Source organism: Eublepharis macularius, chromosome 1 (assembly GCF_028583425.1).
Source record: "Eublepharis macularius isolate TG4126 chromosome 1, MPM_Emac_v1.0, whole genome shotgun sequence".
Taxonomy (NCBI): domain Eukaryota; kingdom Metazoa; phylum Chordata; class Lepidosauria; order Squamata; family Eublepharidae; genus Eublepharis; species Eublepharis macularius.
The window spans coordinates 30,370,454-30,902,371 of NC_072790.1; the positions used below are offsets into that span (position 1 = coordinate 30,370,454).

A 531,918-nucleotide genomic window follows, 5' to 3' on the forward strand; every position below is an offset into this window, starting at 1 on the left:
CCCAAACTATTTAGATCCTTAAAGGTAAGACCCAGCACTTTGAATTATGCTGGAAACATACGACATTTTATGATTTAATTTAAAAGAATGTGTGTTAAAAAGCGAAGAAAAGATGACTTGATAGAGTTCACATTCTTGAACATCTAAAATGCTGCCTTTGAAATAAGTGGTCTGTCAAAAGAAAAGATGATGAGAAAAAAAAGGCAAATAAAGTTTATTAATAAGTTGAGGAAAAATGAATATTATGACAATGGAACTGGTTTTCCAGAAAAGCTGTGAAATCTATTTCCATGGAGACTGTTGAGATTGTTGTAAGAAATTCTGTCACTACAGTGGATTGGGCTAAAACACTTTTGAGGATTTTTCAACCTTTGTAATTCTGTGAATTTGTGAGACTTTTCAAAGCACCAGTATTGATACTGTCTCTTAAAATATGCAGCTTATTTTTGCAGTAAGAGGAAATAATTCAGTTGGAAAGTCACTACTTATTCTGCAGTCAATGAACAAATATCACTAAAAATTCCCTTTTCATGATTCGACTGGTTTTACTTGTGCATATCTTCCAAGAAAGAATATAGTTCAGAGATCTCAACTCATATAGGCTCTTATATAATGTGGTTCTGAAATCTTTCTGTAACACATTTAGGTCCTGCACAAGTACCGATGATGTCACATAATGGTTCAGTGCCTCCTATTTTTGTGCCTCCTGGATATGCTCCACAGGTAGGCCTTTCTCTGTGGTTCTTTCTGGCTTCATGCATTTAAAAAACTGTTGTAGACTGGCTTACACACAAAGTTGAAATGGGGGGGGGGAGTGGACACATGGAGGAAGTTATCGCCCATCAACTGACACGTCCCTACAAGTACCCCATGTTGGTGAGAAAGGAAAACAGGTTGGGAATGCCAAATTTCTCTCACAACATCTATTTCTAATGGGCCTAACCAGGGCTTTTTTTCTGGGAAAAGAGGTGGTGGAACTCAGTGGGTTGTCCTCGGAGCAAATGGTCACATGGCTGGTGGCCCCGCCCCCTGATCTCCAGACAGAGGGGAGTTTAGATTGCCCTCCGCGCCACTTGGCAGCGCGGAGGGCAATCTAAACTCCCCTCTTTCTGGAGATCAGGGGGCGGGGCCACCAGCCATGTGACCATTTTCAAGAGGTTCCGGAACTCCATTCCACTGTGTTCCAGCTGAAAAAAAGCCCTGGGCATAACTATGATCTGGAATTGGAAATGCTGTGAGGCTTGCATCCGTTTGGGCTGGCTTTTAATTTGGGGGGTTAAAGTGTAATGGGGTTTTGAATAAGTTATTGGGAATGTACTTGTGTTTTAAATTGTTTCCATTGCCGAGTCATTGGGAAAGGATGAGAAAGAGACTGAAATAATTAAATATAGACGCCTGTCATTGTTATTTTTCACTAATCAACAAAGTTGATGTATGTAATGCTAAGAGGGATACAAATACCTACAAGATATTCTTAACACAGTTCATATTACAAATATGAGAATTATCCTCTCTGTTACAATTTCTTATTGTTAGAAGTGTAGATTCCAGTTCTGAAGTCTATGGTGGTGGTGGATTTAACCCATGTCTGGCTTTGTTGTCTCTTTATGTTAGTCTGCACCGCAGACTCCAATTTTATTTTAAAGGGTTCTAAGACAGGCCATTTTCACACTACTAACCTTCTTCTGTAACGTTGCAAAACGTTGCACAAAAAATGCGGAAGATAGCGTCTTCTCGCGAGAGTTTTGCGTGATGTCGCACAAAACTCTCGCGAGAAGACGCTATCTTCTGCATTTTTTGTGCGACATTTCGCAACATTACGGAAGCAGGTTAGTAGTGTGAAAATGGCCACAGACACATTTCAGCAAAACTTGTCCTGCAGAAGTTGAGTTATTTAATTTTCAGGTTCCACTTCTGTCCTTGAAAAGTGTGTGTTCTCTTGGTACATAGGTTATTGAAGACAATGGTGTCCAACGGGTTGTAGTTCTTCCCCAAACATCAGAATTTCCTCCTGGGAATCAGGCAGTATTACAGCAGCCTCCTCCCCCTCCCTTGCCTGGCTTCATTCCTCTTCCAACCATGATCCCTTCTTCACCGCATCGCCTATACTCACCAATTACTGGATCTGGTGATACAACTACTCAGTATATTCCACAGTATCTCATTACCCAGTTATATGGAGATTCAGGTCAGTCATTTTTGTTCTTTTGTGTATCAGTTTTAACTTGCGGTGACCCTCGTGCCTTTAATTACAGGTCAAACCACATCGTTCTCTGCTGCCTAAAACTCCTACGGTAGAGAATTTTATTTTTTCACAGGGAAATGTGCCTGCGCAAGCACACACACCCACACAAGAAGTCAAATTCATAGTGGTATCGTGTGTTATTTAAAACATTGATTCAGAAACATTGATTCAGATCTTTTAATATTGAAAGTCATAATAGAAATCAACCCAACGTTGGCTTCAACAAGGAACGCATTTCCAGTCCTCACTACTACCCAAATGGGACTAAATTCTCAGAGATTGTTCCCAGCCCCCATCCTTTCTTCCAAGGGTCAGGCAGAGAGGAGGAACCGTACCCTTTCTACGAGCAATTTAAAAAGATCAGCAAGGTGGCAGGTGTGATCTGGTGTATGAGTGAGCTTTTCCCATACTTGCTTGGGATCCAAAAGCAACAATGGATGTGTGTGTTTTTAATGCAACACAGAGGTGATGGAGGCTAAATCCTGGCTCCTTGCTAGGGGCATAGACTTCTTGATTTTGGCAGTGGGGGGAGCTATGTTATTTAAGGAGGGATTTCACCTAGAATCTATGGTATACCATCGAGTTTGCCTTCCAGAGCTTCCATTTGCTCCAGGAAAACTAATGTCTGTTCTGGAGATTAGTTGCAATTCCAGGAGAACTCCAGGCTGCACTTAGAGGTTGGCAACCCTAGGAAGGGTATCTGCTTCTACCCTCCCCAACTACCTCCCATGGCTCCACAGCCCTACCTGTGAGGTCATAAATGCATAGCTTCATCCTCTACAAGACAGAAAATCTGGCTGGCATAGAATAACTGGGTGCTTACATTCTACCCCTCCCCCATCTGCCCTGCCTTACTCCAGAAAGAAGCAAAAGGTTTTCTGTAGGGTTAAGCGAATTCCTCCCATGTGACAGACAGAGCACAGAGAAATGTATCCCTGCAACACAGAAGCCAGAATAATGCTCTCAACCAGCCATTAGGAGCTGTGGCCTGAGGAAGAATTAAGGGAGGTGTAAGTCCATTTGGTTTGTGAGGGTTGAGAAGCTGTGAGCAAGGGAGAACGGTCAGCTTAAAAGCAGTGTAAATTGTTGTTATTGTCCGTCCTTTCTCACTGAGATCCAAGGTGGATTGCAACGGTGTGAGGGGAATATACAATATACAATATAATTGACAGCTAGGACATTCGCTTTGTTAGGAGGACTTGCCACTGTCCCTTTTCTCAGGTTTCAGAGGGGAACAAACCAAAGAGTTAGAAAGGTAGAAAGGTCAGGGCATCTGTTTACTGCTCTGACTCTCTTTGATATGTAGATTGCTATTCTCAGGACTTCCTCCTCGTGATACTTCTTCTCTTCCTGGCTTTGTCACACTTCTCCCTTTCCCGATCTTCAACTATGGATGGAGGACTTGTTCTGCCATCCATGTCCATCCTTAGATTAGATGGGTAGATAGAGATCTATGTCTCCTCATTTACTATCAGAGTATGGAGTTCCTAAAATAAAGAACTCTTATTTCCTTTCTAAATATAAACCACATATAAGTTTATTTTCTCTCTCACACTCACACCAGCCAGCACACAAGTTCTAACCAACCATTACGCTTACTCTGCAGTCAATATTACTCTGCTAAAGGCCCAGCTATGGATTCCTTTAAATAGGTTTCTGGGGGCAACTTATAGCTCTTACTTTTAATAGGTTTACGGGCCCAGTGTATGCTCTTTTAATACACTTTATTAAAGAATTTATTAAAGATCCATGGAGAAATCAGATATTTGGTTGTTCCTTTCTGTGGGTGACTGAGTGTAAAAAGCTTTTCCAGTATTCCAGTGGGATTCACTGGGTCTGGTGGGAAGCTAAGTGGCAGCAGAGGGCTGTTTTTTAGATGTGATAAATTTGCCTTTAGAATTTTTCCTTAAGCCTGTACTGTTTAAAACCTAACTTCCTACAACTCCTGATTAATGGTTCATATTTCCCTCAGTTGTGTGTTTCTTCCTTTAATAAAATTTGGGTTTGTTCACCTTTAAAAAGCAGTCAATCTACCTCATTAACCTTCTGTCATCAACCCAGGCTTGTGTGTGTTTCTACCCAAGCCCACACACTGTTTTCAGTTCTGTTGGGAACGTCAGTGTAGTGGAGTAGGCAGGGAATTGTGACAGGAAAAATCTGGTGGTAGTGGAGTGCTGTCACGTCAATGATGATGATGATGATGATGATGATGATGATGATGATGATGATGATGATGATGATGATGGCTGACTTATGGCAACCTCAGTGCAGTTTTCAAGGCAAGAGACTAACAGAGGTGGTTGGTCATTGCCTGCCTCTGCAGCTAGGGATCCCAGGGCAATATCCCAGTCACTGGCAACTGGCGGGAGGTTTCAGGCTGCCCAGCAATCGCCTGCCACTGGCAGGCATCCTGGGGACATGCACAGCACGCGTGCTCCCAGCAGACACGATGATGTCACTTCCAGAAGTAACCCTGGTAACCCTATCTGCAACCCTGGTCTTCATTGGAGGTCTCCCATCCAGTTACTAAGCAAAGCCGACCCTGCTTAGCTTCCAAAATCTGAGGCTATCCAGGTCAGGGAAGGGTGATATCTAGCCCCTGGGAAATCCATCCCAGCCCTATTTTTTCCCAGTCATATTCTGTTTGATGTTTTTGATGGGTCCCATTCCAGTCATCTTCTATGGAAGTTTAAGGTTTTCGTGGAGCTGAACCCAAGTATTAGCTACCGACTGTACAATCCAAGAGAAGCATGTATCTTACCAGGGCTTTTTTTCAGCTGGAACGCAGTGGAATGGAGTTCCGGAACCTCTTGAAAATGGTCACATGGCTGGTGGCCCCGCCCCCTGATCTCCAGAAAGAGGGGAGTTGAGATTGCCCTCTGCGCCGCCAAGCAGCGCAGAGAGCAATCTAAACTCCCCTCTGTCTGGAGATCAAGGGGCGGGGCCACCAAACATGTGACCATTTTCTCCAAGGGCAACCCACTGAGTTCCACCACGTCTTTTCCCAGAAAAAAAGCCCTGTATCTTACCATCCCACTGACTGAAGATTAAGCCTTTCCTCCATCTTAAGAAGTATTCTTCCAGCTTAAGTGGCTCTTTCTCCAGCGAATGAGCCACTTAAGTAGGAGAAAAGTTCCATGTCAGTACCTACAGAAGACCCTTTTTGTTTTTCTGGTATTTGTGGTGTATCCACAGACACCAGAGAACTTCTTTTCCATTAACTAGGAGCACACTTCTGTGGTCCTGTGAATAAAGGTTCATAGCAGAAGGGTGCCCAATGTATTAATGATCCAATAAGTCTGCCAAGCATGGACATTGGAGATTTTTTTTAAAAGGAGCATAGGTGCACATGTCTGTGATTGAGAGATCACCAGAAAATTACATACAGATCGTCAGCAGGTTATTCTAATGAGAAACAGGTTAATCTTCTAATCACATCACTATCACAATTAAGAGTGTACACTTTTGTACATCATGAGCTATCAAATGCATTTGTAAATGCTTGTGCATTCTTTATCTAATTTTTGTGTTTATTTTAGATGCGGTATCAACCCATGGAAGGTCCACTTTTAGAGATGAGCGATCTAGTAAAACTCATGAACGATTACAGAAAAAGTTAAAAGATCGACATGGTACACAGAACGATAAATTAGAAAGTCCTTCTTCATCACCTCAGAAATGCCTTTCTCTCACTAAAGGGTACAATGGATTTGCAACAGGAGAAGAATCCACTGATATAAGCACGCGACATGCAAGGAGTAACCTTTTGGGGGAAAGAAAAGGCTGTTCTGTTCAAGTGGAAGGTAAGCAAGAATCCACAATTAACACTGATTCGGTCTAGTTGTGTATATGGGGATTGGTGTGCCTCAGCAAATAAAATATATGGAACAAAACATAAACTGACTAAAGTGATACTTACCAGCTGCTTTATCCTGTAGATGTATGACATTAAAAATAACCAAAATGACGTTATGCTCAAATTGATATTTTTAATTATGTTTCTTTCTGTTTTTAATGCACCTATGAAGTTGTGATTTAGAAGAAAGTTTGTGTAAATAAATATTTGCAAGTCTCTTATGCTAGTGTTCTGTGTAGGCATTTGCAAACTATTTTATTTCTGTTGGTCTTTGGTAACTAATAGTTATTTCTTGGTCTCCTGGTCCTTATTTTTATCTGCCCTTTTTATTCACTCTCAACTGATTTTCCATTATTTGAGTATTATTGCTTTCAATATTTCATATGATTTTATTACATAATACCCAATGAATTATGCATTTAATAAATAAATAAATGCCCACATTTTGATGCTATTATCATATCGACGTACCATAAATTACCAGTAACTTTTTAAATTTTTCCATTTTTTTACAAAAGCACTTATTGCGGAGATGTTCATTGGTTTCTTGTTTTTTCTTTTCTTTTTGTTTTTAAAGAAAAAGATGAAGAAACAAAAGCATTGGAAGTGCTTCTTTCCAACATCAGCAAGCCTACGGTAAGAGTCAATGCTTAACCTAAAAATAGTTCTCAAAGACATTGTTTTCAATTACCTTTGACCTAGTCTAATCCATTTAATGAATTATTGAGGTACTAGAACTGGTTCTGGTTCACCCCAATTATCTGCAGAATATTGTGCTGGCATTGCAGAGACAATACACTAACATGAGCACATCTGTTGGCATGAGCGAAGTTTAGCCAGCTGTTGCTTCGGCACTGTTTTACTCTGTAAAACTCCTTCACTGATTGTTGCTGCTGGTGGTCTCATTACTTTGTACCAGTAGAAAAGAGCAAGAGTCCGGTAGCACCTATAAGACTAACAGAATTTGTAGTAGGGTATGAGCTCTCACAGCTCAAGTGAGATGTGACTCACGAAAGCTCATACCCTATCACAGGACTTTTTTTCTAGGAAAAGAGGTGGTGGAACTCAGTGGTGGAACTCAGGACCGCACAATGACGTCACTTTGGGTCAGCTGGAACAAGGGGGGAGTTTTTTTAAAGTTTAAATCACCCTTGGTGAAAATGGTCACATGGCTGGTGGCCCCGCCCCCTGATCTCCAGACAGGGGGGAAGTTTAGATTGCCCTCCATGCCGCTGGAGCAGTGCGGAGGGCAATCTAAACTCTCCTCTGTCTGGAGATCAGGGGGCAGGGCCACCGGCCATGTGACCATTTTCAAGAGGTGCCGGAACTCCATTCCACCACATTCCCACTGAAAAAAAGCAAATTTTTGTTAGTCTTATAGGTGCTACCAGACTCTTGCTCCTTTCTACTGCTACAGACAAACTAACACGACTACCCATCTTGATCTATCATTACTTTGTGTTAGTTGTTTTTTGCTTTGACTTTTTTGCTTTTGATTTAATAGTGATTTAAACCTTTTATAAACTGGCTTGCAGTCCCATTGTGTTCAAGTTGCCGGCAATAACAGTGCAATCCTAAGAAGAGTTATTCCAGTCTAAGCCCATTAATTTTTTAGGCTTGCGCTGTATATATCTTAAATGTGTAACTAATATAATATGGATTAAGTCTTTCTTCCTTTTCTGAGAACACTTATTGCTTATACTGTTAAGAGTAAAGAAAACAAAGAAGTTCATAAACACCACAAAAGAAAACGGAGTCATCCTTATGGCAAAAAAGAGACATAAACAGGCAGAAAGGGGACACAATCACAATTCAGCTCCTTACAACACAGAAGAAAAAAAAAGTATGAGTGAGTATTGTTCTGAATTTACTTTTCCAGAACAGCATAAACACTCTCTCACACTAAATTTGCATTCCTGCCCTTCTATATAATAAGTGAATTTTGTCATCAAAACCACATCCCACAACCTTACAAATAATCTGGATATGAGTGAATGAGTTGCCAACCTCCAGGTAGTGGCTGGAGATCTCCTATAATTACAACTGATCTCCAGGCCACAGAGATCAGTTCCCTTGAAGAAAATGGCTGCTTTGGAGGGTGGATTCTATGGCATTATACTACACTGAAGTCTCTCCCCTTCCAAAAGCACATCCACCCCAGGCTCCACCCCCACCCCCAAAAAACTCCAGGTATTTCCTAGTTTGCACATCCCTATTCATTAATATAATTCTGAGCAAAAGTCAACTAGAGATTCTTAATAGCTGTAATTGATGAAATTTTTTACATCAAATGTAAAAGTATACTGTCTTTACCATCGTTTTACATTCCACGTAACTCAATTTAAATCCTGAGATATAAGAGGTTCCTCCGATTGCTATAGTAAACGGTTCTGTGCATAATGCAAGAAGTAAAAGACATAGCAGAAACCCATGACACATCCTTCTAAACAAAGAGAAGTTTTCAAATAGGTAATCTTTGACTATAAGAAGATCCATTTCGCTCAGGGTAACATGACCTAATATCAACCTTAAAAATGAACATTCAGCATGGTTAAATGCTTTTTTCCACATCCAGAAAGATTAATAAACATTCTGGGTTGGTATGATTTGCCAGTCCACCAGTCCTTCCATGTTTGTTGTCACCAGTTACTACTGGTGCATGATCAGCATACAGTATTGGCTCAGTGGTGATACTTGTCAGTTCTGGAAAACCAGAAAGATACTTGTGAGTGTTAGAAGGCCAGGAGAAGCTCAAAAGAAGTAAATTTAAGAATAATATGATGCAATGAAAAAGATTTGCAGCAGGATTTTAAAAATCACCATAAATCAACTAAGTGAAGAGTATCTATTGTTTTAAGAAAGGACTTTGGTATATCCTTGGAAGCTTCAGTGAGAAATAAATGATCAGGAATTTCCAAACTTTGGGCATGAGTTTTGACTAACAGAGGTTATAGAAATGCTGGTTACTTTAAGTTTCAATTTTTTCAAAACAGGGTATAGAAACATATTATTTAATTTGACTGATGAAGTATAATTAGCATACTTTGGTATATTATACTATATTATTGTTAGTATTAGAAATGTTTAGATCATGGATTCGGTTTCGTTTTCTCGGCCATGTCGGACGCTCCTCTCCGCAGGTCCAGGAGGAAGCGCCCAAGCAGCCTGACCGGGCGGCTGATCTGCGAAGATTAGCCCCCAGAACTCCCAGTGAGGGAGGTAGGGTCCGGAACGCGGCGGGAAGAGCCCCCTGAAATCGATGCAGGGGGTAAATTGCCCGTTTGCTCCTATGGAGGCCGGCAGACGTGCGCGGCACCTCGAGTGCTGCCGGGCCATGGAAAACGGCAAAGAGCAGAACTAGGCGGAAGCCTGTAAGTAAGCGAATCCCTTCTGTTATTACAAGCGCACGTGAAGGAGTGGTGGGATCTGAAGCTAAGAAGGCTCGTTCTTCCCCCTCGCTGAGTTTCAGAATTTGGTTGGCGGTCCCCCCCCCTAAAATGGCAGCGAAAAAGCACAGTCCTGCTTTGGGCAAGTCAATCTCGGCTGCCCTGCAGGGGAAAGGAGAGTTGCTCGAGGACTTGGTGAAGAGGTCAGTTATCGAAGCCATAAAGCCCTTTGTTGACAAGCTGAATGAAACAGATCAAAGGGTGGGCTTAATTGAGAGCGAAGTGAAAACCATTAAGGAAGCAGCGGGGGGGGGGGCAGAGAAGTCTGCTCGGGAAAATGCGTCACTCGTGAGGGCAACGAATAAAGAGTTAAAGCTGGTGGAGAACCAGCTGATCGGGCTACAAGTGGAACGAACACAGACAATTTTGCGCCTCCAGAATGTGAAAGAGGAGGAAAATGAGGATTTATGGGGTCTGGCCTCGGAACTATTGGCGACACCCGCGAGGGCAACTAAAGAAGAGGTAAAAAGCGCCATTTTGGAAGTCCGTCGGGCTTCTTCAAAATATGCAATGAAGCGTCAGCTGCCTCGCGAGATCATCGATTTTTCATCTAAGAGGATCCGAGACACTATCCTATACAACTCATACAATGCGGATCTGGACTTTCTGGGTAATAAAGTTAAGATACTGAAGGACGTTCCATTTTTAGTTCGGAAAAGAAGATTTAAGTATAAAAAGTTTGTAGCTCTTCTGAGGGAACGTGGAATAAAGTATAAATGGTTATTTCCGGAAGGTATCTGGTTTAGTTACAAAGATCAAGCTTACAAGATAATATCAGAAGATCAACTAAGGGATTTTGAGGACAAAAATCAAGAATTTCAGCAAGACACCAAGCAAGAAGAAAAGGATTTGAAGTCTGAAGGGGGGGGGGAATGAGCACTGCGGTTGCAGTTGTTCAGAGAGAACTGCGTCCGAGGCCCGGGGGGGGAGGAAGACTTAATTTGGATTGTAATTTGTATTTTGCAAGGTCAACCACTCCATCAATATCTTACAAAGTTTTAATTTTTTTAATAATGGCAGCATGAAGGGAAAGCATTATTTGTAGTGTAGTGTTGTCATATGTTGCTGTTTCTTTTTCTTTCCTTCCCCTGCCCCCCTTCTTTCCCTCTGTATTGTTAGTTAATGTAGATAATAAAAAATAAAAAAAAGAAATGTTTAGATCATATGTTTTAAATAATTAGCATGGAGGCAGGAAAAGTACAGAAACGAATCTCATTAAATACTCTAAAATACAATATTATATATTCAATATTTGATTTTAAAGTGAGATATAGTAAAATAGAGAGAGGAAACGTTTCTGGTTAAAAATCCAAATATGATATCTAAATGATATATGGTTATTGTATTCTAGACAATCTTTGTAATGGGTACCTTAATCTTCCTTTGGCCTAATCTGTATTTCTGTTCCATTTTTGTTTTGTATCACTTTTATTAATTAGAAAATAAAAAATATATATTAAAAAAAGGAACCTCCAAACTTGAGGCTGCGTTTGAGTTTTAATAACTAATTGCAAACCACATTCACTTGTTTATTTTCCTGCTTTCTGCTTTGGTTCATATTGTTTCGCAGATAAAGTTACCATGATTTCCAAGGCTCACAATCAACTGCAGTCAGTCTACTAAATACATTATACCACTAGGTGGCTCTTTTTGCTTAATTATTTTTTGGGAGGGTTTCAATGAAGGTTTTTAATTATGGATGTTTTGTATCTTAAACCATGGTCAAATCCACATTACTCATTCTAAGTCGCATGTTCCCCGCATTCCCCATGCAATCCTGAGTGCCGGTCACATTACCTCATTAAACAGACGCATTTCATTCCCATTTCTCCTGAATAAGTGGTCATAGGTTTTCAACGGGAGTTTCACGTGGCCGTGAATGAGCCAATGCGCAATTTACGCATTTTTTTTAAAAACCACCCCCCTTCCTGTCTCTCCGGCCGTTCCGAGAGCTCCTATTGGCTGATTCAACTTGCAAGTGCTCCGTAGTCTGCAAAAGACTGTTTTTGACTTCATAGCATTGGATTTATTGATTATGCTGTTTCTGAATCAAATCTGGTAGTTTGAAAAATCATTTTGGGGTGAATCCATCCTCAGAACGGACTCGCGAAACTTCCTTTTTAACTGTTTTTTATTTTTTTATTTTATATTACTGTAATATCGAAATTACGAAATATCGAAATAATGACACTCCAAGGAAGTGAAACTTCAGTAAAATTCAGGCACTGAACTGTCCTGCAAAGGAAATACCCACGAAAGCTTCCCCCATGCTTCCAAATTTCCAAAAAAGAAACGGGAGAGAGCCATCAGTGCTGTCAGTGGGGGAAAGAGAGGTATCATTATCTTCAATGATGTTTCTTTATAAGGCAAGATCGAAGTAACGGAAAAATGCGCTCAAAAAAATAAAAAAATGGGCAGGAAAAAAAGGTCCCGCCCAAAAAAGTGGTTTTCGAGCGGCCATGTGACCGGAGGGACGCACGAGAAAGACGGATTGGAAGCAGGAATGTGAACGAAGAGGAAAAAATCGTGGATTGGAGGCAAACGGAAGATATCCGATAAACATGCGGGTAATGGGTGAATGTGGATTCGACCCATGTGCCAAATTCAGTAAGAGGATCTTTAGCTTTGCTCAGCAAAGTAGGCTTCATTTTGTACGCCAAATAGTGAAGAATGGTTGAATAACTCTTCAGAAACGTTAATGATTGATTTATTCAGTCTACCTTTTTTTGCATGAGCTTACAACTCTACCATGCTATTTTTCTGCAGATGGAAGATATTCAGGCAAGGACAGCTGCGCTCACATGGTCTCCTCCCTGCGGAATGATCAGAGGTGGCAAAGACAAGACAGAGGTTTACGTTTATGAACTTCTTATTTCTAACTGTGGAAAAGACGGAAAATACACATCTGTTTATATGTAGGTATTTTCTCCACGAGGCTACCACTGCCCTAAATAATTTTAATTAAAATTTTGCCTGCAAAAGGAAATGGATTTTATTGCATTCAGGGCTTTTTTTCTGGGAAAAGAGGTGGTGGAACTCAGTGGTGGAACTCAGGACCACACAATGGCATCACTTTGGTTCAGCTGGAACAAGGGGGGATTTTTTTAAGGTTTAAATCGCCTTCGGCGAAAATGGCCACATGGCCGGTGGCCCCGTCCCCTGATCTCCAGACAGAGGGGAGTTTAGATTGCCCTCTGCGCCGATTGCCCTCTGCCCTCTGTCTAGAGATCAGGGGACGGGGCCACCAGCCATGTGACCATTTTCAAGAGGTGCCAGAACTCCGTTCCACCGCGTTCCCGCTGAAAAAAAGCCCTGATTGCACTATATTTGAATCAAGATGAAGTATTTTCAAAATAATTATTTATTTGGCTTAGGTCATTTATACAGTATTCTACCTGAGTGAACTAACCTCCCCCCACAACTCCTCTTTCTGGGTGCTGATAACAGCCATTCCAGTCCCCTTAGGCAGAAGGAAGCCGCCTGTTCATATATTTTGTGAGACTTTTCAGCCTCTTGATTCTCTGAAGTTGTACCCACGTGCTACTTATGAACCCAGGCACAGGCTTAAATAAAATCTCTTCAGTTAATTGATTGCAGAGTGTTGCTAAGCATGAAGCACTCGAGTTCAGGCAACAGATATGAAAACAAATAAACCTTTCTATTGCTAGCTAAAAGCTGCCTGACTAAAACACATAAAGCTCGCTATCTATGCATCTCTGGTTAGCTTCTTAGCTGGTGGTTTCTCACCCATTCGTTCAGCAAAGGAGTCCATTTCCATGCCATGCAGCAGGAGGCATACAGAGATGATGAGAGACATGGAACCAGTAGCTTTTCTCTCACACGATGGTAAAGAATGATAGAGAAGGGGAAAGGCTGAGCTGAGAAACTGTCTTTTCAGGACTCCCAAGCGTCACCCTATCAGCTAACAGCCAATCAGGACTCACTTGTTTAACTGCCATTGCCAGCCATATGAAACTGGTGTGTGTGTGTGTGTGTGTGTGTGAAGATAGTGACTGCGACAGCCAGCCTCCTAAAGTCAAATCTCCAGGGAACACAGACAGGCCTGCAGGTGTTAGAATGAGCCAAGCCAGCACATTTTTTCTAGTTAGGCCGGAAATTGGGCCTGCACACACTTAACAGCATTGAACCAAAGTCCCGTCACTCTTGACAAAACCCTAGGCCTTTACTGGCAATTCCTTACACCACCTCTCCATATATCTGATCAAGGAAGTTTTAAAAAGGGATAAAACATTAGATGATGAAAACTTTTAAAACATTTTTTAAAAAAACTTATTCGAGTTCAAATTAGCATTAGCACTCTAATAATGTCATACGTTCTCAATTGTTTTCAGGATCCTTCAGGAAATGAGCATATGAATATAAAATGAGCCCTGCTGGATCACACCAGTGGTTCATCTAGCCAAACATCCTGTTTCATACAGTGGCCAATCAGTTACGCTGAAGGGCCAAGAAAGAGGGCATAGAGGCCAAGGCTATGATGCTTTCTCTTTGCACTCATATTGAGAAGCTGACTGCCTCTGAGTGTGGTAGAAATTCTAAATAATGGAAGAAACACTAAACAATAGGAAGCCTGTACATGTGTGGTTCAATCCTTTGGCAGGGTTGGTCTCCCACTATAGATGGAGGCCTCTCAGGAATTTTCCCTGCTCCCCCCCGCCCAGCACTACACACGCTGGCAGGAGAAAAATGGACCAAAATGGGGGGAGGAGCAAGGTCACACCAGTGCATCACTTCACTTCAATTACAAGGGCAATGCTTTAGGTTCAATCAACTCTATGGTTTGGGGCAAATCCTAGAATGTTGCCCCAATGTAATGACATCACTTCCAGTTTGATGCCAGAAGTGTTGTTGCATGTCTCTTGTGTGCATGTCCCTGCCTCTCAGTTCCTCCTGGGAGTCTGCCAACTATGGTGGGCAACCCTATTCTCTAAGCTTACCATTCCTACCACACCCTCAGCTCATAAATTATTGTATGTCCCTGTAATTATTAGTTAGTTTTAAAAGGATTTCTAAATCAATTTCAAAACAGTAGTATTAAGAACAGCCCAGAAATTCCACTAACATAGTTTTTATGTTTTAAGAATGAGGAAGGTAAGCTGATCTATGGTGTTCTAGATGTTCCCTTCTTCAGTATTATATTTCTCATATCCACAGTAAAAAGCAGAGTAGTTGGTTGAGATAACACATGAACTAGCTCTGGAGATACTGGATAATGGATAGACTGGAACAATAATCCTCAAATTGATGGCACCTTGTACTCAGTTAAACACCATCCCTCATTGAAAAGACATTGTATCTCAGGAGTCCATTTCAAGATATTTAGTCACCCTTAGCAAGTACAATTTTACACAGATTCACTCACATACACACGCACAGTCAATTTCTAAACAGTACAACACAGAGAAATATAATTTTTTAAAATGCATTTTTACGGGTCTTACAAGTAACTGGACTCCTGCTTTATGAGTAAAAAGGAGTTTCATTGCACCTCGAAGACTAACAGGTTTACTGTAACATAGATAATTGTTGAATAAATAATTGCTGGATTGGAATTTAACAAAAGGTTTAATTTATTAGCCACGCTTAAACAGCTGTTGTGAAAGGTCTCTGTGCTTATCTTGTACTTTTGAGTTTTGCATGGAAATGGCACTGATTATATTTGTATTTCTTAGCTTTTTAATCCCCTTGTTCATGTTGTCCCCCCCGCCCATAACCATGTGTGTGGCCTATGCACCTAGTAAAATAAAAATCCACCCATGAAACTTATGTTACAATAAAGCTGCAGCACAAGATCCCATTTTGCTTGTTCTACAACACTCTCACACAGCCGCACCTCTGAATTGTGTTCCAATTTGCATTTAGTGCGGAAGCTTTTGAGAGAAAGGTTTGAAGGAGGATCAGCTAATACATTTAAAATAAATTATTTTATGCCAGGTGGTTTGTTTTGTTTTGTCTTGCATGCCACTGTAATTTATGTGATCAGCAACTGCGTGGGAGGTGTGTCATTATAATCGTCATGGCTTCAAATCAGAGTGAAATATACCACTTGGGAAAGACAGCTTTTTGTGAAGCTGTTGCTTTTATCTTTAGTCATCAAAATTCTGATCTAGTGCAAAAAGTGAGGAGAGACCAAGGAACTTTGGAGACTGATTGTTCAAGGACAGCTGGAGGATATAGAGAAGGAATCCAGAACTGGCCAGAGTGTCTGGGGAGGGGGCAGTCCTCCAGGTGCTGTTTCCTTCATCATGCTTCCCCGCTTGTGTGGCTTGAACAGAGAACCACCCTTGCCATAGTCCCCACATTTGCGATATTATGTCAATAAAACTCTCCATGGCTGATTCTGCTCAAGGGTGTTTTCCTGTGGCAGTCATGTTGTTAGTACAAATGTTTCTCAATTTGCACTGGCAACAGAGATTCCACACAGGTGGCACGGGGTTATTGGTTTTTTTGCCATTGTCAGCTGTGATTTCCCTCTCCCACGATGTCACTTGCACACACCGCCATTGTCATACCACTATCATGTTTCTCTGCTCATCTTTTTTTTTTTTGGTGCATGCATAACACTGCTTAGTGATAACACAATACGTGGATCCTTTGTAATGCTAATCGTTGGAAGATACTGGGTGTCCCATTGTGGTCATCTACACTGAAAAGCCTAATTGGTTTGCTGCTGTCTGGGGGAAGGGGAGAGAGTAGGGATTAAAGCTCAGATATATCCAGTCCAAATATATACCCAAAATTATCTTATTGGTATTTCCAGGTATATGCAGGTATCTGGAGCGATATTTGGGTATACTCTAGAATACTGATATCTAAGTTCCATATATTTCTGGAAAATAACTGGGAATATCTGGAGCCAATGTTTTAAGGATCCCAGGTCTGTTTTTTCCCTTTGACGGGTTTCCCAGGAAGATGGGTACCAATAGTCATAAGCCGTGGACAGGGTCTGGCAGAGCTGCAAGTCTGAATGGCTCTTTTCCCTCCCCTATCTCCTTTGTTGGAAGTGCTGCCCTTTTCCAGTGCCATTTTTTCCTCCCAGTCCACCCCCCTGAAAGTAGGATGGCTGAGGCACCTCATTCAGTGGCTTGTAGAATTGGTCCCTTTGATTCAATTTGCTTGGAACTTTGGGGGGGGAGGTCTTAGTGGCCAGGCAGCACTAACATCCCAGCAATTTGGATGCCATTTGGATGAAAAGCAGCCACTCCAGTTCCTTCTGATAGGGAATAATGAAACATAATAATTTTGGAATCTTGTGAAACCCTGAATCCTGAAATGATACTGGGGGGACGCAAATACCATTGAATGCCTGTATTTATGCATTTCCCAAAATCTGAATCAGAAAAAAACCTGGGTTTTTTCCCAGGTGCACATCCCTTAGGTGAGAGCATTTCAGGAACTTTTCAAATGCTAATTGAGACCACAGAGGAAAGCATGGCCTCTTGTATTGTCTTAATGTAGCAGAAGGGCTGTGACTTTGCCCCGACGATTCTTTTTTAAAATCTCAATTTTGTTTGTGCCAACAATGACATCAAGGGAGTTCACTATGAAAATGTAGAGGAAGAAGGCAAGGGGGGAGGAATGAAAGCCAAGGAGGTATAAATAAGCTGTATCTTTGTTTCTGTTCTTCCGTCTGGTTCAGAATACCAGCGATAAGCTTCATGGAAATTGTACAGCTGTTGTTGATTTAAAGAGAGAATAATTTTTATGATAAAAATTCAAAAAATGCAATAGATAATATTTTTAAATGTCTGCTTATGAAACTTATTGCAGCAATTAAATTAACACCATTAAATTAAAACTGTTATTTGTTTTCAGAGGTGAAAAAACTCATTTCACCATAAATGATCTTAGGCCAGCGACGGATTATCACGCAAGGTAAATAATTACCCTGTGCATAAAAGCATGCACTGAAGATTTCCTTTTATGTTGATGTGAATAAAAGTGATCAGACATGGGCCGTTTCCACACTACTCACCTTCTTCTGGAACAGGGCGCAACATCACGAAAAAAACGTGGAAGATAGTGTCTTCTCGTGCGAGTTTTGCGTGACATCGCGCAAAACTCACACGAGAAGACACTGTCTTCCATGTTTTTTTCGTAACGTTGCACCCTGTTCCAGAAGAAGGTGAGTACTGTGGAAACATCCATGGTTTCACAGGCATTGTGATTTGTGGTGTTCTTCCTTACACAAAACACAATTTGGTTCAATTAATATTGCCATAATGAAAACATCTATGGGTGTAGCAGGTGCAGGAAGAAACATTTTAGATTTCTAGGCTACTTCTAATAACAAAAAGCTTGCTGCATTCCTTTTGCACAGATCCTTGGCTGTTCTTGGCCTTCCACTGGGAAAAATAGAGGATCAAGATTTAAGTCTTTAAAAGCACTTACTGCTCTTGTCTCTCTCTTATATCTCCACACACAATGCAATCTGAATGAAAATCACCCCAAGGCAAGACATTACAGTAATTCTAATGATCTTTGCTGGCATCACCAATGTAGCATTTTGTGAAACTGCACATTACTATTCCAGAACGTTTGATTTTCGCCTGATGTAATTTTCTTCCTCAATATAAGGATTTCCAAGAGGAAGTTTAGTTGCCTGCATTTTCCCCCCTTTTATGTTTCATTTCAGGAAAGAGGGGAAAGCAAATAGGGTAAAATTTTCCAGTTTTCCTCAGTTTTTAAAATAAATTCTACATGTAAACGTGATAAGGATTTTTTAAAAAAAAATAGAACATTATTTTTGCTGTCCCAGAGTCCTAGCAAAATGCAACTGCATAAAAGGAAGCCCATCTGAGGCAGAAAGTTTTACAACGATGAGTTGTGAACCTGATACTCCAGATTCCCCAAGGATAATTCATCGGACTAAAAATTCTCTTACTTTACAGTGGACGGTAAGTATTTTTAAAATCTATTCTAGGAGTAAGTTTCTAATTATATATTTTCACTGTGCTTTAAAATACAGGGTTTAGAGAAGGTAAAGACTTGCTTTATTTTGAAGCAAAAATTAATTTACTAGCTCAGAATGAACTAATTGTTTATACAGATGAATATCCACGAACATTTCTCTTGTTAAACTTTTTGGCTCGCTTGAGACATAATAAAATAAACCATAATTGCAAAATTATGGTTTATTTTATCAATGGTTAGTCTGTGAAAGCAAGATTCAGCTTTCAGATGATCCTGGTTTGCCTCAACAAATGAAGGTTTCATTATATTTGTTCCATGGCCAGGGAAGGTGGCGCTAGAGAACAAGACAAGACATTTGCACGTCACAGAAAGCCATAGATAAGACCGACCATGGCTAATAAACCAACTTCAAACCATGGTTTTAGATTCTGGTCTGATGAACTCTAACAAACCATAGTAGAGCTGTCTGCATTCAGACTAACCATAGTTAACAGTTTATTTGTTTGTTTGTTTATTTATTTATACCCCACCTTTCTGTTCAAAAGAACACCCAAAGTGGATAACAAACATGAAATCCCATCACAATACAAACGCAAAACCCTATAATAATACAAATATGAAGTTTTATAACAATACATCAAATAACCAATTAGCAAAATCTCCCCAAGCAAAACACAGCCCCTCCATGATGCAGTTCCTGTCCGTTCCCTTGATCAGCAGTCAAGGGGTGGGGCTGAGCAGGTGGCAAAGCTCAGCCTAGGTGGCCAGCTGCTCCTAGGCAAAGGCAGCAAGATGTCTGAGCTGAGCTGTTGCAATATTTCAAAATACAAGTTTCATTTAAAACTGAATATGCATTAATCCTTCTGGACAGTTCCTTAAAGCCATGAGCCTAGAGGAACTTAGAATACCAGTGAATTCTCTCTCCCTTAGTGACCAGTAGAGATGGGCATGAAACGAAATACGAAGCAAAGTTCGTCACGAATCAGGCCATTCATCAGAGTCCATTTCTGATGAACTGCCACGAACTTTAGGCTGGTTCGTTTGGTTCATTTTTCGGTTCATCACTATAGACAGCCTGGCACCGATCAATCAGTTTCCTAGGCAATGGGGGGAAATGGGCTTTTTGCAGCCCCAGAAGTGACATTTTCATGAACCAAATGAACCGATTCATGAACTGGGGCAACTTCGTGAAAGTTCGTGGTTTGTGAAACGCGACGAACCACGAACCGCACAGTTCAGTATTTTCCCGGTTCATGCCCATCTCTGGTAACCAGCCTAGGGCAATAATAGTGTATTGCTTTTCTCTTGGTACCCTGGCACAGTACTGTACCTGTATATGTGCTGTCAAGTCCCTTCTGACTTATGGCGATGTTATGAATTAATGACCTTCAAAATGACCTAAGATCAACAGCTTTGCTCTGGTCTTGCAAACTCGGGGCCATGGTTTCCTTTATTGAGTCAGTCTATCTCATGCTGGGTCTTTCTCTTTTCCTACTGCCCTCAACTTTTCTTAGCATTATTGTTTTTTGGTACTATACCTACTACGCTGTAATTGCTGAATCAGTATTGAGGAGAAGATATGTACCTTTAAAATTTCAAAGCAGGGATGTGTCTACATTGCCATTAGCATTCTAATTATTGTATACTAACACATAAGAATTTCTATGCTGTAAATGAGATTTTTTTATTTTTGGTTATTAACAAGGGTCTGTCAAAGTTTCAGTTTTCAAAACATAGCATTTGATTAATATTGGTAGCCATATTGTTTATAATACAATATTTACTGAAGAATTAATATACCCCTGCCAAATCAACTTGTTATTTTGCAAAATAACATATTTTATGCTTCTTTTTAATAAACCCTGGGCTATACATTCCATTTTTACAGGGCAAAGCAATTCTGGGAAGAAGTCACATCTGAGAGGCAAACAAAGGCCTTGTTCACATGACCACTTTTGACTTGGAAAACTCACCATGAGGTGACTTTTTCCTGCAATTTTGGTGTAGTGCAATCTTGTGAATTCTCCACCACATGATGAGATTTCAGCTTAGCCACATCTTAGAGGTAAGGACGCTATGTCCTGGAGAAACCGTGTCCTGGGGGTGATGCTCCACTATGTGACAAGATCGCAATTTACCAAATCCTGAGGAATTTGGCAAGTTGCATTCTCACTATGTGGCAGAGCATTCACAAGACCAATTCACTGTGCCAGAAATTGTGAGGTAAAGCCACCTTGAGGTGACTTCTTCACATAAAAATGGTTGTGTGAATCGGGATAAAAGAAAGAGTTCACTGAGGTCACCTTTTTTGTTTGATTCCTTAAATGTTCAGTTTTAACAAGTTCAGCAATTTGGGTTTTACCATCTGAAAATGTACAAAAGTGTCTACTCTATGTATTTCTCAGGGAAAATTAGGAGAGATTAAACCAGAAGGTATAATTAAGTTTAAATTCACGATGATCAGGTAAATAAAAAGATAGAATACCATAACCTGGAAGGTTCTTCCTCCCCTCTCCTTTACTCATTAGACCATTAACAAATTAACTACTTTACTGGTAATTCTACACATCTGTTGGCCTCAAACTAAACAGCTGAGAGAGTATAATTGCTCTTTACTATCAGTACGCGTTTTTTGTGCGACGTTTCGCAACGTTACAGAAGCAGGTTAGTAGTGTGTTTTCACACTACTAACCTGCTTCTGTAATGTTGCGAAACGTCGCACTAAAAACGCGAAACGTCACACAAAACTCTCGCGAGAAGACGCTATCTTCCGTGTTTTTTGCATGACGTTTCGCAACATTACGGAAGCAGGTTAGTAGTGTGAAAACGGCCAGGGTTTATTTGTTTATTTACTTCATTTATTCTCTGCCTTTCTCATTGAGATTCAAGGTGGGTTACAGAATGCAAATAGGGTTGGATCCAAAGGTGCCATTCTACTAGCAGAGCAGCAGTTAAGCTGGTGTAAAGGCACTTTCATTGGTGGAGGAGAGAAGAGCAATTTACCCACCTCCCAACTTTGTCCCATGCTGTTCCAGGGGCTCTCACTAAGCTGCAGTAGCAGAAGAGAGGTGGAAAAGTTCCTTCCATGAGCTTCACTCTGTTGAAAGTGCTTTGGACCTAACCCATAATGTTTTGTGATATTCTGCTGGCAAACAATGGCAAAGCAAGCTTTAGGTTTAAATGCATTTAATTGACGAGACCAACCTATGAGGCCAGGCCAATGACTGGGAAACATATGGGCGGCAGGGGGCGGGGGGGCTGTCACAAAAACTAAGCAGTTCTTAGTTGCAGGATGGGAGGCTGCCTGTTCATCCCTTCTAAGTCACTTTGAACTTTTCCGAGGGAGAGCAGAGTATGTGAAAACGAACTCAAAGGCAGCACCTCAAACGCTCTGCAAGTGATCTTTCTTTCCCTTTTTTGTTGCAGGCGCCTTGTGTCAACGGTTCTAAAATAAACAACTACCTTTTAGAATGGGACAAGGTAAGCACGCTTGAAATATTCGATAAAGAACTGTGAACATCTGCTAGGCTGTCTTGGTTAGGCAGGGCAAACAGCCAGCTTCAGAATGGACGCAGGCTTTTGCCGAGAGATTGAGGGCCAACCTAGAAGTGACAAATTACACTTGAATGGCAAGTGAACAGACTCCGAGTGGAGTGCAAGTGGAGCACAAGTGAACAGGGAGGAATACATGTGAGTCTGTTCAATTGCCATTCAAGTGTAACTCATCACTTCTACCTTGGCCCTGAGTGGCACAGTGTCATAAAGTTTGAAGCATTTTCTGTATACTGTAAACTGCTGCTATCTTGAACATACAAATTGGGAAATAGTGCACAGTCTACTTAACTGTGAGTTGAAGAAATGCATGTAACCATTACAACTTTGATCAATCCATACCTGAAGAAGATGTTTCCGTCGAAACATGGTCTGTAACCCGAAGCATGTTGATTATGTGTTATTGTGGATTGGCTTGGATATAGGAATTTATATTGGATGTGAATTTTGCCAGTAAATTGTATTTATTTTGGATTGCATATGACCGACTGCATTGATTATGTGAACAGTGGATTACATATGCTTCTATGAGATACTGACAGGATTGTTAATAGGCATTTATATGACTACTTACTTACCCTATGTATTGTTTATAAATTTTCTTACTACATGGTTGTAGTTCTTGTTAGTTCCACTTGGATGCTAGCAACTCTGCAGCAAATATGAAACGTTTTCTTGTTATATAAAAAGTATTGACACTCCTTGTTTTGTTACCTTATCTGAATATCATTTGTTAACATCATTCTGTTCACATTACCAGGTTGCTGTTTAGAACACACTTTCTTTGTCTTACATTAAAATGAAGTTTTCAAAACCTGCATTTATAAAATGCGTCTCTCTTGGGATGCTCAAGGGCAGGACTGTATGTGTAGTCCTCAATTCACGGGCAGGCTGTTCTTGCTCGGCGCATGTGAATACTGTTTTCACGGGAGCTCCCTTTGTGTGGCTGCATCTGCAAGTGATTCGGAAGGGCAAAGCGCCAATTCAGCTCTGTTTTCGCTGCGAGAACAAGTACTGTAGGCTCCTTTGAACTGCCAATTTGCATTTCTTTAAGGTGTGAGAAAGTGTCAAGATCTGCATTTGAATGAATGGATGTGGGGGAAACTGGGATACTTTTAGCAGTTGAGGAGGAACTGATATGAAATGCCTGAATGTACTCACGGGGAGCAAACTGAAGTGTGATTGTGCGAGCAAGCGCATGGAAAGTTGGAGGCGGAACATGTGAAATGAGGTTCACCTGAGCATCCCTAGGTACTTAGTAACATGTAGAGAGACTCTGAGATACACATTGCTATCTCCTGCCTTTATAGAAACACTTTCTCCTAATTTTTACACCCTTTATATGTATGACCTCAACCATTATCTGTCTAAATTCTGCTAGGGAAAATGGACATGAAATAAGCAATTAAGGAATGAACAGTTCCTTGCTACTTATTTTAGGAATCCTAGCTTAAATAATGAAAACTTCCCTGTGATGTGTGTGTGTGTTATGTGCCGTCAAGTCGCCTCTGACCTATGGCGACCCTCTGAATGAAAGACCTCCAAAACATCCTGTTATTAACAGACTTGCTCAGATCCTGCAAACTGGAGGACATGGCTTCTTTTATTGATTCAAGCCATCTCATTTTAGGTCTTCCTCTTTTCCTACTACCTTCCACTTTTCTTAGCATTATTGACTTTTCCAGAGAATCTTGTCTTCTCATGATGTGACCAAAGTATGATAGCCTTAGTCTTGTCATTTTAGCTTCTTGGAAGAATTCAGGCTTGATTTGATCTAGTACCCACTTATTTGTCTTTTTGGCTGTCCATAGCCAGCCAAGCAAAACTCTCCTCCAGCACCACATCAGCTTTCTTCACTGTCCAGCCTTCACATCCATACATAGTTATGGGAAATACCATAGTTTGGATTATCTCTGGTTCCCAGAGAGATATCTTTATCTTTAAGGATCTTATCTAGCTCCCTCACAGCTGCTTTTCCAAGTCTCAATCTTCTTCTGATTTCTTCATTGCAGTCTCCCTTTCGCTTGATGATTGAGCCAAGGAATAGAAAATCTTGAACAATTTCAGTTTCCTCATTGTCAGCTTTAAAATTGTGTAATTCCTCAGTAGTCATTACTTTTATCTTCTTCATGTTCAGCTGTAATCCTACTTTGGCACTTTCTCCTTTCTCCCTCAGTAGTCATTTCAAGTCTTCACTATTTTCTGCTAGTAATGTGGTGTCATCTGCATATCTCAAATTGTTAATGTTCCTTTCACCAATTTTCACTAGGAGTGTGCGCTTCGGGAATCTGATTCGGGTAAAATACCCAAATCGGACCCAATCCAGAAAGCTTCGGGATTTCCGATTCAGAAATCCCGAAGCAAAGCTTCCCGAAGCATTCGTAATGCTCTGGGAAGCTTCAGGTTTAAGTGCCCATTTCCCTGCTGCTGCGAGCAGCAGGGAAAGGAGCATTTAAAGCCCTGAATCAGCTGCTCATCAGGGGCTTCCCCAACAAGCAGCTGAGTGCGGGCACCACTGTTGGGGCTAGGAAACTCCTCGGCCCCGTCAGCGGCGGGTGAACGAGGCGGCGGGAAGGCTGCAGGCTTAAGCCTGCACCTCCCCCTGCCAGGCGCTCCATTTGCCCGCTGATGTCAGGGCTGAGGAGCTCTTCGACCACAACATCGGCAAGGCAAACGGAGCGCCCAGCAGGGGGAGGTGCATGCTTAAGCCTGCAGCTTCCCTGCCGCCTTGTTTGCCCACCAGTGTCAGGGAGCTCCTCAGCCCCAACACTGGTGGGTGAATGATGTGGCAGGGATGCAGGCATAAGCCTGCACCTCCCTGCCAGGTGCTCCGCAGCCGAGCAAAGGTAAGTGGGCGGGCTGTGGGGGTTGGGGGTTGTGGGGTTTTTAAAGGGCCCTGCTGCTTGCAAGTGGCAGGACAGGGCCCTTTAAACTATCAGCTGGCAGGCAGCAGGGGGGAATCCCCAGAAAACCCAGCCCCCTGAATTACTTTGGAATGCTCCGAATCTTTACGGAGCATTCTGAAGCGATTCAGATACCCGAATTCGAAGCGGCTTGCTGCTTCAGGTTTTAGGTATTTCCGAATGTTTTTCCTGCTTTGGGTAAACACAAAGCCGGAAATCCAAATATTTCCAGCGTGCACACCCCTAATTTTCACTCCACTTTCTTCTAGATCTAATCCAGCTTTCCTTATGATGTTCTCTCTGACAACTTTGGCAATTGGAAACCATTCTGTTTCCCCATATTTTGTCCTGACATTAGCCTCTGTCCAGACTCCAGAGTACAAGTTGCACATCAAAACAATCAGATGTTTTGGCACTCCCTAAGACTCGTCATAGCTTTTCATGATCCACAGTCAAAAGCTTTGCTGTAATCTATAAAACGCAGGCTGATTTTCTTCTGAAATTCCCTGGTATGTTCCATTAGCCATCATAAATTTGCAATGTGATGTCTGGTGCCTCTTCCTTTTCTGAACCCTGAATATCTGGCATTTCTCATTCCATATATGGTAAGAGTCTTTGCTGTAGAATGTTGTGCATCACTTTGCTTGCATGGGAAATTAACGCAATAGTCTGATAGTTGTTGCACTGATTGGCATCCCCTTTTTTTGGAATTGGAATGCAGACTGAGCGTTTCAAGTCTGTGGGCCATTGTTTTGTTTTCCATATTTGTTGACAGATTCTTCTTAATATTCTGATGGACTTCATTTCTGTTGCTTGAAATAGCTCTATTCCATCTACTCCAGGAGCTTTGTTTTTCCCAATTGCTATGAGTGCAGCTACTTCACTTTCTAGGATTTCTGTTTCTTCATCAAAAGATTCTTTGTCAAAAGTATCGGTCATCCTTCCATCTCTTTTGTATAGTTCTTCGGTATATTGTTTTCATCTTTATTTTGTTCTGATCAGATACTGTATTTCTGTGTTGATCCTTCAGCATCTCAAGCCATGGCTTGAATTTCCCTTTGATTCCTCAAATCTTTTGGAACAGATCTCTTGTTCTTCCTTTTTTGTTGTTCTCTTCTATTTCATTGCATTGGTTATGATAATAGATTTCTTTGTCTCTGCATGCAAGTTGCTGAAAAGCTTCTGTCACCTTTTGCTTTTGCTTCTCGTCTATCTCATGCGCCAAAATGGAAGGCAGATGCTAAAGGCAAGAATATTGAGTGACTAATGGAAGTGTATATGCTTGGACTGTGATATAACGACTGCCAGGATGAAGAGATGAAATGGGCAGATTGCTGGCTTCCTGTCGCAGTTGTGTATCATTTCTTCTCTGCTGCCTCTCATTGTTATCGTATGAGACCATATACACCGTTTCTCCAAAAGAAATTTATTGCACTGAAGACCTTCTTGCATCATTATACTACAAACCTACTGGGACTTTGGTGATTACTGTATAGACCTCTGGTCAATTCTAGGCACATAGCACTTTAATATTGCACAGGAATTCTTGTTGAATTATATTTGAATTATTTTTATATGATGCTTTGCCTTCTGTAATCATCCACCCTGTATACATATTGTTTCTCTTGTTCAAGTTGATTATAATATTGCTTTAAATTTGATTGAATTACAATAGAAACATGTATTAGTTAGATTTCACGGCTTGTTTGCTTATTTCCTCTCGTCTATCTTTAGCAATTTTAAGAGTTTCCTCAGTCATCCATTTAGGCTTCTCCTTTCTTTTAGGTACAGGAATAGTCTTTGCACATTCTTCTTTGATAATATCTCTGGTTTCAGTCCATAGTTCTTCTCGCTTACGATCAATTAAACTTAGTATTGCAAATCTGTTCCTTACCTTGTCTTTAAATTCTTCAGGAATATTATTTAGATTGTATTTTGGCACTATGATTCTTTTAGTGTTTCTCTTCAGCTTTATTCTAATTTTTGATATTAGCAACTCATGATCTGTATCACAATCAGCTCCTGGTCTTGTTTTAGCAGAGAGAATAGAATTTCTCCATCTTCTGCTTCCAGTTATGTAATCTATTTGGTTCCTGTATTGGTCACCCAGTGATTTCCATGTATACAATCGTCTTTTTGGTTAACTGAATCATGTGTTAGCAATGAACAGGTTGTTGGCTTCACAAAATTCTATTAGCTGTTCTCCTGCTTCGTTTTGTGATCCTAGTCCAAATTTCCAACTATGTTTAATTCTGCTTTATCTCCTACTTTTGCATTCCAATCACCTATGATTATCAGCATATCTTGTTTAAGTGTACAGTCAATTTCTTCTTGGACACTTGCATAAAAGTTTTTGATTTCTTCCTCTTCAGCAACCATAATTGGAGCATAAACTTGGATGATGGTTATATTTACAGGCTTTCCCTGAAGTCTGATTGATATTACTCGGTCAGATTTTGCATTGTTGCTCTTAACTAGACATGGGCACAAACAGAAAAAAAATGAACATGGTGTTCGTTGCCATCCACGAACAATGAACAACTAACACGGATAAACATGATCCTGTCACGAACATGTTCGTTGTTCGTTGTTTGTGGGGGCCAGCAGGCTCTCCTCCAGCTATCAAGATCCCTACTGCACCACTCCCAGAAACCCTACCTGAGCAGGCATCAGGAAAGGTACCAATAATAAATAATAGCTTGGCCCAGAGCCTGGCAGCAGCCCTGGAACTTGAAGGGGTAGATCCCTATCCCACCACACACAAAGAAAATTCAAGCTCTCTATCAAAATGCCAACAGCAACTGTCTCTCCCTCTCCACTGTCTGCAAAACCAGAGCTGGGAGCCCCCCTCCTCCCTGCTCTTTGCTCCCTTGTTGTAACAAATTTGGAGCTCCACACTTGAAAGGAAGACCTGCCTATCAAGCTAAATTGGGCTTAGATTGGGGTTTCCAGGGCAACAGCAGGAGTTCAGGCAGAGTTCAGACAATCCCTGCCTAAGTTGCCAAGGGAATTGATTGCAGGTGCCCGACTGTCTGGCTTGATGAACAGCAAGACAAATAGCAATGAACGAGGCTTGTAACGACCATCTGTTGGTTTAGAATGGGGCCTCATGAACAGCTTGTTCGTGAACAGCAGATTGGGCTGTTCATGGGTTTTTTTAGTACGTATTGCTGTTCGTGCCCATCTCTACTCTTAGCTGCTTATGCTATGCCTCGCCTCACTATTAGAGCAACACCATTTCTTTTGAGTTATTTTCTTCTTTTTTTTGAAAATTTTTTATTTTTCAATACCTAACATACAATAACAGTAACTACAAAAGATTACAATAACACAAGGGAAGGAAAAGAGGGGAGAAGAAAGAAAAAGGGAGGGTGGAAAAAAAAGGGGAGGGTAACCTACAAACACTAAACACTACACTTCAATGCTTTCCCTTCATACTGCCATAGTAAAGAAATAGCTTAATAGAGTAATGATGGAGTGGTTGATCATACAGGATACAAATTACAATCGAATTCAAATTAAGTTTTCCTCCCCCTCCTGGGTCCCGGACGCAATTCTCTCTGAGCAACTGCCGCCGCAGTGCTCGTTTCCTCCCCCCCCCCCTCCTCAGACTTCTCCCTTTCTTCTTGCTTGGTACACTGAAATTCCGAATTTTTATCCTCAAAATCCCTTAGTTGATCTTCTGATAGTATCTTATAGGTTTGATCTTTGTAACTAAACCAGATTCCTTCCAGAAATAACCATTTGTACTTTATTCCACGTTCCCTCAGAAGAGCTGCGAGCTTTTTATACTTAAAACGTCTTTTCCGAACTAAAAATGGAACGTCCTTCAGTATCTTAACTTTGTTACCCAAAAAGTCCAAATCTGCATTGTATGAATTATATAGGATGGTGTCTCGGATCCTTTTAGATGAAAAATCGATGATGATCTCGTGAGGCAGCTGACGCTTCGTTGCATATTTTGAAGAAGCCTGGCGGACTTCCAAAATGGCGCTTTTAACCTCTTCTTTAGTTGTCCTCGTGGGTGTCGCCAGTAGTTCCGAGACCAGACCCCATAAACCCTCATTTTCATCTTCGTTCTTCTGTGCCTCCACACATGGGGACTGCGCAGGCGCAGGCCAGCCGCCGGAGAATTTTCTAGAGCTTCCATGGCTCCGAAGGGGCCGTTTGTCGCGTGCCTCAGCGACCGTTTTCCTGCCCAAACGGTCACGTGATCCTCCAGCGACCAACGGCCCCTTCCCTCAGTTCTCTTCTTGCCGCCGCTTGGAGAGAACGTGAGCTTCGTTGCTCTGTGCTTTTGTGCTTCGTGCTTTCTCTAACTGATTGCTTGGCTTTTGACTTCGGACTTCGTGACCTCGACTATTCTTTGGATCTCGCTTTGGACTTTGACGTGGACTCGGTAATTTGACTCGGACTGTTTTTGACCCTTCTTTCGCGTGCCCCTGAAGATGGCCTCTACGGCTCTCTTCAAGCATTGCCTGCAATGCCACACTAAAATGGCCAAATCCGATGGCCATGATCTGTGCCTTTTTTGCTTGGGGGAGACCCACAATGTCTCGGCCTGTAGGATCTGCCAGGGTTTCACCAGCAAGGCCCGGCAGGATCGCAAGGCCCGACTAAATTCCTCACTGTGGCAGAAGGTCATGTCGGAGGGAACCCCGTTACGTCCGTCCAAGGCCGGCCCTAGCCCCTCTGCCGAACGGCAATCAAGAGCTGGCTCAGTGGCCTCCGCGAGGTCGGGGTCGAAACCGCGTCCCCCGAGTGCCTCGGCGTCGAGAGCGGCCTCTCCAGCGCAGGGACCGGTGCGGCCGCCCCGTAGCGCGTCATCCACCAGGTCGGATCCGAGACCGACATCGGAACCGAGGATCCTGGTACCGAGTCCCCGATCGGAACCGACGACCGGATCGATTCCGATAAAGTCTAAGAGGTCGAAGGCGAGGTCCCCTTCGAAGGCGAGGAGCGCGTCGGTTCCGAGGTCTTCTTCGGAACCGGCAAAGAAGAAGAAGAAGACTAAACATCATCGGTCGCCGCATCCCGCTCCTCAGGAGGAGGTCATCGTGCTTCCTCATACGCCTTCCCCTCATCTGGGTTCCCCCGAACCAGAGGACATCTCCGTGCCGGTGTCGGATCCGATGGCCTTCGAGACGGTGCCCGCGGAGTTCTCGTCGGGGCCGGAGCCGAGCCCGCGCCGTCGGAGCCGACCATCACCTGCCCTTCGGTCGCCGAGGCTGGAACCGAGCCCGTCTCCTCGTCGGAGCCGTCCATCTCCTGTCCGTCCATCTCCACCTGCAGTCGGTCGTGAGCGGCGCCGTTCCGGGGACAGCATTCGATCTGCCCGATCCACTGCATCCCGGCATCGTCAAGCCTCCTACCTCCCCTCGCCATACCGTTGCCAGTGGGAAGGGGCACCTGCTGGGTTCTCCGAGTCGGAACCGGGGCCGTCGACGTCGAGGTGGACGTGGTTCCCCCCTCCAGTCCAGGGTGAGGACTCCCAGCTCGGATCCGAGGAGGGAGAAGTTGAGAGCCTGGCCGACTACCAGTCGGAATCCTGGTCTGAACCATCGCCGGCTGAGGATTTGGTGCCATCTACGAGCTCCCCGTTCGAGGACCTCCGCATCTACGCCGACCAGATGGCTAGGATGGCCCAGGCCCTCGAGATGGACATCTCTTCGGCAGTTCCCCAGACCAAGGACAAGCTCCTCAAGCGGATCTACGGGGATAATCCGGCGTCCGTTGGCTTCCCCATGCTCGAGGGTATTGAGGAGATCGTGGAGAAGGTGTGGAAGGTGCCCTGTGATCAGCCTCCAACATCTAAGAGGATTGAGCAGCTTTACAAGATCAAGCAGGGCACCTGGCCGGCGTTGGTGAAGCACCCTCCACCTTCCTCCTTGGTCACGGAGGAATTCAACCCCCGACGGTCGGGTCACTCCTTGGTGCCTGCCGATAAAGAGGGCAAGAAGCTGGATGCCATGGGCAGGCGCCAGTACATTGTCTCTTCGCTGGGTCTGAGGATCGCCAACTACCAGACCATCATGGCAGGGTACCAACTGTACCTCTGGGAGAAGTTGGCATCCTACACTCGAGACCTCCCGCCTGAGCAGAAGGCTGTCGTCTCCCTGTTGCAGACAGAGGCTGTCAGGCTGTCTAAGCAGCAGATGAATGCTGGGAGCCACGCTGCTGACACTGCTGCTCGGGGAATGGCTTCGGCGGTGGTCCTCAGGCGCCACTCCTGGTTGCGGTCTACGGCCCTGTCCCAAGAGGTGCGTTCCAGGGTGGAGAGCATGCCCTTTGAAGGGGACTCGCTGTTCTCCAAGTCCACCGACGAGACCCTGAAAAAGAAAAAAGAGGACAGGCAGACGGCGCGGTCCTTGGGTCTGGCTCCTGCGGACAAGCCCTCCTCCAGGCCACGGTACGCTCCCCGGTCCGGCCCTTACCATTACCAGGGCAGATACCAACAGCAGCGGCCGGGCTACCAACAGTATCCTGCCTACCAGCAGCGGCCTTACCCTCCCGCACAACAGCAAAGGAGGCGTCGGCCCTTCAAGCCTCGTCCGGCACAACAACCGGCCCAGCAGAGAGATCAGCAGGGCGCCGGGAGGCAGTACTGACGGGTCACGCCAGCCGTATCCCCGAACTTTTCGGTCAGACTGAGTCCACTCCTCTCTGAGTGGGAGTCAATAACATCTGACTCATGGGTCTTAACTATTGTTGAACTGGGATACGGGCTGGAGTTCGTTGAGCTGCCTAGATGCAGTTCGCCCCTGACAGCTGTCAATAACACTATGGCCGAGCTGGATGCGGAGATCGTGTCGCTCTTGGCCAAGGGTGCTGTGGAAGAATTGCCCTATGAGGACTCTGTAAAGGGATTCTTCTCTAGGTTCTTCTTGGTCCCCAAGAAGGATAGGGGCTTATGTCCCATTTTGGATCTGAGGGGCCTTAATGCCTTCCTCAAGGTGACCAAATTCAAAATGGTTACGTTGACGGCTGTGATCGCCTTGCTGAAGCAGGGAGATTGGTTTGCGGTTCTTGACTTAAAGGACGCATACTTTCACGTGGGCATACGGAAGGAGCACAGGAAATACCTGAGCTTTGTTTACCGGCAAAGGGTTTTCCGGTATAAGGTGCTCCCCTTTGGCCTGTCCACTGCCCCACGAGTGTTCACTAAATGTGTGGCCCCTGTGGTTTCCTTCCTACGGGAAGAAGGCTGTACCATCTTTCCGTACCTCGATGACTGGCTCATCGTGGCTGAATCGGAGTCTAGGCTGGTGCAGGACATTGGCTTGGTACTTAGCACTTGCCAACGCCTGGGGCTCCTGGTGAACTTGGAGAAATCCAAACTGGTGCCCGGCTGCAAGGTGTCCTACATTGGCGCACTCTTAGACTCTGTGGAGGGTAAGGCTCTGCTCCCCTTGGAGAGGGCTCGGTCCCTAAGGGGTCTGGCGTCCATGTTTAAAAGGAACCGATTCCAGTCTGTGCGCACTATCCAGTGCTTACTAGGGCATATGGCAGCGGCTACCTCTGTGGTGCCTTTTGCTAGGCTGCGTATGCGCCCGCTCCAGAACTGGTTTGTGCGGAGGTACGATGCTCTGCTACACCCTCCGTCCCTCAAATTCTCTGTCCCAAGGGTCATCCTCTCCTCCTTGGACTGGTGGCTGTCTGATGACAACTTGTTTAGAGGGGCCCCCTTTGGGTATCAGCACCATGACGTCACGGTTACCACTGATGCCTCTCTGTTGGGATGGGGGGCTTACTGTGGTGATGTGTCTGTGCAGGATGTCTGGTCTGAGAGGGAAAAGACCCTCCATATCAATGTGCTTGAACTAAGGGCCATTCGTTTCGCACTTGTGTCTCTTACAGCACTGCTGAGAGATCGTCAGGTGTTGGTGCAGACGGACAACACGACTGCCATGTACTACGTGAATCAGCAGGGGGGCACAGTGTCCATGGCCCTGTGCCGGGAAGCCACGCTCACTTGGCAGTGGGCTATCAGGAACGGCGTATCGCTCCGTGCTATACACGTGGCTGGGTCAGACAATGCCCGGGCAGATGCCCTCAGCAGGGTCCCTTTGCTGGACCACGAGTGGGAACTGAACGTAGAGTGCGTTGGGCCGATCTTCCAGATGTGGGGTCATCCAGTGATAGACGTGTTCGCCAATGCGGCGACCACCAAGGCCCACACGTTCTGTTCCAGGGCAGGGAGCGACCCCCTCTCTATTGGGGATGCCTTCCAGTTTATGTGGACGCAGGGCTTGCACTACATGTTTCCTCCATTCCCCTTGATTCCCAGGGTCCTGTGCAAGATAGAGGAGGACGGGACGGACTGCATCCTGGTGGCCCCCTTCTGGCCACGGCAGGTTTGGTTCCCGAAGCTCCTGCGGATGTCCCAACGGACATATGTGAGTCTGCCCCCTCGGCGAGACCTTCTCCTAAACGGGAGCCTGGTCTACCACGATCCCAGGAAGCTGCACCTAACGGCTTGGCGGATCGTTCCTCCCCGATAGGCTTTACTGACGAGGTACAGAGGGTCCTCCTGAATGCTCGTCGGCCATCCACTAGGCGCACTTATGCGGCCAAGTGGCGCAGGTTTGAGCTCTGGGCACTTGCCAGAGGAGTGGTGCCTGACAGCAGTCCCTTGGGGGTTGTGTTCGAGTATTTGTGCCACTTGCGTGGCCTGGGCTTGAAGGTGTCCTCCCTCAAGGTCCACCTGGCAGCGATATCAGCTGCTCACACCCGAGTTGAGGGTGCTACGGTGTTCTCTCACCCACAATCCTGCCAGTTCCTTAAGGGCATGTACAATCTTTACCCACCTGTGTCGACGCCAGTGCCTCAGTGGTCACTGTCCTTGGTGCTCTCACGTCTCATGTTGCCTCCATTTGAACCTATGGCTACATGCCCCTTGGATATGCTATCCTACAAGGTAGCATTCTTGGTGGCCGTCACATCGGCCAGAAGGGTCAGTGAGCTGTCTGCACTGCGGTCTGACCCTCCCTTTCTTGTGTTTCATCCCAACAAGGTGGTCCTGCGTTCCTGCCCAAGGTGGTGTCCGCCTTCCACCTCTCGCAGGATATCTCACTACCTGCGTTCTTTCCTCAACCTTCCTCTAAGGGGGAAAAGGCCCTTCATTCCCTAGACTTGAAGAGGGCCCTAGCCTATTACCTGGATAGGACGAAGGAATTCCGCTCCAGTCCTCACCTGTTTGTATGTTTTGGGGCCAAGGAAAAGGGTAACAGGGCTTCCTCACAGACCCTGTCTAGGTGGATTGTGACGGCCATTAGCAAAGCCTATTCCCTGGCAGGGGTGGCTTGCCCGCTTCGTGTCAGGGCCCACTCCACGCGGTCCCAAGCATCCTCTTCGGCACTCCTCAGGGGGGTGCCCCTGGTTAACATTTGTAAAGCAGCCACATGGTCCTCTGCAGACACCTTTGTCAGGCATTACGCCATTGATGTCAATGCGGAGCAGGATGTATCTGTGGCTAGGGCTGTCCTACACTCCCTTTTTTCCTGAAGGAGTTTTGGGATGACTTTCTTGGCGTACCTGCTGGGTACCCTTGAGTGAAAGAGTGTATATATGTACCTTGGGGTGTATATATGTAAATATTAAGTATTTATGTGTCCTTACACAGTTTTTTACATAGATGTATATATGCATATCTATTTGTTTTTGCTTGTTTGTTCAATAAAATTGTGTTGGACTTCACCCCCGCCTTCCTTATTGTGTGAAGCTTGGTACACTCCCATGTGTGGAGGCACAGAAGAACGAAGATGAAAACAGGGTTAACATACCTGTAACTTATGTTCATCGAGTTCTTCTGTGCTGACACACAACCCTCCCTCCTACCCCGCTGTAAACTCCAATGCACAATAATGTGGTGGCTGTAACGGAAATTGGTGTTTTTAAGGTGTTATGGCTGAAGTGTGTTGGTCAAGCGGCGGCAAGGGAGAACTGAGGGAAGGGGCCGTTGGTCGCTGGAGGATCACGTGACCGTTTGGGCGGGAAAACGGTTGCTGAGGCGCGCGACAAACGGCCCCTTCGGAGCCATGGAAGCTCTAGAAAATTCTCCGGCGGCTGGCCTGCGCCTGCGCAGTCCCCATGTGTGTCAGCACAGAAGAACTCGATGAACATAAGTTACAGGTATGTTAACCCTGTTTTCCTCCTCTTTCACGTTCTGGAGGCGCAAAATTGTCTGCATTCGTTCCACTTGTAGCCCGATCAGCTGGTTCTCCACCAGCTTTAACTCTTTTTTCGTAGCCTTCACGAGTGACGCACTTTCCCGGGCAGCCTTCTCTGCCCCCCCCGCTGCTTCCTTAATGGTTTTCACTTCGCTTTCAATTAAGCCCACCCTTTGATCTGTTTCGTTCAGCTTGTCAACAAAGGGTTTTATGGCGTCAACAACCGCCCTGCGCACCAGTTCCTCGAGCGATTCTCCCTTCTGCAGGGTAGCCGATATTGACTTACCCAGAGCGGGACTTTGTTTTTTTGCTGCCATTTTAGGGGGGGGGGGGACCCCCAGCCCAAATTCTGAAACTCAGCGAAGGGGAAGAACGAGCCTTCTTAGCTTCAGATCCCACCACTCCTTCGCGTACGCTTGTAATAACAGAAGGGATTCGCTTACTTGCAGGCTTCCGCCTAGTTCTGTTCTTTGCCGTTTTCCATAGCCCGGCAGCACTCGAGGCGCCGCGCACGTCTGCCGGCCTCCATAGGGACAAACGGGCAATTTACCCCCGCATTGATTCCGGGGGGTTCTTCCCGCAGCGTCCCGGACCCTGCCTCCCCGCCTGGGAGTCTTGGGGGCTAATCTTCGCAGATCAGCCGCCCGGACAGGGTGCTCGGGCGCTTCCTCTCAGACCCGCTGAGAGGAGCGTCCGACATGGCTGAGAAAACGAAACCGAATCTCTTTTGAGTTATTTTCCACAGTAAAATGTCCTGAATCGGTCCACATTAGTTCACTTACACCCAGGACTGCAATGTTTAAATGTTCCATTTCTTTTTTTACGATTTCTATCCCCTGTGATAGAAACCTGTAAAGCATGGATTCATCTTGTCTAATTTAACCAATGATTGAATCTACTCTTAACCAACAACAGGCATGAGCTCACCAAAGCATTACCACATGTTCCAAAAGAAACATGTACCCTACATGTCAGTGTGAATGGGGCTTATGCAGGAGGGTAGTATTATCCCACCATTTGTCACCGATATGTCAAGGATTGAGGTGTGTTACTACTATTGGGATGGATCACATGCAAAATCTCTGCTGATGGAAGGGATTTCCATCACCACAGCGAAACTTTTCTACCACCTCTCTCCCACTACAACCTGAAATGACTCCTTAAAGCAATTCCTGGGGGACAGGGGAGTCAGAGATCTGCAGTGGTAAGAGGGAATCAGCAAGAACCTCCTTCAAGCTATTATTATTCCAGTGCCCTGCCACTAAGATATGGACATTGGGCTTTTTCAAGTTCAGTCAACCCCATCCCATACTGCCACCCAACAGGTCCATCCTAACCCTGGCAACGAGGCTTGCTTAGGAATGTCACCATACCACCAGCACTGTTAGTCAGCACTCAAAGGACTGTCTCCATCCTGGGGCTGACAGGGCCAGGACAGCTCCAGAGTCCCTGGAAACCACAGCACTGTCTGTAACCATATGGTGTGTGCAGTCCTCAGTGCCATGGCCATGAATGACAGGGAGTCACAGCCAATCTTCATGCTACACTAGGACAGCCCTGCCCCCCCTCCCTGCTGCCACAGTGCTGCCACTCACATGGAGAATGTTTGTGGGTGGGGAGTGCTGCTGTGCCCACATCCAAAGGAAAACACCTCTTAAATCACCAAGCACCCATCCTGCCAGTCCACACAGAAAGCTTGCAGCCAACCAGCACCGTTGGCTATGCAAACCCCGTAAGTAGTCCAGCCCAAGGACATGAAAGGTGAGGGCTACTTACTGATCCCAGTTGGCAACTCCCCTACTCCACTTGCACAGGTGAGGATGACCCCCTTGGTTTGTCCAGGGGTTGGGCCCTTTCCCTCTCTTGCTGGACTACATGCACCAAACTCATGATCACTTCACCCAGTTGCTCCATCTACTTGTGAATCCTTAAGACCGAATGCGAAAGGGGCCCTTTTCTCAGCAGCCAGCAGTTCCCGCTGCTGCTCAAGAGCGGCCCACAGGACCCCAGAAAACTAGACTTAGTGCTGTTGCTCCTGTGCATCAGCAGCCTGCCATACTCGGACAGTTTCGATCTGCTCCTACAAGCCTGTTCTGTCTGTGGAAGTTTACAAACCCAACACATTGTACATATCACTGAATTCCTTTAGGTCTCTTGAGCTTCCACCAAGCTTACGCTGAAGTGATATTTTTTCTAAAACTTGTATCCGTAATCAGCAGTCGTTTCTTAGGAAGGTGGTACTGTTAATTCTATTATTCCTTTTAGGGAAACGGAAATGGAGAGTTTGAGCAGTGTTATTATGGTCAACAGAAGCAATACAGGATCACAAAGCTGGCCCCGGCCATGGGATTCACATTTAGGCTAGCAGCCAAGAATGACATGGGCACGAGGTAAGTGTTGCTAGACCACAGAAATAAATATTCTATAATATGTATTTTAAATAAGAACATGACAATATTCATTTGTAGTAAAACAAGATAATATGCATATTTGGGAAAAGATCCGTTTTAACACCTAAATCTGGAAATTTCCATTAAGGAAATTATTTCATATTTTGCATGACTGTTATATGCCAGCCAAGTTTTTTAAAAAAAAAATTGCAACGGAATATGCAGTTTATTTTGATATAATTAAGTGTACAGGGAGAAAAGTCTATCTAACCTTATACAATTTCAGTGTGTTTCCCTTAGAAAATAATGCATTTGTCAAGTAATTTTCAAGCTTCAAGTAATTTTCTTGGAGTTTTCACTAATTAATAGCTTGCTTCTCAGATATGAACCTGTAACATTTTCCCCAAACTCCATCAGTAGTATGTGTCAAAGTGAGTAAAAGAGAAAGGGTGGGGGGGAGAAAGGAGAAAGAGAGAGAATATACTGGTCCTTCAGCAAAAATGTAGTTATTTTACAGGTACACTTTGGTAGAAAATCTATCTTGCTATTCCTGTTTAGTTTATGTGCAATTTGTTTTCAAACAGTGGCTTTAGTGAAGAAGTCCTATATCATACCGCAGGAACTGCTCCAGCCACCCCATCAAGTCCTGTCCTGCTTGAAGCTGGAGTTACCTGGCTGTCCCTGCAGTGGGCTAGACCCTCAGGAATGCCAGCGGATGAAGAGCTCACTTACATTTTGGAAATGGAAGATGAAAACTTGGTAAGTAGAGGGCACAGCCTTGTTAGTCTATTTCTGAAAAAACAATACCCTTCACCTGAAATGAGTGAGGGTGGGATCCTACGGATGGTCTGCAGAGGAAAAAAAAGAGTGATCTCACCCAGTTGCTCTCCTCACTGCAGCCCTCTATCTTGCACGGTGTTTTGTCTGCAAGGGTTCCCCAATCCCTGGCTGTGCTTCGGGGGACCACATAGGGCTGCAGGAGGAAGGAGAAAATGGGTGGGGTGGGGGAGATCTACCAATGAAACATCCATTGGAACCAAGCTTTAATCTTTACTGTGGACCTGTGGTTCAAGACTCTCTTCATCGGATATATCAATAAGGTATAAAGATGATGGCACAAAATATTCTGCAGGCAATCTTTTCCCAAAGACAACGAGATGCTGTCACAGAGTTGCCATTGCCCACAGCGTATTCATGAGGGTTTTTTTGCTGCTGTCAACTGTCAAATGGGCTTTGCAAGGCTGTAATACTTCAAGCACTAGAAGGGAAAAAAATTAAGCTACCTCTGACCACAAATAACTAGAGAAAAGAAACACAGACACAGCCAGCATTTTTTATTCTTGATTTAAAAACAAACAAATAAATCTCGCAAGTGTGTGTATATATCCGTGTGTGTGTCTACTTTTCTTCTTAAGCATACATATATCTCTTTAAAAGTAAAAACAAAGTTTGCTGTCCTTTGTAATGTTCTGCCTTTTGAAAAACATTTTCTTTATTCCCCCTTGAATACATTTTTCTTTTAATGGTGGTGTTGCCCATCTCCAATACACCCAATAAATGGAATAGAATTTATAACATGAGCCAGCGTCAGATAAGCCCTAGCATATCTGTCATGGTTGTGTTTGATTCCTGTTTCAGTGTTGTTCTGGTCTTATTGCCAGTGTTCTATGTGTTATCCTCTGAGAGTATACAAAGGTACCCTTGAGCTAAGAGAGCGCTTAATTGCTTATCTTGCAGTCCCTGGCCTGGGAGAGTGACCTTGCAGTATAACAGAAACTGCACCAACTGTCTGAAAGATCTAACGACTGTGGAATATTTATGCTTTCTTCCCCATGTTCTCACACTTTGCATGCTCAAACTCTAACAGACTTTCCTACACTATTAGGGGCGGGGTTTTGACCTATAATTCCCCTAGCTTTAGTTACTAACCTCATTCCAGCCAATAACCCTGGTCTGGATACTGGTATACTCATCAATAAAGTAACTTTAACTCATACACCTTGAGTGATGCAGTGAAGTGCTTTGGCATGCCTGGCAAGACCTGACAGCCACTACATGCGCTGGAGATGTGGGACAGTGACTGTTGATTTCACATTCAGCATGTTTTTGAAACTATTTACACAAACCTATGTCACCTAAGTAAATCCCTTTTCACTTGTTTATAGGGACAAGGTTTCGAGCCGAAATACAGAGGTGATGAACTAGCTTATACAGTGAAGAATCTTAAAAGAAGTAAAAAGTATAAATTTAGGGTAAGATTTTCATTTGTAAATGCTTAGTCATTAAAAGAGCGTATTCATCACATCATGCCCATCATTTAAAATAATAGTTGTAGAATTATATAATGGGTTAGATCCAGCACAAAATTTCCACTTGTGCTAGAGCTCTTGTACAAGAGAAAATACACCCCCCCCAAAAGATGGGAACTGCTTGCACTAAGTCAAATTTATTGTATCCCTGCTTGTATTTCTGCTTCTGCAAGATCTTGTGAAATCAGTTTTGCAGCACTGAACATATAGGAGCGAAAGTGCTAGGTGCTGCACAAGATCTTGCACAGGCAGAACTGTACCAAATCCATTTACATTTCTGCTTATGCCTCTCTGGATCCAAGCCATTATCTGTTATGGCATGGAAACCATCATAGGGGAGAGAGAATGGGCTACCTTTGACATTTTTTGGCTTTGTACTTCAGAACTTCCTAAACCAGGGGTCCCCAATGTGGTGCCCATGGGCACATGTGCCCACTAACACATTTCCTTAAGCCTTTCTGTTTTTAGAAAGTGGGCGGGGCCAGGTGTGGCTTTTGCCAAGGAGGTCTTCTGATTGGCTGTTGAAGATCTGATTGCCCTTGCAGGTTTTTAAAAAATTTCTCTGGCAGCAGCTGCCCACCACAGCACAAGGATTTTCTTTGCATGACTGAAGCTGCTTATCTGTCAGACTCAGAACATATTGTTAAATCATAGGTTCACTTTAAAAGGCATCCTGTTAAACAATTGCTGTCTGAAATGTTGAAGAGGTACCATTAGCGTTATGCCTAACCTCACTCTCCGATACTTTGTGGTTGGCTGTCTCCTGTGGCAGACATTTTGTGGTTGTGGCCAGTGGCCACCATCCTGTGTCAAAATTCCAAAGTTGCCCGCAGGTTCCAAAAAGTTGGGGACCTTTTTTTAATGTTCATTCGTTTTTTGGCTTTTGTATAAGATATGATCCTATTCTTTATAGCTTAGAGTTTAGTACAGATATTCTTCATTTTTAAATAATTTGCAAAGAATATTCTGGCAGCTATCAACATGTGAAATAACTATACTTCTTGCACTTATGAGGGCCAAGCTACAAGTGAGGAATGACACTTGAACGACAAGTGAACAGACTCACGTGTATTCCTCCCTGTTCACTTGCGCTCCACTATCAGTATCAAGTGGAGTGCAAGTAGAGCGCAAGTGAACAGGGAGGAATACACGTGAGTCTGTTCACTTGTCGTTCAAGTGTCATTCCTCACTTGTAGCTTGGCTCTTAGACTGCTCCTTTCAAGTAAATAAAAAATGGCATGTTTTTGCACACCAGCAGAGCAGTGATAAACAAAGGGTACATTTTACTTTGGGGCTAAGTGCTTGTTGTATATGTATATGTATATTTCTACATATGTGTAGAAATATACAGACAATGCTTTCAATCATATTTTTACAGGTAATTGCCTACAACTCAGAAGGTAAAAGCAATCCAAGTGATGTTGCCATCTTCACTACTTGGCCAGATAAACCTGGAGCACCTTTGAAACCAACTATCAAGGGGAAAATTCATGCACGAAGCATGGAAATATGTTGGGGTACAATTCAGTCAATTTCTTAATCGAGGCTATGATGTTATTAACATGGCAATATGAAGTCTAGCTTCTGGTCACATGATTACTTCTGGAACCAATGCTGTAATTCTGGATTGGCTCTGATGTTGATAAACCAAAGTTACAGGAAATGTGGCTTCTTTGTGACTTCCAGGGGTTAATTTCAGGTGGGTAGCCATGTTGGTCTGTAATAGAAGATCAAAATTTGGGTCCAGTAGCACCTTAGCGGCCAACTAGATTTCCAGGGTGTGAATTTTGGAGAGTCAACGCACCCTCGAAATCTAGTTAGCTTGTAAGGTGCTACTGGACCTGAATCTTATTTTTAAGGAATTAGTTTCCGAAACAAAAGCTGTCTGGGCCAGTCAGAACTTTAAATGTTTGGAGATCAGGACAGTATTGTGATGCCAAGCTTAAAAGCCAAATGTATTTACACAAGAGTTTAGCCAAGGTTTGGTTATTGCCAAGGGTAGTTTTCTATTTCCCACTGTCAGTGTTACAGCTTGGCCCGTTACATGATTACTTGGAAGGAAAACCAACAGCTGATTTCAGTGAGACTTTTCCCTTCCTTCTTTCCTTATGTCCCACTTTGCCCCCAGTGGGGACCCAGAGAGGCTTATTTATTATTATAATTATTTATTTTATTTTTAACCCACCCTCCCCGCAGGTGGGCTCAGGGCGAGGTACAACATGGATTAAAATACAGCTTAAAATCAATTATAAAAACAGATAAAATACAGATAAAAACAGATAAAATACTGTGCCCCTTTTGGGCACATTCTCTCCTCCATTTTAACCTCGCAACAATTCTGTGAAGTAGGTCAGGCTGAGAGTCTGTGATTGGCCCAAGGTCACCCAGAAAGCTTCTATGGCAGAATGGGGATATGAACCCGAATCTCCCAGATCCATGGCTGGCACTGTAACCAGTAATACAAAAGACTGCAACTTTTCAAAGGGTTTGGGCTATGGAATATTGCTTCAAGGTGCTAGTGTACAGTCACAGTTTTTTTGCTCAGCAGTCCAGAGTTTTCATTTATAAAAATACAGCCCATGTCTGCATTCTTTCCCTTATTTTTCTTTATACTTATCTGTGTTGATGTTGTTATGGGGTTTTTTTTGGCAGAGCCACCAACAGACAATGGAGGAGCAGCAATCACTAAATACATTTTAGAAATCTCTGAAGGCTTAAATGGTAAGAAATAATTCAGGAAGATTTGAAGTTCCTGATAGTCCCTTATTTTGCACCCTTTCTCTTTGCTATTCCTAAAATATTCCTCATATTTTGTATTGGTAATAATATGTGGATAAACTGTTTACAGGCTTACAGTGCAATCCTAAGCACAGTTGCAGCCTTCTAAGTGGACTTCAATAGGCTTAGAAGACTCTGCTTAAGGCTGCAGTGTTGGGCCTGTAGGCTCTTGATACGAGGCTGCCAACTGGAGGCTGCTCTTGATATGAGGTTGCCTGGTTAGATCTCTCAGAATTATAATGGATCTCCAGACTACAGAGATCAGTTCCCCTGTGTTACCAGAACTGCTATTTTAAGGGGAAATTAGCAAGCAGTTTGGCTTAAGTTAGTGCGGATCTTTACCAATGTATACCAGAGTCCGACTTCCAGATTGCTCACGCAATAAAGAGGTGGTGACTAATCAATACAAAAATGTGTTTACTAAGATGTGGCATAAGCCTACAATAGCACAAACATACAAGAGACATACAAGGGCTAAGTGAGAAAAATAGAGCCGTTTGCATTAGCAGGTACCCACTTGAGATCGATGGAATGGGGCGATACTTCACCTGATCACGGCGAGAAGCAGAGACAGTAGTAGCGAAGTGGGGCGATATCCAATGCCTGCACTAGATACGCGGAGTGACAGTCGGGGGTCAGGAGAGGAACGGCGCACACCTCATGGCAGGCAGAGCCTGATTAAGTACCCAAAAATGTACCTTGAGGCGGGGGCCTTCTGGGTGGTTCTCAGGAGGAGAAACAAAAGCTTGATGGTTCTATAACTACAGCTAATGGGCCACTTTAGGGTCTGAATGTATGATTGTGACACCTTAGGAAGATGGGACAAAGGAGGGGAGGGAGTGCCGGGCGGGTTGATCGGATCTGTCAGGAAGCTGGAGTTGTCTTGATGGGATCTGCCCTGGAATGCAGTGGTTGTATTGGCATGCGTCCAGTAGGTATTCTGGACGGTTGGCACGTAGTTCCCATCTCAGGGCGGCTTCCAGCAATATGCATATCAGGGCGAGGCTGGACTCCGTGAACGTGACAGGAGCTGGTTTTGGAATGGCGCGCTTAGAGCAAACTGTCCATGGTGACTCTCTGCTGCCTGGGAACATGGCTTCTCCCCTGGCACTCATTGTGGGCTGGCTAGCAGGCTACCCAGTGGCAGGGGCAGACCCAGTGGCCGTCCTGCAAGGAGCTCCCCATGGGGACTGACCAGGGGGTGCCTGGCCAGGCTCGCGGAGGGTCCTCCCAGATGGCACTGTGCTGTTAGTGGCATTGTTCCAGGCCCAGGTGGGGTTCGTGTTCAAGAAAGCAGGAAACAGGTGTTGGTGACACAGTCCATAACAGCAGAGAGGCAGGGGGCAAGCACAGGCAATGCTGCCCCTAACAGAATTCTTGGCAGAGTCTTTGAACAGCAAAGCAGGAAGCTGACATAGTCCATAGCAGACTCCATAACAGGGCTGGGGGGTCCACTGGCAACACCTGGAGAAAATCAAGATTCAAATCCAGTAGCACCTTAAAGACCAACAAGATTTTCAAAGTATAAGCTCTCAAGAGTCAGAGCTCCCTCCTTCAGGTATATTACATCTTATATGTATTGCATATCATATCAACAGGGAACTTTGACTCTCAAAAGCTTAAGCCCTGAAAATCTTGTTGGTCTTTAAGGTGCTACTGGACACATCATGCTGTGTGTGTTATGTGCTATCAAACAACTTCCAACTTATGGCGACAGTATGAATTAGCAACCTCCAAAATGTTCTGTCATTAACAGCCTTGCCCAGCTATTGCAAACTGGAGGCCCCGGCTTCTTTTATCGAGTCAATCCATATCATGTTGGGCCCTCCTCTTTTCCTACTGTCTTCTGCTTTTCTTAGCACTGTTGTCTTTTCCAGTTAGTCTTTTCTTCTCATGGCATGACCAAAGCATGATAGCCTCAGTCATTTTAGCTTCTAGGGAGAATTTGGGTTTGATTTGATCTAGAACCCACTTATTTGTGTATTTGGTCATTAGTAAAGCTCTCCTCCAGCACTACATTTCAAATGAATCCATTTTTTTCCTGTCTGTTTTCTTCACTGTCCAACTTTCACATCCATACATAGTAATGGGAATACCATAGTATGGATTCTCTTGATCTTGGTCCTCAGCAACACATCCTTATCCTTAAGGATCTTTCTAATTCTTTCAGAGCTGCCATTCCAAATCAGTCTCTTTCTGATTTCTGAGAGCCAAGCTACAAGTGACGCCTGACACAGGTTGGACACTTGTCAGCTTCCCTCAAGTTTTGATGGGAAATGTAGGCATCCTGGTCTTGCAGCTGTAATGGAGAGCCAAGCTGTAAAACCAGGACGCCTACATTTCCCATCAAAACTTGAGGAAAGCTGACAAGTGTCCAACCTGTGTAAGGCGTCACTTGTAGCTTGGCTCGGAGTTGCAGTCTCCCATTTGGTTGATGATTGAGCCAAGGAATAAAAAATCCTTAATGATTTAAAACTGTATGGTGGGATATTTGTCTATGAGGCCAATTTCTGTTGCTTTTGGACCCGTGGTGGGGAGGGCATGATACAGATATTCATTTCTTTCCCCATGTGGGTTTCAATAAGGAAAACCATCTAGAGGGAAAGAGACAAGCTCTGCCCACTGCGAACTTCCACCTCACAGGCTCCCTGCAGCTGCTCTGAGTAAAAGAAAAACGTCCTAATTAAATCCTTCATGCAACTGAGCTATTATTGCATGTTTGGGATTATAGCCTTTGTCAGGCAATCCGACTTCTGTCTTGTAAAGTAGAACCAAGCAGGTTTATCAAAATTATGACATGTAAATGTGGCCTTGTTGACGCTGTGTAAAAAAATTAAATATCGATTATTTGATTAAAATGTATTATTGGATTAAACTTCCTTCCCCTCAGGCCCTTTTGAATATTATTTCCCATCACTTTAACTATAATCTTATTATCAAGACACTATGCATAATGAAACTATTGTATTATAAACTAGCTGTGCCAAATATTTGTGATTTTTTTACTTCAGCTAACTGATACAGAGCTGTCTAGCAAACCAGGTTTGTGAAACAATGGTGTAATTTCCAGAAACTCCCAGAAGTCCAATAAGGTCCCACAGTATGATCTGGAGGTACGTGAGGCAGTCATTGTGATGAAGTGTAGCTGGTCTGGGCCTACTCATTTGGTTGCATACTGCAGATCCATTCCACTAACGCAGGGCGTTCCCAAACTTTATCAGTCTGTGGGCATCTTTCGAATTCTGCCATAAGAGGAAGGAAGCTGAAATGCAAGGGAGAAAGGTACTCTCTCTCTCTCTCTCTCTCTCTCTCTCTCTCTCTCTCTCTCTCTCTCTCTCTCTCTCTCACACACACACACACACACACACACACACAGAGGGGAGAAAGGAGTGAGAGAGAGAATAAAACCAACACAGTGGTGGCAGCTGCCGAAACAACATTATTTTAATCTGCACAGCCAATCAGATCTCGAATGACCAATCAGAAGCCCTCCTGGGCAAGAGCCCAACCTGGCTGGCGAGCACCAGGAAAGGTGTCAGCGGGTGCTATCGTGCACATGGGCACCATGTTGGGGACCCCTGCATTAATGGCAGTACCCTCTCCTGGTTCCAGATACCTTCCTCTGATGCAAGAGGTTAAAGTGGAACACATCTGTGGGATTTAACTTAATGCCTGGATGGAAGCTGGCCCATGCACACTGCCTTTGGTTCCGTGGAGCTGGAGACAGTAAAGACAAATGCTTGTCTGGAGTTTCTGAAGTACCTGCACTTTCTCATAAATGACGACTGAAAATTGTACCTTGGGTCACTTTTCCAGGGAACCAATGGGACATGATCTACAGCGGAGCTGCTACAGAACATTCCTGTGGCCATCTGAACCCAGGCTGCTTTTATCGCTTACGGGTATCCTGTGTTGGAGAAGGAGGACAAAGTGTGGTAAAGTTTTTTTTAAAAAATTATTAGTGCAAAATGAAACAAACAACCAAAAAACCCATACAAAAATGCTAGTTACTAAGACACCATTAGCAAATCTATAAATAAGCTTCTATAAAATTTTTCCAAATATCTAAAAATATGCATGTAGAACGCAATTGCCTTCTATATGCAATACATTCAAATGTTGATAAGTTTATAAGGTACTCAGTCCAATGATTTATGAGAAGCAGGCTTTCCAGTAGGAATTGTAGGGCACAGAGGGTCGATTTCCCTTGACCATTAGATTCCAAAAGACAGTCAAATAGTTTAACAGTATATTAACATCCTCAAAAATAAATGAGTATTCTAATACAAAGTTAATATGAGTAATGACTTCTTTCCAATAGGGCTGAATGACTGAACATGCATCTTGTGAAGTACACCACCAACTATTAGACACTGTGCTTAATCCTTTAGTAAAAAGCTGTTGTGGGGTCTAGTATACCCTAAACATATTTTTTTTTGCTGAGTAAGTCACAGCTTCAGATCCAGAGCAGCAACAGCTATAAGGCTTAAAGCCTTATCCCAATTAGACGCTCCAGCTCATTATTCCACTAAGTCTCTAAACATAGAGATAGCAGGAACTCCAAGGGTCATCTAGTCCAACCCTCTTCCCAATGCGGGAAATTCACAGCTATCTCCCTACCTCTCACCTCCCTCAGTGAACCCTGCTCTATGCCCAGAGGAAGGCAAAAACCTTCCAGGATCTCTGGCCTATCTGGCCTGGAGGAAAATTCCTTCCTGACCCCAAAGTGGCAATCAGCATTACCCTGGGCATATAAGAAAGGGCCACGAGAGCCTAGCACCGGCATATCCCTTCATGCCCTCCCTCTCCTGATCATTCATATTAAGTAAGAGAATCATCATAGCTGCCAGATGACCACCAACCCTCTTCTTAAACCCCTAACTGCATCTTCTCTCTCCTCCCCTCCTCTTCTATATTTGACCAGTTTCTGTACTATGCATCTGACGAAGAGAACTTGATTCTCGAAAGCTTATGCTACAATAAAATTGGTTAGTCTTAAAGGTGCTACTGGACTCTTTTTGATTTTACCTACAAGGAGGGAGAGCCACCACCTCCTGAGGAAGCCTGTTCCACTGAGGAGCAGCTCTAACTGTCAGGACGTTCTTTGTAATGTTTAGCTGAAAACTCTTTTGCTTTAATTTTAACTTCTTTTTTTCTAGTACAACCAGCTGGGGCAACAGAAAACAACTCTGCTCTATTTTCTATGTGACAGCCCTTCAAATACTTGAAGAGGGCTATTATATCACTTCTCAGTCACCTCCTCTCCAGGCTAAACATACCCTGCTCCTTCAACCTTCCCTTATAAGACTTGGTCTCCAGACTTCTCGCCATCTTCATTGTCTTCCTTTAGACAAGTTCTAGCCTGTCAACATCTTTCTTAAACTGAGGTGCCCAAAACTGAATACAGAACAGGGTAAAGCAATACCATCACTTCGCATGATCTGGACACTGTACTTCTGTTGATACAGCCTAAAATCGCATTTGCCTTTTTAGCTACAGCACCACAGTGCTGACTCATGTATGAGAGTCAAAGCTCCCTTCTTCAGATACGAAGAAGAAGGGAGCTATCTGAAGAAGGGAGCTTTGACTCTCAAAAGCTTATACCTTGAAAATCTTGTTGGTCTCTAAGATGCCACTGAACTCAAATCCTGCTAAAATAATAACGACCATTTTGACCATTTTTCCTAGTGGACCAGGAGAGGAGATGGCTGTTTATGTGGGACTAGGGCAGGGAAACATGCCACATAGGAGCCCCATTGCTTCTGCCCTTTATCTGCAGCTGCACCAACCCCTCTCCATTATGAAAGCACCCCTGTGTAAGCAGTGGCTGTTGCATTGCCTGCAGTCTAGCCCTTAATTTCAACATGTTTCATCAACTCCTGGAATAAGATAACAGTTGCCATCTCCAGATTGGGAAATGCCTGGAGTTTTGGGTGTAGGGGAGGGGAGGGACGTCAGCAGGGTATAATCCGATCCGATCCAAGCCACACAGTCGTGTCCAACCCTCGGCTACTCCGTAGATAGTCTCCCTCCAGGCCTTTCTGTCCTATAGCGAGTCGAGAGAGATCCGCAGAGTCTCGCAGTGAAGTTTTTACAGGGTAGTTCACCATTGCTTTCCCCAACCCAACACACTTAGCCGTATGACAGCCACGGATGGTAAGTCATACGTTGCCACCCCCTTGGCACTTTGAGCCGGTGTGGGATAAGGGGGCAAGGTATAATGCCACCCTCTAAAATAGCCATTTTCTCCAGGCAAATCTCTGTAGATGTCAGTTGTACTTCAGAGAGATCTCCAGGTCCCCCTGGAGGTTGGCAGCCCTAAAAAAAAGATCAAGATCAAGTTTACAACGATTGGTGAGCGAATGTTTATTGCTATTTTTATTGGTATTGTAGGCATCTGACTCATTATTGGTGCAGACACCACCCATGTTACCTGGTCCTTGTCAGCCTCCAAGGTTGCAGGGCAGACCAAGATCAAGAGAGATTGCATTACGCTGGGGTAATGTTGTTTAATATAGTAATTCATTTAACATTTTTACTTCATGTTAACATTTAAAGAAAAACCTTCATTACTCTTTTTCTCTTGTTTCAGGGCTTCCTCTTGCAGATAATGGATCATCGATAATCTCTTACAGTTTGGAAATGTCTACAGGAACAGATGAACCTCGGGAAGTTTACTGCGGCCCTGATGAAGAATGCACAGTCAACAACCTCCTCCCTGGAACAACGTATAGCTTCCAACTGAGGGCTGCTAATGCAGCTGGGGTGAGGAGGGAACCCAGGCAAAAGCAGTCAGGTGGCATGCATATGGTCTCACAAATATATATATATTAATTAAATAAAACTCTTATTGATGACATTTTTATCCTCGTTAGGGTTGCTGTATGTCCGTTGGGAGCAGGAGATCTCTCACCCCCAGTGGGTGTTGCCTGCCAGCAGTCTGCCAGCTGGCAGAAGAGAAAAATTATTTTAAAACTTACTGTTGACTATAGTGTTATGTCACTTCTGGGAAAAAATGGAAGTGATGTTTTACCTCTCTAGGAATTGTCAAAATCTCTATGGTAAAAACATCAGATTTTTGCAGTTCCTAAAGAGGACTGATGTCACTTTTGGGTTTTCCTGGAAATGATGTCACACTGTCACTGATGGCCACTCCCAGTTCCTGCTGGTTGCCAGGCTGGGGCTGGCACCCTAATCTTCTCCTTCCTTCCAAGGAGCCCAGGACAGTGAAAATGCCATCTCTCCCTCCACTTTACAACTGACTTGTGAGATGGCTTAGAGTGAGATGATGACTGGCCCAAGGTCACTCAATGGGTGAACAGGGGGTAGAATCTGAAACATTCTATACAAAAGACCATTTTATATTACTGAAGATTATTTGTATGATGACCAAACAGTCTAACTGAAGAATTAAATAAAAATCTGTTTTGTGTGTATGTAGGGTTGTCAACCTCCAGTTAGGACCTGGAATTCTCCTGGAATTACAACTGATCTCCAGACAACAAGAATTAGTTCTCCTGGATAAAATGGCTGCTTTGGAGGGTGGACTCTACAGTATTATACCCTACAGAGCTCCCTCTCCTTCCCAAACTCCACTCTCCCAACTTGGAATCGGCAACCCTATTTATTTGTTTGTTTAAAACATTAATATGCTGCGTTTTCACCCAAACAGGGTCCCTAGTTGGAAGAGTATTAAGCTATTTGAACAGCTCAAGGTTCCTTGTGGGATACTCTTCTCTATCTGTGCCTGGAAAAGGTTTATTGAAAAACAAATTGCCTCTAAATAGATAATATGTATTATTGCATCCCAAATGGAGCTGGATTGCTACAGACAATGCAAGAACCTCTTCCTCGATTTAACTATGATTTATTCTTAGAAGTAAGAAACAAGGGTATAGCTACCCGTGCAGCAAAGCTACCCCATCCATATATAGGACACAGTCCTATTCACTTATAAAAGCGATCTCCAGAGCATTTCCATTATAAAGTGATTCTAATCTCTTGATCAAAGTGCCCTCTTGAGTATTTCCGTTTTGCAAATTCTGTGAAATGACGTAAGTGGGGTGGGGCTTCTTGATCTCCTCATGCTTAGGGTTGCCAGATCCCTTTACCCTCCCAGCAGGAAGGAGAGGACCTGGCCCTCACCTTTTTTTTCTTCTTCACAAGTGACGTCATTGTGCAGTGACATCATTGAGCAGGCCCAGGAGCACGTGCCTGTTTCACACCAATCCGATTCAGCCCGTTTGGGGCCCAAATCGACCCAGTGCAAAGCGTGGAAGTGCTTCCAATGCAGTGTGATGATGTCACTCCTGGAAATGCTGTGAAGTAGGGCTGCCAACTCCAGGTTGAGAAATTCCTGGAGATGTAAGGGGGGGGTGGAGCCTGGGGAGGGTCGAGTTTGAGGAAGGAAGGGATCTCAGTGGGCGATAATCCCATAGAATCCACCCTCCAAAGCAGCCATTTCCTCCAGGGGAACTGATCTCTGTCATCTGGAGATCCGTTTTAATTCCGGACCCTACCTGGATGTTGACAACCCTACTGTGAAGCTTGCTGGGTGCCCTTGAGCCAAGTACTTCCTTCCTCAGCTTAATCTACTTCACAGGGTTGTTGTGATAAAATGGGCAAAGGGATATATGTTGTCCTGAGCTCCTTGGAGAAAGGGTGGGGTAAAAATGTACTAAATAAATAAATCGTAGTTGTATCATTCTTGGTGCCGGACTTAAGAAATACACATTGCATTTCTAGAACCAAATGATAATTATGTCAACTCCTTTATCAGTTTGGCCCCTATTCGGAGAAGTGCCAACACACCACGGCCCCTGGCCCGCCAGACCAATGCAGGCCCCCAGAGGTGACATACAGATCTGCAACATGTGCGGTCATATTTTGGGAGGTAGGAACTTCACATTATTTACTTTATTTATACTTTTCTTTCCCGCTGAGGCGCAAGGTGAATTGCACTGTGGCCTATGGACTGTCTTCTATATTTGCATATAGAGTTTGTGTCTCCCAGAGTAATACTGCCTTTAAAAAATATCTGAGTACAGCCCTGATACGCAAAAGGGCCCTATTGCATGTGCTCTTTCCCTTTCATAATTCATAGCTAAATAACATCCCAGTCTCCTGCCTCCTGATTACTGAGTTATAAGAGCAACACAATAGGCAACTCTGTATTAAATCATCAAATACTTGTTAACACAAGAAACTGCCTGCAAGATCCAGATAACCTTGGAATGTACAGAGAAAAAACTTCTTATCTGTGTTCCTTTTTCCACGTCTAGATTCTTTCAGAGGAATTGTAGCAAAACTGAGCCTGTGCTCACTGAGTTCTAAACTGTGGAGTTTATTCTTTTCTTTAAAGCATTAGATGCAGTAATTCAACGTCTCATACCCAAGCACTTTCATGCTGACCTAGCAAGTCATAGGGCTTATTTGCATGATCTTTTTTCAATTAAATTCTGGATTTCAGAATTAAAGTTTCAGCGCTTCCATTTCCTACATAGACCTTCTATGATTGGCCTTTTTAGATGTACTATTATACTTAAAAGTGCCTATATTGTGTAGAAGTATAAATATGAACAATTTTTCAACTGTATTTTAAGAGGTTGTTTTTAAGGGGATTTACGAAACCTGTGCAATTTTCACTGCATTCTTAATTCCTTTGAGTCTTTAAGGTGCCCTAAGGTTCTTATTTGCTTTTGCTGTAACACCACTGTCTCTCTGGAATTTGCTCTCTTTATGCAACATACTCTTTTCAAGGAAAGGAAAAGTTCTGTTGTGTAATTTATAAAGACAGTGTCACTTTGGTAAGATGGGTTTGATTTTTTTTATTTTGAACAACGAATTTTAATGCCAGCTACTTTGAATGTTTTGAAAGGTTCCTGCTAGCAATGGAGTGGACATCACAGAATATCGGTTGCAGTGGGGAACTGCAGAAGGAGGCATGCATATCTGCTACTGTGGGCCAGGACTCAGTTATGAGATAAAAGGCCTCTTGCCAGCAACTTTATATTATGCCAAAGTTCAGGTAAAGGGAGAAAAAGAAAGCTGCATGCTTGCTTTTCACTAACCTTGGATTTTATGGTTCACATGGTCTTTTTTTCCCTGCTTCATTACAGGCTGTCAATGCGGCAGGTGCAGGGCCTTTTAGCGAGGTGGCAGTCTGTTTGACTCCACGTTCTGTCCCTGCCATGGTAACTTGCCTCCGAGAAGATAAGGTGGAGAACCCCCTCTATTCACCTTCTACCTGCCTTGCGATCAGCTGGGAGAAGCCCTGTGACCATGGATCTGAAATAACTGGCTACACCATAGACTATGGGGAAAAGCAGCCCATCACTGTGGGGAAGGTGGCAAGCTGTATCGTAGGCAACCTGCTGCCAGACACTACATACAGGTATGATTTGCAAAGATAAATCTCCTTGCGATGGGAAGCTGTCATTAGAGTCAGGGATGCTGCAGATTTCACCACGGATGCCTTCGACAGTCAAACTTACCCATGTTCAAAGATGTCTGTCAGATGTAAGCTGATCACCCAGCCTGTTCGCTTCATTTATTTTATTTGTTTATTTAAAATATTTATTCGCTACTTTTGCTTCTAAGGTGCTCCAGGTACAATGAAAAATATGCAAAAACAGCAGTTAAAAACAGAATTAAAACACCGTTAAAACACATTACAAATCTGTCCTAAATAAAACAGTTCTATACCACCCTCTTGGTACCTACCTTTGGGGGTTTTTTTTAACCTTGTATTATTATATTTTATGCCAATGAAAGGTTTATGATGATGAAGAATAAAACAGTCTTCAGCTGACACTTGAAAGTGAGGGGGTCAGGTTCATCTCCCTGGGGAGATTGTTCCATTGTTGTGGGGCTGCCACCAAAAAGGCCCTCTTCTGTTTACCCGCCAACTGAGTTTCTTTGGTTGCTGGGACAGTCAGGAGGGGACCCTATGATCTTAGATGTAAGCTGAAAACCTGCAAATGCCTGATGAACAGGTTTGCATGAGGCTTTTGAAAAATTGCACGTGCAAAGACGCTGCTCATTCAAATCAATCAGAATCCATTAGAATTGATAGAGACGACTTAGATGGACACTTAAGGATAGGATGTTACTAAAAAGTTTCATTTGTTTATGACTGGTTCTTATGCTCTGTGTTTGTTTATGACTGGTTCTTATGCTCTGTGACTGATCTCATTGCCTATTGAAATAACGGCCTGCTGAGTCAGGAGTTATGCAGCAAGGATAGGAGAGGTCATAGAATTCACTTGAGCTGTGTGAGAACACACATGTGTGAAGAGCTGATTACACAGTACTGCGTGGTTAGGAAGGAGTTCAGCAAAGCAACCTGCTGAACAGCCATGGAGGATTCAATAAATAGTACAAGTGATCATCGAAAAATCCACTCCCTATTCATGACAGATGAATAGGACATGAGCCAAACTGGTGCATGGGTTTGAGCATCCCTGATTAGAGTTGATCTTCATCCTTCCTGTTCAGGATCCTCGCCCCCCCCCCCCCCCGAAATCTCATCCAACTAACATTAAAGATATTTGTAATATTGGCTGATCAACTTACAACAATGTCTAGTTGTGAGACAAAGTTGTATAAGAACTCTATAACTGTATAGCAGCCACCTCCATCCAATAATGCTGTCATGGCACTAGGCACGATAGTGGCCATGATCTAGCATCTGGAAGCATCACTGCAAGTTGAAAGGCTGTTTAATGACAACAACAACATTTGATTTATATACCGCCCTTCAGGGCAACTTAATGCCCACTCAGAGTGGTTTACAAAGTATACCATTATTATCCCCACAACAATCGCCCTGTGAGGTGGGTGGGGCTGAGAGAGCTCTGAGAGAGCTGTGACTGACCCAAGGTCACCCAGCCGGCTTCAAGTGGAGGAGTGGGGAATCAAACCCAGTTCTCCAGATTAGAGTCCCACACTCTTAACCACTACACCAAACTGGTTTACTGTTCCCTTCCTCATGACTGAAGCTGCTTCCCCCATATAAGTTAGTGGATTGGTGAAATCGAGCAGGCAGGTTTCTGAAATAGTCAGTTTTGCTCCTGAGGAAATTTTAAGAGAAATTAATTTCCTGGATTGGTAGGTCACAGCAGAGAGAGAGAGAGAACGAGAGAGAGAAACGGCACATTGCACTTGAAAATAATTTTTAGCAACATCTTTCAAAATGATTCCAAGTCTGATGGTTGTTGTGGGTTTTCCGGGCTGTATTGCCGTGGTCTTGGCATTGTAGTTCCTGACGTTTCGCCAGCAGCTGTGGCTGGCATCTTCAGAGGTGTAGCACCAAAAGACAGAGATCTCTCAGTGTCACAGTGTGGACACTGAGAAAAGTGTGGAAAAGATGTTGGCATCTCTTACAGGATGACTCAGCCCAACCCCACCTTCCTGAGTAGATATAAATTACCTGCCAACATCTTTTCCACACTGTGACACTGAGAGATCTCTTTCTTTTGGTGCTACACCTCTGAAGATGTCAGTCACAGCTGCTGGCGAAACGTCAGGAACTACAATGCCAAGACCACGGCAATACAGCCCGGAAAACCCACAACAACCATCATTCTCCGGCTGTGAAAGCCTTCTACAATACATCGATTCTGCTTAGGGCGGGTGCCTGTTAGTGTTCTCCGTTGCCTGCCAGTGGCAGGCAAACTCCCAGCAGTTTGCCCTGATGCGGTGGCAAACCACCTGGGGATCGCTCACAACCAGCAGGCGACCCGGGCAAGCTCCCAGCGGGCGCACTCCCACCTGGGCACGACGACATCACTTTCTGAAGTGACATCATTGTCCTGGCCATGGAAGCGCTCCCAGGCTTTGCGGGGGCCGATTTTGGCCACAAAGGGGCTGAATCGGGCCTGTGAGAAGCATGGTCGCACTCCCGGCGCTAGTGCAATGATGTCACTTCGCGCACACAGGAAGATCGTGGTCCCAGTAAATACCAGGTCACGCCCTGGTGGGAGGGTATATGGACGTGGCAATCATAGTGCCAGGGGTTCCAGTCTTTCCTGGTGTCCACCAAGTGTTTCTAGGAAGTGGGTGGAACCATGTGGGGCTCTTGCCCAGCAGGGATCTAACTGGCCACTGGAGATCTGATTGGCTGTGCGGAATAAAATAATATAGTTTCAGTCGCAGCTACCACCAGAATGCTGGTTTTATTTTCTCTCACTCTTCTTTCTAGAGTATTGTTGGAATTGCCGCTCTTTCCTCCCTCACTTTGGGCTTCCTCTGTGGCTCTACCTCCAGTAGAGGACCTCAGGAATAGGGTTGCTAGGTCCCTATACCCTCCTCACGGGACCTCCCAGCAGTATGTTTGTCTTTGTACACGTGCTCTGGTGCCTGTGTGACAACATCACTCCAAGAAGTGACATCATTGTGCCCCTTGGTAGTGTGCAGGCAGCGCCTTCTCCTGGGGTGCCTGCTGGTGGCGGGTGATCTCCCAGGGGCTTGTCACCTCCCACTGATTGCTGGCAAATTGGCAAGCAAGGGTGCAAACCCCTGGGAGTTTGCCCGCCAGTGGCGTGCACCTGAGAATCTGACTCAGGAAGCTGCTATGGGAAGGATAAGCGAACAGAGGCCCTTTTCACATTACTTACCTGCTCCCGGAACGTTGCAAAATATCGTGCAAAAGCGTCTTCTCGTGAGAGTTTTGCGCGATGTCACGCAAAACTCTTGCGAGAAGACGCTATCTTCTCATGAGAGTTTTGCGCGATGTCACGCAAAACTCTTGCAAGAAGACGCCATCTTCCGCGTTTTTTGCACGATATTTCACAATGTTCCGGGAGCAGGTAAGCAGTGTGAAAAGGGCCAGAATTTGCTTTCATGAACTCAGTGGACTTAACTATAACCGAACCCATTGAATATGCACAGTTATAATTCTTGGTAAAAGCAGTATTCTGTCTCAAGTAGAAAATGCATGATTTACCCTGTAACCTTAAAACATAAAGGATAAAACACAAGGTAGACCATGCCAAGGCACAAATCTCACAAACCACCCCCACTCCCTTTCTGACAATTAGAATAAGAATCCAAGCTTTGAACAGTCTTGGAGCGGGTCCTTTCAGCAACACAGTGAAACTGAAAACAAAGCCACTTCCTCCTGACCCACCTCGTCTAGAATGTTCGGCGTACGGTTCTCAGACTCTCAGGCTGAAATGGGGAGAGGGGATCGTACGAGCACTTTCCGATTCCACTCAGTACCACCTTCTAATGGATGATAAGACTGGGAGGTGAGTACTCTTCATAGTAAGGTTGCTTCCACAGGTGCAGGGGGGGGGGGCGGTATTTACCAGGCTTCCTCTCCTTCACATGAGCACTCCTGGCTGGCACACAGTGACATCACTTCAGGAAGTGATGTCACCATGCTGACCGCAGGAATGCTCCTGCGCTTTGTGCAGGGCCAATTCTTTAAAAATTGCCCTGTTTGGGGCAAAAGGCAGCCTTCCAGAAGTGACGTTGTCACTCCTGGACCGGACCACGCACGCTGCACATTTGCCCAGGATGTCTGAGGCTGGTGGGTGATCGCCAGTTCCCAGAGGGTAGGAGGCAAACCAGCAGGCACCTGAAAACCGCTTCAGTTTGGCATCCAAATGGGAGCTGGGAGGTGACTGGAGCATTTACACAAATTGTCCTCTAACTCTCTACCTTCCGGATTTCCCCCTACTTTGCTCCAATGTTTCCTCAACCTGGTTTGACACAATCACCATCTAAGTGTATTTGCATGCTGTGTGATCAGGAAGGTGCACATTTTTTTCAAGGCCCTATGCACCTCAGCACCATTTTCCTTGTATCAGCCCCCCCCCCCCCCCCGTTTCCTCTCCTCACCACTGGAGGGCTCTTACCAACTGTTTAAAAATCAGTCATTGCTCGATCATGATAACCTATTCACAGTACTTTTGTTTCAAAGAAATCAGTAGAAGACTGATTAAGACTCTTGTTATTGCCTTCAGGATTACGTCCATATACAGGGGATCCTGTCATATGTACAAAGTAAAACAGGGTTAACATACCTGTAACTTATGTTCATCGAGTTCTTCTGTGCCTCCACACATGGGGACTGCGCAGGCGCAGGCCAGCCGCCGGAGAATTTTCTAGAGCTTCTATGGCTCCGAAGGGGCCATTTGTCGCGCGCCTCAGCGACCGCTTTCCCGCCCAAATGGTCACGTGCTCCTCCAGCGACCAACGGCCCCTTCCCTCAGTTCTCCTTTGCCGCCGCTTGACCAATACACTTAGCCATAACACCTTAAAAACACCAATTTCCGTTACAGCCATCACCTTGTCGTGCATTGGAATTCACAGCGGGGTAGGAGGGAGGGTTGTGTGTCAGCACAGAAGAACTCGATGAACATAAGTTACAGGTATGTTAACCCTGTTTTCATCTTCGTTCTTCTGTGCCTCCACACATGGGAGTGTACCAAGCTTCACACAATAAGGAAGGTGGGGTGAAATCCAACACAATTTTATTAAAGAACAACAACAACACAATATACACATACACATATATACAGTCCTATAAGCTGTGTAGTAATATATATACGTACTCAGTATGTACATAACTATATACAGAAACATACATATATACAGATATACACTTTATTCACGCAAGGGTATCTAGCAGGCACGCCAAAGAAAACCATTATCCAAGACTCCCCTAAGAAAAAAGGGAGTGCAGGACAGCCTTGGCCACAGATACATCCTGCTCCGCATTGACATCTATGGCATAATGCCTTACAAAGGTGTCTGCAGAGGACCATGTGGCCGCTTTGCAAATGTTAGCTAGGGGCACACCCCTGAGGAGTGCCGAGGAGGATGCTTGGGACCGCGTGGAGTGGGCCCTGACATGGAGTGGGCAAGTCACCCCAGCTAGGGAATAGGCCTTGCTAATGGCCGTTACAATCCACCTAGACAGGGTCTGTGAAGAAGCCCTGTTACCCTTGTCCTTGGCCCCAAAGCACACAAACAGGTGAGGACTCGACCGGAATCCTCTTGTCCTATCTAGATAATAGGCTATGGCCCTCTTCAGGTCTAGGGAATGGAAGGCCTTCTCCCCTTTCGAGGAAGGGTGAGGAAAAAACGCAGGTAACGCAATATCCTGCGAGAGGTGGAAAGCGGACACCACCTTAGGCAGGAAACCCAGGCAGGGACGCAGGACCACCTTGTTGGGATGAAACACTAGGAAGGGAGGGTCAGACCGCAGCGCAGACAGCTCACTGACCCTTCTGGCCGATGTGACGGCCACCAGGAATGCCACCTTGTACGATAACATGTCCAAGGGGCAGGTAGCCAGACGTTCGAATGGAGGCAACATAAGACGTGAAAGAACCAGGGACAGCGACCATTGAGGCACCGGTGCCGAGACAGGTGGGTAAAGGTTGAACATGCCCTTAAGGAATTGGCGGGATTGTGGGTGAGAAAAAACTGTACCACCATCAACTCGGGTGTGAGCAGCAGATATAGCTGCCAGGTGGACCTTGAGAGAGGAAACCTTCAAGCCCAGGTCCCTCAGGTGGCACAAGTACTCGAATACAACCCCTAGGGGGCTGCTGGCAGGCACCACTCCTTTAGCAAGCGCCCAAAGTTCAAATCTGCGCCACTTGGCCGCATAAGCGCGCTTAGTGGATGGCCTACGAGCATTCAGGAGGACCCTTCGTACCTCGTCTGTAAACCCTATAGGGGAGGAACGATCCGCCAAGCTGTAAGGTGCAGCTTCCCGGGGTCGTGGTGGACTAGGCTCCCGTTCAGGAGAAGGTCTTGCCGCGGAGGCAGACTCACATATGTCCGTTGGGACATCTGCAGGAGCTTCGGGAACCAAACCTGCCGTGGCCAAAAGGGGGCCACCAGGATGCAATCTGTCCCGTCCTCCTCCACTTTGCACAGGACCCTGGGAATCAAAGGGAACGGAGGAAACATATAATGCAAGCCCTGAGTCCACGTACACTGGAAGGCATCCCCAATAGAGAGGGGGTCGCTCCCTGCCCTCGAACAGAATGTCTGGGCCTTGGTATTCGCCGCAGTGGCGAACACGTCTATCACCGGATGACCCCACATCTGAAAGATCGGCCCAATGTACTCTACGTTCAGTTCCCACTCGTGGTCCAGCAGAAGGACCCTGCTCAGGGCATCCGCCCGGGCATTGTCTGACCCTGCCATGTGTATAGCACGAATTGTCACGCCATTCCTGATCGCCCACTGCCAAGTGAGCGTGGCTTCCCGGCACAGGGCCATGGACACTGTGCCCCCCTGCTGATTTACGTAGTACATGGCAGTCGTGTTGTCCGTCTGCACCAACACCTGGCGATGTTTCAGCAGTGCTGTAAGGGACACAAGTGCGAAACGAATGGCTCTTAGTTCAAGCACATTAATATGGAGGGTCTTTTCCCTCTCAGACCAGACAACTTGCACACATACATCACCACAGTAAGCCCCCCATCCCAACAGAGAGGCATCAGTGGTAACCGTGACGTCAGGATGCTGATACCCAAAGTGGGTCCCGTTAAATAAGTTGTCATCAGACAGCCACCAGTCCAAGGAGGATAGGATGACCCTCGGGATAGAGAGTTTGAGGGACGGAGGGTGCTGCTGAGCATCGTACCTCCGCACAAACCAGTTCTGGAAAGGGCGCATATGCAGCCTAGCGAAGGGCACCACAGAGGTGGCCGCTGCCATATGACCTAATAAGCACTGGATAGTGCGCACGGACTGGAAACGGTTCCTTTTAAACATGGACACAAGACCCCTTAGGGACCTAGCTCTCTCCAAGGGGAGCAGAGCCTTACCCTCCACAGAGTCCAACAGTGCACCAATGTAGGAAACCGTGCAGGTGGGCACCAGTTTGGATTTTTCAAAGTTTACCAAGAGCCCCAGGCGTTGACAAGTGCTAAGTACTAAGCCAATGTCCTGCACCAGCCTAGACTCTGAGCCAGCCACGATGAGCCAGTCATCGAGGTACGGAAAGATGGTACAGCCCTCTTCCCGAAGGAAGGAGACCACAGGGGCCACACATTTAGTGAACACTCGTGGGGCAGTGGATAGGCCAAAGGGAAGCACCTTATACCGGAAAACCCTTTGCCGGTAAACGAAGCTCAGGTATTTCCTGTGCTCTTCTCGTATTCCCACGTGAAAATATGCATCCTTCAAGTCAAGGACCGCAAACCAATCCCCCTGTTTCAGCAAGGCGATCACAGCCGCCAATGTAACCATTTTGAACTTGGTCACCTTGAGGAAGGCATTAAGGCCCCTCAGATCTAAAATGGGACGTAAACCCCCATCCTTCTTGGGGACCAGGAAGAACCTTGAGAAGAACCCCCTTACAGAGTCCTCATAGGGCAATTCTTCCACAGCACCCTTGGCCAAGAGCGACACGATCTCCGCATCCAGCTCGGCCATAGTATTATTAACAGCTGACAGAGGTGAAGTGCACCTAGGCAGCTCAACGAACTCCAGCCCGTACCCCTTCTCAATAATAGTTAAGGCCCATGAGTCAGATGTTATTGACTCCCACTCAACGAGGAGTGGACTCAGTCTGTCCGAGAAATTCGGGGATACGGCTGGCATGACCCGTCAGTACTGCCTCCCGGCGCCCTGCTGATCTCTCTGCTGGGCCGGCGGCTGCGACGGGCGAGGCTTGAAGGGTCTACGCCTCCTCTGTTGCTGCGCAGGAGGATAGGTCCGCTGCAGGTAGGCAGGATGTTGCTGGTAGCCTGGCCGCTGCTGCTGATATCTGCCCTGGTAGTGGTAAGGGCCGTACCGGGGAGCGTACCGTGGCCTGGAGGTGGGCTTGTCCGCAGGAGCCAGCCCCAAGGACCGCGCTGTCTGCCTGTCCTCTTTCTTCTTTTTAAGGGTCTCGTCGGTTGACTTCGAGAACAGCGAGTCCCCCTCAAAGGGCATGCTCTCCACCCTGGAACGCACCTCCTGGGAAAGGGCAGTAGACCGCAACCAGGAACGGCGCCTGAGGACCACCGCTGAGGCCATTCCCCGAGCAGCAGTGTCGGCAGCGTGGCTCCCTGCATTCATCTGCTGCTTAGACAGCCTGACAGCCTCAGTCTGCAGCAGGGATACCACCGCCTTCTGCTCAGGTGGGAGGTCTCGAACATAGGATGCCAACTTCTCCCAGAGGTAGAGCTGGTAACCAGCCATAATGGTTTGATAGTTGGCAATCCTCAGGCCCAACGAAGCAACTGTGTACTGGTGCCTGCCAAGCGCATCAAGCTTCCTGCTCTCTTTATCGGCCGGCACAGATGTATGACCCGACCGCCGGGGGTTGAATTCCTCCGTGACCAGAGAGGAAGGTGGAGGGTGCTTCACCAATGCCTGCCAGGTGCCCTGCTTAATTTTATAAAGCTGCTCGATCCGTTTGGATGTTGGAGGCTGGTCACAGGGCACCTTCCACACCCTTTCCACTATCTCCTCTATACCCTCGAGCATGGGGAAGCCGATGGACGCCGGGTTGTCTCCGTAGATCCTTTTCAGGAGCTTGTCCTTGGTCTGGGGGGTTGCCGATGAGATGTCCATCTCCAGCGCCTGAGCCATCCGTGCCATCTGGTCCGAGTATATCTGCAGGTCCTCGTATGGCGACCCCGAGGTTGGTACTACATCGTCAGCCGGCGATGGCTCGGACCAGGACTCCGACTGGTAGTCCCCTAGGCTCTCCACGTCTCCCTCCTCGGAACCGAGCCGGGATTCCTCACCCTGGACTGGTGGGGGGAACCACGCCTGCCTTGATGTCGAAGGCCTCGGTTCCGATCCGGAGAAACCGGTGGGTGCCCCTTCCCACTGGCAGTGGTACGGCGGGGGAAGGTAGGAGGCCCGTCGATGCCGGGACGCAGTGGAACGGACGGAGCCGACACTCTCCCCGGACCGACGCCGCTCACGGCCAGTAGCAGAGGGGGAACGACGGGCAGGTGACGGTTGACTCCGACTCGGCGGGCTCGGTTCCGGCTCCGGGGAACGACGGGCAGGTGACGGTCGACTCAGACGTGGCCGCGGGCTCGGCTCCGGCCCCGAGGAAAACTCAGCCTGCACCGTTTCAAAAGCCATCGGATCCGGCACCGGTTCCGAGACCCCCTCCGGTTCTGGGGAACCCAGATGAGGGGAAGGCGTGTGAGGAAGCACGATGACCTCCTCCTGCGGAGCGGGACGCGGCGACCGGTGATGCTTGGTCTTCTTCTTCTTCTTGGCTGGCTCCGAAGAAGACCTCAGAACCGATGCGCTCCTTGACTTCGAAGGGGACCTCTGCTTCGACCGCTTCACCTTGATCGGAATCGAGCCGGTCGTCGTTCCGACCGGGGACTCAGCACCAGGATCCTCGGTTCCGAAGCTGGTCTCGGATCCGACCTGGTGGAAGACGCGCTCCGGGGCGGCCGTGCCGAACCCTGCGCTGGAGAGGCCGCTTTCGATGCCGAGGCACTTGGGGGACGCGATTTCGACCCCGACCTCGCGGAAGCCACTGAGCCCGCTCTAGATTGCCGTCCGGCAGAGGGGCTAGGGCCGGCCTTGGGGGAAGGCAACGGAGTACCCCCGGACATGACCTTCTGCCACAGGGAGGAATTTAACCGGGCCTTGCGCTCCTGCCGGGCCTTGTTGGTGAAACCCTGGCAAATCTTACAGGCCGACACATTGTGGGTCTCCCCCAAACAAAAGAGGCACAGTTCATGGCCATCGGTCTTGGCCATTTTCGTGTGGCATTGGAGGCAATGCTTAAAGAGAGCCTTTGAGGCCATCTTCAGGGGCACGCGAAAGAGAGGTCAAACAGTCCGGGTCGTAATTACCGAGTCCTAGTCAAAGTCCAAATCAGTAAGCCGAAGAATAGTCGAGGTCCGAAGTCCGAAGTCAAAAGCCAAAGATCAATCAGAAAAAGCACAAAAGCACAGAGCAACGAAGCTCACGTTCTCTCCAAGCGGCGGCAAGAAGAGAACTGAGGGAAGGGGCCGTTGGTCGCTGGAGGAGCACGTGACCGTTTGGGTGGGAAAGCGGTCGCTGAGGCGCGCGACAAACGGCCCCTTTGGAGCCATAGAAGCTCTAGAAAATTCTCCGGCGGCTGGCCTGTGCCTGCGCAGTCCCCATGTGTGGAGGCACAGAAGAACCTCAACCTGGTTTGACACAATCACCATCTAAGTGTATTTGCATGCTGTGTGATCAGGAAGGTGCACATTTTTTTCAAGGCCCTATGCACCTCAGCACCATTTTCCTTGTATCAGGCCCCCCCCCCCCCGTTTCCTCTCCTCACCACTGGAGGGCTCTTACCAACTGTTTAAAAATCAGTCATTGCTCGATCATGATAACCTATTCACAGTACTTTTCTTTCAAAGAAATCAGTAGAAGACTGATTAAGACTCTTGTTATTGCCTTCAGGATTACGTCCATATACAGGGGATCCTGTCATACGTACAAAGTAACAAGACTTAGTGAGTCCACATCATATACGTTTTATATCCAGGCTTGCAATGAGGCTGGAGAAGGTCCTCTTTCCCAAGGATACGTTTTTTCCACTACCAAATCTGTCCCAGCTGCCTTGAAACGTAAGGATATATTTTAATATTTCAATAATTGCTCTTATTCTGTAATGATTCTGTTGATATTGAGATGAGTTGGTTCAAAATTAAAAAAAATGCTTTGGTAATGAGATTTGGCAACACATTGTACAATTTGAACAGTCTTGGAGCAGGTCCTTTCAACAACATAGTGAAACTGAAAACAAAGCCACTCCCTCCTGAGCCACCTCGTCTAGAATGTTCCGTGTATGGTTCTAAGGTCTGCCTTCTTTCCTCTGCATTTCCAACATGGATACTGGTTTGTGTGATATGTCTTACACCTCACAGGGTGTTTTGTTGTGGGGATAATAATGACATACTCTGTAAATCGCTCTGAGTGGGCATTAAGTTGTCCTGAAGGGCGGTATATAAAGCGAATGTTATTGTTATTTATGTGGCATTAAATAACAATGATAGATGAACTTATAAAAATTCTCCCTCGTACTGATACAGATTGCTGTTGCAGCAGGAGAGGAGAAAATAATTTGCCATTCTTTCTCAGAAATGACTTTACCTATCATCTGTTGCCACTTCTTTGCAAAATTACATTTTGATATATACAAGACTGGCACTAAGCAGTCTGAGATGGCTGAGATAAGTCTCTTCTATATTTTCTTATCATATATTATATCCTCAAATTTTGTCCAACTTGAATTCAATTGATCTGCCAGCTGTTTTGCCACAACAAAGCTATGTAATTTGAAACCATCTTGCTGCTTCATTTTTCTGTCTTTGTTCAATACAGAGCCAGATCGAGGGGGGGCAGGGGGGGTAGTCTGCCCCCGGTGCCACCGGGGAGGGTGTGCCGGGAGCAGCTGCCAGCTGCCAGAGGGTGCAGGCAGCAGCGTGGGCAGCCTTGCAGCCCCCTGCGCTGCCTTTCGCCTGCCCCGCAGGACAGGGGGCGGCCAGCTTGCCACGCACCCCCTGTCCTGCAGGGCAGGCAAAAGCAGCGCGGGGGGCTGCGAGGCCACCTGCACCATTCGCCTGTGGGGAGGCGAATGGCACAGGCGGCTTCCCAGCCCCGCACACTGCCCCCGCCGTTCCACCCTGCATGATGACGTCACCAAAGTGACGTCATAACGCAGCACGGGGAGTGCACGTGCACTGTGCGTGCGAGGTGGTCAGCCTAGGGTTGCCCCGGGCGCGGGCGACCCTAGATCCGGTGCTGGTTCAATAATCCAATTTTTTTCATCCTTTTGATTTTACAAAGTATATTATTCATGTTAGTAAATTGTGCAAGTCTCAATGTACTGGCTCATTCTTGATTCCTGATTTGTTTTGTACCATGTGGTACACTACGGTTCTGAAGAAGAATATTGACAAGTCTGGTGCCAATTTTATGCCATTTCCCCTAAAACCATTATGAAATTATTTTTAAAAAAATTGATTATACTTTATATATCAAATTTGAGAATAATTTCTCAGGATAGCTGTGTCATCAACAGATGTTATTTTCATGCTTTCTTTCCTTTTATAGCTATTCCTTTAATATTGTCATTTCTAATACAGCTGAGGAGCTGAAGGTTCTGTAGACATAGCAAAAAGCAATAGAGATAATGCGGCATTCTTCACTTGTTCCTCTATGAAGCGTAACTGGTGAAATGTCCTTATGTGTGCCATTGAAGAATCACAGCATTTATATATCATAGATCCAGAGTTAGCCATGTTAGTCTGCAGTAGCAAAATAGAAAAGAGTCCAGGTGCACCTTTAAGACAAACCAACTTTACTGTAGCATAAGCTTTCAAGAATCACAGTTCTCTTCTTCATATGCATCTTACAAAGAAAACTGTGATTCTCAAAAGCTACAGTAAAGTTGGTTAGTCTTAAAGGTGCTACTGGACTCTTTTCTATTTATATATCATGTTCATAGACTGATGTCCTAGTCTAATTTCTTATGCTAATTTCTTATGCTAATGTTGCTAATGTCCTAGCAACTCTTTTACACGTGCTCATTCCAAACAATCAAAAGCTTTCCCACCATCTAAATATTATCACTAATCTGTGTGTGCTTGTTTATGCACACAAGTCCCATGCTAGAGAGGAAGTGTTTTGCACCAGAAACCAAATTCAATACCACTTTTACCTCCCGGTCAGCATCACATGTCATCATTCTCTAGCTGTGTCATCTATTTATAGAAGATAACCAATTTAATTGATTTTTAGTTTAGTAGTAATATGATCTGCATCTAAAGTTTTTTCCTCATACATGTTGTCCAGTAATCTCCCAGGTTCTCCATATTCTTCCAATACCGCACTCCTTCAAAAGTACAAAACATTTTTGCAATTTTATCCATCACATCTCACTCAGGAAAAAGGTCCTGGATGCCAAGGAAGAGAATACACCTCTGGATAGTTGAACTGAAATGTAACATTTATATTATTATATTTTTATCCCACTTTCATGCCAAGTGGTTCAGGGCGCTTCTCTAATAGCCTTATGAGGTATCCTAAGTTGAGATAGAAGGCCAGGCCCAAGATCACCCAGTGAGTTTCACAGCTGAGTAGAGTTTTGAATGCAGGCTTCTTAATCAGACCACCATACCACACTGGTTCTCTGATGAAGCAAAAAAAGCAGCAATGCTCTAAGCATTTCTCATGCAAATACCCAACCACTGATGAAACACAGCTTAGAGGATCCTAAGCTGAGTCGTTACTGATATGCAATCGATACATATGATACTGTACAAACAAACAAACAAACAAAAAATTCTGTGGTCCCAGCCTTTATACAATGAAAGGCAAATAGATATCGCCACTAAAATAGTTATTTGCATTTTATCTATGAATGAAGATAAAAATCCATTCAGATAATATAAGTTTAATACGCAATAGACTCTCAATAATAGCCCTAATAGATGAGCAAGATTCGGGTCCAGTAGTACTTTAAAGACCAACTGGATTTCCAGGGCATGAGCTTTTGAGAATCAAATCTCCCTTTGTCACATCTAAGGAAGAGAGATTTGACTCTCGAAAGCTCATACCCTGGCAGTCCAATTGGTCTTTAAAGTGCTATACCCTTTAAAGCTCATACCCTGGCAGTCCAATTGGTCTTTAAAGTGCTATGGACCCGAATCTTGCACTTCTACTACAGAACAACACAGCTACCCACAAAAAGCCCTAACTGCCGATTTTACAACATTTTGGTAAATATTTGACTCCAATTAGGAAATGTTACTGTAACTAACTACTCTGACCTGGACGGCCCATGCTAGCCTGATCCCATCCATTCTCAGAAGCTAAGCAAGGTCAGCCCTGGTTAGTAACTGCATATCAGAGTCTCTATGCAGAGACAGGCAATAGCAAAAACTCCTCTGAAGTCTCACGCCTTGAAAACTTCATGAGGGTCACCATGAGCCAGTTGCAATTTGGTGGCCCTTTCCACCACCACACTAACTGATATGTTCCCTTTATTTTTTGTCAGCACCAAAAATTGAGAGAGTAAATGATCACACTTGCGAAATAACATGGGAGATGCTACAGCCAATGAAAGGAGATCCTGTTGTTTACAGTCTTCAGGCTATGATGGGAAAGGACAGTGAATTCAGACAGGTACGTTTTTGAGAAAAGGTTTTGGAATAAATAGGCATTTCTCTTTCCAGCTCTATGCACTGGCCCACATCATAAGTGGCAAGAAACGGATCGTCACACAGTGTCAATTTTCTCTTTTTAAAACCACATCTTAGGGTCTTTTTACACGTGCGTCAAACTCAAGTTTGATTGGGGAAAACCCCAGCTCAATTCATGTTTAATGTGTGACCTGATGCTTACCTTTAAACAGTATGTGGGGGGGGGGGAGTGCAAAACAGATCCTGTATGTCTTCTTTCCCTCCTTTGCACCTGCATGGGATCTGCCTATGTTATCTAATCGTGCCTGGACAGATGTATGGAGTCGGCTGCAACAAAAATAGCCCTCCCACCATGCCCCTTCTCTTTTATTTAGAGTGCATGTGGTGGAAAGGAAGAAATGAAGACATTCTTCCTGCCTCTGCATACACATGGGAGCCAGTTACTGCCCGCCCCCACCCCCAGTTTTAAAGATAAGCTCCGGATCATGTGTTAAACATGAATTGAGTTGGGGTTACTCCCAATAAAACTCAAGTTTGGCACACATGTAAAGAGGTTCTTAACTTTGGGTTGGTCTAAGAGTCTCTCTACACAAGACTTCTTACATGGGGACGCTCAAGTGAAAGATCTTACACTTGTTTTCCCATTGTGGATACACATGCACTCCTAGTGAGAAAGAGCACACTTGAATATAAGACCACACGGAAAGTAAGTCACTTGAGTGTCCCTGTGTAAGATGTCTTGTGTAGAGAGACTCTTAGTAAATGGTATTATGTGGATTTTGTTTTTAAAACTAACCTCTAGTTTCTCCAGGAGGAGGAAACAGCATTGTCAGTAGTTCAATAATTTCTGGTTTTCCTGTAGACATCCTGGGTGATTTCCATAGTCCCTGATGATTTATTACTATTTATTCTTTAAGCTGTTATTTTATTTTATTTTTTAAAACCATTTTGAGACCAAAATCCTGCCTCTGGGTCAGTCCAGATGGGGCTCTCTGGTTTGGACCATGGCAGGAGGAGAACTTAGTATGGGTGGTGGAGCTGCTTTCTTGTTAGAAAAGACTTCCTCGTGTGTTCATTTTCAGCCTTTTTAAAAAAATCAGCCCTTATATGGATAAAATGATATAAACATGCACAAAAATAAAGAGGGGTGTGTGTGCTGTGACATCACTGATGATGGCTGATTCCGCACACGTTGGATAATGCACTTCCAATCCTCTTTAGAGATCATTTGGAACTGAATTTTTCATGTGTGAAACAAAAAATCCACTTCTAAACGATTGCTAAAGTGCATTGAAAGTGCATTATCCAACGTGTGCGGAATCAGCCGATGTCTCCTCTACTGTAAAAATGCTGAAGGAGGGCACATGTGTGCAAGAACTATAAGCAAAACAATTCCAATACTTGAGGATTGGCTGCTAAGAATATCTGAAATAAGTCAAGTTTGTGGAAAAGCCCCTTCTCTGGGTTTGAGATATACAGCAACGGGAGTACAGCTGAGCAAAGCAGCTTCAGTCCATCTCACTCAGATAATGTGTTGCCTAAGCAGTTTAGAACATGCTAGAATTTCTGCTTATACGTTTTCAAGGATTAGCGTAAAGAAACCAAATGAAAAAAAATCTTCAGTAGCATCAACTCTATCTTCTCATCTATTCTCCCAATAATGAAAATTAGTACATAATTAGGCTTGTAAGCACTATTTCCCACCAGGAAACAGATCTTCTTCCAGGGAGGAAGGAAGCACAACTCATTTTGAGATGTTGTGATTTCATTATAATCCTAAATTAAATAACAGTCGCCTGTATTCTCATATAGTCCAGGGCTGTGTCATCTGTTTTCTAGAATATGTCTTCAATGTTATCATCATCTAAGGACAGATTTTGGCTGCGTGTGCTTCATAGTCATCTTGATAATCCTGGCAGAATTCAGTTCTCCCAACATTTCCTCTGCTTCACAAAACAAGCCGGGCTTGGATTCCCAGAAAGCTGAAAAATACCCTAGACGTTTGTTCTGATACTGAAAGAAAATATAAAAGACAAACTAAGCTGGCTGCTATAATGATCACAAGGCTTAATGAATATATGTAAATTCTCATCTTCTGTAATGGCTTCTGCTTCTGAATCCTCGACAAACTTTTCCACCCACTCCTAAACTGCATTTACCCTGACACTTTACTTGGCTACTATCACCTGCCTCTACATCCTACACGAGTTATTTGCAATGGGAGAGGGAGCTCCTTGTAGGCGACAGGCAGCTGGGGTGAAATGAAATTGTTGGGAACAAATTTAACAGTGAAATCCTAAGAAGAGTTACTCCAGTAACTTCAGCTCTGTTTAGGATTTCATTGTAAATCGGCTGGGTGCTTCTGTCACCATCATTCAGTAAAAAGGGGTTGGGTGTGGCATGGGAGGGAGAGGCGACAACACAGAAACAGCACCAACTGCAAGACCTCACTGAGTAACAAGACCGGGGTTAGCAAATGCATTAGGTGTGCATTATACTGATACGCATGCATCTGTAAGGCCATCAGCGCTGTACACTGATTCTAAATTATATAGACAGAAGTGGCAGATAGCTGTGTGGGTCCAAAGCAGAATCCCCAAAACCAAAACTCATGTACTCCATTTATAGCCCGCCATTTTTGCTGAGACTCAAGGCAGATTACAAAATATTTTTTAAAAATTAAGCAGACAACATAAGATATCCAATAAACAATGCAAAGGAACTAGAATTACAGAACTTGAAAACACTGCAAACAAAGGGCCAAGCTAGAAGTGATTAATTACACTTGAATGGCAAGTGAACAGAGTCATGTGTATTCCTCCCTGTTCACTTGCTTGATACCCAAAGAAACAAAAAAAAAAAAGTTGTCTAAGGCATGACATGCAGAAAGGTAGAAGACGACGCATTAAAAGCAAAGTGATACATACAATAAGCACTACAATAGACTATAATCCTATTCCCTTATCCTGATTTGTTCTGTCATACAATAATTCTAATCCCTTGATCAAAACACCCTACTAAACATTTCTATTTTGCACATTCTGTAAAATAATATGAGTGTGTGTAGGGGCATCCCAGCTTCTGCAGGCAGGCTATTCCACAAGGTTGGACCCACCAGAGAGAATGCATGGGAGCAGTGCCAGCTGGTCTCTATCAAAAGTGGGAAGCACAATGTTTTTCAAGACCTCAGTCTTCCCAACCAACATTACCTCCGTCTTGTCAGGGTTCAATTCCAACAGAGCAGTAAGGCTCAAGACTCTTGCATCACTAGGTGATGCGGATAGTCAGATATACAGCTGGGCACCATCAGCATGTTGATGACAACATACTCCAAAACCATAAATGATTTCCACTAAGGAATTTACATAGAGATGAATTCCATGGAGATAAGACTAAGCCTTGTGCAAAACCAGAAGGAAAGTCCCATACTGATGACAACTGATCTCCAACAGCAATCCTCTGAGACCTACCCATAAGGAACGATTTAAACCAATCGAAAGCATATCCTTTAATCGCTACTTCTGCCTCCAAACGTCTCAACAAGATGGTCCACACAGTATCAAAGGCTACTGATAAATTCAGTAAGAGCAACAAAGAGACCCAGCAGTTGTCTACATTCAGACGGAGATCATTGCCTAAGGCCACCAGCGCCATCTCAATCCCATAGCATGTCTTGAAGCCAGGCTGATAGGGGTCTAAGCAAATGAGTCATCCTGGAAGATCTGGCTTTTTAATTTATTTTTGTCATTTATACCCTGCCTTTCTCCCCAGTGGGAAGCCAAAGGGGCTCACATCATTCTCCTCTCTTCCATTGTATCCTCACAACAACCCTGTGAGGTAAGTTAGGCCGAGAGTGTGTGACTGGCCTAAGATCACCCGGTAAGCTTCCATGGCAGATTGGGAATGTGAACCTGGGTCTCCCAGATCCTAGTCCAACACTCTAACCATTACACCACACTGGTTCTCGAGATGTTCTGCTACCAGGAAAGGCAAATTAGAGACCAGGCAATAATGGGCACATCATTTTTCTCTAGCAATGGGAATTCAAGATAGAAGTATACTACAGAGAGCAAATGCAAGAAAACCACAGCAATTTGTATATGCATATAAACCAATCCTAGTGAGTAATGAAGAAGGAACTTCATATAGGAAGGAATATAGGAACCCCCTAACCAGGATACAGTAGGACAGGCTGGTCCTGAACAAGGAATAGATAAGGCAATAAATGATGAATAGGTAAAAGGAAGGAAAGCAAACTGGGAGAGAAAACCTACTCTACCTATCTTGAAGGGTCCATTGACTTCATGCTTGTGGTCGAAGAATCTTCTCATGGGGAACCAACTACAAAAACGGGGGGCTTGGGATGACCTTCTTTTGAAACCTGGATTTACCTGGTTGCCAATGAAGAAAGTCTGCTATTACCCTAATTTGGTGCAGAATTAGGATCTGCTCTGTCATTAGGCCAAAGCTTTGGAAACCAGTGGACTTTCGGTTGTATCTTGTACAAATTTTGTATCCAGGCCCCCATTGGTGGGCTATCGGTTATACTGTGGTGCAGTTCTTGTATCCAGGACCCCATTGGCGTAAGTCTGTGGCTGCGTTAGGTTTGATCAGTCCACCTTCTGATGGTGGGTGATTGAATTAGAATGGAGGGCAATCTTGACTTAGATCTGCCAACAGTAGTCGGGGTGGGCTAATAGCCCTTCCTGCATTTATGAATGAATAATCCGGGAGCTATATTGTGAAGGTCATTTCAAGAATTTTGGGTATTGTCCTACAAACTAGAGTCAGTACTAATGGTCAAGAGGTCTGAGGTGCTTTGAAAGTTTAAACAAAAATATTTGAGTGATGTTCTCCAGTACTTCTTGCCTTGATTGGTATACCTTGCTTTTAATATCAGACTAGCTGCATTTCCTCACACAGAAGGCATCTGAAGGCCAAAGGATCTTGGGAGGCAAATGAAACTGGTCCTGAGGTGGTAGTGCTATGCAATAGCTGCTATGGTTTTACTTACAGGGATACCTGACAGTAGTCAGGATCCTTGGCAAAAGAATATTACGTTATTTAATGGGTGTTGATTTTTACCTGATGGCAGCTAATTGTTAGGAAACGGTCCCTTGATGGCTAGCCTGAAGGAGGTGTCCTGTCCAACGGATTCAGTGGATTAGGTGTGTGTGTTTGTGATGTGGAATGGGAAAAAAACTATTCAGGAAGGCCTTTGTTTGATACAAGTGGTAACTTTTGTTATTTTATGCTTCCTTCAGTGTTTCAAAAAAGCACTTATATTTAGTTTTTGGCGGTGTGCAACTTTGATTAGTTAATTCATTAGTCGATTCATCATCAAAAATTCTTCAGCTAGTTAACTTACTTTGAGCACCTATATAAGAAACAAACAGTAATCTCTGGTTATTTTGTGTATTTCTTGATAGATTTATAAAGGTCCTGATTGGTCATTCCGTTATTCAGGCCTCCAGATGAACTGTGAATCTCGTTTTCGGGTGTGTGCCATTCGACAGTGCAGAGATTCTGCGGGCAATCGGGATTTAATTGGTCCCTACAGTGCCACAGTATTATTCATTCCTCAAAAGACAGAAACAACAATTGGCAAGGACACACAATTGGAAACCACACAATGGACACTTAGTGATGAACAGTGTGCAACAGTCATCCTTCTTCTCTTCGCTGTCTTTTCTGTTGTAGTTACCTTTATAATTCAGTACTTTGTAATAAAATGAGAAAGCTGTTCTGCTTTTCATAGCTGTTTGTTATGTTTCACATTTATCATAAACTAAAAAAAGTTTTAATTTGCTTTTTCAAAATCTGGATTTTAGCACATGCTGTTAGGTAGAGGCATGCACACTTACAACGTAAGCCAGTGGGGAGACTTTCTTGGCAATATGCTCCGTTTTTTTTTAAAAGAAGTGAATGAAATACACATTTTGGAGCAGCAAACATTGATATAACAATAGCTACATTTCATGGATAAGTTCCAGGAAGCAGAATGGGGAGAGACTATAAAGTATGCGTCCAGGCTGCCTAAAATGCACATCTGAAGCAGTGAAAACGATCTCCCACTGTACTTCTAATACTTATTGTGATCTAACACAATTAAACAGTCTTTCCTCAAGTAGTAAACAATAATTTGGATGAGATGTAACTGGATAAAATGAGTTTACTAAGGCGGCGCTTGAGAAGAGATGACAAATTTTGCCCTCATACTAGCTGTGTTCCCCCACGTAGTGATATCTTTGTAGCTTCTCAGTAATAAGAGGAGTCTACTTATGTAGACATGCATCTCTTTGTATAAACTGAGATTTCTTAGAAAGACCACAGGGTCGGAGTAGGACAGCAACCTATGAACCAGTTTGCATATTGCCAATTGCCAGCTCTCAGATTACGACTGCTTAGGCTGTCCCTAAAGCTCTGTAACAAGTGCCAAGAACATTTATTTGGCTTCTTAAATATAGTTAACATACATTTCATTTTCATATATTTGCTTAACATTTCAGTTATAAAACTAATAATGAACAGCAATTTCATAGAATAACCTTCTCTTCTTGTAATTAAGTACTTTCTGTTTCACAAACTAGTTCTTTAAACGCATGACCTACGTTTGAGTAGATCTGATTGTTCAGCCGACCAAATACGTGTTGACCAGCCAAAGGACCAATCCTAGAAGAGCATCACTTCTTGTTGTCCTTACTCTATGGCCATTTGCCATTCACATCAAATTCTAGTGGTTAAGGGGTTCGGCTGCGAATCAGCACTCTACTGGTTCGAATCCCACTACTGCCATGAGCTCAGTAAGTGGCCTTGGGTAAGCCCCTCCTCTCAGCCCCAGCTCCCCTGCTGTATTGTGGGGATAATAATAACACTCACTTGTTCACCACTCTGGGTGAGGCACTAATCTGTCTAGAAGAGTGGTATATAAGTGCATTTATTATTATTATTAAATTTTTTAAAATCCTAACTTTTACCAGAAAATTTGCTGTTTCTTGATTAATGTTTAATGTGAAGTCTTTTTTTGGATATAACATCAATTGTTGACTGGCTGTCATTATTATTGCATTCAAGAGTACTGGCAGCTATATAATCCATCCAAGTTTTGTGAGCTCGGTTAAGCAGCTAGCTCAGCTATTATGAAGTGTCCCCATTGAATATGTTGTTGGATATCAGCACCATACATATAAGGAACTCTCTTAAAAGCTGTCTCACCACACAGTCTATGTGCTTTGTAACTTGCTTTTTGAAATTTATTTCTGATATGAGAGAATGATAATTTTGTCATATTGTTAGAATTTCAAGGACATGAAGTATTTCTCTTCTGTTCCAGGGGGTATCTTGTACCTGTCCCTATGTCCAATTACATGTGGTATAGATTAATGCTATAAGTTGGAAAGAAAATGAATGAAATGAGTAGTCCAAATGGTAAAGATATTTTTCCTAATTTCTGAGCATTATTTTTAATTTGTCATTCCAAGAAATTGTAGCTGCATCCCACAAAGTGTCTGTTCGGCAGTGTGGATGGCACTGCATAGTGGTCCAGAAATTTCTATGTGATTGCATGTCTAAAATTGCAAGCATAGTAACTACAGATAACCTTTATTGTCTTATTTTCCAGGATAAAATGTAAATGAACTATTTTTATAGTAAACACAGAATGATGTATTCATCAGTAGAGGCTCACTTCAGGTTCTTGTGTTGTAAACAAAATTTACTGTAACTTTATTCTACTTCAGATCTTACATTCCAGAAACTCCTACATTTTTAGAATGTTACATTGCCTATACATATTGCCTCAAAATTGTATGACCTCATATAGGCAAAACTGTACAATCACAAAGGACATATACATAAAGTGGGTAGAGAAGACTCTTTATAATCTATGGATAATAAAATATTTTTTCCAACAATTTTCCATTAGGCGCTTCAGTTATTGAACCATGTATGGAATTTTTACTTTCCTGATGATATTATTTGAGGAAACTTCTGAATGTATAAAGTGGTATTCTAACCCTGCACTTTGGTAACGCTAATATTATGCCTTTCCTCCTCCTCCTCTTGCTTGGGCAGTGCCAAACTCCATTGTGCTATGATGTCTCCAAAGCAGGTGCCTGGTTAAACCGGTTTCCTTCCCACAACCTGGTTTCTAAACCGGGATTAAATCTCTCTAAAGAAAAAAGAACGCTATGCCTCTCCTCCCTCTATCTTGTAAACTGTATAATGCACTTTGAGTTTCAGCAAGAAAGATGGACTATAAATTAAACAGGTACTCTTCTTCCTTCATCTCTTGCGCCCCCTATGTGCCAAGACCTCACGTAAACCTAACCCTGGTTTATCCCACAAGTCGGATACTAGTCCTGTAGTAAAAATGCTTCTGAACATGCATTGACTGCCTGTCCCACCCCACTAAATACCTCATCTCCTGAAGTCTTAGGATGCCTTTGAGCACACCAGTTTAACTTATGTAGGCTTTCAATCACAAGGGCTTCTCTGTCCCTTTTCCTCCTTCCAGTCACTTCATCAAAAGAAGATGGATTTCTATACATGTGCAAAAAGCTGAAGAAAGCTCCCTTTCCCCCCAAGTCCCCCTCTTCCCTCCCCAGTCCCTCCAACCTTCTTAGCCATCTTTCTCAGTCTTTATTGGTTGGAGACTGACAGTCAACTATGAATGCATTTAATTCACAGGTAACAAAGATGCTTTGGGGAGGAAAATTCAAAGGAGGGGGGAATCAAATTTGCTTAAATATGCAGGATTCTGGAAAGCAAGGCTTGGAAGCTGAAAAGCCAAATTCATGAACAGCACATCTATCAGTAGTTGTTAGCTATGACAGTGAAAAGAACTCAGCAGATTCAGAGGCTTTCAAATACCTATTCCTAGGGGCAACAGTGTGGGGAAGAGCTGTGGACTTCATCCCCTCTTTCTTGGCTACTTGGAAACAAATGGAGGGCAAGTGTGGATGCTGGACTAGATCCAGAAGACTCTCTTTGCATTCTCATAATTTGGTGCTCCACAAGTGGAAGGCAGTCAAATTGCAAAGACCCTTGGAACAGAGTGGGAGCTTGGGTGGTAGTGATTTGTCACCTGGGGGCTGCAGTGCATATATGTAATCATCAAGTAGTGTAAATTTACTATTAGAACATGCCATTTTAGGGTGGAACTTTAATAGTGCGCACACAGGTGACCAATTCTGCTTTATTATGCCTACAATCTGTGTGCAGTGTTGTATTTTATAAACTGAAATCTATCACTGTGTACTCCTCTGGCCTAAAGCACTACCAAACAAATAAGGCAACCTCTGATATGTATCAACAGGCCTAACCTATACCCATCATTGCTTCCTGGATCTGTGCTGCTGTTAGTTGGGTCCAAGGTAAGCCCCCAAATCACTGGCAGGGCCAGTCCCAGAGTGCCTGACCAGGTACAACCTTTCTCCCCTAACTTGTATTCTGCCACACCAACCACTTCCAGGTAGATGTTGCATTTTTTTTGTCTTTGGGCCCAAAGGGCTGATTATCCTGAAATAAGCAACCAGTAATGGATAATTATCTAGCTCTCTGTTCAACAGTATCTAAATGCTAGACCATAGTTTCAAGCAGGTAGCTGTGTTGGTCTGCAGTAGAAGAGCAAGGTTTGAGTCCGGTAGCACCTTAAACATCAACAAGATTTTCCAGGTTATAAGCCCTCACTATACCCTGGGAAATCTTTTTGGTCTTTAAGGTGTCACCTTGCTCTTCTAAATGCTAGGCCATGTTTTTCATTCTTAACTCTCCGAAAAGAGACAGGGATATAGATTCCTCCCCCCCCCCCCCGCCAAATCTATCCAGTGCAGGTTAACAGCAACAATCACACATATTTCCAGCTTTGTTTTCATTGTCTCTCTGTACATTTAAGAAAGGAAAAGGTTTCCTCGCATTGGGACATGAAGTCTATAGCTAGGATTTGCTCTGAGGGCACAGTGTGATGACGATATTATGCCATTATGGATAATGACTATGACGCAATATAATTTCTGCGGTCAAACCATCTAACACAACTGGCATGGTGAGCGTGCAGAGGGAGCAAACTGAGCTGTGCACTCAGACCCAATGACTGTTTCTGTCATACGCACAACTAACAATTCACACCAGCTACATCATCTCTCAACTTGACTCCTGAAGCTGTGCAGCAGGGCTGTAGCTGTGGTTGAATTATGCTTGCAATGGAGGTGGGGAGGAGAGAATCATATAACTACCCCACCATGAGCAACATTCAGCTCAGAATGATTCCATTCCTGTTGTAAAAATAGCCCTTGCAACAGCAGCAACCACCCTTGTGATACAGGAAAGGGTCTTGAGGTTTTAGGCTTTGCTTCTTCCCAAACTGACCCTGCTTTGAAAAGCAGCAGAAGGGTGAGCTCCAAAGGAGAGCTTCAGAACAGATTCTACATTTGAAGGTTCACTTTGCTTCCACCTGTTCCTATCCAAGTGCCAGAAGTCAAGGGAGTCTTTTGTTAGAGGGCTTTTTTCTTCTAGGGCAGAGGCTGCACCAAGCAGTCAAAGGTACATGACCATTCCTTTTGGTGTGAGTGACAAGAGACAGATAGCTGCCTCACTTGATCGCTGCTTTATTCCTTTTTGTTCTGATAATAAAGTCAAGCACGATGCATTGGCCCTAAGAACAAATGATCCCAAAACTCAAGTAAACTACATTCATATATCCTCTTCTTTCCCTCCCACACAATTTCTGGTATTTAAGGTCAGGGTAATTGTCAGATCTCAGAAGCTAAGCAGGGGCGACCTTGGTTAGTGAGTGGATGGGAGACCTCCAAGGAAGACCGGGATTGCTATGCAGAGGCAGGCAAAACCACCTCTGTAAATCTCTTGCCTTGAAAACCCCAGCAGGGGTCACCGTAAGTCAGCCACGACTTGGTGGCACTTTCCACTTCCACACGTGGCAATGGCAGGCAGCTCGGGTGCAGCCCTATACCCGATCGAGCAAGGGAAAGAGTTTCAACAATCATTCTACCCACAGGAGGCCTGCCTCAACCCTCCTTAGGCACACAGTACCGACTGCAACTTCAGCAGATGAGCTGATGCCACAGAACACAACCGACTATCATTTTAGAACCATTTTAGGTGATAAAGCCAGGAGGTCCGTGAAGCTTTATCCCTGGTGGACAATGTCGCCATGGATCGTCTCCTGAGAAAACCGGCCCCTCTCCTCAGCTTCACTTACGTAGCTTCCAGAGATAGTCTGAATCAGAATTCCCAGATTAAATGTAGAGGACAATTTCCATATCTGTTAAAGGAAGCGGATGACTCACCAGCAAGCTAAGTTGGCACCGGGTGCAAGACGGAGCGGAGGAGGGCGTATGCTAATAAGAGAAGTGTCTAGCCGCGCTGGTCAGCCACATGGTCAGCGCCATCATTCCAGAGCATCTGCAGGAGCGACGAGGCACCCTCCCACCCTCCGCTGATAAGGGACAACCTGGGGGGCACAGTCACAACTTTATGGGTTGGGGTTTTTTGAGGCATTGGGCCAGATCCCAAGAGGGTGAGTGGGCCTTCGGGACTGCTCACCCCGACGGATCGGAAGCAAAGGTCGCCAGGCTGGGCCGGCGACGGAGCAACGTGTGCCGAAGTGCCAGCGGGAGGCTGGCGGGTGATGCATCGGTCGGCAGCCAGGCCTACGATGCCAACGGGGATCTGTGCCCAGGTGCCAAGCTAATGCTCCATACAGCTGTAATCAATAAAGTTGTGGCCATTTACAACCCAAGCAAGTGTCTGTGTGATTCTTAGCCTCCGCGCAGTCTGACATAGCACATAGGTGACAAACTCCTTAGGCTGCCCCAGGAACACGTTCCCATCTAGCACCACCTGCATGAAAGCACATGAACACAAGCAGGGACAAAAAAGCACAAGTACGGGGACGGGTGCGGGTGGGGGTGCAAACAGAGTTGCTCAATGTAGAAGATGTACAAACCTTGAGGGTGCTGGTCATTTTGCAGCATAGCAGAGAAGAAGTGCAGAGGCTCTGAAGAATCCAAATACTTGGCAAAGGTGGGTCAATTAAAAAAATATTCCTGGGAGACTGCTGCAGTGAGTGAGGGTTCCTAGACAGGTTTCACACTAGAAAATACATTTGCTGTTTTAAGGACATTAAACGTGCTCATTCTGCTTGCTAAACCACAATTTCCATTTGTTGCCAAGGTGTGAAAGTACAAGCATCCTTGCTTAGGAGTGGATGTGAAAGCAATGATTCTCCATTGGTTGCTCAGTTAGAGGGAGTTGTCTTTCAGTGGCCGCGAGTCTCTATCAATCTAGAGCTGGAGTGTGCACAACTTTATTTCCCCGCCCAGGCAGTCATTTGTGGTTAAAAGATAGGCTGCATCCAGGAGTCTGCAAAGGCTGAGAACGTGTCAACTGAGAACGCTGAGGAACCACAAGAGCTGCTGGAGAGCTGGAACTTCTCAACGACTCCTTGGAAGCGAGCATACCTTTTGTCTTGCTTGCGATGGCTTTGGCTGTTTTGTGACAGCCACACTGGAGCTGGCCGCAGCGTCACCTGCAGCATGAACTGCAGCAACATCAGCAGTTGTGCGGCATGCCGAGGACAGGGTGCAGAGTGGCCGACGCTTCCACTCTGCAACAAGTTCATCTGCCCGTTGCTGCCCATGCATATCCTGATCCCCGTAACAGCTGTGTGCCTGGCGCTGCTGGTGCTCGGTGTGGCAGGCAACGTTCTGACTGTGCTGGTGATGGGCCGCTGCCGAGAGCTCCGCAACACCACCAGCCTCTACCTGGGCAGCCTGGCTGTCTCTGACTTGCTGCTGTTGCTGCTTGTGCTGCCTCTTGACTTGTACCGTCTGTGGCGCTCACGGCCGTGGGTGCTGGGCACGGTGCTCTGCAGCATGTGGCACTGGTCGGGTGAGGCTTGCGCTTACTGCTCCGTCCTGCACTTAACGGCTCTCACAGCGGAGCGCTACCTTGCCATCTGTTTCCCGCTGCGAGCCAAAGTGTTGGTGACCCGATGCCGTGTCAAGGCACTGCTGGTGGTGCTCTGGGCAGTGGCACTCCTCTCTGCGGCACCTTTTCTCTTCCTGGTAGGCGTCCAGCAGGTGGGCAACAACTCCGATGATGATAGCTTCAGCCGTGAGTGCGGTCCCACGGCACACGCCCGTCAGTCAGGGTTGCTGAGTACCATGCTCTGGATCACCACAAGCTACTTCGTGCTGCCCTTCCTCTGCCTCTATGTCCTCTATAGTTTCATTATCAGGGAGCTTCTGCATGGGAAGAAGACATACCTTGGCGGAGCATCACATCGGAGCCACCGGCAGACAGTGCGCATGCTGGGTGAGTAAGATTAGGTGGCCAGGTTGTGAATCAGCACTGTGATAGTTTGACTCCCACGACTACCATGAGGTACCCCGAGTTTAGCGGGTGGCCATGGGCAAGCCACTCTTCTCAGCCCCAGCTCCCCAGCTGTATTGTGGGGATAATAATAACACTGTCTTTGTTCACTGCTTTGAGTGTGGCACTAATTTGTCCAGAAGGGCAGTATATAAGCATATTGTTGTTGTTGTTGTTGTTGTTGTTGTTGTTGTTGTTATGTGGCCATTGGGGGAGAGTGGAAAAGGCACTGCTTTAGAAAAGCTACATGGAGTGAAAGTGACATTATTTCGTTCGGCAGCCTGGAAGATTTTATTCTCTGTTCCTGTAGTTACATGAAGAATATAAGGGGTAAAACGCTTGCAGAAGCTGGGAAATGCCAAAATGCAAATGTATGAATCTATCCCTTTATGCCATGGCATTGAGAGCAGGATTCAAGTCTGCGCATTAAGATCAAACCAGATGAGACCAAATGCGCAAATAATAAAACCACGTAGGCACGGCAGTAACACAACAGAATTGCTGTCACATGAAAATGAAAATATGAGAGAGAAGGATGAAACATAAAAGGAATCTGAATCATAACAAAGCATCCCAACTTTTAAAAATCAAGATTACGTCATCATTCACAAAAATCAATATAGGACCACAAATTTCAAACATCCACCTGTAATATCCCACCAGCGCAACTTTGTTTAGTTTTATTTCTGCACTCATTCTTTAGAAGTCAGGTGCTTCCTTCCTCCTGCACTGGAAAGCACATTATTATGGCCAAAATGCGTATTATGTGTGCCTGCTCATGGGTGCCTGTCCCGACTCTCTTATACGGGGACTAACCTTTAAAAACCTCTCTGTCACTCCAAACGTTGCAAAGGGGGGGGGGCTTCAGGCTTCCATCTTAGGCCATTTTTCACAGCAGGAAGGGCACTTCCTTGGGCTCCACGTGTCCTGGGATGGACCTGGTGCAAATAGCTTCTTCTGATGGGTAAGAAAATGACTTTGTCAGTGGAACGGATCCACGCACTCCAACTCAGTATATCTCAGCAGCCCCCACAACGGCCACAGCCAACTCTCCCATGACGGGAATCGATTGATTACTTGATTAATTTTCTTTTCTGCTTTTTTCACCCCTTTTGCAGTTGTGCTGGTTCTGGCTTTCGTCATTTGCTGGCTGCCCTTCCACATCGGCAGAATCATATACATCAACTCTGAGGATACCAGGATGATGCATTTCTCCCAATATTTCAATATTTTTGCACTGCAACTTTTCTACTTGAGCGCATCTATCAACCCAATCCTTTACAATCTCATCTCCAAGAAGTACAGGGCGGCAGCTTATAAGCTCTTGATGGCCATGAGAGCTGGAGAAAGGGCTTCTACTCTTATCAGAGAAACTGCTGGCTACACAGAGACTACCAGCAGCCTAAGAAATGGGAATGTTGCCTATTTGTGAGACGTCGTTTCAGGGCTTTTGCTAAAACCATTTTAAGCAGGTTTGTCACATTAAGGGCCATTAATGTTCAGCCTTCCAGTTTTTAAAGAGTCGAAATTGATCAGTGTATTATTAAGGTCTGTATTTGAGGAACTCTTTATCTTCTGAACAATTTGGAATGAATCAATATATCAGAATGAATCAATATCCATTTTATTTCTGTCATAGTAGAAGGGAAACATCTAGATTGGTGCCAACATTAATTTCGGCCACTTTAGTGCAGCCTAGCAGCAGATTGCATTTCATTCAGAATCAAAAGGGGGGATAGACGGTGGATTTTCAAGTGCTCCAGTCAGTTGGCAATGCAAGTATTTCCCACAGCTTACAGATTCATTCTTACTTGTCCACACTGCATGTCTTCATACAGAGTCCAGCCCTGTTTTAAAAGACAGAGCCTTAGGCTCTGTCAATTTCACCTCTCTACACAAAGACAGAGCCCAGGGAGATCCCTCCTCAAAGGGTTTGTTAATTTCATCTTCGATGAAATTGACAAAGCCTTCAGGGAGGCAAAGAAAAATTAACAAACCTGCTGAGGAGTGATCTCCGCTGGCTCTGTCTTTTTAAACTACGTTTCCCGGCTAACATTGAGTCTCCCTACACTTGAGAGTCCCCATGTAAGATGTCTCATGCAGAGAGAATCTGAGTCTGATTTGTAGACAGAAAATAACAGCCATGAGGAATGAAGACGTAATTGCAGCATTTTCAAGATCGGTATATCCATAATTCTCTGAGAAATACTTTTTTTTAGTCTAAAAGGCATTCCCCAGAGAATGATGTATATAGTAATTTGAACTTTAGAGTGATTTCTTTTTAATCTAAAGAGAAAAAATTACAATAAAAGCCCAGTTCTGAAGTATTCTTAAAATTTGAGAACGAGAAAAATTTACAATTTTTCAGTTTAATCCGGTTATAATCCAGTATAAATCTTTTGTGTACCAATTATAAATGTAATTGGAATAACAAATGTTTGTTCTACAATCACAGAACTAAGGGTTGGTCTAGCTCAAAAACATGTTTCTCTTACCCAGGTTTATTTGTGATTTTTAAATGCCCAAACAACTGGTATAAGTTAACCACATTTCATATTGGCACTTTTCTCTATTGGTTCGAAAATCAATGCCAATAAGAAAGTGCTTTCTAATTAACTGTGGCCGGGGTTATCTGCCCTGGGTTCAATGCATTTGGAAAGCAGTTTCCTCCCCCCCCCCACTCCCTCTTCTCCATAGCACTGTGGTGCTTTTGTGCACCCCCTGAGGTTCCCCCAGCTTTTCTCCAGTCTTTTCCAAACCTGCCTTATTGAGATGTTTGGGGAAAGTATGCAGTAAAGCCTGGATGGCTGCTGTGTTCAGATTTTCCAGCCCACATGGCAGCTACGTTCCCTGACCCTGTCCCCATGGTTGCCATTTCTTGCCCCTTGCCATCAGAGGGCTTTTTATTTTTTAAAAAATTGGCACTAGAATATCATTATATCGATAAACCATTGCAGCAATATTTAATTAATTTAACACATTTATATGTCACCTTTCCACCCAGATAGGGTCCCCAAGGTGACAAATATCAAAACATTAAAATATTTCAACATCAAAACAGTTAAGATATTAAAAAAGCAGAGAAATAGTGGGAAAACCTGTCATGTAGAAGACCTGTTCTGCTGTATTTTAACAGTGTCCTCCCCAACAATGGGAAAACCGAACAAGTTCATTCACTAATAGAAATCACCTATGTATGGAAACAGCTGACTCGTACTGAATTATCTTTATAAGTTGATTTGGATTTCAGGTTTTAAAATTACAAAAAGATATTTTAGTAAGAAAGACTGAATAACAGAAACAAATAAAGGAAATTAAGTTATCTCGGGGGAGAACTTTATAAATAGTATATGGATGGAAAATTCAACTTTAGTTGTATTCTAGGAAATGAGAATTCTATTCTGGTATAACAGGACAGATTTCTGCACTGGACTTGTTTCCTATTTTACTTAACATTTGTGACTTCTCTAAACAAAATCGGCAATGTTATTAGTTAAAATGTTTGAAAATACGAGATGGAGTAAATGCTGTGAAAACAGTATCTAATCCATTGGGGCTCTTGCATGCTGGGAGAAAATGGACATGAAAAATATGGAGGGGAGGAAACACAACACTTTCTTGTTTACCCACCCATCCAGGTGATAAATATGATATTCCATTTTGAAAAAAATGTTTTATTGTAAGCAAAAAATTAAATAAGAACAAAGAGAAATTATTGGTTGTGTGACAAGTTTGTTATTTTCAACTGCAAATAAATTATTGTAAAATAGCAGAAGTGCACATTTTTCTACCTGTTTTATAATACTATCCTACATAAAGTTACACCATTCTAAATCCCTTGAAGTCAATAGACTTTTATAGACTATTACATGGTGGTGGTGGAGTATGCCCTCAAGTCAAAGCCAACTTATGGCAACCCCTAGTGGAGTTTTCATGGCCAGAGACTAACAGAGGTGGTTTGCCATTACCTGCCTCTGCAACCCTGGTTTTCGTTGGAGGTCTCCCATCCAATTACTAACTAAGGCTGACTCTGCTTAGTTTCTGAGATCTGATGAGATTAGGCTCACCTGGGCTATCCAGATCAGGGCAGACTATTATATATAATAGACTATTATATATGCATTGGGGTGGGCAATATCTCATCTTCTCCTTAGGAGATCTGTAGTAGCAAGGTCAAAATTGTTACAGTTGTGTGGCAAGCTACTTCACATAAACTGTTGATCACATGGAGGAGGCTCTCAGTCCCGTTCTACATGGCCATCAAACTAGTTTCATGAGTCTTAGTAAGAGTTCCAGTAAAAGAAGAGCAATATCCAGGGCTTTTTTTAGCTGGAATGCGGTGGAACGGAGTTCTGGCACCTCTTGAAAATGGTCACATGGCCGGTGGCCCCGCCGGCACAGAGGGCAATCTAAACTCCCCTCTGTCTGGAGATCAGGGGGCGGGGCCACCAGCCATGTGACCATTTTTGCCGAGGGCGATTTAAACTTTAAAAAACTCCCCCTTGTTTCAGCTGACCCAAAGTGATGTCATTGTGTGGTCTTGAGTTCCACCACTGAGTTCCACCACTTCTTTTCCCAGAAAAAAAGCCCTGGCTATAACTAAGAATAATTGGAAGTGCTAAATATTAGAGGTCTGCTCTTACTGTGCTGATCCTGTGATAGTAGATTTGCTCTTTGCTTTGGAAAATGAAGGAGTGTCTACATTCCTCTAAACTGAGCATCCAGATTCAGGCCCAAAGCAGAATCTTTTGTAACTGTACTAACTTCAGGTCAGCCAGACACCACTTCTCCTGTTTCAGAAAGAAAAAGTCAAATATGAACTCACCCATTCTCTGTTGGGTAGGTGACAATGCTTTCCTTGGAAAATATAATGGGCAAGATAGACAAATTATATATTTTTGGGCTTTCCCTCATTTCTTACAGGAATATTGACAGCCTGGCTTTCAGGAGAACTATGGCCAGGCAAGTGCAGCCGGAAGTGAGAAACTGTAACCCTTTGCCTCACTCCTGGGGACTGAGTCACACCAAACGCATGTAAACATGTGTAAGATTGCTTTATAAACACACATTTAATCACAGTTAAGGAAAAAAGGTACATGAACCCACCTTATTGCAGAGCACGTGCATGTGTGCATGCGTGCGCACACAAGAACTATGGTAAAAAATGCACTCAGGTTATCTGAACACATGAATGTATAGGTTAACCATACTTAATCCCCCACCCCACACTAACTAGGATTTTAAGTCTGGTTGGTTAGGTTCCCAGTTAACGGGGGATGGGGGACTAACTCCAACTGATATGTGCACTTGCATTGTTGTACATCATAGGCAGCTGGAGTTAGTTTTAATCATGATTAAACATGTGAGAAAGAAGTGAAGTAGTGAGGGGAGAAAGATGCAGGTGTGAACACAACACGAGCTGGGTTTGTGTACATTTCTCGTTAACCACAATTAAATATGATATCTGTATGCAGATATACCGTTTAATCCTAAGAAGAGTTACTCCATACATATTAGGGTTGCCAGCCTCCAGGTAGTAAACCAAACAAACAAACAATTCCGGGAATATGTATATAACTATCAGTTTTTTATATTTTTATATAGTGCAAAAGTGCAAAGTGCAAAATATAGTGCATGATTATATACAATAATAAATATACAATAAATACAATAAAATATTGATCTCTCTGTCCCAACATGCAATAAATATGGTAAAAATACAGAATTTGATCCTAATGGTTATGAAGTATATTTTCCAAAGGAACAATGTCCATGAATTAATTAAGATGAAAATGTAGCAGCTTGCAGGTTTCCTCAAATAGAGCTCCAATGCAAACGTGTGGGAGGCATGAGATGGCAAGCTCCAGTCCAAACATATTTATTTATTGTATATTTATTATTGTATATAATCATGCACTATATTTTGCACTTTGCACTTTTGCACTATATAAAAATATAAAAAACTGATAGTTATATACATATTCCCGGAATTGTTTGTTTGTTTGGTTTTCTACTATCCGGGTGGATTCCCTTGTTTGCTTAGAGCCTCCAGGTAGTGGCTGGAGATCTCCCAGAATTACACCTGGTCTCCAGGCCACAGAGATCAGTTCACCTGGAGAAAATGGCTACTTTGGGGAGTGGGCTCTATAGAATTATGCCATGCCAAGGTTCTTTCCCTCCCCAAACCCCACTTTCTCCAGGTTTCTCCAGGTTTTACCCCCCCCTCCCGATCTCCAGGAATTTCCCAAATTGGAGCTGGCAACCCTAAGACATATACACACATATACACACATTTACAGTACAATCCTAAGAAGAGTTACTCCAGTTTAAACCCATTGTGTATGTCAACATTACCCAGTACTTGCAGCTGTGCTATTGGGTTTAAGAAGGGCATGTCTCAAATTTTCTGCAAACATTTCTATTAAAATACAATACTCTCACTGGCAATCCATGTTATGTACCTCCGTTCCTAAAATCATACCCTTTCACTGCTTTGTTTTTTCTTGTGTACACATTGCTTCATACAACAAACATGCCACTGTGTATCCCAAGGTTTTTATTTAGCCAATGTTTGCCTGCCATCTGGTTAGCTATCTGTAACTGGTCAAAACAAATAGATTTTTAAAAAAAGAGATAAAAACTCAGCAGCCATTTATCATCTAACTGTACAAGGTTTGTCACCCCCGATCCAAAAGGTATTCTTTAATTCTTCCTGAGTATTATATTTGATCATTTGACATGAAAAAAGACAGAAGACATCAGATAAGTAGTAAATTTGGTTTTATGGCTGCATGGTTTTTAATGTACTGTATAAAACTAAGTAACTATAGTAGCTAAAACGTCATATCATATAAAACTGAGATTCTCGAATCAAGTGAAACTAATTTTTTTACGTGTGAGACTGTGTGTTGGATCCATTCAGCTTTTCTGCTGGTGAAAAAGAAAGAAGGGGTTCACCCAAAAGGCTACGCAAAGATCATAAAACCTTAATGCACAAAAGCCGTTTGAGATGTGGGCTGCAGCAAGAGAGAAAATCGGGAGACTTTGAGTGAAAAAGTTGGCTGGATCCAGTCCACAATGGTCATCTTTCTATATACTGCATTAAACCGGGGCTTTTTTTCTGGGAAAAGAGGTGGTGGAACTCAGTGGGTTGCCCTTGGAGAAAATGGTCACATGGCTGGTGGCCCCGCCCCCTGATCTCCAGACAGAGGGGAGTTTAGATTGGGCAATCAAGGGCAATCTCAACTCCCCTCTGTCTGAAGATCAGGGGGCGGGGCCACCAGCCATGTGACCATTTTCAAGAGGTTCTGGAACTCTGTTCCACCACGTTCCTGCTGAAAAAAAGCCCTGCATTAAACTATATACTGCATTGAAGTGATGAACAATCAATCTTAGGGATATGAAGGTGGGAAAGAGGGTCTTTTCTATTTTCTCTGTTTATTAACACCCCCCCCCCAAACATTAGTTTGAGGATTTGAGGATTACAAATGTTGGATAAAGATCCAGTCTAACCAACATTGCCAGGTACTCTGGGTGTTTATTCTGTCCAAATGTTCCTTGTAATTATCCTGCTCTTTAATTTCTGCATTGTGTTAACATGCCATGTTAACACTTACGCTTTTTTCAAATTTCTGCTTAGTTTCAGACGTCCACCAGCCTAATCCTATGACTTTGCTTATCACATGTTCCATCCTATTGACACACTGTGCCATCAAGTGAGAAAGGCGGACTATAAAATAACAAGCCGTGTTAACACACGCGTTGTTTCAGACTTCTGCCGTCCTAATCCTATCACTTTGGTTATTGGATGTCCCATCCAGTTGACTTATACCATGTCATCCACCTTAAATTTCAGTAAAAAAGTGGGCTATAAAATAACATAAATTAAAAATAAAATTAAAATAATGCTAATTCTGTCTATTCTAGTGTTGCTGATGAAGTCAGTTGCCTGAAGTCTGGGCAGACCAGCTCCCGGCAATCCCTCATTTCCCTTTTTAAAAAGCCTGAACTGAAAGGAAAGGAAACAAAAGAAAAAAGGGAAAGGAGGGCAGCAGTTTTGAAAAGGATGCATGCAGCCCGGACGTATCCCATAAGATTAGAGTTGCCAGCTCCAAGTTGGGAAATTCCGGGAGATCTGGGGGGTGAAACCTGGAGAAAGTGGGGTTTGGGGAGGGAAAGGACCTTGGCATGGCATAATTCCATAGAGTCCACCCCTTCAGTAGCCATTTTCTCCAGGGGAACTGATCTCTGTGGCCTGGAGACCAGTTGTAATTGCGGGAGATCTCCAGCCTCTACCTGGAGGCTGGCAACCCCACTTCGACTTCAAGTTCCCAACTCCAGTTTGGGAAATCCCTAGATATTTGGGGGCAGAGACTGGGGAGGGGCATCAGCAGGGTTGGGCGGTATACAAATTGAAATAATAATAATAATAATAATAATAATAATAATAATAATAATAATAATAATAATAATAAATAGGTTTGCCAACCTCCAGGTGGTGGCTGGATATCTCCTGGATTTCTAGGCCACAGAGATCCGTTTCCCTGGAGAAAATGGCTGCTGTGGAGTGCAGGGTGGACTCTACGGCATTATATACCTTCTGCGGTTGCCAACTCCAGGTTGGGAAACTCCTGGAGATTAAGGGAGGAGGGCAGAGTTTGGGGAGGGAGCAGGATATATAATACCAGAGAGTTCACCCCCCACAGCGGCTATTTCTTCCAGGTAAACCGGGATCTGACTGGAGGTCAGGTATAAATTAAAACTGAAAAACAGTTGGGACGTCAATCTCCAGGTGAGCCTGGAGAGCTTTAGAAATCGTGATACAAATTCAAGAGATCTCCAGGCCACACCTGGAGGTTGGCAACCCAACTGTTTTATTTTTATAACTGGGAAAACGTAAAAAGGGCTTCTGTGGGGATGACAAGACACCCCGTCCCCGGCTCCTCGCAGTCGTCGCCGGGTGGCCAGGGGAAGAGGACTCCCCCTTCCGACCCCCATCCACACAAGGCGCGCCTCACGCAAACTGGGCCTAGCGCTGAGGCCTAGCGCTCGCCCGCCGCAGAGACCGCGCGCGGCCGGGCGCGCCAGTTCCGGCGGGTTGCGGGCTTTCCGGGACGCCGCGGCTCGCCCGAGGGGAGCCGCTTCTCGCCTCATGAGTAAGGCGGCAGCGGTGGAGCTGGAGCCTGGTGGGGACGGAGCGCGCAGCGTCTGCACGCAGACCGACAGCCTGACAGGTGAGAAGGAGCCGAGGAGGCATTGCCTCACGCCGCTTCACAGGGCCCGGGCTCACTTCAGACGTGCGCTGGGAGACCCGTGTCCAGAACGCCTAGCGGCTTTTTGCGGGGGGTCCGATCAGAATTAAAAAGGCGTTTCGGACACGGAACTCGCAGGCAGGGTGAATGGCCCGGCCTGAAGCCGTGTTGGTCGGTTGCAGCGAAAATAGACTGGTGGATTTGAGCCCGCCTTGTCAGATACACGAGGGCTTGGGGGGAGTCCTTGCTAAGCAATAGCGTATAGATAAAGGAAAATAAACAATAGGGTCCAAACGCCCATAAAATGCAGGAAGAACAAGGTGAGCTAGTTCTCCAGGGAGGGTGATGGTAATTTTTGTAACAAGTTTTTGTGTCTTTTTGCCTAGTAATCCTCAGATCTTCCTTCAAAGTCATACATTTGTTGTCCAGCAGTATTGGAGTCCAGTGGCACCTGAGAGAGTTTCAGGGTAGAAGCTTTTGAGTCACAGCTCCCTTCCTCAAATATATTATATGCATGTTATCAGGGAGCTTTGACTTAGGAAAGCTTATTCAAAAGAATACTTATTTAGCCTTGTTTTAAGTAGGTAGCTGTGTTGGCCTGCGATAGAAGAGCAGGATTGAGTCCAGTGGCAGCTCAGAGACCAACAAGATTTTCAGGATATAAGCTTTTGAGGGTCAAATTTCCCTTCTTCAGATATCTGTGGGAATGACACACCCACACCCCACAACAAGGGCTGTGGGTGTGTCTATCTATGAAATGCCCTAAAGGGTATCTAAAGGGATGAAACGCCTTAAAGGATCTGTTTTGATCATAAGTCTTCCTAGAGTATTGCTGACTGTTAAAAGTGTTTTTTTTAAAGAAATAACTCCTGGAGATCTCCTGAATGTTTCTCATTCCCTTCTTGACAGTTTTTCAAGGTGGGCTGTCTAATATAGGTATGCAATTCATTACTAAATTATAAAACAAACTTGAAAAGTCCCAAGCGGAATGTATAAAACTATGGCAGAATTGCATAGTAGGTGGCCTGGGGGAGCAAGCTGTCGTCTGCCAAAGCTCATATAAATAAAATAGCTTTGTTGTTGTATGGGGGTTGCTGACAAGCCAAGGTCTCTGAAGAAAACATTCCATAATTTGGGTACTCTGGTTGTAACCTGCTTAATCCCTAAAGGTTATATTATCTGAATAGATAGTGGAATATTAGTGGAATACAGGAGCTGCTGTAGCACAGTGGTTAAGTGGCTTGGCTATGAATCAGCACTCTACTGGTTTGAATCCCACTACCGCCCTGAGCTCGTAGGTGGCCTTGGAGCCACTCCTCTCAGAGCCAAGCTACAAGTGACGCCTGACACAGGTTGGACACTTGTCAGCTTCCCTCAAGTTTTGATGGGAAATGTAGGCATCCTGGTCTTGCAGCTGTAATGAAGAGCCAAGCTGTAAAACCAGGAAGCCTACATTTCCCATCAAAACTTGAGGGAAGCTGACAAGTGTCCAACCTGTGTAAGGCGTCACTTGTAGCTTGGCTCTCAGCCTCAGCTCCCCAGCTGCATTGTGGGGATAATAACAACACTAACTTGTTCACCGCTCTGGGTGAGGCACTAATCTGTCTAGAAGAGTGGTATATAAGCACAGTTGTGGTTGTTAGATATTTTGGCTAGAAATATACTCTAACAGAACTGGTATTCTGAATGTACTGTTCTGTTTTTATCTTTTGTAAATTAGGGCCCAGCATAGAAATGTCCCAGACCTGCTACTGACCCCTTTTGTATCATGACCTTTGGGGCTCACTGTTTACAGTATTTGTCTGCTGTACCTGTATGTATTTGCCCAATGAAGGCAACATTTGTGCATCTGATGCTTCATGCAAAACTGTAAAACAACTGTATTTTAAATTAGAAGTTTCCTTTGCACTTCAGCCTTCGTTTTTTTCCTCCTTGGGCGGTATCTTTTGGAAAGGAGAATTCTGATAGAGCAGTCCCGCTGTGTTTTCCCAAGAGATCTCCAAATCCTGTAACACTGAAGAGTGTCATAGTTGTTTTCACTATGGGTATGCCCTCCCTTCTTCTATGCCTACTTATATGGATAGCAAGCTACAGCTACCGTGAGCGGAAGCAGTTGTGTGGAAGACGTAATGCAGTGCCAGTTCACCAGCCAAGTCACTCCACTGCTCAGGGTGGCACAGTCAGGAGGATGCTGTGACACTGTAGGGACCTGATTCCCAACAATAAGTGGTATGGAAGGTGAATGGCATCCTATCCTATGACTGTGTGTACCTTGCTTGAGGTGGCCAAATACCTTGAATCAGCTCTGGCGATTGATAGCTTAGTTATAAGTTATTGGGCAGTGGGTTTAGTATTTCACTGCAAAAAAATCAGTTTGTCCACCAGTGGGTGGACATAAGCAGCAACTATTCCTGGAAGATCAGGTAGTAAGTACTCAGTGTAGAGATGATACCCCTTTTTTCTAACTGGGTCCTGTGATTTTAGTAGTTGCATGCAGCTTTACCAGCAGAGACGTGGGGCAGTTTGGAATATTCTTGAAAGCCTCCATTTTCAGCAACTGATTAGAAAAGTTAACTAGTACACAAGTATGTCTGTGCAATTTATGGTGTATTGCTTTCATGACAGGCCAAGTACCGAGGCTTTCAAAAGTCAACCTTTTTACTTTATTCAGTCTTTGGATGGAACTCTTCCCCTCAGCTGAACAACACAAGAACTTAGAGGTAAGGTATATTGATTGGCAGATCAATGTAATTTGTAGACCGCTTTGGTCACAGAATACTCCAGAGAATTGTGTGAGAGCACAGGTGTAGTTTAAGAATATCAGCAGAGCCCTGTGGTCCACCTAGTCTAGCTTCCTGGCTCACACAGTGGCCATCCAGTTACTCTGGAGGGCCGGCAACAGGGCACAGAGGCTGAGACCATCCTCTGATGTTGCCTCCTAGCACTGGATTTCAGAAATTTACTGCCTCTGAATGTGGAGGTTCTGTTTAGTTGAACTGCTAAAGGTTAGTAGGACTGAACCTGTACATTTCCTGGTTGGCAGAATATCTGGGACTCCTTTATAAGGCACTCTGAGTTCTGTGGAGGATTAAGTAGGTAAAAGTGATCTCAATAAAATTGTTGTCCAGAATGAAGGTATCTGAAATGTGGTGGGCATCCTTTGTGTCTGTCTCATTACTGTGTGTGTTATGTGCTGTTAAATCGCCTCCGACCTATGGCAACCCTATGAATGAAAGACCTCCAGAATGTCCTATCATTAACAGACTTGCTCAGATCGTACAAACTGGAAGACGCGGCTCCTTTTACTGAGTCAAGCCATCTCATTTTAGGTCTTGCTCTTTTCCTATTGCCTTCTACTTTCCCTAACATTATTGACTTTTCCAGAGAATCTTGGCTTCTCATGATGTGACCAAAGTACGACAGCCTCAGTTTTGTCATTTTAGCTTCTAGGGAGAATTCAGGCTTGATTTGATCTAGTACCCACTTGATTTGATCTAGTACCCACTCATTACTATAAGCTACAGCAATAGGGAGATAGAAACTTGTTGCTGATTTTCTCACAATTTCAGGAGTAATCAGACAGTGTCCATTCCATAGCTCAAAACCTAAAGTTTTATCTGATTGCGAGTTCTACATAACACCCCAGTTTTAAACACATTTTCCTGGAAGTAAGTCCAGTTGAAAATAATGGAATGAGGATGGCCTTTTTGGTAAGTGTGGGTCAAGTTCTTTGTTGAGAGAGAGCCATTCTAGTGTTCAGTGGTATACCAGTATATATGCCCTCTGTCTTGCTATAGGTTTGTGCCAGTCATCCAGTGAATTGGAGAACAGGCACACAGAAAGGCAGAAAGGCAGACAGAAGTTCAAGGCGTGTCCTCAGTGGCATCTCTGTCCATGGGCTCTTCTTTCCCTTGTTCAGAATGGCTGTAACTTACTGCTGCCCAGGCCAATGGTGGCACCCATGACTTGGACGATTGTCTTTGGGATCTGGCGTGAGGCTTCTCCCAGTCTGGCGCTGACTGCTTCAAGCACAAGTTAACAACATTGTTTTCCTCTGTGCTCATGTTTCTTTTATGTTCCCAGCATACAATTATCTTTCTAAAGAGAATCTGATCAATGAAGTAATGCTATTTGAGAGCAGAACTGCATATATAGCCAGTGCTTGCATTGATACTCTTGCCCTGACAGTTCTCCTGACTAAAGAGACAAGCTGCTGCTCGATTTAAAAAGAGGCTTGCCTCCTTGGCGGCAGGAACTCCCATAGTAAAATATCACACCGGTCTCTGACCGGTATTTTCAAGGAATCCGTGTTCCGTCACATCAGTCTCCCTGCGTGCTCACTGCTTCTCTCGGTATCCATGTTTAAGGAAATCCCAATAAGCCTTAAGCAAGGTAGATTTCTGTAATAAGCCTTAAGCAAGGGAAATCTCTGTAAATTCAATCACCATCAATCCACTGGTCACATTGCAAATGAAAGAAGAAAGAAAGAAAAGTTTATATCTCAAGGCTTTTTGCTGAACTGACTTACCTTGTACCTTGGTCTTTACCTGTGGAGTTTATTACACAATATGTATTGACTATGAATTGTTGTATATGAGAAATTGAGCACTTGCCACTTTAAATTGTTCTAGTAAATTTTGGATACACTTTAGACTTGGCGGGGTTTTTTCCCCCCTCTCTTGTTTCTGTGCAATTTAGCTGGGCCTTGCCTTTTGTTACGTATGCAAGGAGGGGAGAAGCTGTGGGGAGAGAGAACATGTCCCTAAGTGATTTGGTTTGCTTCCTGTGGTTAGCAAGAAGCCATTGTGACGTCTGTGAATGGCCTTTTGAACTATTCACAAGTGTATGAGGGTAATGTTGTATGCTCCTATCAAAGTGCTGTTGGAAACACTGTTTGGACAATGTGACATCACTCACATATTGTATTTCCATCTAGGTGAAGAAGGCAGGTCTAGTTGTTGTGAAGAATATGAAAATAGTTGGTCTTCATTGCTCCAGCCAGGACTTGCATGCTGGTCAAGTTGCGCTCGTTAAATATGGGCCAAGGCTTATAGATTGCGACCTGTATTTTTCAAGGAAACCGTGTTCCGTGTGTTTAAAAATGATGGTAAATGGTAAGTTGGGCTGCAACAGAATTTATGATCAAGGTACTAAGGAATAACAGCAGTTGCTCTCAGAAGTAACTCAGTTTCTCATGGGATCTTAGATGGGATTGCATCATTGATTTGGCTTGTGTTGAGTGGGAAAACTGGCGGTTTGGAATTTGTTTAATTTTTTGTCAAATGTTTTAAAGTCAATGCTAAATCTAGATCTGCACTCGTGTTCAGCTGGCTGGCATAGAACATGGCAGTGCAGTCCACTTAAATGTCATAATTGGAGCTATTCCTGTTCCATTTGTTAATTGGAGGCGCCAAAACAAGGAGTGTATTTACTCTTTTTTACTTGTTTTACCAGAGATTCATTTTTGTTGCGCAGACTCTTTGACTCTTTATCCCAATGTCATCCCTATTTTAATCATTTGCAAAATTGTGAAATTTTCAACAAATGCTTACTTGTTCTTTATTCATCCCAGCCTCCCTACTTTGTTTCAGAGGGATTCGGCTTGGGGCTGTCTGACGTTTTCTTATTTGGCTTATCATGATGCATTAAACCATGCAAAAATTACATAGCAGGATCTTTCTTACAGGAACAGGCAGTATGAGGTTTACACAGTAGTATAGACTCCTGTCCCTAACCCTTTACCAAAAAACCCCTTTCTGTACCATCTAGTTACCATACAACCCTGTTATCTGTGTAGAAAAGTGTTCTGCACCAACTACAGTCTCCATGTGGATTTTGAGGGGAAATCCATGTCAAGTGCATTACAATACTCTAGTCTTCTTGATGCTAATGTGGCATGAATCCGAGTGGCCAGATCGGCCGCATCAAGGAATGGTTAATGTTGAAGGATACAAAAGGAAATTCTGGTGTTTCTCTTGATGAAAACAGAGGCTGACAGTTTATATCTTTAACATCACTGTGTATTTCTTTTCATTGTATGGTTTCAGCTGGAGTGAACAGAATTTCTTATTGGCCTGCGGATCCTGAAATAAGCCTGCAGTATGAGGCATCTAATGAAGATGCTAAGCTAGATGCCAAAGCAGTAGAACGACTGAAATCGAACAGCCGTGCTCGGGTGTGTGTCTTGCTTCAGCCCTTGGACTGTCATACGATGCAGTTTGTTGAAGAATCATGCTACAAGTGTGACTTCATTCAGAAAATTGCTAAAATGCAGCCTGAATTGAACACTGGGTTTTATGCAAAATGCAGGCAAGAGATAATAAAGGAGTACGAGAGCCTTTTCCTGGTCCCAAGTGAAGAAACGCATAAGCAAATGTTAATCACGATAGGCCTGGAGAATCTTTGTGAAAATCCCTATTTCAGCAACCTGCGGCAGAACATGAAAGATCTTACTCTCCTCTTAGCTACGATAGCTGCCAGTGTACCCACTTTCGGTCATTTTGGATTTTATTGTAATAAATCAGAGTGCTCCAGTGAAACATACTACCAGGGGTTGCCCCAAGAAGTAGCAAGGCACTGCATGATACAAGCCAGACTGTTGGCCTACCGCACTGGTGAGTTACTGCTCTAAAGCCCAAAAAGCTGTGTCTGCAATGGTCAGTTAATGGAAGCAAGGGGATCTAAATGTTACATACTTCTACTACGCTCTTCCTTTGTGAATTTGAGCAAGTGCTGAGGATGTCAGTATCTGCAGGTGTGGTATGAGAATACGAGAATCTGAAGGATTTGTTGAAGTAACCAGTGTTTTAGGCTGCTTTGATAGAAGGCGCTATTCAGTATTTAGAGAAATACTTGAAAGCCTGCAGTGAGGAAAGTAGGTGACATATTTCAAAGAATGTAGCAGTATTTGTTTTTACATGTATTTCTTTAAGAGGTTTTAGATATAAGACGAATGTATCTGATAACCTTCCCCCAAAACAGTGACCTGATTGTGATTTTTGAATACTTGTGAATATTTTACCTTGCTTTCTTTTACCCCGTGGGCTGCATTGACACCAGGATAAACTGTGCTTTTGATCAGACCCTAGTTATGGCATCTGAATGCAGACAGTACAATAAACTGGCGTTTTCTGGATGGTACAAAACTGGGGTTTCAAGCTAGGGTTTGTAGCTGAATTTTTAATCACAGTTTGCTGAAATTGTGGTTTGAAGGCTAAATTTCCAAACTGGGTTGAGTAATACATCTTGCATCCATACGGCAAGAGAGAGAGAGAGAGAAAAAAGGGAAGATGTTCTTCCTGCTGGGAGATAAAGAAGGAACAGGAGGCAGACAAGCCAAGACTTATGCACAGTAGAGTTACTTGCATCTGGTAGACTAACCAAAGATGTTGGACAGATCATGCTCCATTGTGATGTCCAAATATAGCCAAACACTCTGTGCCGTCCCACATGGGTTTTACACCTCTAGCTAAGAAGCTGGCATTCACAGGGCCTTTTTTCAGCTGGAACGTGGTGGAACAGAGTTCTGGCCCCTCTTGAAAATGGTCACATGGCTGGTGGCCCCGCCCCCTGATTTCCAGACAGAGAGAAGTTTAGATTGCCCTCCGTGCCGCTGGCGCAGAGTGCAATCTAAACTCCCCTCTGTCTGGAGATCAGGGGGCGGGGCCACCGGCCATGTGACCATTTTCGCCGAGGGCGATTTAAACTTAAACCCCCCCCCTTGTTCCAGCTGACCCAAAGTGACGTCATTGTGCAGTCCTGAGTTCCACCACCTCTTTTCCCAGAAAAAAAGTCCTGGGCATTCATATCATCCCCTGAGGGAGAGCTTTTCTTTTTCGGTTGGAAAGCTGAATATAGTCCTGCACAGTTCTTTTCTAATGACTGGGTTAGCAACAGTGCTGTGAATGTTATTAGTATTTCTCCTCAGAAGCTTTTAGCTTTAGACTTCTTTTTCAAATTTATTCAGGTTCTGCTTCCTCTTTGTCTTAGGTGGACAGTAGGTCCTGTTTCCTACTGGGATCTCCTCCATCCCAAATGCCATGATCTGCATTTAAATATTACCACAATATTTAAACATTGGGTGGCCATGTTATCAGTCAGCAGTACCTCAGTCTCATCTGGATTGAGCTTTGGTTTATTGGCCCTTACAAAGGCCATTACTAGTTTTAAACATTTGTTTGCAATGTCTGCTGTGTCCTGTGACTTGACACATAACATTTCCAGAAATTTTGAAAGTCTTGGGGGGCAGGGGGAGGCCTGAGTGGAGGGTTGAAATGGGAAAAATAAATCAGACATTTTGGGGTATTTGAGGACCAATTTCTTGGCCAGCGCTCAGATGTTCCAGAGGGGCTCTGTTCAGGCACAACACCCATATGTGTGACTGCACTCCATGACCCCATAGAAAATACACCAGTTACAGGTAAGCAGCCTCATTTTTCAATCTAGTGGTGCAGCCGTGTTGCGCACCCAGCAAGGAATACTGTTTGCAGTGCTAGAATTTCAAAATGGATATTTGCTTGTAGCATAGTTACTATCACCACAATGCATGCAAATTGCACAAACAGGTTTCCCCAGCTTTTTAAGGGGACGAAATGCTTCTGAGGGGAGATGTGCACCCAGCACTTAGAGTCACATGCCAGGCTCCTGCTGGATTCATCTGCATTTCTTTTTTACCGGCAATCAGTGACAGAAGATTCAGGCTTATTGGTGAATTTTAGAAGATTTGCTCTTTATTCAAATGTTTCTGAAAACAGAGGAACAAATAATTTTGATTAGAAGATAAAAGGCACCAGTTTACCACTCAGTGTAGAAAAATCCAAAGTTTTTCCCCTCCTCAAAAATACCATAATTGAGCATAAACAATGTGCTTATTTTAGTAACATATAGCTATAATAGTTATATTACTAGAATGGGTGTTCTGACACATAAATTGCTCTGCGTTGGAATACGTTCTCAAAAGGCAGTAACTTGGGTGATTAAAAGCAGGGCATTAAGTAATGCCTAATGTTCAGAATCCTGACAAAACTCAGTATTAAAAGAGCGGTTTTGAGATAAGATCTGAAGTTATAATTAATGTGCGCTTTATTTCTGGGTTTTGAACCTTGTAGGCGTACGTATTTTGCCTATCAAATTTCATTTGCGCCTAGTTAAAAAAATAGTCATTAGGTTGTCAGCTACCTTAAGCTGCTGTTACTGTTGCTAAAATGTGAGAAAGTACCTAAATGCTTTGAGCCTTTCAGCCTGGAAATGGAGTTTTGTAGTCATATTTACTTATCTTGATATTTATTACAGAGGATCACAAAACTGGAGTTGGAGCAATCATCTGGGCAGAAGCAAATGCGGTAAGTATGGGGAGATTGTCCTATTTAATCCTGTTATTGGGTCCTGGCTAGAGGCGGGCACGAACTGGGAAAATGGTGGTTCGTTGCATTTCATGGTTTGTCGTGTTTCACGAACCGCCACGAACTTGCCTGGTTCATGAACCGGTCCATTTGGTTTGCCGGTTCATCACTTCCAGGTTAGCAGAAAGCCCATCCCCTGCACTGCCTAGGTAACAGATTGATCAGCATTAGGCTGTCTGCAGTGACAAACGAACCATACGAACTGCTCTAAAAATCATATCGGTTCATCATGGTTTGTCAGAAATGAGCTCCGACAAACTGCCAGTTTACGAACCAAAAAATGGTCCAGTTTGTGACAAACGTTGATTCGTATTTCGGTTCATGCCCATCTCTAATCCTGGCACATTCTTTGTCCTTTGTTATAGACGGGAGTTTTTTTGGATCATGTACGACAAACTGGTGTGATGTTCTGTTAATGATTTTTATTGTATATAAAAGAGGGCTGATCTGGAAGAGAGGCAATTTTCACAAATGTTTTCAGTTGTGTCAGTAGGTCTCCCACTCTTGAAAAATTTTTGAGGCATCCTTGCAAAAGAACACAAAAGTGTTCTCATTCAGGAAGTGTTTCCCTCATTTTGATTGGGCTTCATCTGCCCCCTGTGATCCCCTACTAGGTCCCGGAATCTCTGCTGTCACTGCTGCATTTGTCTTCAGTACTGCCAAATCTGATAAAACACATGGAGGAACAAAGACTGCAGAGGGAAAATCAGCAAAGAGAAGCCCTGCCTCACCAGCCTTTTGGAGTTCTTTGAGCAGGTTAACAGGCATGTGGATAAGGATGATCTGGTTTACATTATATCCTTGGACTTCCAAAAGGTTTCTGACAAGGTACCTCACCAAAGACTGCTGAGTAAGTTTAGCAGTCATGGAATAAAAGGACGGGTCCTCTCATGGATTAAAAGTTTTTTGAATGGCAGGAAGCAGAAAGTAGGAATAAATTGACAATTTTCTCAATGGAGGGAAGTGAGTAGTGGGGTCCCACAAGGATCAGTATTGGAACTGGTGCTTTTTAATTTGTTCGTAAATGATTTGGAATTGGGGCGTAAGCAGTGTAGTAGTCGAGCTCGGAGATGACACAAAATTATTCAGGATAGTGAAAATCAAGGCTGACCGTGAAATGCTCCAGGAAGATCACCACAAATTGGGTGCATGAATAACAAAGTGGCCAATTAATTGAACGTGGGTAAGTGTAAGATGATGCATATTGTAACAAAAAATGCCAGTTTTAAGTGTATACTGATGGGGTCTGAACTGGCTGGAATTGAAAGAGATCTTGAGGTTGTAGTGGAGGGCTCAATGAAAATGTTGACCCAGTGTGGGGCAGTGGGGGGGAAAGGCAAACTCCATGCTAGGAATTACTAAGAAAGGGATTGAAAATAAAATGGCCAATATTGTAATATCCTTGTATGAAGCTATGGTGCAACCTAATTTGGAGTACTGCATGCAGGTTTCCATATCTCAAAAAGGATATTGCAGAGCTGGAAAAAGTATGCAAAGGAGGGCAACCAAGATGGATAGAGGGTTGGAATAACTTTCCTATAAGGAAAGGCTGGAGAGAGAGAGGAACTTTTTAGTCTAGAAAAAAAGATGGCTAAGGAGAGCCGTGCTAGAGGTTTATAAAATTATCCGCAGGGATGAAAATGTAGAGAGGAAACTTTTTCTCCCCTTCCCATAATTCCAGAACTTTGAGGCATCCAGTGAAGTTATTGGGAAATAAGTTCAGGACAGACAAAAGGAAATACTTCATTACTTAACTAGTAATTAAACTTTGGAATTCACTGCCAGTGGAGGCGGTGATGGCCACAAGCATAAATAACTTTAAAAGGGAGTTAGATGAATTTATGGAGGACACGTCCGTCAATGGCTACCAGCCATGGTGAATACAGGAAGATTCCTTATACAGTGGGAGCAAACCTTTGAATGCCAGTGTTTGGAGGCAACAGCGGAGGAGGACTCTGTGCCCTATTTGTTTGACTGCAGAGCAACTGGTCAGCTGCTGTGCAAAACAGTACGCTAGATGAGGTGGACCACTGGCCTGAAATTGCTTCACTGGGCTGTCCTAAACAGCATTACACCCTTCCAAGTCCATTGAAGTTAGTGTGTTTAGAAGGTTGTAACCCCGGTAAGGATTGCCCTGTTTGTTAACTTTGTGACATCTGTCAGTAGTTTTCTGGGTGATCCGCAACTGACTAGGATTACTTGGTGGTGAAGAAGGGGGGGCGGGGAGTAAGGGATCCAAAGAAACCATGTGCATCGGTGTCCCTTTCAGGAGACCCACGTTTTTTCTTCTTTTTTATTCCATGAGCAGAATGCCGTAGTGGTAATACAAGATAAAATCAAACATCCAATTTTTTAAAAAAATTCTAGACATTTTCATACAAAATATTAAAATAGAGAATAACCATTTAAAATATCTCATAATACAAACACATACAATCCAATAAAAAACACCATACAATTCAGCATCAGTTTGAGCATTCTGGTCTTTAATAATCTTTGTTTTACTAAAAGTTTGGCTGCATAGAGTCCAAGGGCCTTCAACTTTTCTTCTAAGAAGCCAAGGCTAGTCACTAATCTCAATACAAAACTGCCCCATGAGTTATCTTTCATCTCTCCATGAACCAAAGTCAAAAGGCCTGGAGTTGTGTAAAAGATTATTTTCAGGCACTAGTTAATGGCAGCTTTATTGACTAAGGTTATTATTGAGGGTAGAATTATTGAGGGTAATTCTGTAACCGTAGCTGAAGATGTTGAAGGAGGAACAATGGAATAGCAGGCGAGCAAATTTATTTTGAGCCACTTCTAAAGACTGGACTTTTTCAGAAGTCCAAATTGCCGCTTTACATAGAAGTTGGGCAATAATTTCATTTTATAAATTTTCAAGGTTGGAGAAATCAGGCATCTCTCTCTCTTCATATAAAATCTAAGGATAACGAGGACAGCTTTTTCGAGGTTATGCTTAGCATGGTCAATACGGGCTGTCCGAGAGCCCAAATGATGGAACAGCACCCCTAAATATTTAAAGCTAGTCCTCTGTTCTAGTGGTTTCTCATCCACTGTCCGTTCATAATGATGAGCTCTTCTACAAAAAATCAGTTTAATCTGGTTCTTAATTATCAGTAGTTTTCACTCAGTGACACTGGAGATTCTCCGTGGTGACATTATCTTCTCTGGTAGTTTCCTGTATTTCTGTTCAGGGTCAGCAATCTTCTCCAGAAGCAGAGTTCAGTAAGATAATCACAGGCACGAGTGGATTTAGCGATAACCATTTTTCTGCCCCATATGATACCAATCCCTCAGTTTTAAAAAACCAGTTATATTTTTCATCTATCCACAAAGCAACCTAAGTTTCTGTCCATAGCATACTTAAGCATTTATCTGAGTGATCGATCCATATGTACTTGTCAGATCTTATTTTTAGAAAAAGTAGATGACCAGATACTTAAATAAAGTAGTCAATTGAATAGTGCATTCATTCCATACATCATAATTTTATATTTTTCAACATTTATTTTCACATAATTAGCCTGATAGGAATGATAAGAAAACAATCTACAAGCAGCTGAAAGCCAGTTTTTTTTCTTTATGTCCATCACAAACTAGGCAAGAATATCCCTGGAAAAATGGTGATATAAAACATACAGGATATAATTTGCCACTATAATGATGAACTTCTTCACTTGTATTTTACCCACTGACAATATAAAATATTATAATATATGAAAATATAGGCTGGGGCAAGGTAAATGCTGGCAGTGCAGTGGTACAGGAGATAATTAGTCACATATATTTTAGAGTTTTCTTACTATTGTCCAATACGGATTTCTCTTGAGAACGGGACACCTAACGCTCTCCCGTGGAGTGGTTATTCAGGAGTTGGGACACTGTTCCAGTAATAAAACAGTCTAATAATATATAATCATGAAACACCACAAAAATTCTTTGATGTGTTTTTTTCTTTATTCTTCTAAAATGATAAAATACAATATCTAACAATGTTTTGTTAGAAATGCGTTATATTTGTAACTAAAACTACAAGGTTTATCAATGTTAATTTATTTTGTAGGAAAGCTGTGACGGAACAGGAGCCTTGTACTTCATAGGGTGTGGTTATAATGCCTTCCCTGTTGGATCCGAATATGCTGACTTTCCACACATGGATGATAAGCAAAAAGACCGGGAAATCAGAAAGTTCCGATACATCATACATGCTGAGCAGAACGCTTTGACATTCAGGTACAGAGATGTGCTTTTAATCACTGAAGGGAGAGAGACAGTCCATAAATCAAATTCTCATTTCTAGGTGTGTTATATTAAATAGGGAAATTTAAAATATGTTTGATGAATGCATCAGGCAGATGAATTGGAATTCTGTCACATTTGTGATCAGGCCTAGTCATGCCTGGCAGGTCCTTGGCCTGATGTGGGAATGGAGATGGGGAGGGTCCAGGCTCCATCCAGAGGCCCAGTCACATGGGCCCACTTTGAAGGTTACTGGGAAGTCCGGAGTCTGTTAGACCACCCTGCAGAATGAGTTACACCTGGGACGCCCACTTCTTGCTGTGGCTGGCCAGCTGACTCAGGGGTCATTTTGATTGGTGAGGGCATGCCCCTGGGCTGGCAGTACTGGTGTGTTTGTGGGGGGGGGGTGACAGAAGAAGAGATGTGGGAGTCCTGGTTGAGGTGGGTCTTAAAAGCTGTGCTGTAGTGCAGTTGGGAATGGCTGGTGGAGCAGGGTGATGGGTAGGCCTCGGGGAGTGCTACATGAAGTTAACTTACCTTTGTATAAGAGGTCGCAATAAAGTTAGAATTGCATACATATTTGGTCTCTGTGACATTTTTTGCTGAGGGACTGTATGGAAGGATGACCCCTACCCAAGTCTGCTGCAGTTGCCAGCCCCATGGACGACATCAACCCTATTTGGTGGTGCAACACCATTTTATTTGTGTTATGTGTGGGAGAGCAATTAATATTCCCAAGTCTATCCTGGTTCAGAGAGATAACTGCATAGATTCACACTTTGGTATGAGCCAGTATTACAAGAGCACAGGCACGTGCATGTAGAGCTATTTCAATAAGGTCCCACTCAGCATTCTGCTTTTCCTTGGTAAGTACAGAGCAAATTCCCCATTGAGGCACTGCCTTGGAGAGGTTAAGCCAGGGGCACATCAGCATCTTTCTAAATAAAAGTTGGTGGGCAGTGGTGCAGATGCATGTGAGAAGAGGGCACCAGACTGAGGCATCCTCTCTAGGGGAATAGCTGGTTTTATGAGGGGCTTAGTGTTGGCACTTGAATTTTTAACCGTGATAAATGAGTTTCGGTTTCGCTGTCAGATGGTGCAGAATTAAATCCTACATGATTAGTTGTTCTTGTATATTGTTTCCTCAATCAGCGTGTTTCAGAGTTTTTTCTTACTTGCCTGTAGGTGTCAAGAAATAAAACCAGATGAGAGGAGCATGATTTTTGTGACAAAATGCCCATGTGATGAATGTGTGCCTTTAATTAAAGGTGCTGGTATCAAGCTGCTCTATGCAGGAGATGCTGATGTTGGAAGGAAGAAAGCAGATATATCTTACATGAAATTTGATGAATTGGAACGTGTTAAAAAATTTACGGTGAGTTGTCGCTCCTTTTTATCTTCCCAGCCCAGACCACACTTACTCTGCTTTGTTCAGTGTCTTATTTGTGTACAGAACTGTGTGCCAGAGGCAGGGAGCTGTGTGTATGAGCCCCAAAAAGTAACTGGTGCGTAGAACTCATTTTTACAGCTCTGATTTGAGCAAAATCTGTATGATTTCTTGAATGTCAGAAATGATAAATATTTAGTTTCATTAGTATAGTTTTACAGACGTGCAGTGAAATACTATGAATGTTATTATCAGTATCTAGGGCTTACATTGACATTAACAAGACATGCTTTGTTCATTAGAGAGCATTCTTGGTGACCACCATCATCGTCATCAGGCTGTTTGAAAAAATCTGTTTAATGACTTTCCAATCATAGGTTTTAGGATGAATTTTTCCTGTGGAAGCCCTTTTCAGTCAGATTGCGGGTGGGAGTTTCTCCTTGCTAGAAACCATAAATGGTAGGAAAGGCTTCCTTTCCATAATTTCATCATCTTTCTTTAGTAGTTGTCTATTGCATTTATTTATCTTGTAAGTCCCAAGAGAAACACTACAGAACCTTGTGGGAAGAGAGTCCCTGAACTTGTAATGTGGAGTCAAGTTTCTTTCCTGCATTCTGGAAAAGCTCTGTGGGTAGCCCTTTAAAAAGCACAGAACAGGCCAGCATTTTGAATAGAAATGTTATTTTCCTTTATTAGAATAATGGTGACAGCAATGAAATAAAGTCAGCCTTTCCTCCCATTTTTCCCTACAGTGGCAATTAAAGCCATCCTGCAGAACATCATGAGCTCGCAAACAAAAAAAGTAGGTGTTACTTTTTTATTTAAAAGGGAGGGGAGCAGGGAAAGAGGAAGTGTTTCTGGAAGTTACAATTCTATAGTTCAAAAAGTTCCAACAACTAGGACTAGGTACTGTGGAATTTTAAAATTTCTGCTTCACCTATTTAAGGCTCTGTACTCTTTTAACGGTGATGTTCAGAAGGAGCTCTGCTGAAATTGCTGTCTCCTGATCTCCAGTCGCACTGCACTTTAACTGAATTCATTTATGTAGAAGGCACAGTGCAACAAGCAACATGAAATACTTCCAGAAGAAAACCTTCCTTTATTTTTGTAAAATATGCTCTTACTAAAACGTGGAAAATAGGGTCCACCGTGTGCTTTTTACATAACGAGAAGGCAGAGTGCGACACTTACTTGTAAATGTTTTATACGGTTGCTTCCCCCAAAGTACCTTTTTCTTGTCACTAGCTACATAGCCTCTCCACTCCAACCTGCACCAATCACTTAGTTATGAATCCTTCCTAGCCTGGTTTTGATGGAAGTGTTGCTCCGACCCTAATTAAATAGAAAGCTGCCACTTTCCTTAAGATGTGGTTAATTTGTTGCCACGTTAAAAAAAAATCAATAAAGTTATTGGGTCAGGTTTCTGGTCAGCTTTAATAGACTTTTTAAAAAACTGTAAAATGCCATTTTGAAGTTACTAGGCAACCACAACCATATTGCTGAGCCTTCTAAACCTCGGTTTCTGTAAAATCCCTGGAGAGGAGCATTTAGAGGCCAAAACGGCTCTGCGAAGGTCCTGTCCCTCTCACCTGTCTTGTCCCCTGATGGACTGGCCTGATGGTCACCACTAGAAACTCGCTGGAGACTCCCAACTAGACCTGGCCTAGTGTCCGGTACTGCACTACTGGGAAGGAGGGAATGCTGAAGACAGGGGCAGATGAATGGAAGTTGGCTGAATGGTGGAAAGGGGAGAGGCTGTGGGGCTTTCAGGCAATGGGAAGTGGAAAAAACGGGGAGAGAAAAATGATATGCTCCTGCAAGTCCTTGTGGGTCCCCTGTTTGTACATAAGTAATAGCCTTAGAGGGAGTCAGTTCTGGGAGGACTCAAATTCCAGCCAAGCCAATAGACAAGAGATTTGCTGTCCTCTGCCCTTCATCTGAGCCTTCTATCAAACCATTCGGAAAAGACTGAGCTGTCAGTTGAAAGGATCTTTTAGGAGGCACATCCATTCTCAGTTTGCCCAGTCATAGAACCATGCCACCTGAGTGCCTGTTATGCCATGCCTGTGAAGTCTTTGTGGCTGGCTGATGCCAACCTTTGTTATAGATCCTAACGAAGCCAGTTGAGGAGCAGCGGCAGATCTACACTTCCCTCAGTAGGGCAGAAGATCAAGTCATATCTTCCTCTTCGCTTTCCACACTGTGGAAAAGCATCCACATCTCTTGCGTCAGGAAAAAAGGCCAGAAGTTGTGAAGACCAGCCAAACGGTGGACAGGAGTGTGTCCTTCCAGGTAGGCACCCAGAAGAATCGCTGGCTACCTGAAGCCTGGTGAGGCAGCTGAGAAGCAGCTGGAGCTCTATGGGGCTATGGGTAGGGCAGAAAACTAGGCCCTCTTTTCACTTCCCAAGCTATGGAGAAGCTTCCACATCATCTGCCTTGGGGACAGGAGGCCAGAAGTAGTGAAGCCCAGATAGACAGCTGGCAGTGGTGCACCTTTCTAAGCGGGTGCCCAGAAGCACTGCTGCCCACCTGCAGATGCACCACTGGTGATGCTGAAACGGTGATACCCTCTGGAAAAAGAAAGGGAAGACTTTGACAGCAGAAGCATTCTGACCCAGACATTGAGTACTGTAACGGGCAAGTGAAATATCATGAACGTTTAAAGTTTTTTATATCACTTCTCTAGAACGGAGATTTTTTTTTGAACTTTTAACATTCTCTGAGAAAAACTGCAACCTGCTTTAATAATATTAACACTGACTTTGGGAATGGTGCAATATATTCCTTCACTAAGCACTTTCTTTGACTTTGGTGCAATATGGAACTCTACAATTAACATCTCTTAACATCTAATATTTTTTATCAAGGGCTGAAATTTACATAATTATATTAAACTATGAGAAAAGTGCAATAAACACTTCCTCTTTTCCTCTGTACTAGCTGATTTAGGAATGTTGTCATAATTTGTCATAACTTTTCGAATAATTTTTGTACGAATCAAGAACTTTTGTTTTTTTCTTTTTACTAATGGAATATTTGGCAATAGAATATAATACGTACCTTTTGTAATTTTGGGAGTATTATAGGAAAATATTGGTCATGACAAGAGGGAGGGGAAAATCAGCTGGGGTCAAGTTGTGGCAATGGACCCCCCCCCCATTTTCTTTAGATGGCATTATGACTATATTGCAACATGAATTTAAGTCATTTTACTAATCAAAAGGAGAAATAGGTGATTAAAAATCTTTCATAAGAAACCAAGGTAAATCTTACTGAGCAAAAAAATGGAGGAAATAAGAAAGTTTTCAGGAACTGAACAAGACAAAAATGGATAGAAAATAAACTAGAACAATTAGAGAACAAATGTGGTATAAATTAAGTAATTGGCATTAAGAATAGAATAAATTGTGCAGAGGATAAAATAGAGAGATTTGTTAATAAGAACAGTAAATTAAATATAGAATACATGGATTGAAAGAAAAACTGGAAGGTGATAAGAGTTTAGAAAACGTATTTACAGGAGTATTAGATTCAGATTACCATGAGAATATTGTTATGGACAGGGCTTTTTTTCAGGGAAAAGAGGTGGTGGAACTCAGTGGGTTGCCCTCGGAGAAAATGGTCACATGGCTGCTGGCCCCGCCCCCTGATCTCCAGACAGAGGGGAGCTTAGATTGCTCTCCGCGCCGGCAGCGCGGAGAGCAATCTAAGCTCCCCTCTGTCTGGAGATCAGGGGGCGGGGCCAGCAGCCATGTGACCATTTTCAAGAGGTTCCGGAACTCTGTTCCCCCGCGTTCCCCCTGAAAAAATGCCCTGGTTATGGACAAAGTGTATAGAACCAGAACAAGTCAAAGGAAGGTGTTGTGATATTGTATCTTTTAAAAAATGCAATCCTGACAAAGTGCTACAAACGACAGAAGCTACCTTTCAGAAATGTAGAAATATGACATTTCTAAGTGGTAGACTTGAAGGGGTAGCGTGTAAACTCGGAACACCCTTCTGTCTCATTTTTAAATATAAAGGCAAACAATATAGAATAAAAACTATGGAAGAGGAGAAGGAAGAATGTATTGGTAAGTTGAGAAAAAAATGGTTCTGTATATGCTGGTGGTTAACTTATCTGATGAGTGCCGTAAAGATTGAATCTGTTAATGCTTTAAATAACCCCAAGAAGAAAGAACTTTAAACTCCAGAAAGAAAAAGCTGATATAATTTTGATACAAGAAACCCACATTAAAAATGTACATGAACTTCACTTGAAAGCAGAAGGCTTGTTGGTTTCTCCAGAGCAGCCCTTGCAAAGTAGCGTTTCCACAGCAGGGATCACCATTCAAATTATGTCTGTCTGTATGCTCCACTAGACTTGTTAAAGATGTAACCATGCCTGTGTCTTGCTTTCTAGATGGCAAGCATAAAACTTCATTGGTAGAAGAACCAAGCCAAGGTGGTGTCTTGAGGACCTCTGAGCTATTCATCACTCCTTAGCATGCCTGTTGTATTTGTATCATTTGAAAATGATTTTAATGGAAGCTTATTTATGACTGTCTCAAATTAAATTATTTTGTGTTGCAGAAATGCTACTCAGATTATATAAAAAGGTGATAAACATTTTGAGCGAATGTTATATATCAAAAGACCAAGCTAGCTGTAACCCAGGAGGGGGGATTCAGGCATTCTTTCTCATGTTTTCTTCCCCACTTGTGCTGCAGGAGCTGAGGATGTCTTTTAGCAAAACAGGCGACGAGAGCGAAACCCTGCCTCTCCCTCTCCTAACTTCATGCAAAGAGCAGCATAAGAGAGGTGTTTTTCTCCCAGCCTGGTTCCGGTGCTGTAACTGAGCCAGAGTGGGAGAAAGATGCTTCAGACAATAAAGAACCATGACATTGAACAGAGGGAAGTGGATAAGGTTTAGCTCCTCTCTTTTACATGTGAATAGGCAGAATGTGAACACGAATAAATGCACACAAATGAAGAAATGTTACAACAGTACACTCTTAATCTAGTCAGGCTTTCTTTTTGTACTGAACTAAAGCTGGCATGCTGAACTTCATGATGGACTGTTCAAAATCAGCGTAGGGCCATGTTCAAATACATCTTATGTACAGGCAGCTGTTCTTTGGAACATCTCGTGCTGAAATTTATTTTTATTTACATTATTTATAGTCTCACTGAGACTCAAGGGGGGGGGATTGCATAGAATAAGTTAATACAGTCAGTGGCTGGGACATTCACTAAGAGAGCAGTTCTTGCACGAACTCATAAAGCTGCCTTAGCTTGCAGCAGATCCTTGGTCTGCCTACCAAGGCCAGTCTTGTCTACTGCTTGGACTGACAGCAGACCTCCAGGGTCTCAGGTAGATGTCTTTCACTTCACCACCTATATGATCCTTAACGGGCAATGCCAGAGATTGAATGTGGAAACTTCTGCATGCCAAGCAGATGCTCTTATCACTGAACAACAGCCCCTTCCATTTTGTGATGTAGTGAAACATAGTACACCTACTATCATACAGTAAACACATGCACGTTTTCCTCTCGGTAGGTATGAAGACACCAATTAGGAGGGGTCCTTAGTAGCAACTGCAGCGTCCTTTTTCTGCTCTCTCCGCACATTGTTAATTGCTTCTTCGGTCACCCAACAACAAAGATTCTCAGGAACAGGTTAACAGTAAAGAACAGATACTGGGGAGAGCTCAAAGTAGATGAGGCCTTTATCAGTAAGTCTCTGCAATAATAGCTCTATGTCTGAAAACAGAAAAACTAAACAAAAGGTTTCTGTCACAGTAGCCAGGCATCAGCTGATGCATGCAGGCTCTTCCATCACTCTTCCAGTCTTTTAAAGTCCTGTGATTAGCAGGTGAAAAGAACATGTATAAAATTGCTTGACTTCTGCAGTCTGAACAGGAGTCTGTTGGTTGGGAATATTAAAACTGGTATTGAATTAATGAACTTTTTATACGGCTGCCTAAAGTCCTTTATTGCTTGCATTTCAGGACGCAATTAAAGCAAGAGTGGCTTGTTTTATTGTTGCTTTTCTTGCATTCGGTGTTTAAATACTTCTAACCCTGGATCTTCTTAACTGGGCCAGTGCAGAGCTTCTGCAACTGCACATTTCATCGAAGTGGAAGGTACCCTAACAGTCGAACATGATAATGGGATACAAAGATAATATGGAGATAAATAGCATTTGGCATGGCTCTGTAAGAGGAAGCAGGTAAGGAAGTGCTTATGTTAATTCCCCACCTAGTTTATTGTAATGAGTGCTCTGCATTCTATGTATGGCTTTCAGAATCCAGACGTTTTCACCATTGACTCAGCAGTATGGCAGCAGAATTCATAGTGCCAGAAATTGGTGAAAACATAAAATGATAGTCATGCAGACCTCTGATACACAGAAAAGTAAAGGCATATCCCTGAAAGACCAGCCTGATGTCATAATCAGGACTAAAATGCAAGCTTTGCCTTTAAAAGGAAAGCCCCATGGAATAGCTAGACAAGTTATAATCTACCAGGCTTCACTTGAAAGTCATTTACCGCACTCTTAAGTGGTCTGCCTGCCCATGGCTGGAAAAAAGAAGCTGTCAAGCAACTGGCAGGCCACAACGTACAAGATGGTGGGCTCCTTTGCATTGGAGAGCACAAGTCGTACAGGTATCTGTGGCACTCTTCTCCACCTCTGTGGTTTATGACACCTAGAAAGACTTCCATAGCTGGCAAGACTTCCATAGCTGTAGTTGCACTTTGTGTACAAATGCCCTTCTCTAGCCAACACGCAGCTGCTAAAGGGCTCCTTTGACCGTGATCGCTGTCACTGAATGACGGAGGTGGGACTTTAAGAAAAGGACACAGAAGGCTGAGATCTAGTTTATGATAGTGACGGGGTACGTGTGAGTCTACAAAGGCACTTCATGGCTGAAGTGAGGGTTCTGTATACGCTGTACTGTGGAACAGTCTGCTAATGAAGCATCTGTCTTGCATTAGTTGTGGCACAATAGGAAGAAGGGATTTGTTCTTCATTGACAGGCCAAAACAATACAGACTTAATGCACAAGCATGGAGGAGAAAAGAAGAAATGGGTTGGAACAGCCAGAAAATATGGCCTTATAAAAATGCCCTTAACTGTTTGGAAAAATACAGTTAAACAGATCTAGTACAGAGTATTTTTATATTCCAAGTCTGATGCAAACCTTTCCAACATGCCCTATTTGCAAATGTATACAACTTTTAAGGACTGAAATTGATCAATGACTAAGGGAAGGGGCGAAGTCTTGATCTTTTAAGTATGTTACTGATTATTAGCAGGCTAATTCTAGCAGAAGTCTTTGTCTCGGGAAAGTCTAAATAATTTCTCTCCCAGCACCCCAACCAAGTTCCCAACATCAAAAGCAAAAGGCGGCGGCAATATTGCTTTTAAAAAGGAAAAAAATAAACAGGCACTTCAGGGAACAATTTTTTTTTATTAATCACAAAAGTTACAGTGCAACGATTTTTCTAAAACTTTCAGCCTTTATGAAGCTGGATTCACATTCTTAAAATTAGGATTATACACTCCAAGGGTTAATATTTTTCCCATATAAAGTCTAAGTAAGGAACAGGCTCCAAAAGGTCGCTCTCTTGTGGAGGAAGGTGGCGTCTATGTTTGGCCAGGCAAATTACAGTCACCACAGACCCATCCGGGGGCCCTTCCCTAAAAACAAAGTGCTCATTTGGGACACGGTTGTGCCCTTTTTATGAAGCCTGCTGCTCTTCCTGTTTTGTGTTGCCTGCCACAATATACTCAAACTGCCCATCCCTTGCTGAAGTACTATTTCTTACCTGTGATGAGCAATTTGTAACAGTCAACCATAATATATACTATTAAAAAAACACACACTCTCACCATGAGAAACTGAAGCTATAGTTAAAACAGTTGGGCCTACTTCAGCTTCACTGGAGCAGCCCATTTGTGCCCACGGAAAGGAAGGACGCAGGACTAAGTCCGGTCCAGGTGGTATAACCTGTTCAAAAGCTCCACCGATCTATACTGTTCTACGCTTGATCCTGTGTGTCTATCCTCTTAAGAAGTGTTGCAATCTAAAATAAGTGGATTGGAACAGTGAGGACAGGAACCTAGGCTGTGTATGGGGGCGGGGCACGTTTACACCAAGTGAGGAAAAAATGCAAAACAAAATATCAGCCTTATTTCCTCGGCTTCAAACTGTACTATCACGTAGGAGGCAGAGTGCACAGGATTAGGCCAAAACCATACAATTGCAAAAGACAGTTACATAATACAGGAGCTTTAAGGCTGCATGGATCAATCATCAGATCTTGTTAAAGGAGTGGCAAAGCGGCCTCTTCAGCAGTGAGAGAATAAAGATCACTCTGACTAACATAAATAATCATAGTCTGGATTAAAAAACATTATTTTGGGACCAAATAGCTGTGCAAAAGTGCTTCCACTCTAGATACTGGCAAAGAAAAAGTGGCACATGGCACCCCCTGGCATGGGGTTTCCTCCACCCCAAATGACATAGAAAGAATGAGATTAAGGCTTCCAACTAGTAGAAAGAGAGACCTTCATGAAGGTGGCTTTTTCAGATCTCGGATTTGTTTAATCAAATAGTTCTTCTCATCTGTGAACTGTTCGTCATATTCCCTCTCAGTCTGGAAATTGCTCAGAAATTCAATGAGTTTGGGCTGGTTTTTCAACAGGATGTCCACGATGGCTGGTGACTTGTTTGGGTTGGCCACGAAGACCTAAGAGAGAGACAGAGAAGGATGAACCTGCAAGGCTAATGCTGTTGTTGGTCTCAGTGCTTTTAACTGGAGCAAAATAATCCCAGCTTTGCTTTTTTAAAAAGAAGTTTCTAGCCATCATGGTTGTAACTTTAAGCGTGAACTTCCCAAGTAAAGGAAACTCAAGTTGACAGTCTCCAATGCCCATCTATGGTTGACACTGAACTAATTTCCCCTTAAATTGTTTTTTGGCATTGATAAATTATTATATTTTTAGTCTGCCCTCCCCGCCGAGTGGGCTCAGGGCAGAGCACAACATTTTAATTTTACATAAAAACACATAAAACATTACAGTAAAATTTAAAACACTACATACAATAAAAACTTCTCCTCAGATGGCAATGGAAGAGTTACTTCATTTCAGACATGGCCCATATATCCATATCTATAGATATATATAGGGTGGTGGACAGATCTTTTCAAGTCAAGTATGGCCGGTGGGGGCCCAGCCTAGCCTCCGCCATATGCCTGGTGGAACATCTCTCTGCCTTACAGGCCCGGTGGAAGGATAATAAATCCTGCCGGGCCCTGGTTTCATCAGACAGAGTTCCACCAGGCTGGTGCCAGGACCGAAAAGGCCCTGGCTCTGGTTGAAGCCGGGCAAGCCTCCCTAGGACTGGGGACCACCAAAAGTTTTTTGTGTGTAGAACGAAGTGTCCTCTGGGGTTATATACAGGGAGAGGCGGTCCCGCAGATAGCATGAGCACAGCCTCAGCTATATTAAAGCTAGCAGTGTGTGCCCCATCTTGGAACATGAAACGCATGAGGAACACAAAAATCACAGTGAGGGGATGTGCATCTAACTTCCACCTGAAACAGATCTAAATTGGATCCATATGTTGGGTTTTAGCTCGCTGAGAAATAGTCTACTTTGTGCCTCTCCTCCTCCCATCCACCCCTGCCTAATTCATTCCTGAAAACAGTCCAGCTATGGAAATTTACCAGGGTAAAAGCCTTCCAATTTAGTCTTTTTAATGAACACACAAGAACAGCTGTTGAAGGCAATGCAGTGGAAACAGCATCACATGCTTATAAACAACAGTTTCACTCCACATTCTTACGAAGGAAGAATGCAGAAGGCTGGAGCAACGTGCTGTTTTTACCCAGGACTGCTTGACTTGAATCTGGTATACCCTCATCTTGGACCAACTCCACACAAAGCAACCCTGGCTATTTATCCATAGGGAGACCTATATTCTTCTCCCGTAAGAAACTCACATAGAATTTACTGGTTCTGCCTGGTTCCAATGATATTTCCATAGAGTCTCAACAAGGCAGTGTGTAGTATTTTCTATCGACTGGTATACTACTGAACAAAGAAAAAAATAAAGGATAGACCAAGACTAGGCACTTCATATGAAAATTGAAAAACAAAACTAAGAGCTGAACAACAAGAGACGAATTATACGAGGACGCTCAGATGAAGGGAGTCACAATGTTAGCCGGGAAGCTGAGTTTTAAAAGACCAATCAGAAGGCTTTGTCAATCTCTACAGAGCCTGCAAATATCCCTCCTCAGGGGGTTTATTTCTTCTTCACCTCCCCTTCAAAGAGGCCAAGAGGGAATAAACAAAGCCTCTGAGGAGTAATCTTTAGGGCTCTGTAGAGAAGGGAAACTGACAGCCTTCCGATACCTTTTAAAACTCAGCTTCTGGGCTAACATTGCTACTCCCTTCACGTGAGTGTCCTCGTGTAATTTGTCTCTTGTAGTTTAGCTCTAAGAACCATTTAGAGAAGCACTTCCATTAGATCACTAGGAAATCGGCCACCAGAAATTCCACACAACTATTTCAACTTGGATTTGACCTACAACTAAAATGGCGCAGCTCAGCTCTAGAATATAGTGTGACGTTATGAAGAAGTTGTAACAGATTATTATCTGTGCCTAATTAAGGCTTCCACTGTTTCAGACTAAAGATTTCATTTTTTACTCTTTGGACAGCATTCAGACCCTTAACTGAGACCTGGAAAACAGCTTTTTCTTATTTAAAGAGGGTTCTTTAAATAAGGCTCTTGCAATATTCTCCCCCCAAGACTCAAAGACAATTCTTTAGAGTTTAAAGTTCTGTTTTATTAAAATAAACTCTCGCCTTTTTAATGAAGCAATATAGCAAAACATAAATGCTTATTAATATAAATCCTACCAAGATGGAACAAAGAAAGGCAATAAGCATTAGGTTTCCTAACATTTCTTAATTAATTCTAAGTTTAAAACAAGCAGATTTTTTATGAAATGCATTAAGATTCCCATAGCATACATTACAATGATATGATCTTTATGAGAATGACTTCAGCCAGAACTCTTGACCTACTATCTGAGTTGGCACTTTTATAGGTTATCTTATACAAAAATCTAAGATCTTTTTCATAGGTAAACTATGATTGGTTTAAGACTCAATTATTCATATTTTCAACCATATGATATTATAATTAGCCAAAAAGTGACACTGTGTCCAGCTGCAAGATAAAAACTATAGATCAGTAAAAATGACAGGAAAAGTTGAGTAGATCATCATTGGTCCATTCTGTGATTAGAGAACATTAATCTGGATACTGACCACTATCTTTAGTTGTCAAAGATTAAAGTACTGCTTGGTTATACGACAAGTTAGAAAGAAAACTACAGCAAAGTTCATACAGAGTTTATAAAAGTTCACTAGCATACATGTGTATTGCCGAGTGTAATGTGCTCTAATCCATATATATATATGTGACAAAGCAGATCAGTGAGCAAGTACAGAGAGCCTACCACTGAGTAAACCTAACTAATCCATACACATAGGATCAGGAGTTCAAATCAGAGGATGTGAATTCTTGATGATTACAAAGATCTCAGCGGGCCACAGAGCTGAAAATTCAGGTGGACTGGAGTCTGAAACTAGCTAGAAGTGCTGCAGGCTAATATAACCCTCCTGAATTCTACCCAGAAGATTCCTTCAAGCCAAGCCAAGCCAAGCCAAGCCAAGCCATGAAGCGCCACTTCCGTATGCTCCAATAGAACACCCATGGGAAAAGGACATTTTTCACCAACCGGAGCATTAAAATAGCCTTCAAGGGCAGCCCCATGCATTGCAGAAGTCTTCTATATCTCTAATTGTTCAGGGCACATTGATGAAGAGCAGTGAAGACATGGTACTCTGCAGATTCACACAAGGGAGTTTCAGCACGGCTCCCAGGTCACAGCCAGCGCGGAAGTCAAGTGATTTAAGTATTGCTCAAATACGTATGAAACTGCAGGGTTAATAAGCCATGCAACAACACCCCTGCCACCAGCTGGATGGCAGATAAAAGTGGGAGGATACCATCGAGTTAGGGGGCTTCTACAAACAACTTTTGGAGACTGAGGATTTGTTCAGATACAACTCCCCCGAATCACATAGCACCTGTACACTGACCACCATGATTTCTCATCTGTGTACACAGCAAGCATTCCCATGAGATCACAAAATGAGCAGCGGCACTGCAGTCCTGATGCAGCAAAGAGTAGTTGGCGGGCAAAACTATGAGGACACTTCTAAGTAATGTTCCTCAGGGGGTTTCTTTCAACACTTCCAGTTTTGTGCCAAACATGCTGGGGGCACCATATAGCCAAAGCCTTGGAGAACTATGAAACAGAAGGCACCACAAACAGATTAGCAGCCTTATTCACCGACTTAAGCATGAAGAATAGTCTCTAGCTTGGTTCCACTGGAAGGTCTCTGTGAACGGATTTGTGTTCACAGAGGGCAGCTTTCTTGCCATTCCCCTCCTGCTGCAGCCCAGAATGCCCCCCTGAAGTGCCACTTCTGAGAGTCAGGGGGCTGCAAGGAATAGCACTGGGAGGGGGCTGATGGAAGAGGCTCACAACTGAAAACCTTTCAGTTTGCAAAAACTCTCCAGCGGGCTCAGGCCTCTGAGCTAAGCATTTCGTCAGGAAAAGCTGCATTACAATGGAAGCACATGCCTCTGCTAGAGGAACAGATTCACAGGATCCAATGCCTGATGACAACAGCGGAGGGGTATCCCTGCACTTCTAGCACTCTACTTTTGTATAAAGTAGAGAGATGCCTGAATGGGGGAACTAGGAGAACACAACATGGGAACCTTGGAAGTCTGTAAGTTTCTCTTGGACCAGCACAACGACTTGCATTCTCGTTCTCCTTAGAGGAACATTTCAGAGCCAGGGCATGTGTGACTCACAGAAGAATATGGCTCCTCTGCAAAGAGCAGAACTGCAAGATGCATTTGTTCTAAAAGTGAAACAGGAGGCACCATATTTTTGCAAGTCCCGTTCACTAATGTTATACTTTCCTTGCAAGTAGCCACTCTCACATGAGCAGTTGATTCCCCCTGAAAAAGCCCTGAAAACTTGGAGGGATATCCAATACAATCGATGGGAAACAAATTCAGCGTAGGCAAAATCAATGTACTTCTCCACACTTAAGGAAAGGACTGCCACAGGATGCGATGGCGGCCACTTAGATGGCTTTAGAAGGAGATTAGACACATTTATGCTGTATAGGTCCATCAATGCCTACTATTACCCATGATGGTCAGGTGGAATCTCCATGTTCAGAGGCAGCAGAACTCTGAATACCAATTTCAGGAGGGCGCGAGTCAAAGGCTGGTAAAGCCTTCTGGAGGTATCTGGTTGGCCACTATGGGAAATGGGATGTTGTACTAGATGGACCTTTGGTATAGATCCAGAAGTACTCTTTTAACACAGGACCCGCCGCAGTAACTTCTGTATTGGCTCACTCACTCAATCTCCAGACTGGAATACTGGAACAATTCTCAGGATTTTATCACACACCAGGAGTACACAAAGAAACTGGTACCCAAATTGAGGATCTTCAGATGAAGGAGAGTTGCTGTGCAGATAGGGACCAGCTCAGCTGCTTCTATTGAGTTCTACAAGACCCAAGAAGGTGTGAAATATGCCCACTCAAGGGAGTCTGTATTATATGGGTCTTTCCCCTACGCTCCCCCTGCCCAGCATAATAATGGACGTTTATTTATTTCACAAACAAAAGACACAAGAATTAGTTTGGTGGCAGATGCTAAGCATTAGTTCCCAAAGCATGCTTCGCGCGTGCTTTCACTTGCTTATCTTTCAGCTGCCAAACTTCAATAAAGGAGCTCCTGATAGATTCACAGGTAAATAATCTTGATTACTCATTCTTCAGGCTGAAATGATTCATGGAAAAGCAATCTATGTAACTCATTGCTAGGGAAGGTGATAGCAATCACTGGGGTGGGGAAGAGAAGACGGGAAAAACTCAAATATTATACAGAACTGATCGGACAGCTGTTAAGAAGGGGCAGTCACAAAAATCTAAGAGCACAAATTGTCACCAGCCATGAAGGGAATAGGTATGTTTGTAACACTCTGCCAACAGTTGTATTTTCAAATCAAGAACCTCCCAGAAGAGGAAATATCCTTCTAAACCTTCATAGCTCTTTTCCATACCTTGTTACAACCAAAATATTGGGGCGGGGGCACAAACACATATTTATGAGCTTTCTATGAGAGCAACAAAGCAAAAATAAGCATAAAAATTCACTTTTCAGATGAGTAAGTTATGGAGACATTTTAGGTTGTCTGGAGTGCTGCGTTAACAAATGCCAAAAAGACAGGAGTGACTGGTTGTGCAATACAAGAACCTCTTTAAATTGCACATGTGAAGACACCCTCACACAGCTGCGCTCCTCCTTTCCACACCAGCTCCAAGGGCTGCTTTATGTATAACATCACTCGGGTCACCTCGGACTGGCCAGCCACGCCTTTGTCGTGGCAACGAACCAGATACACATCAAGCTGTCATCCAGGGATAACCAGCTGCTTCTATAGATGCGCATTAGAAAAAAGAAGAGCAAAGCCAGAAACAAAGTCAACCATCCTCAGAAGGAGAGGGAAACAAGAACAGGCCTGCTCACTCCATTTTTGGCCCCAAGGCAGTATCTGGGGTGAGACCAGAAGACGTCTTGGAGCTGCTTTACACTGAATCAGACCGTTGGCCCATCAAGGTCAGGCTCGCAGTGTCTCTTTAGGGTCTCAAGGACTTTCATACCACCTACTACCTGGTCCTTTTAACTGGAGATGCCAGGGATTGAACCTGGGACTTTCTGCACGCAAAGCTGAGGCTCTTCCACTGAGCCACAGTCGATTAAAGGCAGGAGGAAAGCAACATCAGAACCATTCATTTAAGCCCAGGATCTCCCTGTTCAGTATCTTGTCTGTATGTAGAATAATGTGAAGTGAGTAGGGACAGCTTGCCCAAGCCACCCGCAGCCCCAACCTCACCCTGCAACCAAATTCAATCAGCCCCTTAAGCAGGCAAGGCCAAAGGGTGGCTGGTGCTCTGATCTCTGCTTTACCTTGAAGACATGGAAAGCCTCGTACTGGATGTTGGGGCTTTTGTCGCGCAACATGTTCATGAGCAGCTTCAGGTTCTCTGGTTTGCTGACATACTTGGACATGATGCTAAAGTTATGTCGATCCAAAATCAACTCGCCCAGCAGCTACGGAAAACATGGACAGAAACAAGGGCTCTGTAAATTACTTGGAAGCCAGTGGGCGGCAGGTAGCATCTCTATGCTTCTTCCAACACTCTGTGCCCAAACCCTGTTCCCAGATCTCTCAGTTGCCTCTCACTGCTGGTAGCCGGACAACAGGACCTGGTCAACCATTTTAGCCACGGTTTGTTTTGAGTCACATTGCAAAGATGATGACGTCCTGGTGCACCGCCAGCCTAAAGCAACCGCCTGGTGCCCGTGTTTTCAGTCCCTCTTGAAAATAATGAGGGGGTCGAGTTGAAGCTCATAATCCATATAACAACAATGTTCGATTCATATACCGCCCTTCAGGATGACTTAACACCCACTCAGAACGGTTTACCAAGTATGTTCTTATTATCCCCACAACAATAAACACCCTGTGAGGTGAGTGGGGCTGAGAGAGCTAGAAGCTGTGACTGACCCAAGGCCACCCAGCTGGCTTCAAGTGGAGGAGTGGGGAATCAAACCCAGTTCTCCAGATTAGAGTCCCGTGCTCTTAACCACTACAACAAACCATGCCCTGAACGCATGCACCAAATGCTTGAGAACCATATTGCAAACAAGACAATGTTGCTCTGGCAGTTAAACCAGATGAGCTGCATTTTCCCCAGCCGCTACAGAAAGAAACAAAGCTAAAATGCCTTTTCCGCAATACTTTTCCCAGGTAATTTTTCATTTGGAAGAAATAAAGGAATTCTTGAATGTGGTAAAATTCTTCAAAGCGTATTAGATACATGGACAGCAGGAGCTACAGTTCTGATTTTCATGAGCACTGAGAAAAAGCAGGAGAAAAATCAACACAAATTTGGCATTTTAAAGTCTGAAGTGTTCAGAGCGAGCAGAAACAAACAAATGGTTTCATCTTACCATTAATGACTGCCTCTTTGTTACATAATTCTCAGAATGAAGCAGCTTTTCATAATCCTCAAAAAACTAAAGAGAAAAAGGAAAAATATTATTTCCAAGAACAACCTGCCTCCTTTGTCCCTGGCAATAAAAGAAAGGGCACAGCCAGGAGAGGTGGGGAGACAGGAGCTCTAGTTACAGAGGTCCAAAGGTGCCCTGCGTCCTGAGGGTGCCACAGTCACTTCTGGACTTCTCTCCTGCCATATGGCTTCTGTTTTAGTCAAACAGCCACGATGAATACAGCAGAGACAGCCTGAAACGTTCCTCAGTGTAAAGGTCAACACGATTTCGTAACCTGTAAAGCGGTAGCAGACCCTGCTGTGTTTTGATAGAATGGTAAAAGCACAGCTCAACAGCAGTAGCCTCACATAGCAGTTGCTAACAAAAAATTTAAAATGCCTCTTAAAAACAAAAAAGGCAAAAGGCAGAAGTCCTTACCATGTCATAGTTTTGCTGTAATAATTCTGCAACCAGCAATTTGTGCCTTGTTAACAGGTCCTGGAAAAAGAGTTAACGAGAGAATGAAATCATCCTCAGCACACACACACACACACCCCTATACCTACAACACACCCACACCCACCCACACAGAGATGGGTACGTGTGCATGGAGAAGGAAGGCAGAGGATCCAAAGCTTACTCTTAGATCATTTCAAGCGACTAGGTAAATTGGCAGCACTGGACCTTAAAAGGTATGTTAGACTCTATGGGACAAGGATGTACCCATCAATTTTTAAAGCTCCAAAGCATTTAATAGGTATGAATTGACATTGACATTTAGTGCAATCCTAAACAAAGTTATCCCCTTCTAAGTCCACTGAAGTCAATGACTTCAAAAATGGGCAACTCTGACAGGATTGCACTGTTAGCTTTCCCCCCATGCATCTTTTTTTAGGCCTAACAGTGAAGCTTATTATGGGAAAGAAAATACCTCTAAGCATATAAACTCTTTGGTGAGATCGAAAGAAAATTAAAGTCACACGTAAGACTTCAGAGTTGAACTTCTTATGGGACTCTCTAATGAAGCAGCCAACATGACAGGGGGGCGATCTTTGTCCAGCCCCACAAGACTCTTCAGCTACTCGTTGATCGTACTGAGTGCTGGGAGAGAACTGCTGCAAACCAACATTCTGTAGCTCATAGGACAGTGGGGGAAATACTATGATTTAATATGGTCTAGTGCTACCATTAAATCAGTAAATGAGCCTTTAGATTCCATGCTTCCCTAAAATTTAAATTTTGTAAAATTGAGGGTTTTTTCCTAGAAAAAAAACTTTTAAAGTAGTAGTAGTAGTAGTAGTAGTAGTAGTAGTAGTAGTAGTAGTAGTAGTAGTAGTAATAATAATAATAATAATAATAGATTTATAGACCGCCCTTCAGGACAACTTAATGCCCACTCAGAGCGGTTTACAAAGTATGTTATTATTATCCCCACAACAAAACACCCTGTGAGGTGGGTGGGGCTGAAAGAGCTCCTAGAAGCTGTGACTGGCCCAAGGTCACCCAGCTGGCTTCAAGTGGAGGAGTGGGGAATCAAACCTGGTTCTCCAGATTAGAGTCCCGCTGCTCTTAACCACTCTTACGTTAGCAAGAGAGATTTTGATGGAAGTGAGGACTGAACTAATCAAAGAAACAGCCGAGTTTTGTTGGCCTTTTCCATCTCAAGTGAGGAAAGAACAGTTTGTGACAATATTCCATGCAAGAAAACATCTGCTAGACACATTCGGTTTGTTGTCAACTGATTGCATCAAAATAATCCCCAAAGACCAGTCCTGATTCTCAAAGAACATTTCTTTAGAATGAGACTTCTGTAATGAATTCTACATGCAGTGGTTGCCTCCTGCTCTTTACTTCAAAATGACAAGGCATGCTCTAATCCAAGTTGGAAAGTGATGTAGACAGAGAGGGTCTTGTATTGGAAAGCAAAGCCTGCGGTGCGGGGTGGGGAGGATGAAAGGAAAGCATAGGATAGAAAATTGTGTGGGGAAAGGGATACAGTAGAAAACCAAGTGAACACCACAAGTCCTTGTGGGTTCCCTGCCTGTTATATTTAATTCTCAACATGATTCCAGCTACAGATTCTTAAATCCAGAGATTGTGGTTATGTTCAAAGGAGGAAGAGTTTTCTACCAACCGAGGGGAATCCAGAGGTTTGCAGACAATGCAAAAACTTTTTAAAAACAGGAGTTACCCAAAAGCCAAATTTGGAGACGTGAAGTCTGTATTTGGGCAGACTCCACATCCTACATTTCTGGCTGACGAGGAAAATGGGTGGAGATTGAGGAGTTGCTGCCACACAACCCATAGAGGAAGCGGTGCTGCCGGTACCCTTGCTGGCAAAAGAGCAGCGGGGTGGCCTGGCAAGGAAGCAAGTGGGAAACAGGGCAGTGGGCAGGCTGGCTAGCATGCGAGTGAGACAGTAAGGAGGTTGAGAGAGGGTGACCTCCCCAGCAGGAGGGTGGCAGAGAGGACGACAGGGAGGGGGTCATAAAAGATGGGATTCCCCCCATGACTCTCACGGGTCCCATCTAGCCCAGTGTCCTGTTCCGCACAGTGGTCAAGCCCTTGCCCTGGAGTGCCAACAAAAAAGGCATGGAGGTCCAGGCCTTCCCCTGGTGTTGCCAGCTAGCGTCAGTATTTGGATGTTTTCTGCCTCTGCACATGGAGGTTCCCTGTTAGTCATCTTGGCCAACTGCCAATCACGAAAGGCAGGTCCATCTAGGTTTAATTAGCTTTGAAAGTCATCTATGCTAGCAGCCATCACTACCTCTAGTGGCAGTAAACTCCACAATATAATCCCTCGTTGAGTAAAGTAGCACTTCCATGTGTCTGTCCAGAACCAGTATCATTTGGCACCTCTGAGTACCAGCATTACGAGAGAGGGGAAAAAAATGTCCTCTCCCCACTCTGAGCGTAATTTTATGCAACTTGGTTATGGGTCTCCCCCCTGCCTCCGTCATCTTTTTCTGAACGACCAAGTCCTAGTCTTTTTAGCTTTTCCAACTAGGAAAGGTTCTCTAACCACTTAACCATCTCGGTTGCCCTCTTCTGTACTTCCCCAGCTCAGCAATATCTTTTTTGAAATACAGCAAGCAGAACGGCATGACAAATTCCAAATGCAGCTACACTGCATATCTATACAAGGGCATTAAAACACTGACTTTATTTTCAATTCCTTTCTTAATAATCCCTAGGAGGAGTTTGCCTTTTTTCATTGAGCTTCCTACTACAGCCCCAAGAGCTTTCCCTTCACAATCTCAGGCAGTTCAGACCCCATCAGTATATTTAAAGTTGTGATTCTTTTCCCTCCAAAGTGCATCGCCTTGCATTTACTTACACTGAACTTTATTTGCCACACTGTGAAGAGCTCCGGGAGGATTTCTCCAACTGGGTGAGCAGGCAACCATCAGCTTTGATTTCATCATCTTCAATAATTGGGTGTCATCAACAAAATCGGCCACTGTCTCTCTCACCCTGAGATGATTTGTGAACAAATTAAATAGCACCAGCCCCAATACTGATCTTCTTGGGATCCCACTGCTTACTACCCTCCGTTGTAAGAACCGTCCATTTGTTCCTACTCTGATTCCTGTTAAACCAATTTTTAATCCATAAGAGGATCTGCCCTCTTACAAAATCAAAAAGACTCCAGTAGCACCTTTAAGACTAAGCAATTTTATTGTAGCATAAGCTTTCGAGAATCAAGTTCTCTTTGTCAGACCAGTCTCTGTATCATGCATCTGACAAAGAGAACTTGATTCTCGAAAGCTTATGCTACAATAAAATTGGTTAGTCTTAAAGGTGCTACTGGACTCTTTTTGATTTTGCTACTACAGACTAACACAGCTAACTCCTCTGCATCTATGTCCTCTTACAGCATCACTTCTCATCTTACTCCATGACTGCTCATCTTGTTCAGGAGTCTTTGAGGCCTTTGGGAAGTATATAACGTCTACCAGATCATCCTTATCCACATAAATAAGCTCATTTTACACACATTCATTTCAGTACTAAAATCTTGTAGTGATCAACCATTTACCTTAAAAGTAGCAAAAGCATCAGAGGATATGTCAAAAGTTGAGATTCCCACATATTGGAAGAAATCTCTGAACTGATCTGAGAAGAGTACAATTTTGGCCAAAGGCTCATGCCGAACACATTCCCTCAACATAATTCCACAACGTAAGGCAACCTGGGGTGTTTCATATCTAGAGTTTGAAGAAAGTTATTTTAGGCATAAATACTATGGAGAAAAGTAACAGCATGTAATCTAATGCACAATATATGATTGATCTTGCAGCATCGGAACTTGTCCGATTCTCAAAGATGAAATGCAGTTTTAACTGCAAAGAAGGTGACAGTTCTTAGAAATCTGGACTTCTCCGGCATCATCCCTTTAGACAGAGCACTGAAAAGAACTTCTATGAAATATGTCTTTTTCTTTTTTGGGGCTGAATGACGTGCTAAGATAGCGGAGGGGGCAGCAGTTTGCAGCTGTCACTTTAGTATCAGGTGTATTTACGGGCATACTTGCAGAAAACGAAGGCATTTGAACTTTTAAATTCCATAAACATGCCAATTAATACATTCTAATATCATAATTAAATGATGTTCTCTGTGTTTGTTAAAGCAGCTAAATAAGTTCCCTTTGACAGTAAAGTATTACATGTATGTCAATTTCCCCTCTCATTTCTGTTTTCCTCCCTGAAAATATACAGAGACATTTTTCTATGGCTTCAAAATTAAAATGTTACATTTCTGCATGAAAGGGACATATAAAGCATTGCTTTGTATCAGAAATCAACTGACCGTTATAAATTCTTGAATGTTACTAGCCACTATATAGAGCATTTCCCCCCAAATTCCCACATTTGTGTTGTTTATTGAATGCCCTTGTTATTGATCATATTGACTTACACTACATAATCCACCTTGAGTCTCAGTGAGGAAGGCATATTATAAATAATATAAATACCACATGGTCTGGCATGCTTAAAACTTAATTATTCACCCAGGAAAGTGAAGCAAGAGATTGACAAGACCAGAGGGACCCTCAAGAGTCACCATGAGGTGCCAGGGGTGTGAAGAAAGAACCAGCTGAGGCATAGCTCCCAAGAAGATTTTCATTTGGGTCACACACACACCAACCCACACACACACCCGACATCTCAATGCAGCACCTACCCTTTGAGAAGCATAAACAGGATATGTGGATGGGCACTGACATATTCCACTGTAGGACTCCGAGTTCCAATCTGCCTTCTTAAGATGTTGTTGAATATTTGGGAGACATCCTTTTTGCCCTATTCAAAGAAACACAAGCATGTATTGTCGAAGGCTTTCATGGCTGGAGAACGATGGTTGTTGTGGGTTTTCCGGGCTGTATTGCCGTGGTCTTGGCATTGTAGTTCCTGACGTTTCACCAGCAGCTGTGGCTGGCATCTTCAGAGGTGTAGCACCAAAAGACAGAGATCTCTCAGTGTCACAGTGTGATCTCTGTCTTTTGGTGCTACACCTCTGAAGATGCCAGCCATAGCTGCTGGTGAAACGTCAGGAACTACAATGCCAAGACCACGGCAATACAGCCCGGAAAACCCACAACAACCAACAAACACAAGCATGTTTTCCAAGTCTGGAGATGGAATCACGTTTGTTTGTTTGTGTAATTTATAATCCGCCTTTCTCACTGAGACTCAAGACAGATTACATAGTGTGTGATTAGTACAGTCAATATCAAGGACATTTCAATTAAAAATGCCATAGGGTATATAAATGCAAATTTACAAAGACATAACATCAGCAAAAATCCAATATAGAGTTGAAGAAATGATGAAACAACATAATTCTAAGACTGACATTAAACAACATAGAACTACCCAGTAGGATCATATTTAAAGCAAGAGACAGTCGCTCATACCGGAAGCAACAGATAGGGCATAAGGCAACAGATAGTACATAGTGGTGAAGTCTACGGTCTCTGTGACTCTTTAGTGACACATTTTTGAGACCATCTCCCTACGGTACAGCCCACCTATCTGAGTAAAAAGAACAGACTACTACTCGGCTACCTTTCATTCCACTTCAATCCCTCCACCATCTCAGGTCCTTGCATGGTTCCTATTAATATTCACTGCCTTCTCCTTAGAATTGTAGTGTGGATTTTACATTACGCCCCTGCCACCCTGAAACACTGAATTTGGGCAACTGCATGCAGCCCCCACCCCAAATAAAATAGACAAAGGGCTGGATGTAGCTTGTCCACTGATTGTAGTAAGGAGGGGAATTGGGTGAGAGGAGAAAAATACAGCTGGCTGAATCTAATACACTGTCGACTAAAGGGTGGGAGCTTAATATAAGATTGTAACGCAGCCAAATAATAAAAAAGTGTCTGTTTCAGGTCAGTCCTGTGAGAATTTTAGAGACGAAAGGAAAACTGACTGAATTTCTCTTCATAAAAACAGATAGGAAACAACCAAACAAAAAAGGCTTGTTCTTCAAGTCATGAGGAATTGTTCCCCTAAGAAAAGCCTCCCCGCGATGGGTCATTGCCAGGCATTTTTAAGCTCCTTCCCATACTTTTTCTTTAAGGCTTGTCCAGACAGCACATTTTGAGAAAGGTGGACGCACTCTTTTTTGCCTCTTTTTGGACAAGAAGTACGTATTTATTTTTGTTATGCTTCAAGTGGTTCCTGCTACAATCTCCTCCCCATCTTCACACCCCAACGGCAGTTAAAGATCTAGGCTCATTTTATGCAATAGTCAGGGGCACCCAACAGAACAGTTCTTAAAGTTCCACTGTTCACCAAGATTTAAAAGGTGTGTGTATAATGAGGGCGTATCTATTTTATTTCAGAAATATTCACTAAAAATAAGGCAAGATTACATGTCATTGCCCCCTCCCCACACCACCCAACCACTTCAAGAACTTTTTCTTCATTGGTGCTTTTCTGAAAATCTTTGACGAAAGCAAGCCTCAGCTTCCCTGCAGATCACTCTGCACATCTAAAGATATGTACTAATGAAGTGGACAAGAGGAGGATCGTTTCAAAAAGGCTTAAAAATCACTGAAACAATTGTTTTACCACCCGCACAGACACGTGCACTACCTGGGCCAAGCAAAAATGCTTGAACCTCAGCAGGATTTTCAGCGTCATATTGGCTTACCTCAAAATCTATCAGCTGCAGGTTGGCTATGAGAGCGATCAAAAGGCCGCTGTTGTACAGTTCTTGGGCTAAGTGAGCCACGACCTCTGTAGGTGGCTCCTTGTCCGTGGCCCCGCACAGAATCTCCTTCATGGCTTTGAGCGATTTGGAGACTCCTTCAGATGCCTAGGAGACAAGAGCAACTTAGCAACCAGAAAACCAATTTCTGAACAACACTGGCCGAGTAGAGGGGTGAGTTCTGCTCACTTCAGTCTGATGCATTTAGCTATTTATTATAACCTTGTGCTTGTGCTTTAACAACTGCAGTCCACTGCTTAAATGGTGAGGGCTTTCAGCTGCCCAGAGAACACACACTTCGTACCCCTTCCCACCCCCCCCACCCCCAAGTTTCTTTCCCTTTGTGGCTGTAGAGCAAATGGCTTGTTTTGGAATTTAAAACAGATCTTGACAGATATTTCAACAAACCCTGTAAAGGCTACAGGTGTAGCTGAAAATATGTTCTACGCAGGGGTCATTTGTAGAAAAAGAGGTGGAGGAACTCATTAGCATAACCATTAGCATATGCCACACCCCTTGCCATCATCAGAAGTGTGTCATTAGCATAACTGATTTGCATATGCCACACCCGCTGACATCACCTATCCTGGCTGTTTTGGACCCAATCCTGGCCATTCAGGGCCGAATTTGGGCCCAAAATGGCAAAAAGGGGCTGAAAATGGCCAAAAAGGGGCCCATAATGGTCAGGATCTGCTGAGTGGCAGAGTGATCCACCACCTGTCAGAGGCCTGATCTGTGCTGTTTCAGCCCCAATCTAGGCTGAAACAAGCCCAAAATGGCTGAGAGTCAGGTGGGCAGGGCCACCTGACATGTGACCTCTTTGGGGAACTGCCGGAACTGCGTTCCTGTGCATTCCCCCTGGAAATGAGCCCTGGTTCTACAGAATCCACTGGTGGTTAACAGCTAATTAGATAAAGAGACCCTTGCATCTTGCAAAACTCTAGTACCTTGGCAAAAGATACTTAGAAAGGGACCGTGAACACCAGGGATCAAAGCAAATGGGATGATCCACAAAGGCCTAAAATTCAACATGGAAACAGGGCAGTTGAGGTATATGAAAAGCTACCACCAGAAAATTTTGCGAGTTCAAATAGGACGCAATACATACACCATAACAGACAAACCCCCAGGCACTATCACATTGCCTAGAATTTTTATTTTGCTGCCTAGTATTTTTAGCAATCATTTATTGCAAGTGCCTCCTGGAGATTTGCTGTAGAAGTACAAAGTTTATTACATGAGGGGTTAGATTTTTGTTGTGATTACAGCGAGGATTACCCCTATATTTATTTATATGCTATAACACTTCTGTTATAGCTTTAAAAATGACAAAGAAGCTGTGATGAGTTTAAGATTAGGATTTATGGCAGCAATTATTGTTATTAAAATATAAAACCTTGATGGGTGAAATATAAGTCTGGCTCCTGAATTTTTGGGGTGGCTCTTAAAGTGGAAGAATATTTGTTGTGGCATGCCATAATATTATACATGCAGGTAAGAACCATAATAAATAATTATATCACAGCCATTCCAAACACTTTACATAACTCTCCAACTATATAGTAAATAAATCTTGACTTAACATCACCATTTGATACATTATCTCATACCTTCTCTGTCTTTTTATCCTGCTTTTCCAATATGGCCAGGTTTTCTTGCAATGTTTTCACAATCTCAGCAGGATTTTTGTATGATTTGCTAAACAAAGGCATTTTTGTTTTCATCAAGTTTTATTTTTCTTCCAAGATCTGAGGTTTGCTCTAAACAAAACAGAGAAAAACATTCATCAGCAACCTGTGATCAAACAGCAAACTGGACTGGGAAGTAATCTGGGGTTCGTACTGATGTGATATAAACCTACACAAATATACAAAAGTGTTCATACTGAAGAGTTCAACACAAAGAACGCAAGGAATCTGCATTTATTACCCATGAAAGCTAAACATGCCCTGGGAATTCTAAGTTTGGAACTCTCTGCAGATCTTTTAAAAACTCAGTCCTCAAGTGTGTAAGTCCCAAGGTTCAAGGTGTTTTGAATACATTTAACTGCCTTAGAAATACATTGCGCTTTCAATCCTTATTACAACCATGGAAGACAGCAGGGCGGATCTAACCATCCTCCAAGTTGCCTTCCTTCAGCCTATGGAGTCTTTGTTCAACAGAAGAGCCATTTAAGCTGGAGGAAGGTATCAAACTTGAGCTAAAAGGAATGATGAGTAGGGGGGGTGCAGCCTGAAAAGATTTGGGTTTCCTGCTTCGGGTTTCCCTGAAGCGGGGGGGGGGGGGGAATTCGGAAATACCATAATTTCGAAGCGGTGGTATTTTACTCACTTTGGTATACTCCGTAAATATTCAGAGCATACTGAAGTGAGGGGGGGCAACACCTCCAGCCCTGCCTCCCACCCCCCTGGGGCAACCCCTTCACCCCCCCACCCACTTACCTGGCCGGAGGGAGAGTGGGGGGTCATCAGCTGGGTGGCGGGTTGCCACGGCAACGGCCTGGAGCCAGCCAGCTCCTCTGCTGCCACACCGCCTCCTAAGCTTGCAGGGCAGTGGGGAAGGCCGGAGCCACCTCCTCCAGCCCTTCCTGCCCCTCAAATGGCCACAGTGCTGCGGCGGCCGTTTGAGGGGCAGGAAGGGCTTTCTCCGCCTCCTCCATCGCTCTGCGGGCAGCAGGGAGGGCCGGAGCCACCGCTGCCAACGACAAGGTAAGTCGGGGGTGGGGGTGGGGCTGTGGTGATGTTTAAAGGGCCCTGCCGCTGCTTGCAAGCAGCAGCGGGGCCCTTTAAACTCAGCCCTGAAGCTTTCTGAAGCATTACAAATGGTTCAGAAAGCTTTGATTCGGAAATCCCGCATCTTTACGGATTGGGTCCAATTCGGGCATTTTTTCCGAATCAGATTCCTGAACCGCACTCTCCTAATGATGAGTAGAAATATTTTAAATGAATGAATAAATAAATCAGAAAGCAAGCTCTGCTCACTGGAATGATAGAAGATACCACAGGGATATTGATCTATCACTATAATGCAGATGAGAGTAGAGGTTTTTTAGCCCAGCCGAGAAAATTGATAGGGGAGAAGCAAGAGCCCTCTTCTTTACATGAAATGGCAGTGGAGGCTGAGTAACTCACAAAAGAAACAGCAACTTTATTGAATAGGCATGGATGGAATCTGGAAAGGCAGGGGATGAAATGCTGAGGGAAGAAACACAATAGTTTGCTTGCAGCTTAGTTTCAATGTTTACCATTCTTAAGAGTGAGAGGTTTATAGTTTCACACTCAGGTCAAAACAACGTTTCTCCACAGATTTCCTTTTACAACTTAGGTGTCCTGATGTTTGTTCAACACAGTTTTTTCCTTTACAGCAAACCCGAGGTCCTCCTTAGAGCTAAAACTCCCTTTCTAAACACCAGGCAGGAATTATTATTCTTCAATAAGACATAACCCTGTTCACTTGGCTGGATGTGAGTCTCCACTCACTACCCACTCACTCTGCCAACCCCCCAACCCCCCAGTTCTATCTTGTCTGTGTAAATGGGTTTCAACTTGTGCTGGCTTTTACACTTGAGCCCTTTAACTGAAAAGTCTTCCTTAAGACAATGTTATTACAGTTATGGCAAACGTTTACTTTTCTCTCACTTCAGAGGGGAACAAGTCTGAACCTCCTTGTCAGAGTCACAACGGAACTGAAAAAAATTCCTGTCAGCATCAACTGTCATTCTGACTATCCAATCAAGAGAGGAAGGAGCAACCTGTCAATCAATCTCTCCTTCCAGGCAGTTGTTAACGCCTTTACTTCCACTCTGAATGCTGCACTGTGGAAACCTTTCATTAAAGTGAATTCCATCACAGCAACCTTCAGCCCAGGCAAAGAAGCCAACCTCAGGCTATTACAGTCAGGGTCCAGGATCTGCTTGTGATTTGCCAGCCTTTACAGCCACTGCAAAGGTCTTCTCTGGGCACCAACCAGTAGGGGGAGCAAGAGGGCTTCTCAGAGATAGAGAAGAACTTTCTGAACTTCGGTGCTCAGAGAAAGTTCAGGGATGGGAGAAACCACAGGTACAAGTGTAGCCTTAGGGACAGAATTGCAAGCAAGCTCAGTTGGAATGGAAATGCATCACCACCAGCAGAAGTCGCTTCTAAATAACTGTGTTCCAGATCAGCATTACATTACTGCTTTAGTAAAGAGTCCAGTAGCACCTTTAAGACTAACCAACTTTACTGTAGCGTAAGTTTTTGAGAGCCACAGCTGCAGCTGATGAAGGGAGCTGTTACTCTTGAAAGCTTATGGTGAAATAAAGTTGGTTAGTCTTAAAGGTGCTACTGGACTCTTTACTATTTTGCTACTACAGACTAACATGGCTAGTTCCTCTGGATTACTGCTTTATAATTCCAAATAACTATAAACCTGCTTTACAGCTTTTTAGCAATATATGTTAAAATGGGGGCGGGGGGGGCGGGGAGAGACACTGACAAATGTACCATTAACAAGATAAAGCAGTGGCAAGTTTAATACACAGGAGGTCATTAAAATCCTAGGAAAGCAAAAACATCTTCATGTGGTGCCTGAAAACCACCAAAGTAGGCGCCAATCGAACCAGATATGGAGATAGCTTTAGATGCACAGTTGTGTGCTGGACCAACTAAAGTTTTTGCTCTCAATTAGCCCCATGTAGAAGGCATGGCATTAATCATACTACAGGTTGAATAACTGTGGCTAGGTTATGTTTTTCTACAAAGGACTGCAGCTCCAAACTAGCCAACAACGCTTTATTTAACATGTTTATCCCACACTTCTAAACCAAGGGTCCTTGACACAGCTTTGCACCACGACAACACTTGCATGTCAATTTGCATGGCAAATCTAAGAAACGAACCCAAGCTGCGGTAATAAACAGGTGAGCGCAACTTCAAGAAGAGACAAATCTTAAATTTGTAAGTCAACTTATCTCCCCAACTAACAGAATTTTATGCAGCCCATTACTGAGCCCAGTTCAGAATGTTCACAGCCCCACCGAAATCCCATGAAAAGGAGAAACGGAGCTGGATAGCATCAGTTTTCACTACTCTGGACTGCTGTTTTTAATGTCTTTTTTTCCCTTTTACTTGTTGCTTGATGGTCATTTGACGATAAAGTTGTGGACCTGGTACATGACAGTAGATCAAAAGTTAAGGGGCATCGAGGTACAGGATCAGACAGTCGGTAATATGGAAGATTTCCATCTAAGAGAGCCACTGCCAGTCATAATAGACAGTCATAAGCTTCACGAGTCAATACTCTCGCTTGGCATAAAGCGGTTTCGTAAGTTCATTTGTGCGTGTGTTCAGTTCCCCAATGGTAAGCACGCCGAGGACTATCTGAAAAATCAGTGGTTCAAGCCATGACTGACCACCTTCTCACAACACAGAATAGTCCTTAGACGGGCCAACATGGGGCGACTTGTTTGATGCGTTAATTTAGTAAAGAGCTGGAAAATTAGTTGTGATCATTCCAAACTTCTGCAGAACAAGGTGTTCTAACAGACAACAGACAGTGTCGAATGGGCCAAGAAGCTACCGCAGAAGGTTCAGAAACCCGTTCAGCCTGTCTACACATCGCCGAGGAGATGCGTGGAATATTTGATTTGCAACAAGGAACTTGAAAGCAAACACAAGTTCAACCTGATTTGTTTTGATAGCTACACTTAAGAGGTTCCTTCCTGTTCTGATGCTGAATTCTAAGTTGCCGTCGCTTTGACTATTAGCAACAATAGCACAGCATCATTTCAGCAAAGCTGAATTGTTACACGGCATTTTCATATCCTTTCTACGGCTCTTTTAAAAGGCAGCATTTCAGGGTCTGCTTCAGAAACCGAACGAACATCACAACATTTTGCACAAGTTTAAGCAGTGACACCTCCACGTGGGACTTTCACAAGTAAATCAGGAGGATAAATAGAAAGTTGGAACCAGGGCAAAATCATCATAATGGGGGGGTCAGTGCACATATCCTGGGCTCTGCTGCACAGAGATGGAATTGGAGAGCTGGTTTCTTATGATGGGATGGAACTGAGGCACGGGCAAGTGATCAAATAGCTTCAAGGCTGAGAGGGAATGTCACACTCATGCCATCTACTCAGCGCAAGGAATCTTGGGTGTGGGTAAGTTGCTCTGGTTGTGAACCCGTTTCTTCTGCAGAGGAACGTGTTCACAAGGCCTAGCAACACTCTTTGATTGGTCCAGCGGGATAAGGCTATACCGCAGGCGGCGTGGCAATAAAGCAGGAGTCTTCATTCTGGCTTCCACTCCCCTCCGGTTGTGGCTGCTGGTGGATACTTGCTGCTACATAACTCTGTTGTGCTCTGGACCTGGCAACCTGTATAAATGTTGGGCCAGGACTTTGGAGTTTAATTTGGACTCTGTGCTTCTAGACCAACAAGGCAACATCTGTGTCAGAGGACCGAAGCCTGAACAGTATTTTAGGAAAGGTATTTAGTTTTATTATTCTCTTTCCTGCCTTGCACATTTCGTTACTCGTCATCTTTTGCACATTTCTTTAATAATATTAACCGTGTTTCTGTGGCATTATTTGGGTTTTGGGGCTTCACTCTACATCCAGTATTTTGGCCTATTTTGGCTACAGCTATCAAGGAACAGTTTTGAGGAACTCAACCTGCAGGAGTCCTACCTTGCAGGGTTGACTTCTTGTTTAACTCCCGGTAGGGCTGGAGACTCGACTCTCAGTATCACAGCTGAGGGTTAGTTCAGAGAGACTGGTGGTGCTTTGAGTGCTTTGCTCTTGACTTCCACTCCAGCCTTCTTGTGGGTGAAAGACATTGTCCTTTTCCTGTTGCTGGTATTTGCTGATGCCCTGGATTCCGCCCCTGTAGCCCACTTATCCCAATCTCATCCCCACTCCTCCTTGCCAATAATTCCAAATTCGTTGATGTCCTAGCCTGGCACAGAATCACACAAGACAAGCAGACCTATGGAAACATACTCAGGCCTAGCAGGATCTTTGAGCTCAAAGTGTGGGTTCCTTCGTGAGCTCACATCCCAGATAGCTAGCAATCTCCTAGTCATTCAAAGCCTGCCCAGATCAGCAGACTCGTCACACTCAATTCCGCTTTTGCCTCACTACACTCGTCCAAAATTTTCCACTTCCCCCGTTGTATGTGAAACTCCTCCTCCAGGTATTGCAGGCTTGGTTCCCCCCCCGGCGCCCCCCCCCCACACACACCATAATCTCACATTTGCACCCATACATACCAGAATAAATCAGGAAGGTAAACAGAGAATGAGAAGAGAGGATTATGAAGCAGATGTGCTTTACGATTTCTAAATGAAAAAAACCACGGTAGAGTATAGGTGCCATGCCAATGACTCAACATTAAGGGCCCTGATAAGGGGAGAGGAGATGCAGAATCAGGGCTGGGAAGAGAGACCACAGGAATCCCCCATCCACACCCAGCACAGGAGGATCTATACACCTTTAGTCGATTTCATTTCAATTATACTTCACTTTTCTTGCCAATGGGACCCAAAGTGGCTTGCTATATTCTCCCCCCCCAACCATTTTATGCTCACAAGAACCCTATGAGATAGATTCATTTAAAAGTGTCCCGGATTGGCCCAAGGTCACCCGGAGAGCTTCCGTGGCAGAGCTGGGATTTGAACGTGGGGCTTCCATGTCTAACCATTGTACCACACTGGGTCTCAAAGGCAGTTTCTTATATGGAAACAGGCTCAGAATAGGAAAAAAGGTGTAGGGATCACAGGATGCAGAGCAGTGCAAGGAACAACCAAAACAGCAGAGGTCATTTGCAAACACAAACTGACCGGACGGCCCATCAAGTAAGCCATTAGCTTGCACTTTAAGGAGCTCTTACAGCACAAAATTAAAGCTTTTTTTTCTAGCTGCCATTCTTACCTTGCTCAGGTACGCTCCTATGAGAAAATTTCTAAGCAGTAAGTGAGCTCCTTTGATCGCCATTGTACAATCATGCGATTTTAGGAACCTTGGCTTAGGCTCCTATACGTTTCTTAAGGTGGGAAGCTGCAAGTATTTGCTCAGCTGAGGAGCTCGCCATTTTTAGACTTCTGCAACAAGTTATTATAGAGCTTCCAGCCACAAAGATTCCTGATTTATAATCGCAAGAAACTGCATTACGTCCAACATACATTATAACATGCGGTAGTCGTCCCTGTTTTATTAGCCTGCTTTTGAATAAAGCCTGAAGCACAAAGCAGGTACAGCAAATTACATTTAAAATATATTTTCTTATTAAATATAAAAATATATTCTCTTATTAGAAATGCCCCTAATCTTAAAAGATATACCATGGACACTAAATACATAGTATTTGATAAAAGAGCCGGTGTGTTATGTAATGCCAGCGGTATGGTTCAGAGCTGCTCTGAGTTTCTATTGACAGGTGAGTTAAATATGCCAAGCAATAAATTAGTTTGCATAGCTCAAGATAAACCACCATAAAGCAATAAAAAAAAAAGCAACGACAGACTAGAAACTGCCTGGCATCTCTGCAGCTTATTACAGAAAACCACCAATAAGCTAAAGAATCTCTTTATTTATGTCACTTAGCCTTATTTGCCTTAAGCTGCCAAAGCATACTCACCGTGTCTGGAGATTCAAGAGAAACCAAGACCCTGATGGAACACTCTTTTTTTTAAAAGTCTAAGACAGCTCCAATAATGGACTCCTTTTATTTAATTTCTTTCAATGTTCCCCTCTGGAACAGACGCGGCAGAGAATCCAACTTGGTCTTGGTGGACAACAATTGCAACGGTCAGAAAAACAGCCTCTTACACCGGCCTGCAAGAAAAGCCCTGGTAAATTTCCACTCTTCTCCAGCATTCCGGTCCCTGTTTTGTCTCACATCTGCCTGGGGCAGCTCTCTTTCTGGTCAGACCAGCTCTGCAAATTTGCAGTCACATGTCCCTCCCTCTCCGTCACCCCAAAGCACCCAGCTCTCGACATTCAGTTTTACCAGGTAAGCGTATTTCAAGGTAATTCATGCTTTATTTAAACTGTGTTTTATCAGACATTTTCCACCCAGCCAGAATTAGAACCTGCAAGTGCAAAAAATTAAAAGGAATGAACCAAATATTATTTGTGTGAGGCTTTTTTTTTTCTTTATATTTTTCTAGTATAAAAAGATAGCAGCCCATTTCACATCCCATTCTGTTACATGAATCTCTGCTAAACTCTTGTTTTCAACTGAATTTTCTTCTAAGGAGATACCATAATTCATTCCAAGACCATAAAGAAGTCATTCACATATGAAAACTTAGGCCAGAATGGAGCTTTTATACTAAAGTCCAAGTGACTGTTACCCTCTATGTGATATACACTAATTTTCATACACTTCACATTATTATCTTAATTAACTGTGAACAAAAAAACACAGCACCAATAATGTGCCTCACAGGCCTGAATTGTTTAAACAGACATAACAGAGAGGAAGAAATAGCATATTAAATCCCTTAAACAAAAGAAAAATAAACATTTATTTTAGGAGGAAATATGCTATGAACTATCGGATGGGAATCAAAGCATCCCCCAGTAGCATCTAACATATATTGTAGACAAGTGGGTGGGGGGAAGATAAATTGTTTTATAGTGTATTGTTAAATTCCAACCTCGTTTCATTCTAGTTTTAGGATGAATCTCTCTGCATTGTTAACTATTCTGGCCTAACCTGGGCACGTAAATAATTCTTCATATCTGCAAAATTACCAAACTAATGGTAAAGAGTGTGTCATGTTTAGTGAGAAAGTTAGAAATTCCAGCAGGGTAGCCATGTTAGTCTGTTACAGCCAAAATAAACAAAAGTATAAAGAATACCATGGCAAGTTTTATTTTATTGAAGCAAGCTGCAACAGGCAAACTTGAGGTATTGATATTGTGCTGCATCATAGTGGTTGGGCCACAAATCAGCACTCTGCTGGTTTGAATCCCTCTACTGCCATGAGCTCAGCAAGTGGCTTTGGGTAAGTCACGCCTCTCAGCCCCAGCTCCCCACCACCATTTGGGGGGAAATAATAATACTGACTTTGTTCCCCACTCAGAACAGTGAACTAACCTGCCTAGAAAAGCGGTATATAAGCGCATTTATTATTATTATATTTTATAATATTTGTTGCCCACTTGGGAGGTTGGGGCTGGGGAAGGGGACCTGAAATAATCATCAGGAAGGGTCTCTATATGGAAAAGGCATTACCCAGTATATAGAAGAAAATGTCTCTGGGTGTCCACTGATTCTAGTACACTGGTTCCTCACTGCAATTTTTTTTTCTTATTGCTGTGGTGGGGGGGGAGGGGAAGCAGTTGTGACGTTAAGCTACCAACATGGCCTAACCATCTTATAAAATCAGACCCAGGAAGCTACTAATATCTCTGGCCAGCTCATTTGCCCCATTGCCATCTAAAGTCCCTGCCCCCTCCCCAAGTGCCTGCCGTTTCTTCCCAACCTCATAGCACAGTTCAAAAATCCTATTTCAATTTTCCAGGGCTTTTTTTCTGGGAAAAGAGGTGGTGGAACTCAGGACTGCACGATGATGTCACTTTGGGTCAGCTGGAACAAGGGGGGAGGGATTTTTTAAAAGTTTAAATCGCCCTCGGCAAAAATGGTCACATGGCCAGTGGCCCCACCCTCTGATCTCCAGACAGGGGAGAGTTTAGATTGTCCCCTGCGCTGCGGAGGGCAATCTAAACTCCCCTCTGTTTAGACATCGGGGGGCGGGGCCACTAGCCATGTGACCATTTTCAAGAGGTGCCGGAACTCCATTCCACCACATTCCAGCTGAAAAAAAGCCCTGCAATTTTCAACTATTAGCTAATCAAGCCTTCCTGGTTTCTAAAACTTTACAGGAGATCTAAGATAAGCTAAATGCTATGGCTAATAAAACTCCTGTTATCCTGCACAAAGATCACCATCTAGCCCCACCAGAGGCTGTGGAAACTACAAGGAAGCCTTATTTTTTCATTTGTACCTCACATTTCTCCCCAACGAGGACCCAAAGTAATTTAACTCACCTCTCCTCCATTTTATCATCATAACAACCCAGTGAGGGAGTTTAGGCTGAGAGTGTGTGAATGGCCCAAACTCACCCAGCGAGCTTCCACGGCAAGATGGGGGTTCAAAACTGGGCCTCCCAGATCCTAGTCCAACACTCCCGCCACTTCATCCACTGGTTCTCATGAGAACCCTACCTGAAGCAGAGCAAATACTCCTTTCTGCCATTTGCTAAGGACCAGTTTTCTCTTGTTTTGAAATCCGAGACAGGTAGCCCTATTTACCTCCCACCAGGGATACTTATGGCTATCAAGGATTATTGGCTACAACATTTTAAGAAACAACATTATTTTCTATACAACCCCGAAGCAGATTTTTATTCTGGGATTCAATCAAGGATCAGAAAAAGATTTGAATGAGAGAACAAAAAAATTTGCATGTGGCTACCTATCTTTTAGGGCCAATGGGGATTTGTTCCGAAACATCAAATCAGAGAGCCACAATTGCATCAACTACCCAGATAATCATCGCTATAAGCACTACAGTCTCCACAATTAATATACTTTGTTTTGCAGGAAAACAAAAACTGTAAACTGTTGGAGAACATGTTAATGGCACTATTGGTTCATTCCTAGAGCTACAGCTATGTAGCTACTGCTACTCTCTTTCTCCTGTTCTTTTCATACATCTGCTGTCACCTTGAAGGCCATAAAATCTTGTCAGGCCTTTAAACTGAAAAGATGTTTCAATTAGATTTTTCAAAGGTACACCTTTTTTGCCTGCAAGGTCTCAGAACAATAGGAGCCATCACACTTCCAACTGCAGGACAGCTAGTCCATGTTACATGGTTAATACTGCTCTCTGATGTGACAGCTAGTTAATATTGCTGAGTTAACATTGTTTCCTGATATCTTTCCCTCCTATACCCATTCGATGAATCCCCTAGCATTGGCTGCCAACCCCGTTCTGGCTGGACTCCAGCATTCGCAGTTCGGTCCTAGACCTAGGATCCTTGGTAGATCTTGGGATACAAACAGAAAATTCCCTCCAAGAGGACTTTCCGCCAATCGGTTCCAAAGTTAAAAGGCTTGCTACCCACAACACCAAAATTTGAGAGCCATGTAAAGGAGCGTGCTGTGTGCACCATTCCTGGACAAGAGAGGTGCTGGACTGGAAATCCATCTGAGATTCCCCCATCACCACCACTGAGAGGATCACAAGCCAGGAGAGGAAGACCGAAAGATGGTGTTGGTATGTTGAATTTTCTCTATTCCCTGCCCTCCCCCACCCCTCCCCACGGTAGTGTAAATACCACTTCCCCACCAGGAAATCCAGCTTATTTCCACTTCAAACAAGATAAGCCTACTTTGTCATAAAAATTTTCTGTAACATCCCAAACTTAGATGTGGAATGACCTATCTTATCTAAACATTCCTAGAGCCATCCAGCTCGAACACATCATGGGGGTACTCTCATCAGTCAGAGCTCAGAGGTGGGACCAATAACAATGCTTCTGGGAGCTCCATGCAGCTATAATGGGGGTTGTATCTGGGAACCCCATGGCATTCTTTCTGCCTAACCTACTATTGTGTGTGTGCGCGCGCACACGTGCAAGAGGCAGAAGGGGAAAGAATCAAAGCCACACAGAGCCTTTCCCATTCAAATGTGCATAGCAAGGCACATGCACTCAACAAGGCACTTGACTTGTTGTCAGTTCTAGGGACAGCAGTCCATGGCAGATAGACCCCCAAACCCCTCACAGCAAGTACTCTAGTGCATTGGTTGAAAGGATTTTATTTAGAGATCCATTAAGTTCATGGGTACATCCATAGATAGGAAAGTTGGCAGGAATGATTATACAGGCAAAGGCACTATTGACATAGGGAGTACTGTTCCCCTCGGAGCAATTTCTGAGATAACAGGCTGGTTACTTTCCCTGTGAAATCAGCATTAGTACTTTCGTTTTCAGGCAGGCCAAGAATAGCAGGACTATTTGGCTACATTACAAAGCACAACTATGTAAGCATAGCATGAATTCATACAGTAGATCAATACAGTGAACAGATCAGATCAATACATCAGATCAGAGAATACATCAATGGCACGGGTGTGTGCGCATATGACACTTGTCAAGGCACATTCTGGCCCCTCCCACAGTACAAAAGGGCTCACTTTTTAGTAGTGAATCAAGTCATACACCGGGCTTACCAATCCAGGAACTGGAGTGCGCTCTGGTGAGGTACTTTGCAGCCCCGGTTCCAGCATCGGTCCTCCCCCAAGTTTTCAGCTGCCATATCCTTATACCCCTCAACCTCCACCCTATTTTGCTCTCTGAATGATACATCCACAGTTTCCCCCTAAGGCATACATACTGCTTCCAAGGCAAGTGAAAATCAGTGGACAAGAGTCTGCCCAGAACAAAATTTCTTCTTGCTCCCAAGTCCCAGGAGAGTATAAAATGTGGAAGTCATGTCTTCTTGTTCATGCCAACTTGTATTTGTATTAGTAAAAAAGCTTCAGCAGCCCAAAGCAAATGGTGACACTGTCCTTTTAATGGACAACAGGAACACGCTGTCATGGCTACCACCACAGTGAGTATGCCTTAGATATCACAGTAGAGAAGGAGGAACACCCCTCACATTCTACAACACGAGGCAAAAATTTTGTTCCCAAGGGAGATCAGATTGAAATTATACCTCCATTTTCCTTCACACACTTATAAAGACAAAGCTCAGGGGTGGACATGAGAACAGCCTGCACTGAGAAAATGCATGCACTATTTCACAACCCTACTTGTTGTCCAAAGGGTGGCTACACTGCATTCAATATGACTTAAAAAACCAGAGTAATGGAGCTACTCCTCAAGAAAACATGGATCACTAGACTGTGCTATGAGGCCATCCTAAATTGCATTCTCTGAATCTCTCCCACCCCATCTCATTATGGGAATAACATTTCATGTCAATCAAACGAAAAAAGGGAGGAAAATTAAAGCACTCTACCCTCCATGGAAGAAAAGCAAGACAAAGAAGTACATAATCTCAGCTCACTAGCCAAAAAAATGCTCTAGATTACACTGTAGGTTACCCTAAATCAGGCCCGGTGTCAGCTCCAGCCTCCAGTGCAGTCTACCTCAGAGGGATGCAGGGTTGCTAGCTCCAGGTTAGGAAATGCTTGGAGATTTGGGGGTGGGATCTGAGCAGCACAGCCACTTTCTCCTGGGAACTGACCTCAGTAGTGCTAGATCTCAGCTGACATGGTGGAAGTTCTCTAGGTCCTACCTGGAGATTGGCAACCTTAGCAGGATGCCTTCTACCCATATTTTTCAGCCCAGCTTCTTGCACCAACCGCCTTGGTGGCCCTGATGGGGGCATAAAAGTAGGATACAAACTTTGAAAATAAGTAAAGTGAAGTAAGTAAGACTAGACTACACTGCAGGGCTGTCATAAGCAACCAGCACCCACTCTCTAATTCAGGATACCCTAACTCCAGTCTGCATTTCATTTAGCACAGGAGTTTTTAAAGACTAACCCCTTCACTCCACAATGCATACTTTGCACACACCACACAAGACCTCCTATTAGAAGCCAGAAGGGTTGCCACCTCCAAGTTGGGAAATTCCTGGAGATCTGGGGTGAAACCTGGAGAAAGTGGGGTTTGGGGAGGGAAAGGACCTTGGCATGGCATAATTCCCCCCCCCCCAAGTAGCCATTTTCTCTGGGTGAACTGATCTCTGTGGCCTAGAGACCAGTTGTAATTCCGGGAGATCTCCAGCCACTACCTGGAGGCTGGCAACCCTAGAAGCCAGACACCATCCTTGGCTTTTACCTGAGAGGAAGGAAGCAACAACTCCAGGCGCACCTGCCCCTCGCAGCGAAACTTCACGCCTGGCTCGTTTCCAGGCAGCGACGGTCAGTTTTTAATCCCGCAACGAGAAAAACGACGAACTAACCCCGAAGGCAACCAGGAAGTTCCATGCCAGCCGAAGACAGCGTTGGCACTTTATTAAGCCTATGAGGCCCGCCTGGAGAAGGCTTCCGGCTCCGCCCCTTCCGCCACGGCCAAGCAAGGCCTCATTGGCCGAGAGGCAGAGTGACGCCATTCCGCCGACCAGGAAGTTTTCTTTGAAGGTAGTTCTAGGGGACTGGCTCGTTTGCTCGCGGGCTGGATTTCCGGATTAGCGTTGAAGGAGCTTAAAAAAGAACAGCTGCTTATAGAACAGCAGGATCGGAGTCCAGTTGCACCATGGAGAGCGACAAGATTTTCCAGGGTGCGAAGAAGGGAGCTCTGACTCTCAAAAGCTTATACCCTTTGTTGATCTCTAGGTGCCACTGGACTCCAGTCCTGCTGTTCCACTGCAGACCAACACGGCTACCCTCCTAAAACAATGTTAAATAAGCAATCTTTTGAAAAAGCTTTCCTGAGTCGAAGCTCCCTGATAACATGCAATATATGTAAGATATAATAGTGCCCGTTACGGCCTGTTCCAGGACAAGATATAAATTATATATATCTGAGGCCCTCGAAAGCTTATACCGAAAATCTCTTTGGTCCCTGAGGGGCCACTGGACTCCAGTCCTGCTGTTCTACTGCAAGCCAGCACGGCTTCCCACTTGAAACTAGTGGCTTATAGGAAACTACGGAGCAATCCCAGACTTGCAGCGATGTGTTCCTTTTACATTTTTTTTAAAACGTCCCCTCAAGCGCTTCCTGCGGCAGTGCAATATATTGTATTGCAGAGACGAGGCGCGGAAGGCTGAGAGGCCTCATTCCCCCATTGCGGAGCGTTGAAGGAGAAGAAATCAGGACTGTGACGCCTCTGAAATGCAAGTCCGTTGCGATCCTCCTCCTGTTGCAACCACTCTTTCTGAACGAGAATGAGATTTAAGACAGCAACGTCGCGCTTTGACCCCCAGTTGGAAGAAACGATACGGGAGGTCGACGTACACCCGAAGATAAGAGGCTCGAGTGCAGCATTCGGGCTTTCTTACCTCTATGTCGGGGGTTTGTGCGCGTGCGCAGAGTTGGGATGGCTGCTGGAGAGGGTCCTGCAGAGTTGGAAGCGAGATCGGGAAGAAAAGAGCAAAGCATGGAAGGTAGGGCGCCTTTCGCTGCCGGGGTGGGAATCGGAGACCGACGCCTCCTTCCTGCAAGGAGCTCGGGGTGTAGGGTGTGGGTGTGTCCTCACTTTCTATTGGTCATCACAACAACCCTGTGAGGTGGGCCGGGCGGGGAGGGGAGGGAGGGGGAGAGAGAGAGAGAGAGAGAGAGAGAGAGACACTCCGTCCCAGATCTCCCCAGGGTTGCCAGCTCCAGGTTGGGAAGTTCCTGGAGATTTGGGGGCTGGAGCCTAGGGAGGGTGGAGTTCCTCCCCTCAGTGGGGGATATTGCCATAGAGTCCCCGATAATATAATGCCATAGAGCATCCATGTTCTCCTGGGAAATTGATCTCAGTGACCTGTTGTCATTCGTTGTAATTCAGGGATTCATTGTAATTCAGGGAGATCTCCTGGCCCCACCTGGAGGTTGGCAACCCTGACCCATGGCAAGGGGTGTGCAGGGGGGACACATCTGGCAGTAGTTGATGGGAAAGACCTTCCTCTCCATGGTTCCCTTGGAAAGCCATTGCCAAGCAGAGAGACAACGGTCTGACCCAGGAGTAGACGGAAACTGGTCCTCCTGAGAACACGGGAGAATCCGGCAGCTAACCCAAGTGCTGTGGCCCTTCTAGGTTGGTGATTTGAGTCACTTCTTTTCTCTTACTTAGGACTAAACCGTGACATTATCCTGGGAATTCCATGAATGGGGCTCCCTGCAATGTTTTTCCTGCCATTGGCAGGCACATAGGGAAGGACCTGATCTGAGAAGGGATGGGGGCGGGGGGGGCGGTTAAGCCTCCCTTATTCCCAGCACCTTTCTGTAGCAGCCTGGAGGAGGAAATGTACCGGAACGGATATAGCTAGCTGTGTGTCGGCCTCCTTATGGCAAACAGCACTTCCATGGGGCTATTTCAGGTTGGGAACTATGTTTGTGGGAGGCTTAACCCCCACCCCATCCACATCTTGATCAGAATTGAATTCTAGTGCACGTTCTATTTAAAGAGGTGGGGAACCTGCTGGGAGCTCCGTTCACAGAACTCCTTGCGTCTCCTCTGATTTGGCCGTTAAGACATCTTTGAAGGAGAAATGGGCTGCAATGGTATCCCCACACTCTACCCTATTTTTCTCTCTTATTTTTTTCCCCTAATGGCAAAACTATTGTAAGCAACTCTTCCCCCTTCTTTTCAGGGAATGCAAAAACATTCTGGAGGCACATGGAAGACCATGAAGTGGACTTGGTGTTTGAACAGCTGCAGAAGTTGGTGTTGGCCCTGAAGCAGAAGATCAAGGGTGGGACAGCAACCGAGGAAGGTTTGGCATTGTCTCCTCTTAGACCAACCAGCTTCAGAGGCCCTCTTATTCTTTTCCAGTCTAAGCGGGCATCTGGAAGAGGAACTGGGGCTGGGTGACGAAGGGAAAGTGTGGGATCCCGGAAGGGAAGTTGTAAGTGTGCCCAAGTATGGGCAACCACAGAGCATGTTTACTGCTTCCATGGTGTGCGTATTGCATAGTGCCATGGAGATAGTTGCTTTTCCCCCCCTTGAAAATAGTTTCGAGTGGGTAGCTCTGTTTGTCTGTAGTAGAAGAGCAAGATTCGGGTTGAGTAGCACCCTAAAGACTAACTAGATTCCCAGGGTATAAGCTTTCGAGAATCAAAGCTCCTTTTGTCAGAGGGTATCAAAAGAAGAGAGCTCTGACTCTCAGAAGCTCATATGCTGGAAATCTAGTTGGTCTTTAAGGTGCTTCTCAACCCAAATCTTATTTCTCTTTTGTTATTTATATCCGGTCTCTCTGTATAATTGTATTCAAGGTGTGTTACAACATAAAACAGCAAAATGAAACATCACAGGTTAAAAAGGTGGACAAAAGAAAAGCGCTGAAATACAGAGGGATTCAACCAGAATACATTTGCTTTCCTGGTGTCTTGGCTGTACACTCGGAAGACCGTTGTACAGCAAGGAGACAATAGTGAATCTTCATTGACTCCCATGTTTGCCCTTCACTTACTCTCCTTGTGGCAGGGCTGCAGCCTGCCAAGGCCAATTCCCAGCTAGTTGGGCCAGGCACTGTTGGGCATAGCTGAGCTCAGATAAGGAGTGGCACAGACAGGCAGCCTGCCAGGGCATGAGGGAGGGCAAGAGCCTGCCTTATACTAAATCAGACCCCCTGTTACCTGTACTGTATTGATAACCTGAGATATGCCAATAAAGGTTTTGTTGTTGTTGTTGTTACTAAATCAGACCATCAGTCCAGTATTCAGGTGGCTGAAGCTGTCCAGGCTCTCAAGCATAGGTCTTTCACATCACGTGCTACTCAGTCCTTTTCACTGGAGATGCCGGGGTTAAACCTGAGACCGTCCGCTTACCAAGGAGATGTTCTACCACTGAGCCAAGGCCACTCCCAAGAGATGAGCAGAGGCGGCTTGTCGCCTTCCTTTATATAGCCAGCCACCCTGGTCTTACTTGGCAGTCTCTCATCCAAATACTAACCAGGCCTCTCCATGCTTAGCTTCTGAGCTCGGGTAAGATCAAGTTACTCCGGGCTATTCAGGCTATAATGCTCAGAGCATAGCAATTAGCCTGTATAAAATCCTGTCCCATCAGGCCCCACGATAGGTCCATAGCTATGCAGGTACGCCACTCCCAGCTCATCTGCCTCTTTCAGGAGTCTCCTAGACAGCTGAAGGGATGTTGTAAGGCTGTTCTTTGCTTTGGCTGTATTTTGTAACAGCCACCTTGCCAAAGTAACCTCCAGTAAACACCATCTTGAATGCAAACAATTTGTCTCTGACGGAGCTGCCCTCTTTGAACCTGAGAACACTTTGGCTGGTTCAGCCTCTGAAAGTAAGACAGTTGGAGAATGCATAGCTTGTCACTTGGAAGGTGAAAATCGTATGGCAACTTTGGAAGCTCTGCAGTCTTAGCATCGAAATGCAGGTTCATTGATGCCAAATGTGTATACCCCGCAGGGCTTTTTTTCTGGGAAAAGAGGTGGTGGAACTCAGTGGGTTGCCCTCGAAGAAAATGGTCACATGGCCGGTGGCCCCGCCCCCTGATCTCCAGACAGAGGGGAGTTTAGATTGCCCTCCGCGCGAGAGCAATCTCAACTCCCCTCTGTCTGGAGATTAGGGGGCGGGGCCACCGGCCATGTGACCATTTTCAAGAGGTTCCAGAACTCCTTTCCACTGCGTTCCTGCTGAAAAAAAGCCCTGATCCCCCCACTCCCCAGTTTGTGTATTTAAATCTGGCTCACACTTCTAAGGCATTATTATAACTGCCTTGCATTTTGCAGGGACTTCTGGAGGCGTCCAGAAAGGCTGCCTGACCACTGGCAGCTCTGCTTCCCTTTTATTTGTGCATTGCAATGTGATCAACCTCTTCAGCTGCTGTTGCTTTTTCCAACGAGGCTTTCTTTTTGTCATTGTTGTTTGAACAGAATGCTTCCAAGCTCTGGCGCTCGTGAACCAAGCAAACCTGACGGCCTTCTTAACCCTGCCAAATGGTAGGAATTGGTTTCTCTACGCCTGTGGTGCTTTTTTTAGCCTGCTGCTGAACAGAATTTCTGCTGAGCCGGGGGGGGGGGGGCGGGGCGGGGAATGAACTAGATTAGGGGAAGTGTTCTTCTCCTTTCTTGAAATATTGTTCTTGCTTGATTTCCTTAGACAAAGGAGCTGTCCTGGTTTATTTATTTTTTCGCTTCATTTATCCCCTGCCTTTCTCCCAGTGGGTACTCACAGTGGCTCACGTCGTTCTCCTCCATTTTAGGTTAGGTGTGAATGTGAAACTAGCCCAAGCTTCCATGGCAGAGTGCGGATTTGAACCTGGGTCTCCCAGATCCTAATCTGGTCTGTTCCAGGATTTCTGGCACGGCACCGTGCCATGTGCTGTCAGCATTAGAGCTGTCCTTTGGCCTGCCTGCTGATCTTTTTCTTGCAGTAGGAGCAATGCGCACAGGCCCTGGCCACGCATTCATTGCCTTTGGGTTGGGAAGGAAATCACACCTGCCGTACTGGTCTCCAAATGTGCCACAGGTGGGAAAATAGGTTTCTCCCGGATTCCCCTGCTGAATGTAGGCTTGATACGATTGGAACGATATGACTTAGAAAGTCAAGAAATATGTGCTTGGAGAATCGTTTTGTTTTCTCGTGATCGGGGTGGATCAGGGCCTTAAAATCCCAGGAGCAAAGAGCCGGGAGTACCACAGGGGGTGGTTTGGCTTGAACCCTTGCTGGAACACTGATGACAGTGAGCCTGCTTGGTGGTAGAGAGTGTCTTCATAACTGACTCACGGCAACCCCTGGTGGGGTTTTCATGGCAAGAGACTAACAGAGATGGTTTGCCGTTGCCTGCCTCTGCAACCTTAGTCTTTGATGGAGGTCTCCCATCCAATTACTAACCAAGGCCAACCCTGCTTAGCTTCTGAGATCTGATGAGATCCGCCTCACCTGGGCTATTCAGGTCAGGGCAATGAGCATGCTGACGCCTTTTGTTATTGTTGCCATGGTCTGGGTCTGAGTCAAGCAGTCCCAGCCCTACGGGGGCCACTTGGTTTAGCTTACTCCTGACCACCACTGGGACACCAGGTGCTTTCTCTAAGTTCTAGACTGACCCTAACATTAGTTCCAAAGCACTCTGTTAGAGGTTTAGTCATGCTGAGGCTGGAAGCATCAGTTTAGGTGGGCGAGTCGCAAGCACTGATGCCCTTGCAACACAACTTCTGCTCCCACTTACCCTCTCAATTTGCTTTGTGGGTTTGTGTCTCACCGCATTCAGTCTTAAAGACTGAATGAGCCTTGTGTAGGTCAAATGCTTATTTATTTAATTCCCCACTTTTTTGTTGAAAAGAACACCAAAGGCGGCTAACAAACTTGAAATCCTATTACAAACACAAAATACAAATATGAAGTCCTGTAGCAATACGTCCAATATCCAAGCACCAACTGGTCACATATCCCCAAGCAAATTACAGAGTATGTTCCATGACGCAGTTCCTTTTAAGGATATTCGCAGCAGTCAGAGTAGGAAGGAGATAGTAAAGTCCCCCCAGGCAAAAGGCAATAGACGTTCTTGTATAGCGGCCAGTCCATCCTGTCCAAATATTGTCAAGAATTCTCCAGGTTTTCTAGCGGGGCTTTCCAGCCCTAATGTTCTTTTAACTGGAGATGGCAGGAATCAAATCCAGGACCTAGTACTTGAAAAACACACACTGCTACAGTAGTGGAGTACGATGACACTACTGTGTCTTATGCAGACTTCTGTCGTATCAAACACTTGTTACCTTTAGACAAGGGTCATTTCATAGAAAAAGAGCTGGAGGAACTCATTAGCATAACTCATTAGCATATGCCCCGCCCCTTGCTATCACCGGAAGTGTGTCATTGGCATGACTGATTTGCATATGCCACACCCCCTAACGTCACCTATCCTGGCTGTTTTGGACCTAATCCTGGCCATTCAAGGCTGTAATTGGGCCCAAAATGGCAAAAAGGGGCTGAAAATGGCTGAAAAGGGGCCCAACGTGGTCAGGATCGGGCCACTGCAGAGTGGGAAAGTGATCCACCACCTGTCAGAGGCCCGATCCGGGCTGTTTTGGCCCCAATCCAGGCTGAAATGGGCCCAAAATGGCCGAGAGTCAGGTGGGCGGGGCCACCTGACATGTGACCTCTTTAGGGAACTGCCAGAACTGTGTTCCTGCGTGTTCCCCCTCGAAATGAGCCCTGCCTTTAGATCTTGTAGAGCGCATGTGTAATGATTTCGTGTGTGTGTGTGTCTTTAAATGTTTGATGTGGTACAGATGAAGAGTGGGGGTGAAAGAGAGGGAGAGATAAGTGAGATGATTGGCTGATGACTGAGCGTATGGGCGAAGTGAACTGCTGTTTTAGTTACTGAGTGGAGAGAAAAGACTCAGTCTGGACAAAGCAGGCAACCTGTGTGCAGCCTGAATGTGTTTAAGCATCTGAGAGAAATATAAAATCTGAATTTTATATTTGGAAATCTGAATTCCTGTGTATCTGAGAGAAAACCCATTCATTCTATCTAAAGCAAGCAAACTCTGTATGCACCGGAGAGAAAATCTGTGTATTTGAGTGAGAAATTGATATCTGAAGAAGGCAAGCTTTGTGTGCAGCCTGAGAGAGAAAAGTTTATGAAAATCTGAGTGATTGTGCCTAAGTAAAGTACCTTTAAGAACAAATAACACTCTTTGAAACCATCAAGCTTAAGAAATAATATGAAGTCAATAGGCTTCTTTTAAAAATAAAAGTTTATTTTGTTTTTCTGTTTATCCCAGAGTATCTGTTATTTCCATAGCACATTTCACATTCAGATCGCCAGCAAGTCTGCAGCCATCTGAATGTGGAAGGGCTGCCCTTAGGGACGGGGAAGCTTGAATAGAATCTAGAGTGTCCAAGGATGGGGACAGAGACAGCCGAATCTTTACAGAATAGTAACCATGACTAGAAGAGTGTTTGAGAGCCACTGAAAATGTCTTCCGCTAGAGAAACGGAGTGAATGACAAACGGAAGGGGCGTGACCTATCTACGGCACGATTTTAAGAAAATCCAAGGAGAATGACAAATGCAATTGTGAGTAAAGATGGCATAACCTGTCGAAAGAATGGAAGTGGTTAGAACAGTTAACACTTTTCCCCCCGCCGCCATGCTTGCTGCATTAAGGAAATGGAGCTGTTGTTACCCTCAGCATCTAGCTCTATGATGGATGGAGAATCACCATACCTGATGAAATAGCAAGATTTGAGTCCACTAGCGACCAACAGGACTTTCAGGGTATAAGCTTTTGAGAGTCAAGCTTCCTTCATCAGTACTTATAAACACCCAGAATTTATAACTGTAGAGATCCAATTAAGAATCACGGCTTTAGAACTCCCCCCATCCCACTTTTGCGGATTTTATTTTCTTATAAAGATCTCTGCAAAAAGATTTTGCATATGCATCTGACGAAATGAGATCTGACTCATAACAGCTTAATTCTGGAATAAAATTTGGTGGCCTATAAGGTGCCGCTGGACTTCGGTTTGCTTTTGCTCTAGGAATGTTGAGAGAAATGCAGCAAATATGCCCATGTCATACCCATCCCTTTAGAGGGATAAAACCACCACACTCCATTCTATGCAGATAGCCTTTTAAGTCCAAAACGAGAGATCAAGATCTGTTTCATAAGTTATGTTAACTTAATTAATGGTGTCCTAAGAGGGCACCATTTTACTCTGAAAGAACCATAGAATCGAATCATAGGGTTGGAAGGTACCTCTAAGGTCATCTAGTCCAATCCCCTGCACAATGCAGGAACACAACTACCCCCGCCCTCAACTGCCCCAGAGACCCCTGCTCCAGTTGCATTGATTGGTTCTCATAATTTTCGATGAATACGTGCTGGAGAGTGGGATAAGGCAGTGCAAATCTGGGATAAGGCAGTGCAAATCTGGCTCACTGTGTGTTCCTTCATCCTCCAAGAACCTAGGTTGGGTCTGGTATGCTTATAATAGTCTTCATATCACAACTTAGATGTTTGTGTCTGTTTATGTCTTAGGCTTTTTAGTGGTTTCATTTGAAGTCTGTAATTAACTCACACTTGATTGCTTTCAATTGCAACGTAACTTGTACTACTGACATTTGTATTTTGTTCTTACAAGTAAACAAAGTTAAGGAAGATACCCAGAAATGTGAACTTGATTTACAACTTTCTCCATCAACTGAAACTACAGATAGCTCCGGAGATAATTTTTCTTTGTAAGTAATAATATAACAACGTAATAACATTTGATTTATATATCGCTCTTTAGGTCAACTTAACACCTACTCAGAGTGGTTTACAAAGTGTGTTATTATTATCCCTGCAACAACAAAAACCCTTTGAGGTGGGCGGGGCTGAGAGAGCTCCTAGATGCTGTGCCTGACCCAAGGTCACCCAGCTGGCTTCAATCGGAGGAGTGGGGAATCAAACCTGGTTCTCCAGATTAAAGTCCTGCCGCTCTTAATCACTACATCAAAGAGTACAAAGAAGATTTAGCCACTCTTTTGTGTGTGCGCGCGATTGTTCTGTTAATTAAAATTAATCTACAAATTATAAGCTATAAAACCACAGGCCTGGAATCAGAGATCCCAGATCTGGAAGCAAAGGTCTTTCTTCTACCTCTTTTGTCCTCCTGGCCACTTCTCTCTGGTCCTCCTCTTGCCTTTCCCTCTCGGGCCCCTCTGCTTGTCTATTCCTCATCCCTCCAGCCTGTTTCTTGCTCTGGTCCTCTTTTTCCCTGCCCAGCCCGACTGTCCTGAGCTCTTTCTGTCTGCTTCCCTTCCAGGTCCTTCGGCCTGCCCAGCCTTTCTCTGAGATCTGATCAGCTCTTCTTGCAGGAACTCGAGGTGTTCCTGCCTTACTCCCCCCCTCCCTTCGGCCTCCTTAGCCAATCACTTCTGGAGGCTTCGCTGTGACTACCGAACCCCGAAGATGATTCAGCTGATGCTTGAAGTAATTGGGGTAGCCCCTCCTGAAGCTCCCCTGATGGGAGAGAGAGGAGAGACAATCTCCCCCAGTTCCTCTCCCTCCTCACTGCATCTCCCTGACCGCAGTGCTTTCCATCAGTGAGGATCCCCCTTCCCCCAGTGGTGCCTTTTGAGGTGGTCACAGGTGTCTCCTGGGGGAAGAAGGGGAAGATCTGCCCCTGCCAGTAGAACGGCAGAGAATCCATGTTCAGTCTTTTAACTGACAGGTCTGTGTGGTCAATGTACATTTGAGGTTTGGCTTTTTAATAAATTTGCAAAGTCCTAGTATTTTCTAGTTCTGTTAGAACCTTTCCAGGTTGCTTTTTTACCTTGTTATCCCTTAATTCTCCTTTGAAGAGGGGTTTTGGAAGTGTTTGTTTTGATCTGAGTGCATCAAGGTTGGGTTGAATAATTATCCGTACCCAGGGCTTTTTTTCAGCAGGAACGTGGTGGAACAGAGTTCCGGAACCTCTTGAAAATGGTCACATGGCTGGTGGCCCCGCCCCCTGATCTCCAGGCAGAGGGGAGTTTAGATTGCCCTCTGCGTCGCCAAGTGGTGCAGAGGGCCATCTACACTCCCCTCTGTCTGGAGATCAGGGGGCAGGGCCACCATTTCTCCGAGGGCAACCCACTGAGTTCCACCACCTCTTTTCCCAGAAAAAAAGCCCTGTCCATCCCACATGCGCTACTGCTTGTGAGGATCTGCTGCTGTTCCTGGTCAATAACCGAAGAACCTCGTGAAAACTAACTAGAACCAAGAGTTAACACAATGATATACTACAATTAAACAGTAAGAATAAAGTGCAATTTATAAGAATATTCACTATGTAATTTACTGTATTAACAAGCACGCACGAAAGGAGACCCCGGCAACGTCACAGTTCATTAACATGGACTATGAAAACTCATATAAAGTGCTAAGTGCTTAAGCCTATGACTGCACAATTCAAAAATCATCGATAGCTGGTACAACACGTACAACAAACACACACTGAAAGTGCTAGGTGCTTAAGCAAGAAAATTGTTCATAACATCGTGGAGCTCTTAACACAAGAGCATGCAAGTCTATGAGTAATCTGTTGGCGGGTCTACGAAGTCTAGCTGCGAGAGGGAGGGGTCCAGTCAACAAAAAGCCATCTGACGGGTGGACTGGTTCCTATGCAAGGAGCCGTTTCGATTCTTTCTCAAAGATGGCAAAAGCAGGTACTGATGCTGGTCCTATTCAAAGTCTGCATTGATAACAAAACTGTTTCAATATTTCTTCATGGGACACGTATCTAGCAGCATCCACGGGGCCTCTGTGCAACCTCAGCTTTTGCAGGGTCATTTCTAGATGTCCCCAACAGTGCAATCCTAAGCGGAGTTACACCAGTCTAAACCCATTGATTTCAGTAGACTTAGACCGGCATAACTCTGTTGCACCTGTCACTTGATGTACCGTAACAATTGGTGAAACACGCCTGCTTAGGTATGTCCGGCACCCTTGCACAGATTTGGGTCTTCAACAGCTAAATGAGGCTTCTTTTTTAGGAGGGGAAGGTTCAGTATAATTTTGCACGGGCAACCTGATCTAATGAACAATTTGTAGTTTATTTTAAAAAAACAAGTCCAATCTATTTGCTGCTTGTCTGACACACTTTTTCAACTCTTGCATGGGTGAAGAATGGAGGTGACAGCTGCAAGGGATAGAGGAGAACCAGCCGGAGCGGCGGAAGCGCCTTCGCGACGGCCCTGTCGACCTCACACCTGCTCTCAGGAATGCCTTGTCAAAAGGCCGTGGAGCTCGTACAAGGGTGGGAACCCTCTGAACCTGCCCCTGCTGTGTCGCTTCCGCAGAACGCACATGAAACCAGACCTGCCTTCCAAGATGCTGGATGTGGTCTACAGAGCCCCCTGCGGAAGGTCCCTGAGAAATTTCAAAGAGGTTCAGGATTACTTGCTGCAAACTGAGTGCCGCTTCTTGTTTCTGGATCAGTTTTCTTTCAACACGTACGTCCAAGTGTTTAGAAACTATCCCAGTCGGAAAGGATTGGTGTTTGACTTTGATATCAGCAAGGGAGCAGAGTCAACGCCCGTTTCCTTTTGCAATGAGGCCAACCAGGAGCGACTGCCTTACTTTAAGTACCGGAAGACCTCTTGGCCACGTGGTCTCTTCTTGAACAATTTATCGAGCATGTTTCGTGCCTCGTGCAGTTGCACTGATGGCTGCACGGATACGTAAGTATTGAGAGCGCGCACCGTGTTGCGACTTGGCGATTATCCTTAAAGTTTTGCTCTCTGATGTATGTTCATTGAATGCTGATGCGGGTATATATATGTGTGTTTGAGTGTATACGTGATGCCTCTTGCCCAGAAATTCGCAGAGCGCATTGACTCTGGCGGAGCGGCTTGGCTCTGGCAGAGCCACTTGTTGACCCGGGTTTTAAATCTATTCATTTGGTCTGCTAGCACAAGGAGCTTTCTGCCCCCAACAGAACCAATTCTAGTGTTTTATTGGTTAGTGGACCAGTAATAGCTGTTGCCTTTGATAGTCTGGGTTTTTATAACAAGTGCAAAACTTATTGTGGGGGCTGCTGAAAGGATGGCATCCTGCAAGTTGATCTTTAAAACTTTAAAACTTTATTAAAATTATATATTATATATGTGATGCCTCCTGTCTTCCTCCTCCTTTCACCTCCCCCCCCCACAAACTAGCATGCCTGACTAACAATCAGAAAGAGAGTACTGGGGTGGGGAGTCATTGCTTTGGGGGATGGAAGGGACGTAGCTTGCAGTGCTACATATCAGTCCAAAAGAAAGGGAAGAGCATGGTCCTTCATTACGACATGCAAAAGTAGTGGGGTATGAATTGTTCCTTGTATATATCCCTAAGCGATTAAGCACAGGTGTGCTCAAGCCCCTTGAAAGTGAATTGGCCTTCCCAGGAATCCAGAGTGTGAGTTGGTCTTGTTGCTTTATTTCGTATCCTTATTTCCACTAGATCTACTGTGTGCTTTCTAGGACAAAATGTGCCTGCCTGCTTCTGACTCAGAAGAGCTGCACTGAAGCTTCTGTATCTCCAAGAGGGGAATCCTTACATGGGTACAAGTATAAGAGGTTGGACGGGCCCATTGCCAGTGGGTAAGGGACTTTTTTTTTTACATTCAGGCCATGTAAGGCTATTCCGTTGGATCCTTGTCAATAGTGCCTCGTTTTAGATATACATTTCTTCTTCTTTCCTTTTGCATTGCTGTTCTGTGTTAAATGGCAGCTTATAGCAAAGGATGGCCTAGCACTTGCCCTGGATGGTAACGGGCAGCGAATATGAATTTAGGGTCTTGAGGCTGCAGATAGGCAATGTCTGTTTCTGATTGACTAGCACGGGGGTCCCCAACGTGGTGCCCATGGGCACCAGGGGGTGATCTGCTTACTTGTTTCCTGGCACCCACCAAATATTTTTGGAAAGTGTGTGAAGCCATGTGGGGCTGTTGCCCAGCAAGATTTCTGATTGGCCACTGGAGAATTGATTGGCTGTGCAGAATAAAATAGCATTGTTTCAGGTACAGCTGCCCCCGCAGTGCTGGTTTTATTTTCTCTTGCTCCCCCGTCTAATTTATTTTTTAAATTGCCTCTCTTCTCCCCAGCATTTGGCCTTCTGTGGCTCTGCCTCCTGCAGCAGCCATTTTGTAGTTGTGCCCACCAACCTTTGCCAGATTTCAAAAGGTGCCCACAGGCTCAAAAAGGTTGGGGACCCCTGCGCTAGCAATTTAAAGACTGACTGGCAGTTTTCTGAGTCGAAGGGTACACCAGTTTCTCAGAAATGTCAGCCAGGCATTAAGATCTCCAGAAAAGGTTCACAGTTCTGACCGGAATGCTGTTCAACCAGCTTCGATTCCCACCTCACTCAGAACTGTGCGCAATGTTTCTTTTTCTGTGGCAGCATTTATGAATGCAACTTGTCGTGCAGCTGTGACAAGATAAGGTGCCAGAATAGAGTCGTCCAGCACGGCCTGCAGGTTCGGCTGCAGGTCTTCAGCACCGAGAAGAAGGGCTGGGGAGTGCGTTGCCTGGATGACATCGACAAAGGGACGTTTGTTTGTACGTATGCAGGTACGGCAAGAACAGCCCTGAAAGAGAGTGCGGGTAAGGAAGGGGCTGGGAGAGGAAATGACTTGGAAAAGTAATCGGATCCAGAGGGTCCAGAACAGGATGGAGTTTGTAGCAAGGATCTTTCCTTCTTTGCCTCCCGGTCGGGGGGGGGGTCACCCTCCTGCCCACCGTTCTAAGTGCTGATCACAGCCGCTCAAACTCCTAGCAGGCCTCCTGGGAGGGTGAACCACCCTCGTTGCTCGAGACTCAACAGCCTCTGGGTTCTTTTCTCTGGGGGATTTTGCACACAGTTGGTCAGACACTCAAGACACAAGACTTATATATAATAGATGTTTATTTAACTTAGAAGAGTGTATGCAGGGTGCGGGAACCACTCTATTAAGGCACAAATGTAACCCCTTGCAGTCCTATCTTGACTTTAGACCAGAAATCTTGCGCAACTTCCTTTCAGAAGACACTCAGAGCTCAATGACTTATGCTGTGGCCAGATTCTGTTCCTTAGCCATTAGGAAACGCAGACTCCTTTTAGTTGAAAATGCGGTATAATTGCTTTTGCCATTTTTTCTTTTATCTTCATTGTTTTTATGTCATTCTTCCAGCACTAATGCTCTGATCTTATTGTTATGCCCTGATGTAATAACTTATTTTTATCGCAGATTTGCTTTCTTTTTACTGGCTTTTGCTGTAATGGTAAATAAATGACTGAATGCAAATGGCATTAAAATAACAAACAACTTGCCTATTCTTTACTAAACTGACTGAAAACATAAGCTTGCTAACTTGCATTTCTCTGAAGAGGCTTGAGGCTCATACCCACAAACAAAGTCCATAAACCATGCCAGGCACGTACAGCACCTCAGGCCTGGCATGGAGCAAAGTCTCTCACATGCTGATGGAATAAGGTAGCATAGGATGATCCAGCGAAGTCTCACTGCGAGTGTGTAGTGTGGTGGTCAGAGCAGAGAGGAGCCATCTTTGCTATGATTGTCAGCCAATCAGAGGCACGCTTGCAATCAGCGTTACTCGCCTGAGAACCAAGAAGGAGGACGTGCGGAGCCAAGACTCCCTCGTCTCTCAAGGACGCCTTCCCTAGGCAACAGCTCACAGGCGCAATTAATTAACTGAGCGGCACATTCCACTCCCAGGGTGTCAGGCCAAAACTGGGCCTGTAAGAATTTAGGAGCCTGAGCCAATGTAGGCAAATGGGTTTACTGTGGCTCTGCTAGACACTCCCTTTAAAAAATCCTGCTCATAAATGTCAGGAGATCCTCGGGAACTGCACGGGATGCAGCGTGGAGGGCTGCAGGGGAAGGGAGAACCTATGAAAATTACCTATGCAAATTCCATTCATCAATGTTCATTCATTAATGAATGGAAACCCTTCATAGACTTTTTATATGAAACAGATAACAGATTTGATGATTTCTGGGTTTATGGATTAAGGGATTAAGAAATGCAGTTTACCCTTCCAAAGGAATAAGGTCCCCACTTGGTTGTAAAAAGTGGCGTTTTATAATTTGCACATTCAGACCCTTTTCAGATTCTAACACCGGCAAATAGAAACAAAGCTGTCTTTGTTTTGATCGCCGTTTACTTCTGCTTTTGACAGATGTAGGTACGCAATTACAAACCAAACTGTCCCGTTTCAGAATCTTACTTACATGTACAGAATCTCAGGCCGGATTTCAACATGATGCGGGATATATGAGAAAAATGAACCCCTGCGAACTGTGGCAGTTCGAGAGTTATTGAAATGTAATAGAAGAAGAAGAGAGAAGTGACTTTACCGGGAAAGGGGGAATATGATTATAGAAATCTAAGCTACTATTGGGGTTATGATAAAAGTAAAAATTATAGAGTATTAAATAATAGATGTTTTACTATGGATACATAAGATATATAAGATTAAGCTAGCTAGATATTATGTACAATATATAGTTTAATTAAAGAGTATATAATAGATATTTGGGTATAACAGTTACCTTATAGACTTAAAATAAGCTCAGAACAAGAAAAAGTAAAAGATGGGTGTGTAATAGAATATTAGAGTTTAAGTTAATATTAGAATCAGGAGGATTGTGGAAAGTAAAGAGTTTAGATAATCGGAAAGTAAAATGGATGCAATGTTATATTTTTAATATCTTGATTGCTAATATATATGATTATGCTAGCATTATTTTAGGTAGAATATATGGTTTACCTAAGGTATTTAAAGGGAAACTTGTACCATAGAGATATAGAGATATTTTTAGTAGAGATTTAATAAGCTTAGAGAAAAGAGTATTAAGTGTGTGTTTAACAGGGTATATGAGATATTAAGTAATTAAGTAATAAAATAGACTAAGGGGTGGAAAACTGTTGGAAGTCAACCAAAAAGGGGGGAGGAAAGGGAGGGGGTTAGAAATAGACTTACAAGGGGGTAATGAATGTATTGAATGATATTATAATCTAATCCAATAAAAAAAAATTTAAAAAAAGAAAGAAAAATGAACCCCTGCAGCGTTGTGTCGGGCTAGTTTCCCATTTAAACCTGGAGCTGCCCTAGATCTAGGCCCTGGGTCCATAGGCATGCATTGAAGAAATGGCCTGGTCTAGACGAGACGTTGATCGTGGTGGTTGAAGAAGTGTACTCAGGCCACTTACTCTCACATGCAAAAGCCTCCCCCTAAGCCTTTTTTCAGAAGGCATACGGAGACCATTGTGTCTTGCTGCAAGAGAGGTTGTGTTTCCACACGTTTCGTTTTTCTTCCAGGCAGGCTAATGAGCAGAGCGACGCCGGGGCAGCCTGAAGATGGGGGTTGTATTGCCGAAGCAGAAAATACAGAGAACACTGACAGGAACCATGCCTTATCTCCAAGAAAGAGAAAAGTGGATTCGGTCTGTTCTGATGCTGAGATCGAATTTGTCACGACCAGGAAAGACAGTGCCAATGGGAAGCATGAACCTTTGCCTGTAGAAGCTCAAAGCCCTCCAAATGTGTAAGTGGCAAATAGCGATGTTGTGCGGGTTCTCTTTCTTCCCTTGCTGTGACCCAGCCGATTCGATTTCTCCCCAGGCCGATAAACTCAAAAGAGATGAGAGGCTGTGTACCTCAGCGACAGGCTCCTGATGCCCGGTGCAAGAACATATTGTGGTTCTCGAGGCAATTTCTTATTTTTCAGCAGTGTTATTTGCATTGCCACTTGGGACAGAAGTGGGGCACCTTGGTCCCGTCTCATATCCGAGGCTGGCTTGCTGGGCAGAACCCATTCTATGTAGCCCCAAGCCATCAACAGTTTTGTGCCAATAATGGGATGGAACTACACAGAAGGGATTTTTCTGGTGAGGTCTTGTATGGGGCCAACTGTGGGAACTTTTCAAGCAATAGTCTCTCAGATGTGAGAAGAACTCAGAATATGGTGTAGCTGGTGCAAAACCTACAGGGCAGCTCTATCGCCACAGTTACCAGTGCTCTGCATAATGAGCGATTAAGAATGCAACACAAGCTGGGGTCTCCCTGGAGGGGGCACGAACTCTCCCACGAGTAGCCCTCTCTGTCTGAAAGCAAGTGGCTCTTGCTACCTCGAACGATCCTCTGTGGAAAACCTTGTCACTTAACAGTTGAATGTTTCTCCCAATGTGAAAATGCCCTCTCCCTTTTTCATTTGAAGTCAGGTTTGTGCCTGGGTTTTATTTCAAATATATATTGCCAAAGAGGTGAAATAATCTGTCTGCCCACTTTAAGATGTGCGCGGAACAGAAAGCACCATCAAAGCTGGCGCAATCTCTAGGATAGGCTAATCACGGTGTCTGCACTAGGGCCCCCCATTTCCCCAAAGAATCTTCTGATCTCCCTCCCAGGCATTCCGTGGCTGCTTGGAAACGGAAGTCTCGGGAGGTTGCAGGGAGGAGATTTCCAGAGCCCGTATCCCCCTAGTAACAGCCTTCATCAAAGCATAGAAATAACAACATCTTGCTGAATTCTTGGCTTCTCTGTCTTGTAAAGTTTCCAGCGAATTCTAAGTAAAGAATCGGACGTTCTTTGAACCTGGAACATTTCTCAGAAAATTTGTCAGGAATTCCTTGTTCATTTGCACTGTGTAAAAGCCCTGTTTTTTACTTCTCGTCAGAATTCAGAATTGTGGTTATGAGGACTGGAACTGGAGAAACGAAGATAAAAAAAGGACACAAACCCGGACGTCAGTTCTTCCGCATCAGCAGAGATCTGTGGTAAAAACTTAGAATGTATTTACGGCCTGACTTGTGGGCTTCTCATCTGGATTTCGACGATCGTTTCTAGTCTCCTCGAATCTGTTCTGTACCAAATAGAGTTGGGAGTACAGTTCAGTATGCTGGTAGCTCAAAAATAGTTTATGCCACTCCGTCCTCTTGCGGGGGCTGTTCTGTCTGGAGCCCATTGAGGTCCCTTATTATTTTTTAAAATTTGTTGTCTGCCTTTCCCACTGAGGCTCAGGTCAGATTGCAGAGTTACAAAAAACAGTGCAATAAAGACAATAGAGTGTAGCATGATCAAGGCAATAAAACTGGATCATACAAATTAAAGAACAGTGAAGAGAAGCAGTATAATACATTGCATAAACTGGATTTCATAATAAGAGAACCAAGATCCAGTAAGCCTGGATTTGACAACTGCATGATGCTGAACTATATACAGTCTATACACTGAATAAGCAATGCAGTATAAAGGGGAAAAGGATTTCACAGGCCAGTACAATTAAATTTATTTATTTATTTTATCGTATTTATAATCCACTCTCCCCGCAAGCAAGCTCAGAGCAGATTACATCAATAAAACACAATATAAAAATACCTATATAAATGGTAAAGGTAGTCCCCCTGTGCAGGCACTGAGTCATTACTGACCCATGGGGGGACGTCGCATCACCCGTGGTGCAGAGTGGTAAACTGCAGTACTGCAGCCCAAGCTCTACTCACGATCTGAGTTCGATCCTTGCAGAAGCCGGGTTCAGATAGCCAGCTCAAGGTTGACTCAGCCTTCCATCCTTCCGAGGTCAGTAAAATGAATGCCGAGTTTCTTGGGGGTAAAGTGTAGATGACTGGGGAAGGCAATGGCAAACCACCCCATAAAAAGTCTGCCAAGAAAACGTTGTGATGCGACGTCCCCCCATGGGTCAGTAATGACTCGGCGCTTGCACGGGGGACTACTTTTACCTACCTACATACATATATAGAAATATCTATAATACCTAAATAGAAATTGGCCTCCTGCAGAATACTGCTTTAGTGCATCCCTGTTCTCTCTAGAAAAATGCCTTCTGGAACAGTTCCATTTTATACATTTTATGGGAGGTTTCCTTACCTCATCAGGCAGGCCTTTCCATCAGGTGGGGACCACAGCAGAGACAGCTCTGGTATGGGCTGCTGCTGTTCTTAACTTCTTTACAGGGGGGCATCTTCTGGAGGCTTCGCTTGGATGAGCAAAGCTGTCTCAGTGGAACATATCAAGAGAGGTGGTCCTGTAGATAAGTGGGTCTTAGGCCTAGAACTTTGCAAGTACGAACCAGCACTTTGAATGGAACACAGGAGCTGCTTGATAACCAATGGAGCAACTGCAGAACAGTTGTAATGTGTATAGAGTCTGCCTAGCTCCTGATAGTGAAAGAAATGCTGCATTCTGCACCAGGTGGTTTCTTAGTTGTCTTCAAGGGTAGATCCATGTGGAGTACACTACAGTAGTCTAGACATGTGGTAACTGTCCTGTGGATCCAGGTAGCCAAATTGACTGGGTAGAGAGCCATCCTCTGGGTTAAATAAAGATGAAAGAATGCAGTTTTTTGCAGCTGTATTAACGTGCTTCCCCAGCAATAATTCTGGGTTTAGTATAATCTTCCAGACTAGGGTTGTCAGGCCCCCGCAATCTCCTAGCGGGGGATCGGGGCCTGGCTCCTCTACCTCTCTTCTGATGGTGCATGCACGCAGAGTGCACGTGCGCTCCTGCAAAGCACAAAGACATCACTTCCCAGAAGTGACATCATCACGCAGCCCCCTGCCCCCCTGAATGCCCGTGTTCCGCAGGGGCTCGCATTGGGGGCTGCTGTGGAGCACAGGAATGCCCACAGATCGGGCCCATTTTGAGGCGCTGCGGAGCACAGGAGCGCTCCACAGTGCCTCAAAATGGGCCCGTTTTGGCCTGGATTGAGCCCGTCTTGAGCTGCTGTGGAGTGCAGGAGCGCTCTTGCACACTGCAGTATCCCAAAACGGGCCCGATCCGTGCCAAAACAGGACCGATCCGCAGGAGTGTGCAGCTCTGCAGGGGAGCACACAGCTCCGCAGGGGAGCGTGCACAGAGGGTGTGCACACCCCCATTGGCCAGGTAAGTGGGGGTGGGGGGTGGGGGCGAGGGCGGAGGATCCTCTGCCCCTACCAGGGGTCTGGCACCCCATCCCAGACTCTTAACTACATGAGCAAAGGACAGCTGATCTCTGTCATATGTGTGAAGCACACTTCCACCCAAGGCCTCAGACTTGCCAACCAGCATCACATCTTTATTGTCAGGATTCAGTTTCAGTTTGTTCCTCTTGGGTCAGCTAACTGCAGCAGCCAGGTGTTGGCTCTGGACAGGTAGACTTGCTCCAGGTGGTCTCTAGGCAGAGAAATGCAGAGCTGGATCTCATCAGCATGTTGATGGCACCCACAAGTGATCTCTTCCCAAGAGGCTACAGGCTGAAAAGCAGAGGATAGAAAACTGAGCCTTGGTGGGGGCGGGGCTCACAGGGAAGTCCCACACGGCTTACGAATGGTCTCCGATACCAACTACCTGGCTCCTGTCTTTACGGGACGACTGAAACCACTTCAGAGCACTGCTCCGTTACCTACATCTGCCTCCGGATGTCCTAGCAGGATGGCTTGGGCTGCTGCATCAAAGGCAGTAGCAGCAATAAAGATGCATACCTCTTGTTGACGTTCAGATGGAGACCATCTGCTAAAGCCACCGGCACCATCTCTGTCCCATAGCCAGGTCTGAAACCTGCTTGAAAGGTGTCTATAGCAGATGTGTCATCCAGGAAGGCCTGAAATAGCTCTACCACCACTCGTCCGGTTATCAGTGACCTTGCCCAGAAAGAGCAGATTAGAAACTGGACGATAATTGGCCAAAGCATTCTTCTCTAGTGATGGTTTTTAAAAATGATACTGGCATTAGTGTAAAAAAGGGGGTGCCGGGAGGGGAGAGCCTTCCTATGATTTTGGCATTGCTGAGCTCAGTGTGTTTCTTAGTGTCTGGGAAATGAAATTGACCACGACATGCTTAGATAGTGAAAACCTTAGTTAATACATTCGGTGTATTAATTTGGATGGAAGTATAAGATCATGAGTTGGAAGTCGCAGAGGGGCAGACATTGAAGAAAATAAAGAACAGGTTCCTTGTTGCAGAGAAGGAGAGGGAGGGTATATTTGGTCCCTCCTATCCTTCTGTAGGAATTTAAAAACCTGGAACAATTTCAGAACCCATCTTCTGAAGTAGAGTGAGATCCAATTTTAACAAGATGGATCTCGGGGAAGTCAATAACCTCTACATTTTACACTGGTCATTTCCATTTGTGTGTGTATGTGTGTGTGTATAATTCTTACCAGGGCTTTTTTTCAGGGGGAACGCGGGGGAACAGAGTTCCGGAACCTCTTGAAAATGGTCACATGGCTGGTGGCCCCGCCCCCTGATCTCCAGACAGAGGGGAGTTTAGATTGCCCTCCGCACCGCTGGCATGGAGGGCAATCTAAACTCCCCTCTGTCTGGAGATCAGGGGCCGGGGCCACCAGCCATTTGACTATTTTCTCCGAGGGCAACCCACTGAGTTCCACCATCTCTTTTCCCGGAAAAAAAGCCCTGGATCTACTTTTACCTTTACCCAGGGCTTTTTTTCAGCTGGAATGCAGTGGAATAGAGTTCTAGCACCTCTAGAAAATGGTCACGTGACCAGTGGCCCCGCCCCCTGATCTCCAGACAGAGTTTAGATTGCCAGGGGGCGGGGCCACTGGCCACATGACCATTTTCACCAAGGACGATTTAAACTAAAAAAACTCCCCCCTTGTTCCAGCTGACCCAAAATGATGTCTTTGTGCGGTCCTGAGTTCCACCACCTCTTTTCCCAGAAAAAAAGGCCCTGATTCTTACTAAATATTTCTTTAGCACTGATCCTAGCATCAGTGTTGTCCATAACCTGCAGAGCAGGAAGACTGGGCTGTGAAAGCCCAAGGCACTGGTGGTCCTAAAATTTGGTGCGTGAACTTCAAAACTTCTAGGAGCACATGACATGAAACTAAATAGTCAGTGTGCATATGAACTTGCAGTTTCATGTTTTTAAATGATGGGTGAATGTGTAAACACTGTCACAAAAGCCTATAATATTTCACTAGGGCATCGTAGTACTTGGTGTAGTTTTAAACGCTCTCCTAGATGCTACTGTGCCATTAACGATCGCCCACTTCTGTCCACCTCCCAGAGCCAGTCCATGGCATTTTCTCACCCCAAGGAAGGGCACTTACCTGTTCCCCTGTCAGCTGGGTCTGAACTGCTTAACTTGGATTCAGGAGGAGGCGAGTAAAACTGCATTGCGGTGAAGAATACATTGGCTTGGAGAAGGCGATGTTCAGTAGGTCAGAATATTGGACTGAGAAAAAAAGGTGGCTGCAGTTGGCACAGAGAGCTGATGACTTTTTTCCATAGGGAATCTCTGAGGCCGCTTCTTCTGAAGATGAAAGTCTCGTATGCCAAACGCCTGCAAGGAGATGCCTGATCACGGGAACAACGAAGTGGGGTGAAAGTAGGTTTGCAGGGGGGTTTCTTTTGTAACGTTCACATTATTTCATTATCATCATATACCTTTATTGGCGTAACAACAATCTTGGTAGGGTATCCAATCCATATCATATAGAAACTTCCAAATATACAAATCCATACAGACTACTAATTAAAATGACCTTTAAGTTTAAGAACTTCCACAAGAAATTTAGTGACTGCTTCAGTAATTTCAGGAACCGAATCATTGAAAAGAAACTGACATTTAAGGTTATTACTCAAATGACTGTAGAGTACACGCATTTGCTGCTTTCATATCTATGCATTCAGTCATCTAATTTTAAATTCAATTAGAATGTCTGATTCATGCTTAAAATAAATTCAAACTATTGGTTAAATAGATGACTACTTGACAAGAGGTCATGCTAGTGGAGGGGTATGCATATGTGCTGTGTGTGACATCAGGCCTTTTTTTCAGCGGGAACACGGTGGAACGGAGTTCCGGCACCTCTTGAAAATGGTCACATGGCCAGTGGCCCCGCCCCCTGATCTCCATGTGACCATTTTCGCCAAGGTTGATTTAAACTTTAAAAAACTCCCCCCTTGTTCCAGCTGACCCAAGTGATGTCATTGTGCGGTCCTGAGTTCCACCACCTTTTTTCCCAGAAAAAAAGCCCTGTGTGACATCAACAGACATTGTCGCTTTATGCAATGGCTTCTGCTCCGGTCTGAGCAAGAAAGTCTCACAGGTCAACTTAACGCCTTTAAATTGCAGTGGATGAGCTATGAGTAACCCTCAAAGCAAACAAGGCACCGTCAGCTTGCTGTGTTTGGAAGGACACTATCCCATCTTACGATGCCCAAATCACAGCCCGAAGCCAACAGGTATTCAGAAACACTGACTCACTCTTGAGAGCAGACCCCAGGGGCCAAATATTTGATCTCAACTTGAAACAATGAAATCAGAACTAAAATAGGAACTGCTGACCCAAGTTGTGCCACTGAAGGATCAGCTTGGGGAAGTGAAGGGTTATGCAGACGGAGGAAGCGATGGACAAAAGGACCGAGAGGAACAGAGAAGGTGAACTTTCTTGATCATGTGAATGACTCTGGAAACTGTCAGCCCAGGAATTAGTGAAAAATTAGGAGAGGGCAGACTCAGTTGCTTTCCTGCCAAATTGGCAAGAAATTCAAAATCAATCTGCAGACTCAGCACTGAGGGCAGTTATTGAGAGAACTTGCCAAGTGGTGCTTCCAATTGACATGGTAGCCCAAAGGTCTCCAAAGTGCTCTTGCCTTGCTTATACAGAAACCTGCAGTACGAGCTATGCACTAAGTATCAAGGTCTGAGGCTATTGTACTTTGGTCACATCATGAGAAGACAAGATTCTCTGAAAAAGTTGATAATTCTAGGAAAAGTGGAAGGCAAGTGGAAAGTGGAAAAGTGGAAGAGGAAGATCTAAAACAAAATGGCTTGATTCAATAAAAGAAGCCATGTCCTCCAGTTTGCAGGATCTGAGCAAGTCTGTTAATGATGTTTTGAAGGTCTTTCATTCATAGGGCTGCCATAGGTTGGAGGTGACTTGATGGCACATAACACACGCACACATCAAAGTCTATTGGAAGAGATCTTGGGAAAGAGGTGAGTGTTCTGCCTGGTTACTGAGGCCCAAAAGGAAGCTTCGGTTTATGCAGACCCTTGTCCAGTACCTACTCAGGGAAGAGTGTTATTTGAGTTGGGACGACAAGCTATTCTAGATGACCAGAGGATGAAGATCTAGCTATGAAACTAGCTCTCAATAACTGCCCTCACTTCTGATGCTGCAGTTGGATTTTGAATACTGGATATCAGGGCTCTAAACACCAAACATTGGAGACCTGGAGACCTCTGGCTTCCTGGATGCTTAGTGCCACAACATGGGACATCATGAAACAATGATTAAGTGGGAAGTGCTCATCTTTCATCCAGTGCCTGATGAGTTTAAAAAAGCGTATAGATGTATGCTTCTGGTGGTTGATGTGCATGTCTAGATGAGATTAGCAGTGTTGTATGAATCACGTTCTCCCTCTCCCCTGAAATGTTTTGTGGACAGAACCAAGCATGCGAGGAGAGTTAAGAGAACCAACAAATGCTGGACTATCGGAAACGAATGCAGACTCCCCTGAAAAGAGCCCCCTTTCCAGTACCAGTCTGCCCGGTAAGCCTGTTGTACTGGATGACAAAATCATTAAAAAGCAATGCACGGACCTGTTCTGGACAGACGGCACCCATGAAGGAAAAAACGAGAGAAGCGGACAAGAATTTGCTCGTAAGGAGGCCATGGATGGCAACGAGTCTCATGTAAAACAGTCCAACAGAGAGGATCTTTGTTTGCTGGATGCCACCAAGGAAGGCAACGTGGGCAGATTTCTTAACGTAAGTAACAGCACTCTGTCTCCTTGTTTGAAACTCAGATAATGGCTTTTAAAAAGCTGGTGGGAAAATGATGCCCACACCTGTGGCTGGGGATGCAGGGTCTCTGGCCTCTATGCCCAGCCTCGCAAGCAGCATGGGATGCAGATATTTTTAAAAAATCCCTTCCACTGGAAACATTCAGGGTTTTTTAATCTCAAATATAATGCTTTGTTCAGAGCAGTTTATTCAAACGGGAAAGCAGATCTTCCTTTTAAACATCCGATTCTTTCATTTTGTTTCTAGCATAGCTGCTGCCCTAACCTCTTTGTTCAGAGCGTGTTTGTTGAGACCCACAACAGGAATTTCCCCTGGGTTGCGTTCTTCACAAACAGGTTTGAACTGTTTCTTTCTCCCCCTTCAGTTCAATAGAAATAGCAACTTCAGTTTTGAGCGGGTGTCAGGTCTTGCCAGGTACTTCCCCAGTCACTTCACTGCATCACTCTGGTGTATCAGTTAAAGATGATTTTATTAAGGAAAGATATCAGTTCGAGAAGCTGTAACAATGGAATTGACTGGAATGCCTAAAGGTAGTAAAGCAGGATCAATTATAGGACACTGTCTCCACACACACCCCAGTGGGAAGGAGAGGCCGTTGGAGGTTTTGGTGGGCATTGCCTGGGAAGAAGGAAAGAGGGGAGAAAGGAGCTCTGCGCAGTCTCTGTGCTAAGTCCAAGGTCAGGTTCTCAGGCTTCAGCAGGAACTGGTAACCCAAACACCTTGCCTGGAAGATAAGCAGTTAGCAACAAAGCAACAGATTGCTTTGCATGTACTCAGAGGCACAATACTATCACAACACACCTGATGCATGGCAGATGTGTTGAAGGCCTATCTGACAGCGGGGGCGGGGGGGAATTCTCTGTTTAAAAAGAAGTTGTATCAGACTTTAAACCCCCACTTGCTGGGTTCTGCACTTTCCAGCACAAGATCACCAGAGTGTGGTCTCACTGGTGGCCCCTTGTGCAATACCCAAGGAACTATGGGAAACAGCCTTATTGGCCAAAGCTGAAGGTTGTCCTCTAGATAGGGTATGCAACCATGGCTTGAAGAAGATTGGCAAAGCTTGATTAAGTGGTTATGGCTTGCATCTCCAGCTTGTTTGGTATTTCTTGTTGTGTACCATGTATTGAGTGCCCCAGCCTGAATAGTCCAGGTGAGCCTGACCTCGTTAGATCTCAGAAGCTAAGCAGGGTCAGCCTTGGTTAGTAATTGGATGGAAGACCTCCAGCGAAGACCAGGGTTGCAGAGGCAGGCAACGGCAAACCACCTCGGTTAGTCTCTTGCCATGAAAACCCCACTATAAGTCAGCTATGACTTGAGGGCACTCTCTACCACCATATATGGAATAACCAAAATTGGAACCAAGGGTGGGGAATGACTTCCAGCTGGCCTTGTTGGCCTTTTGGATTGGAGGGTAAGTGCAATCGCTTCTTTGGTTCTTGCTATTAATTACATGATTCGTTTGCTTCACAGGCATGTAAAAGCTGGAACTGAACTCACATGGGACTATGGTTACTTACCTGGAAGTATGCCAGAGACAGAGATTCCCTGTCAATGCGGGTCTCATCGGTGTAGGAAGAAAATACTCTAGTATGGTTTTTGTTATAGGTCTTCCAGACTGGTTAGCACTTTGTTTACAGGAAAGAAGGAATCTTGGGGCCAACTGGCATCAGGATGTTTATAACGTGGCAAGAGAAGCTGTCGTTTGAGTGGCTGCATGAAAGGTTAGACTCAGATCTGCTTTTTTCTATGGTGCTGGGCACACAGCCTAGGGGTAAGCTTATCTGGTGACCTCCTATCATCTGACAGATGAAACAAACAATAACTGGTCAGTATACTTTTGACGGGCCATCTCAGAGAAGGATTTTAGTCTAGTAAGAGAGCCAGCTTTGTGTTGTAGTGAGAAGGTCAGATTAAGATCTGGGCGAGGTGGGTTCAGATAGAGGGAAGCTCACTGGGTGACCTTGGACCGAGCTCACTCCCCTCAGTCCAAACTTTACAATTTGTAGTGATGATAAAACAGGAAATGGAGACCACGCTGAGCTTCTGGGGCAGGGTGAGAGGGCAAAAATGTAATAGGCCTTTCCCCGAAGGAGCTAGAACCTCCTTGTAAGGAGACGGAAGTGGGTGCCCCGTTGTACGTTGCCTCTGTTTATGGTGAGCCTTGGACCATATTGAAAATAAGACTGCCCTGCTTCCCCTGTGATAGGCAAGTTATTTATTGAATTAACACACAAAGCTATTAGTCACTTTGCCCAGCATATTAGACTCACCGATGTATCCCTTCTGGTGCAACCTGAGAATCTGCAGAGGAGTAGAGGCATATAAAATCTCAAAATCAAACTTTGCTTTGCTTGGTCTTTTAAGGAGAGGGAAGGGGGACAGGTCGGAGGGTTCTTACTGAACTGAAGGGGGAGAGGAGTGGATAAAGGGACAGTACTACAAAAAGAGGAAGACAATGAACACCTATCCTTGTAGTTAGAAGGAATACTGATGGTGAAGATACTCTCCTGGGCTGAAGGCCTATAGTGACCAGACGCAGTTTTAGCTGTCTATTCTCTCTCATGCATTCAGAGTCATAAATTAGATTAAAATCATATCTTGGTGTTTTGGTGGTTTCCATATAGAGAATCAAGGAATAAACCAATGTGCACTTTTTTTTTGTTAGGAAACAACGTTCTGTAACTAAAAGGCCCCAATATTCTTCTTTCACCTTCTGTCTCTCAATACATTTTTAATCATGTACAAAACTATCACACATCACATGTGAAACGCTCATTTTTGGTTGTGAACTTAGGGCTTCTTTCTGTTGCAGTCTGAGAATTTCCCCATCACTGTTGACTCCTGGCTTTGTTCTATCACATCTCTACTGTATATGATGTTTGGAAAGATGTCACATGATTGTATGTCTAAATTTATCAATCAATGGCCATTGCTTATGCGTTAACTGTATAGAAATTTGTGTTGGGTGAAAGAAATTGCACATTTGTTTAATTTCTGCAACAAAATAGTTACAAGTACAAATTTTGAAAGCCATAAATACTATTTTTATGATGCATCATCGTATTCGTGAATATCAGTGGAGCAATGCCCAGTCCTGGATGTTTCTGGAGCTATGTATTGTCGAAGGCTTTCACGGCCGGAGAACGATGGTTGTTGTGGGTTTTCCGGGCTGTATTGCCGTGGTCTTGGCATTGTAGTTCCTGACGTTTCGCCAGCAGCTGTGGCTGGCATCTTCAGAGGTGTAGCACCGAAAGACAGAGATCTCTCAGTGTCACAGTGTCAGTGACACTGAGAGATCTCTGTCTTTCGGTGCTACACCTCTGAAGATGCCAGCCACAGCTGCTGGCGAAATGTCAGGAACTACAATTTCTGGAGTTAGTTTTTAATATAATTTTCCAGGGCATTTGTCCATTTTGATTCATTAAATTCTATTAAATTTTTAGAGCCAAAAGATAAAAACTAACAAAAATATAATCAAAAGAAAAAAGATAGAAATACAAAGCTGAAAAAAGAAAAAAAGTATAAAGAAGTGACTTCCAAAAACATCAGAAATCGTTGTTTGTCCATTTTGAATGGCAATAAGTGAATGCTGAAATGCACTCAGGTTCTTATGGAGTCTGCAGTATGTTGAAACATGGGTTTATCTTTCCATTCCCATTTTGCTTCTCCTGTCATTGGAGAATTGTTGATTCTCTAGGAAGGATAACTGTGGTTCTCGAAAGCTTATGCTACAGTAAAGTTGGTTAGTCTTAAAAGTGCGACTGGACTCTTTACTATTTTGTGTATTGGCTCAGAATCCTCTGGTCTGCCTCTGGTTACAGTACCTTTGGAAACTTTTAATAGTAATAGCTCCTTATGGAGATTCCACCAATTCGACGAGACCTCATCAATATCTTTTTAATGGCAGCAAAAATTTCAGTTGCTCTAAAATGGAAATTACATACTGTACCGACAATTACCAGTTGGTACTCTAAAATATGGGACCATTTTTTATTTGAAAAAATCAACGATGGAATCTATCAAGCCAAAAATTTCCCCCAAACAACAAATTTTATGGAAAATGGTTCCCCTTTTTTGAATACATTTCTAAAGAAAATCTATATCCTCCCAATAAAATATACCAAACAATCCTGAATCTATAATCTAAAATATATCAGATCATTCAACTTGAATTTGTCTTTCCATGTTTACCTTTCTCTGTTACGTAGTTTTCAACGATTTACCCGTTGTATTTCATATTGTAAACAGTTTTGTTAATAATTGAAATAAAAATAATTTCCCCCCAAAAAATAATAGTAATAGCTCCTGTTTGTTTAAGACTTCCCTGTTGCTGGGATTTGCATGATATGCATTTCCTCTTGTTTTTATCAATGTGTAACACTCATTTAATTTGCTTTTGTTTCACTAGTTATTTGGTTTACTAATCTACTTTCAGCAAGCTTGTTTCCGAAGTACCGCAAGTGAAGCAGAGCTCAAGAATGGGACTTTCCCATCTTCCTCCTCATGCGGCAGTTCACTGAGAATCCTGCCCCCTCCCGGTTGTAATTTGGGAGGTCCTGCATGGGAGGCAAAGTGGAGCTCTGCAGCTAGAGAGGAACAGAGTGGTAGGATAGTTGCCTTCTTCCCTCAGTGGAAACACTAGCATATTGGCAGATGAGCCCCATTGCATCCAACCAAATAATTTACACTACATTAGTTTTTTGTTAGGTTACGGTTTCACCAGTAGTGAAAAAGGGAAATAAGTAATCAAAGATTAACTATGTCCTCCCTTCCTTATTAGTGTTGAGGGAAGTTTTCCCTCTTTGTTCTGTCACTGGAATGTAATTAAATGCCAGCAGTTTGTTTCTTATAAATGTTTTTTTCTTTTCTTGGTATTGCAACCCTGGAGTGCGTTTTATAATTCTGTATTGCAATATTGTTGTTTACAAATATTGCTGGTTGACCCGTCCTGGATCCTACTTCCAATGTTATTTCCCATTCATTACTGTTTCCTTTGTTTCAATGTCTTGTTTCTTGATTTTCCAACATTAAAACCACGTCTCTCACCTTTTGATTTATCTCCGTTTTCAAAATATTACGCTACCTGCTTCATACACAGAGCACGATGGAAGGCTTTCAGGTTTCAGAAGACTTCAAGTTCCAATTTGCCAAGATGTCTGAATGTGGACACCTGGGCAAATTGTAGTTAATTTCCTCCCACCAAACTGGGATTCTAAACACGTCTAACAGAGTTCTCTGACTTCAGACATATTTCACAGCCCTAACTGAATGCAAAATAGCAAAGAGTCCAGTAGTACCTTTAAGACTAACCAACTTTATTGCAGCATAAGCTTTTGAGAGCCATAGCTCTCTTCGTCAGATGCATCTGATGAAGAGAGCTGTGGCTCTCAAAAGCTTATGCTACAATAGACTTAAAGGTGCTACTGTTTTCAGAGGGGAAGTGTCCAGCTGCGGAATCAGAATTTCTATGCTGTCCCCATCCTGACAAGTCTGAACTGAGAAGTCACCACTAATTTCTCCAGGTAATTTCAGTAATAAAACCAAGTCCCACATTCTTCAGAATGAGTCCCTGTTCCAAAGCTATGAGGTATTTTGTACAGAATATTATACTCACAGATGCTTCTCTTCTGACACCATTTGGGAATCCCTGGGAGAAGAGTGGCACAGAAGGATTCAAGCTAGCTTTTCCCACTCCTCTTTTTAAAGGACTGGATGAGAGAGAGAGAGAGAGAGAGAGGAGGGATAGGTTATCCACTGAACAGGGTGGATGGGTAGGGAGGGATTAGTCAAGGGAAGGTGGAAAGCAAGGCTTCTGTCAGAAGAAAAATAAATGGTGAAGATTAATGCTCCCAGGTGGAGGGGGCCTTCAGTGCCCATGGGCAGCTCCTCCGTGTTCTCTCATGTATCTCAAAAGATAGGAGAACGTTACACTTTCTCATTTGGAATGGCTTCTAAACAGAGATGCCGCTTTTAGTTAAGGCAGTTCTGCCCTTTTTTCTTTGTAGAAATGTTGTTGCGCTATGGGAGGAACCCAGTTTTCTCCCCCGTAGCCCTTGATCTGGTACCGTCTGGCAAAAGAGCCGTTTCTGTTGTGCACTTAGGACTGATAAGTACGGAATCTAAGTCTGAGGGTCCTATAGGGTCCTTGAGTACCCTATAAGATAGAACAACACTAAAAACCTTGAAGTGACTGTTTTGAAATACTGCCCGCTACCAAAAACAAAAACAGACAGTATCTCTTCTAACTGCAATGTTGCACTGCATAAAGATTTCTACATAAAGATTTCCGGCTCATTGGAGTCACTAGCACTACTTTTAGGGTTAAGCAAACCACAGCATATTAATAGCATAAGGGGGAAGTTTTAATGAGCAAGCTGCTTATTCGTGTTATTGATTTGAGCAATTGAAACGGTGGTTTAAAGTAAACAAGTAATTTGGCCTGCCTCAAATGAGAGGCTAGAAAGTATGTATATCAGGGATTGAATAAATGGGCAAACTGTAAAACTAGATGGAACGAAACCAACAGAAAGTGGGAAGTCCACCTAGGGTCAAAATCTTTAGGGAGCCCACCTAAGGACAGAAGGACCCAGGAGACCGGAGAGGGAAGTCACCAGAACAGAAGGTTCTACTGGCATAAACTAAGAATGGCCCAGACCCAGTGGCAAGGTCCTATGTTAATGTAAACATCAAATCACAAAGGCCCATATGTTTCCAGATACCCCAGCAAGCTTTCAAAATGATATTGTGTGTGTATGCAATAAAGCTGTAGCGGCTTTCAAAGCACCTGAATGCCTCCTGTCCTTTACTCTCCTTCTGGCATCTTGGACTTGGAAACGATCCCCTTCGTGGGTGAAAGGTCAGGGTCTTTGGGGAGGCTGATCCTCCCCACAGCGGACCACACCTCAAGGTGGCATTCCTACCTAACACAACATATGGAAAAATAACTCGACATGTACCCACATGGATGCGCTTTAACACTAGACAGTTCCGTGGGATCTATTTGACGTGCCGGAGTTTTCCTATGCTGTATTAGATCTTAATGCTTGCAGAGGCACAAAACCAATGTCCCTTGACAGGCCAATTTGAATGGCAGCTTCCATCACATCCCTGGGGGTGAGGGTGGACAGTTGCAGCCCTCAACCCCTCATCTGCCTTCTGGCCATTGTGGCTCCTCTACTGCGGAGGGGGGCCTCTTCTTGAAGAGCAGCCCTGGAACTCCGCCAAATGCAACGAATGGGCCTGATTTAAACATGTTGGGCAGGCATGGCTTCTGTGATCTTGGATGCTGCTGCTTTTAACCAGGCTGCTACCTGCTTGTGCATCCTAGATGTCCTCTTTAGGCCAGGAAATGTGCTTTATTTATGTTTGCTTCACTTATGCCCCTGCCTTTCTCCCCAAAGAAGGGGAACAAAATTAGGGTTGCCAGTTCCAGATTGGTAAATTCCTGGAGATTTGGGCAGTAGGCTGGGGAGTAGTTGCCAACTCCTGGATGTTTGGAGGGGGGACTCTATGCCATTATATATGTTGAGATCCCCCCTCTGGCCAGTGTCAGATTCCCCTCCCCAAATCTCCAGGAATTCCCCAACCTGAAACTGGCAACTCTACTAGGGAGGGACCACAGGGGGCATAACGCCGTCTACTCTCCATAGCAGCCATTTTCTCCAGGGGAACTAATACGCGTGACCTGGAGATCCGTTGCAATTCCGGGAGATCTCCAGCCACCAGCTGGAGGTTGGCAACCAAAGCGCAAATAACTTTTGGCTGAGGCCTCCAATAATAGTAGGGCTAGGGCGGGGGGGAAGCGTCCCCTGACCGGCCCAGCTGGCCGTGGGCTGGCGGGAGGAAGCCGGCCTTCCCCGCGGAGCCAAGCGGCCTTTTCCCTCCCAGCGAGGCGAGAGGTGGAGCTCGGGGCGGCGCCGCCTATGACGGGCTCGGGCCGCCGGGCCTGGCAGGAAGGGGCAGGCGCTGTGAGGAGACCCCCTCGGCCCCGCGAGGAGCCGCCGCGGCTTGCCCAGGAAGGAGCGGTGAGTGCCCGCGAGGGAGGGATGCCAGCGCCGGGTCGCCCCGGCCACGGAGGGAGCCTCGGCCTGCTCCGGCCGCCGCCGCCTTCACCTCCGTGGCCAGCCCCCGTGGACTTCCCGCCTCCCTCCATCTCCGAAGGAGACCCGAGACCGCTTTGCGGGAGAGCCGCGGGGATGCCTCAGCCTTCCCGCTCGTTGGGAGGGACGGGCTGGACCGGGGCCTTCCGAAGGTACCCTGGGGCGGGGGTCCATTCTGCATTTCCGTTCCACGGGAGGGTTCGCGGGGGGGGCACTTTTTCGAAACCGAAAGTGAGGTTTCGCTCTAGGGTTTTCTTCGCAGAAGAATCAAGGTGCCCTTTTGTAGCTTCAGCCCTTGCAGTGGTTTTTATGTTATGGAGAAGCAGGGATGTCTGAAGAAGGGAGCTCTGACTCTCAAATGCACACCCTGAAAAGCTGGTGGGGTTTCTAAGGTGCCACGGGACTCAAACCATGGAAATCTAGTTGTGCTTTAAGGTGCTGTTAGACCTGGATACTGCTCTTAACAACCCTCTTTTTCTTCTTCTCTGCAACCAGGGTGGGAGCGCCGGGAGGCCACCATGGCCTTTGTGCCATGTTTATTGGCCCTCCGGGGCAAATGATTGGCCGCTGTGAAACAGGCCTAGATGGACCACTGGCCTCATCCATCCAGCAGGGCTCTTCTGGCGTGGAAAGAAAGAGAATGGCCACTGATCTAGGAGATGTGGCAGCAAGAGCCCTGTTAGTAGACCCACCCAGTCCACCTTTTATTAAAGCTCTGCTCACTTGTTACAGTGAATGCTCATACAACCTGCCACTGCATGTTCATTTTGTGAATGAAACAGGGGACTAATACCTGGATAAGTGTGTGGTTTCAATCATATGTTCAATTGAACGTGTGTTGGATGTAATGTGAGAATTACTCACTACGTAAAGGATAAACAAGTATATTCTGTACGTGGATTGTAAGTGTATTCACTGGAGTTTGCAAACAGCGCTTAAGAGCACCCCAGATGACACACAGTGTTTGCGTTCTTGTGATGGGCCAGTGGTTGCTGCGGTAGTAAAAAGTCTGGTGGTACTTTAAGAGTAATAACATTTACTGTGATAGGAACTTTTGGGTACGTGAATCAAATTTCTTCGTATATCTGACAAAATGGGCTGTAACAAACAAAAACTCTTATTGATCCAGAAGGGTTAGCCATGTTAGTCTGTAGTAGCAAAATAGTAAAGTGTCCAGTAGCACTGTTAAGGCTAATCAACTTTATTGTTGAGAGCCACAACTCTCTTTGTCAGATGCAAAAACTCTTATTGCAATAAATGTTAAGTCTTTAGGGTGATGCTGGACTTTGGTTTTTTGTTGCTATGACAGACTAAAATGGCTACCCCTTTGCATCCCACAAGGGGAGACTTCTTCTCCAGTATTATCTCTCACAGTCAGCTCCAGCTTGTGCGTCTGGACACTTGGCTGGGTTGCACAGTCCTTCCTATGGTAGGTCCATATAGCAAAACCGCATTTATTTGTGCTTGTTTCCTGGAGGTCTGTTCTTTTCTGTAGAGGCTGAACTGTTTGGTTGGTGTAGAAAACCATTCTTGACACAATGTTATATACCTCACTGGAGGATGTTCTTAAGGATAACATGCCAAAAGGTGACGATTGAGTTATTCCATGAGTCCACGGTGGTGTAGTGGCTAAAATGCTGGACTAGAAACCAGGAGACACATGTTGAGATTTGCCTTGGACCAGTTGCAGTCACTCAGTTGAACCTACCTCATGAGGTGGTTGCGAGAATAAAATATTGGGAGGTGGGGGTGGACATGTACATTGCCCTGGATTCCTTGGAGGACTGGTGAGAGCCAGTTTGGTGTAGTGGTTAAGAGTGGCAGGACTGTAATCTGGAGAACCGGGTTTGATTCCCCACTCCTCCACTTGAAGCCAGCTGGGTGACCTTGAGTCAGTCACAGCTTCCCGGAGCTCTCTCAGCCCCACCCACCTCACAGGGTGTTTGTTATGGGGATAATAATAACATACTTTGTAAACCGCTCTGAGTGGGCATTAAGTTGTCCTGAAGAGCAGTATATAAATCGAATGTTATTGTTATTATTATTAAAAAGTAGTACTTTTCAGTAGGCATTGAGATCTTTCATATTCTGGGAAATGCATAGCAGAGCAATTAAACATATAATTATGGTAAGGACTTTTTTTTTATTTGGCACAAGCCATGATATTGATGCTCAGCTGTAAAGTGAAAAGTAAATATTTGCCACTTTTGTTCCCGTTTTTATTTTTCTCCTCTCATGTCAGTGTTCTTAGGGGTACAGGACAGTGTTACCAAACAACCTTTTGTGACTTGATGATGGTTTTTTTTGCAACAGAGCTGTTCATGAGCCAGTGAATAGTCTACAGAGTTCTGAGAATTAGGTGAGTGGAAACTAGCTCAGTAACCTGGATGGGAGTCCACTGGGAGCCCTATGCAAGAGCAGGGTGCAAATGCCAAACAGCCCACTTTGCCACCTGAACACTGGCAAAGGTGATTGACTCTGAGTCTCTTTCTTAATTGTGCCCACAAGGGCTTGGCTGGCTGTTGGACCTCTGGCAAGGAAGTAGAGAAAAGAGGCCTCCCTGCACCTGGAAGGCAGCTGAGCTACAGCCAGCCCAGATAGGTTGGGTGGGGGTGACAACGTGGGGCCAGGTCACCTCTTTCCTCTTGCATTTCCATTGAGGCAGTGCAACACCCCCCCTGGATTAACACTTAGGTATTTGACCAAATATTGTGCTGATCATTGCGATGAATTGGGGGCTACTGAATAGTATCTAGCTAACCAGCTACAATAACAGTAATAAGCCAAAAGTGTTGGAGGTTTGATGGCATAGTCACTCACGTGTGCACATGCATTCACGCTGTCCAGGTTTTTAGTTGTCCTGCCTTGCCAGAACTCTTTATTTCTCATTCCCGCAAGCCTGATACAGCCTGTCCTGTTAGGCCCGGGAAGGTGTTTCCATAGCCTCTCTCTCATTGGCCTCTCCTTCAATTTTTTGCCTTTTCTACCATTCACTTTTTCACTCCTTCATCCTAGTTCCTGTTTTCAGTCTAGTGTGAGCTCTTGCCAATTTCCTCCAGTTATTCTGCTGTTTTGCTTCCCTACGTCCTATACAACTTTCTGTATCCTTACAATTTTATCCTGCCCTTCATTCATGGAGCTCAGCGTGGCTTTCTCCACTGTATTATCCTTGCGACAGAAGTGGTTCTATACTATAGTCTCTTTCTCTACCTCTTCCTGTCCCTAAGCCTTTGTGCCAGCTTTCCTCAGCAAAACTTTCAGTTCCTTCACCACCACCACCACTTGCTACCATTATGAGGTTCATTTCCCTCGAAGTTAGAATGTTTATGCATATTCCAGGACATCCCAGTAGTTTCTTCAATCTTACATGTTGCAATTGCTAGAGTGCTTTCCCATTTTCTTTGAGCACAGATGGATGAATTGAGCTAGTTCCAACATAATTCGAATTATATTCTTTATATATCATTTGTTCTGTCTTACTCTTCAAGAATGATTATTTACTTTATTTATACTCTGCCTCTCTCCCCAGTAGGGACCCAAAGTGCTGCATATCATTCTTCTCCCCTTGCAACAATTTTGTGAGGTTGTTTAGGCTGAGAGTGTGTGACTGGCCCAGGGTCACCCAGTGAGCTTCCATGGCAGAGTGGGGATTTGACCCTGGGCCTCCCAGATCCTAGTCCAGCACTCTAACCAGTACACCACGCTGCCTCTCACAATGAGATCTTGTTACAAATAAACAGAAAATACCAAACATTTGACTTAAAGGCTTCACTTTGGGTAATATGCATACTAAGAGAGACCAACCGACCAGGCACAGCAAAACACAACTAAAAATGAAGACAATAAAATACCGCTATCACAAACCACAATTTCCAAAACAGCTGAAAATAGCCAGAAAGCAGCACAATTAGAATTCTAGCCCCCCTTCCCCAAACCTTCCTAACAGCCCCAATTTGCACTGCTTCTGTTTCCTCTAACTTGTTAGGGTGGGAACTCTCCTCCAACATTTTCAGGAAAGCTGTTCCCATAGGGATAATGACACCACGCCCGAGATAACCGTGAGCAGATTTAGGCAGATGAACAGGGGAGAAACAGACAGGAGGACTGAAGCTGGACCACAGGTTCACACTGGGAGAGATGGTCCCTTTGGTATGCAGGTCCCAGGATGTAAAGGGCTTTGAAAACCAGAACCAGCACCGGTCGGTCAGTCAGTCGGTGCACCAATAGTTTGAAATGGCTTGAATTGCCATATAAATTTGAATCATCATTCTACAAGGCACGTTTTTGAAGGTTTTTTTTAAACGATGGCACTTGGATGAGCAAACATATCATTATGTACCATAGGTTTAAAGCCACATTCTGCCCCCCCTCCCTTGAAAGACACTGGGTTAAACTGTGTAAATATTATTGGGGTGTGTGTACACACACGTTAGGATGTGAAATGTGGCTTAAGTTGTCAGGTTGCAGCAGTAACTGGGATCTCTACAACTTGTACTTGATGAAAAGGCTCAGGCCTCTTCTCTTGTGCTGAATGTGGCAATTACCTCTTGATGTGGGACTGCTGTTGGTATTGCCTGTGGATTGCTCCTCTTCAGCATTTTGGAACACACTCAGAGGCACTGGTCTTGTCGTATAAAGCCCTAAATGGTTTGACACCATCTCTCTTGTAGCTGGAATGGATGCCAGATCTGTCTTCTGGCATAATATCTCACAGCCCCCAAACTCTTTTCATGCTATGCTTATTACCACTTCTAATTGGCAGGCAGGGTAATGAGATGTTCCCATATTATCGATGGTCTGAGTGTGAAAGCTTGATTTGCAGTTTGTGGTACATTGTGTACAAACAATCTCCCAGGTCTCGGGCAACCAGAAAGCTCAATTTGTACAGGACGAGTAATCAAACACTTCTCTGTTGGGATAGAGATATCTGAAGAAGTGAGATGTGACTCATGAAAACTCATACCCTATCACAAATTTTGTTAGTCTTATAGGTGCTGCCAGACTCTTGCTTTTTTCTACTGCTACAGACAAACTCGGCTACCTATCTTGATCTATCTGTTGGGATAGGTTTGCTACTAATTAAGTATATATCAGAGAGTCTTAGGAAAGATTCCTAACAATTCTCAAGTCAAAGCTCTTACTACTTCTTAACAGTGCAGTTCACCTGAAGCTTTTCATCCACATAGATTAGGTTTTTTTGTAATATCTTGTCATGAATCCCACTTGGACTTCCTTGGAATAGTATTAAGCTTCCAAAAGACCTTTGTGGGACTTCATGTATGTTGTCCTCTGACTGCAGCTGTTTTTCCCCCTTTGGCCGATATATCTGTGACTTAGCATGTTTCTAAGTGCATGTCCAAGCAAGGGTTTGATTTGCAGTTGGTTCTCAATATGGCTAGAGACCTATCTCTCTTCCCTGCTCGGCATAGTTAGGAACAAGCACCCTCTTGAGAATGCCATCTTCATGTTTTATAAGAACACCAGAGGCACCAGGTGCTTTCTTTCCTCCTAGAGGTTTGCCAAAGTCTGAGCTGGACACCTGCGCTGTTGTCCAAATGGAAGCGACTGTCAGTTAAGCAGGATTTCAGAAGCAGGGCCACTTCAGTGAAAGTATTGACACTAGTTGCTTAACTTCCTTGAGCTGAAACAAGTATGTCTGTGATGTTAATCTTTAACATTTTTTCCTAAGGTGAATTAAAATAGGAGTGCGGTAGCGCCATAAAGATAATTGCGAAGATGTTAAAAAGACAATGTGCGTTTTGCCCAGAGGACGAAGAGTGTTCCATTATGTATATTGCTGAAGGACAGAATCTGGCAGTTCATCAAGATTGCTTGGTGAGGTTTGCAGTGGCGTCCTACCCGTTCGTAATAAATGGTTGGGAAATTGAAAATGCCCGTTTAATGATCATTGTATCTACTTGATGTATAACATGCTCTGTGGTCTCAGAGGCAGAGATTAGAGCACTGCCAGTGGAACAAGTAAAATAAAACTGGTTAAGAGGAGGTGGAGGATCAGGATAGTAGTATGGCTGAAGCTGGACAGGGAGGCTAAACAAATCGTTGTGTGTCCACTGATGTAGGAAAGCCCAGATGGTTGAGAGGCCAGGAGACCGAATCAAAGCAGGTAGGTTGCCTCTCTTTACAGTGTGAAATGGACCTCTGTAACAGTCATGGAGATAGACATGACTTAACAGCAGAGAAGACCCCGTGCCTTGTTTGAGAGGAGGGGAAAGTAAGCATCATATAGCATGTGTACAAACACATTTGTAAAAGTCTCTGAACTGCTGAACAGATTCCACTGATATGTCAAGTATTTAAGAACCCACATACCGTATTGGCATTGCCTTTTGCATTCTTTCACACCGTGTCAAAGCATAAAGTGAAAGAGAGCCTGGACCCAAGGCAGTAAGAGGCTGTGGAGTGACAGATCTTTTCTGCCCTCTGTGATACAAGGACCACAGAGCATGGTTGGTACAGAGGTCTGCTCGTACTGTTAAAAAGCATTCGGCAGAATTTGTAGCATGGAGCTGAGGCATCTTCTTGCCCGGCTTCTGTACCAGCGGTGAAGCTGTAGGCATGGCCAAGCCTGAGAAAACATGCTGTGGATACACCCAGCAGGATGAGGAATGGGAGGCAGAGAGCATCTAACCTATCCTCCCTCCCTCCTCATTGTGTGTATCATCCACTACATCTCTCAAGCTTAGCCTAGACTGCAGCTTCATTGCTAACTGAGGCCCACTACAGCGGCTCATGTTCCGTGGCACTCTAGCTCAAAAGGCCTGAATTTTGCATTCATTAAGATTCCTTCAGTTGAAAATAAATTCCTTCTAAGATGATTAGCCTAATTGGAAGACATTCCAGGTTGGGATGGTTTTCTCCATGGATATCACTTAAAAGAAGTTTAAAGGTGGCAATCCTTGCTTACGTAGAGACTGACATGAGAAATTGGTGGTGTTATGGAACTGACAGAAATCTGAGACTTGGGTGGAAGTCCTTATTATGTTTTCCAAGAACCCAGTTTCCTTGTATCTGCCCTCTGAGTTTTAGAGATGGAAAGGCATGGAAAGGGTAGACAAGGCAAGTTTTCTCAAAACATGAGAAAGTTGTTCTTCTCTACCCAATAAGAACTATATGCATACTTCAATAAAAATGAAAATTAGAGCCGCAATTTCTTTTTAATAATACACAAGGACCTAACGTACAGGATTACTAGGAATAATTGTAAGGGGCTCAGGGTGCGGTTGGAAAGCATATGCTGAAGTGCGGGAGGTCTGGGTCGGTCAGTGCTTGGATGGCAGCCTCTTGGCAATCCTGTGTCAGCTTACACCGGTTCCATGATGAAAGATGTGTGGAGTATACATGCGATACAAAGATAAATAATAGTCTGGCACGTTAGATCCTTGTGTATTGTAAAAAATGGACTCTCCTGATTGTGACTTTTATTCCTTTGGTGAGTTTCACCTTTGGGGAATTCTCCAGGCATGCTAAGAGGAAGATCTGAAGAAGGGGGAAGCAATGGATTTCGTGGTATGATTAAGCCTAAGGCTGCTCCCTGTGACCTTGCACTGGCCGACTTAACCGCAGACTCTGGGGGAAGGGTAGATGAAAGGCTGCCTCTGAGAGCAGGTTGCCCATTGCCCCACTTTTTCAGATTGGGTGTGTGTGCGTGTGAACTGACCACAGGTAATCTGGCTGATAATCAGATCATTAGTCCTGCAGACTGGCAGCTGCTCTCTTTCACATCACCTACAACCAGATGCTTTCCATTGGACATGCTGGGGATCGAACCCGACGCCTTCTGCATGCCATGCAGATGCTGTGCCACTGAGCCATGCCCTCCCCCTTTGAGCAGCTGATCACAGGAAGCTGCCTTGCAATAAGATGATTTGAGTTCTTACCCAAATCCTGAGTTCTCTAGGTGGCTGGAAGAGGGAGCATGGTGGCTAAAATCCAAGAATATGTATAGTTTAGACTGCTGACTGATGGCTGTTTGCGGATGAGTAAATTCACAAAAGAAACTCCTAAATCAAGCATGACACTGAATTTAATCCTTTGCAAATTCTGGCTGCTGTTTCTTAATGCTACATTTTAATAGATCTTGTCGAATTTTTAAAATTCCTGTTTCTTTTTTTTTTTTAGTTATATTCCTCTGGATTTGTGGAATCTGAAGAACATAATCCTGAAAACTCTGATATAAGGTTTGATGTAGACTCAGTAATGAATGAAATAAAGAGAGGAAGGAGGCTGGTGAGATATCTGCTGGTAGCCTTTTTAATAATTAACTGCTAAAGTTCCTAATGACCCGTTGAAAGTAAAACCTGCAATTGACATGCTCCAGAGTGGTTCCGTGGTCTCAGATGAGATTAGCCCCCCTCTCAGTAAAGCTGGATGGGTAGCATGTGTGTTTTCCAGATCCTTGCAGGCCGTACAGCAGCCTGTTCGAGGCAATTAAGATACGCGGGGAAGGGAAGAGGTGGATGCAGAGTGGACTCCGGGGAGGGCTTGACCAAGGGCAGTTTCCTCTCAACACTGGGGAGACGGTTTCACTCCTACTCACGAACATGTTTATTTCATCATAATAGCTACGAATTTTCAACTACATATTATAAACGTGCTTAAAGCGTTATGGTTTCCGTTGTTGCAGATGTGTAATTATTGTCGCAAGAAAGGAGCCACCGTTGGGTGCGAGATAAAACACTGTCGCAGGAGTTACCATTATTTCTGTGCGCTGTGTGATGATGCTGCAATAGAAACAGACACAGTAAATGGCATTTATCGGTATTTAACAAAACCTTTTCTGAATTCTGTACCACCTTTTTACAGTTTGGTGTAGTGGGTTAGATTGTTGGACGAGGATCTGGGGGACCTGGGTTTGAATCCCCATTTTGTCATGAAAGCTCACTGGGTGAGATTGGGGCAGTTACACACTCTCAGCCTAACCTACCTCACAAGGTTGTTGTGCGATTAAAATAGAGGCGAATGATATAAGCCATTTTGAGTCCCCGGTGGGAAGGAAGGCAGGGCATAAGTGACTATTTAATGGCTAGGCAATATTGGTGCAGTCCCAAAGTGTCATGAAATTGATCCAGTTACCAGCTGTGTAAATCTTCGGTATCTCCAGAATTAAGGCTGACTAAACTCATTGGTTGTCTCCCAACTTTCATAAACTCTGTATTGGCTGGGGGTTGAAGCGACAAGAAACAAGGCGTTAGGATGGTTTCTGTGGACATGTCCCACAAGACAGAAGGTTATAGGGATCTTTAGAATCCCTATAATCCTTAGAAGCCCTATATATCTTTTACGTAAATACAATCCCAGTCTACTACAGACACACACACAACTTCCAAATCCTGTTGCCTGCTTCAGATTCATTTGTCTTCTGCGGCTTGTGGGGGGGAGAAGATTTGTATTTATTTTTGCATATACAGACCCCCCAATTCAAGAAATAAGTGAACGTGAGAATATGTAGAGAAACTTATTTCAATTAGCGCAGCTCTTCAGTTCACTGAAGACAATGAATTAAAATTGAAAGTTTAGAAGTGACAGCTCTTGATCTCTGTCACACAGATTCTGATAAGAGGAAGATACTGGTGATGAGCGGTTTATGTATTGTTGACATTCCTTGATAAAGGTTTGATGAGATCCTTGGAGAAAGAGCAAATAAATATACGATAGTATGATTGGAGTCCAGTGGCACCTTAGAGACCAGAAAGATTTTTCAGGATATAAGTTTTGAGAGTCAAAGCTCCCTTCTTCAGATATGAAAAAGGAGATATCTGAAGAAGGGTGCTCTGACTCTCAAAACTTATACCCTGAAAAATCTTCCTGGTCTCTAAGGTGCCACTGGACTCAAATCCTGCTGTTCTACTGCAGATCAACACAGCTACGTATAGTCAGAATATCTTCTTAAACACAGAAACGTGCCTTATACTGAATTGGATCATTAGTCCATCAAAGTCAGTATTGTCTACTCAGACTGGCAGTGGCTCTTCGGGGTCTCAGGTGGAGGTCTTCCACATTTACTACCACCTGATACTTTCAACTGGAGATACTCGGGATCGAATTTAGGACCTTCTGCCTGCAAACCACTGAGCCACAGCCCCTGTAGCAAAAGTGAGGTTTTCAGTTGCTGTTCACATTTCCAGCCCAAAGCTGAGGCAGACCTTTTGTAGTAGGATGGTCAAATAAGAGGGCACCACCTTAACACTTCCAAGCCAAGGGTAGTATCTGAGTTTGTATTTTTACCTGGCAATTTTAATCCCTTATTCTTCACCACCATGATTGCTTATATAAACCAGAGGGCAAATAGGAGACCTAGAGATGTTTATCAGGATCTTGGGTGAGGAATTGAACATAAGCTGTAATCTTGAAAATACCTCATTTTAAATGAGTGGGGTGGGACTTGCTTCTAAATATCCAGGCTAGGATAGGGCTTGTTGCTGAATGCTCTAAGTCTCAGCATTGATTCTGGTAAAGGATAACCCTCCATGGCAGAAGGTGCCACAGGTTCCAGTCAGCCTAGAGACGGGTTAAAAGCCAACTATTGAGTTGGTTAGTAAAACTAGAAAGAAAATGTAGAATGTTTAGTCTAGAAATTTGCCAAACAATACTCTCTGCTGAAACAATATTGTCTGTATATTTGTTTTACTAATCAGCGAGTCCTGTTCCTCCCATATTAAGCTGATGCATTTTCCTTCAACTTTTCTCTTAATGTTTTAGAGTGTTCTGTCCAAATCATGACCCAAATAGGAAGACCAATCTTTATGGTGAGTTTCCTTTCATTGTATGGTTGTCGACTATTAGCGCTGGACTAGCAACTGATTTGAAACACAGCAGACGAAAATATGTTAGGGGAAAGTAGCCACTCATAAGATATCCCTGGGAGTCGGGGGTATTTTAATCTCAGCTGCCCTTAAGGGGAAAAAACATCTTTTCCTCACTCGCTGTGTCAATGTGTCACTGCATTTTTCCTGATTCAGGCTGTCTCCTCATGGCTCAGATTTTTTTTTTGGCACGCTCTGACTGCTCGTCCCTAAAGCTAAAGATGAGGCAAGGGCCATGCCTGGAAAGAAGCCAGGATGTCTGTGTTCTTGCATCAGACAGTTATGACTCGCTGTGGCTAATAAATAACCTCAGACAATGGTTTCAAATCCTGGTTTGACAGATCCAAACTAATCATAACTAACAGGGTGGCATGCATTCAGATAGTCACACTAGCTGTGTAGTTAGCTTAATTGATTTTTGGTTTTGTAGGATGCCTGAACTAGGGGTGTGCAATCAGATACTGCCAACATGATAAAATGCTGGATATTTCTGGGATCTTACTGGCAAGATCTGATTTTGCAAAAGCCTCCTACCCCCAAAGATTCCAAAGATTCCCACTCCCAGTAATACTGGAATTGGGAATCACGTCTGGGAGACAGCAGGGGAGACTGAGGAGGAGAACATGCGCCCCAGCTGGTCTGTGGTGCCTGGGCCCTTTAAACTTTAAAGGGCCCTTATTTTCAATGGGTAAATAATAGTCATTGAAAGTGTAAAGGGCCTGTGTGCTACAGATCAACTGGGGCAAGCCTCCAGAGGCCAGGTCTACTGTTATTCTTTTTCTTTAAAAAAAATCATAGAATTGTTGCTGGGGGTGGGTAAGCCCTCCTGAAAAGTCAAAAAGCTAATCTGGGGAGCCGTAGTCTGTTTTTTATGGTATATCTCGTGCTGACTTGCCAAAGTATAAAACAATGGCCTTATATACTATACATATTTTTTTACTTGTTGACATTTCTAGAAGAAGACAATAAGATGGAAAAGCCACCCATTACAATGAAGTCTTCGTGTGTTAGGAAAAAAATGGTAATGTATAGCTGAACGGTTGTTGGATTCTTGATGCTGATCCTCTAAAACTCTTCCAAGTGTTTTGCATCAGCTTCCTCATTTGGTCGAGCGTGCATGACTGCATGTATGATTTCTTAAAAAACAGATCCCTTGCACTCAGGAAGCAAGTGCCCACCTGCTTGTTTCAGGAAGGAGCACGGAACTGTGCCACCATCTCTGCCCCCCCCCCCCCCGAATTAGTCTGTTTTAGGGCAAGTCATATTTATGAAATTTTGACGTTGTAAGCTGCTGCTTTGAGCCAGCATTGAGCAGAGAAAAGCAGGTTAAAAGCACCCTAGATAAATAAATGCACTCCTTTCTGAAACGTCTCTCTAGCTGATGCCCTTTGAATCCGTGGTCATCTGTGCTGCCACATCACTGCTCTTTCTGTAGATGTTTTACTGGGGTGCAGGTGGGAGATTTTTCGTGGAACTGAGCAAAAACATGCTGCCTCTGCCCCATGAGGCATGCGTCAGGAGTAAAATCTGTCCCGAGAGGAGAGGGCTTGAGAGTTCCAGTTCCTTGGCCAGACCTCTGGAAGGTCCGTGTGAAAAGCCTTTTTTGGCCCAAGCTACCTTCCCTGTTGGTCTTACATTTACCTTCTTACAGATCAGAACGCAAAATGCCCAAGCCGAAATCGCTTGGAGCATTTTTAATTCCAGACTGCAGCCCAGAGAAGCAGGGAGGGGGGAAGGACGTACCTTTGGGACACAAGAAAATCGCCACTCGTAGCCTGGATGGTGGGGTGCTGATCAACAAGTAAACATCGTGATTTGTTTTTAGCAGAGAAAGGAGACGATTGCGGAGGACAGCCTACAAGCCTTCAGGAAAAACCCAGACCGGCAGAAAGGTATGGCTTCTGTTATCTCTGGTGCTGATGGATTGTAACAGCTGGTTGTGCAGCGCTGTGAAAGGAATAATGGGAACTTCTTAGGAAGTGGGGGGGTGTAGTTATGATCTTTGTCTTTACACAGCAAGAGAAATAGGAGGATCCCTTTAGCTGAACTTCACTCCCCATGGCCTTCACTCCCCAGGGTTGCAGGAAAGAGGGCATTGTTTCCATCCTTCCAGGCCAGACGTTGCATTTTTAATTTAATTTTTCCCTGAATAATGTGTCCATGCGCTAGGCTCCTTCGCGAGACTATGCAGCTCTGAGGATAAGACAGGATATACAGAAATCCCATCTACTCTGGGGAGGGGGAGCCTTCTCCCTCTCTCGAATTTAGTTTGCTGAGGAATCTTGGGAAATGTTGCCTTCAGAAAGGGGAGGGAAAAAAACATCCCCCCCCCATCCCAAGGTCTCCCTTTGGATTGTGGCCTCCCACTGTTGAAGGTGGTGGTGGGCCAGTTTTGTTCCCATTGCAGTGTTTTCCCCAAATAGAGCACTGCAGTTTTCCCCCCAGGAATGAGTGGCGTGGCAGCCACTGGCCTATATAGCATACAGTCAAATGGGTGCTCTTCAGGCCCAGGTGGGGAATAAACTTATTCTGTGCCCTTGATTGAGAATCGAGCCTGCTTCTACCCATTCTACGCTACCCTTTCCCCACGGAGCTTGGAGTACTGTTGCATGGTTCTCCTGCCCCCCCCCCTTTTCTCCTCACGACCTCGTGAAAGCAGGCTCGGTTGCAAGTATGTCCAGTTTGCAAGCAGTGAGAAATGGAAGGTTCTGCACTGTTTTTAAGGTAGTTTGCTGGCCTTGAGTGAGTGATCCAAAGCATGGAGAACAGAGTCCCGGGGGAAGGGGGCGGAGCTTTGTGTGCCCCTTAGCTGTGCCAACTGAGGAGGCTTCTGACTGACGGCAGCCTCAGATTGGGAGGGGCTGTGGCTCAATAGAGGAGCCTCTGCTTTGCATGCAGAAGGTCCCAGGTTCAATCCCCAGCATCTCCAGTTGAAAAGCCTAGTTAGTAGGTGATGTGAAAGACCTCTGCCTGAGAGCTGGAGAGCCAGTCACTATACTGACCTCGATGGACCAGTGGTCTGATTCAGTACGAGGCAGCTTCATGTGTGATCTCTGCAAGGGATGGTGAGTCTTCAGCTGCTGTACCTAGTGCAAGGGTGACGGAACTCTGGCTTTGTGTGGTGGAAACAGAAGCCCCAGCCTCCTGGAAGGAAGTGTTTCTGGGCTTGACATGGGGCTTTCAAGCATCTTCCTTGGAAATAAATTGTGGCTACCAGAAGGCTTTGCAGCAGCGGTAAGAGGCAGTGGATTGAAAGCCGGTCCACTAAGGTTGTGTTCCTTTTTGTTACTAGTCAGAGTAGAATTTTTGAGGAAGTGCAAGCAGGCCGGGCTTCTTGATGGCCTCTTCGAAGAGATGCTGGACACTCTTCACCTAGCGCAGCAAAAGCTGATGAGCGACAACACTCCAGAAGCAGGTACTGCAAAAAGTTTGGCTTTTCCCACTTACTGTCTCAAGGCTCCCAAAATTGCTTTAGGAGAAGAGTGGGTGACACACACCCTCCTGGGCCAGTTTGCTTCCAGGTCTTCTGTTCAAACACTGAACAAATCCTGAAGTGCTGGGCTCTCTTACCCTGCAGGAACGGAATGCGCATCTGTGGAAACCAGGGCTTTTTTTCAGGTGGAACGGAGTTCCGGAACCTCTTGAAAATGGTCACATGGCTGCTGGCCCCGCCCGCTGATCTCCAGGCAGAGGGGAGTTTAGATGGCCCTTGATTGCCCAATCTAAAGTCCCCTCTGGAGATCAGGGGGCGGGGCCACCAGCCATGTGACCATTTCTCCGAGGGCAACCCACTGAGTTCCACCACCTCTTTTCCCAGAAAAAAAGCCCTGGTGGAAACAAAGTATGAGCGAAGAGTGAAAGTATTACATCTGAGTTTCAGATCAGTCTTCTGACATCTCTCCAGGGGATAGCTCTTGGAGAAAAATGGTTGGGTTTGGCCCTGTTTAAATAGAGAGGAGGGTGTTTGAGTTATTAACATGCCTTAATGGAATTTGAATGTTTGATAAAGGATGCCTCTAACCTCGAGAGAGGCCTCTCTGTAACATCTTTGGTGCCTGAACAGAATAGCTGAGGGCTGTGTTAAAATGTAAGTGACCTGCAGCCAGGCAGGGTTTTGAACCCGCCTGAGCTGGACCTGGTAGCAGATTCTTCAGATGATGACCAGAAAGAGCCAGAATCCATTCTGAGGGCTGACCAGGAAGCTGAGGCAACACCCAGCACCACTGGACCCCCTCCAGACCCAGGAGCCCTGGATCCTGAGGCCTCAGTCCAAGGACTTACCCCTGAAGGCTCAGCTCCAGGCAATGCTGCCAACGTGGCAGAATCCAGGGCAGCCAGTCCTCTGCCTCGCAGGGCCATGTTTGGAGTACTCGTCTCCCAGGCTCTCCCCACAGCTAGCGAGAGCGACAGAGACAGCAGGCTCATGAGGAGGCAATGCAGCAACGGAGCAGTGTCAGGCTGGTAGCCTGTGTTCCATCTACTGAGCCAGATCACTGCCTAACTGCACATCGTGTTTTGCCAGACTGGGGCTCAATCAAACCTTGGCCAGGTGAAGCTTCTTGCCCACTTGGCTACTTAAGCCGTGAGCTAAGCAGAGAGAGAGCGCCTTGCTGGTTCAGCCAGTTCACAAGGCCACAGCCCTTGGATTCGAGATCCAGCTCCAGGCCCTTGCCTCCCCTTGTGCTCCAGACCCTGCTAGGTGATGATTGGCAGGCTAAGTCCCAGCTCTCACGAAGACCATCAGACCAGGAAGCCTGAGGCCTGAACATGGAGAGTGTGCTTCTTTTGAACTGCATTCCCAGATCAGCCACCTGAGATGGAGGTTCTTGGCCTGCTAGCCATGCTGCTGTTAATCCAATTGTGTCATTGAGGTGTCCTTTAACATAGTCAAGATGGGTTGCTCCAACCCTTCTTCCAGTAGAACAAATCGCCACCACAAAGTATTAATACAGTGGGGTCTGGGAAATGTGCCATAGCAGAAGGTGAATACAAATACTCTCAGTTCTGCTGCAACATTTCTTGTTGAATGAAACTCCCAAGGATTTGGGGTTATTGCCACTCACTCGAGAGGAATTTAGCTAAAAGCATCACCAATTGAAAAAGCATGTTTTGGACTGCAGCGAATGCTTATGAATTCATTGCCTAAATCTCGTTTCTCATCTGGGTTGAAATAGAATACACCCCAGTAACGCAAATTCATACAGGTCTACTTAAAGTAAATAGCAAAACGAGACTTTTTCTCTGACACATTCCAGAAAATCTGTCTTTCCCAGAACTGTGATTGAAAATACACTTCTGATGAATGTAAAGGGTCACACAGCATTCTGTGTGTGTGTTTTTAAAAATCTGTCGTATGTGCTAAGAGAACAGGATTTCTTTTGTCTTTTATTCTCAGAATATGAAGAGACAGTAATATCCCTGTTTGATTGCGGCCTGTTTGAAAATATCCTCGCAAATGCCCATTTTGGTACGTATGAAACAAAGTCCAGCATCACTGACTGGAGCAAGCGTAGAGTCAGGGTGGCCTGTGACTCTGACTGGCCGTGCTAATCCTAAGGCACAAGCGAGCGGTCTGGTAGCAGCACTCAGTGTCACAGCTCGGGAGATTGACACTGGTGAAGGAATCTTGGCTTGCTAGTCAGGTTGAGGGCTGGCCCTGGTAAAATCCAAACACAGGGCTCTTCCCCCCTTTCCAACATCCCCAGGGTGTTCAGGAGGGGTGTGCGTGAACAAAATCCTGAGCTGCAAAAATCACAAACCTGTTTTCGAGCATTACTTGTGACAGCCCAGAATGGAAATGCTAGTCCTGGCTGCTTGGTAGTCACAGAAACCCTCCCTCCTGCAATCCTTGGTTTTTCCCCAAGTTCTGGTGTTTACCAGCTATGCCATATTTGCTGGCCTTTCACTTGAATCTGTATTGAATTTCTCCCTTCCAATCAGATCGTTGCAAGAGAGGGAGCAAAGAGCATTTCCAGCCAATCCCAATGAGAGCTGCAATTTTCCTTCTCGCTTCTTCCTTCCCTCTCCTTCCTTTCTTGTAAAAGTAGAAAGCCTAAGGGCAGGGTGGCTTGCTCAGGACCTGCAGAATTCAAACGCTTTGCCCAATTTGCTTGAAACTTGGGGGTCGCTTGAAGGACAGGCAGAAGACACTGCAGCAACTTTGGTGATATTTGGTTAAAAAAACGACTCCAACACCCCTCCCCCCGATGTTCCCCATAGGGAATAATGAAAGTGCAAAGATGGCTGGGGAAGACTGTAACAGAAGCCTTCCTCACTTTCTGTAAGGAAACAAACAAACTGAAACAAGGAAAGAAAGGAAAATGCAGAGTTTTCAATAGATAAAAAAATTGTCAGTCACTCTAACAGTAGCGAACTGAAATAACAGCTTTGGTTTTTTAAATGCACTTGTGCTGATGGTCATTTTAGGAATTAGGAGAACTTAGTGCGCCTGTGCAGAGAGACCTACTTTGTGAGCCTGTTAAAATCCGCCCCCCCTTTGTTCAATTTGCTTGAAACTTAAAGAGTTCTTTAGAGGGAGGACTGTGTTCTCTGCGATTTGGATACCAATAAGTGAAAATACAGCTGCCCCAGAGACTCCCGACTGGTCCCCACTCCCCTTCCCCATTGAAAAGAACGGCCATGTAAATCATGAGAACGGGGGGGGGCGGGGGGGAGGACACAAATTTCTAGTCCGACCTGGCAACACCCCTCTGGAAAACTAACCAATCACGACAAACATTTCATTCAACATCCCCAGATTCAGAAAAAGAACACTTTTTCCCAGAATGCACACCCTTAGTTTTCATGGGCTCATTTCTAGGGACGGAAACTGGAACTCTAGCTTTGAGGCAGAGCAGGCTGTCTGCAGATCTATGCCTCCAGTTCCACTAGCTGGTTCTGGCAAGAACAGTAATTTGTGCCAAATCTTTTGTCTCCTGAAGTTTTTCAATGAGACTATTTATGGGTTGGTTAAATGTGGCTATCTCTAGGAAGTCTTTAGGTCACCAAGCACTTTAGGTCAATTGATAGTTCTCTCCAACAAAATGCATTGCATTTGTTAATAAGTAACTTTCTCCCCCTTGATACAGGAACAGAAGAGAAAATTCAGGAACTACTGGAAACACGGAAAAGACTGGATACCCAGATAGAGCTTCTAAAAGATTTGAAAGTAGTACTGCCTGCCCCAGAAGATGCGGCGAGTGCATCTAGCTGTACCTCTGAATAACTGACATCTCTTTGCAGCACAGCTCCCATATTTTCTTTCAGCTTCAGAATACACAGGCAATCATTTACCAGCTGGCTTTTTATACCTCTTTTGTGATAACTGGCCCTTCCTGTGACTTGGGACAGACAGGTTTTTACTGAAAAACTCAAAATCATTTTGTACGCCAGCTGCCGTCTCCAGCATCACTGCTGCTTCTTCCTTCCATCTACCAACAGGCAGTCTGCTGTTTACCACATTCTGTCTTATGGCCACTTGTAGAAGATGGCACCGACCAATCGCCTTGGCCCTCCAGGTTCTTCACAAATGCCACAGCCCCACTCTCCATTTCTGTAGTTTGCAGCAGAGACTCTGGCAAACTGCTCATGCTGTGGCACTTGGTAACTTTCTGCTACTGCCCTATACTACTTTTAAGTTCTGCTCCTCAGGACCCACTGACAGGTTTTAACAGAGGTGAATTATGCTCGTGTGACTGTCCAAAGAGAAATGCTCAAATCTTGCACTTTTTACATGTGGTTTTATAGAATAAAAAATGTAAAAGTTCAAGTGGTTGTAACTGTGGTTGAGGGCAGGACATTAGCTGGGTATGGATCCCAGCAATGGCTTAGCCTCATCTTATTAAAATGTGCTGGAAAAAAAAATCAAGAAGTTTACAAGTATAGGCATTTCTGTATATCCAGGATTGCTTGAATACTGATACGTTGTTTACTTACCCAAAATTGCAAAATGTTTAATAAAAGATTTTTATTATAAAAGTACATGCAGATGTTAAGACTCTGCCCTGGAGGGCTCAGGCTAGCCCAGCCTTACCAGATCTCGGAAGCAGATGGGTTGGCCCTGGTTAGTACTTGGATGTGAGACCACCAAGGAAGTCCAGGTCGCTACACAGAGGCAGGCAATGGCAAACCGCCTCTGAACGTCTCTTGCCTTGAAACCCCCTACGGGCTTGCCACAAATTGCTTTGATTTGATAGCACTTTATTCAGATGCACACAGATGTTAAGAGGCTTCAAGACTGTCTTTAAAAAAACTAAAGGATAAATACTAGAACAGCACTGTTGTCCCAGCAAGCAGGCTGGATTGTCAAAAGAGAGGAGTATTTGATCAGGGCAATCCGCTTCAGCCCGGGGAACAGGAAGGACTTACTATTTTCTGAGCTCTGAGAAATGAGCTGATAACCTGGTGAAGGCATGCATACAAACCAATTTCTACACTGAAAATAATTAGAACATAAGAGTCAGCAATGTCACCTATGGTTGGGAAAATCAAGGGGGCTTTAGTTTTGGGGGTACAGCCAAGACAGGTAATCTATACATCCTCTTACTGAGAGAATAGTACCATCAGGTGCCCGCATCTGGCTGTGGATACATTTGGAATTCTGAAAACAAAGTGGGTGCTATAACAAAATAGGAGGAGGGTCCAAGCACAAGCCTATGCTGGAGGCAACAGTTTCCAAATGGTTGCTGTTTGTGAGCGCAGAAGATAGGATCAGCTTCCTGGAGAGGAAGCAAATGCCACACCAGGGCATCACAGACCTACACACACGTTAAGTTTGTTGAGCTGCCTCTAATACAGGCATGAAGATGATTTTTCAGAAAAAGAATACATTGCTTGAAGCCAGCACCCATTTGAAGATGTAACAGGCAAGGCAGAGTGCTTTCCTTTTGCATCTTACACAATTTAGGCAATACCGTGCAAAATACCCACCAGCACATAAACCAATGAAGCCCAGCTGTTTTGTGTGATGCAAGCTTCCATGCAAAGAAAGTTACCCCAGGACAACAACTTACCTTGTTCCAGCCTTCCAAAAGACTTTTCCGTGCTATAGTGGCAAGACTGTTACTAATCCTCTAATTCAAGCGTCTAATTTCCAAGCTCAGTCTCTGCTTTAGTATACAGTCAACTGACACTGCAGTAATGCAGTCATTACTGATTTAGAAACCGCTCCTTTCCTCTTATCAACCATCCCATTCCTGAAAATTTCATACAAGAATTTACAAAACCTTTTTATTACAAGGAACACACACAATTTCAATACAAAACACAATTTCAATACAGAAACCTGTTTTTTTACACTTTTAACTTCCCAAATTAAGAGCCATGATTGCTCCCATTCCCACCCACCCCCCGTCCCTTGCGTAATTTGATTATATACTGGAGGGAGGTCCAAAGCAACTCATTCTAATGAGATTAGGAAACAGTGTCACGGAAGTGGTCCAAGTCCTTTCCACTGCTGCATTATGGAAGCTTCCTTCAAACACACAAGTGCAGCTGGAAGTAGGGGCAGTTGTGATTTTTATACAAGAGGAAAAAAAATCTTGTTCTTTCCTCATACTTCCATCTGGTGAACCTTGCTTGTGCCTGATGCCCTGCAGCTAGTAAGCATACAAGTCCCATGAAGTTCATCTGAAGTCAGTTACAATTGGCCATGTCAAGCAAACTCGGCGTCTATCACCAGAAGTCACATCTCTGAAGATCTCGCACCAGTTCCTTCTGCAATGGTACGCTTGTTCAAAAGAACAGGAGCGGCCGATGTCGAGAGCTTTTGCTGGAGCTCCTCTCAAATCACAGCTACAGGAAGAGTGGTTTTTATCTGACGTGTGTCGAACCTCGCTGTTACAAGGCCATAGAAAATGTCTTGGTCTATGGCGGTACACCAATGTATGAAGTCACCGCATCAGTTACAGATGTTTCATCCCAAACCAGATAGCTCTCTCTCTCAGTTCTTAAAGGCTCCACATTTACTGGCTTTTGCAATGAATTCCTTTAGCAGAGAACCATCCATCTGCCAAAAGGCTGCCGTCTGGGTGACTTCTGTCAAATGATTGACACAAAACTTAAAGCAGAATTCTTCTAAGTCCTAAACACAAAACAAAAAAAGCCTTTTTATTAGCTTCAGTTATCTAAATTTTAAACCAAGCAAATCAATATTTTCATACAGATGTTGCAATTACTGCACCGTTAAAAGAGTGCCAATTGGGACCAATCGTTCCTGGTTGGGAGAAAGAGTTGCAGTCTTTGAGGTTAAAGTGAGATCAAGGAATCGGTCTCAATTTTTTTCTCTGTGTCGCACACCTAAAGGAAGAAATTTGGAGTAGGTTTTGCATTTCTGCACACTGTAAAGTTTGCATTACAACAAATGATTTTCTCACTATCATTTTCAGTTTTCAGTTTTCTTTGAGTTGAACAATAAAACAAAATAAGACCACAACATACAGAAAAGACATGTCACAGGTTGTGTTTATTCCAAGTTTGGATAACAGGAACACATGTTTATATTCATGACAGATAATACATTTAAATTCAGAATTCTGCAGAAAAACCCATTTTAAGCAATCAAGCACAACTAGGAAGCCTGCTACAAAGTAAAAGCCAAACAAATCTGCCGTTCTATGGGCTGATCGACAAGAAAATAAGACTCTAAAACAAGCAAAGTATATCAATGAGACTAATCATCAATGTCAACAAACCCTACAATACAGTAAGTCATACAGCAACTGAGTTCAAACTGAACATGTGCCTGTTGGTATCTGCCTGTCTATTTCCACTGACAGAATTGCCCTTCTACAGTCTGGGGGGACAATTTCTGCCAATTCCCCCTCCCACTGCAGACCCCCACTATGCCTCTATGTTGCTCAGGAACACCTGCGGACATGCAAAAACAAAACCGGAGGGAGAAATGACAGAGTTCTGCTCTGCAAACTGCTTTTCTCCCAAATCTTGTAGTGTACAAGCCATTGAAACTCCAACAGAGAAACTTCAAAGGAAGCTCACAACACCAGATTGCTGAAATTGAGCTCATTCACAAATTCCGAACAATGGATCCCCAGGACTGAATAAGTAGGATTCTTCTCTCATGGCATAAGCTAATTTTCTACATTCCCTCCCCTGCTCTAATCTAGCGAATTATATTTCACATTCTTCTTCCATATCCTATCTTACGTCTTTGCAACACCCAATCGGGACAAAAAGACTCAGATTTCCATTCCAGCTCATAATGAAGGGAGCTTGACTCTCTAAAGCTTATACTCTGGAAACTTGTTGGTCTTTGAGGTGCTACTGGACTTGAACCAAGCCCTTTAAAAACACCTAATGAGTCAAAAAGAGAACACAGTTCACGTTTGTTGAAGACACAATGGAGACTGAATTGAGCGGCTGTCTGCACCGTATAGATGCTTTATGGAGGCCCCTTGGAAGTTGTTCCTTGTGCTGAATGAGCACACAATAATCCATTTGCAGAACAGCTCATTGCTCAGTTGGGAAGACTTCATGCTAACACCTCTAGGATGTTCTACTGTGGAGAATGAATGCTGAGGCAATCCAGTTCCCCCTCTGTCAACAACGGCCAAGCAATTGACAATTTCAAGTGGCCTCCATGTAGTAGCCATACCAAGTAGATGGGGAAGTAATTTAAGGTGGCTGTGGGGGGGGGAATCACAAAAATAAAGTGTTTCACTTGGTACCTCTTCAAAATTAATGTCTTCAAGCAATCTGCCTGAAATAGCACCACACAATTTGCTTGAATAAATGATCTGTGAGATCGTTTGAGAGCAGAATTAAATATTCTGCTTTGAAGAAAAGCAAGAGCACAGACTTTTCCAGGCATTGCCTGATTAGATCTAAGTAGCAAACCTTATGCTTCTTACAAAACTCCAGGATAAACTGAAAAAGATCTTTAAACAGATGTAAAATAGTAAAGACTCCAGTAGCACCTTTAAAACTAACTGACTTTATTGTAGCAAAGCTTTTGAGAACCACAATGCTCTTCGTCAGATGCATCGTCAGAAAGCTTTGCTACAATAAAGTTGGTTAGTCTTAAAGGTGCTACTGGACTCTACTATTTTGTGACTACAGACTAACACGGCTAACTCCTTTGGATCTTAAACAGAGGTTACAGTCAAGACTGCAGATATGCTAGAATTCTATGTGATCATTTTCAAGAGGTTCCGGAACTCCGTTCCCCTGCGTTCCAGCTGAAAAAAAGCCCTGTATGCAAGTAAAGAAAAGCCAAGGAACATGGTACTCGTCACATAATTTAGCTTCCTAAACATCTACGGTCATTTTTTTAAAAAATGAAAGCGGATCTCTAGCCCTTGTGGCACCAAAGATATGCCTGAAAGTATATGAGACTCAAAGGCAAGGGAGTTGGTGCCAAGTAAGATTCCCAGTAGGCAGAGGGCAAGGCTGTAGGGACCTTGGAAAGCTGCCACTGCCCTGAGCGGTGGAAATATGCAAAAGAGTTAACTACAGAATAAGCAACACAAGAGAAGCTAGATAGATCTGCCGTGCGTGTGTGTGTGTGTGTGTGTGAGAGAGAGAGAGAGAGAGAGAGAGAGAGAGACAGAATTCAGAATTCTCTTACTCACTGCTGAATGGGAATTACCTTGGATGCCCTGTGAATGACAGAGATTTTGAGTGTCGACCTAATGCTATTTTACTCCAGATCCTCAGCATTCTGTTCTGCAGTGAGTTTTAGATTTTAAACTCCTGAACAGCAAGACTATTGCTACAAGGGACTAGAATAGAGCCTTGGATGTATTATCCAACTGCTGGCAAAGTATCCCAAACAGACATTCTTTTCTTAGAAAAGCAACAATTCACTTGCACTAACAACCGCGGAGTAAAACCTGAAAAATTACTCCATAGAGGCTTTTTTCCTAAACTTGGAAACTATGCACAAGAGAGGGTCAGGAGGAGTGCAGGCTCTCGACAAGAGGAGTGGAAGTAGAGTACAGTCTTTGGTATCTTTCTCCTCCCATCCCAGCTCATCTTTCCACCTATGTTGGGGCCACACACAGTCTTCCTTTCCCAGTCAATGACATTCAGGGCCATAGTTATCCAAACCGTCCTACAAAATGGAGATCACAGTGCATTTCAAAGTGCAGAATTCTTCACTCAGATGCCGGAGTCTGATCACCAAAGTTTGGAAGTAAAGCTCACCACCTGACAAAACCATTCCGGAGTATGAAGCAGAAGTTGCTTTGGCAGCCTTGGCCATAGAAACGATCACATTTCTGCACTTCAAAAGACATACTGAAAAACATTCAGCAAACCTCCCTGCTTGCCCCCACCTCCATTTACTGATTGTCCTTGCCTGTTATTCCCAACTGAAGAGGCCATTTCAAGCCACTGCACCTTGGCTTAAGATGAAGCAACAGAACTCAGCATGGGGGAACAGAGTACATTTCAAAAGCCACGCCAGCTGCGGGACAGGAAAAGCTCTGTTCAGATGAAGCAGGGCTGACGTATCTGATGGTTTTAGGAAAATGTTCTTGCTTGAACTACAAGCCGACTACATTTTATCAAACACTACAGACAAGAAAGACAAGTGTGACTCCTGCTCTCCGAGAGGCCAGCTAATCACAGAGATAATTTTGCATTCCAGTCTAGTGTCTGGGACCACACCCAACTGAAGCGCAAGACTGATCTGTACCCAAGCATACCCTGAGGAGAAAACACAGATCATTAGAACAGCAGCAGACTGAAAGTTAGGAGCCTGAGGTGACCACGCGGCGCAATTCAAGATGAAAAGCACTTCTGAGAAAAGCAGGCTTACGTGGAAGAGTATTAAACTGAAATATTATGGTTATAAAACCTATGAATGGGCTTTTCGGAACCCTTACTTGTTACTTCTCTCTTTGCCGCCTTGGTCCTTAGTACACAATCTCCCATGGCACTTGCCCACAGAGCAGCCTGTCTGTTTGGCCTGCCCCCACCCGCTCTTCTAGCAACTCCTTCTCATCTCTTCCTTCTCCATTCACCAGGACTCTTTTCATGAAGGACCCAGAGACCAAGAGCCTCCATCCCCCTCCCATCCACGCACCCACCCACCTCACAGGGACATTCAGTCTAACGGAAACAAGATGTATGAATTTAAGCAGACGAATATTCGTAAGTTACGATGAGCCGGACACCCCCCAGGAACACTGCGCAGGGCAGTAAAGCAAAAGGGCTGCTCGCTCTGCTTTGCCCTGGCCAGCCGCCCAGATGAAGCCCCCTTCGCTGAGAGGGGGAGTTCTTTCTGCCACTGAACGGATCACCCGCTTAGTTCAGTATCTCACTCCTCAGACTGGGAAAGCACCGAGTGCCTTTCGTGCTCTGTAAAGCTTCCTCGGGCAAAGAGGCCGGCTCTTGTGCTCCGAGCATCCGGGTCTGATAACTGAGGGGGAAAAGCTTTAGTTTACCTCTGCATCATAGCGGACAGCTGCAGACAGCAGCGAAAAGGCATTCTCCACGGTGATCCCTCTTTTGATAAGATGCTGACACAGTTTTTTCAGCCTGTTTTCACAGTAGGACGTAGCCAGATCCAGGAGCCCTGGAAACAAGAGGCTGTTGTCAATTGCCCGTCTACCCATCTCTGAAGCACCATGCCTTCAGATATGCCTGTCTGCATATCGGCCATGAATGTATTCTGTGTTATGTACTGGTCCTTTGAGGGCATGAGAAGTTCCTTATTGATGTTAAGGCAGTAGATTATCTCGCAAGTATTTACTTTCTCTTTCCCCGCTGCCTCCAGCAAGTGTCCTTGAAGGCCGGCTGAGGCCAGCTCGAAATGTATCCCTTCTTGGGAACTGAGATGATTTCATTCTTTGTTCTGTCTAGCCTAAACCTAGCTTCTCCTCTTCACCCTCCTGGCTCCTTCGCACCCAACAGTCCCTAACCTGATGGCAGGAACCTTCCCTATAACTAACACTACCGACCCCATCCACGTCACTTCTGCCAATTCAGTTGTCTGAGCACCTTGAACTTGATGGATCTCTAATAAAGTTACTTCAACCAATACACCTGTGTGGTTGCTGTGGAGAACTTGGGGAATCTTCCTGCCAAGGACTGACACACCACAGCAAAGCTCCCATCACACTGGCTTTGCAGTGTGAAGCAGGCAGCATTCAAGGGAAGCTCACAGCCCTCAGAATACCAAGAAAAAAGACACAGTAAGGGCTGCCCACCCCCGCCCCCAACCGATTGGCACTGGAATTCTGCCAAACCATGGGCTGTGGAGTAAACACGCTCCGCTGTGGACTCTCCTCATTTAAATGATTTCAATTTTTTCAAACTGTCATTTCAAAACAATGCGTCACAGATTTCACCTGAAGCAAGCTGTTCTACCCGCCCCCCCCCCCCCCCGCCCAAGCTATGATGAATTGATGCATGGTGCTGAAAAATGCTGTTCAGCTGACATTCGAAGACAGAAAGGCGGCTTTAAAATATGCTCGCACCAAGCTTACAAATGAAAGGGCGGCCACAGAGAAAAGGTGCTTTTCAACAGCACCACAGCCTCTCTGTGCTTTACAGCGCATGAGTAATTTCTGTCTTCGAGTCTGTGCATCACAGACCAGTATGGGTGGCTGAAAAGTCAGCAGTTCAATCAAAGCACCACAAAGCTGCTAAGATTCTAAGGTACATGCACATGGTCTTCTTCCCTCAAAGAGACAAAAAAAGTGACACCTTACAGCAAGTGACCCCGAAACTGATGATCCGCTGGTGCCCCCAACAGCAGACGGCCACTGGGGATGTACTAGGGTTGCCAACATGGTGCTGGAAAATTCCTGGAGATCTGGGAACGGAGCCTTTAAAGAGCAGGGGACAGAGCCCAGCAGATGCCACACAGTTTACCACCCAAACCTGCCACCTTCACCAAGGGACCTGCTCTCAGAAGTCGGGAGATCAGTTGCAATTCTGGGAGAACTCTAGGCCCACCTGGATGTTGGCGATTCCAGGGTGTGCTCACACTTACACCCCTTTTCCCTTCTTGAAATCATCACTCTCCCCTGAGAACACAGCAAAAAGCCCAAGTGCTACCTATAGCATCTTCAGGCGGCAGATCAATGCTGTCTGTATACAGGTACTCAAGAAAGGCATGATACACCGGGTAGGAAAAGTGGTCTATTTCTATCACTTCCTTCATGTCTTCATTCCAGTACGACTGGAACATGGTACGAAAGTGCTCACATCTGCAATAAAGAAAGCATGAAAAGTTTGGGAAGCTCAAGCCAGCTTACGACTTGAGATTCTGCACAATACGCAGTTCGGATCACAGGGAAAATGGAAGTAGTGCCTGCTAAGATGTATGTTGGCACTTCCACGTCAACACCTCCACCCCCTATTTAAAAAAAAGGGGATTTGGTCACGTGGACACTTCATCACGCAAAGATGCTGTTAGCAGAATATGCAGCTCGCCGGAAAGATATTTTCCCAGTTTCTAGCAGGCTGCCATATGTATATATATTGACTTGGGCCTATCGGTCAGTACTGAAAATCTACACAACAATCATAATTCAGACATCATAAAAATGAAAGGGTTTTTTTTTTTTAAAAAAAAAACCTTATATAGTTTTTACTTGTGTTGGGTCAAGCCTCCTGAACATCACAAGCAGGCTGTAATCTACTCTGAGTGGAAGAGGAGGGAGGCTGTAGCTAAACATCTGGGTTCCCCAGGCCTCGTGATGCACAAACCTGTCTTTACTTGTTTGCATCTGCTGGCCCCCTTTCAGCCCAGGGCTGAATTTCCAAAGTCCTAATTATTATTCATATAGAATGAATCAGTAGGAGTACCCCAACAGCTTGCAAAGGACTGGCATCCAGTCACAGCTTCCTTCACCTTACCCTACCTAATGCATTGTATATTCATTGTCACTGATTGCTCAAGAGCACCGGGTAGCCACTGGAATTATCCTCACAACGGAATAGAAAACGGAGGTCAGCACGCCCCACCTACCCACCCCTCTAAAATACCCAGCCACTGCTGTCATTTACTATTTTTCAGAACCACACTATCCAGTTGCAAGCGAGCTCACCAAGGGCTAGCCAACCAACCCAAACGTTACCTGATTTTCAAAACAGCTTTATGCACGTAGATGAATTTCCCATCAACTCTGAACTTCAGATCCGAGGTTTCTGGACTATCAAACTCTCTCTTCAGAGACTCCGCCACTGTTAAGAAGTCCTCGTGTTCTGTGAAGATTAAATATCGTCACCTTAAAATTCGCATACAGTCTGCCCACAAAGGGACTTTGATGCTTCACTACCACCACATCTGGCAGCTTGACAGAAGCACCACACCTCTGCCACGCAAGTGAAAAATCTGACTAATGATCTCAAGACGTAAACCGGGGAGGAGAGACACTCCATTTCCACATTTCCTAGTTCTGTGTGTGTGTCAGAACTAGGGGAGAGGAGGGAATTCAGCAGGGTATAATGCCATAGAGTCCACCCTCCAAAGCAGCCATTTCCTTTCTCCAGGGGAACTGATATCTACAGTCTGGAGACCGGTTGTAATTCCAGGACATCTCCAGGCACCACTTGGAGGTTAGCAATCCTAACTAGCCTGATGGGATCGCTTTGCTAACAAGCTGCTTGTCCACACCAGGTTCTTCAAACAAAGGAGACGGTGGCTACAAAGTGCTTTAAATTTTGCAACCCTTGTGCAAGATGGGCCGCCCTGTATAGCTGATAGGAGAACGGTAGGCAGAGGGAGAGTGTATGTGGCTCAGGACAGACTTCCTCTGATATTCCAAACACACAATCCCACTTAGCCCCTCCCTGCTGTATCAGCACAGAGCTTTCTCAAAGAGATTCAAAGACCTGGATTTCAAGGACATGAACTAGTCTAGTATGAAGAAAAACAGACAGATGGGGGCAGACAGGGACAGTCCCGGCGGGAATGAGCAGAACCATGCAACGGCACAGCCTTCCAGCAATCTGCAGCTTCAAGCAGACCACCCCCGGGAGGCATCACCCAGTGCCCCAAAAAGCCTCCCCTCACCCAGCACAGACCATGAAATTGAAATACCCATGATTTTTTTCCTCCCTCACCTAATGAAAGAAGGCGCCACATTACAGCGGGAGTGGAAAAGCAGGCAAAGACATCATCTGTGCATGAGAAATGGGTGACGTGCGGGAGAACCACGGACTGTCCCCGGCACTGACCCCACATGTACACCTGGCCGCTCTGGGTCTTGGCAGCGGAGGTGTGAGCCGAGTGACAGGCTGCGATCTCTACAACCCTGCAAGAGAAAGGAAGCCGAAGAAGGTCTATGGCAATCGACGGCAGACACCAGTTGTTTAACAACACAGGCTCTTGGCACAAGAAGATTTGGTAACACCATACCAGTTTGTATCCTATAACTCTTAAGTCTTCCTCCTGGCCAAGGAGCCTTTATCCAATAGAAAAGCCACTTCGGGAAGAACACATGTTTGCCCCAAGGAAGACACTGGATATGACTGGCCCAATCTGTTCCCATTCCCTCAGCGATCTCCCCTTCCTCCTCAGTGGTTTTTTAAAAATCTTTTGTGTTTATTTTAAGTTCTGTTTTTAAACTGTTTTAATGATGCATTTATGTGTTGGTTTTAATAGCCTTTAAGAGGAGATTTCTTTGGTATGTTTGAATATGTTAGCTGCCTTGATGGCCCTGTGAAGGGAGAAAGGCAGGGTAAAAATCTTGTCAATAAAATAAATAAAGCAACTTCAATGTAAAAGGACTGGGTCACCCATCCTCAAACGCCACAGTTCTCAGAACAGAATTCGAACACATGTCCCTCTGAACACTCCCCCTCCTTACAATACATTCATCTCAGGGTAATGACCACAGGTCAGCTTAATATGCAATTAAGAGTGCACCAGCTAGCCAGTAGAAGCACAGAGGATTGCCATGAAGAAGTCCTGTAATAAAAATGCACAACAAACTAGAGCAAGAATCCCAGAGCGTAAACCTGGCGCGAGCAACACAGCACCAGGGCTCTGGAGGCCTTGCCTTTGAGTCTTGGGACTTGCTGTCACGAACAGCCACTGCTCCGTCCTGGATTATCCAGCCATTTTACTGGTGCCTGTGCATCTTGGTTATGGAGTGGCACCCAACTCCCAAGAAACAAATTCATACGCTAAAGGCTTCACTGGGCAGTTGGTAAGTGGATCTTACTGGGGTGCAGGAGGGAGCTCCAACTGTTGAGAGCTGTCCCTTCACATACTTGGAGCACCCAGCCCAGGAAGAGGGAGTCTGGATTGAAAGGGTCTAAGCCCCCCTGCCTACACATTTTTATTTTTAAGATCTATGTTGATCTGGTTAACATCACTGGACAGAGGGACCTCCTGCCCCCCTCCATCAAGGCATATAAATACTAGCAAGCTCATCAGAACTATTCTTGGGGTGGGGGGAAGCTTTGGCCCCAGAAAACCTGAGACACCCTGGCAGGATTCTTTTTCTTCTATTGTTGTCCTTGAAAACTCCTCCTACACAAATGGGAGAAGACAGGATGTGATTATCAGCCAGACTCTCGCAACATAATCAGTTCCATGTTGGCCTCTATTTAAAAAAAAATAAGCACCCATCTCCTGACTCAAGCGTTAGACAGAAAAGAATCAACTTCCACTAGAAGTCAAGGCTACCGTGCCTATGTATCAAATGGCAGCTTTCTAGCTGATGGTAAAAGAAAAGGAAGCATCAATGTAGCAGATGAAAGAGATATTCTAAAACTGAGTGCACAGGCACCGCTTTTGCCTTGCGCCCCCAAATGGCAATACCCGAAATGCTCTGTTAATGTCGCCCTGACAACGCTGCACTCCTCTCTCATGAAACCGGAAGTGTTCAGGTGCAGATGGAATCCATCTTTCTTCAAGATGGGTTTCAGTCCATGGAGAAATAAAATAAGCTTGTGAAAGTGTCAGTGAATTTTGGGGTAGCCCCCAGATTTCCTATTAAAACTCATTGATCTGGACTGGTCAAAGCTTGTGAAAAAATCCATTTTCACCCTATGTTTTGCATTTCTTTCCCTGCAATTATTGTTATAATATTATAATATGGAAACCATGAGAAAAGCGCCGCCAATGTACTTCCACTATACACTGATTAAGTACTGTTTACATCCAGAGATATTCAGCCCCGGCCTTGGGCATTCTCTCTCAGTTATGTTATGAAATCAACGGTGCCATCCAGAAATGTTTTTTACTGTATTCTTTTCAAATGTTGGCTATGACCTGTCAATCCACCATGTTGAGAAGATCATGTACAACTTGATTGTCTGCAAGAACTGAATTTGTCTACAGAACTGTATGAGATCTTATGAACTGCATGCAATTTTTTTGATGTTGATTGAAAGGTATAAAATATGTGTGCTGATGTTTTCTTGTATGCACTCAGTTACCTAATTGACTGTATCAGGCTTATTTGCTAAATAAACCTTTTACTTCTACAATCACTGTTTAAATGCCTTGAGTTGTTTCTCAGACTAGTAGTAAAGTTGGGAAATCTACCATTGGTTAAGGGTGTTGGTTTCCCCAATAGAAAATTATTCCGAGATAAGGATCTGACGGCATTAATTGACAAGGTCGGCAAGACCTTTGGAATACTTTGCCTTGGGAAACGAGTCCTAGCCAAGGTACCATGTTCTACAACTAAGAAAATTATCATGTCTTCTGGAAAACAATGCCACTGATGCAAATATCTCCTGGAGCTGGAATTTTCAAATACGGGTAATATGGAAAGCCTTGGAAGAGGACTTTCTTTGATACTTCAGCGACCACCACATAGGGATGGGATTTTGTGATTTCACCACTGCTGGTGTGGCTGCAGATAAAGCACAGCAGCAATGGGGCCATCACATAGCAGGCTGCCCTGTAGTTTCCCTGCTCCAATGCCCCAGAAGCAGCTGCCCCCCCTCCTTCTCAGCCACCAGGGCCTTTGCTTTTTTAAAAAAAAAAAAAACCTGGCGTGTAGCAGGTTTTCTGAATTCCTAACTTGCATTTTTAAAGTCTCTAGCCCCTTTCCTTACAGATATATGCCTTTTTCTTTATATTGCCACAAGGAAAGGGGCTAGAGACGTAGAGAACCTGCTACACCTATAGATACAATGGTCTATCATGATAATGATATTCTAGTGCCAATTTTCACAAAATAAAAAGCCTCCCAGTGGCAGGGAAAGAAATGGCTGCCATGGGGAGAATGGCTCACATCTGGGCTGGAAAATCCAAGTTTTCCCACCAACTTTACAGCAAAGCAAGTTTGAGAAAGATCAGAGAAAAGACAGGGAAACCTCCAGAGGGACACACATGCACCACAATGTGTGGGGAAGGAGGGAAAAATCCACATCCCCAAATCACTGTACTTGGGACAGATGACTCATATGGAAACGGCCTTCAAAAGTGCCATCTATTGGATTTTGCAAACAGGTATCCCCTTTCATAGAATATAATTATGGGAGAAATAAGCAGAACTGATTTAAATGAAAGAATATAAGTGTTTTGGATTTTCAAGAGCATTTTCTAAATGTTACATCCAAAGTTCTTTGACTGAGATGTTAAAGGCATTTAAGTGGCTCGCTAGCATGTTCTTCACACATGGAAGCAGTGAACTTCAGAGGAAGTTGGAAAGTTGGAAAAAAGAAAAAAGGAGCTTGCTGTTTATATGTCGATATTCTGCCATGTGAATGCAAGAATCTCTCAAAAGACAATTCGCTGCCAAGCATTGTTTTCAGGGAGCAGTTGACTTCACAGGAGGGCCTGTGAAGCCCATCCCATGTCCCAAAATTCTTTTGGTGCTGGACTATGCAAACAATTTAGAACTCTTGATAACCTGGAGTCTGAAGGAAGAGTACTCCAAGAGACTTTCATATGAGAAGGGTACCTGAAGACTCCCAAACTCAATAGGAGCACTAAATATTCTTTATAGGCCTACAATAGTTTAGTAACTTAGCATATGGAGGGAAAAACAGAACAGTCCAGGCCAGTCCAGATCTTGTCAGATCTTAAACTAGGCAGGGGTGACCTTAGATGGGAAACCACCAAGGAAGTCCAAGATGACTATGCAGTCTACGCAGCCTATGACTACGCACTGGGAAACCACTTCTGTTCATATCTTGCCTATGAAGTTGCCTTAAAAGTTGGCTGCGATGACAGCACCTTACGCACACAAGTCTCGTTAAGCTGTATTTGTAGGTAACTATGTACTTTTATTTCTCTTCTGATTTCTTCCTGTACTTCCTTGTAGTCTTTTGCTCTCTCTCTATAAACCACTTAATTCATTGCAGTTAAACTCGAGAGGCCCATGTCTTCCTCCCCAAATCCCACTGCGCCAGCCTTTACCTCTCCTTCTCCATCACGATCTGCACTGGGCTCAGCTGATTGTTCTTGTTGCCAGTCCCCAGCTGCCCATAAGTGTTCGCTCCCCAGGCGTAAAGCAGACCCTCGTCTGTGAGCGCCAGGGTGTGCGCGTAGCCACAGGCAATCTGCAAGCACATTTACCAAAGGAGAAGAAAACACGCTACTGTACACTTCACTCCAAGCTGCACGCAAAGAAAGCAGACGCAACTTCAACACAGCGCATGCAAGTTCTATGCACCAACAAATGCTGATTTAGTACAACACGTGCTCAACAGCAACGGAGAAGTCATTAGTGCTTCGGGTTATAAAAGCTCTTCAGTTAAATTATTATAGCGTCTATAGTGCTGCTTTAAGCTGTGCTAGCCACTTAGCATTTTCATGGACCGCTTAGGATACAGTTTATTCATTCAGACTTTACTCCACCTTCTCCTGAACAATATGGGTAAGTTTTGCAGGCTTTAAAGAAATATACCTTATACTAAACAAAACAGAACTCTCACTTTGGGACTTCAGATTTTAGATTTTTATTATGAATAACTTTTTATTACTCAGAAACTATTCTTGTAGAAGTATATTTGAATGTTCACGTAGAAGCCATAGTTGTAACATTTTATATCCGAAGCAAGGAATAAAACTACAAATACATCAACATATACTACTCTGTGGTTTTTCTAGCTTTCTAAAGTATATTCAGTTCTCACAACCGTCCCATAGTTGATCCTGCTGCTAGCTCTAACTTCAGCAGCATTTCCTAGCCTCTTCAAAAAGCACTATGAGATACAATAAAACGTGATTAGGGGTGTGCACAAAAAAAAAAAAAATCTGGGTAATCTAGGTCAGATTTTCTGATCTGAACTAGAGAATCCAGGATTTTAGCCATTATTCCCTATGGGGAAAAATGTCCAGGGGGCATTTTTTTAAAGGAATCACCACCAAATTTGCAGGGAACCTATTCTTGACAGTCAGCTAAAGACACACACCCCACACCAAATTTCAAGAAGATTGGGCCCCCCAGGGTCCAGTTCTATGAGCCCCTGAACAAGATGCCCCCGGCCACTCCCCATTGTTTCCTAAGGAGGAAAGATTTCCAAGGGTATTTAACTCTGCGGCTCCCCGGTCCTTGCTTGGGATTCTCTGGTTCGACATTACTTCCTCACAAGCTTAATACTGTTGACCCAGAGAATCCCAAAGAGAATCTCTTTACTGAAGCAAGGGAGGGGTGTGAGGCTTGCACCTGGGTCGCACACCCCTAAACGTGACAGCAGATTCAACAGCTAAGCTGGCAACTCTGGCCATAGACCCCTGCAAAGAGTAAGCATTTCCCACAGTCTGCACCAACTCCTAAGTGCAGCTGCGCTTCTTCGCTGCACTGCCAGGACCAGAAGGGGCTACGAACGGTCCTGCCTCTGGGTAAGAGAGGACGCTGGACTAGATGGACTTGCTGGTCTGACCCAGCAGGGCTCTTCTGATTTTCAAAATGGCACAGCTATTCCCCAGAGCCAAAAGAGCTACCAAGACCAGGGGGCAGCAGCAGCAGCCACGGCAGTCATCCGGAGGCCCCTGCCTGCCTGCCTGCCCTGCTCTGAGCCGCTTGTTCAGATTCTGCTCCTGCTGGCTTTATCCTCCAGACCAGAAAGAAATTCAAAATATGTCAGGGGACTGGCAAGAACATATTCCCACTCACCTGCATTATGCACATCCCTTGAAGCGCTGCCACTCGGCACGGAGTTAACTGATTGCCGTTGTTTCCCAGACCTAGCTGGCCATTGCCGTTATATCCCCAGCCATATACCTTGATCGAGGCAAAAAGGATGGTTGATTTGCATGCATCCCTTCCGCAGAAAATACACAGTACAAAACGAGAGGAGCTGTAGTTCAGAGAGGAGGGAAACTGACGAGAGCAGCAAAATGTTTCATAAGAAAGCGGGGGCAGGGAATGTTTTCCTCCTGTTCCATTCTAGCCTTTCCCGAAACTTTGGCCTGTTCAAATGTAACAACCAAGAAAATGAGGGGCGGTCTCACTGTTCGCACACGAACACAATATCCCCAAAGGCTCTGGCAGGCACCCCACATTGCGTGGGCTGTGGCATGGCTGAAACGAGGCCTCCGAGAGAAGCGCTTTGCCTCATCAGCCTTCCTTTTAATTAGGATTTATGCTGCAGAATGGAGACCTGAAATTCTGATTGTCTTTTCGTTTTGCCAGGAAAATAATAACAACAACATTTGATTTGTATACCGCCCTTCAGGACAATTTAACACCCACTCAGATCGGTTTACCAAGTATGTTATTATTATCCTCACCACCCAGTGAGGTGGGTGGGGCTGCGAGAGCTCTGAGAAGCTGTGACTGACCCAAGGTCACCCAGCTGGCTTCAAGCAGAGGAGTGGGGGATCAAACCCGGTTCTCCAGATTAGAGTCCCACACTTTTAACCTCTACACCAAACTGGCTCTCAGAACAAAGATATTACTAGAAGTTCATATTCAGCAGCAGCCAGATGTGGATTATGATTGCTCCATCACTGTCCCTGGCCACCCATTCTGGGGGGGGGGGGGAACTGTCACAAGTTCTTCCTCGCCCAAGAGATTCTAGTATTAACTTGGATATATTTATTCTGTTATCTAGCAGCTAATTTTACTCTAGCTTGTACTGTAAAATGTGAATCCATTGCAGCACTGCAATTTAAATTTTTTTAGTTCATTTATACCCTGCCCTTCTCCCCAGTGGAGACCTGGAGTGGTTTACATCATTCTCCTCTTCTCCTTTTGATCCTCCCAACAACCCTTTGAGGCAGATTAGTCTGAGAGTGAGAGACTGGCCCAAGGTTACCAAGCAAGCTTGAATGGGCAGAGTGGGGATTCGAATTTAGGTCTTCCAGATTCTAGTCCCACAATCTAACCACTACACTACGCTGACAAACTATTTCCTACAAATGCACCCACCTGTCCAGTTCTGGTTACACGATGTGGACAAACAGGTTTGGGTTTTGTACATTAATGATCAAGGAAGCAAAAACAAAAATACTGATACCCAGTTGGGGTTTCCCCATTTCTGAAAGGCCAGGCTTCCCTGCCATTTAAACCCTGAGGAATTCTTTACTCCAATGGTTGGGTAACTATCCAAACCTTCAAGTGGACCATAATTCTTCTTGCAGCTTGTTTTTCTAAAGGTTAAGCAAACAGCATATTCTGCTCTGAGTCTGAAGAACTTGAGCCAGTGCAGGCTAGGAACAGGGCGAGTGCTCAGACATCATGCTAAAGACTGGTAAATGGGGAGGGGATGACATTAACACTTAAAAAATGACCTTAAGAATCAAGCAGGAAAAACCCTAAATCTGTGGAAAGTCCTTGAGTTATGTGAAGAGAGTTAGCTATCCTTTAATCCTGCCCGAGTTGAACAACATGTTTTAACTTGTGTTCAACCTTTGAGTGTCTAACTGTGCTTTGCTATGATAATTTTGTCCAAATATGCCTCTTATCCAACTATGAGATATTTTATGTAACCAGTATGTTGTGAAATGAGGCCTGACTGTCAGCTACTTGAAACAGATGTGAGCATGCATCTACTTTAACATGGCTGCTACGTGACACAGGCTCCTGCCACATATTCTGAACACCGTCCATTCTACACATCAGTATTTTTTCCTGTGCACAATCAGACACCAGAAGGCCGAGGAGAGCTCACCTCACCGTTGTCTACTACTGCCATGGAAGAGGTCTGACCACAAGCAATGCTGACCACCACTTTAGTCTGTAAGCAGTTGGAGACTTTGCGAGGAGTTGGTTGGTTTGCTGTAGAGCCCGATCCAACTTGGCCACAGTTGTTATAGCCCCAGGCATATACCTTTTCGCAAAGGAAAGAAGAGGAAGAGCACGTGATGGGATGCTCTGCTAACCTTCAATAAAGACCAGTTTTTCTAGCAATCCTTTTGCTCTGATAGGATAGCTACCAACCCCTACTTTACAAGAAGGCCCAGTGGCAACACTGGCACAACAGCATGCATTAGGAACATCTCACTTATGAACCTTGCATGATTATTTTCAAAAAATCCCTCTGAATTAAGGGTGGCTGACATGATAGGGAAAGTACGTAGCAGAGGCTACTGAAACAGTTAGCAGCCCAAAGCCTTCAGCAGGGTACCCTGTATACAGCTGTGGCCAATTAGCCCTGCAAGTAGTATCCCATAGAACTCAAAGGGAACTACTGATAACCAAGCCGGTCTCCCTGCACAGCCTCACCCCATCATGCCTGTACAATGAAGACCAAATCAAGACATTGTCTGCTATGTGTATGGGTGGAAGGCGGAGCAACCTAGATAAAGCTAAGCAGCTTTAAACCCTGTTAGTGTCGCCTTGAGGTTCAAGGCGCAATGGAGGCATACATGAACAAACAGAATGGTCTGGCAAGGAAAGGAATGGGGAAGACTCTGCCGGCTGAAAAAGACCTGGTTGGTTTTCTTCTCCACTTCTCACAGGTACAGAAAGCCTGGGAGGGCCCAGAGGTGCAAGCCAAAACGCTTATCTTCAGGACTGTGTTCTAGAGCTGGGAGGAAGGCTCGTTCTGCACTCTGGAACCTTCCTTCCTGTTTGTTCTATTTTGTGGGGGGCGAGGGGTTCTTTTTTGTTTGTATTTAGGTCCCCATTGGGGAGAAAAGCAGATACAAATACATATAGTATGAAAACAGACACACGATTCTGGTTATTAAGCAACTGGCACCCCACCTTCGTCCCAAGGTGCTCAGAGGAGAACCTTAGCTTCATAACCCTAAAAAGTAGTTAGGATGAGAGAGCATATAAGGCATTTTCAGACCCAGCCCTTTTTTTTTCCCCCATGGCAAGGCAAAAGTCTTTAAACCAGATTTATTACAGAACAACTCTTAACGAAGTTTTAGTCAAACAATCCAAATCCCGTATCATCATCAGATTCTTCAGACTCTTCTTTCTTTTCTTCTTTCTTCTCCTCAGCAGCAGCAGGAGCTGCAGGGCCTCCAGCAAAGACTGCTACAGTCCCACCTGCTGGCATGCTGGCAAGCTCGCTGTTACCTTGGGCAACGACATCTTCCATGTTTTTCCCCATTCAGCTCATTAATGACCTTGTTCACACGTTCATCGTCTTGTTTCAATGCCTACGCTGTCAAGGATTTTCTTCAGATCTTTTGAGCTTGGGGACTCATTGCCCCCAAGAACAGCAAGAAGGTAAGCCGCAATGTGACGCATTGTTAACGCGTTCTTTGGGCAAAGGCCTCAACGTGCGCCCTCGACCGAGATCTCAGAGCAAAAAGCCAGACCCAGTCTTATGAGGAAAGGGACCGTTGCTTCAGGGGCCCACGACCGGAAATCTGCAGCTGCAAAGCTTCTCTCCAATACTGCCTCTTTGAGGAAACAGACTCTGGTGCCAAAGTGCTGAAGTTTGCGTCAATGGCAAACCTTACTTCACTGATTAGGGAAAAGACATTAGTTACATTTTTGACTGAATGGAAACAGTTTATAGAATTTTTACATGAAATGGATAATAAGGACTTGATGACATTTGGATTTATGCATTAAGAAGCATGAACAATAGAAAAAAAGAGGGCTCTTATGTTTAACTTAGAATAAGGGAGATTCTGAAAATGATCTATATTTGTGGCAGAGAATTCAATCTGTAGGTTAGTTTAAGGGTTTCTTTTTCTTTTTTCTTTCTTCACTTGTCTATGTACTGCTAGTGTGTCTTCTTTTTAGAATGTTTTTTATCCTCTATGTTTGTTGTCTATAGTTTTTATGTTATTGTTTATAGTTTAAATAAAGAAAAAAATATATAAAAAGAAACAGACACTGGTGCCCACTGGCACCCCACTCCTTTCATAAACACTTTCTTATGTACAGTTCATTTCCTGTGGAATGGATCAGAAAAGAAGTATGAGCTAACTCAGGGAGCAAATTCTGGTGGCTAGAGTTGTGTATAAATCTTTTAGGCAGACAGCCCCCAACAAGTTTTTACTGTACCTTGACTTTTTAGCAGAATTAGTTGCCAAGAAGACATCAACAAGGGCTTTCCCAGGACTTTGCCTTGATACCAATCTCTTGGATTTCTAGAGCAAAGGCTAAAAAACATGGCAGGAAATGCCTTGACCGGACAAGACCTTGATGAGTGATGTGCTACCACTCAGCTCCCAGCATCTGCAGATGCAATAGATACCAGGCAAGCTGATCTCCCTACCAAACCAAGGCCAGAAACCTTCAGTGATAAAGTAGTGTTTATGCTTCTGACTTGTTGTCTGGTTTCTCCAGATTGTCCAGATTCCAGAACCACCACCACCCACACAAGCTTTGATTATTCTTCCTCTCCTCCAAAGAGGAGAGGAAGAAAAAGAGTTCACCTCGGGGAATCCCAGACAGTTTGAGCCTGTGAGCACCTCTGGAATTCTGACTCAGGGCGGTGGGCGCAACCACGAAATGTCAGTCACAGGAGTCAAAGCCAACCACAAAATGTCAGGGAGTTGGGTTATACATAACTCCCAATAGTAACTTTTCAGCATTTCAGGCAGAAGATCTGTTTCATAGAATCCCCTTTTAAATGAACACAGTCATTTTCATCAATACACAGAGCTTACCTTCTGTCACACAAGTAAAGATCCTTGTATTGTGGGGGCATCTGCTGCCAAAGCAACATTCTTTTAAGATCTCCACAACCAGTCAGAACTCCAGTGGCCAATCAGAAGCCCAATCTGGCCCTGCCCAGTTTCCAAAAACACTTGCCGGCCACCAAGAAAGGGGGCAGCAGGCGCCATGTTGAGGACCCCTGGTTTACCTGGATCTGTGCAAGCAAGAAACACTAGCTATTCAGCCATCACACCACCACAGAGAGAGTGAGCGGCAAACCCTCCAACTCTCTACTTCCAACAAAAACTATGCTGGCTGCAGGATCTAACCCCGCCCCCATCCCCAGCAAACCTTTGACAAGGGTGATTATGTTTCTGTGCTATGAAGTATCAAGAAAAAGTGTGGCAAGCCTCCAATGCTTTTAGTTGATGCCCTCTAGATACACATACCAGAAGAGCTTCACATACCGTGCAAGGAAGTACACTAAATGTATCCGCTATTGAATGTTTCCAACCAGAGCTACTCTTGAAACATGAATGAATTAAATTTGTTTTACATGCCACAAACAACTGTTAGTTTAGCACTCCATTCGCCTAACTTGCTATCTGCCCTTGAACTGTTCCAATTTTAACTCTAACGCATAACAAAGATCTGCAACAGTAAAGGGTTTTTTTTTCTTTCTTTCAAAGAATAGACTCAGGTGCCCATTCCTTTTGCAAACATTTTTGTTACGTAGAGTCAGGCTTTGCTTTAAGATAAAGTTCCAGTCAACCATGTTGGTAGGAAAATACAGCCCAGTGCAGGAAAGGACCAACACGTGGTTCAGCATTTTGAGACACGCTCACGCCTATGAATTCAGCTGAATAAAACAGGCAGGTCTTTTCAGCAGCAAGCATCTTTGCAAGACAGACTTACATCTCCATCAGACGACAGGACCATACTGTGGTGGGAACCACAAGCCACTTCAATTATTCTCTTAATTAGCAAGTTGGTACACACTTGGATAGGTGCAACGCCCTGGTTGGTGGTCCCATTCCCAAGCTGGCTGTATCCATTGTGCCCCCAGGCATAAACTTCACCATCTAAGCAGGACATAAAACCACAAACGCACTCACAGTTACTATCGTTTATGCAGCTAAAGAAGCCAATTTTCAATTCCAGACAAAAACAGAACCAAAAATAGAAATTGGAAGAGCAAATTTTGAACTAATAAATTTAAAAAACCATCCAAATGCATCATTTGATTCATGTGTTCTGTTAGACTAACACCCCATGCCAGATTCAAATCAGAAGAATGCCAAAGACCACAGGAGTGAATGGGTATATATGCACTAGAAGACAATGCAGCTAGCTCACAACAACCAAAACAACCGTTCCATCATTCAAGCTGGACAGAATTGCCATATGCAGCATCCTTAAATTTACAATCCAGGTTCAGAGCAATGAGTTAAGGTGGACTAGTTTCTGAAGCCATTTCCACCTCTGAATAGAAGCTGTGGAGTTAAAATAGGGCTTACTTTCACACTGTAGCCAGCTTCCACTGTCAAAGATCAAGAACGGCATATACTTTCAAACACGCAACAAGCATTAAAAAAAAATATTGCAAGATTGCAACAGGTTTCAGTTGTCATTGGCCAAGAAGGAAACATCTAGTCTTTGATATGAATTTCCTTTTAATGGGGGGGGCAGCATAAGCAAGTGCGTAAGGTTGTACAACAACCTCACCACCGCCGCCAGGCTGAAGAAAGATCTTAGAGGATTAGCCACCCATCCGCTGAGCATGAATTCAGATCAGGCAAGAAGGTACCTTTGAACCAGCTGGTGTACGAATCCTGTTGCCAGCAGCGTGATTTTTCACCACACCATCAGCTAAGCAGAAACATTCTCTGGCCCTGCTGACTGGAGGCAATGGACAGAGCTGTTTCTCAAGAGCAAAAATCCTCCTACCTTCTGTACTTAGCACTACATGTGGTCCGCTTCCATAACTGAGACTGTGAATCTTCTTTCCGCACAGACTTTCGATTTTCTTCGGTACAATGGTGCTTTGGTTATCTCCAGTCCCCAGGCAATTACTACAGTTTAGTCCAAACACAAATACCTAGGAGAAACAAGACCAAGCAGCCCGCATTTTAACACATGAGCTTGACAGGCTTAATGAATGACGGAGAACCGATTTTTCAAAAGCCCAATTTGCTTTATTTTTACATTTCAGCATCGACTGGGCCCCATTTGTACTCATGGGATTTTAGGGTGAATCCAGGTGACTCGCTGGCCTGCATCCAACCACATCTTAGAAACTTTCTCCTCACTGAGGAGAAAGGTGGGACGTAAATAAATAAAAAATACCCTGCCTGTGTTCTTAGATCAGAGGCCATTTACAGATACCGAAGGGGCAAGCACCGTCCAGGAGTGTTCTTCATTTGTCTTCCTTTGCGCCTCTGCCATGCCTTGGTGACATCCAGAGCAGATTGTAATGCAATCTGCATAAGCATCCCTGAGCCAACAGGAACTTCCAGTGGATCTATTTGCCAGACAGTTCCATGAATCCGATGTAAAGCTGTAAACCTCAGGGGCTGGTGAGACACTGTGAGAACTGGGCTGCAGGGCTCAGAGGCTACCCCTGAGAAAGAGTCAGAAGGCCTTCCAGGTATAAAGAGGCCCGTGCGCTCCTAAAAGGAGTACTATCTGGAAACGGGAGATAAGCTAAGCTACTTGTAATTAATCAAAAGCTCTACCAATGTCTCTTTTCTCACAGGAATTATCTGGGAAGGTGCGGGGGAGAACCCTATCTAACTCATGGGAAGCAACATGCAAGATAAGAAAGAGGAAGAGATATTCTTAGGAAGAGTCATTATTTTGCATAGAACCTGCGCTTAGCCTATCCACACGCAGAATTAACTCTTCCAAGGAGCTGCAACATCCTCTAAATTCAAAGGGCCTTTTGAACCTCTCACTAAAAATAACTGGGACTTTCCTCTCTGAATCAGGCAGTCAGCTCATGCAATCTTACAGAATTTGCAAGAGGAAAGGGACAGGGCAATTCTCTACCAGAAATTCAGGGGCAAAGTGAGAGCAGCAGTTTAGGTTTGGTGAGCCAGTTTCGAGAGCGAGTTTGGTGTAGTGGTGAAGAGCACAGGACTCTAATCTGGAGAGCCGGATTTGATTCCCCAATCCTCCACTTGAAGCCAGCTGGGTGACCTTGGGCTAGTCACGGCTCTCTGGAGCTCTCTCAGACCCACCCACCTCACAGGATGTTTGTTGTGGGGATAATAATAACATACTTTGTAAACCACTCTGAGTGGGCATTAAGTTGTCCTGAAGGGTGGTATATAAATTGAATGTTATTATAGGTTCTGCAGCATAGCACCAGTAAAGCAAGATATGATCATGTGTGTCTCTTTTCTCCTCAACATGCCAAAGGTGACTCCATTGTGCTCTATGACCCACAGGGAACAGCTGGCTGCTCACTATTGCTGAAAGTATCACAGATGAGATAATACATCACATCTCATGAACTTCTGGTTAGTTAATTATCGAGGCTGAGCTGTTGTGCTACGATTAATTTGTAAGACTTGGCTGCAGTGCAAGCGGGTTTTATCTGTGCTTCTTATGTCAAAATTTCATCACAGCATCTATAGGTTCTTGTCGTTCTCAGGAGTGGATTACAGCATAGCAAATGTTACTGCAATCCTGTGGCAGTAATACAAACCACCAGAAATCTGGCAGGTGTTCCCAACAGGACAGGCAAAGGAGACAGAAGAGGACAGAAGGGAAGGGTGCTGCATTTCCTGCTACATCAGTGCAGGAGGTGGAGGAAGCTGTGGTTCGGTGGCAGAGCACAAGTTTTGCATGTAAAACATCCTGTATCCAGTCTCTGAAACCTACACAAAACTCTTGGGCAGTAGAATTAAGTAGGCACTACAGACCAAGATTTGGGCCCCATGGTCCAACTCAATATAAAGGTGATCCCTTCTACTGCGATCTTCGTTGTACCATCTCACTTATGACACGCAATGATTACAGTGAACATCAGGCATCCACCTGATAACGGCAAATGCAACACCATGCTGTATACTCCAAGAGCTTGACAGTGACAAAATACCTCAAGAAGCGAATAAGCCAATGAGTACATCTCAGATTCCCTACATGCCCGAGTTCAAAGAATTATTTGGATGCAGCTCATAACCCAAAAAGTTGGTCTCTCTTTCGTTCCACCTGAACATATGCAATTTGCTTGGACTTCTGTGGTTACTGCACTGGGTAAACCAACAAAATCTTTAAGTCATTTCAACCAGACAACTCCAAACGCATTCCTGTGGCTTCTCTGATCTTACCTCATCCTCATGGGTTATGTATATGGCTTCATTGGCAGACGTTCCAAACACACACGCTTTCCGGATAGCTGCTATTTCTTGAGGGGAAAGCAATGTAAATATTGGCCACTTTCCTACATCCACCATGGCTCTGCTGCATTTCATGCCGCATCTATGGTGTTTCACCAGCCATTCAACACAAACTCACCGGGTCAGCTGAAAGAAAGGGAGGCGCTTTTAGAAACAGATAATGGAGAAATCACATTGCTAGGATTAATGATGGTATTTAGGCATGCTACACTATACAAACAATGAAAAACGTACGGATGTTAAACTCAGGACTACACAGATTGAAGCGTTCATGCGGCATTGCACATTATCTGGGACTAATACCTGCGTAGCCATGCAGACAATCAGGGGGTGGGTGACCTCACAGCTTGCCATGCTGCCTCCCCTCCTTGGGCACTGAGAAGCAGCAGTCTATTCACAAACGCAAAGCAAGTCTGCTCGCCTCCCAGTTTCTGCAAGGAGCTGCCAAGAGCCACGGCAACCTCTGAGTCCAGAAGAGCCAAAGAAGGGTGGGTGGCCGCAACAGCATTTCTGTGAAAAGCGGACATGTGTGCATTCTCCTCTTCCCCGGCAGACAGACAGCAGGCAGTGCACTCAGGTCCATTTCCCAGGACGGCCCTTCTGATCTGAATCAGATCCTGATTTTCTTTCTGTCCGTCTCCCTTCCATGGGAGAGAGACACCCCCCCCCCCACACACACACACTCACAAGGTCAGCCCACTGAACCAGTGCACAACCTTCCACGTGGTGCCCTGTATTAGGGAAGGCCATTGTGAAGGCAGCACACGAGGCTCTTCCTTCTCCCTCTTCCACTGCTCCCCAGTCCAGGAAAGGAAGATGGAAGTGGAGGATCTGCGCCCCGAAGGCAGCAGGTGTGGCCGGATCTCTTGTTCGGGAGGGGAATAAGCGTCAAGTACCTGCATGCGCCACCTGCAGCTCTACAGGGCAACTAAACGGATAGCCAGTCTCAGCCAGAGGCAAGTCTCACTTGCCCCAGACAACAGATTATTTTCAGGCGTGTTTGCAATTTCCTAAAAAGAGAAGCTCACTATCCAACACGACCACACAGGAAAGACCGCCACGGCTCAGAACATGGGAGGGTGGCTCTCCCGTGTCCTTACCGTTGATGTTTAGTATTGCGTATGCCACGCATATTATTTGAAAACACACACGGCAGCCTTCGACACGCAAGCAGAACGAGAACGGCTAATCTTATCACTCATTTATTTGCCGTTCTTTCAGTAGCTACTATTTAAACATGTGCTGTCCCAGCGACATTGCGCAGAGCGGAAAACAGTCTTGACGAGGGGTACAAAACACCCAATGTAAGATTGTTTACAGCAACCCATGTCCTCTAAATGTCCTCATAAACGGCTCGAAGATTGGACGCTTATTTCCTCTGTACAAGTGTTGATTTTAGCAAGATTTGTTTATATTAAACATCATGTGGACCCGAGAATAAAGGCGCGTCCCAAAGAAATACAGGATCAGAGGCCTCTCCCCTGCTTTTAAGCAGTACAGGGTATAGTTACAGCAAATCCGGCACTCACTCAAACTCTCCAAATCGAATTTCTGTTCCAAGCAACATATTCTGCAAATATTGGATTCAGTTTGCATTACACCACTACTAGAACAATAGCAGCAGCTAAGAACTGAGAAACTGCCTTTGCTGAAGGAGGTAGCTGCAGCAGGAAACATATTATACTCAGTGTCAGGGCTCATTTCGAGGGGGAACGCACAAGAACACAGTTCCGGTAGTTCCCCAAAGAGGTCACATGTCAGGTGGCCCACCCACCTGACTCTCGGCCATTTCGGCCCGTTTTGGCCTGGATTGGGGCCGAAACGGCCTGGATCGGGTGGTGGATCACTCTCCCACTCAGCAGCAGCCTGATCCTGACCATTTTGGGCCCCTTTTCAGCCATTTTCAGTCCCTTTTTGCTATTTTGGGCCCAATTTCGGCTCTGAATGGCCAGGATTGGGTCCCAAACAGCCAGGACAGGTGATGACAGGGCGTACGGCATATGCAAATCAGTTATGCTAATGACACAACTCTGGTGATGTCAAGGGGTGTGGCATACGCTAATAAATTATGCTAATGAGTTCCTCCAGCTCTTTTTCTACGAAATAACCCCTGCTCAGTGGTTATATAAATACCTACAGCTTTTGGGGGGAGATTCAGATCTATAAAGAGATCAGTAGTGTAATTTGACAGAAGGTCATGCCAGATCAGGATCATTATGTGAATTCCCCCCCCATCTCAAAACAATAAAGAATTTATTGCATAGAAGTCTTATTCTCTCTTATCGCTGGTACAAGATTATCAATAGCTAAGGCATGGAAAACAGTCAATGTGTTCGACCTGGTACAAGAATGTGTGCGGTGAAGTATTGACGGAGGTGTTTTATTCATGATACATAAAAGATGACCTCCCCAAATTACTTTGTACACTGCTAAAGAACTTTAATGCTCATCACATGGGTGAAAACTGATCGAAAGATGAAGCAGACATCACAGTTTCAAGGCAACTTGCAGGGTACTTTGAAAGTCCTCCTTACGCCAGGCCAACATAAATCACACAAATCTGCTGCTACTCTACTGCTTAATACTGCAATCTCCTAGCAAAACATCATTTGAAGCTATCCGCAGTTAGCAGTACGAGTGCCTGAAAGAAAAGCTAGGCTGCAGGGTAATTAAAAACTAAAAAAAAAAAAGGACACAAAGAGACTCCTTCAGTTAATATTCCCAAATACTGGATTTTGTGATGTCTAGTGTTAAACTTTTGAAGGTTTGTAATGTTTCCTGTTCTGCTATTACAAAGCTTACCAACAGCTTAGCTCAATAAATAGGCTCAGTTGCCACGGCTGAGGCGACATCTCTAAGTGGCCCAAGGATGCTGGCGTACAAACAAGAGCAGAAACAGCGGGTCGGGTGTGATTTCAGTTCTAGAGAAATGCAAACAAAGAGAAGAGTGTTCTCCTAAATAAAAAAAAAGCTTAAAGGCTGTCCTGTACAGTACTGATAAACTTACCTCGGTCTCAAGGCAACAATTGCCTTTTTTAAAAATTCAGTTTTGTATTGAACCAGCAGAAAAAACAAAACAGGCACGCTGACAAACCCTCCAAATACATTCACACAAAGTGTGTTCCGTGCTCTCGCCACAACACTGCTATGACATGAAAGGGAAGCATGAACCAGGAAGAGCGTAACCAACCCTTAACAGGACTGGTGGGAAAGGCCTAGTCTTCACCGATGTTATGAAAAAATCCACTCTCTGTAACAAAACTAGACCTTGGTTTCTTACACAACATGAAATCATTATTTAAGCAGACTAAGTATATTTAGTATGCAGATCTAAATATGGCCCACTCCACCAACTACAGTTTGTTAGGGTTGGTCAACCCAGGATCCGAAACCATGCTTTGAAGTATTTTTAACGGCTCTACATGACATACAAATGCAGACATCCTGGCTTGCTCCCTGTCTACAGAGCCACTGGAGTGAAGGTCACTGGAGTGAAGGTCAGAGAGAGAGAGAGACAGACAGACAGACAGACACGCCCATTGTTTGGCATTTTATTTGAGTCACCCCTGAATGTTGGGGAGAAGAGTTCTAAATACACTGGCTTTCTACATTTTGTATTGTCGAAGGCTTTCTACATTTTATTTATTCTTTTTTTATTTACGTTATTTATTGTCAACCTTTGTCACTTAAACTCAAGGAGGTTTACACAGCATAATTTAATACAATCAACAGCTGGAACATTCAATAAACAACACAATAGGGTATAGATTGCGGAAATTTGAAAACATGCAGAAATCTGATACAGATCTGCAAAAATGTTGAAACGAGACATAGCAACTTGACATGACATAATGATCGACAGTAACAGACAGTGCATAGCAGTACAGTCTACAATCCCGACCCCCTTATCAAAGCATCTCTTTGAACCATTTCCTTACAGTACAGTCCTATTACCTCTTCAATAAAGTCCTCCTGGATAATTCAATTTTGCACAGTTTGCAGAAAACCAGAAGGGTGGGAGCTTTCCTGACTGATAAAGTTTCATAAGGTGGGGACCACTACAAAGCATGCATGTGTACATGCAACTGTTGATTTTGCCCATCTGTAGGATGGCACCTGCAGAAGGTGAGCAAAGATGCTGTGGTGGAGCACAGGGAGAGAGGCACTCCTGTAGATATGAAGGGATGCAATTCAGGGATTCTTGGTATGAAAGAACATCCTACCATGTGAGCCCTCACCCACTGTCAGAATCAGAACTGTGATGCAGAGTTTACCAACTCAGTTACAAGTAGACCAAAACCAAGGAAGGGGTGGGGTGATGGCTAGGTGCTACAAGAGGGAAATCACTTAATGACTGACTCATTTGGGTATTACCGAGAGCTGGAAAGAAAAGAGATTTCCACTACTGGTTATGGAGTCAATGGGAACAGATCCAATTATGAAATGGGGACTGAGAAGGAACAGACATGTATGTGCATGGCAGGGGGAGCAAAGGAGAAGACTGTGAGCCCTAGAGGAAATGAGACAGCAGTCTACCTTCTACAAAGTAAAGGAGTTTAGAAGGTCAAGAGCTGTATGGAAAATATAGGAGGAAGTTAAAGTGGGTATTCTGTCTGCAAGGATCCCAAAGGCCAAAAAGGAAACATGTGATCCAAGACAAGTACGTGCAAGATGAGAGGGGTGGAGGGTAGAGCAGACTAGAAAAGGCCAGGTTCAAGAAAGATGGAAGAGACTGTCCTGCAGTGCCTATGGGGAGGGTGGTCCCTGGGGCTGCCCAAGAGCACTCCAGGGTTCTGTTCACTGGATCAAAGATGGCTTTCCTGGTTTATTTAATTGCCTTCAAAATCCATTATTTATTTTATTTATTCAAGTACAAATGGAGAACGGGAGAAATATTAATTTTGATATAAGAAAAATGAAGCACTTTTCCTCTAGGGTAACTAAAGCAATTATTTTCATATAACAGGAAGAGAGAGCAGCATCTCACTAATGCATTAACAACAAAACAAAAAAAGGAGACTAAGTTAACTGCAATAGTTAAGGAAATAAAGAATAAAAAACATAAGACGACAGCTTTTGCGCATGCTCCTGCCCCTGTGGACCATCTAAAGCTTTAATAGGTTGTTTTTAAACCTACTTGAGGACTTAGTTATAAACATTTTGGGGTTCTTTATACTTCAAACGCTTTGAGAGGGTTATTGGATGAGGGTGGAGAGTTAAACCCAAGACTCACAAAGGAGCACAAGAAGTCTACACAGGGCTTTGGCTTGAAACAATGGCGCCTACAAGCTACTTGTCGGAAAGGTATCGTTGCTTCCCTTAACCAAACCAAAACATTATGGGTCACTGTAATGGTCCTATGGTAATAAAAGGCATTAACATGGATTGTATTTTTCTTGGATTAAACTTTATGATGGGTCAATTAGGCAGTAGGTAGTGTTCACAGAGTCTATACTTTTTATGCACATGTAATTTCTAGCACCTGCATTACTCATAAAATCACTCCAACTGGTTAACCTCATTCAATTAATCGGTCTTCACATCTCTACTGCCAAGAGCTATGCTTTCTTTTAATGAGCCAGGCTGACACATGAGTAATTTCCTGAAGAGCAACTACCAGCATTCGGTTCTCTGCCAGGAATGCCGGAAATGCTGGTTCAGTTGCCGGCCTTTGTAGTTTCTAAGCCAGAAGTCCCCCAAGGCCAAGCTCAACAAAAAGGATTGAGTGGTGTTAACCTCAGGACCATACTGTTTGTGTCTATCAAAGAGGGAGGGGAAAAAACAAACAGGAGGAGGAACACACCAAGCGTTTCAGGAAGGAAAAGCACTACAAACAAGCGAATGGTTTCTCAACAGATTCACATTTCAGCAACAGAGTGAAAATAAGCATGGAGCTGATAAGCATACTAACCCAAAGAGCTTTGATCCTTTTCTTGTTATATTGCGATGAGGGTTAAGCCTCACACGACAACTTGAAGGCAACTGCACTGCACTCTCAACATTTGAGAGCAGAGACAACACTTAAAAACGGAGGGAGCCTTTGAAATACAGACTGGATGTTTTATTTTCTCCAGTGAGTTCTAACAGTTTATTTATGCATAAGAGTTTCTCCTTGGAGAACTCTCCCATTAGGAGCAAGAAAGACCCAATATCCTTGGCTTTAATACACAGATGCATGCCCACACACACACTAGAAAAAGGCAAAAGAGTGGATTCAAAACCACAAAAAGGCAGGGGGAGTATGCGTACTTAAATCTTTCCCTGCCTGCTTCTACTTGCAGCTACCAGGTTCCAAATGTACACATGCCACCACTTTACAGTTCTCTGGGCAAAAAAAAAAAGAACTTTATTGGACAAGAGGGGGCCTGGGCAGGGCTGACAGTGAGGTGCCCTGGCGAGGGAGGGGGATATAGCCCCTCCCATGCTTTTGCACACCAGTGGAAAGATGCTGCCACTCCAACGTCCTCTGTGCCTGGAACATCTGGGATGAGTGCACAGGGGCAGTGACGTTTTCCTACCTCAGCTTAACTCATTCAACGAGCACTCCCCCCTTAACAGTTGCAATGTCAACCCATCACTGCCAACCTAGGCAGTCGTTGCTAGTATGAACTGTAAGATTTGGGTCCAACAGTACCTTAAAGAACAAGATTTTTAGGGTACAACCTTTTGAGAGTCAATACATCCTTCATCAGATACAGTTTTGACACTCAAAAGCTTAAACCATAGATATCTTGCTGGTCCTTAAAGGTGCTACTGGACCCAAACCTTGCTCTTCTACTGCAGACCAACATGGCTACCCACCTGAAATTAGAACGAACAGTAATTTGCAAGCCCCAACCATCTCCTCCCCCTACTTCTGAAATACTGATGTATTTGACCAAGCTAAGCTTAACCTTTACAAAAACCAACCCCCAAAGTCCCCCAGTCTACATCTGGAAACTTGGGAGGGAGAAGTCTGGCTGCTGCGCCTCATTCCACTGTCTACCAGCAGGGTTACCAACTCTGGCCAGGAAAATTCCTGGAGATTCAGAAACACTGTCTGTCAAGGGAGAAAAAAAATAGGGGAAGGGATTTCACCTAGAATCTCTGCCTGGATTATAAAGCCTCCTACTTACGGAACATTGGCTCTGGAAAGCTCATACCCTCAAAATCTAGTTTTAAGGTGCACCTGGACCCTAATCTTGCTCTATGGTATAAATGGCCCAGTAAAGCTGCCATTTTCTCTGTGGCCTGAAGATTAAAGGGCAGAACTCCAGGCCCCACCTGGAGGTTGGCAACCCAACCCACCAGCAATCCCCAGCCGCCGCCAAGTAGAATTAATGGGAGGCAGCGTGCAGGGGGGTGCACAGGAGATAACGAAGCCCCTTCCCCTTATTTTCCTTCTCCGTGGAAGAGGCAGCCCGAGAAGCCGAGCCATGATGCCCCTCAAGCACGGCCGCCCGCATCCCGCCCGGCCCGGCCTCACCTGACAGAAAAGCTCCCCTCCGCAGCTCGCTATCCGCCCGGACAACGGAACGCGAAAGCGCATGCGCCTCCGGAAGACCGCTTTCTCCGTCAACCCCGCATCGCGCCCAACGCCCCGCCTCACTTTCTTTGGATTGGTTCTTTGACTTCCAATGGTTGGAAGAAGCCATCCCGAACCCCGCCCACTCCTCGGCGCGCGCGCGCCGCGGTCTCTACAGCCGACAGCAGTCGGCCGGCAGGGGGCGTTCGAGAGCGGGATGGGATGACCGCCGAAGCAGCGCGCGCAGCTTTCTCCGCCTGCTGGTTTTCCCGCCTTCCCACCCCTCCAGGTTGTCGGCCTTGAGAGGAAAGGAGATTGGGGGAGGCGTGGCCGCTCACGTGGAAGTTCTTGGCACCAGTTTTAGGAAGCCAACCTCCAGGTGGAACCTGGAGATCTGAAGTAGTCATAGTAGTAGTCGTCGTCCACATTTCTCACTGAGATCCAGGGCAGATTACACGGTGCGAGTAAAAAATACAATGTAATCAACAGCTAGGACAGTCACTGAGCAAAGTACAATACTGAACAACAGATAGGGCATCTGATCTTCAGACTACAAGAGATCCATTCCCCTGGAGAAAATGGCTGCTTTGGAGTTACGTTCCTGCGGAGCTTCTTCCTCCTCATAATCTTCCTTGGGCTCCACCCTCATATCTCTGGCAATTTCCCAATTCAGAGTTGGCAATCCTATCCAGGGTGTTGGCTTCAGATGGTCAAAAGACTTGCATTGCATTATCTCATCTTGGGCAGAACTTTGATTTGATGTCTGCCTGGGTGACCTGAACAGAAGCTGCTGGTAAAATCGAAGCCATCAGTTTGGAGATGCGGCCCTATGCGCCAGCTAAGCTGCTAGTGTCACGATGGTAAGCAGTGGCATGAGAGTTATCACTGCGCTCCTGAATCAGACCAGAGCTTAAGTTTGCTGGATTTGCAAGCCTGTAGAGACATCCAAGTCAGGGTGCCTACGGACAATTTAAAAGGATGTCCCAAAACGGCCAGGTGAGGTTGCACGCTCCTGAAATGAAGATAAGCAGAAGTACTTCAAGCCTCAGCAGACTGCCAAATATGAGAGGATAGTATTTGAGCCCTCCTGCAATTTGTGGCAAAATGCCAAGGTTACATCCTCAGCAGCTTTCTTAAGGCCATGGCTGGAGGGCCAAATTAATGGGAGAGACAGAAAAATCAATTTCTTCCACTAAAGAAAGAACCACTGCATTAGAGCCTATTAAAAATCAACTCCTGGGATGCACCTGTACACTAGGGTTGCCAGGTCCCTTGACTCCCCCAGCGAGAGACTGGGAGCCTGGCACTTACCCTGCCTTGTCCTGGGTCTTCACTCACATGCTCACGGCTTGCATGATGATGTCACTTCCATGACGTGACATCATCACATGGGTCAAAGGTGGCTGTGCAGACCAAAGGGCACTCCCCAAGTGACAAATTTGGCCCCAAACAGGCGCATTGTGGGGCACGATTTGAGCCACTGTGGCCACAGGAGTGCGCCACACTGCCGGGGGTGCGCCCTAGGAAGCACCCCCCCCTGCTGGCCAAGTAAGTGGGCATGGGGGAGGGAAGGATGAGAGTAGGGGAATGGCAGCCCTACTGAACACATATGGGCAGATGTGTAGTAAAATTCTCACCACTTAATTAACAGCCTGATATACAGTGCCACCAGCACCTGTGCATCTGCATATCTGTGGTGCTGCTTATCTGCTCCTTAAGGACTTTTGCAGGAGAGCTATGCTGGCGCCCAAGCCCGGCAAGGTGCAACGAGGCCACTGTCAAGAGCGCACACCCTGCCATTCCCTTGACAACCCTGTGAGCATCCCCCAATGGCCACACCACCCCCATAACAGGTGCATGAGTGGCAAGCAAAGGCACAGCCAATGTGCAGGCTGCAATCCTCACTGTCACCACCGCCATTCTCCCCCCCCCCCCACCAGAGGGTAGGCAGCTAGGGACCACATTCCCCCCAGGGTCACAGCATATGCATCAGAGCACCAAGCTGGGAGGAAGCTGTCCAGGGGGAGCCCCAGCGCTGCAGGGGCAGCCTCTGTCACTGATCAGGCACATCATGGGCCTGCAGCCACCTGGCTTTGCTGGGGGCACCTAGCTGCCCCACAAGGCCCAAATAGTTTGGCCCTTGCTGTGGGGGGGGGGGCGTGCCCCAGCTCACTGGACAGGGTTTGGTCTCCCTCACCCAGCCATGCACACGTGGGTGCAAGAGGTGTGGTCCACTGCCTGGGTCTGACCCCCACCAACTGCTGCAAAGGATCTCCATATGCAGATGAGGGGGGCATCCTGGCGATAACCACTCTTGGTCATGCCCTGCTGGGGAGGTGCCCACGGGGATCCCACTCCAGTGGTTGCCACAGCCACCCCATGTTCCCCCATGGCCGCTGGTCAGCTTCCCCATGCCAGGATGAGAGGTCTGCTTGTTGCAACCAAAATACCTTCCAGAGATGGGAGGCAGGGAGTGGGTGGCTCATCCAGCTCAGGCAGCCCTCGAGCTACCTGGGCCAGTCCGATTGGGACTGTTAACTCTGTGAGTGCTGTAAGAGAGCTGGCGTGTGCCTGCACCACCACACACGTGTTCCCACCTCCCTGGATCTGTATTCCATATGGAAGCACCAATCCAGGGGAGGCCACAGCCCTCCCATCACCTTTTCCTTTTCTTCGGAACTCCCTGGGTTAACTATCTTAGTTGGAACGGAGAAATGACAGGCAGCCACCTGTCCAGACCTCCATGTTCATTGGTGAAGAGAAGAACCCCCCAGGGTTTGTAAAGAACAAACTTTATTAAAAGAAACACATACAACACCCCTTTCCACAAAGAGTTATTAGAAAGGTTATCTAACAATTAATTTGTCAAAACAGTCTTTATCACTTTACTTTACAAAACATTTTTATCGTTGATCCCTTATTTCCTATCAAAAGCAGCATTAAAAAGAGAAAACCTTTAATGCAAATCAGTAGTTTGTGAATGAACATAATTTTCAAGGCTAGTGTAGACTTCCCAAACTTCAGTTATTGCTACAATTCTATTACTTTTCACTGTCGCACATTTAAAGAAAAGCAGAACAAAGGCAACTTAAAGTGTCAGTTGCGTATAAACAAAACTGTGACTTGCACGCTTCATTTAAAGGACATTAAGCGCTTGAGAATGGTTGTGTCCTTCTGTCCCACGAACAGCCTTTTGTATAGCTGAGACTTATGGTTAAAGAATTCCTTTCTCCAAAGTGGGCCCATGGTTAAGTAATCAAGTATTTGCTCGGCATGTTGAAGGTCCCAGGTTTACCCTCCACCAGCATCTCCTGTTAAAAAGATCTGGCTGTAGGTGTTGAGAAAAGACCTCTGCCTGAGACCCTGGAGATCATAGAATCATAGAGTTGGAAGGGGCCATACAGACCATCTAGTCCAGCCCAGTGCAGGATCAGCCTAAAGCATCTGCTGAACCGTACACTAGCGGACAATGGTTGGGTGCAGTGCAAGTGAACCCTACTGCTTTGTCATTCTTCCAGGGTTTTATTCAGCATTCAAGCTGGGTACCACAATGGAAAGATCCCCGCTGTTGAGTTCTTGATTTAGATGTTGTAGACAGGGCCTTTCTTCTTTGTGTATATGTGACAAGGAGCCATGGTCAAGTCTAAGACTCGGACAAATATAATCTTTTCAAGCTTGGCTAAAGGCACATATGTTGTTTTTAGACCAAAAAAATTAGTATTTTAAGGGTTATGCCTTAGAAATATGTGTGAAGCCACCTTGAGATGCAGCTGTGGTGGAGAGTGCCCTGGAGTCATAGCTGACTTATGACGACCCCTGGCGGGCTTTTCGTGGCAAGAGACTAACAGAGGTGGTTTGCCATTGCCTGCCTCTGCAATGCTGGTCTTTGTTGGAGGTCTCCCATCCAATTACTAACTAAGACTGACCCTGCTTAACTTCTGAGATCTGACAAGATCAGGCTCACCTGGGCTACTTGGAGGGATTAAACATGATGTGAATTGAGAAAAGGATTGGAATAACAGGCATGTTTAAGTGCTAGGAGACTGAACAAGCTGTAGATGCTAAAGAGAAGACCTTTGTAAGTTTTAGAGAAAGAAAGATGGAAAGAGAACAGGTACCAGAACTGGATCACTGCAGATCATTAAAGGAATGATTGTGGCAATTCATCTTATTTCAAAAGTGGAAGGGGATGTGATGTATCTATTGTCCATTATGGGTGATGGGCTTAACGTTATTTTGCTGTATTAATTAAATGGCAACAACGAGAATACATACTACACAGGACATCTGTGATCACTTTTTAATTCAATGCTACTGCAGAGGACATAAAATTTAACTGCTGCAGTAGGATTCCCCTATGTAATTTTCCCAAGTGTAAATTAGAAATCCTCAAATCTCATGCTATATATCTCAGTGGGGCTAACCGCAACTTTGTACATGCAGGCAAAAGTGAGAGAGAAGATTTGTCTTAAGTAGAAGAGCTCCAATTATTCAGTAAAACTAGATGGTTAACTAGCAGTCCACACTTCCTTCTGCTACCAGTGTACTACTGGGGTAGACACTCGAATACAAGCCACTGTACACGCAGAGGACTTAGGCTGCAGATAAGTAAACAGCCTGGGCACATAGTTACGCACCATGTATTGACACGGGGACAGCTTGGCTGGGGAGGGGAGGAGTATCTGTCAGAAGGAATGCAGCTGAAGTCACAACAACAGTTGTCCCAATGCCTTGCTCATTAATGTTTTTTCCTGTCTGATCTCTCATGATGCATCTTCTTCAACTCTACCCAGGACTGCACTAGCAGAAGTCCAGGAATAACTACCCATACACCATTGAAAAATGCCAGATATACCCAAAGATAAAGCCACTGACTAGTGTTGAGACTGGGGCTTCCAATGAGCCACTCTGGACAAAAGGTCATCCATCCACCATATAATTCACAAACACACAACGTTATCTGAATGAAGTGCCTGTAAGGAGGGGAAAAGGGAAATTAGAAACAGAAATATAACATACATTTCATATGTTAGCATATGTTAATATGTTACTATTACTTCCGATACATTTTCAGATATATCACAGTATCAAAAATATTTTAAAAAGTTAAACACCAAACATGAGTGAGGGTGCATGAAGGATAAGATAGAAGCAACTATATTTTTTTTATTTTACTTCATTCATACCCTATCTTTCTCCCCAATGGGGACCCAAAGCAGTTTACATTCTTCTTCTCTCCTCCATTTTTTTCCTCACAACAACCCTGTGAGGTAGGTTAGCCTGCGACTATGTGACTAGCCCAAGGTTACACAGAGAGCTTCCAAGGCGGAGTGGGGATTCGAACCTGGGTCACCCAGATCCTATTCCATCATTCTAGCCAGTACACCACACTGGCTGTTGTGAGACTAACAGTGTAATCCTAATCAGAGTTACTCCAGTCTACACCTATGGATTTCAGTGGTCTTAGACTGGCGTAACTCTTCTTGGGATTCCACTGTAAATCATGTTTACTGTTTCATATGGTGCAGAAATCAAGAGGTCTCCATCTTGTCTTGTTTTTGGAGCACTAGAAAATTTGTAAGTCATCTTTTTCTTAAAACAAGGATTTTTTTAATCCTAGAATGTCTTTTTTATTAGTGAGCTCAGCAAATTTCATCAGCCCTCCAAAGGCACTTCCCATATATGAGCAATCTTTGTACCAACCTTGTAAAATAGGCCATTGGCATTATTTCCCTCACATCATCCTTGCTTTCTTATTACTTTATCTAATTGTACTAGACAGACAATGACAATGCATTGTTGCTGTGCCCAGTTTTCCCTAAGAGGGGACAGGGGACAATGGAGAGAATGGCTGAAAACATCTTTGGAATGTATCCTAATGATGTTATCCAGGGGTCATTTCGTAGAAAAAGAGCTGGAGGAACTCATTAGCATAACTCATTAGCATATGCCGCACCCCTTGCCATCACCAGAAATGTGTCATTAGCGTAACTGATTTGCATATGCCACACCCCCTGACATCACCTATCCTGGCTGGTTTGGACCCAATCCTGGCCATTCAGGGCCAAAATTGGGTCCAAAATGGCAAAAAGGGGCTGAAATGGCCCAAAAGGTGCCCGGATCCACCACCCATCAGAGGCCTGATCTGGGCCGTTTCGGCCACAATCCAAGCCGAAACGGGCCCAAAATGGCCAAGAGTCAGGTGGGCAGGGCCACCTGACATGTGACCTCTTTGGGGAACTACCGGAACGGTGTTCCTGTGCATTCCCCATCAAAATGAGCCCTGATGTTATCACAGTCTGAAAATAAAGTGAACCCATAGCAAAGATCTCAAAATAAACACAGAGGAGATCACACGTCCTTCTCTCCCTTCCTCTGCCTTCAAGAAGAATAATACTGATTCCTGACTTTTGAAAAGTTGCTCATCTAGCAAGAGACATTTCACTTTTGGGATGTGAAGATTCCATCAACCCAGTCAGTCTTCTGCTGCCTTTGTGAAAACTTTCCTTCCTTTTTATGTCCTAAGAATTCCCATGCTATGTATGTACTGTACAATCCATAAGTAAATTACCTCCTATTTACAAAGAGTACCGTGAAACCTTAACCTTAGAAAGACACAACTGATTTTTACCAAACTTGTTATCAGGAAATTCCTGCAGGACTTTTCCATTTTTGACTTAACAGAGAAACTAAAGATATATGTTGGGCAGAAAAACAGAAAAACAGGGAGGAAACACCGGAATGTCTACAAAGGAAAAACTGCAGAACTACTTAAAACTGGATTTGTCTGTAATGTGGCCAGGTTACATCCATTAACTTGGAGAGCATCTCTATTAATTGCAGTTGAGGGCAAGTTATCCTGCTAAATATCACAGGATGATGTTTTGGCAGTGAAGAACATTACCACATTCATCATGGTAACCAAGGGTCATTTTGTAAAAAAAGAGCTTGAGGAACTCATTAGCATAGCTCATTAGCATATGCCACGTCCTTTGACATAGCCGGAAGTGTGTCATTGGTATAACTGATTTGCATATGCCACACCCCCTGACATCACCTATCCCAGCTGTTTTGGACCCAATCCTAGCCATTCAGGGCCGAAATTGGGCCCAAAATGGCAAAAAGAAGCTGAACATGGCTGAAAAGAGGCCCAAAATGGTCAGGATCGGGCCGCTGCTGAGCAGGAGAGTGATCCACCACCCATCAAAGGCCCGATCTGGGCCGTTTCGGCCCCAGTCCAGGCTGAAACGGGCCCAAAATGGCCACGAGTCAGGTGGGCGGAGCCACCTGACATGTGACCTCTTTGGGGAACTGCCGGAACTGCGTTCCTGTGCGTTCCCCTCAAAATGAGCCCTGATGGTAACCATAGTAGTTGTGATACGGGGAGCTCTCAAATGAGACCTAGAAACCCCAGACCCTGTTGTTCAGTTTTCAAGTATTGTTACTTCTTGTCACCTTGTTCCTGCTCCTTCCTGCCACAAAACATCTTGGAGATCTTGAGGTAGCTAGCAAGCAGAAGTCTTTTGAACGATCACAGTGTAGGTGCCCCAGGGAATGGCGTAGTATCCTTAATCTCACTTTCTAAAAAGGCAGGAGCAAAATATTCCCAACTTCTAAATGACTGGGAATTTTTTCTTTAAATTTTTGAAGGATTGGCTAGAGGACCTGTTGGAGCGTCGGCTGGGAGGGAGGCTGCAGTGGCGGTTTCCAAGAGTTCCCATGATCGGAAGGTACTGATGTCAAGCTCATGATCAAAGACATGGATATTGGAACATTTACTACTTCAAAGGCACGATCGGAATCAGATTGTCTCTGCATCCTTATTTTCCACCATTCTGCCCTACTGACCAAGCTTGGAGGGTCTTTGTTCATGGAAATGTTTTATGACAAAACTGATGTGCTTAAAACATGCTCTCACCTGTAATGCTTCTGTTTAAGAATAGCATAAATGAGGATCAATGCCAGAAGGCTATCCAGAAAAACAGTCAGTATTTCCAGTGAGACAATAGTAGGATCAGAATGTAGCCATCTTGCATCTGCTATGCCGTATTCCTTCCCTATAGAAGATCACAGACATCATTAGCTGGTCTTATGTAATGGAATGAGACCGTGTAAACATCCCTGGAAGGAGCAGAAGAAAATGGGTATCTGGCATGCAATGCCCAAAACTCCCTTCACAGTGTCCATTTCCAGATGGCTTACCTGTCTCCAGAACGTCGCGCCATGTTGCGGGGAAAACGTGAAATATCGCGCTTTCTCGTGCGACTTTTGCGTGACATTGCATGACGTCGTGCAAAACTTGCACGAGAAAACACGATATTTCGCGTTTTCCCCCCACCTCATGGCGCGACGTTCCGGAGGCAGGTGTGGCAGATCTGGGCAAGCAGGGTACAGATTATATTCTTTATTGATTATTATATAATGTAATGTAAGGGGGGGAGGGTGGGCAAGAAATCTAATAGATTAAATTAATTAAATCCAGATCAAATAGAGTAAGGATCAAATGAGACCTGAGATTTTATATTTACCCAAGCTGCTTTTCCCCCTGTCTTTTATATAAAGAAAATGGTATGACAATGATTTACCAATAGCGCCTTTCACCACACAGACTAGCTAAAATTTACTTCACCTTCATCATCAGTACTAATTTTTTTTTAAAAAAAATATTGCTTGCGTATTTTTAAGCCCCAACATTTAAATGAGAAACTGTTTAAAATGATGACATTTGAGCTTCATGGGAACCTTAAACAAGTCTATAGATTTTGCAAAAGTGTTTCAAAGTCACATAGAAATGAAGTTTATAAACACTGTCTAACGCTGCTGAGTTGTGAAACAAAAGTTTGATCAAAGCAACAATATTCAAACCCAACTGTAACCAACTCTAATTTAGGAACAATATGTCCTCCAGGGTTGAATCAGGACATAGGATTCTTCTTGCATTGGTGTTGGAGAGTGCCCTCAAGTCATACCTGATTTATAGCCACCTCTGGCAGGGTTTTCATAGTAAAAGACTAACAGAGGTGGTTTGCCATTGCCTACCTCTGCAACTCTGGTCTTCCTAGGAGGTCTCCCGTCCCATTACTAACCAAGGCAGACCCTGCTTAGCTTCTGAAATCTGACAAGATCAGGCTTACCTGGGCTATCCAAATCCTGGCATTTCTTGCATTACAGATGCTAATTTTCTGCATTTTGCGTCTCTGCTCTACCAAGCTAATTACAACATTTATTATAGCTAGCTTACTGACACTCTAATTTACAATACACCTCCCACCCTCTGCCTGGATTATAAAGACTCCTTGTATCTCAACCATTGAAAGCTTATATGTTGGATATCTAGTTGTTCTTTAAGGTGTTATTGGACCCAGATCTTACACCTCTAATTTTAGGAATTCTAGACCACTGGAGAAGCATTAGCATTTCTCCTCTGTTTCAGTTTAACAGAATACTTACACAGAGATGCAATTATGCTGTTGGATTCTGCAACACTTCCCTTCAAAGAAAGGTAAACAAATGGGCCTTCCTGTGGGCAAAAAGAAAAACAGCAAAGTATGACTTACCAGTGAAATGTAAGACAGTCAGAAGGGTGGTGTGGGTAGAGCCAGATTATTTCAGAAGCCCCCCAGGGACACTGTCTAGTTATACAGAAAGTCATTGCAGCCCTGTGATGTCCCTATAGTAGACAAAGATTTACAGAACTAGGAGGGCTGTACATATTTTATCCCCCAAATTACTGCACTGCCTTCTGCATGAATGATAGGAAATTTTACAGGCCCCAATAAATGGGTGACCCAAGGACACCACAGAAGTAAGATCCTAACAGTGAAATCCTAAGCAGTAACTCTGTTTAGGATTTCACTGTAAGGTGTCTCCGCCGATCCTAGAATGTGTTGATCTTCAAGGGAATCTCGGCTGCACAAGCATAACACACGGGAGAGAGAAGTACCTTGTGTTCTAGGCTTGCTCTCTCCCAAGCATATGAGAACATACAGAAAGAGGTTTATTGTTACAGCTATTGGTTCAGTGGAAGATGGTAACAAAAAAAAGCAAGAGCAATATTTGAGTCCAGTAGCACCTTAAAGACCAACAATATTTTCCAGCTTTAATGAAACACAGCTCACTTTGTCAGACACAAGTCAGCCCTCATATCCAGGTCAGAAAGTGGTAGGGATGTTACAAAGAAGGGCCAGCTGGAGTTAGGACGCAGACATACAATCAGGGCTTTTTTTCTGGGAAAAGAGGTGGTGGAACTCAGTGGGTTGCCCTTGGAGAAAATGGTCACATGGCTGGTGGCCCCGCCCCCTGATCTCCAGACAGAGGGGAGTTGAGATTGCCCTCCGCGCCGTGCGGAGGGCAATCTAATCACCCCTCTGTCTGGAGATCAGGGGGCGGGGCCACCAGCCATGTGACCATTTTCAAGAGGTTCCGGAACTCAGTTCCACTACATTCCAGCTGGAAAAAACCCTGCATACAATACAAAATGTAATCAGCTTGATTAAAGCAAAGAATAGAAGATATGCGTTGTTTTGATTGAGTTGTTAATAGTTTCAGGGAGGTAGCTGTGTTGGTTTGCAGTAGAACAGCAGGATCTAAGTATCTGGAGAAGGGAGCTTTGACTCTTGAAGGCTCATACTCTGAGAGTCTTCTTGGTCTCTTAAGGTGCCACAGGACTCAAATCCTGCTGTGTTGTCAAGAGCATATTTGGGGGACAAAATTGGCATCTTGGTTTATTACAGGACCTGATCCTAGCGACCGTGTCAGGTAGCACATTACTGAGAAACTAACTGCAGTGGCACCTCAGAGCCCAACAAGATTTTCAGGTATAAGCTGCTTTCCAAGGTGAAAGCTCCCCCCCCCTACTATCTGAAGAAGGGAGATTGACTCGCGCCTCCAAAGCTTACACCCGGAATATCTTGCTGATTTTCAAGGTCCCGTTGGACTCCAGTCCTGCTATTCTAGTGCAGAGCAACACGGTCACCCACCTAAACTACCGAGAAGCAGTTTAAGATTAAGCCCCCCTTGGGGTAGAGGGAGAAAAGCAGGGGTCTCCAACGGATGAAGCGAGTTCAAATTATTTTTAAAAGCGCTCCCGGGAGGGGGCTGGACGGCCAGACGAGGAGGAGGTGCCGGGGCCGAGGACTCGCCCTCCTCAGCCCACCCCAAGACAGCCTGGGGTGAAGCATGAGGCGAAAGCGCTTGTCCGCCCTCACAGGCGTCTTGGCGCGGATGGCGGCCGGCTTCCCAAGCGGGGCTGCGCGCTTTTGCCTCAGCAGGGCCCTCTCGGCTCAAAGCAACGCGGCCCCTGGCGGGCCTTCCCCGCTGAGGAATGGGGAGGGCGAGGGGGCCTGGTCCGGCGGGCTTGTGGCTCTCGCCGCCTCCCCAGCCTCACCAGCGTGGCGTGGACCAGGGCGTCGTAGCACAGCCAGCTCAGCGCCCAGCCGTCCAGCCGCGAGCTCCCGTGGCGCCGGCCCAGCCACCGGCCGAGCGCCCAGCACAGGCCGAACTGGGCCGCGCACACCACCAGCGAGGCCGCCGACGTCCAGCGCAGCGGCCCGGGCGAGGGGGACTCTGCGGTGCTCGCCATCGCCGGCCTCTCTTGCAGCAGCAGCAGCAGCAGCCCCGCTGTCGTGTGGCGAGCAGACGCGTCCCTCCTCGGGCTCGCCAGCGCCGCCGCCTAGGCGGGAGGCTTTGCAGCAAGCGAGGCTCGGGGCGGCGGAAAGGCCGGCAGGTTCGCTGGGGCAAAAGTTCAGGCCGTGGGGGCTTGCCTTTCTCGCCGTGCGGATGGAGAAGGAAGCAGGGCTGGAGAGGGCGGCGGCGGCGGCGCCTTTACATTTGGGAACGTGGAAGCCCGTCGTTTCAAGGGGCTGGCGGGAGGGCGGATTAAACGGCTAACACCGCAATCCTAAACAGCGTAATGGGTTTAGAGCGGAGTAACTCCGTTTAGACAGCCGAGAAAGGGAGGCCGTAAAACACACAGGACGAGAAAGGCCGCTCCAGTTAACCAAGGGGCCTCTGATGGAGCTGGGAATGCCAAGAGACTTGAAGGGGTTCCCTCGGAATACTGCAAAGAGGCAAAAGGCATTTTATTTATCCAAATAGGACCCCCCCTCCCCAAGATGGCAAACATTAAAAATTGTAAAACAACATTATTTATGTATGATTGCTTCCTGAAGTTATGTAGGTCTGAAAAAACTGCCCCCCCGAGTGCAATAATAATCCCTGTGAAGTGAGGCTGAAATGACAGTCCCTGGTAGTAGCATGAACATTTTGGAACTGGAATGTCAGCAGGAGAACCAGTTCGGTGTAGTGGTTAAGAGCATCAGGACTCTAATCTGGAGAGCCGGGTTCGATTCCCCACTCCTCTGCTTGAAGCCAGCTGGGTGACCTTGGCTCAGTCACAGCTCTCTCAGAGCTCTCTCTGTCCCAGCCACCTTGCAGGGTCATTGTTGTGGGGATTATAATAACATGCTTTGTAAATTGCTCTGAGTGGGTGTTAAGTTGTCCTGAAGGGCGATATTATAAATCTAGAATTCTTTCAAATGTTGATGGCATTATGGGATTTTAAACATGATTTACATTACTGTGTTTATATCCAAGTAAGTGGCACAAGCTATGAGCAACAGTTACCTAGATAAGGGGGAAAGTATTTCAGGATGTATCCTTTTTAACATATTAGTACATCACACACAGAGGCCTCAACAGGTGTAGTGAAAATTACTGCAGAGATGAAACAGGTATAGCCAGTGCAAATCTTAGGTATGTTTATGTGGAAATGTCTAGAATTTAGCAGGCCTTTCACCCTAGCAAGTGTGCATAGAATTGCAGCCCAAGTGACATTTTGATTTTTAAGCACTTGAAGGAAATACCACAGTTTAGTCCATTTTATATTTTTTGATCCTCTTGAAAATTGATCCAGAGAAGTTAGCCGTGTTAGTCTGTAGTAGCAAAATCAAAAAGAGTCCAGTAGCACCTTTAAGACTAACCAATTTTATTTTATTGTAGCATAAGCTTTCGAGAATCAAGTTCTCTTCATCAGATGCCTGATCAGGCATCTGATGAAGAGAACTTGATTCTTGAAAATTGAATTTGGCATAAGTGATAAAACCGCAGACACAGTTTAGAATCACAGACCAGTATGTAAGTCTATTGGATGCTAAGAGTTGGAGAAAACGGGTGCCATTCAGTTCTTCTGGTTCTGCTTTGGACCCCCTGCTGCTTGCCCTATCACCTTTTCCCTTTCTTTCCATTCAAGAATTTGCCCCCTCCTTCAGTAAAGTGACTGCCCAGTCAGACCTCTCTGCCACTCCGTTTTCTTCATTCAGCTCTCCAGCTTCCTATGCCTCCTCCAGTCCTTTATTTCTGCTTCTTTTCTCATCCCATCGGATGTGTCCTGTGGAAACTGTCCAGTCTGTCCCACATGTCTCACCTTGTTCCTACCCCCTGGCTGCCACCTCCCCTGCCGGTCTCTCTCCTGTCTACCACACAATCAGCCTCTCTGGCTCCTTTTCCAGTGCGTTCACACATGCCACTGCTTTCCCCTTTCTTCAACTACAGCTCCATTTCTCTTCTGCCTCCAAAGTCCTTCAGTTTTGACTTTCTGTTTTGACTTTCCTCTGGTCTGTTGCTGCTCCTCGATCTGGCTTCTGTGTTCCACTGAAACTGCCGTCACAGAAATCACTTGTGTGATTTTTCTCACTGCTAAATCTGAAGGGACCGTGTTTTGTCTTTGTCCTCCTCTCGACTGCCCTTCCACCTTTGATAGTTAGTCTGTTGTAGTAAAATAAAAGTCCAGGGTGAAAATGATCAAGATGTTCCTGCTATGTGTTGAGTGATTGTTAAATGTTTATTTTGTTTGGAATATTAAAAATCCCACATTTACGGGCCATTAAAAAATAAAAACAACTTTTCTGAAGATGTTTATAAAACTTTTATCAGTGAATCTGAAGTCTGAGAAAATAAGTTTTGTTTTCGTTTAGTGCTCTCTAGCTCCTCCTCCCCAGGGTACGAAGTCTTCAATTCTCTTCCTATCGAGCTAACTTTTGAGCTAGTGTGGTGTATGGTTAGGGTGTCAAGACTAGGATCTTGGAGACCTAGGCTTGAATCTACTCTGCCATGTAACCTTGGGCCAGGCACATACTTTCATCCTAACCTACCTCACAGGGTTGTTGTGAGGATAAAAATAAGAGAATGTTCCAAGCTATTGTAGGTCCCCATTGGGGGGGAAAGTGAAGCATAAATGAAGTCAATAACTGCTCTTGGCCTTGACAGTAGTGCCATCTAGTGGTAAATATTAGGTATGCTGGATGCTTGCATGCATTACCAGTTCCTTTGCACCACCTCTCCCATAGTAAGTGGCCACCATTTTGGCGCTTTAGAATTGTTGTGTTCTTCTGTCCCACTAATAGCCTTTTGTATAGGTGAAACTAAGGGTTTAAAGAGTTCCTTTCTCCAGGTGGGCTAAGTAGTCTAGTGTCTGTCTAATCTTGACCATTTGTAACCCCTCCCTCCCAAATCGCTGATAAAACATTATCTGCGCACCTTGTGCCTGATATACCTCCCAATAATTGTGCTCTGATTACTTCCAAGTTGTGCTCAAACCACTGCTACCACATTATGGATTGGGTGGTGGGTGTCATTGCTTCCTCCTGATCCTCAGTTTCCCCAGTAGTGCTACCACCACTTCAGCTGAAACAGGCTTGTCCCTTCATCAGTTCTTGGGGCAAGCTGGTGAGCCTCCGAGTGTGTACAGTTATGGCACCTGACTGAACAGCCAGGCACACAGGTCAAGCCTGTTACATCTTATCTTAACCAAGGAAGGTCTTTACTGAACTATAAGACTACAGAACATAGGTAGCACACAGGATGGGGAAAACAGATCTTGCAGCTACATAAAAGGAAAGAAGTTACTACTAACTACCATATTTAGGGTTACCATACAGTACCTTGTTCATCCCCTTCTTGGGATGGGCTTCCAATGCCTGGAGGAAAAAGCAAGCCCGCCAGTCGGTCCTCTGACTCTAGAACCTCACCAGAGCAGCACAGCTAAATGGCTGCAGAGACTTTTGTGCCCTCTCTTCCCAAAGTGGGTGGGTTGGGTCCTGGCACGCACGTCTTGTCCCTCAGGCCCCTGGTTTTATGATGGTACCAAAAGGCTAAAGCAACACACATTTACCCCCAAGATGTCAGTTACACAAAGAGCAGAAGGAGAGGTGTCAAGTTGAGCAAATGGCATTTAATCAGAGCTTGATTATGAAAAGGAATCAGAGGCCAGTTTGGTATTAAAAGGCCCGGGCCTGATTAACAGTCGAGTATCTGCTTGGTATGTAGAAGGACTCAGGTTCACACACCCCCCCCCCCCAGCATTTCCAGTTAGAAGGATCTAGCAGTAGGCAATAAGACATCAGCCGGAGAGCTGCTGAACCATACACTAAGCAGGCAAAAGTAAGTTGCAGTGCAAGTGAACCCTTTTGCTTTTTCACCCTTCCAGGGTTTTTTTCCAGCATACTACAATGGAAAGATCCCCGCTGTGAGTTCTTGCTTTAGATGTTGCAGACAGGGCCCTTCTTCTTTGTATGTGTGTAACAAGGAGCCACGTCCAAGTCTAAAACCCTGATCAATATAATCTTAACAATCTTAGTTAAAGGCACATATGTTTTTAGACACAAAAGTATTTTAGGAGTTATACCTTAGAAATATGTGTGAAGACACTCTGAGCAGCAGCTACTTGGCTCAAACATGATATGAATTAAGAAATGGCAGGGGAGGGGGAATAACAGGATGTTTAAGTGACAGGAGACTGAAGAAGCCATAGAGAAGAAGCTAAAGAGAAGACCTATGCAAGGTTTTGGAGAAAGAAGGAAAGAACAGGTTCTGGCATAGGATCTCTGGGGTTCATTAAAGGCGCGCTTGGGGTTTAACCTCGTATTTTCAAAGTCCAGGAGGATGTAACTTGTTTATTGTCCCCTGTGGATGATGGGCTTAACATTCTTTTGCCGTGTTAACTAAATGGCAACAAACAGGAAATCTATGATTGGAATTACTGAGGTTTTTGAATTTAATGCAGCTGTAAAGGTCATTAAATTTAACTGGAGCAGCATCATTCATTCCATGTAATTTCCCCTAACATAAATTATATACCTCCAAATCTAACATTAGCATGATAGGTTCTTTTTTACGGGGCTAAAGGCAACTTTGTGTATGTGTGCAAAAATGACTGCAGGCACCACTTTAAAATCTCTTCTGTTTCTTTAAAAATTGCTGCAGGGCATCAATCCAATCGCAGGCGTAGCAGCTCTAGGAGCTCTTGTTGCCCCCCCCCCCCAATGCCTTTCATGTGCCAAAAAAGCACCACCCGTTGCTGTTTCAGGACCTGAAAAAGCTCATGGGGACAAGAGCTCATGGTGTTGCCACAATCCTAATTCAGATGTGGGCCCGCAGCAATTTTTAAAGAACTACAAAGGTTTTTAAAATGACGTCGACCGCCGTGGGATGGACCCGTGACATCTTGCTCTTGTAGTTTAACCCTCAGTTGTTACAGAAAGACATAGTTTCAGGTAGATAGTTGTATTAGTCTGCAGTTGAAGAGCAAGAGTTGAGTCCTGTAGCACCTTAAAGACGAACAAGATTTCCAGTATATGCTTTCCAGAGTCAAAGGTCCCTTAATCAGAAACACAGATTGTTATCTAGCAGCCTAGATCGTTATCTAGCAGGTACCAATTTACTGCTGTTTCTGGTGGGAGCTGTTTGTGATTTAAGGGCCTGGGGTAGACACTGGAAGGCAAGCTTTGTACTCCCGGAGTGCTCAGGCTGCAAGTAAGTAAACATCCTGGACTCACAGTTGTGCACCACGTAGTGGCATGTGGACGCCCTGACTGGGAAGGGAAGAAACCCTGATTTTTCACTATTCCTTGTGTCGGAAGGATTGCAACTGAAGACACCACAACTACTGTCCCAATGCCTTGCTCATTAATGTTTTTTCCTGTCTGATCTCTCATGATGCATCTTCTTCAACTCTACCCAGGACTGCACTAGCAGAAGTCCAGGAATAACTATCCATATACCATTGAAAAATGTCAGATACACCCAAACATAAAGCCAGTGACTAGTGTTGAGACTGGGGCTTCCAATGAGCCACTCTGGACCAAAGGTCATCCATCCGCCATATATTTCAGTAACACACAATGTTATCTGAATGAAGTGCCTGTAAGGGGGCGAGAAAAGGAAATTAGAAATGGAAATTCAATGTACATTTCACATGTTGAAAGCACTATTACTTTATATATATATCTTCTAGAGCCAGTTTGGTGTAGTGGTTAAGAGCGGCAGGACTCTAATCTGGAGAACCAGACTTGATTCCCCCCTCCTCCATTTGAAGCCAGCTGGGTGACCTTGGGTCAGTCACAGCTCTCTCAGAGCTCTCTCAGCCCCACCTACCTCACAGGGTGATTGTTGTGGGGATGATAATAACACACTTTGTATACCACTCTGCGTGTGCATTAAGTTGTCCTGAAGGGCGGTATATAACTGTAGTAGTAGTAGTACAACATTTTTTTAAAAGTTAAAAGCCAAAGGAGAGAGAGAGTGCTTGAAGGCTAAGATATAAGCAGGCACAATGCATGAGACTATAACATGTTTACTGTTCCATATGGTACAGAAATCAAGAAGGCCTTCATATTTTTGTTTTATTTTTTGGAGAAGAAAAGAATTTGTATTTATTTCCATCATTTCATCCCTGCTATCTTATTACTTTGCCCAATTGTTCAAGAAATGTATTAGACAGTCAATGGCAACGCACTGTTGTTATTTATAAGGGGACGAGGTACAACAGTGAGAATGACTGAAAACACCCCTGGAATGTAGCCTGATGATGTTATGACAGGCAAAAATAAAGTGAATCCATGGCAAAAATCTCAAAATAGGTACAAAGGAGATCGCACTTGTCCTTCTCTCTGACTTCTGAACAATTGCTTAGTCTAGCAATGTCCATTTTACTTTGGGATGAAGATTCTTCAATCAGCCAAATCAGTCTTCTGTACTTTGAAACCTTAACCTTAGCAATCGATTTTTACCAAACTAAGGAATGAGAGATTCCTTTCCACTTTTGATTTAACAGAGAAACTGAAGTTATATTTTGGGCAGAAAAACTGGCAGCAAACAAAAGGGGGAAAAAAAGAGGAAAAATTGTAGAACTACTTGAAATAACCATTCTTCATCGGTTTTGTCCATAATGTGGCCATATTACATCCATCAACCCAAAGAGCCTCTGTATTTTTTTGTTGGGGACAAGAGATCCTGCTTGACATCACCGAACTGGTCTGTGGGCAGTGGACAACACTACAACGCTACAACGTTCAAATACTGGTATTTATCACTCTCCATGCAAGGGCTTGTTCCTACCTCATCCTGCCACGAAGCAGCTTGGTGATCTTGAGGCAGCTCTGACAAGCAGAGAATTTGGCTGGAGGACTTATTGGAGGAGGTAGCTGGGAGGGAGGTTGCAGTTACCAATCCCAAGAGCTCCCATGATTGGGAGGTGCTGATGCTGAGCTCATGGTCAAAAATGTGGATATTGAGGAATGGTCAGAATCAGATTGTCTCTGCATCTTTATTTTCCATTCTGCCCTACTGGCCATCCCTGGATGTCTTAGTTCATAGAATTGTTTTATGACAAAGCTGATGCACTTGAAAAAAAATGCTCACCTGTAATGCTTCTGTTTGAGAATAGCGTAAATGAGGATCAATGCCAAAAGGCCATCCAAAAAAACAGACTGGATCTCCATTGAGACAATAGTGGAATCAAAGTGTAGCCATCTTGCATCTGCTATGCTATATTCCTTCCCTAAAGAAGATTACAGACATCATTAGCTTGTCTTATGTAATGGAATGAGACTGCATAAATCATAGAATCATAGAGTTGGAAGGGGCCATACAGACCATCTAGTCCAACCCCCTGCCCAGTGCAGGATCAGCCTAAAGCATCTCTGACAAGTATTCATCCAGCCTCTTCTTAAAAACTGCCAGTGAGGGGGAGCTCACCACCTCCCTCGGCAGCTGATTCCACCTTTGAACTACTCTGACCGTGAAAAAGTTTTTCCTAATATCCAGCCGGTACCTTTGTGCATGTAATTTAAGCCCATTGCTTCGGGTCCTACCCTCTGCTGCCAACTGGAACAGCTCCTTGCCCTCCTCCAAATGACAGCCTTTCAAATATTTAAAGAGAGCAATCATGTCTCCCCTCAACCTCCTCCAAACTAAACATTCCCAAGACCCTCAGCCTTTCCTCGTAGGGCTCAGTCTCCAGACCCCTGATCATCCTCGTTGCTCTCCTCTGCACCCTCTCGAATTTGTCCACATCCTTTTTGAAGTGAGGCCTCCAGAACTGCACACAATACTCCAGGTGCAGCCTGACCAAGGCAGTATAGAAAGGGGCTATGACCTCCTGCGATTTCGACGCTATGGCCCCTTTGATACAACCCAAGATTGAATTAGCCTTTTTTGCCAACCTGGCTCTGGAAACAATAGAATTAGCCTTTTTTGCCAACCTGGCTCTGGAAAGAAGAGAATGGAGATCTGAAATGCAATGCCCAAAACACCCTTCTTCACAGTGTGAGAGACCTGGAGCAGGGTAGTAGTGGTTATCAACATGCCAGGGCACCTTTATATGGTCCCAGGTTGTCAGGACTTATTAGAATACAGGAAAAATTAGAATACAGGAAAAAATGGACCGGGCCCTTTTCTTGAACGTGGTGTATGGAATGTGGTGTACGGAATGTCCTCTCTGGTAACATTCTATAAACACTGCAATAATATTTTATTTCAACAAGTCTTCTCTGACTGTATTTAATCTGCTTTGATCTAGGCTCTGAATATTAGAATGTTAATAAATGCAACCAACTCTCAAGTGTGTGTGTAGACCATGATCAAATACCTGCTAAAGGCAATTCTGCTTATACTAAAGAAGACTTCCAGCCTGTGGAGACAATGAAGAGCATTAAGTGTATTCTGATATATACCTCATGAATCGTCCTAGGCTGGTCTCAGAAGCAGATTTCTCAGATGAAGCAAGCTAACCACACAAACCAGTTGAACAGCAAGGCTCTCTGCTTAGCACAGGGCTTAAGTTTTCTGGAAAGCAAGAGGCCTCACCTGTTCACCTGAAAGCCAGTTTGGTGTAGTGGTTAAGAGCACGGGACCCTGATCTGGAGAGCCGGGTTTGATTCCCCACTCCCCCACTTGAAGCCAGCTGGGTGACCTTGGGCTAGTCACAGCTCTCTGGTGCTCTCTCAGCCCCACCCACCTCACAAGGTGTTTTGTTGTGGGGATAATGATAGCATACTTGTAAACCGCTCTGAGTGGGCATTAAGTTGTCCTGAAGGGCAGTATATAAATCGAACGTTATTCCTGGGTTAACACCTGCACAATTAGCATTAATTTTTAAAAATATTGCTACCATGTTTTCCAGCCACAATATTTCAGTGAGAAACTATTTAAAATTATGTTTTTTGATTCACAGAAGTGTTAATGTCACGTAGAACTAAAGTTTATATCAACATTGTGTAACATAACAGTGATGGGTTTTGAAGCAAAAGTTCAATATAGGCAACAATGTTGAAACCCATCTGTAGCCACCTCTAATCTTACGGATTCTAGAGCACTGGAGAAGCATTAGCTTCCTGTGTTTCGGTTTAACAGAATACTTACACAGAGACGCAATTATGTTATCGAATTCTGCAACCGTTCCCATCAGAGCCATGTAAACAAAGGAGCCTTCCTGTGGGTAAAGAGCAAACAACCAACAAAATATGACTTATCAATGAAATGTGAGATAGACTGGTGGTGTGGGTAGGACCAGATTATTTCAGGACTCCTTGGGGAGGCTGTCTAGTCGTACAGAAGCACTGCAATGCTGTGATGTCCCTGTAGATGGAGGTTTACCACCCAGTATCAGGAGGGCACATACTTTATCCCTCAAATTACTGCACTGCCCAAGTGCAATAATAATTTGGCTTTTTTTAAAAAATGAAGTCCAGTAGCATCTTAATAGCTGACAAAATTTTCCAGGGTACAAACTTTCGTGAGTCAAAGCTCATTTCATCAGATACAAATGAGAATGAAGATCCATCAGCTCAGAAGGCTGAGAGGAGTGTTACAAAATAGGGCCAGTTGGAGTCAGGAAGCATAGGTACAGTACAAGATATAGCTGGTGTTCTTCGAGTGTATTTCCCAGCAGTTCAGCAGGTTTGGAGATAAGTAGCACCTTAGAGACCAACAAGATTTTCAGAGTGTAAGCTTTTGAGAGATAGAGCTCTCTTCTTCAGATAGCAATGGTATGGTGTATGGTATCTGAAGGGCACTTGACTCTGAAAGCTCATACCCTGAACATCTTGTTGGACTTTGCCACTGGACTCCAGTCCTGCTGTTCTACTGCAAACCAACCTAGCTACCTACCTGAAACTATCTAAGGGAGTTTTGTCTCTTGAAAGCTCATACCCTGAAAATCTTGTTGGTCTCTAGGGCGCCACTGGACTCCAGTCCTGCTGTTCTACTGCAAACCAACATAGCTACCTACCTGAAACTATCTAAGGGAGTTTTGTCTCTTGAAAGCTCATACCCTGAAAATCTTGTTGGTCTCTAGGGTGCCACTGGACTCCAGTCCTGCTGTTCTACTGCAGATCAACACAGCTACCCACCTAAACCATTCCCATCCATTGCTCGTATTGAATTACATGGCATAATCCACCTTGAGTCCCAGTGGGAAAGGCAGGCTATAAATAAGGTAAATAAAATAAATGAAAATAAACCATCTTTGGTTTATTACAAGGCTTGATCCCAGAGTACGCCTCCATGTAATACAATACATTATTGAAAAGCTGTCTTAAGGTTCAGCCACCTTAGGTACAGGTAGGCAGAGAAAAAACCAGTTTCTCCATTGAGGAACACCATTAATTATTACTATTAATGAAAGACCTGCACAGAGGGCGCAGGAAGACAGAAAGGCCACAAGGCCGGGGAATCGCCCCGCTGGCCGCCTCAGCGCCTCAAGTCAGCCTGGAGCGAAGCGTGAGGCGAGGGCGCTTCTTCGCCCTCGCAGGGGCCGTGGCGCGGCTTCCAAAGCGGGGCTGCGCGCTTCTGCCTCAGGCAGGGACCGGCGTTTCAAACTAGCCCGCCCGGCTTGGGCCTTCCCCTCTGAGGAGACGCCAGCTCAGTCGTGGGAAGGCCCGGCCGTAGGGCGCCTCTCCACCGCGGAGCCTCACCACGGTGGCGTGGACCAGGGCGTCGTAGCACAGCCAGCTCAGCGCCCAGCCGTCCAGCCGCGAGCTCCCGTGGCGCCGGCCCAGCCACCGGCCGAGCGCCCAGCCCAGGCCGAACTGGGCCGCGCATGCCGCTAGGGAGGCCGCCGACCTCCAGCTCAGCGGCGAGGGCGGCTGCCCGGTGCTCGCCATCGCCGTCCTCGGGTCGCAGTCAGGGTCCTTCGGGGACTAGTCGGCGGCGCCGCTTATGCGGGATGCTTTGGGGCCAGCGAGTTGCGGGCATTTTAAATGGGGCAGGCATGGAGGCGAGGCCGAAAACAGGCCTGCTCGGGCCTGTCTTTCTCCCCGCGTAGGAGGCGAAGGCGGCGGCTGTATTGGGAGTAAACAGCTGAGAGAGAGAGAACAGAGCAAGTTTCAGGCGGGTAGCCATGTTGGTCAGGCAGGATTTGGGTCCTTAGAGACTCTTAAAAGAAATTTTCCTGCAACTGTATAGATTTTAGCTAGACTCTTTTAGTTATAACTTTGGTTCTATTGAAAGACATGTTGGGATGAGTCTCCCCCACCCCATCCCCAATTCCTTTATTGACGGTCTTAAAACATTCATAATGCAGAGATTGCAACAGATAATTCAAATGACAAGAATATCAATGCAATGTAATAATTGAACATAATGTGCTAGAAGAAACTGGCATTGAAGTTAAAATACATTACAAAAAGATCAGCTCGCCAGTCATATGTAAGATCCCAATGTATTTTAGAAGGAGATGAGAGCCTGTGAGGGTCATAGGAAGGTGGTAAAATGTCATGTTTGCTGAGGTTAGTCAACAGTGGAAACCAATTTTGCGTGAATTTGGTCTAGGAGTCGTCTGTATCTGTTTCAGATCTTGTGAGATTTTCTCATATGTAAAAAACTCCCATCGTTTTTTGTGTCATGTTTGAATAGTGGGCGAACAATCATCTTTCCATTCAGCTGCAATGACTGAGTCTCTGCTGCCTTCCTCTGTTTGCCTCTCTTTTCATCTACTTGTAATGGTTTTGTACATTTAGCAATTCAGCCGAAGATAGTGGGCAGTTCTGGAGTGTCATTAATTTAGGGTATACTAACACTAAGGACCCAGATTGACCATAGACAGTGCATGATTGCTCATAGAGAATAATGGAGCCCACGCTTGCCTGTAAGCAGTAATGGAGCGCTCGCTTGCCCTTAGAAAATAATGGAGTCCACGTTTGCCCATAGGCAATAATGGGGTGCATGCTTACCCTTAGAAAATAATGGAGGGCATGCTTGCCCGTAGGCAATAATGGAGGGCACACTTGTCCATAGGGAATAATGGGGGATCATGCTTGCCCATAAGGAATAATGCAGTCCACGCTTGCCTAGTAAGGGCACCAATTGCCCTTAGACAATACATGACTGCCAGTAGAGAATGCATGATTGCCCATAGGTAATAATGGAGCCCACACTCTATTGACAATCATGTATTGTCTATGGGCAATCAGTGTCCTTAGTTTTAGCATGTGCAATGATTTAGAACAGAAAATGCCATGCATGATCAGAGATACCTGTTGTGCATCAGTTTGTTTTGGTCTTTTTACTCTAATAAACCTTTTTACTTTGCCAACATTTCTGCCTTGGCTGGGAATTTTTTCTTGACTGGGAATTTTTTCTTTAAATTTTTGAAGGATTGGCTAGAGGACCTGTTGGAGCGTCGGCTGGGAGGGAGGCTGCAGTGGCGGTTTCCAAGAGTTCCCATGATCGGAAGGTACTGATGTCAAGCTCATGATCAAAGACATGGATATTGGAACATTTACTACTTCAAAGGCACGATCGGAATCAGATTGTCTCTGCATCCTTATTTTCCACCATTCTGCCCTACTGACCAAGCTTGGAGGGTCTTTGTTCATGGAAATGTTTTATGACAAAACTGATGTGCTTAAAACATGCTCTCACCTGTAATGCTTCTGTTTAAGAATAGCATAAATGAGGATCAATGCCAGAAGGCTATCCAGAAAAACAGTCAGTATTTCCAGTGAGACAATAGTAGGATCAGAATGTAGCCATCTTGCATCTGCTATGCCGTATTCCTTCCCTATAGAAGATCACAGACATCATTAGCTGGTCTTATGTAATGGAATGAGACAGTGTAAACATCCCTGGAAGGAAATGGGTATCTGGCATGCAATGCCCAAAACTCCCTTCACAGTGGCCGTTTCCTGATGGCTTACCTGTCTCCAGAACGTCGCGCCATGTTGCGGGGAAAACGTGAAATATCGTGCTTTCTCGTGCGAGTTTTGCGCGACATTGCATGACGTCGTGCAAAACTTGCGCGAGAAAACGCGATATTTCGCGTTTTCCCCACAACATGGCACGACGTTCCGGAGGCAGGTAAGCCATCTGGAAACGGCCAGTGTGGCAGATCTGGGCAAGCAGGGTACAGATTATATTCTTTATTGATTATTATATAATGTAATGTAAGGGGGGGAGGAGGGTGGGCAAGAAATCTAATAGATTAAATTAATTAAATCCAGATCAAATAGAGTGAGGATCAAATGAGACCTGAAATTTTATATTTACCCAAGCTGCTTTCCCCCCTGTCTTTTATATAAAGAAAATTGTATGACAATGATTTACCAATAGCGCCTTTCACCACACAGACTAGCTAAAATTTACTTCACCTTCATCATCAGTACTAATTTTTTTTTAAAAAATATTGCTTGCATATTTTTAAGCCCCAACATTTAAATGAGAAACTGTTTAAAATGATGACATTTGAGCTTCATGGGAACCTTAAACAAGTCTATAGATTTTGCAAAAGTGTTTCAAAGTCACATAGAAATGAAGTTTATAAACATTGTCTAATGCTGCTGAGTTGTGAAACAAAAGTTTGATCAAAGCAACAATATTCAAACCCAACTGTAACCAACTCTAATTTAGGAACAATATGTCCTCCAGGGTTGAATCAGGACATAGGATTCTTCTTGCATTGGTGTTGGAGAGTGCCCTCAAGTCATACCTGATTTATAGCCACCTCTGGCAGGGTTTTCATAGTAAAAGGCCGCCGACCTCCAGCTCAGCGGCGAGGGCGGCTGCCCGGTGCTCGCCATCGCCGTCCTCGGGTCGCAGTCAGGGTCCTTCGGGGACTAGTCAGCGGCGCCGCTTATGCGGGATGCTTTGGGGCCAGCGAGTTGCGGGCATTTTAAATGGGGCAGGCATGGAGGCGAGGCCGAAAACAGGCCTGCTAGGGCCTGTCTTTCTCCCCGCGTAGGAGGCGAAGGCGGCGGCTCTATTGGGAGTAAACAGCTGAGAGAGACAGAACAGAGCAAGTTTCAGGCGGATAGCCATGTTGGTCAGGCAGGATTTGGGTCCTTAGAGACTCTTAAAAGAAATTTTCCTGCAACTGTATAGATTTTAGCTAGACTCTTTTAGTTATAACTTTGGTTCTATTGAAAGACATGTTGGGATGAGTCTCCCCCACCCCATCCCCAATTCCTTTATTGACGGTCTTAAAACATTCATAATGCAGAGATTGCAACAGATAATTCAAATGACAAGAATATCAATGCAATGTAATAATAGAACATAATGTGCTAGAAGAAACTGGCATTGAAGTTAAAATACATTACAAAAAGATCAGCTCGCCAGTCATATGTAAGATCCCAATGTATTTTAGAAGGAGATGAGAGCCTGTGAGGGACATAGGAAGGTGGTAAAGTGTCATGTTTGCTGAGGTTAGTCAACAGTGGAAACCAATTTTGCGTGAATTTGGTCTAGGAGTCGTCTGTATCTGTTTCAGATCTTGTGAGATTTTCTCATATGTAAAAAACTCCCATCGTTTTTTGTGTCATGTTTGAATAGTGGGCGAACAATCATCTTTCCATTCAGCTGCAATGACTGAGTCTCTGCTGCCTTCCTCTGTTTGCCTCTCTTTTCATCTACTTGTAATGGTTTTGTACATTTAGCAATTCAGCCGAAGATAGTGGGCAGTTCCGGAGTGTCATTAATTTAGGGTATACTAAAACTAAGGACCCAGATTGACCATAGACAATGCATGATTGCTCATAGAGAATAATGGAGCCCACGCTTTCCTGTAAGCAGTAATGGTGCGCTCGCTTGCCCTTAGAAAATAATGGAGTCCACGTTTGCCCATAGGCAATAATGGGGTGCATGCTTACCCTTAGAAAATAATGGAGGGCATGCTTGCCCGTAGGCAATAATGGAGGGCACACTTGTCCATAGGGAATAATGGGGGATCATGCTTGCCCATAAGGAATAATGCAGTCCACGCTTGCCTAGTAAGGGCACCAATTGCCCTTAGACAATACATGACTGCCAGTAGAGAATGCATGATTGCCCATAGGTAATAATGGAGCCCACACTCTATTGACAATCATGTATTGTCTATGGGCAATCAGTGTCCTTAGTTTTAGCATGTGCAATGATTTAGAACAGAAAATGCCATGCATGATCAGAGATACCTGTTGTGCATCAGTTTGTTTTGGTCTTTTTACTCTAATAAACCTTTTTACTTTGCCAACATTTCTGCCTTGGCTGGGAATTTTTTCTTGACTGGGAATTTTTTCTTTAAATTTTTGAAGGATTGGCTAGAGGACCTGTTGGAGCGTCGGCTGGGAGGGAGGCTGCAGTGGCGGTTTCCAAGAGTTCCCATGATCGGAAGGTACTGATGTCAAGCTCATGATCAAAGACATGGATATTGGAACATTTACTACTTCAAAGGCACGATCGGAATCAGATTGTCTCTGCATCCTTATTTTCCACCATTCTGCCCTACTGACCAAGCTTGGAGGGTCTTTGTTCATGGAAATGTTTTATGACAAAACTGATGTGCTTAAAACATGCTCTCACCTGTAATGCTTCTGTTTAAGAATAGCATAAATGAGGATCAATGCCAGAAGGCTATCCAGAAAAACAGTCAGTATTTCCAGTGAGACAATAGTAGGATCAGAATGTAGCCATCTTGCATCTGCTATGCCGTATTCCTTCCCTATAGAAGATCACAGACATCATTAGCTGGTCTTATGTAATGGAATGAGACAGTGTAAACATCCCTGGAAGGAGCAGAAGAAAATGGGTATCTGGCATGCAATGCCCAAAACTCCCTTCACAGTGGCCGTTTCCTGATGGCTTACCTGTCTCCAGAACGTCGCACCATGTTGCGGGGAAAACGTGAAATATCGTGCTTTCTCGTGCGAGTTTTGCGCGACATTGCATGACGTCGTGCAAAACTTGCGCGAGAAAACGCGATATTTCGCGTTTTCCCCACAACATGGCACGACGTTCCGGAGGCAGGTAAGCCATCTGGAAACGGCCAGTGTGGCAGATCTGGGCAAGCAGGGTACAGATTATATTCTTTATTGATTATTATATAATGTAATGTAAGGGGGGGAGGAGGGTGGGCAAGAAATCTAATAGATTAAATTAATTAAATCCAGATCAAATAGAGTGAGGATCAAATGAGACCTGAAATTTTATATTTACCCAAGCTGCTTTCCCCCCTGTCTTTTATATAAAGAAAATTGTATGACAATGATTTACCAATAGCGCCTTTCACCACACAGACTAGCTAAAATTTACTTCACCTTCATCATCAGTACTAATTTTTTTTTAAAAAATATTGCTTGCATATTTTTAAGCCCCAACATTTAAATGAGAAACTGTTTAAAATGATGACATTTGAGCTTCATGGGAACCTTAAACAAGTCTATAGATTTTGCAAAAGTGTTTCAAAGTCACATAGAAATGAAGTTTATAAACATTGTCTAATGCTGCTGAGTTGTGAAACAAAAGTTTGATCAAAGCAACAATATTCAAACCCAACTGTAACCAACTCTAATTTAGGAACAATATGTCCTCCAGGGTTGAATCAGGACATAGGATTCTTCTTGCATTGGTGTTGGAGAGTGCCCTCAAGTCATACCTGATTTATAGCCACCTCTGGCAGGGTTTTCATAGTAAAAGGCCGCCGACCTCCAGCTCAGCGGCGAGGGCGGCTGCCCGGTGCTCGCCATCGCCGTCCTCGGGTCGCAGTCAGGGTCCTTCGGGGACTAGTCAGCGGCGCCGCTTATGCGGGATGCTTTGGGGCCAGCGAGTTGCGGGCATTTTAAATGGGGCAGGCATGGAGGCGAGGCCGAAAACAGGCCTGCTAGGGCCTGTCTTTCTCCCCGCGTAGGAGGCGAAGGCGGCGGCTCTATTGGGAGTAAACAGCTGAGAGAGACAGAACAGAGCAAGTTTCAGGCGGGTAGCCATGTTGGTCAGGCAGGATTTGGGTCCTTAGAGACTCTTAAAAGAAATTTTCCTGCAACTGTATAGATTTTAGCTAGACTCTTTTAGTTATAACTTTGGTTCTATTGAAAGACATGTTGGGATGAGTCTCCCCCACCCCATCCCCAATTCTTTTATTGACGGTCTTAAAACATTCATAATGCAGAGATTGCAACAGATAATTCAAATGACAAGAATATCAATGCAATGTAATAATAGAACATAATGTGCTAGAAGAAACTGGCATTGAAGTTAAAATACATTACAAAAAGATCAGCTCGCCAGTCATATGTAAGATCCCAATGTATTTTAGAAGGAGATGAGAGCCTGTGAGGGACATAGGAAGGTGGTAAAGTGTCATGTTTGCTGAGGTTAGTCAACAGTGGAAACCAATTTTGCGTGAATTTGGTCTAGGAGTCGTCTGTATCTGTTTCAGATCTTGTGAGATTTTCTCATATGTAAAAAACTCCCATCGTTTTTTGTGTCATGTTTGAATAGTGGGCGAACAATCATCTTTCCATTCAGCTGCAATGACTGAGTCTCTGCTGCCTTCCTCTGTTTGCCTCTCTTTTCATCTACTTGTAATGGTTTTGTACATTTAGCAATTCAGCCGAAGATAGTGGGCAGTTCTGGAGTGTCATTAATTTAGGGTATACTAACACTAAGGACCCAGATTGACCATAGACAGTGCATGATTGCTCATAGAGAATAATGGAGCCCACGCTTTCCTGTAAGCAGTAATGGAGCGCTCGCTTGCCCTTAGAAAATAATGGAGTCCACGTTTGCCCATAGGCAATAATGGGGTGCATGCTTACCCTTAGAAAATAATGGAGGGCATGCTTGCCTGTAGGCAATAATGGAGGGCACACTTGTCCATAGGGAATAATGGGGGATCATGCTTGCCCATAAGGAATAATGCAGTCCACGCTTGCCTAGTAAGGGCACCAATTGCCCTTAGACAATACATGACTGCCAGTAGAGAATGCATGATTGCCCATAGGTAATAATGGAGCCCACACTCTATTGACAATCATGTATTGTCTATGGGCAATCAGTGTCCTTAGTTTTAGCATGTGCAATGATTTAGAACAGAAAATGCCATGCATGATCAGAGATACCTGTTGTGCATCAGTTTGTTTTGGTCTTTTTACTCTAATAAACCTTTTTACTTTGCCAACATTTCTGCCTTGGTTAATGCTGACTCCTCTATTGGGATTTTGGTGGGTCCCCTCGCAGAGACCGAGAAGGTTTTCGGAGTGTAAGCTTTCAAGAGTCAGAGCTCCCTTCTTCAGATATATTTTATATATATATAAGGTAAACTTACAAAGTCAGGGAACTTTGATACTCGAAAACTTATACCCTGAAAATCTCGTTGGTCTTTAAGATGCTGCTGGACCCAAATCATGCAGAACCTAGAAAACTGCTGAAACTCACAAGACTAGAATAGCCATTAGAAACCAGGGGATCTCTGAAGGATATGAGATAGCGGGGAATGCCAAGCGACTTGGGACTTGAAAAACTTGCAGAGAGGCAAATAATGTTATTTATTTATTTAAAACAGGAGAATGCTGCCTTTTTACCCAAGTAGGGCCCCCAAAGCGGCAAACATGAAGAACTTAAAATAACATTGTAAATAATTAAATTTAAAATAACATTTAAAATAGTATAAAATAATTAAATAAAAAAACACACACACTGTTATAGGAGGAACAGATCTCTCTCTCTCTCTCTCTCTCTCTCTCTCTCTCTCCTGTTAGGCGGGTAGCCATGTTGGTCTGCAATCAAATAGGTCCAGTTGCACCTTAAAGACCAACTATCTTTTCAGTTCATACCTTGGCAATCTAGTTGTTCTTTAAGGTGCTATTGGACCCGAATCTTGCTCTTAGCACGAGAGTGCAAAATCTTTTTTGAGCACTAGTCTTGTTGAATAAAGGGGAACTTTCTGAGTAGACTTATTTGGGGATTGCCCGCCAGCCATGTAGGTCTGAGATAACTGCCCGCAGAATGAAATGATCCTTGGGAGTAGGACAGAAATGAAAGTCCCTGGTAGTAGCACGAGCGCTTTGGGTTTGGAATGTCAGCAGTCTAAATCTAGGTTTCATTTGAACGTTGATGGCATTGTGGTATTTTAAACATGATTTATGTTCTGTCTGGTATTTACCTGGCACCGTGTTGTTGCTCTGAATTTTGAGAAGGGGTTTGAGTCTTAATTGTATCCCATTGGAAAATAATGTCTAATTTGCAAAATGTCTTTGCTTTCAGAATTTATAAGCAATACGCTAATGTGTAAATTGTAATTCAGTGAGCCCAGCTCTCGGTAAGAAATGTGTAACCTTGTTGCCTTGGCCTGTTCCTGGAAATTGTACCAACCAGCCTTTCTTTCTTTTTAAAAAAATTATTTATTGAGAAACAAATAGCTATAACAAGTTGAACAATAACATTAACATCATGAAGTAACAACAACAAAGATAAAATACAGTTTTAACAGTTTTAACTATATATGCTAACAGACGGAGTGATTAACTGTCAAGAATTGTCTGATATAATTCATTCGGAGGTGTCATGCCTGAGCCCCATCCATGCCAATATTCTCTTTTTGCATTCTGATCTTCTTGTGTCTCAATGTATGAATAATACTCTGTTGCTAATATCATAACTGTTATTCTCTCTGACCATCACAGGTGGTTCCTGGAACTGATTCCAATGTTTTCAATGCTTATGATCTTGTAGTCCTTTCCAGTGCTGTGTCTCGATTCCTCCGTACTTAGTGTGATATCTTAAATATGTGAAATGTTCTCACACAGAAAAAGCGCCAAAGTATTATTCATGCTGGGAGAGGGGAGAAAGGAGTAAACTAGAGGATAAAAGGGAATGATTTCCCACATGATGTCATTACTGTCAACTTCTACTCTTGCTGCTTGGTTAGCTAACTAGCTCCCAAGTAGTCCTAGGGACCTGTATATAGAAAAGATTTCATTTCTGAATAAAAACCATTTATCCAAGAACCTGAGTCTTGATGTGGTGCTCCAGAGATCTGTCTGCTGTATCCTGTCATCCATAGCCTAACAGGAGGAGACATATCTTTGCTAGCAATACAATTCAAAGAAGGGCCACCATTTTTCAAAGAACGATGATTTGAAAGAGAGGTTTTCATTTTTACGTATGACATATGATAATATTTCTAGTATGAATTGATCCCAGACTTTAACATACCATTGATCTATATTTGGGATATTTTTCTGGTTCCATCGTGATGCTATCAGCGTTTTAGCCACCACCAGTAAGCTATCAATTAATTCACGCCTGATTGATGGAACATTCGAATTCTGCCAGAAACCTAGGAAGATAATTTGAGGATCAAATTGAAGGTCATAATCCATGATCTCTTTTATTTGGGTGAGAACATCATCCCAAAATTTCATGACTGATGGACATTGCCACCAGTGGTGTCCGATTGTGCCCACAGCTCCACAACCATTCCAACAGGTAGGTGAGCAAGTTGATAAACCATGGTGCTGGCTTCTGTCCCAAGGGCTGGAGGGGTCAACAAGGAGCAATGGAGTCAACAGCTTTAAGGAGCTTCATGTTCCACACTCCTACAGCAGCTTTGGTAGAGCATGTGTCCGGAATTCTAAAATCCCCCAAGGCATTTTGGAATCTGAAAGGGTCTATGAGCCTTTGTGGATGAATCATTTTAACTGGACCCCCTATTTTGTGGGGTGTCGGGGCCATATTCACTTTTGCCTTCAGCAGATAATGATCTGACCATGGTTCAGGCTAAGTCTCTAATGTTGAAATAAGACTTCCCCTCAGAGGCTCAGTGCAAAATATTAAGTCTAGTGTGTGGCCTCTTTCATGTGTAGGGCCTGACACTCTTTGAGAGAGGCCTAGGGTTGCCAGGGAAGCTATAAATTCCTGATCCGGGCCTGACTTTGAACACTCAGCATGGATGTCGAAGTCTCCCAGAACAATAAGTCTAAGGGTCTCCAACACCATGTCTGCTAGCAGCTCTGCCAGCTTAGAAAGGGTGCCTATGGAGGAGCTGGATGGTCCATACACAAGCAAGATACCCGGTCTATCTTTAATTCCCAGAGACAGGAACATGCAATCAATACCAGCTATAGCTTGTACTGGAGAAGTTGAAGGGCTCACAAAGAATAACAACAACTCCTCCACCCCAGCTACCACAGTGAGGTTGGTGTAGGACTGCATAGCCAGGGGGGAAGACACACCTTGTCATTTTCCTGCAGCCAAGTCTCTGTTAGGCAAGTCTCATCTTGCAACATCCCAGCAATGCATGCAACCTTGTTCCTAACAGATCTGGCATTGCATAGTATTGTAGCGGGGGTAGTGGAGGAAGTGGCCCCATTATCAGTAAGGGGGATACTAGAGAGGTTGGTTAAGCAGCAAGCATTACTGCTTGATGTTGGGTGCCTTTGGTAAGTCCTACTCCCATGTTTGCCAGCTCCCAGTTGCACTTCAGTAGCAAAGACATTTTCACCAAGCACATAGTAAGAAGCTTAGTATGAGACCCCACAACCACATACTAGAGTATCAAACATACTGGTTGTTGCCAGTGACCCCGCCCCCCTCCTGTAATGGAGCCTGCTCTGAACTGTGTCAGTTTCCTGCCTTGCTGTTTTTGAGACTCTGCCAAAGACTCAGTTAGGGGCAGCATTGCCCATGCCTGCTTCCTGCCTCTCTGCTAGTATGGACTGTGTTCACCAATGCCTGTTTCCTGCCTCCTTGGACACATACCCCACCTGGGCCCAGAGCCATGCCACTAGCAGCACAGTGCCAGCTGGAGGGACCCCTCCGCAAGCCTGGCCAGGCCCCCCATGGTCAGTTCCTACGGGGAGCTCCTTGCAGGACGGGCACTGGGTTTGCCCGCGCCACCTGGCAGCCTGCTAGCCAGCCCGCAAGACGTGCCAAGGAAGAAGCCATGTCCCCAGGCAGCAGAGATTCACCATGGACAAGTTGCTTTGAGGCTGCTGTTCCAAGATCAGGCTCCTGTCACGTTCACGGAGTCCAGCCTCGCCCTGATATGCATATTGCTGGAAGCCGCCCTGAGATGGGAACTACGTGCCAACCATCCAGAATACCTACTGGACACATGCCAATACAACCACTGCATTCCAGGGCAGATCCCATCAAGACAACAACAGCTTCCTGACAGATCCGATCAACCCGCCCGGCACTCCCTCCCCTCCTTTGTCCCATCTTCCTAAGGTGTCACAATCATACATTCAGACCCTAAAGTGGCCCATTAGCAATAGTTATAGAGCCATCAAGCTTTTGTTTCCCCTCCTGAGAACCACATGGAAGGCCCCCGCCTCAGGGTACGTTTTGGGGTACTTAAGCAGGCTCTGCCTGCCATGAGGTGTGCGTCATTCCTGTGCCCGACCGGGCGTGCCATTCCTCTCCTGACCCCCGACCGTCACTCTGCGTATCTAGTGCAGGCATTAGATATCACCCCGCTTCGCTGCTGCTTCTCTGCTGCTCGCCATGATCAGGTAACATATCGCCCCACTTCTTCGATCTCAAGTGGGTTTCCTGCTAATGCAAACGGCTCTATTTTTCTACTCTTTATTTCCTAGTCCTTGTATGTATCTTGCTTGCATGTGCTATTGTAGGTTTATGCAACACTTTAGTACACACGTTTTATATTGATTAGTTACTGCCTCTTTATTGCGTGAGTAATCCGGAAGTACGGACTCTGGTATACATTGGTAAAGATCCGCACTAACTTAAGCCAGACTGCGTGCTAGTTTCCCCACAAAATAGCAGTTCTGGTAACATGGTGGTCTCAATTCAGGCAACAGACTAGGGCTACAGTCATGATATATTTAAGCAAACAGTGTCAAACTGAAGTTTCAGCCATCCCAGGAGCAGTTCATAATATAGTGACATTCTTCCTATTCTCTCATGTCCTCCAATTGTTGCTCTCTGGCTGCGCGCCCTGCGCTAAGAGCCATGGGACAAGAGACCTTGTGCTCTTGCCCTTAGGCTCACGCCTCCTGCACAGAGCCCCAGTTAAATAGCAAGCAGTACCTGTGAAAGAGAAGGCGGGGTGGGCAACAAGGCCTGCATCACCAAATGGCCCCCAGCTGCAGATCAAAGGGAAGTTACCACGAGCTCCTCCCAAGCAAGCATCCATCTAGCCCTCACCACAGACTCCTCGTAAGTAGGTAAGCCTCCTGCATGGAGCCCCAGTTAAATACCAAACGGTACCTGTGAAATCTAATTTTGTTAGATTTTTTAGAAAAACCTTCGCTGTGCTCAATGCAGAGAGAACTTTGTTAGATATTTTAAAAGCTTTGTAAATGAGTGCGTACGTATGTACTGAAATTTGTTTGTATTATTAAGATCTTTACTGAACCATTCATATAACGTTTTGACTTCTGGTTTGGTTAGATTTCATGGCGTGTTGTTTTTTGTTCAGCTTTTTTCCGTGATACTCTCTTTTGTGTAAGATACCTGGAGATATGTCAACACTGTGCTGGTGTGACCATGGCATCAACATAGAATTAGATGGCATCAGGAATATCTTGCACAGCTTCCTAAGAATCTCCAGTCCTGGCCATCCCCTACCAGCCATGAGCAACACATTATGCTGCTGAAAACACCAGCATCTCTTTGTAACTATCTGCCGAGCTTCCATCTGAACCAACAGCTGCAGTTACCAGTATGCTTTCAGCTGCCCTGCTGAGGAGTGGCCAAATTTCTTATTGTAGCTTAATTCCCACACCATTGCAAGCTACATAGCAGACTATTGCATCACCAGCCTCTGTCACGGACATTAGTTGATGGGGACGACTCTGCCTGTGGCCTATGAGTACAATCTTGTTAGAACTAGAGATTTGGCAACTCAGTTCATCTAACTTAGTATTCCTGATGGATTTCAATAAACATGTGGCTTGCTGTGTTTGACTGGATTTGATAGCTAGAGACCGATTCCCATTCTGTGCTTGTTACTTATTACCACTGTCTTCAACATGCTGCTTACACTGGGAGTGAACTGAGGGCACAGTCTCCTGTGTCCCAGTTCGGGTTTTGCAAGGGGGAGGGGAAGGACCTCCAAGCTGCCTATTCTCCTGTCACCTATTTGCAAGTCCATAAGGTGCCATCAAGTCACAGAGAAACCGTGGCAACCCCTTATGGATTATTCAAGATGTTCAGCTAACCCCTGCAACATGGAATAGAACAGCTGGAGTGTAAAGGCTGCTGGGGTGAATGGGTAGCAGCCACAAGCCCCATGAGTGCAACAGAGATATGGTGAGTGGTGGCTTCCTAGCCAAAATGATGGACATGTTGAACTGCCAATCATCATTCTGTGTGATTATATTTGATAGCACAAAGTCTCTCATCTGTGTCTAGGTCTTCTTCCTGGGCTTGAACAATGGTACTGGGTGTGCCATGCTTCTGCCTCCCCTCCCAGGTATCTACATCTGGTATTGACACCAGGGCAGCTGCAAGGATGCTCACACCCTGTGTGATGTCATGTTCCTGCGTGCTCAGTTGAGTGTACAGCCAGAGGACTGTACCCAGGTTTGAGCTGTGTGTTCCAGACTAGTCCAGCCTCTTCCTTTGGTGTTGCAGCCGATCAGCCTGTTGATGGCCAAAGCAGTGCCTGTCTTCTTGCCACCATGCCATTTATCAGGATTTGAACCCATAGCACCAACCTGACACACGAGCAGTTGGGGAGTTTGTGGAACTGCTTTTTATAACAGTGCCATTGTAATTTTCCTTGTTGCTGCACCAGTGCCTTCATTCTGCTTGCATGGCGCTCCCGAGTTCCACACAACACAAAACCCAAAGCCTTGTGCAGGAAAGGGCCTGGAAGTGTGGTTAGCATTGCCTCTCCTGAGCAAACTACAGAAGTACATGTATGTTTTGTTAGAAGTGGCAATGTTTCCTTCCCTGCATGCATACATGCCTGTGGTAAGAAAAACTGGTCACAAGAGGAGACATAAAAACCACATTTGCAGAGCTGCCAGGAGCCATCTCTATCCAGGGCTCCCCCTGGCCTCACCACAGTGTCCTGCCAGTGGAGACAGGCATCATTTGCAGCAGCCAGCTGGATGTCAGGGGCGCATGGCTATGTGCAGTGGTTGTCTGAATCAGTTTGTCTGTTATGAGGGCTGTTGGTGATACGCTCCTCCATGGTTGGTGGCTTGCTACGGTCTTTTGTGCAATTGCTATGCTTTCCTCACCTTACTGAGAGGTGTTTTTATCAAATTTCCCCTCTTCAGAAGCGGCACAAGATATTGGCTAGCGGCAGCCGCATCGCCCCACCATCAGCAATGCACCAGCATTGGTTTCTTAGGACAGGGCTGGCAATGGCCTGTCTTTCTCCCCGCCCCCACAAAACACTCTGACATTCTCAAAATTGGAATTAAATTGTTTCCATATAAAGAAAAGCCATTTAAATAAGCAGCTGTTAATACATCAGCACCAACAACCCTGTGAGGTAGGTTAGGCTGAGTTAGGTGACTGTTAGGTTAGGCGACTGTTCCATGGTCACCCAGCAAGCTTCAGTGAAAGGATGGGAAATCGAATGCGTGTCTCTCAGATCCTACTCTGATACTCTAAACACTGGACTGCACTGGCTCTGGAAAACAAACCTGTCCACTCTTAGCTGATTTGATATTATTGTGCTTTATGTCGAGGAGAGGAAAAGTACAGGTTATTTTGTAAGTGACTCCTGAAAAGTAGAGCAAGTTCAGAAGTGCGAAATTTGAGAACCGCCACAACAGTACATTCAAGATTGAAAATGTATTACTATCCAAACGGAGTACGTAGTGAATTCTTTTAAAGCCACTACACTTTTTTATTTACAAATAACAAGTACTATAACTACTCTAGAAAAGATTTTTGGTCAGAGGTTGCAGGTTTGTGCCGGACAGCCTGTTTATCTCCTGGAGAATTTGCGTTTCTCTTTCATACATCTGAAAAGACAGAGAGGAAGCAGTGAATGCACACGTTTCCTACCGAGTGGCACGAAAGTGCCCAAGTGTAAAATCTTACAGTCTCCATCTTGGAGTGGAACAGAACAAACTATATTTGCTTACAATTAAAAGATTCTTCACAAAACTGAGAAGGAACTTGCCTGCTGCCACTCTGCTTCTGTGCTGTGTTTATATCCAAGTAAGTGGCACAAGCCGTGAGCAACAGTCACCTAGATAACGGGGGAAAGTATTTCAGGATGAATAATTTTAAACAGATTTGTACATCCCACACAGTGTTAGAGGCCTCAACTAGTATAAGCAGTGCAAATCCTAGGAATATTTATGTGGAAATGTCTAGAATTTACTGGGGATTCTGCCCTAGTAATTGTGCATAGAGTTGCAGATGCAGCCCAAATGTCATTATTATTTCTCAGTGCTCAAAGGAGAGACCACAGTGTAGTTATATTTTTCTTGATCCTCCTGGAAATTTTGTTTGGGACAAGTGATAACGCTGAATACCAGACACAGTTTAAAATCACTAGACCAGTATGCATTGGCTGCACAATGAAGTGTGCAAAGAGTTGGGTAAAACAAACACCAATCAGTTCCTCTGGTTCTGCTTTGGACACCCTGCTGCTTGCTCTATCGCCTTTTGCCTCCTCTCGAGAATTTCCCCCCTCCTTCACTAAAGAAACGGCCTGATCTTGCCTCTCTCCCACTCCATTCTCTTCACTCAGCCCTTCATCTTCCTACACTTCCTCCAATCCTTTATTTCTGCTTCTCTCATCACACCGAAAGAGACCCGTTGAACTTGTCCAGCCTGTTCCACATACCTCCTCCCCTCATTCCTGCCCCCTCGAACTTCTGGTTGCCACCTCCCTGCCCTTCTCTGTACCACACCATCAGCCTCTCTTCTGGCTCCTTCTCCACTGCTTTCCCCATTCTCTAGTTGCTGCTCCATTCCCCTTCTGCCTCCAAAGTCCTTCAACTTTCCCCTCCTCCCCTGCCACTCATCCGTTTGGCTTCTGCTCCTGCCCTCCCTCTCCATTCTTTGGAAACTGCTCTTGCAAAAGTCACTCATGATTTTCTCATTGCCAAATCCCAAGGGACCCTTGTTTTGTCTTCCTCCTCCTCTTCGACTGCTCTGCCACCTTTGATTGCAGGGGCGGGGGTACTTAGTCTGTTGTAGCAGGTCCAAAGTCCAAGGTGGAAATTATCATCAAGATAGGCCGGCTGTAGTTGAGTGATTATTAAATATTTATTTTGTTTGATAACCGACATGTCGGCAAAATGTGTTCAAAGCAGTTTACAGGCCATTGAAAAAATGAAAACAATTCTTCAGAACTTTAACGGTGAACTTGAAGGCTGAGAAAATAAATTTGTTGTTCATTTGGTGCCTAAATGTCAATAAAGTTAGTGCCTAGGATACTTCCCTGGAAGAGGGCATTAGATAGGCACAGCGACCACCACTAAGGCTGCCCGGTCTCTGGTTACTGCCTGCCTTTCTGTTGGCAGACATACCTGCAGAAGCACCCTCAAGGTGCTCCTGCAGGTATTGTGAGAAAATAAATACACACTTACTGTAAGAACACTGTTGTAATCTTCCTTATTCTCCTCACACTGCCGATAGATATATTCAACACCTAGAAAAATGTCTCCCAAGTTGAATTCATCTCGAGAACAAGCCCGTGGCAGCTCTCCAGCCTTCAGATTCTGTGATATAAACAAATCTCAAATCATAATCCTAAAATTAATTCTTTAAAAAATATGGATAGGAAAGTACAAGAAGTGCCAACTATTGAAGATTGGATTTACAAATTGCTGTATATGGCAGAAATGGATAAAATGACAAGAAAACTGAGAAATCTGGACCCAGGACAGTTTAACACAGATTGGGAGAAGCTGAAACAATATTTGGAGAAGAAATGGGAGGTGGGAGGAGAACTGTGGCAGTTTGAGAACTATTGAAGTATAATAAAATGCAGAGGGGGGTGACTTTACCGGGGGGGAGAAGAGGTAAAAATGAACTTCTAAGCAGTTATGTTATTAGATTGATATATACAGAATAATAAATAGAATATTGATAGAATATAACTAATCATAAGGGTTAATTATAAGGAATGACTAACTATACCAAACTGAATATGTTTATATGAAGGTATATATGAGTCAAATTGATTGATATCATATATAGATCTATGATTGAAGGGAATAGAAATATCAATGTAAACAAATATAACTAAAACAGAAAGAAGAAGATAGAATTAATAATATATAGAGTATAAGTTAAGTTGGTTGATTTATATGATTGTATGGCTTATATAGTTTACATAGTTTACGTTATACAGAAATATTTGAAAACGGAATTATGGGATAAATTGTTTATCCATTATGGGTACAGAGCATTAAAAATAGTTAAAGAAGTATTGCTTAGAACAAAAGGAGATATACATTTGATTAGATAGAGGAATATATAAAGAGTAAGGGAAAAGGGACAAAGGGTTGGAAAACTGTTGGAAGTCAACAAAAAAGGGGGGGAAAGGGAGGGGGTTAGAAATTGGGAAATGGGAAAATTGATTGTGATGTGTAAATATATGATCCTAACCCAATAAAATTTTTTTTCAAAAAAAAAAATATGGATAGATACACTGTGTATTTGCAAAACACGTTGATTCCACTTTGCTGTTCTGGGAGATTCACAGCAAAGGTTAAAACAACACACAGAAAACAATAAATGCAGATTAATGAAACCAGCTGGTAACAAATGCCAAGCCCAGCACCATTAATAATATCTGACAAAAGGCGTATTAATTCTCCAAAGCTCATACCCTGGAAATCCAGTTTGTCTTTAAGGTGCTACTGGACCCAATCTTTGCTCGATTAACAATTTGAGTTTTTGTTCATGTTTGTCAAGCAATAGCAATGGATACTGACGCAGAATTGTGTGTGTTTTTGTGCTGCAAGGCAGTTAAAAGTAAAGGCAATAAGATACAGATTTCTAAAGCTCTCCCACTACACTATTTTATTTATTTATAGTCCACCTTTCTGGCTGAGACTCAGATTGGTTTACCGAGAGACGCAAGATGGACTGCACAGTGCAGGTCAACACAATCAACACCTGGGACATTCAATAAACAATACAACAGAGAAAGGATTTCAGAAATTTGAAAATGGAGGTATGATACAGAGGCTTCAGCTGGTGCAGAATGCTGCAGCCTGTTTACTCTCAGGAGCTAGATGGAATGTGCATAACACTCCTATTCTACAGCCACTCCGTTGGCTTCCCATCAGTTACTCAGATCAATTCAAGAAACGGCCTGTCTGAGGTGGTCAGGAAAGCCGCTACTCTCCTGGCTTTCCACAAACTGTGCAAAACTGATTTATTCAGGAAGGCTTTCTATCGAGATTACAGGATGTCATCATAAGAAATAGCTCGGAGAGATGCGTTGGTAGGGACGAGGACTAAACTCTACACTACTGAGGGGTAACTACTAGTGAGTTTCTACACTGCTAAACATGCCATGGAAATTATTTATGTTTGGTTTAGAAAAAAATCATCTCTCTGTGCTTTGGCTTGCAAATCCTTTTGCTACTATACTCTGTTGTATCTGTTTCCCTGAATGTCCTTGCTGTTGTTCATTATTGTACTTTGCTCAGTGAATGTCCTAGTTGTCGACTGCACTATTGCACTATTGTAATCCGCTTTGGATCTCAGTAAGAAAGGTGGACGATAAATGAATAAGAATGCACCTTGATGCATTAATGGGCGCCTGAGTGATCCAGCAATTAGTGCTGTATTAGACCTGGGAGATCCAAGTTTAAATCCTCGCCCACTCATGTTCTATCTGGGCCTAAACAACCTTCCAATTATCAACCTTACAGGAGGATCCTAACCATGCTTAATCAAGTGTGTCTCCTCTCCTCTCTCCATTTTCAAAGTCGTGACTATCACATGCAGAGCTTAAATGTGCTTAGAACTGCAGCTTTCCTTCTTGCATACGCATACAAAAGATTAGCAGTGCAGCCCATTTACTCAGCAGAACTTGTTGCAAAGCAAACATACTTAGAAGGGATTTTATTTGCTCAGCTAGAAAAAAATATTTATTTATACCTTGCTTTTCTCCCCAGTGGAGACCCAAGCAAGTTTACAACTGAGTCCCCCTCCTCCATTTTATCCTCACAACAACGACCCTGTTAGATAGGCTAGGCTGAGCGAACGTGATTAGCTCAAAAGTCACTCAGCAAGCTTCCACGTCAGAGTAAGGATTCAAACTTGGGTGTCCCAGATCCTAGTTCTACACTATAACCACTACATCATGCTGGCTCTCTGTACTTCATTCATTGCATGAAGTATAAACCACTTCCTTGCATAAAAGAAAGTGCTGTATTAATGCTTGGAACAGTGGTCAAAATGATAAAATAATCTGACCTGGTAAAACAGAGGATGCATCTTTATACATCTCCTGATTCCTACAAGGTCAACATCCATTGCGTAAGCCTTATACAGGATTGAGGGAGATCCCCAATGTCCCTTTGTACTGTTGTCAAACACTGAACTTTTAATTCAGTAGTCACAGGGTAATACTTGAGAAAGCTTACATGGTATATCAATTACAGTGTTGGACTCACTGACTGATCTTAGGCCAGGTTTTCACTCATTCTCAGCCTACCCTAACACACAACGTTGTTTACACAGGATTGTTCCTGTCCCCGTTTTATCCTCACATTCCTCTGAGAGGAAGAGTGGCATAAAAAAAGATCAACAAAGCCCTATTCCTACATCCATTAAGAGAATTATTAAACATACCAATGAGATGGAAAACGACAAGGGAGAATTACCTCATGAAAAGGGAACGATAACACATCCGTGGGGATATTCTTGCATCTGTAGGTTCTGTTGAGTTGCTGAATGTGTTGATTACTGACACAAATGACAGCAAGATCAAACTGCTGCACCCCCAAAATGTGACGGGTCTGGTCTACTCTCTTGCGAAGCAGAACTCTCCTGATAGGGATGGCTCTCTGCAGATTACGTATGACGAGGCTCATCCCGTTAAAAAGTGAAGACAACGCAGTGGTTGGAAAATAGCAGTTTTTCAAAAAGGCCAGCTATTAGACACCAGGCATTGATCAGCAGTTGAAACAGCGGAGGTTCAGGCCATGGAGATTCAAGAAGGATGTCTCAAGTACTCGTTCATATTGCTGCGACAACTTCATGTGATGTTTGAATGGATATGACAGACGGATAAAGCATCTTGTATTTCACAATTGATTAAAGTAACTTGGGCTGCTAAAAATCAAAGGAAAGATGTGCGGTTCAGTTACTTAAAGAACTACTGAGAACAAGGAATTGACTTTAGATGAAGTTAAACCCAAAGGCATCATCATGCACATCCTGGCTCTTAAGGATACAGTGTGCTCAAACTGATACAACAGTGACTATATAAATTTAAAGGTGCTTTTGACAGTATTCCACATTGCCTTATTTTCCTTCTTAGCAAAATCAAATGTTTTAATAATATGTTTTCCAACACATGAAGATGCTTTATATCAAGACAAGCCACCCAAGGTTACTCTGGTCTTCTCTGCCCTGCAGCTATCCTATTTTTTTAAATGGGAGATGCAGAAGATTGAAAATAAGCCCTTCTACATGCACCGTGGGGGTCACCATAAGTCAATTATGACTTGATTCTCCACTCTCCACACATGCAAAGCAGATGCTGTACTACTGCACCACAGCCCCTGCTCATTCAAATGTGTAATGACATATTAATGATTTACTTATGTTCTAGAACTATAGTACCAGCATGTCTTTTCCCTTTGAGCAAAAGCTACATACGGAACTCACTGTTGACATGTTTGTTTTGCAGCTCTCTCTCCCTCCACCTTTATTTGTGCTGAGACGTAAATTTAATATAAACATTTAAAACTGTTAAGGAAACATTTCTTAAAGGTACTCCGCGTTCAGATTCTGTTTTTCCAACAGCCATCACTCACGAGTAATCAAGACACCAAAAATTGTGATCCGTAAAGAATAGTGAGTTTTATTGACATAAAACCCAGGCACAGTGCCATGTTCCGACACATGCATAAAGATCAGCCATAGCAAGGAATCTTATATACTTTCCAAAGTTAATTGTCTACAGAAGAGATAAAAGTGTTATACAAAACTAGATACAAACAATTCTTCAGAATCAAATTCTTCAGGAGACATGGTACCAATACAGGTCTGATTGACAAGCTAGTAAATCCGCTCTGTAATATGAACATGCTCCATGTCTGGTGCCACAAAGGAATCTTGGGTGTCTTCCTGAGCTAATCCGAGCTAAATTCTTGAGTACAAAGTCAAAACATTATCCTTGCAATAGGGCTCTCTAACTCAGTCTCATAAGGAATCTGCTTACATAGGAATAACGTTTGCCTTCTGTGTGAACGGCCAACTCTAATCAATGCTCATACATGGGTCTTTTAGAATAGGGGGGGGGGTAGAAATTCCCTAACAAAAACAAATGTATTTAAGAATTCTTCATAAAACAGCAGAAGGATTTAAATCCATTGGCACTTTACAGAGCAACAAGATTTTCTGGGAGCTGACGATGGCCCCCATTTCTCCAGCGCTCTCAGCTCAGCTCTTGTTACCTGATGCTGCTTCAGGGGCTCAAGCTCCAGAAAGGACAAAACACCGACGGGCTGCAGGGAAAGAAAGACTCCAAACCGTGCCTCAGAAGCAATTTCGATGTAAGCCGGAACCGGAAGCCAAGGTGGGAATCCCGGATAGATTGTCACCATAGAAACAGCCGCCAAGGAACAGCGGGGCTGACGGTGGGCTTCCGTTTGAGACGGAAGTTCAGGCCGCGCGCCCCTCTAGCTTCAACATTCTATGGTTTCAGGAGGCGAGGGGGGGGGGAATCGTCGGCTTTGACGCGCATGCGCTTTGAAGGTGAGTGGCAGGTTTGTTGTGACGGAGATGGCGCCTCCTGAGAGCGGCTGCGCGTCGCTTCTTCGGAGGCTTTTCCTCGCTTGAGGCGTTGCCGGCTTCAGAGAGCGGTTGCTGCGCTGGACGGAGGTCGGCTTCTGTTTTTCGAAGGCTCAGACTGGTCTTCGTCGGGGGGGGGGGGGGGGGTTGGCGGGGAAAGGCACTCTGCGCAGCCCCAGAGGCTCTGTTGTCTTTCGGCGACGCCCAGCCTGAGGACTGGCTCCTGGGTTGCCAAATGCAGTTTGGAGATTCGGGGGTGAAATCTGGAAAGGGCAGAACTTGGAGAAGGATTTCCTCTAGAATCTGTAAGGTTGCCAACTCTGGGCTGGAAAATTCATGGAGATTTGGAGAGGAGGATCTTCAGTGGGATAGGATGCCCCAGAGTCCACTGTAGAAAGCAGGGTGTTTTTTTTCCTGCAAGGGAACTGTGTAGTCTGGAGATGTGTTTGACTTTATTTGCATCTTTTATAGTCCACCTTTCTCAGCGAAACTCAAGGCAGATTATACAGTGTGAGTCAGTATAGTCCATTTCGCAGTCATGTCAATAAATAGCGTAAGAGGATACATAAATACAAATCTGCAAAGATTTAAAACCAGCAGAAATCCAACACAGAGTTGAAGAAATGCTGAAAGGGAGCATAACAAATTTGAAGACTGGGAGATCTCCAAGCCTCACCAGGAAGTTGGTAACTGTAACGGTATACCATAGAGTCCTCCTCCAGAGCTACCATTCCCTCCAAGAGAGTTGATCTTTGTAGACTGGAGAGCCATTATATGCGAGGAGGAGGGGAAATCATTACTCTCCACAGTGGCCAGCCCAGTTGCCAAGTGGCTTCCATGGGGCTTTGAAGGGAGGGACACAGGGAAGCATTAGCCACACACGTCCTTTGGCATCCTTGATGATATTTGAGGGGCATGCATGCCCATCTGCTTCTTATTTATAATTGTATTGCAGATCAATAGAATAGGAGTGGGAAGCTGGCAGGTCCTTGGTGTGGTGGCTGCGGAGTGGACGCCTTGTGAAGATGAACCCCAATACTCCTTTCAGCGGACAGCAGCCTGGACCGTTCCAAGTACCATCTAGGAATTCTGGAATGATTCAGATTCAGCCACCGCTCCAGTTTGGTCAGCTCTCTCTTTTTGGACCAAACAGTGGAGGAGTGGCAAAGAATCCAGGCTTTCCACACTCATCTGACTTCACAAGAACTTCAGAACTACGTGGCCCTTCAAGTCAAACTCTAGGATTTGGGCAGCCATTGGGATTTACACCATCGTATCCTTTTGGGCACGCTCCGTCCTTTGTGGGTGCTTCCACACCAACCAGCTCTTCTGTTGCTAGCAAGCAAGGATTCAGTTTTAAACCACCTACAAATCTTGGGACTTCTCAGACTTCTAAGTTTGGAGATACGTCTGGAGAAACTTCAGGCAGAGTCTTTGCAGGACCAGAATTTAGCTTCAAAACGCCTGAGAATGCGGTGTTCAAGCCTATCTTTGGCATGGGTTCAGAACCCCAGAAAACACAAAATCAAATAATCCCACCTCTGTTCCCATTTTCCTTTCCAGGGGGTAGTATGTCTGGAAGATGTCTTCCCTTTGGCATTTCTCAGGAAAACAACAGTTCAAGCGGTATTATGCCTATGAGCTTTACAAAACCAGTAAGCAGTAGTACTTTAACAGCTCCCTTCACTGCTTCTTTACCAAGCAAGACTGTAGAGAATGATAAAAAAGGGCTTATACATCCCTTGGCGACTCCTAGTACCAGTATTGCTACTTTTTCTTTCCCATCTAGTGGGTCAAGCAGACCTGAACACGAAGTATTGCTAGCTCCAAGTGAGCCTGTTCTTGAGAAGGGAGCAAAAAGAAAGGAAGAGCAAGACAATTCCCCAAGGAAACGTGATTATGATACTCTAGATGAGCCAGAGCTTCAGTCAAGAAGTGATCATTCTTCCAATAAGCGTCCAGTCAGGCTGACTCGGCCTCGTGCAGGGGGCCTCTTCAGCATTACATTGCAAAATGTTCTGAAAAGCAATAAAGACAGTGGCCGTCCTAAGAAAGAGTCCAAAATGGAGAGAGTCACTGTAGAATCTGGAGAGCTGGAACAGATGAGCGTAGCAGGGGGAAGTCAGTCTGGTTTGCCACTGGCGAGGTCATCCATGTTACCAAAAGAGGATGAAAATAAAGGAAAACTGAAGGAAGGTATGTAACAAAAAATGGAAGATCAAAACACAGTTGTGATGATGATTTTGCTATAATTTGCATCTTTTATCAGTTTGCAGAGATATTAAAATGAATATTCAAATACGTATGTTTATTTTTTTTCACCTCTTCGTATCAAGAAACATGATATTTTGAAAGGTGCTTGTTTGGTTTTTGCCTTTCAGGTTCTTTAGTCTCAAATCTCGGGCGTCGAAATCGAAATAGTGGGAGCACAGAAAGCTTTGGGAGCTCGCCCGCAAGTGAACTAACAGCCATCCAGTGCAAAAATATTCCTGATTATCTAAATGACAGAACTGTTCTTGAGAATCACTTTAAGAAGTTTGTTAAAATCCAACGTATCCATACCAACAGGAAAAAAAAGCTGGCAGTTGTTCATTGTTTTGATCACGTGAGTGTTTATTGGAAGATCAGTGGTTTATAATTTCTGGAAATTTTAAAGGTGTAAGTGGGGGGAGGGGGGACCTTTTCTCCCAGGAAAAACAACATTTTGGGGAAATTGGAATATTTATAATACTTATTTTCTTGTCGAGCGTAAATTTCCTTTGGTACTTGAAGAATGTAAAGTATGCTTTGTTGAACATAATGAACCTTAAAATTGCATTGTTTGGTATCTTTATGAACATTAAGAATATAAATACCTTATTTTTATTCATACTAATTATAGATATCTCCAGTGTGAAAGTGGAAGTATGCAGCTAACTATAACTTGGTTTTGGTTTTTTTCCTTTTTGTAATTCAGAGAGTAGAAAAAGATAATAAAATAAGTTGAAAATTGAACTCCCCAGCTTTGCACTAAACAAAGGCATTGTTATTTGTGGTTAAACAATCTATCATATGGAAACTATTGATGTGGGTTTCCGAAAAATTGTCCCATGCCCCAGATAATTTCAGATTCCTGTATGTACTTGACTATCCCTTAGTAAACAAAAAAGCACATCTTATTGATTGGGCATGCTGCGTAAATACCTGAAAAGCTTTTCAGTAGCCAAAAATAATTTAACTGAGATAGCAGGAAGAATATTTAGTGCAATGCATTTACGGTGTAATCCTAAACGGAGTTACTCCAGTCTAAGCCCATTGATTTCAATAGGCTTGGGCTAGAGAAACTCTGCTTAGGATTCACTGTTAGTATAGTTTGAACAATTAAGCATAATTGCACTTTACTCGGAGCCAGTTTGGTATAGTGGTTAAGAGCAACAGGACTCTAATCTGGAGAATTGGGTTTGATTCCCCATTCCGCTGCTTGAAGCCAGCTGGATAATCTTGGGTCAGTCACAGCTTCTCGGAGCTCTCTCAGCCCCACCCACCTCACAGTGTGATTGTTGTGAGGATAATAATAATACATTTTGTAAACCACTTTGATTGTGACATTAAGTTGTCCTGAAGGGCAGTATATAAATCAAACATTATTATTGGTGTTAATTGGAATTCTTTTCATAGTGTAAAATATTTACAGCTGATATAATATACTCTTTATTTGTGTTACTTAAATATAAGGGAATAAATTGGGGCTGTGGACACTGCTTAACATTAATTTTTGCATTTTCAAAGAGCTGCACATACATCAGTCCTCTTTAGACATAGCTATACCCCCTGTAATATGTACAATACAGGGATCTTCCAGTCGCACCTAAGGAAAGTTAAATCATTGGGACACCATTGTCCCTATTTGTGGAAGCAACTGACAAAAATGTTTTTAGGAGTTAGTATTTATTTATTTGCTTCATTTATACCTCACTTTTCTCTATGATGGGAACCCAAAGCAGCTTCCCTTGTTCTCCCCTCCTCCATTCTGTTCTCACAAAAACCCTGCAAGGTAGGTGAGGCTGAGTGCGTATGACTGGCCCGAGCTTTCATGGTGGAGTGAAGATTTGAACATGGGTTTCCCAGATCCTAGTCCACTACTCGTAACGACTGCACCGCACTACCTGTCTGTTTTATGTTATTCACAGTCCACCTTTCTCACTGATACTTAAGGTGGATTACACTGTTGGCAGCTGGCCTCATGGCTGGTGGGCATTTAGTCACCTCATGGTACCAGTGAAGCAATAAAGCCTTAGGCTGCCAGATCAAATGGCCTGAGTACGGGAGGCTTCTGGTACACAGGACTGATGTACACAGGATTGGAGTCCACTGGCACCTTAGAAACCAACAAGATTCTCAGGGTATAAACTTTCAAGAGTCAAACTCCCTTCATCAGATACCGGCTGAAGAAAAGCAGCTTTGTCTCCCGAAAGCTTATACTCGGAAAATCTTGTTGGTCTCTTAGGTGCTACTGGACTCAAATCCTGCTATTTTATTGCAGACCAAAATGGCTATTCACCTGAAACTATTCTCATCATGCACACAGCGATTCACTGTCAGGGACTGTGTGTGATTTTTTTTGTACTCCAGGCTTTTGTGTATCGGAGCAGAAAGTATCATTCTCACAACCTGAGTGAGGGCTGTTTTCAGCCTTGCTCTGTAACCCTGTTGACTGTAAATGTTGTTAAACCGTCACTGCAGTAAGCCACTGTTAACCTCAGCTTACTGAGTGTGTTCTCACATGCTGTTTCTTTTCAGTGTAAGTCTTATCTGAACTTGCTCTGTGTGTTATTTTTTCAGGCATCTGCTGCTTTGGCTAGAAAGAAAGCCAAAGAGCTGTACAAAGACATAGTGACATTCTGGCATAAGAAGAAACCGAGTAAGTTGCTACAATCTGTTTGTTATAAAACATTACAATACTGTAGGAACACGGTAACAAACCAGCAACAATACCGACACTATAGTGCCGCTGTGTGTAATCTCAATAGGTTCATATTTATGTGTGTATCAATTAATACAATAAGATGTAATGCTAAAGACAGAAATATTGTTACAACAACGCTGTGGTTATAGCCAACGGAAGTACTGGTATTTAATGAGTTCCATTCATCCAAAGCTATTACATTGAGTCCCAAAACATAAACGTAACGAGTTTTCCGGACTCCCCCCCCCCCCTTGTTTTGTGTGTCTTTGTCAGATAGGACTTTTTATGATAAACCACAACAGGAATTATAATATAAAATAAAATTAAACAATCAAGCAGTAATGCACTATTAGCCAGAATACATGCTCATGGACATCAAAAACAAGTCCTGTGTTGATTATTATGCTGAATTCCACAGCTGAAAAAAATATATTCAACAAGTGTATGGTAATCTACTTTCAACCCAAGCTAATTGAAAGTTGGCAACAATCCTTTCTAAACAAACGACAATGTCCGGCGGTATTAGACCTTAAATATTATAACATAACATAAATGCCTAAGTGGAGTAAGGAAAGAGAGAGAATTATTATTCCTATTATGTTAAAAGAAAAGCTTCCCTTCCTTCCTTGGGCAATCTCAGTGTTATTGTCTGATAACTTTCCTGACAATCAAACCTCTGCTATAGTGGCTTCCTTTTTAGCCACGGTGATAAAGAAACAAGATTTTCATGAGTTTAGATAGTTTAAAATGATAATGACAAGTTATGTCTATGTGAATTGGGTATGTTCAAGTGTACAGTTCATATTTTGTTGGTGTTTGTATGGCTTATGGCTTCGGCCGGAAAAGCAATAAACATATTATTATTATTATTAACATAAACGTTCTTTACAAACATTGAAATGGAAACTTACCAGAAGTTCTATAAATGTATTAACTGGAATTAGCCCCCAGTTCAGCAAAGTCCCCTGTGCAGAGAATCTGTGCAGACCTAAACACATTATTCCTCTGTCTATCAGGGTCATGTAGGAGCAGGGTTTGTTCCCACTGCAACGTTGTCCTCTTGTGCTTTGCCTTAATTTCCCCCCTATAGTAGTGACTGCTATTTGCATAGGAGAGCATAAGGGGTGTGCTCCGGAATGAAGCTTTGGCGACTCCTTTTCTTAAGGGAGCAGGCTTTGCCTCCTCCCGAATAATCTTGATAAATGTAGTCTCTTTACTTTCTCAGAGCAGTTCTTAATCACTAAGAATCGAGAATAGTTTTTAGGTGGGTAGCCATGTTGGTTTGTGGTAGAACAGCAAGATCTGAGTCCAGTAGCCCCTTGAAGACCAACAAGATTTTCAGGGTATAAAGTTTAGTGAGTCTAAATCTCCTTTTGTCAGATATCATAATCAAGAAGCATCCACTGTTGGGTATAAGAGGGGAAGTTAAAGAGTTTTAAGTTGGACTGTTAAATTGGAATTCCTCCATTTTGGAATTGATTGGCACAATTAAATTTTCTCACAATTTAGTAAACAAACATAGTGAGGGAAGAGAAGCTATAGTAAGCATCTCCTATTTCTATATGCAAAGGTCCTAATAAGAGAGAATATCCATCCAAGGAGCAGGTGGGAGATGGAAGTGAAGGGAGGCAAAAAGCCGACCAGCCGAGTCATCAGCATTCCCCACTTTGCAAATCCTTAATTCGATCCGCGGCTGGTGGAAACCTTCTGAGCAAAAGGTAAGGTGTTTCCCTCAGCGTCTTGGTAAGAAAAATCTTTTTGTGTGAAGTTCATATATCAGGATATTTCTGCAGAGATAAAGTTCATTTTGTAGAGCAGCGACAGACAGCATGTAACTCAGGGGCAGCATGCGCCTCACCAGTACATGTGATACAACCCACTGCCCCCCTACACCTGTTCTTCTGATTCCAAGCGGATTGGCTGCAGCCTGGAGGTGGGCCAGCTCAAGAGTGCCAGGGCAGTGGGTGCCAATGAAGTAACGTCAGGGGATGGTTGGCAAGAGTTGGCATCTGCAAAGAGGTGCCAACTCTTGGGCCCCTTTTTCCCTATGAAATACTAACAGCAAAGCAAAAAGTCAGTTTTTGAATAGTGAAACTGAATGGAGATTGAAGGGCTAGCAGCCCCTCCCCCCCAACCCTGCTGCAAATCCAGGCCGCATGACCCTGCAATTTATCTACAGAACAAGAGAATGATCATCAGTTGGTTTGAAGCCTTAGTATTGCTGAATCTCCAGCTTCCCAAACCCTGAAACTCATGGGGACAAAGCCTGCTGATGTCATACTTCTGTGACTAGTTCCAACCTGGGTCAGTTTAATTTCAGCTGGGTAGCTGTGTTAGTCTGTAGTAGAAAAGCAAAATTCAAGTCCAGCATCACCTTAAAGACTACCTAGACTGCCAGAGTATGACTTGCGAAAGCTCATACCTTGAAAATCTAGTTGGTCTTTAAGGTGCTACTGGACCTGAATCTTGCTCTACTACACTATGGGACCCAAACTAGGATCAGTTGTGGCAAATGTAAATGCTTGACTTGATCTCCCCTGGTTTAGAAAGATATTCCAGATCAGACAATCTAGTTCCATGTACATGCAGTGCAAATGTTTCTGATTATTTCATACAAAAAAACATAATTAAATGTTACATTATTAATTACGTATTTACGCGCTGCTTGCTCGCCAAAGGCCTGAGGTGCCCATGATACCAGCTTACTGGATGGAATAATTCTTTCATGATATTTGGCCTTGGTGTTTATGTCAAGTTGGGGGCCTTGAGGTTTGTACCATTGTCTGTATTACTGTCATCGACTTAATCCACTTGTCCCTGAAATGTTACTGTTGTGTACAGTACAAAGGGATACGATGTCCCTATACTGGAACCAGCAACTTCTGAACCTGCAGCCGTTAGTAAAAGTATCGCGCAACAGGCATTTCAATGGCCTTTTCCACCAAGTCCAAAAATCAACTGACTCGGAGCAGCTCCTGTTGACACTGCTTTTGGCCAGGAATACCTGTAGGGCAGGGGTGGCCAAACTGCGGTTCGGGAGCCACATGTGGCTCTTCTAAACATTGTGCGGCTCCTAGAGGTCTCTTGAGTATCGCCGTGGTCATATAGTTTAGTTTATTTCCCTCCCTTCCCTTCTTTCTTTCCGTGCCTTTCCCTCCCTCCCTCCCTTTCCTTCTTTCTTTCTATATCTTTCCTTCACTTTTCCTTCCTTCCTTCTTTCCATGACTCATATTTTTAATAAAAATGTTGGGGGGACTTTTGTAATGCCGCTTCCAAGTCAAAGGATAGGTGATGGCTCTTTCCAAGCTCCACCCCTTCCGATGATGTCACGTCCAGCATACTGCACCAAAACCCCACCCCTTCCTGTAATGTCACTTTCAGGACACTCCCCCAAACCTGCCTCTTCATTGGAAGTCACTTCAATGCATCATGTCTTGCGGCTCTCAAACATCTGACATCTATTTTATGTGGCTCTTACATTAAGCAAGTTTGGCCACCCCTGCTCTAGGGCAAGGGTCAGCAGCCGTTTGTAATCAAAGAGCCAAATGATGTCAAAATCCAGAGCCAGAGCTCAATGAATAGCCGGTATAAGAAAGCCCACTTGTGCAACTGAAATCGTACGGCTTAATATTACTGATGATCTATGTTTTGATTCATAATCCATAGTATTTTTGCAGCCCAAGCACTAGTTTTTGTGAGTCCTTTATTTACAGCTGGCACCCAGAATCACCCTGTGTGATTGTCTTAGTACACTGGCCTAAATCTCTGCATGGCACACTTGAATAACTCTTTGAGTTTTCACCTCTATTACTTCCTTTTCTGTAAAGCATACTGTAAAAGCCCTGTAATTCTATAACCATCTTTGCATGCATTCTGTTCACGTACTGACGATTCTAGTATCCCCCCAATATAACTGAATGTAAAGGTTTCATTTTCTTTTTTAAAGGGCCATATTTGGTTCTGTACTGGGTCACGTTTGGCTCTGGAGCCATAGGTTGCACACCCCTGGTCTCGGGCATTTCTTCTTGCATTAGCGATAAGGGGTAGTTTTGTTTGTTTTGCACAAGATGCCGCGTACCTGTTGCAGCACAAGCCAGTGCCTGTATCACAAAAGTTTCATTATAGGATAAGATGGGGCTGCAAGATACTGCTTCAGAGCAATTCACCCTGCGAAATCTACTGAGCTAGAAAAATGATGTTCTTCCATTCAGTGTGCTCTGTGGCTAATGTAGATATGACTGAAAACACCATGATAGAAAGAGAGAAAAAACTATATTACAATCATGTTAGCAAACTGGAATAGGGAAATGACGCTCCAAGTGGCAAAATATGGCTGGATGGTCATTAATAGGAGGAAATCCTGGCTTAGTGTGCAGAATCCTAGATAAGTATTGTTATAATTTGATAATATAAGGTAATTTGAATTTTAGGTATTTATATTATGTAAATTATAGTAAGCTACAATTTTAATGATTGCCTGGATATTTTAAGTTTATATTGTTGCCAAATAATTATGCTTTTAGGACTGATCAATTTTATAAGTAAATTTTAAAAGCGGTAATTGTTGAAATATGTACCTTTTAAATATTTATTTTAAAATGGCGTGTGTCTCGCTGATGTGCAATCATGTAACTTTGAATTGATTTCAAGAATGTGATGGCCTCTGGCTAATAAACTGTTGTTATTGTTGTTGTTGTTGCAAATACCATGATAGCCTAGATTGCTGACCCCTTGAAATTTCATCTTCAGCGCAGAAACCCCTACAAGCTTTTTGGTCTAAAACTTACTTTTCTTCAGTTACTTCCTTGTTGCTTGGTTTTCTGAAACAACAATACTTCTTTTTCTGTTACAAAATACGTTCTCAGCAGGATAGTTAGTATGTATTCCTTTATGCAATAATGTGATCGTGGGTGTTGGGATGTCTCCAGTCCCCTGAGGATCCAGTGTCTGTGCACAGAAGGATCCTTGTAGGGTACAACGGAGCTGTGCTTCCCCCTTCCCACTCTGTCTCCAGTGTATGTACACCAACACTTTGCCAGGTTGTGGTGGGAAATGGGATGTCAAGGAACATCAGTGCAGAGATGAGGATTGACCAGAGAGAAGGGAAACATACCAGTTTCCTGATTCGCCTAATGGCATGGCATAGTGCTTGTGCAAGGGAGCTCTGTAATGGGGACTTTCTTCCCTGGGTGCTGGTCCGTTGGTATGCTGGGTTGAGGCTGTCGCATTTATAAACAACTCTTCTTCTTTGACAGTTCTCCAGCTAAGAAGCCTGGTCTTAAAAAGTCTCTGCAGTTTGAGGCGGACACCTTTGATTCTGGGTCTGAAAGTCACGGTTTAGAGCATTTGGAAGCATCCGCCTCGTCTCTCAGTAACCTGATAGGCATGGTGGCAGAGTCTTCTGAAGACAAATACCACGTTCTGGACCAGAGAGATAAAATCATGCGGCAAGGTAAGAACTGATACATTCAGACCTGTGAAAAGTCCTACTCACATGGTTATGACAGTTTCCGGTGGATAGCTGGGCTGGTCTGCAGTAGATGAGCAAAGTTCGAGTCCAGAAGCTCCTTAAAGACCAACAAAGAATTTCCAGAGCGTAAGCCTTCTAGCGTCGAAATTCCTTTGTGAAATACAAGTAGGAATGGAGATCTGAGACTTGTATCTGGTGAAGGGACCGTGACCCTCGAAAGTTTATACCCTGGATGCCCTTTGTTGTCTTCAAGGTACTTCTCAACACGAACCATGGTTGTGACATACTTTCTCTGCAACTGTCTGGAATATCACCCTAGAGAAATGGCACCTGCGTGGTTCAATTTGTGCTTTGAAAAGGGCCTCTGTGAGGCTTCAATCATTCCAGTTGGTTCTCCTAGACGTGTCCTATAAAAATCATATTGTACTCCAGCTCAGATTATTATTTGTACAATGTTCCCCCAGCTAAATATTAAATTCTAAATACTGTTTTTTCTGTTTTTAGCTCGAGTGAAACGAACAGATCTTGCCCAGACCTTTATTGGCACATGCCCAGACATGTGCCCAGAGAAAGAACGATACATGAGAGAGACAAGGAACCAGCTCAGTATCTTTGAAGTGATTCCAGGAACTGACAAGGTATGGAGGGGCTTGTTTCCTTGTACTGCCTATTGATGGGATGTTCCAGGGCTGTTCAAAGTACACGATCCGGTTGTGGTCAGAAAGTGGTGTGAAAACATTCCAGGATCCCCCCCCCCCAAGATTATATCCAGTTTAATACAGAAAGATACATCTTGTGCTTTGTTTTATACATTTATTTTATAATACTCATTAAGCACATGGGTAAAAAAATCTGTGCAGGTTACCCAATGAATGGTGTTTTCAGTATTTTTGGAGTATGTCTTGATAACAATTTCCATGGGTTCCAAGTTGGATCCGTAGGTCCCTTAGACGTAAAACAGACTCTCTTCATGAAGCTAACTGAGTGGAGTGCATTGCTCGTGCAGGCACCTGTCACTTGTGTGGAATGGAAGAGGCCAGCACAGGCTGAAGTGTTGTGTACACCTCTGGACTGGAGGGATTGGAAGCAATGAAAGTGCTCCTTGTAGAAAAAGGGACGTCATCTGGATGCCATAAATGTGCCTTGGAGTCCTCTCCTTTAGCATCTCGGCCCCAGTGAATTTGTGAGCATCTCCGGAAGCAGTTCAGTCGTGCATTCCCAATATGGAAGAGCTGGTTCCATCCTTGCAGTCCTATAGATGGATTAGGGTTTTTTTGCTTTGACTAAAAGCAATTACTGAAAGGGAGGGCGAAGTCCATACTTCCTTGTCTGCCCCTACGAACCCCAGTGGACAGGACTGAAGAAGATTTAGTTCTCTGTCAGTCTGTAAAAGGTGAATTCTGCACATAGCTGCAGTATCGGTCTGATGATCTACATGGGAAGGGGAGAAAGGACTTAACCTTTCGACTCCTACTTGTTTTCACTAAATAAAACCAGGCTCCTGCTTTTTTTAAAGGACATCAATAAACAGTGGTGGATTAGACGCCGGACTGGGTTGAGAATCCTGGCATGGCACCACCTGCTTAAGGAGCACTACCACGGTGAAAGGCAACAAACTTTTGTGCAGCTGTCACAAAATCTGCAGAAGTTACTAAGGGATGACTGACAGTTCCGTGTGTGTTGGCTTTCTAAGTGAAGGAAATGGATAGCCGTGACGAATCCTCAGCCCTTTTCCGTGGAAGGTGGCTGAATGTGTTTTGTTCTGAGTTCTTCCTTTTTCCTCTCTGAGGTTGACCACGCAGCTGCGATCAAGGAGTACAGCAGGTCTTCAGCTGACCAGGAGGAGCCGTTGCCGCACGAGCTGAGGCCTTTGGATGCGTTGAGTATGACCATGGATTACTTAGTCACTCGAATCATGGACAAAGGAGAAGGGAACCTTCGGGAGTGGTACGACTTTGTATGGAACAGAACTCGTGGGATAAGGAAGGTAACCAAGCACTTTGACTTGGGGCCCTTGGATTGGACAGGTAGAGTGTTAAAAAAAATGGCAGCTGTTTGGAGCTGTCTAGCTGTCTACCATCGGTGTTTGGAAAATGACAAGATGCCATTTCATATTTCAAGGGGCAAGGATGAATAATCAGGATTAAATATATAATCTTCATTAAATATAACCTTGACTGTGTTCAGGATTAAATTGCGCAAAAAAAAAATCAGAGTATTAAAAGTATTAGCATTGGTTATGGTTGTTTTTTTTAAATACCTGATAAATGTAGCTGTGTTATCAACACAGTCTAGACCAGGGTGCCCCCCCCCCCATGGTGCCTATAGGTATCATGGCATCTGCCAATACCTTTCCTGGCATGGCACCTGCCAATACCCTTTTTGGCACCCACCTAGGGCAGGGTCAGGTGGGGCTTGTCCCCAGCAGGGCCTCCCATTGGCTGCATGGATTAAAAGGCATCCTGTTAAGCAGAACTTTGGCCCTGAATGTTGAAGAGTTACTATGAGAGCTACGCACAACCTCACTTCCTAAAATGCTGTCGTTGGCTCCGCCTACTACGTATGCCATTTTGTGATTGCCCCTACCCAACTGTGTCGGAATTCCAAAGGTGCCCTCAGGCTCAAAAAGGTTGGGAGCGCCTTGTCTAGACTTATACCCCTCCCCCTTTTTTTTAAAGCAAATGAATTTGTACCTCTCGTGTGCACAGTTGTACATAGGCCTATTAAATTTCATAACAGTCATTGTATTGAGGCTACCAGATCGCACATAGACTGAAATGGTGCAGTGGGGTGTTGTCTCTGAAAAACAGTTCAGTAGGAATATGGCTCTTTGGGAGGCTTTTGTGATGTGTCTTTTGGTAACCCCCCACCCCTACCCTCCGCGGATTTGCAAAGCTGAGTTTTGGGCACTCTTCCAGTGCTGACCTCCCTTTTTCATATCTGTGATTCTTCCATGGAAAAGGGCAGTAGTCTTACAAAGGGCTGCTGCTCATACTTTCTCTACCCACCCCAGCAATGACGTATTACTTTGCCCTTGTTCTTGCCTCTCTAATCTTGAGAATTTCCCAAAATTTCTCATATATATGCCTAGCCTCCCAGGTAGGGATTCTTACTACTTAATTCTTGCGTAGCATATTGATCTTTTTATTTTCACCCTGAAGCTACGATGCCCTATTATTTTGCTTGTGTCATTTATTTTCTTCTTGTGCTCCTATCTCCTTTGCGCTCTTCCTTCTACACATAGATGTGCTTTACATAGCTTCTTCCTCTTAAACAGCTATCGCTTGAGGTGGACTGTTAGGGACCTTCCCCATTATTGTACCTTCTTGGGAATGTTTTAAGATGCGCTGTTGTTTTGAGTGCACTAATTGCAGATCTGAAGATGATAATGCCTTGACCTCGAGAATTGCAGGATCGTAGAAAGCTTGAATGGGTGCAGTGGAAAATGTGCAAGGAGAGCTGAATGCGTATTTCCTGTAGCCTTAAACTTTCACATTTGCTTTGGCCAGGATATAACCCAGCAGCATCTCTGCAGTCCTCTGACGGTTTCCCTGATTGAAAAATGCACTCGTTTCCATATCCACTGCTCCCACCATATGTGTGAAGAGCCCATGTCCTCTTTTGATGCTAAAATCAACAATGAGAACATGACAAAGTGCCTCCAGAGCCTGAAGGAGCTGTATCAGGACCTTGCCAACAAAGAGATTTACTGCAAGAATGAAGCAGAGTTCAGGGGATATAATGTCCTCCTGAACCTCAACAAAGGAGATATTCTCAGGTAAATCTTGCTGTCACTACAGTATTAATTTGGCCTCTTTTATTGGCAGTGTTTTCTCATTTTGAAGCTATATGGATTCACCATTAAGTTTCAATCAGATACAATATTGATTCTGTGACTGTTATCATGGAATGACTGGCACAAGTAAGCCAATTCCGTGCCGAGGCTGGGGCCATTCATTCAGCAGCTTGCACAATTATGTTTGTAGGTAAGTAAAGTAGTAGAGATGGGCACAAACCGATATACGAACCAAAGTTCGTGATGAACCAGGCTGGTTTGTGGTTCGCGAACCGGCAGTTCGTCAGCCCATTTCTAACGAACCATCATGAACTTAAGGCTGGTTCGTTTGGTTCCTTTTTTGGTTCGTCACTGCAGACAGCCTGGTGCTGATCAGTTTCCTAGGCAATGGGATGGATTTCCTGCAGACCTTCTGCTGACCCAGAAGTAGCCTTCGGTTTGCCCGGAAGTGACCCTCAGCTGGCCCGGAAGTGAAGATTTGCTGACCTGGATGTGACATTTTCATGAACCAAACAAACCGGTTCACAAACCGGGGCATGTTCGTGAAAGTTTGCGGTTCGTGAAATGCGACGAACCACAAACCGCACAGTTCATTTTTTTCCCAGTTCGTGTTCATCTTAAGTTGAGGTCAGCCATTTAGCTGTATTTCATCCCTTTCTCCCTTATTGTTAAGAGTATGGGGTAAGAAAGGCACATTCTCACTTCTCACCCCGGAAGAACTCATATTCCCTCTTCTTGGAGCAGTCAGGGATCTGATGTGCTCAGCAACACAAATTAGAGTTTTAGTTAGTTTTATTCAAAATAGGTTAATGTTGAACTATATGAATATTTCAACTACACTGAGCAATTTTAAATTTTTAAGTGTATGATCATTAATTTAATTTAATTTATTATATTTATATTCCGCCCTCCCCGCTTTTGCAGGCTCAGGTCAGATAACAAAATACAAACATCACCCACCATTAAAACATTTAAAAGCATTAAATGTTACGGTTCATACTGCGCAGCGGTTCATACATGCATCTGTGTTCGCATAGGGGCGATGGTTTAACCCCCCCTCCACGGGGGGGGGGCACCGCCCAGCGTCAGCCATATGCCTGGCGGAATAACTCTGTCTTACAGGCCCGGCGAAATGCAAGCAAATCTTGCTGGGCCCTTGTCTCGCAAGACAGAGCATTCCACCAGGCCGGGGCCAGGACTGAAAAGGCCCTGGCCCTGGTCGACGCCAGGCGGGCCTCCCTAGGGCCAGGGACACTTAAAAGATGTTTTCCACCAGAGCGGAGAGTCCTCCGGGGCTCATATGGTGAGAGACGGTCCCTCAGATACGTCGGTCCCAGTCCACATAGGGCTTTGTAGGTTAACACCAAAATCTTGAACCTGATTTGGTATTCCACTGGCAGCCAATGCAGCTGGCGTAGCACCGGTGTAATATGCTCCCACGCCAGTGCTCCAGCAATGACCCGCGCTGCTGCATTCTGTACCAGCTGTAGCTGCCAGATCAGGCCCATGGGAAGCCCAGCGTAGAGCGCGTTACAGTAATCCAACCTAGAGGTGACCATTGCTTGGACCACTGTAGTCAAGTCACGGGGAGACAAATAAGGGGCAAGCTGCCTGGCCTGCCGAAGATAATAAAAGGAAGACCTGGCAACTGCAGTGATCTGGTCCTCCATCTTCAGGGAGGAATCCAGAATCACCCCCAGGCTCCTAACTCTCGGGGCCAGTGTAAGTGCTGCCCCATCAAGTGTAGGAAGCCGGGGTCCCAAAACCATCTCCCCACGACTCACATACAGGACCTCCGTCTTCGTAGGATTCAATTTCAGCCGACTTTGTCTCAACCAACCAGCCACAGCCTCAAAAACACGCTCCAGGGCATCAGGGGCCGATCCAGGCCGCCCGTCCAACAACAGATAAAGCTGGGTGTCATCCGCGTATTGGTGACACCCAACCCCGAAACTCCGCACCAGCCAGGCGAGGGGGCGCATATAGATATTAAATAATAATGGAGAGAGTATCGCTCCCTGTGGCACACCACATACCAGTGGCCTATGAGATGACACTCTCTCCCCAAGCGCCACCCTCTGTCCCCGATCATGGAGAAAGGAGACCAGCTACTGCAGTGCTGTCCCATGATTCTTAGGCATTCCTTTCTGAGTATATTTGTGCAAACGTGTTTCATAGGGAACATCTGTCATTGGCACTCGACTAAGTAAACACCTGTCTTTCTTTGTCTCAACAGAGAAGTCCAACAGTTTCGTCCAGAAGTGCGAAACTCCAGTGAAGTTAGATTTGCAGTTCAAGCTTTTGCTGCATTAAATAGCAATAATTTTGTGAGGTTTTTCAAATGTGTGAAAACAGCTTCTTACTTGAACGCATGCTTACTACATTGCTATTTCAGCCAGGTAAGAAATGGTACATATTTAGGTAACGGTGAAGAGATTTCTAATGCCACTTGGCTACTTCTAACTACATATGTTACTACATATATTCCGTATGTTTAACTACAGATACTACATATATTAACTTGAAAACAGTAATGACCGTCTCGATCCCTGGCAAGAATTGCATTGCAGATGTAGGAAGATGGGACTCACAGAGGGCTTGAAATGATTTAACATTTACAAACGGTTGTGTCCTGTAGTTCAGTGTTCTTCGGAATTTTAATGATTATCTGTTGAAATTTGGGGATTCAGTCGAATAATATCATAGTACATAAAAGTCAAAAGTGAAATGAGGAAGTTTCACTGTCATTGATGTAAGAAACCAGACAGTTATTTGAACAGACATGTTATGTACTTCCAACAAAAACAATTGACAGGAGCTTTTAAAACATTTTTTCAGATTCGTAGAGATGCTCTGAAATCTCTCAATATTGCTTACACGGTAAACGCTCAGAGGTCCACCATCTTTCCACTGGATAACGTGGTTCGCATGTTACTGTTCAGGGATTCTGAAAGTGCAAGTGATTTCATCAGTTATTATGGCTTAAGTGTGTCCGATGGGTAAGTACTAATTCTGTTGTGCTCATTCAAAGCGGTAGTGTGTCCTAGAGGACCGTAACAAGAATATGAAAATTCTTCAGAATGGGGAATGAGAATAGCCGAAACCAAAATCTTCCTTCAAAGGCAGATCTCCTGTCAGTTGTTGTTTATCGCTTTCCCTCCCTCGCCCAGTTGACAGCAGCATATTTCAACATGAAAGAAATGTGGCCATAGTGTGAGGCAGAGCTCAGTTCCCTTGAACTGATCAAAACGGGTCGTTGCTCGAGTTAGAGGCCTTTGTGAACTCTGTTTCTGTGAATCATGAGATGTAGATGTATATGAAATCATGCAAGTTAAGTTGAGTTGATTCACGGTGATGGTAGTGGTTAGAATGCTAGGAGCTGCTTGTGATGGGCATACCCTTAAAGTACTCTTGGTTCCGTCACCGGATTTGGGGAGTACCTTGTTGTGTGCCCATAAACTGCAGTTGGTACAAAGAACAGTGGTGTAGTAGTAGTTGTGTTAGAAGATTTATTTTATTAGCCATAGACCATCACAGGATTTTTTAAAAAAATGTGCTTCATCTAAAAACAGTTAACATCCAGCATCATATTTAGAAAAATTAAAGTAAATTGTACGAGAAATCATACCGGTCATAAGGAATCCCCATTTGGAGAAACCTTGGGTTTGATCTTCCCGGCTGCTCATGCAAACTGTGAAACTCTGTAGGATACACGACTGTCGCTGTCTGCTAACAGGAACGCGATTGTCTCGGTTTCTGAGCATGCAACTGTGGCAGGCAAAATTCCGGCCAGAAATTTTATTCTGGGTGCATTGTATAGCAGGCAATATAATAAATAATGAGGACGGTTCTCCACTGCAGAAAGTTCACAAATACAAACACAGTTTTCCTCTGGCATCCGAGAGTAGCGGCCGTCCAAGAAGGCTGATTGCATTGACTGAAAGTGCAGGGCCGTAAAAGAGGCTCTAAGATGGTAGTTAGAAATGCTGACAAGGCACATGGATCTTGAGCAGTCAAACTTTATTACAGTGGCTATCTTCAGTTTGTCTCTGAGGCCACATCACAGTGTGGTTTGTGCTCCCTTGTTAGTCTTCCAGGCCTAGTTGTAAATCTTCAGTTTTTGGTCTAAAAAGCTTGAAACCGCTTGAGCTTTGCATAGCTAAAGGATTGCTGCTTTTCCTATTTCTGTGCATTATCTGTCTTAAATTCTTAATTCTGTTTTCCATATTTTGTTTTTTCTTGATAATTACAGTACATTACAGGAAGCGTCTTATATTGTAACCAGTTCGCTTTATGTTAACTTCCCCTGGTATAATGTAGAACAAGCTGAAAAGTATGTGTCACGGCTACAGGCCCCTGGTGCCTCGACCCAGCTAAGGGGAAGAGCCAGCAAAGGTCTATCAGCCGGGCTAAACAGAATGCTCAAACTGGCAAGAGAAGGAAAGCCCCTCAAATGCCCTCAGATTCTGCCACCAGTCCCTCAGGGTTCCCAAAGCTTTAGGAGGGGAGGGACGCCACTCCTAGCCTATAAGGGAGCTAAATGTAGCAAAGTCTACCTTGCAAGAATATGGTTGCAGGCAGAGTTCACAGCCAAAAATAGTTATAAGGTAGGTGGTTCACGAGAACTTGCAAAAATGAGTTCGGCAAAGTACCTTGAGTTTTGAGACCCCAAAGTCCCACACCCAAACACAAAGTATAATATAATTACTTATTAAGGGGTGCAAGGTCACATCAAAATGTACAAGACAGACTGTGAGGATAAAACAATGAAACCTAAAGCTTTGTTTGCGCTAACTTACACATACCAATATCAAAGCAGAAGTTGATTTTCAAAGTTGTCAAGAAGGCAGAAAGCAAAATCTCTGGTCACAGAGGCAAATCAGTCAGGCTTCACAGCACAGCAAAATGGAGGGGTTCAGGAACGTCCATCCCCAGATGGAGCCAGATTTTGAGATACTGAGCGAGTTACAATAGTAGTTACTATAACCCACACAGGTCTAAAGTCTTCATTATGGATAATGGGTTTTTATGCCATTCTTGCTACCTGAGAGGGGAGGGCCCATTCTCCAATCAGCTAGCGAGAAAGTGATATCATAGTCAAAAGTGACTGTGTGCAAAAAGGAGTTGGGGCAAGGCTGCAGTCCTAAACACCCACGTCCTACCTTGCAGGTGCTGTTAGTTTCGTTAAGCAAGGATGTTAATTGGCATACTGTCTGGCCATGGAGGCTCTCTTGCTGTCAGTGTCTTATCTAATCTCCAAGGTCAGAGCATTCAGGCAGCTCCGTTCTCAAGAGAAACGGCAAGCAGCAGAAAAGGGGGAGTTTGTGGGCTAAAGAATGTCTTAGGAAAACAGGGCCTCCTGACCGAAGTTTTAAGAAACCGTTCTACTTCTGAAAAGCTTAATACAAAATTAGTTAAGCGTTTTTCTCTACAGTAGGAGGAGGTGGAGAATATGAGCTGTTAAAAATGGGTTTTTTTATTTTGCTTGTACATGATACAGTAGATATGTCTTTATAAACAAGTGTCCATCTTTTATTGCCTTTGTTCATTCATTGGTATATACTCCTGTTTTGCTTTTCCAGTTTTGTGGAGCTGAATCGTTCCGCCTTTTTGGAACCAGAAAACTTCCCTAAGCCAAAAAAGTCACCATTTGTTAGCCAGAAGCTAACTGGGCTGGTTGGGGAAATTGTCTGCGGGGGACCCCTGCCTCCCGTGACTTGCCACGTCCCCGTGTGCAGCTTCAATGGGCAAAATAAATACACTGGGGAGAGTGCTGCCGTGGACTCAGCCAGCAGTAGTCAGAAAGCCCACACTGATGTCTCAGGTGAGATAAAACTTTCATTTCAAAATCCTGGAAGTGGGATGAGCAGGGCTTTTTTTCAGCTGGAACGCGGTGGAGTGGAGTTCCAGAACCTCTTGACAATGGTCACATGGCTGGTGGCCCCGCCCCCTGATCTCCAGACAGAGGGGAGTTCAGATTGCCCTCCGCGCCGAGGGCAATCTAAACTCCCCTCTGTCTGGAGATCAGGGGGCGGGGCCACCAGCCATGTGACCATTTTCTTTGAGGGCAACCCACTCAGTTCCACCACCTCTTTTCCCAGAAAAAAAGCCCTGGGGATGCGTTATTGTAACCCTGGTGCAAATAAAAATCTATGAAGATATACACGCATCTGTCGAAGCGCATGCAGGATTACTCTAAGGAAAATAGTGCGGACTGCTTAGTGCATCCCATCCTTAAATATGCTCACAAAGCCTATGCTTTCCGCTGAGATAATGGACTGCAAAGGATCTCAGCCCTGCCCAAACTCACAGAGGAATGAGTGCAATATTGTTTGCCATACTAAGCAACAGGATATTTTATATTATCTACAGAAACAAGAACAGAAAGGGGTGATACGGACTCGGAGTCACTTCAGGTTCCCCCTCCGCTGTTGGTTTTACCCCTCCAGCCAGCACCCTTGCCTTCTGCTGCCATCTCTACCTTTCAACCTGTTCCACAGCCGTTGCCTCCCCCTCCAAAACCTCAGCCTGCTTATTGTGACACGGTGAGAAACTTCATGAAAAGGTTTTCTATTCCTTCTGCACTTCTGTAATTTTGAAAGGCAAACAGACGTTTTCGTAGAACTTCAATGTAAAACTGGATGTAATTTTTAGTGGAGTATTTTCTACGGTATCATACAGAAATTTGGCAAGATGAGTGAGTGTTGATCCAGGTGGGAGTTATGTATAATGGGGAAAAGTAATAGGTACTGATGTTTGCATGGGATTGGAATATGGGGAAATGGCAAGGGTTAATAACTTAACATTCAATTTATATACTGTCCTTCAGGACAACTTAATGCCACACTCAGTGCGGTTTACAAAGTGTGTTATTATTATCCCCACAACACTAATCACCCTGTGAGGTGGGTGGGGCTGAGAGAGCTCTGAGAAGCTGTGACTGACCCAAGGTCACCCAGCTGGCTTCAAGCAGAGGAGTGGGGAACACTCGATTAGGGGAAGATGGCTTATGACTCTGAAGGAGTGTTTCCTGCAGTGTAGCTCCCACCCGTGAGCCATCTGACTGGGTGGCAGACACCTCCAGTATCAGGGTCCTCTGTTTTGTTACTATTTTCACCTTGCTGTGCATTAAATCCTGAAGGCTGAGAGGACTGCTGTAGGGGGGTTAATGGTCATTGTGTTGAGGATCTCACTTTAAAGTCAGGGACTGGGCCAAATTCCTTCTGGTTCAGTGGCCAAAAACTGCTCCCCCCCACCCTGAGAGGTGCCGTGTATCCTGAAAATGACATGACTATTTTATTTGTATTATGCATCTACAAAACAGGTGACTTATTTAATATGACTTGATGTGTGCATGATAATATCGCAATTCTAAGCACCAGGGAAAAGAGTAAAAAGCTTGGGTGCTGACTACCAATTCCCTATGTTTTCTTTTTGTTCCAAGGACATCTTGGAAATAGTGGAAGAGCTCGTGCGTGATGTGCTGGAGGCAGAATGCAGAGAAGTCAGCAGTGCAGGAGCGGCCTACGTGCATTCCGCTATAAGGTAAAGTTCCCATTGCTGCACCCGGAAGTATAACATTGGAGGCATGTTGTGATCCTATTTGCTTGTTTGTCATTGCAGAAATACTCAAAATATAGTCAAATGTCAGTTTCATTGGTGATGGAAAACTCTCTGAGAAACATTTTTTCTTACACTTGGGAGTCTGTTATCAGTTACATCGCTGGTCTAACTTTGGGGTGTTTTCCCTTGCTTTTAAGGTTAAACTTCAGTGTTGCTCATTAAGAAATTAAAACCCTTTTCCTGGCTTTATTTTTTATCATTTATTTTATTTACGTTATTCATAGTCCACCTTTCTTACTGAGAGGCAAAGTGGATTACTCAGTTTAGCTCAATAAGATCAACAGCAGAACTTTCAGTAAACAATACAGTAGAGTAAGGATTGCAGAAATTTGAAAATAAACAAAGATCCCATACAGAGCTGAAAAGAATGCTGAGCCAAAACATAAGCCGATTGACATATTACATGATGAAGAAACTACCTGTTAGGACATACTTACAGCAACAGACAGTACTCAGTAGTATAGTATACAGTCTTTATCCCTTTCTGATGCGTATCTCCGAACCCTTTCCTCACACTCCTTTACATATTACCTATGTAAAAAAGTCTTCCTGAATAGTTCAGTTTTGAATAGTTTGCAGAAAGGCTGGAGAGGGGGAGCTTTTCTGATCCCTTCAGGCAGGCCGTTCTATAAGGTAGGGGCAACCACAAAGCACGCCCATGTATGGGAAGCTGTCGATTCTAATACCATAGAATTTCTAGATCACTGATTGATGCACTGACATCAGGTCTGGATTTTTGCCTGGACATGATGTTGGCACATGGCCCCACATTTGACCCCTGAAGCTCCTTGGGGCAAAACTGCTGGTCATCTGCTGTGACTGTAGGCAATTCCAAACAGGTACAGCTGCCTCTGAAAACTGACACATGATACATTTTTAAGGAGTGAATTGTAAAGAGCCTCTGGGACAAAGGACGGTAGAACGTTTGGTACGATTAGAAACTGTGTGTTGTGTGCATTCAAGTAAGACTTCACAGTGAAATCCTTTCTCCCTACAGCATCTCTGAGTCTACTACAGATGAGCTCATAACAGAAGTGATGCTAGAAACGCTGAGGCAAATTGCTTCCAGTACCTTCAATGCAGAAAGGGAGAGATTTGAAGAGGAAAAACGGCGGGCTGAAGAAGAGAGGTGAATTTTCTCTTTCAGAATTGGTAGTAAGAGATGCTTGGTCATTTGAACTCGATTTGAATGTTCTGTGAGCTCTGGAAGGAATATCACAATGTAATCCTAAGCACGATTCGATCCTTCTAAGTTCAGTGAAGTTAATGGGCCTAGAAGGATGTAACTCTCTTTAGGATTGCACTGCAAGTCTTCCGCACCAGATGACTGGAAAGTAGTAGATGTCATGCTGGCTTTTAAAAAGGGGTCGGGGGGATATAGAGAATTACAGGCCTGTTAACGTCTGTTCTGGGTAAATTAGAAACTGTTCTTAAATAGAGAACCATTAAGCACGTTAAGGCATGTTGAGGGAAAATCAGCATGGCTTCTGCAAAGAGGAGTCCTGCCTCACCAGCCTTTTGGAGTTCTTTGAGCAAGTTAACAAGCAAGTGGATAACGGAGATCTGGGCGATCTTCTGTACTTCGACAACCAAAAGGCTTTTGAGAAGGCACTTCAACAAAGACTCTCGAGTAAGCTTAGCAGTCGTTGGATAAGAAAACAGGTCCTCTTAAAGATTAAACATTGGTTAAATGGCCGGAAACAGAGAGCAGGAATAACTTAAGAGTTCTTGCAATGGAGGGAAGCGAATAGTGGAATCCCACAACGATCAGTTCTGGAGCCAGTGCTTATTTAATTTCTTTATGAATGGTTTGAAATTGAGGGAGAGCAGTGTAGTAACCAAGCCAACTTTTCCTCCCTCTCCCGCAACTCTAGAACTCAGGGCACCCAATGAATTTGATGGGCAATCGATTCAGGCTGGTCAAAAGGAAATAATCATTTACTCAATGGTTAATGAAGTTACGGGATTCCATGTCTATGAATGTAGTGATGGCCACAAGCATAGACGGCTTTAAAAGTAGGCTTAGGCAGATTCGTGGAGGAAAGGTCCATCAGTGACTATAAACCATGGCTGACTATAGGGTACCTACATGTTAGGGAATTTCTGTGACCCCTGTTCTAAAAGGCCTATGCATGAGCATTTATCGGAGTTGACATTTCGCACAGAGGGCAAACGCTTTTGCCTTCAAGCAGATTCCTTCTCGCACAGTTTACAACTGAACACTGCATGTCAGGAAGACCTCTTGTTTTGTCTTTGTATTCAAGGATTTACCTTGGATAAGCACCTCTAGGAAAGGCACCAGACATGTAGCATGTTTATATTACAGGGAGAGTTTACTATCTTGTCATTCAGGCCTGTTATGGCGCCATGTCTCCTGGAAAATTTGATTCTGAAGAATTGTTTGCATCTAGTTTTGTATAACAGTTTTTATCTCTTTTCTTTAAACAATTAAATTTGGAAAGTATATAATTTTCTTTGCTTATGGCTGATCTTCGTGCATGTGTCGAAACATGGCACTGCGTCTGGGTTTTATTGTAAATAAAGCTCATTAATTCTTTATGGATCACAATTTTTGGCGTCTTGATGACTAGTGATGGCTGTTGGGAAACGTAATCTGAACGCAGGGTACCTTTAAGAAATTTTTCCTTAACACTACACATCCAGAGGCATTACACTTCTGAATGTGAGTGCTGGGACGCAGCAGCAAGGGAAGGCCTTGACCGCTGTCCTGTCTGTTAGCCCTCCAGGGCAACTGGTTGGCAGCTGTGTGAAACAGGCTGTTGGATTGGATGGCCCGCTGATCTCATCTGGCATGACGCTTCCGTTCTTAAGTCTGTCTCTCCGTCTTAAGCCAATTTTCAGAAATGGGCTTCCCATATTTTTGAATTTTCCTATTTCAGTTCTTTGCTTGAGCTAATCACTCTTCATTTTTGTATTCTCAACATAGTTGAAGTAGAACAATATCCAGTAATTAAAATCAATAAGGCTTTCATCTTAAATCCAGAGGAGTTAGCCATGTTAGTCTGTAGTAGCAAAATCAAAAAGAGTCCAGTAGCACCTTTAAGACTAACCAATTTTATTGTAGCATAAGCTTTCGAGAATCACGTTCTCTTCGTCAGATGCATGGAGGGCAGAAGGAAACTGGCCAAATATAGAGGAGGAGAGGGGGGGAAGGGGGGAAGGAGGAGAGGGGGAATGTAAACAACTCCTTTGATATGGAGATGCAGACAGCTCCTTTTGGTGTGGGGATCAGTTTGCTTTTGTAAAGATTCACAGGAGTTTGCCGTGTTAGTCTGTAGTAGCAAAATCAAAAAGAGTTCAGCAGCACTGCAGCACAAGCCCTCGATAACCACAGTCCTCCCCGCCAGATGCATCTGACAAAGAGAACCGTGACAGTATCCCAAGAATATTTCCATTCTGATACATTACACTTATATAGTTTTAGGTGTCTGTGTTAAACTGTTGGTTTACTTAAGACTAGAATTTAGATTCTTTGTAAAAGAAATTACTACTTGTTACATCTGTCTACACAATGTGGTTTTTTCCCATCTTAGACGAAAGAAAGAAAGAGAACGGCTTATGACCATGTTGAGCCAGTCTTTGGGTGCAGAACTCTCAGAAGAAGTAGTAAGGGAAATTGCGGGAGAGATTTCAGCTAAAGAGTTAAAGTAAGTGGCGAAACACATTTGTGTGTGTTTTTTTTAAATCAGTGCTGTGTACTGTACATATTTTTTAAATTACTGATGCGGAGTGGAATAAAGGCCTTCCTGTTCTTTTTGGTTAGCCATGGAACAAACAAGCTTAATTAAAACATTGTACTATAAATAATTTCTGCTCTAAACCTGATGCGACAAAACTGATCCAGGCACACCCTGGAGCCCTGTGCCTGAATCCCCTTCAAAGAAGTGCATAATACACATTCCATGTAGTCACTGTTCTCTAAAGCCAGACTTCTGAAACAGGGAAGGAAGTTGTGCAGATTCATTCATTTCTTTATAGGTGTTACTCAAGAGAAATTCCCACACCTCTTCATGTAATAGTGTAATGGCTGCATTCAACAGCTGTGCTTCAGGCATTTTCTCTTCAAATAAAACCAAGCAGAGTGAATTTGGTCTTTTAGCCAACTGACATAATAACTAATACAGCTGAAAAAATAGTTGACTACAGAATATCCAATCTGGATATCGATCCATTGTAGAAGACCTGGTTGGTTATATAATATTGTCTAACTTGCCATTTTTAAAAACCAGCTACACTTTTACTGTCTCACCAGTGTTTCATTGTTAGGAAAACTGGAACCCTGATGTTTTTCTGAGCAAAGAAAGCAAAGGTTCCTATTTAAGCCGGGCTTGTAGTATTCAGTGTAAAGCTTTCATGTTCCCACAGAAGTTTGGCCTCTATAGATTTCTCTTCCTTTTCAAACAACTAGTCTCAGCCTTGTAAAGGAGACCAGCAATAATGAATTCTTGCACAGAAACCTGAAAACCTTTTGTTCTCATTTTTCTTGGGAAATATTGTTAATGCTTGCTCTGCCGCTAATACTCTTCTGCTAGATGTGACCATTTTCTAAGGTCAGATTTTTAATTCTGTCTCAGGAGCGCTGTGGAAGAAGACCGAAGAGCACGTGTTGCCCGCTGTTCAAAGGAAGTCTGTGCCGAAATAGTGGGTGTGTTTCTGGAAGATGAGATTTTCCACTGTGCTAAGGAAACACTGCAAGAGCTCCAGTGCTTCTGCAAATACTTACAGCGGTAGGTTGACTGAAGCCATTCTACCATATCGACATGAGATTGACCCACACCAAAGGGGTGTTTGTAGCACATTAGTAGCCTTCTCTTCCTCCGAGCAGTTGAGGATGGCTTACATGGAACCATCTCATTTTACCCCTACATTTTCAGACTACCTGTCAGGTATGTTGAACTCAGAGCCAAGCTACAAGTGACGCCTTACCCAGGTTGGACACTTGTCAGCTTCCCTCAAGTTTTGGTGGGAAATGTAGGCGTCCTGGTCTTGCAGCTGTAATGGAGACCCAAGCTGTAAAGCCAGGACGCCTACATTTCCCATCAAAACTTGAGGCAAGCTGACAAGTGTCCAACCTGGGTAAGGTGTCACTTGTAGCTTGGCTCTGAGAGATGAAACGGGCTGTGGGTGGTGAACTCCTCTCCCAACAGCGGTGCTATTTCCTCTAAACCATCTGACCTCTCTGCAGGTCACGCCTCTCTGTCCCTCTCTGATCCGATGGCCACGAGGCTCGCATTGGCAGGCCAGTAACCTCTCCGGCGGCCCGTCGTTTAGCTGCTCCGAAGTTCCTGAGAAACTTGCCAGCAGATAAATCCTTACCAGAAACGAGAGCAAACCGTGACCTACTTACTATTCCAATTAAAGATACAGTGTAACAAACCAGAATACAGCAGTGTCACACGCCATTGAGCAAGCGGCCACTATGCATGGAAACTGACACGTAACTTACCTGTGATACATTTTTCTTGATAACTGCCAGGAGGAAGGGGTTATCGGAAACGGGACTCCTCGCTAGCAAACCCGTTGCAGTTACTACTAATTCATTTAAAACGTTCTATGTATATATGAACAAGCTCATTGCTGTTACTGGAATCTGTTCACACTGCTGTATTCTGGTTTGTTACCTACACACATTTATGGTTTGTACTCTGTGGTTATAGGAGGTGCGGTCCATTGAAGCTAGCCTTTCCACCTTAGGATATGAAACTTACCAGCGCTGTTGCACTTTGAATTTCTGATTGTATGTAGCTATTAGCTGCTTCATGTGCTGTATCCTCCACCTATTGACTGTTGCCAGCAATATAACCAATTTAGAGTTTTCTTGGCATCGATACTAACTGAATGTTATAAAAGACTTCCTTGTATATTTTGTTACACAGTATCTTTAATTGGAATAGTAAGTAGGTCACGGTTTGCTCTTGTTTCTGGTACGTTTTCCGTGACTCTCTCTGTATTGGGAGCAGATAAATCCTTGGCTGGACTTCGGAGAGAGTAAATTTGAATCCAAGCTGGCAACAGATGCCAAACTGGACCTGCTTGTCTAAGCCAGCCTGCCAGGCCTTTCAACAACGCCAGCTTGTTAGTGCAGATTGATAGCGCAGTCTCTGAGCCTTTTGCTCAGGAGGGGCAAGCGGCATTGGCCGTTTGTACGTGTGTGGGGCTGTTTTTGTGCCTGTGAAGGCTTGTTGATGTGACTCATTCTGTCCTGTTCTATTTGAGGTAGAATTGTTTTGCTCAGGAAGTGTGTGGCCTCGAGAGTTTGTAGGACTTCTCCTGTCTGCTAGCGGATTCAGATTTTTTTTAATTTACCCCCATTCTCCTCTATTTTATCCTCACAACAACTCTGTGAGGTAAGAGCCCCGTGGCACAGAGTGGTAAGCGGCAGCACTGCAGCCCAAGCTCTGCTCACATGACCTGAGTTCGATCCTGGCGGAAGCGGGGTTCAGGTAGTTGGCTCAAGGTTGACTCAGCCTTCCATCCTTCTGAGGTCGGTAAAATGAGTCCCCAGTTTCCCGGGGGTAAAGTGTAGATGACTGGGGAAGGCAATGGCAAACCACCCCGTAAAAAGTCTGCCAAGAAAACGTCGTGATGTGACATCCCCCCATGGGTCAGTAATGACTCGGTGCTTGCACCTTTACCTAACTCTATGAGGTAGGGTTAGGCCAAGTGAGAGTGATTGAACCAAGGTCACCCAGTAAGGTTCCCTGGCAGAGTGGGAATTCAAACCTGGGTCTCCCAGATCCTATTCCAGCACTAACCACCACACCACGCTGTGCCCCTCCAAGTTAAAGTCCAACTTACTCGACTGATTTTTGCCTATCTGGCAAGGGGGTCTTAGTGGAGCCACCTTTCAGGCTACTCTCAGACAATTTCACAGCACACTATAGATCTTTCTTTGATGCAGTCATGAGATTACTTAATAAAGACTTTCTTTCCATGCTAATAATCTAGAGGGGGTGGGAAGCATGGAATCTATGGGTTGGATCCTGCTGACTGCAAACGGAATGCAGTCAGGCAGGCTGATTGTTTCCCTGCCTTCTCTTCTCCCAGTAGACTCCTGAAAAAGTTATGCTAAGGGTTGAAAGGGGGTCTTTTGAACGAATTCTTAAAGGGCTTGTAGTAAAGAGGGAGGGAATCAAGTGAAATTGCCGCATCTTTTTCTGTCTCTGACAGAGAAAGCATGGTAGACCGAAGCCTTGTGCTCATATCAGAGGGAGAAGGGGCGATTTCCTTCTGCTTGCCACTAACTTCCATGGCATTTTGTCCACAAGGGCCTCCTTCAACCCCCAGAGGGGAGGGGAAGATGAGAAAAGATTAACTTCCACTGGCAATTTGTAGGATCCAACCACTCCCCGCTCCCAAATGGAAATTGGAAGAGCTGGTGCAGCAGTGATAAAGAAAAAGTTCAGTCGCGGAGCTCGGGAAAATCACAAGATACAGCAATGACTTGAAATGTATCTTTCCCCTCCTATAAAGGTGGAGAGAAGCTGTGGCAGCCCGAAAGAAACTGAAGCGTCAGATGAGAGCATTCCCGGCAGCGCCGTGCTGTGTCGATCCCCAAAACAGACTGAAGGCCCTGTCGCCCAGTGCAGAGTGTCCCATTGCCAGAGAGAACCTGGTGAAAGGAATTGTAAACCTGGGTCATGCAGGAAGACTTGGCACCTCTTGTTGTAGGTAAGACCCTTCTATAAGTGGTAGAGCCTAGGCAGGAATCAGAAGATGTATGTCTGTATGCGCTGTGAACCTGCCAGATCCCCTTTGACATGGGAAAGAGGGTGTCTCTTCTCTTCCCCCATCCCTCTTGCAAGTATGGTGCAGGGTTCCAGAGGGACAAGATGAGTCTCTCCGCAGTGTATTTTTATGATACCTTAAGGACCACCTTCTCCCATATGAACATACCCACTCACTCCAGTCGTCTTCAGAAGCCATGCTTCAGATACCCCTGCCATCTGAAGTTAGACGGGTGGCAACCTAAAAAAAAGGCCTTCTCAATTGTGGCACCAAAACTTTGAAACTCCCTCCTCGAAGAAATTAGTCTGTCCCCCTCTATCGTTACCTTTTGCCAGTGGGTAAATACTTTTCTGTTTTGTCAGGCATGCCCCCAATAACTTTTATTGGCCCTCCTCCCTCTTCTTTGTTTGTGTGTGTATTTAATGAATTGTTTTAAAACTAATTTAAAGGTAGTTTTAAGTTTAATTTGTTTTAAAATGTTGCTTTAAATTGTTCATTGGCGTTTTAATGTTCGCCACCTTGGGGGCCATCTTTGGGTAGAAAGATGGCATATAAATGTTTTAAATAAATAAATTAAATTAAATATAAGGGGGCTTGCTTTTACATTCCCTTTCAAAAGTAAGCGTTGTCCTCGAAGAGCTTTTTCATGCACCCCGTTTACTAGCAACTACCATTTGGCTCTGTTCCATATACAGGTGTACGCAGACTTGTCCACAAGCACCCAAGAATGAAATCAGGTTTAAAAAAATCCAAAATAGCACATGAGCGCATGGCCTTATGGTTGACTTAGGGTCACATCATCTCCTCCTTGAGGGTTTAACAGACAAGAGGGCCCCAGTTAGCACAGCTCCATGGGAGATGGGGCTGCTCAGTGCGTGCCGTTCTAGATGCCCCTTGTTTGCTCTGTTTCCTTTTAGATTAGCCCGGCTACGACAGAAGATGAACCACCAAATGAAAGTGCAGTATTTTTATCAGCAGTTATTATGGTATGTTGGCATTCCATCATTCCTTGTGATAACCAACTCTGTCAAACGGAAAGGGCCGCCTATAGAGAAGGGTTGTGTGTGTTGCGGGGTGGGTGGGGCGGATCTGCACGCCCAGGAGACTTCAGGTGTGCTGAAAAAGTTGCTTGTGGGTCTGAAATTTAAAAAAAAATTAAAAAGCATCAGTTGGTATTCCTTTTTGAGTTCAGCAATCCAAACCTTACCAAATCAGGTAAAATTCAGTATTTTTTAAAGGAATACCGAACCTGAATTGCACATCCCTATTCTAAACTGCAAACCAGTTCAGGGTGGTGCAAACCGGCACATGGGCAGAATCAACAGCTGCCCATATATGTACATTCTGTATGGTGGGCCCCTTATGGAATGGCAGAAAGAGACAGAAAGCTGCCACTCTCCTGGGTTTCCACAAACTGTGCAAAAATCAATTGTCCAAGAAGCCTTTTTTACTCGGATTAGACGGCTCTACTGTAAAGAAGTAGTTTCAAAGAAATGCATCAGTAAAAGGAAAGGAAGTATAGACTTTATACTCCCATGTACCGCCTGTTGCTGCAGTATGAGCCTACTGGGTATTTTCTCTGTTGTTTTTAAGAATATAACATATATTTTGATTATTCTGTGTATCCAAGAATATATTTTGATTTTTCTGTGTATCCGCAAGTGATGCAGTGTGGACTCCGCTGGATCTGCCGTCCTTGGTTGCTGAAAATATTCCCATGCAAGAAGAAAAAATCTTTTGGAAGGTGCTTTTGGTGCTGCCAACATACGAGGAATTCCCAGTGGAGGATCCCAGCAGGTATTAATTGCAGCCAGCTGTTGGTAGCTTATACTCCTAAAGTCTTTCAAGAAACAAAAAGATTTGAGAGCATTTTGCTTTGCTAAGTAGCCCCCCCCCCATTCCCCACCCACCCCCATTTCATCTAACTCTAGGTACATAGTCCTGCAGCTCCTGAAAGGCCCCTTGCCTCTCCATGTCCTCTGTAACAGTGCATAGCCTATCCTGCCTCTGTGCCCTTTCAGTGAGCTTTCCTAATCTCCCCCCTGTCGCCAGTCTCCGGGGCGTCAGTTTCCTGCCTCTTTCTCCTCTGCTTATGCTACCCATAATTCCTTGCGTCTGAACCCACTGCCTACACTGCTCCTTTTTTTTCAGGCCCTGAGCCGCTGGGCCCTGTTCAGCCAAGCTTTCCAGATCTCAGCTCTGCCTTCCCCAGGTCCCACAGATGCATATTTACGTCCCTTGGTTCTGCTAGTTTTCTCCCAGCCACCAGTGTTTTTTCCTACATGTCTCATCTCATTCCTCTCTTAACTATCCTGCCTGTTGGCCCTTTCCCCCTTTTTTTTTGTCCCACAGCTTCCTAGCCTTTGGAATACTTAGTTTAAATACAAGCTCATTTACAAAGTGTTTTTAAAGTAATGCAAGATGACACAGGGTAGGTGAACGTTTGCCGCTGACTCTCTATCCTCAGTATTACGGTCCTACTGAATCCTTATACAAAAATGTCATCTTTGCTAAGGCTGCACTCCTGCCTTACTGTAGACCTTCTTTATTCAAGAAGCTTTTGGATATTCTCCCTAGTTCTAGCCATCCACATCAAATGATGATCCTGAGAACTATCAGGGATGCAGACAGATCTAACTTGCTCATAAAAGACTCTTAGAACCAGCTTTCTACTTGTTATTGATAATCAATTTGAATTTGATCTGTTGCTGGTTTTGGAGATGATTCTCTCCCTCCTAGAGGACCGGGAGCTTGCAGAGTGCTCCCTGAAGCTGTGTTATAGCTCATGTCTGAGGATAGCTCTCCAGTTCAAGCAAGTACAGTAGAACCTAGGGTTATCAGCAGAACCTAGGGTTATACAAGACTGGCAACTGGCAGGAGTCTCACCAGTTGGAGGAGTTGCTGGTGATGTAATTAGGTTGCTGGCGACTCACTGATGTCACTTCCCTTGTAACAGGAAGTGACATCAGCTCATTGCTGGGGACACGCTATCATTTGGGCAAAACTACATAGTTTAACCATAGAGTTTTGCCAAAATGCTAGGACATCCCAGTGATGCACTAATGTCACTTTTGGTTGCACAGAGAGTGATGTCAGTGCATTCGGACAATGCCTGTCACCCCCCATTTCCCCCTTTATTTTTCTCCCACTGCCCAGCTCAGCAGTGGTGACAAGGGGAATGGGAAGCCTGGTAGAGCCTGAGGCTTCTAGGTCCCTCTCTACATCTTGTGCAGGGTGTATATTTGCTTCTACTTTTTTCATGTTCTCTGGAAAGCAGAGCTTGTGTTGCTTATGTCAGACTCAAAGGGGTATTCAGAAGCCAAGGATTAAGCGTTAAACTTTTACCAAAAAGTCTAGCAAGTCTTTGTGCCTTCCCAGTTTGCAAACTGACTCTTGGGACACCATAACTCTCAATTTTTAAGCCAAATAGGGAGATTCAGCTTTTGTAGCAGAATATTTATATTACTATTACTTAGTAATAACTGTGATCACAGAAGGGCTGTGATGAGCTTTGCTGTGGCAAAGCAGCCCGTTCCACAAGAAACCAACAAGCTGATACCAGTGAATAAAATGGGACAGGAGGAGACGGCAGGAACAGAAGGATGAAAACAGAGAGGTGAGCCTCAAAAAGGGAGTGTAAAAGTGTGTCTAAGAGTCAGATGAATTCTGTGTAGAATTTCTCTTCATGGGTGTAGTTATATAGTAGTAGATCTCTTGTGTGGCAACATGACCCATATGCAAATGCACAACATGAGTAATTGGCCCTAGGAAGAATAACGTGACCTTCTGTATAGAAAGATGTCTTGTATTGGGCAATATGCCAGATGTTTCAAGCTACTGTTATTGGAGCACTCAAGTCGATGTGGAATGTTGTTTGCTTGAATCTCATTTTAGTTTCAGGCCGCCCATCCGCCTCTGTAAAATATATCTAGCGTCAACCCCAATATCCCCTCCAGTCACATTAGCATTGTCTGGGGTAGGATATCATAAAATATTATGATTCCAGCCAGGGAGCTGTGGTAGTCTCTGCTAGTAAAATAGAGTAGAAGTCCAGTGGAACTTTAAAGACTTAACAAAATTTATCCCAGCACAAGCTTTTGTGAGTCACAGCTCACTTCGTCGGGTGTGTCTGAAGAAGAGAGTCCTGGCTCTCAAAAGCTTGTGTTGGGATAAATTTTGCCTTTATGGTGCAACTGGACTCCTGTTTTGTTTTATTCACTGGGCATGTGATAGGTATGTTTGGATGGGACGGGATTGCCTGTTTAGCAGTCTTGAGGTCAGAAATGGCAGGTTGTGTCTGGATTTAGTAGGAGGAAAGGCTGTATTTGTGGTAGCTGGAAAGTGCTATAATCGCACAAATAAGTGCCTTTGAAAATTGTTATATCTTGCCAGTCTCTTAAAATGCACTCAGCAGAGCTGCATTTTGCTAAATAATAATTTTGCTAAAAAAAACAGTGAGAAGAAGCACTGTGGGTGGATTCTGCCTATCACAATCAGAACAGTATTCAGGGAAGCCAGCCCCGCCCCCCGATTTCCAGAGTAGGGGGCAATGTCGGGGTCTGCAGTGGGTGGGGGAAATAGTGAAAGCTGCTGCGTCCCTTTTCACATAGTAAAAACGGCTGTGCTCCACTCCAGCAAAACTTAAAAAGTCTCAGCAGCTTTGTTCAAAGTTACTGCGGCATCTCTGAGGCCTAGGGACCCCTAAACGTATCTCCTTTTACTGCGTTGATTTCATCCCTGTGCTGTGTAGAAGGCAGCTGTGCTTTAACTACTTTAGACTTCAGTACGCTGTATTTGTTTCCGTGTAAAGGGCAGGAAAAAAAAATACCTTTACCTGGCGAAGCGTGGGCTTTTGGAAAGTTCACTCTTGGAGTTATTCCAAGAACAGCAATCGTTTCACAAAGCAGCCCAGCAGGATATTCTTGGGGTACTTTTTCAGCACCTCCAGCCAGTAGAGTTACACCGACCCCAGTTACTCAGAGGTGGCTCTCATGTGTTCATCTGTTCATGACCGCGCTATCGAGGGATGCCTTGCACATGTAAATGAGTCCTCACAAGCATCACAGAGAAGAATGTTCACGTCATGGCACATTCCCTAAAAATAATCCATTTTCAGTTTAACCAGTCACATGGTGATGCAGCTGTATGTGAAAATTGTTAAGTGGTACACCATGGACAGACTTTATATACTGGGAGGCTCCAGAGAAGGTGCGCTTCAGATTCTGTTTCTTAACAGTAACACTTACTTAAAATCTTCAAGCCCAAATACTTAGCAAACTCAATTTTTTGTGTTTTTGGTATTTCATCTGCTGTTTTGTGGCTGCCGTCTTGCCTGTGAGTAAGCTCCCTAGAACAGACCTGGGTTTGCTTCTGGGTAAAACTGTCACTGGATCGGGCTGGATCCTGATCAGACACTTGAAAGGCATTTTCTTCCTTTCTCATCAACCAGCAGAACCCTTTACCCCTTTTCTATCCTAATCGGCAGCATGCCTGCTCTTTGTCAGAGGTCAGTTGTTGAAAACATATCTATTCCGATCCTGTGCATGTTTATTTGCCAGTGAGCCCTGTTAAATTCAGTTTCCAGCAAGCTTGCATAGAATAGCAAACCATAGTATAAAAGGTTAAGCGACAGAAAAAGTATGGACAATTAGGAAAATTAATTTTACTAGGACTATCTAAATTTATTGCTTTTAAAAGTCATTTTTAAACAGTTAAATCCTTAAGTATGATGTCACAATGCAGACAGTATTTTGACACAATATTTTGAAGATGCTAAATAAAGATAACAGTATCTCTTAGTGTAGTTTTATTTAAAATATGCAGATTAGTTGATTGGGTTTTTTTATCCCTATGCAGGGGTCATTTCGTAGAAAAAGAGCTGGAGGAACTCATTAGCATAATTTATTAGCATAACTCATTAGCATATGCCACACTCCTTGCCATCCCTGGAAGTGTATCATTAGCATAACTCATTAGCATATGCCATGCCCCTTGACATCACCAGAAATGTGTCATTGGCATAACTGATTTGCATATGCCATGCCCCCTGACATCACCTATCCTGGCTGTTTTGGACCCAATCCTGGCCATTCAGGGCCGAAATTGGGCCAAAAATGGCAAAAAGGGGCCCAAAATGGTCAGGATTGAGCTGTTGCTGAGCGGGAGAGTGATCCACCACCTGTCAGAGGCCTGATCCAGGCCGTTTCGGCCCCAATCCAGGCCAAAATGGGCCCAAAATGGCTGAGTCAGGTGGGCGGGGCCAGCTGTCATGTGACCTCTTTGAGGAACTGCCAGAACTGCGTTCCTGTGCGTTCCCCCTCAAAATGAGCCCCATTAAAAATGTTCGGCCACTTAATTGTGGGTGCTGCTACTTATTAAATCTGCAGTGTTACACTGAAAGTTTGTGTGTTTCTGTGTTCACAGAATTCTAGCAGATTGGTTGAAAGCTAAATTCACGATTGATAACAATGTAAAGGATACTGCATCTACAGAGAATGATTTATTCCAGACGCTTGCGTTACATACCTCTCTTCATGTGCAAGAGGATCAAGCTGTTTGTGTTAATGTGTGTGTAAAGGTTGGTGAACTTTGTTTTGTTGCTTTACCTTGATGTTGGGAAAATCTGATAGAGTCTCTCCAGACGTGCAGTTTTTAAAAGAGTTGGGTCTGGGTTTCCACAGCCATACGGCTGTTAAAAAATAAAGGAGAACCAAAGTGGCTTCTCTTACTATCCAGTCCACCGGTTAAGATCTTTTTTTACAAGCTCTGCTCTCTGTGTCCGTGCCTTCAGGGGTGAGATAGGTAGAAACCAGAGATTAAGCTTCTTCAGTGGTGGCGTCTTAGCGGTGGAATGTCCTCTGCCTTGAGGCTCTCCTGGTGTCAACTGTATTTTCTTTTAGGCACCAGGCGAAAACTTCCTTTTTAACCCATGCTCTTCACTGGCCCAGTTTGCAAGATCTGAGCAAGTCTGTTCATGATAGGACATTCATAGGCCCTCCTTAAGTCAGAAGCAACTTGATAGCACATAACATACATACACACCTCTGGGGTTGATCTTTCAAATTGTTCTACAGTTTTCTCTAGCCCATTTGATGAGAGTCTTTTTTAGCTGTTGTTTTACGCAGTACTTATTACTCTGGCTTTATTTAAGGCTGTTTTTAGTGCTGTTTTAACAGCTTGATAATTGGTTGTTGTGGATTTTCCAGCTGTATCGCCATGGTCTTGGCATTGTGGTCCCTGGCGTTTCGCCAGCAGCTGTGACTGGCATCTTCAGAGGTGTAGCACCGAAAGACGGAGATCTCTCAGTGTCACAGTGTGGAAAAGAAGTTGGCAGGTAATTTATATCTACTCAGGAAGGTGGGGTTGGGCTAAGTCATCCTGTAAGAGTTTTCCAGGGTGTGGAATGAAGATGCCAGTCACAGCTGCTGGCGAAACGTCAGGAACCACAATGCCAAGACCACGGCGATACAGCCTGGAAAACCCACAACAACCATCGTTCTCCGGCCGTGAAAGCCTTCGACAATATAGCTTGATAATTTTTAACTAATTTTGTATATTGGTGGTTTTTTGTCACGTTTCACTTGTATGCTGCCTCAAGTGGTTTTCCTGGAGAGGAGGCGTGGAAGTGCTCTAAATAACTTTTGGCAGTTTTTACTTCTGTGTGTTTTGAACTAGGTTTTTTTTTTTTTTTTGGTTAGACCAAAAAGCAGCCTGTCGAATAGGATAATGAGGTTGCTCTTGGCTGTTTCTTAGGAACTGCGGCATGCTTTTCTGCCACCTTGGTTTCCAACCCTGGCGAAGTGGCCAAGCTGCTGTTGAAAATAGGTCAATGTCTGCAAACTGCATAAGCAGGGCCAAATGTAAACAAAGAGGTGCCTACCTCGAGGGGATTTTCAGGGAAAGTAGCAGGGGGTTAGGAGGATTCAAATGTGGAACCGGGAACCAGTCTATCTTGCTGTTGACTAAGATCCTGTAGCTACTTGCCTTCCATCCATGAAGAAGAATGTACTTGCAGGATATTTAGTGCCATTGTACTTTTTGTCTTCAGCAGGTTTAAGTGAGTCCCATATGCTGCTTGTGCAGCTCCAACCCACAAAATTTCAGGTGGTCTCAAGGTCCATCTGGCAGCCAGCTTCACATCCTATGATTCAAGGGGGGTCCCCTCTTTGTACATCCTCTTGTGAAGCAATGATGTATCAATTCATCCTTCAGTAACACCCACTGTGTGGGACCTACATTTGATCCGAGCCCTTGGCCACTGGTGATTTAACACTCCTTGCATGCAAGGTAGCCTTCTCGGTTGCAGTCAGCTCAGCGATCACTCTCAAAAGCTCAGCGATCACTTTCGAAAGCTACATATGATGCAAAGAGGGCACTACATTCTTTAGTCACCCACAGGGCTGTTGTCCTTTGTATGCAGAGCTGCTTCTTGTAGGATGTTCCCATCTTCTTCTTGCTGTACCTGGGCCCAAAGAAAGAACCAAAACGTTCCTTCCTAATGATCCAGTCACTGGGTTATAACTACCATCAAGCTCTGCCATGAAGTTTCCCACAGGACTCTTCCTGGGACACTTGGAGCTCATATTCCTAGATCCATTGTCAGATCTGCCACATACAGAGGAGAGATCTCTGTTTTTTCCCTAGGCCAAATTTGTGTGTGCACTTTGGGGTGGGAGTGAGTTTAAGATGCTTGGTGTCTCAGTTTCAGTTCCAGCTATTGGACAGGACACACTGAAACATGTTTATATGGCCCTGCCTCTGGAATGAGTAGAAGGTCATTCCTTTCTTCCCCTCCGTCGTCTAATGAGAAGAAAGGTCTTCAAGTCTTTCTTCCAAACCAGGCTTGTGGTCCTTTGTTTCACAGGGCCATTTATGAGAAAAAGTTACTTTTAAGATCCTCTATTTTATTTTCCTAAGAGTATCCAGCCTTCATTGAGATGCCAATAGTTAACTTGCTATGTGTAAAAATGGCAATCAGTCTAATTGCTAACAAGACGGTTCTGGAATTATATGAAAATTCAAATGCATGGTCTTTAATGGGGAATGGACCTCTCTCCTATGAATTGTCTATCAAGAGCTATCAGCTATGTGGGGTGACCTTCAGGTTTGGAAGCAGCATACTAGTGGAGTGGGCGTTCTTTGCAGACCCCTGTTTAAAAATAGGCTGCTGGCTTTCCCGAGCCTTTACCTGACCCAGTAGGACTCTTACCCTGTCTTTTGTTTTTCTGTATTGAGCTTAATAATCGTTTGGCTTCTTTGCAAAGGTGACCCATGGAACACTCAGCCTCCCAGAGCTTGATGATGCGGAGGCTCAGAAAGAGCTGCTGGGCACCCGAGGCCTTATTCTCCTGCTGCCTCCTCGGCTGAGAAGTGAGGACGTTTCCGAGGAAGATGTTTATTGGCTTTCAGCCTTGCTTCAGTTGAAACGGCTGCTTCAGGCAAAGCCTTTCCATCCGTTAGTCCCTCTGGTGGTTTTTGTTCCAAACCAGGGAGAAGAAACCCTCAGAAAAGAAGCAGAAGAAGGTACTTTTCTCCTGTACTTGGAATAAGCAGGGCTTTTTTTCAGGGGGAACGCGGGGGAACAGAGTTCCGGAACCTCTTGAAAATGGTCACATGGCTGGTGGCCCCGCCCCCTGATCTCCAGACAGAGGGGAGTTTAGATTGCCCTCCGCGCCGCTGGAGCTTTTCATTGAGCAGGAGTAACCGGGTGGTGTTATTGCAGTAGAGTTACATTCTTCCCCCCTTCTCTTTTTTTAAAGGGTTGATGCTGCCGGATTTGATTTCAGCGAACCTCATTTCAGACTACATTATTGTTGAAATGCCAGATTCTGTAAGTGACTTGCAAGGCACCAGCAAGGTAAGGACAGTTAGAATTAATACTTCGCCAGAGTGAATTGTTACCGTGGAGTGGGAGAATGTTCTCTCTCTGTATATTTCATGCAATAGCTGGATTAACCGAGAACAAAGCAGCATTCACTGCTTTTTTAAAACAGAGCATATGGAAGCCCTGACAGTTGCAAAGTAAAACCGACCTTTTGATGTTTTCCCTCCATCGTATATTTTTGATTTATACCTGGATGCATGACATCAGACACCGCAGATGAGAGTATTCCCTCAGTTTCAAGCTTCATGTAGCTTATAATAATTAAAACCTTCTCATGGAGGTCGTTGGATAGTTTAGTAGAAATATCATTGAAGACGGTGGTCTTTGCTAGGGATGTCCTCCCAACGCCTTACGGAGACATCTAGGACGAGGTCTGACCTGCAGATCAGAAACCAAAGCAGTCCCTACAGTAACAATTTGTCTTTGAAGACGTCGTACATAGTCTCTTACCTGAATATGAGTGTATTATGAAACCCAGCAGGATTGGAGCCCAGTGGCCCCTTAGAGACCCACCAGATTTCATGGTGTAAGCTTTCAAGAGTCAGAGCTCCCTTCTTCAGGAAGCTCTTGAAAGCTCACACCCTGAAAATCTGGTTGGTCTCTTAAGGTGCCACTGGGCTCTAACCCTGCTGTTCTGCTGCAGGCTACCCACCTAAAATTATGCAGCCCATCGATTGATATCGTCAGTTATGATAGTCCTTACCTGAATAGCCCAGACTAGCCAGATCCGATCTCAGAAGCTAAGCGGGGTTAGCCATACTAATCATGACCGACCCTGCTTAGCTACTGAATGGACGGGAGACCACCAAGGGAGTCTAGGGTTGCTATGCAGAGGCAGGCAATGGCAAATCCCTTCTAAACATTTCTTGCCTTGAAAATCCTATGGGATTGCCATAAATCGCCTGTGATTTGACTGTACTTTCCACCACCGTTATGAGCCAGTGTGTGTTGCTTTTTGTCCTAAGTCAAGTATGGGAAGTAATCCAAGACAACTTTTGATCCTCCTTGGCTCAGGAGGTCACGGGAGCCAAGACCTGTGTTGATAACCCTCTCCCCCCAGCATTTTTATCTTCCGATGCTGTTGTGCTGGGGAGTGTTTCAGTTTGAGACGGAGGCTAAAAAGGCTGCCTTTTCAACACGAATCTTAACATGAGGCTGAATGGGTTATGGAGCTGGTGTGGAATGGATCAGTAAATTAGTTTTTGTTACGGATACTTCTGTTCACAGTTGACTGAAGCAGTGCAGTGGCTGGTTTCTCAGTGCCCCGGTTCCCTCGAACTCTGCTGCCAGACGCTCCTGCAGTATATCGAAGATGGCATTGATCGAGAGTTCAGCCATCATTTCTACGAAGACAGGAAGGAAAGGCTCTTGGCCAGCTTGCCCTCCCAAGATCCCAGCGCCATCATAGAGCTGTACAACAGCGTGGTACAATTCCTGGCTGAAGTTGCATCTTCGGAAGAGCTCTGTGAACTGTCGTGGCCTGTAACTGAGTTTGCAGAGCCCGGGGGCAGCAGAGGGCTTCCCCATCTGCAATGGAACACGCCCAGCCACTTGGCTTGGTTGAAGAAAGCGTTGCTGTCTTTCCAGATCCCACAGATGGATCTCCCTCCTTTGGGCGGTAAGAATATCTAGGTAGAATAAACTGGTTTGAGGACTGTTTGGCAGGAGGGGCTTAGACACTGTTGTACGGATTAGAATCCCCGTGTTCTCATTTGCTAAATAAAGAAATAAACATCCCTGCATTTTATTCATCTTGTATGCGTCAATAGACAATATAATTGGAAGAAATCAGGTGTGTTAAAAGTCTCCCAAGTTATCCCTTGCTGCTGATGAATTTCATCAGTTTTAGATAAAGGCCGTTTTCACACTGCTTACTGGCCACGGAACATCGTGCCAAGCTCCTGGAACAACAGCGTCTTCCTGGCATGATTTCGCGCGAAATCGCACCAGGAAGACACTGTCGTTCTGAGAGCTTGGTGCGATGTTCCGTGGCCAGTAAAGCAGTGTGAAAACAGCCCCAGTTTATAGTAGCCAAATCTCTCTCCCCTTATTTGTAAAAAAATTGCATAGCATTTTCTCCTTGAAATGAACTATAATTGCTCTTTAAGCACTTTAGGTATTTTTCTACATGAGAGAGAACAAATGGAGCACTTAAAATATTGCTGAAGCTATAACTGAGTTAAATTATAACTTAAACTCAACTTTACAATTGGATTATCTGATAACCTGTAAAGGTACCAGATTCATCTGGATTTTTTTTTTTAAGATTACGGCCAAACTTTATTTATTTTAAAATAAATAATGGCTTGGATCTCATTGCATATTTTGTTAATGGAGAGCAAAAAACAATCTTGGGGAATGTACACTCAATCCTTTTAAAAAGATTTTGCATCCCCCCCACGGAGAGAGAGGGCTGGAAGAGGAAATTTAGAGCACCGAAGCTCTGTTTAATCCAGCAACCCTCAAGAGAAGGAAATCACGGGCGAGTGCAATCAGCAAAATGTGTAGGAACTGTTTGAAATTAGAAGCACCATATCGAAGAGAACTATAGTTCAAAAGACTGCACTTTGAAAGAATTACCGGACTTCTTAGAAATTGATATTACTTAAATGTTTATGGTTGCATATTTATTTGAATGTTATTGTGACAAGTGACATATATAAGAGGATTATAACTTTGTGAATTGGCTGTAACTATTACTGTAAACTATATTGAAATGTGCTATTTATTAACTTGTTTGTATTGCACAATAAGAGCACAGAGCACTTTATATTAAATAGTTTAATAAGTAAAAACCTAGAGCAAGTTTATGAAAGCATATTGAGATCTTGGAGAGCACTTGTGGTAGGGCGTTCAAGTACAGAACCAGGCAAACTGATGTGGGTGTATGTGTGCGAGAGGAGGCATTCCAGAACTGAAGGGCCAAACCCTGATTCTGGTCACCGCTGTCTTTCTTCCTGACGGTGGGGCAAACAAAATAGAAGATCTTATCCTGCACTTTCCTAATTTACAGGTAATCAGGCTGTGACGTGTGTTGACAGTTTTGCGGGAGCTGGGGTTCACATGCCCTCGTTATAATTCTTAGCATGAACTGTGGATCACTCCCATTTTAACTAAACGGCCCCCTGTTGTACCAAAAGACAGTCTTATCCTTTCTTTGCTGCTGGAAAGAGACCCAAGGATCTCACTGGCTTGGGCCAAGATCTCTCCTCCGTATTTTTCTTAAAGAAATAAAGACTCCTTCTCCGCTGCTCAAGATCATTGGGTCAAAGGAGCTCGAAAGGAAAGGAAAAGTTCTGAGGTTTCTTGGCTCAGCTGATGGCAAAACAAACGACACTCTCTCTGGAAACTCTACTTGTTGTTTCTCTTCTCGTAACTGGGCGTTGTATAATGCATGCATTTCCCCCCCACAGCTCCCTGGCGCCTGGTCTGCACCATGATTCTCCAGTATCTGTCCCAGACTGCCAGTTCTCCCCAGACCCAGGCGATACTTCAGTCTCAAGTAGAGAGTTTGCTGAGCAAAGTGTACTTCAAGTGGAGGGGCAGGGTGCACGCCAGCTCGGAAGACGATGGCCCTTCGGTGGAAGAGATCCCCTGGGACAGTATTCTGGAGCTCTGCATTAATCATAAACTGAGAGACTGGAAACCGCCTCGCTTGCCAGTAGCACCAGGTAATAAAGATACTCGAGTGGAGTTTCTTAAGGTTTTCTGGCTCTTCTTTCTGTAGTTGAAACAAGCAACAAGAATTGTGTGATGTATTGTCGAAGGCTTTCACGACCGGAGAATGATGGTTGTTGTGGATTTTCCGGGCTGTATAGCCGTGGTCTTGGCATTGTAGTTCCTGACGTTTTGCCAGCAGCTGTGGCTGGCATCTTCAGAGGTGTAGCACCAAAAGACAGAGATCTCTCAGTGTCACAGCACCCCAAAAGACAGAGATCTCTCAGTGTCACAGCACCAAAAGACAGAGATCTCTCAGTGTCACAGTGACACTGTGACACTGAGAGATCTCTGTCTTTTGGTGCTACACCTCTGAAGATGCCAGAAAGACAGATACCAAAGGTGCTACACCTCTGAAGATACCAAAAGACAGAGATGTCTCAGTGTCACAGTGTCACTGTGACACCGAGAGATCTCTGTCTTTTGGTGCTACACCTCTGAAGATGCCAGTCACAGCTGCTGGCGAAACGTCAGGAACTACAACGCCAAGACCACGGCAATACAGCCCGGAAAATCCACAACAACCGAGAATTGTGTGCATTGCTTATTTCTCCTGAAGCCTTTGTGTGGCTTTCTGTTTAATGTGCATCTTTTAGGAAAGCGGGGTAGCTTTTCAAACGCATATTTGCTTATTTCCTACCCACTGCAGACTTACTATTTGGTGAGGTTCATTTGCACGAGACCATTTTGTATTGCTTCATTAAAATGCCAATTATCACTCAGCTTCAGGAATTAGGAACGTGCTCCCCTCCCCCTTATTTGGCAACTGATCTGGTTTCTTAGCTGCTTTGGCAAGTAAAATAGTTTTATAGGTTACCAAAAACGTCTAAATCAGTAAGGAGAGAGAAATTTTTGGAGCCTCCGTCAAATTAGTAACCATCAAAATATAGTTTGGCAGGAAAAGGTGAAAAAAGGGTCTCCTTTGAAGCAGGATTCTTGATTTCTGACAAGCAGCTTGCAGGTCACGGAGGATCTTGTAAGGTTTATATCTTCCGGAAAAATTGATATATTGCATTACTAAATTTCAGTTAGCATGATTCGTAAAGATTTTGTGTTTGACTAGTTTCTTATTCTGCTCAGTCTGCCAAACTAACAGAATCCATAGGTTAATTGTATTCTAACCCAGCCTGTTACAATTTTCATCACATGGTGCCTGCTTTGTTCTGAAATGCACATTATTAAAATAGGAATTGTCCAGAAATTTGAATACTGTTACCATTTTCAGTGCTCTGGTCTTCAAGGGTGGCAAATCTACCTGGGTGCTCTGTCACTGCAGCTGGCACACCATGGGGGCAAGCGGAGGAAAGCTCTACATTCCAGCTCTACGTGGTTTGTCCTGCTGTTGTTTTTCTGCATGTAGGAAAAACGGCTGTGGCCGTTTCTGCCCTTGAGAATACACTTAGGCAGAGTGGAGGCACCAGAAGAATTCACAGAAGGCAGAGTGGACTGGATCTTTCTCTGCCTTTCACACTGAGCTGGCTATTTGTTCCCGAACTCTTCTCTGAAGAGACAGCCTTGGCTGATTCCGCACACGTTGGATAATGCACTTTCAATGCATTTTAGCAATCGTTTGGAAGTGGATTTTTTGCTTCACACACGAAAAATTCTGTTCCAAATGATCTCTAAAGAGGATTGGAAGTGCATTATCCAACGAGTGCGGAATCAGCCATAGTCACTCTATGTCTTGTCTTTTCTTTCCTGTTATTTATACATAGGGGTTCCAAGTGACTTCGCACCAAGGTAGTGACTTGAGGCTGCATAGCTTCAGTAAAGTTTATATACCCTCTGCCTTCAGACCACATACCAGGGCTTGTGTAAAACAGGTGTTCAGTAAGCAAATGCCTTAACCAGCATTGTGTAATACATGGATCAGTAATAAGTTCCACTGCTTCAGTGAAAAACATTTGCTTGAAATAAGAAATTATGAAGAATCTTCCTTGGGGTTAATCAGCATAATGTGTACCTTCTAACTTGTGTTTGATAAATGAGTGACAAACGTCTATGTTCAATATTGTTAGAACAGTTTTAACAGTAGCAGTGATTCTTCAGCTACGGTCCATAGACCAGCGCATCAGTCTGCGAATGAAATTAAATGAAAATAATGTAGAAAATTGGTCTAATCTTTTAAGAGTCTTCAAGGGACCAAAAAAATCCCGTCATCAGCACTCCAGTGCAACACAACTCGATACGAAGTGGTGGGGAGACTGCATTTGCCTAGGTTATTTAGATTTTTCTTGTTCAGCCAGTTTCATCTGAGGCGTACTTTCTATTTCATTTGAAACTGTAAAAATCTGAGCTGTTTGTGATTTCATCTTGTTTTCGGGGGGCGGGTCATGTTTTGCATCTACAGAAGCAGTGAGCAAAGATGGGCAAGTGTGTGTGTATTTTTTAAAGGAGCACTTGCAAAAATTCATCCCTCCATCTTTATGGGAAGAAGCTCAATTGAAAACTCAGAAAGAAGTCCAGCAAAGTCAGGGAAGGTGAGATGGTTTACTTTCTATTATTTGCCCAGCTGTTTCGGTTTTTTATTGCAGGTGAAATTGGAGTAGATGGCTCCAGTTGGCTGGAGAAGTTGCAAGAGGAACACAAACGCAACCATCCTTTATTGCTACGGTGGAGTTAGCCGTGTTAGTCTGTAGTCACAAAATAGAAAAGAGTCCATTAGCACCTCTAAGACGAACCAACTTGTAGTAGCATAAGCTTATGCTACTATAAGTTGGCTAGTCTTAAAGGTGCTACTGGACTCTTCTTTATTGCTACGGTTAGTCTTTTCTCAGTAGTGGAACACCTAGACTGACAGAGTTCTACCACACCCTCATTGTTAGATATATTCAGGGAGCCAGGTGCAAAGGGAGTTCCATATTTGCATATTAGTCAACAGGTTTCTAGCAAACCAAGGTGGAGCATTTTGGGCCTGTAGACAAAATGGAGCAAACCAGTCAGGCTGAGTTTTTGAAGTTCAGCTGATCTGGTTTCATGACATGCTCTGGAATAAGCCATGACAGAACGCGTATTCTTTTGAATACCCAGTCACTGAGGACAAACAGTGGGAGAAGGACATCCCCCGTCATGCCCCTCCATGTGTTCTCCATGGAAGCATCTGGTTGTCCTCTGCTGGAAATGTACCCTCTGTCTCTGGAGCCTGGATAGCCCAAACTAGCCAAAGTTTGTCAGAGCTTAAAAAGCTAAGAAAGGTCAGCCACGGTTAGTAGTTAGACAGGAAACCAGCAGGGAAGACCAGAGTTGCTAAGCCAAGGAAGGCAGTGAGAAACCATAGCCTTTAAAAACTCTGCGAGTTGGCCATTAGTTGGTTGCAAGTTGACAAAACTTAATTATCAGGCTTCATTATCATCCAGCCAGGCTCTTCCACTGTTCCTAGGGTTAGTGTGAGTACTTTTTGTCACAGTTGGCAAGGTAGAACCCCAGTTTTATTGCACAGTTGACAACAGTGGCTTTTTCTTGTTACTTCTTGTCCTTCAGGTCCAAGATAAAGTCTCAGACTGTTCCACGGCTATATTCTCATCCATTTTATCCTGAAAAATACGATGCCAGCGTGAGAAATGCGAGTGATGAGGAGCTGCACGTTTCTTCGGGAACAGATCTCACACTGACGGTTTCATATCTGGATCGACTCCCCGAGCGCCTGTCCGCCAAGCTGCAGTTGGAAAAAAATGAGAGCAAGAGGTAAGGAGTCGGTGCCAAGTGATGCGGGGGGTGGGGGGGGTCTGGTACTAGTATAAAAGGTAGCCGCAGTGTGGGAGTAGAAATGTACGACGGGGTAGAGCAGGAGGATGCACAATCTCAGCAGGCAGTGGTGGAGCTCCAGTAGTGATGAGTGGTGGAAGAAGCTGTCTGGAAGAGGGTGAGATGAATGTGTAGAAGAGAGAGGGTGGTTGTGGGAAGGCAGTCACTCCTGCTCCTTCCAAGGGCAGTACAGGGTGGCAGATACTTGCCTGCTGTTAGTGGCTTTGTTCTGGAAACCCGTTGCCCCAGCGGTCTCGTTGGTACCAGATCTTCAAAGTTTTGGGGCATTTAATAAAAACATTTTTATAGATTTTAACAGCTCCTCCCCAGCTGTGCTTTCCTTTGAAATTCTGATTTGTCCCTGATTTGAATTGCTCTCCGTCAATTTTTATCTCTGTGTTGATTTTAACTGGGTTTTTTTAAAAAAACATTATTTTTTATCTTGGTGTTGTATTTTAATATAGCGGTTGAAACTGTTTTTTCTTGTATGGGTAATTTTTGGTCTTTAACAGATTTTTATTTACAGACTGGAAGCTGCTTTATTTATTTTTATTTATTTCTATGCTGCCTTTCCACACAACTAACAGCAGTTGAAAATTATATATAAACAAATAAAACATACACACATGAACAGGGAAGAGAGGTAATAAGAGTTAGTGAGGGAATGCCAAACAAAAGAAGTCTTAGTAGCTCCTATGCCAAAATTGAAGAATATAAATGTTTTCAATAAGTAAAGTTTAGTTAATTGGTCAAGTATTTCTGAAGCATAAGCTTTATAACAATAATACTCTCTAATTATCAACAGGGTTGATATTAACACTGCTTACACAAAACAAATTAAATAACTAGTATTGTGAAACAATGGAATTAACATTCAGAAATTAAAGCTTTTAACAGAGTTAAGTGAAGTTCCTATAAACGTGAAATATTGGCAGAACGGTGCTTTTATTCTGAGATACCCAAATCATCTTACAGAGTCTTATTTTTTTAAAAAAGTTGAAGAATAAAGCAACGTAACTAAAATTTAAAGAGCAAAAGTCTGTTTTGAAAGGCAGTTGTGCCAGCTGGGCGCCCGAGTGACCTTTCCTGAGCTGCCTCTGTGATAGAGGCAGTAGAGACTGGCCTGGATGGTGAGCAGGCTAGGGGGCAGCAAGCAGCCCTCGTGCCTGTCATTGCCACCAAAGGGCACCATAATGAAAAAGGATGAGCTGCCACCCGGCCAGTGGACAGTCATCGCTTTGGTGAATATTTAATTTGATTTATGTTGAGTTTGAGCTACTGTAGCACAGTGGTTAAGAAGTTGGACTGTGAGTCAGCACTCTGCTGGTTTGAATCCCGCTACTGCCATGTGCTTAATCGGTAGCTTTGGGTAAGCCACTCCTGTCATCCCCAGCTGTATTGTGGGGATAATGATAACTGACTTTGTTCACCACTCTGAGTGGACTAATCTGTCCAGAGGAGTGGTTATGTAAGCACAGTTGTTGTTGTTGTTGTTGTTGTTAAATTACAGGAATGCCTGACTGCAGTCAAATAACAGGTGCTTAGCATGTTAACTCTAAAAGGGAAATAAAACACTTACTGCCTGACAGGTGCTGTCTTTTGTACACCCTTCTGTCTAGTTCTTTATTTTGGGAAGAGGAAAAATAAGAATACCAGGTCTTACTAGTGAGGTTCCTTTCCCACATCTTCACTGGTGCTCTGACTGTCCCTTCCAGGTGTTGCATGCGGTGCTCTCTATAGTAAAATTCAGAAGGGGAGTTACCGCCAGGGCTTTTTTTCAGCTGGAACGCGGGGGAACGGAGTTCTGGAACCTCTTGAAAATGGTCACATGGCTGGTGGCCCCGCCCCCTGATATCCAGACAGAGGGGAGTTTAGAGTGCCGTCTGCACCGCTGAGCAGCACGGAGGGCAATCTAAACCCCTCTGTCTGGAGATCAGGGGGTGGGGCCACCAGCCATGTGACCATTTTCTCCGAGGGCAACCCTCTGAGTTCCACCACCTCTTCTCCCAGAAAAAAGCCCTGGTTACCGCCATTTCTGTCCCTTCCTGCTTGCCTCTCTCATCACTGAACCCTCTTTGTTAAGTTTACTCAGTTAGACTCACATGTGCATGTAAGATCCTCAGTAAGGCGGTTAATAGTTGACATTTTCTGTTGACATGTTCTGTTTTGGTACTGATTTCCAGGCGTAGGGCTCCCCCCGAGGTCCCCAGCCCCTGGTGGGGCTTGCAGGGAAGGCTCGGCATGTTTGTCTCACTCGTACAGTCCTGGAGAATGCAGATGGGAAATGCCCTGTTAATGCCCTGTTAAATCCCTTCCCCCCCCCCCCCTCCTAGAGCTTTACATTTCCAATTTGAAATTCATCACTGTGGAAAGAAAGAGAAAGCATCACGCGGTTGCATTATGCCTAAAAGTGCCATTTTTCTTTCATTTTTTATTGGGTTTAGGTTTGATGAGCAGTTGCAGCAGTTCTTGGTGAATGACTCCGAGCCCGTCTGGGACCCACAGTCTCTTCCTCTTTACCTTCCCGAGGCTCTGGTGTCCGTGCCTCAGATTATCCCCTCAGTGGTGAAAACCCCTGTGTCAAGAAGCCCAGAGGTAAAAATCCAAAATAATGTAATAGAATAAAATATAAAAGATGATGATGTTGGTGACAATGTACCTGGGGCATTGGTAACTGAATGAAGTTACTACGTTTGTGTGGGGAAACTGTGTGGGGTATATATAGTAAGCCATACTGAGCTAAAATACACTTGCTTTTCTGGAGATAGTTAACTTTATTGCTCAAGATCCAGAAGATCTTGTCAGTGAAAATAAAATTACCACTAAAGTTGAAAGTATTGCCAGTTTTTTTAGTGTGTGTGTGTGTGTGTATGTACGTACATACGTACGTACGTGTACACACACACACACACACACACACACACAGAGGACCTTAGGCAGAGGTCTTTCACATCTTTAACTGGAGATATCAGGGCCTGCAGTGCTTTGTTTCTGGGAAAAGAGGTGGTGGAATTTAGTGGGTTGCCCTTGGAGAAAATGGTCACATGGCCGGTGGCCCTGCCCCCCTGATCTCCAGACAGAGGGGAGTTTAGATTGCCCTCTCTGTCTGGAGATCAGGGGGCGGGGCCACCGGCCATGTGACCATTTTCAAGAGGTTCCGGAACTCCATTCCACCGCGTTCCAGCTGAAAAAAAGCCCTGAGGGCCTGAACCTGGGACCTTCTGCCTGCCAAGCAGATACTTTACTACTGAGCCCCAGCCCCATGCCTATTTTCTGGAAAGCCTCATCCCCATGGGTGAGCATCAAGCAGGGGGCCCTTGGAATAGTGTGTTGCACCATCATCTTCCTCTGGAAAGGTGTAGGTAGCATCACCCCCCACGCCTGAACCAAAACAAGAGGCCCCCAAAGCCTGGCTAGTGTTGCGCTTGTGGCACTTGTAGATGGGCCGTATTACATCTCCTTACTGTTTACAGAGTGCTTTTTTCTAAATTATGGCCTGTACTTTACAGCAGAATTGTTAGGATGACAATATTTGTGAATCGGATTGCTTTGGCCTTTTCTTACAAGCACGTGTCTCTGGTTGTAGGGTGTGCGTGCCACCTTCTCCTTCATGGCTACTTTCTCCTTCTGGACTTTGCAGTCAAATGCTCTGCCACTGAGCTATAGCCCTACCTTCTCACTCTGGATTTTGACCGAACCTTCTGCTTCTCTCTTTAGGCTGGCACCCAGATGCTGAAGGACACAGATGACTCCTCCCTGGCGCACAGACTTTCCTATTTGAAACACCTGATCAGAGCCAGCAAAGAGGAGGAAGTGGCTTGCGAATTCCACTTGTCTACTGTGCTGGATATGACCAATGCCTGATCAAAGACCAGCCTAAGTGGGTGGAGCATGAGACCTCACAGTGGACAGCAAAGCCAGATGAGCTGGGTGTGACAGCAGAGAGAGGCTTTTGTGCCCCGTCTCTCAGCTGGAAAACCGAATGCCCAGTTGGAGCTGAGTGATACTTTACATGGAGCTTAGCTTTAGCATGATCTTGCGTGCAGAATGGGGCAGTGAAAAACAGCTTGAGCGAGTTGTCCTCTCCCTTTTATCTGATTATATAATACTGGGTTTTTAATTGTTTTTTTAAATACATGGATTTATTTTGTAATATGAATTGCATCTGGTTGACTTAAATACACAAGAATATAAATATTCGTTAATGAAATAATACAGAAAAACTAGCAAAATCAAGACAGAGAATACACCACACCTCTATGGTTCTCTTCTCCATACGTTGACTCACAAAAGTTTGTATAATACTGTTGGAATTTTCCTGATAATCAAGCCAAATAGGTCTTCAGGTTGTTTGCTCTTATTTTTCTCTGACACATGTCCTTGGAAGGAAGTGGCATCAAACTCAGTGGGACTTCTAAGTAAATCTGAAGATGGGCTTCAGTGTTCGTGCTAGCGCATGCCTTTGAAGAGTGCCTCTATGAAAAATCGAGTGACTCATCTGGCCCCTGAATTGATTGGCTGTTGCCGAACAGTCAAAATCTTTCTGCTTTCATGCACCTGACTTTAAGGCTTATTTTTAACTTTAATTTTCTGTAGCAATGTGGTGGTGGTTTTTTTTTTTTTTTAAATGCAGGGATTTGTAAGTGTCCGGCTTAGAGATCAACTTGCTTTTTGTTCATGAAGTGAGCTGCATCCAAGTATGTAGAATTGATTCAGCTGGTGATCTAGCCAAGGGATCGGCACATATTCCTATGCAGAGGGGGTTTCCATGCCTAAATTTGGATGATTAGTGGCTTTGTCTCAAAGATATTATAGTAACCTTTGTTCTGGCAAGTGGGAGATGAAAACAAGTCCCTCGTGCAGCGTATTACAGATCTAACGTTCTCATGAGAGATGTCTTAGGAACAGGGAAGGCATTTCCTTTTCTCCAGAATTCTGAGGCATTTGAAGTTCTGAAAGGTTCCCGTTTAAAAAGAAAAATTCAATCTTCATGGAGAAAATGTGAAAGTGTGTATCCAGATCAACTGCCTCTTAAAATAATAGGGGTTTGTGGAAGATAAGACAAAATTCGTTACACAACTTTTGGCTTTCCCGCAAGCTGCCATATCCCAAAAATTATACTATTTAAGCGTTATCTTAAAGATGATTGCATAGTGTTTTAATTTTTAATAGGTTCAGTTCAGGCTTTCTTTTTTAGCAGGAATACTATCATAACTGGTACCCAAGATAGGGAAAATCCCTCATGCATTTTCAAGATATTTGTATCTCTCATCTACAGGTAGAGACCCTTTTGTCTCCTACATTTTCCTTAATGAATAGAAATATTCATTAAATTGTTATATTCTCAGTATGAGAACGGCAGTCAGAAATATTAGGCGTTTTATGCTCATTTCTTCAGAAGTGAATGTATGTCGTTTTTCTTTATTCTGCATTTTTATCATTGGCAAACTTACCTTTCAGTATCATATATGCGGAGGCTGTTATTTATACTGCGAAAGACGTAACAATATCATGGCCCTGATGCTTTCTCACCCAATGTTTTCTTCCCTTAGCATACTGTGTGGAATACAGGACATGCTTTTATTAACTACAAAGCCGGTGATGTAAAATAAATTGTAAAAATTACACTTTTAATGCTATACGTGTACAAGTTTGAACATGTAAATGTAGACGCTTTACCTAATTTCTAACAAATGTGAAACTGTCTCGTTAACCACTACATAAAATGTCCTGGGCAGTGCAGTTGTTATCAAAGCTGTTGGCAGTGTGGCCTCTTACAGAGAATAGCCAGGGAAGAGATGCCTGCCCTGGGCGGGGCTGTGAAATCCCCATTCTGCACTGGAGGAAGATGGTGGAACTTGCTATGGCCTTGGAGGGTGGAGTCACCAAGTCTTTTGTCTTCTTTCTCAGTGGCTACACTTGGTTGTACTTGGCTTCTGCCCCGTGTTATATAGATCAACAGGGATTTTGCAATAGGGGTGTGTGCATCCAGTGCGACCAAAGTATTACTTCGATCATTTCTTGAGCAAATTACGTGGGTTGGGAGTTCTCACTTGTGACTAAAGCTTCTCCTTGCATTGCCATAGGGATAGCCTCCTGGTGTGTGTGTCCACATCACGTACCCTTTAGCCTCAGGTTGTTTTAGTGTTTATACTGAATTGGAAAGTGGGCCACACAGCATCTACATGATGCCACCCATGGGAACATTGCTGCCATTTCCCCCTCTTCTCCCAACCTAAGGATGAGAAACAAAAAACATTATCCTCTTTCAGACATCCTCCCTTCCTCCTTAAAAAAAAAATCCAACCTGCTGAAGAGTTCTGGAGAACTTGAAAGCTTGACTACTTTTTTGTTGTTTGGGTTGGTCCTAATAAAAGGTATTGCCTAGCTTTTTAAAAATTTATTTTGCTTTGAATCAATATGGCTACCTGTAGCCTCTCAGAATGTTAAATAGTCTGTTTTACTCTAAGATTTGTTGCTTTGTTTTACTTTCCAGATTGTGAAGAAGGAAAGAAACAGGTGCCACCTAGTGTAATTTCTGTGCAGAAGTCTCTTTTGAACATCCAAACAATCCAGAACATTTTAAAAAATCTGTCTAGCATATTTCTTCCACACGTTCTCCCAGTAGCAAAAAGTGGCTTTTTGTCCCATATCTTAGGGTGACGGTAACCACACCACCACACAGGTTCTGAATAGATCCTTATTTCCTGGTCTGTTGTTCCTGCTCTGAGAAATGGGCTTCCTTAAGAGGTGGGAGCTCTCACCTTGGAGGAAGGAGACACTGTAGGACCTGTCTGCCCGGCCTTTTGAGGAGGGCTGAATGGTGGGCATCTTTTAAGAGAAGGAGGGATTTGGGGGGTTATTTTATTTTGGTTTTAACTGTAATATTTTTAATTGGAAAACAGCAAGAGTTCCAGTAGCACCTATAAGACTAACAAAATTTGTGGTAGGGTGGGTAGCATGAAGAGATTCTGAAAATCACAAGAAGTGATCTTAATAGATAAGTACAAATGACATGCCCCCAACCCATAGAAATAACAGCAGGTGGACCCTAAACAATCGTGGAGGTACACGAAAGAGAATACGTTGTGGTTCCCCTCCCCCAACAGTCTTGTTCAGGCTGCTGGAAAAGGACATCCAAGACCCCAAAAGGGGCATTCCTAGCACATGGTTGAGGAAGCGCCTCCATCCCTTGATGCAGGTACAGGTGGGAGAAAGAAGGAAGGGAAGGGGTCCCCCATTCCTAACTCTTCTTGCCAGGGCTGAGAAGAAACAGACGGCAGTGATTGGGGACAGACCCAGATTTTAGAAGGGCTGTGTGTGGTTTAGTAGTAGACTATTTGCAATGTCCCAAGTCCGATTCCCACACAGGTCAGAGGTAACGCTGGAGAGCTGCTGCCAAACTGAGCACACAATACAGACCTAGACGGGACAAGATCCTGTATGACTGGTAGGGTTGCCATCTTCGGGTTGGGAAATTCCTGTCGATTTGGAGGGTTGGAGCCTAGAAAGGACAGGATTTGGCGAGGGGAGGGACAGCAGATGGGTATAAAGCCATAGAGTCCACCCTGCAAAGCAGCCATTTTCTCCAATGGAGCTGATCTCTGCAGCCTGAAGATCAGTTGTAATTCTGGAGGATCTCCAGCTACCACCTCCTGGAGGTTGGCAAGCCTTATAGATGCATGTCTTCACGTGATTTTGCTGCTTTTGGGTGGCAAAGGAAACAACAGTCCAGTGGCATCTTAAAAGACTACATTTGTTTCAACATGAGCTTTTGTGGGTCACTCACAGCCTACTTGGTCTCAAATGTTGCATATTGCAATTAATGTTGCAATTAAGGTGGTTTGTCTTTAAGGTGCCAACAGGCGTTCGTTTCATTTTGCTACGACAGACTCACACAGCCTACCGGCTTGCAATTCCTCGAAGAGGCGCATTCACAGTGGAATCCTAATCAGAGATATCCTACTCTAAGGCTATCGATTTCAATGCGCTACGACTGGTCTAGCTCTTCTCAGGATTGCACCGTAAGCCTTGCTGGGCACGGGCCCCTCCCACCCAGGTGCGAACCCACATCGTCCACCACCTATTGGCAATCGGCATGGCATCAGTTAGAAGACGGCTCCGCCCACAAACGCCTCTGATTGGCCGATGACGGCATGGGCTTATATCATTCCAGCTCGGAAGTTGTGCTCTGCATCTTGGGAGTTGCAGTTCCCTCGCGTCTTAACTTAGCGGTGCAGCTGCCTGAAGAAAACTACACTACCCAGCATGCTCCGCACTCACGCGGCGCCTCCAAGGCTCTGCTTGTTTCTGGGATCTTGAAAGCGCTGCAAGTTTCGGCGTTTGATTGTGGTTTCGTTGGGAGGCAGGATGGATGGAGCGTGAGTAGTCGGGCACGGGTTGCTGGCCGGGAGGGAGAGAAGAGGGCTGCAATTTTTAAAAGAATAAGCCTCCCCAAAACACACGCACAAGCTCCTCGGATTGGTCCACTCGCTGTGGCTGGCGTGGCATTTTATATTTTACTCCAGCCTTGGCTTTCTCTGATGCTGGGAGATCCTGGTACTATACAGTGCAATGCAAGAGGACATATACACTTTAATTTCCTTGCTATCCTTATTTGAGAACTGTTGGACGAGGCCTCGATAGAGAATTTAGCTTGCCATTTGCGATATTTATTATTATTATAAACATTAGTATTTTATGTCCTTTACAGCCTGCTTTTCTCACTGAGACTCAAGGCGGATTACATAGTGTGAGATTAGTACAGTCCATATTAAGGGTATTTCAGTAACCAATGCCGTAGGTTAAATAAATGCAAGTTCACAAAGACATAGCATTAGAAAAAAATCCGATACAGAGTTGAAGAAATGCTGAAACAGAGCATAAGCAATTGTAGGACTGCCATTAGACAACATTAGAGTTACCCAGTAGGGTTATACTTAAAACAACAGGAGCACGTTCTTAAAGCAACAGATAATATGTAAGGCAACCTAGTGGTTTAAGTCTGTGGTCTCATTAGTGTAATTACTGCTACGGTTTTGGCAGTCAGGATCTGGGCCGTTTTCACATGTCGTTAAAATAGCGCAAGACTCACCAAACACTGGCGGCTTCATCGTGCAATTTCTGACATCACCCTGTCATGATGCTGTTTTTGTGGCGCTTTCGTAACTGCCTGCATCCAGGTGACGTCAGAAACCGCGCTACAAAGCTGCCAGCGTTCAGTGAGTCTTGCGCTATTTTAAAGATGTGTGAAAATGGCCATGGTTAAGATGTACTTCAATGCGGAATTTTTTTTTGACATCTCTGTTGGGGTGGTGGTGGAGAGTGCCCTCAAGTCATAGCTGAGTTATGGCAACGCCTGGCAGAGTTTTAATGGCAAGAGACTAACGGAAGTGGTTTGCTATTGTCTGCCTCTGCAAACCTGGTCTTCGTTAGAGGTCTCCCATCCAATTACTAACCAAGGCCAACCCTGCTTAGCTTCTGAGATCTAACGAGGTCAGGCTCACCTGGGCTATCCAGGTCAGGGTACCTCTGTTGGGACTTAACTGGAAATGTTAACTGGTGTGTGTGTGTAATTAAAGCCTACTATTTCTTGCTGAGACTTAAGGTGGATTATGCAATACAAAACAATACATCTTAATATCCATGAGACGTCGAACAAACTGTGCAATAGGGATTAAGAATACAAGATTATTTAATCCAGAGGAGTTAGCCATGTTAGTCTGCAGTAGCAAAATAGCAAAGAGTCCAGTGGCACCTTTAAGACTAACCAACTTTATTGTAGCATAAACCTTTGAGAGCCACAGCTCTCTCTCTCTCTCTTCTGCATCTGACGAAGAGAGCTGTGGCTCTCCAAAACTTATGCTACAATAAAGTTGGTTAGCCTTAAAGGGGCTACGGGATTATTTAAAAATGCAAGCAAAAGGTATCCAATATGATGTATCATAAACAATGAGGAAATGGTGATAATACTGTGCAAGATAATACATAGAATTTTATTTTTATTTATTTCCTTCATCTTCCTTGCTTCTGGTCTCCCTCAACCCTTTTCCTCCCTACTCTCTAGGGCTTCCTTTCGCAGTCTTTATGAAGTCATTGGCTGGGATTTTATTCCCAGCAGAACTGGTAATGTCCTCTTTTCTCACAAAAGCTGGACTGGAAAAGTGTTGTTTCCTGATGGACTGAACATTCTAAGCCGTATGGTGCTTAATTTCTCATACACAAAGGGAAAGCTTTCTTTTTCAGGGCATATCATTAACAAAAGCAAAGGAAAATGCAGAAGGAAAAAACATTCCTTACCTGACCATCTGTGTCTGCAAGAACTTAAGTTTGGCACAAGAAATCCTCTGTAGCATTGAAAGTACAGCTGTATTTAAAACTGTTCTTTTGGGACATCCTTGAAGCATGAATTTCCTGTTGCTCAATGATTTCTCATCTGAAATATACTAAGTGCTCATCTCTGAAGTTAAATTGTTTTCGGTGTCTCCCTTGCTAGATGTTTACGGAGGAGAAGAGGTGGTCCCTATAAAACAGAGCCTGCGACAGACCTCAGCCGCTGGCGCTTGAGGAATGAAGAGGGTCGGCAGCGATGGCATTATCTGGCAGATGGCGAGAGTGGTGGCCGGGAGCAGAGTGTGTTGGAGGCCCATTCTCTTGGGCTGGACACAGTAGGTGGCTGATAGTAATTGCTTAACAAGGTTTAAGGGTAATGTAGTGCTTGTGTTGGTGCTTCCTTGTTCTTTTTCACTAGGCTTTCAAACTTTCTCTCGCAGTGGCACGCTACCCATGTCAAACTGCTTGTCGCAGAATGTTTGTACGTCTGCCTAAGTGCCCCATGTGTGTTTGTTGCACAATTCGTGAGCCTTATTCTAGGCAACATGTTCACTTTGTGTGGGATAGTAGTGAGACCCGTGTGAGGCTTCACGGTCACCTGTGTGATGAGAGAATGTGCCCCCAAACTACGCTCGGCGCTTTCCTGCAAATTTGCATTCTCGGGAAAGATTGGTAGTGACGGGCGAGCTGTCCTTCAGGGGGATCTTATCTGATATTATAGATCTCATCTTTGAGGAACCTCAATGATCTTGAACCTCAGGATTCCTCGGACCACAGTTTGGAACCCTCTGTAGTTTTTCCTGAAATATCCAAGCGGTTGATCGTGTTGATTTAAACTGTGTCATCTGCCTTGAATCTCAGTGAGAAAGGCGGACTATAAATAACATAAATAAAAATAAACCTTCTATGGACAACTTAGAAGCCTGTGTTTCTCACCGTGCCTAACACAGCTAACTGTGCTCTGAGGTGGGTTCTAAACGTCTCCCATACAGCCGCGCGTGAGTGTTAATGAAACTGAACTGGGGAAGGCGGCCTCTTCTCAGCTCTGAGGAGACGCTTGATTCTTCTAGGCCTGAAAGTTTTAACCACAGTGAAGCAGAGGGGGGAAGGGAGTACACTCTGAATGAAAGAGGGCAGCCTGGGCCCGAGAAATAATGGCAATGACTTGGCCAGTAGCAGATTTCAGTTTGAAAATATTTTTTTAAAAAGACCTTTTCTCCGCTCTAGGTGCAGGAAATTTACCATTCTTTGAAAAAAAGCCACGTATGCCTGAAAGAAGCCTAAGTCCAGTCTGTCCTACTGCAACATAGCCAATATTTGTTCCTTTAGTTGCCCTCTTTTGCTCTTGTGAAAATTGGCTGTTCTTAAGAGAGGTGTGCTGCATTCTGCTTCCAGGAATGGAGACTTGGTGGCCAAATCCCCCCAGTTGTGGCAGGCCGAGGTACTTACTGTGGGGTGGACACAAGACCTGTCTGCCATCTGCTTCCCCGTGTTGATTGGCTTAGCCGGGAAATGCCCTCCCAGTTGCTGTTCAAAATAGCTGTGCAGGCTGGGACCCCCATTGCTCTTTTCTTGCTTGGCTTGAGAGAGGCTGGGGACACTTGTGGTAAAGTCTGACTGCTTGTTCTTCCTGATTTCTTCTTCTCTTTCTCTCTCGAGCTTGAATTCATGTGGCAGATCTTTTACTTTGGGTCATGTTCCCTCCCAGCAGCTTCACACCTGTGTGCTATAAGCCTCTTCCTTGCCATTTTTGTGTAGGTGTGCTTAGTGGCAGCCTCCTGGGCACAGTGAGCTCTCTTTCTTGGAATTCTGTATCAGGGGATGTGATGTAGATCTGTCTTGCGGGTAGGCGGTAGGAAGGTGTTGAGGAGCATAGCCTGGGTGGTGGACGTGAGCATTGCAGTGTTCTTTGTGGTCCATGTGTTCCTTTTCCTCCATTTTTCTTTGGCAGACCAAAACCCTCCCGGTCTTACCTAAGGCCTGCACTGCAGAGGATGCGGCAATGAATGGGATGAAGTTTTACTCTTGTCTCCAAGCCGAGGATGGCCACTGGGCTGGGGACTACGGTGGGCCTCTCTTCTTGCTGCCAGGTATGGAGCTACGAATAAGGATGACATGAATGAGAAGTGTTCTCTCCTGTTGGTCTGCATGTTCAAGACAGCGAACCACAAAATAGAATTGAATAACTCCAAAGCCACTATCAGCAACACCTGACTTTTCTAAAGGCTCTCAGAAAGAGCACAGTTTTTAAAGCACCTCCTAGAAACAGGTGGAGGAGTTCTATAGCAGAGTTCTGTAGCCAGAACCTCATCCCAAAAAGGTTTTCATTCTCACAGAGGATGTCCTCACTTGCCAGGCAGATCCCCCACCCGAAGATATCGATCTAAGCTGGCAAGTGGGATCATTTAGGGAGAGGGGGTTCTTCAACTGTGTGGGTCCTTGGTCATGAATGGCTTTGTAGATAGCAATTAGCACCTTGAATTGAGTCTGTAAGCTAATAAGAAACCAACATAGTTGTTTCAAAACATGAATATTGTGCTTATGGCGGCCTACATCAGCCAAGAAGGAAGCCGCTGCATTCTGCACAAGCTGAAGTTTCCATGCTGCCTTCAAGGGCAGCCCCATATGACACACATTATAGTAGTCTAACTCAGAAGCAACAGAAGCAGGGGTTAAATATAGGATGGATATGATTTATTTATTTAATAGTCTGTCTTTCTCATTGAGACTCAAGGTGGATTACAAAATCTAACAATGCAATAGAAAGAATATAATACATGTGTGAGGCAGGGGGTAGTATTCTACTATAGAAGCCTACCCGTTATGTGACTTCTTATTTAACTAGGTCATAATGCATACTTAACACATTTTTAGATTGTTTAGAAATCTTTATAAGGGGCTCAAAGCCGTTACCAAATGAAAATCCCTGAAATTTAAACATCAAACAATCACTTAGCCGTATTAAAACAGAAGTATCAATTTACTGGAGGTTAGCAGAGGAGAATAATTTTGTTATATGTACAGCAACATAACTTTATGTTTAACAGAAATATTTATTCAAAACATTTCTATGCTGCCCTTCCGCCCAATTCAGGATCCCGTATATATATAAAAAATTGGTTATAATTTCATATTATTTTGAAGGATTTAGGGTTGGATCTCGTGGTTTAATATTAAGTAAGGAATCTTCCATAGGAGGTTGGTGTCTCTGTCCCCCCCCCCCCTTTTTAATTGGGGCATCAGGGACTGCCAAGTAAATTAAAATATAGTATGTTGGATGGTTTTGGAAATTCAGGACAAAGACCATGTAAACCCAGTGGAGCACCATATTTGATGCCTGGAACTGGAAGTAATCTCATATTCCCCACCTCAGACTGGGCTATATTTGTGGTGTTATTTCATCTTGACTCTCATAATCTGGGGCTTGTCTTGTTTGTGCCATGTGGAGTTCTTTCTCTGCAGGCATCTTCCTGTGCTGTTTCTTGGCTCTGGTTGTGACAGGTATAGCACATGTTTGGTGTAGCGGTTCAGAGTGGTAGGACTGTAATCTGGAGAGCCAGGTTTGATTCCCCACTCCTCCGCTTGAAGTGAACTGGATGACCGCGTGTCTGTCACAGCTCTCTCAGAGCTCTCTCAGCCCCACACTCCAGAAACTGCTCTGAGTGGCTCTTAAGTTGTCCTGAAGGGTGGTATATAAATCGGACGTTACTATTGTTATCTTAAGGCATGAAGCTGATGTGTGAGAAGTTACTTAATTCACGCCCAGCCTAAAGATCCACACTGAATTCAGCGCTTGGAGAGTTAAAGCCTCATTAGCTGAACTTGGCTGCAGAACTCCCATTAGGTCTGATTACGACAAACTCTCAGAGAGACTTACCTCTTGCAGCACAATGAAGTATTACAGTTCAGACGTCAGATCTTTTGCCAGTAGAACAAAGTGAACTTTGAGTTAATGATTTTATGTGCAATAAAGCATATTCAGCAAGTGTTTTATGTGCCCACACGTCCCTGTCAGTACTTCTGCTTGCAGTGTGTATGATCCCATCGTAAGTTCTGTCCTTTCTTTGCAAGTGCGCTGCTGGGCTAGTTCTTCCTGCTGACTGAACCAGTGGCACTGTGTAAGAGAACTGATGCATGTGAGTGATGCTCTTTGTCACACAGGGCTCCTGATTGCATGCCATGTGGCCAAGATCCCACTACCTGAGGAGAGCAGGAAAGAAATGGTGCGCTACTTGCGTTCTGTGCAGCTCCCCGATGGCGGATGGGGCCTGTGAGTATGAAATGACGAAGCCTTTGCTTCTGAAACAAGGCAGCCATTAAAGGCGTTTTAGGCTGCTTTTAACTCTCACCTTTTGAAGTTGACCTTGGGTGGCGGGATTTTATTTATTTTTTATTTATTTCAAATCTCTATTCTGCTGTCCCCACGAGCAGGCTCAGGGTGGATAACAACATATTAAAATACAGTAAAAATTCATACACATTTAAAACAGGATGGTGGACAGCCTTCACAGGGAGGGTTAAGAATTTATACACCCCTTTTTTTCAGGCCGACGGAGGCCCTGCCTCAGCCATATGCCTGGCGGAACAACTCTGTCTTGTAGGTTTCAGCAGACAGAGCGTTCCACCAGGTGGGAGCCAGGACCGAAAAGGCCCTGGCTCCACCAACAGCTGTTTGTCCCCTGATTGGAGTGTCCTCCGGGGAATATATGGGGAGGGATGAGAATATTGGGACAGGGATGAATTTTATCTTTTCCAGGTCATCAGGAGCAGGTTGTTGTTATTTGTTTGTTTATTCCCAAAGGCCTTTGAATGAAACAGCCGAAGGGAAGACATGTCATGGGGGGAGGGGCTACACAATGTGAAATGTAGGGGATGGGTACTGTTTGATTTCTTTGAAATCAATTCTTCTTGTCTTTTTCTTAATCTTAAGATGAACTAGAAGCTCTCTGTTTCTAAGGCTGAAATGAGATGTGGTGTCTATAAATCCGTTGCTTTTTTCATTAGTTGGGTCTCGGTGAATAACACCCCCCTGCCATCCAGTGGTTATTACTGGCCAGGAAAATGATGCCCCTGAAGCCCCTTCTCTCCCTGCTGCTCACGTTGCAGCCCCAGTTCAAATTGGCCTCTGTGATGCTTAGGAAATTAGCTCTTGTCAGCTGTCATTTGACAGTTGGAAATTAGAGTTGTATCTATGCTGTGGGAACCCAGACCCGATTCTTTCAAGAATGTCACATTGAAAGATATGATAAGCATTGTAGAGAAAAATGAAATATGTATTTTTTTTCTTTTGTTCTTCTTTCTATTCTTTTCCCTTTCTCTGTTTCTCTCTTTCTCTCTCTCTCTCTTTATTGGGCTTTTACTCTTATTAACAAAAAGTATTCAAATAAAGAATGTCACATTGAGTGTAAGCTCTTGCTCTTGGTGAACTTGCCCGAGGCATGGTGCTCCTTGGGGGAGGGGGGGAGCAGCAGCAGATCTCAAATGTCTGTGCCCTTGGCGACAGGAGCATATAAACCAGATTCATCCTCCCTTTTCAGAGACTGTGGAGTGGGCGCGAGTGAGGTTGGAGGGAGAAGAGATGGGAAGCTCCTTTGCCTGAGGCCTTGGGGATCAGTAGTATAGGGCTGAGGATGACAACTGTCTCAGAGGCACTGCCTCCCCTCATCCACCTGCCTTTTCTAGAGGTGCAAAGAAGGCAAAGAAACTTGTCCTCCATCCTCCTCACCCCCAGATGTTCAGTGTTACCTTCTGGGGAAGATTATGCTCCGCCCACTAGCCATAATACCTATTCTAGCATTTATCTGATCATTTATGCTGGGATAAGGAAGCAGGAGACCTTGCGTTCCCTCGTCGCCAGTGCTTTTCTGCTCTTTCAGCTGATGGTTCATCCTTCTGATGTATGGAAATAACTGGATCCAAGGAGCATCCTATCAGAATAACAGATTGCACACACAACCTTAACAGACCTAGGGTTGCTGGGAGCTGACGTATTCATGACACCTCCACATTACAGATATAATTATTTCCATTTCAAGCATCTGTTCTTGTTACTTTCTAAAAGTAGCTCACTGAGATAGAAAATCGCAGCCCTTCATTTGACTCAGTTTGCTTTCCCCACTTCTGTAGGTCTTTTTTAGCACCTGGCCAGTGAAAACAAATGGGCTTCTGTCCGATGGAAGCAGCATGGGACTTCCTAATGCCCTTCTCGCTTGTTTCCCGGCAGGCATATTGAAGACACGTCCAAGGTGTTTTGTACTGCTCTCAACTACGTAGCCATGCGGCTTCTGGGGGTCAGTCCTGATGACCCAGACGCAGTGCGGGCTCGGAACAACCTCCACAGCAAAGGTGAGTCTCTGTTTGAAGGTAATGGAGAGGTGGGGAGTGGCTGTGTCTATTCCCATTGAGCACTGCTATTAGTTGTGAAAGGGTCATCTGCTGTAGGGAAAGGAGGGGACAAGTCTGAACTGATGACTGCAGAGACTCCCAGTGATGGCTGCATCTACATGTAGGTTTTTTCCTTCCTGCTTTTGGTTGTGGAAGCAATAACAGAACCAAGCTTCACACACTTCAAACCTGCAACTGTTTCTTGCCATATTTGCTATAAAAGCCAGAGAAGTCAACAGACCTCTAACTGCAACCGGTCTTCCTTCCAAAGACGTTTCTGAGTTTCAGCCAAGAACTTCTTTAGGTTGTTGTTCTGGGCTCCAGTTGAGGGTTAGGAAGTTGTCCTAGGCATAGGACAGTAGAGTCATAAATATTTCTTCCCTATTGGCAGTGTCTGTTTTACTCCAGTGACCTCTGTTCCCTTCCCTGGAGTGGATGTTTCCATGAGCTCTTGTGTGTTTGGCTTGTCAGGTGGTGCTGTGGGAATCCCTTCCTGGGGCAAATTTTGGCTAGCTGTCTTGAATGTCTATAGCTGGGAAGGACTGAATACGCTTCTCCCTGAGATGTGGTAGGTGCCATTTTAATTGTATCAATTGTCAAATGTGACCTCACAGAATTCAATTGTTCATCTTCACGGCCTCTGTGCAGTCCCACATTGGGACTGCACACACACATTGGGACTGCACACACACAGGCCAGCCATGGAGATTTCCAGAGCTTTCTAGAAGACGAAGAGCGTTCCTCCTCTCTGGCGTTTTCCCGCCAAAACATCACATGACCAGGAGAATGGGCACTATTCCCTCAGTTCTCTTTTTGTCGCCGCAGAGAGAGCATCTCCGTTGCTCTTCTCTGCTTTTCCCTCACTTCATCCTTAAGGCTGAGAAGAATTATTTCTTTTAAAAGTTTTTAAACCTCTCTGGGTTGGGAGGCTGAGAGGCTTTTTTTCTAAAGGCTTTGGCTGCCTGCCAGCCTGAATAAGCCCCTCCACTCCCTTGACTGTGTCACCTCTGAGGGGAGACACCTGGAGGTGCAGCTTAACAGAGGCTGAGAGGCTTTTCCCCAAGGCCTTTGGACATGTGCCTGCCTGACTCAAGAAACCCACAGCTAACACAGTGACATGGCAGCCTGAAACCTTCAATGTAATGATTGGGCTGCTCAGCTGCTTCTGTTTTAACACAGATGTTAAACCTGCAAGTCTAAGCCCAATGTTATTTGAAGGCAGTTTTTTCCTGTTGGTTCCATTTATGCCTGCACTCCCTTTTTCCTTCCAAGGAATTAATGGTGCTGGCTCTCCCCTGTTTCTCAATCTCATTGCTGTAAGATTTAGCAGTCATTTAGCAATGTGCTTTTAGTCAGTACAGAGTAACTTTTTTCAGCTGAAACAAAGAACACAAGGCCTAGCTCAGGCCTTTCTTAGCAGTCCTTCAGCCAGTTTACACGACTTGAGTAAAACCTGAAGTGGAATTGCTCCAGATTTTCGTATCCTGGGACTAACATGAAATAGACTTCACAGGGTTACAATTGCCACTGCTAGGAGAGTGTTCTTGTTGCAATTGTGTTCATCTTGTCTCCAGGGTCATTCCTGCATGACACCAGTTCCAACAAGAGCCAGTTTAATATAGTGGTTAGGGCGTTGGGCTGGGATCTGGGAGATCCAGATTCTAATGCCATTCTACGTGAAAGGCTTGCCTGTGGCCTTGGGCCCGTTGCATTCTCTTGGCCTGGCTTGCTTTGCAGGGTTGTTGTGTGGATGGAATGGAAGGGTCTAAAAGGTTATAGCCACTTTGAGTCCCCACTGGGGCTGAAAGGTGGGGTTTAGATAAACTCCACACCCATATTTCTACATGGAAAGGGTGCCACAGGGCAAAAAGTCTTTGACGCACAAACTTTCATTGAATTGGCTGCTGTCAGGGCCCCTGCTGCCATTCTTTAGCAAATTTATACTTCATTCCAGCGATCATCCTTATTGGTGATGGCCTGCAGATTAAATACTGCTTCCATCTCTAATTCAGTCACTGTAAACTGTGAATGCTGTATGCTTTTAGCCCATGCGGGGAAGCCAAATTCCCCTGCTGCAATTTTTCCTTTAAGCTGCTAATCTGTAGGTCATTATGGCCCTTTGATCATCCCCTTTGAAGGGAGCATGAAACACAGGTAACTGCAACCCTGTTTAACAGATGCCAACAAGCAGGTGGGCTGTCACAGGGCAGGATGTCTGTGTGTCTCTGTATGTTCAGCCTTATTTTGAAGATCTGGCACGCATAGGTGAAGAGTACTAAAAGATCATTTGTCGGAACTGGCACTCACAGCAGCTCCTGCCTCAGGGAAATTCCATGCAGGAAAAGCCTGGCCGCACACACACAAAGATCTGTTAAGGTTTTGGCTAAAATAGCAGGAAGTGTGGGCTTTGGGATTTTCAGACTTTTGAGTTCTGGATTTAAAAATGCTGAGGCGCTTTGCTGAATTCTAGCGGTGAAAAAGCAAGAAACAGGGAAGTCTCAAAACGTGTGGTTCATTTCCTGCCACAGGCTTGACTTCGGAGCTCCCTCAGTTGAGTCCTCTTGCCTAACCTGTCCCCACTAGAGATGTAAGAGTTGTAGAAATTCTGAAGCCATGGGGGGGGGTCCCCTCGGGGGGGGGTGGAAATGGAGCCTTTGGGAAAAATTTGTAATAAACACACTAATTTTCCTATCAAATCAAAACTACTTTTACTGATTTAACAACATGAGATGCATTCTTCAAAACTTAGTTAACATATAAAATTGTACTGTTTTGCACATGTATGGAATTTAAAAGTATAAATATCTTCCTCTCTTACAAGAATAATGGCAAGCATGCCCCATACTTGAAAAAGAGTTGCAAACTTTTGTACCTTATACTACCATAGCACGTGTCTTTAATTTTTGCCATTTGAGAGGTGGGGGGAGGTGGAGTTGAAAGTATATTCTGTAGTAAACAGCTCAGCCTTTCTCCTCTTCTTAATTCTCCATTAATAGCAGCTTTCATACAGATATTTTCAGTGACACCCCCAAGTACACCAGCTCAGCCAGGTTTTCTTTTACTCTCTTCCCATTGGGTTGTTTTTTCTGTTCTCTGTTCTGGCGGCTGTGGTGCTCAGGAAGAGATCAGGCCGTATAGCAAGGTTGCATTATTTGGTTTTTCAGGAGACGGAGAAAGCATGTGATCAAATAAAAGGCTCCCTTCAGCCTTTACCTACCCTAAACAGGCCTATTACGCAGGTAGCCTTTGATCGGTTGGGGCAGTTTTCCGTGATACCAGCTTGGGGATATCCCGATCTATTCTCCTTAGTCAACCTTGTAATAAGATTCACAGAAGCTCTTGATGACAAAGTGAAGTCTTAACTCATGAAAGCTTATGCTGAAATAACATTTACTTTGTTTTTGAGGTGCTACGAGAGTCTTATTTGTGATAGCTTTGTGCTGAGGTGAGTAGCTATGTCCTGTCATTAATCTGAGGCAAACTTTTCGATTTGCGGTAGGCTGTTTCCTTCCTGGATGCCGTGCCACCCCGCCTCGCTCTGGTGCCACTGCCGACAGGTCTACCTGCCCATGGCCTATTGCTATGCCACACGCCTTACTGCAGAAGCAGATGAGCTCGTCCTGAGCCTCCGGCAGGTACTTAAATCTACACCTCTTCCTCTCTCTCTCTCTCTCCCTCAGTGAGGCTGTTGTCCTTCTATAATTTCATGGCTACCGACAAAAGGAAGTGATTTTAAGCAAAGGCCGGACTAAACCTCGGGATATAGAACTGTGGTAATCTCTGCTGTTAAACCATCACTGTGAATTCATCCAAGCGTGCTCCCGGTTGGTCTACAGCAATGTTGCCAATCTGCTTTTTGCAAGGAATAAAGCCAAAAATCCATGTACCTTCAAATATCAAGCAAAATAAAGTTTAAAAAAAGTTTCAAGTTTTTTTCAAATGAGCAAATGCGCGAGGTTGGTTTCAGGTGGGTAGCAGTATTGGTGTGCAATAGAAGAGCAAGACGTGAGGCCAGTAGCCCCTTTAAGACCAACAAGGTTTCCAGGGTGTATGCTTTTGAGAGGTATCAGACTAAAGAAGCTTTGGAGGAAGGAAGCTAGAAACCTGTTGCCTTTGCCACTGTTTACTGCAGTTGAATCTTTCTTGTTCACGATCTTATTCGCTAGTTTTAGTCATTTAGAGAGTTTCTATGCCGCCTCAGAATATCGGCTCAAGGTGAATTATAAAGTAATAAAACATACATCGGCTTAAAAATTATTTAAAATTAACAAACAAAATCCCAGACAGGATCTTAAAGTCAGTATAAAAACACTGAGCAGCTTAAATCGAGTCTCATAAAATGGTTCTCAAGCTAAACTTTTCTCAGACTAGAAGTCGAGAGTTGCCAGCTTCAGCTTGGGATATTCCTGGAGCTTTGAGGATGATGCCTGGGAAAGGGTGGAGTTTGAGGAGGAAGCTCAGTAGGGAAGTGGTATCAGTCCGTGTTCCAGGGAAATTGAGCTCTGTCCTCTGGAGATCAGTTGTAATTCTGTGAGAACTTCAGGCCACACCTGGAGGTTGGGAAATCTTTTAGTAGCAGACTGTAAAAGCCATTTAAAAAGATAAAACCCCTTAGCTAAAAGATATGGAGGAAAAAGCAATATTTGGGCATGGCACCCAAAAGACAGTAGGGTGAACCTCAAAGGATATTCTGCAGGCAAAGCAAGGTGCCACCACTGAAAAAGCCCTGCCTCAGGTCACCATCCACTTTGGAGGCAGGGCACTGATAACTGGGCTGTGAAGGAGATCTTAGCTTGACGAGAGGACAGTATTGGAGAAGGCCAGCCTTTGTATTAGACTGAATTATAGCGTGTATTGCAATCCCAGGAGAAGTGCAGGTTGTAGATTCTCCTTGCTTTTGGCTGACTGTACAGGGATATATTGTGTCCAAAAGGTAATTGATGATGTGATTTATTTAGAATAATGTATTGTTCAGGGGTCTGATCACAAAATCCTGTTAGCTTAGACTTTGCAATACACAGTGGATTCCCCCCCACTCCACAAAGCCTGCTACTTTTCAGGTTGCATCCCAACAAGATCACTAAGCACTGCTTGGCCTTTTTCCCCTCTGCAGATTCTGATTTTGTCGAATGGGTAATTTTGTGGGTTTGATCCTGAGATAAGAGATTGTGGGGGAAGTGACCATGTGACTTTAGAGGCTGCTCTGTGTGCAGGGACTGCACGGGTCCCTGAGAGATTGGTTTTAAAAATCCTGGTTGTGCATATTCACAGTTGAGGCAACTTTAGACACATGCACCTGAGGATTCAGGAAGAATCTGTAATGCATCGGTGGTTCTTTAATATGATGGGTATTAACAAGCACAGGAGCAGAGGTCCCATTTTCCCCTTCCTCATGTTGTTTCCTCTTCTTCCACCCGTGGTCTTGCTCTCCACAGCTCTGCTGGACCCTGTTCTCTCTCTCTCTCTCTCTCTCTCTCTCTCTCTCTCTCTCTCGTCTTTTCCTTCCTCCCACCTACCTTATGTGGTTTGTTTCCTTCCCCCACCTCCAAGCCAGACCACTTAACTGCTACCTCTTCTCTGATTTTCTTTGTCCTCTCTACACTCCCCCCCCCAGCACCTTCTGTTGTCAGCATTTTGGGATTGCTGCAGCAATTCAAAACACTGTCCAGAGTTTTCTTTCCATTGTGACATCAGTACATGCTCTGTTTTGTGGGGGTTTTACCCCCTCTTTTACACTTCCCACGTTATTCTGCAGACTGGGGGAGGGGCGGGAGTTACCAGGTTTGCAAGAACATCTACCTTAGCCCTGAGTGGCTCCCATGGGTGGGTTTTTTGATACACCAATTGAATTGGGGGACTGCCTATGATATTATATTGGAGAGTCACAAGGAGGTAATGCTCTAACATGACACTATTTTTAGATATACAGTCTTACATTGGAGACATCCATAGATCTGTCACCAATATCACATTTAAAAGCTACTTTAAAGTGCATTGGGAATTTTACTGAATCCTTGATTATGCTTTTTGAGAGATGCTTAAATTGCAAAAAATACACATTCAGAGATCACTAAAAACAATTCCCTTAGATCTGCCCTTGGCAAATATGGGTGAACCATAGGGGGGGTCTAATGGGGCACTTTTGTGCTCCTTAAATAGCAAGGGTTTTTGGTACTGGATGCCTTCTTTAAAAATATAATTTTCTCAAGGTCGATGAGTGGGGGAATGGGGGAAGAGTCTGATGGAGAGGAAGACCTTTTTTCTCTTCACTTCTGGGGTTCTTCTGAATGTTGTGAATTTCAGTGAAAGATTGTTGGAGTGAATCCTCAGGTGTAGAGGTCTCAAACCCCCAACGGGACAGACGTTGAAGAATCCTGTTCTCCTTGATGATATACTGAGGTCTTAGCTGAGAATGTGTATCCATAGTTCGATATCCAGTTTAATTCCTAGTGACAATTCGCCTCTTACTGATGTAATATCCTGTGATCTTTTCTTTGTAGGAGTTGTATGTACAAGACTATTCCAGCATTGACTGGCCAGCACAGAGAAATAACGTGGCTGCATGCGACATTTATACCCCGCATAGCTGGCTTCTTAATATTGTTTATGGTGAGTGGAGCATGGACTCTGGTTCTGACAACATTGTGGCTTTATACACATTTTTCCGTGTTCCGAAAGAGCCATGGGTGGTGGGAGGGCCTGTTTTGACACTTGAAAGGGCTGGGGGTAAAGAAGATCACCTGATCCTACTGTGCCACTGGTCCAATCAGGATCAAGCCCTTGTGACATTTTTAAATCGCTGAATTCTTCTCTAAAATGGCATCAGCACCCCCAGGTTGGACCCATAGACTCCATAACATCCAGTATGGTCCAGAGTAGAGCTCTAAAGGAAGTTTTACCTTTTTGGGTCGTACTTTTGTCTTCCTGGCTATGGCTAGTTTCTTGCTGGGGTGCATGGATGGTTTGTAGAAGGAAAAACCAGGTAGAAATCAAATTAGCTGTTAGACTGCCCTTTTTAAGTCTTCTCTTCTGAACTTTTGCAATGACCTTTGTACTACCTTCAGATTTTGAGAGCAGGTATTTTGTAGTTCGGAGCTCTTGTGTCTGTGAGAAAAGCAGTCTTCATGAGTCTTCTCTGATGTTCTTGTCTCAAGTGCCTTCTTCTAGACCTCTGGGGATGCTCGTTTTATAGCATGGGATGCCAGCTCTTGATACCACATGAAACAACCAGCATGGGGTGGTGTTGGGGTGTTGGACTAGGTCTGGGGATACTTGGATTCAAATCCCCACTCTGCTGTGTAACCTTGGGCCAGTCACTGTCCTTCAGCCTCACCTACCTCACAGGGTTGTTGTAAATATAAAACTTCATTTATATCCAGAGGGGACCCAAAGCAGCGTATATCATTCTCCATTTTATCTTCACAGCAACCTGTGAGATAGGTTAGGCTGAGCGGCTCGCCCCAGGTCATCTAACAGGTCTCTGTGGCAGAGTGGAGATTCGAACTTGGGTTTCCCAGTTCCTAATCTGACTCTGTAACCAATATTGTAAGCTGCTTTGGATCTCTTTAGGGGAGAAGAGTGCAGTATTAAAAAAATCGCTTCATTCATTCATCGCTCGGAGCTTTCTTTACAAAGTTGTGTTCTTCAACCTGCTCTGCTCTTGCTTGACTTACTGGTTGAATTCTGACTCCTGAAGATCTCATGACCTTCTCGACAGCTGGTACTGGGAGAATCCACTAAGAGCAGAACCACAAGTGACAAAAGGCACAGATTGGACACTTGTCAGCTTCCCTCACGTTTTGGCGGGAAATGTAGGCAGCTTGGCGGAATGTTGGACAAGTGACAGTTGAAAAGTCCATTGGACAGCAGTCAGAGAGTCAAGCTGCAAGACCAGGACGCCTACATTTCCCATCAAAACTTGAGGGAAGCAGACAAGTGTCCAATCTGTGCCTTTCGTCACTTGTGGTTCTGCTCTGAGTGTGATGGTTGTCCTAGGACAGGGATTTTCTTAAAATGAGATTGATAATGCCTTCCAGACTTGTGGAGGAGGCTGTGGATTTGCTTGTGGTTTTGACTGTAGAACTCTGGGTAACAAAGCTCATCATGCCAGTTTGCTGTCATTGTAAATTGGCTTATTTTCTCTACTGAAGGGACTGAGCGCTGGCAAAGGAAAGGCCACCTTCGGGGATGAGCACTTGAGTAAAGTCTTAAGTTCAGAACGGGCAAAGTGGCCGTGTCTCCTTTCCTACCCATGTGGCTTTGGACTCTTCCTCTGGTAACAAGGCCTCCTTCTCTCTCTGTCTTGTGTCTCCATTCCAGCAATATGCAACACCTATGAGAGATATCATAGCAAGACTCTAAGAAAAAGAGCTGTAGAAGAACTCTATGACCACATCAAGGCCGACGACCGGTTCACCAAGTGCATCAGCATTGGCCCTGTAGGTCACACTTATGGTTTAGCCTTGGAGCGAACCCATCTGGGGCTGGGCTTTGCAGCTACCAGAGACTCGGTTCTGGAGCTCCTTACTGCAACTCTTGGCAGAGAAGCTGTTCCTTCATGTGATGGTGGCATTTAGGATTCCTGTGATATAAGAGAACACAGGCTGTGCAGAGACCCAGTCCACCATCTCTCCCTTGTCCCTGCCGAGTTTTTGGCTTGTTCATATGTCTCACTGAATTCAGTGCTCCTTAGCTTGAAGCAAATATATGCAGGATTAGGTTTAAATTAAAATTAGTTAGAGAGTCTATTGAGAGAGCTTATTTTATGTAAGCACCATCTGTCCAGCGGAAACTGTTTCTGGGAGCTGGTCCCTGAATCCCCAGTCTTACAGTCCTAAGAAGCTTTGTTTGGGCTTTGTTCTCCCAAGATGCAGAAGTTCAATTTGTCAAGAGACACAAATATGAGATTCTTTAGCTCTCCAAGAGGACAGGAACTAAGTGTTGCCCTTTCGTTGGCCTTCTAGATATCGAAAACCATTAATATGCTCGTTCGCTGGCATGTTGATGGGGACCAGTCCCCTGTGTTTCGAGAGCACGTCTCCAGGATCCCCGACTACCTCTGGTAAGTCTGTGTAAAAATTCTGAAAACTAAAAAAGGACTGTGAACGGTGAATATGAAATATACCATATATATTCTAACAATCTATCATTGTACATAACTAGTCAATAACCATACCGATCATAAACAACTGTAAATCAGCAACGAAGGTCCTAAAATCAAATACACATCAATAGACAAGAACCATCCAGAAAACATTTCAAGTTCTTTGAGACTTAATAAGTCTTTGACAGATTATCATTTAATTTATTCACAAGTGCAAAGCCTGATTGTTTACCCAGGAATTTTCAGTCCAATATTAGCAATTAGAAAAGGAGCTGTGTTGTCTTAAACCCTTGCGAATCTTAAGCGAGAAAGGGGGGGGAAACAATCTTGGTGGTGCTGTATCCTAGTTGTTCCTCCACTTATCTCAGGTAAGTCTGCATCCATATAGCTGCAGCAAACATGCCTTTAAAATGCCTTCAGCGCATACTGTTTCTCGGGAAGCACTTTGCTCTGCTCAACGCATGCTTAGAAAGCAGTAGCTGTGCTGTTGTGGCTGAAGTGCTGTTATCTGGAGGCACTGTAGGACGCAGCCTGCTCTGCGACAAAGCAGGAGCTCTTGTACGGTTACATCTGTTTGCTCTTTGCAGTTCTTGCACCCCTGCCGTGGAAGAGGGTGGCCGTCTAACTTCACAACCACCATGTGACGCCAGTTCAGGGAGGAGAGAAGCGAGCTTTATAGCTGAGCAGGGGTTTCAGCCTGAGTGTCCCACATTCGACACAATGGCGTTCCCACCATTGCAGTACAAGGGCTTTTCCTCAATGTCTAGCAGTGATTCTCATTTATCTCAGGCCAATGACCACAAAGAGAATACCATTTGCTGTCCTCCTGCCCGTACGATGAGTGCGGCTTGCAGACCTTGCTACAGTTTGGTGGGGGTTCATTCTAGATGCAACAATGCATGCTTCTTTTTTTTATCTCCCTGCAGGCTGGGAATGGATGGCTTGAAGATGCAGGTAAAGCACTGGTGGCCAAAGGAAAAGAGTTTCTTCTTCCTTTTTTCCCCTTCCTCTTCCTTGAGGGGCAATCAAAGTAAGAGAAGTGGCCACTGGGAGAAAGAGTGCTAAATCCTTTTTCCAACCCTCCATTTCTCTGTTGCTTTCCTCTCACAGGGCTACAAATAAAGTACAGGAAAGCCCCTGAGAGGGAGCTATTTTGAGCAGAGAAAGTTCTCTGCACCCTCAGGGGAGCAGTTGGCCCTAGACACTCGTGTCCTTTCCAGCCCACGTCATGTGGTCCATCACTTTTGATGTGGCTTTGTAATCCTGGTTGACCATGATGACTGAGCAAGGGAGTGCTGACGAGGAGGTAGATGGTGGCTGTCCAGCAGCATCCTTAATCCCTGTGGCTGCCTAGAAGCTGAAAACACATTGGAAGATGCCCTTCTGTAATTTCTCCCTGCAAATCTAGTTTCTTGTGAGACTTTCTGGGAAGCCTGCTTAATGAGTACTACCCATGTGGCTAAGATCATCTTCCGTAGGAAACCATGGCAGTTGTCATTTGACTGGGTGATTATGGCTAGCAGTGGCTTAGTTTGGCTTAGTTTTGCTTGCCACAATACATTTTTGGGATGGTGACTGTTAGCAACTCTGGGATCAGTTGCAGGAAGAAAGAGAGGCAAGTCAGAATTCAGCAGCCCAAAAACGTGTGGTTCAACTGTGCCTTCCGTCTCTTTTAGGGCACCAACGGATCACAGCTTTGGGATACAGCATTTGCCGTCCAAGCTTTCTTGGAGGTACTTTTCACAAGTTCCTCATTTGCTATGCCCTAGGTTTCTCATGTGCTTGCAAAACCATGGTTTCTTTTCATCATGTTTGGAGGGAACCGCTTGAAGGCTTTATGGAAATTCTAAGAGAACGCTTCTGGGTTTATCGATTTGAAGATCAAGAGAAACAAGCACAGACAGAATCATACCTAAATATTAAGCAAGTCCTGTGGAGAAAAAACTCTCCAATATTGGTCAGAAAAGCACAGGATGGATCCGGGAAGTCATCAGAGATACGGAACAAAGCCAAGCAAGGATTAACGCTGGTGGTGTGCCAGTGCTAGAGGTGTAGCTTGGTACTTTTGTGTTGAGAGGGCTGGTAAATGACCAACACAAATCAGAACATCGAAGTACAAGTAATCTGCTATCTTTAGTGTGACTTAGTTTGTGACATTTTAATTTTGCGTTTCCTCCAAGGATCACAAGATGCGGTTCTTCCCTCTGCCTCCCAAACTTTGTGAGGTGGATTAGGCTGAGAGAGGGTGACTGGCTTAAGGTCGTCCAGTACATTTCCCGGCCAGGTGGAAGCTGCACCTGGCTCGTCTGCAGCCTACTCTAACCAGTGCACCAAACTGCCTTTTGCTCTACCAAATGAAATCTAATTTTGGTACCTTTTCCACAGTTCTTTTCGATTCTAAATGATGATCTGTTATTAAAAAAACCCCTATTAAGTCAAGAGTTTTAAAACAGTATATTTTTTTAAAAGGCAGGTGCTCAAAAGAAGCCTGAATTTGCCTCCTGTTTGCAACAGGCGCACACGTTCTTCAGAATCTCTCAGGTAAGGACCAAGGTACCACATATGTATATGGACTCGTGAACGAATTTCTTGTCGTCCAGTTCTGATGTGCTCTTACCTGGGTTTTTTTTTTAAAAAGGTGGGTAAATTTACATTTTGGATTATCCTTCTGTAGTTCTTCCTGTGAACTGAGCATGCGTACCCATCCACAATCTCGCCTTCCATATCCCCAGGGAAGAGTTGCTGGTATCGGTCGCATGCAGGAGGGCATAGGTTACAAACTCATTCCTGTGGGATTGAGTGCCCCACTGTGTCAGCTGTTCATCCCATCTGAATCAGTCAGTTGGAAGAGTTTGTGCCACCTTGATGCATCTGCATGCCTGTTCTCTTCTCCCCAGCCTGTAACATCCAACCCAGGAACATCCGAACAAAAACTCCCTTATTCATGTCAAAATGTATTGATCTTCAGACTAAAATTTGAGAATGCAAAAAAATGAACAACTGGTATCATGGAGATACTCTCCACGAGTATTTACAACCTTGCAAGCTATCACTTTCCCGGGATAGTTTCTACCCTACTTTTCCTGTGATGTAAATTGCTTCTTTCTGCCGTTGTTGAATGTGGTTTCATATCTCCTCCAGATTCCAGAAAACCCGCCTGATTATGAGAAGTACTACCGCCAAATGAACAAGGTATACTCTGGAAGGAGGTGAAAGAGGCTTTCCTTATATGAAAATAAGCTGATGAAGGGCTGAGTGAATGGGTCATCAGAATAGCTTGGAAGGTGTGCTGGGAAGCATTTTTATTGCCCCCCCCCCATCCTTGTTCTGCATTCATCACTAAAATCCCTGGTGTCTGATTATCCTCTAGGGAGGATTTCCCTTCAGCACTCGGGATTGTGGCTGGATTGTGGCTGACTGTACAGCGGAAGGGCTGAAGACCGTGATGCTGATGCAGGAAAAATGCCCATTCCTAAAGGAGCACATCCCACCGGCGCGCCTCTTTGATGCTGTCAATGTGGTGAGTGTGAGGAAGCAGGGCGGGCGGGGGGGGGGGGGCATCTGGTTCTACTGCAGACTTCATTCTGCTCCCCAGTGCTTATTTCTCCATGGCCCTTCTTTGTTGGTTAGTGAGGATGAAGATTTCTGTGCAAGATCCAGACTCGAGCGGTGCACAACCCTGTCAGTTTTGTGGCCCATAAAACGGTTGTCGGAGCTAAATGGGATGTGGCACAGTGTTGCCATGATCCACCCTGTGGCTCTTCAGTGGAGTGTCAGAATTATGTCTCTCAGCTATTCTCTGGATGAGAGCTGGCATTCTGACCCCTTCTTTCCCCACTCTGTGCACCAGAAAGTTCCCTGTTTCCAGAGACTTGCGTCCCACAGTTTTGGCTTAGCAAGCTACTTCTGTATCTAGAACTGGAACATGGCACAAGTTTCCTGGGTGGGCTTCAGAATGCTTCATTTGGGAAGCAAGCAGAGCAGATTATAGATGGCAAAGCTGCGAACCACAGGGCAACGTCCCTTAGAGGTTGTATGTAGTATATCCCTGTTCTACAGTTGTGTTTCTTTCACAAAGACAACAAAGTTGGTGGGAGTTGTGTATGCATAGATATACTTTCTTTTGCATAAGATTTTTTTATGCCTCTCCTGTGCTTTCAGTTGCTGAACTTGCGAAATGCTGATGGTGGCTTTTCTACTTACGAAACGAAGCGTGGGGGCTGGCTGTTGGAACTGCTGAATCCATCTGAGGTCTTCGGTGAGAACGGGTTGTAGGGCTCGGTTTCTGAAATCTGGGTTGGCCCTTGAAGTTTTGACCTGTGGGAATGGGTGTCAGATTGCTGGGCAGGTGGAATGGGTCTTCAGAAATCAGTTCACTGGCTTGATGACATATCTCTGTCAAGCAGGCATGGCTGGCTGATGGCCGATAGACAGATCAGCTCTTCCTCTTTCCCTCCCTTGGCAACCTCATCAAAGTTATAAAAAGAGTGATTAGTTTCACTTGAAAAGTGACGCTGAGCTGCAGTAACTCTGGATACTTCATGCTGGAACGCAACATCACTCGTGGGCTTCATAATACGCACAGGTGCATCCTGGTGATGCTGTGCCTGAGCATGTGCGCTGCACATCATCATAGAGGTGCCAGGTTAATTATGGATGCGACAGCTGTAGAAAGCATATCTGTCGAAATACGCTCTGGCCTCCAAAGAATGCTGTGGTCCCTGAGAATACAGCAATTGGGTTGTCCTTGATGTACAGCGATGCATTCTCGGTGGCCTTTCCCCCCACCCCGGACTTCTGCTTTTATAGATGTGCTCCTGTTTTTTGCTTTCTCTGTGATTTGCAGGCGATATCATGATAGACTACACGTATGTTGAATGCACCTCGGCAGTGATGCAGGCATTGAAGCATTTCCACGAGAGCTTTCCTGAGCATCGAACACACGAAATCAGGTAAAAAGGACAACGAAAGACCAAAACAGAAGAGAGGCAAGCCATGGCGCCCTCCGTTCAAAGCGTGAATGTTTCATGTGAAATGAATATTCCACTGGGTGGAATGCCAGGAATAGTGTTGATGGGCACCATGGGCACTGCGTTGGAGACACCGGATCTAGAGACTGGGTGAATTCTTCTAGAGTGTCAACTGAGGGCTCCAATTGTGCCTTCAGCCCTTCAGTGTGCGGTCTAGATTGGGGCTGGAATGTTACACTATCTCAATGAGAGCAGTGAATAAAAGTAGGGTTTTTTTATTGTCTGCAAGCTGGAGAGGGATGTGGGAGGAAGAGTGGCTGATATTTGCTGGTCAAAAGTGTTTCCAACTGCTTTGTTTTTGCTTAGGGAAACTCTCCAAGAGGGTTTGCAGTACTGCCGGAGAGTGCAGAGGGATGACGGCTCCTGGGAAGGGTGAGTGTCTTCAGATAGTCAAGTGCTGCGTGAGCAGGGAGGGGGGCCTTGTCAGACTGTGGCTTGCTAAAGGTTGCAATCCAGACTACCCCTTGCAATGAGACATGAGTCCATCGATTTCAAAAGGTTTACTGAATATAAACAACCATTATAGTCCACACTCCAAGATACAAGGATCTTGGCTGATACAGAAGTATTGTTACGACCGACAGGCAAAAGCTAAGGTACAGAATAGCAATTCCCTGCAGGCCCCATCCTCCCCCCACAGTTCTCAAAACAATCGGCTTGAGGGTGAGAAAGTGAAAGTTTCTCAAGGCTTGAAAGGCTGTAGCCAAGACATTCCTCCTCTTCCTGTGATCTTCCAACGAACAGCTTGGCACCTGCAAAAGAAGCACTAAAGATACTGACAGGATTAAAATGGAGTCTCTTTGGTTTAAACATACGTAAAACACAGTCAAAACCTGACAGGCCTGTCCCGTTCTTTAGCAGGGTCAGAAGGGTCTCCCACCCAAGCAGCAAGGCGCCAGTTCTTTAGCACTTTGAATGCTGTGGAGTAAAAAAACAACTATCTGTAGTTAGAAGATCCTTGAAGTCTTTTTTGTGCTAGTTTTATTCGAATCTATGAGTCAAATTCTGCTTTGGACCAGTCAGTATTTCTCAACTTCTGCCATTTCCTCCCCAAGAATACAGGCCTGCCTTGTTCTAAGAGTTACTGTAGCAGTTTGAATACCTCCAAAGTGTTGCATTTATTATTCCTTATTCTTAGAAATCAGGTCCCTAGCCATTTATGGAAGGACTTCTGTGCTTTTACAAACCTGTATTCATTTCAATTAGCTTTACTGATCTAGAAAACACACTAATACGCCTGGGTCGGAAGGGTGCAATTTGGCATGGGAAAATGGCAGCAAGAAAAAGGCTAAATAGTTCTATGCCATTCTGAAGAACACATTTTTGTCCAGAAAGAAACGACTTTGGAGGGCAACGGGGGGAATGCTGTGAGGCAGCAGAGAATCCCCAAGTGGGCTTTTGAAAGAGAATGGCAGAGAAACCGGAAATGACTTTCAAGTGCCTGTGGTAAGGTTTTGAGGACCAAACTTTTCCAAGGAGTGCATGGTTACTTGCACCTCTTTTCTTTCTATTTCCTCTCCTCCACATGCCTGTATTTCATGTGCTTTCTTTTCTCGCCCCTACTAGATGTTGGGGGGTTTGTATCACCTATGGCACCTGGTTTGCTCTGGAAGCATTTGCTTGTATGCAGCACAAGTATGAAGACGGGTGAGTGGAAACCTTTCCAGGTTGGGGGGTGTGTGTGGTTGTATTTGCAATGAAAAATGTGCACTCCTATCACCCTGTTTCTGAGCAACGGAAGTGTGTCTAGCACTCTGTTCTCAGTCTAGAACAGGGGTCCCCAGCCTTTTTTAGCCTGCAGTCCCCTCTGGAATTCTGAGGCAGGGTGGTGGCTGCTGCGGGAGGCAGAGCCATGCATAAACACAGAGGAAGCCCAAGTGGAGGGTAGAAGAGGGCTATTTTTTAAAAATATATATATGTACTGGGAAAGACGTGTGAGCAGGAGAATAAAGCCAACTCTGTGTGGCAGCTGCTGCCATGAAAACATTATTTAAATCTACATCACCAATCACCTTCATTGGCCAATCGGAAGCAGTGCTGGCCGAGAGCCCCACTTGGTGAGTGCCAGGAATAGTGTTGATGGGCACCATGGGCACTGCGTTGGAGACACCGGGTCTAGAGACTGATTTCCCTGGAACCTGGGAATGCTAGTCTAGTCATGATGCTAGTCTAGTCATGATGCTAGTCTAGTCATGACAGCTAAGAGAAAGAGATGGCCGCCCACTCCTGTATCTCCTTTGTGACCTCATGTGGCCCAGGAAAAGGGACAGAGTACAGATGCCGTGGGATTGAAGTAAGAACAAGGAGTGATCAGAGTGTGGGGAAGGGTCTCCCAAGGCATCGTGCATGCGTGCGCAAGGGAGTACACATGGGATGATTGGGGAGGGGGCTTCTGAGGCATAGAAACAGGTGTGGTCCACTGGAGAAGAGCTTCTATTGCCATGTACAGAAGCCATCAGTCCCATTAATTTGTACAGATTTCAGAGAGAGAATTAAGCTGGGCTTCTCCCTCTTCCCTCCACAGCATTTACTCCCTGGTGTGATAAAGTCACCTGCATATTCTGCGAACCCTGGCATACTCTCCCCATGGAGCCTTGAGGTCGTCCCTGAAAATCCCTTCTTCTGTTGCTTCTCTTTCAGAGTGGCCTGCAAGGAAGTGTCTCGGGCTTGTGAGTTCTTGGTCTCCAAACAAATGGAGGATGGTGGTTGGGGAGAAGACTTTGAGTCTTGCGAACAACGCCGATACGTCCAGAGTGCCACATCCCAGATCCATAACACCTGCTGGGCTCTTCTGGGGCTCATGGCTGTTAGGTAAGGGCTTGTTGCCGGAAGTCACAGTGGTGGCCTGTGCTTGGTAAATGCAGATAAAAGCAGCCTCCATCCTTAGCTTGCACTTTATTGATCTTTTTATGGGGAATCCCTAGGTCTCTCCCAAGTGGATCTTGTCATTATAGTCCAGTAGATTCTATTGCCTTTAATGCACTGCTGAGAGAGTGAGAAGTCTTTCCAGGAAATGCAAATATCTTTTCCCCCAGGCCTTGTTCCCATTCACATCACACTGAACATTCAGTTGAAAGGGCTGGATGGTGCAAGGTGTCTGCCTGAGTCCCTAGAGAGCTGTCCTCCATCACCACCGAATTGTCACCATATGGGCTAAACAGTCTTTACTGTAGCAATGCCTATCTTCATTAGCTAGCCATGTGGTCTGCCTGAAGCAGGGCTTTTTTTCTGGGGAAAGAGGTGGTGGAACTTAGTGGGTTGCCCTTGGAGAAAATGGTCACATGGCTGGTAGCCCCGCCTCCTGATCTCCAGACAGAGGGGAGTTTAGATTGCCCTCTGTGCTGCAGGGGGTGGGGCCACCAGTCATGTGACCATTTTCAAGAGGCTCCGGAACTCCGTTCCACCACGTTCCATGCACACTACCGCCATTTTAAAATGATTTAGGAATGCTATGCAGGGCGTGCAGTGTGGTGAGCTGAGGTACTTTGCCGTGTGCTGAAATGGCTGCCCCCTGCAGGACTGATTAGGATTGGACCCTTGCTGCATTTTTAAAGCACTTCAAAATGGTGGCAGCGTCCGCAGGTATGACCTGTGGATTCAATCATGTCTAGTTTGATCCTTAGGCTACTTACTTTGTGTATACTCTGTAGGGGGAATCAACTGGCAGTTCTCTGATATTTGAGAGAAAACTGTAGCACTGGGCAGAGAGGTGTGCTTTTTGTAAATTTAGAAATTACCTGCCATAGCTTAGAGAGCCAGTTTAGTGTAATGGTTAAGAGCAGCAGGACTCTAATCTGGAGAACCAGGTTTGACTCCCCACTCCTCTGCTTGAAGCCAGCTGGGTGAGCTTGGGTCAGTCACAGTTCTCTCTGCCCCACCCACCTCACAGGGTGATAGTTGTGGGGATAATAACAACATACTTTGTAAACCGCTGTGAATGGGCATTGTCCTGAAATGCAGTATATAAATCGCATGTTGTTGTTGTTACTATGTTAGCAATCTAATCGGGGCAAAATTACACCTCTTGCTTTTCAGGTATCCTGATGTCAGAATCCTGGAAAGGGGGATTAAAATTTTGATCGACAAGCAACTGCCCAATGGGGACTGGCCTCAGGTAAAGCACCTCTTTTATGAACAATTTGCAATATGTTTGAAAATGGCGGCTCCCACATGTGGTCTGTACCCCACAGTTATCATCTGCTTCAGTCTTTAAAATTCCTCTCCTGGCCCACTAGCAAACTCCCCTTGCGACGTCAACTCTTGACGGGGGAGTGCAGATTTGCTGATTTGCTCATGATTCCCACGTAGGCAGTGAATTCTGGTTATTATTTTTATTTTATGTTATTTGTTTCGATTTCTATTCCACGTTCCCTGCCCGGGCAGGCTCAGGGCGGATTACATTCCATAAAACATTACAATAAAACTTGTCTATGACAATTTAAAACAACAATATCAAACAGTCTAATAAATAGTTAAAGTAATCAGTCCATCTTCCACCCAACCGTCACTTAAAGTTACTTTAAAAGTTAAAGTTACGATGTATTTTTGTACATAATCATTGCCAGTCTCAAAGTCTTTTCTCGGCTCTGTCAGTAGTTTGCATGAATTTGTGTATGAGATACGCAAATTGATAGGGTGCCTTAAACATGCTGTATTGTCAATTTCTCTTTATAATATGATTCCTTGAAGGTTCCCAGAATCCCCCTGCATTATAGAGTCTGGCCTTCTGGATTTGTGTCAGTCGCAGTACCAGTCCAGCAAGGGACATTTCATGAGTGACTGTTTCCTGCCCTTTTGTAACTGTCATAAACTGAGAGGGTAGCTTCTTATTTTTCTCTTTTTTAACCCCTCCCTCCCCTCAGGAGAACATTGCTGGAGTATTCAACAAGACCTGTGCTATCAGCTACACCTCTTACCGAAACGTCTTCCCTATTTGGACCCTTGGGCGCTTTTCCCGCCTACATCCCACCAGCTTCCTTGCTGGAAAGGGTTTGACTCAGCAGTTTGAAAATGAAGAAACAGGAAATGGCTGCTGACTTCCTGTCCACTTTGCCTAAATTGGGGACCATTGTTGCTCACACAAGCTGCCAGCGTGCCTAAGCAGGCCTCCTGTAATGATTTCAAGAAATGGGTGCATGCGTCTAAATGTTTGGTGAGATAGGTGAAGAGTGGAGGGTGAAAGAGAGAGATGAGTGAGTGATATGATTGGTTGATGACAGAGAGTGGGCGGAGTGAAGGCAGTTTTCAGTTACTGAGGGAGAGAAAAAGATTCAGTCAGGGCAAGAGAGGCGAGCTGTGTGCAGCCTGAGGGTGTTCATGTATTTGTGAGGGAAAGACAACCTGAGTGGAAGCCTGAACTGAGTGTGTCTGTGAGACTATATATTCATTCTATTTGAAGCAGGCAAACTGTGTGTGCGCCTGAGAGAGAAAGAATTGAGAGAGAGAAGAAAGCAGGCTAGCTGTGTGCTGTCTGAGGAGTTCTCTGTGAGAGAAATATAGAGCCTAGCGAAAGAGGCTAACTGTGTGTGAAGCCTTACAAGAGATCTGTGTGAATGAGTTTGGATGAAGCAACTAGAAGAACTAAGAACTACTTTTATGTAACCAATACGCTTCTTAAAAAAATAAACTGTGTTTTGTTTTGTTATATCCCAGAGTAGCAGTCATTGTTATCTCCCATTCCTATCCTCAGGGCCACATAGAACCACGAAGGAGCCTGACGCATAAACACGTTACCAAAGGGAAAACTTAAATAAAGTATATTGGAATTTAATATTCCTGGTGGCAGCTAACTACCTAGAGGGTGTGAAGGGAAAGATTAAAGCAAAATCCACCCTAAAGAAAGTGAAGATCATAACACCTCCCTTAATTGATTTCTAAATCACAGGACTATTTGAAGGTGACTAGAAGGCTCTGATTATTTCTGAAAGCATCAATAAGGGTCACGAGTTGATGGAGGCCACAGATGTTTTGCCCTCTTGATGATTCTTGCTGTATTTTTTTCTCTTGGGCATGTATGGCTATACACATACAATAAGAGGGAACAGAAATAGCGTGTCATTAAAAGACAGTATGTGGAGGTAAGCGAGGGCTTCTTCAGTCCAACATGCAGGTACAAAACCCTGATATCCTTATCCCTGAGTCTAGCTGGATTTTTTGTACATCACACATTGTTGAGCTTGACTCTGCTGTTACAGGGTTTCTACGTGTGGTAACAGCAATAGAGTCTAATTTTTCGTGTAAAGGAGGTGAATAAACAAAGAACTTTTATCGTGGTGGTGGTGATTTTTTCCTTTACCTCTCAACTGCTATTTCTTAACCATCTTTCTTTCCTCGTTTGGAGGAAAGATCAGTTCTTCTCTTGCCATAGGTCTCTTACTGTGGCGCACCCTCTTCCCACCTGCCGGCATAATATGGGCGACGGCATTAGTGGCAGATTTCTGAGGTGGAAGAATGGACTGTACCACTTTCTGCCAAGAAAACGTCGTGATGCAACGTCCCCCCATGCGTCAGTAACGACTCGGTGCTTGCACAGGGAACCACCTTTACCTTTTTAAATTCTTTTTTAAATGGGAAAAGTGTGTTTTCCTGCCTGTATTCTGAAGTGTTGTGGTTCATTCTGCTACCTCTCATTCTTGTATTCACAATGCAGATACGGAGATTCATTTTTGTACACGTCTCTCTAAAAAAATCTTGCAGTAAAACTACATCTTGTGTATGCAGCTGTACTGCAGAGTTATATGTGTAGTCCTAATCTTAGACAGCTTGTAATTGGAATAGAAAGAGAACGTAACATATCTCTGCATACAGTTTGCTTCCTTATTTATGAACCTTTTAAACTCCCTCTCTATCAGGACAGAAGGGGATCCAAGGATGTGAGAAACTACCCCATGATCTTCTTACTTTTGGTCCAGTTATCTGTTTTGACTTTCAGATTTGTATTTATTTTGTGGTATGCTGTGCTCAGATTCAGTGGAAAGATGGCTTCCAAAGGAAGCAAAAAAGAACAAAGAGCGAGCTGCGCATTTGAAATTAATGACACTTTCAAGAAAGAAGGGCTCTTGTTTTTCTCTCACCTATGGGATCTGTGCAGCAGCTAGTCAATTTGAGCTATTTTTGTGCATTGCTGGAGACAGAGAGTGAATGCTCCTCTCTTTCGACAGCTTTAGTGCAGGGTGGGGTGAGCTACTCCTTTCCTGCCATCATGGAGAACCAATCACCTTCCTCTTATAGGTTAGATCATAGAACATGCAACTTGAGTCTTTTGATCTCTGTTGAATGAGTTGGTTCACCCAGGGGGAGTGACATGACATTATGAAGACATGACATCACTTGTACCTGGTGCTCATTTATGTTGTAAGCTGTCGGCCTGGCCTTAGCCATGTTTAATAGCTATTTAATAGCTACCTGTGATAAAAAAAATCACAAGGCCCCTGGATTAAATGCACTTTGGTTTGCAAACGGGAATTCCAGCTAGCAGCTGAGTCCCACCTGGGAGATCCAGACATGAATGGAATGCCAAATGTAAATGCAGGGTGACCAGAGGTGATTAGTTTACTTTCCCCTCAGCTCTGGGTGGAGCCAGAGCAAGAAAGGTCTCACAGTGTCATCCCACTTAGCTAGGGGTGCCAGACCCCCGGTGGGGGCGGGGAATCCCCCGCCCTCGCCCCCCCACCCCCACTTACCTGGCCAGTGGGTGGGGCGCACCCTCTGTGCACGCTCCCCTGCGGAGCTGCACGCTCCTGCGGATCAGGCCCATCTTGAGCCGCTGTGGAGTGCGGGAGGGCTCCTGTGCACTGCAGCGTCCCAAAACGGGCCCGATCCGTGCCAAAACGGGCCCGTTTGGAGGCGCTGTGGAGCGCAGGCACGTTCCTGTGCTCTGCAGCACCTCAAAACGGGCCCGATCCGTGGGCAAGTTTTGGGCCGCTGTGGAGTGCAGGAGCATTCCTGGGCTCCACAGCAGCCCCTGTGGAGCGTGGGTGCTTGGAGGGGGGGCGAGGGGGCGCTGCGTGAAGTGACATCATCGGGAAGTGACATCATCGCGCTTCACGGGATTGGGAAAGGAAGTGGAATGTCAAAATGGTAGCCTCTCGCTGAAGAAGCAATGGATGTCATGAAGAAGAAAGTCTGCCCCATGCTCAGTCTTTCAAACTTAGACAAGATGATGTCCTCCAGACTCCTAAAGTCCTTACTTCTTCTGCATCGCTCTGGCTTTGTAACCTTCTTGAGGAAGACACATATTCAAGTCCCCAGAGCACCTCAGAACTAACAGCTGCTTTGACCCTTGTAATAAAGCTCTTTGAGAGGGAAGGTAGTAATCAGGTCTCTCAGAAGCTAAGCAGGGTAGGTACTTGGATGGGTAACCACCAAAGAAGACTGCAGAGGAAGGCACTGACAACCCACCTCTACTTCTCACTTGCCTTGAAAGCCCCTTGCTGGGGTTACCATAAGTCGATTGCAACTTGATGCCGTGTGCACACATGCTCTCTCTCACATACGTACCCCCAAATCCCTTTTACGTGGCCTTCATCAGGATGCAGAGGTCAGTGGGGCTAAAGATACTCACAGATCTCCTGTTTTATCCACAAAGCAAGCTGTGCAACAAGTTCAACAAGGTGTGGTCTGAACTGAGAAATTCAGTGTAAGCACTAAAGTTGTTCCTTTAAGAACTGCTGATGTCATAATAGTATAGAAACATTCTAAGCCTGGGCACCTTTCAAAGCCCTGGGATCAACTGACTCCTGCCCATCCAAGTCTGCCCCTTAGAAATTATTAAGTTAACTCTTCCTCTTCAAGGAGGAAGAAGAAGATGACTGAGGAGTGGATGAAAAGAATTCAGGATGAAAATACACACCTTAAAAATCAAATCAGGCTACTTAAGGAGAACTATGAATTACGTGCATTCTTGGGTCAGCAGTGTGAGAACAACGGCCAAGGCCAGTTTTTAACTCCTCTCATCCCTCCTGCATATCCTGATGCTTGTTTGTTGGCAAAAGGAGGTAAACAGCAAGCAACAATATTTTGCTCATTTCTCATGGGATCAATGCTCTCAAGTGCATTTCTGTCTGTGTTTAAATTCAGCTGCACAGCTCATCCCGGCGTGATCAAGCCCAACCCTGTCTCGGGCCCTTTTTCAGCAAGAGTTTTGGCCCATGGACCAGTTGTAACTTCCAGATCAGACCCAAGGGCAGCCCAGCAGAGAGCAAGTTGCAGTAGTCCAACCTGGAGGTGACCGTTGCATGGATCACCGAAGCTAGGTCATGGGCTGAGAGGCAAGGAGCAAGTTGCCTAATCTGACAAATCTGGAAGAACGCAGATTTGGCAACTGCTGTGACATGGGCCTCCATTGACAAAAGAGACACCCAAGACCACACCCAAACCCCTCGCCACTGGCATACACATGCTCTATATTGGCAGGGTAGTGTTATGCACAGTGGGAGCATTGCATTTACTGTCTTCCTGGCCACACCACACCGTGTCACCTAGTTACAGTCTTTAAACAAGGAATTTATCTAATCCTTTGATTTGGTCTAATGGGGAGAAGTTCTCTTGATCTGCTCTCTCCATCCCATGTGTAATTTTATAAACTGCTGTCCTGCCCCTTCCCAATCATGCGTCTTCTAAACTAGAAATCCCTGACCTCCTGAGCCATTCCCCACAACAAAGATGTTCTAACTCCTTGATCATTTTCTTTGCTCTTTTCTGTGCCTTTTGTAGCTCTGCAATGTCTCTTTGAGATGTGATGGGAACTGAATGAAATGTTCTGAATGCAGCTGCCCCATAGCTGTGTACAACAAAATTTTGATACCGGACATTTTATTTTCAGTCCGTTCAAATTACGATTAACAATGCGAACCGCATGCTGTAGAAGCTGGCGTGGTGCTGACGTCGCTGTGGCACTGAATTAGATCAGGTGGCCACCTATAAATATTTAGGGATTATTTTTTATCAAACGGGGTCGTGGACAACTCATATTGATTTAACAAGACAGAAACTTACTAAAGTATTATCTGGTTTATACAGATTTCATAGAACAAAAGGCAGTTCATTAGTATCCCCCCACTTTAGAAATATTTAAATCTAAATTACTGCCCCAAATGTTATATGATGCACCAATCTGGGGATTTGGAAATTTATATTCATTGGAAGTAATACAAAATAAATTCACACATATGATGTTGGGAGTCCCAAATTCCACATCATCAGTTATGGTAAGATCAGAGTTGGCCTTGCCACCAGTAATGACAACAGTGCATAAACTTGTTATATATTTTTGGTTGAAGATTTTTTTTCTCCCAAGCATGACTTTTGGTAACAATGGCATATGAAGAGATGCAAGATACACCATGGAAATCCCAGATTGGCTCTATTGGCTAAATTAGGACTATCTGAAGAATATTTAAGGAGTTACGAGCTGCTAGATGTCTAATTAAACAAAGATTACTGGACATGAGTGCACAACAAGATCATGGGTTGCTTGGTATTATGAGTTCAGCAACTCTATATAAACATCTTATATCCCATCCTATAACCCGGCCAGCTTATTTTGATGACCTAACGGTTACAAAATATAGGATGTCGTTTACTAGGGCTCTGATGAATATACTTCATTTGGCAGTTCTGAAAGGCTGTTATAACAAGACCCCACTGGCTGATTGTGTATGCTCCTGCAATCATAAATCCACTGAAGATATGTCCCATGTTATGTTTCGATGCCCGAGATTTGTAACTATTCGGGAGAAAGATCTTAGAAATATTCTGCAACGGGTGCCAGGGAGGTCAGAGCAAGATAAATTGGTGCTGCTGCTGGCAGATAAGGATAAATGGATTACAATGCAATTGGCAAAGTTTATAACATCGATAAACAAAATACAGTTAAGACTATGAGAGTAAGTTTTATTTTAGTTAATGGTATCAAAAAGTGCCTTTTAGTAGTAGTATATTGTATTACATGCTGTTATGGATTTTATGGATTTAAAGGTCTTGGTGGAGTTTTGTCAATGTCGGTTTAAATTTTATGATGTAGTAATTTGTATCAATAATATTGTACTTTTCTTGTCAATTGCTATGGCTGTGCTGAAGCAATAAAGTATTAAAGCTGTGGCACTGAAAAACTGGTCAGCATCCTATACTGCCCACAAATTTAAAAATCTCTTTAAGTGGAAAAAAGCTCCTGATGTAGAAAAAAGAGATTCCAAAAAAAGCTCTAATGGTACTGGAGCCCACGTTTCTGTTGATGCCCACTGATGACAGAGCTGTGTGATGACTGCGCCCCCCCCTTCAGGAAGCTGCAAAGCAACTGATACCAGCTACTCCCCACCCCAATACAGCTAGGAAGGAGTGAAGTCAACACAGCATGTTTCTATATTTGCAGGATGGTGCTATGCTCAGTGGGAGCATTGCATTTACTGTCTTCCTGGTCACACCACACTGTGTCACTGAGTTACAGTCTTTAAACATACTCATGAGGAAGTAGGTCCCAAAGATCTCCATAGAACTCACCAGGGGTCATTTTGTAGAAAAAGAGCTGGAGGAACTCCTCAGCATAACTCATTAGCATATGCCACGCCTCTTGCCATCACTAGAAGTGTGTCATTAGTATAACTGATTTGCATATGCCACACCCCATGACACCACCTATTCTGGCTGTTTTGGACCCAATCCTGGTCATTCAGGGCCGAAATTGGGTCCAAAATGGCAAAAAGGGGCTGAAAATGGCTGAAAAGGGGCCCAAAGTGGTCAGGATCAGGCCGCTGATGAGTGGGAGAGTGATCCACCACCTGTCAGAGGCCCGATCCAGACCGTTTCAGCCCCAATCCAGGCCGAAATGGGCCCATAATGGCTGCGAGTCAAGTGGGCGGGGCCACCTGACGGGACCTCTTTGGAGAACTGCTGGAACTGTGTTCCTGTGCGTTCCCCCTCGAAATGAGCTCTGGAACTCACTTCTGAATGCAAAACCACACAAAGGATTGGGACGGAAAGTTTGGAAAGTCCTCCTGCTGAAGCATCTGTCTTCCGGCAAGAGCATTGGCTTTCATCCATTGCAAACATACAGATGACGTGTTCTTCCTTCTTTAGTGATGGCACCACGTTTTCCTTTTCCTTTTTATTGTAGGTCAGTATCTTGGAACAGCATTTAAAAAAATGGAATCTGAAGTTCACCAGCAGCCACCCCTGCTTGAGAATCTTAATTATTCCCCACACATCATCGCCAAGGAAAGTTTGCTTCTGTGTAATCCCAGCGCTCAGGTGCAACCAAAGCGACTCCATAATGACCCACCCCCTTTTCAGCTGAGAAGTGGGGAAAAGAAATTAGCACCTTTGACAAGCATGTCGTGTTCTACAATCGGCAGGAAACAGCTTGAGGAATTCACAGACGTCACAGGGCTGAAGAAACCTTGGCTCACAGACAGCCCTGGAGGTGATAAAGTTCAGAATCCATTCCCCCTTAGCATTGGTAAGGAATGTCAATTCTGTGTGTACATATTTGCGGGGTGTTCTCGGAAGCACTTAAACACATCTCAGTTTCAGCAAAGACAGACACCATCCCACCCCGTGTCCCAAGAGCAAGAGCAGTGTTCTAGGGCAGTAGTTCCCAACCTTTTTGGCACCAGGGACTGGTTTCGTGGAAGACCGGAGGGGGATGGTTTCAGGACGATACAGTTGTGCACTTTATTTCTATTATTACATTATATAATGAAATAATTATACAACTCGCCACAATGCAGAATCCGTGGGAGCCCTGAGCTTGTTTTCCTGCAACTAGACGGTCCCTTCTGGGGGTGATAGGAGACAGTGACACCCAAAGTGTGTTGCTTATGTCCAGTCTACTCCGTGATCTCGTTTTGGTTGCTGTCAGCTGCAGCACACACAGCCGTCCAACAGCCGCACCGCCACAAGGTCTATATTTTTTAGCGCAACTGTGCAGGTAGGAGGCCAGTGGCACTTCTCCACTCTCCAGCAGCGGCCACGCCACTGGAGGAGAGGAAGAGGCAGGCAGAGGCAGACTGGGACAGACGGCAGGCGATACTCAGGGCGGCTGACTGCCCAGTGGGCCCGGTGGTGACCGGAGGAGGCAGAGGCAGACTGGGGCAGGCGGCGCTCAGGGCAGCTGGCTACCCGGCTGTGACCTGGCACACAAAGGCACGAGGGCAGGGCAGGGCAGCAGCAGCTCCAGCAAGTGCAGCCACACCAACCACAGCATGAGGCAGCAACTGCGCGTGTGCCAGCTGGGAGTGGGAGGAGAGACCCAGAGGCATGATGGGAGTCAGCCGGCCAGGTGAGGTGATACTTCGAATGAAAAGTGCAGGGCCAGCCAGGCGAGGTGCAGGCAAGGCGCAGCTGTCCCTCCCAAGACGGTGACCGCCTACCTCACCTGCTCCATGGAGTCAGCTCTGCGCTTGCCCACCACTCACCTCCTGTGTGGCCCGGTTGCTAACAGGCCACGGACCGGTACCGGTCTGCGGCCCGGGGGGTTAGGGACCCCTGTTCTAGGGGGATCAGTGGGCTGCAACCAGGAATGTGTGGGGCAGGAGAGGTCCATCTGGCTAATGAGGATGCTTTTGGTTAGCACAAATTATTACCAGGATCCAACCCATGTAACTCCCATAATACTGGGCAGATGTTCACAGAACTAAGAAGGAAAATACTGTTTAACAGGCCGGAATTTTCAACGCACTTTAAATTAATAAAAAGAACAGGTTAAAGGTTTGTTTCCTCTGCACAAAAAGATCATAAAATGTTACAGACTGGAAAACTAAATATGATTTTTAAAATATCTAACTCAGACATTTTATAAGAGTTCCCCCCTCCCCCCTTACTGAGATTCCACCCCAAATTAGATAGTTGGTGTGAGTTAAATCACAGACTGGTCAGATGGGACATTGTCTAGAGGTATGAAGAGCAGTTGTCAGCCACCATAGAGGAAGAATGCTGTTTAACTAACTTGCTTCTAATGCAGGTAGCTCCTGCATCCCGTGGAAAGCTACCAAAACAAAAACATTCTAGTACATGCCAGAGTGATCATGTTTTCTTAAGTTAATATATAAAAGTCATTGACTTCCTGGTAATCTCTAAATCTTATGAACAAGAAAACTTGAAAAATGAGGGAGGAAAGAGGTGGGTAGATGAGCTGGAACTCAAAGTGTGAACTGCTTATCCCTAGGGCTGCCAGGTCCAGGTTAGGAAATTCCTGGAGATTTTGGGGGTGGAGCCTGGAGAGGGCGGGGTTTGCAGAGGGGAGGGGCCTCAGCACGGTAATGCCATAGAGTCCACCCTCCAAAAACAACCGTTTTCTCCAGGGGAACCGATCTCTATTACCTGGAGATCAGTTGTAATTCCGGGAGATCTCCAGCCACCACCTGGAGGCTGGCAAACCTACTTATCCCACATGAGGCGGAAGAGTCTGACCACATCCATTTTGCAGCAACTGTATTGGTTACAGAGATGCTTCTCGGTAGGGTTGCCAGCCTCCTAGTGGAGCCTAGAGCTCTCCTGGAATTATAACTGATCTCCAGACTACAGAGATCAGTGCCCCTGAAGAAAATGGCTGGACTCTATATGGACTCTAATGGAAGGTGGACTCTATAGCCGCTGAAGTCCCTCCCCTCTTGAACCACCCCCATCAGACTCTGCCCCCAAATCTCCAGGAATTCCCTGTCCCAGAATTGGTAACCGTACTTCCGTTTTCAAATTCAAGGCGCTGGTTTTAACTTTGCAAACCCTGAGATCAGCCTACTTGAAAGGCCCTCTCTGCCGTTTTTGTGCTTGTGCATCTTCTCAGATTCTTATAGACCCTCTTCCTGAGACCCTCTTCCTCAAAGCTGGCCTGTCAGGCCTATTTTTCCTCAGTCCTGTGGAAGACTCTCCCTGAAGACAAGAGGAGAGCTCCCTTTTCAGTCAGTTCTTAGAAAAGACCCAGTTTGGTGTAGCGATAAGAGTGGTGGGACTCTAATCTGGAGAACCAGGTTTGATTCCCCTCTCCTCCACTTGAAGCCAACTGGGTGACCTTGGGTCAGTCACAGCTCTCTCTGAGCTCTCTCAGCCCCACCCACCTCACAGGGTGATTGTCATGAGGATAATAATACACTTTGTAAACTGCTGTGAGTGGACATTAAGTTGTCCTGAAAGGCAGTATATAAAATGAATGTTATTAAAAGAGGTGGGGCAATGGGTAGGGAATTATGCACATGAAAACCTGTGGCAGGGAGCTATCTGTGGTTGGTGGTGGCATATTATTTTCGATAGTCTTTCTGCTAGTCAGGCTTTTGAAACCTGCCCTAAGCCACTGTGGCTGAGGGGAAAGTGATGGGTATATGACTGTTCTAACATATACATTAAACGTATTTAATCAGGAGGAGGATTTCCATCCTCCATGTGGGATCTGGAGTCATCCCGGAATTACAGCTGATCTCTAGACTACAAAGATAGTTCCCTTGGAGGAAATTTTCAGGGGGGCAGCCACGTCAGTCTACAGTAGAAGAGAAAGTGCACCTTAAAGATCAACTAGATTTCCAGGGTGTGAGCTTTTGAGAGTCAGAGCTCCCACTGATGAAGGAAGCTCTGATTCGCTCTGACCAAATCTAGTTGGTCTTTAAGGTGCTACTGGACCCAAATCCTCCTCCTGGAGAAAATGGCAGCTTTGAAGGATGGCCTTTATGGAATCAGTTTGGTGTAGTGGTTAAGAGTGCAGGACTCTAATCTGGAGAGCCAGGTTTGATTCCCCACTCCTCCGCTTGAAGCCAGCTGGGTGACCTTGGGCTAGTCACAGCTCTCTCAGAGCTCTCACAGACCCACCTACCTCACAGGGTGTTTTTTGTGGGGATAATAACAACATACTTCGTAAACAGCTGTGACTGGGCATTAAGTTGTCCTGAAGGGCGGTATATAAATCGAATGTTGTTGTTGTTGTTAATGAGCTCTCTTCCCTTGCCAAATCTCACCATCCCCATGTTTTGCCCCTAAATCTCCAGGAATTTTCTAAGCTGGCGTTGGCAACCATATCAGGAGTCCCTTTCCCTCTGTAAAGTAACATACCACTAAATTTGCTTTTTTTTGTCTGTAGCTTACTATAAGGCTGGACGATTACTTGGTTCCAAAGACACGTCAAATCACCTCCCATCCTGGACAGAAGAAACAGCTCCCTCAAACCCTACAAGCACTCCACAGAAGGATAATGCCCAAGCACAGGCTGTATTTTCAAATGATCCCCGGATTCCCAAAGGTGTTTCCTCATCTGGGATTTCTGACAGGCAGGGCTATCACATCGCAGGCAGTGCTCTGGAATCAAGGACAGACAAAGCGCTGCCTGCATCGGAAGAGATGCCCAGGAAGAAGCACGTCTGGTTTTCAGATGCACCGGTCACAGACAGGCAAAGGAAGCTCCATACGTTCCACTTAAGCGGTAATGCCAAGGTGTTGTTACAAAGTGGGGTTAAAGAGGTTAGGAGGGGGAAGTACTGTAAGAGATGTAAAGTGACATGTATATACGGGGCCCGACCTACATGTGCGCTTCATGTTCCATACACTCTGTTGCCACCAACACAAGCACGTTTGTAGAGTTCTAAAATACCATTTGCCTTCTAAATACTGATCTGCGCACTACGGAGTGTGCAAGATGGTGATTCTCCCTTCCCACAAAGGGCTCACAGACTTTTCTTCCTGACTGCCCAGGGCGACAGAAATTAGGAAGACATTTTTCCCTTTTCTCTTTCAGCTGCAGATTCATTTTGCTAGTGCTATTGCGCTGTCCTGGTGCAAAGAGCCTTCTCTGGAGGAAAGTGCCGTCTCCAGGGCAATGGATCTGTGGGGTCCAACCTTTCCCGCTACAGCCCCAAATCCTCCCCAAATGCCGCTCCTAGGGGAGAGGGGACCCACCTGGAAAAGCAGGAGGGGGGAATGGGTGAAAACGGCCCATCCCTTTGTAATGAGGATGTGGAAATGATTGGCAGGATCCAGCTTTTGCTTGTCTTGAGTCTAAGGGGATAAGGCGATAAATATTTTGAATACATTTAGAACAAATTTTAAAAAGGCATTTTGGTGCGTGATCCCTTGAGATCCAATATGGTGTTCTTGTCTCTGCCTGTGGGCATGAGTAACAGGGGCAGTTATGTCCTGCCTTGTGTAACTTCAATTGCTCGTGCTGATAATAAGGATGGGGAGCGGGAAGAAAAACCATAGGAAAGCTGCAAAATGTTGGTTTTTCCTGTTAAATAATGTGGTAATGGTGAGAGACACAGAGGCTGAATCCAGGGATAGAAGCTGTGGAGGAGTTCAATCAGAGCCAAGCTACAAGTGATGCCTGACACAGGTTGGACACGTGTCAGCTTCCCTCAAGTTTTGATGGGAAATGTAGGCACCCTGGTCTTGCAGCTGTAATGGAGAGCCAAGCTGTAAAACCAGGACGCCTACATTTCCCATCAAAACTTGAGGGAAGCTGATAAGTGTCCAACCTGTGTAAGGCGTCACTTGTAGCTTGGCTCTCAGACTGCACGTGTGCAACTGGGTTTTTCGTATCACAACTGAACACGTTCAGAGTGTTCCGATCCCCATGAAACCATTTCTTGACCTTCCCTCCACACTAATTGCAACTGTAAGTCAAATCAAGCCTTCCTCTTTAGAAGCAGGAGGCCTCTGGTTCAAATCTTGCTGCATCTATGAGTTCACAGTATAGCCTTAGGCAAGTCCTACTCTTTCAGGCCCAGTCTGCAATAGGAGGACAATCATAGAGGCCTACTCTACAGGGCTGTTGTAAAGACTGCAACAAAATAATGAAAGTGGAACACAGAAATCACTATGTAAATATTCATCATCATCATCACCAACATCATCATGTTTGCACACCAACAACATCTTGTATCGGTTAACCTATTAGAGATCATAGGAGAATTTAAGTATCGAGATAGGTGCCTTTTAGGTCCTACCAGCAACTTTCTCTACAAATATTGCATACTTCTTGTGTTTCGTAATTCTTCCACAAAGTTCCACCCATCTGAAAGAGAGGGAGAGAGCGAGAATGAGAACCATGTGTTCAACAGCAGCCATCCACAGGAATCTAAAAAACAGCTTCTTAACTGCAAGTCCATCAGTTGGACTTCAGTGGCTCTTATCAGGGCTTTTTTTCTGGGGAAAGAGGTGGTGGAACTCAGTGGGTTGTCCTCGGAGAAAATGGTCACATGGCCAGTGGCTCTGCCCCCTGATCTCCAGACAGAGGGGAGTTGAGATTGCCCTCTGTGCCATGACGTGGAGGGCAATCTAAACTCCCCTCTGTCTGGAGATCAGGGGGCGGGGCCATTGGCCATGTGACCATTTTCAAGAGGTTCCAGAACGCCGTTCCACTGCGTTCCAGCTGGAAAAAAGCCCTGGCTTTTATGTTCAGGCACCATTTGCAACTATCATTTGTTTCAGAATATTCCATGCAAATGAGGGTAATGAAGAAAAAGAAAAGCAGCCTTGGGGACCTGAGATAACCAGCAGGAGGAGGCATGATTAACCGTCTCACCACCAAATAAAATTTCCCTTCCCAAGCTGTTTTTAACAACAACAACAACACACTTATATAAGGCTCTTCTAGACAGATAAGCGCAACGCTCAGAGCCATGAACAAAAGCCGTTTCCACACATCCCCTCCTCCGGAAAAATGACGCAAAACTTACAGAATGGTGTGCCTCCATAGCTCGATTTTCCATCATGAATTTGCCTCATGGCGCATTTTCTGATGTCGTCGCACCACGAAGCAAAGTCACGTCGGGAAATCGCGCCATGAAAGTGTGTCATTCTGTAAGTTTTGCACCATTTTTCAGGAGGGGGAGAAGATGTGGGTAAACGGCCAAAGTCAGTGTTCTTATTATCTCCGCAATATAGTTGGGGAGCTGTAGCTGAGAGGAGTGGCTTACCCAAGGCCACCTGCTGAACTCATGGCAGTGGCGGGATTCAAACCAGCAGAGTGCTAATACACAACCCAACCACTTAACCACTATGCTACAGCAGCTTCCCCTCTGCAGGATTTCAGATGCGTGTTTGCTCTTGGAAACATGTACTTGCTATAAAAATGCACTGGAGTGGGGGCTGAGGGAGATAGAAGCAAATGTGGGGGGGAAAGCAGCCATCAGAGAAAGTGTTCAGCATCTACTCCCATTCTCACTAGACTCAACCTTACAGGTTTCTAGACCTGCCTTTCATTTAAGGGAGGAGGGGACAGATCTTTGTTGCATGCATAATTCAAATCAATTTTGGAGCGCCTCAAGACACTCATCTTGGAATTTGTCATGGAACAGGCAGCTCTCAAATGCAAAGTTATCTCTTTGCTCCATTGCAGAGGTTTTCTTTCTTCATTGATATGCCTTTGGAGGTCCCCTGCATATTTATTACAGAAGTCTTGCAAGTTGCAAAAAGTTCTGGGATTTATTGTAGGGTGCATGTTTGGTTTCTGTGGGGAACTGGCACTTTCCCATATAACTGGAGGGGGCAGCCTAGAACCACCACTCTATGGCCGACAGCAGTTCGTTTGAGGATTTTTTTTATCGAGGAACTCCAGGCAGGTGTCCCAGGAGGTCCCATGTTAGAAACCACAAGCCCAGAGGTGTTATGGGAAGAACAAAATGGCCCATATTCTGAACACATCAATGTCCCTGGACCAGCCCTTTTCCTAATTGGATTATTCATACCTAAAATGGAAATATACTGTGGGGTGAATAGTTGAATACTGTCACCCTGTTGTTGTTGTTGTTATTGCAAAGCTGACCTTGAGCCAATTGTTTTATTTCAGTCTAACATACCTCTCAGGGTTGTCGCGAGGGTCAAAAATATTGTATATAGGAAATCTGGGAGATGAGTGATATATGAAAGTAAACAAACTCTCTTGTTCATAACTGCATTGCTTTTAAGGACCCCCTCCCCCCAATTCATGTTGTTTTATTCCCAGTCCTTTAATTTAAAAGGCTTCTGCTTTTCTTTTACAACTTTGTGGAAAGAATTGAAAAAGTATGCATGAACCTGCTTAACTTTAACTCTTTCCCACGGCTTTCATTTCTTGTAGATCTTGAGATTGCTCAAAACAACAAGAAAAATGGGCGCATAGTGGGAGAGATTGCCTTCCAACTGGATAGGCGCATCCTGGCACATGTGTTTCCTGGCATCACGCGCCTCTATGGCTTCACAGTGTGCAACATTCCTGAGAAAATCAAGCAGGTAACTCCCAATATTTGGAGATACATTTTGTCTTTGGCCAAGACATTCATCTCTCAAGTCCAGTCCCAGATTAACCATAGAGCAGACGGTGAGAGCCTCCACACAATATTTACTACTAACCATAGGATTGTCCTAAGGATAAAGGGAGAGGGGTTATGCTCACACTATGCTCACTCTTCTGAGCAACTTGTAGGAAGGGGGAGTCTTCCAGAGCAGCTGTTTGGTTACTGTGTGAAACAGGATGTTGAACTAGATGGACCACTGGTTTGATCCATCAGGGCTTTTCTTGTGTTCTTAGGAAGAGCACATGGTGATGATCAATATATCTAATTCTCAACATAGCCACATCTGTAGATACTTTTATCCAGAGACTGAAACTATGAATATACAAGACACATCTTTCTACAAACCTAAAAAGCCCCAGGGTTGCATTCTTAAATATATATATCTATATGGGGGGTTAACTCCCCCAGTAATAGCAGCACCTGTAGCTTTAAGAAACAAACATTTTCAGTGGTCATTGCCAGGCAACCACAACAGTATTGCCATCCTTCAAACCTTTCTATCAGTAGAAAGCAGAAGGAAAGGGCAGGTTCCTTTCCAGGGCTGTTTTGGCCTTTGTGAAGAGTACACGGGGCCCAGCCCAGGCTAGGATCTGGGATACTCTGCTGTGTAAACTCACAGGGTGATCTTCAGCTAGTCACATACTGTCAGTCAAATGTACATTACAGGGTTCTTGTGAGAGTAAAATGGAGGACAGGAGCACAATGTAAGCTGCTTTGAGTCCCCATTGTAAAGAAAGGTGGAGTATAAATGAGGTAAATAATAAATATAGCTGAAGATGCGGGGCAGATAAAAGGTAGGTTGGCTGGTCTATTCCTAAACTAACATTTTTTAAAACTCTCCCCCCACCCCTCCAGCTCTCGATGAAGTCCACAGATGGTTCTGTGGATGAGAAAAAGTACCGAGCCATGACCCAACGCTATTTAGACCTGACCTCTCATCTGGAGAAGATGGGCTACCACACAGATATTCACCCAGTCTTCAGTGAGTTTCTCATCAACACCTATGGTATCCTAAAGCAAAGGCCAGACCTGAGTTCTAACCCGCTACACAACAGCCCTTCTGACCTCCGGAAGATGGTGATCGATATTGTGCCCTCCAAGTTCCTCGGGGATACCTTATTGCTTTTGAACTGTTTGTGCGAACTTTCCAAAGAAGACAACAAGGCCCTCTTTGCCTGGTAATGCAAACTGTGACACTTGCTCACAAATCTCTAATAGGAATTGAACACACGTGGCATCTATCTAATAAAAAGACTTATCTGCTGAAAGAGGGCATGACAGTAGTGTGGGTGTTTTTTGTATCAGGGTCTTGCCGACAGATTTGTTTTCTCAGACGGCTTTCGATTCAATCTGTACTTTACTGTTTTTATCCATATTGTAGTTTTATATTTGAATTGTTGTTGTTAGCTGCCATGAAAGCCGTGTTTTGGCTAGATTGCGGGAGATAAATATTAGAATAAACAAATCAAAATAAAACCTAGTTGTTGATATTCAGTTCTCGAATGCTGCCTCTCTTGTTACTTGGGAGAGTGGTGCCAGCCACTCCAAAGCAACCACTTCTCTCCCATTCTGTTTACCTGTTTGGGGGGATGGAATGCAGACTTGCTCTGTGTTTGTTTGGGCATCTGAATGCACCCGACGCCACCCTCTCAGCATTTTAGCACATGAGAGATGATGACCAGGGAAGCTCACTGCTTATCAGCTGCATGCTGCCATGAAGTTCATCCTCTAAAGCTGCTCTTTCCTCCCCCAGGAACCAATCTCAGTCATTTGGAGATCAGTTGTAAAGTTGGGGGATGTATTTTTAAAACATATAAAGTCCCAAGTGGGCCTATATTGCCACATAAGCAAGACAAAGTTACGCACAATGTTGATAGCATTCGTAAATTAATAGTACTAAAATTCAAATGGCACCGTGGGCCCAAATGATTACATGCGGGATTGTGCAATATGTGCTGCTGAGGGTGGGTTGTGAAATTGGCAACTGCTCTATTTATGCTACCAGTTTTAATTGTTTATTCCAGTATTTTTAAATTGATGTGATCCGCTTTGAGCCTGCTTGCAGGGAGACCACACTACAAATAGAATAAATAAATAAATATTGTAGGGATCCTGGCCCCAGCGTAAGTGCCTCTCCTTGGCCTCAGACAGAAAGGGTTGAGGGTTGAGGGTTGGAGTCTAGTCTCGTCTCATCTCTCCTCTCCTCTCAGCTGGAATCCAGAGCTTATCTGTCCTCCTTGGCTTCCTTCCTCAAGTCTTTTGAATGCTCTAGCCAGGCCTGGGGCATGCCCATTGGTCTCCTTCTACCCAGATGCCTCAGCGGGGTATATTGACTTACAGTCTACCCTCCAAAGCTGTCACTTCCTACAAGAGTTAGCAAACAAGGAATTCAAGACCACCTAACGACAACCACTTCAATTGTAAACATTCATATTACAAACTAAATACTGTTATACCAAATGGCTTAAATATCGCCTCTGATTTCTCATGGTTTCCTGTAATGATTGCATCCCGGGTCGATTTCCCTTTAAGGGTTTTTTCCCTTGTGTGATTGCCAGCTGTAACTGATTGTAAATTGCAATTGAGTACATATTGACTGCTTGTAACTACATTGTTATGCAGCCTTCGCTCGATTCAGCACCTGACTTTATGCAATTGATGGTTTAATTGCAAGTGAATAATTATGGGGCTTGTGCAATGGTTATTTTGTTATGAATGGACATGTATGTTTACTAAGTTTAATTGTTTGTAATTTTGCACAAGGTCTAAAGTGGATGAAGGAAACATTGGAGTGTATATATACCATCTTTGAGAAAGGGATTCCAGAAACAGGATTCTTCACCGGTTTTCCCGTCAGATGGATATTGTTTTCTGCATGATTCATGACCTATAGTGCTTCCCTGGTCATTCATATCGATGCATTGAATTGTATCAGATTGAATCATCCTGCTTATGGACTTATGATTGGAAACTATATGGCTGTGGACGATTAACTAGTTGTTTTACTAGCACTGAGCACTTTATGGGTCTTGCAACAAAAACTGTATACAACACTGAATTATGAATGGATATTGAATATTGTATGAACTGCACATATACTGGTAATGTGTCATTACTGTATTGATTATATGAATGTTTACAGTTGAAGTGGTTGTCGTCAGGTGGTCTTGAATTCCTTGTTTGCTAACCTTTGTCGGGACTCTCCTGCTTCTGTTATTTCCTCCAGGGTTGCTGCTCTGTACAGTCTGGAGATCAGTTGCAAGTCCAAAAGTTCCCTAGACTTCACCTGGAACGCTAGGTCCAGAGCACGGAAAGCAGAACAAAATTAAGGCCAGTCTCATAAAGCAAGTTTCTTTTTAGTTGTGGTAGTTAATGAGAAACCCTGCAGGTCAGAAAGGTCAGTGAGAGCATGCCAGCGAGTCTTCTGATCTTCTAGATACGTTTTCTAGCTGAGAGGGCATGGGAAGCAAACATCCAATCACCTCCATTTCCAGGAGTCCCCACAAATACAGAGAAAGATCACAGAACAATGTCAGCGTTAGTAGAGTGCGTACCCAATTTCTCTGAAGGCAACAACCAAGAGGTAAGTTTTGAATTATTTCTCCACAAAGACTCCCTTTGAGGCAATGCTCAGATACTGGCCAAGTGGACACGTTTGTTTTTGACTCGTAGTTTCTCTTACTGGCCAAGTGGACATGTTTGTTTTTGACTCGTAGTTTATCTTGTCAACTTGCTGGAACTCAGCATATGCATATAAAGTGGTAAATGAGATTCACTTTTGATCTTGAAAGAAATCTTTCTGCATTTGACAGCTTAAATATACTACAAGGCATTTTCTGTAAGTAAATAAACCCAGATATTTAATATATTCAGAGGCACAAATAGAATTAATAGAGAGTTGACAGGGAAGTGCTCGCAGCGAGAAGCTGGACATTCAAATAAACAAGTATTTAGTGCGCCAAAACATTTCTGTTAGTTCATTGAAAGCTTACTTTTCTCAGTGCAATTATTTACTGAAGCACATGAACATATCTCTTATGTATGTCCTCAGACTCCAAAAACCAATTCTTCACACTCAGTTTATTTCTCCTTGTGATCCAAAGCATGTTGTTTTGCAATGGAAGTGTGCACGTTTATCCGGTAGGCAACAAAACAAGAAAAGCATGTGTTCTGTTACTGTGTCCTCCTGGCACCTCCCTTGTAACAGCGCCGTCTTTAAGTGCCCGATTTCTTTCACTGCCTCACCCACAAGTCCTTTCCCAAATATGCAGAAATTAAAAACTGACAGTGCAATCCGAAGAAGAGTTAGAGATGGCACTGTAACCGACCTTCTACCATCATGAAAAATGTTACGAAACGCCACATGAAGCTATAATGCTGAATTTTGGTACAAGACTGCTCCCTGGAAGGAGCTTGGCTTTTCCTCTGAGTTGCCTGTATTGTAGGGTTGCCAGCTCCAAGTTAGGAAATTCCTGGAGATCTGGGGGGTGAAACCTGGAGAAATTGGGGTTTGGGAAGGGAAAGGACCTTGGCATGGCATAATTCCATAGAGTCCACCCCCCAAAGTAGCCATTTTCTCCAGGTGAACTGATCTCTGTGGCCTGGAGACCAGTTGTAATTCCGGGAGATCTCCAGCCACTACCTGGAGGCTGGCACCCCTACTGTATTGCTTTACCTCAGTCTTCATGTGGATGGTCCACCTTTTAATGGTTTTAAGTGCAGCAGGAAGTTGACTCATCTCACTGTTTGCTCTTCAAAAAGAGAAAAAGAAAATCAATTCTGGCAGGGGTCATTTTGTAGAAAAAGAGCTGGAGAAACTCATTAGCATAACTCATTAGCATATGCCATGCCTCTTGCCATCACCAGAAGTGTGTCATTAGTATAAATGATTTGCATGTGCCACACCCCCTGACATCACCTATTCTGGCTGTTTTGGACTCAATCCTGACCGAAACTGGGGCAAAAACGGCACAAAGGGAATGAAAATGACCAAAAAGGGGCCCCAAATGGTCAGGATCGGGCCACTGCTGAGCAGGAGAGTGAACCACCACCTGTCAGAGGCCCGATCTGGGCTGTTTCGGCCCCAATCCAGGCCAAAATGAGCCCAAACTAGCTGAGAGTCAGGTGGGAAGGGCTATCTGACATGTGACTTCTTTGGAGAACTGCCAGAACTCTGTTCCTGTGCGTTCCCCCTCGAAATGAGCCCTGAATTCTGGGAACTGGGGATAGGTTTATAACATAACATTCTAAGTGCTGCTGACCAGTCAGTGCTGCGTATAGCTGATTTCCTCAGAATTAACAGAAGCGACTTCCCCTGGCCTTGGACAAGGAACTGTACTTTATTATATAATTTCCAAGATGTTCTTTCTTGGTGACTTTGTTGCTCAATGAATGTCTTCTTAGATCAGCCTTCTTTCATCAGTAGGTGCTGCTTCAGTGTAGTTTGAAGCCGTAAAGGGGGACCTTTGTCATTCCCAAAGTATTAACGGAAAAATTAATTGAGGATGTTAAGAATTCATGGGTTTTATTTTGTTTAAAGGAGGTCATAGAGCCTTGCTTTCCAGTTTGAATCTACAAGCTCTCTAACAGGCCTGTGTTCTGATTCAGGTGATCAATGAGATTGGCAAGGCCATCTCCCAAACAGAGGGCTGCAAACTCCTCGATGTGGATGCAGGACCTTCCACCAATCGGACTGTTTACACCTTCGTGGGGAGTCCCACAGCGGTTGTCGAGGGCGCCCTGAATGCGGCCAGGACAGCTTTTCAACTCATCAACATGGCAAACCATAAAGGTGATCGGAGTGGGATAAGGGAATTAGAGGCCCGGACTGGGTTCTCTGTTCTCACTGGAGGACTCTGCAGCCCTTTTCATGTTCTGGACAGGCTGTTCAGTCCTGGTTTTTGCAGCGAGTATTTGCAAGAGCCATCATGCCTCTCTAAAGGTTGGGCTACTGGTGATGTTATCACTGGACAAAGTCAGATGAAGATGCCTAATGAACTTTACCTCCATGCTTTGGCACTGTCTGGACCCTGACATTCTAATTGGTCTGGCATGTCGGCTGTTGGGCCTAATATGTTGGGCTTAATATGTTAAAAAAAAGATTTGAATTCCTAGTCAGCCATGAAGCTCAAAAGGTGGTCTTGGGCAAGTCATTCTCTCTCAACCAACATTACGTGTCTTTGAGATCAAAAATGGTAACTCGGTATGCACCACTTAGAGTAAGAGCAGGATACATTACTCACACAGACTGTCAGGTGTGGTTGCCAGCCTTTAGGTGGGGGTCTGGAGAACTCCTAGTATATCGTCTCCACACGACAAAGATCAATTTCCCTTAGAGAAAATGGCTGCCTTGAAGGGTGAACGCAGCATTATACCCTGCGGAGGTGCATCCCCTCCCCAAGTTCCTCTCTCCCACAGGCTCTGCCCCCAAATCTGTGGGATTTTCCCAACCCAGAGTTGGCACCCCTAGTCTCAAGGAAGCCATTTCCGATCACTTCTAAATTCTTCTTGTAATATATGTGACTGTACTTTTAAGAGGACTGTAACACCTCTCGTCTGAGTTGTCTCACACCATCTTATAGAACTGTGGGGAGCCTGTGGGTAGTCAAGGCAAGTTTGTTTTCCATCAGTTTCTCATTTCAAGGCCTAGAATCCTAAAAAAACAGGATAATTTGTCATTCTGAAATAAAAAATGAAAGCAAGCAGAAAAACCTGATACAGAGTTGGTATAACGCTGAAACAAAGCATAAGCAATATGGAAATGACACAGTAGGAACATACAGCAACAGACAGTACACAATAGTATAGTTTACAGTCCCTATTCCTTTGTTAAAGCAGCTCTCTGAAGCATTTCCTTACAGGGCAGCTTTATGATCTGTGTAAAAAAGCCCTCCTGAATAATTCATTTTTGCACACTTTGTGCAAAGATGGGAGAGTGGGAGCTTTACTGACTTCTTCAAGTAGACTATTTCATAAGGTGGGGACCACTACAGAGAATGTATGCATACGGGCAGCTGTTGATTTTGCCCATCTGCAGAGTGGGACCTGAAAAAGATGTTTCCATTTAAAAGATTCATTGCCATTTACATGCCATGTAAATTCAAGTTTTCTTTTATGATAAGTTTATTTTAACTGTGAAGTGTCCTCGTATAGTCTTTGGGATCATTCACATGCTGTGCCTACTCCCCTCTCCCGCAACTGACACTGATCCCCAGTGTAATGTTGCCATTCTTTGTAGGAAACGAAGAGCAGGACATCCCCAGTACTTTAAAAGACAGTTACGTGAGTGAGAGGTCTCAACGTGTCCTCGCAGAATTTGCACTTTTGGTTGGGTCAGGAAGATGGGTTAGGGCTGCAAGACAGCCAAGGAAAAAGCTCTGCACAACTTCTGCCATTTTCACCGTCCTCAGACCCATTTTCTAGAACAAATGCAGACACCTGAAAGTCCGGCTTCCTCCAAATTCCCTTTCCCCCATAGCTACTCCGTTGCATACTCTCAGCCTAACCATGCATCTCTGAAGCCTTTCTTTCCTGTCTTAGGTGAGCATCCGCGGATGGGCGCCCTGGATGTTTGTCCCTTCATCCCAGTGAGAAATGTCACCATGGCAGACTGTGTTCACTGTGCCAATCTCTTTGGGAAGCGCTTGGCAGATGAACTGCATGTGCCTGGTAAGTTGGATGTAGCAAAAGATGGGAGGGAAATCGTCTGCCCTGCTCAGGGATGAGAGGCAGGAGTCAACAATATTAGAGCTTAGATGTGGTTCCAGCAACATCTGGGGAAGGGCAGTAGCTCAGTGGTAAAGCATCTGCTTGGCACGTGAAAGGCTCTAAGTTCAATCCCTAGGATCTCCAGTTAAAAGGACCAGGTAATAGGTGATGTGAAAGATGTTTGCCTGAGACCCTGGACAGCTGCTGCCAGTCTAAGTAGACAATACTGTCCTTGATGGACCAACAGTCTCTTGCGAGGCAAGAAAAGTGTTGCTGCGTTCAAATGCCCCGCTCCTTTTTTCAGCTGAGGGGAGAAAGAGGGGGGGTCCCTCCTCCCCCTCACCTCAGCTGAAAAAAGTAAGCAGGCGTTTGAAAGCAGTGTTGCTGTTTTCAAGGCCTGCCGCTTTTTAAACAGCTGATGGGGGATCTCCCTCCCATCAGTTGAAAAGTGGAGGGCTGCTTGCAAGACTTTTCTTGCTGCTTGCAAGCGGCAAGAAAAATGTTATTCTTTGCCCGAAGCTAAAGAGCTGGACACCTTGGGCTGCACACAGGAGGAAACAGGATCAGGGGGTGGAACCACCATACATGTGATTACTTTCAAGAGGTGCCGGAACGCCGTTCCATGGCATTCTAGCTGAAAAAAAGCCCTGGCCCTATGGACCATTACTTCTCTACAAGCCTTTTTATTAACTCCAGTGCCAGTTGGCAGAGTAGTTGTTCTGCCCCATACAGGACTGAGCTTTATTAGCATGCACAACTGAACCAGCCTGGTAGGAATCTGCATTTAGATTTTAACTAATCAAAACCTGAAACAAAATTATTATTATATTTATTTATAATATTGATAGCACATGCCCTTGCAACTTGCTCGGAGTGGCTTCCAATAAAATCATGGATTGAGCTTCAGTTTATTGTTGCCATCCAGCTCATTACGGACTAGTCAAAGGGTCAAGCTAAATGAGCACATTCTCCAAAATAGCGAGCTGCTCCAGGTGGAGTATTGTGTGCTGTTTTGACACAGGCAAAAGGCTTGGGGGGGGGAGCCCTTCCTCCCCACTGCGGTGACATTCCAAGGCCATTTGGGCTCACCTTTATTTTTTAACAGCCATTCCCCAAAGCTGCTCTGTGGCTGCAGCGGACCCGAGTTGGGTCTGGGGAACCTGGACTGAAGTTTTTAAAAGCTGCACATTTAGCTTGGCCCCCAGTAACAGCCCAGGGTCTCCCTTGCTTCACTTGATCTAGGCAGAATGGAGGGAGGGCGTTCTGTGTCCTCAGCATTCTCCTTATAATTGCAGTGTATCTGTATGGTGAAGCTGCTATAAAGGAAAGCAGAAGGTCTCTGCCAGCCCTCCGAGCAGGAGAATATGAAGCTCTCCCGAAGAAAGTAAGTTTTGGGGTAGTGTGTTAAAGGCAGCTATGTTGCTATGGGGACCCAGACCTGTAACCAGGAAATGGGACAGGAGCAGGTGTGCTTCAAATTTATTTGGGGTCACTTGCCACTGGAAGGGTGGGGTCCATGTAACCACCATAGCTGCTGTCTCTTGCTGCCTTTTCTACTAGATTCAATATTCCTTTCCACTTGTATTCATAAGCCTATTCTGCAACAGCCATATGGATTTTGCTTTCCAACATTTTAAATGTGTATTTCTCATAGATTTTCTTCCACGAAGGGGGGGGGGGGGAGTGTCCGAATGTCTGTCTGTCTCTTTCTTTCTTTCTTTCTTTCTTTCTTTCTTTCTTTCTTTCTTTCTTTCTTTCTTTCTTTCTTTCTTTCTTTCTTTCTTTCTTTCTTTCTTTCTTTCTTTCTAAGACTCAAGGTGGCTGACAAATTATTTTAAAGAATGACATACCATAAACAATGCAAAACCTGTAGAGCAAAAATGAGAAAACAATGCAGTAAAAACAAGACAATAATACAATGAATAGTACTATAAATTACTGCCCTACTTCCTTTATGAAAAGATCTTCTTGAGTAAGTTCTGTTTCACAGATTCGGTGGACTGATATAAATGTGAGAGGCTTCCTGAACTCCTGAGATCTTCCACCAGGAGGAATAAACTCATGGTTTCATTTGACCAGAAACGGGGGAGGGGGAACACGACCGTCACCCAAGATGAGTTAACAGTTTTCTGACCTGTTGAAAACGGTCACGTGTTTCCTTCATTTTTTTTTTTTAATTATGTGACTGGATCTTAACGCAGGAATTCCCATCTACAGTTTGTTCCCACAATTTCTTCCGAGAGCATCTTAAGCCACTTTCACACGTCTTACCGGCCATGCAAAATCGCACAAAACTGGAATAACGGCGTCTTTCTGGCACGATTTCCTGTCATGACAGGAAATCGCGCTAGGAAGACGCTGTCGTTCTGGGAGCTTTGTGCGATTTTGCGTGGCCGGTAAGACGTGTGAAAACAGCCTTAAATTCTGAGGGCCCAATTTGACAGTTCTCAGAAAGGGATTTCCTCTATGTGATCCTCACTACGAGGGTACACAGCATTAGTGCGGTGTATCTTTTTTCATCATGTTTTTGGTTTACAGACCAGAAAGGAAAAACCCCTTGCCCCAGTGGTGTAAGAACTTCACCGTCCTCTGTATACTCATCACCACACAGAAGGAAAATCCTTTGAATCTGCCCAATATGCACCAGAACAGTTACTATTACAGTACATTACAACATGCAGACAGTTGCCTGGATGACTTGCATTAAACTAGGAGAATGTTCCTACTGGAGGAATATCATCTGTCCCCTTCCTTCTCCCCTATTTTTCAAGCTCAAAGAGGCAGAATGGACTCCTGATTTTGGTCCCGCAAACTTTGTTCCAAGATGGGGAGTGACGGTGACAGGTGCCCGAAAATTCCTCATAGCGTACAACATCAACCTGCTGTGCACGAAGGAGCTGGCACACCGGATAGCCCTGAACATCCGGGAACAGGGCCGTGGGAAGGACCAGGTACCTTGGATTCTGGGCCGGAAATGTCTTTTTACTCTACTTCAATCTTTGTTCCAAACAGGGCTAGGAAGAGGGGCCTTCCCATTACAAATAGCAGTGATGTTGCCAAATCCTGCCTGCAAACCTGGGGTTCGCCAGCTTATCCTGCCTGTGTTGACCCATGCAAGGCATTTCTAACTCCTCTAGGGCTTGCACTGCTTCCAGGCCTGCATAACGTTTGCCTAGGAGAGGATGGCAGTCACCTCCCCATGCTATTGATGAGCTCCCGCATCTGTGCCTTCCTTTTAGTGCCCACCCAAGCAGTTGCTCGGGTGGCTCGGCTGGAGACGCGGCCCTGGGCTGAGCCAGGATTGGCTGATCTGTGGAATGTTTTCTGTGCTGACAGCCGAGGGTGAATTTGCATATTGAGTGGCTTCTCCTTTGCAGCCTGGGCGACTGAAGCGGGTACAAGGCATGGGCTGGTACTTGGAGGAGGAACACATCGCTCAAGTCTCGACCAATCTGCTGGACTTTGAAACCACTTCCCTTCACACAGTCTACGAGGAGGTCTGCAGGGATGCTCGGGTGAGTTGTTCGAGGGTGCTTAGCTTCAGAAAACAGAGAGAGCCCCGAGCACCTGTTCCTCTGGCTCCTCAAGGAGCTCAGAAGAGACGGAGGCTTCCTCTCTGGGAGACTGCACTGCTCTGCATTGTAAAAGAAAACTACTTTGTCTCTGCCGCTTTACCTTAGACCTCAGTCAGCAGCCACAGGCCTGGGTGTGCTTATATCCAAAATCAGATTCATATCCCCAAATCTTTATTCCCTCCAAGATTCTCCCATGCAGTGGGGAAGGAAGAAAAGTTATGGGAAATCCTTCAGGGAGATATCTAGCCCCAGGAAGGGTCTTTCCTACATTTATCAAAGTCTGTCTCAACCCACAATTTAAACACGGTGCAGCCGCACAGAAGTTGCTCACAGAAAAGGTGTTTCCTAGATAGATGGTGAGGGTGATGTTTAAAGCTCCCATCCTCTTGCAGTCCATTTGAACTTGTTGCATAGATCGGTCTTGGTAAATGATACAGGCAGCCGGAGTTTTATCTGGGTTGCGTTTAGGAATCCACAAACAGCAGGATTCCTACGGATGGGCTGGGAAAAAGGCAGCTGGCAGGTTATTGGCTGTCCTTAGCAAGCCATGCAGTGGCATGATCCTGTGGTCAGTGATATGATCTTGTGACCCTTCCCAGTTGTGAGGTGGTTGGCTCCAAATCCACTGCTTTAATCTCTCTCAATAGCTGGGCCGATTCCACAAGGCTTACCTGAAGCCGGGACGTTGCGCAACATTGCGGATCATGCTGGAAAAGATGCGGAAGATCGCGTTTTCTCGCGTGAGTTTTGCGCGCCGTCGTGCAAAACTCGCGCGAGAAAATGCGATCTTCCGCGTTTTTTTCCAGGATGATCCGCAATGTTGAGCAACGTCCCGGCTTCAGGTAAGCCGTGTGGAATCGGCCCTGATGTGCTCTGCACCAGATGGAGCAGGTTGCTGAACACTGCATGTAAAACAATAGTTTGTAAAAATTCAATTCTTGCTTTTAGGATCTGAACCTACCAGTGGTAGGATCTCAGCTTGTGGGCCTAGTTCCCAAAAAGGCCATACTGGATGCAGCAGAATTTTACAGTAACAAAGAAAACCTCTTCGTTCTTGAGGACGATCACAAAATCAGACTGGTAACGTTCCAGCTTTCATATACCTGTGGGTTAGCAAAATAAAAGTTAAAATATTTGAATGTTTGATGTGCTCATAATATGTATTTCAGTTTTGGCTTTAATAGTTTTTATGATATGCTTTTATAATGATTTGTTTTACCTGTTCACTGCCTTGGTGGCCCTGACTGGGAAGAAAGACAGCACACAAATTTTGTAAATGAATATGGTGGTTGGGAGTGCCCTCAAGTCAGAGTTGACTTATGGCGACCCTGATGGGATTTTCATGACAAGAGACTGAGGAATATGGATTTGAAGAAAGAGATTTTATATACCATTTCTGTGCCTTTCAGTATTATATGCACTTTTTCTATACCCAGGAGCTATTGTAGTATTTGTAATGCAACCTGCAAGAAAACGACACTTGAAACAAAGGACCAAAGAAGAATGTATGTTAAACATGTTAAATGCTGTAACAGAGGTGGTTTGCCATTGCATACCTCTGCAACCCTGGTCTTTGTTGGCGGTCTCCCATCCAATTCCTAACCAAGGCCAACCCTGTTTAGCTTCTGAGATCTGATGAGATCAGGCCCTCCTGGGCTATCCAGGTCAGGGAGTAAACAAATATAATTAATAAATATTTGGAATTTCAAGGAAAGACGCGGCACAGATACACCTTTCCCCTGAAACAAATGGCCCCCAGTTCCTATTTGCCCTAATAGGGGCAAGGATCAGAGACAGACAACCCCTCTGGTTTACATGGAAAGAAAATGAAGATTGGAGTAGATGTCTCTTTTAAAGGACAGAGACCTGTCACTTAGGAAGCTACAGCTTGCACCACCCCCATGGCTGGCTCCAGAGCTTTCAGTATTTGAGATGGAAGTGTTGACAGCAATTTATGTGGGCCAGTAAACGTACAGAGTTTATCCAGTGTGCTGCCACATCATTCAGGAAGGGGAATAGGTTGCTTGGATGGGGCACCCTGAGAGGATGATTACACTGTGTTCATCGTGAATAGGATGGGCAACTGGTCCTTTTCAGGCACTCACAAGGCCTCCTCCAATTGTAGGACAGCAATCTGCTCGAGGAGACTGGGGTAAGGGAGGCGAAATCATGGGGGCATCCTCTACCAGTGGGGGTCTCGAGGAGATCATAGAAAGTTAGAGTCAACTACTAGGTATGGAGAGGCAAACTACATGAGACAAACGGCACATGAACGCCATGCGAATGGACTTACACATGTCGCTGCGTGTTTCTTTCACACACTTGCCCGCACTGCCAGACCGTGCCAGATCCCATGTCCGTGCATGCACGGGTTTCCTCCGTGCTATGCCAGGAGTCACGAATTGCATCCCATCATGCCCCGCCAGTTCACACATGCTTGAACCGTTCCCCCCAACCGCGCACTTGCTGCAGCAGCCACACATCGAACAGGGGGTCTGTGGACACGTGCCCAGTCAAGGATGCGTGACCATACCAGGACTGCAAGACATGTGAAGGTGGGTTTTTCGACACTCGCTTGGTCGCGTGCCGATCGTATCGTGTAGTTTGCCTCTGAGGTGCAATGCTGGCCAGGGAGGGTGGAGTCCTCTGTATCAGGCCAGTTGTCCGGCAGTTGATGAGTCGGAGTCTGACAAAGAGTCAGGAGTACAATGTGAATCCGTGCTGGTCCAATCAGAGATCCTTTGGTTTGGTATTTCAGCAATTTCGGCTCCTGTTTTTTAATTGCAGGTTGTCAACCGACTGGGGCTGGATTCTTTGTTTCCATTCAATCCCAAGGAGCGTATCATTGAGTATGGATATTTTCATTTTCTTTGTCTCCCTAACAGAGTTTGGCTGTAGATTTTTGCCCCTTTCACTTGTCATAGGATACCCTCTGAAGTGCCAATCCGGGTCCCTTCCTGCCTTGGCTGTAAACCGGGTGAAGGGAGGTGTTGACATGGTAGGGAATGGGTAGGAGCAAAGCTTTACTTGTTTAGAAAGTGGCCTCCAAAGAGAATTGTGTCCTCTTCATGTGGCTCCAGGAATATGATTTAGTCATATGCAATATGATTTAGTCTATGTTTTGAATTATTTTACATCTTTGTTAAAAGAAGTTATCATCTGACAGGCAGGTGGGAAACGTCTGAACAGCATGCTTCCTTCAATGTATTAGATTCCAGTTGTCTAGATCTATATGGATGAGATTTTGTTATTTTCTATAATAATAATAACAATAACATTCGATTTATATAGTGCCCTTCAGGACAACTCAGAGCAGCTTACAGAGTGTGTTATTATTATCCCCACAACAATCACTCTGTGAGGAGGGTGGGCCTGAGAGAGCTTTGAGAGAGCTGTGACTGACCCATGGTCACCCAGCTGGCTTCAAGCAGAGGAGTGGGGAATCAAACCTGGCTCTCCAGATTAGAGTCCTGCCGCTCTTAACCACTATACCAAACTGGCTCTCTCTTTGTGTCCTGAAGGGAGATGGTGCAGGATGGGGAGGCAAATGGCTGCCTGGTGTCTCTGCCTCTTCGCACCTTGGTGCAGAAAGTTGGGTCCCGCTCAGCTGCTCCGGGTGGAGGATCAGTCTCGGCAGCAATATCTTCCCTGGTACGTCATGTTTAAACAGAGCAGCCCTCAACAGAAATCCTACAAGCCCATCTTTCCAGGTCTTGTGTCCTCTTTGCCTGTCTTCACACTTGACTCATGCCTGGGCAGTGCATAAGACCACCCAGAGCGGAAAAATGATTTACACTGCTGAGGTACCCACATGGCAGTGCAAATCACGTAAGCCCAAATCAGTGTGTCCCCCATGACGGGATCCCTTTTCCCTCCTGCTACCCACCAAACTTTGGTTCTATTCGCTGCTTCTGCATTGGGGAAAGTGGCCCAATCTCTGTGTGTCATATTTCCTGGGGGGAAAGAGCCAAGGAAAACCGCTTGCTCTAAATCAAATTTCAGAGATGCGCGTATGTGCTGAGGGAAGTTGGTCTGGCTAGAGACATCCCTGGAGCCCTGAGGGATGCTTTGCTCCCTCCCCCTGTCAACAATAGTTCAGAGGGAAGATTAATGGGAAGTTGTGATTGGACAGCTCTGCTCCCTTCTCCCGCTTCCCCATGTTGCCCTGTCAACTGTATCCCCAGCCTGCCATGTTACAGGGATTTGGCCACAGGCCCATTTCAGCACACGGGCCTGCTGCTCTCACATCCGGATTGGCTTCAATGAACATGGCAAATACCTTCATCCTAGACATGTTTACTCAAAATTAATCCTTGTTGATTTCCATGAGGCTTACTTCCAGGTAAACGTGCTTCAGATTGAGTGAAAAGTATTTGCGGTGCATACAAAACATTTCACAATGTTTGTTTTCTTCATTTGTGAAGGCCATAAAAGAGGACTGTGCGTTCCATGCTATCCAATTTGGGCACGCCCCCTGCTCATGTGTCCCGTCCCCTCCCCTGAGATCAGCCAGTGAGGGTCTGCTTTGCATTCTCCTTTTTACTAGGATAAGCTCAAAGAGGGCAAGAAGCAGGGCCTACATGGCTGGGGCACCCAACCTTTAGAGCTCTCGGCTACAGGAGCTTTGCTTATCTTCAAACTGTGGACAAATGCACCTTTTTTAATTGTGGCAAAAGTGGTTTTTTGACACCCGTTTGCTGCATTCTAACTTCAGGCTTCTGTTTTCAAGGCAGCAAACATATTTTCAAACCACTTCTACCACACTTGCCTTATTTTTGGGGTGTGGCTAAACGGTAAAGCATCTGCTTGGTATGCAGAAGGTCCCAGGTTCAATCACTAGCATCTCCAGTTAAGGATCAGATTGTAGATCATGTGAAGGACCTCTGTCTGAGACCCCAAATAGCTACTGTCAGCCTCAGTAGACAATACCAACCAATAATGTGATTCAATATGAGGCAGCTTCATGTATTCATTTTCTCTGACTCGCCAGCTTTTGTGAGCTTGATTATGAATTTAATGCTCTTTTTAATTGTCTGCACAACTGTATGTTGCTTTGAGTTTGATCTCAAAATGCTTTTCAGAAGGTCAAAGTTCAAATTCCGGATACATTTGAGTAGGCAGTGGGCAGATGGGGGATCAGAAATCCAGTTTGCACATGCTTAGAAGGTACCTGTTACTAGATTTGGATCCTGTCATTCTCAATAAGAGCCCCGTGGCGCAGAGTGGTAAGCTGCAGTACTGCAGCCCAAGCTCTGCTCATGACCTGAGTTCAATCCTGACGGAAGCCGGGTTCAGATAGTCGGCTCAAGTTGACTCAGCCTTCCATCCTTCCAAGGTCGGTAAAATGAGTACCCAGTTTCTTGAGGGTAAAGTGTAGATGACGGGGGAAGGCAATGGCAAACCTCCCCATAACAAAAAGTCTGCCACGAAAACATCGAGATGCGACGTCCCCCTGTGGGTCAATAATGACTCGGTGCTTGCACCTACCTTTACCTTACATTCTCAGTAAGTGCTGCCACAGTTAAACTCCGCTATGTGTTCTTTTCAGTTTATTAGATATGAGAGTAATTAAATATAGGAGTAACACTCATAGCTGCCCACCTCTCCCTGTTTTGTTCAAACTTGGCAAACCTTAATAGCCTTGCTTGATTCTCCTGGGAGTTTATACTGTCTCCTTTTTAGGGAGCAGCATTGGGCTGCATGGTGGGATTGATGACCTATGGAAAGCGTCAGTTTGAGGAACTGGACCCAGTTATGAGGCAATTAATACCTCCCTTCCATCAGGCCATGAATGAGTTGGTGGCCATGGTGGACGCAGACTCCATGGCTTTCAACAGCTACATGGTGAGAGACATTTATATATATAAATCATGGTATCCTTCTGGACAACTTTTTGGCATTAGGACGGGAGGTGGGGGCACTGTTCTGTGGTGGTTTTGGTACTATCAAGAAAGAAATTTCAGAAGATGCTCAGCGACTTATGAGGTCCTACAAGGTTCCATCTTGTCTCCCAGGCCATTTTCTCCAGGGGAGCAAATCTCTTCGGCCTAGAGATCAGTTGTAATTCTGGGAGATCTCCAGCCACCGCCTGGAGGCTGGCAACCCTAAAAGGACAGGGGGAAGGATAGACCAGTCAGCGATCCTTGTTCCAGGTGACCAAAGTGACTCGGGGAGTGCTAACAGTCCACAGGTTAGGAGACGCAATACTTGCCTTGCCCCGGGCACTGGCAACCCACGCTACGCCCCTGCTGGAATTCCAGGGACATTGTGGAAGCTGTGTTCCACTTCATGGAGGCAGTTTTGGGATAGGTGAAAGTTAAAAAAACTGATATTTAATCGCAGTGAAACAGTTGCTGCTGGGTGAAAGAAATCAACCCAGGAACTGAGGTGTAGTTCTGTTCTGGATGGTTGCCAAATCCAGCTTGGTACATTTCTGGAGATTTGGGGCAGAGCCTGGGAGGGCAGAGTTTGGGGAGGGAGCTCAGTAGAGATGCGATTCCATAGTAAGACTGTCAGCCTGGGAGCATTTGGGTGGGTGGAGACTGGGGGGAAATGATGGCACGCAATGCTGGGCCATCATTCTTGCCCCATTTTTGCTGCTGCTGCTGCGGTATTGAGGGCAGGGGCCAGAGTTTGGGGGGCAGGAGGTTATGGAGGCAGCCAACCTAGTAGCTCTATTCTATGTAGCCCACTTGCCAAAGCTGCCATTTTCTCCAGGAGAACTGGTCTCTGTAGCCTGGCAATCACGAAAAAAAAGAGGTGTGGTGTAAAGGTTTCAAACAGTAAATAACTAAGAGTGCTTGTTCAGAAAGAAAGGAGAGAATTATTTTTGTGCGTCTCATAGATCTAATAATTAAGTTAAACACGATTAGATAAATGTGCTTTTCTCTCCTCTTCACAGGATGCTATGAAGCTTCCCAAGAGCACACCTGAGGAGAAGGAAAGGTGTGTGATGCTGAGTTGCTTGGAAAATGATTCTGTATTCTAATGGCTTATCTACCCCCTAAACACATGCCATTCTTACAGCATTTTATGCATCGTGGTTTCCCTGGAAAATCATAGATCCAGAGCAGTTAGCCATGTTAGTCTGTAGTTGCAAAATAGTAAAGAGTCCAGTAGCACCTTTAAGACTAACCAATTTATTTGTAGCATAAGCTTGCAAGAAATCTCAACTCTCTTTGTCAGATGCATCTGATGAAGAGAGCTGTGATTCTCGAAAGCTTATGCTACAAAAACATTGGTTAGTCTTAAAGGTGCTACTGGACTCTTTACTATCCTGGAAAATCAGTTTCCTGAGAGGGCTTGAGAATTCTTCTGTGATTAATCTGTAGGCTGTTTGCTCCCAGGGTTTCTTGGAAGGAGGAATGACTTTTAAACCATTTGAAGAGTGCCATGTAGATATACCTGAAGTGGTCAAGTTGCCATTACCTGAAAATTCAGAAGAGGCTATAGTGGAATCTCTAAAGGAGGTTGGGAATGCTTAAGTCACGTGTGATGTAACGTGTATCTGCTCTGGTAGATCTCATGGGTCATAGGAGAAAGTTAGACTTATCATTATTTTTAAAAAAGAAAAAGAAGTCAGCTGGAAAATATGGAAGAATGAGCATCTTATAACAACTCTCATACATTAGAAAAATAACTGTCCCATTTTTAGCACAGTAAGAGTACAATCCTAACTAGAGTTACACCCTTCTAAATCCATCGAGGGCAATTGGCTTAGAAAGATGTAACTCTGTTTAGGATTACACTGTAGATGTAGTTTTGTCACAATCTACAGATCTTCTAATGAATCTGCAGTTCTATTTATGGTAAAGTTCCTTTTTCAATACTTCTGGTGTTAAAACTCTTTAAACATCTATTCAGCAGCGCAATAGGTTTACGATTACAGCAATCTGAAACAAAGCATAGAGTATTAGGTATGGTATGTTAACCAATGCAGGTAGGGATGCTAGCCCCTGGTTGGGACAGGGGATCCCCCTCCTCCACCTTTGGCCCCTGGACTGACTAACCTACCTAGTTGCAGGGGGAGGAGGAGAGAGGCAGGGCGGGAGCCACCAGAGTACATTGTGAAACGGGGCTCATGTGCTTCAGAGGCCTTGATGATGTCATTTCTGGTTGAAAACTGGGAGCTACGGGGTCTCAGAGGGGCCAAATCAGTCCCGAACAAAGCAAAAATGCTATGTTTGGGGCCAATTTTGCCTCCCACTGAGACCCTGTAGCTTCCAGTTTTCAACCTGAAATGATGTCATCAGGGCCTTGGAGCCCCTACCTGCCTGACCCCCATTTCCAGCTTTCAAGGTAAGCGGAGCTGGCAACCCTAAATGCAGAAATTGTCATTATGTAAGTATAAAAACAAAGCTGTGGGATTAGGCTAATATAAAAACCAAACCAATAATACATACTACACACGCTGGTATAGTTCTTTACAGCCCTGTTTCCTTTATAAAAATACCTTCCAGGACCCTTTTGTTTTATTATAGTCCTATTACCATTATACAATGCCCTCCTGAAAAATTCTGATTTACAAAGATTGTGGAATGCCGGAAGTGTAGAATCTTTCCTGACATGCTCAGGCAGGCCATTCCACAAGGTCAGGGGTTACATCAGGGAATGCATGTGTATGGGCAGTTGTTGACCTTGCCCATTTGTAGGGTGGCACCTGCAGAAGACCCTGCTCAGATGAGTGAAGCTGTCATGGTGGAGCATTGGAAGAGAAGTGGTCTCACAGATATGAAGGTCCAAGGCTATGAAGGGCTTTTGTATGTAATGGGCAGTATCTGGAACTGAACCCTGTAAGTAACGTTGAGCCAATGGAGTGACTTCAGAAGATTTCCAGTCTGGGAAATTAGCCCCACAAAAGGTTATACAGAATCTCTTGACAAAATGACAATGGTCCTCTATATGACTGGATGGAATACTGAAAATGTAGATAGAGTGAAAAGAGAGATTAAGTTTATGGAGGAGAATAACAGATATCTGAGCTGGAGAACTGTCAGACTCAACAGCCAGCTCTCTAAAGCCGTAACTCTTCTTAGGATGTCATTGTCAATCAACAAAGTACCACAAAAATCTTTCCTTCTGCCTGACGCTGAGAGCTGTTTATCTGGCCTCCTGCAACAGATTAAAATGGCTGCCCTTCTGGAACCTTCCTTTTCAATACCCTTTCCTTGTTTGCTTCTTCCGGTCAGAGCTGTCACATTTCTCCTCTTGCGTATTTATTCTCTGCAGGCGTGCAGTCGCCATGCAACTGGGCCTGAAAAAGGCAGTTGCCGTCCCTTTCTCACTGGCAGAAAAAATCCACTCCTTATGGCCCTTTCTAAAAGAACTAGCTCATCACGGAAACCTAGCCTGCAAATCAGACATCCAGGTATGGTTATTTAATTGGGAAGGAAAGAGCTCTTCCTTTTTTCAAAGGGTTGTGTAACTACTTATTTTGTCCTGACATGCAGGGCTTTTTTTCAGCTGGAATGTGGTGGAACGGAGTTCTGGAACCTCTTGAAAATGCTCACATGGCTGGTGGCCCCACCCCCTGATCTCCAGACAGAGGGGAGTTTAGATTGCCCTCTGCGCCACTGGAGGGCAATCTAATCTCTGGAGGGCAATCTAAACGCTGGAGCAGCGCAGAGGGCAATCTAAACTCCCCTCTGTCTGGCAATCAGGGGGAGGGGCCACCAGCCATGTGACCATTTTCTCTGAGGGCAGCCCACTGAGTTCCACCACCTCTTTTCCCAGAAAAAAACCCCTGCTGACATGGATGGCCCAGGCTAGCCTGATCTCATCAGATCTTGGAAGGTAACGAGGGTTGGCCCTGATAAATATTTGGATGGGAGACCATCAAGGAAGTCCAGAGTTGCTATGCCCATGTGGCCTCCAGATGCAATTCGTCCTCTCTGCATATGACCAAACCATAAAATGACTACGGAGGGATGATCCACCTGTGAATGTACAGCATTGTGCACAAAAGGGTACCAGTTAGGATTTCTAGGATGTTGTCTACTAATGATTACCTAGGCATCTATTTGGGATACATGCAGAAGCTTGTCATAGCAGCTGTAGTGGCATCCTACACAAGACTAGTGGCACAAACTGAAATAGGCAGCTGTGCGGGTGCTTTAGATCCAAGAAACAGGTTAGATATTTTAAGTCCCTGTTCAGCCATGATGACTCTTATGCTGGAAGGCCTAACCCGATTCAAAAGTTTGCTGTAAAGGTCAGCTATGTAAGAATTGCAAGTTATTTTGTACATTCAAAAGTGCCTTGCCAATGGTAGATAATTCTATTTAAAATTTGCTGTATGAATTGGCTGTTTAGGATACAGCGTAAGCGACTAGGCAGGGGCGTAGACTTTCCAGTTTCCCGGCAGGAGCTGAGGCTGGGCTGGTCCTTAAAAGAACTGGGGTCCAGTGACATCATAGGGAGGAGCCAATGACACCACAGGGAGGGGCTTCCATTGCCACCATCTATGGAGGCGGGGCCATGGAGGATTTAGGGAGGGGCTCCCAAAAATTTAGGGGGACCCAGGCACCCATGATCATTACCTGCTTGAAAATCGAAAAAGGATTGGAAAACATTTTCAAAAAAATTTTCTCGCATTGTTTGGCGCATATATTGTTGCTAGCGTGTAAATCTTGCCTTCCAGAAGCCTGATTTTCAGAATCATATATCTTCCGTCAGAGTCTCTGAATTCTTCTGTACCATTTATTTGTAAATTGTTTATATAAACTGCAACTCCTTTTTAAAATTATAAATTCTTAATAAACAGAAATACATAAGAGCAAAAAACAGGAACAAAGCCCCCCAAAATCATGGAAATTGTAATATAAATAGGAGGAGTGGACAGTCCTGTGCTTCATCTGCCATTATAACTGAGTCCCTCATATGAGTTTGTCATTGCTTGCCCCCCTGGCCAAATTCAAGGGGGCTTGAGCCCCTCAGCCCCCATGTAGTTCACTGGTTGCCCGGGGGGGCTCAGCCCCCCCTGGCCAAATCCGGGGGGGGGGCTCGAGCCCCTCAGCCCCCCCGTAGTTTACACCTATGTGACTAGGCTCAGCCTCCATCATGGTTTGCAATGCAAAGAGTGACTACTCCTGGGGAGTAGGCCCCTTGATGAATGGCCTGCTGCAAGAATATGCTCATGCAACAGATCTGCTGATAAAAACAGGAAGGTGTCAGCAAGCCGTGCGGAACCCTAAAGCAATCCATTACAAAATGAATAGCCTTAGGTGCACCGTAGCAGATAGAAGATGCACCATTTCTCAAGATAGAGTGCTACTGTATGGGACCAAATATATTCTAATCAATTTCCCTTGCTTCTGGTGATGTCATTCCTGATGACGAAGGTTTTCATCAAGGGCACACACCTTCTTACGCTCTTTAAAAAATTTTATGTAGGTGGCAGCAAAAGCTCTAGAAGCTGGCGTATTCGGTGCCTCTTTCAATGTCATCACCAACCTGAAAGATATAACCGACGAAGGCTTTAAGCACCAGGTAAGAAATGTTCACACTACATGGCTCTGTGCGGTTCCTCCACCAGCGATGTGTATCGCTAATGACAGGCCAGTTGTCTCTGGTGTGGTTGATGAGGTCCACTGACATCCTCTTGGAAGATTGCTAATAGTTGTTGGAGTTGTCTGGTGGGATTGATCTGCAGGCACCTTTCTCTGTGTCCACCTGTCCTTCTTGCAGAGCGTGCTACCATGTCAAGGGCGAGAGGTTAGACTGGAGAGCCTGTTAGTTTTAATAAAGATTCTAAGGAATCAGAAGTCAGGCCTGGCTAGGGAATAACCCTTAATGCCCTGGTACAGTCTGATGGGTACCTTCCTAGGCACGCGCCTCTGCCAATCTTTCAGGTTCTAGGTAGATTGCTATCTTCTGTTTTATTTCTTTATTGAATTTATAGTCCGCTTTTCCTGCAAGCAGGCTCAGAGTGGATCACATCAGTTTAAAACCATAAAATAAAACAGATAAAACTGGTAGCATAGAAAAGCAGATGCAATCCACAGATCCGTCCTCAGCAGTGCACATTGCATTTTGGGCCTGTGGAGGCCGCTGACACCAGCAGATGAAAGCAACAACCACCAGGGAGGGAGGGAACATTCTCCCCATCCCCAGTAGGTGGCCAAAGTGGAGGCCTGTTTTAAACGTGGATGCTTTGTAATCACGAAGTTTTAAATGTTTGTGAACCATGAATAGGGAGAGAGGTGGAATATAAATGCAATCATTAATTAATCAATCAGATACTACTAAGCTCATCTTGATGCATCTGGGGGGACGTGGATCCTGCTTCACAAAAGCTGCTGCCACGATACATTTTTCAGCCTTTAGGGCACCACAGGGCTTGTTGGATTTAGCTGCAGACCACCTCCCTGGGAATTTGTCACAGATAGGTGGTTTCTCTGTAATTGCTACAGACTTTGGCCAGGTGACTGACTAGGATGTCACGACCCCAGGCCACTGGCCTTGGTTGCGATCTTTCAGGCAGTAAAGAAGTGAGATGCTAACTCTCTATGTGAACACACAAAGCTGTCTTCCGCTTGATCTGTCTAGGTCAACATTGCATACTGTGACCAGCAAAAGCCACCCAGGGTCTATCCTGTCAGATCCTACCTGATCCTTTTAATTGGAGATGCAGGGGATCGAACCTGCAGCCTTCTGCATGCAAAGCCCCTGAACCACAGCCCCTACCACAGGGATATGTTTTGTGTCGCTCTAGTCAGTCCTAATAGAAAGCATTATTTTGGATTTTGTTCTTTTTTTTCCATTTTGCTTTGGACCTTCAACCGTGCAGGCGCAGATCAAACTCTCCCATTTCGTGGAAGAGGCCAAGGAAAGTGCAGCATTTGTGCTGGAGCGGCTGGAGAAACGGACGACTTGAAAGGAAATTTGCATGAACTGCAAAGAGACACCCCCCTCCCCTTTTGCAATATTGTTGTGTTGCGTGCAGGCCTGTTTCCTGAATCATGGGCCATTACTACTTGCTCTCCATCCTACAACCTGCAAGAAATCAGCTACAAATACAGATTTCACTGCTCTGTATATATATTCCTTCTCACACAACATCAGCAGCTTTAGTTCTTGTTGGTCACTTTCAATGTTCTAAACACAAGGCTAAAAGCCACGTTATATTTTAGCAGGAGCAACAAAAATTACTCAAAACATTGTGCAAGTTTTTGAGTTCTCTAGAACTCTCCATCAATCTGATTGTTACAAAAAGAGGGGTGTATGCAGGGCTTTTTTTCAGCTGGAATGCGGTGGAACGGAGTTCCGGAACCTTTTGAAAATGGTCACATGGCTGGTGGCCCTGGCCCCTGATCTCCAGACAGAGGAGAGTTTAGATTGCCCTCCGCGCCACCAAGCACGGAGGGCAATCTAAACTCCCCTCTGTCTGGAGATCAGGAGCTGGGGCCACCAGCCATGTGACCATTTTCTCTGAGGGCAACCCACTGAGTTCCACCACCTCTTTCCCCAGAAAAAAAGCCCTGGGTGTATGCATATGTGTTAGGTTTAGATGATTAGAAGACATTGGCTTCTTTCGTTTTATTTTTGTAAGATCCAGCCTATTGAAGAATTCTGGAAAACGTAAAGGCTTTGCATACTGTTTCACATCACTTCAGTTGATGCTACTAAAAGGTACGGGGATAGATCCTCTAGCCATCCTCTAAGTAGCCTTCCTTCAATTTAAGTTGCTTTTCCTCCAGTGCAAGAGCCACTTAAGTTGGAGGAAGGCTCCTAAGGATGAAGTCTTCAAATCTGACCCAAAAGGAAAGGATGAGTATAAATATTTTAATAAATAAATGAGTAAACTTTGCTCAGTGGAGTATAAGATAGGGGTTGGATCCACCCCGGTATGTGGCTTTTGTTCTTGTTTTTGGAATTTTTTTTGCACCAAAGCTGCCATGTACAACCTCTTTCTTTCATCTATGAAGGCATTTCTTTCATTTAATCCTGTTAACAGTCAGACGTAGGCTTCTGTGACCCACAAAATGCAAACCACTCTTTCATGATTACCTACAAAGGAAAGTTTGAGATCTAGAACAAGAGGGGCTCAGTCGCTTTCAGTAGTATTCACAATGTAGTTATATTCCACAGGGGGATAGGGAGGGAAGCACCACGACCGTCAGCATAATCCACCCCCATGTAATTTGAATGCCAGCATGTCAGAAATCCCTCTGTGTAAAGTGAAAAAAGTGAAACATGACTCTGTGTTCCAATAAATGATAGCTCAAAAAATGGGTCTGTGTACTAATTAATGAATCAGTGTCATCTAGGATTATTATTTATTATTATTATTATTTCATTAAATTTCTATTCTGCCCTCCCTGCAAGTGGGCTCAGGGTGGATTACATCATTTAAGGTGGTGTTGTGCCTTTGGTGGCACCACTCTAGACAACAAGAGCTTCACTGACTGTTTCAATGGATGTGACTTTACCTGCCTGTCATCACTGCTAGCAAAGAGCCATTAAGGATCTAAAGAATTGCCGTATATGGACTGATATAGGGGGACCATTTCAAGGCACAGTGAGGTCGGGTGATAGACAGAAGCTTTGAAAAGTATCCAGCAAACATATTTTTCATCCCTGCTTCCACAGGGGCTTTCATATGGAGACATTAAGAACTTAGCTGAAACTGTATTCATGTGATAAGAGGGATACTAGATCCAGCAAGGAGAGCTGGCTTGGTTTCGTACTACTCTGAATTAGCCTTACCAGTTGCCCACTGGTGGTGGGCAATCTCCTAGGGGTTTGCCCAGTTGCCCGCCAGTCTCTGGTGATTGGCAGGAGGTGGCCAAACCCCTAGCGATGGCCCACCACCAGCAGGCAATCCGGGAAAGGGTGCACCAGGTGTACTCCTGATGGGGCAACAACATCACTTCCTGAAGGGATGTCATCACACTGTGGGTGTGCTCCCACATTTGCTTCGGGCCTGTGCAAAACACGGGAGCATGCCTGTGGCCCACATGATGACGTCACTTCCTGGAGAGTCATCATGCCTCTCTGTGAGCTCTCTCTTGTGCAAGGATACTACTTGTGCAAGGCAAATCCTGGGTCCCCCCCCAACCAGGATGGTATAGGGACCTGGGAACCCTACTCTAAATTGACCTAGGGATACTACAAACGAAATTCCATGTGACGACTGCTTTATTTTATTATTTATTGTAATACATCTTATTTCTGTCTCTCTAGAACAAAGCTGCCCATGGTATATCCCAATACATAGGATACTGTAAACTTTTTTTGAGTGATTGTTAGTAAGGGTGTTTTCACACAACTTATTTGCCCCAAGTTGGATGCTATTGGGAAGCATCCCAAATCTTTGGGGTACATTTTTGCCCTTCCCGGGTTTTCTGGGCTTTGTTCCAATCTTTCTCGAACCTGCTTTGCTGCAAGGTTTTGGGAAAGATCTCAGCAAAGCCTAGACAGCTGCTCTGTGGGTGGGTAAATTGTGGTTTTCTCAGTCCCACCCACTGCACAACTATTTTCTATGCCCCTATCCCTGTGGTGGCAATTTCCTCCTGACCCTTTTTAAAAATTGGAAATTGAATATTGCCAATTCCCACCCCCCACCTCCCAAACAATATTTTTTCCTTTTGATGGATTCTGTCCCTAAAACATTGCCAGAGTTTCATTTGTAATTCCCTGTGTTCAAAATCAAACAAATAGACGCTATACAAATATCATGGCATACTTTGCTGGAATTGTGTAATGTTTTTCTCTCTGTGTTGTGGCGGAATAATCTGATCCCAGATTAGCCATTCATACAAATTAGCCAAATTAGCCATTCATGCAAGAATTGCATCAGATCATCTCCTTCTGCTTTGTCTTTTAGACCTCTTATTTTAAGATTCCTCTGCCTCATCTTTATCTCCATAATTTCATTTCACTGAACAAGATTGTCAACCTCTCCTTCCTGATCATGAGCATTTCCCAAGACCAAACCCAATAATTCATGCTGTATTGCCAAACTTTCTCTTCCATTATCACTTTCAGAGTCTGATTCACTTATATGCATTTTATATGCAATTCTATGGACTTAGACTCCAGTATAAGTCAGTGGGTTTACACTGAAGTAACTCGCATTGTAAGTTTCTTTTTCAACCTTTTCTATTCTCATTTTTATTTTACTAATTTTCAGTTCTAATTCACTCTCAAGAGCATCCAAATTTTCATCCACTCTCTCCCCTAAGGGCCTTAATTTCACCCCTAAAACATCTTTGAAATCAATAAAACTTCTTTTAAACCATTCTCCCATTCTTTTGCTCAACCCTTCCTTTTTTTGTTCTTGTTTCTAGACATTTTACACTCAAAGCTGAATGCTGCCACACCATGAAATGAAAACACCAGACAAAGTGACATGGATTAAACTAGGATTTATTAATTGCCATCTGAATAGTGCATTGAACTCACTCCCCCATTGTGCAGGCTTCCTAAAAGGCTGTCCTTTGGGCTTGATAGCATTTGGGCAACATCCTGCTTCCAAGCTCCACATGGCCACAGACCATGCCGGCTTTTACTCATCTGCACCAAAAATGTGCAGAGAGTTGTTGCCCATCAACCCTATCCCTCCACATTGTTCAGTGTAAGAGTTCACGCAGTGATGCGCAGCACTGAGGGATTGACTTCCCATGAGTAATCTGGGACTGTGCAGCCACCAGTGGCTCTCTTGGGTACCTCCCCCACTGCATCCTTGGATGTTGCAGGGTGCTAACCAATCAAATTAAGCAGCAAGCACTTCACCTGCACAAATCCTGCCTAGCTTTCAGGATCAGGCCTACTTTTATAACCCATCCAGTAACAAATGTGAAGCAGACAAAAAAATATCCCTTATCACGGCCAATCAGGGACCCCCAAAATTCCTGCTTGGCCCCAAAGTGATGGGGTAATTGCACATGGTTGCTGCAGGGAGGGAAGGGTGGGAGGGAATGGCATGAAAGAGCCTCCCTTCTCTGCCCTCTTGGTGGCACTGCACAAAGCAGCCTCTCTTCTTTCTCCAAACCGAAATGTCTGGTGCCTCCAATTCTTGGAGAGGAGTGGGAGCAAAACCACCTCTGTCACAATTCAGGCAGAAAGGGGCTTGCTCCTATGCCCCAACTTGGAGACCCCAAACAAAACTGCTTGGGTTAAATAAGGATTTAATTACAACGTGAACTCCAGATTAAATGTACCCAAGGGTCATCTAGTCCAACCCCATGCACAATGCAGGAAATTCAGAGTTATCTCCCCCTGCCCTCACCTCCCCCAGTGACCCCTGCTCTATGCCCAGAGGAAGGCAAAAAACCTCCAGGATCCCTAGCCAATCTGACCTGGAGGAAAATTCCTTCCTGACCCCAAAGTGGCGATCGGCATTACCCTGGGCATATAAGAAAGGGCCACGAGCTTTCCAACTGCTCCCAGTACACCCTGATTACGTCTGTCTGCTGGTTTTTTTTTTAATTTGATAGTTGCTTGTACATCAATAAGGCCATATCTATGGGATAATCCGTAGCTTTTTCTGCCTTCACAGTCTTCAGCACATTCATAGAATGGGTGACATAGGACCTCACGGGTTGACCACAAGTTACACATTACCTTGTAAACTTCTTTATAGTAGGCCCCATGGGACACGCTGCTTGCCCTGTATGTCTGGCCATGTTTCAGGCACTGGCAGGCGCCTGCTCATCTGAGAAAAGACCAAAAGCCCAGCCACCCGCCTGACCTACCTGGGCATTGAGTCGCACTCAATGGCTGGGTGCTCCTGCCTCCCATCTGACAACTTCCAAATGCTCCAGTGGCTCATCCATCACACCTTGTCCCATCTCAAATGCACACTCAAGGAACTGCAATCCTTGATCGGACACCTCAACTTTGTCTGCAGGGTAGTTTCCCCAAGCTGGATCTTCTGCACTCACCTTGCCAGGGCGATGGCCAGGGCTACTGCTCCCATCACCACATTCGGATCTGTAGGGACATGAGAGAGGACCTCAAGATCTGGTTCTCATTCCTGGCTGAATATAATAGGGTCTTTTTCTGCCAGGACACATGGGAATCAAGCCCTGAGTTACTGATGCACTCTGCTTCCGCCAGGAGTGCAGGCTTCGGGATCTGCCTCCAGGACGGCTGGTGCATCCAGAGGTGGCCTGAGCATTGGTCCAGGTCTGAACTCTAATGCGTCCTCACCTTTCTTAAACTCATCCTAATTCTAGTCATCAGGCAGGAACAGCTCAAGGATGAGTGGTTCGGGTTTTGAACAGGCAGTCCTCATGGTCTGAGTGGGTCATGTGCCGTGTGCATAGATTTGTTGGTTCCTGCTTGTCCGCTAGCATCTCATTTTCAACCTGTTACGTAGCATTGAGGGCACATTGTCTTGCTTCCAGAAGGAACAGTTCTTTGGCCTCATCCTGGATGCTCACCAGAAGCCAGACCCATTCCCGGAGGACCTGTAAGAGCTTGGGAACAAACAATAATGCAAGGAATACTGGCTTCGGTTAGCCCCTCCAGTCTATGGGCTTACTGGCCTCCTGTAGCGAGCTTCCTGGACTTTCCCTCTAATGTCAGGGGTCAGGACTCTTTGCTTGCATCAGAGACCATGGTCTTGCACTATCTGGTCTCCTTAAGAGAGGGGGGCTTTGCCCACAAGACCATGAGTGGCCATTTGGCTGCTATCTCCTTTTTCATCAAAGCCTGAGGTTTTCCTGACCCGTGCAATTCCTTTGCCACTTGGCAGGCCATCAAGTGATGGAGACCTCCTCATCACCATGGAACATCATAGACCCATTACCTGGGACACTATAAAGCGGAATCTGCTGGGGCACTCACCTTGGCCTTAAGGGAGCCATCTTCATGAAATGGATTCATGTGTGGGGGATGCTTTGGAGCTCCTTGATCCCTACAGTACTTCAGCATGAGGCCTGGCTTGTGCCCCCCAACACATTTGTCATCCAGCTGAGGGAGAATGATTTGGGCATTTGGCTGGGTTTGGACTTACTGCATACGATCATGGTGGACTTGGGGACTTTGCTGGGATGCTTTCTGGGCTTGCACTTGCAGTGGACGGACTTGCTGGAGAGGCACTCGTAGCAGGGTTTTGTTTTCCCAGGAGGGAGGCGGCCGAGACTGTGGAGTGGTTTCTTGAGATGGCAAGCGGCCACGTCTTTCACCACCTGGACATTTCTTTTAGGCTGGAGGCATTGTGCTATCCAGATGGGGTCACCTGTCTAGCTGGAGGCAGGACATTTGGCCACAGGATATATGGGATGGGCTACAGGATTGGTTGCAGCCTTAGGAGCTTTGGCAGGAGCCATCTTGTGGGGGTGGGGATGACCCTGCATGCACTGTTTCCCCATAATTGGGGATCTCCTTAAGGGATCTTGGGGGCAATGCATGGCAGGGAAAAGCTCAGTTTGAGAGCTGTTGGGGCTTGCTCACTCCTAAATGATAGGAGAACCATGTAGAGGCTTACACCCATGTGCAATCCCATTTACTGTCAACTCATGGTTCACCCTCTCAGTAGGTGAGCTAAGGGGGTGAAGAATCATTGGCCAGCGGGCACATCAGCTGATACTTGGATCCATGCCCAGTGTTGTGCCAAGGCTCCATAAGATGAAATCAATAAAGATGAGGTCTTTTGAGTCCATGTGGCGCCTCTGTGTCTTTTGTCACATTGCCCTCGCACCTCACTCCCCGATCTGGCCTTGCAAGCACATCTACAAATTGAGCATTGTTCACCTTGAATGTCTGTTGACTGCATGTACGAACTGAGGACTAACCACGAATGGCTATTGAGTACGCAAGGCCAAACTGAGCATTTTTCCCTTGTGTGGCTCTTGAGTGTGCACATCCAAACTGAGTGTTGTCAGCCAAGCATGGCTCTGGATTGCACATGTCTAAGCTGAGCATTGTTAGCCTTGTGAGCTATTTTTTTTTAATTAAACAAAATTTTATTAATAAAAAGCATACAATAAATTACAAGATAGCCTAGATTAACAAGTAACAATTGGTAACTAAAACACAACCAATAACCAAATAACAATATTATATACAATGTAAAGTAACAGTGATAAGGCTTAAATTCTAAGAACTACATTACAGCAATTCAAAAACAGATTTGTTAAACTTTGATACAGCCCAGATATTATTGTTTTCCAGATATTCAAAGAATGGAGACCATTTCTCCTGAAAATTAGTGCTTTTGGGAAAGTGCTCGGCTTGATAAATTTTGTCACTCAATTTTTCCGTAATGAAATGATCCCAGATCTTGTTATGCCAGACAGATAATGTTTGAACACTATTACTTTTCCAGTAAGTTGCAATAACGCTCTTTGCAGCTGTTAGCAGGCTAATTATAAGGTCCTTTCTTATTTTGGGAATGAGTAGGTCGTCCCATTGATCCAAAAATATTAATTCAGGCTTTAGAAGGGAGTGTGTAGTTAGTGATGTCTTTAATCGAAGTGAGGATTTTCTTCCAAAAATTAACATGTTGGCATTCCCACCAACAGCGAGAGAATGTTCCAACCTCCCCATAGCCTTTCCAACACTGAGGGGATAAAGAGGAGTAAATTTGTGATAGTTTTTTAGGCATCAAATACCATCTGTTTATGATCTTAAAAGTTTGTAGTTTGGTAACAACTACTGGAGAGTTGTTTAAATTTGAAGACCATATTTTGCGCCATTGTTTTGCAATCATCTGACCATTTAGTTTGATCATTTAGAGTCTTTTGGTTACATGTATTTAATATAATATTGTAAATTTTGGATATTAGGCCTTTGCAAGACAATTGTTGAGAATCTAATATTTCTTCAAAATCAGCCTTGTGAGCTATAAAGTGCACATGAATAAAATCAGCATTTTTAGCCATGGGTGGCTATGGAGTGCAGACAGCCAAACTGAGAGTTGTTAGACTTGAACAGGTATTGAATGTGCATGTAGAAACAGAGCATTATTAGTTTTGTGCAGCTATTAAGCACACATGTCCAAACTGAGTTTTGTTAACCTTGCATGGCTATTGAATGCACATGTACAAACTGAGCATCATTAGGGTTGTGTGGATACTGAGCACACAAATGCAAATAGATCATTGTTAGCTTTGTGTGGCTATAGAGTGCATACGTACAAACTGAGTGTTATTTGCATTGTGTATCTGTTGACTGTACATGCAGAAATTGAGCATTGTTAGCCTTGCATGGCTACTATGTACTCATATGCAGACTGAGCATTTTTAGCCTTGCGGGGCTACTGAGTGCACATATCCAAACTGAGCATTGTTAGCCTTGCCTGGCTATTCATGTCCAAACTGAGCACTTTTAGCCTTGTTCATGTCCAAACTGAGCATTTTTAGCCTTGTGCAGCTATTAAGTGCTCATGTCCAAAGTGAATGTTGTTAGACTTGCTTATTTGTTCACTGTGCAAATACAAACCAAGCACTGTTAACATTGCATGCTATTTACTCATGTCCAAATTGAACGTTTATAGCCTTATGTGGTTATTGAGGGCACATGTCCAAACTGAGCATTGTGTTAGCCTTGTGAGTGCCTATTGAGTGCGCATATACAAAATCTGTGTTGTTATGCTTGCATGGTTATGGAGTGCTCAAGTCCACGCTGAGCATTGTTAGTCTTCATTGGTTATTAAGTGTGCATTTCCAAACTCAGATTTTTTTCAGTCTTGCACGATATACCCTGAACATTTTTAGCCCTGCGTGGCTATTGAGCGCACATGTACAACCTAAGTGTTGTTAGGCTTGCGTTTTTGTTGCTGTGCATGTACAATCTGAGTGTTATTCACTTTGCGTGGCTATTGAATATATATGTTTCATGTGGTTTTTAAAACAGTGCAGAAAAAGTTTCTATGGAATAAGAATACGCAAATAAATATCTTTTAGAATACAAAGGAGTGACAAAGAACCATAACACACTGCCCCACTCACGTTGCTTGTTTCACATACAGCTCCTCGAAACACTGCTTTGCTGATTGGATCATGGATCTGTAGAAAAGGACAAGAAGTAGGGCAGCATTTTGGCAATGATCACAAGTGGTGACTTGGAGGAAACAGGCTGCATGGTGCATGCATTCCCCTTAAGGCTGCAACCTCAACCAACTGGTGGGGAAGGCAGAGGGTCAAGTCCTATACCTTCATCATGCCCCGTGAGACAGGCTGGGACTGCACTGCAGGTAAACTTCTGAACCGGAAGTGATTTGCCCACCTAGGCCTCTTAAGCTGTGGCGTTCCCTTCTCATTGCCAGCAAAACTGTCTGGCATCCAAAGGAAAAGGAGAGAGACATCTGCTGGAGCCATTTTCCCATCTCAAGGACATATTCTGCTGCTGTGATGATCTGCAAAGAAAAGGGAAGGTGGTACTCCAATGATGGGAGTGGTGGATGGTGTGCACTGTGGAACCCCAGTTAAGGGAACATTCTTTGGCTGACCACACTCACCTCCATACCCAAACATTGTTCCTATACCAAAGCTGTATGTCCCAGTGTGTGGATACAAATGCTGCAGGAACGGGGTTTCACCTGAAATGTGAAAGGGAGATCTGTCAGCACATAGTCACTACAGCCAGTCTTATGTGCGTGTCTCCTGATTAAGGGGAATTGGTGGGGAAATTACTGTGTTTCAGGGGAACCCACACGTAATGTCTGCCTGATGCTCGATGGTGGTCAAGCAGATGGATGAGGAGGATATCTGCAGTGTAGCCACTGGATGGTCTGTGTAGAAATACATCAACAGACAGTCACAACTGGAATATCCAGGAGCCTTCACCTGGCAGCACAACAATAGTCAGAAAGCACGCACCATCTGTGTCTCCGGAGGGAAGGGTGATCCTCTCGCCACTGGTGTGGGATCTGCAGTGGGAAGGGAAGTGGCAGATTAGTACAAACAAAACGCACATGTGGAACAAGAAGCCTTTAGAGACAGTGCAAGTAGTTTATAAAGTGGTGTGCAACACTGAAACTACTTGAATTTTCTTTTTTTTTGTAACAGGATTATTAGTGAAACTGTTAAAAAACAACAACCAGAAACCTGTCTCCTTTTTGGGGAACTGGAGGTCAGTTTGGTGTAGTGAGAGCCAGTTTGGTGTAGTGGGACTCTAATCTGGAGAACCGGGTTTGATTCCTCCCTCTCCTCCGCTTGAAGCCAATTGGGTGACTTTGGGTCAGTCACAGCTTCTAGGAGCTCTCTCAGCACCACCCACCTCACAGGGTGTTTATTGTTGTGGGAATAATAACAACACACTTTTCAAACTGCTCTGAGTGGGCGTTAAGTTGTCCTGAAGGGCGGTATATAAATTGATGTTGTTCTTGTTCTTGTTCTAGGAGCTCTCTCAGCCCCACTCACCTCAAATTGAATGTTGTTGTTGTTATATGTACCTCCCAACTGTCCTATTGGTCCACTGGCACATTGTTGTTGGGACTTGTAAACTCAGGGTTCTGCAATACGGGATTTCTCCCACTCCACAGGACATGAGAGGACTGTGTGGGCAGACCCTCCCTGAGTACAGTGGCCCCGTTTGCGTGACCAGTCGGGGGAGACAGGCTTTGGCTCCTCAGGGGATCCAGACGACAAAACATTGGCGAGCAGCAGGCTGAGTGGCGCTCCTCCTCGCAGTCCCGTTGAGGATTGTGTTTTGGTGGTGCAGCCAGACTGCTTGATTTGAACTGGAGGTGGTGCTGGGGATTCCTTTACCTCTTCCTGGACTTCTGCTAAGTTAACCAACTGCCACCACCCCTGTTGTCAGAAAGAAAGAAAAAGGAGAGGAAGCTGAGGCGAACGATATTCCTGAAAGAGAAGAGCACCCAGCATGTCACCTCCAAGACTTCACTCACTGATGCAGATGCAGGAAAAGGGAGACACCACGCTGAGCCTGTTATGTGACTGCCTTTATAGGTTCTTCTTTCCCTCCACTCCGAAGCCAACAGGCAGGAAGAGGGTCACGCCTCTAGGACACAACTGCCAGGAAGACAATGTTGTAGCACATCCAAAAAGATGCTCCTTCTCCCCTCCCCTTTAACAGAGTTGAACAAATGTTTCTGAAGTTGATGGGTGGGAAAGAATGGCAGTACTCTTTTGAGTCCTGATTGGCAAGGGGACAATGCTGTTGTATGGGTAGCACTCACCCAAAAGACTCACTTTCAGAACTCACCTTCCACACTCAGCGTCCTCAGGCGTATCTTGTGTGTGTTTGTAGTGGAGGGGGGAAAGGTCCCAAAACAGAAAGCGCGTTCTTTCTGCACCTCGTCATAAAGGATGTTGGTGCATTCCCGCTCAACTTTCCTTTTCTTTTGAGCGCATGTAGGATTGCACTGTATTATTGTCCTGTCTTTCAGCTTTTGTAGAAACTGGGCATGCGTAGTACTCCATTCTCTATCGTTGATTTCCCACTCAAAGTTTTAAATGCAAAAGTGTTCAATAAATACGCTAACAGTAGAGTAGCACAATCGTGAGATTTCATATCCTATTATATAAAAGGCAAACCATGTTCCCTAGCACCAGGGCTTTTTTTCAGCTGGAACGCAGTGGAACGGAGTTCCGGAACCTCTTGAAAATGGTCACATGGCTGGTGGTCCCGCCCCCTGATCTCCAGACAGAGGGGAGTTTAGATTGCCCTCCGTGCCGCTGAACGGCTACTGAGTGTGGCTACTGAGTGCATAAATACAAACTGAGCATTTTTAGCACTGTATGGGAATTGAGTGCACACATACAAACTGAGTGTCATTAGCCTTGCACGTCTGTTGACTGTGCACGTACAAACTGAGGATTGTTAACCTTGCATGGCTATTGAGTAATCACGTCCAAATGGTGCTTTTCTCAGCCTCACGTGGCTACTGAGTGCACATGTTCAAATGAACCATTGTTAGCCTTGTTTAGCTCTTGAATGCACATATTCATTCTGAGCATTGTTAGCATTGTGAGCTATTGAGTGTGTATGTAACATATCACCATTGTTAGCCTTGCCTGGCTTTTGTGGCTATTGAGTGCTTATGCCCAGATGAGCATTGTTAGCTTTGCATTGGTATTGAGTGTGGATGTCATTTGAACAATCAGCCTTGAGTGGGTTTTGAGTGTGCATGTCCAAAGTGAGTATTGTTAGCCTTTGTGACTACTTAGTCTGCACAAACAAATGAGCATTGTTAGCCTTGTGTTGGTAATGAGCATGTATGTGCCAACTGAGCGTTGTTAGGCTACTAAGTGAGCATGTAGACACACAGACTTACCTGCGCAGCCCAGTTGCAGACCGCATGGTGTGAGGGGTGCAATATGGTCAGCTGCCATTTTAAGTGGCTCCCAGGGGGCCCCTCCAGGGTGACACATGTTACCCTGTTCAAATCCTCAGCCAGTCAATTGGAGCTGGCCGTCCAGGTTGCTCCGGGGTAGGTTTAGGCGACAGACCTGAGTGGAGCAGTTTTCTCTCAGGTCTGCTGCCAGAGCATTTGAGGAGGGACTGGCCATGCATCTATTGAGGTCGGATTTGCTCCAGCAGCACAGGGCTGCTGGCTTGTACAGGGTGGATCTGGCCAGGCAGAAGTTGGCCAGGGCAACAGGGCAGTTCATGGAGGCAGCAGAGGGTATGCTGATTCTCCACCTATACCATCCAGATGATGTGCACCTGTCTAGCTGGGGACAGGACATCTGGTTACAGGACATTTGAGATGGCCTGCAGAGTTGGTTGCAGCTTTAGGAAGGTTGACAGGAGCCATTTTGTGGCACTGGGCATGGATCCTTTTGTGGGGAGACTGGGTCTGTGAGCCCAGTTTCCCCATGAAGGGGATCCCCTTAAGGGATCCTGGGAGTTAGGGATGGCGGTTGCCAGGGCGTCCTCACTCCCAGGTGGCAGGAGAGCTACACCAGAGTGTATGCCCACGTGATATCCCAATAGCTGCCATTTCATGGTTCCCCCCTCAGCAGGTGAGCTGAGAGGGCATGGTGGATCATTGGCTGGCAGGTAGGTTAGCCGATGTTTGGATCCAGCCCCAATGCATTGCCATGGTCCAAAAACTGTGAACCAATAAGGCTGTGGCCACTTTTGAGTTCCAACTAAAGTTGTTTTGTGTATTCTGTCACGTTGCCTCATCCCCTTCAACCCATCAGCACTGGGCCTGCAAACAGAGTGTTGTTAGTCTTGAATGGGTATTTAGTGCGCATGTACAAATAGAGCATTTATATTTTTTGTGGTTATTGAATACGCATGTACAAACTGAGCATTGTTAACCATGTGTGGCTGTTGAATGCGCATGTCCAAACTGATCGTCGTTAGCCTTACGTGGCTATTGAGTGTGAGTGTACAAACTGAGCATTGGTAGCTTTGCATGGCAATTGATTGTGCATGTTTAAACTGATCATTGTTAGCATTGCATGGTTACTGAATGCACAAATACAAACTGAACATTGTTAGCCTTAAGCATCTGTTGATTGCGTGTACAGAAACCGAGCATTATTAACTTTGGATAGCTATTGAGTAACTGTGTCCAAATTGAGCTTTTAAAAATCCTTGGATGGCTATTTAGTGCACATGTCCAAACTGAGCATTGTTAGCCTTGCATGGCTAATATGTGCTCATGTACAAATGGAGCATTATTTGCCTTGCGTGATTACTGAGTGCACAAATAAAAAATGAGCATTGTAACCTTGCATGGCTATTGATTGTAGATGTCCAAAATGATCCTTGTTGGGTTTTACGTTAACATTTTCTCCTTGTTACGTCTGGAGGCTGAGCATGGGAGAAGTGCCCCCTCCTTGAGAAGAGACAAAATGGGGACCAAAGGGGAGGAGGCAGATTGCACATTTGCCAGTTGGTTGGTAATATCAGGGGGTGGTTCAGGTGGCCTACCCTGAGATAGGGTAGAATTTGTCCAATCACTTGGCAGAAATACTATGGGCCTGGGCCTGTGCAGGTGATGATACAACTATTGAATATGATGCAACTTCCTGTAACTGCATCTCACTGTGTAAGAATGTGCCGGGACCGCATCAGTCACAAACTATGGTTGTTGCTAGTGTGTTCCCATATCAAGGGCAAGGCCAATCTTCGCAAGGAGGGCAGACAGGGCAGAAGGTGTGAAGGGGCCCAGGGCATTTGTTTAGAGTATATGCAAGGGAGGTGCCTGTAGCCCAAGTTTAAATTTGACAACAGCTGTGAGAGCTGGTTCACCCCTGCCCATCTTGTTTCCTTTTGGGCTGCCCGACTGTCCTCTAATAGCACCCACAAGAATGGAGGGTCTGCCAGGCCCCTGCTGAGGCTGCCTGGGGTCGGTGGTCACCCCCATTCAGAAGGAAGCCCTCCTCTGCCACCTAACTCAGCTGCCAACTAGCTATGGGCTGGATTTTGCAACGGGTTCCTGATTCCCTTCAAGGGTTCCCACATGCCCACGACCTCCAGCAATCTTAAATCCACCAGAAACTTGCTGGAGGTTGTGGCCAAGAAAATTGCCAAGAAACTATCCTCTGGTTGCATCAATGGCCCCTCCCACTCCTCCCAAATCTGGTGTCATCTTCAGGGGCGGTCCCAAAGAAGGCCCTGGGCGAGTACCACTTAATATACCATCTTTCACACCTCTGGGGCTCTTCTGTAAATGAAGAATTCCCACAGAATATGGCTCTGATAGATGTGAGTCCTTTGATCAAGCCACTCACCTAAGATCTTGCAGCATAGGGGTACTTATGGCCAAGTGCGATGTGCAGTGTTCAGTAGGCTTTCCGGCTGCTCCTGGTATACTCTGATGACTTCTGTCTGCTGATGTTTGCTGGTTCATCAATAATGCTACACCTATGGGATGCTCCTTGGTCTATGCTGCCTTTGCATTCTTCTGCACATTCACAGAATGGGTGGCAAAGGACCTCTTAGGGTGTCCACACGTCACAAATTAACTTGATGACTTCTTTATAGTAGGCACCATGGATGGCACTGTTTGTGTCAGGCTCTGGTGGGTGAGCTGAGCATCCTGCTCACCTGAGGAAAGACCAAACGCCCAACAACCCACCTGACCTACCTGGGCATTGAGCTGGACTCAATGGCTGGGTGCTCCTGTCTCATCTCTGACAAGTTCCAAATGCTTTGGTAGCTCGTCCATCACACCTTGTCCCATCTCAAATGCATGCTCAAGGAACTGCAATACTTGATAGTGCACCTCAACTTTGCCCGCAGGGTCGTTTCCCAGAAGTAGTCCTTCTGCGCTTGCCTCGCCAGGGTGATCTGGGGCTACAGCCCCCATCATCACATTCAGATCTGTAGGGGCCTGAGAGGGGACCTCATGACCTGACTCTCAATCCTGGCCAAGTATAATGGGTCTCTCACTGGCAGGACAAATAGGAGACAGGCCCGAGTTACAGGTGTACTCCGATGCCACTGGTAGTGCGGGCTTTGGGGTCTATCCCCTGGGCCATTGGTGCACCCAGAGGTGGTCTGGGTCTGAACTTTGATGCGACCTTACCTGTTTTGAGCCCTTCTCAATTCTAGAGTCAGTAGTCATCTGGCAGGAACAGCTCAAGGACAAGCAAGTTCACTTTTGGTGCAACAAAGGAGCAGTGGTTCTGGTTCTGTACAGGCAGTCCTCAAGCTCTGAGCAGTTCATGTGCCTCTGCATAGGTTTGTTTTGGCCTGCTTGTCTGGTAACATCCCATTTTCAACCAGTTACATACCAGGCTCTGATAACAGCACTGAGGATGCCATGTCCTGCCTCCAGACTGAGCAGTTCTTTGCCCTCGTCCCAGATGCTCACCGTAACCTGGACCCATTCCTGGAGGACCTGTGGGAACTTGGAAGTAAACAATAATGCAGGGAATACTGGCTTCAGTCACCCCCCACCCTGAACTTACCAATCTGCTTTAGCAAGCTTCCTGGACTTTTCCTCTGGCATTAGAGGCCAGACCTCTTTGCCCCTGTCAGGGACTATGGACGTGCACTATTTGGACTCCTTATGGCTAGATATGATCTGGCTTCCCTACATGTGCAAAATCAAGTGTTATGTTTGCATGGGTATGGAGTGCACACATGTCTAAACTGAGCATTGTGAGCCTTTGTGGCTATTGAATGTGCACATCCAAATGAACATTGTTACCCTTGCTTTGCTATGGATTGTGGATGTCCAAATTGTGCATTATTTGCCTTTTGTGGCTGATGAGTGTGCAAGTAGTTCAAGGTATTGACTATGACATTCAAAGCCCTAAACAGACTGGGACCTACATACTTGCAGGACTGCCTCTCGCCATATGTTCCCCAGAGGGCTCTACATTTAACCGATCAACATCTTCTGGCGATCCTTGGCCCCAAGGAGGTTTGCCTAGCTTCAACTAGGGCCAGGGCCTTTTTGGTCCTAGCACTGGCTTGGTGGAACTCTCTCTCCGTCAAGAACAGGGCCCTGCAGAACTTATTACAGTTCCATCAGGCCTGTAAGATGGAGATGTTCTGCCAGGCCAATGGCAGTGGTTGAGTTCTGGGTGGGCTACCTGGTCTGCCTCTCTGCTGTGGCCTTGGTTTGTTGCTATCTGAAACATCTATGACCTATCTGCCCTACCCCCCTCTGATTACTAAAGAGGTATATAGTCTTAACATCTTTGCCCCTGTTGGATGTGTTTTTATGGTTTTAAAGTGAGTTTTATACTTTGTATTTATACTATATTTATTGTTGTTACTTAATCACTAGCAACAGAGCCCGTTGTAAAAATAAATACAACGGGATCTAGAAGTGGGACCTTTGGAGAACCACGCTGGTGCAGCCCTCCCATGGCCCCATAGTTGCCGCAGAGCCAGTGGGAAGTATGCAGGGGGGGGGATTATCCTGCACTGTGCCTCCCCGCTGGTTCCACAGCCCCACTGCTGCTGCAGAGGTGGCAGGAAGGCTATACGGAGGGGCCTCCCCTGTACTGCACCTCCCTACTGGCTCTGCAGGCAGGCCTCTGAGGAGTAGTGGAGCTGGAAGGGAGGTGCAGTGTGGTCCCGCAGCTGCCGCAGAGGCAGCAGGAAGGTCGCGCCAGGGGCAGGGCTGGCTCCATGGCTCCTCAGAGGCCTGCTGCCACGGACAACTCTCTTTTTATCCTGGCATAGGTGCACTGCAGGTCTCTCAGAGCACCTGCGCCAGGATAAAAAGCGAGTCATCGCCAATACAGTTCGGCTTTTATATATAGGATGTTGTTACCCGCCCTAAGCCCATTTGTGGGGAAGGCGGGTTAGAAATTTAATAAATTAAATTAATTCAACACAGGAGTCAGTGTTATATTTCACTCCTCCCACATGAGTGATTCCTCTTCTTCCTAAAATAGTCCGCCACAGGGAGTGGGGTGTGTGTGTCTGGTTTTGTTAATGGGATGTTGAGGGGAATGAAGGCTGACCCTCTTTCTTTTCTCTATTTTTTACCAATAAAGGTGGGAGACCAGGCAGGTCACCCAGTCTCATTTTAACTGTGCATGTAGACACTCAGCAAAATCCAGCCTGGCTGTGGGGAATGGGCAAGCACGTGTGGCTGTTCCGCCATCAGATCACACACTTTGAGCAGCAGAAAAGAGTACACTGCTATGAGACTGAGTGGGGGCTAGGGCTGCCACCTCTGGGTTGGGACAGTCCTGGAGATGTAGCAATGGAATCTGGGGAAGGCAGAGTCCATCCTCTAAAGCTGCCATTTCCTTCAGGGGAACTGATCTCCATAGTTTTGGAGACAGGCCCCACCTCAAGGCTGGTAGCCCTAGATGTACAACACACTGCTCCTCCCCTTGCAGCTCTGAAACAGCATCTGAAAGTTGTTGGCAGAGGGGAATTTGAAAGGAAAGAGGGAACCAGTGTGTGGTCTGCAGGATCCCTCCTCCCCCAGTTGGCTGTAGAAAGCCTTGAAGACATCCTGTCACTCATCTGCTGGGACCAGATTTGAAGGTCTGGGACTCTTAGAGGGATATTAACTTCCATTGGGGAAATTCCTGGAGATGTGGGGGCGAAGGCTGGAAAGGGGAGGGAGTTTAGTGGGTATTAGGCCATAAAGCGCACGCTCCAAAGCAGCCTCCAGGGGAATTCATCTGAAAAGCAATTGTAATTCTGGGAAATCTCCACGCCCCACCTGGATGTTGGCAACCTAGCAGTCACAGGACCAGCAGTCCTCTTTGCCATGCTCCATAAAATGCTGCAAGAATCGGACGTAGCTGGCTTTGCATGTTGCCTTTTCCTGAGCTCCAGCACTGTCTGCAGAGCCCAGGCCACAATGGAGGATTTAAACTTCACCATCAGAGGTGGCAGGAATTTGCTAGCAAGATGGAAGGAAAAGTATTGGACTTTGCTGGGTGTGGGAGGGATAGTCAAAGGGAGTAGGGTCCTTGAGCCACCTCCCCCCACCCCGGGCCAGGCTTGGAAAGACCCCCCAGAACCAGGTCCAAACACTCACCAGGTGTAAACCAGCAGCGAAGCCAGAGATGTTGCAGGATGAATGGAAAGAGAAGGCAGGATGATCCCAACAGGCCTATCACTATTTTTTTTCAAACTTGTATCTACTATGAAACAGTAAGGACCATTAAAACTTTACCTATGGAAACTATCCCCCTCCCCAAGCGATTTCTACCTATGAAACGTTAAGGACATTCAAACAAAATATTATAAAATAAAACCAGATAAGCCCAACTCAGCTCTTAAACTGTCCCAACTGACCAGCACATCTGCTGCCTAGTCAGCCTCAACTGACCAACTGCCAAAGAGCCAGCAGGGGGTGATGTCACAGAGGAAGAAATGTCACCGTTTCCAGGGCAACCAGGATCAACAGTGGCTATCACCTGGGCAACAGGGCCTCAGCCTGGAGTCGCCACATGGCCTGATTTATTTCTCCATAACTGTCTTTTAATCCACATCAAACATATTTTCTGCACCCTCTCTCCATGTTTGCTTTGGAGTCATGAGGCATTTTATTGTCAATGTGGGTGGAGGGCAGAGAGTAGCAATTCTCTGCACCCAACACAGACTCCATACTATTGAACCTATGAAATCATTTTTTAAAAGATGTTTGACAAAGATTCATGCTGGCACAGCTGGTTGTATCTTCCTGAGATTTCCTCCATGGGCCAAGCAGGGTTGTAAATTTAGAGAGTAACACACTAAAACGCACTAAAAACAGTATAAAGCTACAAATAATATAACAGAGCTGAACTGCAAAATTGGTGAACAGTGCTGTAAACTGTAATATAGACAAGTAAAAAAAAACAAAGAAAACTAATTAATTTTCATAGACATATAAAAAGTCTTTATTATAAAATGCCCCTCCAGAATACTTCTATTTTAATACAGTCTGCGGAATGGTAAAATAATAATGATAATAACAACAACTGCAACAACAAAGAGCTTCAATTTATATACCGCCCTTGAGGACAATTTAACGCCCACTCAGAGCAGTTTACAAAGTGTGTTATTATTTTCCTCAAAACAATCACCCTTTGAGGTGGGTGGCGTTGAGAGAGCTCTAAGAAAGCTGTGCCTGACCCAAGGTCACCCAGCTGGCTTCAAGCGGAGGAGTGGGGAATCAAACCTGGTTCTCCAGATTAGAGTCCTGCTGCTCTTAACCCCTTCACTAAACTGGTTCTCAGTGTGAACTTCCCTGGCTTCATTAGGCAGGCCATTCCACCAGGTGGGCGCCACAACAGAGAATTCATAGATACAGGTAGCTGTTCTCACCGGTTTACCGGGCAGCCCCTTTCAGAACGCTTTGCTCAGATGAAAGAAGCTGTTGTGGAAGGGGGCATTGGGACAGGTAGTCCTCTAGACATGTTTGTAGGTAACAACCAGCATCTTCAATTGAACCTGGTAACCAGATAACTAATTGGTGGTGTCTGTAGGATAGGTGTAATTTACACATTGGTAGTAATCAAAGTACAGTATTCCATACCATCTGGAATGCCCACATTGTCCTCAACAGCAGACCCTTGCTAGGTTTTAATTACTGTACTGCAACATCATTTTATGTTTTTGCTTTCCCTTGCCTTTTGTTCTTTTAGGCTTTGTGTCTTGTTAGTGAAATTTTTTCTGATTTGACATTCTCTCTCCATCTCATTTCCCCTCTTAAACTGGAGCACTGTAGCAGATTAAGACCCAAGTTTACCTAGTCTTGTCCTAGATAATTATCCTGGTGTCACAGTCTGACCCTGCACTTCTTTAGTGTGCTTTGAATGTTACCGGCCTGACATGTGGACCTGTTTCAGTAATTGTGTAGTGGGTGTGTCTTCTTCACAGCTTCTACTTCTGCTCAATACACAGCAGCATGGACAATCCATCTTTCTTTCCCACTTTCCTCCTAGGCTGTTTTCACACTGTCTATAAATCGCACGAGACTCACGGAAGGCTGCCGGCTTCCTCGCACGATTTGTGCGATTTATAGACAGCGTGAAAACGGCCTAATGCCCCCCACCACATAAATCAAAACCTATCAAGAAGTGTACAACAGTCAGCTAAAATACAGAATAGCCTGGAAAAAACATAATTAAATGTCCAAATTAGAGACTGCTGAATTGCAACTGATAACAAAGCTCAAGACAATGCATCCACCTGGACTGAATCAAGACATTGGCTTCCTGTCTCATTACCAATGCTAATTTATCTATACCCACTACCCCTCTGCATACCCCACCCTATTCAATCACGCCTGTCTTTGTAATTCATTGGCTATTATCATTCAGCTTCTGCAATCACTTCACTCTCTAAGATAAAAGGATAGATGGTCTCACAGTCTAGCTGCATCTGAAGAAGTGAACTGTGGCTCACAAAAGCTGATACCCTATCACAAATTTTGTTAGTCTTATAGGTGCTACTGAACTCTTGCTCTTTTCTACATGGTCAGGATAAAAACTGAGAAAGCCTGGCCAAGTAGAACGGTTTTAACCTGGCACGTAAAAGCCAACAAAAGTAAGCACCCAGGGGGACCTCCAGCAGGAGAGTGTTTCATTGGCAGGGTGCCACCACCAAAGCAGCCCTGTCTGCCTCTCTTGAGTCTCTTTGATTAGATCTTTGTACTTTGCTTATTGATTTCTTGCCAGTGCAAGGAGGCACTTCCAGAATAGCCAGTGCTGATATCTCCTGAGTAAACATGGGAACATAATGTGCCACCCACTGAACAACCTCCATGTCATCACCTGCCTGATCTTAACCCCACCCTCTCTTAGGGTGGGTTAAAACAAAAACTAGTTTACAATCTCACAGCTCTGGCCTGCATGATGTCACAGCAGAAGCCAGAATGAGGCACCCTTCAGGCTGCTTCCTCTGTCCAGATTTCCAGACATCTGCCCTTGGCCGTCTCCCTAGAAGGGAGCTCTCCATACAGAGACCTCCCTATAGATAGCCAAAAATCACAGTTTGGAAACCAGAATCCCAGACTCTTTAAAGCCACTGTGGGCAGAATCAAAGCAATTAAAATTAAGCCGTTGTAATTTAATTTAATGCAGGGATAACTGGCACTCCTCCTGTGTCACCTTGGACTTGCGAGATGCTCCTTCTCACGTGACAAAATCCTCTCTAATTGGGAAATGAAAGGCAGACTACTTTTAGCTTGGCAAGTGTCCCTAGCCCCCCTTTATGACTGGCCCAAAAGGATTTTGAGCTAGACAGAACTACTCCAACTGGCACCCCGGAAGCCAGGGCATGCAGAGTAGGTATGCCATATTTTGTGCCCTCAAGCAAGGTCCAGCCATTATATGTCGGTCCTTGTCTATGCGTTCAACCCCCTGGCCACCATTCCAAGCGCTGATCACAGCCACAGACCCCTAGCAGCCCTCCTGGGAGGCTTGAACTACCTGTTTTCACTGGAGACATACCAGTCTCCGAGTTCTTTCTTTGGGTGGATTTGCACACAGCTGGTCAGCAACTCAAGACACAGGCGCATATATATATATATATATATATATATATATATATATATATATATATATATATATATATATATATATATATATATTGGTTGTTTATTAGCTTAGAAGAGTGTATGCAGGGCTGCAGGAACCACTATATTAAGGCACAAGCAAAGGACAAGAAAATAACAAACAACTTGTCTATTCTTTACTAAACCTATCTGACTAAAAACTCAAGCTTGCTAACTTGCAATTTTCTGAAGAGGCTTGAGGCTCATACTCACAAAGTCCATAAACCGTGCCAGGCACGTCTGGTCATTTCAGGCCTGGCATGGAGCAAAGTCTCTCACATGCTGATGGAATAAGGTAGCGTAGAACGATCCAACGAAGTCTGAGGGCCAAACTACAAGTGACAAATGACACAGGTTGGACGCTTGTCAGCTTCCCTCAAGTTTTGGCGGGAAATGTAGGCAGCTTGGCGGAATGTTGGACAAGTGACAGTTGAAAAGTCCGTTGGACAGCAGTCGGAGAGCCAAGCTGCAAGACCAGGATGCCTACATTTCCCATCAAAACTTGAGGGAAGCAGACAAGTGTCCAATCTGTGCCTTTTGTCACTTGTAGCTTGGCCCTCAGTGAGAGTGTGAAGCATTATGATGAATGCAGTGAGGAGCCATCTTTTCTATTGGTGTCAGCCAATCAGAGGCACGCTTGCAATCAGTGTTGCTAGCCTGAGAACCGAGAAGGAGGATGTGCGTAGCCAAGACTCCCTTTTGTCTCAAGGACATCTTGCCTGGGCAACAGCTCACAGGTGCAATTAATTAACTGAGCGGCACATTCCACTCCCAGGGTGATAAGCCAAAACTGGGCCTGTGAGATCTTAGAAACCTGAACCATTGTACTCAATTGGGCTCAATATGGCTCTTCTAGACAGTCCTGTGCTACCAGCAGCCAGATCCAAGCCATGAAGCCAAGTCCCTGAGACATCACCAAAAGGGATGGCTTGAACCTGACCGTTGATGGGTGGGCCAGGAGGGGAGGCCAGTTAGTCACCTCTTATGCTGTGGATGTTTTGGGAGCCAGCCAAGGCCCTGCAAGGCATCAGTGTCCCCCTTGCTGCACCATCTCCATGCAGTTGCTTGGATGTAGGGTTGCTGGGTATGCCAGGCAAGTGAGGGAAGTGACATCATCACACTGGGGGACGATGCTGTAACATTTGCCCCAAACTCATGGCTTAACCATAGAGTTTTGGGGAAATGCTAGAGCATCACCTGGCATGATGATGTTGGCAGATTATCTACAGAATAGTCATGTGAACTGATTAAAGAGTAAAGAAAGTTTATTTAGGAACTAACATACTTGATAGGAAAGTGGAGAGACTGAGACAGACTTCTAGCTGTCTAGTTGACTCAGAGAGAGGTTCCGAGAAGAAGCAGGATATTGCCCTGAGAGTGCCAATCTGGAGACAAGACAAGGAAATGACACGCAACGGAAAGAGAGGTGCTGACCTCACGTTCCTATCTGACTAGCCCTTGCTGCCCCCGTAGGGTCTTCTTCTCTTTCTCTTTGTATGCCAAACATTGCTTCTTCCAACAGAGGTCACTTTCAGGTTGCGCCAGCTGACGGCAGCAGTTGCCCACCCTCTTTTGAGATATCAGTCACCTTTTGCTCACTGCCAGCATAAAGTCCTGACTGCATTTTGGAGACTTTAAAGAATGGCCTTGCGCTGTAGCTAGTTTGAAAATGCCAGATGCCAATGACACAGCAGTGCTTTGTGCTCTCTGAGACATTGCACATTTTGTTATGTTGTTCCTGAGATTCTGGCTGTAACAACCATTTTAGAATGAAGGAGATCTGGCCATTTTGGCAGGGGCTTAGGCAACTTTCTATCTACTACGTATTTACTAAAGCCTTCCACCAATGACCTCAGGGCTTCATGCATGTCCCTCCCCTCTCCTGTTTCCTCATGAGGTAGGTTGGGCTGAGGGAGAATAACAGATCCCCGATGCCAAGAGTTGTGTAGGCATTCTTGGGAACGACACCACCTGACACCCCTATAGGAGAGGATTTCTTGTGTGCTTCTAGGTGAAAGATACAGCTGCGTGTTGTACAATAACGCTAACTCTCCCTTCCACATCTGGGAACAGAGAAAACATGACTCACCGATCAAGTGATTTAAAAAATTTAATCTTACACCTCGGATAGATTTGCACTGCCACTGTGTGCCTAGACTCTGAACCCAACCAGGTACTGCAAATACAACCTTTGGGCTTGGGTGTGGCAATTTTGAAGTAAAAGACTCGCAGTAAAGGAGGAAACGTCAATAAGGCAGGAGGAACTTTGCAACAGTTCCCTTTCCCAGAGCAACCTGGGCACTCCCATTCGCAGCAAAGGTGAGAGGGGGTGCTTGCTGGTGTGTTATATAAGTGAATGCCAATTACTGCGTGAACCGCCACGCCAGAAGCAGCCCTGCAAAGACTTCACTTTTGGTACTGTATGCGGTTTCTGATTTGTTTGCTATATTAAGCTTGTGGAAAATTGGGATGAGTTGAAACAGTGTTTTGTGGGGGCAGAGTTCCCGACTTGTACTAAAAGGATTCAAGCGGTAGCCAAATTAGGAAATACGAGCATTCAGAGGGCTGGTTCCATGTCTAAGAACATAAGAAGAGCCTGGGGGTTCGGACTAGTGGCCCAGCATCCTGCTTCCTGGCTGCTGATATTCACAGGTGTGCTGCCTCTGTATACGGAATCGAAAAGAGTCCAGTAGCATCTTTAAGACTAACCAACTTTACTGTAGCATAAGCTTTTGAGAATCACAGTTCTCTTTGTCAGACATATCTGACGAAGAGAACTGTGATTCTCGAAAGCTTATGCTACAGTAAAGTTGGTTAGTTTTAAAGGTGCTACTGGACTCTTTTCGATTTTGACACTACAAACTAACACGGCTAACTCCTCTGGATCTGTATACGGACGTTCCCTTTCTTCATTACGGCTAATAGCCATTGATAGATCTCTCCTCTATAAATCTTTCTAAACCTCTTTTAAAGCTATCTGTGCTTTTAGCCACCACTCCTTTGACAGTGAATGCTACAGTTTAATTATTTGTTAAGAAGTATTTCTTTTTGTCTGTTGTGAGCCTATTTCTCAGCAATTTCAAAGGGTGACCCTGAATATTATGGTGAAGGGGAAAAAGCCCCCTCTAGCTACTTTCTCTACTGATTTCTTTGAGCTCTGTTGATACACTGAGGTGAGGAGAAATGATAGCATTCTGGTAGCCTCCTGTTGTTAGTGTAGCGTGAACTCATCAATTAAACAGATAAGGCTGTGAAGTTGAGGGGACTGTCAAATGACTCAGCCTGTGGCATTCTTCCATAGAAAAGGACATTGAGGCAGAGTTGCCACAACTCTATCTTTGGGTCTGTTGCTGTGTGGTGCTCATGTATACTATGATAACAGCAGCAGCAGCAACAACAACATTCAGTTTATATACTGCCCTTCAGGACAAGTTAATGCCATACTCAGAGCGGTTCACAAAGTGTGTTATTATTATCCTCACAACAATCACTCCGTGAGGCGGGTGAGGCTAAGAGAGCTCTGAGAGAGCTGCGACTGAACCAAGGTCACCCAGCTGGCTTCAAGCGGAGGAGCGGGGAATCAAACCCAATTCTGCAGATTCAAACCTGCTCTTAACCACTACACCAAACTGGCTCTCAGGATTTTTGTCCAAGATTTTTGGCCAGTGCTGGGAGTTTCTATCCTGTATAGCTCTTGAAATATTGAAGTTCCCCACATTGAGAATCTTAATAGACATGCACTGTTTGTAAAGTAGGATTACCAACTTTCAGGTAGTGACTGGAGATCTTCTGGAATTACAACTGGGCCGTTTTCACACATCTTACCTGCCGCCGGAACATGGTGCAAAACACCCGGAAGACAGCATCTTCTTGTGTGAAATCACACCAGGAAGACCTGTAATCCGGGAGCTTTGCGTGAAATTGCGTCTTCATGGTGTGATTTCGCACAAGAAGTCGCTGTCTCCCAGGTGTTTTGCGCAATGTTCTGGCGGCAGGTTAAGACGTGTGAAAACGGCCCTGCTCTCCAGGCCACAGAGTTCAGTTCCCCTGGAGAAAAATGGTCGCCTTGGAAGGCAGACTCTATGGCTTTATACCCACCTGAGATCCCTCCCCTCCCCAAACCCCACCTTCTGCAGGTTCTGCCCCAGAATCTCTGGGCATGTTCCTACTTGGAGCTGTCAACTCTATTGCAGAGGGTAGTGAGTTTTTAAAAAAACTTAACATTGAGGTGCCCAGCTGATGATATTTCCTCTGTCACTGCATCCCTCCATGCTGGAAATACCTACCTCATAAAGCAGAGAAGCCTAGCCAGGGGGAAAAGGTGGCAACCTTAGGTCAGTAAGAGAGAAGGGAAGGGGATCCTTCTAACAATGTGTTGTTTCTACATTGCAGATTGAGACCGTCTCTTGACATGTGGAACCCTAACCCAGGTAAATGTAAATGTTGCATACCACGTATCTGACTCTTGCTCATGAAGGACAGTAAATTCAGCAGACTGCATGCTATTCAAATAGTTGAGTGCAAGTAAAGACAAGAAAGCAACTGCATTCCAAAAGAGTTTTGTGATATTGGTATTTACGTTGCAAGGAATAGCACTGAGAATATCGCTTCTTTGCATGGAGATTACAGCAAAAGCCCCCCGGTTCTAAGACCAAAACCAGGTTTAATTTCCATGGTTCTTAGAACACATTTGTGTAAGTGGTATAATAAGACTTTGAACTGAATCATCTTATGGCCCCTCTCCCCTTGAATGGTAATGCGTGTTTTGTTTGCTCTCTCCTCTCCACTGAGCCCATAAGCCGGGCCCTGGCCTTCTGCCCCAAAGTCCAGCCGTGACAGTGCCATAGAGTTGCCAGCTCCATGTTGAGAAATTCCTGGAGATTTGGAGGGTGAAACCTGGAGAAACCTGGAGAAAGTGGGGTTTGGGAAGGGAAAGGACCTTGGCACGGCATAATTCCATAGAGTCCACCCCCAAGGTAGCCATTTTCTCCAGGTGAACTGATCTCTGTGGCTGGAGACCAGCTGTAATTCAGGGAGATCTCCAGCCACTACCTGGAGGCTGGCAACCCTACAGTGCCATGAGCCTGTAGCAAGCACTTCATGCTCCCCGGCTGCCTTATTTTTGTTTGTTCTGTACAACATCTTCCCAGCAGCACACAGAAGTGCTTGCAGGCGGAGTTCTTCAGTGTAGCCACAGGAACTGTTGTGCTGTTGGCTTCTAAGATGGAGCTTAACAATAAACTACTGTCCAGACTAACTCACAAATTAATTGGTAGGACCCTGACCTGGATGGTCCAGGTAGCCAAATCCTATCAGATCTCAGAAGCTAAGCAGGGTCGGCCCTGGTCAGCATTTGGATGGGAGAACACCATGGAAGTCCAGGGTTGGCATGCAGAGGTAGGCAATGGCAAACCACCTCTGTTCATTTCTTGCCTTGGAGACCCTACAGGGTCACCTCATCATAAGTTACCTGTGATTTGATGGCACATGCATGCTCACACACAAATTGATAGGAGATGTTGAACCAGCAAAAGTTGAGACTTGTCTGCTTGGCTATACAGGGAACTGAGGGTTCCACCTTTCCTGTAGCCAGGGCTAGGTCCCTGATCCTGCCAAGACCTTGAGTTAAATCCTTGATCCTGCCAAGACCTAAAGAGCTGCATCTTCCTCCTGAGAGAGGTCGGAGCATGGGAGAGGCTGCAAGCGGTCAAACTTGCATGCTTCTGCTTGGTCTAGATTTCAGCTCTGACCCTCCATCTTCTCTTTTCCTGGGCTCCTGGGGGAGACTTGGGAGGTGCAGGAGATGGACGGATCTACTCAGCAGGTTCCTGGTCTATTGATTCCGAGGAAACTTGAATGGGAGCCTGCTGTGGAGAGGAGGCAGGGCATCTTCTCCTGGACCTTTTGGAGGGCCCAATGCCTTGGTGGGCCAGAAGCCAACCTAGGAGTCTTCTTTACAGGTGCAAGCTGGGTTAGGGCAGGCCTCAACAGATAATTGCCTTTTTTATAAAATAAACATTAACCTTTGCACTTACATTGTAGTGGTTGGCACGCCAGGCCTCCGGGCAAGACGCATTGCAAGCAGTGGCAGGAGGGGGAAAAAAAGCAGCAATGTCAGTAATGTTCTTACATCGCTTCCTGGTACAACCCAGAAGTGGCAAAGAGTGACTCTAGGAATCTCTGGAAATAGAGTTTCCAGCGATTCCTAGAGCTACCCTCTGTCACTTCCGAGTTGTTCCCAAAAGTGACGCAGCAATGTTGTTTATGTCACGGGCATGCCCACCCCCCCTTATCTCTACCCCCTTGGCTCGGCAATCCTATGTAGTGGATAACTAGACTTTCTGAAGAATCGCACTGGGTGACTTTCCCTTATTCTACGGCTTTGTTTCGCTCTCTGTTAGGAGTGCCAGGTGGAATGCCACCTCAGCAGCCTTATCCAACTGCTCCTGGACCACATCCTGTGCCATATCCCGGGCAAGGCATGCAGCCATGCCCAGCTCCGGGGTACCCTCCCCAGCCCGTTCCACCCTGTGGGCCACACGGACCACATCACCACGGACACCACGGACACCACGGACACCCCCCACCCTCTGCCCCACCTGGAATGTTTCCTGGAGGGCCTGGAGGCTGCCCAGCACCGCCACCCCCTGGTTGCCATCCTCCAGGAAAACATCATGGGCACCACAAGAAGCACAAGCATCATGAGCACGGCGGGCATCATGGGCATCATGGGCATCATCATCATGGTAAGAAGGTAAGGCGGGACTTGGCTGCTGCTGAGAGAAGCAGGGCGGAAAATCAACACTGATGGAGGAGGAAGGTGGGAGCGTTAAGGCCCGTGCTCTGCATACTGCTTCATATGTTCACGAGCGGGGAGGACTGCCACTCCAAAGAGTAAAAATGGAAGTAAAGAGAGGGTTGAAAATGCAAACAATGGGGAACGACAGAGAAGGGCATAACATAAATTGTCCACAGAGCGCAGCATTATCGGCAGCCTGAATGTTCTTCCTTCCATTTTCCCCCCAGCACTCAGGTAGTTCCAGCAGCAGCAGCAGCAGCTCCGACTCGGACTGAAGGCGGCTTTTCCTGCTCAGCCGATCAACATGACAGGCTGCCACGCAGGGCGCTCTTGAAATTCCCCCCATCTTTACGTTTTCCACTTCTTCATCTGCACTATGAACGGCACAACCTTCGTTTTCAATGTGTTGCTGCCCTAGTAAGCACGGCATGCCAAGTTTGCGGCCCGTTTTCTTACCTCCCTCCCTTACCTAGTTTAGCTCAGCCAAAGAAGATAGTCTTGGATATGTGCGTTAGAAACTCTAGAAATTCACAGCAATAAATGGATTTGCACCAACAAGTCGCATGACTCATGGAAGTTTGTATTAAATGCTTCACTTATTTTACAGGCACCTTGCTGAGTTAAGGAACTATTTTTTTTAATTGATCTTCATTTATAGCCTATCTTTCTCCCCAGCGGGAACTCAAAGCAGTTTACATTGTTCTCCTTTCCACTGTTTTATCTTTGCAACAACCTTGTGAGGTAGGTTAGGCTGAGAACATGTGACTGGCCCAAGGTTATCCAATGAGCTTCCACGGCAGAGTGTGGATTCGAACCAAAATGTCTCCAATCTCAGACCGGCACTCTAATCCCTAATACTATTTCTCATTCTACTATATATGCTGAAACGGTAAACTCCTCTGGTTTGTTATTTTAACATAACATACAACTTTCCTTCTTTTAAAGTATGTTCGAATGCACAATGATACATTTCACCATTTTTAAGAGAGTGTGAAAAAAAGAGTTTATTTAACAAGAGTGCAATTTTGGCTCAAGTCAGGATGTTGTTCCAGAAAAAGCAATCCCAAGAATACATGACAGTTGCAGCTTCCGAGCGCATTACCAGGCATGGCGCAAGACTTGATGCTTCATGCCATGTTTCAGAGGAGGAGAGATTTGTGGTTAATGGAAGCAAAGGCAGGGAGCAGACAGAAGGAGACCTATTTTCCACAGGTAGATTGGATAGGTTTAAAAGGCACCGCACGGTTGCAGGGTAGCAAAAAAGCTCAGAATAGAACATCTGCCTGTGGCATGGTTCATATCCAAATCCAGACTAATAGCACTGCCCATCACGGCTGGAAAAGGGAAAACTCGAGCCTGATGCAAGGTAACTAACAGTGCAATCCTCAGCAGAGTTACTCCAGGCCAAGGCTTTTTTTCTGGGAAAAGAGGTGGCGGAACTCAGTGGTTTGCCCTCAGAGAAAACGGTCACATGGCTGGTGGCCCCACCCCCTGATCTCCAGACAGAGGGGAGTTGAGATTGCCCTCCACGCCGCGGCGTGGAGGGCAATCTAAACTCCCCTCTGTCTGGAGATCAGGGGGTGGGGCCACCAGCCATGTGACCATTTTCAAGAGGTTCCGGAACTCCGTTCCACAGCATTCCCACTGAAAAAAACCCCTGCTCCAGTCTAAGCCAATTGAAATCAATGGGTTTAGACTGGAGTAACTCTGCTTAGCACTGCACTGTAAGGAACTTCCAGCTTTCTTAGGGAGACAGTTGCAGAAAGGGAAAGGGAAATCAGATAGCGTTGTGGCGACGAAGCCACAGGGGGAGCTGGAAGGCAACTCCACCTGATCCTTTTGTGTGGCCTGCATAGGAAGCAAAATAGCATCGATGTAATAGGCCGACCACAAAGCCTGCCTCCTTAGCATAGGGACAGAGTGCCTGCTTTCTCTTGTTGTGATAAAACGGCTGTAGTCCAACCAAGTGAAGTGCATTTAATGTGCACGCCACCATGTGCCAAAAGCTAGCTGTTGTTGCCACTGTTGAACAGTTGTGAGAAAGGAAGGATGACAAGGGGTTCACAAGTGGCACAGGCAAGAGTCTAGCGCTCACAGCTGGTCACAAAACTTCCTGTTACTTTGTCTGCCTTGGATGCCTCAGGAAGGCAAGAACTGTTAGCACCAGAATCAGAGCAAAATTAGATTTCTGAAGCAGAGCTACAGAAAAAGATGGTAGGGAAGGGAATCTATTGGCGGCTAGACAAGAGATTTCCCTGCGGTAACTTCCACTCTACTGTTTAACCAGGAAGGGGGGGACGCTCCATTTACTCAGTTTCTGTGGAGAATTCAGATGACTTCATTGCCAATTCCTTGCATTGCAGTACATTTTTGTGTCTTCATTTCAGGCCTGATTTGGGTGCTTTTTTAAAATAAAAAAACTAACACAAAACACAAGTGCAAGTACAATATTCTGTATTGTTAATCGGCAAAGTGCTATTACGGCATCCCAAGGTTATGTCCCTTTAAAATGTGCTTCTTCTTTGTTGTATATATTTGTCTACTTCTCTGCTTCCTGTTCACTTGTGATAGCGACAGCATTCCTGTATTGATCTTTAATCAGTTTTGTTTTTTGGGCAGAGGATACTTCCACCATTACTTCTCTTTGGAACCAAAGCAACTGTTCATTTCTTTTAAAATGTCCGTAACTGCACAATCAGGAAACGATGTTCACGAAAAAGTAATTTAAAAATAAAAATAAAAATGAACACTCACTTTGGCTACAAAGGGGAAAGCAACAACTAAAGCAACAGCCCTCCCTGAATAAAGATGAGTTCAGGAATACCACAGCTACTTCCACTGAACGGGAAGTAATTAATGAAGCCGAGAAGTGGAAACAACTGTTCAACTACTAAGAGAGACCAAGCAAAACGTAAATAGATTGTTGCGGGGAGACAGTGGGCAATAGCTGAATAGAATTTACTCCTGAGTAAACATGTAGTAGGATCTTTCCTACGGAGAGGGGCATGGCTGGATTTTTGTGAAGAACAGAATGTAATATAGTACTATGTGGAACCAATTTAATTCCACTTGCAGCTACTGGACATTCTCTTAAGGTGGAAGCAACCTTGGTGTTGAATACAGATCCTTTGCTGTTTCTTCATTTAGTACAATTACAGTACAAATACTGTTGAAACAAACTATGCTTTAACACATGACAAAATTACACTGTGTGGTTCTGGATCCTTTCTCTGTCTTGGTTTTAATTAGCACCATAAACATGACTTCCATCATGATAAAATTTAAAATACTCCTACAGATTTTTTGGCTATAAAAATAAATCCCTTGTAGATTTTGTGCCAGCTGCCCTTGGACAACTTATGCTTTCTAAAAAAAACCATACAACAATTTAAGGACGTTAATATCTTTGGTGCTTGATGGGAAGCTAACAGATCCACCTAATGAATCTGTCAAAGAAACCAGGCTGGGAGAGGCTGGCATAGTCCTTCTCCCGGAAAATGGCTGCCCGGTCCCCTAGACCAATCTTCAACAGGACATCCATGTCCACATCACTGCCTAAGGCCACCACAGTGGGCACAACATTCTGCTTCTTCATGGAGCCAATGGCCTCATCCAGATTTTTGTTGCCCGTGATGCCGTCTGTGATAAAGACAAAGGAAAGCTCAGCGTTACGCCGGGCTCCCCTTGCCCTGTCTCTGGGGTTGATGACAAGGTTGTTGACGGCATAGATGATGGCAGACCCAATGTTAGAAGAAGAGTCCAAGTATTTGATTTGTGCTATAGAATCGGAGATGTCAGTGAGATTGTATGTTAATGGGAAAACGATCACATGTTCATTCTCACTTCCGTACTGTAGAAGTGCCATGCGTGCATTCATGTTCTCACTGTCATTTTTGGCTAGTGTGAGGCGACGGGCCACGTTTTCTACAAAGTCATGGGCCCTCTGGAAATTCAGCTCACCAATTCTTTCAGAACCGTCTAGGAGGAAGACAATATCAACTGGCCGTTGTGTGCACTGGGCAACAGCAAGCTCTGTGAGAAGAAAAGATAAAGACAGTTAACATTCCAGGACAAAACTGCCTGCCTTAGAATTTTAAGACAGTCAGAAAAAGAGAGAGTGACTCAGCAGATATGTAACTGACATGGATGTTTTCCAGCCAGCAATGTTAAACAGAATTTGCCACCAGAGAAGACTGTTCCAGTAGGTTTGCCTTTCCAAAGTGTTTGCTCTAGTCCAATGTTGACTTATTGGTTTGGTAAGGGTTTTGATTCTATATAGGAACTTGCAGCTTTTTGCTTCCTCTATTATCTTTGGTACCATATCTGCCAGGCACAGGGGCAAACGTTTTATTTATACACCCTCACATAAAGACAGTGCTGAGAGAGATAAATATTTTATTTACATCCTCATTGCTGGACAGTGCAGCACTGGGCGGCAGTGGAGAGGGAAGGTAAATACTACAATTGCTGCCCTTCCAGACACAAGCTGCATGTGCTGTCTTCTCTCTATGACACAGCAGTCAGCAACAGAGAGGGCTCATGTCTCTCCATAACTGGGTGCCTGCATCAAAATGTTTTATTACTGGTATAATATTTGTGCCAATTCTGTCATGATTTCTGCTTTCTTGGGTTGCTAAATTGCTCCTTCTGTCCACTCTGCCTACAAAAAGGAACTCTTTCATGATTGAAATTTATTTGGGAATATCCCTTGCAGGAAGGATCTGAAAATTTTCACTCCACTTGGACAGGAAAAACTAATTTACAGGATAGCGTATTGGTAGATCTCATTGCAACCAAAGAAAATGCCTATCAGTTGTATAATTAAAACAAACACTTTATATGATGGACTTAAAGAAATCGATCAAAGATTTTTAAACAGAACCGCCATCCTCCCAAAATAGAAATTTTTTTGCGCATATTTCTGTGGACATGAATCTGTCCTCTCCTTTCAGATCAGCAGACAATTGAATACCTTTTGGTAACATTTTTGTTTTCTTAAGCTCTTGTGGAAATAAATCTATGTGCTTGATGGTTTGCTGAAAGTAAATGTCAGTCTGACAGAGATATCGCTAATCATTTGTTATGTTATGTGCTTGAAAAGGAATATGGCATAACAGTATTCAAACATGGAATAAAAATCGGATTGATATCATTAGGAATATTTAGAAATTTCTCACAATGACTGTAGAGAGAATTTCAGATGAGTTGATCTGTACTAGATGAGGAAGATTTGTGTCCAGCAGTACCTTTAAAGACCAACTAGATTTCCAAGGGTCAAAACTCTCTTCATCAGACAACGACAAAACACGTAATAACTTGTTACCAATAGAAAAACATGTTTTAAAGTGTCTTCACATGTAGCAAATTCCGAGGCTGATGGTCTGTGTCAAATATTAGTCGATAATGCTTCTGAAAGACTAAAAATGGCGCAATGTATCCCCCAGTCTTGCCTCCATCTCCAGCTCACTAAACTGTTAGGCCCTATGAAGAGATGTTTACACACAATGGCAGGGCCAACAATAGTTAGGGATCCAGAAGCGAAATAGGACATTTGATGGACTCCAGGTTGGACATCTGTTTGGTGGTGTGTTGGCAGTAGACCAGGGGCCCAGTGGGCTAAAGCCTGCCACTTCATATTCAGGTAAAATGTGTGCACAAAAGACTGCTTCTCCTTGCAGATGCTTAGCATGGGATTCGTTAAAAAAAAAAAACAGTGCTCTGACATAGAAGCAAATAATAGAAGCAAAACTTGGATGGTGCTTACGCTTTATGAGTTGGCTAGTTTCTATGCTCCACCCTGTAACTTTTACTTTCCAGTTATGAATTCTTTTCGAAGATGTTCCTGGATGCCATATGATCTTAGCATAAGAAACGCTATTTTAGCCTATACATAAAATTCTCTCTCTTTGGGGTGATGGGTGGGGAGAGAGGTTAATAGCATCCAACATTCTGGTGATGTGTCAAGTATTTCATTAGACAAACTGTGCATTCCCTCCTCCAATAGCTTTCCTCCTTTCTAGCACTACTGGTTGTAGGGCACACCCCCCCAAATGCAGTAACCAAAGATAATGAAAGGCAAGACAATTAGCTTTCAGGCTACGAACTATTCAACAGGTTCCAGTACTTTCCAGATAATGTCCAATATGAACCACAGCCTAAAACCTGTGCAAGCCTTTACTGGGCTAGAAGGATGCACAATTAAGGGCAGCCTGGAGAACTCCCTCCCTTTCGCCCCATTTCTTCTTTGCGAAACCAGAGCACATATTTGGAGAGAGGAAGAGGGCCGTTTCCGCACTGGCCTTCCTTCACTTTCCTCTTGCCAGCTGAACAGCAATAAATACGCCTGCCCAAAGTTAAAAAGGAGACTGGAGTAACGCCCTTTCCACAGCAAGCGGGAAGGCTGGGGGCTTGGCAATTTCCTTCAAAAGTGAGGGATTCTACAAAACCCAGGAAATGGTGCCACTAGTGACAGTAAGGGCCTAAATGTTTTTAAAGAGCTCGCTTTGACCCAAAGGACAAGGCTGTCGATGAGGCTTGGGAGGAAACAGCCCACTTGTCTCCTGGCCAGGACTCCCCCCCGCCAGCAACGGGGAAGTTTCCTTACAGGCCACCGGCACAGAACCGTTGTCTGCATACAGAAGTCTAATTTCATTTTCCCCTTGGCGTTAGAACTGTTAAAATAAGTATTTTGACATTTACGCAGTTGCGATAGGAGCGACAGTTCCAGAACTGGTAGTAGCTAGCAACTTGGGGTGAATTTGCACACGACTTCAGAGCTTAATCTCTTGCACGGTGAGGAGGTCTGAACACAGCCAGGCTCCAAATGCTTCGACTTGCAGGTAGATAACGGCGAGACGCCTGGGGTTGAGCATTTGACCTCCCACAAGACATTCAGACTCTTCCTCAAGGGTTTCACATTGAGATACAAGACCACCCCCCTGCTAACTGTTGCAGTGCTCAGGCACCTATCTCCAGCTCTACCAAGCCTGAGAAGGCGCAAACTCTTCGGCTTTTTTTACCTCAACAAATAGCACTACTAGAGAGGACATCAGATATAGCCCTTCAGATCTCCCTGGATTTCAGTACCTGCTCCTGGCCCTCACATCTGACCTTTGCTTGTTCTTTTTAGAAGATGACTTCAGCCCGACCCAGACTGCACAGCCCCCAAACTCAGAGATGACTTATGGCCTCACTCTGGGGGAGACAGGCACTAACCTGGGATGCTTTGATGGTATTCACGCCGGAGGGGTGTGAGGGGACAGGACTGAAAAGTAGTGTAAGTTCCTAACTCTTGCTGATTCTTCAGAGTTTTGAACAAGAAGAGGAATCGCACATTAAATCTCCAGCAACTAATTGCAAGGGAAAGTTTACTTCTGTAATTTCCTTAATTTTCCCTTTCCTCTCAGCACCAAGTTCTGGCTTCAAAACCTTGGATGAGACTGAAAGCTACAAAGGGAAACACCAGGGCTTTTTTTCTGGGAAAAGAGGTGGTGGAACTCAGTGGGTTGCCCTCTGAGAAAATGGTCACATGGCTGATGGCCCCGCCCCCTGATCTCCAGACAGGAGGGAGTTTAGATTGCCCTCCGCGGAGGGCAATCTTAACTCCCCTTTTTCTGGAGATCAGGGGGCGGGGCCACCAGCCATGTGACCATTTTCAAGAGGTTCCGGAACTCCGTTCCACTGTGTTCCTGCTGAAAAAAAGCCCTGGGAAACACTATTCATTGGAGCAGAACCTAAGTTCCAGGTTGTGTGTGTGTTTTTGCACTTTCCCTTCTAATATTGGATGAAAAATAGACAAAATGCCAACAGGGCACTCACACCTAAGGATGGGGAAAAAAACACGGTATTTTTTGGATTTGGATTTCAGGAAGGAGATAAATACCTCTGTTTTATGGTACTCAGATCCCCCCAATAATGATTTAGGATTCAGGTTCTTCCAGGATTCCAGAATTATTCAGGGTTTTCAACCAAAGGACACCAAAATTGCAGGAGGCCTAGTGCTGCTTCTTCACTTCCCCCACATTGGACTAAGGAGTCCTCTTCTAGGAGCCTCTGAGCAAGGTGTCCCCAGCGATCCTAACGGCAAGGGTGTGGAAGAGGAAGAAAAACGGTCCTGGAAATGGGCCCTGACGCCACAAAGAAGGAAGGGAAGGTGGAGGGGTGAAGGAGCTAGGTCCCACTGCTCTGCTGAGCCCACCTTGCTCTCCCAAGCTGAAGCTGCTTTCCCCAGGCCTGGGAGAGACATGCGCCACTTGGGACGGAGCCACCTCCCCTGGGTCTCCCTTCCCCTCTCCCTCTTGTTGCCTAAGAAAAATGTGGAAAAAACTATAAATCTTTAAAATGCCAGAAATAGACAGGACCCAGATCCTGGTATTCTCAAGAATCCTGAATACCATTGCCGATACCCGAATATACCTCAAAAATATCAAGAAGATATTTTTTGGGTATATAGTCACACTGGATATAGCTGAGCGCACATTCCTACTTGCACCCAACTGGCCTGCTTTTCAACAACAATGGAAAGGAACCTTAAACTAAAGGGGCTGGTTTGGGTCAGCCCCATTGGACCCCTTGCAGTGAGGTCCTCACTTTGATTTGTCCTTTAGAAGGGAATCATGTGCGCCTCCCATGTGCATTTGACCATCTGTGCCAATTGTAGGGGCAAACAGAAATGATGCCAGGCAGGCCCCAGAGAGGGCAAACATTTTGCACAGCGCACAATGCCACACCGATAACTCCTGTTCCCAGGCCAGATTCCCAGTTCTTCACCTCCATGCAAACTCAAAAGAACTATCTTACCTTCTTGTACCTTATTTTTAACAACTGCTGTCTAAAGTATACTTACCACGCAGTAAACACCGTTACACTCAGCAAACACCCTTAAGTTCAGGCTGTGCCCCTGTCCTGCTTACACAGTGTCACCCCAACCCACTTGTTCTGCGCTACTGATAAAAGTATTCATGATCTATGCTAAAGGAGGGCATGTTTTTTGCGGAAGCAACGTTCAGTGCAATCCTATGCAGAGTCACTCCAGTCTAAGTCCTTTTAAGTCAATGGGCTTAGGATGGAGTAACTCTGTATAGGATTTCACTGTTTGTCTACTCTTGACCATTTGATTCTGAGTTGATCATAAACAGGGCTTTTTTCAGTGGGAACGCGGTGGAACGGAGTTCCGGCACCTCTTAAAAATGGTCACATGGCCGGTGGCCCCGCCCCCTGATCTCCAGACAGAGGGGAGTTTAGACTGCCTTCCGGCGCGGAGGGCAGTCTAAACTCCCTTCTGTCTGGAGATCAGGGGGCGGGGCCACCAGCCATGTGACCATTTTCGCCAAGGGCAATTTAAACTTTAAAAAACTCCCTTCTTGTTCCAGCTGACACAAAGTGACATCATTATGTGGTCTTGAGTTCCACCACTTCTTTTCCCATAAAAAAGCCCTGATCATAAGAACATCAGAAGAGCCCTGCTGGATCAGACCAGCGAGCCATCTAGTTCAGCCTTCTGCCTCACACAGTGGCCAAGACGTTGTTATGGAGGGCCAACAAACAGGGCACGGAGGCTGAGGTTTCCCCCTGATGTTGACTCCAATGCACTGGTATCCAGAACTTCACCACCTCTGAATGTGGAGGTTCTTTGCAGTCAGTGTGGCCACCCGTAGACCTCTCCTCCATGAATCCGTCAAATCCCCTTTCAAAGCTCTTGATGCCTGTGGCCATCACTACATCCCCCAGCAGTGAATTCAACATTTCAATCACATTTTAATACAAGAGGAGTCCACCCAAGGAGTTAATCTTAGGATGCCTCCTTTGTTCCAACGCTTGTCCACCTGATGGATTCAGTGACCTATTCTACAATTCCCGCCTCCTTTCTTTTGGGAACAGCCATGTCCGTTAGATGCACCTCCAATTGCAGAGTCTGTCCATTTCTATCTGCTGGACGTACACTAAGAGGCATTTTCAGGTCTGAATGTTTGTGCATTCAACAGGTGTCCCCCCTGATGGAAAGCGAGGCAGAATGAGACAGAGAGAGGGGCCAAGAACAACTATCTCCACCAGCAGAACAACACCCAATCCGAGAATCAAACCTTGTAGGTTCCAGCAGCTTCTCTACCCAATATGCTAAGCCAGCAATGGGGAAATTGCCCAGTACATTCAACACACATTGTAGTTGTCACATTTCTGGAAGAGTGAGGGGAAAACACCAGTCCAGACCAGCACGTTGCTCTCTTCTCATTAAAAGTTTAATAGGAAATTATGGTTTCTTCTCATATACTTTATACAAAACAAGGTACACCATCAGCACTGCCTTGTACACGCCCACAGCATTCTATGTCATAGGCATCATCTACAACAGATTTGCGCCAAGCAGCTTGCACCTCGCGAGTCAGCTCATGCTTAAGCCACAGCTCCGACAACTACAAGAGGAGGTATTCTTTAAAAAGGGGGAAAGGGCCAGGTGGATCCCCAGTCTCACAAATGGTTCGACACACGTTCTGATAGAAAGGCATGCACCATTCAAGCATTCAAATGGCATGTCCGACTGCAACCAGAAGACTGGCACAGTTGCTGGGGAAAAGTCACGCCGTGTTTGTGTGTGCACAGAGGGGAAGGTGCATGAATTTTATTTCTGAGTCCATCCTCATCTAGCAGAGGTAGTGGAAGAAATACACACAATACACACAGAGAAAGGTTGTGTTGATGATGAGAGTGGATTCAGAGAGCCAATACTGCATTTTGGAATCTCCGAGTAGAGATAGGGAGTCAAGTGAAATTAGGTTGTCTCTCAAGCTATGGATGCTGAGCCATGACCCACTGGGGTGTCTTCCAGGACTGATGGCTAGGAAACCCATTGTTGACCGGATCCCTTCACTCACTCTCCTTCTACTTGCTTCCCCAACACTCGCAAAATCAGCTGTAGTTAGAGAACAGACTGCTTGTCTGAATTGCTGGTGAAAGATTTTGGCTGACGCATCTGTCACTTCCAACTTCCCCATGTATTATATATTATTCTTGTAGAAGGGATAGATTAACAGCCCCGTCAAGGGGTTACTTTTGCTATACGGTGCAAAAATATACATTTGCTACAACGACAGGCAACACTGCTGCAAACTGCTAATATCCGAGTTAGCCTAATTCTTAATGGCTTTCTTTGGCGGACTCTGCCTGCCGGCCTGTATTTACCCTACCCAAGGCTAAATGGACCTGCCATCTCTAGTTCCCAGGGTATAAATCCTCCATGGAGAAGTTTAGCACCCACAAACCTAAATCTTTCTTTTATGTTATGCATTACAATAATAACCACTGGGTTATTGCTTCCACTGGATGCTATTAGCTAGCTAGGACAACAAGAATGTGCAAAACGGGAGCATCCATCTATACAAACAGAATAGCCAGCAGACTTAAGTGCACTCCTTAAGGCTTTCTATTGTTTCCCCGAATTCCCTGTTTCAGCAGATTCGGAGCTGGGCTTGGATCCAGGAGACTTGGGTGGGAATTTTGAATTTTAAAAGCACTAAAGACCTCCGAGAACTTTAGCATGAGGGCAGCAAGACGTATTCTAGGTGTGGGGGCGGTTCAATTGAATACACATATTCTGCCCTGAAAACAAATGCCTTGGAAGGCAACAAATGTGTGTTCAAAACCACTTCCGCAGCAACTTAAAATGTTACATCTGTCATCACCCTTGGCATCATATACAGGACTAAGTTTCCATTGATTAGCTAGAACAGCCCATGCAGTTAAAACAGGCTGACATTAAGAGCCTCTCTGCATGGTACTAAGTACCTGGGGACACTCAAGTGCAGGATTGTACATGTAGTCTTCAATTCACATGCAGGCTGTTCTTGTTCTGCGCACATGAATGCGGAGGGCAGAGTGCCAATTCAGCTCTGTTTTTGCTGTGAGAACAAGTACTGTAGCCTTCTTTGAATTGCCAATTTGCATTTCTGTATGGTGTGAGAAACTGTCAAGATCTGCAATTCAATGAATGGATGTGGGGGGAACTGGGATACCTTTAGCAGTTGATATCAAACGCGTGAATGAATTTACGTGGAGCAAATTGAAGTGTGACAGTGCGAGCGAGTGCATGGAAATCTGGAGGGGGGACATGTGAAATGAGGTTCACTAGAGCATCCCTAGGAACTTCGTAATGAGTAGAGAGACTCTAAGACAGCCAGCAATTTACAGGCAGTAATGAACACACGTAGCTGTTACATTATTGCTCTGCCTGTAACTCCAAAAGACCAGTTGAAGGCATCCATACTGCTAATGTTGCTGATTCCGGATAGAAAGAGACGAAAGAGAGTGTGGAAAAGCAGTCTTGGGCAAGTATGTCGTAAGTCAAGTGCTCCTACAACCACTTGGAAATCCAAAGTAGTGAAAAGCAGGTACGTTTGTGGGAACGGCTGATGTGGCCACATGAACAGAGCCACCATGAAGCACCATTAATGTGCCCCCACGCCAGTCTCCTAATTCCAACCTCCATCTATGAGGCTGCCCAGGGAAGACGAAGAACTAATACTGACCCTTATACTTCCCCCCCTCCCCATCTTGTGTTGGGTCCTTCAGAGAACGCACAAGTTCTTTAGCAGCGCTTGAATTCCAGGGAAGGAGCGAAATGCCTTCCTGCCCCTATGCTTTCATTTTCTAAAACTATAGCAGCTTGATTTATCTTCTAGAAAGATCCAGTGCACTGGTCCGACTGAATCCAAGCCGTGAGATAAACTCTTCGCCATGTTCCTATTCTAGAAGCTTCCAACGCTGTGATTGTCTAGCACTAACGGCAGTCCCAGGAAGGTTTCTACAAGTCCCGTAGCCCTTCTGGCTAGCTTTATGCTGCACAAGCAAGAAGCACAGAAGCAATCTTAACAAAGGCCTATTACAGTCTCTGGATCCCCCATAATCTCTCTGTGCACCATTTTAAAAGTATCAATGAACAAGTCCATCCACTCCTGCCGCTCATGTCCCGTGGCAAACTTGGCTTTTTCGGCTGTATAGGCCAAGACGGCCACCAGCTGGGTGTACGTAGTGGGGTCCTGGACCTCCCACGTGGAGTTCAGGAACTGGGCGATCATGGGTTTGCTGCTGGGAAAAGTTATCTTGACTCCCTCTTCCATTGGGCGGGAAGTAACTGGGTTTTCGATCCCAGGGTTCCTCCCACCTGCAAGTGAGCGCCAAAAGAATATTTTCAGGGCTTGCTAGAATGCCATGGAACTCTGAATTCTTCTCACTTGGATTTTGCTAGCTGATTTATAAATGATGGCACATAAGATGAAGGTAAGACATACCCAGGACAGAACCTGGTGGGTTATTGGTCACACCTGGCACTAGGGGTGTGCAATCAGATATTGCCTACCCAATAAATTGTCCAGTATTTCCTGTATTGGATTGACAAAGGCTGATTCCGCACACGTTGGATAATGCACTTTCAATGCACATTATCAATCGTTTGAGGTGGATTTTTTGTTCCGCACACAAAAAAAGTCGTTCCAAATGATCTATAAAGAGGATTGGAAGTGCATTATCCAATGTGTGTGGAATCACTCAATATCCGATACTGTGAAAGGGATTCCCAGTATTTCCTGATTCTGATACTGTCTTTCCCAATAAATATTAGACATATTCGGAATCAGGTTGTGAGGTCTTTCTGCTGTTTTATTCCCCATTATTTTCAGCACATTCCACTAGTCCTTTAAAGAGTTATTATTTTCAATAGGCGGTAGACTTTGCTTCTGGACTCCAGAGGCCAAGCTCTACTGTCCATTGAAAATAAAGGGTAATAGCAGACCTGACCCTCCTAAGTCTGGTGGCTGGGTCTATGACCCTTGAAGCAGTAGCCCTTTAAAGGGCTAATACGCCATGGACCAGCTGAGAGGTACTTTCTTTCCCTCTCTGCTCCTCCTGCCTGCAGACACTTCAAAAACTATGGGTTTTTTAGTTTTGTAATTTTGGGGAAAGGCATCGTTATCGTTTCCACTCCATTTGGGGAGTGTTGGTATTTTTCCAATATTAATTAAAAGGGAAATTTCCCCCCAATGTGACTTTCTGATATAATATCAATAAGACTAATATTTTATGAGCACAATAATCACGCCCTTTCTGATACAAAATGAAAACGATCATTTCTGAAGTGTGCACCCTCATCTGGCCCCATCTGGAGCTTCTTGGCTTTTCAGGCCTCAGAATAAATTACTGGTTTCCCTTGGCCTAGTTCTCCCTACAGCCGTAAACGGGTCTTTGGGCTCTGCTACTTCGTTCTACAAGTGGGGACTAACTTGATTGAATGCTCCTCTTAGGGAAAAAAAACACATTATGCACATGGAAAACTAGATGTGAGAGAAAAGAGTTCTAGCCCCACATTTTCCCTGAGATATGCATTTTCTAAGTGCAGGGAAGCATTTTTGTGTGGAAGAACAATATGAGCTCTCATCCCCTGGTCTGAAGTGGTACAGCCCAGACACTGGCGTGCCCACCCCAGTGAAAACTGGGCTGCCAGACCCAGTGAAATACTAGCTGATTACTAATCCTGTGCAAGCAATCTTACGAGTCTGTCTGATTTATAGTATTCCAGTAAATGTTCTGATTTATAGTATTCTGTAATGCAATGCTTTACATTGCAGAAAAACATACACTTACAGGTTTTATTTGAATCTATTAACATCACAGAAATATTCAGTTCGGGTGACTGGGTAATTTAGAAATTATTTGCAATGCGTAGAGATGTAGCTGCTTCCTGAAAGGATGAATTAATGTACACAGCTGTTCTGGTTACAATCACTGCTTTTCAATACCAATATGACAAGATCTAGGCATGTGATGGGGGCACTTGATCTTGGAGTTCCCTACATAAGACCAAAGAGGAGAATTTTTAAAATGAGCCTTTGTTTGGCTCTCTTAGGAATCCAAACAAAACACGACTCTTGGCAGGGCATAAATTGTTTCTAGGTATCCACAAACTACATGACTAATATCATCTTGACAAGCTGAAAAATGGAGGGTGCTCCTATTTAAAGTACTGCCTCCTTGAGGGGTGGATTGGGAAATCCCTGAACCAAGTTCTGGCAATTCCTAGAGCTACCTGGAAGTAAGAGAGGGTAGCTCTAGGAAATGCTTTAAGCTGAAAATTCTTTCCATAGTTTCTAGGTAGCTCTAGGAATCACCAGAACTCTATGATAAGAAATTTCTGTAAGTAGACAAGGCCTTATTTTTCTTTTTAATTTTTCTTCTGGCATTCTAGCCACTCCCTGGTAACTATCCCGCTGGTGTTACCAGAACCCTCATAACCCTACCCCTGAGCTTCTACCAGAACTGCAGTGGCCAGTTGCCCCGGCTTATTCCTGACCACCAGTGGGTCACCAAAAACTTTGCCCATAAGCTGAAGGGCCAGCTGGGATATACATTTAAGAATTTAACATGTTACTTTCTATACTCCGCTTCCCCAACACACACACTCCTTAGAACAGGAGAAACAGACAGAAAAGTCCCAATCGTGGGCCCAGATTAGACATGGGCACAAACCATGAAAAAAACCGAACCATGCAGTTCGTGGTGTTTTCACGAACCACAAACCACGAACTCCATGAACCAGGGGCGAGTTCACAAACTGGTTTGTGGTGTTTAAATGCCCCTTTCTGGCCGCTTTGCAGCAACAGGGAAAGGGGCATTTAAACCCGCCGATCAGCTGCTTGTCGGGATCTTCCCGACAAGCAGCTGATCATTTAAACAGCAGGGCTTGGCTGGCCAGCTGGGAGTTCCCATCTGGCCAGCCAAGCCCCACCCTGGGGCTAAATGGCCATTTCCTCTCTGCTCTGAGCGGCGTGGAAATGCACATTTAAAGAGTGGGTGAGGCTTGGCTGGTTTAAATGCCCCTTTCCCTGCCGACGAACCAGTAGACCAGTTTGTGGAAGTTAGTGGAAACCAGGCTGGTTTGTGGGGTTTTTTTGTTCGTGCCCACCTCTAGCCCAGATTAGATGGAAGACACCAAAAAGGAAGGAAAGGTTTTTATCAGTGTCATTCTTATTATTTAATACAGAGGCATCTACAATAACTAAGCAAGGCGTTCCTGAGGGTCACACTCCATAATGACTCTTGTCCCTTCTAAATTAGGATTGCCAGGCCCCCTACCATAGTGAGGGATCCCCCCGCCCCCACCTGCCATTCACTTGGCCAGAGGGGGAAGGGTACCAGGAAATGTGGGAGGCAGGCTTTGGGGCATGAGTGTGTAGTGTTCAAATGCCCTTTTGTGGAGTTCAAAAATGGTGTAATTTCTGGAGTGATGGTGTCGCACCAGCGGCTGATCACCTAAATATTGCCCCCTGGTATGACCTGCCACTTCCTTGTCATGCTGGAAATGACATCATTTTCCAGGCTCACAGATGCGTGTGCGCACAGGTGAGTCTCTGCTGCCCCTTCTAACCTTGCTCCACAGTTTGGTTCTTAGGTGACCTGGCAAACCTGTTCTAAGTGCCCTGGCCTCAGAAGGGCACAGCTCTGCTTAATACTCCACCGTGAACAGCAGGCAGAGCTTTTTCAGTGCTGTTTTGCTCTGCCAGATGCATATAGTCCACTTTGAATTTGACCATGTGAACAAATTTAGGACCTCAGAGCAAAGTTATTCTGAAGCGGATTGATGGAAAAATACTGCACAGCCCCTCTACTGCATTTCATCCTGTCCTCCCCACGCCTGAATCGGTTCAGCTTTCCTTCTCACCCATTCCAACTTTGCACTCATCGGTTAGTAAGCACAAAAACAGATAGGAAATTGGCCCTCCGCCAGTAAATTATGATCCTATACTCCCTGCCACAGGACAGCCACCCCTAAGAAGGGTGTGATTTTGGTGTCGTACCAGGGCTTGTGCTGTTCAAGGAGTCTTTATTGTCAGGGAATGTTGCAAGGTCTTCTGTATTCACCTTTAGAGGAGGGCCACTTTTTAAAAATCAGCAGCATCCTTACAAGGGCAAAGACGGGAAAACCTGATTGCTTTTAGGAACAGGAAAAGGACCAAATTCAAAAACCTAAAGAGCAATCACATTTCTGGGAGACTAGTTTACGTCCTGGTGAAATAAAAATCCACAAACTGTTTTGCAGCCCTCCTCTTTTTGACTAGCAGGGTTTTTATCTCATCCACTGTGTCTCTTTCCTCCCCATCAGTTATAAAAGGCAGGGTTTCTCCTGCTGTTCTTTTGTAAGGCTTCAGTAAAGCCTAATGCTCCTATCAGCATCATCCTTTAATTGAGAGTTGTGGCTGTATCATGTGGCCATCATAGCCAAAAAACCAAACTGCACTCTGTAATCCAGGAGTCCCCAGTATGGTTCCTGTGAGTGCCATGGCACGTGCCAACACCTTTCTTGGTGCCCACCAATAGTTTTTAAAAAGTGGGTGGGTCCAGGTGAGGCTCTTGTCCATCAGGGTTTCTGATTGGCCATTGATTGGTTATGCACATTAAAATAATATTGTTTCAGTAGCAGCTGCCATCTCAGTGTTTGTTTTATTTTCTCTCACCTCTCTTCCCAAGTGTGTTTTTTTAATTACTCTTCTTCTCCTCTGCGCTTGGCTTCTTCAGTGTGTGTGGTCCCACCTCCTGTGGCAGCCATTTTGTAGTTGGCTCCGCCTCCTGAGGAAGCCATTTTTGTGCCAGAATTCCAAAGGTGCCCACAGGCTCAAAAAGGGTGAGGACCCTACTGTAAACTAAGGCTATCTGCACAGCCCTAGGTGAGACAGATAATGAGGTTTGCTAGAAGAAATTCAGGAGCCTATCTAAGCAGTTCCAGCCAGCAACATGGGGAAGGCCGAAGGGACTGTGAGCCAAACTACAAGTGACGCCTGACACAGGTTGGACACTTGTCAGCTTCCCTCAAGTGTTGATGGGAAATGTAGGCAGCTTGGCAGAATGTTGGACAAGTGACAGTTGAAAAGTCCACTGGACAGCATTTGGAGAGCCAAGCTGCAAGACCAGGACACCTACATTTCCCATCAAAACTTGAGGGAAGTTGACAAGCGTCCAACCTGTGCCATTAATCGCTTGTAGCTTGCCTCTGAGATTGTTCTGTTAGCCAGTGACATACAACCACAAACCATAAATGTGACTGTTCTTAAACTATCAAACCATCTACCCCAAACTCACAAGACCAGCCATGCCTGCTAAATGGGATCTTCCTTATCCAGATGTAGTCTGGACACAGCTGCTTCTATTAAATGCTTACCTGTTGTCCAGCTCTGGCACAAGGGGACTGGATGTTACTCCCAGAAATAGGGCAGGATGTTCTTTCTAGTTCCAGTTTAGAAAATGTGAGTGGTGGGGAGTGTCAAGGTTTGGGGGAAAAGCTACTGCAATGGACAGCTGCTTCTGAGAAAGCTCTGGATAGGAAGTGCCGATATCCTCATAGTGCAAAGTTTGAACTGACGGAGCTTCTTGACGCAGAACAATAATGCAAAAAACGAACTTGCCTATGAAGATAACTTGCAAAGACATACTGAGAGACTATACCGGTAGAACTGACAATTCTGGTCAAAATAAACTCCCCTTTTCTCTCCAGCTTTTGGGCTAGAACCCCACACTAGCCCTTTTCAGCCTTTACAGTGTTGCCAATCCAGCCGCCCATAAGAGCAGAATACACTACCACAATCCTCCCGATACATCCTGTTGCATTTTGTATGAACCGGGCAACACCCATATTATTCAGTTTGGGTATGCGTGAACCGCATACCTTTCATAAACTGGAAAATATATGCATTGCTCTATCCACACAAAATGGCAACTGTGCACAAACATGATGGGCAGTTGAAATGCCAAAGCTGTACCAACTGAAACGGGCTAATTTGTCTTTCCTGGAACTCTTTTCACGTTACGGAGCAAAGCCTGTTGTGAATACAAGACTGGCCGTTCCCATTTTTACCTGTTTGGCAGGGCAGTTCAGGACAAACAATCTGAGGATCTGAAACGAGAATGAAAACATTAGATAGGGCTGTGAGGAGCAAATGTCTAACATCTACTAACAAAAACAGAACAGAACCCCACATAGTTTTTTTTTTTAATGCATCCATGGTGGTGGGTGGTTGTTCTTTACTTGTGGGAAAAGGGATCTGTAACCCTTTTCCTGTAGATTGTTCAGTGATCAATATCAACCGCTCCTCCCACAGAGGCATGGAAGAGCTGTTATTTTTTCTCCTACAGGTGGCAAATCTAGAAGTAGATGAATGACTGACACCCCTCTGCACTAAAAGGGATTTATGGACAGTATGACCAGGGCTTTTTTTCAGCTGGAACGCGGTGGAACAGAGTTCTGGCACCTCTTGAAAATGGTCACATGGCTGGTGGCCCCACCCCCTGATCTCCAGACAGAGGAGGGTTTAGATTGCCCTCTGCACTGCTGTCTAGAGATCAGGGGGCGGGGCCACCAGCCACGTGACCATCTTCACCAAGGGCGATTTAAACTTTAAAAAACTCCCCCCTTGTTCCAGCTGACCCAAAGCGACATCATTGTGCGGTCCTGAGTTCCACCACCTCTTTTCCCAGACAAAAAGCTCTGAGTATGACCCTCCTCCAGAATGTATTTCCTTCATCACCAACGGATAAGGAAGCTGTCCATAAATCTTATTTGCTGCCCAGTCTTAACTGTTCATGTGGATTAAATCCTTTAAGAATTAGAAACCTGCTGACCAAGTTACTGGGCATTCGGCTCTTGGGACCAGCATTCATGCCAATGTAACCTCCAAACTTATCCAGGATAACATGACCAGGGCTTTTTTTCTGGGAAAAGAGGTGGTGGAACTCAGTGGGTTGCCCTAGGAGAAAATGGTCACATGGCTGGTGGCCCCGCCCCCTGATCTCCAGACAGATCTGTCTGGAGATCAGGGGGTGGGGCCACCAGCCATGTGACCATTTTCAAGAGGTTCCGGAACTCTGTTCCACCGCGTTCCCACTGAAAAAAAGCCCTGAACATGACCTATGAGAAATCTGCCCTTCAAGTCTGGTAAAATACTCCACTTAATGGGTACAGAGGATAGACGTCTGGGACTGCTTTACATCTGTGAAAGACCGTTTTTTTCACCATGGGATTTGGCTGGTAGTGGGAAATGGTGTGCAGTAACTAGAAATATTTTAGTATCATTGGGGTTTCCTGTCTTTTCCTCACTTAGTGTTGTAAGATGGCATTTTAACTGTAATTGTTGTAAACACTTTATTGCCCACCACAAACATTTTCTGTGTAGCCTATTGTTCCTCTGGAGAGACACCAGGCCTCTAGGTCTTGCCAGTTAGGATGGCGCAGTGATTAGAGGGTCAGACTAGAATCTGGGAGAGTCAGGCTCAAATCTGGACTCTGCCACAGAAGTCACTGGGTGACCTTGGGCCAGTCTCTTTCTACCTCACAGGTTCATTGTGAGGATAGAAGGAGGGAGAGAGAACAACTTATATCCTCAGCTTCCTGGAGGAAGGGCAGGTTGAAAATGTACTATCCAGGAAGAGACAACGAAGCAAGGTGCAACGGGCAAATTGTTTTTATTGATAATTATAGATCTCAATGAGTTTTGCTTGTAGCTTTGCTAGGGAATCTGTAAGCCAGCAACCTCTCCAAGAGATCCACAGATAATTATCAATAAAACAGTTCTCCCATCGCACCTTGTTTCTTTCTCTCTTTCTGGACATTACATTGGTGCAGTCCCCCTTTTCTTATCTGAGAACATGCGAGACTGATAACATAGGAAATGGTATTTTAAAGACTACACTTGAAAGTCTTAATTATGGACCCCAGAAAAACATCTGATCAGATCTATTGTTTGCAGAGGAACCTCCTATGCAGGCCTCCACAGAGGCAGCTATGACAGACCTGGGCAGAGTTCGAACTCCATCTTGTCAATGAACTCTTCAGCCACCAGCTCCGTAAACAGCTTCATCTTCTGGACTCTCCCGGCATCGTCGCAGGCGATGGACGTCAGGGTCTCGTCCTCCTGTGCCTTGTGGAACATGTCCCCTATCCCGATAGCATTGACGGTGACATCCCCGCCACAGAGAGCCTGTAAGTGGGAGTCGTTGTCCCGTGGGTCATGGCGCCCATCAGTCACCACCACTGCGACGACTCGGGCTTTCTCCCGGCGGCTTTCTTTGATGAGCTTGTTGTAGGCAAACTGAAGAGCGGAGAGTGTCCAGGTGCCTCCTGCAATCCACTCCAGCCTCTTCACCGCCTCTTTGAAACTGGAGAGGGAGTCGATGCGCTCGTCGTTAAGCTGGATGGCTTCGAAGGTGCCCTCGTGGCTGTACTGCACCACCCCGACCCGGGCCCCTAAAAAGTAAAAAAAGCACACTGTCCTGGGAAAACAGCTTCTTGGCTTCCTCTTGGGAAATGCAGCATCACACTGCTCTGCAGGCAGCCTGCCGAAATTCACACACACAACCCTTCTCATGCCAGGGGCCAGGCATGCCATGCGAAAAGATACCTGGGACAAGAACTTTGGGTGATTCTCTGCTACCCCCGCATCTCACACACCTCAAAAGAGAGGGGCACACAAGAGAGTCCATCTGGATTTGAGGCTCAAAGGCGCCTTTCCACATGAATGTACAAGTGTGTTAAGTGCTCAGAGGCACAGTCAGGTGGCAAGGTGAGAAGGTGGCAAGGTGCCAGGGACTAAGTCAGAAGGCCTCCCAGAAGCTCACTTGCCCTTCCCTTCAGGTAGAGGCAGGGCATTCTTTCTGCCCTTTGGGCTGAGGTTTGGAATGGGCAAGAAACATGGGCAGACACCCTGGATATTAATTTTTCCAAGCTCTAGTGCAAGTTAGAGAGGATTACACCACTCCTTCATGCTCTTTGCACGTGCTCAGAGGGCTTTGGGGAGATGTTGGCTAATCTGTTACATGCAATGAGATTTGGAGAAGAAACTTCAATAGCATCTCGCATTATTTCTACCCTTCCCCCTACATCAGCCCAAAGGAGAGAAATTCCTGCTTCTGCTCCAAGGCCTTTGGGCTTGCCTGAGATCTTGTGGGAGGAGAGACCTTGGGAGTGAACACAGAGGCTAGCTAGTAGGCCAAGCTATTTGTGGATCCATGGACACAAATGAAGATTATGTGATGTTATTGCAGGCCACCAGATGTTTAGGCTGTAATTTTGTGGTCCTTCATTAACTCAGATTTTATCCAAGAATCTAGGAGTCAGTGAGGTATTGCCTTAGTATGTGACATGTTCCAAGTAGTGTGGTTGTTTGCAACTGTCTGGTTGTTATCCTGTCTAGGCCGGTATACAGGGCTTTTTTTCAGCGGGAACGGGGTGGAACGGAGTTCCGGAACCTCTTGAAAATGGTCACATGGCTGGTGGCCCCGCCCCGATCTCCAGACAGAGGAGAGTTTAGATTGCCCTCCACGAGGGCAATCTAAGCTCCCCTCTGTCTGGAGATTAGGGGGTGGAGCCACCAGCCATGTGACTATTTTCTCCGAGGGCAACCCACTGAGTTCCACCACCTCTTTTCCCAGAAAAAAAGCCCTGCCGGTATAGCCTTGGTGTTTAGTCCTTTTAGAATTGCACTTAGTGCTCCTGTCACTACTGGACTATTATTGTTGTTATTGTTGTGTTCATGGACACAACAACAACAATAATAAACTTTTTGGAATGATATGTGAGCACATCACACACAAAATAATCTCTCTTTTTTCTTCTTCTCTCATCGAATGATACACACATCCCAAGCAGAACCACCTCAATCCTTCATCTGGCTTCCAAGGTTGTCTCCAGGTGAGTCGTGAATATCCTGAGAGTTTTAAAAGGAATGTAAAGTTGAGAAGCATCCTAAAATCTACATCAGATCATGTAGCCCAGCACAAAGGCAAATGGCCTGCACATCTGGAAACCTAGAGATCTCCATTTACTGGGGAAACAAAAAAGACAATCGCAAAGCTCCCAGATTCTTCCATCTGAGAGGAATGTTATGGAAAAAGAAAACAGATATCAGCTGCTCACTGCTTGGGGCTCATGCTGAGCTGTGAAATCCAACTCTGAGTCACACCACTGACCTGTTTCTGATTTAGGATCTTTTGCAATGGAACCAAGTCTGCTCACGACATTGATGACAAAGTTCTTCTCCAGGGAGAAATTGGTGTAGCCAATACTCTCTGAACTGTCTATGATGAAGACTATGTCCAAGGGGCCACAGCGCTTCTCGCAGTCTGGGGAGAGCAGAGATTTGGTAGTCAGAGTGCTTGCATGCAAAAGCCAGAAAGGCAGGAGGACAACGAGACAGGAGAGGCCACTACATTGACAGACAGGGAGAGAATATCTTGCTTTGGTTACTCGCATCTACCTAAAGCTAGCAGAACCAAATTACTTGATGTGGTCAGGGAAATGGCGGCATTAAGCTTGCTTATCTGCAATCCAAAAAGCCCTCCCTGGGCTGCTACGAGAGCCTTCCTAAGCACGTCTAATCAGAATCAGGCATATCTAACGGGGCTTAATCCCAGGGAAGTGTCCTTAGAACTGGGCTGTAAGGGGGCCCAGGAGACATAGGGAATCAGCCTCCCCATATGGCCATTTTTTGCAAGCGAAATTGCATAGGGTAGAGGGAGGAAACGATGAAGCCCCTCCTACCACCATGTGCTGTGCTCAGGAGCCAATCCCCCCGCCCCGCACACTATTTTTAAGGTGAGTGCCAGGTGGTTTCCCCCAATCCCGTAACATTTGCCTCTTGTGTAATCAGACTATAAGACTATGGACTTCTAATCAGTGTTACAACGGCGTGTAATTCTGCTTAGGACTGCAGAGTGCCCAACCATTGCTGTGCACAGAGATCTACGAGCACTGTCTTTTAAAATGTCCTTTCTTGATTGGTTTAAGAAATTGATTGCATGGTAACAATCTTTGCCCTGTCAAAACTGGTTGCATGGCTTGAGCTCATATTGTGCGAGGTCTCAAAAGTACCAAGGGAAACTCACCACAACAGCCACAGGTCTCTCGAATGTAGGTCATCACATCACAATCCTGTCATGAAAAGACAGAAAGAGTTGTTGTGCGGGGCACCTTCAAGCGTGACCTGCACCCCTACAGGGGTAGCTGTGCAGTCAAAGCACAAAGAGTTTTGTGGCACGACTTAAAGACGAATGACTTAAAGATGAATGACTTAAAGATGAATGACTTAAAGACTCATGTGCTAGTATTTAAGGTGTCCCAAGACACTTTATGATTTGGTTTCTCCTATCTTCATGATTTCTACCGTAAATGACACCAAATGTGCACAAGGAGATGTCCCAACTTCTGCTTTCGGTTATAAATTAATGCTTGCTATGGCTGTTGTCTGAAATCTCGTATGCGTAGAGAAGAAATGTTTCATTTGCCTCATTAGATTCCCCAGCAAATGGGCACTGACATGAAGAGGACAGCAAACTTCCCGGGAAGACCAGCCAGTATCAGCAGTTGGGCAGGAAACTTACTGTTAGTCCAGGATCTCCAGCAGAACCCGGGCCTCCCTGTGAGAAAAGGAAGAAGAGAATGTAGATCCTTTGGCAACAAGGACAGAGCTTCTGCTAAGGCCTTGCAGGTACTGGCATGCGATTGTTTACATGTACAGAGCAGTTGCTTTCACCAATGCTTTTGTAGAGAGAATTCCCACTCAAAGACCAAGCAGTGGTCATAAAATGATGGACTGGGAAGGGCACGTCCCATCCCATCAATGGTGATAAACTGCCTTACACCTTACTGATCCAGCCTGGCTTGTTGACTGAGCTCGGCTTTATTTATATCATCAGACCTGCTTGTTCAAGGTGGCATTCAAGGGAGGATAAGTTTTCCATTATTATTATTATTATTATTATTATTATTATTATTATTATTATTATTATTATTATTATGGAAAGGGTTTGCCTATCCTTTGATATTCATCATAGCTAGGATTTTTTGTTTAAAAAAAATCAGATTTTGAATTCAGGTCATATCTGTTTTCTCTTCTTTGGCAACTGAAAATTCTGTTAGCTAGACTCAGGCTGTTCTTTTGTTTTTTGTCATTCCAGTTTGAACACTTGGTTCACATGTTCACAGGTGTCAATTTTTGTACACATTGCTGGTGGAAGTCCTTAGAATTAGCTCCAGAACACCTAAGAAAGGGAGATTATGAATGGTTGACATGATCTCCCGTGTCACGTAGCAAGAGTACCTCCGGGCCAGGTTCACCAGGTGGTCCTCTGGGCCCAGGCTCGCCTTCTGGACCAGCATCAGCCTAGAAAGAGAGAAATGGATCAGTGTGCCTGCAAATCAGAAATGCATTCAAGTGAAGACAGAAGGCTTCCCTGAAGAATAGCTAGATTTCTGCATGCCAGCCAGGGTTTTCAGCTCCAGGCTATGGAAATTTCTGGAAATGTGGGTGAAGTTGAGCTGGGAGGGGTCGGGGTTTGGGGAACTCAGCAGGATATAATGCCATAGAGTCCACCCTCCAAAACAGCCATTTTCTCCAGGGGAACAGATCTCTGTGGCCTGGAAATAATTCATAATTCTGGGACATCTCCAGCCACTACCAGGAGGTTGGCAAGCCTAATGCCATACCCCCAGCCCATTTAAATCTGGTGGTGGAGAGTGCCTTCAAATCAGAGTTGACTTATGGCAACCCCTAGTGGAGTTTCCTGGCAAGAGACTAACAAAGGTGATTTGCCGTTGCCTGCCTCTGCAACTCTAGTCTTTCTTGGAGGTCTCCCATCCAATTACTAACCAAGGCCAACCCTGCTTAGCTTCAGAGATCTGACAAGATCAGGCTCACCTGGGCTATCCAGGTCCAGGCCCATTTAAATCTACAATGGCTGAAATATTATCATTATCAGCAAACAAAACCCTTTAATATTCCAGTCACATTTATTCCGTTCACTAACAAAGCAGATTGAGTTGAGAGAATGGCCCTGCTAAAGTATTTCTAAGTAGGGCGATCCTCTCTGCATAACGGAGGCCTGGTTTTTACTTCTCAACCAGGGATGAAAATGAAACATGAGCGGTGAGGAGGACTGTAGGCACACAAGCCCCAATTGGTCCGTCTTTCGCCTCCATTTATGAGGAGGAGGAACTGTGTGAATTGTGAACTGGCCTTCCACATGCAGCTCTCACTTTTTTCCATGAGTGGCAAAAGACCAGTGTGCATTTCACACATGGCAGATTGCTAACCTGGTAAGCATCTTGCCACTCATCAAATTTGCTGTGTGGCAAGCACACCAAATGTGGTGTTGGGAATTTAAAAGGTTTTTACCTGGCCTTTTCATCATCTTATGTCCTTCAAGGCAACTTACAAACCCCATAAACACAGTAGAAAAGAGCAACACTCCAGTAGCACCTATAAAATTAACAAAATTTGTGGTAGGGTATGAGCTTTTGTAAGTCACAGCTCACTTCTTCAGATGCTGTGACTCACGAAAACTCATACCCTACCACAATTTTAAAAAAATCTTATAGGTGCTACCAGAGTGTTGCTCTTTTCGACTGTTACAGACAGACTAACACGGATACTCATCTTGATCTATCCTCATAAACACAATAAAACAAAAATAGTGAAGAAGGAGAGGGAGAAAGAGAAGGAAAAGGCCAGCCTCTCTTATTCTTGGTCTGCCCCCAAAGTGGTGACATTCAAGGGCTTGGAGCCAGAGACAAGAAAAGGGCAAACAGGGCCACCCCGTGGCCATTTATGCAGATGAAATGGTGCAGGAGGGCAGCTTAAAGCCCCCCCTCCATGCACTGCTCTGGAGCCAAATGGAGCAACTGAGTGCTTTTATGGTGAGTTCACCAGTTCATGTGAGTGACTGTGAGTTGTTGGGGACCCCTGACCCGACTCATGTCATATGTATCGTCTAGTTTGTCCTTAATATAGATGGCTATCAATTAGCATCACCATTCAAGGCAAACCTTCTAGCTCCTAGCAGCTATTTTTTCCCTCTCCCCCTCAGAAACAGGTTGCTGAGTTGGCACTCAAGCTAAGGAACATGGACCGATAAGGAAATACAGGATACACAGACTGGGGAATGGAAAACATTTTACTGGTAAGTCTGCTGCCTCAATGGAGGAGACAACTTTTAAAAGAAGTAAGTAACTTGCTTCAACCCCTTAAAACAAGGCCAAGCCATAAAAAACAAGATCAGAACTGCCTCTCCGTCTCAAGGCCTAGAAAGGGTTAAATGCATAACTGAGAGAACGAGGGCAGCTCCAGATACTGCTTTGGGAAACACCTGTGTTGCGCCAAAGTTTTGTGCATCGAGTACAATATGTGACTGTACATGTCTTTTTAGACACCACTGAAAGCAACTCTGATTTCCTAGACTCATGTCCATACAGATGTGTGTGTCCTTGTTTATAACATTCACACATTTCCTTATTTGTGTAACACTGGTGTTTCCTGAAGAAACTCCAAATGTAGTTCAAAATCCACGTGGGAAGGAAAAGGGCTGTGGGAGACAAGGCAGGGGCATACTCTTGTTTCCCAGAAGCATGAGCCTGACAGGATATATTCCAGAACTGAGATAGTGAAGGTCATTTGCACCACTGGTTGTCCTCCCGCATGTAAATCCAAACAGAGCAGCGTAGTAACCATAATGCCTCTTGGACATACAAAAAGTCTCGAGCAAATCTATATGACAATCAGCCTCATGAAACGCTGACACTGCCCTCCCGTCTACTACAGAAATATTGAATTGGACAAAAGGTCTACTCACAGGGTCCCCTTTCTCGCCTTTTCGTCCTGGGGGGCCTTTCAGTCCAAAGTCCCCTCTTCCACCCTGTTTAAAAAAATAGCATAAAGAGTTAGAATGATTCTGGATTATCTGTTCTGCTTTCCATGCCTTTCTGAGTCTGCCACCACCCTCTTTCCCTTTATTCTTTGAGGGAAATTTCCACAGGGCCGTTCTCGGCACATCTGCTTTAATGGTGTAAAGCCAAACTGGGAGTATACAAAGTGCATGGATGGAGATGGCAGGGCTTTTTTTCTGGGAAAAGAGGTGGTGGAATTCAGTGAGTTGCCCTCAGAGAAAATGGTCACATGGCTGGTGGCCCCGCCCCTTGATCTCCAGACAGAGGGGAGTTTAGACTGCCCTCCGGAGGGCAATCTAAACTCCCCTCTGTCTGGAGATCAGGGGGCGGGGCCACCAGCCATGTGACCATTTTCAAGAGGTTCCGGAACTCCGTTCCCCCGCGTTCCCCCTGAAAAAAAGCCCTGAGAGAGGGTATCTTTGCATGGTAGAGGGGGGGAATCCAGTTAGGTGGATGGAATGATCCGTGCCAATGCTGTTTTATTGAACATCGCAATAGCTGTGGGAGTCCTCGTAACAGCACTGGCGTTGGTACAATCTGAGAAGTGATCCTGCAGCCATCATATTTATCCCCAAGACAGCTTTACTCAGAAATTTAATCAATTGCTCATTGAGGAGGCCAGTGCATAACTTGTTGCCATATTTGCCATCTGAAGAAGCAGACAAATATATGATCATACTATACCTCCAGCCCTTGGACACCCTTCTCGCCTCTCTCACCCTGGGAACAGAGAAAAGTTAGTCAGTGTTCACTTTGCCTGCCATAAGCCTACTCAGGGGTAACAGGGAAGTGCTTCTTCTTAAGATCAATGCTAGTTATTGCCAGAGATGTTGAGCGTATGGAGTTTCCACTGACCCCCAGCGGAGAACTCATGGAATAAGTTGGCAGGTCCTCTTATACAGCATAGTAACTAGTTAAACAACAGGAAGCAGAGGTTAGGGGAGTAAATTTCCATGCTATTTAACTTCTTCCTAAATTATCTGGTGTCAGAGGCAGACTGTAAAAGATGCTAAACTTGCAAATGTTACCAAATTATTCAAAGCAGCAAAGACCAAAGTAGAGTATGAAAAGTTCGAAAATAATCTGTTCAAACAGAATTGACGGGCTGCCAAATGACAAATGAGTGCCAAATGTCAAGTGGCACATCTGGGACAAAAAACTCATAACTCCACATGAACACTGATGAGGCTCAAGCTGTTGGTAAGGGAGAGCTGTAATGGGAGGTGCCCTTGACTAGTTAACCTCCTTGGGGAGGTGGACTGCTGGTTTTCTGCACCAGTTTTACTGTCTGAACATTCATCAAGGGTAACACCTACAAACGGAATAAAAATACTCATATAAAAGGTAGTCAGGAAACTTCATGTCGGGAGGCTGTTCAACTTATTTGCATGTTTATCAATTAACCTGGGCCGTTTCCACACTACTCACTTTCATCCGGAACGCTGCGGAACGTTGCGAAAAAAAATGGAAGATAGCGTCTTCTCGTGCGAGTTTTGCGCGACATCGCGCAAAACTCGCACGAGAAGACGCTATCTTCCGCGGTTTTTTCTGCAACGTTCCGCAGCGTTATGGATGAAGGCGAGTAGTGTGGAAACGACCACAGTGATGGCTATTCCCAACCCGGTTCTTTCTCAAACTACCCAAATAGCGTTTTTCAATCTCTACCAAGCAGCAGGGCTGGTCAGGGCATAAGAGCTGGAACAAAGCTGAGTCCTAAGGGAGGGGACATATGAAATGCCCACTTAAGCCAGAGCTGTCTAATAAGAATATTACTAAGACCCTTCAAATGGGAACAGTAGAGGATGAAATCTGGGACCTTATCTGGACAAAGCACACCAAATGAGCCCCCTGTCTTCCTATGGCTTGCCAGGACACAGTCTACGAGATGGTTTTCCCTCTGTTGGCCAGTGAGTTTCGCTTGCTGTAAAAGCTTTCCAGGGAAGCCCAAATATAGTTATGTAAACGAAACCTACCGGGATTCCTCTAGGCCCAGGATAGTTAAAGCCAGGCCTTCCTCGGTCTCCCTGTAGTAAAAAAAAAAGAGAGAGAGAAAAAAGAAAATATAGCAGGCTAGATGCACCCTGTGAATTGCTCTGTATTGACCCAAATGACCGTGTTTCTGCTGTAGAGCACCATAAATAAGCTGGTGCGAAGAAATATGTGTGGACCAATTGCAGAATTATCAAGAATTTAATTTTTTGAAAGAGGCAATAAGAACATAAGAATGGCCCTGCTCAGGGATTTTTTTCTGGGAAAAGAGGTGGTGGAACTCAGGACCGCACAATGACGTCACTTTGGGTCAGCTGGAACAAGAGGGGAGTTTTTAAAAGTTTACATTGCCCTTGGCAAAAATGGTCACATGGTGGGTGGCCCCGCCTCCTGATCTCCAGACAGAGGGGCGGGGCCACCGACCATGTGACCATTTTCAAGAGGTGCCGGAACTCCGTTCCACCACGTCCCAGCTGAAAAAAGCCCTGGCCCTGCTGGATCTAGCCAATGGTCCATCTAGTCCAGTATCCTGTTCCATATGGTGGCAACCAGTTGCCCTGGAGGGCCAACAACCAGGGCATGGAGAACAAGGCTCCCCTCCACAACGTTGCCTCTTAGCACTGGGATCCAGAGGTTGGTTGCTGTTAAATTAGTAGGTTCCCTTTGGTCACCTTGGCTAGTAGCCATTGATTTTTCAAGAGTTCTGGGCTAAACATTAGAAAGAACTTTCTGACAGTTAGAGCGGTCCCTCAGTGGAACAGGCTTCCTCGGGAGGTGGTTGGCTCTCCTTCTTTGGAGGTTTTAAAGCAGAGGCTAGATGGCCATCTGACAGCAATGCTGATTCTGAGAACCTAGGCAGATTATGAGAGGGAGGGGAGGAAGGGTTACCGCAGTGCTTAGTTCTCGTGGCCCCTTCACACACGCCCAGGGTAAGGCCGATTGCCACTTTGGGGTCAGGAAGCGATTTTCCCCAGGCCAGTTTGGCTGGAGATCCTGATGTGTTTTAACATCTTTTGGGCATGGAGCAGGGGTCACTGGGTGAGTGTGGGGAGTGGAAGGTATTTGTGAATTTCCTGCATTGCGCAGGGGGTTGGACTAGATGACCCTGGAGGTACCTTCCAACTCTTAAGATTTTATGATTTTATTTATTTTTTATTTTACTTCATTTACACCTCACTTTTGTCCCCAGTGGGGACCCAGGGTGGCCTACGTCGTTCTCCTCTCCTCCAATTAATTCTTGCAACAACTCTGTGAGGTAAGTTAGGCTAAGAGTGTGTGACTGGCCAAAGGTCACCCCGTGAGCTTCCACAGCAAAGTGGGGATTTGAACCCAGTTCGCCCATGTCCTAGTCCAGCACTCTAACCACTCCAACAAACGGATGGGCCTCTCCTCCATGTCACCTACAGGGGAAAAAAGAGACACCCCTCCACCATTGAAGCCATCTTGTGCTAACATTCAGGTCCATCTTACCTTTGGTCCTGGAAGGCCTGAGTCGCCCCGGGGACCTGCATCACCGGAATCCCCTCGTGAGCCCTGCGATCGAGTAGGAGAAAGCGAAGAGAGTGAGCGTGTGAGCCTGAAGACGTCCGTCGGTCCCCAAGACTTTGAAGAATGCTGTTATTGTCATGTCTGACTGTGCCCCTTCATCCATGCCAATATTTCTGTGGTCAAGTATATGCTTGAATCCATGCTTGGGGTTCACTACCATTCAGTCAGGCCAGTGTTAAGCTGATGGTCCTGAGTCAGCTCAGTCTTGGAACTGGTCTCATGTTGTAAATGATAAGTTCATTCTTTAGCTTTCAATAACCACTTCCGTTTCCTCCCATCTTCACAGACTGGCTAGCAGCTGGTACAGCTGCGAACATGCCTTTTCGTTGATATTGTGTGATCTGACCTTGAGTGTCTGAAGTGTTGCATGGCTTAGTATCTTGTCTGTCTAGTGTGTGAACTTTGGGAATGTTTCCCAAGCTGCTTCCGTACTTGTGGTTTAGGGCGGGGGGAGGAGGTTGGTTGCGTATACGGCCTGAACAGCCTGTAGCCTCATTCCTTTCAATGAGAAGTTACCAGGCTCACCTGCCTTTTACTTCATGTACTCCTATGAACCTGTGTATATGTACAAGATTGAATTCCTGAATAAAGATCATTTAGCCAAGGATATGTGTCTTGCTGAAGTGATCCAGGGATCTATCTGCCATAACCTGTCCTCCATTGTCTGACAGTTATGGTGGTGCTATACAACTGGTGCTCTCGTTTTTCTCCTACAGCCTCATCAACAAGAACGTGGCACTGATGGAAGACCCTTCTCGTTTCCAGGTAACATTTACTGCCAATTTACAGGGCCTAATGATGGTGTGAAGATGCTTTTTCAACATATTATCTCTGGGTGAATAGCGCAAGGACTTCCTCAGGTGAGTTGACTCCCAAAATATTGGACAGGGAAGGGAAAGAACTCAAATTCAAATGTTGTTTGATGCTAAATAATTTTGGGGCACATAAAAAAAGCTGGGATGATGAGATACACCGTTTTTGGACTGAGCTTCTAGAAGAGAATGATAATATGTCAAGATGTGTTCGGGGGCAACTTACGGGCTTGCCCTGCTCTCCTACTGCGCCTTGAGGTCCGCGTGGGCCAGGTAGCCCTCTTTCCCCCTGTGAAACAAAGAAATGAAGACAAGAGTTGGAGATTATCTTCTCCTCAGAGATGGAGCTAGAACTTGCTAGCAACCACAGGCTGTGTTATATATGGTCAATATATCCTACTAATTGCATTAACTCAGGCTGTGTTTGGAAAATAGCAAGAATCAGCACATGAATGCTACTGGTCTGAATAATTTAGAATGGTCTGAATGATTTAGAATGTCTGTATTGGCTACTGTGCCCTGACGCTTTCAGCACACGTGCCTTTGCCGTTCTCTAAATGATTTCTTAGATCATGGGTGTGAAATTTAACCCCTTTGAGCTCTCAATTCAGTTGTGTGTGGAGTAGTTCACTGAAAACAACAAGTAATATTGTTTCGTCAAAGGCTTTCACGGCCAGAGAACGATGGTTGTTGTGGATTTTCCGGGCTGTATAGACGTGGTCTTGGCATTGTAGTTCCTGACATTTCGCCAGCAGCTGTGACTGGCATCTTCAGAGGTGTGGCACCAAAAGACGGAGATCTCTCAGTGTCATTCAGTGTCTTTCGGTGCTACACCTCTGAAGATGCCCGTCACAGCTGCTGGTGAAACATCAGGAACTACAATGCCAAGACCACAGCTATACAGCCCGGAAAATCCACAACAACCAGTAATATTGTTTGTTAGGCCTCTGACATGGTGGTAGGGACTGATAGCGATAGCACCCCCCAATAGAGAGGCTGGTTCTACTGTTCCCTGCTGCCAATTCACAGCCTAATGGGGGCAAATAGAGGGGGGATCCATAGAGTTTAGGGAGGATCCTAGATCACCACCATGACCCAATGATGTTACTTCAGGTTTTGCACCAGGGGCGACGTTATGCATCGGCATAATGTTCCGACCCCTCAGCATCTCCCAGCTGCCGCTGGCAACCTAACCTGCACTAACTTGGTTCAACATCCCAAAAGACTTCTAGCTTTGGATTGCCCACAGATTGCTACACCTGACCTAACTTCAGCGGATGAGACAGCTGGAGCTATTTCTACCAGATTTTTAAAGGCTTCATTTCCCCAGGGCACTCTGCATAGCGGCACCCTTGCTTCAGCTGCCCTCCTAATTCTACGTTTTTAAAATTTATAATCATGTGCAAGCCACAGATCAATAATTCCTCACATCTGCCCTGAAAAGAATCATTGCACTTCAATGACAACATTGGAGATGAGACCCAGTGCCAGAGCTTAAGGACAAGGGGAATGGTAAGAAGGAAGAAGGGTTTTTTGTTTTTTGTTTACAAAGGAGGTGAAAAGCCAAGGTGATGCATGATACAGGAAAAACTGCAGATTTTTTTTTTTAAATTCAGCAATAGTTACCAGGTAGAATTGGGCTTTTTTTCTTTCCCGCTCTTCCCTTCTTTGCTTCTTGCATCAGAAGAAGAGCAAAGCTCTCCTCCCTTACGAGATGGCTGTGAGATTCTAGCTGGAATCTAGAACCATTTGCTGGAAATCTTAAGATATTTTCTTACCCTTCCTCCTTTGTTTCCAACTTCTCCTGCCAGCCCTCGTGGCCCCTCAGGACCAGGGTCACCCTGTGAGTAAAGAAAAAGCCATTAGATGCACTCACCAAGGAAAGGAAGCAGGGCCTCCAAGTGTTAGCTTGAAGAGTGTGCAATGTCTGCACTGACTCAGTGTGTAACCCATCTAGAACCTCAGTGAGAATGGATTATAAACGGCACAAATAAAATTTAAAAATAAATTATGCCTTGCTTCAGTTCTATTTTCAGATTTCTTGTTGATTCCAGATGTATACGATCCAAATTCTATTTCATTGTTTGTTGGATGTCCCGCCCTGTGGATTGTATTGACTTTCTCTGTGTAGCCTGCCTGGAGTTCCAGTGAGAAAGGCAGACTATAAATAAAGTACCTAAACCAACAGACAAGCTGCAGAGGGAACTTTGCTGGGAAGTGGAGGAAAATGCACTCAGCCCAGCAAGCAAACATGGGGTTGAGTCATTGAATTGCCTGGATACCCCTGGAGTTGCGCTTGCACTGCCTTTAACGAAAGCCCATCTCCGCCAATATGCATTCACTTTCAGTGATTCCGCACACGTTGGATAATGCACTTCCAAGACTCTTTATAGATCATTTGGAACAGATTTTTTTGTGTGCGGAACAAAAAATCCACCTCAAACGATCGATAAAGTGCATTGAAAGTGCATTATCCAACGTGTGCAGAATCAGCCAAAGTGTGGTACTCTCTGCAACTAGAATCCAAACGCATAGAGATGTATTTCTCTCTTTCTCAGCCCTGTCCATGAGGTGAGATCTCCTAGCATTGCTTTCGAAGTTTGCTAAGCTTACCCTCTCTCCTTTGGATCCAGGTTCTGCTGGGCTCCCCTTTGTGCCGGGGTCACCTCGACGGCCCTTGGGTAAAACAAGGAAACAGTCAAAGTGCAACCTGGACATTGGCTCTTTGGTTGGTGTTAGTGCTTTTTTAGTTAAAAAAAAAAGTGCTCATGCTGTTCTCTTCTCTCAGCCCAAGTCCCAAATGACCAGGAGGTGCCAGTACTCCCTACCAGTGCATACTCCTCAAAAAAAGCCCTGGTTGGTGTCATGTTGGTTTCCATTGATTTGATTCTCCAGACTGGATTATATGCACCAGGTAGAGATAAGTCCTTTCGCTGGATCAACTTCTTGATGGAAAAATAGAGTTCTGGAACCGAACCAAGAGGGTTTTGGGGGGGAACCTTGACTGGATACCTTTGCTTTCTGCTAGAGATAGGTGGCTGACGGGTTGATTGGGACGGCAGCGCTGGGACACGGGCCATTTCCTGGTTCTAAATTGTCTCCTGAAGTCACAAATATGGACTAGCCAGGCCATCTGAACTCACAGCTTCTCTCACATACAAACCTTGCTGATATTTGTTAATGAACAACAGCCACTAACATCCCACACAAAGGGTACCTTGGGGCTGTGGGCTTTGTTGCAGGAGAACAAATGAGCACTTGGCTTCTTGGGCAGTTAGGTTTGCCAGCTCTGGGAAGGGAATTCCTGAAGATTTGGGTGTGTGTGGAGATGAAGCCTAGGGAGTGATTTGTGGAGGGAGAGACCTAAGCAGGGTATAATGCCACAGACTCTACCCTCCAAAGCACTGTCTAGAAGAACTGATTTCCGTAGGCAGGAGATCAGTTGTAATTCCAGGAGATCGCCAGGCCCTGCCTGGAGGTTGGCAACCCTATTTGTAGTGCTGTTCCCTACATGTAAGGCAGCAAAGACACAGACCGGGTGAAAGGAAAACTAACCAACAGTGATTTGGGTTCTGCAGAACCACTAATGCAGCAAGTAAAGGGAAGGGATTTTTCCTGCTTCCTCCTTCCCCCTTCCTCCCCCATGCTGCTCCAGTGTGTGTGTGTGTTTGTGCACTATGGGAGCTGCAGCCAGGGGGCAGAATTATGAATAATCCCTCCTTCCCAGCACAAACTCTTCTGGGATTTGTGCAAATCGTGTCAGGTGAGGTGAGGGTATGCTGTCAATCCCCTCTTTCCTGGGATACAAGAATGTGAAGAAAAGAAAGAAAACATTGAGCAGGACTAGAAAGAAGGGCATTTCACCAACTCCATTAGAACCTGAATCTATGCAAAACGCTCAGGATGAGTGGGCAAAAAGGGTCCTTGGTTATTCTGTGGCCTGCCTGGCATCCCTGCGCATGGGCTGTATTTAGGATCTCTCTTTTTGAACAAAGCAATTGAACAGGAACCGTCGAGAGTCTTACGGGTTCTCCTTTGGGGCCGGGTGTTCCCGGACCGCCTCTGACTCCCTTGATACCAGGACTTCCAGGGGCTCCATTGCTGCCTTTCGGTCCCTTTGGGAACAAGAAAAAAATGAACAGAAGGAGAAATCAGAATCCCCCTGGAGAGAAGCGACTACATGGGCAACCAAGACTGTGTCACAGCATTGCCTGCACTGGGCACGGCCGTCGCTAAGAACCCTGCCCGTCCCCAAAGGCCTTGGCATGATTCAGGGTCCCGTCCCTGCTCTTTATCCCTCCCTCAGCCAGTAAGTAGTTCTCACCACTGCTGCGATTCAGGCCCTACTTGGCGCCAGCTTTTCCCAGGCCTCTTCCTTTTAGCTCCTCCAAGAAGCCAGGGATTGTGAAAGGACGCTGGTCACTGATCAGGGCTCAAACCCACAAGAAGCTTGGAGCTCCTGGAATGGAGCTCTCAGCACCTTTTCTTTCTAAAAACCAGGTGCATAGGCCCCCAGTTTGGTTTGGGACTGGTAGATGAGGCGGTGAGTTATGAGCGGGCTCCCTGCTTCCCTTTTCTTGATATCTGAGAAAGGTACACCTAGAATTCCTCCTCAAGGCAAACAGTCACTCCCCAGGGACAGTTTAGATATGGAAAAAGTAGCAAGGGGGGGGGCTTTACAGCGATATTTGCATTGGTTTGGTGCTACTCACATGAATCTGTGGAGTACCGGATTAGATTCTAGGTTCTGGTATTGACCTATAAGGCCCTGTGCGGACTGGGACCAGCGTATCTACGGGACCGTCTCTCCCCATATATTCCCTGGAGGACACTCTGATCAGGGGACAAACAGCTGTTGGTGATCCCTGGCCCCAAGGAGGCCCGCCTAGCCTCGACTAGAGCCAGGGTCTTTTTGGTCCTGGCTCCCACCTGGTGGAACACTCTGTCTGCTGAAATCAGGGCCCGGCAGGACCTACTATCCTTCCGCCGGGGCTGCAAGATAGAGTTGTTCCGCCAGGCATATGGCTGAGGCTGGGCCTCCGCTGGCCTGAAAAAAAAAAGGGGTGTATAAAATCTTAACCCTCCCTGTGAAGGCTGTCCACCATCCTGTTTTAAATGTGTATGGATTTTTATTGTATTTTGTATTTTAATATGCTGTTATCTGCCCTGAGCCCGCTCGCGGGGAGGGCGGAATAGAAATTTGAAATAAACAAATAATAAATAATCTGCAAAATACTTCCCGCTGAAAAATCCCAAACACTAAAGGCAAAGCAGCAAGATCAACAGCAGAGCCTAGCTTAGTCCTGCCTGTTCAAGATTATTAATAAGATAACTAGTTGATGATCGTTTCTATATAAGGAATATTATCATGTTATTATTAAGACAGTTTCAGGTGGGCAGCCATGTTAGTCTATTGTGGTTGAACAAAATTTCAGGCCAGTTTATTGTGGCTGAATAAAATTTGATGCCAGTAACACCTTAAAGACCAACATCAGTTTCCAGCGTATAAGCTTCTGTGAGTCAAAACTCACTTTGTCAGATTCATACGGGATGAAGGAAGCTTTAACTCAGGAAAGCTTATACTTTGGAAAATTTTGTTGGCCTTGAAGGTGCTACTAGACTTGGATTTTGTTCTATCAGGTCACTGTCTCTTGCCATCAGTTACCTGAGTCCCTATCTTTATGAGCTTGGTGAAGCTGAGGCAGTTACTGAATGTGTCCTGTCGATTCTAAGTAGGGTCACCAAGCTGACCTGGCAACCAGAGGGAGGACTGGGAGCAAGGACCAGGAAACGTGTGTGACATGGGTGATGTCGCTACATTACTTCCAGGTAAAACTGGAAGTGACAATGGGTAGCTCTAGGAATTGCCAGAAACTCTATGGTAAAATCTTATTTTTTTTCCCCTGCACTCCCTAGAGTTACTTTTTGATACTTCTGGGTTGTTTTTTTATTTTATTTTTCTCCTGCTGAGCAGTGGTGGGTAACAGGGCTTGCTGGCAGGAGGCCTCCCACTGTAGCCGAAGTGATGCAGCAGTTTTAAAAATATGGCTAAAAACCACAGGATGCATACCCTGCCTCCTCTTTCTCCAGAAGACCCTGGTGGTCCACTACGGCCAGGTCGGCCAGGATAACCCTGAAAGAGATACAGAGGACAACAGTCACACATCATACCAACTTTACATTTTATATGTAGGTCAAGGTGGCTTTGCATGCCAGAACGCAGAGACCGGAAGGCAGATAAAATCACTTCCCCAAACCTCCTCTTTGAGTTCTGGTGTCAAATATTCAGGTGGCTCTTCTTAGACTGGACATCTGACACTTGCTGCTCAGTGCCTAAGAGTTAAAGCTTTACACAGCATTTTCCATGCAGACTGAGGATGAATTCTGCATATAATTTATCAAACACACCAGAGGTCAATTGAGAAATAATGCAGCAAATAGGGGAACATTTTTAAAGCTCTTCCCAATATGTATAACACTTTAAAATGATGTGTAATGCCGATTTGCTATAATACAGGTGAACTGAAATGTACGCTGTGCCTTATGCTGCTATTCAAATCCTTTTTGTTTGCTTCTAAGAGCCAAACTACAAGTGACGTCTTACACAGGTTGGACACTAGTCGGCTTCCCTCAAGTTTTGATGGGAAATGTAGGCATCCTGGTCTTGCAGCTGTAATGGAGAGCCAAGCTGTAAAACCAGGGCGCCTACATTTCCCATCAAAACTTGAGGGAAGCTGACCAGTGTCCAACCTGTGTAAGGCGTCACTTGTAGTTTGAGGGTAAGTGTAACCTAGAAGGTTGGCTCCAGGATAGCAAACCTTGGGAAGGACAAACCAGACATAGCACGGAGGGGAGGAATGCACACACACTGATCTCTACCTGTTTTCCTAAAATGTGTGGGAGCTCCCCTTCCCCCCATTAGGTCTCATTTTCCCTGGACTGCCTAGAAATTGCATTCCTCACAAGCAGGTGTTCGGACGTGAAAATTTCACTGACTGAGCGGTGGCATTCTGCAGGGAAATGCCAAGACACTTTTGAATGGCACACATTTCAAAACCCGTATCAAGGATAACAAGAGATCAGAGCAGCTCTGCGGCATCCAAGCAGGGCTCCCTCTTCTCTTGTCTAGCATCCTTCTTTTCAGAGTGGCCAGCCTGATGCTTCTGGAAAGGCAAAGAGGCCACACATTCCACCACTTCCTGCCTTCCAGTAGGTGTGCTGCCTATGGAGTTGGGATCCAGAGGTGTGCTGCCTATGGATTTGGAGGCTCTATTCCGCTCTGATGGCTCTGGGGGGCTGATAGCCCTGTCCTCCAGGAGTTTGTCCCATCCCATTGGGAAGGTTTAGAAGCTAATAGCCACTGGCCTCCAGGGTGGCAGGGAATTCCGTAATTGTGAACAGGGTGAACATCCTTGTGCCTTCCCTGGATCTACCACCCATCAATTTCACCGGGTGGGAGAAATCTATTTTTTCCACTTTACGTATAATTTTAGAATCCCCTAGTTATCTTTAAATTAAAAGACCCCTCTACAGCCTTTCATATACGCAAAATGCTTCATCAACTCCTGGATCATTTGAGTTGCCTTTTTCTGCATGTTTTCCCAGCTCTACAATGTCGGTTTTGAGATGGGACAACCAGAACGGGACCCCAAATCCACAATGCATTGCATATTATACAACCTCTCTCCCAGTTATTCCCATTGATTCCCATTGATTACATGCAGCCATGTGCATATAATACAGTGAACACATGTATAATCCATATACATTGTAGGGAGGATTTTTCTATGTATGCACATTGAACAAATTTTAACATTATATTCAAAGTGTGTATGGCAGAATACATGAGTCAAACCCATTTATCCAGGTACTGGACCCAGGTTTTATATAGAAACAGGACACGCACATCAGCTTTTTTCTTGCAAACATATGCATAGAGATTGTGCGTGCATGCACTACCATGCGTGGGCTGGCTTCTGTGGCAGTGTCAACCGTCCCTTAAATGAATAGTCTGTACCTTTACACCTGGTTCACCCGGTGGTCCTTGTTCCCCTGCATCTCCAGAATAGCCATCGAGACCCTGGGGAGGAATCCAACAAAACCTCGTCACAATTCTAACCACAAGCTATCGTTCTCAGAAAACAAAATGGAAACAGCAGGAATGGACTCTGAGATACCATGTAACATAACATGGACATCCTATGGTTCAATGAAACTTCCCCTTCCCTCCCTGTTTGATGCTCACATCTGCAGGAGCCTCTTTTTCTCCTGCCATGAGGCAAGAAGCGCCAGACCAAGAAGTGCGCTGCACCCTGAATTCAAAGGATATCCAAAGCATTCCCTCAACATGCTTTTTATTGCTGGTGTAACTGCTGCCATTGGATTTCATCCAGGAGGTTCCGGGGAACTCTATGGTCAGGTCAAATACCACTGCTGAAAAACAAGTCACGATGAGTCCTTACCCTGTCGCCAGGGTCGCCCTTACAGCCAGGAGCACCGATACGGCCGAGCTTGCCCTAAAAAGATCCAACAGAGGAGAGAGAAGTACGATTAGAGAAAACGTTGTAGATGTTTCCATCGACTCACAAAAGCTCTAATCTTAATTAGCTGGTTATCTGGATTCTTTTATACCAGTTATTCTGGGAAGACATCTAGAGATGTTAATGAATTTCAGGACAGCTATGGTACGTTTTGAAAATTTAGGTTTCCTTTTACGGTTTCTCCACACTCAAGACAAAACTGCAGCTGTCCTTTTTCTAGATGATATTAACGAAACTTTATAGAAATACCGACAGTCAAACTGATGCCTGTTTTATCAGCTGCACACCTATGGTGTAGAAACTGTGAATAAATGGCATATAACAAACACGCAAAAAATGGGATGAATGAATGAATGAATGAAAACAGGTAGAGGAAAATGGTCTTCGCTGGGCATAAAATTGAAAAGTAGAAAGAAAATACGTTCGTACTTCCATCCCAAAGTTGCACGCTAAGGAAGTTTCTCCCACCACAAATACACAAATGAGTATACACCACAAGTACACAAATGAGCAATAAACTGAAAAAGCAAGAGCATAAGAAAGAGCCCGGATGGATCAGACTACTGGTTCATCTACTCCGGCATTTTTTTTTTCAAGCAGTGGCCAACCGCAGTTGATCTGGAGGGACAACAAACGCGGCCGTTAGAATCTAATAAAACAAGGAGCAGGGTGATGGAATGCCTCAACTTTAAGACTGGCTGTGGAGGATTCGGAGGCTGGCTAATGCCACAGCAAGCATTACATAGGGCGATCTGATAAGCAACTTTGCCACATGTAGCCCTGTGCCAAACAGGCAGCAGACCAGTGCTTGAAAAGATAGGAGATAAAGCTCAGAGTGGAAACGAGTTATCTCAACTTTTGTTCACTACCTTCTGTCCATCTGTGCCGTTCCTTCCGGCTAAGCCACTGGCGCCCTGAAATAAAAGAAGCAGAGCATCAGAAACAGTTCCCCCATAAATTCAGTGCTGCAACAGCAGAAAACGTCGGAAAGACGGGTCTTACCTTTCGTCCATCTCCTCCAAATTCACCCTGCAAAAGAAAAGAGAAGGAACAATAAGTCTGGCTGAGTTACTTACTTAAGGCCAGTCCCAATGGAATGGCAGATGGTCAAGTAGTATTGTCTCATTTCTACAGGTAAGCTGTGATTTGCGTAATGGCAAAAAATTATCCCCCAACACAGAATTGCAAACTGATTTCTGTGTACACCCACCCACCGCATGCACCCATCATTTGAAAATAATTCAGTGTAAGCATTCCTTCCCTTTGCCCTGGATGATCCAAGCTGCCCCAAGCTCACCTGATGTTGGAAGCTAAGCAGGGTTGGCCCTGGTTAGTACTTGGAGGGGAGTCCACTAAGGAATTCCAGGAGTGCTACGCAGAGGCAATCACCTCTGTTCATCTCTTGCCTTGAAACTCCTGTAGAGTTGCTTTAAATCGGCTGCAACTTGACGGCACTTTTTCATTAAAATTTGCCAGACAAGTACAAATACAAGCTCACTTTCACTTGTCTGAAGAAGGGAGCTCTGACTCTCAAAAACTTACACCCTGAATCCTGCTGCTTCAAATCCTGCTGTTTCAAATTTAGACAGATCTAATATTTGATTTCTCTTCTGTAAAAATCACTGACGTTTACATTGGTGACATCTTCAAGGACACTACTCTTGAAACAATCTCTTTTTGAAAAAGCACAATATACTTCCCAGAGTTTCTTGAAAAACAAAACAAAATACTTTACCTTTTCTCCTTTTAGCCCATGAATTCCCTGCAAGAAGAGGAGAAAAAAGTTGTTAGTGCTTATTGAAATATGTTTACAACAGATACACATACATACATGTGCACATATGTATAAGCTGTCTGCACTAAACCTGGTGTGGTCTAGTGCTCCTTAAGGGAATAAAGCCCTCCCCAGATTTAGATGCATTTCCCCCTTAGCACTCAGTTTGCAAACTTCATCCCAGGCTGATTCTCCACATCTGTTTTCTTTTTAATGTCCCTCATTAGAGTTTTCTCTGCAACAGAAAATGAAACCCTCTGATGAAGAAAAGCTAAAAAATCTCTCATCCTACATTCTTTGGATACTGCAGATGTAGGCAGAGTATCTAGCTACTTTAGTTGGTCCTGGAATAAAAATATAAAAAGTAATTCCTGCATCTCTGATCCATGCTGGAGGGTGGTGGAATTAAATTCTTCCTTTCTTAGTAGAAAGGGACTGTTTTTGCCTGCCCATCCTCAGTTTTGGATTCATAATGTGAACAATAATAAATAGAATCCATTGTCATATTTATGTGCTCACAAATCATATTTTTTTAGATAAGACCATCACATTTGCGGCTCGTATTTATTATATGCCCCGCCAGCACACTTCTCTGTTGGGCTAGTCTATGGGTCTGGTTTTGCTTCCTTCCCTGGATTGATTTCTTTTACCCTGATCTTCTTGATTTCAGAAGATTTTAAATTCTGACACATTCATTTAAAATCCTTCTAACTTGTCTTTCTTTTCAAAAGGCACCCAAAGAGACTTAAAAGAAAAGTTTGAAAACAACACTAGCAAGACACAATTGCAACAGGGTAAGCACAGTCCAGGTAACTGGAAATCTCCAGCTGTCCCCAAAAGCCTTTCTGGACAGTTTGGTCTCCCAAAGCCTCTTCAAGATGAAACACGAAGAGTCCTCTTGACCTACCCACAGGACAGTGGCAGAGGGAACGGCAGAGAGAAACGGCTAAGAAGACGGGAGATGCCATGCGGGTTGATACAAGGAGAGACGGTCCTTTGGTCACCCAGTGTTTCTGACAGGCCTCCTTAGCTTTCGTGTGGGATTCGTAACTTAGCTTTCCAGTCTTTTGGTATCTGAAGAAGGGAGCTTTGGCTCGTGAAAGCTTGTACCCTGAAAATCTTGTTGGTCTTTAAGGTGTCACTGGACTTGAAGCTTGTTGTTCTGCTACAGACCAAAATGGCTGCCCACCGGAAGTCCTTCCTAAGGCCACTCTTACCTTTCTGTGTACTGTGGGCCATTTCCCCCCAGACTGTTCCCATATTCCAGATTCAGTACAAAACCTGAGATGAAGTAGACTTCAGGGGATATTGATTTGGGTCCCCACTTGCATTTCCGTTAAGATCACAGAGTGGATTCATCAACATTTCAACTGTTCAGTCATCACCGAAATTCTTGGAAAAGGACCAGTTCTCTTCCTCCTCATATGTACCATGGAATTGAGTGGCACACTACAATGGCATCGAACAAGGGCTAATTCGATGACAGGTGAATGGCTAAAATAAATTTCATCACCTCTTGCCCAGAGTTTCCTTGCTTAGTTAAGAGAGAGATGACAAGAACAAAGTGTAAAGCCTGAGAAACAAAGTTCTGTACCTTCGGGCCAGGATGTCCAATGGGGCCTTCAATTCCTGGGTCACCCTATATGAAAAACAGACCATGTTATTAGTAGTCGACATTTAAAGAGCATTTAGTGCTTCTGTCATTCATCACTGCCACACTTTGCCTGGTTGACTGTTGTGGCTTTCACACTGTTAGGGTTGTCAACCTCCAGGTGGGGCCTGGAGATTTCTCAGAATTACAACTGATTTCCAGGCAGCAGAGATTAGAGACAATAGCTCCTTTGGACGGTGGACTCTATGGCTTTATAACCTGCTGAACCCCAACCCTTGCCAAACTCTGCTCTTCCCAGTCTCTATCCCCAGTATTTCCAGGTATTTCCTAACCTGGAGCTGGCAACCCTACAAGTAACCCAGTTAAGGTGGAAAAACACTGAAGACACAAGGCAGTTCTGGGGAACACCTGAAGGGACTTGAAATAGGCAAGGCTTTCCGCAGTGCATTTATTTCGCCTCGGGGTGCCAGCCCTCAGATGGGGCATGGAGACCTCTTGAAATTACAACTCATCTCCAAACTACAGAGATCAGCTCCCCTGGAGAAAATGGCTGCTTTGGAGAGTGGATTCTATGCCATCACATCCCTGCTGAGGTCCCTCCCCTTCCCAAACCCTGCCTTCCCCAGGCTCCACCCCCAAATTTCCAGGAATATCCAAACTTGGCATTGGCAACCTTACTTTTGCCCCCTTTTAAACGTAATGTCCTGTTTATCCAGAGCAAATGAGGGACAACAGTTCACATCATGAGCAGAGCCCCTCTTTCAAACTGGATTCAGCTTTCTGAAAAAGCCATTGTCTGCCTCCAATGTGTCTAGCATATATCTGGGCTAGATCATACTCACCTTCTTAATGCAAAAGGACACCCACCCACAAAACATAGTATAACAGATTTAATAACCGTATAACATTTTGCAATCAAGTGTTTAAAAAATCCCGTCTTCAAAAAGGTTCTATGATGGCTTGAATTGCACCAAGTCTGTATTTCAGATTAAAGTGTGATGCAAAACATAAGCGGGAGAAGGGCCCAGGCAGAGACATGAGCTTTGAACCAGGATAAGATGGAAGAGTTGGCACCAGGGCCAGCTGTGATTGAATATTAAGGGAATTTGCAGCTCTTCAAACAGAGGCATAATACGGCCTATAATTTGGTATAAAACAAAATAGGACAGAGCCTCTATTAAATCCTTTTTGTTCAGTGTTTCATGCTCAGATTTGCTAAGAACGTACAAATATTATATATTTCCACTGATGAATTCTGTGTCTGGACTAACACTTTTATTACCGGATTCAAATACAATTTCTCAAGATTGCAGGCAGATTGTGAGATTTAAACACCAGCCCCAAACTGGTATGTAGATCTGTGTATGTTCAAATATGATACCGAATATTTGAATGTCCAATGTCCCATATTGCTTCAATGGTTTTTGTACAGCATATGACCAATGGGAGAATTATGTGAATTATTTCCAGCAACTCACCTGTCGACCTTTCGTTCCAGGCAGTCCCGGGGCTCCCATGTTACCTTTCGCACCCTAGAAGAAAAACCAAAATCAGTGAGTCCAACGTTTCTTCTTATTTCTGTTAAAAAAACCAGGCAAATAAAACTAGTGGTGGCCAAAATGTCTGCCCCAGGCAATACTGCACAGAGAGGTAGAACTAATATCTCACAGAGTTTGGCCACATGGTCACATATCACAGGAAGTGGAGTCAGTTTCTGGTAGAGGTACACCACCAAATAACAGCAAGCAGGCAGAAGGCCTGCCTCACAACCACTGTGGTGAGTAAACATGTAGTTCCTATTACTAAAAGAAGATAATGGGTTGGATCTAATTGGCTTTCCCACTGGTAACAATGGGAGGAGATGATCTCCTTTCACCACCACCAAAACAGCTATGCTGGGGATTATGGGACTTGTATGGACAAAAGCCACATGGCTTGGTGTGTGTGTGTAGTAAGGATGGGAATTGGGTGTGATTGGGCAAAAATGTTAGTGGTATTCAACCCAATGTTTAGATAATTCACAGCAACAGCAAAACAATAACTGTCAACAGAAATCAGTCCATTGAGCCAAGGTTCTTTAGGTACTTAGCTGAGTTATGGCTGTGGGTTAAGACACTCCTGAGGTTGGTCCCTCTGAAAAGGCCTTGGCAGCCCTGCAGTAGTGTCTGCTGCTGTCTGCCTCTTTCTTTTGCTCCCATAAAATGCAAGGGGACCACCGTGAGTTTGTGAAATGTTGATGCTGCTCTGCCTTTGCTGTTTTCCAAAGACCGTATGAAAAGGGAGCAGCAGTACTCTAATCTGGAGAACTGGATTTGATTCCCTACTCCTTCACTTGAAGCCAGCTGGGCGACCTTGGGTCAGTCACAGCTCTTTCAGAGCTCTCTCAGCCCCACCCACCTCACAGGGTGATAGTCATGAGGATAATAATAACACACTTTGGAAACTGTTCTGAGTGGGCATTAAGTTGAGCTGAAGGGCAGTATATACATTGAATGTTATTATTATGTTATTAAGGTCAATAAGACTGGCACTTGGTGCCTTCCTAGCATTCTAACGTCAGCAGCAATGACCTCAGATCAAGGAGAACACATTGGGCCCTGGAAAAGTCACAGGAATGAAGGTGAGAAGACAAGACAAGAATGTAGGGAAAGCAGAAGGTGGTAGGAAAAGAGAAAGACCCAACATGAGATGGGCTGTTTCCACACAACCTACCTTCCTCTGGAACGTCGTGAAAAACACGCGGAAGATAGCATCTTCTTGTGTGAAATCACAACAGGAAGACGCAATGTTGCACAAAACTCCCGGATGATTGCATCTTCCTGGTGCGATTTCGCACGAGAAGATGCTATCTTCTGTGTGTTTTTTGTGACATTCCGCGATGTTCCAGAGGAAGGTAAGTCGTGTGGAAACGGCCATGGATTGACTCAGTAAAGGAAGCCACAGCCTTCCGTTTGTAAGATCTGAGCTAGGCTGTCAATGATAAGAAGTTTTGGAGGTTGTCAATTCATAGGGTCACCACAAGTCAGAAGTGACTTGATGGTAGATAAACACGCACATGAACGTCCATTTCATGCTTTTATGCACATTTCTGTTTTTAAAATGAACCTCCAGTATACATTCTGTTATTCTGTGAGATTAAGCTACATGCCCCAGATTTGATTGCTTTTTCTTAACTAAACTGAATGAAATAGTCTCTACAGGCTACCATTTTAGTTGAATCCTTCCCGAGAAGGTCTCTGGAGAGGCGCCATATAAATTTTCTAAATATATAAATTTTCTAAATAAATAAGTATATTCTGAGGGGTAGCACGGGGCGTGGATCACTTATCCTCACAGCCGTTACATTGCCAATTTGTCCATTTTAGCACGCTGGACAATGCACTTTCATTCTTTCAATGGACTTTATCATTTGCTACTGGATTTTCCTGTGTGGAAGTGGAAAATCCACTTGCAAACAATCACTGAATTCCATTGAAAGTACATTATCCAACATGTGTGAAAGCAGCCATTGTGCCTTCGCATATCTTGTTTTATTCTATTACATACATATTTCATATTGAAAGATATCATTCAACTTACCTTTTGTCCTCGGAAACCCTTGGGACCCAGGGGGCCTTCAATTTCTAGGCAGCGCATTTTGTAACACTGAAATCAATTAGCACAAAAGTTAGAAGACATTTTCGTAGGGAAGGACTTGATAAAATTTATTGTTTCAGGAAAGAGGCTATGGAGCGATGGGGGAAAGGTGACATTTGAGTGGCAGACATTCAGGTTGGATACACCAATGAGGTTTATTCAACAATTGAGGTTTCTACCCCAGTTGAGTCATACCTTTCCAAGAAGAAAAGCCGAAACTGTGGCCATGAAGGCATGTGTCTCATGATAAGAATGTCAAACAGGGCCGTTTCCACATGGCTTACCTTCCCTCGGAACGACCCGGAACATCGCGCAAAAAACGTGGAAGATCGCGTTTTCTCGCGCGAGATTTGCATGACGTCACGCAAATCTCGCGTGAGAAAACGTGATCTTCCGTGTTTTTTGCACGATGTTCTGGGTCGTTCCGAGGGAAGGTAAGCTATGTGGAAATGGCCCAGGTATCTCTTCTGCAGGAATGTATCTTTTGAGCTGGGCATCTACTGAACTTAGCCTTTTGTCATTGTTCTTTCTCTCTTACTCCTACAGAACAATTCATATGAGAACATTACATCACACAGAATGCAGACCTAGAAAGGTGAGACTTCCCTACTTTCCCTTCCCACTGCAGCCCACTGATTCCCCTGATATTTTGTTCCGGAAGGGGGGTGGTCAGAGCTCTCAAGGAGAGCACAGGGGGCAAAGTGGGGGGGGGGTCTGTGGTGGGAGGGGAACCCACAGAAATTGCTGCCCCCTCTTCAGAAGACTTAAGTGCCTTTGAGACTTCATATCTGAATGGCTGCTGTTGTATTTGGAGGCAGCAAAATCATAGATATTTTCATGGGTGGAGCTGAAAACTGAAAAATAAACTCATCTTCCTTCTTATGAAAACCATCAATTCACCACAGCACTGTAGCAATTTTTGCAGGAGATGCCAAGATCAAATGATAAGAATATCATTAGTTACAAGGTCCATAACGGGCTGATCTATAAAGCAGTTAAGCCAGGAGTATATGGAATTAAACAGGCTTGTAGCCTGATCTCATGATTATTTACCTTCTAAATAGTTGATAAGTCATGCTGAGTTTAATGGGATTTCCTCTCAAGTATGTATGTCCAAGATAGCACAGTTTTGTCCAGCTGCGCATGTGAGTCTATGGAGCTATGAGTATACTTTTTCACCAGTAAATGGAGTGATGCTGTTGGAAAACATGAGGAGGTTATCATACTTACCTCGCCGTAGGCTTCATGTTTCTGTTGGAGAAAGGATAAAAAGAAAAAGAGTAAGTTCAGGTCATTACAGAAAATACAAAACTTTCCCCCCAGAATAGATGTTGGTCTCAGGATATTTTGTGTGTGCCTTCTGTGCAAGTACGGATTCTACCACTGAACTTGGCATTTTTAGCATCTCTGCTTTCCCCTTTCTAAAAGGCTGCTAGCACCCAGTCTTGACGGCTGCCTAGAAAAGTTTATGTCAATGCTCTCAAGCAATCAACTGAAGGAATGAGTGAAGGCTCAGGGACATTTCCCAATTTCTGCCCCTGGGCTCTCATTTTTGATACTGCTAACTAGCAAATGAGACACCATGCCCTTAGGCGCTCTGCTGTTTGCCATGTCTGTTCTTACCAGGAAAATCTAAATTTTGTCAATAATTTGAATGTTGCTGATGAAGTATTATTTTAATGTGAAGTCAATCTTTTCAATACTATTAGCCAAGGCTCCATGCCCTGAGAAAAACCTTCAAAAAGTGGGTTAAATTAAGATGTGAAGAGTTGCTTCTTCTTGACATCTGAGTGAGCACTTGCATACACACCTATCTCCACCCCCCCAAAAAAATCATGCCATGGAGTGCAACTCATGTCTCAAGACATAAGTGTCTGAAGAAGAGAGCTCTGACTCTCAAAAACTTACACCCTGAAAATCTTGTTATCTCTAAGGTGCCACTGGACTCAAACCCTGCTTTTCAACTTATGTCTGAGAGCCAAACTACAAGTGATGCCTGACACTAGTTGGACACTTGTCAGCTTCCCTCAAGTTTTGGTGGGAAATGTAGGCGTCCTGGTCTTGCAGCTTGGCTCTCCGACTGCTGTCCAGTGGACTTTTCAACTGTCACTTGTCCAACATTCCGCCAAGCTGCCTACATTTCCCATCAAAACTTGAGGGAAGCTGACAAGTGTCCAACTAGTGTCAGGCGTCACTGGTAGTTTGGCCCTTAGAAGCATTGTCCAAATAGTTCAAACTATTTAAGCAAGACTGTGTCTTGAGAAACTGCATTCATTGCTTCTGAGGAGACAGATTTCAACCCTTACCATAACTTGGATGATCCTATTAATGGTGTCCACATCAACTTCAATGGTATCCTTCACTGTAGTAGCGTAGTTGTTACGGTAAAGTTCGTGCGGGGAGTTGGCAATCTCTCGGAGCCCTTGTTCGTAGATATTCTGGCTCGGGGCCACTGCAAAGAGTTTGATCCCTGCGTCTCGTGCTCGTTCTGCCTGCATCTTCATCCCTCCACAGGGACTCCCCGTCACGTGACCGTCAGTGATTACAACTGCATAATTCACTCCCTGAGCTGCCTTGGTGAGTATCTGTTCCGTCATGTTGGAGAGAGCACAATCGGTAAAAGTGCCTCGGCCAATGTACTGAACGTTGTTCAACCGATTTAAGTATATTTCCTTGCTGTTGGTGAATTCGCTGTAAATCTTCACTATATCAGAAAAGTGAAGTCCCCCAAATTGCCAAGTGATTGACACTTGGTTCTGGTAAAGTTCATTCTCTAGTCGAGTAATGAATTCAGGGATAAACAACTTGATGTGATCAATGAGACTCTGGATGGGCATTGTCTGTAGGGCAACACTCTCCGAAGTGTCAATCACAAAGTACACATTGATTGGGCAGTCCGTTTTATCTGTACAGAGAAACAACGAAGGAGAATGTGCTGAGGTGATCTCAAAAGGACAATGGCAGTTGTCATCATTGGGGCTGGATAAGGTAATTTTTTCCCATAAAGGCACAAATAGCAGTAAAGTGCTTAGTTCTTTAACAGAAAAAAAACGGTTTCTGATGCATCATGAGGGGAATTTGTTCAGTGAGGCACTTGACAGCATCTTGTGGTGAGACATGGCCAGAGATGCCACATCTTCAAGCACAGAACAAAGAACAGAGGGGTGCCGTGGAGTATAACAGATGAGGAAAAGAAAAACCTACCGCGGTTAAACACTAAACTTAGTAACTTAGAGTGCTCTGTGCAATTCAGTACTTACGTATATACAAATTTATATTGATTTCCAAAAGTGCTAATCCTCTCAATAAATAACAATAAACAACAGTTATTACAAATAGTTCACATCCTATAAACAGTCCATGTCCAATAATGTTTCAATTAACCATTTCCACAAAGTGGCAAAAGAATGGGAGTCCAAGGAGTCTTGAGTCAATCCTATGTGTGTCTTAATTTCCGAGTCTCTCTTTAATGCCCTTCTCTACAGGTGATTCCAACAATGGATGACTTCCCAATTCGCTGGTGGGAGCAGACAACAGAGGATATCTGGGGTCCTATTATGGTGTTCAGGGCTCATTTTGAGGGGGAATGCGCAGGAACGCAGTTCCAGTAGTTCTCCAGAGGTCACATGTCAGGTGGCCCCGCCCACCTCATTTTTGGCCATTTTGGGCCCGTTTCGGCCTGGATTTGGCCCAAAATGTCCAGGATTGGGCCTAAAACAACCAGGATTGGTCCCAAAACAGCCAGAATCAGGCCTCTGATGGTGGTGGATCACTCCCATTCAGCAGTGGCCCAATTCTGACCTTTTGGGTGCCCTTTTTGGCCATTTTCAGCCCCTTTTTGCCATTTTGGGCCCAATTTCGGCCCTGAATGGTCAGGATTGGGTCCAAAACAGCCAGGATAGGTGATGTCAGGGGGTGTGGCATATGCAAATCAGCTATGCTAATGACACACTTCTGGTGATGTCAAGGGGCGTGGCATATGCTAATGAGTTGTGCTAATGAGTTATGCTAATGAGTTCCTGCAGCTCTTTTTCTACGAAATGACCGCTGATGGTGTTAGAGAAGTGAGGAACTTCGATTATTAACTGGCACTGGAGACTGCTGTTGTTTGGGGCCGCTCTTGACAAAGCACATCCGAAACAGGAGAGTCGCTGGCATTCCTGTTGAGCGATTCTTCACGGCCTGGGGACTCTTCCTCGGCAAGATTTGGGGGTCTTCTGTTGTCTGCTCCCGCCAGTGTAACTTCCCTCTGCCATTTCACGCTACCCTCATCCCTTGGCAAACATGGTGAAAGAGTGGGAGATTGGAACCCCTATCTATGAGAGCAAGGAGTGTGAAGGCGTTATGAGGGAACAAATATAAGAAACTCAGAGTTTCTCAAGAAGAGCCCTCCGGGATCAGGCCGAGCAGTCACTTGAATACAGCATTCAGATTTCAACAGTAGCCACTCAGGAAGACTAGGATGAGGGCATCAAGGCAACTGCCATCCACCATGTCTCCCTCAGCAATTGAGATCCCTTTCCTCAGAAGATGGAACCTCAACTCAGCTCTCATGGTGAAAAAACTATTGGTATACCTTCTCTTTAAGAACTTTTAGAACCACCTCAGCTTGTGGGCATCTCCACATCATGTGGCGGGTCTTGTGATAGGCGACTTAGCGTACCTTGGACATTGGAGGGCGCTGCACGTGTCTCTGTGTATATGTTACTTTCCTGATTAGCAAGTTGCTTATCTTTGTTCTAAGGTGGGAACACCTCCTGACTCCTCTCCCTGTCTCCATTGGGAGACATTCTCTCTCTTGCCTTTCCAAGGAGAAGGACACTTTTTCAGAGCTCCAGCTATGAAGGCCTGATTCACATACGCACTAGCATCCATGATGCTGAACTAGTCAGCTGTGGTATAGGGAAATTAATGCTTTGGACTAGGATTCTTTCTTTCTTCTACAAGAAGATTGCTGTGAATGGAATCTAATAAATGAAAACTCTATATTTTCTACAATGTAATCGTCTAAGAATTAACTACAGCACATTGGAGAAAATGCTTCTGACTGGGTAACTTTGCTACCAAATGAACTATAACTGTCCCTAATAGCAGGGAACTCCATCTATCCAGTTAAGAGGCTGTGTGCCCCCGCCATCATGAATCTACTGCCACAGCAGTTTACTGGATGAGTTCAAATTCTAATGTTGTGGGAGAGGAAGGAAACATTCCCTGTACACGACTTTCCCATGTGTTGCAGAATTGATAAACCTCTAAAAATCCCCCCATTCCTTTGCTCCTTTCCAACAAGCACCCCTTTTCTATTTCTTCAAATATACTGTCACTGTATAAACCCTGCATGTGATTTCAATATGGGCCGTCATCACACGGGCCCTTATTTCATCAGGTTTGCACTAAAAATCGTTTCTTCTGTTATCGTTATTAGAACGGATTCTCCCATCTTTTGACGACTGCTTGCGCTTCTAGTCAGTCACATTAAAAGGGGAAAGCGCAATTCGACGGTCAGTCAAAGTGCCTCTGGAAACGGGGCCCTAAAAATCCCTCCCCTTTAAAAAAAAATTTTTTTTTGCATATTTGCGCAATATCACTCTTCTATTATACCAAAGTTGTGCTGGGCCAACCCAAATGCCAAACGTGATAGGTAGCAGAGGTTTCCGCCCATGGCAGAATAGCGCTATAGCTTTAAGAGACTATAGCTTTAAGAGACTTTAAGAGTCAGTCACATTAAAAGGGGAAAGCGCAATTCGACGGTCAGTCAAAGTGTCTCTGGAAACGGGGCCCTAAAAATCCCTCCCCTTTAAAAAAAAAAATTTTTTTTGCATATTTGCGCAATATCACTCTTCTATTATACCAAAGTTGTGCTGGGCCAACCCAAATGCCAAACGTGATAGGTAGCAGAGGTTTCCGCCCATGGCAGAATAGCGCTATAGCGCTATAAGGCTGACTTAAAAAAAAATTACTTTGAGGCTTAATTGCGGGTCGCGCTGGGGCTTGTGGGAGTGTAGGGAAGGAGAATCAGTGTTAGGTGAGACAGATGATCAGGGAGAGTGAGCGTTTTGGTGTTGCAAAGCATTCACAGTCCATCCAGGGCATTCACATGGAAGTGGATAAAGACGACATAAAGAGTCACATGAATTGGGTAGAATGGCGAAATCGCAAGAGAGACGGAATAAGGTGAGAATTCAGCGGGATATGGCGCTAAATTTATGGCTGTGTGACGACAGCCATGGTTATGCACCTTATATGATGAATATCTTGAATCCACAGAACTTATTTACAATTTAGGCCGCTAACAGTGAAATCCTAAGCAGACTTACACCAGTCTAAGGGCTTATGCACCAAAAATACATCCAGATAATTTCATGTAACGTCTTTCTTGAGATCTCCCCTTCTCTGTGTTAGTCTCTTAAAGTATTCATTCACGTAACTTCCTCAATTTTGGATCCTGAAAATTTCTTCCTAGCAGTATTAGAGACATAGAGGGAACTGGTTTGCTAAGGGCACGGAAACATATTAGCTTACTCTCGCATGTGCTCCACAAAGAAAAGTATTTATTTCAGAGAGATAAGATGGGGTGGGTTTTAACTGCTTTTACCTTGACAGGAAGTTGAGCCATAAGCCACATCAGCATCATTTTGAGCGAGGAGGGGAACCAGACTTGTGCAGAGCAGAACCGCTAAAAAGGCTTTGGAGAACATCTCGGCAGCGCTATTGTACCCGTTGAGTCCTGTCAGGAGAAGAGAGCAACACAGAAGTCAAACCATAAGTGAGAGGCAAGTTGACAAAGACGGTGAGAACCTGCTTGGTCTTCTGGATAAAACCTGGATCAAGAAGATCTATGACTACGAAGACCCGGAGCTATAAAGGGAATATTTTAGTGGGCTTTTACTTTATTTCCAGGCAGTTAGCTTAGATGAAGGTTGTGTCTCCTCCTATATAATTTAAATCTTGGAGCGCAATTTTTTCCAGGAAGGACTAACCCAGGTGGATTGCCTACAGGTGGCTATGCTCTAGGCCCACCGGAGCCCTTCCTGGGTAAAAGTCACATTTCCAGGTATGATGGACCCAAGCAGGTAGTTGAATATGATGGTGCAAGAGGGGGCTACCTAGGTATTGGTGAGGAAAACAATGACAGTGTAAGGGTATAACATTAGGAATACCCCGAATATAACATCACATTTGTAGGTCATGGGTGAAAAGCCTAAGCAGACCTATAGCCAGAAATTGTACAGAGAAGGGGGCCCAAAGGCATACGTCAGACGCCATCTTGAAAGAACAAACACCAGGTCTGAGTCAAACAAGCTTAAAGTAATTTCCAGTGTAATCCTGGAAGTGGAAATAGAAGTTATCAAGTACAGGAGGGTACTCAAGTGAACCTCATTTCATGTGTCCCCCCTCCAAGTTCCCATGCACTTGCTTGCACAATCACACTTCAATTTATTCCATATGAGTACATTCACACATTCGATATTGGTTCCTCTTCAACTAGGGTTTCCATGTTCCCTTATCCTCCGAGTGGAAGACCTAGCACTCACCTTTGGTCCGGACCTCACACACGCTCCCGGGCTATGTGATGATGTCACTTCTGGGAAATGACATCATTGTACAGAGCATGTGACACCCTGAGGAGCACCCCTGTGCTCTGCTGTGGGCTGAATCGGGCCCGTTTCATTCCTCTGCTTTTCTCCCCTACAGCCAGGTAAGCGGGGCAGGAGTTGGAGAATGGGAGCAGGGGATCCCCCGCCCCAGCAGGGGAATGGCAACTCTATGTTCAACTGCTAAAAGTATCCCAGTTTCCCCCACCTCCCACTTCCATTCATTGAAATGCAGATCTTGACACAAGTTCATACCTTAAAGAAATGCAAATTGGCAAGTCAAAGGAGCCTACAGTACTTGTTCTTTCAGCAAAAACAGAGCTGATTTAAGAGAACCATGAATAAAGCATGTGTGCGCCCAGAGCAAGAACAGCCTGCCTGTGAATTGAGGACCACACATAAAATCCTGCACTTGAGCGTCCCCAGGAAATTTGCAACGTGTATTTCCATTCTGATTTACAACTCAGACTAAGGTGATGGACTTAGAAGTGTGTAACTCTGCTCAGTTTATTAAATTGCAACAGAGCTGGATTTTGACAACAAGGCCCAAGAATTCCAAGATGACCACTGACTGACACCTCATTCACAACAGGAAAGTTAAATCTGTCCAAATGTAGCATTATCTGACTGAAAAAGCTTTGCACTTTGCAAAAATAAAACCATAACTTCAGTGGTGGCAGTTTCAACCTGCACCATAGTAGGTAAATGAGAAGCCTCCAAAGAATTGGGGGAATTATAGAATTGTAAAATCCAAGATGGAAAACTCCTGGATAATTGGGGATAGAGGGGAGTTACTTCAGTGGGGTATAATGCCATACAGTCCAAAGCAGCCATTTTCTCAAGGGAAACTAATCTCTGTAGCCTGGAGATGATGAGTTGTAATTCCAGGAGATCTCCAGGCCCTACCTGGAGGATGGCAAGTCAAGGGAATAACAGTAATCCAGATGTGGAAATGTGCAATTCTGAATTCCTTCACAGATGGGGAACCTGGAGGTTGCTGAGAGGGGCAAGGCTAAGACTAGAGTGTCTCATCCAAGGGTATTTACGGCCATCTCTAAAATGTGGGTTCATATGTACTTTCTCTGGGAACATGACCTCAAATTTTGCTAATGGTTTCTGAAATTTTCAAATTCTTAGAAAGATTAGGATTTGTATAGGAGATTAGTGCTATGAGGTCACAAGGAATACAAATTTAGTATGTACATTGGCCTTAGTCAATGTATATTCAAGACAAAATCTATAACATACTGACAACATCAGTTATGAACATCAATGATGAAGTTATTTGCTGGGAAAGGTGGAGGGCCATTAAATTTTGCTTTAACTACTAAAAGAGAAGATGCCTGCCCCTGCTAGACATTTCCTCCAATTTAGACGCTCATTTCCTAACACCCAGGGAATATGCATGGTTGCTGTTTAGAGAGAAAAGTATTCTGCACGTGCCCAGGGGTATACTTGCTTGCAATCTAATGACTGAGAGCAGGGCTTAATCTTGGAACAAATGTATTTAGATCCCCCACGCCTTTCCCACCCCTAAGTCAGAGGTGGTGGGACTGCCTGGATCTTATGAATTATCTGTTGTTGGCTCAGTATAATGCAATCACCATTATTTTCTTATTATTATTTTCTACCATTGCAATCACTCTGACTTGGATAGCCCAGGTAAGCCTGATCTTGTCAGATCTCAGAAGCTAAGCAGGGTCGGCCTTGGTTAGTAATTGGATGGGATTCTCCAATGAAGACCAGGGCTGCAGAGGCAGGCAATGGAAAACCCCCTCTGTTAGTCTCTTCCCATGAAAACCCCGCCAGGGGTCACCATAAATCAGCTGTGACTTGAGGGCTCTCCACCACACATTGCAATCAGTCTGCTTGTGGTTCATTCCCAATTCAGTCCTTTAGGTCCCAGATTTTGGGGCAGGTGAGGCTTACAATTAGGGTTGTAACTCCTGGGGATTTGCCCCCTTGCCCAGCGACCGCCCAGTGATTGGCGGGAGACATCAAGCCCCGCCCCCAGAGGTTGTCCACCACCAGCAGGCACCCAGGGAACATGCGCTGTGTGCATGTTCCCTGGGGGCATGGAGATGTCACTTCTGGAAGTGATGCTGTTGCGCTGGCCCTGGAGCATCCCTGCACTTCGTTTGGGACTGATTTGGGCCCCAAATGGGCCGAATCGGTCCCATGCGGAGCGCGGGTGCACTCGTGCAGCTGGTGCGATGATGTCACTTCCAGAAGGGAGGGTAGCGGGACCTGGCAAACCTCCTTGCAATGAATGATGACAGATCCCAGGCTGAGTGTGACTACAGAGTTGCATTTTTCTCCCCCTGCCCCCCTTCCCATGCCACAGCCCACTCCTGTGGCCAATTCCCCAGTGGAAACAGGAGTATCGATCTCAGGTTTAAAAAAGAAAGATCTGGAGCAGAGCATGTGAGAATGGCTATTATGGTCAGTAGGAAGTTTAGCCATTCAAAACAGAATCCAACTCTAGAAACATTCTGTAGCTTCCCTTGTGGGGTGATGATAGAAAACTGCTTGGACGTTTCTCTTTATAGAAATAGGAGTGAAAGGGCTAAAGACAATCGGCTGCTTTCACACACGTTGGATAATGCACTTTCAACGCTCTTTTACAATAGTTTGCAACCGGGTTTTCTTGCGTGAAACAGAAGAATCCACTGGCTGAAAGCAGCTATAATTTCTCCAAAGAAAAACGAACACTTCATAGAGGGGGGCAAGGAGTTATTCTTCCACACTCCCCCTCTAATGCCCAACCTGATCCCAAGTACAGCTGAATGTGCTAAGTGGTCTGAGCAGGGTGGAACCTGACATTCGTTTTCATGGTTGTTTGTTAAGTTTCTCCCTGGCAAATCTTCCTAAGCATCACAGGTCAATCTAGGGTTGCTAACCTCCAGGCGGTGGCTGGAGATCTCCTGAAATTACAACTGATCTCCAGGTGATTGACTTCTCCTCCTCTGGAGAAAATGGCTGCTTTGGAAGGTGGACTCCATGGCATTATATCTATCTGAGTTCCCTCCCCAAACCCTGTCCTCTCCAGACCCCAAATTTCCAGACATTTCCCATCCTGGAACTGGCAACTCTAAGTCAGTCTCTTCAAGTTACTTATGAATTAACTATCTTGGTTCAGAAAGTAGAACACAGCATGCCTTAATAATATAGCACTGACAGTCCTGGCCCAAGTATATCTTTGGGCAGATGCTAACTCTGTGTCTCTAAAGCCCAAAAGGTTCTTTTTGGCAACTTCTTCTAAGGGCTGGGTAGGATTCAGGTGAGGAGAATTTGAAATGTGTTTTCTGTCAGGATCGTAAGCGAGCTCACCAGAAGGCTGTGACTTTATAGAAAGCTTTTGAACCTGAAGACCAGGCGCAATGAACAGATTTGCCTTGTGTGGCAGTAGAGGCCCATCTCCTCAAAATCTGTGTCTTATTTTTCAGTTTTGTTTTATCCATCCTTTATTTGCAGTTCTACTTTCCTCTGCAAGATTAAAAGGCAGTGACTTTAATGGTTCTTGAGCACACAAGACCTTTTTCTGAGCATCCCTGACTCTTAAATCTCCCCCTGAAATGTATGCTTTTTGAGTTCCTCCATCTGTCCAGGAGCCTTTAAAAAAAAACTTTGAAAAGTACGCCAGACCAGACTAGGGGTGCCATCCCCCTGCTCCCCCCTTCCCCCACGCCCACTTACTTGGCCAGTGGGAGGGTGCAATCCCACGCCCGCTAGGATTGCCAGCTCCAAGTTGGGAAATTTCTGGAGATCTGGGGGGGGGAGGGGGGTGACACCTGGAGAAACCTAGAGAAAGTGGGGTTTGGGGAGAGAAAGGACCTTGGCATGGCATAATTCCATAGAGTCCATCCTCCAAAGTAGCCATTTTCTCCAGGTGAACTGATCTCTGTGGCCTGGAGACCAGTTGTAATTCCGGAGGATCTCCAGCCACTACCTGGAGGCTGGCAACCCTTGCGCCCGCAGTGGCCCGATTTGGGCCGAAATGCGCCATTTCGGGCCAAATCATGCCCCACAGCGGGCCAATCCAGCCCCTTGGTGAGTACGGGAGTGCTCCTAGGCTGCCCTTTGACCTGCACAATGACGTCACTTCCTGGAAGTGACATCATTGTGCAAGCTGGGAGCAAGCACGTGCTCCAAAACTCAGGGGCACAGCAGGGTAGGTGCCAGGTTCCCAATCTCCTGCCAGGGGAGTCAAGGGATCTAGCAACCCTAGACCAGACCACGATATGGTTCATTGGATCAAAGGCGTAGCTTTTGGAGAAGGATTTGGAGATCTTCACATAACACAGGGATTGGTCTTTAGTAAGTCATAGGCCTGGTTCTGACAGGAGTGATCAGCCTGCCCTTGAGTTTTAGAGTTCTCACAAGAATGAATTCCTTCCACACAGAAAACTAGCTGACCTATGGAAAAAATAGCCCTAGATTAGCTATTCCTAACATACAGTTTTCTATGTGGAAATCATGTGAGCAGTCTGAAGTACAGCCCAGAAATAGGTTTCCTGTACCAGTGGGATCTGGGCTATATGCTCTCACCTCACTTGCCTCCTGAGGTTCTTATGAAGAAAAAAATGACATTACAAACTCTGGGACAAACCCGGGCACACTTGAACTCCCATAGGATCTATGATTATGTTCTAATGACAGAGGCTCCCTCCCATTTATTTATTCATTTACTTCATTTATACCCCACTTTTCTCCCCAATGGGGTACAAAGACATTCTTCTTTCTGATATTTTATCCTCTCAACAATGATGTGAGGGAGGTTAGGCTGAGAGTGTGTGATAGGCCCAAAGTCACCATAGGGTCCCCAGGTCTCCTGCTATGGTGGAAGACTTTCTGGCAATCCCCCCCCCTTGCCTATTACCACATTGGTGTGACACTCTAGGATTTGCCAAAAATGTGATGGTTTAACCATAGAATATTTGGTTATTCCTAGAGAGTCTCCCCTGACTTCATGACATCACTTCTGTTTTTTTCCTGGAAATGATGCATACCGACACAATGCTGGAAAACAGCCTCCATCTGTCTGTAGCAGTAGAAAAGAGCAAGAGTCCAGTAGCACCTACAAGATTAACAAAATTTGTGGTAGGGTATGAGCTTTTGTGAGCCACAGCTCACAGCTCTTCATCTGAAGAAGTGAGCTGTGGCTCACAAAAGCTAACAAATTTTGTTAGCCTTGTAGGTGCTACTGGACTCTCGCTCTTTTCTAGAATATCTTAAATGAGCTGGCCACTGTACAACACTTGATAAAATTAAAGTGGCCTAGCAGGCAACAGACACACAAATGCCTCCTTCAACAGACCTGTGAACATGGACACTTCTCCTCTTTCCTGTGTCTTCTCCCATAGAGGAGATATAGACACAGGGAGCTGGCATGTTTCCCATGACCAGCCATTCCTGCCTTATCTTGAAAAGCTGCACTTTTCCACCAGTGTAGTAAAAATGGAAAGACGTTCCCATCTTTTTTTTGGGGGGGGGGGGGGATCCTGCAACCAAAGGTTCCTCATCTCTATTCCAGTCCAGTGATTTCCTCATAACTGCTGCTCTAGCAGCTGCCCAGGAACATTGCCAGAGAGTCCATAGAGAGGAGCTGTTTCTTTTCATTTCAGGGTGAGATTCTGCAGATCAAGTCACCAAATAAGGCACCCAGATTTAAAACAAGGATATGAAAAGGGAGACTCCTCCCCACAACTGGCAGGCCTACGGGTACAACTGAACATACGAAGCAGCCTCAGGACCAAACCCATGTAATCTGGCTCCGTCACCAGAATGATCGGTGTTCCCTGTTGGGAACTCAGTTCCAAGTTGAATAGGGCCTGGTTTAGATCACAGCATACAGAGTAAAGGTGCTGATATACCTTCTCTTGTACTATTTTCCTGACTCAAAATTATCCCAGAGAGTAGAACTGCCAACTGCCAGATGGGGCCTGGATATTTCCCAGAATTACAACCGATCTCCAGGCTACAAAAATCAGTTCTCCTGGAGAGAATGGCTCCATTGGAGGATGGACTCTACGAAATGAAATTTCTCCTGAGCTCGCTCCCCTCCCCAAACGATTTCCACCTCCAAATCTCCAGGGATTTCCCCTGGAGTCCTCCAGGGATTTCTCCAGGGATTTCCCAAGCCAGAGGTGGCAACCCTACTGCTATGTCAGGAACACTATTATTCCTTCGCAACACTCCCCTCTTTTGGATGTGTGCACAGGGAGCTGCTGAACGAGGAGTCAGACCATGGGCAGTAACTTTTCCAAGCCTCCTGGGGGCGCTCTCCTGTCCGAGGTTGCTTTAAGGATTGTACCTTCTGCCTTCAACATGTGTCATGTTCTCTGCCACCAAGCCTCTGGTGACTCCACGTTGGTTAATGCCCGGAACTGAGATCTATCAGAGGAACTCGGGCATAATATGTTACCCCTGACCGACACATTTCCGGTCACTGGGGCAACATGTCTCTTGCTCCTGGCTTCCCATCACCCTTAACATTTGGTACCCAACCCATGTTCACAGCGTGTTGACAAAAGTGATGTTTCCATCCTAGGCCTGCATATGATCAGCCCTTTGCTATTATCGCCCCTTTCCCCTAAATGGCATTATTTCTGGGCTCTGGATACAGTTTCCACTGGAGTTTGTTCCATTCCACTTGCACAGTCTTAACACTGAGACTGACCAGATTTTAGATAAAACAGGAGGATGGGCATTCAACCTCCCCACATGGCCCCACATGGAACGATCATATATAACTGTAGACTGCGGGCATTTCCTCGGTGCAGTAAGTTTAAAATCATGGCTGCCTTAAAAGGAGAGTTGTGGCCTGACTTTTCATACCCAGAACTGGGCTTGAGGCTCTTCCTAGAGTGTAAAATCAGAGCTTTGGGTGTCTTCCCTACCACTGAGCATTAAGACATAAGATCCCCCCTCCTCTCTCTCTCTCTCACACACAGTTGTTTTCAGTTCAAATGTTTTCCAACAGAATATCAAATTCAGCATTAGTGGAAAGCTTGGAAGCTACTATTACTATGGCTTCAAAACCACCCTGGGATGCAGGCACACGTTCTGGTGCCCGAAGAACTGCATGCTTGCTACTTAGGTCCACTAGAGACGTGTTCTGCTAATACATCTCACAACTGCACCGATGACGAAAGAAAATACCTGAGTCCTCCTGGAGAACCCACCTCTACTAGAGTTTCTTCTTCTCAGAACTTGAGTGACACAGTCTGCCAGAGCATCAGCCACACAGCTGAGATTCACAAAGGCAAGGCCGACTGCTGGGGCAACTCCTTCTTCACCCCCAATTTTGGACAGTCACATTTACCACCATACACGCCCCAAACAGTGCACAAATAGTCAGAAACTGATCTCAGGAGAATCCTTCGAGAACAAAACAGAATCAATTTTCACTAGCAAAGCCCCCTTTGTTTCATCCAAAACAAATCTGTCACATACAATAGGGAAAGATATTGCAACCTAACTAAACTAGGGAACAAAATATGCACATCACTGATTTGCTCTGCTATTAACTGGAATCGGACATGGGGCCCACTTCTGGAAATCACAACGTACTGTTCAGAGACAGTGGAAATAGCTCTATAAAAGCAACGAGCCAAATGTCAGGTTCCATCTGATCATATTTTCACAAACAATGTCTGTTTGCAATATTAACGGGACAAAGCTGACAAAAATTATTCAAAGAGGGAAACTGCTGACTAAAATATAGGCAAGGCAAAGGAGTAGAAGTGTTTTATCTATTTATTTTCACCACTCCTTTCTCTTAGGAGCTCAGTGGTCATACTTGGTTCTTGCCTCCCCCATTCTATCCTTACAACAACCCTGTGGGTTAGATTAGACTGAGACAGCATGTCTGGCCCAAAGACACCTGGGAGCTTCCAGGCAGCGTTAGGATTTGAACTCAGATCTCCTCAACACACAAGGCACTCGAACTCCTCTTCCTTCAAGAGAGTTAAACGCTGGGATGTAAAACATCATGCTGTCTCAAGGATTCATTCTCCTACTGTAATCCCAGTGCAAGAGGGTACTGAACTTCTTTCCCATGACAGGCTATCCGGTACTGGCCTTGCTGTCCAAAATCTCTTTTTCAGGAGCACAGTTTTGCCTGGGACCTACCCAAAACTGAAAACGCAAACTCCCCCCCAGTAACTTTTCTTGTATAAACCAACGAAAGAGTAAAACAGTTGACAGATTGTGCCTCAAAAACTCTGCCCTGTTTTTCAGACTGCCTTTGCTCTGACGAACCCTGCCCTAAAATCAAAAATAAAGGATAAAGTCGCAGTCTGCCTCCTCCTTGCATTGTGTACTAACTCCATAATTCCATTCTCCGCACTGACACATCACAGATACTTTTGTGCACTGTTTCCAATTTTTGTAATCCTGTTGCATGGTTTATCGGCTTTCATGCTATTTAGGAACAGGGTTTGATACCCTGTAAATCCTCCTCCAATCTCAGTGAGTAAGGCAGGCTGCGAATAAAGTAAGTGAAGTAAAATACCTGTGAAACAAGAAGACCTTCCAAACGTTTCCAGGGGAAAAATATTCACTGCAGAAAGGTCTTTTTTGTCCTGGGATGTCAAGAGGGGCTCAGCATCTTCAGAAGGGGAGGGCCGGTTTCCTTTTTCTTAATTTTGGAGCGAGGCGAAGGAGCCCACCGGGTGTGGCAAAAGTTTCTCCAGCTGCAAGCCTCTGCTCCTTTGCAGAAAAGAAACAGCCTACTTTATAATTCTCCTCCTTCAAAACTATTTCTCCGGAGAGGGGAAACTTTGAGGTGTAAGCACGCCAAGTGCCCACCAGGTGTCGCTGTGGATCTACCAGTGCCGCAGGGTGGGGTGCGGGATCCCCCCCCCCCTCAAATATTCCCTCCCTACCAGATTGGGGGCTGGGGAAATTGTCATCTTGGAAGCAGCCGGACTAGAGCAACGCCTGTTGGCGGCAAGAGGGACCTCTTGTGCAGGACAGGAGAGGTGCGTTTGCTGCATTCTTCTGAGTTTTTAAAAAACACACACAACGATTTCTCCCCAGTTTTTTCACTCTCCACTAGTTGAGAAGAATAAGAATTGCTTGTGTGCTTTTGCAGACAGGAAGCGTCAGGACTCAGCTTTGGCCTGTGATTTCCTCCTGCGGTTCTGTATTTCTTTCTTCAGAGAGTCCAGTTTGTAAATAGCTGGAAGCGCCTAAGGAAAGCTCTGGGCATAGGCCTGGCAGGGTCCAGGTGGGCTTGGAGATGAAGGTTGCCAGCTCTGGGATGGGGAATCGCTGGAGATTTGGGGTGGAGTCTGGGCAGGATGGAGTTTGGGGGTGTGATGCCAGTGGATCTGAAGGTGCCCATTTTTTCTCCAGAGGAATTGATCTCAGAAATCTGGAGAGCTGTTGTAATTCCAGGAGATCTCCTGGCCCTGCCTGGCCCTGCCTGGCCCTGCCTGGAAGTTGGCAAGTGTAAATGTCTTGTGTGGGGACAAAGCATGGGGCATTATTTAGCCCAAGAAATCCCGTGCATTCCGTTGCTGGTGGGGTGGAGCACCCCAGTTGCAAGATCAAGCATTTTATCATAAGCTGTTTTGTGTCCCACTCCCAGACGTATTTTCTGTTAACGGGAAAAAAAGGTATGTGGCGGTCCTTCGGGGACATTGTTTACTAATGTGCACATGATAATGCTCCGAAAGGACAATGTTTCTGAGGCATTTCTGTATGCGTCCTGCAGAAGAAAAGCAGAACTGGAGTGGAGTTTCATCCTAGAGCCCTGGTAAATGGATTTATCAGCTAATTGTGGAATGCTCCAAGCTAGAGTGGGGTGCTGTGTGGGACCCGATTCTGGACAACTAGAATCAGGGTAAAATCAGGACGGTTCCACCAATGTTGCTTCTTCCTGTTTGTGAAAAGTGAAATCCGGGTTGAGTAGGCATGACTTGTTTATTTAAAAAATAATAATAATGGTGGCCAGCCAACAACTAATAACAACGGCAACAACAACATTCGATTTATATGCCGCCCTTCAGGACAACTTAATGTCCACTCATAGGGGTTTACTAAGAAAGGCCTGGAAAATCTGGAAAAGGTCCCATATTCACCTATATCATCATCATCATCATCATCATCATCATCATCATCTCTTTGTTGCCATGCCAGTATCTTCTTTTGTGACTATGAACAGTTAAGTGTCGAAAGCTGAAGAACAATTTGAATCTTCAAATCAGTCTCCAACTATTGGGGGCCATTTTGTTCCTCCTTCACATCAGCATGTGTGTGGCTATTGAGGCCCTCCATCAGGGGCAGCTCTATAATAAGCAAAGTGAGGGGATGAGCTCAGGTGTTTATTTCGGAAAGCGGCAGCAACATCCACAAGAGGAACAAGAAGCACGACGAGGCACTTCTCCATGTTTGAAGTTACCCTCAGTGAACTGACGTGGTGATGTACCTGAAGGACCACCAGCAGCTGTTTCAAATGGCTCAAGTTCGAGCTGGCTTCTTGTGATGGGGGGCTACTAAAGAAATTTGATCTTCCTGAAATATTGCTAGTGGCAATCCCTTCTAGCTGCTGCACATGAACTATAGAACTCCATCTCCTGGGAGGAGGCCGTGGCTCAATGGCTTTGCATGTAGAAGGTCCCTTTAATCTCCATTTAACAGGATAAGGTAGTTATTAGATGATGAGACCCTGGAGAACTGCTGCCTGTCAGAGGGGATTAGTCTGAACTTGAGAAACCAATGGGCTGACACAGGGGAAGGTACTCCGAGGAGTTCCTGCCAAGCATGTCTGACTCACTTGTCACAGGCCTTCTGGCACCAGCGGAGAACCATTATGTTCCAGAAGGCCTTTCAAAGGATTGTTTTAACCTAGGATTTGAATGGCTTTTACTTCTGAATCAGATCTCCTTACAACAGTGTAACCCCATTCTTTCCAAGTATTGAAGAAACTGCTATCCGTTGAGCATTTCATTTTTCATGAGACTTAGGGCCAAGCTACAAGTGACGACACAGGTTGGACACATGTCAGCTTCCCTCAATTTTTGATGGGAAATGTAGGCGTCCTGGTCTTGCAGCTTGGCCCTCCGACTGCTGTCCAATGGACTTTTCAACTGTCACTTGTCCAACAGTCCACCAAGCTGCCTCCATTTCCCATCAAAACTTGAGGGAAGCTGACAAGTGTCCAACCTGTGTCAGGCGTCACTTGTGGTTTGGCCCTTAGATAATATAATACGCTTGATGTGTAGGTTTTAAAGGATTTGTCTTAGAGCCATAGGTTTCCTCATAGCTGCCATGAGGATGCGGCTGCCCTTTTAAAGTCATTTAAAAATGTTGCGAGGGCCCAATCCCGATCAGGCCTGCAGGGCAATGCTCTTGTCTCCCCCCCCCCAGTCTTTTTCAAGTTCTGAAACAGCTGCAGGGCAGGGGGGGCATACATACGCCCAGGGGTCATTTTGTAGAAAAAGAGCTGGAGGAACTTATTAGCATAACTCTCTGTCTGAGGAAACCAGGGCCCGGCGGGATTTATTATCTTTCCTCCGGGCCTGTAAGACAGAGATGTTCTGCCAGGCATATGGTGGAGGCTAGGTTGGGCCCCCACTGGCCACACTAAAGAGCTGTCCACCACCCCACATATGAGCCAAGGCTTGAAAAGCAGTATTTTATCACTGCCATCTGAAGAGAAGCTGTACTGTATAAAGTTGTTTTAATGTTATTTGTATGCTGTTTTATCTGTTTTTAACTGTATTTATGTAATTTGAAATGTTGTACTCCTCCCTGAGCCCACCTGGCGGGGAGGGCAGATTAAAAATCTAATATAATAAATAATAAATAATTAGCATAACTCATTAGCATATGTCACGCCCCTTGCCATCACTGGAAATGTTTCATTAGCGTAACTGATTTGCATATGCCACACCCCCTGGCATCACTTATCCTGGCTGTTTTGGACCCAATCCTGGCCATTCAGGGCCGAAATTGGACCCAAAATGGCAAAAAGGGGCTGAAAATGGCTGAAAAGGGGCCCAAAATGGTCAGGATCGCGCTGCTGCTGAGCAGGAGAGTGATCCACCACTTGTCAGAAGCTCGATCCGGGCCGTTTTGGCCCCAATCCATGACGAAACGGGCCCAAAATGGCTGAGTCAGGTGGGTGGGGCCACCTGACATGTGACCTCTTTGGGGAACTGCGTTCCTGCACGTTCTTCCTCAAAATGAGCCCTGCATACGCCTCAGTTTGCTGCACTGTGGGCTCAGTCAGGATCTCGTCTTCATGGAATTTTAAAATGACTATAAAATGGCGGTGGTGTCCTTGTAGTGGCCACAAGGACACTGTAATATCTAGTTTGGCCCATAGTGCTGGTATGCAGTTGAGCAAATTCAAGGAATGTTTTGTCACCCACAAACCTTTGGGGTTCTTGGGAAATACTGTAGCTTTCTGTCACGACCTTTGGTTTGAGGCAAACACGATGGAACTGAACTGAATTTCTCAGGAATTCTTCAGCAGTCCTGTCTAGAGACCAACAATATCTGGATTTAAGCCTTGCTTTCTCTTTCCCCTCTTTCCCCTCTCCATTTAAATTCCAAAGGATTTTTCTTATTAACTTTTCAATATAAACGCAGCTAATAAATGTAAACGGTTTGCTTTAAAAGCTCAGTTATAGTTTACATTATGTTGATGTAAATTCAGGAACTGAAGTAGTTGAGGCTGTGCCACAGTTTGAAAACTTTACAAACTTTATTGATCTTTGTAGTAAAGAAGTCCAAATACCAAATAAAGGAAAACTGTAACGTGGTAGCAGAAATAAAACAGAATTATAAGGATAGAATGCGAGGCATTATTATAGATAAGCAAAAATCGTGCACTTTAGAAAGAGCCAGTGATGTGAGGCTCTACCGATATGGGTGTGGACTGCCTTGGTTCTCAGTGGTTCAAAGAGACTGTGCAACATTTTGGGATTCAGATTGAAGTGTGGGGCAAAACTTACCCCTTTAGAAAATGGAGCCCAAACCACAGTAGGAAGACTGTGGGTGGAATTTGGGGGGGGGGCACAATGCCAGCTGCCGTGCCACATCATTTCTGGTAAAAAAGAACCCAGAAGCGACATGGGTAGCTCTAGAAATTGCCAGAAACTCTATGGTAAAACCATAGAGTGACATGACTCCACATTTCTGGGATTTCTGTTGAATGAATGAAGCTATATGTGACGGACAGGCAGCGGCCCTGCCTTTGTCCAAGTCATGTGCCAGTCACTTGGCACCATGTTTTCAGTGACCAACATCTGGTCAGGAAGGAGAGAGCAGTTGAATGCTGTGTGGGAGGGGGAAATGGAGAAAATCATCTGGCTTGTGGGCTTCCTAGAGACAGCTGGTTGGCAACTGTGTGAACAGAATGCTGGACTGGAAGGGTCTTTGATCTGACCTAGCACAGCTGTTCTTACATTCTTAAGCCCTGCTGGGACCGGCTGGTGGCCGGCATTCGGTTTCACACAGTGGCCAACACATGTGGCAGATAAGGCATAGAGGCCAAGGCTTCCCCCTGACGTTGCCTCCTAGCACAGGTAGCAAAAGTTTTCTTCCTCTGCAAATGGGAGGTTCCCTTTAGTGAACGTGGCTAGTTGCCATTGACGGATCTCTCTTCCACAAAGATGTCTAATCTCCTTTTAAAGCCACCTAGGCTACTGGACCTCACTACGTCCACTGCTTATAAACTCCACAAGTTATAAGAAACAAAGTCAAGGAGGATGGGTGCTTGTTCCAGTCAAATAGGGTTTCTTTCCAACCACAAAATTCAGAAAACCACATTCTTGGATTCAGAGTAGTTCCCTGGGTTTTGCCTATTTCTGCAGAACGCAGCCCCCTCTTTTCCCAGACGGTCTCAGTTTCTCCTTCTGGCTCATCCCATAATTAACCCCTTTCCTAGCTTCATTACTCACTGCAAAACGGTGGCCTCTGTTCCTAACCACCCTACTCCAAGGTAGCATTACTCATTCAGCCTTCATCAGTTGGACATCGGAAACATGGTTGTTCCCTCTGTCCTTTGCCAAAAGAAGTTTCAGTAGGGGGTGGTGTCAGGCAAAAGCAAACCTCTAGGGTAATGACAAAATGCACAAATTTTACTCTGGGGAAGTGTATGATATCCAGGGATGCCCAGAGCAGAGTTAGGAGAAACACACACGTTCCAAACCAGTACAAGGAGAAATACAGAAGGAAAGGCCGTGTTGCCAGCTCTTTACAGAATGCCTATACATCCTGTTTGATTTCTTGGGAAGCTAATTTCAAGATTTCTCCCTCGGGTTTCTCTGGTGACCAGAAAACAAAACAAATGCAGCTGGACTTTCCAGTCCTGAACACATTTGATCAGGCCACATTGAAATCACGTGGAAAAATACAAGAATCCCAGCTAACTTTAACTGTTCACACCTCACTGTGCAAGAGAACATAGGTAGAAATGCCAACTGGACTATATATCACGGAGGAAGGATCAGCCACACCCTGTTCTTGGGACTGAATGGATTTGAAATTCTTCCTCCTTCCCAGAAGCTGAAAAAATGCCATTACTTGCTTGGCTCAATAGAATTAAAATAGGTGGAACCAGGGCTTTTTTTCTGGGAAAAGAAGTGGAGGAACTCAGTGGGTTGCCCTTGGCGAAAATGGTCACGTGGCTGGTGGCTCGCCCCCTGATCTCCAGACAGAGGGGAGTTTAGATTGCCCTCCGCGTCAGTGGCGCAGAGGGCAATCTAAACTCCCCTCTGTCTGGAGATCAGGGGGCGGGGCCACCAGCCATGTGACCGTTTTCAAGAGGTTCCAGAACTCCGTTCCACTGCGTTCCTGCTGAAAAAAAGCCCTGGGTGGAACTCTTGCCATATACAGTGGCCAAACCCAAGGAGAAGAAAAGAGGAAAGTTTCCCAGCAGTGTGCCTCATTTCCTGTCTTTCCCCAGGCTTTATCTGCTACCTCATCTCTTCAGGCTCCCAAATACCCTAAATACCTGTGGGATTCTGGAAGTGGAAAAGGGAGCTTCCTATGCCACCATTCCTTCCCATATTTTATGCTCAAAAGCTCCGATTTCAAACAGGGAAGCTGCAAAGGTGCTTATGTTGATTCTCCCTGCATGTCTAGACCAGCAGTGGCATTTATCCCGAAGACACTGAGAGCCAAACTACAAGTGACGTCTTACACAGGTTGGACACTAGTTGGCTTCCGTCAAGTTTTGATGGGAAATGTAGGCATCCTGGTTTTACAGCTTGGCTCTCCATTACAGCTGCAAGACCAGGATGCCTACATTTCCCATCAAAACTTGAGGGAAGCCGACTAGTGTCCAACCTGTGTAAGACGTCACTTGTAGTTTGGCTCTGTGACTGCTGGTGTGTGCAGACCTATGGCTGCTGTAGATGTTACAGGACAAAGAAGCCAGAAACATCACCAGGCTTGAGGTTCTGTGGGATGCAGTGAACATTATCTGTTGCCGGCACATGTACAAGGTGGCCGGCACTACTCTGTAGCCTGATCTCAAAACACACAGATGGAGAGGCTCCCTCAGCTTTACAGAGGGGACATGCAGTGAAATCCTAAACAGAGTTGATGTTCCTCTAAGGACCAAGCTACAAATGACGAATGACACTTGAACGGCAAGTGATCGAGTGGAGCACAAGTGAACAAGGAGGAATACACGTGAGTCTGTTCACTTGCCGTTCAAGGGTCATTCGTCACTTGTAGCTTGGTCCTAAGACTAGGATCTCACCATGACGGACAGGTGAAGAGGGAAACCTCACCCTATGCTCAGCTAGGAATGGCTTGTAACATAGGTACCCTTCCCTTTCTCCTCTCTTGCTACCGTTTGATAAACAGAATCCCTTGGATGAGGGTTCCAGTTTTAGAGAATCTAATCCCAATTGGATGGGTGTTGGAAGACAGAGCTGGAGATGTGTCTCTCTGTATCATTCCCCACAAGAATAGGGACATTGTCTCCTATTGGTCTGAAATTTGGGAAGGAGGTTCCCTTGGATGATGGATCCAATTCCTGGAATTTTATCCCAGTTGGATAATGAGGGTTACCAGTAGAAATGTGTTTCCTGTTGGAACCACATCCTGTTGAAAGGATGACCCCCATTGATTAACATCAAACACATGATAACAGTACTAAAGAGTTTAAACATTTTATTTTACAAAATGAACCAAACCTGAGCTTAAGAAACCGAAGTACTCAGAGAACTGATAAACAACCATCCAATCTTGGGATGGCCTTGGCTTCTCTTCAACATGTATTTACAACAGTAGGACAAATTCCCAAACAAATGCCATAGGCAAGAAACACAGCTTAGCAAATTGTGTGCTCAGTTCAGTCCTTGCTTATATTTGCTTCCTTACCACGAACCTCTCTTCAGCGACTTTCCCCTTTGTTCTGCCTTCCAAATGGAGTCTAGTGGAATGCTAAACACTAATGGACTTAGGGTGGAAATACACATCGCTAAGGACCTAGGGACACTAAGGTGAACCTTATTTCACGTGTGTCCCCCTCCAACTTCCCATGCACTCATTCACACAGTCACACTTTAGTTTACTCAGCGTGAATACATTCACACGTTTGATATCAGTTCCTCCTCAGCTGCTAAAAGTATCCCAGTTTTCCATTCATTGAAATGCAGATCTTGACACTTTCTCACACCTTAAAGAAATGCAAACTGGTAATTGAAAGGAGCCTACAGTACTTGTTCTTGCAGCAAAAGCAGAGTTGAATTGGCACTTTGCCCTTCCGAATCACTTGCAGATGCAGTCACGCAAAGGGAGCTCCCATGAAAGCGGCATTCACATGTGCCAAGTAAGAACAGCCTGCACGTGAATTGAGGACCACATATAACATCCTGCACTCGAGCATCCCCAGGTGTATTTTCAGTCTTACTGAAGAATCAAAGCAGGGAAGGGCTACAGAACACTTCATCAGGCACCTGGAGTGAAGCACTGCTCATGATGTCCAAAGCTGGGTGTGACTTTTGCCACAAATTAGGCCCGGGTCCCTCCAACACAATCAGATAGCGACTGCTGGGAGCTCAGTTCCCAAGTGCCACAGCAGTCTGGTTGAGATAGGGACCTTGGAGTGGGGGGAGCAGCCACAGATGGGGAAGGACGCAAACTCTGTTTCAGCTGTTCCGGCAGAAGCCCATTAGCCCTTTTCCCTGCCACAGTAGCCCAGTCTCAATAGCTCCTCTGAAGATGCGGTTAGCTTTGGCAAAGAAAAAAAAATAAAGAATGTCAGTAAATTCAATTATCTGCTTTTTAGCCAAAATTCATTCAAAGTTATTGAGAGGTTTTTTGTGAACACTTTGGTGCTGTAAAACAAAAAGCTCAATATTTTGACTTTGGATGGAGTGGCATTGGCCATTTCCCATGTCTTGTCCTTACTCTCAAGTGATTCCACTTAACACCAGTGATGTTATCATATGGCCAAATCGGATTGGCGATGTAGCATTATGATATCATCCCATTCATTGTGTCCCATTTCCTTTCTGCAGGTGAAACTGATGTCTTCTGATTGGTCAACCAAATTTGTAGTCCATTTAATCAGATTAATAGTGCAATCCTAAACAGAGATACCCCCTTCTAAATCCATTCATAAACCTCTTATTAATGAACTATTCAGGGCCAAACTACACATTTGTGTTTTTTTATGGGTCTAGGAAGGCCTTCTGAGAATGTACTATGGAGGCTCCGCCCTAAGCTAACTGTCCAAGTGTCACCTGCTCCATTTCCCCCTCCTTTTCTGTAAAACTGAGATTGGGGTGTTTATTACTGCTATTGTATCTAAAGAAGTGAGCTCTGTCTCACGAAGGCTCATACTAGAATAAATGTTGTTAGTCTTTAAGGTGGCCGTGGATTTCTGTTTTGTTTTGTTCAAATATCTCCCTGGCTCATTCCCTTTCCAGAAGGTTTGTTTCCTCAGGGGGACCTATGAGAGACAATGTCTGGGGCCATGGCTATCCCCCGGGCGTTCTTCTCAAGCGAACGGTGGTGGAAAGACGTTTCATCTGCCTGCCCTTCCTGTTAAAGGAGGAACTGCTGGCAGCCTGTTTGGCGGAAGGGGATTCAAACCTTCCTCCTGGGCATGCCACAGTCTTTCATCCCCTTGAGGGTGCTGTCTGTGCGGCATTGATGCCATCCATTGCAACTTTGTTTCTATGTGGTGGAGCAAGGTGACGGCACAAAGGTGTGCCAGCATCACTGTGGGCTCTTTCCACATATGGTTAACATGGGAGTGCCGTCGACAGGCCACGCTGTAGCTAGTGGGTTTGGGCCACGTCACTGTGGACTCAAGCGATATTACTCCTTGAAGTTATATGTGTCCGTGCCCCACATGAAGTTGCCTTATATTGCATCAGACCATCAGTCCATCAAGTGTGGTCAACTCAGACCGGAAGTGGCTTGTCAGGGTACCAGGTAGGACTCTTGCAGATCACTCACCACCTGATTCTTTTAACTGATGACGCTGGAGATCGAACCCACAACCTTCTGCATGTAAGGCAAAGGCTCTTCCACTGAGCCACTTGCTTCTTTCTCTGCTGGAAGAGCCTAACATAACAAGTGATGCTATGCTGGTGTTGTGCCCACGTCAGCTTAGCAAGGCTGGCGGATTGCTCTGCCCGAACCTCGCCTGGTTGTTTGCTTTCCCCGACAAGGTGAAGCCGCTGTGGGCAACCCATTGCTGCTGGAAGAATTTCAGCGGTTCTTCCTGCGCCATCAAGTTCCAGGAGCTGCCGGAGTTGTTAGAAAGTGAAACATGATGCTGCCCTTCCCTTTGGAAACGTTAAAACTGCTGCGACTATTTTAGTTGGTCAGTTTTATGTGTTGAATGGGCCCTTCTTCTAAAAGAGCATCCAGGTGGTAATTTAAAAAGGAGATCAACACTGAAGCCCAATTAATGTGTTACTGGTGCAGTGTGGAAGCAGTTCCCATGGGACAAGATCCTACACTGCTGTCTGTGCATGAGGCCAATGCTGTGGCTCCTCCTCACACCTGTCTCTCTTGCTTGCCTCAGGTGCTTTCAGGTAAGAGAGGGTGCAGAGGAGCCCTGGGACCCAGCCCTGCAGAAATAACAACAACAATAACAATAATATTCAATTTATATACTACCCTGCAGGACAACTTAACACCCACTCAGAGCAGTTTACAAAGTGTGTTGTTATTATCGTCACAAGAATCACCCTGTGAGGTGGGTGGGGCTGAGAGAGCTGTAACTGACCCAAGATCACCCAGCTGGCCTTTAGTGGAAGAGTGGAGAATCAAACCAGTTTTCCAGATTAAAGTCCTGCCACTCTTAAACGTTACACCAAAATGCCTCCCCCTCATGTCTGTTAAAACAACTTCCCATTCATCGACAACATAAGGATCCAGTTTTAATACTGGAGATGTAATTTTTTTTTAATTCCAAGCCCTTGTTCTAAGCCCAAGAGCTGTTCTGATAAGTAGGACGTTTTCTTTTCCACAATATTATAAATTCCAGTCCTCCTGCACTGGCTTCCTATCACAGGGGGAAAGGAAGTTTTTTTAATTTTTTTTTTTTAAATCATGTTCCATCTCTGACCCTATAATGTACTCTTTGAAGGAGGCCACTTTTTATTGTAAAGAACAAACAGCTTTCTCAAAGAAGTTTTGATGACTGTTTTCTCTAACATGGGCCAACTGTATGAGACATTGATATTTTTAGTAAAAATAACATGGAAAGGCTGAGAAAACCTAGCGTGCTTTCATTTGCTCACAGTGTGGCATGAATCATGCTTTTCCTTAGGTGTGCAGCTGTGAGTGCCAAAAGCCTAGGTCGACTCTGAGGTTACCCATACACATCCAGCAAACTGCTCCTTTCCAGGTACAGATAAGGTCAAAGGCAACTTTTAAAGCAAAAACCTTCCAAGCGGACGTCCCTGGGTGAGAATGAAATACTTATTCTGTGTTGAAAACCGGATAATATCATCACCTGCCTATAGGCAACTACAAAAAGAAAATTCTACAAAGCAAGTCAAGCTAGAATCGCCAACTTCAGGCTGGGAAATTCCTGGAGATTTAGGAGCAGAACCTGATAAGGGTGAGGTTTGGGAAGGGGCGGGACCTCAGCAGGATATAATGCCATAAAGTCCTCTCTCCAAAGCAGCCATTTTCTGCAGGGGAACTCCTCTGTAGCCTGGAGATCAGTTGTCATTCCAGGAGAATTCCAGGCCACATCTGGTAACCTTAGTGTAAACTCTATGGTTCTACCTAGAGCACCCTATGCTATGACATCACTTCTGATTCACTGAAAATGATGTCAGTGCACTGGAATGATGCAGGGGTTCCAGCTGTGGCCCGGCAACCCTGGGTCTGAAGGGGGCTCCACGTACCCCACAAAGGACCCCGTGTCTGTCACAAACTTCTTTAGATGCATGGTGGCAGGAAGGGGTGTGCTCATGTTCTTCCACCACATTGCCTGTGTTGACACCCCAGAAAGTCTCTGAAAATGGCCCAAGCCATTCTGAGGGATCACAGACTGATCAGCAGGCAAGCTGAAGGTCATTCTCCTGCCCAAATGGAGTTTTGTACTGTAGAAATGGCACCCATCAGATCAAATGGTTATGTACTACAAAGGTCACAAAGATGAAGAAATATACCCATAATTAACCAATACCCATAATTAACCGCCCCCAGCCCAATACTATAAAATAAAGCAATGCTGGACATTCACTTTTGTTTTGATTGTCTTTAATATTTTACCTCATAAACCTTACAGTTAGCATGAAATCAAACCAGGGAGACATAGTTTGTCGAAACTTCAGCCCCTGCAAAGTGTTTCCCCATCTTTTATTGAATGTTCTGGAAGGGGATGAAAGAGGATGTGTTTGTGCCACCCAGTCCTTAATACACGGAGGCAACATGTTACAATAGCCATCTGTAAAGTATAGGGTTGCCAGCTCCAAGTTGGGAAATTCCTGGAGATCTGGGGGGTGAAACCTGGAGAAACCTGGAGAAAGTGGGGTTTGAGGAGGGAAAGGACCTTGGCATGGCATAATTCCATAGAGTCCACGAGAGAATGCATAGCCGCCACTATCTGGGTCTTATGAAATATGAGTGTCTCCATTAGGACTACAGCGGAAAACAATGCCCCTGAGGAAGTGAGAGACGAAATCTGAGCTCACGAGCCGGCCCCAGATAGGGCGCGGAACTGAATTTGGGCGTGGAACTGAATTTCATCCGTTCTGCTTTCTGCCGCTAACAAGGATAACAAAAAGATAAAAGAAGACACAATATCGTTTACACACTTGTGAAGAGAGACTTTATTTTGGGACTATGTTCTTTCCCGGTTTGGTCATTTATATATGTGTGAAAATGTACATATTTATATTGATTGCAAATTTGTCACAAACTTGTAGCACATTGCACTTTGAAAATACTTTTTGATGCTTTGTAAGAGTGTAACCTTTTTTCTCCCAGGGCTGTTACAGGAGAAGCCATTGTTCTTTTCACTACCTGGAGGCTGGCAACCCTAGTAAAGTAATATCTTGGGGGAGGGGCTAGTGGTAAAGAAAAAGCTCATTTATGGTTCCCACATGCAGGAGAATGAGGTGGTGGAAAGGCCTGAACCACTTCAGCCTGCAGGTGAAGGATTCTACCTTTGAGTATGCTTTTAAACACAAAATGCCCTTGCAAGTAGAAAACTAAGGAAGAAAAAGCAGAAAATGGCTGCTTTGGAGAGAGGACTTCATGGCAGCAGGAAGAAAGGTTCTATTCCACCCACCCGACCTTTGCTTGCTGTGCCTGTTTTTAATGAGGAGTATTTTAACACATCCCTGACCTGGGTAGCCTAGGAAAGCCTGATCTCATCAGATCTCAGAAGCTAAGCAGGGTCAGCCTTAGTTAGTAATTGGATGGGAGACCTCCAAAGAAGGCCAGGATTGCTATGCAGAAGCAGGCAATGGCCACCCACCTCTGTTAGTCTCTTGCCTTGAAAACCCCATCAGAGGTCGCCATTTGTCAGCTATGACTTGACGGAACTTTCCACCACTACCATTTTAACACAGGGGAACATGCCAAAATTCAAGCCTCTCTCTGCAGTCCAAAGTAGTATAACAGATTCTACCGCCTCAGGTCTCTGCCCCTGCATGTGCAAACATGGTCTATAAAGTATTTGCAGATGGTGCCCCATAAGTGGCCTGGATTATGTGTGTATTCCTGAGGCTAATCAGAAATTTTCCATCCTGTCCAAATCGCAGCTGATGGCAATTCTTAGAACTCCATTACCGCTGCTGGGATAGATGCTTGTCGGCTTCACAGGTTAAGTTACAAAGTAGTTGAATTTGTGGCTTTTTTTAACCTTTCCTTGTACAAATTACATACAGCCTCTGATCTGAACTGCAAGAAGCATCCTGCTGAATAAGTGCAAGGAGGAAATGCCTTTTTTCCAGGGAGAATGGAAATGGCTTCTGTACAGGAAGGGCTAATCTATAGCCAGTAGCAGGACTGGAGGCCAGTATCAGGAGTTAGCATCCTTGGGTGACTCTTCTAGCCCTACCACTGTCTGCTCAGGTGAATGGCAAGTGGCGGCAGCAGCCTCCACTTGGTCACCTGCCCTCTCCTGTTGCTGTCGAAGGAGAGATGGACAGCAGCTACAACTCCTGCTATTTCTCTTTGCTCCTTCAGCTGCCTGGATGCTGGGAGCTGCAGCACAAAGAGGAAAAACAGGCCTGCTACCCCAAATGGCAGCCCTGTGTCAAGTTCTCTCTCTCTCTGTTCTCTGTTATAGTACAATATACCTTGTGTTTTGACATCTTTATACAGACTTTTTCCCTTCCCTTCCTAGTGCTATGTGGGGAAGCACACAACAAAACATAAGCTAAGTTGTACAAGTTACAGAGTGGAGTGGAGCTGAACTCCAGGCGGCCATTTTGGACCCCTGCTTTGGCTTTATTTCGCCTCAGCATGAGAGAAGGTATTAAAAATGGACAGCATTCTCATTCTCATTGTAAACGTGAAAAACAGACATTATTGGATTTCACTTTCCTTGATTGTTCTGTAGTTCATGACTGGAAGGTGAGTGGGTGAGATGACAACCTCTGTGGAAAGACACCATGACTCAACTGCCGTTGGGGATATGCAGGTTAGATTTCCATGGACTTGTCCGTGCCCAAAAGTGAATTCTTGATGCTTCAGTTATGAAGTGATGGACATCTATATGCAACTGACTTGGCTCAGAGATTCAGTAGCTTCTTATCCTTGTGTAGTAAATGTTATTTTGTATGTGATTTTATTATTGTACAGTTAACAGAGAGAACATTTTAAAATGCAAAACGGGGCTAAGCTTTAGCCTCAGACGTATCTGCAGACATAACTTCCTTAAGCAGTAGCGTGGATTGTTTTGCTATGGGATAAATTCTAGTCTCTAACCCCTTTTCTCTGCTGGCATATCTAGCTATGGCTCTAGTGTAGATCCACCCCCTTCTGCTCACCACCAATTTTGAGGCAGGATTCTGGCTTCAGCTAGGGAGAGATGCAGGTGGCATTAGGATTAGAAGGGCCAGCCAATCACCATTCAGAACTGCTAGTCTGTTGTGCTTAAAAGATGGAGAACTGATTGCTCCTCAGCTTGATTCAGAGCCAAACCAGACATTATAGCAGCAATGGGTCCACCCCATGGCCACCAATGCCATTTTAGAGAAGAAGGGCCATATGACTCTAGTCTTGCTCCATCTGTATAGGCTCCCAATATATTCTGGGCCCAATTCAAAATGCTGATATTGACCTTTAAAGCCCTATATGATTTGAGCTTACGGACTACCTTCTTCCATATGAATCTACCCATCAACTCCGGTCACCTTTGGAGTTTCTTGTTTCAATTGCCCCTGCCATCTGAGGTTAGATGTGCGGCTAGCCTAGAAAGGCCTTCTTGGTCATGGCACCAAAGCTTTGGAACTCCCTCCCCAGAGAGATCTGCCTGTCTTCTACTGTCATTGTCTTCCGCTAGGGTTGCCAGCCTCCAGGTAGTGGCTGGAGATCTCCTGGAATTACAACTGGTCTCCAGGCCACAGAGATCAGTTCACCTGGAGAAAATGGCTACTTTGGTGGGTGGGCTCTATGGAATTATGTCATGCCAAGGTCCTTTCCCTCCCCAAACCCCACTTTCTCCCGGTTTCTCCAGGTTTCACCCCCTAGATCTCCAGGAATTTCCCAACTTGGAGCTGGCAACCCTATCTTCCGCCAATGGGTGAAGACTTTTTTTAGCTCATTTGGTATACCTCCAGTAAATTCTTATTGGCCCTCTTCCCTGACTGTGTGTGTTTGTTTGTTTTTTATGTCAATATATTTTTATTGTATTTATACATGTATTTTAAATGTTGTTAGAATGTTTTAATTTTCTGTGGTTTGCTGCCATGGAGATGCTATTATGGGTAGAAAAGCGGCAAATAAATCTAGCCGTTTAAAAAATTGCCATGAGGGCTCAATTGGGCCTACAGCATGGCAGCACCATGCAATCTTGTCCTTCCCCCATTTGCACCTTTTCAAGTGTCAAAATAGTTATGGTGGTTGTTCTGGAACTTGAAAGACAGTCGGGGGGGGGGGGGGGAATACACAAGATTGCATGAAGCCATCATGCCACAGGCTTGATCAGGATTGGTCCCTTGTGACAATTTTAAACAGCTAAATTCTCCTCTACAGTGGAGGAGCCAGTTTGGTGCAGTGGTTAAGAGCGGCAGGACTCTAATGTGGAGAACCGGGTTTGATTCCCCAGTCCTCTGCTTGAAGCCAGCTGCGTGGCCTTGGGTCGGTCACAGCTCTTCAAAGCTCTCTCAGCCCAACCCCACCTCACAGGGTGTGGGGAGAGGAATGGAAGTGATTGTAAGCCACACCAAGACTCCTTCAGGTAGTGAAGGGCGGGGTATAAAACCAACTCCTCCTCCTCCTCCTCTTTTTCTTCTTCTTCAAAATGGTGTCAGCAGCCACGGGTTGGACTCATGGCTGCTGTAATGTGTAGTTTGGCCCTTAACTGGGAAGTTTGTACATCTGTACCAAATGAAAATATGATGATGATGATGATGATGATGATGATGATGATGACATCCTACCCAAATGCCCTTGTAGTGGCTCACAGTATGGTCAAACAAAAATTCAGCAGCAATCATTTATTTCAATATGAGCTTTCATGTGCCACTGAAGATGCTTATGGAAATAAAATGTATAGAAATCAAATCATATGTATGGAAATCTGAGTATCCTTCAGATTTCAAGGGGTGAGAGGAGGAATTAAGGCAGAGGGTTAATTCCATCGTATTTCAATTGTAGGTTTACTATGGCTGATTCCGCACACATTGGATAATGCACTTTCAATGCACTTTATCAATCGTTTGAGGTGGATTTTTTGTTCCACACACAAAAAAATCCGTTCCAAATGATCTATAAAGAGGCTTGGAAGTGCGACTTCCGGTTTGGGATCCATGGAGGTCTAACGCAGCTCTAAGTGCAGAGCTGACCGGGCTGCCGTTTCAGCGGCCGGAGGGGCACAAATAGCCCCCGGCCACCTGCTCTCAGGTGGAGAACAGGCAAAGAACGCTCAAAGACCTCAGGGCGCGTTGATCTCGGGCGAGGGGGGGTTCTGCGCTAAGGATTCTCTCTCGACCCTTGAGGTCCCACCCTTTGACAGGTCGGCATAGATCTCTGCGGCAGACCCGGGGCCAGTGCGGCTGGCATAAGACCTTCGTGCCCAAGCTTCAACAGGGGGAAAACAAACGGAAAGAGAACTTAAGATTGAAGCAGTGATTACAACCCAGAAAGACGTTTGAAAAGGTAAAGATCACTATCTCCTGAATTGGGATGGATTGTTAAAAGTAACGAAGTTTTAAAAGGACTTTTTAAACTGCAACAGACTTACTATAAGGAGGGGGAAACCCGGCAAGAAATAGATTCCAAAAAGGACTAAGTAAAAAGAAGTAATTTCAGAAAAGAGACATTTGTTTATCATACCTGTGGTTGAGAATCGATAGCAGGCTGTGGGAAAACTTCTACCATCGCGAGAGCTGCAGCGGAGAGTCGGGAAACAGGAAGTACGTAATAGTGATAGAGTCGCCAGAAGGAGACGGCCCCTACTGGAAGACAGGAAGAAGGGCATCGCCATTTTTGAACAGGGAAGGGCTTTGGCTTCAGCAAGGGCGGAAGTAGGACATCTTGGATTACAAAAGGGTACAGAGAAACCATAGAGAAAAGACGCCCGACATTTTGGATTTTTGAAGCGATTTTTGTTCATTTAAAGGACCGGGACTTTTAAATTAATTTAAAGGACTACCAATTTGGACGCCACGGAGCTAAGAAAACGTGCAGACTCGTGGGAGCGAGGTAAATCAAGCCCCACGACGTCGAAGAAAGAGTGGCAAGCAGCCATAGAGAACTTGGACAAAAAATTTTGTGAAATGCTAAAGGAGCTTAAAGAAACAAATTGGAGTTGGTGAAAGAAGTCAAAGATGTCAAAGAGACAGTTAAAAATGAGCTGGCAGAAGTAAAAAAGGGAATGGAGACGATACAAACCGACCTGCAGGCAGCGCAGCAAAAAGTTAACGATGTGGAGAAGGCGATGGACAACCTTACAGAGACGCAGCGAATGGACATGAGAGTAATGAGGGGAAGAATGGCAGTTGTGGAGAGTAAATATATGGAAAAGCAGCTGAGGTTTCGAGGTTTGTTGGAAGTAGAAGGAAAGACAGCACAAGAACAGGTGACTGAAGTGTTAGCTGAATACCTGAAAAAGGAGGAGGAGGAGGTTGTGGCTTTCCTAGATGTGGTGTACCGAATAAATTCCAGATTTGCGACCCAGAGAAAGGTACCAAGAGATGTGATAGTGCAATTTACGACAAGGAATGTAAGGGAAATGATAGTGACTAAGCAATTTCAAGATCCATTGATAGTTGATGGCAAGACAATTATCATCATGAAGGAGTTACCCAGATCGGTGCTCTTGGACCGGAAAAAATACAAAGTGTTAGTCCAGACTTTGAAAGACATGAAAGTAAGATACAGATGGGAATTACCGGAAGGGATATCTTTTGAATTTGGAGGGGTAAGAAAGCGCATCAGATCTGAATTGGAAATGGAAAGGTTCATGATGGACAATGAAAAAGACTTACCAACAACAAGGCCTTGAATATGGAGTGCAAAGTTTTATCGTGGAATGTAAATGGACTTAACTCACATAATAAGCGAAAAAGTATTTTCCACTGGCTATTAAAACAGAAATGTGATATAGTTTGCTTACAAGAGACTCATATTAGAAATCAGGATGTAAAATATCTTAAAGTAAGTAAATTGGGCATTGAATTTGTAGCAGCCTCAAAAAAGAAAAAAAGGGGAGTGGTACTATATATAAAAGAAGAGCTGCAACCAAAGGTGATAATTAGAGATGGGGAAGCCAGATTTATAGCAGTGGAATGCATTTGGAACTTAAAGAAAGTGTTGGTGATTGGAATATATGCGCCTAATGGAGCTAAAGAGTGCTTTTTTGAGGATTTAAAGAAGCAACTGGATGAACTTTCATATGATCAGATAATACTTGCAGGAGACTTCAATGGAGTTACGAATTTGGAACAGGACAAGAAATCAGCCACTACACAAAAGAAAAGAGGACTATTACCAAAGACTTTTTTTGGATTAATGCAACAGGAAGCGTTGGAAGATGTGTGGAGAACGCAGAATCCCACAAGCAGACAGTATACCTTTTTCTCTGCAAGACATTCTACCTTATCGCGTATTGATATGATCTGGGCCTCAAAGGACTTAGTACTTTGGACTAAGGAAGTAGAAATAATGCCTATGGTAGGCTCAGATCATAACCCAATTATGTGGAAATTTGGAAAAAGAACTAAGAGAAAAGGATGGAGAATAAATGAGGATTTGTTGCAAGAGGGAGAAAATATGGAAATGTTGAGAAGGGAGACTAAATTCTTCATACAGTACAACATGAATCAAGAAGTACCAACCAACAAGGTATGGGACACGTACAAAGCAGTAATCAGAGGTGTATTAATGGACTTAAATGGAAGACTTCGAAGGAAAAAAGAGGAGAAGAGACAGGAGATTATGGAAAAAATAAAAGCCAAAGAAATCCAGTTGAAGAAAAGACCAGGGAAAAAGAAAATATATCAGGACATTAAAATCCTTCAGGAGCAGTTGACGGCCATGAATAATAAAGAACTGGAATGGAATCTTAAAAGACTGAATCAAAAGTCGTTTGAAGGGGCGAACAAACCTGGGAAATTTTGGGCATGGCAATTGAAGAAAAGAAAGGAGAAAAAGATAATAAATAAAATATGTGATGACAATAAAGTACACCTGGAACAGGTCGCTATTAGCAGAGCCTTTTATAAATTTTACGCTAAATTGTATGATAAGAAAGAAGTGAATAAAGATGCGATAGCCGCATATCTGGAGAAAATGAAGCTGCCAGTAATGTCCGAGGAGTGGAGAGTTAAACTAAACAGTGAAGTAACAGAAGAAGAGATAAGGAAGGCAATACAGTCAACAAACTTGGGAAAAGCGCCAGGGCCTGATGGACTCACAGCTAAGTTTTACAAGGTAATGGCCAATGAACTGGTACCGTTTTTAAAAGAGGTGATCAATGGTGCTATGAGGGACCAAAGGATCCCAGATACCTGGAGTGAAGCAAATATATCATTGATCCCCAAAGAAGGACAGGACTTGACCAATGTTAAAAACTACAGACCTATCTCTTTACTTAATAATGACTACAAGATTTTTGCAAAGATCTTGGCGGAGAGAATAAAGGGGTGGCTAGCCGAAGTTATTGGAGAAGAACAAGCAGGCTTTTTACCAAATAGACAAATTAGAGACAACCTAAGGACAGTCATAAACGCTATAGAATGCTATGACAGGCGATGTGATAAGGAGGTTGGTTTCTTCTTTGTAGACGCTGAAAAAGCATTTGACAATTTGAACTGGGACTTTATGTTTGCCACCATGGAACAGCTACAAATGGGGGAAAGGTTCATAAGAGCAGTGAGAGAAATTTATAGAGACCAGAGTGCAGCAATTGTGGTGAATGACGAGCTGACTAAAAAACTGATTATTGGAAAGGGTACAAGACAAGGTTGCCCGCTATCCCCATTGTTGTTTATTTTGGTTCTTGAAATTTTGATGATGCAGATTAGAGAAGATAATGCAATCCGTGGTATAAAGATAAAAGACTTTTCCTATAAGGTCAGAGCGTTTGCAGATGATATAATGTTAATTGTGGAAGATCCAATTGAAAACATGCCTAAGGTAATAGAAAAAATAAAAGAGTTTGGAGACTTGGCAGGTTTCTATGTAAACAAAAAGAAATCAAAGATTTTATGTAAGAATATGATTAAACAAAAACAACAGTTATTAACGGAAATAACAGACTGTGAGGTAACAAGTAAGGTGAAGTACTTGGGAATTGAATTGACTGCAAAAAATATAGATCTATTTAAGAATAACTATGAGAAATTATGGACTCAAATAGAGCATGATTTGATCAAATGGAATAGGCTGAACTTGTCATGGTTGGGAAGAATTGCAGTAATCAAGATGAACGTGTTACCAAGAGTTATGTTTCTGTTACAGACGATACCAATCATTAGGGACTCCAAGCAATTTGATAAATGGCAGAGGAAAATATCAGAGTTTGTGTGGGCAGGCAGGAAGACTCGAGTGAAAATGAAAGTGTTACAGGATGCAAAAGAAAGAGGGGGAATGCAACTGCCCAACTTGAGACTTTATTATGATGCAATCTGTCTGGTATGGTTGAAGGATTGGATCATGTTGAAAAATCGCAAACTGCTGGCCTTAGAGGGATACAAAAAATTATTTGGATGGCATGCATACCTATGGTATGATAAAGTAAAAGCAGATTCTATGTTTCTGCATCACTATATTCGGAGAAGCCTCTTCACAATTTGGAAGAAGTACAAAGAATACCTACTAGAAGGAATTCCCTCCTGGGTGGTTCCATATGAAGTAATAGATCCAAGAACGGTCGATAATGAACAACAGTGTTTAACGTATAAGGAGATAACTCAAATAGAATCCTCTAAAATAAGAATAAGAACGCAACAAGAGATGTCTCCAAACTACGACTGGTTTCAATATAGACAAGTTAGAGATCTTTATTACTCAGACTGTGTGAAGGGAGGGATAAGGATGGAAGACTCAGAATTAGAGAAAGTAATTTTACAAGAAGACCAAAAGGAAATTTCTAAGGTTTACAAAGTGTTGTTAAAATGGTATACTGAAGATGAGACAGTCAAAGTGCAAATGGTGAAGTGGGCTATAAACTTTAACAAAGAAATAACAATGGAGGCGTGGGAATACTTGTGGAAACATACATTGAAAATCACGACATGTACCAATATTAAAGAGAATATTTACAAAATGATTTACCGTTGGTATCTGACGCCAAAGAAGATTGCGCTAGGGAACTCGAATATGTCTAATAAATGCTGGAAATGTAAAAAACATGAGGGATCAATGTATCACATGTGGTGGACTTGCGAGGTAGCTAGGCAGTACTGGGGGGAAATAATAAGAGTAATGAGTGAGATTTTACAATTTCAAGTTAATAAGAACCCAGAACTCCTGCTACTGAACTTGGGAATGGAAGACATCCCAGCACAACATAGGACATTGATATTCTATATGACAGCAGCAGCCAGACTTCTGTATGCGCAGAAGTGGAAAGTACAAGAAGTGCCAACTACTGAGGACTGGATTTACAAATTGCTGTACATGGCGGAGATGGACAAAATGACAAGAAAACTGAGAGACCTTGATCCAGGGCAGTTTAACACGGACTGGGGAAAGCTGAAACAATATCTGGTGAAAAAATGGGAGGTGGGAGGAGAACTGTGGCAGTTTGAAAATTATTGAGGTACACAGGAGGAGAGAAGTGACTATACCGAGGGGGTGGAGAGTTAATGGAAAAATTCTAAGCAACTTTATATGATTTTTAAGTATTATATTAAGTAGCAATAGCGTTGATATTATGAGAATTATTGGGATAGAAATTAACTAATCTATATTTTTTGGAAAGATAACCGTATAACATAGAGTGAATATATACATACATACGTAAATTCAAAGATAGGTCTAATTGTTAGACTTATATGTATAGATAAAGAACAACATATAGAACAGAAGCCTAAGTAAATGACAATAAGTGTGTATAATAAGTATGTGTATAGAAGTATTGGAATTGATGTATAAAGGGGGGCAAATTGTTTGTCCCATATTGAAGAGAATAGAAGGAGTAAGATAAAACACAGGCTATCAAAATGAATATTATTAGTAGTTTTAATGAAGAAGATAGATTAAGAGGATTTTATTTATATGACAATTTATATGACAATTTATATGTGAAAGGAAGTGGAAATAGTGCTTAGAAGAATCTGAAAGTATATTATAATAAACAAATAAAATAAATATGAAGGAGCAGAGGGAAAGTGGATAGGGGGTTGGAAAACTGTTGGAAGTCAATAAAAAGGGGGGGAAAGGGAGGGGGTTAGAATTAGAAAAAATTAAAGATTGTGATTATAATTGTTATTATATGTTTCTAATCCAATAAAAATTCTTTAAAAAAAAAAAAAAGAGGCTTGGAAGTGCATTATCCAACGTGTGCTGAATCACTCTATGTGGGGAGTAAAGGAACTGGAGAGGTGTGTATCCCATTAAAAAACTTCGATGTGCGACCTCTCTGTATGTCTGAAAGAGAACTAGTAGTTTAAAATAACTGGAGATGAGAAAGATCAGAGGTTTGAACAGGTAAGCAAGGTGATAAGTTTAAGTGAAAATCAACTGATACTAGTACAAGGGCCGATTCCAGACGGCCCCCCGCCTCGCGAAACGTCGCGCGTCGTCGCGCAGAAAACGTGAAATATCGCGTTTTCTCGCGTGAGTTTTGCGCGATGCCGCGCAAAACTCGCGCGAGAAAACGCGATATTTCGCGTTTTCTGCGCGACGACGCGTGACGACGCGCGACGTTTCACGAGGCGGGGGGCCGTCTGGAATCGGCCCTGGTCACAGTCTGGTAAAACATGCTAAGAGCAGCCAATCAAAATTTCTTGGGTCCTATAGAATTGTTTGTAGTGAGTAAGTAAAGCGAAGTCTCTGTCCAAGCCAGGATGATTATAGTGTAACATGCAATCAAAACACAGTAAAAGCCAGAGGTACAATAAATATAAAATACCCACAACTGAACCAATCCAGCGGCACAGTGACAGCAAATAATTATAAACAGTTAAGGGCGATCACACTAAAACACACTGCATACCATTATAAGGTGGAGCAGCAGAGCAAACCCTCACCCCAAACCCACAATTATTCAGCCCAAACCCAGAAGAGAACTCCAGATACAACCAATCAGGGAAAACGGACCCAACCCACCATTCCAAAGAAGGTAGGATGTGAGTGGAGGAAATCTGGGGAGGGATTTCGCCTAGAATCTATGGTATACCATAAAGTCTGTCCTCGGAAGCTGCCATTTGCTCCAGGGACACTGGCCTCTGTAGTCTGGAGACCAGTCATAAAATTCCAGGAGAAATCCACGCCCCACCTGCAGGTTGGCAACACTTAACAAAAGGCCTGGGTGAACAAAAATGGTGTTACCTGATGGTGGGCTCACCGTGCAAGAGATTTCTGTCTGTATCCCGTGCTGCTCTTTGCCAGCATTTTTTGGTAGGAGGTGTAAGTAAATCCAGATGCGGCTGCATCGGAATGAATCATCATCTACTGAAGCCAAAATGAGGAATTAAATGGAAGGCCAGTTATTTCCTTTCCTGAATGCAAAAAAGATGGAGGTTCTCTGATCCAAAACTTGGAACAGGGGGAGAGAAAATTCAAGCTGCCCCATTTGACTCAGAAATCCGAAAATAGTTTTCTCCCTGCTTCTGCCAGCCACAGCCAATCACTATAGTTCATTTAGGTTCACATACTCCCTTTTCAATTAAAATATATAGATATATATATAACACCACTCAAGGGGGCTCACAATTCAACAGGATACAAAAATATGTATAATAATTACAGTGAGGATTTTGAGAACTAAAAACAGTAATGTTACCTATTAGTTACTGTGTTCAGTTCAAGATACTGAATATCACTTACAAAGCTCTTCATGGCCTTGTCCTGGCATACCTATGGGGCCGCCTCTCTCCCTATGCTCCTTCATGGCAGCTTTGTTCATCCGAACAGGGTCTCCTGCAGGTGCCACCCTGCACATGGGTGAAATCAACAGCAGCCTGTACATGGGCTTTCTCTGTGGTGGCCCCGACCCTGTGGGATGGCCTGCCTGAGGAGGTCAGGAGAGCCCCCCCCCTCCTAGCTTTCTGCAAATGATGCAAAATCAAATGATTCAAAAAGGCTTTTTACTCAGATAGGAGGGCGGTATTGTAGGGAGGGGGGGGGTCTCATATGCTTTGCTAATGAGTTACGGACCATAGACTTCACCATTAGGTTGCATTGGATTCTTGCTAATGCTGGCTTTGTGAACTTATATCTATTTAGCCTAAGGCATGGTTTATGGAAATGTTCTTGATACTGACTGTACTAACCTCACACTGCATAATCCGCCTTTGAGTCTCAGTGAGAAAAGCAGACTACAAACAAACAAACAAACAAACAAACAAACAAACAAACAAACAAACAAACAAACAAACAAACAAAGAAACAAAGAAACAAACAAACAAACAAACAAACAAACAAACAAACTGTCAGGCCAGATTATTATTAAATTTCTTTAAAATTAGGGTAAGAGACCTAATTTAAAAGGGTCTTCCAAATAAAATTAGTTGATGTATTGTCGAAGGCTTTCACGGCCGGAGAACGATGGTTGTTGTGGGTTTTCCGGGCTGTATTGCCGTGGTCTTGGCATTGTAGTTCCTGACGTTTTGCCAGCAGCTGTGGCTGGCATCTTCAGAGGTGTAGCACCAAAAGACAGAGATCTCTCAGTGTCACAGTGTGGAAAAGGTGTTGTCAGGTCATTTGTATCTACTCAGGAGGGGTGGGGTTGAGCTGAGTCATCCTGTAAGAGTTTCCCAGGGTGTGGAATGCTAATGGAGGGAGGCTTCACTGTATCCTGAGGAGGTTCTTTTGCATATGGATTGGTGCTTGATGTGCTAATCTTCTCTGCAGGGCTATTGTCGAGTATAGAGTGTTTTGTTAGCCTGGTGTTTTTCAGAACTGGAAACCATGCTCTGTTCATTCTTAAGGTTTCTTCTTTCCTGTTGAAGTTTTGCTTATGCTTGTGAATTTCAATGCCTTCCCTGTGCAGTCTGACAAAGTAGTTGGAAGTGTCCAGTATTTTGGTGTCCAGTATTTTTGGTGTTGGAAGTGTTGTCCAGTATTTTGGGCATCCAGACAAGAATAAAAGAACATGAAAGACACTGCAGACTTGGAACTACAATGCCAAGACCACGGCAATACAGCCCGGAAAACCCACAACAACCAAAATTAGTTGACATTGAAAGGCCTATAACGAGGGAGCCACAAGTAATTCCAGGAGGAGGGAATTCCAAAGGTTAGGGGCTGCTAAAAAAAGCCTGTCTACCTGCCCCCCCCCAGAGGTACCTCCAGAATTCTGGGTTCTACAGGAGGACTTCCCCAGATGATTATGTAGAGATAGAGGTGGTCCTTCAGAGACTTTGGAACCAGGTTATTTAGGGCATTCCAAGTCAAGAGCAGTACTTCATATTAAGCCTGCGAACTGGTAGCCCATATAATTAATACAGAATAGGTGCATCGCATTAAGTCGCTTTTAACTGTCTGACTCGTGTGTTCTGCACAGATGAAGTTTCTCGGCCATCTGTAAAATCCGCTGCAACCTCAGCACTTGGTGGTAGTTCAGCCTAGTTGTTATCAAGGTATATGGAACTGTGATCAGCTCCACTTTTTCCAGGAATCACAGCAAATGGTGAAAGCCTAAGTGGCTAAAAAGCACTCCTTGCTACTTCCAGGGTCTTAGCACAGTCTTAGTAGGGTTGCCAACACCAGGTTGGGAAATTCCTGGAGATTGCAAGGGGGGGGGCAAGGAAGGATGGTGTTTGGGGGGTGGAGGGACCTCAAACAAGGTATGATGCCATAGAATCCACCCTCCAAAGTAGCCATTTTTTTCCAGGGGAACTAATCTCTGTGGTCTGATGATCTGTTGTCATTCTGAGAGATCTCCCAGCCTCACCTGGAGGTTGGCAAGCCTAGGGCTTAGCAATTCCAGAACCCTGGCCAAATGCCCCTCCCCCCTGCCAGGCATGAGCAAAGGATGCCCCTCACCCCATGTGGGATGGGCAGGAGCCACCGCTAGAAGCCAGCCGCCTGAGCCCGAGATGGGGCAGGGTGAATTGTTGCAGGAACCTGCTTTTCTTCTCCTCCTCCCTCCTTTCAGGTGGGGCCACTAGTCAGGGCCCCGCTCAGCATAGGGCAGCTGCCCCAGTTGCTCATTGGCTAAGACTGCCCCTGGGTCGTTTCCATCATATGGATATTCCAGGTAAATGAAGAACTTGGGAGCACTTCCCGAGGGGAGCTTGCCCTTTCAAGTGGAGTAGAACCCCCACCCAGAGCAGGCTGAACACGTATTCTAGAATCATTTTTTTGACCACAATCCACAGCCCTCCTGTTTAGTCTGGGTGACATTTCTTTTTTTTTTTGAAAAATTTTTTATTGGGTTAGAATCAAATGTTTATACATTACAATCAATTTTCCCATTTCCCACTTGCTAACCCCCTCCCTTTCCCCCCCCCTTTTTGTTGACTTCCAACAGTTTTCCAACCCTTTGTCCCTTTTCCCTTACTCTTTATATATTCCTCTATCTAACATATATATATTCTCCCTTTATTCTAAGCAATACTTCTTTAACTATTTTTAATGCTCTGTACCCTAACTATGAGTCCCTTTTTTCCATAATGGATAAACAATTTATCCCCTTTTTCATAATTCCATTTTCAAATATTTCTATATATCATAAACTATGTAAACCATACATTCATATAAACCAGCCAGTTTAACTTATACTCTATATGTTATTCATTCTATCTTCTTCTCTCTATTTTGGTTATATTTGTTTACATTAATATTTCTATTCCCCTTCAATCATAAATCTATATATGGTATCAATCAATTTGACTCATATATACCTTCAGATAAACATATTCAGTTTGGTACATTATGCAGAATCAGAAAGAAAATATTATTAGTTAGTCAATCCTTATAGTTAACACTTATGATTAGTTATTTTCTATCAATATTCTATTTATTATTCTATATATATCAATCTAATAACATAGCTGCTTAGAGATTCACTTTTGCCTCTTCTCCCCCCCGGTAAAGTCACCCCCCTCTACATTTTATTGTACTTCAATAGTTCTCAAACTGCCACAGTTCTCCTCCCACCTCCCATTTCTTCTCCAAATACTGTTTCAGCTTCGCCCAGTCTGTGTTAAACTGTCCTGAGTCCAGATTTCTCAGTTTTCTTGTCATTTTATCCATTTCTGCCATATACAGCAATTTGTAAATCCAATCTTCAATAGTTGGCACTTCTTGTACTTTCCATTTTTGCGCGTACAAAAGTCTAGCTGCTGCCGTCATGTAAAATATCAACGTCCTATGATGGGCTGGAATTCCCTCCATTCCCAAGTTTAGTAGCAGGAGTTCTGGGTTCTTATTTACTTGAAATTGTAAAATCTCACTCATTTCTCTTATTATTTTCCCCCAGTACTGCCTAGCTACCTCACACGTCCACCACATATGATAGAGGGAGCCCTCGTGCTTCCTGCATTTCCAGCATTTATTAGAAGTATTCAAATTCCCTAGCGCAATCTTCTTTGGTGTCATGTACCAACGATAGATCATTTTGTAAATGTTCTCTTTAATGCTAGTGCATGTCGTTGTCTTCATTGTAGTCTTCCACAAGTATTCCCATGCCTCCATTGTTATTTCTTTGTTGAAATTTATAGCCCATTTCACCATTTGTGCTTTGACTATCTCATCCTCAGTATACCATTTCAACAGTACTTGGTATACCTTGGATATTCTTTTCTTGTCCTCTTTAAAAAGGGTCTGCTCTAGTTCCGAATTCTCTGTTCGTATACCTCCCTTTACAGAGTCCGAGTTATATAAATCTCTAATCTGTCTATACTGGAACCAATCGTAGTAGGGTAGTAGTTCCTCCTGAGTCCTTATTCTGAGTTTAGATGCTTCAATTCTAGTTATTTCTTTATAAGTTAAACATTGTTGCTCATTATCAACAGCTCTCGGATCTATCACCTCATATGGAACTACCCACAAAGGGGTTCCTTCTTGTAAATAGATTCTGTACTTCTTCCAGATTGTATATAAACTTCTCCGTATATAGTGATGCAGGAACATCGAGTTCACCTTTACTTTATCATGCCATAGGTATGCGTGCCATCCGAATATTTTTTTATATCCCTCTAGGGCTAGTAATTTCTTGTTCTTTAACGTCATCCACTCTTTCAACCACACTAGGCAGATTGCGTCATGGTAAAGTCTTAGATTGGGCAGTTGCATTCCGCCTCTTTCTTTTGCGTCTTGTAGAACTTTCATTTTCACTCGAGGCTTCTTGCCTGCCCATACAAAATCTGATATTTTCCTCTGCCATTTTTCGAATTGCTTAGAGTCTCTGATGATTGGTATTGTCTGTAGCAAAAACATTACTCTTGGTAACACATTCATCTTAACTGCTGCAATCCTTCCCAACCATGACAAATTCAGCCTGTTCCATTTAATCAAATCTCTCTCTATCTGAGTCCATAATTTTTCGTAGTTGTTTTTGAATAAGTCTATATTCTTAGCAGTCAGTTCGATTCCCAAATATTTCACCTTGCTTGTTACTTCACAATCAGTCATTTCCATTAACAATTGTTGTTTCTGCTTAGTCATGTTTTTACATAATATCTTTGACTTCTTTTTATTAATATAAAAACCTGCCAAGTCTCCAAACTCCTTAATCTTATCTATCACTTTTGGCATGTTCTCCAATGGGTCCTCTACAATTAACATTATATCATCCGCAAATGCTCTGACCTTGTATGAATAGTCTGGGTGACATTTCTGTTGGTTTGTCCTCATCTAGAGCCTCCTGCTGCTTCGGCGGGTTGACCATCTCTCCGGACTTGGGCCAAATCCACATTACTTCTTTTTTTCCGCGTTTTCCCCGCATTCTCCCCGCAATCTTGAGTGCCGGTCACATTACCTCATTAAACAGACGCATTTCATTCGCATTTCTCCCGAATATGTGGTCACAGTTTTTCAACGGGAGTTTCACGGTGGCCGTGAACAGTCCAATGCGCAATTTACGCGGTTTTTTTAAAAACCACCCCCCCTTCCTGTCTCTCCAGCCGTTCCGAGAGTTCCTATTGGCTGATTCAACTTGCAAGTGCTCCGTAGTCTGCAAAAGACTGTTTTTGACTTCATAGCATTGGATTTATTGATTATGCTGTTTCTGAATCAAATCTGGTAGTTTGAAAAATCATTTTGGGGTGAATCCATCCTCAGAACGGACTCGCAAAACTTCCTTTTTAACTGTTTTTTATTTTTTTATTTTATATTACTGTAATATCGAAATTACAGTGAATCAATCATTCAAAATAAAGAAAACAGTCGCTGCCGAGGGCCGCCCCAGCGGCGGGGCTGGAGGCGCTGGGAAGCCGGCGGGCTCATCGCTCGCCTCCTCTCCCGCCGGGGTCAAGAAGGTGCCCGGCAGACCGAGTCGAAGCCCGGGCGCAGCTGGAGGCTCCCAGCTCAGAGCAGAGAAGGGACTGGCCGAGGCATCCCCGGCTGAGCCGAACGGCAGGGCTTGCGGGGGCTGCCGGGACAGCAAAGGTGGCTTGGCCTGTGGGCTGGCACATCCGCGGAGGGGGGCTGAAGATGAACAGGGATTTTAAAAACTGCTGCCGAGAGAAGCGGCGGCGGCGGGCCGGGGATGCCGGCCGAGGAGACAGCCGCGTCCCTCCAAGCCTCTCTCTGCAGTGAGCCAGTGCTGCGCTGCCGGGGGGCGTGGATGCGCTGCGCGGCGCCCTCTCCACTGTGGGCACTCCGGCTCAGGCGCTCGCCACGCAGAGGCCCAGCTCGCGGGGCGCCTGCCCCTGCGAGGTTGCCCATCAGCGCGGCGGTCCGCGGGAGGGGAGGGGGCGCAGCCTTCCCCCCTTGGGGTAAACGGCCCTCTGGCCACCAAGCCGGCTTGACCCCGCAGGCGCTGCCGCTCCAGTCTTGGAGAGGGGGGAAGGGGGAGCGGACGGCTGGGTGGCGTCTCGGCACGCTCCACTCGCACAGACATGCAACCCGCACCTTTCAAACCAGCCTTTCAAACTGCACCTTTCAAACCACCTTTCAAACCAGCCTCTTCATCCAAAGTGACTGACCGGCCTGAACCCGCCCAAAGCTTGGCTTTGTGAAACTTCAGTAAAATTCGAGCACTGAACTGTCCTGCATAGGAAATGCCCACGAAAGCTTCCCGCATGCTTCAAAATGTCCAAAAAAGAAACGGAAGAGCCATCAGTGCTGTCAGTGGGGGAAAGAGAGGCATCATTATCTTCAATGATGTTTCTTTATAACACAAGATCGAAATAACGGAAAAGTGAGCTCAAAAAAATTTTTAAAAAATGGGCGGGGAAAAAAGGTCCCGCCCAAAAAAGCAGTTTTCGAGCGGCCGTGTGACCGGAGGGACGCGCGAGAAAGGCGAATTGGAAGCAGGGATGTGAACGAAGAGAAAAAAATCACGGATTGGAGGCAAACGGAAGATATCCAATAAACATGCGGGTAATGGGTGAATGTGGATTCGACCTTGATTGGAAAGGGGAGAGAGGCAGGTGCCTCATCGGCATAATACCGACAGTGCCTTCCAGATCTGCAGACAATTTCTCCTGCAGGTTTTGTATAAATGTTAAATAGCTTGGGGAGGGGGTGAGATGAAAGATTGTGGAGCCCCACAGGCCAATGGCCAGAGGTTAGAACAAACACTCTCGGTCATCACCATCTCCAGGACCTTGCCTTCCAGTAAGGCCAAAATCATACCAACCAAACGCCACCAAAACCTGACATACTGATGAACCCTCCTTTAAAAACTGTCCCTTTTTGCTTTCAGCAAGTCGTCTATACAATAATTTTCTATTATAACAGATGCAGTTGAAAATATATAAAAACTTGTGCCTTTGATTGCTTTTTTAAAAAAAAGTTTTTAAAAGAATGGATTTTTGTTTTTAACAAGATGGGCAGAAAATCTTGGTGAGCGCCTTGGGAACATCTGTTGATGAAAGGCGTTTGACTAAGCCAGATGCTTATTGGCAGTACAACCAGGGTGGCATGGAGAGGGCACCCAGGGAATGCCCTAGCTGCTTGGCAACATCCATCCGATTCCTAGCAGCTGTAGGCACTGCAGGGGTGTGAGTGGGGCACAGCTTCACTTGGCACAATTCTGTGCAGAAAAGAAATAAGGTACCAAAGAAAGTTGATGTTGTTACTCTCATTTGCTAAATGACAACAACAATAATATGTTCAGACACTGCGGCTAGAATCCTGTTTGCTTTATACAGAAGGGAAGGGGAACACAACGCAGGGCCTGCTGGGACTCTGCCAGAAATTACTCTTGTCCTCCCCATGGTACGTTTTGGTTCCTTCTTGATGTAGGGTTCAATACCACTCACCATGTTTAGAGTTTCATTGGATGTTTGGGGCAAGAGGACACATAGGACATAATGACCCTGATCTCTGTGCTGACTTGTATGCAGGGTTTTTTTTCAGCTGGAACGCGGTGGAATGGAGTTCCGGAACCTCTTGAAAATGGTCACAGGCTGGTGGCCCCGCCCCCTGATCTCCATACAGAGGGGAGTTTAGATTGCCCTCTGCACCAATCTAAACTCCCCTCTGTCTGGAGATCAGGGGGTGGGGCCTAGGGCTGCAAGACCCCCAGTGGGGGCGGGGGATCCCCCGCCTCCACCCTGCCCCTTCCTACCTGGCCGCAGGGGGGGCGCGGACCTTCCATGCGCGCCCCTGCGCACAGCAACCGCCAGGATCAGGCCTGTTTTGGCCTGGATCGGGGCCCCTGTAGAGCGCAGGAGTGTTCCTGCGCTCCACAGGGGCCCACAACGGGCCCGATCTGCGCCCAAATGGGCCCAATCCGCGCCCTTTTCGGCACGGATCGGGTCCATTTTGGCGCAGTTCGGGCCCGTTTTGGCACGGATTGGGCCCGTTGTGGGCCCCTGCGGAGTGCAGGAACGCTCCCGCACTCCACAGGGGCCTAAAACGGGTCCGATCCGCACCGAAATGGACCCGATCTGCACCCAAACGGGGCCAATCCGCGCCCATTTTGGCGCAGATTGGGTCCATTTCGGCACAGATCGGGCCCGTTTTGGCATGGATTGGGCCCGTTGTGGGCCCCTGCGGAGTGCAGGAACGCTCCCGCACTCTACAGGGGCCTAAAACGGGTCCGATCCGCACCAAAACGGACCCGATCCACGCCGAAATGGGCGTGGATTGGGCCCATTTGGGTGTGGATCAGGCCCATTGTGGGCCCCTGTGGAGCGCAGGAATGCTCCTGTGCTCCACAGGGGCCCACAATGGACCTGATCCGTGCCCAAAGAGGCTGTGTGGTGACATCACTGACGTCATCATGCTTGCAGGAGTGCGCGCGCTCTGCGCGTTCGCACCCCCCCCTCCAGGTAAGAGCCAGGCCCCAATCTCCCTCTAGGAGATCAAGGGGGCCTGGCAACCCTAGCAGGGCCACCAGCTATGTGACCATTTTCTCCAAGGGCAACCCACTGAGTTCCACCACCTCTTTTCTCAGGAAAAAAAGCCCTGCTTGTATGATACAAGATGCCAGGGAGGTAGGGGATTCCCAGTGGAGAGATGGATCTGGAAGACAAGCTCAGCTGAGCCTGACCTGAAGTCTGTCCCTGATTCACAGGTGGAGGCCTCATCCTGGCTCCTGCAGCTCCTTTATCAGCGGTAGCTTGTTGCAGTAGGGTTGTAAACTCTGGGTTGGAAAATTCCTGGCGATTTGGGGGTGATGCCTCGGAAGGGTGGCATTTGGGAGGTTTAGCAGGGACATGATATCTCAGTGTCCACCTGTCGAAGCTCCCATTTTCTCCAGGGACGTGATCTCTGCCGTTTGGGGACACCAGTTGTAATTACAGAAGAACTCCAGCTGCCACCTAGGGGTTGGCAATCCTACTGTGCCGTGAGCCTGTGTTTTGCTTCTTCTTCCCAGCGTTGGGAACTAATGTCCTCGTTTGGTACTGTGATAAGACCTCTGCTCAGAAAGAAAGAAGCCCTTGAAGGTGGGCTTTGTCCTCAGGCATGACGTCCGCCACCCTCAGCTGGCAGTAATGGTTGGCGAGTGCAGGAGGTGGACCTGCCCGGGCTGGGACTTATGACTGGCATAGACTTGCTCTGTTGTCTTTGAATCTCATTGAGCCTTTTGCGGGAGCTAAGTGCGGAGAGCCATTTGAGAGAAATAACCACTGGGATACTTACAGGGCTGAACATGTGACTGCATTGAGGAAGATAACGAAACAGGATTACAAAATGAACCGGATGGCCCGTTCAGTCACACAAGTCTCTTGGGCTCCAGAGGTTGGCTAAACTTCAATCCACAACAGTTCAGGATTTTGATTGGATGTCCTGAACTGTTTAAAGTGACTTATAATCTGTTTACCCAGAGCTGCCTGTGGGCTTACCATACCAGAAGAGGTCTAGTGCCGTATTAAAAGGTAAAGGTAGTCCCCCTGTGCAGGCACCGAGTCATTACTGACCCATGGGGGGACGTCACATCACAACGTTTTCTTGGCAGACTTTTTACGGGGTGGTTTGCCATTGCCTTCCCCAGTCTAGATGACTGGGGACTTTACCCCCAGGAAACTGGGTACTCATTTTACTGACCTCAGAAGGATGGAAGGCTGAGTCAACCTTGAGCCGGCTATCTGAACCCAGCTTCCGCCAGGATCGAACCCAGGTTGTAAGCAGAGCTTGGGCTGCAGTACTGCAGTTTACCACTCTGCGCCACGGGGCTCTTCATTATTGGATAGTATTTATTGTATAACAATGATTATAATGGTGATATGATGAATTTTTGGAAATGAGCACTAGCACTTTATGCGTAGGAAAGGATATTGAGAAACACACTGTGAATGTAATGTGATAACGGCATATATTGATTAAATTCATATAGGAGGGACTTATTGCTTTAGATAATAATACTGTTGATTGATCTTTGATTGTAAGAAAATTGTATCTTAGTAAGTCGTCACGATCTATATTTTTGGTTGCTTTTGGTGTGCCTGGCATGGCTACTTCTTTGCTGGTGACGTGGGGAAAGTTGAGTTCCAGCCCTGGCACAAGAGCTTCCGATGTACCTCCTTCTGGTGGGTCATCTTGTAAACTGCTTCCTCAGGATAGATCAGACTGTGGGGGAAGCACCATAAGGGAATCTTCAAAGGACAGCTGGTTTAGCAGAGTTCGTTCCAAGGAATCAACATCTGAAGACCAGGGACGTTATGCAAACGCATTCTTCACTTTCAGTAAATTATTTATCTCTCAAGATTTGGAATAAGTGGCTAAGCAAGTTGGTTGTGACCCAGACATGGCCTTCCCCTCCCCGGTGTGTCCTCTGCTTCTTTGGAAGATGCTGTGGGGGAAAGAAGAGTGATATATTGCCGTTGTTCAGAACACATCCATTCCTTTCTGTGTGATATTACAGAATAATCGCCCAGCCGGATTCTCTCCTCGGGCTACATGCTCTTATGATAACATGGCACATCATAATTCTAACATGGAGATTAACAGAGTTTCCTGAATTCAGCGGAGTTAGCCGTGTGCAGTAGCAAAATAGCAAGAGTCTGGTAGCATCTTTAAGACTAGCCAAGTTTATTGTAGCATAAGCTTTCAAGAACCACAGCTCTCTTGCATCTGACGAAGAGAGCTGTGGCTCTCGAAAGCTTATGCTACAATAAAGTTGGTTCGTCTTAAAGGTGCTACTGGACTCTTTGCTAGAGTTTCCTGAAAGCACTGGTTACAACTAAATACGTTTCCAGAATTTCTGTCTCTCTGGGAGGCTATGCAGATGAGTTCTTAGGACCTTGAACCAATTCCTTCTTTAGCATCCCATTCAGCCAACATTGGATCTTCCTTCTTTTCCACAGACCCACACTCAAAGAATAGTGGTGTAAAATGTGCCCATGGCATAGGGTTGCCAAATCTGGCTTGGGAAATGCCTGGAGGTTTGGGGTGGTGCCCGGGGATGCCGGAGTTTGTGGAATGGAGGAAGCTCAGCGGAGATGTGATGCCACACAGTCCATCTTTGGAAGCTGCCGGGGGAACTGATCTCTGTCACCAGGGGATGTTGTAATTCCAAGAGAACTCCAGGCCCCACATAGAGGTTGGCAACATGACCACGGCATAAGTTCATTTACCGTTCTCACCCAAGAACTACAGCAGATCGAAGAAACTGTCTTCTATAAGATAACCAGCACTATGATGTATAAATCAGAAAAATCCCTAAACTAGGGCCTAGAAGCAGCGAAGGACTGGATGTGCGGCATGAACAAACTGAGGCTTAATCCAGAAAAGACAAAAATGATACCGGTTGGGGGCAAAGTCCACCTGGGAGTAGGGTTACAGCTTGGTCTGGGTGGGGTAGCACACTCCTTAAAGTGTTGCCCCCCACATTGTTGTCATCTGGTAGCTAGCCACCCTGCCCCACAGAGGTGTTTTAATATTTGGGTGATATGACTGATGCTTTAATCTAATTTATGTAATTTGCTTTTATTGCATTTATTACCGCCTGTGATCTGCTCTGAGCCTGCTTGCAGGGAGAGCGGAATAATAATGATAATAATAATGGCTCATTTTGAGGGGGAATGCACAGGAATGCAGTTCTGGTAGTTCTCCAAAGAGGTCACATGTCAGGTGGCCCCACCCACCTGATTTTCTGCCATTTTGGGCCCATTGCGGCCTGGTTTGGGGCCAAAACAGCCAGGATCAGAGCCGAAACGGCCAGGATTGGTCCCGAAATGGGCCTCTGGTGGATCACTCTCCCGCTCAGCAGCGGCCTGATCCTGACCATTTTGGGCCCCTTTTTGGCCATTTTCAGTCCCTTTTTGCCATTTTGGGCCCAATTCCGGCCCTGAATGGCCAGGATGGGATCCAAAACAGCCAGGATAGGTGATGTCAGGGGGTGTGGCATACGCAAACCAGTTATGCTAATGACACACTTCCAGTGATGGCAAGGGGTGTGGCATATGCTAATGAGTTATGCTAATGAGTTTCTGCAGCTCTTTTTCTACAAAATGGCCCCTGATAATAATAAAGGTGTTTCATCCTGTTGCTTCACAAACAGGAGATGGAGTTTTCTAGCAGCGCGTTCCAGCTCAGATTGGTCTGCCAATTCTGACCATTCCTGAAACTGGAGTACCTACCCTTGGCCATATATACACGAGGGGGAATTTGGGAAGGGATTTTATCTAAAACTTACGGTATACCACAGAGTCTGCCCTCCGACGCTGCCATTTTCTCCAGTGCAACTGATATCTGTAGTCTGGGCATCAAATGTAGGGTTGGCAACCCTACTTGGTAATATGGTGGCTGGACTATTGTAGTGTACTTTATGTGGATTTAGGGTTAAGCTGCCTTTGAAAATGCAACTGGTGCAGAACGTGGCAATCAGGATATTTACTGGGATTCGCTGAGGAGAATGGTCCTATTTCAACAGCTGCATTGGTTCGCAGATTGTTTCTGGACTTAATTGAAAGCACTTACGTTGAAGTTTAAATCCCTTAATGGCTTTGGACCACAACACTTCTGTTCTTTCTAACTTATGTTTCAGGTTGTCCTCATCTAGTCCTTCACAACCTCCATATGGTGGATAAGCATCTTCTCCATTTTTGCAGAATTAGATGGTGAAATTGTTTCAAGTTCAGGTAGCAAGATGGCAGCCCTAACTGGAGGATGCAGTTCCCCTTTTCTGTTCTGCCACCTTCTGGGCCAGGCCTCTTCCTGCATAACCTAACCCCGAATGGCAGAGGGAGCTCCAACTGACATTTTCAGCAGCAGTTGTGGTGGGGGACAATAATGAGGGGATGCTTTGGCCCTCTGTGGTCGCCTGCACTGCCATCTGGTCACCGTAGGAAATGAGATGCTCAATTTCAGGGACGCTCCAGTGAAACTGATGGGCAGCTTATTTGGGAAAGACAAAAGAAAATATGCTCTCCCCCAATTAACTTGTGGAACAGACTGCCACAGGATGTTGCGATGATTGCCGAGAGGGTTTTGAAAGGGAGTTAGACATGTTCATGGAGGACAGGTCCATCAATGGCTATCAGCAATAACTGATAACAGTTTGTTTCAAATCTCTCGGTGATGGTCTCTCCGAGTGGGCGACAGCCTTGCGGCATTCAAATTTCAGTAGCAGCGCCCACTTCTCCCCTACTCCACCAAGATCCATTCCCACTGACAAATACAGAAGTGTACCATGGTGAATGGTATTGAAAGCTGCTGAAAGATCCAAGAAGTCCAAAAGAGATATGGACGCACCCATCAGTGGACTTGTGTAGGCATAGCTCATAGTGGCTGAGGTGGTTTCTGGATCATGTCCAGGACAAAAAACAGCTTGAAGGGATCTAGATAATCAGTCTTATCTAGAAATGCTTGGAGTTGAGAATCCATCCCTTTCTCCAGAATCTTCCTTATCAATGGTAATTAACTGTCAGGACTAAATGAAATTTCACAGTTCCTGGGAGCAAAAACAGGAGGGTTTACTTGCTGGAACAAACCTATTTTTCTCTTCTTGTACTAGTAATTTTGATAATAATTTAGCATAGCAAAAATATTTTTGTTTAATAAATTTAGAGAGTTTAGCCATCTGGCTGGACCTTAACAGTTCCAGTTGTTTCCAGACAATAAAACTTCAGACACTCGTCATAAATAATATTCAAGGTTCTCCTGTGTAGCAACTTCAAAATGATAATCTGTGTTAACATATTTCTTCTTGTTTTTTTTTCTTATCTCCCACATTTTCTGAAGAAGTGTTCCTGCTATGATGGTTTTCCCAGTATTTCAAAATAAGAACACATTGTGGTCACATACTGAATTCTACAGGGAAAGTGATAGTTCTGAGATTTTCCCCCAGAGATTTATGTAAGTCATTCTCTCTGTAAGGCAGAGACTTTTTTTTTGCACTGGTGATTTTTGCTGCTTTCAGCCCCATACTTTTTCAGGTTTTCTTCCAAATTCTGGATGTTTAACTACCCCTTCAGATTTCAGTGTGACATTTTAAGATTTGTCCTCTAAATTTTCTGCCTGCTTTTTCAGCGCAGGTAGAAAATTCAGAAGACAACCCTTGAAATGTGGCATTGAAATCTGAAGGGGGAGTTAATTGTCCGGAATTCGGAAGAAAACCTGAAGAGGTATGTGAGCAAAAGCGGCAAAAGTTGCTCTTCAAAAAAGGCCATAGAGTTAAATCAGTTTTTTCCCCAAGAAAATTATCCATCCCAAAATATAGGAAATATTCAATATGGAACGAAGAATTGGAAATTGTTTATATCCTAATGACCCAGTTTTGACAAACTTGGGCCCAGCTAAGTCATACTTGGAGTTGTTTCAGATTTTGTAGCCAGTTATGAGGTTTATCATATCTGTGGCCAAACGAGCACTGCCCCCTCTTGTCCTCTGGGGTGTCTGGCAGTCAAAATCTCCGCCTGACACGTGCGACCCACGTGGTGCCTTCCTAACCTCAGACCAGTTTTTGCTCTTTCTCTCTTGCACTCGCTGTCATTACTTGGCCTTTATGGGAATTGCCTATGGGAAGGGCCAAGAGATGCCTCACTCCCCTGTCTTGTGCCGCCCCTTGCTACCCAGCACCTGGTTACCACAGGGACTGCTTGCTTTACTGGTGCACCACTGGAGGAGCAGCCAATTGGCAACGGGCCAGCCTCTGTTTCAGGTGGCGTGATTGAGCAGTGACAGTCTGTGTGGTACAGAGAACATCTTCCTGCATTTAAGAATGGAAAGAAGCATTTATTAAAGAAAAGAGGGAAAAAATGTTCACAAACTTTTAAGCACCACTCCAAAGCAAGCAAGGGAACTCAAAATAAATGGTTAAAAATTAAATTTCCCCCCCTTTATACAAGCCTAATTTAGATCTGTTTAGGCAGGTTCTCTGTTTTAGCAAGTTCCAGCTTACCGAGATGTCCTCACACTGTTCCTGATTCAGGCCTCCAGCCTCCATGTTCCCATTGCCGCCACATGCAAGGGGCCAGCTCTTATTTCCTTCAGTTTCCAACTCAAGTCAGCCAAAGAGTGCCTCTTCCCTGTGACAGGTTTTATTCTCTCCTTTGCCCGCCCTCTGTGTTAACAGTCAGACCTCTTCTCCTACAGAGAGGCAGCTTATGGATATAAAAATCCAGAAATACCCCTCCTCAATATCATAAGCATAGGGCACTTCCTGGCCTAACATAAATATAAGCCAGTTAAGTACCTCAAGAAATGTTTTTACAGACGTGTTAGAGAGGCAGGCTGACTAACCACCTCCTCCTTGCCTCAAAGAGACACTTAATTGAGGACAATAGGTTTCCCAAGAACTCGTGACTAATCTAGTCAACACCCAGCCTTACCCTCACCCGTTTACCCTGATGAAGCACCACTCAATGCTATTCACCAGACTTGGTAGCTTTTCCCATCTGGTACTCTCCAGGTCATCTAACACCATTGACACCTATAGGAAACCTCTCCCAACTCATTGTCTACCTCCAGAGATAACCATTAAGTTATTGTTTTGGGGGTGAACAGATCAGTTTGCCCTAGGGTCTTTAGCTACCAGTATATGTGTGTGTCCATACACCCCCAAATACATTTGGGTCATCTCTCCGTGAAACACTGGTCATTTTGCTGCTGCCTCTGCAGACCTCCATCTTCAAGACTGGTTATTATTGCCCTCCCGAAAACTGCTATCTCCCTCTTTCCTTCCCGATTTCCTCTTAGTTAGCCTTGTATGTGTGCTGTGTGTATCTGCCCTTTTATTTCTCTTTTAATAATAAAAAAAACTTTTCCAGTTGAACATCTGCTTGACTTATTTCAAAAGTTCTTTAAGGGAACAATCCTCATAAACATTTGTAGAAATTCCTAGTTACCCCCTCTTGCTTGATCTTCTTTAAGCTTAATTCCCCCCAACTAATTTGGAGACTGCTTATTTGGGTAAAAGATTAATGGTGGATTACATGGGCATCACCCTGCTCATCTGAGTATTGTGGACGCATGAGCCTTAGAGTGCACATGCAGGGAGACTGACAGAAACTCTCACAGGAGTGTGTGTGAGTATGTGTGTAGATCGGTGCGTGTGTGTGTGTAGATTGGTGTACATGATGTTAAAAGAGTGACTATTGGAGTGGGAATCTTTCCCCCTTTTCACTTCCTTGGCCCATGTCATTCAGCCACACCTATCGGCCCACGTGTCGGCAAATGGCTGTGAGATTTTGTAGAACGCAAAGTGGTGACTCAAGGTTCTTCCTAAACTTTCCCCATCTTGGGTTGATCACGATTGGTTGGAAGCTAGGGTAGGAGTCCTTTAGAATCGGCCACAAGCCACCAGTTCATGCTCGGTAATAGGAAGGAGTTCCCAGTGCCATGGCTTTAGTTTCCAAGGTTCACACCCCTTGGAAGATCAGTTTTGTGCATCCGCCATGGTGACAGGCTTGTTAAGGTTTAGCAATTTTCCTGGTCTGTGAAGCAAGGTACCTCCCTTCTAAAAGATTTGGCATTTGAATTTGAACCAGGTGGCTCAGTTTGGTTCTCATCCCTCTTTTCTCTGCATTCTCTGCATTTAAGATTTTTGAGTTTTATCAATCGAGCTTTCCCCAGTCAAAAATATGATGCAAGAATAAGCTGACCTGCATTTTTCTCATTGTAGATTACAATTAGGATTGCACTGTTAGAGAGTTTAGCCACCTGGCTTGTCCTTAACAGTTCCAGTCGTTCCCAGACAATAAAATTTCAGCCACTTGTCATAAATAATATTCAAGGTTCTCTGTGGTAACCTCAAAATGATAATCTGTTTTAATATATTTCTTCTTATTTTTATCTCCCACATTTTCTGAAGAAGTGTTCCTACTATGATGGTCTTGCCAGTTTATATGGGATAATAAACAACCATGTGTATCAAAATATGCTTCATGTGGGCATAAAACAAAAGGTGTGTTTCTACCAGAGAGGCAGATCTGTTATTCCATGTATAAATTAGCCAATTTGGCAAACTTTTAGGAACCAAATGAAGTTTTGAAATCAATATGCAGAGGGAATTCATGTAAGATATTATGAGATATTGGGATCAAATGTGGAAAAGATTGGGAGTAGCTTCTATGATTATTTGTGCCACTTTGGAAACTTTTTGAATAGATGTTGAGTACAGAACTAGACATGGGCACGAACCGCATTACGAACCAAAAAAACCCACGAACCGCCCGATTGCCCGTTTGCAATCCGGCAGTTTGTGAGCATCCATGGCCAACGAACCAGCATTCGTTAGAGGCGTGGTTCAGTGCGTTCTTCCGCAGTTCGTGAAGCCAGACAGTCAGGCACCATCAATCAATTCCCTTGGAAACAGAGCCGGGGGAATGCCTGAACTCTGCACTCCTTCTGTCGCCCTGGAAACCCATATGGAAGCCCAGCTTACCTTGATCGGCAGGTCTTCCTTCCAACCATGGAGCTGCAAAGTGGTTACAACCTGGGAGAAGACACCCAGGGGAGGGGTGTTCTGTAGCCATGGGCACTCCAATCTCATCCCTGCAAACCCTGATAGGCAGCTCTGATGGCCAACCACAGACCTCCTGCATTGCTCAATGGGACCTCAGCTTATAAAAAGCAGTGGGCTCCCAGGCTGGGTTTCACTTTCAGTGAGCAGTGGAGTGTGACAGAGCTGTTGCTTGCTACTTGCTAGCCTTTGGGGGGAGAGACAGAGAGAGTTTAATTGAGCTTGGATTTTGTACACTGGGCCAACATCAACCAGTAGCTCTAATTGTATCGAGTGGGAGTTTCCTGGGGGCCTCAGATTGCAGAGGGTATAACTCCAAGATCCCTATTGCAAATTTGGGTAATGGCTGGAGAAGAGTTTGTTAAACACTCCCCGGGAATATGGGCTCTCCAAGTCCAACAGGTGCCGTTCTGATGCCCATGAACCATGAACCGGTTTGGCAACGGGAAAAGTTCACTGCGGTTCACTGGTTCGGGTTCGGCAGCGGCACCAAACCATGAACCAATTTTTTTGGGTTCGTGCACATGTCTATACAGGACTATCCCCTCTGGCATCAATGATTTATAAGTCAGAATTTTCTATGATAAATGTTTGATGGCTCAGCGTGTTGGGATCAAAATAGCAGAGGTTTGAGAAATGCCTAGAAGGTCAAATCTTTTCTTATGATGAGAATAATGGAGAGAATGAACGGGCAACGCCTGCCATTGTTTCAATACTTCCTATTCAGGCCTATCACGTGAGGGACAAGGAGTAAATATTTATTTAAGAAAGACTTAATTTTGTAATTAATTGATAGGGACATGAATAAAGGATAAAAAGTGAATCTGGTGAGCTGATCTCAGGATCAGTTTATTAGTGCAGGGCAGATATTCTTGAGCACTTGCAGCTGAAATCCTGCTCCCCTCACCCCCACTGTAAAGGTGCAAATAGAACAAGGAATGGATCACAAACACTAAAGAAATGGGCCAAATACAATCCCTGTAAGTCGAATGAGATGCAATCCTCTCCTAGGAGAGCCTCATTGAAACAATTGGGACTTATTTCTGAGTAAACCTGCTTAGGACCATACCCTCTCTCCCCAAAGTCTGGAATGACAGCCTTCAGACTAGAATACAGTCTCTGGGATTGAAACAGGTGCTTTTCCAGGGCTGTTTTGGCCTCCCAGGCTATCCCTAAGGTCTACTCACTTGCAAGTTCCATTTTATTCAATGAGCTTACTTCCAGGAAGAAGGACTACATCTTAATTCTGCTTGCACAGACCATATTAGACGCATTCCTCTGTTTTCTTGAGAATTGTTTTCAGGTAAGCATGTATAGATTTACAGTGTGCAGCTTTTATAAGCAAAGTTTATTAGTATTGTGTAAAAAAGTAAAAAATTGAGAAAGGTTAACTGGGTGGTATTACCTAGTGGTTGGAGGGCTGGTGTCATGTACCCTTCTTCCAATAAAGCAAGATGGGATTGTGGCTGGGGGATGGTTTGATCTTTCAAGGGATGGTTTGGCCTTCCAGTCCACCTTTAAGCAGGTCTATTCAAAGGAAGGACCCAGGATCATTCTGCTTGCAGAGACCATATTAAACCCATTCCCTTGTTCTTCCAAATCCATCCCTGATTTTATGGTAATTATAACCTCTGTGAGAGCTGTAAAACCAGGCTTATTTTCAGAGCTTGCTCTTTAGAGCTGGGAGAACAATATTTTCATGAGCTAGGCACAAACATTTTATAGGCTGAAATCTTCTGAAGTATGAAAGAAGCAATTTAAGAACCAAACATACATTTGTCTCAAAGGGAGTTTCCTCATTTAATTTACAGAGGACAAAAAATGTTCTAAAAAGTGAAAATAATGTCTTGTGTAAACAGTTTCCGACAACTGAAGCATAATGTCAAAGGAGAGCCACCTAACACGCTCATACGCCTTTTGTTCATGTAGTTTAGTCACAAGAGAACAGGGCCGTTTCCACACGGCTTACCTTCTCTCGGAACGACCCGGAACATCGCACAAAAACTGCAGATCGCATTTTCTTGCACGAGATTTGCGCAATGTTGTGCAAATCTCACACAAGAA

The 531,918-nt window shown here is 44.8% G+C and overlaps 15 protein-coding genes, 1 long non-coding RNA gene and 1 pseudogene across 20 annotated transcripts; 10 read left to right on the forward strand and 7 right to left on the reverse strand.

The window, feature by feature from the left end:
* Positions 1 to 651: 651 nt before the first annotated feature.
* On the forward strand, positions 652 to 75,595 carry FNDC3A (fibronectin type III domain containing 3A). Its single transcript, XM_054998019.1, has 23 exons — positions 652 to 723; positions 1,951 to 2,188; positions 5,785 to 6,048; positions 6,679 to 6,737; positions 12,314 to 12,462; positions 17,384 to 17,443; positions 18,327 to 18,465; positions 21,908 to 21,961; positions 37,371 to 37,495; positions 38,080 to 38,254; positions 39,661 to 39,747; positions 41,183 to 41,321; positions 42,457 to 42,525; positions 46,399 to 46,517; positions 48,976 to 49,081; positions 49,175 to 49,347; positions 51,362 to 51,475; positions 52,460 to 52,609; positions 52,701 to 52,975; positions 56,622 to 56,831; positions 63,952 to 64,118; positions 67,553 to 67,680; positions 73,127 to 75,595. Exons 1-23 carry the CDS (start codon positions 664 to 666, stop codon positions 73,430 to 73,432), a joined length of 3,366 nt encoding a protein of 1,121 aa, XP_054853994.1. The 5' UTR covers positions 652 to 663; the 3' UTR covers positions 73,433 to 75,595.
* A 4,656-nt stretch (positions 75,596 to 80,251) lies between these two features.
* Positions 80,252 to 82,521, forward strand: MLNR (motilin receptor). Its single transcript, XM_054970927.1, has 2 exons — positions 80,252 to 81,032; positions 82,208 to 82,521. The coding sequence occupies exons 1-2, from the start codon at positions 80,252 to 80,254 to the stop codon at positions 82,519 to 82,521; spliced, it is 1,095 nt and encodes a 364-aa protein (XP_054826902.1).
* Positions 82,522 to 89,574: 7,053 nt separating this feature from the next.
* CDADC1 (cytidine and dCMP deaminase domain containing 1) lies at positions 89,575 to 105,747 on the forward strand. The gene is made up of 9 exons (XM_054970942.1): positions 89,575 to 90,322; positions 91,250 to 91,276; positions 92,966 to 93,060; positions 95,277 to 95,454; positions 96,388 to 96,954; positions 99,632 to 99,681; positions 103,808 to 103,977; positions 105,169 to 105,358; positions 105,673 to 105,747. The coding sequence occupies exons 1-9, from the start codon at positions 90,241 to 90,243 to the stop codon at positions 105,745 to 105,747; spliced, it is 1,434 nt and encodes a 477-aa protein (XP_054826917.1). The 5' UTR covers positions 89,575 to 90,240.
* Positions 105,748 to 106,127: 380 nt separating this feature from the next.
* On the forward strand, positions 106,128 to 111,320 carry LOC129330848 (uncharacterized). The gene is made up of 2 exons (XR_008597076.1): positions 106,128 to 107,662; positions 109,775 to 111,320. It is a non-coding gene; the product is annotated as an uncharacterized LOC129330848 (long non-coding RNA).
* Positions 111,321 to 112,808: 1,488 nt separating this feature from the next.
* On the reverse strand, positions 112,809 to 143,828 carry CAB39L (calcium binding protein 39 like). 2 transcript variants are annotated; one of them, XM_054981373.1, is made up of 10 exons: positions 143,655 to 143,828; positions 137,427 to 137,623; positions 130,423 to 130,572; positions 128,756 to 128,920; positions 126,776 to 126,894; positions 125,631 to 125,799; positions 122,030 to 122,089; positions 121,553 to 121,618; positions 120,506 to 120,649; positions 112,809 to 114,110 (listed from the first exon to the last, which is right to left on the reverse strand). In XM_054981373.1, the coding sequence occupies exons 3-10, from the start codon at positions 130,534 to 130,536 to the stop codon at positions 113,931 to 113,933; spliced, it is 1,017 nt and encodes a 338-aa protein (XP_054837348.1). In that variant the 5' UTR covers positions 130,537 to 130,572; positions 137,427 to 137,623; positions 143,655 to 143,828; the 3' UTR covers positions 112,809 to 113,930. The 2 variants fall into 2 exon arrangements, with proteins under 2 accessions (XP_054837348.1, XP_054837356.1); XM_054981381.1 differs by lacking the exon at positions 137,427 to 137,623.
* A 996-nt stretch (positions 143,829 to 144,824) lies between these two features.
* Positions 144,825 to 195,622, forward strand: SETDB2 (SET domain bifurcated histone lysine methyltransferase 2). The gene is made up of 22 exons (XM_054970957.1): positions 144,825 to 144,922; positions 146,114 to 146,236; positions 148,361 to 148,426; positions 152,576 to 152,672; positions 155,085 to 155,639; positions 156,423 to 156,542; positions 157,342 to 157,511; positions 160,264 to 160,489; positions 161,621 to 161,720; positions 166,195 to 166,291; positions 168,360 to 168,682; positions 169,083 to 169,132; positions 176,609 to 176,972; positions 182,524 to 182,655; positions 184,960 to 185,067; positions 185,465 to 185,598; positions 187,540 to 187,586; positions 188,600 to 188,664; positions 189,469 to 189,535; positions 190,936 to 191,058; positions 193,039 to 193,110; positions 194,732 to 195,622. Exons 1-22 carry the CDS (start codon positions 144,856 to 144,858, stop codon positions 194,866 to 194,868), a joined length of 3,243 nt encoding a protein of 1,080 aa, XP_054826932.1. The 5' UTR covers positions 144,825 to 144,855; the 3' UTR covers positions 194,869 to 195,622.
* A 1,272-nt stretch (positions 195,623 to 196,894) lies between these two features.
* On the reverse strand, positions 196,895 to 228,449 carry RCBTB1 (RCC1 and BTB domain containing protein 1). 2 transcript variants are annotated; one of them, XM_054976741.1, is made up of 13 exons: positions 228,407 to 228,442; positions 223,744 to 223,862; positions 220,873 to 221,067; positions 218,486 to 218,636; positions 217,454 to 217,620; positions 213,642 to 213,800; positions 211,643 to 211,750; positions 209,941 to 210,083; positions 205,680 to 205,870; positions 204,692 to 204,818; positions 203,667 to 203,818; positions 202,049 to 202,179; positions 196,895 to 197,724 (listed from the first exon to the last, which is right to left on the reverse strand). In XM_054976741.1, the coding sequence occupies exons 3-13, from the start codon at positions 221,014 to 221,016 to the stop codon at positions 197,584 to 197,586; spliced, it is 1,614 nt and encodes a 537-aa protein (XP_054832716.1). In that variant the 5' UTR covers positions 221,017 to 221,067; positions 223,744 to 223,862; positions 228,407 to 228,442; the 3' UTR covers positions 196,895 to 197,583. The 2 variants fall into 2 exon arrangements, with proteins under 2 accessions (XP_054832716.1, XP_054832725.1); XM_054976750.1 differs by lacking the exon at positions 223,744 to 223,862 and having other exon boundaries at positions 228,407 to 228,449.
* LOC129328015 (60S acidic ribosomal protein P2-like) lies at positions 214,803 to 215,305 on the reverse strand (annotated as a pseudogene).
* Positions 228,450 to 231,220: 2,771 nt separating the features above from the next.
* On the reverse strand, positions 231,221 to 240,445 carry LOC129344134 (emopamil-binding protein-like). Its single transcript, XM_055000647.1, has 4 exons — positions 239,832 to 240,445; positions 237,896 to 237,965; positions 236,364 to 236,502; positions 231,221 to 233,418 (listed from the first exon to the last, which is right to left on the reverse strand). The coding sequence occupies exons 1-4, from the start codon at positions 240,024 to 240,026 to the stop codon at positions 233,184 to 233,186; spliced, it is 639 nt and encodes a 212-aa protein (XP_054856622.1). The 5' UTR covers positions 240,027 to 240,445; the 3' UTR covers positions 231,221 to 233,183.
* Positions 240,446 to 243,654: 3,209 nt separating this feature from the next.
* On the reverse strand, positions 243,655 to 250,954 carry LOC129331278 (emopamil-binding protein-like). The gene is made up of 4 exons (XM_054981735.1): positions 250,696 to 250,954; positions 249,143 to 249,212; positions 247,142 to 247,280; positions 243,655 to 245,642 (listed from the first exon to the last, which is right to left on the reverse strand). Exons 1-4 carry the CDS (start codon positions 250,882 to 250,884, stop codon positions 245,408 to 245,410), a joined length of 633 nt encoding a protein of 210 aa, XP_054837710.1. The 5' UTR covers positions 250,885 to 250,954; the 3' UTR covers positions 243,655 to 245,407.
* A 14,689-nt stretch (positions 250,955 to 265,643) lies between these two features.
* Positions 265,644 to 272,664, reverse strand: YBEY (ybeY metalloendoribonuclease). The gene is made up of 5 exons (XM_054986581.1): positions 272,560 to 272,664; positions 270,760 to 271,210; positions 267,502 to 267,633; positions 266,082 to 266,150; positions 265,644 to 265,920 (listed from the first exon to the last, which is right to left on the reverse strand). Exons 2-5 carry the CDS (start codon positions 270,967 to 270,969, stop codon positions 265,834 to 265,836), a joined length of 498 nt encoding a protein of 165 aa, XP_054842556.1. The 5' UTR covers positions 270,970 to 271,210; positions 272,560 to 272,664; the 3' UTR covers positions 265,644 to 265,833.
* A 224-nt stretch (positions 272,665 to 272,888) lies between these two features.
* MCM3AP (minichromosome maintenance complex component 3 associated protein) lies at positions 272,889 to 324,822 on the forward strand. The gene is made up of 29 exons (XM_054986986.1): positions 272,889 to 272,986; positions 273,852 to 275,092; positions 275,278 to 275,501; positions 277,718 to 277,796; positions 279,412 to 279,559; positions 283,097 to 283,293; positions 283,816 to 283,949; positions 285,101 to 285,298; positions 286,821 to 287,089; positions 289,344 to 289,506; positions 289,946 to 290,106; positions 292,690 to 292,931; positions 293,480 to 293,652; positions 294,552 to 294,652; positions 295,728 to 295,859; positions 298,285 to 298,398; positions 299,326 to 299,478; positions 302,225 to 302,422; positions 303,397 to 303,465; positions 304,142 to 304,276; positions 308,903 to 309,056; positions 311,743 to 312,001; positions 312,238 to 312,335; positions 313,590 to 313,980; positions 315,776 to 316,033; positions 318,430 to 318,559; positions 319,560 to 319,763; positions 322,268 to 322,418; positions 323,541 to 324,822. The coding sequence occupies exons 2-29, from the start codon at positions 273,922 to 273,924 to the stop codon at positions 323,685 to 323,687; spliced, it is 5,853 nt and encodes a 1,950-aa protein (XP_054842961.1). The 5' UTR covers positions 272,889 to 272,986; positions 273,852 to 273,921; the 3' UTR covers positions 323,688 to 324,822.
* A 3,294-nt stretch (positions 324,823 to 328,116) lies between these two features.
* LSS (lanosterol synthase) lies at positions 328,117 to 356,264 on the forward strand. The gene is made up of 22 exons (XM_054978542.1): positions 328,117 to 328,204; positions 330,319 to 330,490; positions 332,107 to 332,245; positions 334,317 to 334,425; positions 336,379 to 336,500; positions 337,011 to 337,107; positions 340,039 to 340,174; positions 343,040 to 343,148; positions 344,859 to 344,977; positions 345,503 to 345,600; positions 346,569 to 346,596; positions 347,319 to 347,375; positions 348,112 to 348,183; positions 348,784 to 348,834; positions 349,013 to 349,162; positions 349,804 to 349,900; positions 350,489 to 350,594; positions 350,979 to 351,044; positions 352,239 to 352,319; positions 353,313 to 353,483; positions 354,708 to 354,786; positions 355,535 to 356,264. The coding sequence occupies exons 1-22, from the start codon at positions 328,194 to 328,196 to the stop codon at positions 355,706 to 355,708; spliced, it is 2,244 nt and encodes a 747-aa protein (XP_054834517.1). The 5' UTR covers positions 328,117 to 328,193; the 3' UTR covers positions 355,709 to 356,264.
* Positions 356,265 to 359,478: 3,214 nt separating this feature from the next.
* SPATC1L (spermatogenesis and centriole associated 1 like) lies at positions 359,479 to 372,103 on the forward strand. Its single transcript, XM_054996261.1, has 5 exons — positions 359,479 to 359,668; positions 362,785 to 363,126; positions 366,733 to 367,071; positions 370,705 to 370,856; positions 371,777 to 372,103. The coding sequence occupies exons 1-5, from the start codon at positions 359,479 to 359,481 to the stop codon at positions 372,101 to 372,103; spliced, it is 1,350 nt and encodes a 449-aa protein (XP_054852236.1).
* A 2,238-nt stretch (positions 372,104 to 374,341) lies between these two features.
* On the forward strand, positions 374,342 to 395,526 carry FTCD (formimidoyltransferase cyclodeaminase). 2 transcript variants are annotated; one of them, XM_054993989.1, is made up of 14 exons: positions 374,343 to 374,504; positions 376,529 to 376,712; positions 378,461 to 378,589; positions 379,924 to 380,012; positions 381,400 to 381,579; positions 382,006 to 382,143; positions 383,152 to 383,283; positions 384,991 to 385,052; positions 385,725 to 385,854; positions 387,886 to 388,047; positions 389,105 to 389,148; positions 391,432 to 391,570; positions 393,595 to 393,690; positions 394,991 to 395,526. In XM_054993989.1, the coding sequence occupies exons 1-14, from the start codon at positions 374,451 to 374,453 to the stop codon at positions 395,075 to 395,077; spliced, it is 1,626 nt and encodes a 541-aa protein (XP_054849964.1). In that variant the 5' UTR covers positions 374,343 to 374,450; the 3' UTR covers positions 395,078 to 395,526. The 2 variants fall into 2 exon arrangements, with proteins under 2 accessions (XP_054849970.1, XP_054849964.1); XM_054993995.1 differs by lacking the exon at positions 387,886 to 388,047 and having other exon boundaries at positions 374,342 to 374,504.
* A 23,883-nt stretch (positions 395,527 to 419,409) lies between these two features.
* On the forward strand, positions 419,410 to 424,403 carry LOC129344754 (uncharacterized protein DDB_G0272718-like). Its single transcript, XM_055001619.1, has 4 exons — positions 419,410 to 419,466; positions 421,439 to 421,476; positions 423,448 to 423,800; positions 424,073 to 424,403. The coding sequence occupies exons 2-4, from the start codon at positions 421,458 to 421,460 to the stop codon at positions 424,118 to 424,120; spliced, it is 420 nt and encodes a 139-aa protein (XP_054857594.1). The 5' UTR covers positions 419,410 to 419,466; positions 421,439 to 421,457; the 3' UTR covers positions 424,121 to 424,403.
* A 1,879-nt stretch (positions 424,404 to 426,282) lies between these two features.
* Positions 426,283 to 478,229, reverse strand: COL6A2 (collagen type VI alpha 2 chain). 2 transcript variants are annotated; one of them, XM_054970295.1, is made up of 27 exons: positions 478,100 to 478,229; positions 473,811 to 474,409; positions 472,735 to 472,755; positions 471,448 to 471,513; positions 469,347 to 469,400; positions 467,851 to 467,895; positions 466,218 to 466,244; positions 465,485 to 465,511; positions 465,352 to 465,396; positions 464,405 to 464,458; positions 463,960 to 464,022; positions 462,013 to 462,075; positions 459,968 to 460,057; positions 458,556 to 458,618; positions 457,721 to 457,783; positions 456,169 to 456,231; positions 455,053 to 455,115; positions 453,567 to 453,617; positions 452,278 to 452,313; positions 451,500 to 451,562; positions 448,973 to 449,035; positions 448,254 to 448,289; positions 447,759 to 447,804; positions 446,844 to 446,996; positions 444,670 to 445,122; positions 442,738 to 442,776; positions 426,283 to 427,877 (listed from the first exon to the last, which is right to left on the reverse strand). In XM_054970295.1, the coding sequence occupies exons 1-27, from the start codon at positions 478,200 to 478,202 to the stop codon at positions 427,270 to 427,272; spliced, it is 3,057 nt and encodes a 1,018-aa protein (XP_054826270.1). In that variant the 5' UTR covers positions 478,203 to 478,229; the 3' UTR covers positions 426,283 to 427,269. The 2 variants fall into 2 exon arrangements, with proteins under 2 accessions (XP_054826270.1, XP_054826278.1); XM_054970303.1 differs by lacking the exon at positions 426,283 to 427,877 and adding an exon at positions 434,066 to 437,001.
* Positions 478,230 to 531,918: the final 53,689 nt, after the last annotated feature.

Bases quoted from the DNA above. Each gene is read 5' to 3' on its own strand.
- FNDC3A (XM_054998019.1), top strand. From the start codon at position 664: ATGATGTCACATAATGGTTCAGTGCCTCCTATTTTTGTGCCTCCTGGA. The intron at 39,748-41,182 runs GTAAGATTTTCA...ATATTTTTACAG, and splicing joins GTAAAAAGTATAAATTTAGG to GTAATTGCCTACAACTCAGA. The intron at 51,476-52,459 runs GTAGGAACTTCA...ATGTTTTGAAAG, and splicing joins GTGCGGTCATATTTTGGGAG to GTTCCTGCTAGCAATGGAGT.
- MLNR (XM_054970927.1), top strand. From the start codon at position 80,252: ATGAACTGCAGCAACATCAGCAGTTGTGCGGCATGCCGAGGACAGGGT. The intron at 81,033-82,207 runs GTGAGTAAGATT...CCCCTTTTGCAG, and splicing joins GCAGACAGTGCGCATGCTGG to TTGTGCTGGTTCTGGCTTTC.
- CDADC1 (XM_054970942.1), top strand. From the start codon at position 90,241: ATGAGTAAGGCGGCAGCGGTGGAGCTGGAGCCTGGTGGGGACGGAGCG. The intron at 96,955-99,631 runs GTGAGTTACTGC...TATTTATTACAG, and splicing joins ACTGTTGGCCTACCGCACTG to AGGATCACAAAACTGGAGTT. The intron at 99,682-103,807 runs GTAAGTATGGGG...TTTATTTTGTAG, and splicing joins TCTGGGCAGAAGCAAATGCG to GAAAGCTGTGACGGAACAGG.
- CAB39L (XM_054981381.1), bottom strand. From the start codon at position 130,536: ATGAAAACAAAAATGCCTTTGTTTAGCAAATCATACAAAAATCCTGCT. The intron at 122,090-125,630 runs GTAAATGGTTGA...CTCTTTTTCCAG, and splicing joins ATGCTTTTGCTACTTTTAAG to GACCTGTTAACAAGGCACAA. The intron at 114,111-120,505 runs GTAAAGCAGAGA...TCTCTCTCTTAG, and splicing joins AGGCTTTCCATGTCTTCAAG to GTCTTCGTGGCCAACCCAAA.
- SETDB2 (XM_054970957.1), top strand. From the start codon at position 144,856: ATGGCTGCTGGAGAGGGTCCTGCAGAGTTGGAAGCGAGATCGGGAAGA. The intron at 160,490-161,620 runs GTAAGTGGCAAA...ACTTCTCGTCAG, and splicing joins GCTCAAAGCCCTCCAAATGT to AATTCAGAATTGTGGTTATG. The intron at 185,599-187,539 runs GTATTTAACAAA...TTAATGTTTTAG, and splicing joins ACAGTAAATGGCATTTATCG to AGTGTTCTGTCCAAATCATG.
- RCBTB1 (XM_054976750.1), bottom strand. From the start codon at position 221,016: ATGAAATGCAGCAGAGCCATGGTGGATGTAGGAAAGTGGCCAATATTT. The intron at 218,637-220,872 runs GTAAGATCAGAG...TGTTTCTCCTAG, and splicing joins ACATAACCCATGAGGATGAG to GTATTTGTGTTTGGACTAAA. The intron at 205,871-209,940 runs GTAAAGGCTGGC...TTTCTCTTGCAG, and splicing joins ATCGTGATGGAGAAGGAGAG to GGTTGTAGAGATCGCAGCCT.
- LOC129344134 (XM_055000647.1), bottom strand. From the start codon at position 240,026: ATGGCGAGCACCGCAGAGTCCCCCTCGCCCGGGCCGCTGCGCTGGACG. The intron at 237,966-239,831 runs GTGAGGCTGGGG...TTTTGCCCACAG, and splicing joins CCCTGGTCCACGCCACGCTG to GAAGGCCCATTTGTTTACCT. The intron at 233,419-236,363 runs GTGAGAGCATGT...CCCTCCTTACAG, and splicing joins CTTAAACAGAAGCATTACAG to GCACTTCATTCAGATAACGT.
- LOC129331278 (XM_054981735.1), bottom strand. From the start codon at position 250,884: ATGGCGAGCACCGGGCAGCCGCCCTCGCCGCTGAGCTGGAGGTCGGCG. The intron at 249,213-250,695 runs GTGAGGCTCCGC...CTTTACCCACAG, and splicing joins CCCTGGTCCACGCCACCGTG to GAAGGCTCCTTTGTTTACAT. The intron at 247,281-249,142 runs GTAAGTATTCTG...AATCTTCTTTAG, and splicing joins TAACATAATTGCGTCTCTGT to GGAAGGAATATAGCATAGCA.
- YBEY (XM_054986581.1), bottom strand. From the start codon at position 270,969: ATGAGCCTCGTCATACGTAATCTGCAGAGAGCCATCCCTATCAGGAGA. The intron at 266,151-267,501 runs GTAAGTGTGTAT...CCCGTTATCTAG, and splicing joins ATTACAACAGTGTTCTTACA to GTGACTGTTGCTCACGGCTT. The intron at 265,921-266,081 runs GCAAGTTCCTTC...CTGTCTTTTCAG, and splicing joins CAGAAGCAGAGTGGCAGCAG to ATGTATGAAAGAGAAACGCA.
- MCM3AP (XM_054986986.1), top strand. From the start codon at position 273,922: ATGAACCCCAATACTCCTTTCAGCGGACAGCAGCCTGGACCGTTCCAA. The intron at 292,932-293,479 runs GTGAGATAAAAC...TATTATCTACAG, and splicing joins AGCCCACACTGATGTCTCAG to AAACAAGAACAGAAAGGGGT. The intron at 322,419-323,540 runs GTAAAAATCCAA...TTCTCTCTTTAG, and splicing joins CTGTGTCAAGAAGCCCAGAG to GCTGGCACCCAGATGCTGAA.
- LSS (XM_054978542.1), top strand. The intron at 332,246-334,316 runs GTATGGAGCTAC...TTTGTCACACAG, and splicing joins GCCTCTCTTCTTGCTGCCAG to GGCTCCTGATTGCATGCCAT. The intron at 345,601-346,568 runs GTAAGTCTGTGT...ATCTCCCTGCAG, and splicing joins AGGATCCCCGACTACCTCTG to GCTGGGAATGGATGGCTTGA.
- SPATC1L (XM_054996261.1), top strand. From the start codon at position 359,479: ATGACTGAGGAGTGGATGAAAAGAATTCAGGATGAAAATACACACCTT. The intron at 363,127-366,732 runs GTAAGGAATGTC...TTTTGTCTGTAG, and splicing joins TCCATTCCCCCTTAGCATTG to CTTACTATAAGGCTGGACGA. The intron at 370,857-371,776 runs GTAACTCCCAAT...CCACCCCTCCAG, and splicing joins TTCCTGAGAAAATCAAGCAG to CTCTCGATGAAGTCCACAGA.
- FTCD (XM_054993989.1), top strand. From the start codon at position 374,451: ATGTCAGCGTTAGTAGAGTGCGTACCCAATTTCTCTGAAGGCAACAAC. The intron at 376,713-378,460 runs GTGATCGGAGTG...TTCCTGTCTTAG, and splicing joins CAACATGGCAAACCATAAAG to GTGAGCATCCGCGGATGGGC. The intron at 383,284-384,990 runs GTAACGTTCCAG...TTTTAATTGCAG, and splicing joins ACGATCACAAAATCAGACTG to GTTGTCAACCGACTGGGGCT.
- LOC129344754 (XM_055001619.1), top strand. The intron at 423,801-424,072 runs GTAAGGCGGGAC...TTTTCCCCCCAG, and splicing joins ATCATCATCATGGTAAGAAG to CACTCAGGTAGTTCCAGCAG.
- COL6A2 (XM_054970295.1), bottom strand. From the start codon at position 478,202: ATGTTCTCCAAAGCCTTTTTAGCGGTTCTGCTCTGCACAAGTCTGGTT. The intron at 464,459-465,351 runs GTAGTGAACAAA...GGATCTTTTTAG, and splicing joins ACGGCACAGATGGACAGAAG to GGCAAGCTCGGCCGTATCGG. The intron at 455,116-456,168 runs GTAAGTTGCCCC...ACTCGATCGCAG, and splicing joins TAGGAGAGCAGGGCAAGCCC to GGCTCACGAGGGGATTCCGG.